Source organism: Aethina tumida, chromosome 1, assembly GCF_024364675.1.
Source record: "Aethina tumida isolate Nest 87 chromosome 1, icAetTumi1.1, whole genome shotgun sequence".
Classification (NCBI taxonomy): Eukaryota; Metazoa; Arthropoda; class Insecta; order Coleoptera; family Nitidulidae; genus Aethina; species Aethina tumida.
Genome location: NC_065435.1, coordinates 54,690,841 through 55,184,508, shown reverse-complemented (window position 1 = coordinate 55,184,508; position 493,668 = coordinate 54,690,841). Strand labels below are relative to the sequence as shown.

The 493,668-nt window shown below is 31.8% G+C and overlaps 15 protein-coding genes and 2 long non-coding RNA genes across 52 annotated transcripts; 9 read left to right on the top strand and 8 right to left on the bottom strand.

Annotated features, from left to right (window-relative positions):
• Nucleotides 1-24,244: 24,244 nt before the first annotated feature.
• LOC109602843 (5'-3' exoribonuclease 2 homolog) lies at nt 24,245-30,163 on the bottom strand. Its single transcript, XM_020019298.2, has 7 exons — nt 29,977-30,163; nt 29,180-29,915; nt 28,809-29,113; nt 27,894-28,580; nt 27,738-27,827; nt 26,975-27,647; nt 24,245-24,993 (listed from the first exon to the last, which is right to left on the bottom strand). The coding sequence occupies exons 1-7, from the start codon at nt 30,049-30,051 to the stop codon at nt 24,731-24,733; spliced, it is 2,829 nt and encodes a 942-aa protein (XP_019874857.1). The 5' UTR covers nt 30,052-30,163; the 3' UTR covers nt 24,245-24,730.
• Nucleotides 30,164-30,781: 618 nt separating this feature from the next.
• On the bottom strand, nt 30,782-34,409 carry LOC109601745 (tetratricopeptide repeat protein 30A). Its single transcript, XM_020018020.2, has 10 exons — nt 34,353-34,409; nt 32,763-33,164; nt 32,573-32,708; nt 32,351-32,515; nt 32,023-32,291; nt 31,776-31,972; nt 31,511-31,721; nt 31,282-31,457; nt 31,023-31,231; nt 30,782-30,969 (listed from the first exon to the last, which is right to left on the bottom strand). The coding sequence occupies exons 1-10, from the start codon at nt 34,407-34,409 to the stop codon at nt 30,836-30,838; spliced, it is 1,956 nt and encodes a 651-aa protein (XP_019873579.2). The 3' UTR covers nt 30,782-30,835.
• A 307-nt stretch (nt 34,410-34,716) lies between these two features.
• LOC109601911 (uncharacterized) lies at nt 34,717-39,604 on the top strand. The gene is made up of 7 exons (XM_020018221.2): nt 34,717-34,948; nt 35,025-35,213; nt 37,645-38,162; nt 38,221-38,763; nt 38,816-39,006; nt 39,228-39,389; nt 39,446-39,604. The coding sequence occupies exons 1-7, from the start codon at nt 34,852-34,854 to the stop codon at nt 39,522-39,524; spliced, it is 1,779 nt and encodes a 592-aa protein (XP_019873780.1). The 5' UTR covers nt 34,717-34,851; the 3' UTR covers nt 39,525-39,604.
• A 77-nt stretch (nt 39,605-39,681) lies between these two features.
• LOC109602488 (uncharacterized) lies at nt 39,682-55,895 on the bottom strand. 18 transcript variants are annotated; one of them, XM_020018862.2, is made up of 26 exons: nt 55,693-55,895; nt 51,978-52,226; nt 50,238-50,444; nt 49,887-50,168; nt 48,691-49,137; nt 48,192-48,596; nt 47,935-48,038; nt 47,655-47,872; nt 47,140-47,595; nt 46,877-47,086; nt 46,449-46,814; nt 46,004-46,366; nt 45,537-45,899; nt 45,103-45,465; nt 44,636-44,998; nt 44,202-44,564; nt 43,735-44,097; nt 43,302-43,664; nt 42,869-43,234; nt 42,436-42,801; nt 42,003-42,362; nt 41,498-41,860; nt 41,022-41,443; nt 40,534-40,937; nt 40,187-40,482; nt 39,682-40,133 (listed from the first exon to the last, which is right to left on the bottom strand). In XM_020018862.2, the coding sequence occupies exons 1-26, from the start codon at nt 55,876-55,878 to the stop codon at nt 39,985-39,987; spliced, it is 8,397 nt and encodes a 2,798-aa protein (XP_019874421.2). In that variant the 5' UTR covers nt 55,879-55,895; the 3' UTR covers nt 39,682-39,984. The 18 variants fall into 18 exon arrangements, with proteins under 18 accessions (XP_019874421.2, XP_019874430.2, XP_019874438.2 ...); XM_020018871.2 differs by having other exon boundaries at nt 42,436-42,798; XM_020018879.2 differs by having other exon boundaries at nt 42,869-43,231.
• A 5,335-nt stretch (nt 55,896-61,230) lies between these two features.
• On the top strand, nt 61,231-169,213 carry LOC109603010 (RNA-binding protein Pasilla). 11 transcript variants are annotated; one of them, XR_007547070.1, is made up of 12 exons: nt 61,232-61,390; nt 63,918-63,953; nt 64,018-64,062; nt 65,039-66,253; nt 109,427-109,477; nt 132,900-133,043; nt 155,271-155,576; nt 161,858-162,171; nt 162,250-162,463; nt 163,376-163,642; nt 163,752-164,032; nt 164,142-169,213. XR_007547070.1 is itself a non-coding variant. In XM_049961668.1 (11 exons), exons 4-11 carry the CDS (start codon nt 66,136-66,138, stop codon nt 163,973-163,975), a joined length of 1,614 nt encoding a protein of 537 aa, XP_049817625.1. In that variant the 5' UTR covers nt 61,231-61,390; nt 63,918-63,953; nt 64,018-64,062; nt 65,039-66,135; the 3' UTR covers nt 163,976-169,213. The 11 variants fall into 11 exon arrangements, 10 of the variants coding, with proteins under 10 accessions (XP_049817625.1, XP_049817620.1, XP_049817621.1 ...); XM_049961668.1 differs by having other exon boundaries at nt 61,231-61,390; nt 163,400-163,642; nt 163,752-169,213; XM_049961663.1 differs by having other exon boundaries at nt 61,231-61,390; nt 163,752-169,213.
• A 972-nt stretch (nt 169,214-170,185) lies between these two features.
• Nucleotides 170,186-181,392, top strand: LOC109603011 (post-GPI attachment to proteins factor 6). Of its 4 annotated transcripts, none has more exons than XM_049965536.1 (7): nt 170,186-170,268; nt 176,987-177,194; nt 177,253-177,495; nt 177,549-178,318; nt 178,550-178,813; nt 178,939-179,182; nt 180,409-181,392. In XM_049965536.1, the coding sequence occupies exons 2-7, from the start codon at nt 176,987-176,989 to the stop codon at nt 181,080-181,082; spliced, it is 2,403 nt and encodes an 800-aa protein (XP_049821493.1). In that variant the 5' UTR covers nt 170,186-170,268; the 3' UTR covers nt 181,083-181,392. The 4 variants fall into 4 exon arrangements, with proteins under 4 accessions (XP_049821493.1, XP_049821498.1, XP_049821489.1 ...); XM_049965541.1 differs by lacking the exon at nt 170,186-170,268 and adding an exon at nt 175,075-175,185 and having other exon boundaries at nt 177,030-177,194; XM_049965532.1 differs by lacking the exon at nt 170,186-170,268 and adding an exon at nt 175,075-175,185.
• Nucleotides 170,354-174,957, bottom strand: LOC109603016 (probable maleylacetoacetate isomerase 2). The gene is made up of 4 exons (XM_020019469.2): nt 174,822-174,957; nt 174,699-174,750; nt 171,308-171,706; nt 170,354-171,243 (listed from the first exon to the last, which is right to left on the bottom strand). The coding sequence occupies exons 1-4, from the start codon at nt 174,837-174,839 to the stop codon at nt 171,059-171,061; spliced, it is 654 nt and encodes a 217-aa protein (XP_019875028.1). The 5' UTR covers nt 174,840-174,957; the 3' UTR covers nt 170,354-171,058.
• A 10,516-nt stretch (nt 181,393-191,908) lies between the features above and the next one.
• LOC109603013 (uncharacterized) lies at nt 191,909-192,621 on the bottom strand. Its single transcript, XM_020019465.2, has 2 exons — nt 192,356-192,621; nt 191,909-192,302 (listed from the first exon to the last, which is right to left on the bottom strand). Exons 1-2 carry the CDS (start codon nt 192,470-192,472, stop codon nt 191,937-191,939), a joined length of 483 nt encoding a protein of 160 aa, XP_019875024.2. The 5' UTR covers nt 192,473-192,621; the 3' UTR covers nt 191,909-191,936.
• A 135-nt stretch (nt 192,622-192,756) lies between these two features.
• LOC109603014 (bifunctional glutamate/proline--tRNA ligase-like) lies at nt 192,757-199,689 on the top strand. The gene is made up of 20 exons (XM_020019466.2): nt 192,757-192,931; nt 193,051-193,386; nt 193,437-193,692; nt 193,749-194,068; nt 194,395-194,566; nt 194,628-194,861; nt 194,914-195,511; nt 195,571-195,828; nt 196,080-196,151; nt 196,341-196,538; nt 196,597-197,005; nt 197,069-197,289; nt 197,346-197,828; nt 197,925-198,077; nt 198,146-198,263; nt 198,335-198,633; nt 198,691-198,900; nt 199,060-199,220; nt 199,275-199,418; nt 199,473-199,689. The coding sequence occupies exons 1-20, from the start codon at nt 192,895-192,897 to the stop codon at nt 199,627-199,629; spliced, it is 4,836 nt and encodes a 1,611-aa protein (XP_019875025.2). The 5' UTR covers nt 192,757-192,894; the 3' UTR covers nt 199,630-199,689.
• Nucleotides 199,690-199,983: 294 nt separating this feature from the next.
• Nucleotides 199,984-201,792, bottom strand: LOC109603015 (NAD-dependent protein deacetylase sirtuin-2). Its single transcript, XM_020019468.2, has 7 exons — nt 201,633-201,792; nt 201,396-201,541; nt 201,247-201,343; nt 201,007-201,197; nt 200,784-200,949; nt 200,445-200,637; nt 199,984-200,394 (listed from the first exon to the last, which is right to left on the bottom strand). Exons 1-7 carry the CDS (start codon nt 201,652-201,654, stop codon nt 200,073-200,075), a joined length of 1,137 nt encoding a protein of 378 aa, XP_019875027.1. The 5' UTR covers nt 201,655-201,792; the 3' UTR covers nt 199,984-200,072.
• An 860-nt stretch (nt 201,793-202,652) lies between these two features.
• LOC109595589 (protein hunchback) lies at nt 202,653-205,323 on the bottom strand. The gene is made up of 2 exons (XM_020010979.2): nt 205,232-205,323; nt 202,653-203,953 (listed from the first exon to the last, which is right to left on the bottom strand). The coding sequence occupies exon 2, from the start codon at nt 203,903-203,905 to the stop codon at nt 202,769-202,771; it is 1,137 nt and encodes a 378-aa protein (XP_019866538.1). The 5' UTR covers nt 203,906-203,953; nt 205,232-205,323; the 3' UTR covers nt 202,653-202,768.
• Nucleotides 205,324-205,564: 241 nt separating this feature from the next.
• On the top strand, nt 205,565-209,472 carry LOC109595587 (uncharacterized). 4 transcript variants are annotated; one of them, XR_007548892.1, is made up of 4 exons: nt 205,565-205,628; nt 207,482-207,808; nt 209,247-209,315; nt 209,411-209,472. It is a non-coding gene; the product is annotated as an uncharacterized LOC109595587 (long non-coding RNA). The 4 variants fall into 4 exon arrangements; XR_007548891.1 differs by lacking the exon at nt 205,565-205,628 and adding an exon at nt 206,987-207,196; XR_007548890.1 differs by lacking the exon at nt 205,565-205,628 and adding an exon at nt 206,987-207,196 and having other exon boundaries at nt 207,367-207,808.
• A 1,472-nt stretch (nt 209,473-210,944) lies between these two features.
• LOC109595583 (putative tRNA (cytidine(32)/guanosine(34)-2'-O)-methyltransferase) lies at nt 210,945-213,640 on the bottom strand. The gene is made up of 5 exons (XM_020010969.2): nt 213,481-213,640; nt 213,084-213,431; nt 212,821-213,030; nt 211,435-211,619; nt 210,945-211,374 (listed from the first exon to the last, which is right to left on the bottom strand). Exons 1-5 carry the CDS (start codon nt 213,599-213,601, stop codon nt 210,964-210,966), a joined length of 1,275 nt encoding a protein of 424 aa, XP_019866528.2. The 5' UTR covers nt 213,602-213,640; the 3' UTR covers nt 210,945-210,963.
• A 34-nt stretch (nt 213,641-213,674) lies between these two features.
• Nucleotides 213,675-220,930, top strand: LOC109595610 (mediator of DNA damage checkpoint protein 1). 3 transcript variants are annotated; one of them, XM_049970807.1, is made up of 11 exons: nt 213,684-214,065; nt 214,118-214,216; nt 214,274-214,453; nt 214,503-214,658; nt 214,766-214,986; nt 215,045-215,221; nt 215,576-215,898; nt 215,962-219,872; nt 219,926-220,151; nt 220,239-220,388; nt 220,440-220,930. In XM_049970807.1, exons 1-11 carry the CDS (start codon nt 214,000-214,002, stop codon nt 220,655-220,657), a joined length of 5,727 nt encoding a protein of 1,908 aa, XP_049826764.1. In that variant the 5' UTR covers nt 213,684-213,999; the 3' UTR covers nt 220,658-220,930. The 3 variants fall into 3 exon arrangements, with proteins under 3 accessions (XP_049826763.1, XP_049826764.1, XP_049826762.1); XM_049970806.1 differs by having other exon boundaries at nt 213,675-214,065; nt 215,576-219,872; nt 219,929-220,151; XM_049970805.1 differs by having other exon boundaries at nt 215,576-219,872.
• Nucleotides 220,931-222,148: 1,218 nt separating this feature from the next.
• LOC109595594 (intraflagellar transport protein 52 homolog) lies at nt 222,149-225,231 on the top strand. Its single transcript, XM_020010985.2, has 7 exons — nt 222,149-222,275; nt 222,351-222,565; nt 223,684-223,914; nt 223,973-224,124; nt 224,178-224,322; nt 224,725-224,828; nt 224,899-225,231. The coding sequence occupies exons 1-7, from the start codon at nt 222,166-222,168 to the stop codon at nt 225,178-225,180; spliced, it is 1,239 nt and encodes a 412-aa protein (XP_019866544.1). The 5' UTR covers nt 222,149-222,165; the 3' UTR covers nt 225,181-225,231.
• A 13,824-nt stretch (nt 225,232-239,055) lies between these two features.
• LOC109595608 (nucleolar protein 4) lies at nt 239,056-446,788 on the top strand. Its single transcript, XM_049970809.1, has 12 exons — nt 239,056-239,530; nt 352,862-352,993; nt 355,742-356,338; nt 439,869-439,923; nt 440,512-440,589; nt 442,648-442,793; nt 444,270-444,413; nt 444,503-444,709; nt 444,766-444,912; nt 445,037-445,215; nt 445,274-445,458; nt 445,597-446,788. Exons 1-12 carry the CDS (start codon nt 239,069-239,071, stop codon nt 445,758-445,760), a joined length of 2,496 nt encoding a protein of 831 aa, XP_049826766.1. The 5' UTR covers nt 239,056-239,068; the 3' UTR covers nt 445,761-446,788.
• A 32,962-nt stretch (nt 446,789-479,750) lies between these two features.
• LOC109595597 (uncharacterized) lies at nt 479,751-481,682 on the top strand. Its single transcript, XR_002191311.2, has 4 exons — nt 479,751-479,803; nt 480,351-480,487; nt 480,810-480,961; nt 481,105-481,682. It is a non-coding gene; the product is annotated as an uncharacterized LOC109595597 (long non-coding RNA).
• The last annotated feature ends 11,986 nt before the right edge of the window (nt 481,683-493,668 follow it).

Genomic DNA, 493,668 nt, shown 5'->3' with positions numbered 1-493,668 from the left:
AAACCACTTCTCAATATTTAAAAAACTATTTATTTATAATTGTTAGCAGAACCACGTCCAAATATAGGTCTTTATATAGCCGGAACTATTACGGGATTTACTATGGCTTCTGCAGTTTTAAAAATCGTGAATAATATTTGGTCTGATTCACCGGAACCATATATCTTGGACATGTGGCTCGACTTGGTTGCAGAAGCATTGATTACAACCCCGTTGCATGTCGGTCGTACGGCAGTAAATGCCGTAAGTAAACGTTTAATGTATAAATCACTTTAGTAATTGGAGAATTTTACAGGTTTGTCAGTTCATTGGTACATTTATTAAATCTTAAATGAAGCAACAATATTATTAATACATATATTTTATTGAATATATTTTTACTAATTTAATAATTAGTCTTAATTAAATGTCCACATCGAAATTAATGGAATCGCAAAACTTAGTAGCGGCACGCCGGCACACTTTTGGGTTGTGTTCGACCATTTAGGTAGGTAAAAATGCCACATCAATTAATCCGTGGAATTGACTGGGAATTGACGCATTCAACGACCGCAGAACAAACAAATCCGGTAGAGTGCATTATTACCACCGGTTCGTCTTCGAAAGGAAGAGTCAATTAAACGTGAATTTCTCGGACTGTCCGGTTTTTAGCGTCGGCCAATGTGCATATTTCAATGATGGCGGCCAATAAGTGTGTAGTCGACGTAGCCGGTCATTTTATCTAATGATGCCACCATTAAACAAGGCGAGAAGTGGCTTGCCACCCGCAGTTTCTCGTCCATGGAACCACCCACAAAGCGTGACTTGTGTAAACTGCGAAGGAGTGTTGAAAACGGTCAAACCACGAAACAATGTTGTTCAGACAATGTTCCCACGCGGGGATTTCGATTTTTGCAAATGCAACAAGATGGGATAATTGTTAATTGGTAATTGGAAATCGATTTACTGATAGGGACAACAAATTTCATTTATTGTTATGAATTTTTTTGCAAATTTTATATATCTTTTTGGAATATTTATAAATTTTGAAATTTGGTAAAAAATCAATTTGTACAACACTCCTTTCTTTAAATTATTCCTTTATATACAGCCTGGCTCATTTAAGATGATAACATCCCCCCGTTTTTTATGTATAAATCGATTTTGGCGAATCAATATATATAAAAAAATTGGTTTGTATATCTATAAAAATTATTTTTTTGTGTGACATATTTTCTAAAATATTTCATACAGTCAAAATATTAAAAAAATAAATTAAATTCAAACTGGGAACATACCAAATTTCATAAGAAATCTTTGGTAAAAAGTTTAAAATTCTTCTAATGAATTTATTTCTTATTATAAAATTGAAGAATTGTGTCTTTGTCACATTGAGAACTTTTTAGATATTTTGGACAATTTGTTCCATGGCTCTGTTTAGAAGTAATAAATTTATTAAAAAAAGTATGATTTTTAACTCGTTTAAACAATTTATTCCTTCTAGTTATAAAATTGAACTTTGTCACAAAGAATTAAATTGTTTGTTTAGTCACTCTTAGACCCTTTTAAGTATTTTTGACTATTTGTTCCTTGTCTTAGCTTAGAAGTAATTAAATCATTAAAAAAATATAACTTCTAACTCTTTTAACCAATTTATTTCTTCTAGTTATAGAATTGAACTTGTTTTGTTGACACTAAGAATTAAATTGTTCGTGATAACTAATGCCTTTAGTCATTCTTATAACTTTTTAGATATTTTTGACATTTTGTTTCATGGATTAGTTTAAAAGAAACTAATTCTAACTCTTTTAACCAATTTATTTCTTACTAAGAATTAAATTGTTTGTGTGAACTAATATGTTAGTCACTCTGAGACCTTTTTAGATATTTAGACAATTTGTTCCATGACTTAGTTTAGAAGTAATAAATTCATTAAAAGAGTATAATTTTTAACATTTTAACCAATTTATTTCTACTTATAAAATTGAAATTGTTTTGTTGGGACTGAGAATTAAATTGTTTGTGTTTAGTCAATGTAATTTTTAACTCTACTACAGATTTATTACAATATGTAATATTTATATGTCCATTTTTAAGGATGCTAAATTCAGTCTAAGTAATTTTTCTCACTTGTTATAGCAGACCACCGTTAACTGATATAGAAAACAATTTTTACGACATGCATAAAATTTTATGAATCATTGAGTTATTTATTGAGCTACATCTTATGTTTCAAAACAATAATTTATTAAGCAAATGTTTTAACTTTTTAATTTTTATTGCATAAAATCACATTAAACGCAATAAATCACTTTTTTAATGAGTAATATTTAAAAAGTACTTAATATTAACAATTTGCCGTTGATCAACAACAATCTAATTAATTAATAATCCCTTAATTATTGTATCGATACAGCTTTATTAAAACTATTTTAAATTAAAATCTGAATTAACCTAATTATCAACTTTTACTAGCCCTTAAGAAAGTTACAATTTGATGTTAATTACAATTCTAAAATGAAAAAAATGTATAATGTATAATATAAATAATTACCCTTCGATATTTTTTTTGTAGATGAATATATAGTGTGTTTCTTAAATGGCTGATAAAGTCTAGTCAAAAATTTTAATTCCAAAATGTTCAATGTATAAAAATAAAATTTTTAGATGTCAATTTGTAAAATATATAACATATATTTAGTAACATCTTATTCGAATTGTTACAAAATTTTGACACCTCTTTGCAAATAAACTTCTAATTTAAATCATAGTTATGTTATTTAAAAAATATATATCAAAATCATGGACATAAGAGATTATAATTTTTTCTTTTATTTTTCACCAACTCAAAATTATCAAAATTTAAATAAATATTGTCTAAAATAATTTTGATAAAACTGTAGGACAAATCTATATATAAATCGGTTATTAACCTTATTAAATGTTTTGTATCACAACATTATAAAAGTAAATAAATAATATTGATAAAATCCTTCGAGCAATATAACTGAAGGCGTTATTGAAAATAGTTAACTTTTAAAATGTTCCTTTTTTTGAAAAAAAAATAGGTTTTCCATTGTTATTACAATTTTTAAATAAATTTATTAATTTGTTTTATTCAGGACCCAAATTATGAAGTATTAGTTAGTTTAAGAGGTACTTACAGTTGAAATATTTACTTGTGACAAATTTGCTATTATTTGAATGTATGTATTATATATATTTTCAAATATCTAATTAAATGTATGGAACCAACAAGTATGGCAAAGTAAATTAATTAATTTTAATTTACTACACTATTACAAAAGAGAACAATAAAAACGTCATGCACAACTAGCTATTTTAACATAATTCACTAGTAACCCGATATATATATATATATGTGACGCCTGGAAGCGATATCCGCAATTCCCGAACAGGTATTTAAAAACTAAACAATGGTGACGACTGCTTAAAAAAATAATGTGAAATTCCTGGGATCCGAGTGAACAAACATGTGACTGTCGATGACAATGGCTGTCAGTTCCCGTTGACAGGTCTTGAGGGTGTGTTTACACTGGGACTCTGTATGTGTTAAACTGTTCTTTTGTTCGGGGTGTCAGTTGATGCGGACACCAGAATTAACCGGCGAACAATGATGACGTGGGGGTTCTTGAACTAAACGAATTTTTTAAACTGCACAAAAAGTCACGATTTACTGACTGCCGATTGATTACGGTCTCCGAGATGTTTTCCTCCAGATTATTACAGACTCGACGACATCGACACGTTGTCGCACGGGCGCAATTTTGAAAACGGAATCTGGGCTCAATCGTGAGCAATTTCCACGTGTAATTTTGTTTTAAACGAATTTTTCCGGGGGCATGAGGGAGGAAAAAATGGTGAGGCGCTTCAAAAAAAAAAAAAAAGTAACGCTGCGTTGCGAGCGAAACAAGCCCGCCCTGAAGAAGTCGCATCTCATTAATTATTACGGCTCTGATGAGTGGCTTCTTCGCATTGAATCCACCTTTCGTTTGGAGAATGCAGTGCAAAATGGATGGCACACGGGTCGGTTGGACTGAAATAAACGGGAAGTTGAAACGTTTACAAATTGGCATCAATTTTCCAGCGGGTGGTCCGACACTCGAGATGATGCGACGTTCTCGACGTGCCCGAATATTCAACTGATGACAGCATGGCGCCGTCTATTCACCGTTCGCCTCGCTTTCGACGCTGGCCTTTGTCTACACCGGTACCCTGAGCGAATGTTTAATTGGGATTAATTAATTATCTTTAAGACGGTGAATTTTTAGTGCTCAATTGCTTGTGTACACTTTTCTCAATGCTACTTTCGAAAGTCCGTGTTGGCTTCGGACGAAATTCTGAATATGATGAAATAAAAATTATGCTTAGTTAGAATCGTGAAAGTGTTTTAAAATGATGTGTTACATTTTTCTTTATAGCAATTTGGAAATTTATTACGTTAAATTTTCATCAAAAGTTCCAAAAGGATTAACAGTAAAGCCTGAAGATACTTATTATTTTTGAAGTAAATTTGGTTAAAATTAGGCAAGTCGTCAAAATGCTTTGCCATTTTGAGATGTTTGGATATGTTAAAGAATAAGGTAAATTAATGCTTCAGGAAAATATAATCCCCGATGCCATAGAAACCGTTTATATACAGACGAAAGTCTATTCGTCATATTTAGCATCTACTATATCCCCTTAAAATTTGTGACACTTTTTAATACCCTTTATAAAATGTTTCTACTCCAAATTTTTAAATTTTTGCAATATAAATATTAGTAAACTTTTCTTTCTATCAAAGAAAAGGTCATTGTTTCTAGTTCAGCTTGAAGAGTAAATGGTAATGAAATCCATAAAATTTAATTACAAACGACAACAAATCTTTGGCCATTAAATTTCATGCAGCTTTTACGATAAACCAGACATAAGTTTTCAGTGTTTTCATTATAATGAAAGTTGATAACCTATATAAAATTAGGTTTATATAACCCATCAAAAACACTATAAATCTTTTTCATTCAGTTTCATTATCAATAATACAATGATAAATATAACTATATAAACTGGACGTCTTTTGTAATGGATGATTTGAATTATTTAAAAAATCAGGTTATATAGTAAAGTATCTCCAAACTAATGGAAAATTCATAAAACAAAATTATTATTATTAATATATTAACCGCTACATTTTTCTAATGACTACTTGGTCGATCCTCCCTTGCTCCAGTTTCCACCCTCCTTGGCGTGCTCAATATTAGTAAACAAATAACAATCCATAGTTCACCATTCTTCTCAAGAGCATTACAAGCACTTTTAAATTTTAGGGATATTTGATGCAAATTCTTGAGCAAATGGAGTAATATCACTGACCAACACCCATCACTCACTTGGTTACGTAGAATTCCAATTTGCCGTTAAAATTATGTTACCAAGTCTAGTTTTTTTTATGCCGTATGATGGCCACAAAGAACAGATTATTCTCCTGAAAAACAAAACATACCATTAGTTGATCCAAATGACGTTGTTCCACCACAGTATATAAAGCAAGGTCTTTTCAAAAACTTTATCAAGGCTCTGAATAAACATTTGTGAACAGTCCTTCCTAAAAGTTCCTATGCTAAAATTAAAGAAGACATATTTGTTGATCTTCAGATCAGGAAGTTTTTGAATGATGATTATTTTTCCCTATGTTTATTGGAGAAAGAATATCCAGCCCAGTAATCTTTCAAAGCATCGTAGATCGTTTTCTAAGAAACAAAAAAAGTGATAATTGCAGACAAATTATTACTGAATTATTAAAAAATTGTTGTGAATTAATTGAATGGAAGTCATTCAAAATGCATTGTTTGCATTCACATTTGGATATTTTTGCAGTGAGCGATGACCAAAGACAACGTGCTCAATGATTTTATGAATAAGTTTATGATTTTTTATCCAAAATATTCGAAAACAACAATATTTTATATTTCGCAAATATGACCCGATAGAGAAAAACAGTAATAGATTCGAATTCAGTTCATCAAATTTACCTTACAAACACTATTTGGTTGCTTCAGTCCTAAACCTTGCGTACCAGTGTAATTGGATGAATAACCAAGTTGTGATATCATTTAGAATTCCTAGTTGTTGCAGAACTATCTTCAAAAGCAGCAGTTGAAGCCATGTTTTACTCATGATATCTCTCACAACTTTCACACCATTTATTTTAATGTGTACCAATAACGTCTCCGGGTCTCAGACCAGCTTCAAGCAACTTTCTTCCTATGGTAGACAGACTTCAGTGATTCCAAAGTTTATACGAAGAAACGAGAGAATATGCAATTTCGACTAGCAGAAATTATAAGAAAATATTTTTGTCTTTGCAAAATTGCAGTTATAGCAGCAAAATCTTCAGAAGAAAGTCTTCTTTGAGACGTTTTACAAAACAACAGATAAATTAAGAATGCATTGAATAAATATCTTCAAATCCACAAAATATTACAAGAAATGGATGTTATTTATTTAAAATACTGATTGTCAAGTGAGTATATTAAAATGGTCATCTTATGTGTATACAAATTTAAAATTTAAAAATTAGATTATTGCTACATAATAAACCGCTACAAGTCGTGGATAAAACAAATTTCTTTTCACAACTTCAAAATGTAATTTTTGAAAATATTAAAAGAATAAAATCTTATCTATCTTATAAGTACTTCAAATTTCCACTGCGAACTTCAATAATTTTTTGACGTATACAAGATTTAAAATGAATATTTTGAGTACTTTAATTATTTTAATTTGCAGAAATAAGACGAGCAAAAGTAGATATAATAATCAATTTATCCTTGACTGAGTGTTTTTACACCAATTCATCCTTAAGAATTAAAAATAAATGAATAAAATATTTCTAAAAAATCTAAATGTTATTTGTTAATTTAGATTAATAGTTTTCATCAATTATTCAATTTTAACAAAACTAATTAAATTTCGAATTTGATCCAAATCATTGGTTCAGTTTTAAAAAATATAATAAAAGAACAAAAGCCAAAACACCATTGACATTTATTTTCATTAGAAGCGTAGTTTTTGCAATAACCTCTCGTGTGTAAAATAACAGCGCCTATTCAAGGAATTAAAAACAATGTGATTGTGTAATAAAAATTTGATAATCATCAATTCGAAAGAGATTAAGGCCAGAAAAGAATTTGATATGTAAATCCCGGCGGCGGTTAATTGAAAACTGTGTTATTGACACCGCAACCACAACAACGAATAAGTTTATTATCTGGACAAAAATATTATACGCCAACAACACAATCCGATTAATTCGATTAGTTAGATATTTATTCTTTATGGCGGCGTGCTAAAGCGCGGTTACATGGACCAACCTGCAACTGACAGCGGGAGATCAGATTTCACACCCTCGCAAAAGGACGGCTCGAGCGTTTTTGTGGGCGTTGCGACGTCCGGCAGGCGAACGCCGTCGAAAATCCGCAACTGTGGCCGGGTAACCGGGGAAAAGCCGCAGATAAATCTCAATTGTCACATGCAGCCACTGCGGACAGCGAGTTTTATGGCGCCATCAATACACATCGGACTCGCTGTCATCGCCAACGTTTCTAAGCCTCTTTTTCACAGTATCACTATACGAAGCTGACCACTAGACGAGTTCCTGACTTTTTTCGTTAACGAGAATTGTTGTACATTTTATTTTAATAAAAATTACCGTTAAAATACACATTACAAGCATTTACAAACGTGGAGACAGAGCGTTATTAATTTGTACAAGTTTCAAACTACAACTTATCAGTGACATGTTTATGAGTAGGACAAAAAACAATGGTGCGCAAATTAAAACTTTTGATAATTACAAAGGCATTAATTATGATTTGACGAACACAAAAGCAAATCCAGGCGAGGGTATTTTCAGTTTCAAAGTGAAGCTCGGCGTATGAAGTGGCTCAGGAGCCAACAGTTCGTATGTAGTTCGTAACTCAAGAGGTCATTGTGTGACCCTCTATTCTCCCGTCCGCCTGCACCCCCCTTCCCCATTACCCTCTCACCCTCTTGCGTCATTCATTCGCATTGTGTGCCGGGCACGGCTATTCTTTTTGAAAAAAATTTCGCCCGGCTCACCCCACGTGGTACATAGATTCTGGGGCATTGTTGGCAACATTGTCACCTGGATTTTTTTTCGTATTTCGAGTGCTCTTCAAATCCCAAATGACCCGCTTTAGAAACAGTTCGCGTCTTGATTCAACGCCATTCATTTGTCACATATGGAAAACCATTAATTTATCGGTATGCGTTGGGGGTATGAAATAACTTATGTACAAGAATGGTTAAATTTTTAGTCAAAATTTATGTGTATATTGCAAATATGTATTTGATATAATATTATCTTTTAGTTGGAATACGAAAATTAGTATTTTTTCTTTTCATTATTTGTTGTTTTGATGGAACTGAAATATGTTGTTTCAGTATGTTGTAAGAAACCTTAAAAATAAAATTGACAAATCTTAACAAAACTTTATTAATCGAAATGAGAACCATTTGAATCAATACATTTTTTCAACGAAATAGAGTGTTATTTATACCGATAGAATAGAACCTTAGAGTTCTGGAGAATTTCGTCGATTTATTGGTAGTATTTCACCATCGTAATTGTTTCACCAGGATTCAGCTGTAATGGATCACACCAGCAGCAGACCACCAAACATTAATCATAACATTCGCAATTTTTGGTGAAATATTTGTGAACCTAGTTGCAGTCCAACCATTATGCTGATCATCACCGATTGTAAATAGAATCCACGTTTCCCCATCAGTCACAATCCAATCAAGAAATAGGTCGTCCATTATGGGTAAAAGAAGACTAAACGACACTTCATAAAGTCTGTTCTTATGATTTTTGTTCAATTTGTGCGGTCATTTCATCAGCAAGACCCTCAATTGGTTGTTGTTAACATCAGATGGCCGATCTCTGTGTTCATCATCGTTGTCGATCTCGTTAAGTAACCAGTGGTAGTTTTTCATAATTTTCTCATCCCTTGGACTTGATGTCTTCTTTCTATTTCGGTCATATGTTGGTTAAACCTTTCACCTTCTTCATCGCTTTGATCACCTAGATTTTCTAAGAAGAAAACCAAATGTCAAAGGAGAAAATGAATCTCATCTTATTTGTATCAGAAAATTAAATATAGTATCAATGTCTTAGAATAAATAAGATTTAATTGAAATATTCGTCTCTACAAATTGTGTTGTACCTACAATGATCTAAATGTGACATTTGTATTTTCTCAAAAACTTCCTGAAATACTCCTTAGTGAATTCATTAAATACATTATCAGTATAAAGTCCAGTTTGAAAATATTTACTTCTACTGAACATTTTGATAATATTAGAAATTTATTTTTCAGGAAGCACACAATTGAACTACAAGAAAATTCAATTAGTCATTTTTAATGATTTACACAATTTACATGAATAAGAATGACTTCTAGATGCTTAATTAGCTTATATATTGTCTTCTTGTGCTTTCTATTAACCTTTTTACATTCCATTTTGATCTTCTAGGGCTTGAATAATCTATCGTTTAATAACTTGAGATATTCAAAATATTTGTTGTTGAAAACATTACTCAATTGACCCCTTCAATGCTTAATTTATTCACGTTCCTGACGAAATATTATTCACCTCAATCAGATTTGCAATTAATTCTGGACGCCGTTTTAAGTATAATGGTGAACCGAAAAATACAAATTCACCATTATCTACCTCAATAAAAAACATAAGAAGAAATACGTATATTTCAAAAGTCGGAACAAACCAACAGTTATTTATTAATTATTTAATTATTACTATGAATAATACGAGTAATTATCCATAATTACACCAGCATAATTTTAAACAATTTAAAACGCAATTTGTCGAAACGAATGCGCCTTAAATGGATATAAATGCGACCTCCCCCGTTTTTTTCGCGGTCCCCCGTTTCGAAATAGGCTCAAGAGCGCGTAAAAACAAACATTCCGGGTACGCCGTCGGAGGCGAGCAAGAACGGACGAAGAAATTCCAATTTATTTAAAGGGTAGTCGGCGGAAAACGGGGAGGCGGACGAGCAAGACCGTGTTTTGATAATATAATATTCATGGATTGCTCCGCGTTTCCACCCCTTACACGATCGAAGACAATGCAGTCGGATGATTATTCACGACACTGTCGTGGTGCCTGCACGTCTTGATTTATTTATTATTATTTCTTTAATAATTGTCGGAATTTTATGCTGAACTGCTTTCGTTAGGGGAGGCCGTCTAAAAATACTTCTAATTAATTAATTTTAACTGTTCACATTAAATAAAACAGTGGTTGCTAAAATAGTTAACATTTTGAAAAGTTGCTTAATAATGACCACATCATTTCTGATCACCAATGTATAATTAGACTATACTCTGTTTTATAACATTTTCAACAATTGTGCAGATGCCATCAATTTTCGGATCAATTTGTTACCGTAAAACCCCTCTCCCCCCATTGAAATAAAATGTATAAAAACAATTTGACCATTATCACAGCGTGGAATAATAAATAGTACCGTAGTAACAAATCACGAAATTGACGCGCACTCCGAAGACAATGGTCTGGATATGCAGGCGCCATCATTCAAACGAATTACGAAGACAATCTCTAATTTAAGTGATGAAAATAGAAGGACTTCATTCAACGCGAACCGGCCACAAGTGCACAGTCACTCTGATTATCACGTTTTGATTTTGTCGAACGAACAGAGACATGGGTCGTACCGTAACATAATACAATTTAAACGATATGTTGACTGTGTTGTGAAGTGTGTATAATGGAAATATAATGCGGTAATGTGTGTGCCTTTGACAAGCAAATTAGTAGGAGTTAGGTTATAGAAAAGAAATAATGATCGAGATGTTTTTTAAACGCGCCAAGAGTGTGTGTTACAATATCGTCGACGATTTGAGAACCCATTGTTCGATGCCATTTATTTCAATCGTATCAGCTTATTTGTATTCACATAAAATATTGTATATGTATATAGTAATTATCACGTCTTACTTATTTAAAATTGATTTTTAAAAAAGTCGACTTTAATTTAAATAAATGAGGATCATACGACAGAGATGAACAATCTTTTCACCAATATTTGTACTCCTGGTACTCATAAGTATAACTTCAAAATCCAGTACAGAAACAATTACATAAATATTATTTATTTGTGCATTATTTTATTTAAATTTAAGAAATTCTGTTTTATCTTATGAACACATACTGTACTTTAATAAAATACAGCTTTTTTTTAATTTAGAAAGAAATGATAAGAATTATTAAACTGAATTTTATAATCCAATAATGTTAATTTTAATTATAATAATAATTAAATATGAATGTAGTATGTATGTAGAATACACAATTTCATCATTGACAAAATGGTTAAGGTATGCCAAGGTATGCCAAACAATGTAACACCTACACATTTAAATAGAATTTATTTCTAAGGCTAATTAAGTACCAAAATAAATACATTTTAAATTTTTTTTATAACCTTGAAAATTTGTGTCTCATAATTAAACAAAAGTTTTCATCTAGTATATTTTGATGCTAGTATCTAGATAGTTTTTCTACAATCTATATAAAACATGTGAGAAATCCACTTCTATTCTTGTTGAGAGAAAACATTTAACACAATACATACCTATTGTACTATAAGAGCAAGAGTATATTTATGTTTTATATTGCAAATTAAAACAAAAAGCAATCTTTGATTTTAGCGCATGATAAGTTTGTTTAAGTCTACATTGTTACTTCTATCGCATCAAAATTGAAAGTTTTAATCCAATCTTTATAAAACATGTGAGGAACCCACTTTTTATCTTGTTGAGAGATAAAATGTAACACAATAACATACATAAGCTTTTTTGAGTTATTTCATTATTCTTTTCTTATTATAAATTCATCAAAACAATATAAAAACGATTAAGATTTACTTTCCATAATCTTTTTTAACTTTCAAAAATGAAAATTTCCTTAGTCGAAATGTATTAAAATTAATGACATCAAAATAAACTTGATTATTTTTAACTATCACAAAAGTTAAGAGCATATTTGTGTTTTATTACTGCAACTGAAAACAAGGGGCAATGTTTAACTCTAACATCTGATAATTTCGATCAAGTCTGTATTGTTACCTCCATAGCATCAAAATTGAAACTTCTGTTCCGTACTGAAGTCTAAGAGTCCAAAGTTATAATACAATTTTTATAAAACATGTGAGGAACCCACTTTTTATCTTGTCGTGAGAGAAAATTTAACACAATAACATACACAAGTTCTTTTGAGTTATTTCATTATCCTTTTCTTATTATAAATTCATCAACAAATTATAAAAACGATTAAGATTTACTTTCCATGATCTTTTTTAATTTTCAAAAATGAAAATTTCTTTAGTTGAAATTTATTAAAATTGATGTGATCAAAATAAACTTGATTTTTTTTAACTAAGTCACAAGAGCAAAGATCATATTTGTATTTTATTATTGCAAATGAAAATAAAGACCAATCTGTGATTCTAGCATCTGATAATTTCGTTGAAGTCAGTATTGTTACCTCCATCGCATCAAAATTGAAACTTCTGTTCCGTCCTGCAGTCCAAGAGTCCACACTTTTACTACAATCTTCATAAAACATGTGAGCAACACACTTCTTATCTTGTTGAGAGAGAAAATTAACACAAGAACATGTATAAGCTTTTTTGAGCTATTTTATTATCCTTTATTTTATAATAAATTCATCAACTCAGTATAAAAACGATTAAGATTTACTTTCCATGATCTTTTTTAATTTTCAAAAATGAAAAATTCTTTAGTCGAAACGTATTAAAACTGATGAGATCAAAATAAACTTGATTGTTTTTAACTATGTCACAAGAGCAAAGAGTATATTTGGGTATTATTATTACAAAAAAAACAAGGAACAATCTTTGATTCAAGCATCTGATAATTTCATTCAAGCCTGTTTTGTTACCTCCATCGCATCAAAATTGAAATTTCTGTTCCGTCCTGCAGTCCAAGAGTCCAAACTTTTACTTCAATCTTTATAAAACATGTGAGGAACCCACTTCTTATCTTGTTGAGAGAGAAAATTAACACAACAACATATATAAGCTTTTTTGAGCTATTTTGTTATTCTTTTTTTATAATACATTCATCAACACAGTATAAAAACGATTAAGATTTACTTTCCATGATCTTTTTTAATTTTCAAAAATGAAAATTTCTTTAGTCGAAATGTATTAAAATTGATGATTGAGATAAAAATAAACTTAATTGTTTTTAACTGTCACAAGAGCATATTTGTGTTTTATAATTACAAATGAAAACAAGGAGCAATCTTTGATTCTAGTATCTGATAATTTCGTTCAAGTCTGTATTGTTACATCCATCGCATCAACATTGGAACTTCTGTTCCGTCCTGCAGTCTAAGAGTTCAAAGTTTTACTACAATCTTTATAAAACATTTGAGGAACCCTCTTTTTATCTTGTTGAGAGAGAAATTTTAACACAATGACATACATAAGATTCTTTTAAGTTATTTCATTATCCTTTTTTTATAATAAATTCATCAAAACAGTATAAAAACGATTAAATCTTTTTTAAGTGTCAAAAATAAAAATTTCTTGAAGAGAAATATGGTAAGATTCTAGCATATCATAAGTTTGTTCAAGACTACGTTGTCACCTCTATCTGTTAACTTCTATTCCGTCCTGTAGTCCAAAAGACAAGATTTAAAATCGTTATAAAACACGTGTGGAACCCACTTCTTATCTTGTTAATATAAAACGCAATTTTTGACTCAATATATCTGATGAATTTCTACAAGACCATATTGTTTTCTCCTTATCATTAACACACACACCATTGGGACTTGCTATGGTCTAAGATATCAAAATTTATTTAGTCAATTTATTAATGAAGAAAATCTTTTGTAATTGAATCAAAAAAGCAAAATTGTTCATTTGTCAGAAAAAGAAAATACTAAAGTATTATTATACTTATAATTATTAGTCTTATTAATGTTTTTATATATTGATTCCGTACCATTTGTTTTTATTTTATGTTAATAAAAATTATAATAGGGAAATATATAAATGAATATATTAATATAAAATTAAATGATTTAAATCCATTACATTCATGATTTTCTTTCAAGGACAGTTATGCCGTAATTAACGTCTAAGTAACAAATAACATCAATAGTAATAATTATCATGAAACTTGTTGGAGCTACGATCCGGAGTTGAATATTGATTGTACGCCTCTTTCAACACGCAGACAGATTTTTATTTACATTGTTGGTGCAGCTCTTTATAATGGAATAATTTAATTTTCCAATATTACCAAACGAAATGACAGCTCGTACGAATTACCGCAAACAATAAATATAAATAGAAAAGCGACAGTCATTCTCTGATCGTGCGCGCTTACATCAGCCATCAAATGCAACCTGTACTTATTCTGAAAGTCATTCTCTGAGAGATCTTGGCACCAGCAAATCTCCCGTTTTTGTATAAGCAATAACTCACAGTTTTTGCGTTGAATGTGAAAAAAGAATGTATCTAATAAGGTACGAAACAATTTGTCGGGGAGGGCTTTAGTCCTCGGATTACGGGGATTGCACGGTAAAATAACAATTTGTAGAATCCAGAAGACAATAACGGGAGAAGCGTCCTCCCTGGGGCAGCACGCGTCGGCAGTCGGCTAATATCCAGCCGGTAGAAGTAAGCCGATGCTAACGATAGAATGTGATTAATAGTTGCTAAGTAACCATCTAGAGAGAGCGGGTCAAGTGGCATGCAGACGCCTAAATCCCGCGCTCCACCGTTCCCCGTTCGATAAGCCGCCGAAACGTTCGCCGTCCCGACGCCGTTATTGCATTCCGGGCAACGCACACCTTTCAAAATCCGAAAGAAAATTACTCTCCCCTGTGGCAATTAATTAGGATTACAAATTTAAAATGGGAAACCTGCTTTATTTATGTTAATAAAGCGTTTTTGTATTTACAAATAATTAAATATGGACCAAATTATTCCTGTAAATATCACAAAAATTGAAAAGATTTTTTAATTTAATTTTTAGTTATTTTGAACTTCTTTCGTAATTAGACTAGTAGAAATTTTGGAACGAAAATTGGGATTTTTTTATTAAATCTTATTCATTGGGGGAAAAATTAATTCAAGGTAAAACTATTATATATACAGTACAAAAAGAGTTTGATCCATCTGAATCCTGAAAGAGACAATCTACGATAGAGACAGGTCTCTCACTATGGGACAAAGTTCTATTGTCTCTGTCGTGCCCGCTAAGAAAATAATTTTTCATTTATGTATTTTAATTATTAAAAATATTAATTTACCATTGTTCTTCTATATAGTATTATAAGAATTACTATATTCTTATTCTATAAAATGTTATATATATTTTCCTGAATTGTGGTGTAGTACAGTGTATGTGATTGTAAGTAAGTCGAAATTAGAAAACTCCCACTTCCTACAGGATGGCTCTAATTTTCAAAAACGAAAGTTTTTCGAACTGAGATAAGTTTCTCTAAATTTTTTAATAATACAAGAAACGATTGACTTATTTGGCCATAAACTCTTAGCCATCTTTTCTTGTTTCTCTCGATTTTGATAAGGCTGAATTATAATTTTTCTCACAATTTCACTGACGAATGAATAAATAATAAGCAAAATGCCGCTAGTAATAATCGATTTAAATTCATAGGAAGCAATGAAGTACCTAAAGATACAAAATTGCTAAAATTTTGTTCATTGAAAAATAAAAAAGTATGTAATTTGTATGAATAAAGTTAGACTGACCAGTTGCTCAATAGACTCAACAATAACAGAAAAATAAAACAGGAGGTACTGGCATCTAATTAAAATAGTACATGTCATACTTATTTACATAATAATAACAAAATAATTCTCCTTTTATTTATTTTTTTATAGTTATTATGAACTCTATAAGCATTGAAGATATAGATAAATATTTTGAACCTTGAATTGACATTTTTTTTCTTAAGATAACTTATTCATTAGAAAAAAATAATAATAATTTAGGGACAAAAGTTAATTTATCAAAATAAATGAGAAGAATTTTTAATATAAATTTTCAAAGAAACTAAAATATCAAGAATATGATAGACGGATCATATTATTACAGTCAAACAAGTCAAGAAATTAAGAAAATATTTCTCCTTCAATTTTCATTTTATTTTTTATTCTTCAATATGAATATTTCTTAGAGAAAAATTAATTTTAAGTTTGAAAAATTCCAATCTTTATGGTTTTTTCTTGAAATTATTATGAATTTTTTTATACTGTATGCTTATTTTTTCTCCAAAAGTTCATCAAAAATAACATATTTTCATAAACTAAAATTTGTCAATAACGTAATTTTTCAATTTTTTATGAATTTTTGAAAATTTAACAATTTTTATTGAATTAAAGTTTTATATTATAAAACATCAAAAAATCAATATTTTTATATGTTTTTTAAATGTTCTTTCTATTGTTAGGCGTGATGAAGAACTTGTCTTGGTCAACAGAAAAAAATAAAAATTTCTTAGAGAAAAATTAATTTTAAATTTGAACAATACTAATTTTTAAGGTTTTTCCTTGAAATTTTTATGAAAAAAATTTTATACTGTATGCCTAATTTCAAAAAAGAAATATAAACCTAAACAATTACCTAAACTTTTTTAACAGTTTGTGAAGTGAGAAATTCAGGTCTCCTTAACAATTAACAAACTTAATTATCTATATAATTAAACATTTTCTTATAATAATATAATTAAACAAATATAACATTATTGTTCAATTTAAGAAAATAATTTTCCTTTAATTTTGTAAGAGAATACAACGATCTTGAATTTTCGCGTTTCCCTTCAGTGTGCGTCCGCCAACTATTTCGTAATTCGATATAGTCGACTCACCTGGATGGTTTTGGGGCCCCCCTTATCGCAATTACAGGCTTAGTGCCAGTCGACATGATACACTGTAACGCAATAAACGGATTAACGATCAAAATCCTCCTCGTCAATCGTCCCTCTTATTGTTATTAAACGTTCCAAATCCATCTAATTACAAGCTTAAGACAATTACAACCGTCACAAGGTAAAACATTTGATAAAAACGTCAAATCGAATCAGATCAGTGGAAAAATTCGAATGGCACCGAATTGAACAATGCAACATCTGCGAAAGTCGAAACAAGCCGTCTCAAATGAGTACGTGGCGTGTAATACGTGCAAAAGTCAAAAAGCGCTTAGGAGTGCAATATTCACGACGGAGGGACACAAAGCGCATTAACATAAGCGCACAATGGACAACGGGATGGAGGACCTCTTCACTCGGCTGAGACAAGAGTCCTCCAAGGCGCTGCGGGGCGCGCCACGCGAAAGGGGCCCTTCCCTGCGCCCCGATATGCCCGTTCATTGTTCTTAATGGCGGATTTTCGCCTCGACGTATTTATTGTTCATTACCGGCTTTTTTCGTTTTTAACGAAAACTGTCCGTGAACGAGACGCTCGATGCGATTATTGGTTTCATTTTCGGCCTTGTTTATTATCAAATAATGGTTCCAACGTTCCTGCTATATTGGTTAAATTTACCTTAAACGGTTTCTATGATTTATTGTCAAATTTACATATAACATTTTGAAATAATATTAATATTTGTAATTTTATAATACAATTATAATACGGTTATCAGTAAATAAATCAGTAAAATATGTTTTTAGAAATATTATTTATATATTTTATTTAATGTATATATCTAATAGATATAAAAATAAATAACGTTCCAATTTTTATAAAATTTATATTTCCAAAAAACGTATTTTGTGAATTTGAACACATTTAATTCGGTTCAATTCAATTTATCATACAACAACATGGTGGTGATTGACAACGAGATACGATCAGAAGACGGAACTGTTATTTGATTATTTCTGCTAGACGAAATTACACATTTTCTGCATCTAGGCTTCCTGCAAACGTTGAAATCACTATAAATCAGACTGCCATCAGAAGAAATTTTCAATACCCTTTGTTATACAAGACATCGGGTGCCCTCACAGCATGGACCAACGATCACCACCTATGGACTGCAGCTGAATGACGTATCTGTTTGCTTACAGGTGAATCTAGGTGCACATTATATCACTGGCATAGCAGTAGTGAACGTAGTGAGAGATATTATGAGCAAAACGTGGTTCCAACTGTTGCTTCTAGAGGTAGTTCTGTAACAATGTAGGGTGACGAATGGTATCATCTTCAAAAACAAATTTACAATGGAAACCACCGGTATCAAAATTTGAAGGAGCTTGCTAGTGCCAATAGAAAAGAATGTCCAGTATGTTCATTAATATTGAGTATACCAAAGAAAGTGGAAGCTGTAGAGTAAGGGGGAACCGAACCCATAACTGATGTAACCTGAAAAATGTAGCGGCTAATTCAATAATTAATTTCCCAAGGAATTTTGTGATATTAGTTTTATTAAAAGTTCTATAGTTGATGCAATTTATGCAAACAATGTAATCTGTTTATTACAACTTATTTTGATAATGTATTTGTTGCTAAATAATACTAATGGTATTCTGATTTTAATAAAAAAATAATTCAAATTATCTCTCTCTAAAACACAGTATTCGAAAGATGAAATTTTCATACATATTAATAATGTTAAAAATCAATCAGAAATTAGAGAAAGAGAATAAATTTATTTTTTTTGTTTATGAAGTAAGTAATTTTACTTCTTAAATCTTTACACATAAAATAAAACGAGTATATAGTGCCATTATCTAATTTTATTTGATGTGTTTACCACAATCCTATTTATTATAAATCAAAATGAATGATGTATTTTATGGATTTAGTTCAATAATGTGGCTAAAACATTTATAATAAATATCATAACACTTATTAAAAATATGTGAAAAGTATTATTAATTAATAATTATATATTAATTTATTCCTGTGCTGATTCATCTAAATAATTTATTAGTTGTTTATAAAAAACTAAATGAAATATCAATCTGAAGCTTTGTTTTTTTTTCTAAATTATTTTCTACTCCCTTCCGGTTCATAAATTATATTCTAATTATTTGTATACATTACGTGTTTTTATATTCCACGTAAAATTCTGAACTCATTGGATTATAAATTGTTTTTCCCTCTTCATTCACTTTTGAGAATTTTCTTAAAATTGTCACACATTAGTAATGTTGGAAAGTTTATTCATGTGTACACATTACCAAAGAGTTATCCTGTCAAATATTATTAATAACATTCCAAAATATTAAATAGGGTGATTGGTTTGTTTATATTTTCCTACTATAAATAGAATGACTATAAAATTTTAACACACTACTCATAATTTTATTCTCTATTGATATGCTGTAGCATAACTAAGCCTGTTAATATAAACTTTTACGGCATATTAGAATAAATGTGAAAAACACCGACTTCTACATTATTATTGTATATTTTTGCATATTTTTATGTTCTTTTAGATATTTAAAACTAATTTATGTACAGGAATATATTAAACAACAAAATGCTTCAATATATTAAGAGAATAATGCTATTATTATTTATCCCAATTTCCACAATTACAACCCTATAGAAAACCAAATTAACAATAATTTTACAAACTTTAAAATATATACATATATATGTATAGGTAACATTTGATGTTTATTTTGATATAAATATAGTGATATGAACCGTGATATTTTGTAAATTCTGGAGAAAAGTAAAAAAAAAAGTAATTTGATTATTGTTACTTGTAGAGGCAAGTCGTTTTAATAAATATAAAATTTCAACCTTAAAACAATATATAAAGAGCCTAATAACTTATTATAACTTTCAGAATTTAACTATATTAACAATAAATTTATAGTTCATTTCTAACCGCTTTATATTTTACGATATCGAAAATCGTACGTGAAAACCGTTCCCTTCGTTCTCATTAGCGCAACGAACAAACGAACCGACGCAACTGCCGCAGTCCGAAGCACTTATCTCAAGAAAGAAAAAAAAACACGTACAATCGTCGAAATATTTTCATCTGGGTGGTTCGTGTGGGATCCGGGACCACAGCCGAACAAACCGCGGGAATCCGGCCGTCCCGCGGAGCGCCCCCCAAGCCCGCGTCTTTGTGCGTGTGCATCCCGTACGAAACGTGCGTGAGTTTCTGCGATTGCCCGCGGACCTAGTATTGAAGTTGTCCGGCGATATGGAAAGTCAAGTGTCGGGACTCCCGGAAGAAGTGGAGGTGAGAACATAGCCCGGCGGCAATGCATCTCTGACGTTTTCCACCGATATCGCATTGCTGTGCATCAATTTGGAAGTAATGGGTCTGAGAACGTAGGACACCAAAAAGTGAATTGTGAAATACGTAATTTGTTAATTGTATTTATTAATTTACTTCTGCAAATAGCCATAGGCTACAATAAATACACCTCACATTTTTTTAATATAAATGCTAATTTATTTATGCAATGTACTTTAACATTTCAGATGATTAAAGGAACTTGCTTCTAAATCAATGCCAATGCCAGTAATAGAAATAATCTAATATCTTGTCCAGCATGGGCGGCTCTGCAGGTTTAAACCAAATTGATTCCACTGTCCAAAAGCATAAGCCAAACATGAGGAATGTAATGATTCCACCGATAAAGTAGCAAATATAATTCATAATGGGAATATCTATAAAAAAAGTTATAATTAATATTCTTAACAAAACTATATGACAATATTACCTTCCATATTATCCACATCCATATTAAGTACTCAAATTATCTTAGACCATGTGAATAGATACAAATGGATCGATCACCTGCGCTACTTAGATTTTTTAAAAGTGTAAGAAAGTAAATAAACCTTCTTAAAAATGGAATGATCAAAAATATTCTTTGACGTGTTTGTCAATGTTGTATGTACAAATGTCAAAACCACATTAATAAATGAAAAATAGACATTTTTTTCACAAATTCTAAATTCCTAGATTTCTCAATAAATTTTATTTGAATCACAAAAATATTCTACATTTATTTTAAAATATTATCAGTAAATTTGGAAATTGTTTATTTATTTAATATTTGGTAGCATATTTTTTTAAATAACTTCTTGACATCACCTGGACATTGAGTCGATAAGATTGCGACACACTTTCACAGGGATGCTTGCCCTTGATTTAAGTACGAATTTTGTGAAGACCATTGGAGAACATTCACCATCTGATCCAAAAACCAAATTTTTACAAACCTATATGTGTTTTGGATAGTTATCTTACTGAATCTTCCAAACTAGGGGTAAATTATTTTCAATAAAGTGCATCATATGATTGGCCAATATATCTTTATAGATAAACGATCAATTTTGTCTTCAATTCGTACTATGAAACAAGTATCAGTTGCCAAAAAACATCCCCATCCCATGATGTTTCCAAAACTGTTGATCTGTTAGTTTCTGGTACTTAAAATCATGTTCGATGTTTAACGAAAAATGAATTGATTTCTTACGAACTTAAAAAGAATTCATTTTTTACAGAAATAGGTAACTTTTAAATATTAAAATTGTTAGCAATACAAATATTTTAATAACAAATTTTAGACGTGATATTTTTTATAGCTAAACATCAGAAACAAATATGTCTCTTTTAATTCTAACTAATTAGTTAGGTAAATATATTGATGTCTGAAATTCTTTTTTTTAATGTTAATTTTGTTTATATGGTGTTTTTCAAAATTTAAATACATAAATTTAACTAAATCAACATTACATTTCAAAAACACAATATTATTTACGTTTATGGAATCGTTCCGAAATTTTTCACAAATAATAACGCACAACCTGCCTTTCAGCATTTCCGTTGCGGACGCCTCCCCCCAAAAATTTCCGGCCCCATAAAATTTATTCGCCTCCGCGGCGCTTAAACCGTGGGGAGCAATTGCCAATTTGTCAGCAATTAAAGCAAGACATCATTAAATCAGCGGCAGCACGTAGCGTAGCGGAGCCGTCATGCGGGCTGAGTGGCTTGTGGGGGCGCGGGGGTGTTGTTCATTCGGCCTTTGTCAGGTCACGTATGGGCCCTCCACAGACTCGGGTGCACGAGTGGCGTGGAGCCGACCCCGATCACGGTGAGATCCCGTGCATGTTCCTGCGATACGGCAGAAGTAAGGAGTGACGCAGAATTAATTCAGGATGTATCCTTTGCGAATTTACATTTTGATGTAATGTGTGTATGTTTATGATTATTTTTTTATACATGTACACTTAATATTCCAATGCATTAAGAGACGAAAAGTATGTTTAAACGACAGCGGACTGTTTTGTTAATGTCACTTACAGTATACAACAATTATATGAGAAAAAAATAATGAAACTTAATTATATGTTTAGCATATAGTACAAGGCGCACGCCGATGTGGTTTTTAAATATTATACAAGATGTAAATTTTTTTAGCAATAATCATTTTACCAGTCAATTGAAGTCAATATTTTTGCGACATAATACAAAATTAGTGAGTACCATGTAAAATACTTTTTTTCACTAGTGTTTCTTAAAGGTAAATAATCAAATAATATACACTCAGAATTAATTCCAATTAACATTAATTTACAACTTTATAATGAACTGAATTTGAAATTTAAAAGACAAAAAATTAATAACTTGCTAACGAGGATCGAGATAGATTTAAAATTTGATTAATGTTTTTAATTCCTATTGACTATTTTTCTAAAGTATTTAAAAAAAATGTCACTATTTAAATCCATATAGACTGAATTATTAACTTATTTTGTAAAAAATAGCCATTTTGTTATTGGTTTACTAGCATGTTTAAAATTGAAATTTTAAACATGCTTATTTACACAAACCAAAACTGAATAAATTACATAATTAAATAAAATATTTAAAACCTTTATATTGGTGCCACCATTTTCTATGTCTGTAGTTAAAGATTTCAGAGGATGTCAAAAAATAATGTAAAATATTTAATGGGGTAATAGTTTGGGCTAAAATAAACAGAACAGAAAAGTCCCAATAAACATCGATTTGCAAAAGAATGGTTTCGAACTTAAAATATCATATCTTTACTATCTTTATACTAATTTTAATACTAAAGCAGAAAAAGGAATTCTACGATAATGGATGGAATGTTTGTCGAGTAGGGATTAGTGCTTGTCTTATTTGGAGAACACTCCACGACCAGTTATTTTATCTGGTCTAAAATCCAGTCGATCATCAAGCACGATAAATTTTTTGGTTGTAGTTTCTTCACAAAGATACTGGAGACTACCGTTTTAGTTTCAAGATTATTTTCACTCTAGATGAAGTTAAAATACTAAATAATTAATTAAAATAAATTTCTGTAGATCACGATGTATGATCTTATGGACAATATACCATTGGACCATTATCCACAAATGTAGTTTCAGCATGATCAACTCACTTTTTACCGACAACCTGATGAAATATTTCCCCGTAAATGGACATAACAGAGTGGATTTGTGTTGTGGCAGCCAAGATCGTCTGATTTAAACCCTCCAGATTTCATTTTTGGAGATACCTAAAAACATTAGTGTAGTACTTCTGTAAATAGCCTCGAGATGTGGTACTTACTTAGAAATGGAAGAAATGTACTTTGAACATCTTGTGTAACGTTGTTTTTTATTTTTGTTAGAAATATTTTTTGTTTATTTATAATAAAGAAGTGAAATTTCAAAAATGACCATGTTTATTAATCTCTTAATATTCCAAAGATATTGAGGAATTTAATATTTGCGTTTTGTTTATAATTGTCTATAACAATCAGAAAATGATGTTGCTAACCATGAACCCGTTGTATGCATTAATTTATTTGAAATTATTAACGTTACACAGGGTGTACCATTTGGTAATAATTAATATTAATAAGTTATACATTTGAGTTTTCTGTAATTTCTCATACTTTTTTGTTGAGAAATTATTAAAAATTGGCATATTTTAAATGTTATATATTATTTTTAATTCGAAAATTATGTATCTTTTATGTAGAAATTAAGAAGTCAATATGAAAATTATAATTTCTCTTCCTAATGAATACAAATTAACGCAGTTGTTAACATTCTCGATAATAATAATCCTCAAAGTGAAATTGAGAATAGCAAGTATGACGAAAAATACAGGTCAAAATAAAGAAATAACCATTTAAATGTTTTCAGTATCATTTATTCTGTATAAAATAAAATCCATACAAAAAAGTTTGCTATCTGAACACAGTTCAGATGAATTCTATTCACACAATAATACATCATACATAAGTTAAGATTAAAACATATGTACAATTAATTCAAATTACAAACATATATATTGTATGTTTTTAATAGATGGTCCCAAACAAAAAGATCAAAATAATTATGTAAGGACGATAAATGAATTAAAGTCAAAATTTAAAAATAATAATAAACTGCAGGCAGCACTACACATTTTTATCAAACTAAGGTGTTTATATGGTAGATGTTGCTTTATAACTAAATTATACAAACAATTATGCCAAAAATCTGAAGAACAAAAGTTAACCTAGAGATTAATACACCTGTCTCTATTATACTATATAGTGCATTGATTTTTGTTCTCCAGTAACTAATTTTGTTTTTAATTAAAAATAAAATAAATTTTATATATGTGTAGGCTTATCGCCTGGCGGAGTACCTATTATTCGACGGTACATAACCATCACTATAGGGACCAGGAGGTCTTCTACTCTGATGTTGTTGATTGTAGTTGCCTCTATTATTGCCCCTATTGTTTCTGTTGTAACCGCCACGTTGATAATGATTGCCGGAGTTGTACGAATTGTAACCACCACCTGAATTATACCCGTGGTTCGAGTTGTAGCCTCCTTGGTTTGAGTGGTATCCTCCTCTCGGGTTGTTGTTGTAGCCCTGGTTGCGACCTGGAAAGAAAACAAACGTTTGATTTAATGATTTATATGCAACGCGCACAGCAAATTCGGTATTCGTTCGCAAGGGAAAAAAAGTGTCTGAACCAATTACGTTTCCGGCGCAAACTTATTTACTTGCAAATTGGCTTGCCTGTTGTTGAAGTGCGAGCGGAGCGAAATTGGACATCTCGCCCGGTCTAAGGTACAATTTCAGGGATGCACACAACCTATCTCAGTCTGATTAACTCGCTTGACCGTTTACAATGAAAGCCAATTTTACACCCCAACTGGCTAATGCTTTGTCGATGGGCCCGGACAACCGTCAACGCAGTGCGTGGCTGGAAAATTAAAATGTCCGCTCCGGAGGATTAGGAGATGTCCGAATAAACGGGTCATTTTAAATATATTTATTTTCGACTATTTATAAATTTAATTTTCATACTTTTGACAGTTGTTTTTGTAACTTAAAACCAAATTTTAACATAATATTTCCCCGTTTAACAACCCCATCAATATTGATACGGAAACAATACGCGGTATAATCGGTGTCGATATCAAGCACGAAACCGCGGACATTCGGTGCCGGCGTGGTGGTTGTTCCGGGGGACGAAACGGGGCTCGTGAAATTAGGCGTGTGAGTGGTGTTGACAGGGCAACAAAGGCCGCAATTACGCGCCTCGTCGCCGGCAGCGTCGCGGCGCGTCGGTGTCATTGTATTGCTCCGTCACACCCACCAAAACACAGCGGACAAAGCCTGTGCACCCCGCGTGATTGTGGACGATAAACCGGACTTTGATTTACGGGGCCCGTCTGCCCGTGATACATATGGGGGGCCGGATGTCGTTGTTTTCTAACACATTTTCGTCTCAAATTTGTTTTCACATAAACAAAATTAGGAGCGCCCTTTGTTTCCTCATTATTTAATGACAATACCCTGTACTAATATACTTAAAAAAATAATTAAAATTGAGTTCAAAACTGAATATCTGTAAGTTTAAATTTGAATATTATTTTAATAAGCGAATAAATGTGAAATTCACTGTCAAATATTAAAAAATATTCACCCAATTCAATATGAAAATTAAACACTACAAAGAAAAACAAAAGCAAATTACATATTATTTGAGTTTCGAATTACAACACGTACACCCTCCCTAATTAAATAAGTACGCATTGCGACTTGCATTATATCATTTGATAACCGGTAGCGGTAACGTTTTGGTGTTTCCCCGCGGCGCCGTCAATTTCAATTACCGAACACAAAGCGAATATGGCCCGTCTTCCATAGAGGGGTGGCGTTTTATTGGGCCACAATAACATTTATGGGGCGTGCGATTCGCTCCCCTCGGATGCAGGTGACAACAATAATGGGATCAATTTGATTCGACTTTTGTGAAAAAAAAAAAAAATAAATTATCGTCAATGTAAACAACAATGTGTAAAGATGTTTAAAGTAAATAGATTGAATATTGTTGAGTGTTCAGATATAACTTGAAAAATATGACTTGTTCCTCGACATTAAAAGTGGGCATGAATTAAAAACAACATTGGGCCGCAATCAGAATTTAATTGAGTGCTCCCCGAGTCCCGGTAATAATAATTTTGCCAATAACAAACAATAACGACGAACGGCGGCGCGATTTTAATTGCGACCGGGGTCACAATGGGTCGTCACGTGGCCCGAGAGCGTGTGCCGTCAATCGTCCGACACAACAAACAACGTCGGTTCTGCCCCCGCGACCGGAATTCCAGGGGTCGAAGGGGGTGATTTCTATTGTTAGTACGTAATCGCCTTCTTATTAGTTTGTTTTTTGAGGGAAACGTGGCACGCACACGGCTACAGATCGAATTGAGAGATGATTAGGAAGTAAGTTCCGTAATCGTTAAATCAAGCAAAATCCAAATTTAATTGAGATGAATTGGTCTTATTAGTAAGATGTTCAGACACTTTTGATATGCGATCGATGTAGAGATTAATTAATATTCAACGTACCTCTTTGGCTATAAGGGTGGTTTCTATCCATGCCTTGGGCAGGCGGCACGTTCGAATATGAACCTGCATTTCTAGGTGCGTGGTGATTCAACATTCTGTGACCCGGTTGTCCAAGATATGCCCTCTGCGTCGCTGGTGCCATGCCGATTTGTGGCCTCCAGTGGTTGTTGGATTCTTGATCCAAATCACCAGGTTTCAGCACCCTGGGAGGATCCTTGGCACCCTTTAGTTTTTTGGCTGGGAAGACGTGACCTTTCGAGTAAGTCGGGTCTCTGAACCTCACGCAAATAACCATGTTGTCCGTTATTGTATCCAGGCCTGCTACTGGAGACCTCAAGTAGCCTCCATCTTCAACGCATTCTTCGGCTAACAACACAGTCCCGCTTAATCCTTCGAAGGCGATGGCACATTCTGTGTTGGGGTCCACGTCATGTTGGTACAGACTTTTCAATGTATCGTAGCCACTATTTTTGTTAGACACATATAATCTGTCGTCACCGCGTATGTTTCTTTTGATTTCTGCTTCTGTAAGTTTACAATAGTAAGGTTCCAATGCCTTGAATAGTCTTGCCTCATCAACAAAAGGTAGAAGAGCAACACCCTGCCAAGCAAACTTCTTCCCATTAAGATCAATTTTGAAATCCTCTGGATAAAAGTCTATTATAGGTGAATCCTGAAATTAGAAGAAAAATTTATATTAATAAAATTTCACACATATAATATACGAACAATAATATGTACAATAAATCAAAAAGATACTTACTGGATCAGACATCAGGTTGGCCCATGGGCTAGGAACATGTTTGCTACTAGCAGCTGGGAAGACGCCCATAAGTTGTTCTAATGGACGGAACTAAAAATTACAGAAACAAAATATTAATATAATAAACCCATTGTTTGTTAATTCAATTCAACTTACGGGTTTAGTGTCGGTTTCAAATTCGGTACTCAAGCCAGCTATATTGACGAAATCTGATGCGAAGGGCGCATAATGGTATGGGAAATACCATTTCCATGAAGCACAACCCTGATAGTAATATCTCAGTACCCAGCACAGGCCTTTTACATAATGCAAGGCTACTGTATACCTAAATTCCAAATTGTCCGGCGACACATCAAACTTCGACTCATAGTAACGATCCTTGAAACCGTCTTCCCAAAGTCTGACTTCATCGTGGGCTTGTTCATCATCACTTTCCAATTCATCAGCCGTTCTCTTTTGTCCACGCTTTTCCGGTTCATCTGATGACGTACCCGCCGGCCTTATCATAGTTTCCAAAGCAGCTTTACTATTTACAGTCTGTAATTTTGTATCCACTTGCGAGTGCATACCTGCTTTTCTGATGTTAAAGGCCTCTTGACGTGCATTCTTTACTGCCGTCGATTTACCAACGGCCATTGGGGCAAATTGTGTGTCCTTGACCAAGTTCCAGTTAGGTCTATGTTCATTAAATTCAGCCCTCCTCTTCTTTGCCTTGTTTCTTGCTTTGAATTGAAGTTCTTTTTGTTGTCGCGTCTTGAAGATTTCATCTTCAGCTTTACCCAGTTCAAGCATTATCATTTGAACTCCCTCTAAATTTACATTTCCACTGTCTGTTAAATAACCCTGCAAAATAAAAATTTTCATTGAAATTATTTGTTAATTAAATAAAATTCTATTCAGTTGTGTAGATGGGTTAAATGAATATCTGATGAAAATATTTGGCTATGAATTTACGAATATTTAATATTAGATTTTACTGTTACATAAATTGGTAACCAATTTCAGCCAAATATTTCTAGATCTACTTAAATCTACTACATCCATAAATAGAATTCACATACTCTTTCTCACCCTTGTTTTATAGACACAGTCTTTGTATAGGCGCACCAATCGGTCAATGGCACCTTCTCTTATCTCCAAACTGGGCAGATGTGGCAAGAAATCATTGCCAACAAAGAAGCACATGAATACCCAATCATCTAGAACCCTGTCAAACTCATATTTGAAGGGCAAATTAACCATGACCAGTTCTTTCTCCAGATATTCTCTTAAAACTGACAATCTCACAAAGATAAAATCAGTTTCAGCACTAAAAGGCTGATCAGGTACAGCATCTTCTGTTTGAACTTGTCCTATACAGTCTTTCATCTCATGACCTAGAATGACAGAGAAAATGAATTAGTAAATAGTTAGTTGAATGTGAGTGATGATCAATAACTTACCAACTTGTCCACATATTTCACAAGGTCTAGGTTTGTTAGGCTTGAATTCCTCTCTGATGATTGTGAAATTAGGTTCATGAGTAGCTAAACCTAACATAATTAAATCAGCATCAGCTCCACAAAGGACATGCTGTGTATTAGGGTCATAATCAGCTTGACCTCTTTGCTTACGGATGTAGTCCATAATTTTGTGCTCTCCCTCTCCTGGTACATTTGCATCAGACAAAATAACCTTGATACCCTTCCAACCAGGATTGTTGTTTAATCTGTCATGAATATAATAGTGCAAACATTCAGATAAACGTGCCATAAAAGGTGTTCCTGGTGTGATACAGTTCGAGTCAAAATGTTCCTCTTTTTGTTTTTCTGGTGGTAACACACAACCTTTCAACAGCAACTCAGCTCTGATTCTTTTTATTTCATTAATCTTCTCTGTGGTTTCTTTTGAGGCTCTGAAACGCCGCGAGCGTTGTTGGTTCATCTTTGCCCTTGGGGCAACACCATCAATGGCCATGTATAACAATTTTCTTGGTCTAACAATGTTAAACAATCTGTCTATACACTCAAAAATTGCTATCATCATTTCGTCTTCATTTTTCGGCGCCGGTTTGTCTTCTGGATGCGTGCATGGATGGATGATGCCATTCATGTCCAAGTAAAGATTGTCGAATTCAACGCCATTCGGATTCGGTTCCGAAGAATCGATAGGCACTCTCACCCCATTAATATCCACGGACTGAAATCGAAATAAACATGTTAAAAATAACAGAACAAAACACACAACATTATAACCTTACTTTTTGTTCGACGCAGTGCACTATAACTGATGGATATTTACGGCTGAGCCATCTAAAGAACGCTGGTACACCCATTATTGATGGTCAAAGGTGGTCAATCAACGGCAATATTAAAATAACACAAGACTTTTATGGTTTTAATTTAAAACCATGGCGATGTCAAACGACAATCACTTCTTCTTCGGCGCGTTCAACAATGAAGTACGCCACAGACAGGGATGTACAAATCGGAAAGATGTATATTCAGGGATAACCAAATTTTATCTTTTCAATTTGTAAAGAGCTTGTCTAAATTTGTGTGTGTCGTTTTGTGTGAAAGACATGAAATTTTTGATATTTATACTGATCTGTGTGTGTTTTACAGGTATATAAAATTTTGTACAATAGTTTTTACCTATTTGACCAATAAACGAAAGAAAGTTTTATTTTTCCCACATTTTCTACCTACTCAATAATTCTATAATATTCAGTTCTACTAACATACCCGTTTGGATTATATTGCTGTTTAATATTAAATTAAATCCAAAAAAATTCGCCGGAAATAATGAAGCAGGAAACGTAAAGAATGTTATGAAAAGTAGTTCGCTTAGAAAATCAGAAATTACTGTATTAAAACGTGGCCCTAACTCTAAAATGAAAATGTTGCCAACTCTGTAATTAATAAAAATACATATAATTATTTTTTTTCAATATTTTTACGGAATGTAGTATCACGATCCATGTTTTTTTTCTAAATATAATCAATAATAATATTTAATTCTGATAATATCGTGTTTTTAGTTTTAGTAACAGCCCTAAATGCAACATTAGAATTTATAAACTTTATTATTTTATCAAAACATTTAACAACAAATAAATATTAATACGTTTGTAGTTTCATAAGTAGACATTTTATTTTTCTAGCTTCGTAAGTGACCGTTTCCTTGCCATTTGCACTCTCATTTTCTTCGGATAAAGATGAATATGCCACAGTTCGAACGGTTTTGCCATGAACTAAAAAAACAATTTTGTATTAACGAATTAAGGATCAAACATATTTAACCCACCTTCACAACTTTCCAAAAAAGAAATGCATTCTTGTATAACTGCATCTCTCAAAACGATCATGTGCTTGGCTAAATTTTCCACAAGACTTAAAAAGCATCTCTTTGTATAAAACCATGTGTCAGTTCCTAGTTTTTTATTGTACGGTTCTAGTGACTTCATCACTCTTGATATACCAAACTCATAGTTTCCTTTCGAACAATATAAGGTACTAAAACACAACATTAATTTTCGTGTATTCAAATTACTTTTTTTAATTACCCAATGACAAGGTTAACGATACAGTGATGAAAATATTTTTTTTCCGGCTCCTCAAAAGACATCTGATCCTCTTCTTTTTCTATTTTCCTCATCAGCTCTTCAGCTTCTTCATTTTGGGACGTCATTATATAAGAAACGCATAGATTAGCCAGCACAATGGCGTTCACACTTAATATCTGAAAATGGGCTGATAAAAAATAAAATACAAACAGAACAAATCATTGCCTACGTCATTATCACTCTTTTTTACTAAGGGTTCATAAAACCCTGTCGCTTCCTTAAACTTATTTTCTTGCATAAACAGGACGTGGGCAACATTCAATCTCCAGATGTCATTATCGTTGCAAAATTCTACGCTCTTCCTAAATATTTTCTCTACTTGAGGGTAATTCTCCAGATCCCAGTATATTTTAGCTTGGGCCATTAATACAGGAATGTATCTATAATATGTGAATTTAATAAAAAAAACCACAATATTAATTTTAAATAGTTGCCTTTCTAAACATTCTTCGTATTCCATAACAGTTTTCTTCACCATTTCCGTATCGTTGTGCGTCCTATGTTCCTGCACTTGCTTGGTCAATTTCCTTAACAGTTCAGTGTGTCTGCTTCCAAGTTCATCAAGTTTTTGGTAAGCCTCACTGGGAGACGTTTGTGCCGTAATTATCGCATCCAAAAAATCATACATGTACTAAAAATCAAGTAATCAAAACGTATGTTTATTAATTAATGTAAAAATACCGTAGTAAGATATTTGTAGGTAAGATGCGCGTTTTCGGCGAGGATATCGGCGGCCAAATCATAATATTCATGTTGACAATACAACAGTAACAGATTTGCGAACGTTTCAGGCGGAAAGGGATTTTGCTGCAACAGGAATTGTAATTTTTCGAATCCTTCAGTGGGATTTTGTTCAAAATTCATCAACGCCTGGTTGTGCAGAGTGACGGCGTCCAATTCGTATTCCGCTCTTGGTGGCATATCTGTTAAAGCTTCTCTCGCGGAGTCCACTAAACAAAACGATTGTATAAATTAAATGCAGTGCTCGGTGAAGAAAAGTGATAGTTACTATTTTTTAATTGATATTCAATCGCTGCTTTTAAGTTGAAGGCTTCGGTTAACGAAGTTTCGTGTAGCGTTAAAGTGTTACCGACCGACCGTACTTCGATACCTTCAGTTTGCATTCCTATACTTAATTCGGGATGGTCTCTTATACCCTTTTCTATTATGTCGGCTGAAATTATAAAAATAATGTTATGAAGATTTATTTATTAGAATTACGGAACGTTACCGCAATATTTTAGAGCTGGTCCATATTCCTTCATTCGATAGTAGCATAAGGCTATGTTATATGCCAAATATGGTTTAAACCCTTGATTTTGGATGTTGCTTTGGAATTTGGCCAAAGCCGCTTCATAATTTCCATCCTGATAAAGAATTGTATGTTAGAAAATCGTAAACCTGCTTTGGAAATTTAATACCTTATACAGGAGACATCCTGAATTAACATCTTTATCGGGGTCATCAGAAGGACATTTATCAATGAGATTTTTCGCAGATAATACGTCCTCCTGACTGTATTTAATCGCAGCTTGTAATTTTGTGACGACACCTTTGTAATCTTCGTTATTGACTAATTTATTGCTGATTTGATAAGCCTCGTCGAATAAGCAGGCCTGATACAGTGTCTGAGCGTAGTAAAGCTTATAATCGTCATTGTCTGGATAAATCTCCGTCAACTGTTCGTAATAATTGGCCGCACTATTGAAATCTTGTATGTAAAAGTAACAATAGGCCAATAATGATAAGCCCGCTCTTGATGAATTTGATTCTGGTATTCCATGCAACACTTTTATGGCTTCGTTGAAACGGTTGTCTTTTATCTATAACCGGTTAATTTCATTAGCGGATATGTGGATTGTGAAAGGTAATTTTATTAAAAATAAAATTGGCATTATAATTGGTTAGTACTGAATGGAAAGCGAGAGGAAATATAGTAACGTTGCACTAAAATTAAATTAAAAGATAATTAATTAAGAAACTTATATTAGAGTTTAAGGGATACTCTTAGTGTGATGGTCTAAAAAAGAGCTGATTTTTGAGATTTTTTTTTAAAGAAAATTACTGCATCAAATGTATATAAATACAAATTTTCAAATTTTAATTTTAAACGATTTATTCGTTATTTCTCGTCATTAAATAAAAAAGGTCCTCCACTGCTGCAGTCAGTGATTACGACCTTCATGGTGGTTGAATTAAAAAAAAATATATATGTATTATTAAATTAGAAGGTTTTGTCTATACCTTTACTCACGATTGTGAAGTGTAGAATTTTGCTGATTTTTGAAATTGTTACAATTGCAGCAAATGAAAAATATAGAAGAAAAACACATTTAAAGATAAAATGATTGATGTCATTCTTATTAATAGACAAATATCATATAGAGCTAATCAACTATTCCCTATATTTCACCTTCCTCTTCCTCACAAACCAGTTGGGCTGTTGTAGCCCTTCTTCGAGATGAAGTTTCGTTCGTTGGCATAACTTCGTTTATTCCTATACCCAAAAGGCGTATTATATCCACCAAACATCTATTTCAAATGCATTTTTAATTATAGGCCCGAAATTGATATAACAAACGCTGCATTCACATATTTCAACAATTTTGAATCCTAAGCCTGGAGAACTTGCTTGATTAAGTTACATTTTTTACAAGTTTCATACATCACTAAATTGCTAATTGCATAAAATACCGAAACAAACTGAATAATGCAATATCCATAAGTTGGATCAATCAAAATATTTTCATTATTACAGCCCGAACAACAATACATGTAAGCCCCGTAGTAAACATAATTTTCTATCTGTTGAGTGACTACTCTTTACAAGGCTGTAACTCAAAAACCATTTGAGATATTTATTTGAAATTTTAGCATGCTATTTTTGAAGGTATAGACTATCGGAAATATGTAAAAAACACAATTTTACAAAATTTCACAATAGGAGTACCTCTTAAATTAATAATAAATATTCAAAGATTATTTATTCCTTTACGTCTCAAGAGACTTACCAAATTGTATATTGTTTTAGTAAAATCGCCATCATTTATAACATTAGCAGAATACATGTTGTACAATCTTACGTCTATAAGACAAAACTATTTCTTTTTGTGGACATTATAAATGCGATGCCATGGAAACCATTATTTGGGGCTATTCGATCTACTTTTTAAACGTTTTTAAACCGTTATCACAATTTTATGTGTAATAAATATTTTTAAACAAAACAAACTATTGTACGTGTAAATATTACAACAAATAATTTTATTACATATCAATATGTGAAATATCGCAATTTTTTCGCAATTGTAGATATATTTTTTCAAAGTTGGCAACACTTCAAGTTAATATCGATTTTTGCGGTTAACTGTAAAGATTAATCTGCGAGTTAACCAGTTGCTTTAAGTAAAGGCGTGTTCGATAGAACGTAGTGGTGCTGTGCCCCAATTCTTGAAAATAGGGCCCGGTGTGTTCCTTAAACCTGGTGATTAGCATAATAATACCCGAACCATGGAGGGGGCCAAATTGGAAATATCCGGAGGCAAGAAATCAGGCAACAATTCACCAACAGCAACTTATAAGGCGCTCACGGAGAAAGACATGGAAGGTAAGTGACTCTGTGCCGTGGTGAAATTGCATCATGCGCTAAGGCCGTTCGTAAAAATAAAACGAGTTATTTTCAGAGGACACGGTAGCTCGACCTAAATCCCTGGTTAAAGTGAAAACCGAGTCACCGGAGGCAGACGGGGCCGATGAGAAGATGTTGCCCAAGGAAGATGCGAAATTAACGACGAATTCCAATGTGGAAATTGGCAATGTTAAAGTGTCCTCTCCCAACGAAAAGCAAAATGGGGATGCCAAGCTTGATATTGGTGAGTTGATTTTTTGCATTGAATTTTATATGACTTAACTTAACAGCTAAATAGAATCCTAAATATAAATATAAACTCTGCATGTATGGTATGCCACTGAATATTATAATATTATTTATTTTGTGAGTACACATTGTAATGAGCTTCAAGTATTACATCATCTTTCTTTAGCTCTTACAAATAAAAGTTTTGTTAACATAATTGTGTAATTGAGCTGTTAATACATACAATTTGAAGATCTTTTTGTGTATTATACACAATATCAAATTACGAAATGTACAGATTATAATTTTGTAAAAGGTCAGATTAATTATGTACTAATAGATAAAGGGAAATATAAAGGATTAACTAGTATTTCTATTGATTAAATCATTTTATTAAAATTGCTGTTTTAATTTAATTTTGGGAAACTTATACCTATTTTCAAAATAACATAATAAAATTAAATAACTGAGATTTATGTAAATATATCCAGCAAACAGGTAAAGGTTATCTGAAATTTTGGCAACTCTTTTATTATACCTAGTCTGTTGTATGCTAAAAAATTATTATATAGTTGTTAACAAATATGCTGTTAAATATATGTATGTTTATCGAATTATCACTTAATACCATCATAAAAATATATTGAATAATTACAATGATGGTCTAATTAAATGTAATCAAAATATTTTATTTTAAAAAATTACACTATATTCTTTCTACAATTATTTTGTGTGCGTAAATCAAAATAATGTCTACTTAAATTAAATCTTAAATAAAATCATAGCCATTAGTCATTTAAAAAATATATACTTTGAAATTACATTCCGCAACTCTAAATTGATCTTAATTTGCTGGATTTTGGTGTCTTAAGATAAAACTTAATGTCACTTTATAAGTTTTCAATTGAATTTAGATCTAAAGTTGTATTGGCCAATCGAAAACGTATACATGATTTACCAAATTTTAAATTCGAAGGCTTGTTTTGGATCATTATCGTGTATCCCCATGTAACTGGCAAATTTTCATTGGCAAATTGTTGTTTGTATTACAATCCCATGATATTTCTATATATGAAACAGTCTATTTTACCAATAATTTTCCGTAATGATCTTAAACCAAACCAAGAATGGGAACCCCTCCTGATTGTATAATATTGTATAAATATAAATAATATATTTCTGTGCAAACTTTAACCTTGTTCGAATATTCCTTTTCGGTTTCTTTACTGACATACATCTTTGCAAGTTTTATTAATTCAGTTCACTTATGATTGTTTTATTAGACACACTTTAGAAGACAAAAAGGAAGCCGTTTTCTTACTGGGTTTCAAATGAGTGTATTGATTTTATATTTGTTAATAACATTATATATTTTAGCGAGGTGAACAATATTTAGCCCTGATTTATTAGTTAATTATTTTGTCCCTTTTTTTCTGGAGTGTCTTGTTTATTTCTTCCAACTGAGTGAGTTATTTAATAAAATAATATAAATCCTTCTAAGAAAAAAATTCATTCATTCATTTAAAGTAATATCTCCTTTATTTTTTGCACTCAACAAACTAGGCAAGTATTAATGATCTTCTTTGGTGCAGTGTAGTATTCAGTAGTAGTATTTATCGGTCAGAAACTTGGAAGCGACTATCACAATTGATAAGATCTTCGAATTTGTCACTTCTAAGTGCCTGTAGTTGTTTCTTTCGTTGTCTGTATTTTGAGATGACACCTCGTATTTTATGTGGTTTATTTATTGCAGAGTTAGCAGTTACTTCCATATTTAGTGAATTAAATAATTGCCTAGTGCTGTCGTAATTTAAATTCCACATTTACGTTTTATTGGGATAATTTACAATATGATGTAATTTCAGAAAAGCTGCCACTTTAATAATAATTGTTTTTATTAATAACATATTAAATTAATACAAGCTTATAAATATCCTTAATATTTCACAATAATCAACTGTATAATTATATAGAAAACGCGGCTAAATGTGCCTGTTTAGTTAAGTTTACTTGGATTTGCATATTAATTCATAAAAAGCAGTTTCCTAAATTGGACTTTAATCTGCATTAGTTAAGTATACATTTAATCAATGTTAGGGTATAATTTTATTTTGTATGTACTTACATATAAATCAGTTTCCGTTAGCGATACGAAATAGTTGACAGCATGAACAAGAACTTAATACTGTGGTTAATTGCATTCTTTTGTATCTACAAATATGTATTTGCATTAGTCAGCATTGTCATTTATTAAACACTGCCATCGTTCGCTTTTAACATTCTCCATTGATAGTCTGGCCATGGAGATGCAACAAGTCCCTTTGCCACCAACAGGTTAATTTTTATTAATTTATTTTATCATTTATATTAATTATATTATTCATTTTTGTTAGTGTACAACAGTTGTGTAAATTGTCGTTTTAACAAATTTCCTAATTCCCTTTCAGGTGATTTGAAGCCGGCGTTCGTGGGTCTCACAAAGGAGGAATTGATGAAATACGCCAATGATCCCTTCTGGGTTAGACTGCGAATGTTTCTTTTTGTTACCTTCTGGATATTGTGGGCCGCCATGTTAGTGGGTGCGGTGCTTATCATCTATGCCGCCCCGAAGTGTCCCGCTCCCGAACCAAGACCGTGGTGGGAACAAGGTCCGTTAACTGAAGTGCCATCGGATATCAATCTGGAAACGTTAAAATCGGAAAAATTGGCTGGTTTCAAGGGCTTTATACTTCCATGGACGGAAGACACGTATTCGAACACGATATCCGACACCCATCAAATCGTTAAGTTGCTGCAGGCAGCCAAGGCAAACGATACTAAGATAATCGTAGAAGTTGATCCCAGCACGTCACAGTCTTGGTTCGAGCAGTCCGAAAGCAAGGACCCCGTCTTTGATAACTATTACATCTGGAAGAAGCCCAAGGATGGTAGTGCAGAAGATAAGCCAGAACCTCCAAATAATTGGGTAAGTAAATTTAACCTTTGCAAAATTAATATTTTGACTGTAATTTGTATTTTTACAGAAAAAGGTTCACACCAACGAGTCATCATGGGTGTACTCTTCAAAACGTAAGGAATTCTATTACGCCCCACTGAGCAAACCCTTATTAAATTTCCGTAATCAAAATGTCACAAATGAGTTTGTGAAGGTCATTAAATTATTCGCGGACAAGGGTGCGGCCGGATTCGTGCTGAAGAACGTCGCTTGGCTATTGGCAGATACTAAGTTTGAGGACGAGGCTATCAACAACAATCCGAAGCTCGGCAATTTCGGAATGATGGATTATGATTTCTACACCCATACCAAAACTGAAAATTTACCAGAATTGGGATCGCTGTTAGGAAAGTGGCGTAAAGCTGTGAAAAATTTGACCCTGTCTGGTCCATTTATGGTTAAGGAAGAGTTGCACAACGTGAACTCTTATAGAGACGAAAAGCAATCATTGATGGTCGATCTACCTGTACAGGGACATGTTTTGTCGAAACAGTCAATCAACGTTTCCGACTTGGTGAACTCATTGAATATATCATTCAACGCAGATAACGTTGCTTGGCCTCTGTGGAAGGTAAGTGTGTCTTTATATAATAATGATGTCATACTAATTATAAATGTCCTAGGTGAATGCCACAGCAGTTCCTACAGACGCAATGCATTTAGTAACTTACCTACTGCCAGGTGTTCCTTTAATACCCTACACTGATGGAGTCAACGCAGAACTTACCAAGCTTAGGGATACTTCTAAATCCATTATGTGGGGCAACACAACATATTGGGCAGTTGCCAATAAGACTGTGTTCACCTTTTTAAGGTAAGAGGCAACCTTCTAAAAGTATTTGTGATTCAATATATAATTTTTTTGTAAATAATGCTATGCATATTTATTCTTGCTTTTCTTATGGATATTAGGCAAAGGTAAGGACAAATCTCTTTTAATATTGGATTGTGAAAATTCTTACAATTATAATAACAACTGCCACTTTGAATAGACTTGATTAGACATAAATTTAAACGCAAACATTTTATTTTAAGGGAAATTGTGGGCAGTCCTGGTATTTTAGTAAGCTTAAACCCAACAGATGAGAGAGTGGAGGTGGACTTCGCCAAAGACATACCTCCATTGTCAAAGTTGGAGGAAGTTACAGTTTTATCCTACAGTTCCAGTTACAATGAAACGGAATTCATGAAGAAAAAGTAAGTTAATTTATAATAATTATTATAAATATATATTATTTTTTATCAATTTATAGTGCCAAGAAGAAGGCGTCCAATGTTCCTTTGTCGCCCAAATCAACACTCGTTTTGTTGTATGTTCCACCAAAGGATTAATTTGTAAACATTGTAATACATTCCAAGATTAATGTTTAATTTAATCCAATAAACGTATCAGAAGATACAAGCAGCAAGAATTTTTTGTTTTATTTTTAAGTAAATTATTTTACTTTTAAATAAATGTTAATTGTATAGGTTAGTAAAAAGTTCCATAAATGAATCATAAACTTTATTTTGATGATATTGGTTTTCTTACATATATGTTAATCTAACTTACGTGTACAATATTAATAAAATAAGTAGATTCCGTCAACTTTAAATTAACATATAACTATTATAAAACTACAGAAAATATAAGCATCTGAGTCGGTCATTGCAACCAACAAAACGGGGTGTCACAATAAAATATCACAATCCTAATAATAAAAAAATAAGTTTCTTAAAGTTTAGTATAAAAATAACCTAAAGTCAAGTTACTTTGTAATTCGATTTTAAATTTAAGATATTTTTATTTTATTTATGCGACTATTGCACTAGAAGGAGTTTGATTTAAGCCGCAAGTACCATCTCCCCTATAGACCCTGTAGTATCCTTGTTCACCCCAAGATGGTCCCCAGGAATTTTTCACAATCCAGTATGGCAAAGTTTTGTTGAACAGAGAATATTCTGAAACAAATTCACATTAAATTAAATAAATTTTGTATGACTTGAACACTTACTGTGTACTCCGTATCCAACAATCAAAACTCCATGGTCCAAATTTTTGGGATTGCACAGCATTTTCCACGGATGCGATACGCCACCAACGTAAAATTGCATGGCATTTGCATTAATAGCAATGGATATTGGGCCGTTCTTAACCAGCCACTTGGCCATATCAGTCTCGTCGTGACTGATGTTGAGGGCACCACTTAGTTGAACACGTGCCTTAGCCTTAGAAAAGTGGCATTTCTCGTCTTCTGCATCGTAGGGATAGTCTTGCTCTAGCTCGAGACCACCAAGTTTTTCAATCATTCTGTATCAAGAATTGTTTTAGATAAAGATTAAAATAGACGGATTAGTTTACCTGTAGGCGTTGTCCATTAATCCACCACTGCAACCATCGTCCATTGTGTCACAATCTACCAGTTCCTGCTCGGAAAACTCCAACAGTTTTCCGTTTTTAATCGCGTACTGTCCTTCGACATTACCGGTGGTGCTAAAAGCCCAACAGCTGCCACATTGTCCTTGGTCCTTTACTTCAGTCACTGCTCCTTTTGTTCGCCAATCAAATTCAACAGGCAGTTTGACGTCTGGTATTATGGCTTTAGGCCACGGTACATTGTTTTCGGATCGCAAGTCGTGTCTGAGACCATGGGAGCGCGAAAACTCTTCTGGTGTCATGTCAGCAAATTTAGTAATACCATAAGTGGCGGTACCTTGCTCGTAACGGTTCAGCTTTTCAATTATTTTCAAGTTGGCCTTAAATACCTAAAATAATAAACAAATAATTATTATCAAATTATTATTCCAACAATACTAAACTTGCGTATGTTAAATTACTGTAATACCTACATTTAGACGGTGCATATATTCGACCCTGTTGGCATAAAGTTTGTTGTATTGGGCGGAAAACTTCAAAAACTTTGACTCTACTTCATGATTGTCAAGTTTGGGCACAGTATGCTCTACATAATGAACGGCATCATTTTCGCAAGTGATGTTAGTTTTAGTTTTGTGTCCCGCACGATCCATTAACTGCACCCTGAAGATACACATTGTCGTTTCTCCATCAATAATTTCAGCAGATGTTCCATCTGACAATCCAATGGACGCTTTAATGTACCAAGTGTTATCATAAGGTTGCCATTTAATTTTGTAGATTTTGTCTAGAACATACGAGTTATCGAAATCTAAAGTGGTATCTAAATAATCCAAAGCTCGTTTCAAATATTTTTTAATTTCCCCGTTGGGTACATTTAAGTCGTCTGTGGTCTCTACAATAATGCTAAATTAAACCACGAAAAAGTCATTATATAATGTAATTTTACCCAAAGATCTTCTGCTCCTATATTGGTGTGTCTTCTCATCATTGTCGCACTTGATTTCGGTGTTTCTCCCATGTGGAAGCCACGGTTGGTCCCAAATCTGAAATTCGCATATGTTGCTCTCGGCACCCTCCAACTGACCGCAGTCTTGAGACTCCCGTGACTCATCCTTGGCGCAATCAGAAAGGACAACACGTGCGCGTATGCGCCATAATTGACCAGACACTATTTGTTTGGTCACCGATAGGATTTCTTGAATACGGTACTTGTTTTGATGATTTGACATACTGTCCAAATGAAGGAGGCCATCTAGGACGTAATTTATGGCTTTGGGGTTGTCTAAAGGTTGCTCTATTTGTCCGCCCACTACAAATAAAAAATATTCCTTATATATTTGAATATAATTGTAAACCAGATGATAAAAAAGAGTATATTTTATTAATGTAATATAAAACTAAAAACTAATTTCCAGATTATTATCACCATAGTAAAGGTAATTATAACTTACATGTTTGCCGCTTGCTTCTAAATTTATGTGTTTTAGCGTCATTTTCACATTGAATTTCAATTTGTTTTCCCTCTTTCAGCCATGGTTGATCCCATATTTTAAAGTCACATACTTTAGAAGAAGCGCCACTTAATTCCCCACATTGTTGGATGTCTTTGCTGTCACTCTTTTCACAGTCAGAGAGAATTACTTCAGCTTTTATTCTCCAAAGTGATCCGGACACAACTTGCGATGTCACTTTAAAAACTTTCTTCACTTTCAGTTTTGTTGCGTCTCCTGAAGAAGAATCTAAATGGGCCAATCCTGTTTTCAAATATTCTAAAGCTTGAGTGTTGTCCACAGGTTGTTCAGTTTCACCTCCTACAAAGAAAATATGAATCAAAAAACAAATAACCTTTTTTATAAATATATTTAAAACATTGATGGCAGTTACCTAAAACTTGTCGCCTAGATCTAAATTTATGTGTTTGTGCGTCATTTTCACACTGGATTTCAATTTGTTTTCCCTCTTTCAGCCATGGTTGATCCCATATTTTAAAGTCGCATACTTTGGAAGAGGCTCCACTTAATTCCCCACATTGTTGAATATCTTTGCTGTCACTCTTTTCACAGTCAGAGAGAATAACTTCTGCTTTAATTCTCCACAGAGATCCGGACACAACTTGCGATGTCACTTTAAGAACTTTTTTCACTTTCAATTTTGTTGCGTCGCCTGAAGAAGAATCTAAATGAGCCAATCCTGTTTTCAAATATTCTAAAGCTTCAGTGTTGTCCACAGATTGTTCAGTTTCGCCCCCTACTAAAAAAATATAAATCAAAGAAAGTTACTTTTTTATAACTAAATTTAAAACATTGTCGGCAATTACCTAGAACTTGTCGCCTAGATCTAAATTTATGTGTTTCTGCGTCATTTTCACACTGGATTTCAATTTGTTTTCCCTCTTTCAGCCATGGTTGATCCCATATTTTAAAGTCGCATATTTTGGAAGAGGCGCCACTTAATTCTCCACATTGTTGGATATCTTTGCTGTCACTTTTTTCACAGTCAGATAAAATTACTTCAGCTTTTATTCTCCAAAGTGATCCGGACACAACTTGCGATGTCACTTTAAGAACTTTTTTCACTTTCAATTTTGTTGCGTCGCCTGAAGAAGAATCTAAATGAGCCAATCCTGTTTTCAAATATTCTAAAGCTTCAGTGTTGTCCACAGATTGTTCAGTTTCGCCCCCTACTAAAAAAATATAAATCAAAGAAAGTTACTTTTTTATAACTAAATTTAAAACATTGTCGGCAATTACCTAGAACTTGTCGCCTAGATCTAAATTTATGTGTTTCTGCGTCATTTTCACACTGGATTTCAATTTGTTTTCCCTCTTTCAGCCATGGTTGATCCCATATTTTAAAGTCGCATACTTTGGAAGAGGCGCCACTTAATTCCCCACATTGTTGAATATCTTTGCTGTCACTCTTTTCACAGTCAGAGAGAATAACTTCTGCTTTAATTCTCCACAGAGATCCGGACACAACTTGCGATGTCACTTTAAGAACTTTTTTCACTTTCAATTTTGTGGCGTCGCCTGAAGAAGAATCTAAGTGGGCTAATCCTGTTTTCAAATATTCTAAAGCTTGAGTGTTGTCCACAGGTTGTTCAGTTTCGCCTCCTACAAAAAAATATATGAATTAGAAAGTCTATTAATTTTTTTATAACTAAATATAAAAAATGGCAGTTACCTAAAACTTGTCGTCTAGATCTAAATTTATGTGTTTTTGCGTCATTTTCACACTGGATTTCAATTTGTTTTCCTTCTTTCAGCCATGGTTGATCCCATATTTTAAAGTCGCATACTTTGGAAGAGGCGCCACTTAATTCCCCACATTGTTGGATATCTTTGTTGTCACTTTTTTCACAGTCAGAAAGAATAATTTCTGCTTTAACTCTCCACAGAGATCCGGAGACAACTTGCGACGTCACTTTGAGCACTTTTTTTACTTTTAATTTTGTTGCATCGCCTGAAGAAGAATCTAAATGTGCCAGTCCCGTTTTCAAATATTCTAAAGCTTTAGTGCTATCTACAGGTTGTTCAGTTTGGCCTCCTGCGAAACATCAACACAAAGTTTAGTGAAAACACTAGTCGTTTTATAAATTTAAAAACTACCCATTAAATATATTTGTAAGTTAAAACCGTAAAAAGTATTACCTGGAACTTGACGTTTTGCTCTAAATTTGTGAGTTTTAGCCTCATTTTCACATTGGATTTCAATTTCTTGTCCATTTTTCTTCCATGCTTGTTCCCAAACTTTAAAGTTGCACACTTTAGAGGAAGCACCATTTAACTCTCCACATTTTTCAATATCTTTACTATCACTCTTCTGGCAATCAGAAAGGATTACTTCTGCTTTTATTTTCCAAACTATTCCAGACACAACTTGCGATGTCACTTTAAGAACTTTTTTCACTTTCAATTTTGTTGCGTCGCCTGAAGAAGAATCTAAATGTGCCAGTCCTGTTTTCAAATATTCTAAAGCTTCAGTGTTGTCCACAGGTTGTTCAGTTTCGCCTCCTACAAAAAAAATATATGAATTAGAAAGTCTATTAATTTTTTTATAACTAAATTTAAAAAATGGCAGTTACCTAAAACTTGTCGTCTAGATCTAAATTTATGTGTTTTTGCGTCATTTTCACACTGGATTTCAATTTGTTTTCCTTCTTTCAGCCATGGTTGATCCCATATTTTAAAGTCGCATACTTTGGAAGAGGCGCCACTTAATTCCCCACATTGTTGGATATCTTTGTTGTCACTTTTTTCGCAGTCAGAAAGAATAATTTCTGCTTTAATTCTCCACAGAGATCCGGAGACAACTTGCGACGTCACTTTGAGCACTTTTTTTACTTTTAATTTTGTTGCATCGCCTGAAGAAGAATCTAAATGTGCCAGTCCCGTTTTCAAATATTCTAAAGCTTTAGTGCTATCTACAGGTTGTTCAGTTTGGCCTCCTGCGAAACAGCAACACAAAGTTTAGTGAAAACACTAGTCGTTTTATAAATTTAAAAACTACCCATTAAATATATTTGTAAGTTAAAACCGTATAAAGTATTACCTGGAACTTGACGTTTTGCTCTAAATTTGTGAGTTTTAGCCTCATTTTCACATTGGATTTCAATTTCTTGTCCATTTTTCTTCCATGCTTGTTCCCAAACTTTAAAGTTGCACACTTTAGAGGAAGCACCATTTAACTCTCCACATTTTTCAATATCTTTACTATCACTCTTCTGGCAATCAGAAAGGATTACTTCTGCTTTTATTTTCCAAACTATTCCAGACACAACTTGCGATGTCACTTTAAGAACTTTTTTCACTTTCAATTTTGTTGCGTCGCCTGAAGAAGAATCTAAATGTGCCAGTCCTGTTTTCAAATATTCTAAAGCTTCAGTGTTGTCCACAGGTTGTTCAGTTTCGCCTCCTACAAAAAAAATATATGAATTAGAAAGTCTATTAATTTTTTTATAACTAAATTTAAAAAATGGCAGTTACCTAAAACTTGTCGTCTAGATCTAAATTTATGTGTTTTTGCGTCATTTTCACACTGGATTTCAATTTGTTTTCCTTCTTTCAGCCATGGTTGATCCCATATTTTAAAGTCGCATACTTTGGAAGAGGCGCCACTTAATTCCCCACATTGTTGGATATCTTTGTTGTCACTTTTTTCGCAGTCAGAAAGAATAATTTCTGCTTTAATTCTCCACAGAGATCCGGAGACAACTTGCGACGTCACTTTGAGCACTTTTTTTACTTTTAATTTTGTTGCATCGCCTGAAGAAGAATCTAAATGTGCCAGTCCCGTTTTCAAATATTCTAAAGCTTTAGTGCTATCTACAGGTTGTTCAGTTTGGCCTCCTGCGAAACAGCAACACAAAGTTTAGTGAAAACACTAGTCATTTTATAAATTTAAAAACTACCCATTAAATATATTTGTAAGTTAAAACCGTATAAAGTATTACCTGGAACTTGACGTTTTGCTCTAAATTTGTGAGTTTTAGCCTCATTTTCACATTGGATTTCAATTTCTTGTCCATTTTTCTTCCATGCTTGTTCCCAAACTTTAAAGTTGCACACTTTAGAGGAAGCACCATTTAACTCTCCACATTTTTCAATATCTTTACTATCACTCTTCTGGCAATCAGAAAGGATTACTTCTGCTTTTATTTTCCAAACTATTCCAGACACAACTTGCGATGTCACTTTAAGAACTTTTTTCACTTTCAATTTTGTGGCGTCGCCTGAAGAAGAATCTAAATGTGCCAGTCCTGTTTTCAAATATTCTAAAGCTTGAGTGCTATCCACAGGTTGTTCAGTTTCGCCTCCTATAAATTACAGAAAAATAAGTTTGCTATGAGAGGTTTATTTCAATTTGAAATTGAAAAAAAGTACTATTCAGTGATTTACCTAAAACTTGACGTTTAGCTCTGAACTTATGAATTTTAGCATCATTGTCACATGAAATTGTGATCTCCGGACCGTTATTCAACCACGGCTGTTCCCAAGCACTGAATTGGCACACTTTGGGATCAGCACCTGGTAACTCATCACATTCCTCAATATTTTTTGTATCGCTTTTATCACAATTAGAAAGAACAATTTTGGCTTTTATTTTCCAAAGAGTTCCAGACACAACTTGTGATGTTACTTCCAAAATTTCTTTCACTTTTAATTTAGTAGAATCACCTGAGGAAGAGTCAAGATGGTTTAAACCTATATGCAAAAATTTTAAAGCATTTTTGTCATCATTGGGGACTTTCTTTGGAGCACCACCTTAAAGAATTCAAAATAATATGATTATCTAGTTAAACTGAAAATTATTAAATAAAACTTACGTAAGCCTCGACGGTATCTACTGTAATTTGTACGATTTCTGTCAAATTCGTCTTTTTTAATATTCTGACATTGGGATTTAACTATTTTAGGATTACTGTAATCTTCGTCTACATGCACTTGAACCTTACAAATCTTTGTTTGATTTTCAAATAGTTTTTCTCTGCATTCCTCATAACTGCCATACTTATCTTCTAGACAACGAGAGATTCCTGAAATATTTTATAAAAAATTAAATAGTGCAATTATGAGAGATGCGATTTACCTAGTCTAAGAATTAATGAATAGTAGACGCCTTCCAGTTTCAATTTCTTGGCTCCCAAAATTTGTAATACTAAATTTCTGTGATTATCGTCATCTTTATGGTCCAACGTAGCAGCTACAAAATCGGCAAGATCTCTTACTAAAGGTTTTTCGTGCTGTGAAATTTTCTCCATCTGTCCTAACGAGCGTTTATTCCTTTTTGATTTATGATTTCCGTTTTCCTCGTCACTACTGCTGCTGCTACTAGAGTCATCATCATCATTAACATTATCTTTAGGTTCCTCCTGAATTCTGGCGGCATGACTGTGTTTATGGTGATGTTTCTCAGGCTTCTCATGGTTGTCATTATTATCTTCTTCACTACTGCTGCCACTGCTGCTGCTACTAGAAGCGTCGTTGTTTGCGGTATCTCTCTTCTGCATAGTTTCATCACTGTGTCGTTCTCCGGAGTGATCCTCTGTAATATATATATTTTTATCAAGATAATTTCAGAAGATTAATATATGTAACATATACCATTTTCTTCACTGGAATTTTCTTCTGACGATTTACTATCCTTACTTTGTTCATTTTCATTTTTATTATTTTTAGAATTCAACTTGGTGTCTTTGATTTCTGGAATTTTTGTTGGTTCTGTATTAACATCGGTAGAACTCTCTGTTGGTGGTGATTTAATATTTGAACCTGAATTTTGTAGCACAGGATCATCACCAAGGAAATCGGTTATGTCAGTACTAGAATGAAATACAGAAAAAATTAAAACACTCTACGTGAAACCTACTTTACACATTATTACTTCAAATCATGATTGAATGGATTATCTGGACCTTCGTTGGTCCATTCTTCTGGAAAAATATCAAAATAATCTGCCAGAATATCTTCGCCAAATGTCGAGGAAAGCTAAAAATATATAATATAAATATTAGATTTGTCTCTGATATTAAAATAAATATTTCAATAACATCTAAACAAATATAGAAAACTTCAGTTGCCCCGTTAGTTTTAAATAATTTTAAAAACAAAAAACATGCGTATGTAATTAAAATCAACTACCTTATGACTTGGAACAGGTTGGTTTACTCGGGATTCCGTTGTTGTTGAGTGCTGATCCAAAAACGGTACGGCAGAGTCAAACGAATGTAAATCATGATAATGTTTCTGCAGTGTGGGCACCTCAGAATCAGTGCTGGGCTCAAAAATTGGGAAGTCTTCGTTATTAAATCTAACGCCAGAAACTGAATATATGAGAGGGTGACGGAAAGATTCCAAAATGGCTGACGTGTGGTAGTCTGGCGGAATAATATATTTCGGTGGTTCAGGGCCTCGTGAATTGGGTGAAACTTTAGGAACGGTTTGCGATGGTTGTGGTTGTGCAGTTTCTTGGACCATTTGATCGGTGACGATTTGCGATTCCAAATCTAGCGGATTGCCTCCATAATTACTCGTCTGGGGTTTTGGCTAAGAAAATATTAATTAAATTACAAATGTGATTCTCTTGTATTTTTCATAAAGTATTTGTTTAAAAAGTATATATATAAATTGATGTAAATACCTGATGCCTTACTGCAGGAACTTTTATTCGGGAATCTGTTGGTGGCAACGCATTTAAATGAGGATAATATTGCTGCATTGTGGGCTCAAATTCCATATTAGGATTAAAATTATTGTAACCCTCATTATTAAAGGTTGGAGCTTCGTAAAAGGAGTGCTGAGCAGGGGCATCGTATTTTGGTGGTTCCAGACCAACTGGATCTACATTTTTTTTCAGAGAAACGTCTTGAGCTTCCATAGGTGCAGTGTTGGTAGCCAATTGTACTGGTTCGATCAGATCTTCAATATATTGTAATTCGGCGTCTTGAGACTGTAATTTGGGAGGGTCCTTTGAGATGGTATTGTCTTTTGGTGGTTGGGGTTGTGTAGTTTCCTGCATGACTTGGTCTGGGAGAATTTGAGATTCTAAATCTCTCAGACGATCCTCATAACTCGTCTCGGGTTTTGGCTATGGAAACATTAATTGGATTACAAGAATACTTTTTAACAATCAATAATCTGAGTAGTTTGAAACATTGTTTTTGTTAAGTTTTAGTTGCGTTATGTTTATATAACTAGAGTGAAGTGAAAATAAAAAAACTGTTTTTCAAAAATAAAAATCATTTACATTTTCCGTATCATCTTTTTTTTTTTGACGACAACTTTAAAAACAAGATTTCAAACTTTCATATTAATATGTATTTATATGTACACTATTATAAAACTCAATCACCTACTATTTGTAAAACCATAAAAACCTTTATGTCTAATAGTAAGTGCATAAAAATATAATTAAATAATTTAAGTTTAGAGCTAGGTAAGAAGCGTGACAATGCTTAAAAGCAAATACGTGCAAACTCAAATAAACATATTGATTAAATATTATATAACTATGAGTATAACAAATAACTATATATGCAGGTAAACTTTGTACCAATAATAATGTTTTTACAAAATTCCAATTCCACCAACCACGAACAAATGCAGTACAAATATGAAAGCGCAAACACAAATAAAGAAATAATTTACTACTTACTGAACAGAAACGTTGACTTAAGAGGCAATCCAAAAAAATAAAATACGTCAATCGAATACTACGTGTTTATTAACTCGAAAAATAAATACTTAAATAAAAGCAAAACAATGCTTATTCAAAGAAAACTTACTCTATAATAAAAATATATAACAAGTGAAAAAAACAATGAATCCATAAAATACCTTATCCTTGGGTCCGGGCGCGGTGTAACCGCTTACTTCGTTGTCGATGTCATTTCTGGAACCAACCAGACTTTGGGGCTCGTCAAAATGTTGGATTTTCGTGCAATTGTTGGCGATGATATGTTTGTCTTTATTGATCCACACTTTCTCGATGAATTCAATTTCGCAGGTCAAGTGTTCGGCCGACTCGTCGATGGGACAAGAAGTTGATAAATCGACGTTTCCTTCGCACGTTGTCGGTGCAATTTCCAACAAAAGGATGTATTTGATGCCGGCAACCACCTGAACGCATCACAGAAATAACCAAATTTAATTTTCCGTTTTAATTTTAAATGGCTGGGTGTTACATACCTGTTTCTGGAGCCTCAAAATTTTCACCAGCGAATGTCGTCTGTTTTTGTCGGCTTCGACTTGTCTGAGGGCGGTATCGACTAGGACGTCGACACCCTCCACGCTAGGATCTACGTCCGTGGCGAAACCGCAACAGCGATTTTTTTTAACGGCCACAAAAGGTTCTTCGACTTCGGCAGACGAGACGGTCTCGTGACTTAATTCAATCTAGGAAAATATTATGATTTAATTAATATCATTTTAAAAGTTTATAAACAAATGGTGCAATATATTTAATCAGTAGATTAATAATAAATATATAATAGAGAGGTCCTGCTAAAGTGTGGAAGATAAATGAAAAGCTTAAATTTATTTATAACTGCATTGGCGTTATAAGATTTAATATGTTTAATATGACTAGCTCTAAACTATTTTTATTTTCTCAAAATATGGAATCAATAACTTTCAAACTATATATGACAATTTGTTTAAATTGTAAAAAACCTATTTATGTTAAATACTTGGAAAAAGTATCTGATAACTCAATTTCAATTGACGAAATTTTCAGTCAGGGTAAGAGTGGGAAGATCTACAGTACAGAAAAAAATAAATAAAATTTTAATTACGACAATTATTTTAAATAAACCTGAATCGTAGCTCACAAGAGAGTATTTAGTCTCCGTAAGGTAATCAGGTACATAAAAAGTGGATATAAATATATAATTTTTTTTTCAGAACCGTTTATAGTCTTCCAGACAATTTATAAGGAAAAGTTGAGAAGAAGAAATGGATGACATAATTTTTTTAGTTTTCTGTCTAAAGTAAATTTTATATCAAAAAGCAGATATTCATTATATTATTTTTTTGTTATTGATGCACAACTTAATTCTTGTATGTCAACTTCAATAGACACAGAAATATAAAATTCAAATAATAAATTTGACAGATTTTATCATATAAAAGTACATAATAATAATTTTTTTCCCATACATGTAAGCATACTTTAATTAAAACCAATTAACACACAGGAATGAGAGTTAATACATATGCAATTAAACCATTCATTCATATGAACAGAAGGTAAGCAGGCACATAACATACAGTGTTAAAACACTACAATCTGGTTTTTCCAGAATTAGAAATTATGTTCTTGACGAAGGATGGAGAAAAAAACTTAAAAAAGAAAATTGAATGTGGGTTCACGGATTATTACAGTGAGATTACAGACATTTGAAAAATTTGATTTGAAATTTATCACAAAAGATATATTAAATTTATTAGGTCTCAGATGGCTGTAACTTCTATATGAGCCAGATTAAGGAATAAGGTGTAAGATTAAAATGTCCAAAGATATATAATATTATTTTATAATAAAGTAAAATGTTAGTTGTCGATTAAACCAAATGATATATCGGATTAGCATGACTTAAATTTATAAATAAATAAGTCGAATGACTTAATAGTTTCCTGCAACAAAATAATAATGTATTTTTGGTGCAAAATTTGTATAACTAAAACGATGAGTAACTTATTTATAAATAGTTTATTTACAAACAATTAATGCAGTTGTCTACGTGACTCACTCGTCAGATGTATCAAGCGAATTAAATCTGAATGAGAAAGGGAAGTTCACTTAAGATACCACGAACTGACGAAGTTTATTAAAAAAATGTCGCATAGCTGATTATGATTATCGTACATCAGAATCACGGCACCTTTATTACAAGTCTGAGACAATATAAGATCTAAGTCATTTTATACCTTTTTGACACCATTATTTTCTTCCACTTGACTTGTTGGTGGTGATGGTTCATATGACATGACCTCAGGCGAGTCCACAACTATTTGTGGCTTATGTCTGCAATCGACGGTCCTAACGGTGAATCCCCGGGAAGAATCATCCCTAACTATGTAACCTGTACATAAAAGTGATGTGTCCTGACAGGGCAAATCTGGGATAACATTAAGGCATTCAGCTTCAACGTCCAATGTCAATTCCGCAATATCATTCTGAAATTAGAATAATTTGCATATTATTATAATTGTTATGTAAGATGATGATAATGTAAATGTTTAAAAGTACATTTTATTTTTCATATTACTTAATAACTGAAATACAACGTCAATTTGATGAATAAATATTTATGCTTCTTTACTGTTAACATAACACAGTTAGTTTATGCTAATAACGTCATTAGAACAGGTATTTTTTAATATTTTATTTTAATTTTATGTGTAGTGTGACCATAATTAAAGCTACTAAAACATACACAGATAAGAAAAGACTATGGATATTTTTGTAAACTTCCGGATTTTGCTTCAGAACTTTATATAAATATATATGTAAAAAATATTTGTCAAATTTAAAATATAACATATCTGAAAATACACTTTAAATTAACCAAATATAATTTTAACAAAGAATATGTCCTCCACGACTGTTTATAACTACTTTATATCTGTTGGACATAGACAAAATAAGGTAGTCAGTATCATTTTAAGGTACCATATTTGTGTTCACTTTAGATGCAAAAGCTCTTTAAACCTGAAGGCGTTGCGAATATTATTCATTTGTAGATAAAATGTGTAACTGTCTAGTGATTGTGGGAGCCATAGTAAAACCTCAATTTCTTCATTGGTCATCCAATTTGTCACGACACATACAACATGTGAACGAGCATTGTCATGCATAAAGCGGAAGTTTTTACCAATAGCACCAGCAAATAGAAAGGCAATTGGTTGCAAAATGTTGTTTAAATATTGCTGTGCCCTTAAAACCCGTTTGGAAAAGTGAGATCAGTTTTACCAATAATACTGGTACTACCCCAAACAAATATTATGCCACCTCTTTAAATAAAAACTTCCTAGATGTGCTTAAGATGTTTTAAATTTTCTGTTCTTCTCCAAAGTCTTCTTCAACAAGAATTTAAATGAACGCCTCTAATAAGGGGTAGGTCTTTAATGTAAATTGACTTCATGCAATCTGTTTCTTACAGTATTCTGACTAACGTCTTCATTATGTACTTGTGTCAACTCTGTTACCAACTCAGTTGCTGTAAGAAAAAGATCGCCTTCGGGAACTTAATGTTAAATATCGATCCTGAATTGCTGTTGTACAGCGTCCCATCGTGTTCAGCTGTACTACCAGTTTCTCTAAAGCCCCTCCACAACCAACTAAAGACACTTTGGGTAATTAAATCTCTCAACTACCTCAATTTGCCCTAAGTCACCTTAATATTGGGTCTAGGTGAAACTATATGCTATGCTCTACCAAGGGCAATAAGTAGAAATTTCTGCGACTTTACAGTAAAATAAGACAATCGTTCAATTAATATTGTTTCTACAGTTCACATTCAATCAGTTAATTATGGCTATTCAACTCAACATTATAAAAAGTTATTTTAATAATGACCACTAGTGTGTGTATCAAAGATTGTTAAGTGTATTCGTTTCCTATAACCCACGACTTTTTTCTGCGGCTATTTTAGTGTCCCTAATTTAACGCTTCCGTTGAGAATTTCGGAGGGATACGCAAGACGTCAAATTAGCTTCTGTAAATGTATTTAGTCATTGTCACATCTTTTTTACAATAGCACTAATTATGGTAGAAGATGATTCAATACTTCCAAGTAATTGACTTTGTGCGTAACAACATATATAAATATATTTATTGCGACTTAATCAATCAACAACACTAGAATATAAAAGGCAAGAGTTATTGTAACTATTGCATATGACTAATAAATCAATGTTTTGTACCTCTTGACTTTACAGACATATTAGAGATAAGATACAAGGTTTAATGCAATTGTGAAATTCCTATACACTTATCGAGTTAATTTAGAATTGATATTATTTATAAATTATCGAACAGTTTAACACAATTTAATTTTCTTGATGCATCCTCCACCTCCATTTACCACATTGTGGTATCTTTACAAATAAATCCGCTCACAGTTCAATAGGTCGGGTCAGACACAACAAATCTGACTCAAAAGGAGATATCCAAGTGATTATATTATTGGGGTATTTGTTTAAAACTAAATTATACGACCTAAATTAAGGATTAATTGTAGTTACTTCATTACGTAATTAAATTCATATTTTTATGTATGAGATATTCACCATCGAGAGATTGTGGGTTGTATACTAAATAAATATTTGGCAATGTAAGAGAGAAATCATCACAATTGTGAACTTTCGCACATGATCATCGCAATAATTTTTATTCATCAGTGAGTTGATAGCATTAAGGAGTTAATATTTATGTATTGGTTTGTGGTGTCAATTTACCAACAAATAATGGCATTCGTAGCAGTGAGATAAAAATAAAACCACGCAAAATGGAACGTTCACATGCCTTATCGCGAATAACCTTTAACTTCTTAAATTACAGAAATAAACAATGATTTAAGTTGGGAAAACCACATTTAAATCAAACGAGCATTAATCAGAATAATAAACACCTACTTTCCGCCAAATTTTAAATTCTAAAATTGAACTTCCCGTCGTTAACGAGTCCACAGTTCCAAGAAACCTAATGGGATTATTGCTGTGGTGAGTGTTTTTTTTTTTTTTTGTTTCATATAGATCTGGACTAAAAATGACGCAATTAATACATTTTTTTTCAAATGAAAATCTGTACTGAAAATATATTTCAGTATTAATATGTGGTCTGTTTGAGATGGAAATGGCATAGTAACTCTTTTACTTAGAATTTGATATTAATGAATAATAAGTCGAAAAATCTAGTTCTTTATTGAATAGGAAAGACACAGGAGTGTGTCTCACCTTAAATGGCCTTCAGTGTCCCTTGAAACTTTTAACGTTTAAAGTTGATTAATAATAAGTAGTCAAAAGGGGGTTACTTGTAGTATTTCGTTAGCAAATCATTTTCAATTAAAGTTACTTACAATGTAAATCACATTGATACAATGTTCATATTTGATCTTTGAATGCATGTGCAACAATAAAAATAAAGTGTATTTATTATACACTTTGAACTCCGTCATTTATTTCGAAGAGTTGATTAAAAAAAAAACAGTAAAAAAGTAGTTTATTGGCATTATTTAAAGAAGAACTCTGTGACACACTTATCAAATCACTTCTTGAACTTTAAACCAGAATAATATATTAATCTTACCGGAAAATAAATATAAACAAATAATAAATAGCAGTATTAAAATGTTTAATATACTGTATAAATTGTTATTGCGAGAATTGAATGATATAGAATATTATTGTGTGGAATCAGTGGTAATATCTAGAACTAAAAGAAAAAAAAATTAAGCTGATAGTACAATGTGTAGAAATTAGCATGTTTATGTTTGAACCACAATAACCTATGCCATATAAAAATTGAAGTACAAAGGAATCGAATAGTTGGAAAACCTTGCAAATATGGATAAAACGCTCGTTATTCTGAACATGCAGCACCTGCATCATTGTCTAAAAATAAATATAAAGCCAAACTAACCATTTGCTGGAGGTTAAGAACTTTTGGATTTTTATAGTTATAGACTTGGTTGTCTTCATTGCGCAGGTGGTCGATGAACGCGTTGACTTTGTTGTCCAAGTCCCCATTGTCGGATTCGGATGCCAATGTTGTTACGACAAACGCGCACCAAAACAAAAGTATGTAATTCAACTTGACGAACGACATGTTTACATCACCCGTTGACAACAGCTGTCAACTACTGTATGAAGTTAGCTCAAAGTGCGAGTCGCATATGATCTATTGTACGAATGGAGGGGATTCGGACCAGCGACATCGTGTGACTGAAGACTTTACCTTTGTGATAAATTTCTGGAAACAAGTTAAAAATGGTGTTTCGAAAAATTTTGCAGTTTCAATTAATAAAGGAATTGGAAATTAACGTTTTAAATATTAATGATATTAATTTAAGCCGCTGATGCATTTTAAAAATGTTTATTTTTTATTCACAAACATCTTGAATATTATTAAATAAATTAAATGAATTAAATTTATAATAATAAAATTAAATGAAATTAGAAGATTATATCAAAGCATTATATTGGCCAAAATGCCTCTTCTAATATATTGAATATTTGTTTATTTAGATAAAATATATATTTCCATTTTGAAATTTAAAAATTATTTTAATTGTGCATTAAACAAAAGTGTAAAAACAAGTCTAAACATTCATAAATATTTATTTGTTACATTTTCATTCATTTTTCAAAAATAATACTTTTAGTATCCCTAATAATTTCGATCAAATTTTATGCTAGCCCCTCCATACTGGCACACATCAAAATTCATATTTCTTGTACCGAAGGCATCAATGTTTTTATACAAAACAACTGAGGAACCTATTTTTATCTTAATAAAGAATCGAACACTTTAAATATCAAAATAAGCTTACAATAATTTTATCAGGAAGGTCAAAACATACTTCACACGATGTTTTTGATAATTTACAAATTTGTTTTATATACTAAGACTGATTAATCAAATAAAATATTGCCAGTAGTCGAAAATAACTTAGCCATAACTCTTTTATTTAAAGTGAACTGTTAAAATTATATTAATTTACTATTGTTGTTTTTTATTGTATTAAAAAAACTACTATATTCTTAATCTATAAAATGATACATATATTTTTTGAAGTGATCTCGATATAAATATAGTAGTTTAATCTTGAAAGGAATTTTTAATGATTAAATCTGTGTCATTTAATTTAATATTACAATATCCTCTTTGTTTTAGAATCTTGGTAACTCTCCCTGACATAAACTCGACCATTTTCTAAATATACGACAAGTCTTCAAGTTCTTCAAGCTCCTTGAATTGGTATAACGAGTTCACTTAAATTTGTAAAATATTTATGTCGAATTTCGTTATAAACATGATCCTACATGTCTTCTGTTGGTTTATGCCCGGAGGTTGGAGTGGGTAAGACAAAACATCGAAGGAAGCCTACGGCAGAAGAATTGCACCATTTCCATAGCATGCATAATTGAACCTCCACTATGTTCCACTGTAATACACATACCCTTTCTGTAGTTTTGTCCATGTAGGACGTTTAAACTCTTCTCTCTCTGTTTTTCTCGGTCTTGGTAGCGCTCAATTATAATTTCTCTTACCGTTTTTCAAGCAACAATTAAATAATTATAATATTGATTTAAATTCATAGATGGCAATGAAAGAAATTAGATTTATTACTTTCCTTGTAGACACAAATATAATAGAAAAATCAATAAACAGAGTGCTGGCATACAATTCAAGTAGTACAACTCATATTTTTAATGTATTGTAATAAGTTACAAATATATTCTGAATTCTTCACGGAAGTAAAAAGTTCATAATATATATATATATATATATATATATATATATATATATATATATATATATATATATATGGATTTCGTTATTGAAACTAAATACAAATATTTGGTTTATTTATGTGAACGTAATTTGTATGCTTATTATAAATCTAAAGTTAATTAATGTAATATTTGTTATCTATGAAAAAACCCAATATACTTAAAAGGCATTCTATTACGTTAATAATAAATATCTAATTATGATTAGACGATTTAATTTGTTGTTACTTGAACTTCACAAATCGGGTTCCTGTTAATATTTCAACGTAATTATTGTATTATCTTCAATGACAGAAGCATTAAACGTATCTTGAAACAGGTTACTAAAAAAATACCGTCTTTGAGTTATGTTATTAATGATTCATTCAAGATTACACAAATGATGCAATTAAGTAAATATGAAGTAACAAAATAAAGAATCACATAGAATTTTAAATCTTTAATATTTCTACTCAGTTGACAATACTAAAAAAATATTATTTTGACACAAAAATAAAATCTGTCCAGTGCTCAATGATGAACACCAGTAACCACGACTGCATATTATTATGTTCCCAGCAGGAATTACTAATATTTTAAAGTCGTCACGTATTGGTCATCTTAACTATAATTATAGTTTTTATATACGGCCAATGTATTATAATGAGGCGTAGAATTTTTTTTGTATCTTGCGTTTAAAATGTGTTCCAAAATAATTTAAGTCAATTATCGTCCAGAAAAAGTGAGAGCGGAGATAATATTAAGGGTAAAATGCACAATTTTAGAAGTCCAAAGGGAAATTATTTTTTCCTTCCTACTGATTTCCTGTTGGTACATTATCCTTTTTTAGATTGCTGGGTACTGTGACACAGAAATTGAAATACAACAAAATATTTTATCTTGATTCTACACATGTTCCATATTTTACTATTTAATTAATATAATAAAAATTTCAGCTTAATAACAAATTAATAGATGTAGGAATTTTTCTTTCAAACTAAACTCGTAGGGGTAGGAAAATATTTATAAACAGTTTGCTTGTAGTCAGCATTAAATAATTTTTAAAAATTCTAAAATAAACATGCAGGTTCTGTTACTTTTGACTCATCCCGATCAAATAATATGATAATAGATGCTTCAGTAATTACATTTCAATGGATTTAATTTTTGTAGAAGGCTGTTTGATTACGTAAAATAGGAAAAAAAATATAATTGAAGTGAAATTATTGAGGATTAGTATGTTATAAGGAATATGCAATTTTTTTGTGATTGACAATTGCAATAAATCGCTGTTATTAATATTCAAATATATGGGTCTATAAAATATATACGTCTATGGGACAAATACTTCTATACGTATTTATTAGAGGCAAATACCACAGACAGTATTCGGTTAGAGGTTATTTCGAGAGCCATCTGTTGGTGTAAATCTTACCCAGTGCTGACATCTATTAAAAGATAGGAGTATATAGTGAAAGGAATTAGAGGCCTTTATATACAAAATCGACAACTTTCATCGTAACACTAAAATAGTAATCTGTATATGCCAGATCCATACATCGTCCTATTCATAAATGAAGTTTTCTATTGTCAGATTCTGGAGGACTTGAAAAGAGGCGCGGCGCAGTGTTATAAAAATAATTACTTTATTCACTAAGTACCTATATACAGGGTGTTTCATAACTTATCCTAAATTATTTAACCAGATATGCACTTCTAAATAAGTCGATTTCTTAAAAAAAAATTCTAATAAAAGTCGAACAGAAAACGAGATAAAAAATGTTAAAGTTTGTAACAAACCTTGTTTTGTACCTTTTTATGCAGTGTGTCCTCCTTAACATTTTCAATTATTGTAACCCTAACAATTTTTATCTGTTTTTTTATTGTTTTACGAAGTATACCATACGGATGTACAAAATATCGGTGAATTGCATGAACGGATCACAACAGCTACCTATAATTTGCGCCTCCGGGAACAGTAGCAAGGAGGAACGTTAGAACAAGAACGAAATTGGATAAGACGAGCCCAAGTTTGCTTCCAGGTCAATGGAGAAAACTTTGACTAGCTTTTGTAGAGTAAGTTTTGTTACAAACTTTAACATTTTTATCTCGTTTTCTGTTGCATTTTTATTAGATTTTTTTTAAGAAATCGACTTATTATTTAGAAGTGCATGTCTGGTTAAAAAATGTTATGAAACACCCTGTATATGAAATATATGTCCAAAGCTATATCAGTAATACATTTTATCTACCAATGTATCAAATATGCCTGGGCTGACTGAACAAACTGTATCATTTACATTTTATTATTTTTTACGGTTTTTTACGGAATTGATAATAAAGAAAATCAATAATTGATATCATAATATATGATTCAGAAGTTGATTAGTTTTTTCATCCGATACGTTTATCTGTAGTTCATGCCTAGATCTCAAAATTAATCGTTATTAAGATTTCAAAGAAAATCAAAATACTCCTTTTATTCTCTATTTGTCTACTTATAAAAGTATTGTCATTTAAAATTAATAATTAATATATATATATATATATATATATATATCACATAATTATTAATATATATATATATATATATATATATATATATATATATATATAATATATTTCTTGATGTACCAAATTTAGTCTCTCTCAAAATTGGATTAAATCGAAATTAATTAATTAAGTTTAAATTGAAAGTTCTTATAAAAAATTCAATTAACTAATAACAATAATTTAAAAATCTTAAAATCAATAAGATTAAAGATGTCATTGCCCGTTGAAAGATGATATAAAAATGTATAAAGGAATTTATATTTAAGTTTTTAAAAGAGGAGCCTAATTACTGAACATTAATGCGATACATTAATTCTGTAACATCAACACATTATCGTTCATTTAGAGATAACAACACTTCAAAATTCTATGGGAATTTATAAACTCGGGCTGTTTCTTATGTGAGTGGGATAACGGAGTCCATTGTTAATTAATGTAGAAGACGTGTTATGTTATGTTATTCACATAATTATTAATATATTATACAGTATCAAAAAATTTAACATACGATATTTAATTATGGTTGGTAAATCAATTTATTAAGATCCTAGATAAAAGTGAAAATTGTTTAAAATACTTGGATTTAGTCCAGTTAGAGTCTAAAAAGCAAAAAATTTGACAACTGATTGTAAGCTGGCGTTTACTTAAATATGTTGTATGCACATAACTTTCTGTGTAACTGTAAATATTTAAATTATAAAAACATTGTCGCAACATTTCACAAACTGGAATGCAATATGAGTAATAAATTATATGTCCGTGGTATACGTTATAATATTTTCCTTGAACAGGATGAACAGGGTGAATGCTAATGTGCAATAATTACGACAATTGTAACTGATAAGTTCTTCGATATTGATATATATGTATATGTATATATATGTATCTGTATATATATGTATAGTGTATGTATATATATATATATACAATGTGTTGACAAAATTTGTAATAATCATTTTCTCGTGATAAAACCTCCTAAATTACATGATATACTAAATTATTAATAATCGAATTATTTGTAGTCATTAAGTGGTATTGTTTAAAAATCTTATGAGCCATTAATACAATTTATTTTCAAATATAAGAAAAATAATATAAAAAATGTCGAATATATGTATATTTATATATTTTGGCATATTTATTTGACACGTTTTTTGTCATCGAATATGTCACTGAAGTTTCATTGCAATCAATCAATCACTCAGTCTTCGTGAATTGTTTGTCAAATTTTCAAATTCTCCGTTTGTGGCCACGCATCTTCATTCACCGTCCTTTCGACTACCACCAATCCGGTAAGTTCATTCTCTTTATTTTCGTCTATATCAGTGTGATATTAAACGAGACTTGTTTGTGGGTAGTTTTTTGTTGTGCAAAGATTAAAATTGGATTATTGCCAATTTAGCTTTATGCCATTGTAATGATTTTATGTAATTGCTTTTCATTACCACGTTCAAATTTAGGATAATTATGTTTTGATTTTGGAAATGTCTTCTAGACTCTGATGGAGATCATTAAATAGCAATCAAGCCCCACGTGACAAAAGGGAAATCAATTTTAACTGTTCTGTACAATGAAAAGCAATCTTATATTCATTAGAAATTAGTTATATTGACAGGATGTAAATTAAAAACATTACTAATTTTATGTAAATATAAAAATCAGCACCGAATTTGTGTTTGCTTTGTTTGTATTAAATTGCAGAATAAATTTAAATGACAACTGATAAAAATGGTACACATTTCAATAGAGTGCTTTTTCTTGTCAAAATATAATTCGCACACCAACTTTATTTTTTACCAATATTTTCTCTTCATTTTCATCACTTGTTGTGCATTTGTCATGGTTTGCATAATATTTTGTCGTGGAACATGTTTATTTGTTTCCTATATCAATATTCAAAATGCATGCATGCCGACATAATCCTGTAGAATTTGCTAAACACAAAAACATTCGTGATTATCTTGTAAATGTTGTTTTTCTACTTTTTGCGGCTGATTTAAGCCGACTCGACAAATTTGACCGTGATATTTATATAAAATCAATATTTATGACATAGATCGTTTTTTTTTAAGTAGATTTGTATATTTATTAATACTTTCTATATTATTTAAATTAACGAAAATTATGTGTCATCTAAACGTCTAATTTTATTAACTAATATTTAAGCAAAAAGTGTGTGATACAATTTTTCGTTTAGTTATCATTAAGATTTTATATGTACATATTTAAAACATAAATAAGAAGTTTTTTAGCATTGAACTTCTAGGTGAAATACGACCCTGATAAATTCTAATTTAAGTATCTTATATAACAAACAAGTTTGAAAAGTCTGAGAGTGTTTTTTTGTAGTTATTCGACGGTAATATTTCGTGCAGTATGTCTTTGAAATTCTTAGAACCATTTATTTAAAGTAAAATCACGCCTATTGATATTATATTATCTTTCAAAATATCATACCTATATATTATACATAATAGTAATTAAATAATTAATTATTGAATATGGTTTTTATTAAACAATTTTAAAATCATTTTAATTTAATGTAGCACTGTTATTATATTAATTATGCATTTTAATGTTAAAATATTAGAAATTTCTTTATAAAACATGTTCAATATTAATTATCAAAATAATGTTGCTAATAGTAATTAACTGACTATTGTCAGTCGGTGCTGTTACGATTACAACTGGTGTCTTACATCTCTGTTTCTCTCTTGTCTAATTCCCGTTGGTATCTGCAGGATACACGATATTATCAATCATCCTGTACCTGTGAATATTTCCAGCCAATGCAGGTATTATAACTGTTATTCTTGTGGTATCTATTCTAATGATGTAAATTTGGGATTTCATTCCTGATTTTCCTTGTGATTTTAGGACCTGGATCTTTTTCTCTGTGAGTTCCTCGATTTCTTTCATGTACTGGCCAGGTAAGGGGATGGTTTGAAGATATTGCGTAGGTTCGAGCTTAGACAGCAGTCTTGGGAAAGTTTAATTTCAATTCTATTTTCTTTTGACCTTTATATGATACTTGAGCCTCTATATTCGTACTACAGTGTTAGTCCAATGAGGTATTCTTGGTGTCTTATCATATAAATCAAATATTTGGTTACATATCCTCTCATAAGTTTTGTTTCAATCGAATCGTCAACAGGATTCATTGTTTCTTTCGACTGTTCCTCATTGCGAGGCCGATGATTCTGTCCAATTGTAACTCGATGTTCCTGCCCAAGAAAAAGGCGAACTTCTTGGCATGGTAGTGTTATCTTAATTTTTTTAAGACGATCTCGTTCATTATATTGCCTATCTTGCTTAGGTGCGATTATGACCTTAAATTATTGAAGGCTTTGATTTAACTGTTAGGATCAGCTTTGCTTCCTTTCATTGTCTTGAGTAATATTGCTCACTTATGTAGTACTTCACGCTAGTATTTTAGTATTTTCTGGACCTCTTTAGTTATTACTCCTATCGATCGTGCTTACGCTAGATTTCTTCGTGTTACAAATCCAGTCAGGAGTCCTGGTTTATAACAGGGACGATGTCTGGGAAGACTTCGACGGAATGCGTTTAAAACACGTTAACATTAATTACTTCTTATATTGGACCATTTAGAATTTTGTGGTGCACATTTTGTTTAGTTCAACATTTATTTGATATTTGAAATATCAATCATACAAAATCTTGATTAAATATTGATAAAATGATTCTAGAAATAATTAATAATTGTTCTAAGGATGCTATGAATATTTTAACTTTAAGAGTAGATAATGCATTATTTTATATTTAAATAATAATATTGATATATTTTGTTTTTTGCAGATATGCTGGACAGATTATTGTTATCTGAATTTTTTGGTAACTAATGTATAATAGCTTCTATATATTAACTTTTTCAATATTATTTTTCTGCCCTTTTTAGTTGTCCTGGATAAACTATATGTAAAATAATTCATCTTATTATTCCGTAAGTAAATTTTGATAAATTTTATTAGCATAAATATGTATGTATGTATGTATGACTTTTTCACTAGCGAGCTCCTCCACCATTTTTTAAACTCCGAAAAATATATATACCCTGTTAAATTTTCTTTTATAATGATACTAACACATTTAATAACATACGTTCACATGCATATAACGTAAGAAATAAAATGTGTCTTGTGAATTTCTTCCAAATGTTTTTTGAAATATTTCGGTACACAAACCGGTTCACTTTTCGCACTATTCTCTTCGGTGTTTCCACACAAAAACAAACCTCGCAACATTTCTGATTTAATATTGTGCAGCGGAATAGTACAAATATGTTTGCATATTTTAGACGCCAAAGTTTAGAATTATTTGGAGTTCGTATGAATTAAATGAAACATTATAAGCTCCCATTTAAAAGTAAAAAACAAACATTACACTAGTTACGAATTTGCAGTAAATAAATTTTCATTATCACAAATATATCTCAACTTTGTAACGTTCTCTACAAGTAGATATAATAGTTTCCCAAATATTTTTATGTAGTGATTTTGTCGTCATACTAATTTAGAGTTTAATTGTCTCATACATTTAAAATAATCTGCAACGTACTCTGAAAATAATTATAATTCTGTTTTGATTATACTCTTCGTTGGATCTGACTCCACATGAACAAACGTGTGTACTACAAATATTATTTTTATAATAAATTTTGTGTTTGTTTTCGTAGTTTTATTTAAATTAAGTTTTGAAAATACTATCACAATTATTGATTAAAATGTTTAAAAAATGCTTTTTAAAGAAAACAACAATAATCGCTTAAGTGATTACTTAAATAATGTTGCAATAATACGTATGACTAATGCATGTTTTCTTAGAAATCACAAATAAAAAATGGTTTAATTATTCGTAAAATTAATTAACGAATATTGGTTGAATTGAATTTTTAATGAAAACATGTTTTATTGTTACAGGGCTCATTGAATAATATCATCCATCTAAAATAAAGAAAACAACAGCACATTTAAAATCGAAAAACAATTTCTAGACGCAATCATTACGAATCAGTGCCACGTTGGGCGCCCAAGTCCAGAAATCGTTCGTTCGTTCCCGCAACTCAAAATCAAAAGTGCAGCCCCGCAATTCGAAATTAAGTGTTAGAAGAGGTCATCGAGAATTCGATCCAGTCAAAAAAAGAAGAAAAAAAATTCATCGTTGGGCGCCAACATTCGATTACTGAAACGTTGGGCGCCAACATACGACTACTGAAACGTTGGGCGCCAACATACGACTACTGAAACGTTGGGCGCCAACATACGACTACTGAAACGTTGGGCGCCAACATACGACTACTAAAACGTTGGGCGCCAACATCCGACTACTAAAACGTTGGGCGCCATTGTACGACTATTAAAACGTTGGGAGTCACCATCCCAAAACAATCGCCGAAATCAAACGTGGGGTGTCGTAATCGAACTTCGAGCCGTACAATCAGAAATCGAGAACGTTCAACAGCCATAATTCGAGATCGGACATCGCATAACCGTAATCAACAACAATCAACCGGTGGTGGATCGTTTCGTAAACCGAAAACAGCAAAACAACCGTCAACCGGAGTGTCGGAGAGTTGCGAGGCCGAGTTTGGCGCGCGTAAATCGGCTAATCGGCTCCGTCGAGGACACACATGCACTTGCGACTCCGGGACCTGGTGATCGAGAGAGTCAGTCCGCCACTTCTCAGCTAACGTGTCGGTCGTTACATTAGTGTTTTTTGGTGTGTGTGTCTCTGTGTGTGTGTTGTGCGTGTCTCCGTCCGTTGTGGTGCGCACGCCGCGTGCACGAATCGCACAAGTCGCACGGATCATCTGTGTCCGCGCCAGTACACCGAACACTCTAGAGAACGTCGGAGTGCGCCCCGTGTTCCTGCGACGCCAGCACCACATAAACAGTTAAGAGGGAGGCACTGTGCGCCGCAGCCAGACGAAACACTGTGCCGTGGTGGTCGAGCGCGGACGGAACCCACTGTTGTCCGCTCGCCGCTGATGAGCATCTGAACTCGAGCGACGAGCAAAATGGCCGCCGACTCGGGTATGGAGACCTGTCCGTCGCCCGAAATCGCCGACTCCAGGAAGCGCCCGCTGGACGGGGAGGCCGAGAACGGGGACACTAAGCGCTCCCATTTCAGTTCAGGTAATGCCACCATCTCCGCATCACGCTTCGTCTTGTATTTTTGCTTTTGCCGCCCGTTCACGTTCCTGCTGCTGAGACGAGCGCTCTTTTATTTATCATCATCATCACGACCATCATCAATTATCATCATCATTTTTTTTCACCCCGTTTTGTTTCGAACGGTGGCGGGACCGTCGTCGGACGGGACCGTTCGACTGGCAATGTGGCCGAGGTTCTCTGACCATGTCGCATCCAACAGAAGGTGGGTGTGTGACTGTGCGGTGGCATGCAGGAGCAGCAGCGGCGATCAGCTGGTTTCGCGGCGGTTCCGCGGCCTGTTTGCCTGTGACCGCGACCAGCGTCGTTGCGAAAGCGCGCACACACACACACACTTACACACACATATACACACCGACACAGTGACATATGTTTTAGAAAAACGGGCCTCGGCCACGCCGTACTTCTTCGTGCACTTTCCGTTTGTTGTTTGTTTATTTTTCACGGCGAGGGGGGCCAGTCGGCCTATTGATGACCCCCGTTTTGGTTACCGTTAGATGCTGGGCCCAGACACCCAAGATTCGTTCCTTCTGATGCACGATCTGATGCACTCGTTGCCCGCTATCGGTGAGTCGCACTACCCCACAATCTCTCTCATTCCAATCTGCTTCATCTAGTATCGGTGGCAGCGTACAGGTTACACGTAATCCTCGCACTTCTCCGCGAGTCCCTTCCATATGCTTACATCACCCATTTAGTCACAGCAAGGCGAAGGGATCAATCTGATTTACCTTTTTAACTGTTTCGTGGCAGGTGCCACATCATTTCAGCCGGTGAAATTGCTGCGGCATCGGTACGAATCGAAACCGCCTAACGTTCGACCGGCACGTACGTATGCTAATTGCCCGAGTCGAAGGTTCCGAAATGCAGCTAGTGACGTTGCCCGAGTCACGTGGCCAGCGAGAATAAATTGTTTTTACTGAATTTGCTTTATAGATGGAATGATTTAGTGAAATGTTGAACAAAATTTTATGCATGCGTCTCCTTAACGTCCTTAACTGAAAAATTACATGGAATTATCTAGGGAAGTTCTATTAGTAGCAGTCTCATTTTGATATTAAGGCCAATTTCCTGAGAAAAGACTTCAAAAATGTTGTGGCTTTACCATGTCTGTCACTTAATATCCTGGGGTATCGATTAGAGCAAGCTTAGCTCAGCCTAAGTGAATTGGAACAGAAGTAAAAGTCAAAATCAAGATAGCTCGTGAGTTGCATTTAATCTTGTAAATTTGAATATTTCAACTTTGTGTGCTGTACATAATGTATTTTAACGTTGTCGAAATAAGAGTCTTGAAAGTTTTACGATTTCTGTATCATTCCCTTCCCTTCCAATTTACGTTATTCTAATGTATCATCCAATTTCAAGTAGGAACTAAAAAGACCACTAGACTAGAGGTTTTTTTGAAAATTTAAAATAAATACGTATGCACTTTTCGAATGATTTGAATTAACTTAAGGCAAGGACATGTAAACAATACAAAATATATAAAAAATATTAATCACAATTAAAATTGCAATTTATATTCAAAAACATAATGTTTAAGTTGTAAATCATAAATACATAATCACTTTACTCAAAAAGATAAGATGAATGTCTAAACAATACGAGTTTACGATCGGATATTATGTCTGACATTAACAACATATTGATTCGAACTACACCATAGTATTAAAACGACGATCACTTATTCAATTACATATTATAAAACTAATATAATTCTGAAACATGAAAGCCACTGAAATAAGATTAATAAATACGAATTTCATGAATAAAATTTCCCCCGGAATGAATAACATTTTCTACTAGATGGAAAAGTTCGCCGTTACGACTGTTTCAGTTTTTGAACAAAATCAGCAATTTATATGCAGCTTTCGTCATTTTAATTAATTAATTGGTAAAAGCGACGATGATTTAATGCAACTAACTGGGTAACACATCGCAATCTTGGGCCCGATATTATTATAATCCGTTTTAGTATTAAACATTTGAATGCAAAAAAAGTTTTTACCAAGTAAACTTAATTGGAATGTTCCACACAAAGAAAACCGTGCGGTTATGTAAGACGGCAATTCAGGGAAACAAAATTATGTGGATACAAAGGTCTTATAAAACAAAACTAGTTACGATGCAACATCCAAGTATAAACAATAATAACGTTTCAATTTAAAAGCTTGGGTACGGTGAAGTAAAAATTTCGAGTTTTTATGGTAAATCATTAAATGTGTCATTCAAAATTGAGTTGGCACTGCGTTCAAATACATCTTATCCAACAACGTAGTTGAATATCAATGTGCTAAAAATATTATATACACAAACACTGGCTCGTTATGTTATTGGACATTGCTAAATTTAATTCATAAACATCTTTTAATATACCCGTCCGCTTTTCAATTTTATTTCTCGTTATCACCACGACTTTCGGATCACGTTATCCGTACGAACCTCGTGAGTCACAAATCTATTCTTCAACCCGTGATTGCGGTGATTCACCATACTAAATGTCACATCAACAGATTCTACATAAAAAATATGGATAACCGCGGCATTTTAATTATTGCGGTTTTTCATTATATAATGTTTCAGGTCGATAAGAATTGAAAACCGACATTTTTGTCTTTCAGCCATTTATCTTGCTTGTTGTGTTGGACCCTATATATAAATTCGTGCATTGAAAAAGACGTTTGTTGACTCGATTCGTTAAGTACTCGAACTAATGGTGGTTTGCCACGACACAAATTTAGTTGTGGTCATTATCTAGGCAGTCATTGTATTGGAATTAATGAATTCGACTTCGTATGTCGATGAAGGATCATTGTTTTGTTATTGCATTGTGTTTGTCTTACAATTTGGAAGCAAGATTATTATTATTTATTTATCGCTGACTCGTTGTTATATGTAATAATAATTTGTTCACATTTTACTAGGGTTTTATCCATCAGCAATGACTGACGATACAAATAATATTTGCATAAATTTTTATAAATACAAGGGACATTATAGTAAATTAGCAAACAAAGCGGTTCACAGTAATTGATTTGTTGTCTACACTTCGAAAATGACAAATCAACAAAGTAATTAGTGTTTAAGTCGAAAGTATTTAGTCAATAAACATTAAATCGAAATTAAAACATTGCTTTAATTAAGTATTTGGGTCTATATTTTCAACATCTAATACTAACAGTCGTTACAAACTAACGAATGTGTCTACCTGAAATTATGAACGTAGCTAAATCCATAACAACTTTAATGGGTCGAAAACAAATATATTATTAGAATATTCCGTAAATTCATTACCAGTTATTTGAATTTCAAGGCTACGGAACAATATTTTTCTGTCGATCTGCGAGCTCCAATAACAACTGGGCGCCGGTGCCGGAGTAATTTGAAAATTACATTTTGCCTTTGTCGCATCTACCGTAACTCATTTCACAACATGAAAGTAGTTTTACTCTAATGCGATATAAATGATTGTTGTAATTATTTGTTAATTAATCAGTTTAATAGTTTCGGGCACGATTCTTTACCTGAAACTAAGATCCATTACCGAAATAAAAGCCGAAAAACTCCCGAATATGAAGCAAATTTTAAAAAATCGCTACATTAAACAACGTACATAATTGAGTTTCTGCGGAGAATAAAGATATGAACAATTTAGTTTCCTTCTTCCTTAGTGCCGGTAATTTATCTTTTTTAAAGGCAATTTACTTCTCTCACATAAATCTCCAATACATCCTACACGAATTGTCCTTTCGTGCTTCACTCAGTTTGCCATAATGCGAGTACCAGCCGCAAATTTATTTTATTTTCCTTTCAAATCAACGCTGTCCATCAAAATTGACCTGGGTGTTAAATCCGTCGACGCCCATTAGCTGCAATTCCCGTCGAGAGCATCATTTCCATTGCTACAATACCGTGACACGTTCCCAACAATAGATAAGCAATGGCATTACATACATATTTTTTTCGCAATCCCACAAAAAACTACAATGTCGCCGCGTTTCTGTGTCGAGCAGCATTCAAATTGAATTTATTACGGTGGATTAACACGAAAAAAAAAAAAATTGTGTGGTTCGCGTGAAGTACCGAAAAGAGTCGACCTCGCGGATGATTTATATCGTGTTATGTTATGTCAGAATCCATTTAGGAATTGCGTTACGTCATTTCATTTCGTGTCTAGATTGCGGATTCACAATTGACCTGGGCTTTCGTATATGATCACGTGGAAAATATGCGTCTCCATAATTTATTCTACGTCCGACGCGTCATTGGTATGTAGCGTTTTGTTTTTCTTGTTGGAGGGCACTTCGAGAAAGCTTTTGCACCGGTGGCGTTCGCTGTGAGCAGCTCAAATTGTTGTTTGAATCAAGTGATCGCGTCGATTGTGCGATTGATAAACATATGGCTGGATTTTCCACTCTTCCAAACCTAACGATGTAATCGTTTTTTTTTAACGAGGGTAATCTCCACATAAAGCGGTTGCTCAATCCTGTGTTTAGTCTCAAAGTGTGTATTTTGTTTTAATTTGATAATCTGTTTCCAAGTATCTACACCATTACGATACGTTTTCTTCTGCGACCTACGACCTTCGGTGCGATGATAATTGTTAAGGCACTTTTGCAATATTCGTTGTTGTTTTCCTATGAAAAATCTATCGTTTGGGGAATCTTCCTACAATCGGCCCCGTAACATTTCGAGAACACAAACGAAATGTTATCCCAGTGTTCCGACAATTAGAGAAACTGAGACTCGGACTAACGTCCCGAGTTGAGACACCGGAGCCGTCCAGTCCGACGTATTGTTTGCGATGTCCACCGACCATATCGTCCGCCGCCCCCCAATTAAACCGAACACGATAATCGAATTCTTGGCAAATTGATCGACCACCGTCGGCAATTAAACGCCGGTTCGCACTCCGGCTCTCGCCACCCGCCCCCTCGCCGTCAAAAAATAAAAAAAAAAAAACTGGGGTAATTGGGCATTCGAAAGGTTGACACTGGCCCATAAATGCTTTGTGTGTTACGCTCGTTCGTTCGCCATTAGAAATTTTAATTAGGTTGCTGCTCTTGACTATTGTACGGCGAGTTGTTCGGTCGTTTTAGTTGCTTATCAACAGCGGCGCAATCGTACGACATACGGCAAGGTCACAGTCGCCGCTCGCGGTCTTACGTAACTGATTTCTATTGGCGGTGTTGTCTGTTTTTTGTTGTTGCGGGAGCGATTTGAATTCCACGTTTTGTTAGGTTTCGTTAGCGGTGGCATTGTTTACGTTGGTTTTGTCGATTTATCTGAATATCAAATTTTTAATCGCGATGATGCAGATACGATATTTGGTTTTTTATTATTATTAATATGTTAAAAATTATAGTTCAATTAGTTCAAAATTAAAATGGCTGATAAAAAACAGAATAATCTTATAATTAATTAAATCAAACGATTGATAAAAAAGTGGTTGATGAAATAAAATGACAAAAATGTAATTAAGAAATTAATTAACTTATTATATGACAATGTTAGGCTTCAGACACCTTAATAAACTCTTATTATTAGGTACATTTTTTTTCTACATTTCAATTATAGATAACAAGAAAAAAACATATATATGATATAATAATCAAAAGTAAATTGAGAACAAGCTTATTTAAAATATAAGATAAAAAACAAAAATATGGGAATTCATAACATTAAAAGTGACGAAAATTTTTGTTTATTTGTATTTAAATATTTAAAACAGTGACATTTATATTATAATATTAAGCTACAGATACTTTAATAGACTCTTATTATTACGTGGAATTTTTTCTCCACATATTTCAGTCAGTGATAACAAAATAAAAACGATTGCATATTTAAAAAACAAGTTGTTGTTTTGAATTTAGTGTTATATAATACGGTGATATAATGATCAAAAATAAATTCACAACAGTTATATTAATGATGTAAAATAAAAATAAAAAAGTGATTAAAAATATAGAAGTTATTAATTAAATGATTACTTAATTAACGGATCCCAAAAAATGTGTAACATAACAAAGATTATTTAAAACAATACAATGGTAAGTTATAGGAACCTTCTTAGCCTTATAATATTATATGGTATAAAAAATATGAGATAAAAAATTAAAAATTGATTAAAAAACACTTATTAAGTTATTTTTTTTTCTTTCTACATATTTCAATCCGGGATAACAAAATAAAAATAATTTTATATACAGTTTTTGCTTTTAATTCTGTTCCACCAGTGTATGAATATATTAATCAAAAATAAATTGTCAATTTACAATAGTGAGATAAAAATAAAAAAATTGATAAAAATATAAGGTTAATAACATTCAAAGTGACAAAATTAGAATTAAATGAATAATTAATTAATTTACACATTAAAAATGTGTAACATAATGAAAATATCTAAAAAAAATGAGTTTTATATGACAATGCTAAGTTATAGAAACCAATCAGAAATTGATTAAAAAACTTTTCACATTAAGTTATAATTATTAAGTTTTTGCTTTTAATTCCGTTTCCTCAGAGTATGATTATAATAATCAAAAATAAATTGACAATTTAAAGTTCTAAGAAATAAATAAAAATATAAGAGTTAATAACATTCAAAATCACAAAATTGGAATTAAATGCATAATTAATTAACTTACCAGAAAAAAAAGTGTAACATACTAAAATAAATTGAATTAAATGATCAATTAATTAAATTACGAGAAAAATATATATAAAAAAATTTAAAATATTAATATTTATATTATCAATTGTTATCATTAGACAATATTTTTTTTCTTTCTACATATTTAAACCTGGCATAACAAAATAAAAATAATTACATATTTTATTTTTATTTTTAATTCCACATTTTTTAAAATAACTTGTATTTTTCTCTTTAATTTGTAAATAATTTAATATTCTTTACATTTGTAAAATTTATTTTGTATACATTAATAAATTTATATTGCATTCTTTTGAGATATTTTAAATTTCCCCTTTCTTACTCGGTAGTTTCAAAACATCAAATAATTCAAAAGAAACCGCACGAACAATTTATCTTATCATTTCTGTTTAGAAGTTTCTTTGATTTTAAGAAGAATTTGCTTTGAAATTATGAAGGGATCGTCATAAAATATAAAGGAATTTAATCAAATAAACATGCACAAAGCTGTTTGTAATAAGTACTAACTTAAATTATTGAAGCCTGCTTGAAATTGTTGAAATTTGTCAAAAATATTCCAATTTATTTTGTCTCTGATGTTGAAGTAGAAAGCGTTGAATGGTTTTATAACCACAATAATTAAAAAATATATTTAAACACCATCAGTGAGGTACGTGTCTACTTTAAGGTTTTTACTTTATTGAAACTAGGAAATGACTTTATACTTTTTATTTATTGATACCGAGACAATTGGCAAGAGAATTTAATCGAGAACAGTTCAATATTTCACTTTAAACCGATTTAGCAGTTTAATAAAACTCGGAAGTGAAAGACTCTGTTACTGAGAAATACTGTCCGCTTAAAATGAAAGAAAAAAAAAAGTATAAGAACTTTAGACAGCAATATTCCCTTATAAAACTTTTCATCAATTAATCGGTTCGTGTTTGATGCTCGTCAGTCCAATTCCGTTAGTTATTATTTTGATTGGAGTTAGCACTCTATTAGTTGATTACGCCCGTTATGTTGTTATATTCAATTTAAAGTGACCAAAGCAACTCATTCAGTCACATGAATTCAATTGAATATACAAAGTGGCCAAACTGCATTTTATTAACAACGTTCTTTTTATTTTTCAGGTACGTACGAAATATTACTTATTTCTGGGTGAGTGATACATCTTTAAAACATTGTTCCGAGTTAAGCACCACTTCAGTTTTACGTTGCACTAAAAGGGTATATCGTGTCTACCGTAAAAGTTTATATTGGTTTCCGTCAACTTCGCGTTCAAATTTAGACGGGTATCATTAAAAAGTTATTATGTGACAGATTCCCTCCGTATTGGGTCAAACAGAAGTGTCCTAATTGAATCGCAAAACACAAACTTTGCGTCGTTGCGATTTTAAACGTCGGCTTAAATTACATTTAGCCGTGCAATCCTAATTAGTCGGCGCACAATCATTTTTTTATTTTACGACGCAAGGTCGTTGTCAAAGACACAGACGAAATTATGTGTATGTAATTTTTTTCTTTGTGAATTCGTGTCACGTAAACTCATTAGCTGAATTTGTGGATTTTCTGTTTGTCTCTTGTACAAAGTACGCCCACAACGAATCCGTGTGTGAGTGTGTGGCTGTTTCCCAACATTGAAGCCTGGACTGGACAATGACGAAATGTTCAGGAGACTAGTTGCCACCGTCACAGATGCAGCAACCTGCAGCGCGAATTAATTGTTGTATTGCAACATATAATATTCGAAATAAATCAATGACCATCATAATATAATTACATGGTTTGAGGTTTAACCGGAGGGTTATTATTGTGAATTTATGATGTATCTATTGTGTAGGCCATAATGGAGGTTTCATGCAAATTTAACTGCAAATAAATTGCATTACAATAAGCATCGATTCTAATTGAAAAATAAAACCCGGTGATAATTCCATGCAACATTTCAGTGCAGGTAAATAGTTCGATTTGAATGTTCACAATAACTTCAATCGCGTTATGGATTTTCGCTACATAGGAGATGCATTTTTGTTTGATCAGAATTGCCAATTTCAACTTACAATTTCGATTGGAAAGTAAATTAACGTTTGCACCCCGTGTGTAAACGGTTTACACACAGGGTAAACACCAGTAAACTAATGTGTGGCATTGGGTTTATCTTTATTTTTAAGTCTTTTAATTTTAAATTTTGTTTTAACATTTAACCACTCAATCGCATTTATGTTATTATGTTGTATGATTTAATACGTCTTCAATCTTCAGTTAGAAAGAAGTTGCGTATCACAACTTGTGATTCAAAAATTAATTAATGAAGACTTCACTTTTATGCATATAATTATAAACTACAATTTTTGCTATTAAGTTATAATTTAAAGGAACTGTTCCGATGAAGGGTAACATATACGCACCATATGTAATAAGAAATGCTGCTTTATCATTAATAAAACACATTTATTGACCCAAGATATGATAAAAATGTCGCTGCTTATAATTTTACTTTATAATGTCGAACCAAATTCTAGTAATTATTAACAGCTTCTTCAATTCAGTTAAAACTGCTTTGTAGTTGTACATAATAAAATACAATTATTATTATTGAACTTCTAGCAAAATGTTTTTGAGAAGGGTAATTATAAAGTAGATTTCCAGATAAATGTGTCAACAGATGGTATGAACATCGTTTATTTAAATTTCGATCTTCCAAGAATTTTGCCTAATACAAAACTGACGTGTATCTAAAATTAGTTTATTTGATGATAAACGTAATGTTTTGTAAGCAAAGATGCAGAAATTATCACTAATAAAACAAGTTTTTTATTGACCCAAAATATGATAAAAATCTTACTAATAAAACTTGTTTATAATTCTATTTTATATTTTAATACTAAGTTTCTGGAATATAATGTTTATTAAGTGCTTGTATTATTATTGTAATATACTATAGTTCTTGTCATTAATTGCACTTTAAGCGTAATGTTCTTGTGAAGGATAATTATAAAGTTACAAAACAAATGTAACAAGCGAAAATTATCAATGATAAAATACATTTATTGATGTATTGATGTCACATATGACAAAAATCTTACTAATAAAACTGATTTAAAATCCTTTTTCATATTTCAGAACCAAGTTTCTGGTTTATTAACTATTTCTTCAATTTTTAGTTATACTAAATTATATCTAGGAACATTTCTTCTGTTTGGTGCATATTATTATTATAATAAATTATAGGTTTTGTCATTAACTGAACTTAAGGGAAATGATTTTATGAGTAATAATTATGAAGTGGGTTCCAAGATAAAGGTAGCAAGCTATGGTAAGGACAATATTAGGTTCTTCCCTGTGTATGTGTACCTAAAATTAGTTCAGTTGGTGGTAAACATTGCGTTTTATAAGTCAAAGTAATTATAAAGTTGGTACCAAAATAAATGTATCAAGACATGATATGGACAAAATCTGTTCCATTTTCGATCTTCAAAAAATCTTCCCTAATGCATAACTATATAAAACATATACACGAGCAGAACTGTGAAAATTATCACTGATAAAATGTGTTTATTGACCCGAAATATGATAAAGATCTTACTAATTAAAGTTGTTTATAATTCTATTTTATATTTTGGAACCATGTTTCTGAAATATAATTTTTATCAACAATATATAATATCAAAAAACTCTTTTGTAGTATAACATATTGTTGTTATAAACTTAAGTTTTGTTTATAAAGTAAACTTTAAGTGAAATTCTCTTGTGAATAATAGTTATAAAGTGGGTTCTAAAATAATTCGACTATTAAGTAATCTTGTCTAGTCTAAGACTAAAGCTCATCAAAATTAGTTCGTTTGGTGATTAATATAAGGAGAAATGTAAAAACTTATCCCAGACAAAATACATTTGTGATATAATATATGATAAAAATCTCACTGATAAAACATGTTTTTATTTCTATTATATATTATTGATTCATAAACAACAAACATAAGCTTTTGTTATGAAGTTAAGTTTGTGGTATATAATTTTTTTTAACAGTTTTTTCAATTTTCGACTATAAAAATAATATAGATAAAATAACTTGTGCTGTAAAAACTAATTAGTGAAAGCTTCAATTTTATACATGTTTAATAATAAACTTCAGTCTTTGTCATTAAGTCAGTTTTAAACAAACTCCTTCCAGGGCCATTATACAGGGAATACCAAAGTATATGATTATAGCAACAATTTTTATCTTTGGAGAATCTCGCTTGAAACAAAACTAACCTAACTAACTAATGTTATATACGTTTAACATTAGTTAGTTAGTTTATGATAAAAATTAATAAATATCACCATAAAACATACTTAATGACTTAAATATGATAAAAGTGTCACTAATAAAACTTGTTCATAATTCGTAACGTAACATCTATCGTCAGATACACTAAACTCTTGAGCTTAATGTTAACCACGTAGCTTCAAGAAACGAATTTCAATATGCGTCCCTCACTTTTAACATTTCGAACTCAAAACTAATAAAATATAAGTTATGTGAATGCTGGTAAATTATTAATATTGTTGTTTTTAATTTTCGGTTGTACACAATGCACAATTATCAATATTTGCATAAAAATCCTTCCATAATCTTCCGAGTGACTCACGAGCTTCGACTTCAATGACATCACGTCAAAGCTAAAATTAGCGTTAGTACAAATGTTGTTGCACGTTCGATCACCTGATATCGAGAGCTGTTCGAACGGGACGGTCACCGAGAAAAAATAATAAGCATCTGTTCTGTCAAAAGTGAATGCGAAAATCGTCGCATTTCGTCATTTCAGATTCGGCACGTCAATGGCGAAATGGGGGTCAAAGTTTTTTGGCAGTCTGCCACCTCATTGTTTCGAAGTTTCCTCACATGATGCACCGCTATTCTTGTTTTGCGTGTCGCGTTCACAATGTTGCGGCATCGCGGCAGATTGGCATTTTTACACTCTCCCGACATATTTTATGTGGATCTGTTTGCAGCCGCGACCGAATCTCGCATCACACGTGAGAACTACATAAAACAGGATTGAAGTGTTAACAGACGTTCCTCTGTATTTTTATTTTTTTTTAACAAGATTTTAGTCGTGTTTATGTTTGACTTTGTTGAGAACGAGCAATTGATAAAGCAAATATTATCGATTTGCTGCACGTTGTTCATTCATTGCACAATTCAAGTGTTGCATTGTACGTATGTGATGATTAATAATAGCACATTTGCAAATCAAATATTGAATATTCGAATATTTATTTTGTTTTTAAAACACTTATTTTAAATTGAATCTATAATGAACGGAATTTATACATGCACAGCATGAACAACATAATTTCAATAAATTTTTATGGACAAAATGAATTTTAAAATGCTGCACGCTTCAGAGAACGTGCAGCTATCGTATTTTATTTTGATGTCAGTTGTTCTTTGATGGGAAAATTGTCGTTTTCCACCGGTGTGTGCTGATAATTGATGACAATTGGGATGGAAAAAATATATCTATCTATCTGTAAACTCGATCGTCATTCGTTATTTAGTCGAGCATAATGAAAAACGTGATAATTGTAATTATGTAGCAGCGCAAAATATATAAATGTTTTTATTGCTGTCACAATTTTCAATATTTGTTTAATAAATGCTCAAATTACTGTTCACGGGACGTTGAAAAGTTCTCGATTAATTAATACGATGGCTGTGATTCATATAGATCGAAATTTTTAAATTTAACTATTCTATTGGGTGTTATTTTATATCTAAATTTTACCCTTGTTCATAGTTTATACTCAGATTTATTTGTACATTTTTTGTTAAGTAGACACAACTATATTTAAATTTAATTCTCCATTAAAATGCATATAAATAAAAAAATGGTCATGGACTTTAGTATAGAATAATATCATATGCACGAAATAAATTTGGAAGTAGTTTATATAAACACAGTCAAAATGTCTATAGAACTCCTAAATATTTTTAAATTATTGCAATAAAATCAAAAAAACTAGTGTGAAAATATAATGAATTAATAAAAGCTTTTTAATTAAATATTCAAATATTTATTATTATGATATTATAGTTATCCTACTGTGACTTGTCTTTCTTTTACGTCATTATACATATTGTAATGTCTCTACAATCTGCTTATATCACTCACAGATGTGTTCATTTGACGAGCCACTTCACGTTGTGATGATCTACCTTCTTTCATCCCAATTGCTCTGCAATTTTTGTTTGTCACTTAGATGGTGCCTTTCCATAATAATAAAAGTATTTTAATAAAAATTTAATAAAATATTGGGTCAATATCACACACACACACACATACTAAATTGCACCAGGTACCCAGGAATATGATAAATAATAAAAAAACATCATTTTTGCAATAAAAAATGTGTTATACAGTGTCTATTTATATTTAGTTAGATTATTTCGTAATTTATTAGTTAAATTATTTTTTAATTTAAATTAATTCGATTTTTCCCTAGACACTTTGTCTGTGCATCTTTAATATATAAGTAACATAACCATTTTGTTTAATAGCTTCTCGTTATCGGCTGTTCATCGAGTCGACCAGATTGCGACATACTTCCATATAACTCTCCATCCATTCTTCTTGTATAATTTTCTACAAAACACATACCCTTCGCTATCTTTTTGTCAGATTTTTAATTATAGATGCTGTCATAGATGCTCAATTGGATTTAAGTCAAAATTCTGTGAGGATCATAACAGAACATTCATCAGCTCAAAAACCAATTTTTATACGCCTGGGATGTGTGTTTTGGGTCGATATCTTGTTGAAATTTCCAAACTACAGACAAATTATTTTTGGCAAATAATTTCTAATATATCTCTAGATAAAACGGTGCATTTTGTTTTCAATTCGCACTATGGGATCAGTACCATATAACGAAAAATATTCCTATATTATGTTTTCACCACCACCACGATTCACCAACTGTTTTGGATTTCTGGCAAAGTCCATTCGGATTTTACGGTTTCGTTTGGATATATAAGGTTTTATCACAGCTATTGACCCAAATAGCCCCGCTTCACATAACCGACGTTTCACATTTCGATTAAAAAACATTTGAACCGAAATCTTGTAATATTTCCTTGTTAATTTGTCTTGATGATTATGTTAAATTCTTTACCGAAATTCATCTGATTCTTTCATAAATATTTGGATTTGTTTTTCGAGGACGGTCCATCTTTATACGTGTTTTCATATTAGCTTGCATGTGAAATTTTCTCAAACCTAACCTTGTTTTTAAATTTTACAAAATCTGACATTGATTCAGTCTATCACTATGAAAATCTACAATTAGTGATGTCTGAAGACATCGATGTTTAATGAAAAATGAATTTATTTCATGTAAATTCTATATCATTCCTCTGACTATCACTGTATACAGGATGTGTCCCAAAGAGATGTAGTATGGACTAAAATATGAAGAAAAAATCAACATATTTTTTTTGTAACAGTGAAATAGTATAATTATTTGTAAAAAAAAGGTTCGGTCACATTTTTTTCTTCATATTTAAAGTTTGCTTTCCTGTATATCAAAACGCTCTTTTCAACTATAAAAACATTTTCCATAGTGTACTCTAACCTACTTCAAAGTTATATTAATGCTAAAAATTTAACAAATTACTTAAACAACTTTAATAATGTTGCCATCTATTAAACGTGCTAACAACTGTAATTACTTACTTGCAATAAGTAAATAAATGAAATTTACCAATTTAAAATTATTACCGAACTGCAATATAACAAACTAGTTATACAAAAAGCATAAGTTTCCTAGGAAAACAGTAATTGTGTTGTGTAAATATAATTTGTTAGACTAATTAGAAAATTGTGATTTATGTTCATTTAAAATGTTCGGTCTAGTTGTGACTCTTACAATCAGTAAAAAAGTTACGGAATACGCTACATTAAATATTAATCCGGTAGATTAAATTACACACAACAAACAAATGTATCATTTTATCTGTTCATCAAAATGTAATTTAGCTAACGCAACTGGAGCAGCTGTCTATCTGTAAAATAATTGTTAAAATTATTTAAAGTACTGTAACAGTTGTGTTTTCAACTTTATGAAATTGTAATAATAAGCTTAGCAAACAAAACCACTGATAAGATACGAAATTTGAAAATAATGTTTCGTATGCCAGATAACGAGTGATGATACACATGATGGAATTATTTATATGAATCTGGAAATTTATTTCTAATATTTTTATAACATGACATCGATTATATACCATACATAACCATAAGAATCGGTTTAATATTTATGCTGTTTGTTTTATCAATTAGATAAAGCGTGTTTGTTATTCGGATTTCTCCAGTCTACATCTCGAACCTCGTAAGTAGCAAATAAAAGATAAATAGTACCATTGTCAATGGACAAATAAATTCATAGTAAACATACGTACGGAGTCGCCCGTCGCATTTCCAGAATTAATTTTCCAACGTTCCGCCGACAATTACATTAACTCCCGCACTAGAGACCGTACGCGATTTAATAAACAAATTTAATAACACAATTAAGACGCAATTTACGTCCGTTAATATTCGTAAAGTTGCCGTGGAAATTCGCCTTAAAGAAATCATTAATTTGGTCGTGAATTTAACCGGATCATTTTGGCGCAAAGTGTCGTGCGATTCATGCGGCAATTTCGACCGCATTTTATGTGCAATTGCGGTTAGTTTGTGCACATTTTCTGAACTGCAAACGACAATATGGCAGTACATTCGACCTTACACATTTTCCAATGGGAAATGATGGAGCCGCACGAATTCCTGGCGAAGGGGGTGGACGCACGTTGGAACTTCGAGAACTTGAGCCATGGCTTTGTGGGAGTCTGAAGAGAAGTTTGACTTGCCAAGACTTTGAGTTATATAGTTTATGAATACATCGGGTGGCCAAATAGTAGAGGTCATCGATCATATCCAGGAACTTAATATTCGATTGTGGCTATAAAAATTATTATAAATAAAAGGGACTGTGAAAAAAACTTAGTGGGCCTAACACCACTACCTTATCTGAAAAAGGAAATTTTCTTTCTAATTTACATGCATCTAAAACATTTTTTATTTATCTTGAGAATATGTACCATATTTTTTATGATCTTTTAGACGTGTCTCTTAAAGTAGGGTCAGTACCTTAAATATTGAAAATCAAAACTTGATAACTCCAGATTGGTTCAACAAAAATCAATAAATTTGTTGTCAAAATAAAGAACTTTCTTTGCTTTCACAAATCATAAATATTTTATAGCCTCGTTGCTTCAATTGCTAGAGATTATTTTATAAAGTATACATTATTTTTGTAAATTTTATTTGAATGTATTTTTATGTATAAATAACTGAATCAAAAAATACTGTGTAAAAATCTACAATACTTAATGTTTTAAAAAATACTTATAACAAAACTTTAAAAATATACTTTACGTATTTTCTCTCCTGTTGATATAAAAAATAATATTGTAACCTTTTATAAAAAATATTTTTTTATAAAATATATGATAATACACAATACAAAATTTTGTAATAGGTAGAACATAATAATGAAGAAAATCTAATTTTTTTTCTAATGACGAGAAAAGGAAAGAAACCCTCTAGAATCTACGCTATTGTATTATTTTAGAAAGTCATTACATTGAATTATAGACATATTTTTTAGGATAATACATACCAAATATCAACACGATTGAATCAAAGGTTTCGAAAATTTGAAAAAAAAAATGAAATATCAGGAGCTGTCTTTTCTTCAGAAGAATCTTTAGAAAGAAATATTCAGATTTTCTTCATTACTGTTCTATCTGTTCCAAATTTTGATTAAATTATAATTATTTATTTTAAGATAAAATCATAAAATTACCTTTTTTGGCTTCGTTGTTTCTAAACTATATCGATCAAACAAATTTAACTAAATCAGTGTTGAAATATCTATCGAGTTAAAGTAATTAAGTGATATTTAAATTTCCTTCAATAAATTTTTTTGATTTAAAAATATTAATATATTTGGTAAAAAGTTTTTCCTCTTCTAAGTGGAATTGACTTGCAACATTTATTTTTAAATAATAAACATTAGATAGTTTTTTTGGAAGTTTATCTAACAGATTAAACAAATTCAGCAAAATAGTATTGAATAGAGAATAAAACTACCTTTCAAATGACCACACTTTCCATTAAAAAAGTAATTTATGGTGCCCATATGCAATTTGGCACACGTCTATTTTATATCAAAAATTAGTTGACATTAACAATATTTTACATGGTTTTTATTCGAGCATGATATCTTGTTCTATTAAAAAAGTTTTTGGGAATGATGACTTTTTACAACCCCACTGTATATATGTATTACATTGTACAAATTCTACATTTTATTTTTATCTGTCGTAATTAAAAGATGTTAAGTTGTAACTTTCACTAACTTTTTTGATTTTTTATGTTTCATTTTCTAATTTCTTTAGGGTGGACAAATTAGTAACTTTAGTGGCTGATATAAAACAGCTATATATTTTTTATAATTTTTTTATATGACATTTATCGACTTCTATTTAGTTTAGTCGAGTTAATATGGTAAATTTTCTAGATAAATAATTAATTATCTTGTTTCAAGGGTAAGATGTCTTATAATATGTGAAAACATGCCTGTAAAAGCTTTTTATATTTGTAAAAATTAAATAATTACTATACCGACCCCTCTAAATATTCAAATATGTTAACTATGTCAACTTACACAGAAACTTCCGTCAAACATTATCAAAATTCGACTTAATAACGGTGCATTTTTAATGGGTCGTACAACGCCCGATATCTAATCTGGTACGGGCCGCGGTGAATGTGACGAAAAAATCGGCCGCAAAAGGTTAGAACGAACTTGGGCCGGATGCACGTTGATAAATCACGTTTGGAAAGTGCACACCGTCGGATGGAAATGTCAAACGGTCCGGGGTGCGAATGCGGATAACAATACAACAAACGAATCGACAAGAGACAAGAGAGACGCGAACGGTTGCATTTAATTAAAGTCCGACGTCGGGGTTTTGGGTAAAATTTTACAGGTTGTTGCGAAGTGATGCGAACGTTGTTGTTGTATGCGGCAGATACGAGTGAAGGCATAAACTAATTACTTGCGGAGTTGGATTTAATTAAAACTGTTGAAATGCAAGTTCAGTACGCTTTGTATCCGTTTTGGTGCGCAAGTTTTATTGCAATTACGAATCTGGTTGGGTAAATGGTTTTTGATGAGTCCGACCGTTAGATGAGCTTTAATAAAATTTGTGTGAAAAGTGTTGAAAAGATTAAAATAACGAGGAAAAGCCGCGAAAGGAGTTTAATGAACAAGGAAGTTCAGAAAGCGTAAAAAACAAAAATCTCATTGTCAGTATTTTCGAACAGCTGTAATGAGAAGAGTGCACGCTTCTTATTGTTTTTAGTTCACACTTTTAAAAATTTCGTTAATTAAATGCACTTCGGTTAAACTGATATTATCTTCATAAAACTTTTATGGAAATAACGAATTTGATAAAGACGAGCGGAAAAGGCGTGTTTCACAGAAACATAGGAAAGTTAAGTTCATGTATAATAAATATTATGAAGTAACGAGGAAAGTAAAGAGGCATTTTGAAATCGTGTTGAAAGATGAGATTGAAAAGTAGAGATGATTTAAAAATTTTAAGGAGAATGTAAAGCAGTTGGAATGTTTTTAGATTGGAAAATTTTATAGGAATTTGAAAGCACATCATTCAAAACATTAATTAACAAAAAATAGAATGAACATGTGAAACTGAAGAGGAATAGGGACAATATAAAGGTTGAGGCATTCGTGACCATTGTTTCTGTATCTATAGTGGGAATTATTTCCAACTAAAGAGGTGACATGTACATAGAAAAAAAAAGAACTTCAAAAAAATATTACCATGTACATACATTTTCAGTAGTCTATTATTGATTTCTTTTAGCCATGAATTTCCAATGCCTGCATCCATATTCTCTGATTATATTTTCCGCTACACTCGTCGCGTAATGTATTTAGATGTATTTATGAATACCGTACGTAATATACGTCAAGGTTATGCTATGCTGGATGTGTTGAAATTGTTAATGACATAACATACATGTGCTCATAATCCAGTTACATGGAAACCAATAAATTACAGCTTAAGGGACCCAACCGCTTAAATAGCCATATATTACCTACAAAGTAGCTGATTCAAAGACAAACATGTTTAGTTATACATTGGTGATTAGCATTTTATTTTGTTTTTTTTTTCGAGTATTTCAATGTTTAAATTATGGTTGACAGGTCATGTGGTCAAGCTACTATAATAAACCTCAATATTTTATCAATATGATTATGATTGATCCTCCGACGCGTCGCTTCAATTAGTTTCAATCGTTCAGGCGAATATTTCCCAATGATTTATTATTATCAAAATATTGCGCCATTAATGTTATTTATTTGTAAATAAAGCAGGGTTCTAAAAAATGAAAATCATCCAGATAATTATCAATTTTTCATACATAATTAGGTATAAGTTGTTTAATTTTATTTTTTTTTAATTTTATTTATTATAAATTATAGTCAGTTCTATTAATTAAAACAAACTACTTATTGTTCTAAAATGTTGACACAATAAATGGACAATAATTAAGAATATAAAGTAGTACAGATAAATAATAATAGGAAAATCAATCAATTTTTATGAATTAATAAACAAATTATTAATAACTAATGTAGATGCCCTAATGAGATTTTGTTTTTATCTGCAATTGTATAAATATTAGCTAAAATATGTTTATTTATATGAAAAATTTTAATCTTGAAAGCATATGTTAGTATACTTTAAGATAATTATCCTCATTTGTTGTTTAATTTATATATTTTTAGTAACAAACTCTTATTTTGGTGAACAATGATTAAGGATATAAAGTAGTATAAATAAATTATTATAGAAAAATCGACAATTTTTTATGTACCATATTAATAAAATACAAAGATTTTGTTTTTATCTGTAATAAAATAAATTTTGAAATTTGTTGAAATATATTTTTTATTTACATGAAAAAATTTAATCCTAAAAGTAATGTGTCTGTGTAATTTAGGATGATCACCTTTACTTTTTATTTAATATATATTTTTTAATAACAATTATTGATTTTTTTTTTATAAACTCTTATTTTGGTAGTTTGTAGACAAATTTTGGGAAAATTATTTAAATATTTTTTTAAATTTTATTTATTAGAAATTATGGTTAGTCTCGTTAATAAAAACAAACTACTTATTGTTCCAAAAAGTCAACATAAACAATGAATGAAAACAATTTTGGGGAGCAATTATCAATTAAAAATTATAGTCTACATCTATTTTAAATTTTAAATGGATACAGTAACTCAAAATTCAAACATATTACTACCTGTTTTGTATATCGGATCAGACTTTGTAAGAAGCTTGCCACAGACAATAAAATCGTTTTTAATCAATAGTTAGTATGTAAATCTGCTCTTCATCCATTAATGAACGCTTTTATGACATACAATATTTGAAAAACATATCGTATTCCAACCTTTTGTTTTCCTTGTACAAGTGGACGACGGTTATTAATGTCTACCAATATTAATTATAGGGTTATTACCCACCTACTTTTCAACTCAAAGTTTGTTTTATATTGTACTAACATCATCATTGAAATTGTGTACATAACAATCAGGGCTCCTGAATATTTATAGTGGGGCTAGTTCAGCTAAAAAGAATTGTTTTTACCAATTTTTGCCCAACTACGAGAAACACAATTAATTTCAGACTAATTCCAGTCATAAAAGATGCATTAAACGGTGTCATGAAGCGTGTGTCGTTTTGTCCAGGGAAGATCGTAAATGATCAGTGTCCTGAACACAATTCATGATTTGTTAAAGAATTTTTAATTAATTCGTTACTTTTTTATGATTCTCGATCTTAAGTAGGTTTATCTTACTGCAGTATAATAAAACCTAATGGCAAGATTTATAAAAATCCTATTTCCAGTTCAAGTTTTTTAATAATTGAAGTTTAAAATTGATTCTCATAAAAACTAATTGCTTAAATTGGATACATTACATTTTATTTCAAATCTTCCTTAGTTAGTTACACTTACCGGTGGTTTAGTACTTGAGAATTATTGAAGAATAAATATCACGATAATTATCAGGATAATTATCAGCGAAGCCTGAATAAAAACCACTTCAATAATCCTTAGGTAAGGACCTAGCATTAGTTACGGCATTAGTTATTAATAGGAAATTGGCCAGTATAATATACAAATTCTCCGTGACCGAACAACTAGATAATTATCCGTAGTACAAGTAAATTGCAATTTCCAATGCACATTCTGATTTGCAACGAGTTTATACGCTCCCGCGCGCCGACCGATAATTACTACCGCCAGGGGGACTCGGTTAACCGTACGGGGCACCTGTGAGATATCCCGCGGGGAACCACCTAATTGACTGACTTCGAACTGAATAAACCTCGTCCACCATTTTACCTCAACAACCTTATCCTCAAAAACTACAGCAAACAAAAAAATCGTTTGGGGCAGAAGTTTTGGTGAAAGGGGACGAAGCTAATTATGCACGCGGGAAATGGGCTTAAATTGTTTAACAATCACGGACCGGATTGTTCCGGGACACTTGACGTGATCAACATCTGGGCAACGGAAGGATAACACACCTTCCGCAGACCGGCTTACCTGAGCCTGGACCCGATTGGATTAAACAGCGATCGCGCCGGTTATAATTAAGACAAACACGGAGCTAACTGAGTTGGGGCCGATTAAAATTCTACTTTGCCGCATAATTTTCCAAAGCCCCGGCCGGAGTGCCGGTCTCGACGAAAGCGCTCGAGAGCGCCGCAATTGTGTTTTAATCAGATAAAAAGCTTTCGGGGTCGCGTTGCAGTTGATCCCGAATTCGGGGCAATTTGGAATGTGAACGTTTCCGAATGGATCTCGAATTTCGAGAACAACCTTGACTTTTGTTATTCTAATAAAACTGAGTGGATTGCATGTTGGACAGGTTCGTGGTTGTTGTTGATCGTTGATTGATGGATCGACTGGCTATTACTACTATGTTGCAATTTAGGCCAAGAACCGTATTGTTTTGATGGATTATTATTTTACTATGGACTAATATTTATTGACGCCCCAATTAGCATGTGCGTGCGAAATCGGGGGATTGAGGAACTCGGACATGTGGATATAAACTGTTGAATAGATTACTCGAGCGTTAAACGGAATTAAGTGAATGTGCACGCTCGTAACTCCGATTGTTAGTTCGATATAAATCCCCACTTGAAAATCTTTGCGCAGCAAAAGTCACCCGGATTAAATACACGTCCCTTGGAAGTATTAACCTAGTGGCTGGGCTCCGGAACAAACTTGCAATCTTCTGAAATAGGACGAACATCCGATGGTGGATATAGTGGTAATGTGTACACACTCGAATCGGCTTGATGTAGGTCGAATGGGTAATGCAGGTGGACGTGCTGTACCAAGTGTGCGTTTATAAATAATCAACGCGTCCGTCATTCAAGTTCGTTCGTGGGATGTCATAGTGATGAGGTTGGTAGGGGCCTTACTGTGGCTTGTGTTTGAGATTTATTGTTCATTTCATTTTTAAATTCCTTCCATGCAAATTTAATCGATTCAACTACACAACCCATAAAAAAATCATGTCGTATAAGAATTATTACATATTTTTGTGGTTACTAAAAATAGTAAATAAGGTACAGGGTGGGTAATAAGACTTGAAATAAAATGAAAAATATCCAATTTAATGAGTTAATTTTAATAATAATTAATCAATTTAAAACACAATTATTCTAAAATATAAACGGTAAATGGCATGTTCTTGAGAGAATTACACAAACGTAACAAACTAATTTAAAATTCACTCAAAGTTTGTGGATGTTGTGGATAATGTTTTCATTATCATTTTCTCAAACAGGTCTTTCATGACTGAAATTCCTCTATAATTAATTGCATTTCTACTAATTGTTAGTGTTTCTTCTGCTATTTTAACTGAGATGGACATAAGGTGATGAAAAGCAGTTATTTTTAACTCTGAGAGAATGTCCCAACTGTGGCCACAAAAAAATTAGAAAAAATTTCTTATTGTTAGTGTTTCTTGTGCTATTTTAACTGAGATGGGTATAAGGTGATGAAAAGCAGTTATTTTTAGCTCCATGAGACTGTCCGAACTGTAGCCACAAATAAAAAATAGAAAAAACTTCCCGAAGCCCAGATTGGTCCACGATACCTACAACTAATATAATACACTAGGAAACAAACAATACTTGAGTTGAGAAGCGGATGGGTAATAAAGCCTATAGTCAATATTTGTATACGTCTTTATAAGAAAAACAAAAAGTAAGTAAGTATTTGGAAACGTTCATTAATGGATAAATAGCCAGCAGATTTATACAGCTACATATAATAATACAAAAAATCCAATTGTTTGAGACCATTTTTTATTATTTGTTCCAAGAGGCTAAATCTCAATCGTCTGACTGATATTGTGGGCAAAAGCATGATTATTAATCTAGATGTTTTAAAATATTAAAATATTATTACTTTTTATGGTGGTGTTAATATATATTATAAATATTATTTGTCTATTCTATGTACTAATAATTAAAATTAAATATATAATTCATAATTTACAAAATATATTTAATATTTCCATATAGTGTGGCCCATTTGAAAGTAGGACACCCTCATAAAAATTGTATTTTGACAAACTTTTTTTTCAATTGTAAAGCATAAAAACATATATTTATGTATATTCATAATTTTATGAAATAATTAATACTATATAATAAATTGTCAAAATAAAAATTTTCTTATTTTTCAACAATGTTAAAAAATTGTACTAATAATACTATACTTATACTAAAAATCATAATACTGAAATTTTATTTGCCTCAACCAATCCACCGTCCAATTCAATGTATTTATCATATCTTCGTCGTAAGTTTGTGGTTATATTTCCGAATTATTCTGGGGTTATACCTCACATAATTTCCATAGAACTATGAATATGCCTGATATTTTATGAAATATTTATGTCAATGGATATCAGGGATTACTAATTCAATGGTGAAGTTAAATTTATTATAAAAAATTTGCTAGTGTGATTTATTCAATTTTCAGTCTAAAAAAGATTCAATAGTTTTTGCTTTCAAGCTTAAAAACTTGACATTTTGTCAATAAATATTCATTTTCGTGTTATACATTTGAAAAAAAAATGTCAAAATTGGACGAAACATTCTGAGCTTTATGGGTCACACTGTATATTACATATTAGATGTTCCAAATAAATAGTCAGTTTTGGCAGATATCTAAAGATAAAAGAAGTAAAAAAAATAAGTATGTAAAGAAAAAGATTATTAAAAAAAGAAACACTTTGATAATAGTATATTTATTATTAATATACATTTATTGTTTTAATTACCTTTAACTCAATATATGATTACATTTCTCTTTTAAATAATATTAAGACTAACACCTCTATAATTACTTGAAAACATAATAAAAATAGATAAAAAAGCATTATTGAAATTAAATATCATGATACAGAAATTATTATTACTCTTTATAGCCTTTCATACTTCCCATTAATATTTTATTATCGCCTATATTTAATGCCATTAACGATTTATTGTTATTTTTATTGATAAAGTGATCTTTAAATATTTTATGTAAAATATTTATTTTGACTTTGCTTATTCCGCTTGTTATTAAGTAAATTGGTAAATTAAAAAAGTAAATAAATAAATAATTTTTATGCTTAACGTTTAGCAATTGCAATTGTAAACACAGTAATTATAATTATTATTTCAACAATATTAGTAAATAAGACGATTACAATTGCAAATTTTACATTATTATAATAATTACCGGAATAATTTGTAGACTTGCTTATTAAAAACACATAAGAGTCAATTTTTTATATGCTTGATCACAAAGGTGCATCCGCATTATTACATTTTTGTTGTTCAATAAACTTTAAGTTTATAGTATAGTCTACGAACAATTAAGTGAACAGTAGATATCAGTGAAGGAGATAAGTGATAAATTATTCAGTGTTTGAACAACCACTGTCCGTCAAGTTGTCAGATAACGGACGCCCTTCGGTATGACGACACCGGCCAAATGGCAAAATTAAAATGAATTAATTGCGTGCGGTAATGCACTATTTAAAAAAATATTCCGTGCCACTGTCGCGTATATCACGGCCGACCACTAAATCATCTAACATCATCGTATTTGTTGCTGGCAAACGAGATTATGTCATCATCAATATTTATTCATTGCAGCCTGTTGCAAATCGCGATAACGACACGTTGCATTAATACACACGCTGGAGCGCATCTAAAAATAATCAAACACGCAATAATAATACGACGAGTTTTATAATTCTGCGAACGGGAAAACACACCGACTTAATGACCTGAACCCGAATTAATGGCTGCCGGCTATTATTTTGTTTTTCTCTTTTTTTTAGGGAATTGCGCACAATTCGATCGTGCACAAATTTTTATTTGTTTTTTGATGTGGTTGCACCAACTCGAAGAGATGCAAATGCATATATAACAAAAAAAGTTGTAGCCTAAATGGCAGAAGAGTCTAGAGGCTCTTAAAGTTTGTACATTGTACATTATCCACAAAAAATCAAACATTTAGAAATAAGTGCACGTTGTCCAAAAGCTCATGGCTATCAGTCAACTTTAAACGGTTTCTAGATCTTCAGCTATTGAAGCTACAATTTTTTATTAACATTCTATGTTTACTATTGAATCTGAAGACAGTAAGACCAAATTCAAACTCCCTGTATATAATATTTATATTTTTTTCTTGAGTGAAATTAAAATTCTGTTTTTATTAATAAAGTTATTTATTTAACTGATCTCCGATTATTTTTATATATTTAGCATAAGCTATATTTTTCTTCAAAATGTGTACAAAATCTTAAACATTGTATTTATGGACACTGTTCAAATGATTATATTGTAACTAAAGAAAGGTTATTGAAATATTTTACTTGCAAATTTATTTATGAATATACATATTACATACATATTGCCAAAAATTATATTAACCAATATAGCACATAAATAAATTATGTGTATAAAACTTATATTATATTATGTGAATTAAATATTTATATATTTAGATCACATTCCCTTTTTACTACGTTCCATAACTGTCTAATTTTACATGCCATAGTAATTTTTGTGAAAGTTTAAATGATGCTTAATTGATTCATTTGAATCAATATGCGAAATGGCAGTAGTATGGTTGGTTAATTTTTATGATAACCCTTAATAGATAGATTTATGGATTTATATAAACCTTTTTGTATTGAGCAACGTTGTAAAAAGCTCTAGTAATAAAATGGATAAATTGATTCATACTTGATAAACTTGACATTTTGAAACTTTTAGAAACAAGAACAGTCGCAAAGAAGTAATAAGAAACCTTGACTTATTCTACTTTAACTAATTTTAAAAGACTTTTATAAAAACAAATTTGTCTTTGAAAGGTTATAAGTAGAGAAAAAGTAATTTTTATTAATTTGTCAGTTGATTTATTTATACATTGGAAATTTTTTATGAAAACAAATTTGTCTATGAAGCTACAATAGAGGAAAAGTACTTTATATTTTTTCAATTTTTATTTGTCTGTTGATATATTTAAATTATGAATAAAATGATGGAAATATATACTGTTTAAAAGTTTAATATTTTCATCTTTTCCCTCGTTTTTTTCAACATTAATATGTTAATTTCGAATTAAATATTTTTCTATACTTATTTACACACTTATTAATTTTAATAATAATTAATTTCCCAATATTATTTGAAATTAAGTTCTTTCAAGCTTCGATCAGCGGTAACAATATACAGCATCTTCACAAATAAAATAAAAAAAAATATAATATCTTACGCCTATTGTTTTAATTTGAATTCATTCTTTGGTAAATAGGTGTTAAAATTTTGTAACAGATCAAATAAAGTGTGATCAAACATACACTTTCCCAAGTGGCCTACAAAACGTTTATTTCTATACATTGTACATTTTGGTAATAAGATTGTCGACTTAAAATATTATAGACTATGATGCTACTGATTACTTCTTGTCCAATTTAAACTATTATTTTGTTTCAAAGAATTAAAAACATTAAGAGAAAATAGAATATTTATCCAAAAAATCGACACAAGCTATATAATGGACATTTAGAACATAAAATAATATACCAATAAATGTATGTTAGTAAAAATTATATGATTTTAACAAGTAGAATATGCAGTAGTTATTAAAAATTCTTTTTTTTTTGTAAACAGATGTTTTTAACAACAACAAATTGGCCTCTAAAAGTTTTATTTTTATACAGTGTATGGTATTAAGATTTTCTACTCAAAATATCGTAGGCTAAGTCGCTGGGGAGAGCTTAATCCCCGTTCCATTAAACAAATGGAAAACAGTTTGTCAACAATCCAGTAATACCACCGGCTTTACCCAAAATCATTTTACAAAGAGGAAATCTATAAATGTTTAGTTTAAATAAACAGATTTCAATAGCGCAGTTCGCGAAACAAATAATTACATTCAATAAAAATTCCTTTTAAACTGGCAGTTGTAAATCATGGTGGCGCGTTTATCTCGTTGCGCGCGAGATAAATTCAAATCGGCATTTTAATACAACGTCCGGTAAACACATTTCAATAGATTGGAAAATGGAATGCATAAACTGCCCAAAATAAACACCACAGGACAAACAAGTGTACATAATCGATGCGGATCGATCTCTCGACAAGCTTTCCGACAACTGAAACGTGCCACCGACGTTTTCAACATTCAGCCCAGAACATTGGGCGGCCTGTAAATAATGTTTTTAACCGGTTAATATATATCGATTTCAGTAAACAGTTTGTATGTCAGATGTATTTTTACAGTTTGTTGGCTAGTGTCACTCATTATTTTTGAGAGGGACGCGTCGTTTCGCTTGCTATGACTAATCGGAGCACCAACCTAGAAAAAATTTTAATATTCATCAGAATTATATAGTTCAAATTTCAAAGCCGTATCTTGTTTATTTGTAAAGATATAAAGGGTCATCCAACCAACATGATAGGATTTGAAATGTAAATAAAAAGCAAACAGATAGAGATTTTATTTATTTTCGTATTTTTTATTATTTTTTTATGTCACTTTATGTGACATTAAATGCGAAATAAAATATCCATTGTATGTGCACCGGAGTTTTATCAATTTATTTTTTTTTTTTTTTCGATGATGCAGAGACTCTCACGGCGTATGAGGTTTAATTTCCTTTATTTTGGTATAAAATATTTAACAGCACACGATATTTGGATTATCTATATTACATTTTTTTTAAATTTAGTTTTTTGAAAAAAGTTAGATTTCCGTTGGATATTTGCTGCGATAAATCGATGGATTGAAATTTTACTGCTTGCTGAGCCTAAAAGTGGGGGCTCACGACAGTCAAATTGGGTCGCCAAGCGATAAATCGAGTTTTGATTTCGCTGATCCTATCGAAATATTAAAAAAACTTAATGCCACCTCTTTTAGAATAATGTTAATTTGATTGGATAATAATTTATTTAATATAGAAATCCTATTTTTATGAAAATAGTTTTAAATAATTTTTAGTTTTCGTTAACTACTGTTCTATTTTTATGAATTGGAATATATTGTGAAAATGTTTTAATGTATCTACCTGAAGTTATATTGACACTTGAGTGATATGCTGGGTTCGACTACCACATACAATAAATAAAAAATTTATTGCTATTATTTATTTATAAAATAATAGCAATAGAAATCAGAGCATTACATAGTATTAACAAAAAATATTACTTAGATGTCTCTTCTTTTTTAATGACTAAATATATATTTTATATATTTATAAGTTTGCAGTATTACATCGATGTGTTCTAAAACAATTTACTTTAATAAACAATTTTTATGAAATTTTATTAAAAAGATAATGTTTTCAAACATTAACGTCAAAATTACAATAAATAATTACAGTTAAAGTAGACATGGTTTACTTTAGCTAATTACTAATTAAATACTTGTTTCAAGTTTTTACGTGATATTTATCTCACAATTTTGTTTTATTAATGACAAACTTATTTGAAATTAATTGTGCCTATGTTTTTAACATTTCTTTAACATCATTATAAAGTTTATTTTAATACATTGGACGTTAGAGGGGCTTGTTCGCCATATAAGAAACACTAAGATATAAAATATAATTTAAATTTAATTTAATTTTTTCAAATTTTCATCACAATTTAAAAAAACAAGAATTTGTCTTAAAAGAGAAGAAAATAAAATAATATACCAATAACAAATGTTCCATTTTCAATGATTAATAGTTATTTGTATTGGCATTTTTTGGACTAACTGATATTTTTGGATTCTTTGAATTTTTTTCGTCACTAATGTGAAAATTAGTAATTTAAGAAACATATTTAAAACCACTACTTTGCTTATTTTGAATAAGATCTTACACAGTTAAAGAAGACATAAGATAAAAAATAAATTAAATAATTATCAAATTTTCTTCATCACCATCTTTAAAATCATAAGAATTTATTCTAAAAGAGAAAATAATATACAATATAAATGTACATTTTGGAAGAATTATTTGTTTTGAGATTCTTTGAATCTACTGATATTTTTAGATGTTTTTTTAGATGAATTACTAAAATTCCTTAATGTCAAAATTATGCTAGTAATTTCAAATATTTTCAAAGGTTTCAATGGTAAAATTATTTGAAATAACGTTTTTTAAAACTTTGATTATTTTAAGAGTCGATGATAATATATGGCTACTTCAAAAATTAACATGCATAGAAAAAAAAATAAAACTATAATACTTTATAATAGTTTCAATAGGCTAAACAATCATTGTAAATTTATTTTTTAGTGAAAAGCTGTTAATTTTTTTGACAAATCAAATAAGATGTTTCTACTTATAACAAATTGGTTCGTAAAATATTTATTTTAACACATTGAAAATTTTGGTATTAAGATTTTCGACACAAAATATTATAATCTACAGACTTCCCCACCTTATAATTAAAACTACTATTTTGCTCATTTTAAAGAAACTTTGCACTGCCGAAGAATACAGTTTTTAGAATACATAAGATAAAATGTTTTAAAATAATTTTTAATTTTCTTTAGCAGTATTAAACAACAACTCAAACAACAACTTAACAAATTAATAATTAAGAAAAGAAAATAATATATAAATATATATTTTTCAATAATTTTTATATTAGCTTTAATTTTTTTTTAAACAAATTGATACTTTAGAGCGGTTTTTCAACTATTATTATAAAGATTCTGAATACTTTATTATGGACATTCTTTAATATAGATTTATTCCTCAATTTGATAGTTAAAGTTGGTTTTAAAGTAGGTCGCCAACTTTCCGTCTTTCATCATCGAAATTTACAAACTTACAAAAAAGCTTTTGGTTTTATGTGTCCATATTCGTCTATTCTTAACAAATTAAGAATTAAGAAAATAAAATAATATAATAAATGTATATTTTTCGATATTTTTGCTATTAGCTTTGAATTTTTTTCAACAAATTAATACTTTTGAACGTTTTTTCAACGCTTATTGTCAAGATTCTATATGCTTTATTATGGACATTTTTTAATATAGATTTATTCCCCAATTAGATAGTTAAAGTTGGTTTCAAACTAGGTCGCAAACTTTCCGTCTTTCATCATCGAAATTTACAAACTTACAAAAGCTTTTTGATTTATGTGTCCCTGCTCGTTTATAAAAGCTAACATTAACCGCCATTAACTACACTATACACATTTTATAAAATAATAATAACCATTTAAACAAATTTTCTCCACAAAGCTTACTTTGTACGTGACTTAAAAATTTCAAAATGAATAGCCAGCCGATCGAGGTGCGCATTTAAATAAATCCAATTCAATAAAAGGTTTTCACAGTCCCGTTGCGAAATATCTCGGCACACCGTCCGGGGATTAGCATATAAACTGCTAATGGCCGTCGGCCGATTATCTAATATGCATCTTTAAATTGGTCGATTGATCGGACCGACGTGTGTTCGGGCGGTTGCGACGTTCCATGTTTCGTCTATGCATTTCGCAATTAAAATTTTTCCCCCGTCGTACACGAAGTGAAATCGATTTCGTTGGCGACGCGCGGACACAAATTAATTTTAATCGTTTTGAAAACAAACGGCCACACAAAATGAATTAACGTTCGAATTAAAAATTAAATAACGCCGTGCAATTTTGCGTCCCGGGTACGGGTGTCGTGCCGCTGTTAAATGCGCTACCGTGGGGTTGCTGCTGGTAATTTTTGTGTGCGAAAATTGCTGCATATAACGATTATGTGTCGAGGCCGGCAGGAAATAAAGCGCCGTTTAGACACATTTTTTTAGTGTATATCTGCGTGTGTCTGTGTGTGTGTGTGTACTTTTTTAATGAGACATTACAAAATGCACACATATCTATGCACAAACAGCGCGAATCATCATTATATCATGCGATGTAAATATTTAAATATCATGCAGCAGATGTGTGTGTGTGTGAGTTGGGCCTGCGAATGTAGTTTATGCTTTCAAATCGATGAATATTTTAATTATTTTTAAATACGCCGAGATTATCGCCCGGGAGAGCGGAAAGTATTTTAAATATTGCATGCGTTCATTACACGACGGCGGCTTATTAAATTTGGTTTATGACGCGTTATCCCCGGCTCAAATCGATTTTCCGTTACTGATTGTTGCAACTTATATCATCATCTACGTTTTAACTACTATTCTGTTTCGTCAAATAAATAAATGAACAAATTATACATATACAGTATATTTATTAAAATTATGAAATGCCGAGTTAATAAACTAGGTTGAAATGGTAGTATTAGGATACAAATATTTAAATACGTACAGATTATGATTATTAACGTAGTAATTTTACTGCTAACATAATGAAAATTATATGCTACTGCTTTCATGATAATCATTTTGATTTATTATTTTTTCATGAACGTGAACTAACTGTAAGCATTTTGTTTAACTTAGTTAACTTTTACGTCAATCCATTTTTAGTAAGGTGGTTGAAATTAAAGAATCCTTTCTTGCTTCAGAAATAATTTAATCTACTAATCCACATCGTATATTTAATTTAGATTAGATTAAAGTACATACTTAGTCTTTATTTATTATTAAATTAACGTAGGGTGTCCCAAAAGCTGATTTCTGACAACCATTTTTTGATAACTGTGATCGTTTCTACGCAATCTAAGAAAATTTTTGCCAGATTTTGAAAATGTGTAAAAGTAACCCTTACTTATTTTTTATATATATTTTTTATTAGCTGTCTACATGTAATTTTTACGTAAAATAAGCTACTTACCTCAAAAAAATATTAAAATCAATTTAATTTATCTTTAAAATATCTAAGAAAAATGATTGACATATTAAATTGTCTTTAAATGATAAAATAAAAATATTTCTGGTCAATTTCGAGATATTTAATATTTATTAATTATTAATTTGGGACACCCTATACACTTAAGATGAATTTTTTTTTATATATAACTCGATTTTAATGAATAATAACTGAAAGAAAAGTCAATATACCAAAGATATTAAAGGTTACTGTCATTCAGTTGGCAACTAATTTGAAACTAATTTCAAGCCCGTGAGTAAAAATTCTGTTAAATTCATATTATTAATCTCTGGCCATGATTAAAACGCTCACAGTTACATCTTATCAATGGGTATTTAAAAGGTCACTTATCTCCCTAAAATTATATACGATAAATGTGTGTATTAAAGATGAGAGTAGAAAAAATTATTTTTTACATCCTTCAATAATTTAGTTAAAAAATTTAATCATTTAATCATTAATCATTCAGTCATTTATATTTTATTTTGAATAAATATCATTCAAAGAGGGTCAAAAATTTCATAAAAAAATCTGTAGCTGAGCTAAGGTACAAAAAAATATTTTTTACATAATTCAATCATTTTTGAACAATTAAAAAATTAGAAAGGTTTATTAAGATATTTTTATATATTTATTTATTTATTTATTTTCATAAAAAAACCGTGTGAGTTAGAAATCACATTCATCAAATATGGTTATTTCTTCTGATCAACTAAATCGTGGAATAAAAAAAATCAAAACTGTCTGAATTATCGAATTTTCTTATTGTCTTTTTTTTGATATACATTTCTCAAGTTATAAAAATACTAATACCAAATAAATATATACAATTATGGGATACACTTAGATTATGTAAATAAGAACACAAATAAAAATATTTATTTAAGCATGTTTAAGTTAGTTTAAGTCTCATTAACATTTTAAATACATCGTCAACATTTACTACTCTATTATTTGAAAACATTCAAACTGAAAAGCAAAAAACGTAAGTTTACACACTGTTGTGTTTCATGAAACTAATTATAAATATATTTAAATAGAAACTTAATGATAACTAAAAAACAGTTTTGTAATATCTACATGTCGATTATGAAAAATTTCTGGTGAAGTAACATAAACATTTAAATGTATTAAAAACACAAATTATATTATAACAGTTATTTTAACTAAAATATTTCTCTATAAAAATAAATGGTTAGAGTTAAAAATAAAATGTGATAAAAAAGGTCAAATGTTTACGTGAAGTTAATTGAATTTAAAAGAGTTAGTGCAAATTATAAAATATATTTCCTTAAAATATATAACAAATTTAAACTTTAAAAGACACGAACACGCTTAACATATACTGTATTTAAACTAACAGTTAACTATTATTATTTTCCGGTAAAATGTACATTAAATAAATAAAATTATGTTCAAAATGCATAAACTTATTTATATTGTTTTACATAGTTAAATTAAATTCAAATTTAAGTGAGATATTATAACAAATTAAAAAGAAAGACATTTTTTGTAATTTAATAATCTTAAAATCGGCTTTCTGTGCTGCAAATCGTCAGAGAATAAAAGTATAATTGATGAAAATTTCATCTCTATTTTAGTTGCCATTCAATAACAAACGAAGTCTCAATTTTTTATCTTTTAATGAGATTTCACTAAACCTAGAGTGTAAAGTAAGAAAAAAATAATTATTTAACAAGTTCTTCAGTAAGTGGTTTTTCATTTAGTATTCCGATAAAAGGGGACTGATTGAGAAGGAAATTAAGCTGAAAAGTCGATTTCGTGCGCACGAGCCAAGGTCAATTGATATCTAAATTACACTTCTAAAATTGCCCCGATTGAGCCAGGCACAAATGAGAGGGAAAAAAAGATGATTGATTCCGACAACACTCATGTGAGGTCGACAATAAACAATAAACATTAGCCCACTCGCAGTTTAAATGCGCGTTCGTTAATTAGTTTGGATGTTAATGATGCTGATTGGAACAAGGAAGAGAGACAAACGACAATTTAATTTTATTATGTAACTTTACTACTTCGATGTTACGTATAATTAATAATTTACGTTTTTGCAGGTAAGACACATTCACTCATGCTTCTCCCAGTCTCCAAAACATCCTTTTCCGGTCATTCGATCATAATGGTAAGTTCCATCATGCGATTGTGTTGATTAGCGACGACGAACGACTGTCATCACTTAATTTGACTCGATTAAAAACCAAAAGGAAAACAACCAAACCATCGGGATTCGAATCTGGTCGGATGTTTCGACGAATTTGGTGATTGGGCCACTATGCAACAACGGACAATGGTGTCGTTCCGTGGAATTCGACACTAAGTCACGGCGGTGCCGGTAAAAGTCACGGTCGTCTAAACGTCGTACGAAACGGTGTCAAATAAAATATTAATAAGTGAAATGAAACGCAAACACGATTGCGCAACGGTGCGAGTCCGCCACGCGCGTTTTCTAATGGTCATTTTTCCCTAAATGCGACACTTTCACCGTGCTGGAACAATTCGAAGATGGGCCCAGACGTGTATGTAATTGGCGTGGGATCGCCCGAGGTGTGGGGGTAATTCGTAAATGTCGTGGCGACTTGCACAAAACACACAAGACGTTCAATCGTTGTCGTCGTTATTACCTATTGTTCGAAAATTTTTCGTCCCATCGACGGAAACCTTGGACGGGCGACACCTTGAAACGCGATTATCTCATATGTTACGGCAATTTTATAAAACAAGAAAAGGAGGAAAAAAAAATGCAAGACGAGAATACATTCCAGTAATTTAAATCATCGTTTCCAACATTCGATAACCGGTCCGGCTCATTTCCATAAAAATTCTCCACCTCGTAGCAACAGACAATCCATTACGTTAATTAATCAGGTGTTTGAAGAGAAAAAAATGTGGCGATTTAACAGATTTGTTATGCAGACGTGACGATTACGTGGCGTTGTGCATCCTTTGTATGAGTACTTTCACTCGAGATGAATTTACTTAATGGCTCCGTACGTTCAAACGAAAGTAATCATATTGCATTAATCGAGTCATTCGTTTTGAAATCGTATCATTCGAGTTGTTCTTGATGCTGTATTTTAGATGTCACCTTTATAAATATTACTGTTGCCATATTCCAGATGTGGCACGTATCATTGGTGTTACAAAATATACTAATGTTCAAATGGGATATTAAAAATAATACCCCAGTTTAATAGCAATTTTAAATGTAATAAACCTCGGAAAACAATCTTAAAACATGCATTTAAAAATTTTAATACCATTTTATTAGTATTTTACACAAACTATTTTTAACAATGTAACAATGTTTATTTTATGTAATATTTATATTGATGTGAATGTGTTATATAACAATTCTTATAAATGAAAATGTCAACCTTATAAATAAAGATTAATTTAAAAACTACAGATTTATACATAAGAAGAGGCTCAAAATTTAATAAGTAAATAAATAATAATGGGCGATTTACCAAAATTATTATTCACAACAAAAAAATTACCATTTTATTGATGTTTAACACAAACTATTTTTAACAATTTAACAACGTAGATGTGGTGTAATGTTTATACAGATTTGTTGAAAATGATTTTTGTGAAAAAAAGTGTTAACTTTATTAATAAATATTAATTTAAAAACTACAGAATTATACATAGATGGAGGCTCAATATTTAATTGGATTAAATAAAAAATAGGAGATTTACCGAAATTATTATTCACTATAAAAAATATAAAATATAATTTTATTGGTTTATACTGATTTGTTAAAAATGATTTTTGCGAAAAAAAGTGTTTATTAATAAATATTAATTTAAAATTTATAGATTTATACATAAGTGAAGAATCAAAATTTAATTAATAAAAAATGGGAGATTTATCAAAGTTCACAATGAAAAATATTAATAAACAGTTTTATACAAACTATTTTTAACAATATAACAACGCAGAACTTTGTCTGTTTATACTGATTTGTTGTAAATGTATTTATTAAATAATATTTTGAGAAAAAAAAAATGTTATTTTTGTTAATAAAGATCAGGAAACTAAAAAATTAATTAATATATAAATATGGGATGATTTACTAGAATTACTATTCACAATGAAAATGCTAATTCTATTTTACTAATATTTTACACAAACTATTATAGTTTTAAAAATGTAACAAGTAGAACTTTGTTGTAAATGATTAATGATCAAATGATACTTTGTAAAGAAAACTTTTAACTTAAATAATAAATTACAGATTTATACATATGTAAAGAAAATTTAATTAATAGACAAAATAAAAAAAAATGTGAGTTTTGCTATAATAGAATTGTTATATATAAGAAAAATAAATTAATAAAAAAATTAACATAATTTTATTGGTATTCTACACAAACTACTTTGAACAAGGTAGAACTTGTTAACATTTGTATTAATTTTTGTTATATTTATGATAATTTTCATAAAGAAAAATGTTAATTTTAGAAATAAAAATTAATTAAAAAAATACAAATTTATGCATTAGAGAAAATTTAATTAATAGATAAAATAAAAGAAGAGATTTATGTTTACAATAAAAATAGTGATAAACCAGATATAAAATAGTTATTTCTCTTTCACTAAAAATGTTCCATATTACATTTAGTTACGGTTATTAAGCACTTTTATTATTACGTCTTGTAACTGCAGAAAATTAAACAATCAAACAAACCTTTAATTATGATAAATTTTTAACCCTACCTTAAAAATTGTTTTAACTCTTTTAATAATAGAAAATTCGAATTGACAATACTTTATTAAGTACTTTTTACTTTCACATATTAGAAAATAATTATTGTTTTGTATATATTACAATAAAAATCGTATAAAAGACTTATGTTGCAAATTAATTAATTTGCCCATCTTTACTGCTTACTTTCACAAGTAAATCGATAAAAAATAGTTTTCACAAGTCTGAATTAAACAATCAAATACCTTTTTTTAACAGTTAAATAAAAAAAAGTTAATAAATTCACACATTGTTTGATATTATCGTCGTTGCTTAAGCCGTTATGTGTTTTACTTTCACTTGAAGAGTGCATTACGATTATATTCAAATTCCTGCTTTGACCTTTAGTTCGACTCCACCGCGACGATAAGTTCTAAACACGAGAAATTTCAATTCACCCAAGTTAAAAAAAATATCACCATATTAAGTTATCGGGGTCGTTATATATCGTAAATATATTATTCAAATGCTGCGATAAAATTAACATTGGCGCTTTTTAGGAATCTTTAAATAGTGAATTTGGATTATTATTAGAATTGTTACATTGTCTTTCGAAAATAAGTTTTTATTTATAACTGTATTCACAGCCGGGTCTTATCTATATTCGGAATTTCTAATGAGTGATAAGACGATATAAGATAACATGATTGTTTAGTTTTTATTAATAAAATACACCCGAAATTTTATCAATATTTGACTACATCTTCATGGACAGTTTTCACTCTCTAATCTTTTGCAATATCAAATATTATGCTATATTTGGATTGTCTAATAAAAGATAAGGTGAAACGAGATAACACACCGTAATATGTAAATGAAATTGACTTCTGAGTCAATCAAGGTGCCAAAAACTTTATTGTAATTCGAATACGTACAGCCCAAATAGATGGGATATCAGAATTATTCGAATCAAATCGACTGTTAATCAAACGTTCACGTATAATTTGTTGTGCATTTGATGTTTATGCCGAAGTCACCTTGAATAGATCTGCAATTTCAGTTGAATTGCGATTCCGAACCTCGGATGCCGTACCAAGAACCAATAACAATAACATGTTCCAACTATAATCGTGCAAAATCAATTGCACAAAGATTCGTGGAAAATCCCCTTTGCGACCGGTGTACTTACACGAAATGCTAATACCGAACAAACCGACAAAATCAAGAACGAGAAACGAGATTGTGCGGCAGGAACCGGTATATACATTGTGTCTGCCGAGAGGGGACAGTCGCGAATAGGATCCATAGAAACCGATACGGAACGTCGCTGAATGCGGCGTTGTCGTAACGATCGCGCTCCGAGTCAGTAGGTCTAGGCTGTCGGTCTCGTTTTCGCTTGGTTCTTGGACCACGTCGGCCGGACCGCGGCGGCAATCGGGTTCAGAGGAGAAAAGTGAAAAGCAGATCGATCAGATGTTGGATGCAGGAAGGTGTAAGTCGGGAGGAAGCTCATTCAGATGGCTGAACAATATGGCAATCACTCCCGTTTATCAGGATGTTAAGGAGACGCTTCCAAGGTCTCGCCGTCGTCAAAAGATGAATCGCGAGACTCGAGCCTATGCTACGCCTCGCCTCTTGAATGTAACGTGTTTTAAATTGCACTCTATTCAAAACGTGCAAAGTATTTCGTTACGTTTTCATTTTAATTTTTTGCTTTTTAAATTCATTAAATTTTTAGCTTTGGAAGTCCTTCCGTCGCATCGTCGATCGGGCACGTCAATTACTATTAAATTCGTTGCAGCCCTTCGAACGATAATTGCAATTATTGACGGGAGAATTTGCAGTTCAAACAAACAAATTCAGTTATCTCAATCCTCCCGACACAGCAACGACCACAATTTGAAATACTTTGAATCTATGCAAAGCAGTATCACTCCGGAATGACATCCTGCTATTGTGGTGGGCGTTAATTGATTTGTGGAAGACATCTGGATTGCGGATTGACATTATTAAAACATCTCGGTAACTCAATGACATGGGGAATTGGTTGATGGTTTTCAATTAAGGTCGTGTCCTTTAGCAAACCGACTGACTAAACAGTTTACTTCAGCGATAAATTCTTCGACGAACATAAATCCCCAGCCCATCTTAACAATCCTGATAAAGAGTTGCACGTTACATAAAGGATTGCGGACACACTAAGAATAGACCTAATCGATTCATTCATCATTTAAACCAAACACATATAATATAATGTAATGTAGCATAAATGGCAGCCAGATATGTTGCAATTCTATTTGCGGACTTATTGAAATGTTATTAATAGCAACAACAACAACAACAACAATAGCTCCGAGATTGTACACGGGGAGGCGTGTGCTTGTTACGTAGCAGGAACTCGTCCATTATTGTTTACGTTTTAAGAACTGGCTGTCGCGAATCTGGGTTGCGATGTTGCCGCCTATTTTTTCCGACGTTATTCCTGAGTAGCAGGAAACGTTTGACGGAGATTATAACACAGACTTATTTAATTCAATCAGCGTGTTTCCAGATTCGCTTTTCTTATTCGATTAGAAACATTGTAGAATGTTGAGCACTCAAAAATCACTTAAAACTTACTGAGAAAGAGATCGTCTAATGCAATACCATATTTTTACGACGAATTATTTCTAGATTGCCGCTGTAATTCATTTCGTTTTATGACTCTCTTTCTCTAAGTTACAGACTTACATTCAATAATCCGCAATATTAAACTAAAAATAATAAAAATCTAAATTTGTCTTTACAAATTGAGTAAATCTGTTCGTATAAATAATAAGAATTAAATTTAGGTGCTAAATCACCTTGAGGACTTACAAATGTAAATATTGACCAGTTTGGAAAAAACATAAAAGTAAATAAGCGTTGAAAAGAAAATACATAAACGTTACCAAAGATCCCCAACACTCTCAGGTTGTATTTTATCAATTTTATCTGGCAATAACCCATATTTATTGCGTTTCTTTGGACAAAACAAAGGGATTTGTTTCTATTGTAAAACCGACTCCCTCATCATCCCAACAACTTTCACTGTCCTTCTTTAGTTAAATCGTCGCCCCACATATTTTATTTCCAGACACATTTCCACGTGATCCGATGTTTATTTTCCAATGAAACATCCCCTCGTTCCTATTGACAACGATCTGATAAATCGAGTACATCGCCTCCAGCGAGCTCCTAGACCGATGTAATTAGGTCTAGGCCAGTGGGTTTCTTTATAATGAGTCATTTATATTTTAACTTACATGAATGTCTTGAAGGTATCTTGCAAATATTGCATGTGCAGCGTTTTATATTAAAATTATAGTGTTTTGAATTATGGTACAAATTTTAAATGGAGCGACATGAAAGTTGGCAGCCGGGAGTGAGACTAAAAATGACTGAATTAAATAATTAATATTAAACGGGACGCGATTATTTAAATTAGCTTTGTGACATTCGGTGACGGAGTTGTATAAATAAATCATACGAGCGCCGTGATTCCGAGAAACGAGCTAAAATATTTCTATATTCATAATTGATGATTTTAATATTAGCTACCGTTTATTCATTAACACTTTCTCCTTCAGGACATTAATGTTTACATGTTTACTGACACATCACAAGTTAAAAAGTGTGAGATTCATTGCAAGTATATAAATAGAATTGCATTTATGAACTTAAATTAACGTAATTGTTGTCAACTCGAGTAAATTTGTACTCAATATTTGCTTTTTAACATTCATTTCAAGGTTAACAGCTAGCAACAGCTCAAAATAAAACTGCAAGTTATTTGTAAACACGGTTAATCAAGCGTCAAACTTTATCAATGTTCCATATTTACGAAAAAAAACTACTTCACGACAATCAGTTTCATCTTCGTGCAATATTTATTTGTTTATCTAAGGAAGTCTATTTCATCGCGAATCATCTCAATAATAAATAAGTTGTGACATACATACTTAAAATCGATAAAAAACCGTCTGAATTGCATCATCCTCGAGTCATTAAGTCATCAATATTAATATTTTAATGTTGCCAAATGATTATTTCATTCAATTTCTATTAATAGCCTTTAAAATTCAATTAGTTTAAATTAACTTTGACTTAATGCTTTAAATTATTTTTTTCATTCATCAAGTTTTTCTTCAAAAACTTGATAATTAAAAAGATCTTTTAAAGGTTGACATCCTAAAATATAATAATATAATAATAAATGTATAGTTACTACTAATATTTTGGGAAATATCAAATACTGGGACCAATGACAACATTGTTGCACGGACACCGGAGTCTGAAGTGGATCCGGAGTCAGTATAAAACATAAAAATATATACATACCTATTTTAAGTTCATATTTCATCTGTCTAATAGTTAAATAATTGCCGTTTATTATATTTTTATTTTATACTTGGGTAATTCCCCGATAGAGACAAATTTGTATATTTTGAAGAATATAATAAGGCTTATATTGACAGAGTTTCGAAAATTATATAACTAACAATAGGGATAATTCTAACGAAATACTTCGGTTAAGTGGCGCCTTCACCAAAAAAGGAACAATGTGAGTCCATATGGTCCATATGAGTCCATAATCCCGTTTTCACACTGTCTGTCCCGCTGTCCTCAGTAAGAGCAAAAATGCCCCACTTTAGCTTTAGGCTAAATGAATGCATGCTATAAGTATTTTAAATTTGAAAATAGCGAGGGCGACAACGCGCAGTTAGGTACGAGCGGGCCTAGAGATGTTATATTAAATAAATTCATTTACTTCCTTATTATTAGTAAATAAAGAGCTGCTAAACCAACAATTAGTTTTTGTTTTCTTAAAAATGTCCGGGTCTAACGAAAAATATAAATGATCACGTTATCCATATGCTTCTAGAAATAGACCATAAAACTTTTGATAAAGAAGTGAAATTATATTTAAAACCGGATCTATAAAAAGAGGAGATGAAAATCCATTTGACTAGTGGAACAAATAAAGATAATTTCCTATTTCCACCTGCATCAATTGTTTATAGGGGACATTAAAAAAAGCTTAATTGCTTGACGACAAACAATAGGGGAAAATTTTTCTCCACCGTTTCACATATTATTTTTCAATTTTATTGTTGTTTTTAGAGGTGTTTTGTTTTTAGTTTTAGCCTTATTATAAATAAAAATCTTTACTTTTGTTGCTCATTAATTTTAGATCCGGTTTCGGATCTAATAACAAATATAAATAAACAATTATTTTAATTCTTAAATAACCCAGAATTTTGGTGTTTGTACATTTTCCGTTTGAAAAAAATTACGTACACAACAAATTTATGGTAATACACTGAATTGACTGAAAATTGTACTCAACTATAAAACTTTAATTTAATCTGCATCTGTTTCATATGAATATTTTATACGGAATTCTAAAGTGACATCAATTACGTAACGGGATATCCAGTTGGGTTAGATCGTATAACAAGATTTATATTTCAAAATTATTATTTTAACGACGATGCAAAAAGTTACCAATATTCATTTAAGAAACATTGACTTTGCATATATTTTTGCATTTCAATTTTTGAAACCTGTTAGAAAGGTCACATTCACATTTCGCACGATTATACCAGTTATGAATTATAACCTTACCGCTGTCATAAAATTTTATGGCTGCAATAAGCGTCTTCTTCATTTATCAATGTGACCGTTAGTGTTATTGAATAATTAATGTGCATCATCATCATCATTATCATCGTTCTCTTTTTTAATTATTATGTAACAGAGACGTTCCACTAACCATTTTATCTCTAATTTCTAGTTGAATAGCTACCCAGGTATGACAAAACTGCTTAGATAGATCGAATTTAGCTCCTGAGAAGTGTGCGAATGTCAATTGAGAGTAAGTGCTTCAGAATTTCACTTCCGATGTCGGGATACACACCGTTCCGGCAATGCCACACAGGGCACTTACCCCCATTGATGTTTCAATTATTTGTGCGGTCCCCCCAAAATAACACTTTATTTTCTGTATGCGGTGCTTGACTTGCTGATGAATGTTCGATCGATCCGAAATTCAATCGGCCATTGTGCGCGCCGTCCAGTTTTCTGTGTGCGTTTTTTAATCCTCTCCCGAAAGCTCCCAAAAAACAACAACAACAACAACAACAAAATTTCTTCTAGTTGTCCGTTTGTGTGCCAGTAAATAAAAAAATGTTAATTTAATTTCAGATGGAGGTTCGGATGAGGGAAATGAGGGACATGAAGGCAATGGTATGGCAGGTGAATATTTGGATGATTTTATTTTATTTTTTCTTTTAATCAGTTATTTAATTGAATGCATTTGCTTGAGGACGACGCTCGAAACGAGGGGCGCGTGCATGCTATAACAGGTAGACATTTACACCGTAGATCTCGCCCCCCAGACTTCTGAAACGGGGGATCGCTATTTCACAATTATGTGGTTCATGTCTGTTTTCGGGATGAGTGTTCTTCATAATTGTACGAACATTTCGAGTCGTGGCCTTTCGTGAATGTGAATGCTAGCTCGGACAAGATGTGTGCTTTGATTGAGGATTGAATGAAAACGTCATCTTAGATTTTACAGATGTGTCGAAGAAATATGAGAATGGCAACATTCCATTTACGTTCTGTGAGGTACTTAATCCCAGTTCTAATTTTGATTGATCACTCATCAATCAATAACCCCTTTTGCTGCTCCCTGTAACGTTGTACGGAGAAATTCGACTGTATTAACCGCTTCTAAAATCCGATTTAAACGCGATTCAGCTAATGAGTCCCAGTTCCCAGCATCGCATCCCAATTAAAAGCACTGCTTTGCCAATAATTACAAACATTGCTTTGACTATTCCACGTGTGTCTTCTGTTTTGGCTTTGACGTTTAACGAGCGATTATCGTTGCGCCATAAAATTTCACTTCGTAGCCGACGGAAAATTCAATTAAAATTTACATAGGCGCACATTTGAAATTATCGAATTGGCACAATTGTGCTGACATAGTTTCATAAAATTTGGATCAGTGTATGTCAATGGAAACAGGCGAAAAAATCAAGATTGTTGATAGATATGAAACAATAGAGCAAACAACGTAAATTACTTTTCAACATATCACATGTTTATCTAAGTACTATGAGTAATTATTGACTAAAATCTACCTAGACTATTAACCTATGAATTGACAACCCCTGAAATTCTGCATGGTACAAAATTTTAATATGAAAATAAATAAATAAAACCCTAAACCTTAAATTTTACAAAGTTCGCAATTCCTCAAGAAGATTGATTGACTAAAAGCTTATGCAAACAATCTCGAGTATGGAATGAGTCTCCAAAACACGTCGATCGTAACCACTGAAAGAAGATTTCAAGCCGTAACAAGTCACATTTAAAACTCATTCGATTCGTTTGGAATTTCTTGCGTTTGGACTGTAAAAAGTTTGTACCGGTAAATATTTATGAGTATAGATTTAAGACACCTTTAGAATTGAACGTTTCGACTCAATTTTAAAATGCCCCCGGCCATGTAAACTTTACGGCGTGTTCCGGGATTCGTTGCGGTCTTACCGCTAAGCTTTACGACCCGGTCCATCAAGTCACATAATGTTCCCACAAGTGTTTCTTATTGTTTAATATTTATTATTTAATATTTGTTGCCAGACTACGACCTCTCCTGATATATTGATTCGCTGATGGATTAATCGCAAGCTTTGAAATGGATAAAGGATTAATTGTCAAAAATCGGATTTAAAAATGGAAGACCTCTTTGCCAACGTTGATTTCCCATTTGCGAATCTGCACCGATCACGGATAATGATTCGCCTCGAATTCCGGGAATTAGAGGAGGCGGTGTGAATTTCCAAAGAGCAATTAACAAAAGGGTCAAACTTGGGCGTTTAATTCCGCTGACGAGCACTTTTATGTGAACCCTAGACAAAAATAAAATTGCCGGGGAGGTGTACAAACAGAATGCGAGTTAGGAAATAAAATTTTGCGGCGTCAAAGGCCCTTTTGTGTGCATATGGATCAATTAAAAATACGTATTTCCGTTCCGTTTTAATCACGGCAAAGCATTTTGAGGTTTTAAAAACCGAGAAATGTGCATTTTAAACAGATCATAGTTTTGATAAATCGTGCATTGGCAAATTTGTTGGAACACTGAAATAAAATTGTATGTATTAATTACGGGATTGTCCCTAGTAGAAACTGGGAACTTGTCCAAGTATTCTCATGAATACGTGATAAGTGAGACCCTCCATGTGAAAACCTCGCAAAACTCGCACTTCTCCGACACGTTCCTCTTGAATAAGAATAGTTCGTAAAACTGCAACTGCAAAGGATTTTTGACCTTTTCACAGAGGACTGTCTTTCAGGACGTGTAGTAGCAAGCGATTGCCGTCTCAGCATATTTCAGTCATTAGAAAACAAAAGTCGTCTTGTGAGAGCATCCGGGATGCTTGACATTTTCCCCGGACGAACCGGAACGGAGTCTTGTCACAAAGTGGCGGTGCTTTGATGCCGCTTCATGCATGCAATGACTTTGTAGCCAGGAATGTTGACTTATTGACCACGTAAAGGATGGGGATTATAGAGGAGCGGGATGGGCATCTTATATATGAATTTTTCAATTAATTTTTGATTTATTACATAAAGTACGGGTTGATAAACAAACCGATCCGGATTGCCGTTATTGCCACTCACCCGCAAATGTAATTTTATTAGAAACGCCGGTGGACTGAGTATTGGAATCTGAGCCAGTTTAACGGCGTTATTAAACACCGAACAAAGAAAGAGTCGTACGCAATAAAGTTGTTTTGAAAAATCTCCCCACTTTTATTGTGCTTTATGTTATCATGGTAATAAGGTTATAAAAGAGTAAAGGCCGCAAAAAATCCAATATCTGCAGTCAACCCTTATACAATTTTGAAAAATCCCATTCGACCGGAATCTGTTATGAAAACATACGAACCGCCTTCGCAAAATCCAATATTTTAATGGGACGAGCCGAATTGAATATACGCGCGTCTAAAATTCCATAGTGACAAAAAAAATAAAGTTTTGCGTACGAGTATGGCGTTCCCGAAGGGCTTTGGCCAAATCCCGGTCCTATTTCGGTCCGGTCCGGTTTCGGCTTTTCCGCATTGTAACGAAACATGGATGGGGGGCGGGTGCGTCCCGCCGGCTGTCGGAACGGCACCGGGCCCTGGAAACAGTGTCTAAGAAAATAGGGAAAATCATTAATTCAGGGAAATGTTTAAGTCGTTGACCCTGTGCACACATTTCATTCGATCAGTCTTCGGTGATTTTTCTTTTTCCTTTTTTTTTAATTCAGGTCAAACTCTGTTTTCACCTTTTAGATATAGATCTGCAGATGCATCCGTGGATATGTATTAAATAGCGTTTCTAAATTTCCAAATATTTAAATGATATATAAAGTGTACATACATATGCATGTTTTACGGACATTCAAAATATAAATTTTTGATTGAATTATACTTTTTAAATTACCATTTCAATGGCATTTATATCCACAACAATATTAATTTTTAAAAATTTGAATATTAGGCGGAATTTTCAACCAGTTAAAGGGATGTGATGGCAAATAGAAATAAAAAATTGAATATATTTTTTTTATTATTCAGATGAGCAACTATTTTTGTAAATTAATCCATAACACATCCATCCATATGTATTGTACATTTTAACAAAAAATAGATACATTTAAGTGAAAGAGAAAGACATATTTGGAACATATAATTTCATCTAATTATAATTTTAGCTTCCACTTATTATTATTAAAATACATCAGGTCAATCTGTATTGAGGACAAACAAGGAAAATTGTTTCTAGTTTAATTTAGTTCACTAACAAGCAAACTCAACTGATTAAAAGTTTATGTATCATTATTTTTGACCTATAGGTATATATATAGTATATATAGTTTCAACCTACTACTACTTTGAACTTGTTATTTTTAAATGTGCTTAAATTCTCTTTATTTGTCTTCATTTATAGTTGCACTTGATTTATTAATTTAAATCTATCAAGTCATTGAGAAAAATGTCAAAAATATCAGATAGTCTTAATAATACACCAGTCGCAAATAAAGCAACAAATTTATTTTGAAAAAAAAATTCTAAATATTATTGTATATTTAAATTAGTACATGAAATTAAAAACTTGAGAACTGTGTATTATAAAATACCTTGATTTAGTGTATAATACTCAAAGTCAAAAGTTAAGCAACAAAATAAAATACGTAGGTTTTTAATATTTTTTATTAGTACAACAATAATAGAAAAACAATAAACATCTATTTTAATATCATTCAATCAATCAATCTTAATTAAAACCCAGATACAAATAAAAAAGTTATCCATCAGTTCAATTTAAATTTAAAAAAATAATCTGGTGTTAATTAATACTACAATAATTATTTTTGTACTGCTTTATTATACTTTCACTCTCTTTTTAGAACTTCATTTGACTAAAATAAATTACCAACACATTTATGTAGATATTCGCAAACCTTAGATTAAATTTCGTGTCATCAAGACATTAATAGTCAATTTTTCTCCACGAAGAGAGAATTTTGTGCTAAATTGGTCCATTTCCGAAAGAGAGACACGACTCAAATAAACATCTGTTCGCACGTAAATAAATTGTAACGAAGTAAAAAGATTTGCCGAAAAATCTCTTCTAATTCCATTATGTAAATAGCCGACACTCGGGGTGGCGCAATCTGCTAATTAAAAATTGTTTCATTAGGCAAATTGGGTCGTTTAGTCTGGAATTTTACCATGAAAAACATACGTTTAACGGCTGAACATCGCCAAACGAATCGATATCGATTGAATGGCCAACTAATCAAATTAATTCGGCGAAATAATTACCGAATACATTACCCCACATTCGCGTGGCTGACAGGAACGGAATTTTCAGGGTTGCAGTGAAATGCGGGAAAAATTAAACAAAAACTGAAAAAAAAAACCTGCGGCCTATTTAGAATAGTGCGCAGCGGTGTCTGTCGTTTCGTATTCACGGAGTGTCTGTTTTCCCACTTGTAGGCGGCTTAAATGTTTCAATCAATAAGCGACTTCGGTGAGTTAACTAAATTTTCGTTTGCCCTAATTTATTACATAAAGTAAGCGGAGCGTTTTCGTCATTTTGGAGTTGAAAATTGCACATCGATATTAGGACGATAATTGAATTGCGTTCTGTTTAAACGGACGAAATTGCGTTTTTATTTTATGTACGTAACGTGTATTTTTTTAATGTTTATTATTTGTTTGCACTGTTTGCCGAACAAAATTGAAGTACATTGTTTAAATAAATAACAATTTTTGAGTGGATAAAGATCAACACATTTTTTTTTTGAGAGAAACAATGCTGCAGCGAAAATAGGTCATTTATCAGTGTTCGTATTTTTCATTGTGTTTATAAACTAATAGCTGTAATCAAAATATACAATGATTTTGATAAAAATAAAATACTATAAAATATTGGAAGTGGAGCAAATTTTAATTTGTTATATTCTCATTTGAAAACAATATTTTCTATTTGCACAAGTAGTTAATTGAAGTTTTTTCCTTTTATTCCTTTATCGAGTTTATTTAGTAAAATATTTCAATTGCCTGAGCCGCCACGTAAAACCCGGCGGCGTTATTCAATCTTTTGAAGGATTACATTATTCCTCCCCCATTGACCTCAAACGCTAATTCCCTTTCACCTGTTACACAAAACTGGCACAACAAAATAAATGCATTTGTTTTTAACTCGAGTTTAATTTGAAAAATTAATGTGAGATTAATTTAGATTGACAGTGCCGCTTCCTTGAAAAAAATACAGTATAACCGTCTTTTTAAACACCCTACTTAAATTCACATTAATTAATGTCAATTATAGCGATTACCATATTTTTGGATTAATTTTTTTGAACATTCTAGTTTAATAAGTATTTTGTTTGTGTATTGCTATACCAGATTTAGGAATCCGGGATATTGTATGGGTAGATAATCAAGATTTTGAATACACAACTTGGCCTGAAAGTTTTAGTCCAACGCCAAGAATCCTACACATATAACTAACACAAATAAACGCAATAAACGGAAGTTTGAAATTTCAAGATATGATGTTTATTATAAATGATATGACGTTAGTTTTTTACAATGAAATTCAATAAAAGTCACCCACCATTATAAAAATTTAACCAGATTTACCATAAACAAAATACTGATAAAATTTGTCTCGGAATATATTTATTTTCGGTCAGTCATATGTGATTATACTAAATATTCCAAATTAACTTAAAGAGACAGATAGACCTTTAAAGTGACCATAACATTTTAATATCGACTAAACCGAATTAAATCTAATCTAACGGATACCGTGTAATTAATAATAATTGATACCAACGCTTCATTGAAAGGTAAAACCTTTTTTAACACATTTAACACGGCTTAAATTCACATTAATTATGCCAATTATGATCATTATCATAATTTCAGATTAGGTTTTTTGAACATACTGGATTAAAAATTCATGTATTGCTAAATCAGATTTAAGAATCTATGTTAGGATACTTTATGGGTAGATAATCAAGATTTTGAATATATAAATTGTCATATATAAATATATAAATGCACAAAAATGCATTTGTTTTAGAATTAAGTCTAATTTAAAAGATATCGTGTGATTAAAATTAATTGATACTACCGCTTCCTTGAAAGGCGATAGTTAAAACCCTTTTTAACACTTCTATCATGACTGAAATCCCATTAATTATGTTAATTATGGCGATTATCATAATTTCAGATTAGATTTTTTGAACATACTGGTTAAAGTAATTTCATCATGTATTGCTAATCTATGTTTCAGAATCCAGGATACTATATGAGTAGATAATCAAGATTTTGAATACGTAAATTGGCTTGACAGTTTTAGTCTAACGCCAAGAATCCTATACATACAACGATCTTGACTTAAACAAACAACCGCGACAAACCGAAGCTTGGTACTTCACAATATGATTTTTATAATAAATGGTACGACTTTAGTTTTCTACAAACAAATTCCACCCATCTTAAACTTAACCGAATTTAGAAATGGTATTAAAAAAATCTGTTTCCAAAAATATTTGTCAGTCCTATGTGATCAGGAAACCTAATCTATACTACTTCAAATCAAATTATTTGTTTAAAGCTAAGTTTACTGGATAAATTACTTACTATGTATTCAATTAAATTAAACATTCAAAGTCACAATAACATTTTAAAACCATTTGGCACAAAAAACAATGCATTTGTTTTAGAATTATGTTTAATTGATAGGATACCGTGTGATTAAAAATGATCGATACCACCGCTCCTTGAAAGGCGATGGTAAAAACCTTTTCAAACCCATTTAACACGACTTAAATTCACATTAATTATGTCAATTATGGCGATTACCATATTTTAATATTAGATTTTTTAAACATGCTAGTTTAAAAAGTAATTTATGAATCGCCAAAAGAGATTTAAGAACGCAGGATATTGTATGGATAGATAATCAAGATTTTAGATACATAAGTTGGCCTGAAAGTTTTAGTCTAACGCCAAGAATCCTATACATACAACAGTCTTGACTAAAACAAACAACCGCAACAAACCGAAGTTTGAAACTTCAAAATATGATTTTTATTATAAAAGATATAACGTTCGTCATTCTCTTCTCGGAAAATATTTGTTTTCGGTCAGTCGTATGTAACCATATCAACTATGATATTCGAAATCGACTTTATAGACAAAGTTTATTAATTAAATTCGTGGTAATTTGTTATATCAATTTTTTAAAATGTACGTAGTTAAAATAAACTTTCAGAGACAGCATAACATTTTACTTCATTGGAGGCTTTCTGGCAAAAAAATTAATGCAATTGTTTTAGAATTAAGTCTCATGTAAATATCGTGTAATTGATAGAAAAGTCTCTTTTTAAACACGTTTAACACATTAATTATGCAATTATGGTGATTACCATATTTTCAGATTGGATATTTTAAACATGCTAGTTTAAAAAGTAATTTTAAAGTAATATAAAGCATATCGTGTTATCAAAAATGATTGAGTACCGTTTCCTTGTAGAGTTAATAGAAAACCCCTTTTTAACACATTTAACAAGACTATACTTAAATTCTCATTAATTATGTTAATTATTAGCATATTTTTAGATTAAGATACTAATGTAAAAAGTAATTTTCTAAAGTGTGAAGAATATAGGAAATTATGGGTAAAAAAAAAAACTATCAAGATTTTAAATAAAAAAGTGACATGAAAGTTTCTATCTAAAACAACAACGTATCTTTCAGATTTTGATATAATATTGACAATCAATCATTTTTGATTTTAGTGTATAATCTGTAATTCGAAATGGCTTCATAAATTATTTACTGAAAGACAAAGTTTGCTGGTTAAGTTTGCGGTAGTAAGTACGTTAGCAATTTTTTATCAGGCATGCTGCTTAAATAAACATCCGAAGTCTCCATACATCTCAAAATCAACATCCTCGGAGGCCTGGATCGGGTCGAAAACGGGCCGCAATCCGGCGCCACAAGCCGCCACAAAGCCCATTCGATCTCGGTGCCGTTCCAAGACGCGAACCGGATGCGACAGATCGAAAAGCGAGTCCGATTGACGGACGGCGGGTGGAACGGCGGCAGGAACCGGGGAGACGGACGGACCGAGACGTGCGACGGCCTGCGGGCTGGCGGGCAGGCCTCGTTTTCGCTTTCAAGATCAATGCTGGGCTGCGGAAAGCACACGGTTCGCGGCCTATTGCGTCGAAAGTAAAATTTGGGTAACTGGAACGGTGCGCGGAGGCCGCGGATGACACAATCGCCCGAGAGACCGGCACTCCGTTTGGAACGTTGTTGTCGTTCCGGAATTCGCCGTTTCATCGGCCGTCCAAGGTTACAGCCGCACGGAATTCGTTTCCACATACGTATTACTGCTCTAGTACGAGCGAAACTCTTTCCATCCATCGGTCTCAGCGTGCGAACGAAGGATTTTTATTTGACTTGTGGTCGAAACTTTGCCGTTGTGCCATTCAGTGGGCAATTGCATAATTCGTGGTTGGGCGTTCGTAAGAGATTCGAAACCGTGGAGACTATCTGCAACGTTCGGGAGCGGCGACGGCCGCACTAATTCATAGAACGACGCGTGACGTCACGGCGCCGCGGCAAACGTAACGGCGCAGACGATTGAGGGAGAGTCTCGAGACGATTCTGTTTTATTCTTCTGGCAAATCTGTGTGTCCGCACGTTGTAATGATCGAACTAAGCCGTGGCATCTCGTTTTTTAAATTTGTCTCTTAGCGACATGAAACTGGCATTTGGGCGACGCTGGGGAGGGTTACTTTGCGGGAAGTTAATGCTTTCTACGTGTCAGCTCTGTGTACTGACTTTATTTTTGGCAGGTGCAATGATCTAATGCTGATATCTTTTAAAAGCCTGCTTTTAAAATTTCTTGTTCCGACTTAAATTTTTGACATCATGTCTTTTTATTTGATTTTTATCACAGGAGGGACGGTACACTGCACAACATTCCATGGAGAGTGTTTTTCATAATTTTCTTATATGTTATACCAGAACTTATTTATTTCTATTGTTTAAAACATCTTTTTTACAAAATAATAAATTAAGCTTAATTTATTGATTGCATTTTATATAGTTTACTTATCTATTTAATTAAACAATTAAATCACTATTTCTTTTCTTTTGTCATAAAAAGGAATACTGGATTAGTGATTCTTGTAAGAGGTAAAAAATAAAGGGTTTTTTACTATTATTTAACAAAACTAACAAATCTGTTACATTATTTAAACTATATTTTTTAAATAGTTTTTTATTCTGGCCAGCTATAGAAAATTTTTTGACAATTATTTACTTATTTGTTATTATCTTTTTTGACAATGAGGTCTTAAAATGTGCCCTCCTGACATCTTTTGAATGCAACCTCGGATAAAAACCATATTGTCGATCTAACTAGATTCTGACATAAAGTCGACATGAAAAGGTGGTCTTGTGATCTCATTTCAAAGGCATTTATATTTTCTATTCAATTTTATTTGTAAAAAATTCGATATTCCTACAAAAATAGGTATTACAACGTAAGATAGTTTTAGTAACTGGATTGTTGGTTATTACACATATACTACTATAATTGTGTAAATTTTGTGAATGTAAATTAGTTGTCATTTTAACACTGATTTTTTTCTTCATCTTCTCATCAAATATAAACTGTAGTAAAAACTTAATTTTTATATAAATTGTGGCCCATTTGAAAGCGGGACACCTCCACAGAATTTGTATTTTTAGTATGTAGCCCCACATATTTCAACTGAAATAGGTTTAGTTAACAGAAACAATTTAAAAAAAAAAAAGTGTTAGTTTACAAGCAGCTTACAAAATGAAAAATTTTGCAGTTGTAGTGAATATTGAACGGCCCCTTCAAATAGTACCGGTCGGAATAATTTTCAATTTAATAATTCGATAATCCATTTTCCTGCATGCATCTCCTGGAAAACGGCAGAACAAAACAATAATTCAAATGCAACACATTTTATCCGGCGTCAGCGTGTACAAGAGAATAAACAGCGAGTGAACATTTCAATTGGCGCTTAAAACGTTTAAATAAGCGAGATGTTCTATTTGCCGTGTCTCGTTTTCAACAGCGCATTAAAGCCAGGCGGACGTTTGTTGCAACGCGCGCATTGATATTTAAAATTATCCTGCGGCATTCTTGTTTCGCAGGAATGTTTGCACATCTTCCTGATGGCATTGCATAACAATGGTGGGCGCAACCGAGTCGAGCTTTCCCGCCCTTGTTCGCGCGATCAAACCCGTTTTGAATTATTTATTTGTTTGTTGCTAAAAGGTTTCGAATTTGTTCAGCACTTGAGATGTAGTAGGTAGCTTTTAAAAGGCGACTGAAGGTTTTGCAAACGTGTCTTGTTGTTTAGCGTTGATTACATCTTCAAAATTGATCTTCGATTTACATAATTGTGGTCGTTATGTCCTCCAAAATACGTACCTTAAAATAGATGTATTAAAAAATGATTTACGGTTGGTCAAAATCGTTTTGTATAAACTGGCAGATTTTCAAACACACAATATTTCATAAACTCGAAATTTAATTACTTTCCAATTTGTGAATCATACCAAATATTAGTAATAATGTTTTAACTGAAAAGCTTTGTTGTTCGAATTGTTTATTCTTTATACACACAATATTCCATAAATTCGAAATTTAATTATCACATAATTTGTAACGCTTGACAAAAATTAGCAATAATGTTTTCAATATAACTTTTATATATTTATAACAACTGTTTAAGATGATGTTTCTAGTAATAGTTTTAATTGTTTCAGAACTCTTTTTATACACTCAATATTCCATAAATTAAAAATTTAACTACCATATAATTTGTGACTCAATATAAATTAGCAATATTTTTTTAACCGAAAAACTTTCAATATACTTACGAAGATCATGTTTTTGGTGATAGTTTGAATTGTTTTAAAAATACTTTTATCCACTCAATATTTCATAATTTCTAAATTTAATTACCATCTGATTTGTTACTCATCATAAAAATTAGCAATATTATTTGAACAAAAAAAAACTGAAAAACTTTTAATATGCTTTTGCCTATATTTACAACAACTTTTTAAGATGATCTTTTTAGTGATAGATTATTTCTAAACTGTTTTTATACACTGTTTTTATACACTCAATATTCCATAAATTCGAAATTTAGCGACTTGTTTTTTAACTGAAAAGTTTTTAATATAGTTTTTATATATTTATAACAACTTTTTAGGATGATGTTTTTAGTGATAGTTTGGATTGTTTCAAAACTTTTTATGGACTCAATATTCTATAAATTCAAAATTTAACTACCAAGTGATTTGTGACTCATAATAAAAATTAGCAATATTTTTTAACTGAAGTTTTCAATATACTTTTGCTATATTTATAACAACCTTTTAAGATGTTTTTATACACTCAATATTCCATAAACTCGAAATCTGATCAGTCTGATTTGTGACTCATTGACAAATATTTAACTTTTTTAACTATAGTTTTCAATATATTGCTATATTTACAACTTATTAATATGATGATTTTAGTGATAGTTAAATTAAATAATTATTTTAAAACTGTGTTTATGCACTCAATATTTCATAAATTCCTATATTCTAATATATTAATAATAATAAAAATGAGTAATATTTTCTTTTAACTGAAAATCTATATACTGCTGCTATTTTTATAACAACTTATTAAGAAATGTTTCTGATGATAGTAAATAATATTTTTTTAACTGAATAACTTTTAATTGATTTTTATTATATTCCTCAATTAGTTTATAGATAAAAATAGTAAAAGAATACAATTTATTATATTATCATTTTAAAGATTGTTTAAATAATTTTTCACATATTTTCATAAATTCGAAATCTAGGAACCTTGACACGTTCTTTAAATTACGTATGCATCGGACAACTTTATAAAATAGCTGCCACGGAAAAAATGCATCTCATCACACTAAACCGTTAATATTTCAGCCGTTTTACGGGCACACTTATGCTTCATGCGATCGTAAAACAAAAATTGTTGCGACGTCGTCCGATAAACAACATTACGGATTAAACCGGGAGCAAAAAGAAAAAAATGAAACAAAGATTAACACAAAACAAAGAGCGAAACGGAAAAACGGCCAAGACTGCGTCGTGTTTTTTTCAGCCGGTGCCGGAAAATCGTCCGCGGTCATCGTTTCACGTTTCATAACGATTTCCCCGGCGACCCAATTCGCCGAAATGTGACCCAGAAACTGAAGGATATCCGGGCACCGTTCCATCTATCGTTTGCCGAAAACCGAAGTTCCCGATACATCAACGTGTGGGTGCACGAAACGGCGCCCCCGCCGATATTTTAATTTCGGCACATGCAAAATTAACCACCGGACTTTAAGTGGTGTATTTACAAAACGGCACGATGAAAATGTTGCGTGCGTGGTCTATTAAAGAATGTTTGCCGATAATTATCTCTCGGGCGTTTTTGCTTTTTATTTTGTTATTTTCCCCGTTTATTGCCTCAACCGTGCGTCGTACCTCTCTTTCGCTCTTTTCGGCTTTGCTTCCGCTTCGTCCGTCATTCGTCCGCCCACCGCCCCTGCTCCACCGTTCGACGTGCCTTTCCTTAATCAATCAGCGTGATTGATGGGTTGTTTTGTTCATTACCAAATTAGATTATGTACCCATTATCATAATCCGGTTTCGTTCCCTCGCGCGACACTTTTTGCCAAGTAAAATTGCGATCGGTCCTGTTCGAATGGGAACGGTTGAGTGTGACGGTAAACGGCTGCTAAATTGTTCTTATTATCTAATAAACATCAATTTAAACTGCAGCAACAAGTAAATAATTGGGATTGTGTAGCTCCATGGTCGAGAGCGTGGCTTACGACACCGCTGGTATAACTATTATTTTACACTGGAGTGCTTTTTATGTTTTCGCAAGTAGAACACACACAACACGTGTAGAACTTATGCTTTTGCATTTTTGCAAGGAAACGGATCCGCGTGTTCGGTCGCTAAAACACACGGGATTGGTGGTTTTAATTTAAATTGTAATATGTGTTTAAATTGACATTAATTTTACAATTTATTATCTCGCATATTATTTACATTGTTATGTTCAAATGAATATTACTGTGTTTGAACACAAAGGATTGACCAAATATATGCGTAGCAATTATTTCCAATTTACACAGCAACGTTAAACAGACACTCCCGCTAAATGAAATAATATACATAAATTATCGGGCATTTATCAATATTATCAAATTTCTATTTTTAATTAACCTTTCAAAACACACATCCATTTCGAAACACACAACTGTAGTTTAATAAAACTCTATTCGTTTGATCTCTTGTGTAATTTTTGTTGGATGGTACGTAGATATTTCGGCGTTTAAAAACGATTTCGATTTGCAGCTTTTTATTTATTTTGTTAATGGACAAATTTTTAATTTTTCATGTTTGTCGTTCATTCGAAATAGGTGGGGTTCAGTGATTACGCAGAAATATTTCTCTCAGTTGCAATTCCTATGATAAATTATTTATAACGTCACTATGTGTTAACGAGATTATTTTGTTTTGTACACTTCCATTTGTTTCTAGAACTGAAGTTAAATAAAATATTTGCATTCAATTTTCGTTTTGCATTGTTTCATTTCCACATGTACTTGACCGTTGAAAATTTACATTGTTAATTGGATGTTTTGCGTGTATCTAACGAAAACGACCTTCATTGATAATTAGGTTAGCCAATCAGTGCGTACTATAACTTTAATATTTGCTTCTTGTTTCATCAAAACATTTTCAGATAATATATTTATATCCATAAAAAATAAAATTATACAAGAATATGTTGGTATTTTTTATTGAAAAATTTTTAATCTTATTTAAAATATATTTAAATTTATTTAAAATGAATCAATTTGTCACAGAAGATATTTAAAAAAGATTTTAATACATATTTTTAAGGAAATTTTCTTAGATATGAAAAATATTTAAAATGTGAAATTATAAGGCATATTAAAGGTAATTTTTAAGTTTCATAACGAAAATAGAAAATATTAACGTAGATATTAGACTTGATCTTTTGCTTCATGAAAATGGCAACAACAAAAGACTTATGTAACAAAAAATAGAAATTTTATTAGGAATTTGTCAATGAGAAACTAGATTTCTAAATTTTACTTGTCGCAATACTTTTTCAGAACAAAAAATTGTATCTTATAATTTCAAAAAAATATACATCAAAATGAATTCAGCAGTATAATTAATTAATAACTGTTTTCGCATATCATTTTTTATATTTAAAGGTAATGAATTTGTCAAATAGTTAGAAATTCCTGCTAGGTAACTAGATTTTCACATTCTCAATAAAATATTTTTTAAAAATAACCTACTTAAATATCCAAAATGCTTCAACATATATGGTGTATATTAGACCAGTTTTTTTCTTTTCTGAAAATATCAACAATAACATATATTTATTTTAAAAATATTTTTTATCAAGTTTTTAATAATTTTCATATATAGCATTTTTTATATTTAAAATTAATCAATTTGATTAAAAATCCGCTGAGAAATTAGATTTTCAGTTTCTCAATAAAATATATTTACGGTTTAGGTCGAAAAATTGCACATCACTAAATTGAAATAATTTATAGCCGTAACAGTTTAATTAAAATCTTGCTCAATCAAGATATGAAACAAAAACATTTCCAAATATTATTTTTATCTAATCAAATTATAATAAAAATAAAATATTTCAATGTGACTTTAGACACGTCAATCGATTATTTTACATAATAGACATTCTTAGATATGCAAATATATGAACTAATAAAATTCATAAAAGTAAACCTAAACCACAATATTTTGAAATAGAAATAATAATTAATATTAAAATATTAAGAACAAATTGATTTACCATTATTATTATACAAGTATTTAGATTATTCCAATTAAATATTTAATAAATGCACTTATATATTCGAAATTTGTAAAAATATTTGTTAAATATTGTTTTTAAATCCTGGACATAGCTATAAATTACGATTAAGACAACAAAAACAAAAGAGTTCAATAAATTTAAAAATCACAACTGATAAGTAAATTGAGAAACAACAACAACAGATATAATGTTTTAATTTCAGCAATTCAAGAACAAAAGTGCTGAATCGAAATGTTGAAACTTGATAAACCTTACGTTTGCGTCGGTGCAAAATTCATCGAGGGAACTATGACATTTTCACGGAGAACTCTTTAAGACGGTCAACGACATCGAATGCGATGTATTTAATATTGTTGTTATTATTCTGACGGCGTACGTCTTTGTTGCAAATGGAATTGAAAGAACCGTATTTCCACCTGGCTAAACGCGTCCGAATGAAAACCGAACACGCCGTTTCCGAACGTCGATCGCATTATTAAACCGTTTAACAATCTGACGAATTTTCCCCGTCGACGGATCGAACCGCCAAAAAATGAAAACGAAAGAAAAGTCGCATATTTAAAAGCGACGTGAACGTGAAATATGCGATGCGATCGTAAAAGCGGCATCGCAGGAAGCATCGATTTTGTTATTGTATACGCCGACCGTAATATCATGAGATCAAAACCGATACATTTCCCAAGGAGCATCGGTTTTCATAAAATTTTTGCGCAATATGGTAAACCGAAACTTTCTACCAGTCATGCATGATGTGGCCCGAAACGTGAATCGAATCCTGTGGTATCAAACCGTGATGGTTACAACAATTCAACAAATATTGTTTAGTTACGGTCGAACAATAATTGATTTGTACATTAAACAAAAACCCATTTTGTTTTATTGGCACCTTGTAACGTCGCAGTTCATCCGTAATAATTAAATCATCGGGTGGTTCCCGTATTTGCTTGAATCAATTCGCCGCATTGGAGCAGCGAGAATCCGCATAACGTGTCACATTTAATAGAAATATCTCTGTGTCTGTAATTAAGCTTTTTTTCGCCATGTGTGTGTGTATCCATTGCATATGCTTTTGTTATTGTTTTTCGACGGCGCAATACGTTCAATTATTTCATGCGCTTTGGTAAATTAATTATTATTATTTATGTATCTCTAATTTGCCGGATAAATTTGTTGTAACCGTTCAGCATATTATTATTGTTGATTTTAAATTATAAATTACATGAACTGTAAACTTTACAGTGTTTGTTGGCGGCACACAAAAATATTTGTTGGTTTTGCTCTCTGTATGTTTTATCGTTGCCTTTCTGCAGTCTACTCTTATGTTGTTTGTTGCATAGCGTTTTTGACAACACAGTGTTTGCTTGTTTATTTTATAGACTAGCAACTTTTATTCAGTTCATTTACGAAAATTACCTTAACCAGCATTCACTGTACTAAAATCTGTTTTCGCGTAACCATAAAATAAAGTGTTTACGACCGCTACATAGTCGATAAAACGTCATTTTTTGGCGGTTGCTGGGATTTCGCAGCTGGTACATTAAAACGATTCTATTTAAATTGGAACGTATTGTATTTTAAAACAATAACATTAGGACTAGAGGCGCTCTGGCTTTATGAAATTTTCGCCTTCACACATTAAAGCTCTTCTTTATGTGCCTTGTACGCTTTTGTCGTTGTTTATTACATAATCTTTTTTTAGTAGATTGTAAAAGGATTGTTTGGTTTTGAAAATCATGGTATTTTATGTGCAATCAACTATTTTATTTCTACATTGGGATATATAAATTATAAATCACGATAATTGGACATTTTACTTTTTGCTGCAAAATAATTTAAATCTGTTTTTAAAAATACATACAGGTATTTTGTAATAAAATTTTATATAACTAATTAAATTATTTTCAAAATACAACGAAATTTTAAAATATTTATTTTGTTTAATAGCCAGTTGTTAAATTATTTACGTTTATTATAAATTGTTATTAAATATTTCATTGTATTACATGAAAACTTTTATTTTTATTTATTAGTTTTTGACACATTAAAACACAGACACTTTTATTGTGAGCAACGGATTTTTTAAAAATAATTATATTTAACACAGCACTACAGTTGATAAATTATTCTCATTTAACATAGTATTAAAATATGTACAGTAGAGGCCATAATTATAGCAACTTAATAAAGTATATTAAAAATATTAGTTGTACTACTGGAATTGGATGCTGTATCTAGAATACCTGTTGTTTTTCCTGTTATTATTGTGTCTACTATGCAACTGGTCAATCTAATTTAATTCTTTAAAAAATTATGTTTTTTATATTTAAATGGACAAAATTATAGCAACTTTTTATTTTGCTCTGTGAATTTTAATCGATTATTTGGTCTTTGGATTATTATAATTATTTAATCATTGGTGAAACTGTAAAAAAAATTATAAGCATCGAAGTTTAGTTTTGCCCGTCCCAATCACCAAACCCTATAGAAAACATGGGGGATCACGTTTATAACAAAATTCGATATGAAAATTTTACAAATTTAGATGAATTTATCACAGCAATTCAAGAGGCTTGCAGAAATATAGAATTGTCATATATTTGGAAAATGGTCAAGTCTGTCAAAATTAAAAAACAAAAAGAACATACAAAGTTTTAATAATAAAGTGAATAACACCAAATTAATAATTAGAATTCCCTTTCAAATTTAAAGTTGTTATATTTATATCCAGCTCAATTCAGAAAAACATTGTATATAATAAGAGTATAATAGGTTTTATAACATTGTTTAAAACAACAATAGTAAATTAACATTATTTTAACAATTCACATTAAATAAAAGAGGTATGTCTAAAATATTTGATATTTTAAATAGATGCTATAATAATGTCCACTACTGTATATTTTTAATTGTACTTTTCACTGTAAACAGTGATTCAATTATTATTGAATCATTCCTCTACCTGTGTCCTTTGACTGGAACATGTTTAATTATTTGATATTAAACTACATATTAGTTATTTTATAAATTAATTTTATTTGTAAATCGACTGATTAAATTCACTAACTTTAAATTTATGTTGTAATTTAAATAATATTTCAGCTGATAAATTATTGTCATTAATTATAAATAGTATTAAACTGTTTGTTTCATTGCACTACATGAAAACTGAAACTATAAAATAAATATTCGTGTTCACATATTAAAGCTCTTCTTTGAATGTATACTTTGTCTTGTATTCTTTTGTTGTCGTTTGTTGCATAGCTTTTTACCTGATTGTAAGAGCATTATTTGCTTTTGAAAATTACCGCACTTTATGTGCAACCAGCTATTTATATCCACATCGGAATTCATTTAGAAAATTATTCTCATGTATTTTATATTATAAAATAAAATAGTTTAGTCGCAAATTTTATTGGTGATCCGTTGATCTTTACACGTCTTTTTTTCTGTAAAATAACTTAGATGTTAAATTAAATCCACAAATTGTATTAGAAAATAAATATTTTTTTAATGCTCCATAAATCAATTTTATCATATTAGAATTTTAATTTTCCCTTACATTTAATATTGCGCAAATATGAAATGTTCACTCTCAAACTTTGAAATAGTTACCATAAATTAACATTTTGATGAAATATTGGTAAAACGTGCCGAATCAAATTCAATAAGCCACAACACTGTATCATTTTAAATTTGGCCATATATTACGATATGTGTACATAAATGATTTTAATTAACAAAGTAATAAGATGGAATACATATAAATTACGACAGTTCGCTTAGCTCCGACAATATTTGCTTAGCTCAGTGTTGACATCCCCTATGTAATCTTTACTGTGACATTATTGAAGGACCTTTTCATATTGGCGATTTTCCCCAGTGGTTTTTTGCAGTTTCGTTGCCCGCAAAATAGGTCACACCGAACGAAATAAGATATTTGATAGACAATGGAAAATGTTTTTCTTTAAATTAGTTGTGTGTAGAACAATGGAAAACAATGCAGAGATATTCTGTTGCTCGGGAAATTTAATTTTCAAAAAGAGTGAGAGAAAAAAAAGGTTGAGAAAACTCACTTGACTGAGTTTCGTTTTAGCCATATGGGAGAGTGTGTTGTGTGGACAGGATTATTTTTATGTGGCGTTCATCCACCGAACAAACCAATTTGGTAAACAACTTTACCTTTTTGCCCAGCCCGATAAAGACATCGTTTAAGGGAAGTCGCCTGAAAATTGGATTTTCCTAGTTTTCTCAACTGTAATATTTTACAATAACTTTATGGCGGTGAATGTCGTATACGGTTTTTTTGCACGTCGAACTTAATTATGAAATGTAAATTAGCATCATAAAAAGTTTTCAGTATTTTAAAATTTTTAATATAAAACGTGATTGCATCAAATAAAGAAAGAAATTAAGTCGGCGTACTTTTCATTTTTCAGTATATTGATTAAACCGGTAACCAGAGATATTTTAAAACTATGAAATGTTTCTACTGAAATGCACGTGACAGAAAATCACTAATAACAATTACGGATGGATGCCTGATTGCAGAATTAGGAATTGATTAGTTGCTAATGAAATTCCGTCCTTGAAACTATTTAAATCTTCAAGAATCTATTGTTTGTTTCTCAACGCTTGCCTACATGTGAAACTGTGTTTCTCTAGCGAATTATGCTAACAAATACACACACAGACATTTTCATTCCCTGTGAAAATAAACTCTCAACCAATAATCAATATTCGAAATTGTTGCCTGAGTCTTATGCAATCTTTTTTGCCTTCGGAAATATTTTCGTTGGAATATTAAAATCAAACTTACTATGGATCTTTCTAAATACATAAATAAATATTGCATGTAACTATGCTGAAAACTATTTTAATATTTTTCAGCATAGTATAATCAATAACCACTAAGTGAAATAGTAGTAAATGTAAAGTTTAATTAGCTTCGTGGAGCTAAAACTTATTCCGCTCCATTCACGACAAAAAACACGAAATTTATTTGATTAATTTGCAAAAATCGCATTACAGTTTGCGTTATAGAAAATTGATTAATTGATTTCTGTTTATGTACTTAACTGTTTTTATATTGCATCCGAAGTTACAATAATCCTGTTTTTATAATTAAAATTTTATCGTTGACAAGTTCGAGTAAATATTCCATCCAATTTTGCACGTTCCGTTAATTAATTTACTGGAGCTGAAAAACTTCCTGAATAAGCTTCCACCGTTTTCATTTCCTGTGGAAATAAGCTTCCTATCGGTAACCTTTATTCATTTCTTATATCTGTTTATTGAATTTTAAACCCAACTACGTATACACCGGTAAATTAAAGTAACCAAAAATTTTATCAATTGCACATTTTGTGGCGCTATCGACAAATAATAATCATTCTTTATGCTTGTTTTAATATTATTTTAATATTTTTCACAACTATGTAAATATTATATAAATGTCCTTAACGAAGTATAAATAATGATTATTATTTAATAAATCATATAATTCAAGTTACTCAACAATTACGCAAATTATTACGTTTGAAGTCGATAAACAAACGAAATATTGCGGTAAGTTTTGTAAAAATAAAGTTTTTTTTATAATTTACCTCGTGGAAGTAAAACTTTTCTCCTCCATTCCAAGTTCGTGAAAAAAACACAAATGGTTAAACTCTCATAACAATTTAGATAAAAACTTATTTTTATTAATTTATCTATAAAGTTTTTTATATGTTATGTTACATACAATGTTACAATAATAAACTTTGTCAATAAATATGGATTTCATATTTTTTTAACTCGATACATGTGATTAAATCAATGTTTTCATTGAAACATTCTATTAAACTGCTACTGAAAATATTTCCAATTTTATGGTTGATAAATCCAAGTAAACATTTTATCCAATTTATCAGGTGCCTTCTTTAATTGATTTACTGGAGCTGAAAAACTTCCTGAATACGCTTCACGCCGTTTTCACTTCCTGTTGAAATAAACTTCTTATCGCTATTCATCTCGTCTTGTGTCTGTTTATACAGTTTTTGATAACTTCGTGCAAACATTACATTGAAAATATTTTTCGTAATTTAAGGCAAAGAAATATTTAACCAACTGTGCTTTTATCAAAGCTTTCATGACATCTACACCACCATCAATAAATAAATATTGTGTGTGAAAATAAATATATAGTTAATATTCCAATTTATTTAAATGTAGCAGCAAGTTTCACATTTAAATGACAACTGTGGCTTTGAGTGTTTCAGTTACGGACTAAAGTTAACTTCAAGTTAGTTGTCAATTGAGTGGGAGTACAGTTAACCTTCAATATCTCCGATGTTCTAGGTCGTAATATGCATTTCCTTTCGAAAACTTTTGTAGACACTCGTTAAAACTCATGTATAAAAAGCCCTTTATAAATCTCGTTTATAATATACTACAACTGAAGCGATGTAAATTTTTCTCAACAAACTAACTGATAAAAGAATTTTATTTGATTCATTTGATGAAATCAAACATCAAAGAAAAATAATGCTTTTCATTTATTTATTTCCATACTTGTTACATACATATTGGTACTGTATTTACTGTGGAGCTCGTGAATAATCTATATTTTCATTGAAACATTCTATTGATGGTGAAAACATTTCCAATTTTATAGTGGATAAATCCGAGTAAATATAGCGCCCAGTTTTACAGTTTCCCTTGATCTACTGACACTGAAAAATATCCTGAATGTGCTCCCACCGTTCCACATTTTGTGAAAATGTGATTTCTATCAATAATCGCCATTCATCCAAGCTGGTTATATCTGTTTATTGAATTGTTGAACTCAATGTCTGACACGGCGGCTGCATTGAAAACATATTATTTAATTTAAGAGTAGCTGAAAGTTTTCCCGAATGTGCTTTTGTCATAACTTTCGTGACATCTATAGCATCGATAAAGTTTGTGCGATGCGCATTCCGACAATAGCGGAAACGGATTCTGTCGTCTCAATTCAGGGAAAACAGGAATAGATGAAAACCCCCTTTCCGTTTATCAATGGCCTCGGGTAGTCGGCTTGAAAATTTAATTACATATCAACATGTACCCAGGGTTGATAAGCGTACATGTCACATTACATGACGAACCAATTTCCGTGCATTATAGCAACACCGTTTTGTGACGTTGGGTGTACGGAATAATCATAGCGGCCTTCAATCACTATTCAAGTTTCATGAAAATATTGTGCTGGTTACATTATTAGATTACGAACAATTATTTTTTGTTATGTTATGAGTATAACAAACTTTGTAATTTGTAAGAAACCTCTTTTGTAATTGGATTTTCTGAACATGAGACAAAGGACAGTACAAGTAGAGGCGTATATCATAAATAACGCAAGTCACAGAAAAATAACACGATTTAGCCACTGCGGACGAAGTTTTATCAGAAAATGGCCATCCACAAAGGTGGAGATTGTGCACTTTCAAAGGAAAATTAATGAAAGAGTATCATACCCAATGCCACAGAAATGAAAGGTCCCGTATTAATCACAAAGATTCTTTGAGATTCATTTTTACTTTTCGCCTTCGCGTTTTTTTTTTTTTTCTTCTTTTTTTTATTAAAGCACCATCCCTCCCATCGAAATTATTAACAAGACCTTCGCAAAAAAGTTTCGAAATTAAAAAAGTTTAGTCTGTAAAATGGGGAAACAACAAATGGAATATTGCCTTCCAGAAAACAGGCCCGATGGAAACGTCCACCACTCGGAACTGAACAAAACGAATTTCGTGAAAGGAGTAAATCACCTGCAAAAATACACACAAAAGCGGTAAGGCCGCCGAATTTGCATACGTATTCGTGTATTCGTGTGCCGGAAAATTTCCGCACGTACAGTTTTTTTTATTATTATGTTTCAAGACACGAGTGTTAACTCGAATTCTAACGACGCCCCGTTAGCCGTTTGGACAGCACGAAACCTGAAAACACTGCGTGTATGATTATCTCATTTGGGATACGAATGGGTTTGGGTTTTTGTGGAAATCGAATGGGACTGAACGAATCAATTATTCGTTCTTTTGACGTGACGGAAGGACCAATTGACTGTTAAATTTATGTGGTTGATGGTTTCTCATTTTTGTTACAGGAGATGTTACCTACCACTTCAAAGTATTGGTGCCGAGTGTGGCGGCGGGAGCGATCATTGGTAAAGGCGGAGAAACGATCGCACAACTCCAGAAGGAAACGGGAGCCAGGGTTAAGATGTCCAAATCACATGACTTTTATCCAGGTAGGTGATTTAATTATAGAAATTAAAATTTTGTATGGGAAACTAGACGTCAAACCTATTGTAAAAATTATACAAATTGTGGGGTTCTAAAAGTGTGATATTAATAATAATTATTATGATTTACGGGGTGTTCAGATATATCCACACTATCTGGAAGAAGCACAAACTTGAACTTGAACTAAAAAAGCTTCAGTAGTAGAAGAACCAGAGGACAGTAAGAATGTTTACCATTGGTCAAAGCTAAATTTCTATCATATTTAGTAGTCTCTGGCTCTTCTGCTGTTAAAGCTACAACTTTTATATTATTATATACGTACTATTTCATTATAAATAGCATTGAAGATGCTTTGTAGTTGGCCGAATATAAACTAGCATTTTGCTTAAATATTTCAAAAATAATTATTTTTTTATTACAAAATATACTGAATCTCATTAATAGAATATGTATAATAATCCAGTACTAAATAAATTTAATTCTAAAAAGTCAAAATCAACATAATTTAGGATGTAATGTTATTTATTATAAGGAGAATTTTTAGTAACGAGCGTACTTCATTTCATTCAGTTTTTTAAACAAATTGTTATTTCAGGATGTGATATTTTGGTCGAATTTCGGAGAAATTTTTATTTTTCGATTCGATTTTTTAATCGATTGTCATTAATAATGATAAATGATATTTTATATCAGCATAATTGATAAATTTAAATTGGTTTAATAATAAGAGTCTCAATGATCAATGTACAGGATAAATTACAATATATTAAGAATAAAATACCTTATAGTATAAAAACACTGATAACGAAGGCTTTTATAAGTCGATGTCGGAATAAATTATAATAATTAGTAGAACTATTTGACAAACCATTACATTAATATTCAGCAATAAATTTATGTGACAATTATAACAAAATTCGATGGTGTTTTTATTAGTAATTTGAAATGTAAAAGTGAAAAGTTAATTAAACATTTAATAATTATACGCAGTGATGGTCAGAGAAGCACGCATTACTATGGTATTTAATGTTAATTAGGAAATGCACACCTCTAATTAAATGCAGTCAAAATATTTTATATTTCATTTAAAATAATTACAGTATATTATTTCTCTCATTATTCATTTTGTACCTAAATAATATCTACTTAAATTAAATCTTAAACAAAATAAATGCGAAATGTGGCTTATATATATTATTTTATTAAATAATTTATACATAACTTTAAATACATAATAAATATTAAATTATTAATATTTTATTGGGTACTCTTTATTCGTCATAACCACCTATAAATGGTGCAGCAAAAATTAAATGAAATATCGGCAGGGGTCGTTTGAAATTAATTTCACGACTCTTCAATTAATAACCACAATTCATCCAAATTAAATTCTTTTTGTTGTTTTAATCGACATTACATTTCGTTCTACAAATTTTCAATTATATTTACATCTGGACTCTGGTCACTGGAAAATCTCAATATTTTTATGTTTTTAACCATGAACAACTTTGGATGCGTGCTTCGTTTCATTATCATGCATAAAAGTCCATGTAATTGGTAAATTATCATAGGCAAATGGTTTCATTACATCTGTCATGATGTCTCTATATAAGAAACGGTCCATTTTAGTAATAAATTTTTGTAATGGACCTATACCATGCCAAGGAAAGAAACTCCAAACCAAAACTTTTCCTCAATCGAATTTCAAAGTTTTTATATCTGGGATCCAAACTTTTATTATGAGGACGATGAATATATTGAAGATAGATTCGTCACTTCAAAGTACCCTTCGCCAAAATTCTGTAGTATCATTAATACATTTTTGTGCAAAATTTTTGGCTTGTTCGAATATTCTTTTTTGATACCAATGGTTTCTTTAGTAAAATACATTCTTGCTAGATTTTTCATTCAGTGATCGTCTAATTATACAAGGACACACTGATATTGTATGACTCGTCGACTGATTCTTCCAATTATTATCTATAAAAGAAGTTGATTTTTTGTTAGAACGTTTTCTTATTATATTTTTAAATGAGTGTGCTGTTTCATATTTGTTAACAACATTTTTCGGGGGCATCTTAAGCTTTTAACGACCTTAGCAATATTTAAATCTTGATTTTTCATGTTAATTATCATTTACCTTTTCCCTGGAATGTGCCTTTTTTCCTAATGAAATAATCTTACAAAATATTTAATTTTAAATTTTGTTCTAATCACTCTACATTTTGTAATATTTATAAATAATATAAATACAACCACTAATTATTAATTAATAGTAATGGCCTTAGCGGGGTTGTTGAGAGAAAAAGTTTTAATGCAAAATAAAATAAGCTGTACATTATTAAAAGATATTAAATAAACTTTCATAATTAATTTTGTTTAACTAAAATATATTTTGTTTTGAACACATTTTTGTGACGATGAAAATTACGAATATAATATTACGAAAATTTTAGTATTTAAATTTGAATAAACTTTAACTTTAATTACATTTAATAACATATTTATATAATAGGAAATAAACAGTGTTCAATAATTTTGTGGCAGCTTATGTAACAAATTTAATTGCCCTCGCTCCTTATCATCCGAAGTCGCAATGATAATACGTGTAAAGTTGAAGGTCTTTCTAAAAATAAACATCGACTAGCATAATTTCTATTATTTACACTTGCTTCGTGCTTGTTAATTTCCATGCTCGGTAAAAGCGTTTCGTCGTTTTCATTAAAAAATTACGCAACGTCAACATCCTCGTGTCCGTTTTCAAGACCCTATTTATAATTAAAACGAATTGTGACACACACACACAAATACACGAACAAACAAAACATTAAACGGGCGTGAAAAGTTTTTCGACTACATCAAACAAGAATTAAGTTTACATATTGTCACAAACATATACGACCCACTGCAACAAACAACGTAAAATTAGTTGGGCATTCACTCGCGCCCGTGATTATGCATCTGGCAGAACAAGTTGTCGTTTTCGAAGCGATCGTTTAAGAAAATCAGCTGTACGTGGCACGCACGACGGTCTGAATGGCGCAATTAGAGGTCTCTAATTATAGACGTCCTCAAAGGAACGCATTACGACACGGTCACGTTGAATCGGGACTCTCGCGTAACAGCTCATCCACCTGTCGAATCCAAATAAAACTACGGAATTGTGTATACGACAATTCTTTCTCAATCACTTCGACATTGGGACATTTCTCTTATTCTTGTATTTTACATTGTTTTAACAATTTCTCTCAGCTCTTTTAATGGAGATACATTATAATATCTTTATATCTTGTTTGAAAAGGATTACAATATTGTGTTTCTTTTTTAATGTAATTATTATTGTTTTTTTAATATTTTAAATGTTTGAGAATAAAAATTTCAATAATTAAAAATATATATTTTTTATATATTATGTAAACCTTTATAATATGTCTTGTGTGTATATGTTAACATTTTCTCTAATCAATTATATTTTCTAAAAAAATCTCATTAATAAAGTTGAAAGATATTAATTTATCTTTCAACTTTATTTGCAAACTATGAGAATATATTATTTATTCAAAATACAAAAATTGTATTAACACTATTTATTATCAATTATATTATCTTATATTCGAAAAAATGTAAAATAATATCTTTATATCTTCTTTGAAAACTATTATAATAATCATTATATTTTAACATTTGCTCTAATCAATTATATTTCTTTATATATAATTTAAAAAATATCATTAATTAGAAATAATATAATATATTTCTATCTTGATATTATATTTCAACATTTTTACCTAATCAGTTACATTTCCTTATATTTGAAAAAAAATCTCTTTAATTAAAGATATAATAGTATCTTTCTATTTTATTTGAAAATTATAAGAATATTTTATTTATTCTTAATATAAATACTATATTATCTTTTTAACATTATTCTTTGTTAATTATATTTTCTTATATGCGAAAAAAATATATATTAAGTAAAGATGTAGTTAGTATCTTTATATCATCTTTGAAAACTATTACAATATTCTGTTACTTATTTAAGACGATAATAATACTCTAATCAATGACATTTCTTTATATGTGATAAAATCTCATTAATTAGAGATATTATAATATCTTTCTGTCTTGATTGAAAAATTTTCGGTTAAAAATCTTTTTAATTAAAGATATATCTTTGTATTTTATTTGAAAATTATGAGAATATTTTATATGTTCTCTATACAAATATTATATTATGTTATAACATTATCCCTTATCAATTATATTTCCTTATATTCAAAAAAAAATCTCGTTAATTAAAGATAATATCTTAATATTCTATTTTATTTGAAAATTATGAGAATATTTTATTTATTTTTAATGCAAATATTATATTATATTATATTATATGTTTTAACATTACCCTTTACCAATTATATTTCCTTATATTCGAAAAAAATATATATTAAGTAAAGATATAATATCTATATATCTTCTTTGAAAACGATCATAATATTTTGTTACTTGTTTAATACGAGTATCATCATTATGTTTTAACATTATCTCTAATCAATTACATTTCTTTATATATGATGTCATGTCATTAATTAGAAATATTATAATATCTTTCTATCTTGATTAAGAACTATGAACATTTTGTTTCGTTTTTAATACGTGTATGTTCTTTTTCACACTTTTTCTAATCACTTACATTTCCTTATATTAATAAATAATCTCAGTATCTTTATATCAATGAATTTATTGTACATGCGTAATATAAATTTACAAATGTAGTAATTTTATTTGAAAAAAAATCATATTTATTTATTGTAATTCAATTTAAAAAAAGGGTCATAAAACATTCAGATTTTTCATCAGGTTCGTATATTTTTTCAACAATTATTTAACATTTTACATTCAATAAATACTTGAGTAAATCGAGTTATTTCGTATTGTTAAATTAAATTAAAAATATATTGATTATCACTAAACTGTTTGTGTAGATATCCATAAAACAATAAAATATTGTTTATTTATTTATTTACTTTTATGGAACTATTTTTTTATTTTATTTTAATATACTAAAAAGTTTTTACCAATATTTCTTTATGCATAAAACGCTTATTGTCTATTAATGTTGAAAAATATATATAACTATTTTGTTTTAAACATTTTATTATAATAAAAATATTATTATTATTATTATTATTATAATTATTATTATTAGATTGGAAAAAAAGTATATAAAAATATATAATGTATTTTATATAATTTTTATATTAGTATTATGATTTATAAGTGCGTGTTTATCAAAAAACCTCAATGATTATAAAATATTGATGATGTTTTTATCATCACTTAACAGGAATTATCCAACAACGTAAACCGTACCGACACTCCCCCATGAAACTCAATATCCTCACTTCATCCCACCTTTTCAATCGACGCCCGTTCTCGGAAAAAAGTAAACATCCGCCTGTTTGAAATGGGCTTTTTCTTCGGCGAACCGTCGTTTTTCCCGAAACCGGAATGAATTGTTAATAACACATTTTATCAAGGGGCGGAGCATATTTTTCGCGGGGAAATCTGCTCGAGGTCTCACCCCGTCACGTGCTCCTTGCCCTCCGGAGATGCACGACGAACATATAAATTGCCCTTGGCGAATTTTACTCTTCAGATATGCACGACGAAGAGCCGTAATATAACTTTAACTTAATTAGGGCCGCGGACTGATGTTGGAAATTCAATTGTTGTTGGATTCCATAACAGGGACGAAACGAATGACTGAACAAAACTGAAAATATTAAATGCATTCAGCTGTTAAATGTAGTTGATGCTGTTGGCAAATAAAAGGAAATTAAGTTTAATTCGAAACATTGTAAACGAAATTCGATTCGAGCATAATTTATTGCATAAAACAATCAGTCTGTGTTAGTGTGCATTTCATAATGATTTTTTTTTTTTTTTTTTTGAAACGTGCGGCCTTCCGAGAGATAATGAAGGACCATTTATCGTACTACGCCCCTTCAATTACATTGAATTAATTGACTGCAACAGGTAAACAAACGAGGTGATAGCCCGCTTAAAAAATAAAAACGTATAATGAATTACAAACTTCGTGTTTATTTCGTTTACTTGAAGCGTTCGAGTAATTACAAATGTATAGCTAATTAATGTTCAATTTATGTTAGATTAGTAACAAAGTACAAAAAGAATATTTCAGTATTATGCTTTTTGATATACAGCGTTCAGAGAAATAGTATACATTAACATTAATTAGGAAACGCACACGCAATCAAAATATTTAATATTTTATTTAAAATAATTACACTATATTCTTTCTCCCATTATTCATTTTGTACCTAAATCAAAATAATTTATACTTAAATTTTAAACAAAATAAATTCGAAATGTGGCTGATCACAGAAATAGTAGACTTTTGTAAAATATATGTTTGTTAAATAATGCATACATAACTTTACACAAAATTGTTAATATTTTGTTAGGTACCCTTTATTCGTTATAACCGCCTGTCAACAGTGAGGCAAGATTCAATGATATATCGGCAATGGTCATTTGAAATTAAATTTACCGACTCTTCAATTAATAACCACAATTTATCTAAATTTTATGCTTTTCACTGGCGAATCGAGAATCCCAACATCTTTTAACCAACTTTGGATGCATCCTTTGTATCATAATCTTTTATTTTGAGGATGAACGTATTTTTTAACATCTTATTTTGTTCTATTGAACAAGGATTTATCATTTCAAAGTACCCTTCGTCAATATTAATTAATGATTAAACTATATGTACCGTTTTTGATAACGTTGAAAAACTATAATTCCGAATAAATTGTTTATTAACTTATTAACTGTTTACATTACAAAATTGTAACACTACAAAAATAAATGTTAATAAAGAAATTACTGTTAAAATAATGTTGATGAAAATAAGCTCTGAAAAAATAATGCCTTTTTCCTAAAAAATAATTGTCATTAAATAAATTTATTAATCAACAAACTAATTACAGTAAAATTAAATCAGTGGATATTATAAAATAATGCTATTAAAAATTTGACTAGTTACAGTAAAATTAAATCAATGGATATTATAAAATTTGATATTTTAACCGATTATTATTTCAAAATACTATTTTTAATAGTTGTATATGTGTGTGTTCAAGTATATTAGATAGTTTTAAACAAAATTAATTTAACTTTACAATAAATAAAATTAATAGTTCTAACAATGTTTCCATTTAACCATCTTAATCATTTAAATTACACAATAAACCCTAAAAAAATGATACTGTCTAAGAAAGATCACATGGTCTTATGATTATACAGGATCATAATAGAGTCAGGATAATAATCAAAGGGTCTTAACTTTGTTGTGATATTTCCAAGATTCGTATTTATATTCGACAGTTTCGTAATAAGTATCCTGTTTTATTTTATATTTTTAATTATTTGCCTCCCAACCATCATTCAGTCGTAAAGAGTGCGTTTTAAAAATTCTCTGAATTGCAAATGAACCATTTGAAGTATTTAATAAGTTTTAATAAAGTTAATTTTTACCCTCTTTGAATATGTGTATTTAAATTTCAAACAGAAAATTAAACTTTTAGCGTACACAGTAAAATGTAATTAAAAACGAATTACACTGTATACCCCGCAGAAGGGTAAATGATTAAACGTACCTAAAAATAAAAATTTAATGTTTTACAATTTGTATTGTAGACGTTGCACAAGAGAAATTTAAACGTTGAAGACTTTACTCGAAACGGATTATCGATATTTACATGTTTTATGTTAAAACTGATGTTCAACACATTTTCCAAGGTTAAAATGCTATCTATCTCTTACATCATATCGATATTCGATACATGCAATTGGAGTAGACACGAGGGCGTATTGTTATCGCGTATCGAAACGATATTATGGGTCAGGTTTTAAAAAGAAAAGATAGTCAAGCCCGTACCTTTGAGGGAACTGTATCAATTTCTGAACCATCAAATATTAACAATATCATTTCAGCATCGTCTGTCTGCCAGATCAAACTATGTATCTATATAAATGTTGAACGTATTCTTTATTTATCGCAGCTGAATGTAAATTAATTAGTCGTTAAGAAACGCGATCATTGGTCGGTAATCTAATACTTGTGAGTCTAATTGGGTCAAACTTGTCTCCAGGCGTCCCCCGTATATATTTCACGCAATCTGGCGTCTTGTTCGCTGTCGTCATACCATTGTAACCGGAGATTTCTTAATTAAATTTGTCCACTCTTGGAACATAATTAGATTCACCACGGCTACGAGTCCCTTCGCGGTAATATTGAAATTTCACCACCCCCGAACGAGATTAAAGAGGAAACAGAAACTTTTCCAACGAAGTGACTTTGTGGCCGATTAAGGGAACGCCAACAGCTTACCGTAAACAAAACCGTTCACATTTCAGGTATCAAAATTATGAAAATATACTGATGTGTTTACGTGCCGGCGAATGGATCACGGAATTAGGTAAATGTTGACGATTGTCTGTTTGCTGATAGTCATTTGCTTGCGGTTAATTAGTTAATTCCAAATTAAACGGATTAATCAATGTGACCGCTATGGTTAATGTCTAAATCCGTTATTCTGCGACTAAGGTCTTTATTAAACAGTGTAGACTTAATACTAGATAGAATAATGAGAAAATAAAAAAGAAAAATATTCTATGAAAATTTTTTTTGTTTTGTTTAAAAATTTAAAAAATTAAAATATTTGTATATCTATATCGATCTTGATATAATAATCTGATAATTAGTTATACGCTACAAAGAAATATATTACAAAATCTACGAACCTTGATAAATAAGTAATAATTATGATATTCTTCTAATAGCAGTCTATTGATAAATTATAGTATAACAACTAGTTAAAAAACTGGCGCAATTGTTATTTGTGGAGGTTTTTAGACGTATTTTAGAAAATACTAAATAAAAAACCTTGATAAATAATTAATAATAATAATCTAGTAATAATAGTTACTAAATTACAATTTATTAAGACCAAAATATTATATAGCATAAAAAATGGCTCAAAAAACTGAAAACTGCTATTTCTGAATGTTTTTTAGACAAAATTAAAAAACTAAATTACAATTTATTGAAACCAAAATATAATAGTGTTAGAAACCGGAGGTTTTTAGACAAATTTTTTAGTATAGAAAATCAAGAAACTTTTATAGTTTGTTCAATTACAGGCCACAAAACTAAATTATAATTTAACATAGTTTCCTAAATTCACCTTAAATTTACACTTGAAAAACAATCGGAAGTATATATATGCCAATTATTATTTTCTATGATTTTATTTAGTAGAACAATTCCTAGAACAAATCAAAATTATGTATATTGAAACAACAGAACTTTCTTATCATGTTTACCGATAATAAACGCCAACCAGAATGCATATAAATATAAATGTAAAATTCACCATATAAGTTAGCATAAAGAACAATACATTCAAATCACAGGAAGAAAGGAAACAATAAACGTATCGAATGGTTTTCCGCCATTGAGAAATCTATAACTAACTTTAAACACGCTTGTGTGATTACCAGTTCAATATTTATTTAAAAAAATGTAATAGATATAATAAGTCACGACAGGTTCATAACAAAACTTGCATTCAAATCACCGTACGATGATTGGAAATGCAAAACGCCTCTCCCAAAATCGATTAGGAATCGTTCCTGTAATTACTTAAATACAGAAACATCTTAGATCCTCAATTTGGTGAAATCAGGATGTGTATTTATTTAACTGATGATTGCCACCCTTTAATGAAAACATAAATCGCATCGGTTCGCCGTGCAACTTTAATTAGACCCGTTCGTGAGCTCCCAACACTGTCGCAATTAAATCGCATGTTCAACAACAACGCAACGAATTCAGTTTGCATCCACCACTTCGGCATCTATCACCGTGATAAAAGCCATAATGTAAAAAATTGTTAGTTCAGCAGTTGTTGATTTGGAGTTCGAACACGTCGGACGGAATCGATGCACTTAAACTAATAAGAATTAATTGTTTTGAAACTTCAGCCGCTGATGCAACGGAAAGTGATCGGTTGTTGTTAACTTTCGAAGGAGGGTTGTTTAGCCGTGTTTAATTGGAGTTATGTTTTTCTTTGTTGCGTTCGCAGCAACAGCGCCTCGAGTCTGTTGTTCAGTCCCGTGATGGTTTGTGATCGTCGGCAATGTGCACTTTATTAAACTGAATTGCTAATCATTATGTTATTATGTTAATTTGGAGGACCCGATATCAATTAGGTAATTGTATTTCTAGACGAGGGTCCTCAAATTGTTCCCGTCGTGACAGTGGCAAGTGCGGCTAAACGATTTTAATGCTCCGTTTTCGGCTCGTTAAAATACGTATTCACGCACACATGCACACACACACACGTTTACGTATTGTGTTTTTCCAGTACGCGGTAATACGTGAAACTTGCACGAAGCTGTCGGGCTTCTGGGTCCCATAATGCCAATAAAATGGGCATAAATTCTCGCTACAAAACAGGAATAGTGGGGCCGACTTTATTATTCAGACGACCGGGCGCCCCCCAACTTCATGTGACCCCAATAAATTTTTGATGGCGAGCTAATGTCGCTGTTTAAGAACGAGTCCCTCGCGTGCGTAAACTATTACGCGTTATCGGTCAAGGTACGCGCTGGTTTTGCGCATTCGCCAAAATTTTAATAAAGGCGAGCGTGTTTTGTTCATTTAAAAAAACCGTTCTTGTTAATTGAATTTATAACTGGATTACTCGGATAACTATTATCCTAAAAGTAATACGAGATATTTTTCCATTATAAAGGATAATTGCTTCTTGTTTACTTAAAACCTTGTTCATACACAAAGCTTAAAATACACACTTACATAATGTTCTCCGAGTGTTGCAGAGTAAAAGCTTAGCCTTAAGACAAAAACTAACCATGTATAAAAGACTTACAAAATTGTGAAGCTAAACTGGAAAAGCAAAAGAGATTTACTCGACAAATGAAATTATGTAATTAAGGTATAACATAAAATTTATAGAGGGTGATACACCTACGCACAACTCATTCATTAGAGGTTTATAAAGAATTAAAATTGATATTAAACTTAAATTTTGGTTGTAGTCATAACGTGTCTATTTTCAATTACTAACTTTGTTTTTTAATGAAACTATAAATATTCAGCTATTATTGAATTCCGGACCTATTATACTTCGTTATCAAATCGTTTTTCCATTTTCATTTGTTTTACTCCGTGTTCTGGATAAAATGTTACATATATTTATTTACAATAGTGGCCATAATTTTAGCAACTTAAAATAATTTAAAATATACTAGTTGGTTGCCAGCGTTTATAATGTTTTACCTGTTATTATCGTGTCTTTTATACAACTGTTAATCTAATTTTCTTCTTTAAAAAAATGTGTATTATTTTTATTTATTTTTCAATGGACAAAATTATAGCAACTTTTTACTTTATATTTCATTGCTCACTGCTCTGCTCTGCTTTTGCTTATTATAATTATTTTGTCACTGGACCAAGTGGAAGGTGGACAGAGAGAAACAAAAAAAGAGTTGTGAGTTTAATTAATTAAGTTAATAATATTTATTATTAATTATGTTAAACATCCTATAGGGACAAAACTACACAAAAAGCTTGTTATGCACCATAGTGAAACGTGGTGGAGGTTCAATTATGCTAAGGGGGATCTTCTGGCATAGACTGATTCATATATATGTTATTAAACAACAATTTCCTATATATTGTAGAAAGGAGGCTCTTAATATATGTGTTTCAACATGAAAACGATCCTAAACACAAATCCAAAATTGTGACGGATTGGTTAAAAGACCAAAGCATCCATGTTTTCCTTGCCCATCTCGATCTCTGACGAAAACATGAGGGATACGTTTATAATCAAATTTGACAAAAATTTTACAAATTTAAATGAACCCGTCACAGTAATTCAAGAAATTTGAAAGAATACAGACTTGTTATATAATCAGTAAAAAAACAAAAGTTCTAATGTTAAATTAAATACAAATTTATCATTAAAAATACCTTTCAAAATTAAATATTCAATTCAAAAAAATATATGTAACATTTTATAGAATAACAATATAAAAGTTTTTATGATACTGTATAAAACAACACCAGTAAATTAATAATATTATTACAGTCACATTAAATAAAAGAATGGAAATCCCATTCAAATAGTGCAGCTGAATTGGTATAATTGTGGTCAGTTCTATAATAATATATTAAAATTATTCAATTAAAGATAATTTATCAAGAATAATTATTATTTTTTACATTAGAGAATTAATAATATTACGGGAAATTTCCACCAAAATTTATAGTCCAATTTTTTTATTAACGAAGCCACGTTTAATTTATCGTCAGCACTTTATCAATTGAATTATATTGCTCCTCAAATTTCATTAACGATCTATCGCACAGTTTTAACCCTAGATTGATTGATGTTTGATAAGTAAAAAATAATTGTTTCTTGGAGAAAAACAGAAAAACATGTTTATTATTTGCGTAACATATTAATCAATCATATCGATAATATATTAAAGCGAATTGTTTGGGTTTATTATGAATTAATTAAAATAAAAGTAACTATAAATTACTATTAATTGATATAAATACAAATTACCCTAGCATTAGGAACATATGTCACTCTTTAAAGTTAATTTAATAAGATTACCGTTGATTCATAACGCACAATTTTAATGTTAAAAATAGTCTATGATTTAACTGCTTTTTATTTATTGTTAACCTATTTTTAAAGTACAATTGAATAATATCTTGTTTTATTTTTATTATTATTTTTTAAATTAAATTAAATTCTAAATATAAATATGAATGGGAACCAAAACAGTTATTAAAACACCATATGATACAAGTTGCTTCATAACATGTGGCCGTTAATCACAATAAACTGAACCAAAAATAGGTGCATGTGCTAAAGCGGTCGAAGTGACAGTCGTCACTCCACAAATTTCGTAAGATTTTGAATTTCGCCGCGTTTATTAGTGCTGGAGGTTTTTCTTGCTTAAATCGAATCAATCATCAGTACGGATCATGGCTCCAAGCCAATAATCGATTTATTTTAATTAAATATGTGCTAATTATTCAGGTGCGGACTAATCTGTAATATTATAATTATTAAGTGGATTTATTGGAACCTATGCATCGATGTTATAAAACATGTTTTAAATTCAATTTAAACGTTTCCTGTTTGTGTAAACTAAACTCGAAGGGTAATTTGATTTATAAATTGCTTTTATTGATTTTAATATTACATATAGGCACATTCTCCCCTCGGAATGTTTTATATCGGCAAATACGTTATATAAATAGCCAACTGGTCCTTAATTAATTAAATTTGAGTTAGTTAAGCCATATTCATAATAAAATTGAGCTTATTTACAATAAAACAGATGTTTTAATAATTTAAAATTAACTGCCACCAAATTCACCAGGAATAATCCGTGGAAATGTATAATAAAATATTTATAACAAAATATGTATTTGCTAAACATGTTTTAATATTTTATATATGACTGCATTTTATTTATACATTATATTTAAATATTAATTAGTTTTACTCACCCTTTTTTAAAGGTCAATTAACTTCTGTATATATTTTTAATAAAAATTATTAATTCTTGACATTATTTACGTTTATCATAAATATAAAATTTAATACATTTAATTTTTACAAAATAATGTTTTAAGCATAAATATACTTATAGAAGTACGTAATTTTTTATATAAATAATCCTGTTCATAAATCGTTGGAAAATGAATCAAATTATTATTATTATTATTTTATTTTTAATTGATTTTAAATCTAAAACAATATTTCGTTCTCGAAATTTACCTATATTTTTAGTTATATTTATTTATATTTTTACCTATCTTTATACGATATATACGTCTTATACATGATCACTTTCGCTAGTTCTGAAGTAGGCGCTTTGCGCAGGAAAGACCATCGCATTTTATCGCACTGTCTTATCGAATTTCCACCGGTTCGATCTGAAAGGACATAAGTCAATTAATTAGGTCCATTTGGGCGCAATTCATCGCGTTATTGCTCGCCTGAAACTTGGACGGTTTCCGTTCCAAATCTAAATTTACCCGAATCAATAAGACCTTCCTGAAAATTGACCGCTCCTGCATGACGGCAACGAAACGGCCGTCCGAAGGCCGATATTTGCGAGGAAGTTTACTTGGCCCGGGGCCAGCCTTAATTAAGCCAAAAAAAATTAAAATAAAATAAAGAAAACAACAAATCCACATTATTAGGCGATACGCGACAAACCCCTGTATTTCTCTGGATTTACATAACTTGATATATTTTTTTCAGTTTTTTTTTCTTTTAAATTGTAATTTTTATTATTATTATTATTATTATTCTTTTTTTCATGCTGGATACTAATTCCTTTTTATTTGCTCAAGTCTAAATATCTAAAATTATATATTATGATAAATTTTATTAAATTCCAAATGTTCATCAAAGTCAAAAACAATTTTTAATAATAATATAAAATAAAAATGTTTTCTTGATTAATATGAAATTAGAAAAAATATACATATATGACTAAAGCAAATAAACAATAATTATATAAATAATATTAAAATAAACGCTCTGTATATTACAATAGAAAATAATAATACACAGTGTATACTGCAGTTGTAGTGTGCAAATTAAAAATATTAGTTTTAATCATATCAAAGCGAAAGCAATTCCTAATAGCCTTACAAAAAAAATTGTTATCTATAGAAATGGCACGACATACCCGTGCAGTCGAATTTCTGTAATTCTGCACATCAATAAGGGGACCATATACCAGAAAATTCCCAGATAGGCAGCCAGTGATATTCATCAATAATTACTGCAGAGTATAATGTACAAAATTTATCCGCCAAGACTATGCAAAGAAAACTGCAGGAAATAGGACTTTTTGGAAGAAAACCCGCAAAGAAACCCCTTATATATATAAAAAATAGAAAAAACAGGCTTATTGAGCCATGAAAATAAGTTTAATTTGTATGGAAATGATGGTAAGGGGTTTGTGGACAAACGTTTACATAAAAAATACCAATTACCGACAGTTAAACGTTATGATATGGGGCTGTTCCAATCTATATGTTGGTGGCCTGTTGGTCCAAATTACCGAAAAAATGGACCGATCTGTTTATAGAAATATATTAAAAGACCACATGCCACCTTTCACGGAGGATAATATGCTAGTAAGATAGTTGTTTTAACAGGGCATGCTTCCAAGTATATGGTTCAAACAAGAAAAAGTGCTCGTTTTGATATGGCCTTTACAGTCAGTGGATCTAAAGCTTATAGAACATCTTTGGGATTATTTAAAAAGAAATAAACGACAGCATACAATAAAATATAAGACAGAGCTACTGAAAAGGCTTCAAATGGAATGTCAAAAAATACCTACCCCCAAAATTTACCAGAACATTGGATGACTCCATGAACAAAAGGCAGTAATACAAGCTGCATAACCATCAGCAACAAAATGTTAATGCTTTTATTTGTTTCTGGTTTATTATTTACAAATTAAATTAATTTAATAATTATACAAACTTGTTGTACAAAATTCTCTTTTATTAATCATAGTATAGCATTTTTATTAATCCCTTGTACAGGAGATAGAACAGTAATTTTATTCAAATCATTCGTTACTCATTAACTATTCAAATAATAAACAATTCAACTTTAGGGTTTCCAAAATTTTGTCCAGGAGTATATATATGTTAAATTTTTTATTATTTATAAACATTAACTTCTCTCAAAACTTCTCTTAAAAAAAGAAAAAAAATTCTTTTCTAAATTCATACTTTTTTATACACCACTTTGTTTTTTCATAATATGAATATCATACATATATTGTATTTTATTAAAATACCAAACACCAAAAAAAAACAAAACGTCTTCCTTATTAAAAGCTAATAATATTTTAAATCTTTTCTATTGCCATTATGAAAATTCTTAAATATTTATTTATTTATCAATGTAATTCTTCATAATATAAATTAATAATCATAAATTGTAATTGTATTTATGTATATTTTTATCGATAACCAAAAACAATTTTCTATATTATGAAGATCATAATTTGAATATTATTTTTTATACATATAGTTTTTTTGAATAAAAATTAAATAGATTTTTCTTTATATAACTTTTTATATCTTAATTATTCTTTTAAGCGACCTAGTTTTTATCTTTTGTTTTTTGTACCAAGGTATTATGACATTTTTTAAATGTTTATTTTTGTATATTAATTACTTAATTCATAATATAAATGACTAAAGGCAATTTTCTTTAATTTATTATTAACAACAGAAAAATAAAAATAAGGTTTTTTCTTTCTTAATTATAATTAGAAATTTTTTTTTATTTAATTATTTATTGTGGTAATTTATTACCATTATGTGAATTTATAAATATTTTTTGTATATTATTATCATTTTTCATAATATAAACGTAAATTGTATTTTATAAAAAACTAAAAGCAATTTTTGTTCGTTAATTATTCATCAAAAAATTTAAATTATAAATACGTATTTCAAACCTTTATAATTTTTTCATACAGCTTTTTTATCTACTTCTTTTTATGCATATTACCATGAATTATTCGAAATATTTACGGTTATATTATTATATATTATATTACACATTAAACGTTGCCCATTTCATGAATTACATTTAATGTTTTAGTAAATTGCAGCTATTAGTAATATTATAACGCTCAAAGGTAAACCTCAAAACCAAATTCATAGTCGAATTCCCGTTTATGCCGGTCCGCCGAATCCCAGGGACTTTAATCCATATTTACCATATTACTGCAGGAATTTCCTTTGATGCATCTACCAATATAAACCGGAGTATGCGTTTAAATTTACCCAGAACACATGCAGCGCAAGTCCTTTGCCAAATCGCGTCACATTCGTAAACAATGAGCTTAATTTTATATCTGCGAACCGGTTGCAGGAGAATCCCGCCAACCGAGTCGCGTTAGCGTTTGTGTTTATATTTATATGCGTTACGTCATTGCCTAAATATTAACCCGTACAGTTGCGGTCGGACGAAAATGTTCGCTGCAATCAACAGGTTTCGCCTCGTCGGTGCTTTACTACGGCTACGAAAAGTTTTCGTTTTGCGCCCGGTATACGGCGTATCGACTTACTAAAATTTCAGAAGTATAAATGACTTTGTCATCACTTATTTAAAAGTTGCATAAAAAATTTGTGTGTACGTAATGTTATGATAAAACTAAGATCTGGTGTCACACATAAACAGATTTTATATGGTACATGTATATGTACATGTGGTACTCACTTGTTTGCACACTCTTGAAATGGGCAGAAAGTTTTTCTATTGGATACAAGGATATAATGAATTTCTTAAAAATTGTTAGTACTGTAGATAACTTAACTTTAAATTTATTGTTAAATGAATAATAACATTTTTATTGATTAAAATTGTTGACGATCATAAAAGTCTAACAATTAATTGTTTTTATTTTTAATTGAATCGTATCTATTAATTTTGAAATAACAATAAGCCATAAAATATATTCATTTGACATAAAATTTCACTAAAACAAAAATGTATGGTACATACATAAAGCTTTGTTGCTCACTGATTGTATCAGTTTCCAAAGCTCTCAGAAAAACTTTCTTATTGGTATAGTGACAGAAAAGAAAACCCAAGGGAATTATGTCAGGTGATCGTGCTGGTCACTGAATGTGTCTATTTGTATCAATTGTGAAAACATTTCATTTAATTTTTAATATTGCATTTCGATTATCCAAATTTATGCTAAAAAAAAATTGGTGTTATCCAATTTTTTAAAAATTAAACAATTTTATATTCAGTTTAATAAAGCTTAATATATTGTGGAAATTAAAAATTTAAAATATTAAAAAGTTTTTAATAACAATGAAAATGTTACTACGAGAAAAACAATCTTGTGTCAAATTAGAATATGAACAAAAAGATTTTTTTCTCAGCTTGAAGAGGGTGCTAACAATAGAAAATACATATATTACATACAGTGTGGCTCATTTAAAAGGACACCCCACCATAAAATTTGTATTTTTTGTCTAGTTTTGACAAATTTCTTTTTCCAATTGTGAAGCATGAAAATATGTACTTATAGTCAAAATATCACGTTTTCTGGCTCAAAACCAAAACCTTGAGGGATTTTTAGGCATAAAAATTAAAGAAATCATTTATTTTTTACGGTTTTTATTGAAATTTTAACTACACCACTAGATTAAGCAGCTCCTGATACCAAATTTCATAAAAAATTATGTATATTCATAATTCTGTGGATCAATTAAAAATCACATTCTTATAAATTTATTTTTTTAATCAGTTTATGGAAAAAACTGTAAAAAATAGCAAAAATTATCCTATTTTCAAGAATATTAAATTATTATACTAATAATTTGTCCAATTTTTTATTCCATAGACTATTTAATTACAAAAATAAATTCATAAGAACATGTTTTTTTAAATTTCTCACAGAATTATGAATGAGCATAATTTTTGTATGAAATTTGGTATTTTACCAATTTTAGGGTATGCTTAAACTAGTGGTACAGTTAGATTTGCTATAATTTCTTCAATTTTACCCAGTAGGTTGGTTTTTGAAAAAAAAAATATGACGTTTCGTCTATAAATACATATTTTTATGCTTTAAAGTTGAAAAAGTGTTAAAATCATATAAAAAATACAAATTTTATGAAGATGTCCTGTTTTCAAATGGGCCACACTGTATAACAACGAATCTTAGTCTTGTCGTTAAATTTCGTGTATAAAATTCTGTTATAGTTTTCAAAATAAAAAATAAGCAGCAAATCACGTTCGTGCTCGACAGCTCAATAACAAAACAATATTTTAAAGTGGTCCTCTCGCAGTAGACACTCTATGTACATGGACGAACATGAAGGGCGCACGGAATTAAATAAAATAAGCTAAAACGGGATGCGTAGCAATTGAAAGAAGAGGGTTCGTTAGTGACTAGAAATCGCACTCTATTCACGTGAAAATAAACGTGAATCCTTTTTAGGTCATTATTATGAAGATTTCATGCCCGACCGTCGAAAACAAATACGGTGAATTGCAAGCATTGGCACAGTATTGAGAGCCAAATGTGGTACGATACCGTAAATATAAATGGTTTTATTTTATCTTGACGGTCACGTTTTCAATGATATTATTTCTGGCGTACACGTGGTGTGTTTCCGTGGAGGCGGTTTTTAAGAGGGAAAATCAATAGCGAATCTTCTGTAATTTTTAACTTTGTTGTTTTTTTTTTTTGTTCCTCCTTCCGTAGCGTCACGCCAGGCTAAGGATGACCTCGTTTTGCAGAATTCATCAAAAACCGATAAAGGAATTACAAACGATGATCTTAAATTATTGATTGGACCTTGACGTTGGGCGCCTACTTTAAAATTGAATTGAACTCGAATATCTGAAGTTCATTTTATAAACCCGTTGCGACGGTAATAAGTGGTCTTAAATTATTTACGTACCCTATTTTATGATGTTTGTCCATTAGATATTCGTTCCACGATTTAACCGTTTCCAGAAAACATTAACAGTAATAAATCCTATAAATAAGTAACGATTCATTAAAATGTTTCTTTATATTGAATTTTAAAAACATTTAATTTCCTGGTTTAATCAATTTGTTATATCAATAAAAAAAAATAAATTTACTTGGATTATTAATCAAATTCGACGGTTTACATAAATCGTATTTACGATTTAAAAATTGTTATAAAATTAATAAAAATTGGAAAAATAAACTTGTTTATGTTGTTATTACACATAACAATACTGCAAAAAATCTGTACAATTTTATGAAGACAAAGGAAGCTTACTCTATTAATGTTACAGGGGAAATCAATTTATAGTCAATAAAAATATGGTCAAGGATATAAGTATGGAATAATATTATATATTGTATTTCATTGGAAAAAAATATTTTTAAAATAAAAAGCTGTTTATCCAAACCAACTTTACTACATAACTGTAGATAAAATCATTAAAACAAATTTGATATAAGGCAAATAATAAAAATGTGAAATTCTCAAAAAATAAATTTCATTAAGTCAAGAAGATTACAACACAGTACACACTACAAGAAAGCCCATTCTTCTTGTATAATGTACCACAAATGCTCATTACTTTGTTGATGATGTTTTTTGTCAGATTTCTAATTCCCGATGTTGCCATAGATGTTCAACTACATTTAAATTAGGTCACTGTAAGAACCATGGGAGAACATTCTCCATTTGAGACAAAAATCTTACAATTTACAAGCCTGGATGTGTATTTTAGATCATTCATTATCTTGTTAAAACTTCTGAACTACAGATTTTTTATTATTTTCTGCAAGGGGTATGATTTGCCAAAATGTCTTTATAAAAAAAAGGTCCCTTCTGTCTCCACTTGGTGGTATGAGACCAGTACCAGATACCGAAAGACATCCCTATAACATGATATTTCCACCACCATATTTAACTGTTGGTTTTTAAATCGTTGTCGATTCCAACTGCCATCCTTACATATTGCCTGCCTACCATCTAATCCAAGCAACGTATACTTGGGCCAGTCCATATGATTTCTGGCAAACTCTATTCAGATTTTATAATTTCGTTTGGATATATTTTTCCACAGCACCCAAATAGGCCCACTTCACATAACTGGCGTCTCACGGTTAGATTAAAAACATCTGCACCGAAATATTGGAATATTGCCTGGTTATTTTGCCTTGATGATTTTGTTGGATTGTTTACCGATATCCTTTTGATGCGTTTATCGAAATTTGGATTTATTTTTCGAGGGACTCTTCATTTTTATATATGCTTTACTTTTCCCTGCATGCGAAATTTTCTCAAAATATTTTAAACAATACCTTGACTAATTATTAAATTTTTCTGAATCTGGCGTTGATTTAGTCTATCTCTGTGAATATCTACGATAAGTTTTCTGATAAATATTTGTCAAACACTTCGTTGTTTAATAAAATCTGAATTAATTTCTAGTAAACTTAAAAAGTATTCAATTTTTTTGTCTAACGTCAAAAATATAAACCAAAATAATATTGAAATACAACACAACCTAACAAAAATATTGACAACCTTCTAAACATTAGTTCTATTTTAAGCGGTTTAACGAATTTTCAATACACCGAGATTAACAACTTCTTAAAATGATTCCATACTTTTGACCACCACTGTATATATATTTTTTAAAGTAAACTTTATCACGTTATATTTTGACACAATAATGCTGTAATTTATGCATAATTGTAAGAAGACCTTTTATAATTTGAATGTGTCCAATCTTAAACTGAGTAAAATTATATTTATTTCTTATTTTAAAAGTAGCTGAGAGAGAACACTCTCGGTAATTTGATATTAATTTAGTCTTCTTTTTAACGTGGTTCGCATTACTTAAATAAATTGCGAATGGTAATGAAACTACGGATTCCTTATTAATATTGTGCAAGTGGGACTTGCAGGCAAATAAATTAAACTTCATAATTAGGTGCATTAATTAACTATTATTTACGTGTTTGTCGAGCATTTCGTGAATAACAATTATTACTGTTTCACTAGCTTTTCATTAATTAGTTAAAATTACATTAATTAAATCTTAAAACAATACACTCTTTTTTTCAAATAACGAAAAGTGATCATTTTAATTGCGCCGTATTCCGAAGTTTATATTAAAAAATCCACTACGGATTTGAATACGCATTAATTAGTGAATGAATCATGTGCACTACCAATTAAAGATTCTAAATTAGAACGTCCTATATGAAGTGCGTATTCGAATGTTAATTAACTCAGCCGGATTGGGTACAGTTTTAGCTTAATTTGAACGTTCCCAGTTGTCTGCATTTTTACTATTGCTCATTAAAACTGTTGTAACTGTTCGTAACGACGGAGCGTTGGCAAATACATATTTAAAAGTTTCCCCGTAAAACAAAACGAGTGTACGTATTGGGTCCCAGGAGTACGCCAACCTCTGAGCGAGATAAGTTTCCGAATGCTTCTTAAATGGTGTTCATGTACAGCATCAGAATAATCATTTTATAGCATTTCCTAAAAAAACGATTGTTAATAAGTTCTCTGTATTTTTCAGGTACATCAGAACGTGTGTGTCTAATCACCGGATCAGTCGACGCAATCATGTCAGTTATGGAATTCATTATGGAGAAGATCAAGGAAAAGCCAGATCTGACAAAATCCCTGGTCGAAGGTGACAACAAAATGATGCAGGAAAGGGACAAACAGGTGAAGATCCTGGTGCCGAATTCGACGGCGGGAATGATAATCGGCAAGGCGGGTAACTACATCAAACAAATCAAGGAGACGAGCGGGTCCTATGTACAGATCTCCCAGAAGGCCAAGGATGTCAGCCTTCAGGAACGATGCATCACTGTGATCGGTAAGTTGGCGTTCAATTTAAACTGGATGTTTTTATTGGGAATTAAATGTTTTTCTTCGTAAATTGCTCTTTGAAATTTTCGATTAACTTACGTAACAATTATTATTTCGTGGAGGCAGGTAGTTTCTCGGCATAATGTAATAAGAAAGGGGAACCGGGAAGTAATGTCGTTTCTGCGCATGTCGATGTTTGATTGCCATTTGTCTGCTCATAGGAGTGCCAAAGTCATCTTAAGGTTGTTGTAACTTATTCACTATTTAATTTAATATTAAACTTTTTTTGTAATTTTGGTGGAATAGCCAGCCAAATACCAGAAGAGCACTGTATGCTTTTTGAGTCTCACAAGAGTAGTAACGCAACAGATGGACCAAAAACATTTGTGATATCCAAGACCTTCGTAAATGCCAAAGATGGTTTTCCAAGTTCAGATCCGGTAATTTTGATCTCTCCTATCGATCAGGAAGACCAACGACATGATAAAGGCAGAAGTGGAAGACGGGTTTACATTACAAAAAGGCGTTTCTGTGTGTTTGGTGAAATAATTGCAGAATTATTCAACTTGGACAAACTGTTAATGCAGACCTTTATTGTGAACAATTGGATTTGAGTCGAAAAGGCGTCATTCTGAAACACGGCATTGCAAGACCACACTGTGTAAGACGAACACTGGAAAAATTCAATGAATTGGGGTGGGAGGTACTACCTTATCTATTTCTATTTATTCCAAACCCTACAATATTTTTTTAGTGGCAAAAAATTTAAAATTTTGAATAACGTCCAAAATGCCTTCTCGAGATACACACAACCAAACTTATATGGAATCATCTAATATTCACAAAAAAGAATTGTTTTTCATGAAAAAAAAATTAGTCATCAATAAAATCTAATGTTTTTTGATAAAAAAATGTAAATGTGTGATAAGATTTGTTTCCGGGGTGTCAATTTTGCTGTTCCATATATAATAGTAGTGAAGTAAACTTTCTTATTTTATTTAAAATGTCTTATCAGAAGACCAAAGGGGAAGAATTATTGCTCTGTCCGAGCAAGGGATGTCGCAGAGGGAAACTAAACAAACGGTAGGGGTCACACAAAACATAGTTTCTAAAACCTACTCAAAGTTGGGAACTCTAAAAAATAAATCCAGGAGAAGTCGTGAAAATGTCACCACAGAAGGCGGTTTTTTAGCTCAAATAGCAAAAAGAAATCCTACAACATCCCATCTTGAGCTTGGCAACTTGTGCAAGCTACAGGTGTTGGTGTTTCGGTCAAAACTGTTAGGAAAAGAATTCGCCCTCGAGAATTATCTAGCAGAAGACAGTTCCACAACTATCACCACAAAATAGAACTGCCGCTTAAATTGGTGTTTGGAACATGAAAACTGAACAATTGAATATGTGTTATTTTCGGTGGAGACCAGAATTAGTCTAAAATCAGCCGATCCGTGTTGGGAAACAAGCTAAGCTCTGTACTGCCCGACTAGTCCCCAAATATAAGGGAGGAAGTGTAATGTTTTGGGATGGGATTATGATTGGTGAAAAGAATCCTTTGATTACCATTAGACATTCATTAACCTATCAAAGGATTTAGTGTTATAATCTGTAGTAAGCCTCTGGAGAGATGCTTTTAGTGATTATTTCCTGTTTATGCAAGATAAAGTTCCTCCACATACCACCAGAGTTGCCAAAAATTGTTTAGAAATGGAAGGTGTGACCGAATTAGAGTAGCCTTCTTGTTCGCCGGATCTTAACCCATTGAACACTTAGGCAATAACGTTAAAAAAAATTGAAACGCGTCAAAATATTTCTGGCAACACAGAATAACTAAGAAGCTTTAGAAGAATGGGGAAATGTTTCCCAAGAAGACATTAATAATTTAGTGCATGCCTCGTCAAATTCGAGCTTGTATTGCTACTAGAGGTGGCCACACTGATTATTAGATTAGCAAAAACTTTTTATTTGTTCTTAAAATCTAATTTTCCGTAAAAATTATTTTCTGCACAATTCACATTTTGTTATTTGCTCTTTATAAAAGTTGTTTTAATTATTCTGACTGCAGTCTTGTAGTAAAATTAGTTTGGATAAACAGCATTTTATTTTAAACATACTTTTTTCCCAATGACACCGTTTCTCGTTAATATTAATGATTATATGTTTGGTCGTGTGTATTTTATTTTTAAAAATTTCATACTAAATGGCAAAAAGTTGTTGCTAACGAAGGCAATTATATTACTGATTAAAAATAAAGATTTATTAAAAATTTATTCGTTTGAATTTAATGTAAGACAGCAGTACTTTCCAACCCCCAAATAGCTCGATGCACCTTTAATAAGTATTATAGGTTCCACGTAGTTTGGGATGGCACGTGGAAACTGCAAACTGCAAACAAAATTTTCCGATAATCAACTGTACATCACTCGAAACCGCCGCACACAAATAAAACCAATTCAACAAAAACGAATAATGTAGACAATTCATCCAGCTGAATTCGAATCCATCAGTTCGATGTCTGTTGCAAATATCCATTCGCATTGCATGCCCATATAGATGGTTAATTTCCTTTGTTATTCTTGCAAGCACTTCCAATTACAGTAAGTGACCGTGAAACTGAAACACGGCGTGTGCTTTAGCGATTACACGATCCGCCGGCGAATACAATTGTGCAGACAGCATCGATGTCTCGGTTGATGTGCGTTCCAGATAATCACGTGTCCTTTTTAACTACTGGATTTGTTTTCCGTTTCGCCGTGCTCGCGTTCATCTCGACCCGTCCGCAAATTGATTTCAATTATTCGACGGCTCGATTGAAAAATATTTATCCATTGAGGTTTTTGTTGTATGTACGTAAGTGAATGTAGCGAGAACGATAGAATAAATAAATCGCCGTTCAAACATTAAATCGCATGACGCGTTTTTTCTTTACATTTTATCGGAATCCAGTCACGCATACTGCGCATTTCTCGTTTCATTTTGAAAATATTCGCACGTTCCTGTTTTTTGTTTTTTTTTTTTTTCGATTATTTTTACGTACGTTTAGTAAAAACGCATCGCGGTTTATAAGGGTTCGTTGTGCATGCAATAATTTTATGCCCACCCGTCGGGGAAAACCGCGGATTCTGTTTTTTCTTTATTTTTTTCCGCCGCGTAAATAAATTTGGTTTTTTATTGCACGACAAGCATAAATCCGCATGGTGTATAAAATGGCATTTACAACGGAATCGATACTGGCACATCTCGCACTGAGCCAGCCAGCCAGGGCTACCCGTTGACAAGATAAGGTAAATAGGGCGCGTATTTTCATAATAGAACGGCGCATCAATCATCTTCCAATGTGTGGTGTGCACACATTTGCATGCGCCCTTTAAAAAGCATTAAAGTTTGCGGAGTGTATTCCATTGAGGGATGAAGACGAGAGAAAAACATTTTTGTGCCCGACGTGTTTATCGCGCGGTTTCCCTTTTATTAGCTTTTCTTGAACAAACAGACCTTCATCAACCGTATTACCTTGCCTCTACTGAAATGGCGAATTAAAATACGATGGCTGTGTGTGAGGGAAAATTATGGGCTTATTTGCGACGCATTTAGGATTATTTTTTTTTTATTTTATTTTAGAAGATTAATGGTATTAATAAAATAATCAAAAATCTAAAGGGTAAAGTACATTACTTAAAATTTATCAACACAATTTTTATTCATGTATCAATAAAACACAATAATCTAAAGTAATAAATGATAATAATAATAATAATTGTTACTAAATTTATTTATTATTTAACGAAAAACTCACTTTAGTGATAATTATGTTACTTTAGATTGATAAGACTGAAGGCATTTTAATAAAATTACTTAAGCCGGCCAAATAACAGCGAAGGTGCTAATTACAATAACCATTGTTCTTCATTAACACATGAGAATTAACGATCAGTCACAAACAATTAACATGTATGATGCACACCATCCAAGGTCGACATGCCTATAAACAAACCATAATTAAACCAGAAGGTAATAAATACAATTTAAAAGATGTCTTTTCGAACACCATTTTTTCTTCTAATTATCTATAAAACTAGGAGATTACGTTTAAATAAGTCGATTGTTTATCGTATTATTAAAAAAATTAGAGAACAAGTAGTGGCTACAAAAAAAAATGTCTGAGTTCGGAAAACTGGAAAGAAAATCGATGACTGGATAACTCGAATGTCAAAAAACAATTCAATCTTATCGCCAACTAAAATTAAAACCAACATGGAGGAAATGGGACTTGCTGAGATTAGTTCAAGGACTGTGAGAAGATGGTTAGTGGATAAGGGTTAGTTTGACACTAGACCTACAAAAAACACTGGTCTCTACTAAAAATGTGAAAGAAATGTAACACACCGCCAAAACTCTTGGACCCCTTAATATTTTTGGGAATAAAAGAGAGAATAACATAATTAATTGTACATAATTTGCTGCTTTATTACAAAGGTTTTTAGAATATTTGTTTGGTTTGGTGTAACATTGATAGAGAGAAAAATAAAAAGAAACTAGAACCAAAAAAGTAGATTATTTAAATATATAAATTTCAAAATAATGTACATACAGAAACTCTAATACTCTCTATGTCTTCCACTGTTTTAAAGCAATATGTTAATCCGCCTTAGCGGAGTTAAATTATTAATGTCTCTTTGCGAAATGTTGACCCATTCGTCTTGATTTGCTATAATTAGCTCCTGATTAGTTGTGGGTGGATTTAGTCACTTTAAAATTGGTTGATCTAACTCGTGCTCAATCGGATTCATATATGGTATGTTCGTTAGTATTTTGGACTTTCCATGTGCGGTGGAGTCGAGCCTTGTCCATAAAAATGAAATTTTCTCCTAGTTCTTGTCTCATGGGTTGAATAATTGGTCTGATAACATTTTGGAGGCAGATATTACCTGTTAATATATGTGGATTATGAATTAGTGATGTTCATTGACCATGCATAATACCACCTCAAAACATTTCGGTCCCTCCCTGACATTCAATTACTTCTCTCGAAAAAGTCAGTTGTGCGGCACGTCCTGGTTCCCTCCAGACCTTAAAACGCCGCCTGTCACTCGTTAAACCGAACCTGGACTCTTCTGAAAAAATGATATTTCTCCACTGCGATAAAAGCCAATTTATGTGCTCTCTCATTTAAGAGGGATGGCTGTATGTTGCCTAATAAGTCTAGGCACTCTTAATGGTCGTCGACATATTAAATTAACATCAGTAAGTCGTCGTCGGGTTGTAGGTGTAGAAATCAGTCTACCGTAGGTTCTTCTAAACTGTGTTCTTACTACTGGGGCAGTAACGTTACGGTTGCGTCATACAAAATTGGCTATGTAACAATTCTCAATTTCATTTGTTATTCTCAAACGTTATCCACCTGGTCTTCCATGCACATTTCTACTTTCTTGGAAAAGTCGTACTATTCTGATGATCTAGAAATGGCAAGTGTCGTTAAAATTCGATGATTTGACCAACCCTGTTGATGTAAGGCTATTATTCTTGCTCTATTAAAATCAGAAATTTGATTTCCAGGCATTTTTTCACAAGTGGATACAAATTATTAACGTTGCCATATTTATATTCAGCTCAATTGGGAAAAATGTGACATTTTGCAGAATAAGAATGTAGTAGTTTTTATACTGTATAAAACAACAATAGTAAATTAATATTATTTTGTCAATTCATGTTAAAGAAAAGGCTAGAATTTTTTAAAAGTTGCTGTAATAATGACTACTACTGTATGGTGTAATATGGAAAGCGTTCAGTTGATATAAGACTTCATTGAATATTAGTATTCAAAAATAATGGATTCAAAACAGTTTTTACTGTATGAATCTATCCACGTGACACATCGTGGATAGCCAACGGCAAAGACTAACCACAAGGTCACGTTTAAATTGCAAAACTGAGAGAATGTGGTCGTCGCATACGGACAGTCATACTCCGTTTAATATTGACCTAAATCTACTGGTGATCGCAATAGTACCAATCTATGCGGTAATTGTGATATATTTGAATCCATTAACATTTTAAAGCAATATGATTTTTAGTCCAAGTTCAATGGAATTAATCACTTCATGTAGAGAAATATTTTCTATTATTAAAAGCTATTCTTCTTCCACGTCTGTGAAGATGATCTTGTCTAACACCAGCATATAATATAAACTGCACTTTTGGTTTTTATAAAACACGGTTCTTCTCACGTTGTTTAAGTTATTGTTGCGATAATATAATAAAACAAAAATAAATTTGCCATTATTTCATTTTCAGGTGAAAAGGAACAGAACAAGCAAGCGTGTCTAATGATAATAGGCAAGATAGTGGAGGATCCACAGAGTGGCACGTGTCTGAACGTGTCCTATGCAGATATCAACGGTCCAGTGGCGAATTTCAACCCGACAGGTTCGCCATTCGCCCAACAAAATTCGGGTGGTGCCTTCAACCAGTCAACGGCCAGCCTCAATAGCGGTCTGGGCACTGTGTCGCAAGGCATCATGCTCAACGGCCTCAATCTGAGTCTCAATTTAAGCACGCCCGGTCAAAATGTAGGCGGAGTGACGCCCCAACTCTTGGATCACATCAAGGTGTTTTGCATTCTATTTATTTTCAGCAACTCACGTACAACGATCGAACTAATTTGCTAATTCATAAATTTGTTGTAGCTCCAACTGAGGCAGAGTGGTTTTTCGGAAACTCACATCTTAGACATAAGTTCAGCTTTGTCGGTTCTAGCTAAGTATGGTATATTGGCTGTGGGATTAGGACTAGGCGGCGCCCACGGTGGCGCATTACCTAATTACCTAAGCGTGATGGAACAAGCCGGGGCGGCGAATAATTTCGGGCCCATTGGACAAGTCACGCTGGGTGAGTATCTAGGTGAGAGCAATGATTTTTTTTTATTATTATTATTATTAATAGCGTAGAAGTAGTAGTAGTGTACAAGAAATTTTAATTGGCCGCTTGATTTCAAATTAACTATTTTTGGAAAACATTTTCTAGTCGATTTTTTAAAATAGTAAAAATTTGAAATCGATTATTTAATTGCGACTAAAGTAATTTAATCATCTGAAATTAACTAAACAAATATTGCCTGTATTTGGGCATATTGTTTATTTGTTTCTACTAAACAAAACTTGCAAACACAGTCACACCCATAACAACAAATTTATCACACTAATTTATAATCACATTTATTACACTCAAAAAACATGCAAAACCCCGAAGTTTCCAACAAAAAATGTTCATCATTTATTATCTTCAACTGAGTAATTTGTGTCTTAACGATTAATTTTAAGATAATAAACATTACATCTTTCTGATGTGCTTTGACAGTGTAAAGTAATTATATAAATATTTGCTTGTGTCTTCCATAATTTACTTTGGTAAAAATGAAAATCATGTTTCCATTCTTGTTACTATTGTCTTTCCAGATCCATCGTTTCCACAATTTTATAAAAATTACCACCTGATATTAATGTACAACCTTCTCGTTCGTCATCATTTTTGTTACCACAAGCTGTGTTGGAAATAATAAATGAAGATCATCTTTCGAATGTACGAAATGTTTTAAGTAGAATTTGCTCGAATCATAATTTGGAATTGTTTCTTAAAATTTTAATGAGGCAGGAGTCTCATCAGGAATATTATATCACCATCGAGAGGTCGCATTCCACCATCATCAAGCATTTTTGGGGTTCACCCGGATCTCGATCACGAGTCCGCCGCTTATAACACAATTACTGCACAATTACAACCTTATTTTTTTCTTTTCTCGATCCGCCTCTTTAGCACGGTCAAATTGGTGTTTCTCAGGTGCCAGCAGCCCCACACCTAGAGCACCCCTGGATCGATTCGATGGACCATTCGATCCCTTCCGGCATCAATCGTCGTCCGCAGCCGCCGCTCCCATATCCATAAACAACAACAGCTTCGGACTGGGCACCGGTCAACAAATGGCGACCGTCCTGAGCAAGAGTCCCACTCCTGCCGATGTGTCAGCACCGAAAGACTCCAAGAACGTGGAAATAGCCGAAGTAATCGTAGGGGCCATCCTAGGTTAGTATTTTGTCTATCAAATGTTTGTAAGTTAAAGGACGGAGTGTGACGACTTCTAACGGAAATGATTGGTCGAGAAGAAAGCTGATCAGTGGCAAAATTATTTCAGGTCCTGGCGGACGATCGCTGGTGGAGATTCAGCAAATCAGCGGGGCGAACATCCAGATCTCTAAGAAGGGCATATTTGCGCCGGGCACGCGCAATCGCATCGTCACGATAACAGGCAACCCACATTCAATTAACACTGCGCAATATCTGATCGAGCAGCGCATCTCCGAGGAGGAGATGAAGCGCGCAAGGAACACGGGTCTCGGCGCGCTAGCCATGCAGTGATTTCCCTGACCCTGTCCCCCGCCGTACTTTGACGCCAACGACTGTTACTACGCCAAGGTACCGCTCGCCTAGAGTTGTTGATGTTCGCGTCACATTTTTGTGTCGCGAACGACGTTGTTGATGGGAATCTCGGTGGGCTTTTTCCTTTTTGTTTTTTCTTTTTTAGTCGGCTCAAGTTCTCGACGCGGATATGGTCCATGGCGTGGGACGGTGATGCAAAATTTGTCGTTTTCCTAGTTTTAGTTTTTATTGTGAAGAAAAACAATCGGACGCAAGTTGTTAAGCAAGTCAGAAGTTCGGTCCGAGCAAAATATTTACTGTGAAATTTTTTAGTCAAATATTGCCAATTCCATTTTGTTGAAGTGGTCGGATCCGGCAACCCATAAACACCGACCTACTTTTTGAAAGTTTATTACATTTTATGTATTTCTATTATTGTTACCATTGTATATGTTATTGTTTATTTATTGAAAGCTGCATAGTGACCCTTGCAGTATGAAATTATATATATACACATAAATATGTATATGTATATAGTATACCTTTCTCATAACTTGTGATTTGTTTATATATAGTAGTCTATGAAATCTATTTTAGGTAATACTGAAACAACTGAAAAATGCATTCTTGACTATTAAAATTGTTTTAATTGCACATAGAATTGTGAAACTGTTAACAGGAGCTGTATTTTAGGCCGGAAATTCTTTAGAGTCGCTGGAACTTGAAATATCTCTTTTTTCAATAGTCAAACGTCGAGCAAGTCTTTGGAATTTCCCGGAAAATGTTAAAATTTTATTCTAAATTATAATACTTGTTAAATTTTTAATTGAATTTTAAAAATTATATTCTTGTTTTCATAAACTTATATGAAACGAAAGCGGTGTGTCACATGATCCGCCCCCCCAAAATTTGGAGGGGCTCAACATTGACGTGGGAAACTATAGGGATCTGATTTTATAAAAGTTTTATATTAGATAAAATGTCTAATTGAGATTGTGATTACTTCATCTTTCATCGTTATCAACTCTTGTGGTCTCTATCACAAAATTCATTTACCAAGATTTGTATATAATTTCATTTATTAATTGGAAACATTCATCCAAACATTTTTTAGCAAATAATTTTTATATTGTTTTGTGGTTTTTTTACTGGTTTAAAATTTTGCTTTGGATCTTTTTTATAATAAATAGTACACTGTCGAAAAATTTAAGGGACATTGGTACTTACGCGTGTATTTTTGACAGTGTATTTTAGGTACTGTGATTGGTAATGTTCTTTTTCTGTGCCCACGTGGCCTCATTTCCCAAAAATGTGTACCTGCTATAGAATTCAGATGAAAATATATTATATACAGAAGAAATATATAAAATGTCCTATAAAGTATATTAAAAAGATCATTGTTTGGCTGGCCAAAGATTTATTCATACAACCAATCTTGATCATTAACAAATTATCAGTACATTCCTACATGTTCTCAACTGTAGTCTATAATTTTAAATACACTTGTTTTACTACTGCTAACATGTTAATAATCAGGAGCTTGCATGTAGGAAATTTGGAATACACTATATAACAATTAATAAATATATTTCCTGTTGTTTAAAATTATGACAAGGTCGACAAATTGTGAAAAGTATTGTGAAAAGCAATCAACAACAATATGTCTCGCTATACTAGATATAATTTTAAATTCTGCTTAACGTTATAGTCAAATTACTAGAAAAGCCCCATAAATTTTATTAATAAAGTGTATAAATTTAAAAGTTCGTGATAGATAATAAATTAAAATCATCTATTGCAATTAATGTATATAGCCATATCTCTTTTCCAATAAAAAATTAAATATTTAAACTTATCGAGAGATTGCCCTAAATAAATTAGTAAATTAATAAAACATTTTATTTTTTAAATTCAAATTAAGGAAAAATATCTAGATTAAATAAAAATTCTGCTTCTCTAACTCCAAAGGTAAAAAGGTGGTGGTTAATTAATTACCGTTACTAAACTACGAGCTGCATTTTGATACAGGCGGTATTCCAAATATTTTACATTGAATTTTCATTCCCATTGACACTTTAACTATGACATTACCACCATTACCAATCATAATAAAATAAATGGGAAGTCATGCATGAAACAAACTGTATATAGTCATAGATACTTTAGTCATACATTTATATTCACATTTCTGAGCTGTTACTTCTTCTGATAGATCTATATTATATATAATAAATTATATTATACCTGATAAAGTATATACAAACATAAATGTAACTCAGATTATATTGTTGTTAATCGCATGTTGTTAATATTGTTAATTGTTTGGGACATTTTATTCTGCGTTATACAAAAAAAAATATATTTAACAAAGCCGTTGACTAATCGAAATGACATTGAATTCAGTCAATAGGACAAGTCACTTTCTAAGTAAACATCCAAAACATTTTAAACTCAACTTTTTATTAATATAATCAAAATCGGACGGGATTTTATATACAAAGTGACTGGTCTCCAAGCAGACGTTGATCGTTCCACAATTTGTGAAATGGTCGTAACCTTGCCACCATTTACATTGCATGTAGCTAGAATACAAGAAAATATATATACATATATAAAAAAGTCTAGAATTCATTAGTATGTAACAATGTAGAAGAGTAATTTAATGATAGTTCTATGCAGGTGTTAGGTAAGAATGGAACATGGTTTAGAACTGGCGTTCCTCCGTTTGCAAAATATTCGTCCAGTCGAGACATGTTCGACTGTTCCAATTGGATCGCATGCATCGTATAGACACGGGGTTTTTAGCTCCCTGCATTTACCACCCGAGAAAGGATTCCATTTTGTTGTACCCATTAAATGTTTTCGTTTGCCCACGGTGTTCGGTTGGTTCTGGTTCAGTTCAGTTTCCATCGTCTCTTCATCGAGAAAGAACATGCCGAAAAGCGACAATCGCAACCAACAGATCTATAAATATATACACATAAGTTTCCTCCTAATTCTACAGTGTTTACTTCGGACACTCATTAAATTCGATGGTTGACGGCATGGTTAAAAATCTGCCGCCGTGCACATATTATTCTAGTTGTCTAAGTGTATGTGATGCGCCATATATTAAATACTTATATATCCCATAGAATTAGTCAGTCATATTATACTTGTATGTCTATTCTAGACTTCGTCGTGTGTTGGGGTCGTTGGAAATAAGTGGTATGAAAACATGGTTGTGTCACGCAACCTAAAACAGTGTTTAAATGTCGATTTTGGTTTTCTGGTTTATTTTTTTTGTTATGGTCAGGCGCAGGTTTTTCATTGCGCGTTACCAGTTTTAGCCGCTTCAAATTTCAAGAAACCCTAAACACAGCAAAGCTGAATCGCTGAGCCAGTGTCAAATCTTTTAAAACCCTAACATCTGCGGAAAACTCATAGTTTCTACCTCAAGTTTATTTGCAACCGAGATAAACTCCAAATGTGTACAGACGTCGTACGTACGTGGTACATACGTTTCGTTGTAGATAAAATTAAACTTAAACCACGCTTTGTAATAGAGCTTATTTTGATATTGTATTTCCCTTAAACTATACGGGTCATTGTTAAACAAACTTGTAAAAACTGTACAGATTTGATGTTTGTCCTGTACCATAATTCCATTTCCCTTGTACATCATCGGTCAGAAACTATGGCTTAAACTGTATATACAACATAAACTGTTGCTGTGATAACACATCTGTGCGGTAGCCGTTCAAAAGAGCATTCATTAAAATTAAAGAGAAAAATAATCAGTAAAAACCATTGTGCAATATTATCATTCGACGTCTCATTATTATCTACATAATATGTAGCGGTACGCTTGATGGACCCAAACTGAACGGTTGCCTAGAATTTAGCTAGACTAGTTTATTAATTATTATAGACAATTTTCAGTCATGTGGTTGGGTGAGGTACTTTGCTTGCCGTTTTTTCATGTTTTATTTGGATCCGTACGTCCCGTCATGGTTGTGTCACACACTGGGCGGGCGCAGCTATCACCAATTGAATGCTCAAAGTTTAAAGCGTAAAGTTTTTGCATTTTACATTGAGGAATGTGGGCCCCGACACTGAGTCAACAAATCAATGCAATTACGAAGTGACCTTTACTGTCGTGTGTAATATTTTCTTAATCGTTAGATTTTAAATTTATAGAGGTTTATGAAATCATTTTCTTTCAAATGTGTGACGTAACCGTGGTGAGACTCGACGGGTACTCCTACTATTTCCAGTCTTACACGTAATCAGTGAATTCGTCGGGATGCGGCTGAAGAACGACAATGAAAATCTGGAGGGAACTGATTATGATATTTATATATTTATGGAAACATATATGAGAAGTACCTTCCGGATTTTTATTTACTTCGGCCGAATTCAGACTATTTATTCTAATAATACCTATTATTATCGAGTTATTTTTCCTAGTTAGTGTAAATATTTTATTTTTGTATAAATATTGGTTGAATGTTTATTTTTGAGTATAATTTGTCGAAGCAAATATTTTATATACATATATTATATACTTTCCTGTTGCTTTAGTTTTTAGTGTCTAATTAATATTATAGAATTTTAAGTTCTGGAATTTGTATGGGTTTCTCTCTTTCTAGCAAAACTCGGCCTATTTATCTCCTTACAAAGAACCATACAGATCCGCCAGAGCTTAAAGATAATTAGTCTTTTATTATTGATTATTCTGTAGCTGATAAGTAAAATCAGGGGGGCTAAAGGTACCTTATTATGTGACTGGGTTTTGAATGTGGCCATTCATTGGCTTTGATCAGTTACCAAAATTATGTGTTGATCGTGTTGAAAAACTGCACTATTTAACGCCCTTGTGAAGGGCATACGAGCACCATTATGGAAGATTTTACTTAAATATTTGGGTTTTATTTTTATTAATTTTAGTTTCACTTGTATATATAGGTAAAAATGTAATTGTCTTCAAACATGTAACGGTTACATTTTTGCATATGTAAGTCACTAATTTGTTATGTACAGTGATATATTTTAAAAGTTGGTAAAACGGGTTATATCTAGTTTTCAAGTTGTTTTGTTTTTGAAACACTGCTGCAAACTATGGTATCCGCGAGTGCAGGAATATGATATGTTTGGTCCAACAGTTCTTGTACCATTGTTTGTGGTTCCAAGGTTTTAAATAAGTTAGTCACAGCATTGTCAAACACACTATAACTCAATAAAATCCATAGTGCCATATTCGTATCGTATTTATTCATTATACCTCATCAATTTTTTGTTATATTACACATCACCATCCATTATAGAGCGTCTAATTGCCTGAAAATGTGTGTAGATTTAAACCGACTTCTCTGTGATATTAAGCTTTAAATTCGTACAAGAGCACAGCCAATTATAATACTCAATGTGTTGTATGTATGGAAGTGTTGAAACAGAAATAACGACTGCATTTAGATGAATCAGGAAGATGTCAATTCTCATTTTCTTTCACCCACCCAATTCGATGATTCGAGCACCAAGGAAGCGCACCACAGTAAATTTGTTTCTATACTATACTCATTTACCATCATATCTGATTAGTTTTAGAGAACAAAAAAAAATTGAAGCTGGCAGTGCTTCGCATCGGGTAGATGTCGAAGTAAGAGCCAACGTTCAGACAACATTCTGTGATAAAAACGTGGCCAATCAGACGCTCTTTACGCCCATATCCATTCGCTTCCTGTTTTATTTTTCTTTATATATTTTCAACTAATGAACAGCTTTTTAAAGTCACAACGCCATACGTAGCAACATGCTTGTACAATAATCGCATCACGTTCATTTAGTACCGTATATATTAATTTCAAGTCGGATGTCACATTCCTTTTTTACTCCGTCCATTTTAGAGTTTTATTCTAGTCAAAATTTTTGTAAGAAATTAATTTATATTAAATTATGTAATGTTCTCCATTTGTATCCCTTAGGAAATTTTTTAAATAAATATAAGGCTGAATTGAATAATTTGAATTTATTAATGCAATATATTCGTTTGATGAACAGTTTCAAGCAATATCCTTATGTTTTATGTTCTTTATCATAAATTTAAATGAGAGCAAAAATTATTAACGGTAAGTAGATATGGACGTATAATCTTATCAGATAATCCTCTTCGCTTGTGTTTTAATGATTGATTTCAACGTTCAGACATGATTCAACGGTAAGTGACTGCTTTCCATATAATAAACACCGCTATTGTAACTTTATACCGTTTTTGTGATTGATTACGACGTTCACAAACGTTCAAAATTCAAAATGTAAGTACACAATTTATTTTTCATAAAAATATTGTCTTCAGTCAAATATGTGTTACAAATGTGGAATTAAATTAAACAATTGTTTTGATAAAAACATTTATTAAAAGCACTACTCCCATAAAAAATGTAAAGTATTTAAAATTTGTTAACATATCTATAGACATTACACAGTACTGTAAGGAAATAAAATTTCGAATCCCTACAAGATTAACAGTTCGTAAATTTTTGAGGACAAATTCGAAAAACAACCACTTTTCCGCACTAAAATATTGAGAATTATTCCTTACAGATAGCAGAAGCGTAAAAAGCATAAAATAAAATAAAGCAAATTAAAACAAAATTAAAATTGCATATATAAAAAAATAAGCATTTTGTGATAAAAATAAAGCAATATACAAACAATTTAACATCGATATTTGTACTATTAGTTTATAAGTTTTGTTTTATAGATATTCAAAAATGTGAGTTAATTCAAAATTAATTAGAAAACCATAAGAATTCCTTTGCTTTCTGTTTAACCAACATCTTTGAATATTAAAACAAAAATTGACAATTCTGTTTCGAATTATGCATCTTGCCATAAACTGATTTACAAAATTTTGGAAAATATTATAGTAATTAATAAATTATGTCAAAACATTAATTTAGAACAATGTATAATGAAACCTTTATTTAACTAAAATATCCCAAAAACATGATTTCAAATCGGAATATGTATATTGGAATTATCCTGAAGATTCCGTGCATCAAAACGTTGTAAACAGAATTGTTTTTGGTGTTATAAAAATACCTATTTCGTTGCTTCTGGAGGGCAGTCCGGCTGACTGCTGGGATGGGCGCTCCTGAAACACGGGTGATTTTCTAATTCCCTGTCTATCCGGAGAATTATGGGAAAAGGCCTGAGATCGACGTGGAACCGCCTAGCGTTGAACACTTGTGGGATCAAACAGCAATCCGCCAACGTGATTTCGTCCCCTATAAAAAAACACGTTCTCTTATAAATTGTAACGGACCAAAAATGATTAAAGAATGGACCCACCAACGCAGTACTTGCCGGCGGACGACGACAACAGTTTTTCAACAGCCCTAAATCCCCTGTTAATCCAATGTTTCGCCCATTCGTTCTTCTTCTCCTCGCCCACGTGTATAAGCACGGTCAAATTCTGCAGGGGTTGTATACCGGACGCGATTATCTCGCATATCTCCCGTACTTTGGCCCGTTTTATGAAGTCGGGCGGCAAAAGGGGTCGTTGGGGACGCGTTTCTTCTAAGTAGTACATTATGCTGAGGGACTCCACGAGCGTGGCACCATCTATGTGAAGAGCGGGTACTTGTTCCATGGGGTTCACTTCCCTGAACTCGTTGGAGTGTTGTTCCCCGCCCGCTTTAATGAGGGATACCGGTTTGATGTCATATGGGATTTCTTTTAGATTTAGTGCTGGAACGGGAGAAATAAATACATGAACGATATCATACATATTACTTAGATAAAAAATAGTTAAACTAATAAAAACGAGTATCTGTAAAAATGTTATATCAATTCAATTAATTTTTTATCACTTTTTATCTGGCATAAAAACAAAAAATTTTACAATAGATTAGAGTACAATTTTATGACATGACTAAAAAAATATATATTTAAACTTATGTATAACTAAGAAGAAAGTCCCTTAAAAACAAATTTATTAACATATTCATTATTTAAATCATTAATTAATATTCACACATTACGTTTAAAATTATAATTTTCTAACCGGTTTTTTAAATTTAGTTAAATTTGTTTTTATATTGTCAGTTATTGAGAAATAATCACGTTAGTGAGTAAAGTTTGGAAAATATTCATGAAATATTTAATTATCCTTTTTTAATTAACATTTACAAAATTAGATGAGCAATAGAATTGTAGGCAAAGATAACAAAAAATACATTATCAAGTTATAATGGGACCTTAAATCATGATTTTTCAGAACCAAGATTAAATATATACATTTTCATCATGATATAAAGATAAACCATTAAAATAGATTAGAAAAGTTTTATATATAATATTAATGTCATTGGGGTATCGATCATAAGTAAATAGATGTTAACAAATATATGTATATTAACACACTATAGGCGGGTAGCAAAATAATCCAAACTAAGTTGGTGAATGATAACAAAAAATAAGAGATAATTCTTTCAGTTCCGTATGTATACCAATAGAGTAAAATTATCTCACCCGGCTTTTAAAGTAAGTACATTCAAAAAGGTAAAAATTACCCGACCCGCTAACAATCAACAGTTCTCGAGACGGGTATTTTTACCCGACCCGCTTGTAGTGTCTTAATCATCACATAAGTTAACACATATTTAAATTAAATAAAAAATGTACAACATTTTATTGAAATATCGATTGCACACATTTTTATAACTGAAGATACTATAGATCATTGAAGGTAAAGACACTATCAACAATTTACAACACTTACAGTGGTGGCCAGAGAAATAGTACAAAACTTAAAATCAAACATTTTGATAAAAGAATTCAATACAAGTTTTATCTAGGCAGTTTTTTTGCTTATTTTGTTACACACCTCATAAACGTTGAAGATATAACTTTAAACGTCTGATTTGGTTGGTCAAAGAAATAGCTCATTCAAATGTATTTACGATGTGTGTACATATTTAATAATAGTCTTAATAGTTACAATTTATTCTTAGTGGGATATATATTACTTTTTTAATAGTTTCACATTTAGTGAGAAGAAAGAATTAAAGAGAGAATAAGAGAAAAATAAAAATTAATATGAAACATCAAGGTCTAAATATTGTCGCTAAAAACTTATGATTCTTCTGAAAAATAGTTTACAATGCTTATTAACAAATATAAAACAACATACTTAATTGAAAATAAAATAAGAATTCCTTTTATTGTAAGACAAATTGAAAAAATCTGTTAAACGACATCTATTCTTGTCCTCTAGGTAAAAAAAAAATAATTTATTGGGTCACACAATATCAGTGTATCTAGTAGAACATTCAAACGTCGATTAAATGTACAAAACTTGCAAGGATATATTTCAGTAAAGAAATCATTAGAATCAAAAAAGAATATTCAAACAAAGTAAAACTTTGAACGAAAGTGTATCCTCCAGAATTTTGGCGAAAGGTACTTTAAAATGGTGAATCCATGTTCAATAGAACAACATCAGATGGCAAAAAATATATTCAACGTCCTCCTAATAAAAGTATTGATCCCAGATACACTACAAATAATTTTGAAGCACGGTGGAGGAAATGTTTTGGTTTGGGTTTCCTTTCTATGGCATGGTATAGGACCATTACAAAAAATTATTTTATAAATATATATTTTTCAAAAGTGTGTTATTTCTGTGACCTGTCACATTTCGCAGTCAAAATTATTTTGATTTAGATTCTAAATGAATAATGGGGGAAGAATATAGTGTAATGATTTCAAATAAAATAAAAAATATTTTGATCACATTTAATTAGAGGTGTGTGTTTCCTAATTAATGCTAAGATATTAATGTGTACTGTTTCTCTAGCCACCACTGTATATTTAAAGGAAATTTTTAAACCATAATATATCACAGTCACAGATTAAATATATACAGCATGAAAAGAGTTTGATCCATCTGAATCCTGAAAGAGACATCACACTATGATAGAAACAGAAAGTCCTCCTACTATGGGCCAAACTTCTACTGTCTCTGTAGTGCATGATGTCTCTCTTTAAATTCAGACGGGACAAACACTTTTCCTACTGTACATTCTGATAAGATACAAAAATGAGATATTATTTTATCATGAATTTTCATAAATGTAATTTTGTTTATATGTTTAGTATAGTTGTTACACAATAAAGATTAAAAAAGTATTTTAACGTAAAAATTTTAATATGTGATTATATTGTGTGTTGATGACATACATTTTCTGTTAATTAAGTAAATTGGTGTTAACATAGTTTATATATTATTTATCAGTTCATAATTATGAATCATAATTATTAAAAATTAAATAAAAATTTAAGACATTTCGTTAGTATATCAGTGACCTAGTTATTGATTGTAATTGATAGTATATTTAAAAATTATGAACTGGCCAAAATTGTATGGAGAAACACATACATTAACAATTAGGAAAATTTTTATACAAAATAATTTAACGTAAAAACTCTTCAAAATACAATTATTTTAATGATTATATTATCTTACGTTTATTAATTTTAGGTGTTCTTTCAATAAATGAAAAAAGTCGCAAGAATATTTTTGTTAATATTATTATTTTAATGTGGCAACTATCACATAAATTTACTGCCACAACATAACTAGTTAAAGTCAACATAAACTTAATAATATGCCATTCAAAACTAATTGCACAGAAATAGGAAAAATAATTAATTATAAACGGATCTATTTATACATTACCTATCCTAACCCTCCAGGAACACGAACTTCTCCAATAAGAGTACAATATGGGCTGCAATTGACAGAATATGAATTAAACACACAGTCCACCGGCAAGTATCTTAATATACCGGTCATACTCACTTTAATCACATGAGACATTTTCACCGAACCGCACCAAAATGAACAGTGAACTGCGGCGAAGGATCCAAATACGAACCTAACCCCAAAAAACGGCAACCCTATCGTGGACGCAGAAGCCGGTTTTGCACGCTCGCGATGCAACACCGTTGAAATTGCACGTGCAACAATCTTCCCTTTATGTACGTCGAATAATTTTTTTTTTGCGCGCTCGCCCGCTCGCCCCAATGGGATTCACTTGAGAACGTGAACTTATGCGAAATTAGAACAGGTTTTTCGCTGCGAAACAAGTTTTCACGCACGAAATTCTCATGGATTTGAAACTGACGGTTTACCGTAACGACGAAATCGATATTGCGAGGAATATGTATGTATATTTTTTTTAGATCGACGAGTTTGTCACAATCGGGTTTTGTTGTTTGTCGGGGGACCTGTGTCTTCGTGTACAAGCAGCGGACTGTTGTCAAGGCAAACTCTACTATCGCTATAGAAAATATCACTTTTATTAAAATGTAAACAGAGCCGAGTTTTCAATCCTCCAACCTGTTGACTACACTTTCATATTATAACTGATAAATAATTAATGGAATGTTAACTATTTTTATTCAAATAAAACTGGTCTAACAATAATTATCATATTGGATTATTGAAAATCTGAATTTTTAATATTGTATTACAAATATTGTGAATTTATTTGAAGGTTTTTTAACAAATATATATTACGTATTGATACGTTAATAACAAAACAATTCATACAGTTTACATTTTGATTAAACTATTTGATATGAAAATTAAGGTACTAATGCACGTAAAATCAAAGATTACATTAATATGTGTGATGCACTCAAAATTTTTGATATAATCAAAATCAAGATTATCTCTGAAAAATGCTAATATATGTGATTACATATATTTTTCTGAAAACAATAATAATATGTTATATTAATCAAAATAATAATGTTCACTACTAATTCGTTAATATTATTAACAAATATTTATAAAATGATTAGTTATTAGTAAGTCAACTGTATTATATATTTCAGGACTAAATAAAATATCAGAAGTATTCTTGTCTCACTTAAAGTATATGTTAAATTAATATTTTTTCGTTAATATTATTAAAAATTAAATTATCTTAACGGTATTCAGGAAACGCAGATATCCAAATAAACGAATTCAAAATATTTTATATTTTATTTGAAATAATTGGACTATATTCTTTTGTCCATTATTCATTTTATAGCTACTTCAAAATAATTTCTACTTAAATTAAATTTTAAACAAACTAAATGCGAAATGCGGATGATCATAAAAATAGCACACTTTGAAATATATTTTTGTTAAATAATGTTTACATATATGTTTCTTTCTTCTCACTGAAAATGAATTTGTTTAATAAAAAAAATATGAATCCTATTAAGAATAAATCCTTTTATGAAATACCTTAAAATGTTTGATTTTCAATTTTGTGTTCTTTTTCTGGTCACCACTGTGTATATTATTATAAAATTTGTGTAGACATACAAAACATTTACATTTCTTCCATAAGAATAAAATGCAAAAATCTATAATTAATATAGATAGTAAATATGTGCTTCCCATTTTTCTATCTAACGATAAGACTTAGGCATATCATGATGACATTAATTATCGCATATTATTTTATTATTTCATTAAAACTACTTCAACATATTTTGTGTTGTTGATAACAGCAATTATATAATAATTTAGGATTATGGAAAATAATTATCGATAACAGTAATATGTATGTATTTCTTTACCGACACACCAACTTTTAATGAAAGCGTTGAGTAGAGAAAATAAAACACACAATGAGATAAGATGTAGCAACCACGCGGTACATTTAAGTAAATATTTTGCTATGTTTTTGACATTTCTTTAACCTCAAAAATGGTGGTGTCTGTTTTATGATCAATACATTGTAAATTAATTTAAAACAACCAAATATATATGTAAATTATGTGCAAAAACAAAACATCTCATTTTTAAAATGCCTCCATTTTGTCATGTGTAATTTTTCAATTACACATAGTTATCAAATATTAAGGCAGATTAGTTAGTCTATTAAATTATCTATTAGATCGTGGACGTATGTATCCTATTAAATGATTATTAACGAAATTTAAAACATACGTATATAATTTCAGATGTTTTATTTAACCATTATTGCACCTTTTCTATTAACAATAGTGAATTGCTCAGACTTGAGGCTAATAGCAAGCACTCGTACCAGTGAGTTGTCAAGGTATACATCGTTTTCCAGTGCCATTCTTTTAATCATAGATGTACCTAAGGACAGTGCATTTATGTCAGTACAATTTTCTGCAGAAGAGGAAATATATTCTTTGCTTGGAAGTAAGTAACTAGAAGTTTACTATTAGTATTTTAAGATTAATATAATTTTCCCCATTAGGTTGCGAACCAAGAAATGTATCATTTTATATTAAGCCTGGGGCACCACCAGTGATAAATCCAGATGGATCTAAATTTCCAAAAAGTTTTAGAAAAATAAAGAGGAATGAAATTTACTATTCAGAGTTTCTGAGTGATAAAAAATCTAACTACATTAATATAACAGCCCCAGCTCCTGGCCAGTATATAATGGCAACATTTTTACAATATGAGGATCCTCGATATCTGGCCATAACACAACAAGGTAAATGCTTATTACTTATCTATTAAGCAAGTTAACTGTATTATGGATTTCAGGTCTAAATTCTCAGTGTTACTGTTATGTCTCAGTTAAAGTGTATGTTAAGAAAACCGAAAATCCACTAATTATAACAGATGAAAATAAATATGTGGCATCTGGAACAAAGTCAGAATCAATAATATACAAATTTTTTGTGCCCAAAGATATAGACACATCTATTTTAATATTAGAGGAATTTTCTCCTGCTAATAAAAATGTTATACTCAAAGCTCAAGTGAACATGCTGAGTGTCCCTGACTCAAATAACAATTTAGGATATGTGGAATTAAATGATACACAAAGAAATGGAGAAATATTATTTACAGTTGCTGAAGAAACATGGCACTATCTTAAGATCTCATTTAATAATACTGAAGACAATAATATGAAGTCTGAAGAAAACTCTACAGTGACTTTTAAACTTCGTTTTTTCTCCAGTCTTGTACATATGAAGGAAAATTTTACCAAATACTTTGCAAATGAAACAATACAAATTATAGAGACAAATAATTCTATTGTAAGGTCTCTTCAGTCACAAATCACTGATGTAACTTACAAACAATATGATCTAATTAAAGATTCAGTCAGTGATCCTTTTGTCTTTTCATATATTTTAGAACAAGAAGTAGATTCAACTACACCAGTAGGAATAACAATTGATAATAATGTCTTGTCAGTTTTAAAATTTCATGTTAATGCACAAGATATTGGTGGAACTATGCAATTTATTCTGGCATTCTCTTCAGTTTTAAATAAGAAACTTCCTAAGGAACCTAGTGATTATGTGGTGCGTATTACATTTTACTAACACAAATCACTTAATCACAAGTGTAACTTGATTTATCTTTGTTGAAATGTTTCATTCATAAATTCACTTCTTCAATTTTTAATTAACAATATTTTTTAATTATACAATTGAACCTAAAATTGATTGACATTTCAATGGGCAATGTACAATTTAATTAAATTTGTGGTGGAAATTGAAACGAACCTAAACGCAATAAAATACTTTTTGCAGGTCGTTGCTTGCATACGGCCGCATAATTTGGAAGTACCAGACATGTCGGGTAATTGTACTTTCAATGGACTTTCAACTGCTTCACAGATTGTAATTAATAGCACACTCACAAATTCATCTATATCAATACCTTATCCGGAAACTGGAGTTTGGTATGCCTCATTCCGGTTATTCTGTGATAAATGTTCCCCGTGCTCTTGTTCTGAGGATTGCAAACAACAGTATAATCACTGTTTGGTGAACTGTTTGAAGAAGTGCGTCATGGTAAGAAAATTGTTGTTGTGATCATTAGAATAATTTAAATGTTTCAATTAACCTGCTTGCTTATTAACAACTGGATGCTACACTGCAATGATTTAGGAACGCTTAACCAGCTTCGATCATTCTAGGAAGAGTGTGACCGTTGCGAAGATACCTGCAGGGCGAACATGAACACGATGGATAATTGCACAGAATGCAGTCAGTGTGAAGGTCCCTGTAAGAAATCTAACAAGACATGTTCAACAACTGCCGTTTTCGACATAAATAGCAGACCATGCCTGTCCACTGGGTGCGGTAAGAATGGCAAATGTGTGTACATGATTACAGATGGAATAGGATACTCCACATGTGTCTGTTATAACAAGTACCGAGGTAAGATTAATAATCTATACAGACTATAAGCATATACGATCTGTGCGACTGAATCCGTCGCTAAATAACAATAGTTTATTTACACAGTTAATACAATATATTTGGGAATGGGACGTTTTAACAAGTTCGCATTAGTCCACATTCCAAGGTTACTGAAATAAACGGTTATTTTTTTTTAATATGGCTAAACTTTAGATTTCAAAAACTCAAACGCTTATTTTATGTGAAATATCATTAAATGACATAAAATTACTATTATCTATGTTGTTTCCATGTCCCCACGGTTGCTGGTTTATTGACGTAGGCTAACTATAAATCCAAGGAAAATAAGAGTATTTTATCACACCTTTAAGTTAGGATGATTTTTCATTGAATTCTAAAATATTTAGCAATAATAATACTTTTTAATACGCAATCTACTAAAAAAAATAATTGTGTATAAAAACCCTGCTATTATTGCCCTGCTTGCGAGTATACAAGGTAACTGGACAACGTGAAACTTCTAGAAACTACAGTGTTAGTTTCTCCAATGTACGAGTGCTTCAGCATTATGAAACCATACTATTAAGGCAGTGTCCCTTCAAAGGGAGTCTTACTAGGCAGGGATACCTAACAGAGGTTTTAGAAGACCATATAATTAATGCCATTCATTATCTAGAAGAGGTCACTACTTTTATATATGATAATACACGGCCACAAATTCCTCGTTTGGTAACTACATCTTGAGGAGATTCAAATAATACAATTGCTCAACTCAAAGATTTATTTCCTTTAAAACTTGTTTAAGATTCCATAAAAAACGATTATGGAGACATGTACTGACTCCAAGGAATTCCAGAAAACTTCGTCAAATATTGACGCAACTATGGAACAATCTCTCACATGAGGTTTTTCAAAACTTAGTTCAAAGCATGCCCTGTCGTATCCAAGCTGTTATCGGCTCAATAAAGGAAATAATCCCTACTAAAGTCCACATCTGCGCATATAGATCAACATATATCAAAAACTTATTAACATAACAGACATGAGATCCCAATAGCTTGAAAAAAGTCATAAACTGGATAATCAGAATACGATTTTGATTCAAGTAGCCAAAAATTAATGCCATTAAATGTTATTTCACAAAAAATATACTTAAGACAACTAAATTTGTTGTTGTTTAGTTTGAATTTGAAGTTGGAAAGTAATTGGAAAGGTGTTCCTTACATTATTAATGTTGTTCGCAGGTTGGGATTGCAGAGATGATACATTGGCAACTCCGTATTACATGGTGGTGATTGAATTACTGCTGTTAGTCCTCAGTAATTTGGCCTTCTTGCCTTCAGTAGTTTTCGCCTTGCGACGCAAGTATTACACGGAGAGTTTGGCGTATTTCTCAATTTGTTTCTTTTCGTCATTTTATCATGCATGTGATGCGGGTGAGAATGTCCTCACTTATTGCATAATTAATTTGAGCGTCCTTCAATTTGCCGACTTTTTCTGTGCCGTATTGTCTATTTGGCTCACATTAATAGCTATGGCCGATCTGCCCAGAAAATTAACCAGTATTTTCCATATTCTCGGTGCGATTGTAGTGGCGGTTTGTACCACAGTCAACAAGACGGCCATTTGGGTATTTGCGATGCCTATTATATGTGGAGCTGTGATTATTGCCATAAGCTGGTATTTCAAGTATAAAAAAGTAAATTCATGGTTTTGTAAAAAGGTATATGCAAAAATTTACTTACCTATGGGTATTGTGTGGGCCATACTTGGCCTGATTATATTTGGGGTATTAGAGACTGAGGATAATTACAAGTATTTGCATAGTTTGTGGCATATCATAATGGCAGTAGTTATTATTATTGTACTGCCAAGAGAAGATACGTTTCAACCTAATAATTTAATTGGATATAATTAAAACAAAAATGTAAGGTTTGTTGTGAACATTCCAGTGCCTATTAGACCAATTATCATAAAAAATATTGTATTCCTAGTATGTTGAATTTCTAATTATGTATAGCATAACTAAAGCAATTAAAATGCAATCGCTAACACTCCAATGGTTTTATATAAACCAATTTTTAAGAGATCTAGTCAATTTATTAATAAATTAAATTGTATAGGCATATAAACGATAATAGTAGTTATCAAAAGTATATATTTATTTTTTATGTGACAAATTGTATTAAAACCTATTTGACTGAATAGAAATAAAGACAATATATTCACATTGTTAATTATTCTTCATTAAAATAGATTTTTATTTCCGCAACTGTGATAACGCATTCTAGAGATTACAGACTAAACTAACTATGGACGATGAATCAAAAAAGTATTAATATATATTTATCTATATAAGAATTAGTCTCATCCGCTACAAAAAAATTATTTCATAACTTTTAATATAAAAACATAATATATTTATATGTATGTATATTTGAAGTTACATTTAATATATTGTATTAATATATTGTTTAAATAAATAAAGTGATAAAATAAATGTTTGCATTTTTTTTGTTTCAAATGTAACGGAAGTCGGAAGATAACACAATAACATTAATAATTTTACAGATAAAGGACATGACCATATATTAAAAAGAGAGAACCAACTCATAATTTTCATGCACATTAAATTGTTTATATTTATATTTCTGCAATGTTGTCGTTCACTGATATGCAATTTATAAATAAAAATATTTCACTAAAGTGCTGACAACATTCTGAATTTTTCATTTTCAATTTGTCCCGACATTTTTGAATATAACCGATTTGATTAAACATACATTCAAACTAAAGATAAATGAACATTCTACAACTTTCAATTATATAATTTTGACACTGGTCAAGTAGGTAAGATGCCATTTTTTTTTTATAAGTTAATGAAACCCAAAATTCACATATGCTGGGAGAAACCACCGTTATGTTAGTTAAGTCAGTAGTATTCAATTTTTTAGAGTTAACAATATACCATGATTGTTCAGATAAAGTCAAGGGCACCTACAAGTTTGTATAGGCTAATGAAGTAGATGATGTAGATTTGAAAGAATCATACAATTTGAGCTCGAAAGGACGTCCGTTATTATGAACATGTTTAGCAAGAGAGTTTGAAGAAAATTGAGTATAAGTTCTAGTTAATTTTACATATGTGTGAAATTTATAAAATAGTATTTATTACAGGAAGGAGTTTGGATTTAAATATTGAAAATAACTAATGAAATATTAGTTTTTTGTCCACTTCGAGTCGATCTTCAGAAACAACATTTAAAGACATGCCATGGACGTATACAATAGATGGATGTCATTATTAATCACTCTTTCCTGAGTGCTTTACTACTGTAAACAATAATTATAGATTACCAAGGAAGAACATTTACATGAAGATTTATATCGAATCTCAAGAAATGATATATGACAGATTAGTCAGTTTTAATTAGTGAGATTATTTTGATACCAGTAAAAAGTGGTAGTAAGATTAAAGCTTTTTCATTTATTTATCGACAACCAGATATTGTAATCTTCTGAGGATTTAAAATCAATTACATTAATAGTTTGATAGCTATTTTAATAGCAGTAACATCTCGCATATAATTTGTTTGAACTTAATATTAAATATTACAGCAAGTGATATTCTAGTGCTTTTTCTTTAATATTACCTCATACCAGACTGTTTCAATGTCTTTAATTATCAATAAACAAGACTAATATTTTAAAAATAAATTATTATTAAACATTTTCTTTTACTACTTTTATGCAGCTACAATTTTATCCCACCATGGTTGTAACAACAAAGTACTGTTATATAATAGATAAATTGATAAGAGTACTATTATATAATTGATAAACTGTAATACTGTTCTCTAGGTTTAACCAATTAATAATAATCAATCTTAATAAAACTCCTTGGTAAAGATGCATTACAGCGGTCTGAAATTATGTTGGTAGCTCCCGTAGGCGCATTAGCGTCAAGAATTCTCACAACGTTCCCGTATCTGATATTTTATTACTTAGCGAGATATATTGTGACATATTCAGACATGAGCAGAAAATGTACATTATAACCTAACCTATTTTTTTAAATTTATATTTTAAGTAGTTTTGTAGTATTATTTTCAATAATTTACGAAAAATTTTGATTGAAAAAAAAATCAAATATGTAAACTTCCGTTTTACCAATTTTACCATCACAGATAAAGTTATATTTATTATCAATTAAATTTACTGAAAGTTTAAGAGATATCCGTTGGGCTAATTGTTTTTTATTTATATAATATATATTTGGAATTTTATTATCTTGTTTATTTATTTTGAAAATATTCTTTCTTTTTGAAGAACTAAATAGATTATGTTAGCTTCGGTTAGGTATTTTTTTTTTTTTTTTGAAAACATTCTATTTTTGATAAACTTCATGAAAAAAGAATGGGCATACAGTGGAAATTTTTTTCATAAAAATTTCAAGGAAAAACCTCAAAAATAAATATTGTTCAAATTTAAAATTAATTTTTCTCTAAAAATTTTTGATATTTTTCAATTGACCAACGCAGGTTTCTCATTATGAATAAAAATAGAACATTTAAAAAAATATAAGAAATGAAAATGTGGATTTTTAATGAAATTTTGAAAAAAATAGGCATATAAATATAGAAAATTTTTTTCATAAAATTTTCATCTAAAAAACGCAAAAATTAGCATTTTTTTAAAATTTAAAATTAATTTTTCTTTAAGATATTCTGATATGAGTAGAAAATATAATTATAAATAAATAAAACACTCTAATTAAAAATATATTGTGTTCTAAGGCAAACTAAAATTGAAGTAAAAAAATTTCCGTTTCTTCTGTATTTATTCCGCCACACAAATTCATGGAGGTGGGAAACAAACAAGGCTTCTGATGTTCCAAATTGGCGCCGCAACTTTCTTTTTGCCCTCATCCACATATTTTCGATGTTTTGAGTATGGAAGGTGGCATCATCAGGATTCACAAAATTTCTCTCATGAATGATTATATCATGAGTGTAGATCCCATCCCTAATTGTATCTACCCCATTGTATGCCCTCCACCCATTAATCATGACACTTTAATTTTAAAAGGAAACCAATCCACTATCGTGTGGGTGGAATTTGATCCAAGGTGTGCCTCCCTTTTAGTATCTTCCTGTGGCATTTCTCTGCTTCAACAATAAATGATAATAATCAATTGCAGCAAACTAAGTTTGCTGTTAGCAAAAAAAGAGCAATGCCTAAATAAAAATTATTAATAATTTGCAATTTAGATTCAGTAAAAAAAATCCAGTTTCACCTTATCGATTTTCGGGTAGTACATAATCGGCATTTCCACCGAAAACCGTCTATTCCACTTGAATATTTATTAAGAGACATAGGAGTGTCACACATATTGCAAGTGAACTGGTTTTTTATTAAACCTCTTTTAGCCAACCACTCCATCATTTCCTTTTGTGATTCGGAGAAATCTCTTAATCTATGATCTTCAATTTTAATTTCCTCAATAGGGATTATTATTCAAATCCTTAAAAAAACTAAACAATTTCGTTTCAAAATTATTAATATTCATAGCTGATATTATAATTAAAATAAAAATATGAATACCTAAAAATACAAAACTAAAGCTATAGCACAATCTGAAATAGTTGAAATAACATTAATAATATAATATATAATTAAACTATTTTTTTACTTACCAACAAATTTAATATAATACCAAATCAAACACAATAAAAAACTGTCTATAAATCAAACTAACACAAATTAATAAACACGAAGATAATATTACACAAAAGGATAAACACGAACACAGGTTAGAAATGAAATATTGAATGAATATAAAAATTCACAGCGGCAACGTTGAGTCCAATTTCTAGGTGTTCTATGGAGGTTCCAGAATTACCAACTTAATCTTAGGCCGCCATAATGCAGTTTTACCACTAAGTTTATAAATAAAAAAATTTATCTAACTAAAAATATTACATTAAACGACAGACTTTGTTAAGGTATCTTCAGGGTAACATATCGTAGATTTCGCGCTTGCCAAAAGTAGCTCATCCGTTCCGACCTTCAGAACATATGGGGGAATACCCGACTATTTCGACGTTCTAACTACATTTAGCAAACATCATCATCAAGTGTATATAGTCTTTGCATCATCATTTCCGTTCTGTCTAAACACGGAGTTTCCGTGTATATAGTCTTTGGTTTCAGTTGTGGTACGTGTTTTCTTTGTTTACAGTCTGACTCTTAAGTTAAATTTTTAACGTATTAAATTTGCATGTGACCCATTCATTTAATAACATCAAATCAAGTGTAATTTATGAAAAACAAAAGAATCTATCGAATTTTATTCTAAATAGTAATATTAATTAAAATAGTAATAAATAAAACAAGAATTCATTAAATTGTTGAGAGCAAAGATGTCCGAAATATCATGAATTGTTACTGAATGAATTTAAAAATATGTATCGTTTTTTTAATGTAGTTTTAAAAGCGTTAGTTAGTTATCCATTTACCAACATAGTCGATAACACGTATGTTTATGAGCCGTAAACAACATTGCGTCTTATAAAGTATTACTCATCGCTTAGTTGGGATCCAGTGTCCAGAAAATTAATAATCCTAATTTAATTCCAGATTTAAACCATGGGAGACTTCAAAACATTAATAAATTCAATAAAACAACCTAAACTCACAGAACGTCATGGAATACGTGAAATCGACAAAATTATTGATGAAAAAGGAAACTCTGTAACATGTGGGGAAGAAATTGCGGAATTATTAAATAATTACATTGTAAATAGGGGTGAGATTGATCATAAAAAATATTATGACTCCCCTCCTGATGGATCATGTTTAAAAATGAACTTACAAGTAGATAAAAATACACCAAAGATTGAAAGTGCAGAATATAGAGGATATATATTTCAAATAAAAACATACAGAGGTAGTTCTTTAGAGAATGTGACTACAAAGATTCTAAATGACGCAAGCTTAGTTGATTCTCTTTTAACTGAAATAAATAAATCATTAATTGCTAATGAATATCCATCTGCTTTGAAGATTCTTATGCATAAACCGCTCCAGTCCAAAGAAACTGAACAAATTGAATATTTTAATAGTTATTCAAGGGTTGGAATGTTTACTTTTATTATGGATTATATTATTGGTTGCAAATTGAGAAAATATAACCAAGATAAACAGCAGTATTACTTTTGTGGAGACATCTTAAATAAATGGAGCAAATTTACTTGCAACTTAATGGACTACACAATGTTTGTACAAAAACAAAGGAAAAAATCAAATTATGTAGTAAGCTTGAGAATTTGTTTCAAGGATTATTGTGATGTCATATCTACAAAATTACTTTTTAATAAATTTTTGAGGAACGAAAATATTCCAAAATATTTGCAAAATATCATATGTTCTTATTTGTTAGACTGGGACCAATATACGAATATTAAAAGTAATGGACACACATATAATAGCAATATTTTGATTAATAATAACGTTTTACCTAATACGCCATTTTTAAAGGAAGTGTTGACCTGCTTTTACCTAAGTGATATGCCAACAAATGGGACCAGATTTTCATATAACCACGAGTCATTGTTGGTTTATAGTGGTCCTAATTTAAAAGATTTACAAAAAATGATTAATGATGATTTAAAAAATATAGATGTGTGGATAAAGGACAACCGATTATTGCTTAATTCATTACAAACTGATTATTTAATACTTAAACCAGCCAATTTACCAAATGAAAACATCACTTTAAAGATTGACAACAATGAAATTATTCAAAAACAAACTATACGTTTTCTTGGACTATTAATTGATGAGGAGTTAAATTTTGAAGAACATACAAAGGAATTAGAGAATAACGAAAAGGCATGGTTTAAGTTTCAACATCACTTTTTTTCTTGCCACAATACTCTTAATAGAACCACTGCTCAGTGTACTATCGCGTTCATAAGTGGTCTGCCACTTTCCGAAGCGCTTGACCTCGACCGTCACATTCTGTTACAGTCTATTATTTCGGTCCGCGTAAAAATTAAAAACTGAATCTGTATAAGTTTTGACACAGTAAAAGGGGTAACGATTTTACAAAACAACATGCCACACTATAAACAGGGTTGTAAGGATTGGATCACGGCAAATTATGAACTAATTTTGTAAACATTAGTTATTCAGAAAATATTTGTTGTGTTTTATTGAAATTGTAATGATAACTATAATATTTAAAACGATTATTTAAATAACAAATATTAAATTAATCTTAATTAATATTATTTTGATTTTTTACTAAGTAAATAGTTTTAAAAATGATTTAAATTAGTATTTGAGCTAATGTGATATATTTTAAAAATATTTAAAAGATTACATACAAGAAATAAAAATTAACTATTTTCATAACAAAACCAAGTATTTACGATATGTAAAATAGTGCATATTAAAACATTTTAAATGTTATGAAATAATACACCCAGTTATTTTTTAAAAACTTTATTTTGTGGACAATTTTGTTCTTAATTTTTTTATGTAGATTAAAATTAAAAGAATAAATTAACAATAGTTATTAACAATATAACACATTAACAGAATATATAACAGAATTCGGATACATGAACACTTTGGTTTGTTCAAAAAGATCCTCACTCTTGTTTTTCATTTATTTGAACATTATTTGTTATTGTATCTTATAACTCATCCATGATTTGTAATCTGTTTCTGTAAATGGTATTCATTAAATGTCCAAACAAAATGTAGTCCAAAGGAGTTGAGGGGATCTCGGTGGCCAAATTTATCTACCAGTGTCTCATCAGAGTGTTCTTCAAGAAAACGTTCCGTTGTTTTTGCAGTATGGACAAGAGCATTATAACATTAAAAACACTCATTTGTGATTCATCATAGTGAAGTCGGTATTGTTCAGCAAACTCCAAACACATATTGTAATTGCTTTTCATTTATTGTTTGAACACCATTTGTTATTGTATCTTATAACTCATCCATGATTTGTAATCTGTTTCTATAAATGGTATTCTTTAAATGTCCAAACAAAAAGTAGTCCAAAGGAGTTGAGGGGATGGATACCCGCGGCCAAATTCCTCTACAAATTACTCATCAGAGTGTTCTTCAAGAAAACGTTTATTTAAATTGTTTGAGATTCTGTACGTAATATTATACAAATATATAGATATTTGAAAAAAAAATAAATAAATGGAATTACTAAATTATATACTACTTAATTTTTATTATAATTATAATATTTATGTCTATATGTGCATTTTGTATTCGGAACGTTACTGCTGTATATATTAGACGCGAAGTAAACAAGTGTTTCTTTTTGTCTTTTTTATATCGCATTATTAAAATTGAATATAAGAAACTAACTACGAATCTACAACATTGTTGTTGATACATAATTTGAAATTAATATATGACATATAATTCACAAAATTCATGTCGCGTTTCGATTCGAAAACCAATACGTAGTAAAACTAAAACGAGCACTCGTTCCTAAATCTAAACTATCTCAGACCCCAGAAAGTCGGTTTCCAGAACGGCCATAATGTTTCCCAGTTCACAATTCATTTTATAATCACAAAATTGTATTTATTTTATTGTATGGAACATTTGCAATATAAATTTTTAAAATTAAAATACTTGATAACAAATGTTATATTATAATGAAAAACCTAAAACATTAAATTATATACTCGAGATCTTTTTAACAATATCATGCAGCTTATCATTGAACTATATGTAGAGGCTCTCTTCCTCCGCTACATATACAGTTCCTTAAAAAATAAATAATAAAAATAAAATTGTTGTACCAAACCGAAAAACAAAAAAAAAAACGCACCCAAACTTTGATATCAACAAACATATACAACACTGGGGACATAAACATATTCTCCCAATTTTAGTTCTTACCGAAATATTTAGCTCTCTAGCTATTTCAGAAATATTTTTTCCTTGTTGATTTAAAAAGACAATTTTAAGGCGTTTTTCCTCGTTTAAATTCATGTTCGCTGTACAAAGGTTCGCATTCAATTGACAACACATTTAGGAATCGCATCTTACGATGTGGTGGGGAGTCGGCACTGCCGAGACGGTAGTGCACGGTAATACAGAATGTGACCGTTTACGGCCTGACGTCAGGAAAGTGGCAGACCACTTATGAACGCGATAGTACAATGATGTATTATATTGAGAAAGATTTATATAATATAAATGAAAATGTGAGGTCATATTTCATTTCTGAGAATGATCCAATTATGATAGCAAAAAGAACATATGATCAAATTCCATCTACATATAAAGGTTCACAAAGAAAATTAATTGATTATATTAAAAAAAATTGGAGTACTTTTTCGTTGGAAAATATGCATATTTAATTTTATCATATCTACATTTTAAACTTTATATAAGTATATATAATTATGCATAATGATGTAATGTATAAGAACAATGTATTGTATAATTTACCAATAAATTTATTTTTAAATTTAAAAAAAATATTTTTTCCCTCCTTTAAATTAATATATATCATGTGTAATAGAATTCAGACACGTCATTATTAAATATATATATGATAGATTAGCGACTGTTAATCTGTCTTTTTAATTTGATTAAAACACTAAATTCACAATAATACGCTTTATTACAACAAACGTACTTTAACCCTCGACATCTAAAGCTTGACTGCCTGGTTCTTTCTTAAGAACTGCCCCGATTATTAAATGTAAACAAATACTTCAGATTTGCTTATAAAACAAAACTAGTCTAAATAGATGTGAGCACGTCGCATCGGTCCATTGGTGAAGGTGATGACGTAAGCTAACACGGCCTTCCTGACATGTGGGGCGTCCTCGCACCTTCCGCAGTTTTGCAAAGATTCACCTGACACCGGTAATCTGTAAACATTATAACAGCAGTACAAGCTCAAAATATATTCGAAGAACTAAGTCTAAACCTTATTTCATTTAACAAAATAGACTGTTATGCGGCACAGTTAACAATCACTAGAAGCTCAGAGGCGGCTCAACCATCAACAGGTCTGTTACACCCATGTCTCTCAAGTGCTGTCAAAAGATACCATATTCTAGCCAAGAGCTCAGAGGCGGTTCAACCACTACCAGGTCTATTACCCGCTTGTCTCACAGGCCCAGAACACAACAATCTAAGCTTGCAGAGCAGGGACCTTAAAAATAGCCTGCCGAGCAGGGACCTTTAAACATAGCCTGCAAAGTAGGGACCTTAAACATAGCCTGCCGAGCAGGGACCTTTACACACATTCACACATCAATCTTATTAAATAATTCTATATCCATCATACCTTATAGAATTTCTGTATCTGGCCAGGTTCGTAACTGTTCATGCGCTGCTATTGTAGTTCTACCTCGGCTGCCAATCCTTCGGAGTGCGTACCTCTCATTAGGTAAACAATGCGTTACCTCAAAGGGTCCGTGATACTTTGGTTTCAACTTTCCTCCATTCGACAGCTAATAGCGACATCTAATCCTAACGAACTTGCTTCTGTATGTAGTTCGGTTGACAATTCCAGATCAAAAATGTTGAAAATCGGATAAGAAGTCAATCGTACATTTTCACATTTACATGTCCATTCAAACGATTTTTCCTCACGTAACAGTGCAGATATCGGTGCTGTTAAAGTAGCAAAGTTTTTCACAAGATGTCTAAAATATCCAGCCAGTCCTTTTTCGATCACACCTAAATATTTCACAGATGTTTGGAAAAAGTTACATTTTTGTATATTTAAGGGCGTCAATGTCCTTTCTTAAATTCTTAAGACATTCTTGAATGGGTCGAGCAGGGCACAACACATCATCAACATAAACAAACGCAATATCGTCTTTAAGTGGTCCAAGGGCTTTAACGATGGCGCTCTGATAATCTGATGGAGAGTTTATGAGATCAAACGGCATTCGGTTGTTCTTTTATTTCTTTCGTAACCCACTCGTCCATTCCTGACAAATTCAAGTCATATTCCTCAAATGCAATTTCTAAATCTTACAAGTCGAAACTGCGCTGCAGCCACACTTAAACCTTCTGTGCAGCCATCTTCAATGTTGCTTGAGTAGTTTGGGCGTTGGCCATTGTCGATAAAATTTCCATGTTTTGTTTTTGGAATCTGTTGTTACTTTCTTGCTGCTAGTCTCTCTCCGATGCACTTTCGGTAATGTTCACAACGTTCGGACTCACTGCGCGTTTGTGTTTTTCACTATTGTCTGTTCGTTCACAAAGAAACACAAAAAAAAAAATTAATTTTTTTTTTAGGTCCTTTCTTCCGGAAATAATTCACGAGAAGATATCCCACTTCTGATGATAGATTAGCGACTGTTAATCTGTCTTTTTAGTTTGATTAAAACACTAAATTCACAATAATACGCTTTATTACAACAAACGTAGTTTAACCCTCGACATCTAAAGCTTGACTGCCTGGTTCTTTCTTAAGAACTGCCCCGATTATTAAATGTAAACAAATACTTCAGATTTGCTTATAAAACAAAACTAGTCTAAATAGATGTGAGCACGTCGCATCGGTCCATCGGTGAAGGTGATGACGTAAGCTAACATATATATATATATATATATATATATATATTTACATATATATATAAATATATATATATATAATATACTAATATGTAAATATTAGTATTAGTTTTTACAATATGGTTTGTATTTCAGCAATAAAAAATGAATCAAACAAAATCATTTGTATAAAATTTATTTTTAAAAATCATTTAACACTACCTGCACCATACCTAATTTCTCTCTCAAACTGCTCAGCTTTTAATGTACCATCAATGCTTTCACATCCCTCATTAAATACTGAATATGCACTAATTTCTCCTGGTTTCTTTTTCCTTGTATTCCAAAACATTCCAATGAGCAATGATAGTAAAAAGTAGACACAGCCAAATTCTAACTTAATAAATATAACATATAAGGTTATCCAGAGCGTGAAATAGAGAATATATAAGATCCAAATAATGTATGTCGATTCTTGTTCATGAGAGGTTTTCTCTGAATCACTTTCATCATTGTTTATATCACCATTGCTTGTAGGATGTTCAATTAAAGAATAATGCGTTTCTTCATTTTTCTGTAAATAGTAAATTTTTATTCATAAATTATTTTCAATGATTAATTAAATACCTTATCATTTTTTACTGGAATGAACTTCATTACATAGGACTTCACTTTATCCTTGGCTTCATTATACTGTTTTTCACGAAGTTTCTTAGCTCTGTATTCTTCCAATTTCTTTTCCATAATATTACATTTTATAAAATATGTATTTTGTTGTTAATTTTCTTGTTTTCAATTGAAACGTTGACACGTCCAATATAGGTTAGGTTCATTTAATGTCAAAGCAAAGTCAACAAATAAATTATTTTGTTCAATCAGTACATATACATTTAAAATTATTTATTTTTTGTTTTAACTATTATTTATATAGTTATAGATAGTCTGGAATTATGATATTATTTAAAACATTGTATGCAGTAGATTCAAATAGTATTTCATTTAGTTCTAATGTTCCACATATTTGACATTTAATTGCCGATTTGTTCTCTTCAAAACGTGTTCGACGATTACTTTGGAACTGATGGTGTGCTCTTCCTATTAAGTGTAGTATTGCATCATTTCAGGACTATTTACATTTTGTGTTAGGATTTTAGTTTCAATTAAACATGAAATTAATTTGCAGTAAAACAAACCCACCTTTAGGTAAGTGAAAATATATCCTATTGATACATTCTATTAATAAATCCTCCTTCCTTAAAGGGAGTAAATGTATATTTTTAATTATTAAGTTAATATACATTAATATTTTTTTTATCTTTAAGGTGGTATTATTACTGCTGAATATGTTAAACTTGCATTCAAGCAGCCTCTGGATCTAACATGGGGTGAGGAATCATGTGTTGAAAAAGTAAAATGTCGTACTGGAAATGATGTATCCAGAGCTATTGCTAGATTGTTCTGTCAAGACTTGTATGGAACAACAGCACTTGAAATGACTAATGTTGATAACTGGCTGACATTCTCTATTGGATCATTTGCTTCCAAGGAGGGTTTTCAGAAGGGATTAAATGTCTTGAACACTGCCTTAGGACCAGTAACATACTTAGCAAATGATAAACCCACTATTGCAGATTTTGCTGTTTTTGCAACATTGCATGGTAAGTTATTTTTAAATAATTCAGATCATATTTAAATTGTGAACTTGCAGTGAATCCTCAATGGCAGGAGCTTTTAAAGAACAAGAATGCGCCCCAGAATGTTCAAAGATGGTACACCTTTATTTTATTACAAGAAGCTGTTCAAAAAACTCTTCAAGCACTGCCAGATGATGCAAAAGCAGCTTTGGTGCCTGTAGATAAACCTTCTGGACAGCAAAAAACTAGAGCCAAGGAAGGAAAATTTGTGGAATTGCCTGGAGCAGAAATGGGTAAAGTTGTTGTTAGATTTCCTCCTGAAGCTTCTGGGTAAGATTATTCTTGTATGTCAATAAAAATGTGATCCATTTAATGTATTTTCTCAGTTATTTGCATATTGGTCATGCAAAAGCTGCCCTTCTTAATCAGTATTATCAAGAAGCTTTTAAAGGGAAACTGATTATGAGGTTTGATGATACCAACCCTGCTAAGGAAGATTTACATTTTGAAAAAGTCATTTTGGAAGATGTGGCCATGTTGGAGATTAAACCAGATATGTTTACACATACCTCTCAGTATTTTGATCTCATGTTGGAATATTGTGAGAAATTGCTAAAAAAAGGCAAAGCATATGTTGATGATACAGATGCAGAGTTAATGAAATCACAAAGGGAACAGAAGATTGAAAGTGCAAACAGGACAAACTGTAAGTCACAGTACAGCAGAAGTTTTCTCTTTTTAACAACATTTAATACATTTTTATATCAATATTGCAGTATTGTTATCTTTAATATAATAAAACATGTGTTCTGATAAGAAAAGTACCTAATGTATTTTAAATGTTTTACCATCACTTGATATAGATAAAATTATATTCACTATAATTATTTGTATTCCAAAATTTGTTTTATCTATATTCAGAATTAAGAACATTGGTCATTTGTTAATAAAAATATTTTATATATTTAAAATGTTTTAAAACTCAAATATAATGCTTTGGATAGTTTATGTATTAAATCAATTAAATTTCAGCCATTGAAAAGAACTTTCAATTATGGGAGGAGATGAAAAAGGGCACGCCAAAGGGTCAACAATGTTGTGTGCGGGCGAAAATCGACATGCAATCTGCCAATGGTTGTTTAAGAGATCCAACGATATACCGATGCAAAAACGAGCCCCATCCCAAAACTGGAGATAAATATAAGTATGTCATTGCACACTTAACAAGTTGTATAATTTGTTTATTTATTTATTTAATCTTCAAGAGTTTATCCAACGTACGATTTTGCCTGTCCAATTGTTGATGCTATTGAAGGAGTGACTCATACCTTACGAACAATGGAGTACCACGATCGAGATCCACAATTTTACTGGTTCATAGATGCTCTGGGATTAAGGAAACCATACATTTGGGAGTACAGCAGATTATCCATGACAAACACTGTACTGAGTAAAAGAAAACTTACATGGTTTGTGCAACAGGGATTAGTTGATGGCTGGTAAGAACTAATTATTTTATACTTCCATGATTTTTCAATAAATCTCACTTAGGGACGATCCGAGAATGCCCACCGTCCGTGGTGTTCTCAGAAGAGGTATGACCGTAGAAGGTCTGAAAGAATTCATAATCGCACAAGGATCAAGTCGATCGGTCGTCTTTATGGAATGGGACAAGATTTGGGCGTTCAACAAAAAAGTCATCGATCCAATTGCTCCAAGGTACACGGCATTGGAATTCGATGATCCGGTGAGCGTGTTTGTTTCTGGAGCTGAAACTCAATGCATTAGCGTTCCAAAACATCCAAAGAACAGTGACATTGGTAACAAGAACGTCTGGTTGGCACCTGAAATTTTAATAGATCGCGTTGACGCTGAGAGCTTGAAGGAAGGAGAGAACGCCACGTTCATAAACTGGGGAAATCTGCTAATTAAAAAAATTAATAGGAAAGGGACTAAGATTGTTAATGTTGAAGCTGAGCTTAATTTAGATAATAAAGACTACAAGAAAACTTTAAAACTAACTTGGTTAGCAAAAACACCAAAAGCTGACTTCACGCCTACTTTCTGTGTGTATTTTGATCACATTATTAGTAAACCGTTGCTTGGCAAAGACGAAGATTTCAAGGACTTTATCGGCCATCAAACAAAGGTAAGTAGTAGCACTCTCCTGCGTTATTATGATTCACTATTGTTCCTTCTACATCACAGAAAGAAGTTCGAATGTTGGGAGATCCTGAGCTAAAAAATCTGAAACAAGGCGACATTATTCAGCTCCAGAGACGTGGGTTCTTCCGTGTCGACGTTACTTATGAACCACACGATTTAAATATTTGTGTTGAACATCCAATTGTCCTCTTCTACATACCAGATGGAACCAAAGAAAAACCTTTGAATGAAGTCAAAACTGAATCTTCAACAAAGGTTGCATGTGCCAAACCAACGAAGACCAAGGAAGCATCTCCAAAGGTAAAATTCTTTTTATATTATTAGTTTAGCAGTACTTTAGTAGTTAAGTCGACTAAATTCAAATGTGGCGCCAGCAAAAAGTGAAAGTGTAATCAAATTGTAGAAAACGCAACGTTTGCGCGCACCACGTGGAAGTAGGTCAATTATTCCATATTGTGTCTCAACAGGTGCACACTTCATTCTTTTTATAACATTTAAAAAGTTAATAAACTTAATTTAAGTAAGTAAATGTTATTCTTAAATGATTACAGGCTGTGACTACAACAACATTGGTTACCAGTAATGCTAATTTGGGAGCTAAAATAGCTGAACAAGGCAATAAGGTATGTTTTCATTAATAAACTTTAATTAACATTTTATACAAGATAAAGTGTATTCCAAATTTGATAAAACCTTCTTTGATTCAGATAATTTAGAATTAACTATCTATAATTTAAAATTATCTATAAATAATTTAATTCACAAAATAATTGATTCAAAAAAGCAAACAGGTATATCTGATTTTAACATAGGTTAGAGAACTGAAAGGTCAGAAAGCCGATAAGGCCACAATTGATGTCGAAGTCAAGGTGTTACTCGCTTTAAAATCTGAATTCAAACAAGCCACGGGAAGAGATTGGACTCCAGCCGATGGTAACTCGCCCCAATCGTCCGCTGTTGCCACAGACGTTAACTCCTTAAATCAACAAATTGTGGAACAAGGCAACAAAGTATAATACTTTAATAGTTTAAAGGTATTTTTCTATTTATATTCTTTTGCGTTTGTAGATAAGACAGTTAAAGAGTGAGAAAGCTAACAAAGAAACAGTTGCCGCCGAAGTCAAGACCCTTTTATCTCTTAAAGAAGACTATAAAAAAGCGACTGGCAAAGATTGGGCTCCTGGAAATGTTGATGCTCCACAGGTAGTTGCTCAATCAAATGACGCGAGCGGACTAAACCAAAAAATAGTTGATCAAGGAAACAAAATTCGTAAATTGAAGGGTGAGAAAGCTAACAAAGATACCATCGCAGCCGAAGTTAAGGTTCTTCTGGCACTTAAAGAAGACTTCAAGAAGGCGACTGGTAAAGAGTGGACGCCGGAAACCGCTCCCGTACACCCCACATCTAGTGCCAACATGGACACCCTTAATCAAAAGATTATTGATCAAGGAAACAAAGTGCGTAAACTGAAGGCAGGTGAGATAAACGTTTTCAGTAAATTCAGATTTTGGTTTATACATTGATTACCTTTTTAAATAGATAAGGCAGATCAAAAAGTTGTAATGGCTGAAGTCGATGTACTGAAGAGCCTGAAAGCTGAATACCAAACCGCGACTGGTAAAGAGTGGAAGCCTGATGCACAGCCCGCAAAATCCGCCCCATCTGCTGGTGGAGATAATGTGGCCAAGGACGCGCTTACGGCAAAAATCAATGAACAAGGAAACCTTGTGCGCTCCTTAAAATCTAGCAATGCGGCTAAGGTAATATTTATTTTTTTATTTAAAATTGTTTGAAATTGTATTTGAATGAATTTCAGAGTGAAGTAGATGCCGCCGTGAAAATATTGCTAGATTTGAAGGCGGAATATAAGAGTTTAACAGGAACAGATTTTCCGGTAGCTGGTAGGGCACCGTCTAAACCAAAGGAGACTAAAGAAAAAGCTCCTAAACCCGCGCAACAACCCAAGGAAAAGCCTCAAAAACAAAAACCAGCTGAAAAGAAGTCAGACGGCGATTCAGGAGTGAAAAAACAAACTCGTCTAGGCTTGGAGGCAAAGAAGTCGGAGAATCTGCCGGACTGGTATTCACAGGTTATCACCAAGGGTGAGCTGATTGAGTACTACGACGTTTCGGGTTGTTACATCCTCAGGCCTTGGTCATTTGCCATATGGGAGGCTATTCGTGATTGGTTTGATAAAGAGATAAAGAAGTTGGGCGTGCAGAACTGTTACTTCCCCATTTTTGTTTCTAAGGCGGTACTCGAGAAGGAGAAAGATCATATTGCTGATTTTTCACCTGAGGTATCTATCTTCAGTTACTTTGTGCTCTGCAATAATTAATTATTTATTCTATACCTACCTCTCTGGATAACACTTATTTTAATGTAAAATGTTTAGGTGGCTTGGGTGACGAAATCCGGTGACTCTGACATGGCTGAACCAGTTGCCATCAGACCAACATCCGAAACTGTAATGTATCCTGCTTATGCCAAATGGATTCAAAGTTACAGAGACCTTCCTATTAAGTTAAACCAGTGGAATAACGTAGTTGTAAGTGATCTTAAACAATGTTATGACTGTAACATCTATAGGTTAGTTAAATAAATGAAAATTTTCAGAGATGGGAATTCAAACATCCTCAGCCATTCCTTAGGACTAGAGAGTTTTTGTGGCAAGAAGGTCACACTGCCTTTGCTGATAAAGCAGAAGCTGATAAGGAAGTTCTCACCATATTAGGTGATTTAAATTTACTAAACAAAAATCAACTCCGATAATTCCAATGTAACTAATAAAAAACCTTCTTCCAGATTTATACGCGAAAATCTACACTGATCTACTGGCTATTCCAGTGGTAAAAGGCCGTAAAACTGTAAAAGAAAAATTTGCTGGCGGCGACTACACCTTGACCGTTGAAGCTTTTATTTCAGCTAGCGGTCGTGCCATTCAGGGAGCTACATCACACCATCTCGGTCAAAACTTCTCTAAAATCTTTGACATTATTTACGAGGATCCCGAGACGCAGGAAAAGAAGTTTGTTTATCAAAATTCGTGGGGATTAACCACCAGGACCATCGGTGTTATGATCATGGTCCACGCGGATGATCAAGTATGTATATTTAGGAAGAACTTAAATGTTTTTAACGAATAATACTTTATTTTTTAGGGGTTAGTGTTACCACCTAGAGTTGCTGGAGTTCAAATTGTAATTGTACCATGTGGTATTACTGCCGGATTGTCTGCTCAAGGTCGCGCCGATCTTCAGAAATCATGCGACGAACTCGAGAGTGCACTTAATGCGGCTGGTGTGAAGGTTAAGGGAGACTACAGAGATAATTACTCACCTGGATGGAAGTTCAACCATTGGGAATTAAAGGTAATTATAAGCCAAATAAATTTATAACTTATGATGAGTTTTAATAGATTGATAGATAGATAGATAGATAGATTTATTGGTGTTTAAAATCAGATACAATTTTTACACAAGTCAAAAAAAAAAGAACAATAACATATGATTTCTAAATTTTTATTTTAGGGTGTTCCGATTAGAATTGAATTGGGGCCTAAGGATATTGAGAAAAATCAATTGGTAGCAGTAAGAAGGGATACTGGTGAAAAATTAACAATTCCCCGAGCAACTGCGGTTAAACAATTGTCTGAACTCCTTGACGCAATCCACAACACTCTTTATCAAAAGTTGGTTTAAATATCAAACCATTAAAGCAGCTATTAATATAATTATCCTTTTAGGGCGTGTCATGAACTTGAGACTCACAAAATCTTATTAACCGATTGGTCGAAATTCGGTTCACTGTTGGATCAAAAGAACATACTTCTAGTACCATTCTGTGGAGATAAAGATTGTGAAGATAAAATTAAAGCAGATAGTACCAGGTATATGCTTGTAATTAAAATATATTTTCAATTTCAACATTACTGTTGTTTTAGGGATGAAGATGCAGAACCTGGTGCCCCTTCAATGGGTGCCAAATCTCTTTGCATCCCATTGGAACAACCAGCTGAAATCAAACCAACGGATAAATGTATCCATCCAGAGTGCACAAGGAAGCCAATAGCTTACACCCTTTTTGGAAGAAGTTATTAAGTTATTTCTAATGTTAATTGTAATTAGAAATAAAATTTTCAATAAAATACTTTAAATTTTCTAGATATTTTATTAATACCTTAAGAATATAAAAGAACCCATGCTTCTATTAGAGAGAAATCAACTACACAAATCGTTATTAACGATCATGTTTTAACCATTATAAACCTAACAAGATACAAAGTTAATGTGCAGTCTTTTCTTACATATTGAAACCTATAAGAGGGAATTTCGCTAGAAGTCATTCATATATCATTATGAATTCTACATTTATGATCAAATTTATTAGATGGTTTTTATTTCAAAATTAATCATCTTTTTTGCAAACGAGAATGTGTCAAATATTTTTAAATCATGTTTCAAATCTTTCAAATAATGAGTGTAAGTGTAAGGTTGTAATATGAGGAAAGACTTAGTACACAGAAATTTAATTAAATATTTAATCATTTATTTTTAAGTATATTCTCATTTGAAGTATCATCCTTTGATGCGACATTTTCAACGTCTTTCGTCTTGTCATCAACGTTTTCCTTATCAATTTTGTCATGTTCTTTTTTGCACATTTCTTTTAGTTCTTCACTCCAGCCAAGTTCATCTGCCAACTCAAGACATCCATCATCACAATTTCCTAACCAAGCCACATCTCTTGGAAACTCTTCATCATCAAAACGTAAACCACCTTGCATTCCCAACATTGACATCATTTTGCTCTGTTCCCCAGCTTTTTCGCGGTTTATCAATAGCCGAGGTGTTTTATTAGACACCCTATAAAAAGAACACAAAGAATGATTTTTTAAAAATATTGTTATACAAACCTTTCCACAAGGGAACTAAAGGGCTGCACAACCAAGGAAGACCCAAGAATGATTAGAAGATCACATTTAGCAAAGTCTTTTGGTACCAAATCATGAAATTTAGTTGGCAGATTTTCTCCAAAGAACACAATGTCTGGTTTTACAACACCAGGGCATTTTTCACAAATTGGTATTTCATCTCGAAAAATCCGTTCTAAAATTTAAAAATAAATAGAAATAGGAATTCTTAGTACTGGCTAACACATTTGACTACTTAGTTGAGATTACAGAAATAATCTGAATTTAATTTTTAATTTGAACTTAAACTGCAATATTAACAATTGTTAATAAATCTCTCACCTTTCATCCATTCCTGTGTATATAATTCCTTACACTTTAAACAGTGACCAGTATGGAAAGTTCCATGAGCTTCAACAATTTTGTCTTCAGGTATACCAGCAACTCGTTCCAATGTGTCTATATTTTGGGTATAATGTCTTAAAAGCATCCCTTTATCATTTAACATCTTAAAATATGTTTAAATACACAAATTATACAAAAAACTAGAATATTTTTGCATTACCTTAATAAAGTAATGACTAATAGTTGGTTTGAAACATCCAGGGTATAATTCTTTGGCCAGTTCAAAGAAAGGTTTAGGATTTTCTTCAAAAAAATCCAATTCAAATATTGCCTGTGGATGGGGTAACTTGTATTTTTGTAAATTGTGATAAAGGCCAGTGCCTGGTGAACGAAAATCTGGTATTCCTGCAGCTGGAAAATCTAATATGTATATGATAAATATAATAATTCATAGTCTTACATGTGGAAATTCCAGCACCAGCCATGGTTATAATATTTTTACAATCCATTTTTTTAATATACTTCACAATTCCATTCAAGTTGGGTTCATCTAATATCTACAAATAGGTCTGTTAATCACTGTATATCAAATGTAATAAAGTAACTAACTTTAACTCTCTCAGGCACTTCTTCATCATCATCATCATAGAAACCTAGCTTTTGAGCTAAGTATTTACGAAGAGCCTCCATAGTAACACCAGCTGTACTATCACTGGATCCACTAGCTCCATGAGTGCGGTCTTCTTCGTTAGCTCCTGAAAATCTTCGCATGTAAACTGAACGATACTTAAAAGACTGCATAAATTTTCGACAAAGGGTCATCTCTTCCCGGTCACCTCGAATTACCTGAAGAACTGGAGTCGGACATAGTTTTAAATAATTATACTTTGTACCACAGCACAAACTCTAACTAGTTGTATTATTCACTAAAATTTTACTATAATGAGGTATTTCAAGAAAAAAATATCAAATCATAACAAGTCGTCAGCCAGCGGACCAACACACTACATAAACGCGTAGATTCTCTACGTCATTTATGGTAGGTCTAATGCACACATTTTTATTATGAATTTGTAGGTTATTATTCTTAACACAGTATGTTCGAAAAATGAATTTACAATGCATCGACTCGAAATAATAATTAGTGGATTTACCTGAATTTAGTACAATGTTGTGTCGTTTGGACGCTAAGCCCCATAGACTAGGCAGCTTAAACTTTTAATTAATTTTTGGTTAGAAAATTTTCAAAAAATATGCCGGATTATTGACACTGTTTTATCTCGCCAAAATAACATTAGTTTTAATTAATGTCAATCCATTGGTGGAGAACTTGGGTACTGTGGTAATCCCATTTTCACTATTTCTACACCAATGGAATGAAACGATAAGTATTAAATTTAGATCTTGTTTTGATACAAATCAAGTACATAACTTACAAAAGCATTAACGTAATAAAATAATAAAAATTTCATAGCTATTTAAAGTGACTATCATTGATTTATAACACATAAAATGTAATTCAAATAGGATTTCCATTAAATTAGTTTCTCTATAAAATTGAACCCTGAAATCTTTAATGAAAAAAAAAAATGTAATTTAACTCACACCATTTAGAGCAATGAAAAAGAGCAAAGAATGACAGATCAAAACAACATTTGTTGTTGAGAGCTTTTGTATTAAAAATTAAAACAAGATATTATTTTTCAGTAAACTATATTTTTATAAAAATATACGTACAAGTTTTTGTTAGATAATAAATAATAAAAAAAAACACATTCCATATACAACTTTTATCACTAAATTATTAAAATTAATTTTTGAATTAAGGTAACAATTATAGATAGGTTTATAAATAATACTCATTAATAAATGCCACTTTTTATACACATAAACAAAATACTGTTCTTATAGTAAACATTACTACAACATATAAAAATTAAATTGGCATTGTATATTCTATTGAAAAGGAATGGCTAATGAGACTAAATACTTGGCTTCTTGTGTTTCCTCAAGTGGTGCTTAAACTTGTACTTATTCCTAGTTGTAAAGGAACATTCTGAGCATTTCTGTTCCTCACTGCTGTGTTCTAACGTATGATACTTAAACCTGTATTTATCTTTAGAGGTAAACGAACATTCTGTGCATTTTAACACTCCATTCCTGTGTTCCATTGTATGATACTTAAATCTGTACTTATCTTTTGTAGTAAAGGAACATTCTGTACATCGAAAATGACTGTTGTGTTGCTCTAAATGATACTTAAATCTGTATTTGTTCTTCGTTGTGTAAGAACATTCCGGACATTTTAAGTCATCAATAACATGTTCTAATTGGTGATTTTTGAACCTGTATTTGTTTGTGGTAGAATAAGAACACTGGGTACATTTCATTGCGTTACTATCCAAAGTGCTAGACGCAATATTCGAATTTTTTGTCTCACTTTTCTTAGATTCACGATTATTTGACACAGAAGTAGGGGATTCATTCGGTTTGGAGTTGTAGTAAAAATATTCACTTGCGAAATCGGAAAATGTATCTTTTTCCAGTTTAATGTCGGAAGCATGCTCATGTTTGCCATTACAAAAAAAACTGGCTTCATTATCAGTTGTTATGGACCAATTGGTGGAGTTCGGGTTTAGCTCGCAATTGGTTTGGTTAGTAGGTATATTTTGTACTTCCATTTTCAACCGTGGAATTCCATGAATTCCAATACTATTGCACAACGATTTAGTTATAAACTCACTTACTGGGTTCACGATATCGTGGTTGTATTTAGTATTTTCAAAATTTCTGGTATTTTGAAATGTCTTACTACAAATCATGTCCCGAAATATGTCCAGTGAATGGTTTAAGTTGAATGAAGGCCCAACTAATGGAGCCTCATTGCATACATGCTTTCCTCCGCCCGCGAGAAAATTAGCCATAGATGATGAATGGCCCAAAACTGGTTCATTTGGAGTGCCATCTTGTGTGCCATCTGCAACTTGCTGGAGTCTGTTAGTAAAATTACAGTGGAGGCACTTTGAATCACATATTTTTCGTTGGTAGATGTTATTTTGAAAATTTTCCTGAGGTAATGATTGGCACTTGATCTTATCATCCCAGTTACTGGAGTTCATCTGAGGTAGTAGCTTTGATGTAAATTGTTAGTTTTTTACCAGGGTTATCTGAAAAAAAAATCGATGTTCAGATAATTAAGCTTGATGTAAAGCAATATGTAGTTGTCACATTTGATTGAAGTTTACTTAAACAGTATGGAATCGCTTCTAAAATATATGGAATGGCAGCGAGTGTTAATGGATAGTATTTTGTGCACTGCAAGGCGTAATCCGGGTGCTCCAAGTAAGACACCTTTAGAAATTATTTATGAGGAATAAATGACAGATTCAGAATTCTTTCAGAAGCAAAGAATAGGCCAGGCAATGAACAACAACAAGATTATAGGGTAACTCCCCATCAGTATTAATGTTAATTCAGTTTCAAATATAAACTTCTTATAAAAACAATAATTTGTGTATGTTATTAATTTTTCTCATAAACAACAGATTAAAATTAAGAATTACATTATTGTTACTGGGTAATGAAAAATGTCCAGCTTTTGTCATACCTCTTTAGAAGATCCTACAAATTAATAGACTAATAAATAGACATTTAAGCTCCACTGACTTTGAACTCCACTCATTGTTCCCCAATCTATTAGTAGTGTATTAACATGTATATAATTTTTTTTCTGGAATATTACTATTCGTTAAAGTAATTTATATAGATTTATTATACATCTGTATGAACATTGCAGTCCTTGGAAGATGGATTTTCATTTGTCATATTATTGATCTGGAACTTACACATCTTTTCTCCAATTGGACAGCCTTTGTAAACCCAATTTGCCAGCTTAAATGATTACATAAGTCTTGTTCTCATCAAAATTACAATAATACTCAACAGATATTTTAAGAAAAGTTTAAATTTACAAATAATAATACTATGCTACATATTAACAGCTGCTTAATATCATGTAATATTACTAAAATCACCAATGATTTTAAAATAATTAAATTTAGTTTAAAAAGGTTACTATTAATTTCATTTGTACCAGCTCTTCTGTATTTTATACATCTTTCTTTACCTTCAGAATTGTTAAGATAATTAATTAGTAAAAACGTTCTTAATTTTATGGGAAAATCTTCATTATCGTTTTTTATATATCGAGCAATGTCCTATAATTTTTTAACTGATGTTGTGAAACCAGTAAGTATAACTGATATTGTGAAATAATTTTTACATAACTTCTGATTGCTGGAACAAATAAAATAATAGTAAATATTGTTGTATTCACATAAAAATTATGTTTTTATGACAAAACATCGAAGACCAGAATACAATAATAGTAATGAATTACTAAAACTTCAATAAAGTGTGAGCAGTTAATATTAAAATTATCTTACCAAAAATTAATTGTAAATCCATTAAATTACAAATAAATTCCCAATTTTACTTAAAACATTCACCTAAACAACCCACAATGTCAAATATGCAGCTGATGCAGTGTTGCCGGTTGAAGCAACTGTCAAATAAACTTCTAATATACCACAATTAAATGTTCATATTTAGAATGAACAAATATTGCTAATAAAATTTTAAAATTGAATCTTCAAAAATAAGAAACGTAATAATTTAAAAGTTTATATATAAATATTAATATTAAATATGTTTGGCAACATTGTTTGTTTGCAAATAAGTGCGCATGTACTTTATGTGCATTATTGTTTTGGTTTTCAAGATATTTTTCATGGATGTTATAGAATATCACAGTGAAGTTTAGAACTATGTGATGAATTGCTGGTACGCATATTTTCAAACTCAAATATGATGTTTATTTTATATTCAACGTTGTCACGTTTAGATTACCACTTAGTTTTAGGGGTAAAGTTAATGGTAGCCCTATTCGAAAAACGACAGACTCAGATACGCTTGTAACTTTTCAGAGCAAATCATTTAGTTATAGCTCAATTGAAATTTGGTACATCCGACATACGTTCTTCTCTTATTAACAAACAAAATTAAGCATTTCTACAATAACAATAGTGGCTGTGTATTGCGAATTGAACATGGTGTCATTGAAATACCCTTTTTAATCACATTAACGATTGTATAAGGGTTGCATTCGGCACGAATTGAATCAAATTCTATTGTGAATTCATTTGTAATCTTTTTGTATTAATAAGATTTTCACATGAAATGCATGGAATATATATTTATCAAGAGATATAGAGGCTGAAAAATTGACCAATGATTATCAAAATAGTGAACAAAAGTTTACAAAAATGTGTATTTATTATGTTTATGCACTTGGGTTGTCTGATGAGTTCCAGAAATTATCCATTAATTCCAATGGTACTAGTAACATGTGGCAATGAGGTATCAAAAATCACGGCTTAATCTAAATTTGAACGCATGCGTATAATTTACATCTTATATTCAACCAGGTTCCATAGGTTGGTTTATGTACTCAGCTAGGTCCATCCTAGATTAAATAGTTATCTATATATATCCAATTACACTGCAAGAATACTTCACAGCTGTTTAATAAGCTATTTGAGTTGAAGTATTCACAATACACTGACAATATTTATTATCTCACTGGTCCCTAGCTTTTGGTCCTTTTCAGTTAATAAACGCAGCTTACACAGAACACCTTTGCTCATGTCTTGATTTACAAGCTATCCGTATAAATTTATATTTTATATAAAATCAACAACTGATTTATTATTTTTTTCAAACGGCTGAAAACCGTTGAAACACAAGATCTTTAGCTGTTTTGGTGAGAAATATACCGACTATTAAATAATTTTTCTAACAAATTAAAAATTAATTAGAAAAATGGAATCGAATGTTGATAACATGGAATACACATATGACAGGCTTCAATTGTGTACTAATCTATACATATAAATAAAATTGGAGTGTCTGTTTGTAATATTGAAATAACCGTTTCTTACTACATGCATATGAATATAAATACGGTACATACACCAAAATAACATTTTTTTACAATTTTTGTCTGTCTGTCTGTTTGTTCCGGCTAATCTCTGAAATGGCTGGACCGATTTTGACGGGACTTTTATTGGCAGGTAGTTGATGTAATAAGGAGTAACTTAGGCTACTTTTATTTTTAAAAAATTCTTCTATTTTAGAAAATAAAGTAATGTTGCAACGTCCAAGTACTGTTCAGTACCACGCGCAGCTCACGCGCATGCCACCACTGGGCCGTCACATCGGGCGCCTCCCACCACTTCTCCCACCAACGAATCAATATCACAAAGGCTGCCTGTCGCGCGGGCCTAGAACGCGCGAGCGGGTTGTTGTTAACGGTTGTGTCTCAACGACTTCGTTTAGAAATTGATTGATAGGTATCTTTTATAATTCCACCAATCCGTTCTCCTTATCTTATCTTATCTTAATTCAAAATATTTTGTTACATTTGTGTTCAATATTCAGATTTACATTGAAATTGATAAATTATTTATACGTTATTTTATTTAGTTAGTAACGTAGACAGTTGTTTTTTTCTAATATTTAGTTATGCCTAAAAGAAAGTCAAATCTATCTAAAATCATGAGAAAGGCCAAAAGCCAAAGATTGCGACGTGAAAATGAATCTGTACAAGATAGGGAAAGACGTCTTAAAAATTGTAGATTACGGATGTCCATGTCTAGGTCGAAGGAGAGTAGTTCTAAGAGGAATGAACGATTACAATTAGACAGAACGCGTCATTCATTGTTAAGGGCTCAAAAATCTTTGAAAAATCGAGAACACCGTCTAGAAAACGATCGTATTCAACACGTTCAACATTATATAAAAACTGAGATAGAAGCGAATGACGAAAATATTATAAGACAATGTCAATTAATTAAAGAGGAGCCTCTTATAAATAATGAAGATTGGGATGAAAAACAACCTGGAGCGGGTGAAAATGTATTGAAGTTTGAATGTACTGAATCTGGATTGCAAGGAACTGATGGGTAAGTATACCTATGCAAATATTCATTTACTAACAATTTTATCTTATTAGAAGCTGATTTGTTTATCCTGCTGCTGTTAACTTCTTATTTAAGTCATAATTATTATTTGTAGGATAATACAATATAATAAACTCATGTTAGGGATGTTTTAAACTCTTTTATGAATTAAAATGGATCCACTTTAACGGTGCTTGATTGTATTGTATATATAGCCAGTGATTATTATAACTTCGACACAAAAAATTAAAGAAAAAACTTTTAAAGTAATAGTCAATTTGCATTTAGTTCATAGTTGATTACATTGGTTTTCACGGGTATTTGTGGAACTTTGTTTGGTTAATTTCGCATAGACTTCTAGAATTTTGAACCAGTATACTCCAAGAAGAACTGAATGACTATAGAAAGCAGAGGTGACAAGCAGTCATCGATTCCCATAGGGGACAATCTAATAAAATTAAAAAAAAATCTAAAATACCAAGTCATTGAGAATGAGATTTTTACATACTATCAGTAAATTTTAACATGTGTGTATAATATAAAGTATTTAGTATAACAATCATCGATGATTAGCTGCATTATTTATAAAAATATATGACGCATATTATAAGTCTGTTAGCAATCAATATGAGAAACATAAATACAGAGAAAGTACATATTAAGCAATCAAATTCGGTATATTTTTATTAATTTTAACAGTTGAGAAAATGGTTGAAAATTTATTGAATTGGATAAATTGAACACATAGAGTGTTTACCCTGTTTATTGTTACAGTCTTGTTACTGGTATTTTATGTTTCATTTTTAGTACTTAGTATTTTTTTAACATTTGAATTTGGGGATGGAAATATTAATTGAAATTCCAATTAATAATTAATGAACAACATTTTTTAAGTATTTACTAGTTTATTACTTTTGTGGGATTTGAAATATGGTTAATAATAAGAGGGTAAACTTTAGAAATCATTTTTAATTCCATGTGCTGGAAAACCATTAATAAAAAAATTAACCGATTAGATATAAAGACATAAGTGTTTCGAACTTCCTCCCACCATGTTTTGTGTTAAATGAATATTTATAAAAATAGGGGTGAAAACTCCTAAGTTTATTATATAATCGATTTTTGAAGAAATCAAATAAAAAATAATTCAGGTAATTTATTCGTAAAATTTATACCCCTAGATATTTTTATAGTAAAAAAATCTCATTCATTTTATTAGATTATTGTTTATAACATGGACTTTTTATTTAAAGGAGGAGTGTATGAAGTTAAAATTTGCATTGTGATACATCCTTTACAAATAAACTTTAATCCTTTTTAATGATAATTTAATTTACGATACATTAAATTTATTCTAATTATAATAGTAAATTTTAAATTACAATTTAAGGTAAATTTATTTACCTTAAATTTAATCTAATTCTTTTTTTTTTCATTTTAGAGAAACTGTCGCAACTTGCCCAAGGTATTGATGAAGCTCCACCTACAACTTGCACTAAACTGTTAAAAAGTAAGTTCATGAAAAAATTGCCATAAAAATCGAAGAATATTTATTAGTTTTATAATATTTACTTAACATGTAATATACACATATTTATATACCAGGTTGCAGGTGCAAAAAAAGCTAAAAAAAGAATTAAAAAAAATAAATTTAGAAACTCTGAGATGACAGAAGAAGAAATGCTTAGTATTTTATTGTTGCTGGACCATTTAGCTTAGGAAACACTGAAAAACTAAAGAATGGATGTGGTAATAAATATTTTTAAAGAAACATAACATATGTAGTTTATATATAATCGACCAGTTCCTTAATTTTGAAACGACATCAATCTTTACACTGATTCCTTTACGCTAAAATAATAAACTAAAATAACAATTAATCTTCGATTTCCGGTGTCATCAACACCACTTTGAAAAAAATGAAATTATTACATTTTGCACTGGAATCCCTAGTCTTTGGAAATGTTGGTATTAAACCTCTAAATTCGACTATGGTAAGTTTAAATAAATATACAAAATGCTTGTAGATGTAAAATTAAGACTGTCATACATATACACTCTGCAAAAATGTTTGCAGAGAAAACAAATGAAAAAAGTAGTACGTGGATTACAACGACAAGTAATCAGGATTAAGGATATGTATTGAAACGGACTTTAAGAATTACGAAGCTATTAAAAACGTAATGCTAATTTTTTACTTATTTTTACCATACAACCCGGCATAAATCTTTACTAATATTACTAATTAAAAATAAAAACACAGAGTTAATGAAAAATTATAAATTTTATTACATTTTATTAATACAATAAATAAAAAATCAATATTACAAATAAATAGATTTCAGTCTCAATATCTCATCTAACACATATTTCTTTATATTTTCAATTAATTCCTCTGTCAAATCCATCTTGAAGTCTTCGACTGAAGAACCCATTCATATCGGAGAAGATGCCAAACTCGCTTCTTTTAACCAATCTTTTTATTATGTTTGGATGAGCAGTAGCTTTATTATCCTCCGAATGCAGGAATTGATCGGCAACAAACTTGTCTTCTTCCCGGACTGCTTCTCTTTTCACCACTCTGTCCATAGGATTTCCACTTGATGTAAGTAACGGCGTTATAACAGGACTACTATTCAAAGATCTCTTTGAAATCCTTTCCATCGACGGCAAAATTATATCGTCATCCCTAATGATGGACGGCATGGCATAACTGACACTCAGCACCATCAAACTTAACATCCAAACTTTCATTTTGGCTTATGGTTACTACGACGATTACTGACTTAATGGGTGGCAGTACGTGTCGTACACTTTTATATGCGGAATTTGCGTAAATGAAAGTGCTAATTTATTGTTTATTAAACTAATATCGCTAATGTGTGAATGACATCTTTGTTATGACACTCACGGACCAGTTACTATTTTTAACAGTGCACTGGCTAAATTTCTGGAATATCTATTCATGTACACATTGTTTACATTCTTGCAAATTGACCAGTATTTACTTATGACTCATAAGATATAAACAATCATTTCATCGAAAATAAATATTTGAATATATTTATATAAACTACTTATTCATATTTCTATATGATGCAATTTCTAATAAATAAGATAAATTTTTTATGGGATAATTTTATTTTATTTTTTACATGTTATAAATTACATGTACAAGTATCAGATTGTTTAAGATGTTCAAGCATTCGGTTTAAAACCTCCGGACTGGCTTTTATGTTATTCTCCTCGTATATACTTTGCAACTCTGCAAGTTCATTTTTATCACTTAATTCCTGGGTCCTTGTCAAATTGGAGGTAGTTACTGTTTGTAATTGATCACTTAGAGGATATTCAGTAAATATGTATGGAATTTCTGTTTGCTCATCAAATTCTATCTTAACAGAATCAAGTTTTTTTGTAATGCATTCTACGTTTTCTGTTTGAATTTTGGACGCCTTCGCAGTTGTACAATCAGGCGCATTAAATTTCGTGTCCTTTGAAAAATAATATGGAGGTGCTATTGGTGGTTGTACAGGTGGTCTATATTTGTATGGTTCCTCTCCTTTTAACTGAAAACAAAATAAATAAGTAAAAATAATTTTTTGTCAAAATTAAGTTTAAATTTTTACTTGTAATGGATACGTTGTATCGGAATCATAAGCGCTCACATCTCCACAAACAACAAATGGAATGATCACCCTGTTGACTCCTTCAAGTTTACTAAAATCTTTGTTCGAAACATTTAAGTAAGGTGTCATTAATTTTGGGTCAAATCCTTCTGGTGGATCATAAGATGTACATACTACAAATGCCTCTGTAACGAAATTAAAGAATTATTAATTTATTTCGGTAAATATGTTATATCAAAATTTTTGTTAATTTAATATTAAAATTCAATTAATTATTATATTGAAATAATGACATACATTATAAAAAAAAGTAGAATAAATATCAATCAATATAGATATTATCTATACCTTTACCTAGAATTGTAAAATATAATTTATATATAACAAATGGGTTTTCAAAAAACAATTGTCGAATTTTGCCTGATAATTTGATGATTTTTGAGAAAAACGCGTTTAAAGATAAAATTGATTTCATTGTTATGAATGGTTAAATATTATTGTTAGGGCTAATTTGACATTTCAGGTCCATATAATTCACTTTCCTCTTCTTCGAAAAGCGCCTGCTGGGATATTGTAGTTCTTCATCAAGATGAAGATACAGCTTGGTTGTTTAACTCCTTTCATTCTGGCACTTGAAAGGCGCATCACAGCCTATTTATTTGAAATGCATTTTCAATCATAGGCCCGAAATTGATATACGAAATATTCCATTCACACGTAAGAGCAATTATGAATTTTAAGCCTTGCAAACTTGAATGTTTAAGTCACATTTTGTACATATCACTAAATTGTTAATTGCATAAAAATCCTAAACAATCTGAATAATACAATATCCATGAGATGGATCAATCAAAATATTTTCATCATTAGATCCTGAACAATAACACTGGTAGGCCCTATAGTAAATGTAACTTTAGACCTGCTGAATGGCTACTTTTTAGAAGGCTGTAACTCAAAAACTATTTGAGATATTCATTTGAAACTTTAATATGTTATTTCTGAAGGTGTAGACTATCAAAAAAATTTAATTTTTTCGAAATTTTACATTAAGTATTTCATTTAAACTGATAGGTCATGGGCATAGATATATTATTTGTAAGTATTCCAAACCTTTGGACATGTGTGTAAGTTAACAAACATACCTTCAATTATTATTGAAAGTATTAGCATATTAGTTCATAAGTGATAATTAATATACAAATAGTAAACAAAACATTTTCTAGCCTTACTAGATATTTCTAATTTTACATATCATTATATTACTATTAATATACAGAATAGTAAATATAAATATAGTTTCTAAAATTTACACTATTAACTGAAAAAAAACGTGTTTATTGATATTTTCTTGACAAAAGCCAGATATAACCCCTTAATAACACATACCAATACTTGAGTTTCTGGAGCTACTGGGCTTCACAACATGAACTTCTTTAAACAAAGTGTATAATTGATTTGTCAATAAATCATTATTCTTCCCTCTGAAAATTTTTGCTACAAATGTTCCTCCAGGTTTCAAAACATTACAAGTGATATGTAGTGCCCCTAGTAGTAACTGTCCTTGAATGTAAATATCCATACAGTGCAAACCAGTTACTGAAAATTATATTTTAAAATAATTGCAACAATATATTATTTTCATATTTTACCATCTGGAGCACCATCACAAACAACTAAGTCTGCATGGGTGCCTTGAAAATGTCCTATAATTTCCTGTGCAGTGGAATATTTGGTGATATCACCCTGGATTTGAATAACCCCTGGCAGTGGGGACATTGGTTGCAAATCCACAGCAACAATTTTAACATTTTCATTTTTGAATTTTGTTTCTTTATTCACTTCATTACTCAAATCTTTTGATTGAACAGCAGTATCATCTGTGTGGAATAATGTACATTTCTCCTTTATATTAATTTTTTCACCCAAATACAATTTTCTTGATAGTACTTGACTCCATGACCCTGGGGCAGCACATAAATCTACAGCTTTTGTGACTCCTACAATTTAATTCTGTATTTAATATACACGCAATAAATCGATTTGTACCTTTAAAAATATCAAATTTTTCGTCAATTTGTAAGAGTTTAAAAGCACTTCTAGCCCTCCACCCTTGTTCTTTTGCTTTTCTATAATAAATATCACGTTTGTCTTTGGATGTTTTGCCCATGGTCGTTATAAGTTGAAAAAGTAAGGTTAGACCACTTTATCAACATCTTCCTAGGGAAATTTAAAATTTGTAGTTGGTTAAAAAAGTAAATTTAAAATAAAATATAACCTATATTTGAATAAAAACATTTACAGATGTTATTTATTATTAATAAATTTCAAAAACATGCATTGTTTAAAGGTGCATATTCACCAGCCAACTGATATTATTTCGCCTGGTTATATTTAGTTTTATAGTTGCCAGTCTGTTATTTAAAACAAGTGTTATTCTGGGATTTGCGAGTGTCTTTTATTTTGTTCAAATATAAATAACAAAACTATAGAATAGGATACGGTTTGGTCGCTATTATGTGACATTTTTATTACTTGACATTTTCATGTCACTCAATCATTGCAATTATGGATGATAATGAAGAAGAAATTGGAAGATTGAGCACCACAATGGATAAGGACGAAAATATTCAAGTATGTACCTTAGCGCACATAATATTTTATTGGTTTTAACCTAATATTTTAGGTGGCATTCTTAAAAGTAAATGGGAAATCATACCCAGTTTTTGAGGGTTTAAATTTAATTGGACGAAGCCCTCATATTCATATAAACATTCCTCGAATGGTTTGCATAGTTATTGAATTTTGTTTTACAAATAAATACACTTAAATGTTACTTCAGGAGGTGAGCAAGCAGCATGCTGTGCTGACAATCATTAAAGGCGGAAAACATTATATAAGCGATTTGAAATCCACAAATGGAACTAAATGCGACAAAGTCAATCTTCGACCATATTCTCTGTATGAAGTATACCATAATGTTGTAATTGAGTTTGGTGATCTAACAGCCAAATATGAAATTGTATGTAAATATTTAATGAAAGTATTTTTTTTACCAGTTTATGTTATAGATTGATCAGATTGGACCTACAAGTCTGATGAAACATAAGGTTGGCCAAATAACCCAGAGTCAATCTGAAAGCTTCTATCAAGCTTCCACACAAAACATTTCAAACAAAGTTACATCTTCACCTATACATGAGTCTACCATGGAAAACATTCATGAGGTAATTAAAATAAGATATATGGGACAAAGATTTTTTGTTTTTACCCAAACTGACCTTAATTTTACATACATAATGATCATATTTATAATGAAATATTAAAAATTTAGGTAGCAACTCAGATACTGGATGTTGGAAATATGTCTAATATTGATAATTCTGTGAAATCAAGATTAACTATTAATGAAATAGATGAAACAATCTATAATAATACCCTACGGAATTCAATGGGTGTCTCTGCAGTTATGAATGATAGTGACAATGAGTCAATTGATCTTTTAACAGGATTAAATACCTCTGAAACACAAAACAATAATCAAGTAAATAATGGGTAAGAAAAAAATATACATTTTATTTTGGTATATTTTATAATTTTCGTTTTATTATAGCGCAAGTGAGGACAGTAATCAGTCTTCTAAGGATTCTGAAACTCGCATCAGTGAGCCTAAACAAGAATCTCCAAACACCACAATTAGTATCGAAGATTCTGAAACAGATATAGATAATGATTCTGATTCAGATGATTATATTCATACCAGCCAACTCCAGAGAAGAGTTAGTTACAGGTTTGTCCTCACATATTGATTTTATTAGTATTTTTTTTACTTTACAAATAATGAAAATATAGGGAAAAGTAATAATGTGGGGAACAAAATGCTCAAGATTTACTCCATATTTAACTTAGATTATTTTAATTCTATTATCATGTAATTGAGTGAATAAGTACAAGAAATTTGAAGATTTAATTTTAATAAACAAAATCATGACGCTCCTAGAATTGAAATAGGAATTTGTTAAAACAATTATTTAATCCAAAAAAGCAACGGCAAATCCACAAAGGAACCCAGTCAAAATTTATCTGGGGAAGTGGATCCGCCACTATGCTAAAATATACAATAAAAATATCTACTAATTATTAGGTTCAACTCTATTGATGAAGAAGACAATGAATCTCAAGTACACACCAGCCAATTAAAGAAGAGGGTACGGAATAGAATATTATCGTCCCAATCAACAACTGATGACGAAACTGATATCGAAATTAGCAATTCTCCAAAGAGACAAAAATTAGTTGAAAAACATACCGCACTTACTGACCTAGATGATTCTGACTTTATTCCAGCCACACAAGATATTCAACCTATTAACAAATCACAAAACAAGCAGAAAAGTATTTGTAAAGAGTTTATTTTAACAGAATTGGCGGAGGAGGTTCAAGAAAACTCCAATCAACATTTAAGTGGTGAGTTAGCAGAATGTTCGAAAAAAAATATTCCTATAAACACGTCTGAAAATAATACTCTAGTTACAAAATCAATAAATAACTCAAGTAAGCCTTCAAATACAATTAACACATCACAAAAGGCATCTACCTCGAAAGAATTAAATTCTGCGGAAATTGAAGAACTGTTAGGTAGTGCAAGTGGGCCTCCAAAAAAAATTAACACATCACAAAAGCCATCAACGTCGAAAGAATTAAATTCTGCGGAAATGGAAGCGTTAGCGCATGAGAGTATGCTTAGTGAATTTTCAATGGATGCATTAATTCTTTCAGCCACTGAAGATCTCCAAGAAAAAATGCAATTAGAACACAGTTTATCATCAACTGATAAAAATAAAGAAATAGTTACTTTCGCACAAACCAAAGAAGATGAATTATATAAAATGCCAACTCAAAAACTGTTGGATAATTTACATAAAACTGATAAAATACCGCCAGAGACTGATGTATCAGACCTTGATAATGCTGATGTGTTTTTACACCCAACTCAAAAATTAGGTCAGCGACGTTCACATACGACTTCAGAATCAGTAAAAGCTAAAAACTCGGAAAATCCAATATTGAATTATCAGAAGAATGAAAAAAAATTGGCTGAAAATGAAAAAACCGATAATGAAGAATTAAATCACAATGGAGAAAATTATGAGGATATATACTTAGCATGTACGCAAAAATTAATCGCAGACTCGAATGAAACTAACAATATACTCAAACCAAAAGAGATTTCTACAGAAAACTTAACAGACAATACAGATGATGAATGTATTGTTGTAATAGATAATTTATCTGACGATAGCGATGAATTACTATTAGCAACCCAAAAATTGGTGCATAAAGAGGATAATGACTTACTGGATGAGAACGTTAACAAAAATGAAGAAGAGAAGAACAATGATGATATCTTTTTTGCGTCTACCCAAAAACTAATATCAACCTTATGTAATTCGAAAAAAGAAACAGTTGAAACTAATAAGGAACCCAAACCAGAAGAAAATGTCACTGATCATCCATTAAATCCCAATGATGATGTTTATTCAGAAGAAACACAGATATTGAGTCAGCAATATGGAAATAATCATGAGAATAATTTTGCAACATGCAAACAAACACCAAATGTTTCAGAAAAAAATGTTAATTTGGATTCTAATTTGACACACAAACCAGAAAAATTATTAGAATATCCGGTTGAAGAAATCAGTGAAGATGTGTTTCTAATGGCGACTCAACCTAATTCAAATGTAATATCCAATTCTGCAGAACCTGTACTTCAAAATAATGTAACAGTTAATCAAAATAAAGAACATGAAATGTCCAAATCAACAGATGAGAAACTACGAGAAAATGTCATTGTAGACAAAGAAGATATTTATTTTATAGTGCCAAATCATAAAATGGGAGATTCAAATGAAACTGACGAAGTACAAATAAAAGAATCTTCAGTAGTTAGTGTTTCACATCACAATGCAGAATGCTTTGATGATGATGTGTATGATAAACCAACTCAACAATTGCTAGCTAGTAATATTGAGCAAGCAAAGAAAGCAGAGACTTCAGTAGGTGTGTCACAACACAATTTAAAATGTCTTGTTGAAGATGATGATGTGTTTGATATGCCAACTCAGCAATTGTCAACTAGTAATGCTAAATCAGATCCAGATACATCAAAATCAATGGAGACTTCAGTAAATACTGTACCACAACACAATGTACAATGTCTTGTTGAAGATGACGATGTGTTTGATATGCCAACTCAGCAATTGTCATCTAGTCATGCTAAATCAGATCCTAGTACACCAAAAACAATGGCAACATCAGTAAACACTATGTCACAACACAATGTACAATGTCTTGTTGAACATGATGATGTGTTTGATATGCCAACTCAGCATTTGTCAACTAGTAATGCTAAATCAGTTCCAGATACATCAAAAACAACAGACACTTCAATAGATATTGAGTTACAACACAATGTACAAGGTCTTGTTGAAGATCAAGATGTGTTTGATATGCCGACTCAGCAATTGTCAATTAGTAATGCTAAATCAGTTCCAGATACATCAAAAACAACGGAGACTTCAGTGGATATAGTATCACGACACAATGTACAATGTCTTGTTGAAGGTAATGATGTGTTTGATATGCCAACTCAGCGATTTTCATCTAATAATGATAAATCAGTTCCTGATACATCAGAAACAACAGAGAATTCAGTAGATAAGGTATTACAACACAATGTACAATATCTTGTTGAAGATGATGATGTGTTTGATATGCCAACTCAGCAATTATCAACTAATAATGCTGAATCAGTTCTATATACACCAAAGATAACAGAGTCTTTAGTAGGTACAGTATCACAGCACAATGCACAACCTCTTATTGAAAATGATGATGTGTTTAACAAACCAACTCAGCAATTGTCAATTAATAATGCTACCTTAGTTCCTGTTACTGCAAAAATAATTGAAATTGTAGATACTGTTTCACAACGCAATGAAGAGTGCCCTATAAATGATGATGATGTGTTTGATAAACCAACTCAGCAATTCACTACTAATAATACTGTATTAGTTCCGGATACAACAAATACAAGTCCAAAAAAATACTATGAAACAACTCAAAAACTAATTGCAGAATTGGATGATTTTACGCAAATGGAAGTAACTTTTCCAAGTCAAAATGTTACATTGATTCCTGATGATAAAAAGAGACCTGCAAACCCATTGTCATCTTTGATTGGTCCTGAAACTCAATTAGACACACAAAGTATAGAAGAAGGTAATTCGGAATCCAATGATTCAATTGGTAAATTTCAAGATTCATCTAGTGATTTACAACCTTCCAATAGTAGACGAAGCAAAATATCTTCCAATAAGAGAGTTAGTGATTCGTCTTCAAAAAAGAAATCGGGTAGACCTCCCAAAAGGAGAAGAACATCTAATAAAGATGGTGAAAATGAAAAGGATTCTCCTGAAAAGAAAACTAACAAATCTAGTAAATATGATAAAAATGAAGAGGATTCTTCTGAAAAATTAATGAACAGTGAAGCTCAGAGTTCCACTATTACTAATTTGCAAACGAGCAGGACAAGAAAAACCAAAAAATCTAGTAAAAGTGATGAAAATGAAAAGGATTCATCAGAAAAATTAATGAACAATGAATCTCAGAATATGAGTCTTCCCTATTTGCCAACAAGCAGGACAAGAAAAACCAAAAAATCTAGTAAAAGTGATGAAAATGAAAAGGATTCATCAGAAAAATTAATGAACAATGAATCTCAGAATATGAGTCTTCCCTATTTGCCAATGAGCAGGACAAGAAAAACCAAAAAATCTAGTAATTATGATGAAAATGAAGAGGATCCTCCTGAAAAATTAATGACCAATGAAGCTCAGAATTCAAATGTTTGTAATTTGGAAACGAGCAGAACGAGAAAAACCAGAAAATCTAGAAAAAGTGATGAAAAAGAAGAGAATTCTTCTGAAAAATTAATGAGCAGTGAAGCTCAGAATTTGAGTATTCTTACTTCGCAAAAGAGCAAAACAAGAAAAACCAAGAAATCTAGTAAAAGTGATGAAAATGAAGAGGATTCCTCTGAAAAATTAATGACTAGTGAAGCTCAGAATGTCACTCTTCTTAATTTGCAAACGAGCAAGACAAGTAAAAAACAGAAAACGGGAAAAGAAATTGAAGCTGTTGTTACAGTTAAAGTGAGGGACAGGAAATCTATGGTTACGGTGGAGGTAGAAGATTCGACAACTGAAAACGCAGAGCAAAGATTGAACAATAACCTAACTGGAAGAAGAAAGACTAATAAACGAAAGCAACCTGACTCGGAGAGCTCCTTTCAGGACCGTACAGACACATCTACGGATACTCTTGAATCCGATGTATCACGTTTATCTTCTAATAGACGAAAATCGAAAGCAACAGAGGTAAACATTCAAATGTTTATTCAATACTTGTTAAACATAATTCTATTTTATAGAAGAATTCAATTGTAAATGTAGCATTTACACACATGGACAATCCACAATTGAATTCTTTTGTGAAAACTTTGGGAGGAAATATTGTTGATTCAGTCGATGACTGTACGGTGGTTGTAACGGAAAATGTCAAGAGAACCCAAAAATTACTCACTGCCATTGGTCAAGGTAAACCTGTATGTTCTCCACAATGGATTCGAGATTCAAAAAAGAACGGGGAATTCCTAGGTAATGTACACCACATACATTTTTATTTACTGTGTTTATCAAAAATAGTGCCTATGTCAAGTTTATAAACTCTATTGTAAATTTTAGATCCATGGCAATATATTTTAAAAGATGCTGAAGCTGAGGCAAAATGGGAATTCGAATTGAAAGAATCAATTCTTAGAGCGACAAGAAGCAAATTATTTGCGAATTATGTGGTGCATATAATGTGGGATGATAGAGTGGAGGTTTTAAAAGGTGCCTTTAAAAATTAGTGAAGAAAAAATTGTAATAAAGATAAAATTTTAGCTGCTATTGGATCCTGTGGTGGTAAATGCGTTCTCAGAATGCCAACAAAAGATTGTCCAGAAAGAAATAATTATATTATTGTCTCACCCCGTGAAAATCAGAAGAAATATTTACAAGTTTTAAAAAAGAAGCCAGATGCTAAAGTTGTAGATATAGAGGCAATATTCGACGGAATACTGAGACAAGAATTGAGACTGGATAAATTCTCTATATTATAATTAAATATTTTTGTAACGTTATGTTATTACAATATATTGTAATAACAATTCAGTAAGCAGCTTTGTTGAAATAGGTTTTATACATTTACTTATTTTTTAGTAACATAACAATGTTCCATTTATTATAAAATATTTAATAAATGTATTTTACATCACTGTTGTGTATGTATATTTCTAGTTAGATTTATTCAGTTCTAAAAGAGGTGTTCTTTAGTATCAACCTGATTTTCTGAACTATATTATGTTTTATACAAATAAATACAGTTAATCTTATTATTTTATTGAATTTATAATATATATCAAATAATTAAATAAAAATATTCTTTATATGAGTTTTTAATAAAACCTTTATTTAATATTTTTCAGGTATAATATTTTTTCTACATCTGTTGAAATAGATGAAAACAAGTAGGATAAAGTAATAACATATCTCTTTTTCTCGGTTAATTTTAAATTTGCTACTACATGATATTTTATTTTTTACGTAACAAAAATAAAATGCTTATAATTTACCAGGCTTTTTACTTCAATTATATGGGGGTCTAGAATCATAAGCTTTGTATTAGGTATTAATATCAAAATGAGAAAAGGTAAAAAAAATTAAATATGAAAAATAAATTGGAAGTTGTACACATTTTTTCAGATTGTCAGGAAATAGAACGAATTCATAAAAAAGAACAATTTTTATTCTTATGATTTTCAACCTCAACTTGAAAAAATAGTTTTAAACAACCATTAACCTCATCGATTTCCAACAAAGGTTCATTATCTTTAATATGTTTTTTGAAATGGATAAATTGAATTAATAAAAATTCAGAATACCAATGGCATTATATTAGAACAAATATATTATCAAAATAAGATTTAAGAAACAATATACATACATTACAAATAAGTAATAAAATTAATACTTTCTTGGGAAAAGAATAAAACAACCTTATTTAAAATAAAGAAACGGGAAATAAATTTTAAATACCCGCTTATCAAAATAAAACATATTAAAAGTATTTTTAATCTATTTAATCTAAGAAATTCAAAATATATGGTGATTGTATATATATTTGAAATTTAAAATATTCGATTTTTTGCATTGAATACTATTTAAATTATATGTTTTAGATACATGAAGTATATTTTGAAAGTTCCTGAGCAAAAGAAATGAGTATTAATTTAAAAGAGTTTTTTCGTTATACGTTATATATAAATAAAATGTTTGCAGGTTAGATAATATTCCAATATTTAACTGAATATTGGTTAGAAAACTATGATCATTAAAATTCTAAACAAATATCTTGAGTGATATGCCAGTATTCATTTAATTTAAAAATCACTAATGTAAAACATAATTTAAATTTTAAAATTGGCGCATTTAAAGTAGATGTTAAGTTGGTTGCCTATGTGTTGGTTGCTTAGCGCCACATTACAAACAGAAATGGCACCGGTTGAGGTAAGTTTATAAAATAATTTAATTTTGACAATGGTTTGATTGGCAATTACAGGAGAATGTTATGGAAAATAAAACAATTATATTCAACGCTTCTAAGCAAGAGATATTTAAGTTGCAGGATAATTACAAAATTTTCCAAAGAAAGCTAAAAATCTATTGGCGAGTCTTGATGTGAGTTAAAAATTTTAATTAAATATTTCTTTATCTTTTAATAGATGCATTAATTATAATAATTTTCTGTTTCAGTAATAAAGAGGAGTTATCATGGCAAATTTTACAAAATTGTTCTTTGTTGATTCTTCCTGGTAGCCAAACACCTTTTGAAGAAAATGAATTAAATGCTCTAAAAACATACATAAGTAATGGTGGTAGAGTTTTAGTTTTGTTGTCCGAGAGTCATGAGAATGATACAAGTAATACAAATATATTTTTGGAAGTATATGGAATAATTCCTAATATGGGTACGTCGGACCGCCGATTTTTATTAAATATATAATAATATACAGGGTGATTCATTCATATACTGTTTATGGAGAACGGAAAAGGTATTCATTTGAAATTTTTATATTATTTTTAATTTATTTTAAACAAAATTTCATTTCTGGTTTTGCCGGAACAAATTTGGTCTACATGTCAACCAAAGACCATCCTTTAAGGAATCACTGTTAGTACTCCAAAATATATACAGAGTGTTCATTATTTATATTTAATTTTGGGTTTTTTAAATCATCAATAACTTTGTTATTTTCGATGCAAATAGAATATTAAAAAAAACTTTCGATTGGTATACAGTACTATAAAAATGGATGATACTTTTACATTTATGGTTAAATCTCTGTCAATATTAATTTTATATATATGAAATATTTATAAAAATCGAAAAAATTTTCAATATTCAATTTAATAATGATAAAACATACATAGTGTTCCATTGAAAAAATAAAATTATTGTTGGTATCTTTTAAATTGTTCAAAATTAAACGTCAATAACGAACACCCTGTAAAGAATTTAAGAGTACTGATAATGGGTGCTTATATATCCTTGGCTAACGTGTACCCCAAAATTGTAATTTCGAAATTGGTTATTTTACTAATATGTTAGTTAGATAATATATTAAAATGTTTGGAAAAAAATTAATAACTAAAAACTATTGTGTTTAGGTATAGGATAAGCCATTTTTTGCAATTGAAAGTAGAATTTAAAAATTTAAAAATATACAGGATATTCCGTTATAAACAACAAAGTTGATGTAACTTCCGACGAAACCGGAAATTAAATTTTGTTCAAAATATATTAGAATAGTAGTTTAGATCAAGTTCTAATTGCTTTAAAAATTTCACATCAATATTTTTTTTCATTCTCCATAAACTTCTAAATAATAAAAAACACCCTGCATAATTTTGTGTTATTTAATTAATTTTATGATACTTTTAATTATGAACTCTTAAAATTATGTATTTATATACAATATATAATAAATAATAATAGAATTATAAAATAAACTTTTGAAATTGAATTGAAAGGTGTTTCATAATACAAACAATAAGACACATGATTTTTTTCAAATTTATTTTGTAGATTCTTTAATACGTACTCACTATTATAAGTATTTCCATCCGAAGGAGTGTTTTCTGGGTGACAGCAATATCAATTCGACTTTGTTAAAAGACAATACCAATTTGGACTTGGTTTATCCCTTTGGTTGCACTTTAAGTGTGAGTAAACCCTCAGTAGTCGCATTTACCAGTGGATCAGCTACATTTCCTGTAGACAGACCTCTGGGTGCATTATATTATGATGAAAGCGCAGGTAAGACACTTTCGCCACTTTTATTTTATTAGATGTCTTTATTATAACTTATTTTCAGGTGGCAGATTGGCAGCAATTGGTTCGGGACACATGTTCGCTGACAAATATATAGACCAAGAAAGTAACGATAAATTCAGGGAACTGATATTCGATTTTTTGACTGGAGATACAAGTATTAAATTCGCCCCTTCGGATCACGATGATATAGACGTAAGATAAATCCGATTGAATAAGGTGGTAATAAAAACTCAAATTTTTGATAGATTTTAGATTATCATGTAGTACCAGAGACGGGTCATCTTGCTGAAAAGCCTAAAATTTGTCTCACAGACGCAATTAGTAACACCACGTTAGTTGATTACACCAAACTGTTTGACCATAAAATGTACTCTATGAATACTAATTATGGTAAGTTGAATATTTTCAATGAATTTTAAATAAAAAATACAATTTGTTGTCTTTAAGTTATTATTAAATAGTCGTCCGATTAATATTAATATTCGTTATTATTTTTGTATATGTAATGCTTGAGAATTGCTATTTTCTAAATTTTACATTAATTCTTATAATGAATGAATTTAATAACTTGAGGTCCACAACGTTTTTACGAAGTTATGGCAATTTATATCTTGACATCAAATACGGTTTAAGAAAACTTTGACCGATAAAATAGTATAGAAATATTATGTCAATACAAATCCGGATCAATTTAGCAGCAAAGTGCAAAAAGCGTAATACGTCTGTCGATTATCTGGCAGCAATGTGAACGCGTAAGCCGGTAATGCTTGAATGTTTGTTTTGCTTTTACAGTGCCCGAGGCCCTGAAACTCTATACCGATTTGAGGGTGAAACACCAGCCCCTAAAGATTATCACGCCCAAGTTTGAGGCCCCTCTCCCACCTCTACAGGCTGCGGTAAATCATTTTTTTTTTCTTCGCCCGTTTTATTTTTAATGATTGTTATGCGGATTTCTTATGTTTATAGGTGTTTCCACCAGCATTTAGAGAGCTACCACCTCCTCCATTGGAACTGTTTGATCTAGACGATGCTTTTAGTTCCGTGTTTTCGAAACTCGCACAGTTCACGAATAAGTACTTGCAACAAGGGCAGGGTAAAGATGATTATACCGAGAAGGATTTGTCTTTTTATATTACGGAGTGCGCGAAGATTGTCAATGTGGACGAAGATTTTAAAGAATGCAAGGACGTTCTGTTCGAAATCGGCTCTCAGATTGCCAAATTCAAAAGCATCGATACCATTAAATAGGAGTATGGTGTATAGTTTTGTAGAAGGTTTAATACAGTTTATTTTAATATATCCAGTTTGTATCATTCCCCTGAATCCCTTCGTTTTGTAAAATGTTACATATTCATCGAGTATAACAATAAAAATAAATTTATAAAATATTTTTAAGTTAGGAGGTTTAATATCCTGTCCTAAGAACATTTGGCATATTTTTAATTATATTCTTCTTGTCATATTTCTAAAATAATAGTGGTAACATACAAAATAAAATTCTATAATTTCAGTTTGGTTGAACTCAATAAACTTAGTATTAGAATTAGTTTTTTTCGTCTATTTTTTACAATTTATATCTTTTTTACACAGACTGTAATAAAATCCATTAAACGGAAAGAAGAATTCGCTCTGAAAATATTTTATTCAAATTATCGAAACATTCCTATTTTTCCAAGTTCGAGTTTGGAGTAAAATTTACACATAATTCTCATTCTTGACTTTATAAGTTTCATTTGACTTATTGGTGCTAAAATGGCAATAAAGGCAAGGTATTCAATTTTTCTTTTTTGTCTAATAACAAAAGTCTATAATCCCAGTATTATCTTATAGAGGGAGGTGGCCATATTACTATTTATGTCTATTTAAAATATTTTGTTTTATATATTTTGTTTGTAATAATAATACTTCATTCTTTCTACAATGATTTATTTTGTACTTAAATCAAAATAATTTCTACAAAAATTGAATCTAAAAATAAATGCAATGCAATTTAGCTGAAACAGATCACATTTAAAAAATATACAGTAGTGATCATAATTATAGGTACCTATAATATCTATTGTTTTTTCTGTTATTATTGTGTCCACTATGCAACTAATCAATCTACAATAATTTTATTCTTTAAAAAATTGTGTACTTTTTTTCTCAATGAAGAAAATTATAGCAATTTTTTATTTCTTGGTCTTTCATTGCTCTCTGTTAATTTAAATCCATTATTTACTAGCGGTCTTTTGCTTATTATAATTATTTAATAATTGGTCGAACCGAAACTGTAAAAAAAAAATATAATTCAGCGTTAACAAGACCTAGAGAAATAAGACGAGATGTCAATCGTTTACCGCATTATTAAACAATTTAGAGAAACTGGTCAAGTGGTAGATACGAAAAAATTCGTTCGAAAAACTTGAAAGAAAATCGATAACTGGATAATTCGAATATTAAAAAACAATCCAGTCTTATCGTCAAAGAAAGTTAAAGCTAACCTAGAGGAAATGGGACATGCAGAAATTAGTTCAAGGACTGTGAGAAGTTGGTTAGTGGATGAGGGTTCCCTTGATTCCAAATCTGCAAGAAAAACCTGATTGCTACCAAAAATATCAAAATTTAATTTTGAGTTGCTTAGGATGACATTCCGTAGATCACAGAATAGTGGATACGAGCAGTTTTTTAGTGATGATACATTACAATATATAACATTGTAAGTTATGTTGAATTAAATAACACAGATTTAATTATTAAAAATCTATATAAAAAATAATGTTGCTATATTTAGGTTCAGCTCAATTCAAAAATTAAAAAATATTTATCAAATAATTTATTAATTAATTACAATTTATTTATGAGTTATTCATTAAAATAATATAATGTTGTCTCCGTGGTTTTTAAGATGTGTGACACAAAATGTAAAAAAAGTGTATAGACAAAATTTGAATCAAATGTTTTTATGAAATATCTTACAAAATATTTAATATTATATTTTGTGTTATAATATTTAGTCCAGTATCCCTTATTGGCTATAACATTTATTTTTGCACTGACGAGATTAGATTGGAAATTATTCCCTCGTCTATATCGTTCCAAACATTTTTGATTTGATCAAACAAATTTGCTTTATATGTGATGCGATTTGTCCTAATCTTTTTATCCGCAATCTCCCACTAGTTTTCAGTTGGATTAAAATCGGCAGTTTGGCCCACCTTAAGACATTGATTTTTTGTTGAACAAACCATTCTTTAACAAATTTGGCAGTGTTTGAGATTATTGTCATGCTGAAATATAAATTTTAGCGGCCTTTCCTATTTATAATAATCTGTCACTTCCAAATATATTAAAATTTGTTCGTCTGAAAAAATCCTTTTTTCTAATCCCTTGCTGTCCAGTTTCGATGTCTATGAGCGAAAAGAAGTCTTGATTCTTTTTTGAAAGACTTTTTTTGCTGGATGTCCTGGCAGTCCTGCCTCCACTAACAGCTGAATTGTCCTCGTACAAATTGTGTTATTTCTTGAATCTCTTAAAATCTGAGTTGCGGTCATCCTCGGACTATTTGTAATAAGCATTTTTATGTGACGATCTAATGCTCTGGAGGTTTTTCAATTTCTCCCACCTCGTTTTCGATTCTCCACACTTCCATGAAGTCGAAATATTTTAATTGTTTTTGATGCCACTTGTTTTGATACAAGAAACTGTTCGCTTATAACTTTTTTCCTGACAAATGTTAACCACGAGGCGTTGTTCTTAATGTAAACACAATATTCATGTATAAAAGATATAAATGCAACGGAAAAACACTCGAGTCTCCTTAATTTTGTCGCGTACTTTTTTTTTGTTTTTTAGAAATAATTGAATAAAGATGTTTATCTCCTACTGAACGTGAAAAATGTGTAGAGCATAAATGAAATGAGGGAAATATAGTAGCGGACATAAATATATGTTTTAAATTTAGTTTTTAAACATTTTATTTAATATTTAAGATAGTCGCTCTAATTTTGTCCGACACTGTACCTGGGGGTTTATTAAAATAAGAAAATAAATTTTAATTCATTTGTGAAACGATAGCTTTTTTTATTTAATTTGTGACTTTCCTAAAAGGAGAAAAAGTTAATTTCATACCGAGACAAGTTAGACAAACGTGAAAATATCCGGAGGCCGGCCCTGCGGCTCGGCGGTCGCTACCGCATTTCGCCTGTCGTCACGGTCACCCGTAAGATCCCCGGAGATCACACAAATCGCGCCGCTAATTACGTGCCGTTTCGTTCCTGTCCCCCCTCGCCCTGCGACGCCGCCGCGCACGAGATTGCCGGACCCGGTCCGAGGCGACCGATCGCGTTATTATTGCCCTCCCGTCATTTACCTACGTGTCATCATCATTACCGAGACGGCGAGTCCGCGGATGTGCGTTTAATGACTCGACGGCGGACACGTAATAATTGAGGAAGCGGCCCGACTCGGGTCCGAGCCACTTGAACGGGGAATAAATAATAATTAAGCGGTTGGGCGCGGTTTAAGGGGCGATAAATTGGAGGATATCTGGAAAATTAGACCGCACCACGTGATTTATCGGCGACTCTATGGGGATGGGAATTATTTCATGGGGCCTTTGTCCACTTTATTTTTATCATTGTTTATCTATTGCTGCAACATTACCAAATTGTTTAATTGACCAACAATTTTTTTGGACAAATGTATATTTGACAAAGAAAAACACAAACAGATTTCAACTAATTTTAACAAAACTATTTGTTTAAACAGTTTTAAATCAAATATTCGAATACATTTTAATAAAACTGTTTTATATTTAATTCCAAATAAATATACTTTTTTCAATATGATAAACAATTACTGCATAATGTACATAATAAATTACACTCAACATTTTATTACATTCATTCATTTAAATTACATTAAAAAGTATGATCATGCTTAAACTAAATTTAGACTTAAATTTTTTATTATATATATTTGCGTTAAAAGCGCACAAATTAAATTAGATATATATATTTATATTATAATGATTTCAAACACTTTAAAAAAGTATGTGTATGTCATGCCAGTCAGATGTGCATCGGATTTAACATGTAATTATAATATAATATATATAATTAAAGTAGCATATTAATAATATGAATTTAGTTAAATACAATTATTGGCATATTAAAATAAAAATATTAATTTATCCATTTTATTTTTATCACTGTTTACAAATTATTATAACATTTTTAAATTGTTTAATTACATAACGTTTCTTTAGACACGTATTTTTTAACAACAAATAATATTTATGGAATAATATGTTTTAATTCCAATATTTGAATATATTTTAAAAAAAATATTTTATAATTTATTTCTTCTGATATCTCCCCTATTTAAATATTATTTATTAAACAATCACAGTGTCTTCGTCAATAATTTATTTGAAAATTTTATTATCTTCATGTATTTATTAAAATTATTTATTAGATGGACAAATATCAACCAAATTTAAACTTAAATAAAAAAATATCACAGTTTTGTTTACTTTGTAAATACACAAAATAAATCAGAAATTTATGTATTGACATGATTTTAAAAACGTATTTGTATCTGTTACACCGATCAGATGTAAATGTACATTTATGATTGTATATAATTAAAATAGTAACTTGAAGACGTGTATTTAGATAAATACAACTATTAACATATTAAAATAAAATATTGCTATGTCCGAGAGCTTTGTCTACTTTTTTACAAAAATCTATATTACATAAAAAAAAATCAAATATATTAACTATAAAAATTACACCGAACAATTTTAAAATAATTTTTCAAATACATTTCAATAAAACTATTTTTTATATAATATATAAAAATTGTCGTGTCTTCATCTAGAGAAAATTTGAAAATTTATACTCAAAATTATATTATTTGTAATATTTACTAATACTTGACCTAAATTTGCATGACCTAACCTATTTGAATTGGATGCCTGTACCTGTAATGTTTATTGTTCTTTCTGTTATGGTTGTTTCTACTCTGCAACTGAAATTAAAACCAACCTGGAGGAAATGGAACTTGTTGAAATTGGTTCCAGAATTGTGAGAAGATAGTGGATGGGAGGATTTCTCTAGACGTCAATCCTATGGTAAATATGAGGGATGACGTTTATAAGCTAATTCAACATAAACATTTTACAAATTTAAATTAATTAATTAACAGCAATTCAAGAAACTTGTCGTATAATCGGAAAATGATCGAGCCGGACTCGGAGATTGGCCAAAATTATAAATCAAAAAGAATATTATACAAAGTGTATACAAACACATATTTAATCATTAAAAATCCCTTCCCAATGTTAATGTTACTACATTTATGTATGTTAAAAAAATATGCATGCACCATTTTATAGAATAAGATATACTATAATTTTAAAATACTGAATAGATAAACAATAGTAAATTAATATTATTTTAACAAGTTACAGTAAATAAAAGAGTTTTGACTAAAACATTTAACATTTTAAAAAGTTGCTTTAATAATGACGACTGCTTTATGTTAAAATATATAACTTATATTTTATTTGAAAATATTCAAAATAAATTAGAAATATAAATTTTATATATAATTTTATATATTTTATAAATAAAATAAATAATATTAAAGTATTTAAATCTGTTATAGTAATCAGATAGATATGTATGTAATTAGTTAAATATAACGCAGGAATATTAAAACAAAGTGCTTATTGTTTTAAAAGTTTTATGGTAAGCACATTATCAGGCAACAATTGCTATTCATTTAAACAACAAATATTCAAAACATAAAAACAAAAAGAAAGAATAAAAAATATGAACTATTTCTATGGTATCTGCATTAGGGTGGGCCAAAAAAATCGAATATATTTGTTTTAACTTGGGACACTAAAAAATTGGTACCTAGGTGCTTTTAAAAAATGTTCTCCAAAGATGAACTCTTAATTTTAATAGGAATATCTTCCTCAACTCAGTTTTTCATTTTTTCTTCTGTCCCATATGGCAAAATCCATAAAAAAAATTCGTACAAAAAATTTCTATTGTAATTTTTTATAGGATGTCGTTTAGTCACAGTTTGAAGAATTTAACAAACATTTCTTTTTTACTTATAAATTTCATAACTCGTGGATCAGTAAATATTGTAAAATGCCCAATACAAAGATATATGTTTTGCATTTTGTAATATCTTTGGACAGTATTTTTTAAAGTCGGTATTTTCAGTGTCGGAAGTTAAAAAAATAGTCGATTTTTTTATCCCACCCTAATCTACATACATGTTAAAATAAATTCTGGTTGTTATTGTTATATACGCAAATTGTAAGAGTATTTTAAATTTTAAACGGATACTTTTTGCGGCCGGGAAAATATTTATAAAAGTATGACGGAAAGCAACTCATTGCGGTCCTGCACACGAGTAACATCTGTGCAATTGATGGGGGCCGACGTGATTAACACCCCCGAACATTAGAAATCCCTTCAAATATACCATTACAAAATTAATACGGGCTGAATAGAAAATAAATGAATCGTCGCCCACGATCCGATTAATACCACTAAAAGTGCGGAAAGTCTCTCCATTAATTTATGTCCCAACTGATTGACGTGCATATTTATTAATTTAAACGTTTCAGCTTGTTCCTGCGATAACTTTCTGACGGTTCGGGACAGTGGCCGATTATTATTTAATGATTTTCGAGCTGAACAATCCAAAGTTAAAACTATTTGGTGGTGGTGCAATACGATCTCTTGAATAATTAAAATTTTCATGCACGTAAATTTTAACGACAGTTGCATTCATTTGTAGTCTAACGAGGCACAGAGGATACTAATAACACCGATGTTTCCATTAGCCAGTAACGAGGACACAAAAATGGCCAAGTAACTAATTAACTACGGCATGACAGAACACGTTTTTTAAATCATCATTAACACACACACATTGCTCTCTACGTTTGGCTTGTACTTTTTTTTAATAAAAAAAATATCACCCGCGATTTATTTAATTTAGAACAATAAGACGCACCGAAAGTTTGGGCGCTAGGAAATGGAATATGCATGATACAAATTGATTTCTTGCGGCATTGTTCAGTTTGGCTCTTGCCTGACGATCGGCGCGCACCACATAATCAATGACCGGATGACCGGACTCCGCAACAGCCAACATTAATTTACCGAAACTAGTCCTTTCCGGCCCCAACGTCTCTAATCGTCGCTCTTGGATACCGGCCACTGAATCCTCCTTTCCGTCCCACACAAAAGAACAACGCCGATTCGTTGTCGAGAACTATATCAAACGGAACTTCGTTTTTTGTTTCGAGTTTTGGGCTATTAATCGACAGCACCATAAATATTCAATAAAAGTGGAACGTGTTCAGTTGATTATACTTCCCGCTCTAATGGGATATACGTATGTACTAACGAATAAGTGGCTGAGAACATAATCCCATGAATTCGCCTTCCGCCAGTGAAAACTCGTTTCCAGTTTTCTCGGGGGTTAAAACCGTCGCCCAAGACAGACGTCTGCTGTTTACGATCATAACCGGTTTTAGGACGAAAACAGAAATGCAAATGGAAGGGGGCGCTGCAAGTGTAAAGGACATAAGGGGGTGGTGTCTGTCTGTGTCCGTTCGTTTAAATAATTCACGGAGAAAATGCTTTTCGGTTCACTTAAAAATTATCACACGACACTCTAATAAATACTGAATTACCATCATGTATATTAACTGGTGACGGCAATATAGCTGGTAAATAAAATTTTGGTGATTTATCCAAATATTTTCTAGGTATTTACCAAAAAATTGGGAAGATTTTATTTTAATGTAGTATAACATAATCATCATAAGTGAATATATATTATTTATTATTACATTACAAATAATATTTTACTATAAAAAATATGCAGGGTGATTTACCTAACTTATTCAACTTGACTTGAACTACGTTTCTAATTTATTTTAAATAAAATTTCATTTCTGCTTTGACCAGAAATGACAACTATTATTTTTACTGGAAAACCCTGAATTTTTACATTTTTAAATTCTATATGTAATACCGAATAAAATGGTTGTATCATGTCCTAAATCTAAAATCAGTTTTTTTTTACTTTTTGACAGATCGATGGTGTAATTAAATATCTGGAAAGTCTTCAGTTTTGAGGTTGGAAAGTTAATTTTTGGCGTATATGATAATTAAAGACCATCCTATAAGGAACAATTATTATTACTCCCATATTTATACAGGATGTTCCTTATTATTATATTATACGTTTAATTTTGTTCATCTTGGAATACCAATAATTTTGTTATTTTCAATGAACACCATGTATATTTTATTATAATTTAATTGAATATTAAAAATACAGTTATTTACAATTAAAATATATAAAATATAATTTTGTTCAAAATGAATCAAAAAAAGTAGTTCAAGTCGACTTAAGCTTAAGAGATATTTTGTTTAGAGCATTAATTTGTCAAAATTTTTGAAAAAAGAAAAATTAATAACTTAAGAAATTTAAATATTAAAAAAACAGTTAAAGTTACTTCTAGTAAAACCGAAATTGAAATTTTGTTCAAAATAAATTAAAAAAGTAGTTCAAGTCGACTTATAATTGCTATGAAAATTTCAAATCAATACCTTTTCCGTTCTTCATAAGTTTCTTAGGTGAATCATCCTGTATATATTTTAAAAAAATAGTTTATTTATTTATTTACTTCTTAATAAATCTCTAAATAGAAAAAACTGTTTAGTTTAGTTAGATACAGAATTTCAGTTAGAAGAAAACGTTTTATTGTATTTATCCGCTTTATGATAATATCCATTACTTTCATTTTTTTGGGTATATGTATATACCCATCTGCACTGATATGAATCAGTGAAGTCTATATACCCAGTAAATAATACTTTGGTTACTTATGTTATTCAAATACTTAATTATGTATATTATCAATAATTAAAAAATATATATAATATATAAAAATATAAAATATATAAGATATTTCAAAGAGTCAGTTGTATTTAGATAATATAATTTATTTAATGAACAATGAAATCTGAATATAATATCAAAATATTTAAAACACCCATTTATTTTTATATTATTTCTCTGTTAATCTTTTTAAAATTTAATATTTATTGTAAGTTAAACTTAGATCAATATGAGAAGAAAAGGAGGGAATCTCAGAAAAAAGCTATGAACTTGAATGATATTTATTCGCTTTAGGATAATACCGATTATACTTATTTCTTGGGTGTATAAAATCAGTTTGAGTAAATATCGGGTATTTACAGTTTTTTATCTACCCACCTATCAGACATTTACCTCACTGCTAACACTAATATTAACCAGTGACGCCAATATACTAAGTAAATAAAATTTTTGGTATTAATCCGAATACATTATCGGTATTTACCAAAAAAATTGGAAATGCACACATTTGTTTATGTATCCATCTATGCATTTGTCTATCAGTACCATCAATATCAGTATATTAACATATTTTGGCACGTACAGAAACAGAATACCACAAACAATCTTTATTAGCAACGATTGAAACGCATTTTGAACATTTTATCAAATTATTCGTCAGAGTCAGATTAAAGGGAGGCAAGGTAATCGTCCGCGAAATCCGAACGAGTTCCAATCACTCCCGATCCGTGACACGATGCGGGTCCTAAGAAATTTTTCATTTGCTTTGTGTCGCCCGTACGAAATTAAAAATTCTCATAGTGTAACGGGGCCCGGCTTCCCAGAGCGATTCTGTGGTCCAGCGCGGACCTTTGACCCACAACCATCCCAACCCTTCACCCATCCGAGCACCACGGACCGTCCGTCCCCCTGGACTTCAACCTGTTTCAATCCCGGGAATTTCGTATATGCAAATGCAAGCGCTATCATGACCGGTCCTGCATAATTTAACTGAACGCAGCTGTCCGAATGCAACTGACGAATTAACGAATTAATTTTTTATCTACGAGCCCACAAAAATTGACGATGCGACGTTATTAAATCATATTCGGACTGCTTCGTTCGGATGATGGAGCGTTTTAGCGTGGAGTTCGGGGCAAGGAGATTACGGGGTTCTATCCAGTTGGAGGCTTCAACTTGGAGGTTGGGGGATTTAATGCTGCTCGAATATTGACAACAGAATCCGAAGCCACTTCGCTAATTGTGAATTTATGACAATCGATTATAAACTCGCCGTATTCGGTTCACAATTATCGATTTTATGATTCTAAATGTCGAATCTTTTCTATATAGGTAACTAGATCCATTACTTTACATTTAAACTACTTTTAGCAACTGAAGTTACACAGTTGCACACACAGGATGCTTTTTTGAGTAAACCTTACCAAAGAAGTTAATGAAGAGTTATTAACTATTTGGTACCTTAAAGTTGATGAGGTGTAATATCGGGTATGCGATAGTATTGTAATCTGTTTAATTTTTTCTTGATGTATCATAATAAAGATACATAATTATTCATGCGATGAATACATTGAATGAGTTGTAAAAGAATGATTGAAATTTTTTAGATTTTCTTGTCTTATTCGAAAATAAATCAATAATATAATGGGATTATTGAAATATTCATTGGTAGATCTCGAATGACCAGTTTTCTATGTGTGACATTGAAGTTTAATCAACGTTATGGAAACAGGTTGATAAATAAGCGGGGACTGCTCTCGCCGAGATAAAAAGGGTTTCTCGTGAGGGGTTAAAGTTCACCACCGGACATTCTGGACCAGTATAAAAAGTCCCGGAGAGCCCGGAGATAAATTATCGAACAGATAAAAAATATCTGTTACCTATTTGTGGGAAAAAAAGAAAAGGTAAAAAACTGTCCCTTGTTTCAAAATGTCTAATTTAATATTATGGTATTACGTATAAAATGAGAAAACAATCAAGTTATTATATAATACATAAACAACAGAATGTTTTAAAATATATTGCTCATCAAATATCTATAAAAAGTTATTTTTGAAAAGTATTTTTACTAAATTTACTAAATTTAATTTACTTTTTTATTTTAAAATTAAAAATTCTGTGACTTAAGAATAAAATAGGATAGTGTTTTATTTATTTTTTAATACCACACAAAAAATATTTTGTATTTTGTAATATAAAAAATTCATCTATTGATCGATCTTAACAAATTTCCCACAATAAATTATCTAATAAAGACGCAAAAATAAAAATAAATAAATAAACAATTTTTTATTGTCAACGTTTAACATATCTTCTAATACTTTAAATAAATTGATTTAATTAATTATTGTGTACACATTACCTCCAACTTTTAGCAGCCCTCAATGAATTTGTTTAATTCAAATTAAAGTGATTAAAGATAAAACGAAAAAAAAAAAAAATAAAAAAATAATAAAATTAAATTAATAAATATACACAAATATATATTAATTAACCGTTTTCGAATTATAATTCAAATTCTGTTATTATTAATTATTATACAATATCTTACTTTTTAGGAATATAGATGGATGTTTTATAGAAATAATTTTATAACCCAAAAATTTGTAATCATTTGAAGTTTATAAAAATTAATACATTGTATATAAAAATATATTAATTAGTTGTGCGATTTTATTATTATCATTTTATCTTAAATAGATTTATACAAAAACGTAGTTTTCTATGTTTTTGACTCCAATTAATTAATTTAATTTAAATTACAATAAATTACTTATTAAGATCTAAAAAAAATAAAAAAAAAAACATAAAAAGATATTAAAATTAATAAATTATATTATTAATAATTATTATTAATATTATTATATTACGTATTTATGAATTTATATGTATGTTTATTATTTTGTAACTTTAAAACTTAATATAAAAATATTTTGTTAAGTAAGTACAGTAATATAAATTTAATTTATAAAGATGGGTATTTAATAGAAATATTTTAATAATCCAAAAAATTGTATTCATTTGCATAAGTTTATAAAAATCAATTCAATTCATCAATTTTTTAAACAGATTTATTATAATTTATATTATAATAAATTACTTGCTAAAGGTAGATCTAACAATAAATAAATAAATACAAAAGATATTAAAATTAATAATTTCTACATAAAAATGTATTAATCATTGTTTCCTGAATTGATGGGTGTTTAATAGAAATATTTTAATAATACAAAAAATAGTAGTCATTTTCACAAGTTTATAAAAATCAGTAAATTATATTTAAAAATATAATAATTTAATAATAATATTTTATTATTATTAACTTACGTATAATTTTTAAATTTATACAAAAATTAATGTGGTTCAATTTCACTTTCGATTAAATTACCATAAATTACTTACTAAAGGTAGATATAAAAATAAAAAAATATAATAAAATTAACAAATTGTACATAAAAATATATTAATTAATTGTTTCTTGAATTGTTATTATTATTAATATTATTATATGTTTATTATTTTAGATTTAAGAATCTTTAAAATTTAAAAATATATTGTTAAGTAAATTTCTGTAATATATGTTACACTTAATTAATAAAAATAGACGTTTAATTGGAATATTTTAAAATTACAAAATTATGTAGCTTATAAACTAATAAATTATAGACAAAATATATTAATCAGTTATTTTTTCATACTGTTGGTGTGATATTTATATTTATTATTATTTATTTTCAATGTTTAAATAGATTTATATAAAAAAATAGTGTTATTATACATTTAATTAATATTACTGTGTATTAATTTCCTCACCTATTGACTTGAATTTAGAAATAATAATAATAATAATAATAATAAATTCTAGTCAAAAATAAATATTAATTAAGTTTTTCTGTTTTATCAATATTAATTTTTATAAAATATTAAAGATGCTTAAAAATATATTTAAGTAATTATATTTCTGTTTATTTATTTGTAATTAGCAGAAAATATTTAATTATTGAATTATTCTATCGATTAATAAAATGGACGTATAATTAAAATATTTTGTTAACTCGAAAATGATTTTGAAGTTAACAAAAGTAATATATAAATAATCTTAATAAGTTTTAATAACATTTAAAATATTAGTTAAAATAATCGTTAAACAAGGGTTAAAATTTTTAATGACCATCAATCTGTTTGTTTTGTCAAAATATAAATATAAACAACACCAAAGTTTGGTTTAATCGAGAAATAAAAACTTTGGTGTTTAAATATTTTTATCAGTCCCTTGCACGTTGCAGAAAATGATGACACAGAATTATGTGATATTTAGCATAACACTGGTTATTAAACGTCCTGCCAACAATATCGATAGGTCCGCACATCAATTATTGTTTGTTATAAAATCAAGTGCGAAAAGACATTGGCGCCGACCGTATCAGCTGGCAAGTCTGGCCGATTGTGGACGCGGTGCCGTTCCTCAGCGTTAGCAGTCCACCGTCTACCGTGCCGGCCGCGATATCTTAATGCGTCCGCGGCCGCGATAAAAACGGCCACCCGAAACGGGAAAAATCGCACACGCCTGAGGAGACACGACCGCGGGCTACCCGCCGACGGAACGCCGTCTCTTCAGCGTGTGTGTGTGTGTGTACATCGGGGGGCCATCGGTCCGCGGACCGCGGGGCCCGTGCACGGGACGCAATTAGTCAGGGAGCGACAGCGCGCGAGACCGCAAACGCTTATCGGCGCCCACTTCAATCCTCGCATGGGCCAGTTTTGTGTGTGTGCGAAAACGCGACAGCCGAAGAGGGGATACGGGCATCCACGGTGTCCCGTCGCCGACGATCCTTAGTACGGGACAGCCCGCCACACAGTCGACAACCCCATCCGTGTGCCTCTCTCACTCTCTCTCTCTCTTACGCCGAGCCGCCGTCCTCGTTCGGTGCCGCTCTACGCTCCCCAACGCACACGTTCTGTCGCGGAGCGTCGGGCCGCGCGCGACCCTTTTTTCTTCGTTCCGTTTTCGGCGGTGTTTACGTCGCACCGTTTTGCGGCACGCACAACTTGGTGATCCGTACCGCCGACACGGCCTGACGGACGTACGAGCGGCTTATTTGGTTTTTGGAGGTGTCATTCAACAGGTTGTTACGTTGGTTGGTGATGATAGTTCGGCAGTGATATGTCTTCCTCGTTGATGGCCGACAAAGGTTTACGTGCCAGGATGGACCGCGAACATCACGTCACGCCAAAGCCGATGAAGAAGGCGCCGAAACGTAAGACTGGACCGAAGCTGTCCAAAGCTGAGCAAAACAACAACGTGAAGCGTCAACGGATGACGATGGACAATAAGGACGACATGCTGGCTACGTACCAGCCGTGGGTGATCCAAACGTACGGCGATCTGGCTAAAACTAAGACGATCACATTGAAGAAGTACGCGAGGATTTTACGCACGCTTAGGGGTGACGAGGTGGTCAGTGCTGACAATAGTAAATTTCGGTTTTGGGTGAAGGCGAAGGGTTTTTGTGTGGGACAGCCTGTGGGCTATGAAGCCAAACCCGCCGACGCAATAGTGGGCAGGTACAGCGTTTGCGACATGGATGATGGGATTCCGGTGGCCAACGAGAAGTTGTCAGGATCGGCGAAGGATCCACCGCTTTATGTACCAAATGCACCCTTCAAGGTTCATACTATTTTTACTTATCTTTGTTTACTTTTGTCAATCTGGCTGGTATCACCAAAGTTTCTAGTTTGAGGCGGTGGAACGCATGCGTACTGTACTTGATGGTGGATTGTTTTGTTGGTTATGAGTCGATCAACTCCGTGATTGTAAATAGTTTTAATTGGTACAGTCACGAACTTCTTTTTCTTCTGTTTACTTCGAAGTAAACACCAATTTTTAATAAGACATCAGCAGTTCCTGTCTACATGGTTCAACATTCTTTGACTTCAAATTCTTTAATAGTTTGTCTTTAGCTGATAGCAATTTTACAAACAACTTTTAATATGAAATATTTCGTAGTTTTTCATATCAAATATATGAAATATATAAATCACATATTGTACGATTTATGTTTGAAGAAGTGAAAATTAATAAACCTTCCTGAGATTACCACTTCTAAATGTTTAATTATTTTAATTAAACGCCCTTTATTAAATATGAATAAGTAAATTAATAAATACCACAGATACCTTGCAAAGTATTAATATAACTCATAAATAAATAAATTTTATCATTATGAATGCTCAAAATGGGGTGGGAGGGATCTGGCAAAATGTCACCAAATACCTGAAATCTGAACGTATTAAATAAAATTATAGAATACATCTTAGTAGAAGGAAGAGGATGGTACCACCAATTTTCACCAAAAGAAGGAAGGAGGTTCAAAACACATCACGTCCCGTTACTCAACTTAGACACTTCCTCCTCCAAATTTGTCATTTTTGTAGACAAAAAATATGACCCGATACTATGCGTGTTCCAAATGACGTACGATGAAGAAATTACTAATTTAAAACGTTACCGTTTACATCTCAAAAAACAAACTAATTTCTTCATTGTCACATTTATTAATCGCATTTACACGTGGAAATTATTAACAATAGCATGTTTTCTGCCACCCACATTTTTCAAAAGTCTTACCCCTCAATAATTAGACCATTACGACAATTTAACGCGCGAGCGGCCCATTAAATAAAATACTTACCTGAGTCCTCTCTCTCTCGAGCGGCTTCTTGTCCGCACACATAACCAAGTAACACCTGTTAAAGGGTGGCAGGCCTCATGTCGAACCGAAACACGGACATTAACATACGCCCAGAGCGGAAGAACGGTGCACGGTCAGGTAAAAAGTCATTTCGTTTTTTTGTTTTTTTTTTATCGACGAGTCGATGCGGTGCCTTTCATCCTGTGTTTGTGTTTACGTTTTTTTTTTCGTTACGAGTTTTTGGGTGGTGCTCGTGGTGGTGGTGATAGGTCGTATTTTTTTTGGTGGTTTCAATGAAATTAAATTCGTGGTGAAATGAATTGGATTCGTCGTTGATTTTGACAAACGGTGACTAACACGTGTGTCTCGTCGCATACCTTTGAACAAGTCTTAATGAATTAATTTTACTTATTTGGTTATTGTTTAGTTAATTAATAATATAAAGGGTTTTCAGATGTGGTTGCACCACCTTGTATGCGTACATTTCTGAAGCAAAAGGGGATATACAAATTAAACAAAAAAAAATTAGTTTCAATAGGAGAAGGGCTAGAAGCTATCAAAGAGGAATGGGCCTCAGTGCCAATGATGATAAAGTACATTACCAGTTGGACATCTATCTAAAAATTCTTTAAAAACAAAACCTACTTTACCACTGCCCCCTGGTTATTGTCCAAAAGCACATTCTTGTTGGAATTATAATTTCAATTAGCTCTTCAGTTATTGAAGCTATAGCATTTTTATTATATTTTAAATATATATATTTCCACATTTGCTTGTTTAACGTTGGTTGTACTATTTATATATTAATTTAGATATTGTCATTTATAAATTATTAATCAAAATCAAATGGCAATAAAATGATTTAAGTCCTCATCCGTATTTTATAGACTAACAAACTTATTTCATAGTGTAAAGTTTATATTCAATTAAAAATTATAATACCTAGTTTTATTTGTTATTATAAATTGTTCGAACTATGAAAAATTTATTTTAAACTAGTTCTTATATGATCAAATTATTATCACTACATATTACAAATTAAAGTTCCCCACAGTGTTCTTCTCTCGTCCTGCCTGCATATGCTAATCTGGATAGCTACTGTCAGACTGTTGAAACGGTTTTCACTAATACATAGAGTAATTCACGAGTAAGGTTTATGTGTATATATAATTTATAAATATTTCATGCAAATTACGATAATGTTTGTGAATCACGTAGGAAAAAACGTGGCTTTTGGAGCTTTCTCGACGTGTCCTGTTTATATCGTTTAAGATTAAAACTGAAAGGAACAAATTAAATACACGATAAAAAATATCAGTCTAAGTGAGTCGTTTGGTTAATGAAATCGACAAATTTAGTTTTTACAAGTGTTTGCCAGACTAGCACTTGTACCGTGAGAAAAAGAGCTTTTTTTAATTATTTTTACTAATAATCGGTTAAAACGATTTTATGAAATAATTTAATATTTTTTGATCTTTTTTTAGTTCTAATTATCATAAATATATTTTTTATTAATTTATTAATTAATTTTTTTTAATATTTTTTTCGTCCTACGATTAAATAATACACTAATTAAAATTAATTGTACATGTTAACTGATGTACAAAAAATAATTTAATTATTAAATTTTGAGATATTTTCAATTTGTTTTTAAAACAAGCTACACAAAAAATAATTAATATATAATTAATATGATCTTTTCAATTTCATTCTCATGAAGTACACAAAATAATATAAACATATTTCTTTAAATAATTTCAGTTTTCCTAATCTAACTTAAATAAAAAAAGTAATATACTTTATATAATTTGCAAAAGAAATTTGAAAGTATAATAGAACATTTCAATAGGAATAAATTGCAGTTCAATATTTATAAATTACATTCTTACTTCAAAATAATATAATGAAAAAATGATTTTTCTATTTTTTATTAAATTAGAGGCTTCATAATTCTTTTAAAATAACAAAATTTTATTTAATAAATTGGAATATAAATAATTATTTTTAATATCGAAGAATTAAATAATATATTGAAGTTGAAAAATAGTTTTGATTCTTATATTCTATTCTGGGTGCTTAATAATTTTTAAAAATTTTATGCTATATGAAATAGCAAGAAATTATTTTAAATTTTTTCTAGAATTTTAGAAAATATTCGGTAACAGCAAACCAATCTACTTGTATATTCAAAATTCGAAAAAATAAGGAATCAAATTTTGAATTCATCAGAGACAATTTTATTTATGCCAAATTAATGATGATTTATAAAAACATGTTACTATTTGCCATAATTTGTTATATCATTAATAATATTAATAATATTAATATATAATTAATATGATCTTTTCAATTTCATTCTCATAAAGTACACAAAATAATATAAACATATTTCTTTAAATAATTTCAGATTTCTTAACCTAACTTAAATAGTAAAGGTAATATTCTTTATATAATTTGCAAAAGAAATTTGAACGTATAACAGAACATTTCAATAGGAATAAATTGTAGTTAAATATTTATAAATTACATTCTTACTTCAAAATATTCAAATATAATGAAAAAATGATTTTTCTATTTTTTATTACATTAGAAGCTTCATAATTATTTTAAAATAACAAAATTTTATTTTATAAATTTGTATATAAATATTTATTTTTAATATCGATGAAGAATGTTGAAAAATAATTTTGATTCTTATATTCTATTCTGGATGCTTAGTAAGTTTTAAAAATCTTATGCTATATAAAATTGTCTTTTAAATTATTTTAAATGATAATAGATTCATTTTTCTAGAAGTTTAGAAAATATTCGGTAACAGCAAACCAGTCTACTTGTATATTCAAAATTGGATAAAGATAATGAATCAAAATTCATCAGAGACAATTTTATTTATGCCAAATTAATGATGATTTATAAAAACATGTTATTATTTGCCATAATTTGTTATATCCATTTCAGGAAACAAATTTTGAAATTCTCTCGAATTATATTAAGTGTATAATTCTTTTTTTAATATTAATGTTATATAAAAATTTTACAATTAAATTAGTACTTGAAATGTATTAAATAAATTTAATTTAATTAGTTTTATAGTTTCTAAAATTATGTCAATTATTGTAAATCTGTTTTCGTTTCGTATCGGATATGCCTTTTTTCGTTAAAATTAAAGTGCGGGTCATTTCGGGGCCCTCGGTCCGTCCCTGCCGCGCGGCGTCCTCGCAACATGGCTTTGACGGCGGCAAGAGTACGTGATCCGGGACCACTTATCGCCGGCGGTCCGTGTATCGCTCCGTGCCGTGACTGTTCAGCGGACGGATCCCGACCCGGTCGGGCATTCGGTCCCCCTTCGCTCGTCCCCCGACGACGCCGAACACACACGCTTTTATGCTCCGCGGCTCGCCCCAAAACGCTCTCTCCGTCTCTCGCTCTGCGCCCGCCGTCACACAAGCCTCACCGAACACCCCCCGCCGCCCACCGCCCGCCTCTATTTACCGCTCTCGCACCGTTCGCCTCTCGTTCCACTTGGACTTTTGCGCTCCAGCCTAAATACCACTTCAGGCGGGCCCCGTATTCGAAGGGAAATTAGAAATTCACACGCGCGAGCACAGGGCTGGAATTGCGCCGCGCCGAAAATGCATTTGTCAACCACCCCACACACACCACCCCCCCGCCGCGCCGGCAAACTTTCCGCCGCAATCACCCCTCTTTTTTTTTGTCCCTTCATTCTGCCAATATTTTTTTGAATCGTTTTATTTATTTTCGGGACAAATAATTAAAAAAAATTATTAGTTCGTTTATTTGTATGTATGGCGTAAGTTATGTTATTTATTATATTATCATATAATTTATATTTGAATAAATATAATAATAAATATCCCATCGAAAAACTTGAATTTTATTTTTGTTAATTTAATTAACAGATATTTTCCTCCCTCGTTTGTATCGGTTAAAAAAAAATATATATTTTTTAATTTTATTAATTTATTTTTTTTATTTATTTTAAAATATTCAAATTAGTTTAGACAATATAAGACAATTTACACGACAAAAGGTGTCTGATAACTGAAATGGAAACTTGATCAACATAATTATTATTAGATTTTATTATTATTTCATTGAAAAAGACAATTGATTCAATTTATCTTATTACAAATCTGATAAAGTCACCACTTTTATCATTAGCTATTAATATCATGATACTAAAAAATCAAAATATCGGAGATTTACTATATATATTAAATTTTTCCGTTTTTAGAAAAAAGGTATTAGTTTTATAATGAATAGAAACGTTAAAATTACGTATCTAAATACATAACACTAAGTACCAACATAAATATCTATACGATTAAAATATTTCTGATAACTGGAATCTTGATTAATAGAATCTATAATAAATTAGAACAATTAGATTCAATTTTTATATACATTATTACAAATCTGATAAAGTTTTCACCATATTTGTCATTAGCGGTTAATATTATGATATTAAAAAAACAAAATATCGAAGATTTACTATACATTATGTATATTAAAAGTTTCTATTTTTGAAAAAAAATTGTTTTATAATGACTAGTACCAACATAAATATCCACACAAGAAAAATATTTCTGGTAACTGTAATAAATAGGAACCTCGGTCAATAGAATCAATAATAAATTTTAATTATTTCATGGAATTAGATTGAATTTTTATTTATCTTATTACAAACCTGATAGTCTTCACTACTTTTGTCATTAGCGATTAATATGATATTAAAAAACTAAAATATTAAGATTTACTATGCATATGTATATTAATTTTCCTATTTTTGGAAAAAAATATTAGTTTTATAATGAGTAGAAATATTAAAATTGTGTATCTAAATACATAACACTATGTAGTACAATCATAAAAATATATCTATAACATAATCAATATAAAAATATTTTATCTATTGATAAAAATTTAATACGAGCCAATGGCAAGTAAGTCATCATCGGATTCTGGAAGACCTGTTCCTTTTACTATATGCCGGTTTAAAAATTTTATGAATTTACAACTATTAAAGTATTATTTCCACAACTGCTAAATTTTTTATAAACCCCTTAAAAAATAATAATTCAAGATATGATGTCACAAATTTTTTAATTTTGACTAATTTTTAACAGGCAGAGAAAAACTTCCACAGCTCATTTTTTTTAAATGTTAATTGTTGGTAACATTTTGAATTTTGACATATTTTTTCGAGATTTTGAATAAAAAAATTATCTGTAACTACGATATAACGATATTTCTGGTAAATTTCGATGGAAATTAAGATTTTTTATAAGTAATTATGTTAAAGCTACCAAATAAGATTGATAATTAACAAGTAAGGTATCTTAATCATTGATAATTTGAAAATTATTAATGTTTAATAATTAATAAATAATAATCGGTTTCAGAATGTAAAATATAATTTTAGGAAACATAAATAAAAAAAATATTAGTTACACTCTATTGTAGAAACTCTGATTATTATAGAAAAATTAAATAGGTAAATTATAATTATTTAATATCAGTTTAGTTTATATTAAACAATCAAGTAACCAATTGTCAAAAATATTTCCCACCAATTAAAAATACATCCATATTCGTTGTAACGTTAAAAATAAAAAAATCTGTGATATTCAAAACGGACATTGTTGCAGTTAAACGCGAATCTGGACTACAATTAAACAATCACAAAATGTCGTTTTCGCGGCGGACAAAAAGTGTCCGGTCCCTTTTGCCGCGGCCAGAAATTTAAATATCCCACACTGCGGGACAGAAATTCGCATCGTACAATGGGCCTGGCGGACGTGGCACGTGAAATGGGTATGCGCTTAATGGCGAAACTGGACCGAAGCTGTTGATTTATACCATTATACACACGCTGCCTCTGCCTGTGCTGCGGGTTCGCCGCCGGAATGGATTTATTCGATGCAGAGTTTCGTAAATCTCCGTCCGATATTAATGCTGCGTAGTGACAAAAAAAGCAAACATTATTATTATTATTATTTTTAATAATTTATAAATATTTTCGTCGAGTTTGGACGTTGAAACGGTCAAATATTAATGTGGACTGAAGAACACTTTTCGTTGTAAGAATACGCATAGATATTTGTAGAAATCGTTGGATTAGAAAAAATACTGTCTTCTATCTGTGTAATACATATTAATAATTAACCTTACCTTAAATATAGTTTTATTATAATTTATGGTTGTTTTGGTCCATTTTGTGTGGCTCCTATTAGTATATAGTCCAGTTTTAATAAACAGAATAATTAAATACCTACATATTATTACAATTAAATGGCTTATAAACATGATTAAATATTTAATTTATCGTAAATATTGGTTATTTAGTTTAACAAATAATTAGTGGCTATTTCCGTAACTCATTAAGTTCTGTTGTACAAAATAAATAGTGGAATTAAAAACGTATATATAGTTAAATAATGTTTAATACTGAGATCTACCAAGAAAATTTTTAATCTTATTGGATCACATTAAAAAATATACAATGAGATCTTAAAAGGCTCCTGATAATATTTGAATGGAACAATATATTGACCTGGAATAAAATCCTTGTAAAATGTTGTCAACCTAACAAAATTTTGCCATAAAGTTGACATGTGCTAAATTGGCAGTATCAACGATATTGGAAGGATAGTCTTGAAGAGATGTCATTAAAAAGGTATTCTCGATTTAATGCTATTTTGTTAGTTCAAATTGGATGCGTAGTTACAGAGTAAAAAAGGATTTGACGTTAGATAAACATAGAAATAAAGTATTCAATGTTGAATAGGAAAAAAATTGATATTTCTACAAAATATAGATATTATACGTGAATATTTACAAAACAGAAGTTCGTTTTAGTATCTCGTTTATTTCTGACATGTTGATTGTGTTTATAATAGTTATCAGAGGGTTATCAACGTATATCATCAAGTGTATATCCAAACTCAAATATTTTTTCCGATTATGAAATTTTACCGGAGAGACATGCAATAACTATTCCAATATTTAAAACCGTGCACTAAATTCAAATGATAGTAGTTAAAAATTCCAGTTATTTTTTGAGTATATTACCTGAAACCTTTTTTCCAGGCTGAAAGCAATTTCCTAGTGAGGCAGTTTAATAATAATGGTCCCGCCAATAACCTCACCTTAATTCGACCGTTTTTTTCGTCCCGGTCCACCGTTAAAATTCTGTGCTAGTCCGTCCCAGGCGGATCACCAACCGCGAAATCTGCAACGGGACATAAAACGCTCATAAACCGAGCATAAAATAAACAATCAGCATCAAGCCGGCGATAAACCGAGGCTCCGCCAACAGAAACGGTGACGAACGTCCGGAGGAAAGTTATAATCATGTTCCGCATGGTTATAACCACGTGGGTTCGCGAAATACGAGAGTGGTTTCGGGTCGAATATAAATGTCGGCGGCGAAAATGAACTAAAACAATGTTGGGGAAAAAAACCGTTTATTAGATTATATAAATAAATAAATAAAAATCATTATTTTCAATACAACTGAAATGGGAGTTGGTTTATGTTTTCCTGTACTGATCAATATGTATATTATGTAATTTAAACAATAAAATATATTTAAAACAATTACAAAACAAGTGGTTTTTTTAACATATTTGTTCCGATTAAACTGGTTGAAATAAATCGTTTAACAGATTTACAGAATTATTTAAATAAAAGAAATATTAATATACTGTTTTAATTCTGTCACTTATGGCAAATGGTATATCACAAAAATTGTCATAATATATTAGTTACTAACACATACCTCAAAAGAATTTTTTGGGGAGAGTATATAGTTTTTCTTGAAACTATAGTAATTTTAATTTTTTACTGTTTAATTTTAGACATTTGGTTTCACTGGTAATATAAATTAAACTGTATTGATTTATATAATAATCTCCCAAAATAAATTTTAAAATTAGGATATTAAATTACTTTTATGTATGTGTATATTGAATAACACGTTAAGAGTTATTGATTAAACATGTTAACACCAAAAATACCCTAAATCTTTTAATAAAATAATCTGCTAGTAGTAAAAAATATATTGGAGACTCTATTTTAGTAATCCGACTACATAATTGAATTAATTGACGAAGAGCAGTTTATAACATTTCATAAAATTGAGTAAAATCCCTCTCCCAGGAAATCTGGAAATATGTCGAGACATTTGACTTGGCGCCCAACAGTATGTGGCTGACAAACTGTCACGTGTCGAAACTGCTGTAAAACGCGGGTGTTAACGCAAAATTTCCTACATCAGTATCAGTCAGATGCAAAACACATCAACCATTTAAATAGCCGTAAATGTTCATCGAAGTACGAGAACAATATTAAAGTGATGTGTCTTATGTAAAAATTGATCGTGAACTTTAGCATAAAGTTTTTCAACATTAAAAATTCATAGGGGCTCTGCAAATATGTGTTCTAAAATTCACTGTTGTTAATTTTTTTATTCACTTGTACTATGAATGTTTTTATTTATTAAAAAACGTACATACATATTATTTCATTCATTTTAATAAGCACTCATAATAAATATATGTTAGTATGGCCCAAAAAAACGACTATTTTTTAATTTTTTAACCGGCTGAATAATTAGTTGCTAGGGTGTGCAAAGAAGAGCTCTTAATTTTGATAGGAAGGTCTTCCTCATCTTACAAAAAAGATATCTTACAATTTTTTCAGGTCAAAGTTTGTGGAATTTAACAAAAATTTCTATTTTACTTCTAAATAATTTTAAATTTCTCCATTGAATATTGAGATAACTCATTTTAGCTTTTTTATTTAAGAAATATCATTGATTATATCAGTAAAAAAAGTAAATATATTAAAACTCAGGTGTTAATTATTTGGTTATTGTTATATAGACACAGGAACTCCTAAAAGTATGTACTAGATTCTCAAATTGCCTAGACAAAAAATATTAAGTTATAAATTTTGTGGAAAAATATTGAGTTACATTGTAAATAAACCTATTAAATCACGATACTAAATTGTGATAAGAGCAAAATTATGAAAAGTAATTGATTAGAAAGAAATATATTTCGAAACAAAAGATCAGACATAACATAGAAACTGTTATTCTATCAAAATAAACTCAAATTTTTATGAATATTTACAAAATTCATGACTTAAATGGATTCGATTGCGAATATCTTTTAAATGGTTAGAGTTATCGATTTTCTACAAAAATATAGACATTTTATAATATTTACTTATCCACGAGTTATAAAGTTTAGAAGTAAAAACGAAAGTTTTGTTAGATTCTTCAAACTTTGTCCTCCGATATCTTCTAAACTGTAAGAGTCATGAAAAACGATACCTTTTTTGTATAGTGTTGAATTTCCTAAATAAAAATTTTCTGTACGATCAAGTAATGACGAGATATGGATTTTGCCATATGGGAAACTGAAATGAGGAGGACCTTCCTATTAAAATTCTTCTTTGGAAAGCATTTTTTAAATCTGAAATCAATTTTTACAGCTATGTAAATTGTTAGCACTTATTAAAAATCTTATTAATATTGAACAATATTGATGAAATGTATCTATAAAACGGTTATTTTATTGAATTCATGTTGCCAACCTCAACAAACAGACAAAAATTCGTTTTTGGATTTTTAAAAGCGGAAAGCACACAGTTATTTATTTGGGTACGTAATTAGCACATAATTCCAAATTGTATTAATTTGAAATTGTCAAATGCCTGGTCTGTGTCGTGTCCAGTACCAATAAAATTTGACCACAAATTTATTCATTAGTTAAATAATTTGCACATAATTCTGAACCAGACTGCGTCCAATTTGAGGGGCACCTCGATAAACTTAAAATTGATTTAAAAGAACTGAAATATAAATCTAGTTGTAACACTATACATACGTGTATGTATATTATACGGCTAATGTGCACACTTGACTAGTTCATAAACTACCTGAATAACTTATAAACTAACTAAACTGTTAGTTATTTTGATAGAAGACGCAATTTCGTCTAAATTAGCGATTAGTTTATAAACTAGCCAAGGATCTCGGCTAATGTAGTTGAAATAATTGAGAAATCTAAAATAGCCAAGATAATTTGCCCTATATGAAAATCATAATTATTGATATCATCAAATAATCAACAATTTTACAACATAATAAATATATTATGTATTTATTGATGTTCAGTTATATTTAATTTTTAATTAACAAACACAAAATAGAAAAAAAGAGAAGATATGTTCATACTTTTTAGCTTACATATTTTTTGGCATTATTTCATACCTTACTATATTACTAGAAATTTTAATTTGTTAAACTGTTGCTAAAATATTGATACCGTGTGAAATTATATTTGCTATATTAGTCACATCTTAGATAGTATCAAAAATATCCAGCCTTTTAGATTTCTTAATTATTTGCAGCTACATTACTGGAGATTCTTGGTTAGTTTGTAAATTAACTGCTAATTTAAATGAAATCTTGCGTTTTTAACAGATAATGAGTTGGTGAGTTTATAAACTATTCTGTTAGTTTATGAACTAGCCAAGTTTGCACTCCATATATTGTGTAGTCAATGAATTAAACTTATTATTTTAATTATTTAGCATATTTTTAAAGATTCCAAAACACAAAATAAAATTTATAATATTCATTTTCTCAATGAATTTCAAAACAATAATTATAATTTTAATTAATTTTTGCAATAAATTTAAAAGCAATAATTATAATTTGTTGTTATAATTGTTGACAATTTAATGTTTGTTTTAATATGTATTTTTCATATAATTCATATTTCACATAAAAAAATAAAATAAAACAGTAGTAAGAAAGTGCCTTATTTAATTTTAAATCAAATTAAGAAAAATTCTAGTTTATGTTAATTCTTTAAAATAACTTCCTGAACCAAATCAACATTTGAGCGCTCCTTAAAACAATTTTACACGTATTTTCAATAAAAATACTGCACATAATAATTATCAAAACAAAGTCCTCAAAGCATATAATAATATTTTCCTGCGTGCAAAGATTTAGAGAGACATACCCACACTTTAAACGAGCAAGTAGAACTAGGTATAAGGGAAAAGGGGAGCGAAACTGGTGGGCACCTAACAAAATAACATTTCAATTATACCCTAATTCGTCGGTCACGTGACTCCCGCTGTCTCCTTAGAACCGACAATAAATCCGGCGTGGGTACTGTTTTTTTAGGCATCGAGGGCGGCGGCGGCGGCGGCGACGGGCAAACGCAGGCGAAAAACGAGAAATAAAAAAAAACCCAACAAAACGAATAAATCTTGATTTCGGCGGGCGGGAAATCGTAGTGGGAAGAGCGGGCGGTCGCGGCGCCGCGGCGCAGCCGTATCCACCGTCTGCGTGATTTACGATCGGTTAATTAATAATCGGCGGACGTGGGGCCGCTCGGCGAAAGAATGTTATCGCGGGAAGGGGCCGCCGAAAATAATGAATCGCTGTTTTATTTAACGCGCCCGTACGTACGTTCGTACGTACACGTATTTCACCCGGTGCCGGGACCACGGCCGGGGCCGTCCGCGGCGTCGGGACGTGTTGCGAAACAAAAGCGCAATGTTAAATTGCGCGTCGGGCCGACTTGCGATTTCAGAGCACGTGTGCGTTTCATACACACTAATTTAATATCCGATGCGGCGGGAAATATCTCACTGCCGGGATTTCTCTCTCAGCCGCCCGCCGTGCCGTTTTAATGATTCCGTTTTAAGGAAATCTTTCCGCTCGCAATAAAACACTTCGTTTTTTTTTTTTTTTTTGTTTTTTGCTTTTTGCAACTCGCAATCATACATTGTTGGTGCTGAAACGTTAAGTTTTAACTACTTGTAACTGGTACTAAAAACGATGATGGTCACATGGAATAAATTCCTTATTTTAATTATTGTTTAACATGTTTATAAAAATTCTGAAACACGTCAATTTTAGATTATAAAATTATTCCCTTCAATTGATAGTTATGAAGTAGGGACTTCTACTTCTCTGTGCAAAAATGTTGGTGATTTCTAATTTATGGCAACAATTATTAAAAATAAAATAAAATCATAATTATTGTCTTTAAATTTATTGCAAAAAATAAAATTACTCTTCGCATATTTATTGCGAAAATTAAAATAAAAAATTTTTTATTAATGTGTTTTGTGAATGTAAATTTTTTTTTTAAGAATGCTCAGTAACTACAATAAAGTTATGCAATTAGGCTGTTTGTGTATAATAAGTATATCCTTAGCTAATAAACAAAAAACAAAGTTTCATCTAAATTAGTAGTTAGTTTATCGTTAAGAAATCTGAAAGAGTTTTTGTGACTAATATGGAAAGTATTTATTTTTATATCTAATAACTCTAATTTCTAATTAATTTAGTAATAAGTTACGTTTGAGATGAAGTTGTTATAAAAGAGAGAAATACAAATAAGTTTGGAAAACGTTAAATCCTATGTTCAACATAAGGATGTGTAGGTGTAAAGTGTATAAATGTAACTACTATTAAAATGTTTTCTTTTTTATAATAAGAAAATAAAATTGAACATTTACAAGTCGAACTTCGATAACGAATTTTTGATAACTCTAAGCAAATTGGTTGTCAGTGGAAGTTGCTAATTAAATGTGAAGCTAATCTGGAATGGTTTAATCGTAGCTTTTATTCAAAATGAAAATTAAAATCTTTAACCTTTAGTCAGACATAAATAACGGACTCTTTTGCATTAAAATAAAAACTTTACATAATATAATACATAATAATAACAATAATATTGAATGCATTATATTCTACATATTTTAATAGGTTTCAAAATTTTATTTTTGATAAGTAGTTTAATTTAACAGTATATTTTGTAATATATAACTTAAATCGTATTTATATGATAATTATTACTTTCTATGTATGTATTTTATTTAGTAACTTTACGTCTTGATAAATCGATTTTTTTGTGTTAAATCATGGGTTGATAATATTAATTATAACAACTTGTTTAGCTGTATTAAAAATATGAGCTGTACTATTTGAAATGAATTCCAGTATATGTAATATTTATTGTTTCCTCTGTTATTCTTGTTTCCACTGTGCAATTGGGTAATTTTATTCTTTAATGAACTGCGTACATTTTTAGCAATTTTTTACTTTATAACATCTCAATAAGGATGTGTAGGTGTAAAGTATATAAATGTAACTACTCTTAAAATGATCTGTTTTTTTATAATAATAAAATACAATCGAAAATCTACAAGTTGAACTTCGGTAACTCGAATTTTTGATAACTCTAAGTGAATTGGTTGTCAGTGGAAGTAGATTTTGCTAATTAAATGTCTTAAAGACAACACCTACGATGGTAATGCTTATATTTGGCTAATCGCTTCATGTGAGAAAACCTATGTATAAAAATGACGACAAAGTTAATCTGGAATGGTTTAATTGTAGCTTTTGTTCAAATTGAAAATAAAAATCTGTTATTCTTGTTTCCGCTGTGCAACTGGGTAATTTTATTCTTTAATGCGTACATTTTTAGCAATTTTTTACTTTATAATATCTCAATGGTCCGTATCGAGTCAGTCGATGATTTACCTGAGGTCTTTTCCTTGTTATAATTATTTAATAATGGATCGTAGTCAAATAGTAATAAAAATTCAGTTTTACCAAGACCGAGAGAAATAAGTGAAGAGAATTTACAGTTAACTAGGTCAGTCACTTCCTGAATTAATAAATGATTTAAAGAAACAGAAAGTGCTAGCTACGAAAAATATTTAATGAGTTCGAAAAACTTGAAAAATAATCGATAAACAGATAATTCAAATGTCAAAAAACAATGCCTTCTTATCGTGTGCTTAATTAAATCCAACTTGGAGGAAATGGCAGTTGTGAGAAAGAACGTTAGTAGATGGGGGTTTGTTTGGTTAGACCTGTAAAGAAAATCCTGATTTCTACTAAGAATGTGAAGGTCCAATTTCGATTTGGTCAGGATTAGGTCCTCTGAACTACAGAACTATGGCAATGGGTAGTTTTTAATGATGTGCCTACATCTAATTTATTTAAAAAAGACGGACAAAACTTTTCTCATACCCTCTGGGAAATAGGGTTGTAGTTTAATTATTGTATGGGAATGCATCTCTGCTTTCTGATAACCAAATGTCACATAAATTTCATATAAATTTAAACGAAATCTACACAACAAATCAAGAAGCTTGGAAGAATAGAGGTATGTTAGATATTCAGAAATTGGTCTATGCTGAAATTACAAAACACAAATAATATAATAGTATTAAAGCTAAATTAACATTACTCATTTAGGCAATAAAAGTTCCTTTCAAAATTAAAGTTGCTATATTTATGTCCAACTCAATTCAGAAAAATAAATATAATATTTTATAGAATAAGTAAATATTAGTTTTTAGAATAGAGTGTAAAACAACATTGGTAAATTAATATTATTTTAACAGTTGACATTAAGTAAAATAGTTATGGCCATAACAATGGCTATAATAGTGACCACTACTGTATATATTAGCTAAGGACTTCTAGATTAGTAGTTAGTAGTAGCTGAATTATTGATTACACATATGACACCAAAAATTATTCTTCTTAATTATTTCAACCACATTAACCATTTTTGTTATTTCCTGTGTCTACTCATAATTGCGGATGACCCACCCAAACTCTTGTCTTGCCTTGGGACTGTCCAATTTTTGTTTTCACGGCAACGCTGCCCCGCGTCGATTTAATGTGCCAATTTACTGCTGAAACGGTTAAGAATTTCCAGCGCGTGTTTTTTCCGTTTTTTTGTACTTTTGCACGAGGCAAAGTTTTATGATCTAAGAATTCGCGATTTTATGGGGCACTTATTTGAGAGTTTTTGCCACGTCAGAGTCATATTAAAATTTAAAATCGGCCATAAGCACGGGATACTTCGGATGAGGTGATTTAAATTGGAATCGAAAGTAATAATAATAAAATTTTGGCCGTGTAAGTTTATTTTTAATAAACAAACAATGATAAACACCATAAGTTATAAGTAGATAGGAGACAACAAATATGTTGAAAATCTCATAATTTTTTATGATATTTCTAATAAATTATTGCTTAATGATGTGTTTTTCGCACCTGTTAATACGGAAAATTGAAGTCAAATAAGAAACAAATACTTACAGTATTTACTTCATATCAAATCCTGTATTTTATATGTAAATATTTCAAAAACTGTCACTAAGACATTAATTAGATATACGAATGAAGTAAAAAAGACACAACAGTTTTAAAATCCGTTAGACGTCGTAACTAATGTACTTTTCTAATATTTTCCAATGTTTTTCCATAATTATTGCTAAGTACTACTTTTTCCAAAATTATAGAATTCTTTTAAAAATGAATAAAAATGAAATAAGTATGTTACTTATCTTATATTATTTTTTTAAAATATATTAAATTGTAATAATAAATAGTTGTTAAAGTAAAATGTACCATTTTTATTTTATTTGTTCTCATTCTTTTGTTGATACAATCGATGAAGGGAATTGATTAGATCTCGAATTGTGTCTGGACCAATCAATATTTTCTTATCTGAATCTGAATTCGTAATATTTTTTGTTTTGATCCACGGTTACAAATGAAGAAGTAGTCGCTTTGCCGGGGTTGATCGGGTCGGCTTATGTGGAATAACAAATGAACGTGGCAAACGGCGTGCGAGCAATCGGGCTCCCCGATCCGACGTATCAACAGATCGCGTTCACACGACGGTGATAAGACGCACGAATTCGGCATTAGGCCGCGTACAGGGTGGGAATCTCGCGAAAATTGCCGAAATTTTACCGTCGGGCCCCATTTACAAAATTGGCGGATGCGCACCGGAAATTTTCGTGTATCTTCTCGAGTTTATGTTTCATCGATTTCTTGTAGATCTTGTGTGATTTTGGAGTACGGGTTTGTGAATATTTTGATTGTACTTTGTCGTGCTGGCCTGTTCTTTGTTCGACGTTCCAACCTTTGGTGCTGCATTATTTGTTATTCAGGTAGCAAATTAACAATTTTCGTGTTTTGTCCAATGCCGCCTTTCAGCTCCAATCGGTTTTCCTTTTACTTGTTCAGCTCCGGCTTCGATAAAAAGTGGGTGATACGCGTACGAAATTAAAATAGTTGCCTAGATTTTTATGATTAAGTTTTTTAATTTAACAAATGAACTTTTATCGCGGCACAAAAGCGATATGTCCGCGTCCGGACCAGTGCAAGTCGGGCGCAAGTGGGGCCCTAATCGTCCCCAACTATCCCAACAAAACTCCATACAAATTTTCAATTTCGCTCCTCCGGACTCGGATGCCGCTTGATTTGTTCGGGGCCGCAACGGAACGACGGAGAGCGGCGGACCGGCTGAGGGGTCGGTTTCGGATGGGGCGGCGGAGCGGTGTGGGGGTATGGTTGAGGCGGAGAAGCGAAAACAACGGTCAATCCATCTCTGGCGGCGCTCCGAAGTCAAGCGGAGCGGGGCTTTCGCAGCCGGCGGCTGATGACTGAGACCTTGTCACCCACTCCACGGCCCACCGCCGCTTCGCATCGGGACCCCCTGGACGTCCCCGCCCATGGCATCGCTTCGGTCGTCGCTTCGCATAGCAGCCACCGGCCGCTTCCGTTGTTCGGTGTCGGTTCGGGCCCGCGTCCAACTTTAGGCCGGGACAGTTTCGAAAACTTTTACTTCGTCTCGCATAATTTGGAACTCTGTCTCCTTGTATTATGTCGTGCTATTCGCCCGCTCTTTTTTACTCATTATGTCACATTTATTATATTAAAATTTGTAGTTAACAAAAAATTTAAATATCAATTTAGGAGTTTAGAATATTTATTTTATTTCATATTAAATTTCACTTGTTTATACATTTAAACTATGATTATTTTTATCAAAAAAATTCTCATTTTTTATATAATTATAAAAACTATTTCTTGTGTTATGTCGAGTAATTCACCCATCCTTTTACAAATTTTGTTAGAGTTGCATATCAAAAATTAAAAATCAATTTATCAGTTTCGGGAGTTTAAAATAAATGTTTTGTTTAATATTAAATTTCATTTCAAATAAAATGATATACTATTTTTATTTAAACATTTAAATTTAATCTTCCACATTTCATCTAACTTAAGTTTATATTTTATTAAAAAAGTATAAATATCATTCTTTATATTTAGTCTTTCTTTATATTAAATCAAGCAATTCTTCCACTTTTTTACTTTACTCAATATGTCACATTTATTATATTCAATTTAATCATAAAATACATAAATAAATAAAAATCAATTTATCATTTTCAAGAAATTTAAAAAAAGTGTTAGTACAATTAAGTACAATTAAAAATAACTTATGTTATATATTTTATTAAAGTTACCACCATTTCTTATATTACTAGAAAACTCATTCTATTTATCTTCAACAAAAATTTTTAAAAATTATTTATGAGGGAATTTACAAAAATTGGTATACTTATGTTTTTTTTAAAACTAGGATTTTATCAAATAATTATATACAAATTGAGATTTTCATCTATATTAAATTTAAATACAATTAAAAATTTCTGGTATGTTAATATTTTATTAAAAAAGACTTCACTGATTTGAGGTATTTCATATACCTATAATTTGAAAATTTATTTTTAATCGAAGGCCTTGAAAGTAAAATGATTAGAGTGACAAAATAATTATAATAATAATAAGATATTTGACTTTGACACAAGTGGAGTATGAAATCTCAAGAACTAGAGCAAAATTTGCATATCTAAATTGTTTCATAGAGTAAACTAAAATCCGATAAATATCTTGAAATAACTGCTTTGTCACTTAGACCCTTTTACTTCGCAATTTTTTAATAATTTATTATAAGATTATTTTATTTTGTTAGCCGGACAAGCACTATTATTTATTGTTCCTCTGATAATTCAACATGAATTTAGTGTTAAACATTGACATTATCGAAACAAAGAAAATGAATTGGCGGTTTAAGCCTAAGTTCGCGTGTTTAGGCCCCATCGTCATCTCCAAACCGTCACCGAGTCATAGCTGCCGCTTTCTACCACTTAACCTCTTCAACGGTGTTGCATCCTTTTCCTTTCTCTCATCTTTTGCGGCAATTCGCGGCGGTATGCAATCCAACGGTGCGCGACATAGATTGATTTAGGTACACCGGAGAATATCTCTTTTTATTTTGTTTCGATACTAGAGCTACAGGGTGGTCTATATAAAATGTTGTGTGTTTATTAAAAACTTTAATGAAAATTGAAAACGTAAAAAACAATGGGAAAGTTTATTTATTCATTTTAATTTATTTTAATTTATATGTTAAGTTATTTAACTTACATTTCGGCTTAAATAGAGACGTTGCCTTTACTTTGTAATTACGCCAAACCTATTAAACTGCCCATCCTCAAATTGTCCCGTTACCGTTGCTTACCTGGAAAGTTTCAAATTATTTTCATTAATTAAAACGAAAAGAAAAAATATTACAAAATAATATATTCTGTTACAAAACTGTTTTTTAATGTTATTTTAAATTGTTAATAGTTAAATGTAGAGGAGTATCCACTAATTCGATACTCGATAAAAAGTTATTAGCTTTATATTGCTCATTTTGAACCTCAAAATGTTTCTTTTAAGTTATGGGAACAGATCTATCATTTTGATTACAAATTAATGCAATAATTTTTTGATTCACATAATCATAACGTGTTTTTGATTAGTTCTGAATTTAATTTGTTTTGTTTATAACATCATTAAAATGATAGTTAGATTAACAGCAATAATTTAAATTTATATTAAAGTTTCATACTGAAAAAAAACAGAATATTTTAAATTAAACACAGTGAATATGGATGTATGATTAATATTTTGTATTGGAATGATATAATATAATAGAATTGCTATTGTTGTCAGTTTGTTAATAAATGAAACAAAAGTGACCGACAAATGAATACATATTGATAATTTATAGTTAAATATCGTTTCGATTACGTATTCAAACAAATCCAACGAAATTTCGAGTTTTTTTATCACATTGTAAATTGATTAAATATAAATGTGTTATGATCGTATAATGAAACGTAGTATTTATTATTTGTGTGGAATCAATCTTAGATTGCGCAGATGGAAAACCAAAATGTGGCTATGAAATATTTTGACAAATAAGTACATATTTTAGTGTGACGTTCCTGAGGCAATATTGATTTGCATTCTGGTTTTGTTCGCATTGACCCGTTTAAAATGTTAAATAAGGACTCCAAATTATTAACGAAACCGCTTAAATAATTAATAAATTTAATTTTGTGAACTGTAAAAAATTTAAATGTAACGTAATCGATTGGTTAGTAAACTTATGGTTGAAGAATCGTATAAGATGAACTTTCCATTTCTACGAATTATATTATTATAGATTAAATAAATGTAAACAACTAAATATCCTTAAAACAAAAATAAAAGTCTATTTTATTTGCGTCATTACCATTTGCCATATTTCATTTGCGTCTTCTACATCAAATTCAACATTTTTAATTAATTTGATGTTTGGTAATTTCCAGTAATTTATTTTGTCGTAAAGTATGTTTGATTTTCGTCAGATAATTCATTATCTATTAAAAAAAAATTTTTTATTCTTAAATAAACCCGTTGAAAAATATCAAATCATGGTACTACTAAATTGTGATAAGAGCAAAATTATGAAATGAAAATATTGTTAAAAAATAATTTGAAAGAAACATATTCCGAAAATTAGAAATTTAGAATTTAGAAACTGTTATTCTGTGAAAATAAACTGAAATTTTTATGAATTTTCAAAATTCATGACTTAAAAGGATAAATTTAAAATATTTATTAAAAAACTATTAAAATCAGTACGCATTGGGATTCGAATACGATTATATTCTAAATGGTTAGAGTAAATGAGGGCATTTTATAATATTTATTTATCTGTGAGATATAAAATTTATAATTTTTATAAATTCTTCAAACTTTGACCGATAACTTCTAAACCGTAAGAGCTATGAAAAAATTGAAAGATACCTTTTTGTTGAGCATTCAATTTCCTACAAAGAGGTGAGATATTTTCCCATATGAGATTTAAGAAAAAATGGAAAACTGAGATGACCTGACCTATTAAAATTAAGAGCTCATCTTAGGAGAGCATTTTTTAAAAGTGTCTAGGAAACAATTTTTCAATGTCGGAAAAGTGGCCTTTCTGAGGGATATATTAAACAACAATTTTCTTCCATATATTGAAGAAATGGTGCTCTTAATAAATGTGTTTCAACATGAAAACTATCCCAAACACAAGTCCAAAATTGTGACAGACTGGTTAAAAGTTCAAAGAATCGATGTTTTGTTTTGCCCGTCCCAATTTCCAAACACCAACCCTATAGAAAACGTGGAGGGTCACGTTTGTAACCAAATTCAATATAAAAATTTTACAAATTTAAATGAACTCATAGCAATTCAAGAGCTTGAAGGAATATAGACTCGTGGGTGCAAGAAAACAGTCAAGTCTGTGCTACGGAGGTGGACAAAAATTATAAAACAAGAAGGAAATTGTACAAAGTATTAATATTAACATAACACATATTTAATCTCTAAAAATATCTTTCAAAATTAATTTATGATCAGTTAAATACAGAAAAATATAAGAAACATATTATAGAATAAGAATGTAGTAGTTTTTATACTACTGTATAAAACAACTATAACAAATTGATAATATTTTAAGACATAAGAAATGTTGAGCAATAAACTTTCTTGGATAATTAATAACTCTTGGTTGATATACTTGTAGATTCTAAACAAATAACAGTCTTTACTCCTCATATTCGTATTCGCCTTCAGTAACTTAATCGTTTTTACTTTTCCTTTTTTCCTCTAATCCAAAAGCTTTGGAGATTTCATATAAAATAATACATCCAGAAATTGTATTATATTTAGATACATAATCGATTGTTGCCCGAGTATTTCGTAAATCTCGCATGCGACGTCCGATCCCACGATGACGGGAATAACCAGTCCTGTAAAGAAAAGTGGACCGTGTCAGTAAATCATGCAAACATTCGTCCCCGATCATCGTCTCTCCGTATACACTCACTCCGGTGCACGCACATCAATCCGGCGGCGAAAACGGGCCGCAAATTACGCGCGCACAAGATGACAGCCCGAAGATACGCGGCTCCCTGAGTGATTCCGAGAACGTTTCAACGTAGAGAACGAGATCCGTCGGGGCCCCGCTATCTGCGCTCGCCGGATCGCCGGGGCGGCTTTGAAACAGCCGACAGATAAACAGCCGGCGAGCCATAAAACCCGAGGAGTCGTTTCGCGTTATCCGGAACGCGAACGCCGCGACTGGGGCCAACAAACTACTTGTCAACCTACGGATTCTAGATGTTTGTGCATGTGTGTTTGTCTCGTTCGGTACGAACGGTCCTGGCATGGGATGCACGCGATTGATCTCGTATTCCTTCCCCGTCGATTGAGTTTTCGAATCTATCTGTAATTTGATTACAAATCGCTATTTACAATTAAAAGAAATGTTTAATAGAAAGTCTCACATTAAAAGTGGATTCACCCCTAATTTTTTAATTTATGGTGTCACTCAATGGAGGAGGATATTTAGTTAATAATCAACAAAATGATATTAATAATATTTTTTAATTCGTTGGAGAATTAAAATTATGATTTTTCTCTATGCTGCAGTAAAAAAATTTTGTACAGTACGAAAAATTTAACGTTAACTGTTAATTAAAGCTAACCTGTTAGAAATGGAACTTGCTGAAATTAACTCTAGAACTGTGAGAGGATGGTTAGTGGATGGGGATTAACAAAAATGAAATAAGTATGTTACTTTTCTTATGTTACTTATTAAAAATAAATTAAGAATACAGTTATGATAAAAATCTATGAATATTTATTGAAAAAGAACAAAATACTTGAACTTAATTAACTAGAAAAATTTTATCATTATTCAAGTTAAGCTTGTTTACACTAATATATTTCTACCACGTGCTTTAATGACCTTTTGACAACGTCGCCTCATACTTAAAATAATGTTCTTATGACATTCTGATCAATGCTCTCTCAAATTTCTATGATCTTTTCCTTTGGTTGGTTCCATATGGTTTCAAAAATGTTCAGTCGGATTGAAGTCCGGACTTCCATCTGGTCAGTTCATCAGCGGAATATTTTCATAAAACTAATGTTTTAAAATAACATGAAATGTCGAGGTTTTAATTTTTTTCCGTATAACGGACAAACACAAATATTTTGGCGAAAGTGTCAAAGCTAATAATTTAATATAATTTAAAATTTTATGTTAAAAAAAGATTTACTTTAGTAAATATTCCATAATTTTGCGGCGCAGGTTATTAACTAAATTTTTATTTTAATATATTCCAATTTACATATTTTTGAAAAACTTTTTTTACCTTTAAAATATCTTTTTCATATATTTTAATGGAAACTAACAATTCTGATTTCCAATTTCTTGTTGAATGTTTTTTCAGTTAAAAAACGTTCAAATACGGTTTATAAAAAAATAAACCCAAAACGTTTATGTTACTTTCTTCGCTGAAAATTCTCATAACAATTTAAGTCGGCCAAATTTGGTGAATAATTTGAGTTGAAAATAAATTATAAATTAAAAAAAAAATAATATATTTTATGGTTAAATTAACATAAAAATATTGCATATTAATGAATTAAATTAAATTAAAGGCATTATTGTTATTGGTTAGAAAGATGCAAGCTGGTCCCTAATATATGTATATATATATATATATATTAGACTGTTTCAAAAAAATCGACAAATTTTTTTTTTTCTTATTTATATCGAAAATCTTGCTGGAAATTGTAAAAAAAATACTGTGAAAGTTACAGCTCTTAATATTAATATTAAGAGGTGCTGCATCGTAAATTTTAATTTCCCGTTTAAATAACACGGAAACGGTGTTCTCTTGGATTTTGAAATTTTTTAATTCTCGTTAGAGACAATATTTCAAAATGACCAAAACAGATTTTTATAAAAAATTTAATGCTCTACAAAAAATGTCTCTTACAGTTTTTTGATACATTTATTTTTTGTAGAGAATTCAATTTCCTATAATTTATCTCTGAAAAAGTTTTTGATATTTTTTACAGATCATAAATTATCTGCAGAAAACTAAAAATTTTATTAAATAAATGTTATTTTACTGCTTAAAATTAAACATTTTATTTAAATAAATAGATTTTTACTAAGAAAATTGATTGTTTATTATGATCAAAGTAGTATATATCGTTACACTAACAGACTTTTACTATAATTTGGCAATTTTTTTCATTGATAAATATGTAAATTCTTGGGCTAGTGATGAAAGTTTTGAAGAATGTGTGCAATTTTTTACGAAATTAACGGTCGTAAATGATGTGGCGGAGCGTGGTGTTGAACAATACAGTAAGTGTTTCACGAAAAATGAAGAGCAATTACAATACTTGTTGCTAGTTATAGTGAACAATCAATTTTTGTAGTAAAAATCTATTTATTTAAATAAAACGCTTAATTTTAAGCAGTAAAATAACATTTATTTATTAAAAATTTTAGTTTTCTGCAGATAACTTATGATCTGTAAAAAATATCAAAAACTTTTTCCGAGATAAATTATAGGAAATTGAATTCTCTACAAAAAATGTCATATAAAATTTTCCCATAAAGTTGATGGTTGCGTCAGAAAATGTGAAAAATGTTAAAATTTTAAATCAATTCAACTTTAATGTTAAATAACTTTTGAAAAAATGAATATGTCAAAAAACTGTAAGAGACATTTTTTGTAGAGCGTTAAATTTTTTTAAAAATCTGTTTTGGTCATTTTGAAATATTATCTCTAACGAGAATTAAAAAATTTCAAAATCCAAGAGAACACCGTTCCCGTGTTATTTAAACGGGAAATTAAAATTTACGATGCGGCACCTCTTAATATTAATATTAAGAGCTGTAACTTTCACAGTATTTTTTTTTACAATTTCCAACAAAATTTTCGATAAAAATAAGAAAAAAAAAATTATCGATTTTTTTAAAACAGTCTAATATATATATATATATATATATATATATATATATATATATATATATATATATATATATATATATATATATATATATTTGGACAAAACATTAGAGAAGGTATTAGAAATTAAATATTATTAACGATTAAATGAAACATTTGTTGATTATACTTTGCACCATCACAAAATTTGTACCTCGTATAATTTTAACACATTGATTTCCATTGATTCTTCTTTTCTAACCACAATACATACATATTTTCATGCCAATATATACATATTTTACATGTATGTATCATTTCATATTTTCTGCCCACAGTCGCGGACTAATTGATTTTAAACTCGCCCCCAAAAATTTATTATTATTTCGAAGCGGCGTCAAACGTGCGTTTTAGGGACGCCGATTGTTATGTACGAACTGTGTCGGGTCAATTATTGGATATTACATTTAAAATTATCGCGGCATGATTAATCGGACGCCAGTGACGGGTTTAATGCATGTGCAAATATGCTTTGTAACGCGCGGTGCATATTTTACGCCGGCCCAAAACGACGGGAAAACAGTTTTTGCGAGATGCGATTACCAAATTGCATACTAACGGTTTGGCCAGTTATTAAACGTTACTTTTTTAAAGACTGTAAACAGTACGGGTGAGAAAATACTGCCCTAATCAAACTTTAAAATATCGCTGAGATAATCGATTAGTTAAGCATTTATTTCATATGAATTAAACTAATTTTTACTTAATAAAACTTATCGGAACAAATTTAAAGTTTATTTAGGAATTACGAGGTGAACTTGTAAATTTGCAAAGTATGATACCGGAAATAGGTCTTCCATATTAATAGGACGATCCACTTACTCCTGGCAAAGGTTCCAAAACAATGTAAAAAAATAAAAAACATATTGTTGCTTATTTAAAAATATAAATTTTATTTTTTTTAATAAATAAATAAAAAGTTTTCATTAGTACTTTATTAGTTTTCAAAAAAGAAAAATTTCTATAAAGATCATAAATAAATATCCAGTAATTTACTATTTCTACTATTATTATACTATTTATGATAGCTGATTTAATGATTTGAATGAGTAAATATTATCATTGTCAAATGATCATACAGATAATTAATTAACACATTTAGTTGTGTGACATTTATGGTTCTACCTTTTTATTTTTAACAATAACACAAAGATTTTCTATTGGTATTTTGTGATATTTAGTCGGATATATAATTTTGAAACATCTAATTAGTAGAAAACTAATAACTAATAAATATTTTCCCATATTTTGACATTTCCAATAAGCATATTTATGATCGCTGATTTGATGATTTGAATGAATTTTATTCTAATAAAATTAAAACATGATCGGTAATGTAATTAATTAGAGAACTTTTTAGTTATGTCAAATAATGTGGTACTTCTATCATGTAAATGGTACTTTGTATTATATATTCATATACATAATTTTAACATTCCTTTATATCAAAAAAGTAATATTATATTTCAAATGTGAATAAATCTATACTTTTACTTACTATTTTTAATAAACATCTGTCTAAGCTTATTACAATAGCTGATTTGATGATTTATTTGAGTAAATGTTACCCTAGTTAATTTAAAAAATGATATAATTAATTAGTTAATATTGCTTTGTGAAATAATAAATAATTTTAATTTTTAGCTATTTAAAAAATAATTGTATGAATATATTTTTTTATTTTTAACTATAAGCAAAAAGTTCTTTTATTGGTCATTTGTCTTATTTACTCAGATACATTTTAATACTTCTATTTAATAGAAAATTTATAACTAAAACTGGATAAATGTTATATATCCAACATATCCGATACTATACAGTATTATTCTCCCATATTTTGATATTTTCAATAAGCTTCATAATATTTGTGGTCGCTGATTTAATGATTTGAATGATTAAATATTACCCTAGTCAAATTAAAACATGATCTTTAATTAATTAATTTTAGCGAAGTAATAATTTGACGGTTCTATCTTTTTATTCTTAACAATACTTAAAAAGTTTTTATGGGTATCGTATGTCATTTCTTCAGACACATAATTTTATAACTTTTTTTACAAAAATGAGTATAAATATATCTATATATTCGATAAATATTATAATATATTCAATATATTCAATATTTTAATACAATATTTATAATAAGTATGATTACTTACTTAATATTTTAGCTTTGTAAATAATAATTGTATGGTTCTACCTTTTTATTTTTCACAGTAAACAAAAAGCTCTTTTGTATGTACTTTGTACATAAATTATTTATTCAGATTTACTCACTTTTAACACTTCTACTTAATTGAAAACCATTTTTTTTTAAATAAATAAATATATAACGTATTCGATAAATATAATAAGTATTGCATAAATTTATATTTCCTATAGGGATCGTAATTTATGATTATAAAAATAATTAATTAATTAATTAATTAATTATGTGAAATATTAATTGAATTGAATTGAGTTTTTAATTGGTTCGTGTTATTTACTCAGATACATAGTCTTAATACTTACTAATTTGAATGAATAAAATTACCCTATTCAAAAACATAAATAATTAATTAACATTTTTAATAATGGAAATATTAATTGAATGATTCTAACTTTTTATTTTAAGTTTTTAGTGGTACTTAATGTTATTTATTCAAATACATTTTATAGTTTTAGCAATTTTATTTAACATAAAATTAATATTTATTTCAAAACTGAATGAATCTCATAAATCTATATATTCTATCTAAATATTTTTGGGAGATGTCAGAAAGATTCCGCACAAACACTTTTCCAGCTGATTTTAGTTGTTCTGTTTTCCGAAAAATTTCTAATGTCAAAGGTGTTAACCGTTTATTAATTATTTTTCTTAGATTTCTAATTTTAATTGAATTAGATATTAGATGAAGATAAGACAAGATAAATATCATTTATATTTCATTAAAAGTATCGTTACAACAATAATACAAATTTGACCAGTTATTATAATTTATTTTTTGATGATTGTAACTATTCGAAAGAGAAAATTCACATTCACAGAAAAAAATAATTAATTTGTTCTTTTAGTTATATGAAATAACAATTGTATTATTTAAAACTCGTTCAATTATTTTCTTCTAATTGTCATTTTCTGAAATTAATTTAAATTAGTTTTTATTTGAGAAAATGTGGTTTCTGATAGTCGGGTCGAGATGTTTTAATTGTATCATACTTTAACTATTTCTACAGCCCTTATTTTATTGTAGAAAGCTTTGTAGACATTTTAATTATGATAATTAAATAAACGTTTGTTTCCAATAAGACCGCCACTTAAACAAACAATTCGGCCACTCCGCCCGACAAATTAATTAATCTGTGTGTCTCATTTTAGGTATGTACCACAAAACGTTGCGACGCTGCGACGGTAAGTTGTTGGAAAACCCGAAGTGTTCTGCGTCCGGCAACGACATTCAAATTAGAACGTGTTGCGCTCCGCTCGATTTCGAAACGTCGCCGTTTTCGCCTATCTCGCCGCGTTCGAGGCGGGCCACCGCCGCCGCAATTAGGACCGTTGCGCTCCCCGCCCCAATATTACTCGTCTACGTCGGGGCGAGAACAAAGAAATTCCCGGATAATTCCCCCGTTTACGGCGCGACTTTCGCACGCACATCACGACCGGGCCGCGCCACGGACGGAACGGGGTCGTGAGCCGGCGATATCGCACGTTCGACGGGAACATCGGGAACATCGCAAGCGGAATAATGGCGCGGCACGCAGATGGCGGGGTTGGAAAACTCGACGGCGTCGAGGGGGGCGAGCCGAGGAGCGGCCGCCGTGACAATGGTGGCTACGCTCGGGCGGCCGGATCGGCGGGCCCGCCGTCGTTACGTTATCGTGTCGGTGTGTCACATCGAGAGTTGTAATTCATTTGTTTATGTGTCGCGTCCGACGTGACACCCGCCGATCGCGGAGTTCGCCGGAGTCTCCGGTGATAACGGGAACCGGGACGAGGGATCATTTTCGACGGGTCCGTGTGTCGACCGTGTGTTATGCTCGCGTCGTCGTCGATCATTGTATTCTTTTTTTATTTAAATAAAGCTGAATTGCTGAGAATTTAGTATTTCGTTTAATTAATGGCATTTAATTGAATCGCAAATTCAGCGACAATGACTGAAAAGTTCATTCAGTTTGGCTACATTCAAAAATGTTTTGCATATTATCAATTCAACATGTTTAAAATAAAAACAAACACGGAGTCTGGTTAATAGTTGAAATATTGTATTAAACAAAACACTGTGTGTGTAAATATAAAATTAATATTTAATTAAAAAAATTTATACATCACCCCAACTAAATTCAATATGCACAAAAATAGACGGCTGATTAACTTATAATTAAAAATCGTATCGTTGGTAGTTATGCTTTCCACATAATGGATAACAAATTATTAATCTAAAAATACTGATTTTTATTCATAGTTTTAAAAAAGTAGTTTTTTAATTCCTCCGCAATATTTCCTATGAGCATTTTCATGAAACTTAGTGTACAAGAGTTTTGGATATTGATGAACTTTTTAAATATTTTATCATAACTTTTTGTAGATTAACTATCTTATAAAAAATAGTCAAAAGTTCTAAAACAACAGTTCAAAGTAGGTAATATATGTATACCTGCTTAAAGTCCTTAAAATCCAATATAATTTTGATTTTTTTACAAACAGTTTTTCTACAATCATCTCAATATTTTACAAAAGTTTTGTATAACATTTTGATATTGGCGAAATGAAATATCTTATCAAATTAAACATTATAACATTTACTTTTCTAAAAGAAAAATAATAAAAAATTGTCAAATAACTCAAAATACAACAAAACTTTCAGATAACATTTTTTTCAACTTTTTTCATTAAGCTTTTCTAAAATAGTTGCTAAGATTATCTTAAAATTTTCAAAAAGTTTGGTATTTAAAAAATTATCTTCTTTTTTTAATATACGTCAGTTTTTCTGCGGTCATCTCAATATTTTCAAGAAATTTGATAATGGTGAATTTCAAGTCTATACAATTCTTTTCTTCCTTTTTTTGGCATAAACTAATATTTTTAGTCAATAAAAATATTAGTAAATAAAATAGTTAAAATACAATGATAATACAAACTAATTTAATTTGATAATATAGTTAAATTTAATCTTATCAAGAATCACTGTACAGTGAGAGTGTACATCACATATTATATAAATTGTGTAAATCTCGTAGGAAATAATACAATAAGTACATTTCTAACGAGATCTACATATCTGATTATAACATAATATTTTGGCTGGAAGAATTTCCTGGTGACAGTGGACCCATATGAAATTGAATTAAAAATTTATAGATTAACGTAAATTTCCAGATGTATTCAATAAATTTCTATAACGCATAAATAATTAAATTCAGAAACGTTTTAAGTGCAGCAGACTCAGACCTATTTCAAATATTGGCACAATAATACAATAATCGTAAAATTTATGTATCCGTCTAAACTTAAAACCGTTGTAAATTATGATAATCATAATTTAGGACCCACATACTCAACAATTTTGACTTTTACAAGACTTCCAACATTGTCTTTTTGTGTGATAAAAATCTGACGGAGTTGCCAATCATTAATTAAAATCCAACCAGATCCTTAATCCAACATCAAAGGTGTATTTCGTCATCGGATCTGCGACGTCTGAGTAAAAAAAAATAAACAAATTTGAATAGCCCCTTCCCCGGATCTCGCCGACAAACATTAAGATCTGGCCATATTCAAGCGAGCGGAAATAGTTTTTCCCGCATCACACCTCCCGCTATCGCGCTTTAAACTTCCACCTCGGAACTTTTACATTTCCTCCATCCGCTCCCTCCCCGCCGCGCTCGTTTTATTGGCGACTACGGGCTCCGTAGAACGAGGAGCCACGGATCGTAAGCCCCGCGAAAGCGGCGACGTGTCCTGCCCGCTACCGCAGTCAACGAGCGTCGGCGTCGCTCTGGAGATTTGAAAGATTAGGTCGGGACGGGGATTTCCCATTCATAAAAGCGACGCACCGAACAGAGACGCCGTCGCTTTCAAACGCCAGTTGGGATTTACTCGGGCGCTTCGTGTACGGCGGGGGAATTGTTCGGGCGCCTTTTCCTGCGCCCTCTCCCCCATCCACCCCGTTCCGTACCGTTCGCCTAGCGTCCATGATTGATGGCGGGGATTCCTCTAATTGAATTGTGAAAACCGCTGTGTGGGACCGATTCGTTAAGAAAATACTGATTAGTGATTTGTTCTTGTTGCAACAAAACAAAATCGACGTGAAGTTAGCAAAGTGCCCACAGAAAATCAAAACGAAACTAGGTGGAGAATTTGCTGCTAATTGCCCACTAATTAGTTGCGTAAAAATTAATTAAATCATTGTTTGTTTTTTGTTTAAATTTTAGGTCCTTTGATAACTCATTTAAACTACCTGTGATATAAATCCACTGTAACAACATGTGTTTTTATCATAATTAATCAAAACAATTGTAATAATACTCTTCCTGCTTTTCATCATGTATAAATAAATACAACCAAAAAATATGGAAGTGAATAAAATGAATTTTCTTTTCTTCTTTTTTCCGCATATAAAATTATATAAATATGTTTTTCATATAGATGAAATGCAATGTTTTATCAGATTAAACCCTATAAAACTAACTTAATAACATTTAAAACAATAAAAAATTGTAAAATATCTCAAAATACATAAAAAAAGTGAGGTGATATTTTTTTCAACCATTTTCGTAAAGCTTTTCTTGAAATTTGGAGTATGAATAGTTAATAGAAATATATAATCAGATAAAAAAATAATATACCGACTGTTTATTTTGTAACCTCATTCATTTATTAATAACTCTTTGTAGTTTTTAGTTTTTTTATTTAGAAAAAATGTAAAAGAACAAAAAACAAGAAAAAAATAATACATTTTGTTCCACAGCAAAATAAATATTCGTATTTGCTTAACTTATTCTTCAAACATATTTGTTTTAACATTTTAGAAATTGAAATATTGATCAAAACAACTATAATAATTTAAATTAATGAATGTAATTTAATTTTTGAATTTTTACTTTTGGTATATTTAAAAATACAAATGAATTAAATATGTGTACCGCCTATGGTTTTCAGGAATTACAAAACACATTTCTGCTGGTGGACGGTGAACAAGAGCATTGATGCAATTTTAATGGTTTTTAATGGAACGAGACGCGTCCGCGGTTTTACGTTAGTTTTTCGCTAATTTTCATGGATTTTTTTTTTGTTGTGTTGATTTTGTAAATGTGTCACATAGTGCTGTATGATTCCTTTGACTGATTAGCGTCAGTTTAATTTGACATTTTGTATTAATTTTGAAGTACACTTGCCTTTTTATCCTTTAAATAGATTATCGAAATATAACACTAATAAACTTAATAATATGGTGATTTTTAAACACATATTTTTATAGTTGGCTATGTATATTGTCAAGCCGACAACTGAAAGAACCAAAAAATATTAATTTAGTAAGAAATTATTTAAAAAGGAATTTTAATTGAATTTGAGTTAAATGTTATTTAATATTTTAAAATGTAGTTTTTGTTAATATATTTCAAATTAAATGGATCAAACATGTATGTATCGTTTCCAGGAATCATGTGAACCAGTTTATTCCGCATTCTATTGGCCGACGGTTACCAACTGCATTTTTAGCAGATTTTGAAGGGAACGGATGCGTCTGCAGTTCTTAACAGGATTTTTGACAATTTTCGCTATTTATTTATTGTGTTGAATTTCTAAACGTTCAGTAGTATTCTTTGATTGACTTGTGTCATTTTAGTACAGATTTTTAGGCAAGTTATTTCTGGTGCGTTTTATTGGGATTTAGTTAGTTTAGGAATTAATTTTACTCTGAGATACATATATATTGTTACTATTATATTAAACAACACTTACCTTTTTAACTTACAAACCATTTATCTAAATTTAACTCATAAATCAAATAAAAATTGGGAAACTTTTAACACATTTTTATAGTTAACTATGATAATTACCATGCTGAAAGAACCAAAAATTATATTAATTTAATAATTTGAACAAATTAATATCCACAAATGTAATTTTACATTTTAAATATCTTTAGTTTTATTAATATAGTTCCAATTAAATATTTCTAGCTATCTTAACAATCCGCCCTTTGTATTTCTGTTGGTCGACTGTTACCAAGTGCATTTTTAACGGATTTTGACGAGAACAGTCGCGTCCGCTGATTTCATCCGTTATTTCGACATTTTTCGCGATTTATTTTGTTGTATTAGCTCTCTAAATGTGCCGTACGGTGGTCTATGACTCCTTTGACTGATGTGTATAGTGTGGTGTTACGCATGTTTGATGAACTTCCGGGACTCTTTATTAGGTTAGTTTAGGAATTAATTTCATTTTGAGACACACATCTATTATTACTACACTTACCTTTTTATCCTTTAAACTGATTATCTACATTTAACTCCAACACACATTTTTATAGTCGCCCATGAATTTATCAGGGCGACAACTGAAGAATTTAAAATAAATTATTTAAAAAGAAATTCTTGAATTAATTTCAATTAATTAACGTTCTTAAAAGTTATTTTATAATTCAAAATGTAGTTTTTATTAGTATACTTCAAATTCAAATAGGTCAAATGCTTATCTAGGAATCTCAACAATCGGTTTGCTGTAGTTCAGTTGGTCGCCTGTTACCAAGTGCATTTTTGAGAGACTACAATGAAAACGGACGCGTCCTTAGTTTTTATCTGTCTTTTCGGCATTTTTCGCTATTATTATGTTGCGTTGACTCTCTAAACGGTGTTCTACGATTCCTTTGACTCATTTGTATTATTCTGATGCAGGATTTTATGTCAAGTTGCAGAAATTTCGGGTATGTTATATTGAGACTTATTAGGTTAGTTTAGGAATTGAACTCACATTGAGACAATAGATATTATTACAATTGTACTACGGAAGGAACACTTACTTTCTTTACATTTAAAACGACTATCTGAATGGAAATCCAATGAAACAAACAATAATTAATAATTTTTAACATATATTTTTATAGTAGGCTATGCATTTGACATGGCGGCAACTAAAAGAATAAAAAATTACACTAATTTAATAATAAAAAATTTAAAAAGTAACTCAGTTAAATTAATTTGCACTAATAAATGTTATTTAATATTATTTTATATTTTACAAATTGATAATCTACATGTAAGTCCAATATAAATAAAACTTTCAAGATTGAAACTATAAAATGAAAAAAAAATTAAACAAAAATTTGAAGTAATTTGGATTGATTAATGTAGTAAGTGTAATTTTGTATTTTAAAATAAACTTTTTATGTGAATTGTACTTGGAAGTAAATGCAAATAAATAAAATAGGTAAAACGTGTGTCGTTTACAGGAATTATAACAACTAATATTCTGATTGATGGAGGCGTCGGTTACCAAATGCATTTTTAACGGATTTTAATGAGATAAACGCTTCAACGATTTTTTTTTCGGCTTTTCGTCGATGTTCACGGATGTGTTTTCAATAATTGATTTATCTGATTTTATCGCTGAATTTTATAAAAATCTCTCAACATTTTGGGCACATTGGGTTATACTTGGATATGAATTTGTACTAATACTCCTACCGCAATTAAAAAATAAATTAAAAACAAGAATTTATATTTATATTTTAATATGTTCCCAATTAACTAACAATTATAATTAACGGCAATTAAGAATCAGATAAAAAAATCTGTGTGAAAAGCAATTTTTACAGAGAAGATTTTTTTCCTAAATAAGTCACATTGTATATTAGACTGTTTTGCAATATGAAATAGTATATTTTAATATAATATTATTTTAAATTAACAAAGTGACTTTAAATCTATATCGTAGTTTGAAATTAATTGAATTTTATGACTTTTAATTGCATCCTTAAGTTTAATATATAAAAATATTAAATCGACCAATTTAAACGTAATTTAAAATTACTTAATTGTTATGACTTAATTACATCATAAATTTGATACAAAAAATATCATTACTAAAGACTAATTTAAGTGCAAATACTTAATTGAAAATTCTGGAATTCTTGAAATTTCAGCAGCATCAATACCGTTTATTGTGAATCAAAAGGAGCCATATTTAACTGAAATATAGGAAATTTTTAAAAGGGACCTGCTGTCTAATTATCTGTTTATTGAATAAAAATGGAATATTTCTGAGGAGCTCAGAAAATACGTTTTTGCATTGTTTTATTAAATTTAATGAATTTTCTTGAAAATCTCTATTAGTTTGTTTTCAGTTACAATGCAATGTGAAATAAAATGTTGTCCTTTAATTTAGAGTTTTAGATTATGATTGTGTATTTATTGTGCCAAACATATGAATTTTTCATTTATTTTAAATACACTAAACTGAAGTAAAGAATTGAATAGGAAATATATGTCTTTACATAAGACGGTACAAAAATATAGTAAATATTCAGTGGTAACTGAAAAATCTCTTCTGTTTCAACAGTAGTAAATTATTCTGCTTTACAAGTAATTAAATTTGGATTCTGTATGAAAAATGGCATAAATGATATAAGTTGTGATGTACGAACAATTTGCTTATACAAAAAAGAAATTTAATAACATTTACAATGTGGCACATATCCTGAATTACACATGTACGGGCAGCACACAAAAGAACAAAAAGTTGTTTCAGTATCGGACCCGTGTCGGGCACAGTTACATCACCCGGTAAAATTTACGGACCTAATTATTTCATTATTAGCTTTGTCCGACGGCGCGGCCGTTCTCTCGCAGCCCGCCCAGGAAAATTTACAGAACATCCCGGCGCTGGCACTTAATCGTCGAATGATTTATGTTATCGACGGATTCTTGCGGCGCGGCGTCATTTAAGTAGCTCCCCGCGTATCGGATTTCAGTGAACCGGTGGCCGCATAAACAAGTCATCAACTACTCCGGTTGCGCTTATGGCAATAAAACTGCAGTTAAGCGAGCGCTGCTGCCGTGGCTGCTTTGCCGCCGCTTCTCGGAATAGAAATAAGGCAACGAAAGAGACGCCTGAATAATGCAGGAATCGCATATGCTCCACGCTGGCTCGAAACTGCTCTTTTAATGGAATCTGCACTGATTCTGAACGGGGGATTCTTTATTGTTTTCCTTCGGCAGGACGGGATGCACCACCTCGGTTTTTGTGTGCAATATAGTTTTTTTTTTTGATGTGTAGCTCCGAGCTGGAGCGGTTCATTAAGAGATGAGCTAACTAACTATTTGAACGGCTAATAGAACACGCTAATTTGGTCGATGAATTAGGCAAAGCTGTAATGGAAGTGCGGTCCGGTTTGATGAAAAATTCACCGACGTCCCACTTATATGACATCCATTGTGGCCGTCACTGCGGTCGCGGATAAATAATTTTGAAATTTCGCTACCCGAGTCGCGAACAGATGGATTTCGAAAAAGGGAAAAATTAAAAATATAATAGACTTTGTCTGGCCGTCAACGTCGCCAACCGCCCTGGCGGTCCATTCCCGTGCCATACACGATCGATCCCGCACGTCCGCCAGTATTAACTCCTCAATATGTAATGCATTATCTGTGCCGTAATGCCGATGGCAGCTGTCCGACAGACGATACCATCAAGTTCGTCTACCGGTCAAATTGATGCTCAAACACCGTGCCTTCGTGGATGATGGATTTCTGTTTCATGGAAATTTGCCGGGGCAACGGGCCACCCTCGAATCTTCCTTTTGCGGAACCGATCCATTCCAATAAATCCGGATTTCAGTTTTACAATGATTTTTACGTTTGAAACGGATACGACCGTTTGACAGCTAATTCCAAAAAGAAAAGGTTAATTTCATGCATAAAAAGCTCGACATAACATATTATAATTTTCGTATCTGAAATATACATTGAAGTCGTAGAAAGTCGACTAAAACCCATGTGAATCTAACTAAAAATTGCTATAAAGTTTACATACGCCAAAATTGTACCATATGGTTATTGGTCTGTTATTGGAAAGAGACATCTTGTGAAAATTTTTATTTTCTAGTCAATGCTATTTTACTGGATAAAATCGAGGGAGTAATTACAGAGTTATGATCGACTCATTTATGGTTGATTAATTACTTTTCTCTTATGGTTAAAACAAACTTTTTAAATTATTTTATTAATTTCTTAAAATGTTCTTTTTGTATCTCTTGACAATAAAATCTATTCTAAAAGTCAGCTGTCACTTTTCTAAACATTATTGGCGTGAAAAGTTATCGAGGGGGACTTTTTACGACCTCACTGTATAAGACTTTAAGCCCCAAATATTGAATTTCAAATAAAAATTTCGTTTTTTTTAATTATCATTAAGTCAGAATTATTAACTGTTTTCTTTTAACTGATCGATAAAAACGATTTTAATTGGAAAACGGAGATGAATAGGTTAAAACAATATTGTGAATAACTTTTTATAATAATTTTTATTATTTCAAAACGTCATATCATTTGTTGTTTGTGTTACGAGACATCTTTACTCTCCAAAGATGAGCTTCTAATTTTAATAGGAAGGTCTTCCTCTACTCAGTTTTCCATTTTTCCTTCAGTCAATCCATATTTCGTCATTCCGTGATCAATAATCGACGATACTACCGTTGAAAAATATTAAATCACGATAAATTGTGATAAGAGCAAAATTATGAAAAGAAAATATTCTTAAAAAATTAATTAGAAATAAATATATTCTGAAATAAAAGAACATAGAAACTCTTATTCTATCAAAATTACCTCAAATTTTTATGAATATTTTCAAAATTCATGACTTAAATGGATAAATTTAAAATATTTATTAAAAAACGATTAAAATCAGTACGCATTGGGATTCGAATGCGAATATCTTCTAAACGGTTAAAGTAATCGATTAACCACAGAAGACCTTTTTGTAGAGCGTTTAATATTCTACAGAAATATATATTGGGCACTTTATAATATTTAATTTAAATTTAGGAGGTGAAAAAAACAATTTTTGTTAAATTCTTCAAACTTTGACCTCCGATGTCTTCTAATCAGTATGTTATGAAAAAATATACCTTTTTTGTAGAGCGTTTCTTACAAAAAATGTAAATAGACATTTTCTGTACGATCAAGTAATGGTGAGATATAGATTTTGCCATATGGAACTGAAGAAAAAATGAAAAACTTCGATGAGTGGACCTTCCTATTAAAATTAAGAGCTCATCTCATTTCCTAAAGATGTCTAGGAACCAATTTTACAGTGTCGGAAGTTAATAAAAATAGTCGATTTTTTCGGCCCACCATAATATACATAGATTAGTGGCCATAATTATAATAATTTATTAAAAATATAGGCTGTATTGAATTAGATTCCAGTACTTATAATGTTATATTATATCTAACGTACTATGCAACTAGCCAATCTAATTTTATTCTTTATACTTTATTGCTCTTTGTGAATTTAAGTCAATTATTTACTTGGTATTTTGCTTATTTTAGTTAATTAATAGTTGATCGAAGCGAAACTATAAGAAAAATTATACAAGAAGAGATGAAAGAACTAAAAAAGTCGAGCGTCAAATTTGGAGAAGCCTGCCAAGTGGTAGCTATGAAAAATTGTAATTTAAAGACAACGTGGATAAAATGCGGAAAATAGTGAGAAGATGGTTAGTTGAAATGATATTCTTAATAAATGTGTTTCAACATGAAACAACATCGATGCTTTGTCTTATATAGACTTGTCCTGTATTAGGAAAATGGTCGAGTAAATGCCATGGAGAACCAAAATTATAAAACAAAAAGGATATACAAAGTGTTAATGTTAAATTAAATAGCACAGATTTAATCATTAAGAGTTCCTTTTAAAATTAAAGTTGCTATATTCATGTGCAGCTCAATTCAGAAAAATATGTGTAAGATTTTATAAAGTAAGAATAAAGTAGTTTTTATTATATAGTGTAAAACAACAATAGTAAATTAATATTATTTCAATAGTTAACATTAAATAAAAGAGTTATGGCTAAAATATCTAACATTTTAAAGAGTTGCTATAATAACAACTACTAGTGTTGTTTATGAATAACTCCGATATAAGTTGTAAATATCTGATATTTTATATATATTTTCAATTAGTATAATATTTTTAATAATTCCCAAAAATTGTTTTGATCAAATTTAATAAATACAGAAAAAAAAAATAAAATAAGTGGTAAAATAACAAATAATTTATATTAATGAATTGAAATAGATGCTGCGTAAAAAAAGGAGACGCTTTCGGTATTTCCTTGATTGCATTTCCGCCCGACCAATTAGAGATGGAAACAACAGAAGCGGCGAGAATTTCTCCCTCAGACAATTCAGAAAACCGGATTTATACCCAAACAAACGGTGCGCATCGAGCTCGCACCGCTCCCGCTACTTTATTTCCGCGGAAACTACGAAATTATCCCGTATGCGCGAAATTTTACGATGTCCTGTGCCACGTCAAATTGGCACGGCAGCTGTTTTACGGCCCCCGTCGATACCGTCGGGCCTCCGCACCGCTCTTTCGCTCGCATAAAGCCGGGGGTAGCGTGAGCGGCGTATTTAAAACTGCATTACCCGAAGCGTGGCCGTACGTAACTCAACATGAATTATGTCCGCCAGAGCTGGTCGGTAAACAACGACTGCGGCTCACGGGTGATTACCCAACGGGGCGCGCGTTTCGAGGAGCCGATAACGAGGGTCGCGGGGGCGCCCCACGGCTGCCACTCTGCCACTCGCACCAGGTCGCCGGGGGGACGTTGGGGACGTTGGTACGCCGGAACGTTATGAACATCGATCTGTCACCTGCAGAACGACACGACGAACGTTCATTACCATTCGGCCGCTACCCAATAATTTTGCCCTCTCTCACCTGTGTGTGTGTGTGTGTGTTTCTTTATTTCATTTATGACTGCCCGCCTGCATGTACTGAGCGGTCAAATGTTACTAACTGGGAAAATATAGTTTCCTACGTAGTTCAATCAATGCCCTACCTTTTTTTTGATAAAATTCACAATACAATAACAAATTCACATCGGTTAATGTCAATTCCGTTTCTAATAACTCGATAGGATTATCATAAATGGTAATTTATTTAAACAAGTTCATAAATATTATCGATTTACACAAAGAATATTACATACCAAAATTTAGTAGGATTGAAATTGAAATGTGATTTTGTTAAAATCAGCGTCAGAAAGTAGTTTATTTTAATCAGGTGTTTTTAGTCGCTGGGTATATACAGTGCTGGACATTATTATAGCAACTCTTTGATTTAACGTGAACTGTTAAAGTAATACTAATTTACTCTTATTGTTTTATACAGTATTACAAACATTGCTATATTTTTATTCTATAAAATATACGTATATTTTTCTGAACTAAGTTGGACATAAGTATAAAAACTTTAATTTTGAAAGGGTTTTAATGATTAAATCTGTGTCAGAAAATAGTTTATTTTAATAAGGCATTTTTAGTCGCTGGGTATTTACAGTGGTGGACATTATTATAGCAACTTTTTAAAATTTTAAATATATTAGCCACTCTTTGATTTAATGTGAACTGTTAAAGTAATATTAATTTACTCTTCTTGTTTTATATAGTATTACAAAAATTGCTATATTCTTATTCTATAAAATATACGTATATTTTTCTGAACTAAGTTGGACATAAATATAAAAACTTTAGTTTTGAAAGGGTTTTAATGATTGTAACATGTGTGTCATGTAACACTTTGTATAATATCCTTTCTGTTTTATAACTTATCTCCATGGCCTATACTGGATCGTTTTTCGAATATACGACATGACTATAACAGGGGTGGTCAAGCTCCTTGATGGTCCGAGCCATTTTTCAAAATTTGAAATGTTTCGTGAGCCCCAATTAAATTAAAATTAAATATTAACAGGTATCCAAAAAAGGTATTAAAATTTTTATTTACAGAAATTATATTTATTGAAAACATACATAAAAGTACAAAATATGTGTATTGAATTTAAATATTAAACACATTTATTTTACTTCTCTTGATAATTCTGGAATGAAAAGAGAACTCCGGTACATTTATCGAGAGCCACAAATAATCCTTCAAAGAGCCGATGTGGTTCGCGAGCTGCAGGTTGGCCACCCCTGCTATATAACATACCTTCAAACTTCTTTAATTGTTGTGATGAGTTCATTTAAATTTGTAAAATGTTTATGTCGAATTTGGTAATAAACGTGATTACCCAGAAGAGGTTTAACGAACTTTTTATGTAGTTCTGTCTCTGTAGGATATTTAACGTAAGCAGAATCAACATTTTTTTGTAAATTAAATTTTGACACGTTATTAAAAATAATTCATTCCCACTATTCTGTGGTCCTGTTGTTAGTTTTTTTTGAACTTATGAGTATCACCCATTTATAACGAAATTGAGCAGACGTTTAAATGAAATGATGACAGACAATGGAAAAGTATATTGATAACACCTGGCAAAGTATTTTTTTCAATCAATCTTCTATTATTATTATATTTTGATAAGGTATACTGCTCCATTTTTGGCATCGTTTAAAATCCTGGTAATTTTGGTGAGTGGTACTCTTGGGTGTTTACATAAACGTCAATTGATAATTGAGTTAATTTAAAAATATAAATAATTTATTTTAAAATCGCCGTGATACTTCAACTATTTGATTCTAAATAGACAAAAGGGAAAAAACCGAACAACAACAATTGTTTAAAGGGCGAAACATCAAAATTTGGTGCCATGAATGACATGCCATTAATTTTTCTCACATTTATGAATACCAACCATTCAAATAAAATTTATCAGGTCTTTAAAGGACAGAAAATAATGTAGAGCATTGATAACATATAGGGTTTTTTTCGGTCATTTACTAATAATTTTTAAAATTATTCCACCTGGAAACCAGATCGATGTTCCTAAAAAATAAAGGGTATGTTCAAGTCTTATTCTGAAGAAAGGCAAATTGATTGCACGGCCTTCATCCGAGGAACCCACCTAGTATTTATTTTGGTATTGGAATTGTCGCTATTTATGATTATGCAAATATCAGTGGAAAACTTAATCAAGCAGTCGCGGATGGCAATTAATATTGCCGTCGTAAATTCGCTACCGTTCCATTTGATTTTAGAAAATCCGACGGCACCGACGCGAGATCGTTTTCTTTGAAGCGGCGAAAGCGACGGGAGCTCCACTAATTGTTACTGCGTTACCGCTTGTCGTTTGCCGTTGCCGCTAACGATGGTAATGAGAGGCACCGAGTGCGGAATGCCGGAATGACGGCAACCGGTTAATCAGATTCAAGGCGCTGCGGATGATATTAAGGCCCCGCCGATATTAAGGAAATTTATACGCGGACCGTCAGGAAGTGGCTGCGCCAACTCGACTAAGCTGCCGAGACTAACAAGACCTCGGGTCTCGGGCGCGTGTAAAACTCGCCGGCTAAATAACCGTAATTTGTGCGAAGGCCGGCTCATGTTCCTCATTAATCCCGAACCGGGGGGAATTACAGCCTGACCCTACGCCATAAATTCCATTATTATGATTTCGTGAATTCTTTAAAAAAAAAATAATATATCCACGAGGTCGCTTCACTGTTACAACGTACAACGTTAACAGAGTGTACGTATTTGATCGGAAACTGCTTCAATAAATATATGGAGATGTGGGGGTTTGTTTCTGTTGTCGTTCTAACCCCTCGCTGTTACGTCGGGTTTTTAATAAAGGGAAAGAGCCGAATGGAACGCTTCGCATCCCGCCTAATTGATACGGGGTCCCTGTTTTGTTTTCGATACGCTTCACGGACCGCTTTTCAATCTCATTGAAGCCGATCTGGGCCACAGGGCTCTTTTGTGGCAACTTGTAACTACAAGTATTTAATTATTTATATAGGTACGTTTAATGTCTTACTCTCTAATTAGGTAATATGCTGAACTGAAGAGGTAATTGCAATAAAAATGGCATTAATAAACAAATTTAACCTGTGAAACATCATTTATTATTTAGTAAGTTTGAATTAATGTTCATTCTTTAGTGTATATACAAACCATCGCTTTTGCACTTTACAATCAAGCCTAGGGAAGTTTACACAGCATTATATTTATAAATGAGTTTGTGTTATTAATAAACGTAAATAACACTTAGCATAAACCAATTGGTTGTTTTTGAAATATTATCTTTCCAATTCATGGCATCAATTAATAATATTTGTTGTAATACATATATTTTACACATCAGCGTTGATTCCTTGATCAATGTGCTTCAGTTTTGCTTATGTGAAACGTTTATTTATGGTAACAACAAAAATAAACATTAAATAATGAAAGTTTTTAGTAAATTTATTAATTTCAAATGACTGAGATTCAAAATAAACGCATTAAAACACTGTATGTACAATTAATGCATGTGACTTTTGAAACATAAATTCTGCTTAAACTAACACGTTCACACAATGGGGTATTTGGTTTTCAAACACCTCCAAACCCTGTTAATGCATTTATGTTAAGCGGGCGGTAATAGAACGATTGTGTTACGTATGTATTTGATTTAGCAACACTTGGACAGGCAATGATACATCTCTAAGTTCCCTATGTCCACTGATGTCGTCCACATCCGACTACTTCAACAAGGCCTCACAGCTTTCTGAAAACACGTTTGTCTTTAACAGATTATACACAAACAAAGTAAATCGACAGTAATACAATCCATAAAACGCATTTTGAAAAATTGAGCTGAGGAAAAATGTGGTGTCACAAAGGAAATGGAGTCAAGCTCCCAAAACCAATCACGAAGTGAACAAGTTATCGTGAGAAGACCCATTAATAACATTTAAGTCCCTTTTAAATCTCTGTGTTTTGTTATTTATGATTGATTTGTTTTTCGCCGCGCAGAAGTGTTTATAATTGTTGATGAAATAATTATAGCTTTGATGCTTTGTTCTCTTATTTAATATTTAAAATTATGTAAGTCTCTGCCCTCAAATTGAATTTGTTTTTGGAGGTTTTAATAGTAAATTGTTTTATTTTTCAGTAGCCACATTTTTATATATTTTGTGTGGCTAATTATTTAATCGGATTAAAAATGATTTTGAGATTACATTTAATTTAGTTTAGAAGTGCTCGTATAAAATCAATAAACATTTTGTTGTATTAAAACGGATAAGAGAGCATAGATATGGTAGATCAAATATCTCTTGGAAGAAATCATCAAACTTTTCCCTTTCCCAACAACCCACCGTATTCATTTATGACAACTCGAGCCGAGATTTAATTACCGCTCGTTCTCGCCGTCTCCCGCTCCGCCACCATTTAAATCGAAATAATGGATCGTTCCCGTTTCCACGCCGGCATACACGCCGAAACCGTTAGCAAAACTCCCATTTCGTTCCATCGAGACGGCTTAGCGAGGGGATCGACGTACAATTGACGTTCAGATGTTCGATCATGGCCAACTCTGTCAACGGCGCTAACAAGAGCGATTGCCGTGCCAGAGCCGGGATAAGGGAGAATGATTGGTTGCGGGCGGGGAACCGGTGCGGCGCACGGGGCGCACGGGACGAACGGGGGGAGGGGGACCGATCTCCGAACCGAGACACCCTTAAATTAGGGGTCACGGGATCGATGCCGTTTTAATTGCGCGGGGACGCCGACGGCGATCCCCAATTAGGACGGCCGCAACCAAGAAATCACGTATACCACCGAATATATTACGTGTAGTCTGCTTTTTAATATCCACCGTCATCAAACACCTATTTATACCTTCCGCTTCAAAGCCGCATTATTAACGGGGCGTTTGTACTCCAATTTAACGGTGTTAGGCGTTTATCAATTCGTCCGGTAATTGATGAATTACAGATCAGGAGGGTGTGCGGGCGAGAAACAATTTTCGCAGGTAAGCAGGCTCCCGTGCCGACTGAACTTTCAGCAAAGGGAATCGCGTAAATATTTCATCGAATTATATAAAAATAAAGTTTTTCTGTTCGCGATGCTCTTACGGTGGCGTTGCCGGCTGGAAGCGTAGCTCCCCAGAGAAACCGCTTTTCGAGAACGCTTTCCGTTTTGTTGCCGTCTAACTTCTTCTGCCATTAGACCGGAGCCGGGCATCTCGAACTGATAAATTGTGCTACTTCCGTTCTCAGGTGCCGGTCTCGCAGGAATTCAGCCTTCCAGCCCGCCCGGAAACAAAACTGGTACGTACACATACACTGGGACAAAATTCGAAATAAACACCATGACCGAGAAAAAGAGTTGGTCGGATATTCTAAATGAACCGCCACCAGAAATAATGACGTTTGCAGGAAACAGTTTTGGCGGGAGCTCGTCAGTTTGCGGGGACTTGCTTAGTTATTCCCGTGTCACATTTGTGTCAGTGTTAAGCGGGTGATAAACATCAGGAAATGGAAGGGCGAGAAGCAGCGAAGTGGAGAAACACGTCAATTTAAAGGCGCCCATTGTGTCCGGATGATGATGCCTCGGCAACGATCAAAGTCGACCGCATATGTTTAAAAGCAGTGAATCCAAAACAATTTCCCCCGACCTGTTCCTGAGGCGAATATTGCGGACTGCAACTTTTACTTTTTGTTTGTTTCTAATTGGTGTGCAGCTTAACAATTAGCACAATACTACGGCGATTACAAATAAATATTTCTGCCCCGTTTGAGCTCGTATTTAAAATAAGAGCAGAGGAAGTTTGTTTCATGTTTCTAGTTTTTTTATAATTGCAGTAAATAATCTCATTTCTCGCAGCATTTACGTTATCAGGGTTGTAGGAGGTGTGGAAGCACCGGTGGGGGACCGCGTAGCGAAACGACGAAAGGGAAAAGCGATAAGGACTGATTCAATTACAAAAAGGATTCTCCTCTACCCAATTTATAGCGTGCGATATTTATTCTCAGCCGATTATGTTCGTACGCAAATCAATGGTGATTTTCACTTACATCAACATGTATTCATACTAATAATATTATGTCTAAGATGAATAACAATTAGAATATTGATTCTAATTATATATTGATATTGACACACAAACTAATTCATATAACATATTCATTTAACATATTTTATTTTAAAATGTAAATTTTTAATCTAACACATTTGAAACAATAAAGCAACATCTTTAAAAAGAGGTAAATGTGTGGAAAGCATAGATTAAAATTTGATAAAATCCAATTAGAGAATGTTCAGGATGCCGTAAAAATGTAATGTGTGAAAAGTGTTCCATATTTAATCTAGACCTATTTTTAAATATGACAACTAAAGTTTCACTTCGTGAAAAATTCGGTGCAGCTTCTTCATATACTAAAAATGAAAATAATACAAAATAAAAAAAGAAAAATGAAACAACAACAACAATTTCAAAATCATTTTCCAATTTCTCCGTTGCTCGTCACATTTTCCACGCCTTCTCTCCAGAGTGCGACCCGGTTCGAAGCTGGGGACGGTCGTTGGAAAGGTGGAGGCGAAAATGATGCATTACCGAGATTGCCGGCAACGTGTTCGATGGGATCTCGGGAGATTCGCCCCGGGGCACAGACGCCGAAATGGATGACTCGACGTTGGAACCTGTCAACGGGAAAACAACAATCTGCTACCCGCTTCGACCGGGACACGACCGGTCGGTCGTCGGGAGATGTATGGCCGGATTATACGGACTCCGGAGCCGGGATCGTTGCGCGTTTTTATTGTTTCATAATCTAGAGGGTGGCGGGACAAAGGGACGTTTGCCGTTCGCTTTAACTCAGATTACCGGAGAAAAATTTTTTGAAATGGCGGCAGATCAGTTGGATACAATGACGGTCGAATGCTTCTCTCAAATTGTGTATTACGGCTAATTGCTTCTAAATAATCGTTTTAAGATTTCAACGGCGTTTAATTACTTCGGAATGGGCTTTTTAAGATTTAAATAGCAATTTTAGGAGCAATTACTAAATATAATAATTTTTTTATGTGTGTAGTATTACAAGGTGTTTCACAACTTATCCGAAAAAATTTAACCACGTATCTTTTTTTATAAATGGACTTTTTATGTAACAGTGAATATGTAGTTACAATTTTTCGGATAAGTTTCGAAACACCCTGTATATTTAGGTAGTATTAATTGCTTTTTAAAATTTTAAAAGATGTAACTACTAAATATATAAAATTAATTCATTATCTTATATCACAAATAATTATTTAAAAATAATAAGAGTTTTATCTCATTAAAATTTAATTTGTAGTTATAGAGACAATTAGGAAATACAGTCGAATTTCCATAACTCGAATTTTTGATAACTCGAAGTAAATTGGGTGACAATGGCATCTAAGTGAAAATAATGTGTAATTTTTATTTGATAATAATAAAAACTTTACATAATATAATACATATTAATAAAAATATTGATTATATTATGTATTATGTATTTTATAGGTTTCAAAATGTTATTTTTGATAAGTGGTGTTCTTTAGTAGTATCTTTTGTAATATCCAGTTTAAATCATACTTACATGATAAATACATATTAATAACTTTCTAAGTACGTATTTTACGTATAATTCAAAGTCTTAATAACTTAATTTTTTTGTGACAACTCATTAAATTTGCTTTTTGTGTATAACTATTTGATACTGACAGTATTAACTCTTTGGAAACAATATTTTTAAAATTTTATCGGTTCTTGTAAAGGCAATTTCAGAAAAATATTATTTTCTCTGTATATGCGTATAGGTAATATTAATTACTTTAAAACAGTTCAAAGATTTTAGCAACAGTTTAAGAGACAGTCATTAAATACAATTCTTATATTACAATTAACTACTTCGAAATAATTCTTATGTTATTTTAATTTGGTCAATAATTATAAAAATAATGACGACATTATTTTTTATACCATATGTATAAGTATTGGCAGGATTAATTGTTTCGAAACAATTACGAAAGACATTATATTTATTCTATATTAAAATTAACTGTAATCTCTTTGATATTTTAACGGAAGTAAATTACTTAAAATTGATATTTTTATATTTATATTTCTATATATATATATATATATATAGAAATAATACCAAATACATCAATTTTTATAAATACTGAATAGGTATTAATATTTTGGAAACAATTTTTCTAAGATGTAAACAATGGTTATAGAAGCAACTTCAAGACAATTTTTGTGTAACAATGTATTTTTTTATGTATTAATTATGTGCAAAGCAATTTTGGGAATTAACCTCCGCCCACTCACATTCGTCGGATTAAAAACCAATTTTGTGCCGCCCGACCGCCCAATATTTGGTCCTTTTATTTGAAAATATCCAGCCAAAACTTTGTCCGTGGAAGAGTTTAATACTTTCCGGTTCGTCCGCGGCGTGGGTCGAGAGACGAGACGATCCCAACAGCATCTCGGAGACGAAAGCCGTTGTCGGAAGTTCGCAGACAAATAAAGCGCGAGCCGTAATGCACATAACTTGGTCGCCCCGAACACAAAACGCCTTGGACCCGCTCCAAATTCTCTATTTGATTCTTCGACGCTCGCTCATTTCGCCAACCATCCTTACGAGGTTATGCACGGACAAATGTGTGATTGGACACGTCCATTTAAACTGTTTTGCACGACTTAATAATCAAAAAAAAAAGTTTTTTAAAAAATTCGGATCAGGTCTCGGTAGATACAACGGCCACGGTACGAGCGCACAAAGTCGTCACGGACGTCAAAGTTTAATTAATTTATGTATAATATAAACCGTTGAATCGTTTATAATGCGGATTAGCATATCCGTCACCTCCGCGTGGATCCAGAGCGGGCCCCATCGTTATTCATAAATTCCTGATGTACTCGTTAATTTCCGAGCGTTTTTCAATTTGAGCTTGGGCGAAGACGACGAGGAAAGGGATCGAACCTTTTCCGGGTCTGAAACCGCCCGAGGACCAATTTACGAACCATCTCCGGGAAAACAAGCAGGTAGGAAGGCGGGACGCGGGCACGGGGTAATGAGACGTGCGGAGTTCGTGGGGTCCGTTTCGTACGGCGTGACGGGGGACGGGAGGAGGGGTGGGGTTGGATCGAGGGGTAGGCGGCTTGCGGGGGTGGCGCGATCAATCATCTCCCTGTCGCACGGTGATTAAAATTTGAGTTTGATTACTGGATGCGATCCGGCTGATTTATTTGCGATCCCGGTCACACAATGCGGGTTAAGTGCGACGCGACGCCTTTTTTGTGAGTTGCATGGATCTCAAAAGCAACGTTACATCTATACCCTAATTTAAAGCATTTTAAATAACATGACTAATTTATAACAATCTAAGTATGTATATTAAAAATAGGTTTTAAAACAAATAAATATTGCTAAATTAAAACAATGAATAATATTTATAATTGTATAAATTATGAGTTGATTGTATTTTTTAATTGTAAAGTACGAATCTATTTCGTGATACTGTAAAATCGAACTTCTTATTAAAACATAATTTAATTTTAGGTGGTGTTTTTCAAGTATATTAACAAAAATACGAAATTTATTTAATTTTATTATTGGTTTTATCTAACCAATATAGGTGCTTACGCCACTTAAATTTTTATTCCACTATAATTCGAATTGTAAAGTTTTTACGGTTGTTTTAACTGTTAAATTAAATTTTAGTGATGTACCTATATATTTTACAAAACTACACAGAAAAAATAACCATGTCTTTTAAAATTAATTTTCCATTTGAGCTCGAATTTATTTCAATGTACTATAGAATTTCCACTCTAAAAATGTATTTTTTAAATCATATTTGAGTAATAACATAAATTTAACCGAGATGAGTAATTTTTTTCTAAAAAAAATTATTGTAAATTAAGCAGAAATAGTGGTCGCTGTTCCCTCAGAGAATAAGTATTTAAACAAAAGCTATTTTACCTTTAATTTAATTATATATTTAATTTGATTGGGGCCAATTTCAATGAATATTTGTTCGCAAAATTCCTCTGAAACAACTAAACCGATTTTCGTGAAACTTGTTGCATTTGATTTGACTTTCTTTACCTCAAGTTATGAGGGTGGAATTATAGGTTAACTTCTCTTAAAGTTATAACAAAAAGAACTTAATTACACGAGATTTACACTCATTAAATATTCTGTTTTCTCGGTTTTGTTTTCGCAGCACCTTTTCAACGTAATTAAACATATTGCGTTAAAATCACAAAGTTGATTGTCAAGAAATAATTTGTTAATGCTGTTGAAATATTTATACAACTATTTAATAATGAACATTAAATTTATTATAGTATACAATTGATTTTAGGTGTTTTTCTACTTAAATATTGTACTATAGTTGCGTATTAAATTGCATTTATTTTGCCAATAGTATGTTAAATAAATAGTACTTATCTGAGTTCATCAGATTCGCAGCTACACGTATACAGGTTGTTTCGTCTAATTGTTTCATTAAAGGTAAATATATTAATCTGAAATTTTGCTTACGTTTATATTATCTATTTTCTTTTATAAATAGTTTCAATATACTGTCAATTTCGGTTCAACCGAAAGTGGCAAAATCTTTTTTTCATATACATATTCATATAAATGTTATTACGTTTTTTAATTTCATATAAACTTGTTGAGTTATTACATTATAAATCGTTTTAGTATTATCAATTGTTTTTGAGTTATATACATAAAAAGTCATATTACTAACTAATACTTAATACATATAGGCTGTGTCCGAAAAAAGTCCCTCTCTCCCTATTTATGAATGGAACAAGATATTATATTATCCTCAAATAAAAACCATGAAGTTGACAGGAGCCAAATTGTCCATGCTAACAGCTATTTTTTTGTTAATGGATTTATTTTCCATTTAATACTATTTGCCGGTTAGAATCTGGTGATTACAGAATTATAAACAATACATATTTAATATGTTAGATTATTTTCCAAAAGAGACAGTTTTAGTTATTAAAAATCATTTATATGCGTAATATTTAGAGTCAATTATATTTGTAAAAGAATCAGTTCCATGAATTGTCATCTTATAATATTTAATTTTTTCCTTTTCAACTAAAATGATAATAAAAATGGAGACTAAAATACAATCGATTTATTAAAATATATAATATTATAAAAATTACATAAGATCAGAGCAACGTACAAGTATTATTGTAGTAAAAAATCCACAATAAAATAACGTTAATAATAGATGCGGAGGAACTATGATGATAGACAATGGGGTTTAAATATTGAGGGTATTGCGGGTACGAAAATGACATCCGCATAATGGCACTAATTACAAAAACCGTGCGGCCTCATGTGCAGGTGAAATCGCAAAATGTCAAATACGGCAAATGATCGATACTGTTGAAAACGATTTTCGACCGCGCCGCGTATTCAGTTCATTTCGAATTCCGCCTCTGGCCGTATCCGGCAAACAGTCGGCAGGATCCCTGCGATAATTAAATCAGCGGGCGGTATGCAACAGCGTTTAATAATTATGCCGCGCGAAACGTGCAAAGCCTGTGATGGAACGCGGGGCGAACGCTACGCTACGGGTTTTCATCGATGGGCGAGTGCATTTAAACTTGGCCCGACTATCGTTCCTGCGGTTTATCGGGCAAATCTGAGCGCATAAACCGCACAAAAGCGCTTCTGTGTGTTTGTCTCTCTGTGTGTGTGTGTGTATGTGTGTTCCGTCCCGGCACTGAAGATACGGTCCTGAAAAGAATTGTTTGGTGGGCGGGCGCTCCAAATTCACTTCGGGCTCATTGTCCTTTGTTTTCTCTCAGGAATTCTTAAATCTTTACCCATGGAAATTTATTGTCTGTCAAGCTCAATTTTTTTTTGTTATCCATAAAAAATTCATAACGTGCGTGCAAACTGCACCTTTTTTGTCGACTTTGACTTTTTCCGATAATAATGAATATGATCGGCGCATCTAAATATGATGGTACTTACTGAAAATATCAAAATATTATATATTAATTTATATCGGGGTTCCTCGTTATTCATTTCTAATAAGTATAAATAATCCAAAATATATAAAAAATATGAGCATCAGTTGGATGACGGTGACGACACTGGTCAATCTAATTTATTTCTTTAAAAAATTGAGACCGAGAAAAACAAGAAAAGATGGCTAAGAAACTGGCCAAGTGGTAGCTACAAAAAATTGCCTGAGTTAGAAAAATTGACAGAAAATCGATATCTAGATATTACGAATGACAAAAAGTAATCTTATCTACGACTGAATTTAAAGCCAACCTGGTTAAAATAGGACCTGCTGATATTAATTCAAGGACCGTAAGAAGATGGTTTGTAGTTTCTACTAAAAATGTGAAGTCCAATTTTGACTTGCTTAGGATCACATTTATTGAATCACACAACAGTGCTCACAGTGAGACATGGTGGCGGTTCAATTATGCCATGGGATGCTTCAATTCTTCCACCATAGTTAATTTCATAATCGACAGGAAATTTTTGGACAGTTATTAGATATATTATTAGAAAATTTAATTTTTTTGATATATTAAAGGAAAATCCAATTACCAAAAAAAAACTTGCACATTTTGTAAGGAGAGTATATATTTTTTCAGATATGTGTCTCAACTACATAAAAAGTGTTTGTTTTTACCGTTAACAACTGAATTTAAAGCCAATCTGAATGAAATAGGACCTGCTGAAATTAGTTCAAGGACTGTAAAAAGATGGGTATTAGTTTTTACTAAAAATGTGACAGTCCAATTTTAACTTGCTTAGGATCACATTTATTGAACCACATAACAGTGCTCACAGTGAAACATGGTGGCGGTTCAATTATGCCATGGGGTGCTTCAATTCTTCCACCATAGTTGGTTTCATAATCGGCAGTAAATTTTTGGAAAGTTATTAGATATATTGTTAGGAAATTTAATTTTTTTGATATATTAAAGGAAAATCCAATTACCAAAAAAAAATTTGCACATATTGTAAGAAGAATATATATTTTTTCAGATATGTGTCTTAACTACATAAAAAGTGGCTGTTTTTACCGTTTACACTTGATACAATCTACGAATAATGAAGTCATAAAAAATGTTTAGTTCGTAGACAAATAGTTGAATTGCACGTTTTTCTCCTAAGCTTAAATTTAGATGTAATAAATTAAATAAACAGAATGGGAGGATTAACAAATAGCCCATCGGTATTTTCCCAACCGACCATTGATCGAAGGAACGCGGGACGTTTCGTTCCCCGGTGCGACACTAAAGTTTCGAGGTCTGTTTCCCAGCGTTTCGTATCACGGAAACTCGGCACGTACGATGCGTAGACCCGCAGTGTTCGGTCGAGGCATTCCTGCTGTTGAATATCCTGCGTTCGCGGAATCGACAAAGAAACTTTTCCTTGTTATAATGCGAACCGAAGTTTGTATTTTTTTTGTTCGTCTCTCTCTATCTCTGTCTCTCTGCGTCTATGGTATTGTTACCGGCTGCTTTTTTCGGGGCGTCGTCGTTCGAACGCAGCGTGAATGGCGATAAATCATATTTTGTCGCGGGCACGAAAAAAAAATAACAAAAACAAAATGCAACCGATCGTTTCGGCATTAGAGTAAATTATTTCGAAACAAACGCGTGGTCTACTGAATCGAAAGTATTAAATAGCCGAAAAGGCCGAAAAGCAAATTTGCATTAAAACAAACATCAACGTTTTCCAATGCGGATTAAAATTATAATCGATCACGTTTAGCAGAAAATATTAATGACCGCAGAACCGTACTAGCTGTACCAACACGTGACCCAAATGTTTTAAAGGTTCTTATAAATTGTGTTTCAGTGGCATATTAATTTCTTCGAACAGAATCAAAGAAACCTCAAATTTAATAAGAAAAAGTAGTCTGTTTTGTTTAAATTAAAAATGCCGATTATCGATTTTTCAAAAGTTATTTTTATTTCTTGTAAAACCAACAAAGATTAGTGTTAGCCAGTTCTTGCGTTGGACCGTGGAACAGAACAAAGGAAACATAGATGGAAATCACATTTTTAATTCATTGTGCGGGTAGGTGGATGTGGGGTGGGTACGGGCCGGGTCTAACGAAATGACGATATCGCTTGGGCGAATGGCACTAATCTGAAATGAAATTATAGAAACTCCGCCAATTTGTCCCGATAACCGCTCCCCCAGCCGTCACGACGCCGAAAAGGAAAAAAGGCAGGCCCACAATAGAGCAAAAGTTTTTATCGAGTGTGGCACGCCACGCCACCGCCACCTTATCTAATACATTTCGTCTGGCACTGATCACAGCCAAGCCGAACCAATCTCGTTTCCGCCGCTGACGCTTCCAGCGACACGCTCTCAAGCCGGTCTTCGGGGCGCCCCGATGCCGCCCACACGCCAACGCCGCCGCCACCGCCGCCTCCGTTCGAGATATGTAAATAGGGAATGTGCATCGCGAATTCCGAGGCGGGGAACAGACCGAGAGCAATTTGTAATTTGACTTCGGCCGTGATGCAGTCGGCATTCGGGGGCGACGGTTTTAGTTCCGTCGGCGCTCCGCGTATCCGTTGAACACAACCGTATTCCGACGGAATTAAAAATCCGCAGAGGAGCCACACGGCGATTGTTGTTCAAATGCAAATCGCTGAACACTCGCACGAGGTAAATTCTAATTTCGTATTTTCGGAGAGTATGCTCCGCTCTTCAACCATTGTTTCCAGCGAAATCAACGTCTGTCTCGGCTTCGCGACCATTTATCAATTTTTTTTTACGGAGCCATCAAGCATTCAAATTGTCTTCGCATTTGAAAAACCGCACTCCTTTCTTCCAGTTTTGCGCATTCTTTGTTTCAAAAATGATAAATTGAAGACCATTTTAGTAGACAACTATTCTTTTGTTGCCATCCCGTAGAAAATGTAGACTGCAAATCTCTAAAGCATATTTCTATCCGCGAGTACTGTGCTGGGGGTTCAAATGCGACTATTTCATGGTGACATATCGAAAACTTATACTGTACAAGCGGCAATTCTTCAAGCCTAACAGCAAATCTCACGTCGTGTTGCCTAGAACATTGTGTATATCGAAAAGTTCATAAATTTCGTTGGAAATCCAAGCTCCCGTGCAATTCTAGCATATCTCCAGACAATTTACAATCCACGGCAGATTTAGCATCCGCCTAACAAGCCTGCCAAACGAAAATATGACCGCCGCTCGAACGACTGTTGTCTCCGAGTGATATTTCTTGACTTTTCGCCGCAATTAGGGCAGTTTTACTTTGCACCGGGGATGGTTGGGGACACGAGCCATCGACGGCCTGGGATTAATTACGTTCATTTAAGTTGACGTCTCTCCCTTTTTTTTAATATTACGGCGTCAGCTTCAATAATAAAGGCCGCAGAGTGCAAAGCCTAAAGAGCTTATGAAAAATAACCGCGGTGCCTCAGCCCTCTCGAATAGGACATCAAAGCGGAGGGTGCGGCGTAGGTTTATTTGTCGGGGCGTCGGGGTGGTTTCGTGACGGTCTTTGTGACGGAGATTGCGCCAAACCTGCCCCACAGATGTTGACATGTCAGAGATGGGACTGCGACGTAAATACTTTATTAGTATCATTGTGCGGGGCAGGGGCACGAGGTCTCTGCACAAAAAATATACAAGGCGAGGAGGGTAGCGATTCCTCCCGTTTATTTAATTCTGGGTATTAAATTGGGAAGGTATTGAATTGGGAGGAGAAATCAGTATTTCTGTATGGAAATGGAACCGAAATAAAGTGTGCTTTAAACTTTTGACTCAAATAATCCAAGGGGTTGGAAAATATAAACAAAAATTTTATGAAAAATTAAACAAACAAAGTCCACAAGGATTAATATGTTGATATTTATTAGATTTTAAAATAATTAATTGATCAGTTATATCAAAAAACGTGTCAGTGCAAAATGGCCATAAAACGGCAAAGGATTGCCTAATTTTATTCGATAATAAGCAATAAAATAGGAAACATAATAACATATTCTTGGAACGGGGTTTTTCTGGCGTGCCCCAATCGAGATAACGGCTGCGAAAACCCGGGCATCCACGTATCCGTATCTGCCGTATATCGTGATCGTTTTTTACGATGCACCTCTCTTACTCTCGGTCCGCATTTCAGCGGCCTGCTGAAAATGCAAACGGCTCCGACCGAACATCTCTAATGGCGCAATAAAGGCCATAATCTGTGCCGCGTGCTCTGCCATCATTACCCGTTTCTCCTCTCTCCTTTTTTTCCGGGCCCCGTTCTCGCATTAAAAAGCACCGACATGTGGTCATAATAAGGTCCTGCGGTCTCGAAACTGCATATTAAAACATAGCAGGACAGCGGCGGCGCTCCAAACGCACCGGGCGCATCATCAAAATTTATCGCTCTAATAAATTATTTGCGGAAAGAAAATATATAATTCTGCCGCATTTTTCGCACGGGGATTAAAAATTATTGCGTATATTTTTCTGCAATCTGCTAGTTGCATTTCTGTTTAGTTTTATAATTTTATTTATGATTAGAATTTATGAGATTCTTTATTTATTATAATTAACTAATTTGATTTATATGTTTTGATTGATATATTTTATAATTTTATTCAAAATTATATTCATTCAAAAAAAAAATCAAACTTTCATTTTATTTCATTAAAAAGTATTATTAAAAAAACAATATAAAATCTAAAAATTATTTATGTATACATTTAGTGGTCAAAAATGTTTGAATATCTCATTCTTTTTGAAAATATAATATTGTTAGAGAAGTCTTAATTTTACATTTTATTTTATGGTTACATTTACAAATTAAAGAGTAACCCCAAAATTAATTAATAATTAGTATCAATGATAACATCTAAGTTAACAGTTGTACATTCATCTAAAAAATTTCACATTTGAAAATAAAACTTACTTTATCATTACTCTCAGGACAATTTTCAAAGACGTATTTCTATTGGTCATTTCTTTAGTGGCCTCTTAGATCTGCTAGTAAAATTAAAGTTTAATTTTATTAACATAAAAGTATATAATAAATATACAAGTTTTGTATCAGGAATGTGTCTTTAGCTATTTAGTTAGATTTACACAATTAGAATATTTTTCTTTAGAAACACAACCCCATTTTCACCCTCTCACAAAATACATAATTAACGTAACTTGTAACTAAATAAATTACGGAAATACTATCTGATATTTGATCAGCTATAATTTAAATAATAATAATTGTTATCAACAAAAAAATCGATTTATGAACAGCGTGAAGTATCTGTCATTAACTTCATTATAACACCCCCGCAAAAAAAAAATTGCGCTTCGGAAGATGGAAGGTGGTCGCAATTAGACCTTTTTCCGGTTGGGGAGAGGGGGGTTTGTGACTAACGCGACAACACTGGTTCTAAATTTGGAGCAACCCTTTTGAGAACGTGTCATTATCCGGCAAAAGGGTGAACTCGGCAGAACGACATAGCGTGGCATGGAGTCGTGCCGACGACCTATCGTGCTAACTAGCGCTCATTACCCAGACGATCCCCGGTCTCAACACGTTTTTACTGCCTTTGTAATATTCGATGATATCTATGGCGACGCTTTTGGCGGTAGCTTTTTGCCGGCCGCTTCTCCAATTCGCCATCGCTGTCGACCCGGGCTGTGCCGAAAGTGAGAGAACTATTACGGCTGTAAACATGGCACGTGATAATCTTGTGGAAACAACAGTTCAAGTGTTAGTACTTGGTCGGTTGACTGAAGAAATTGTACGGTCGAATTGTTTTTGTCAAATGGAAACTTAGCCATACAACGTTGCACTGACCATCCTTCTTTATTTGTATTCTTTTGATAGAAATTTGAATTTCGCCATGATCAATGTCCATGAAGCCAGGTTAGGGTGGTACAATATTAATAGTTCTTTGAATTCTTACTTATAATGTTAATATATTGTATAACATTTTTGAGTCAACAGTAAATGTTCTTCATATGATCATACGACGGATATTTGACCAGTCAAAGGGACAAGTTTCTTTCCGATTTATATTTTGTAAATGGGCGCGCATCCGCCAAATCGAGAACAAACGTATTGTCCGCGTATAATTTATAATTTCATTTTCATCCAGGGTTAATCCACCCTTTGTTTGGACCAGTTTGAATAATTCACAAATCTGATAGATGTGACCCGCACAGTTCCGGAGTGACCTGGCCAAAAATCCGGAAATTCCATCCCCAAACAATCCCGACCGACAAATTCCAAACGCGACCGTAATCCGGCACTGCGTGGCGTTAGGGTTGGATGAAAGGGGGGGACCCGGGAGATGAGGTCATGGTTTAGGAGCGGCGTGGTGTGGATGTGTGCCGGCAGATATGTGATTACGGCGTCAATTAGAGCAGCTGTCCGCCACCGCTGCCGCCGTCCCCGACCCCGTCCCCGGAACGCCGAATTAGCGGCAACGTGTACATGCCTTGGTTGTTATTCCTGCCGTCGCCGCCCGTTCGCTTCCCGTAAATGCCGCCGGCCCGCGGTTCCAATGAAGGGGATTTCATTTTTTAAATTCCCTGCGACGAGCGAAAACACGTATTTTTTGTTTTTTTCTTTTATTTTATTCCGGTGACGCGACTTAAATCCCCCCGCCATACCGTTTTTCATGTTGTGAACGACAAAAAGCGACGCCAGTCCGCGGAATACGTTCCGTCGTCACGTTGTAAAACAAACGAACAAAAACGAGAATCGTAACACTAATAATAGAAATGGAATCATCACCATTTTCGATTTGTTACACAGAACTACTTTGATTAGTGTTACAGTGAATCTAATCAGCGAAAATTCGTTAGAGCACGCGGTCCAATTTTTGGACGTTCCGGACCGTGAATCCTGACGGCCGACCAAAATAATGAAAATAAAAAAAAAACACACACACAAAACAAAAAAATTGCGTGCGGTTTCTGGTCGGCACTGTCCCGTCGTGGTGAATGATTGCGCTCCGGTCGCACAGTAACATGAATCACGCGATATTTGCACACACAAAAGCGGCCCCGAATTTATCGCAACAAATCAAAACTAGAATAATCCGGGACGAAACAAATGCGTTGCATGTTCGCCGACATAACCTCCGCCCACGCCGAAACGCCGAAACCCCATCTCCCGGCCTCTCCATGCCCGCCGCCATTTGTGCCGGAGCATTTTTGGGTCACGGCATTTTACATGGGATCGGTTTTTGATGTGACAATGCAAACATGTTTCCCTTTGATAATTAAAAACAAAGGCATGTTCGGTTTGCAACAAAAATGACCGTCGACAGCACAAAAGCTGAATTTGTATTTTAATAACTGAACGATTTGTAAATCTATTAATATATATATATATATATATATATATATATATATATATATATATATATATATATATATATATATATTCCATGACTCAAATTTTTAATGTATAATTACACAATTATTATAAATTAATTGTTTTCTTTTTTCTATGTAAATTCTAGATTTGTTTTTTTTTAATTTATGAATATTGTGTGATCAAAAATAATTTACCAAAAAACTACTTTCCCATTGTTATTTAATATTAATTCTGTGTTTATAACATTTTTGGGTTAGTTTTACTTAAGAAATAGTATTTAAATATGGCAAGTCTGGGATACTAGAGGACAAAAAGGAATTTAAATAGAAAAAGACCAAAACTATCGTAACATGAAATTTGAAACACTAGAATTCTAAACATATGTAAAAAATAAAAAAAAAAACTCTCTTTAGAAAGGATACGATCAGACTTGTTTACTATAATCGGATCCAAATTTTTGAAAACATTAATTCTGAACTGGACACAACACCACGTACTGATTTGATGGTGATAAATAGTGGAACCTTAATACTAAAAGTTACAGTTTGAACATTCTAAAAGAACATCTCGTGCCATATGCCCTCTTTTATAGGTCCAAATTATTCACTAAGGCAGAATAATGTACGATCACATACAGCCCATTTTAATGTTATGACCTAGCCAGCTCGCAGTCCTGACCTTAACCCAATAGAACATATCTGGGACATTCTTGGGAGACGTTTAAGGGACCATTCTAACCGTTCGAATAACTTAAGAGGATGTGGAATGTCTTCTATCTGAAATTTACGAGAATTTGAACCAAAATCAAATTCGAACCCCGGTTTTAAGTATGAACAGGACAATGAGAGACTGTCATTCGTAATAGAGGTGGAAATATCCCATATTCAATTTTTTATGTTTTATAAACTTCAAATTTAGTAATTTTTTTTTTTTTTTTAATAAAACAATATTTTTAAAAATATTTTGTAACAATAATAAATAAAATAAATATAAAAGGAACAAAAACAAACAGCTGTAACAATTTGAAATTTTAAAAGAATGAAATGTGGTGTCATAAATGACATGACATTAATTTATATCGGAGAACACCCATGAGTACCACACACATATGTACATCACATAATTTATTAGGATTTTAAATAACGATATTGAAAATGTGGCAAGATCTAACATACTTCGGATAATAGGTCTTTTCGGTTAGACATTTTTGATCGCAGAGTAGGAAAGTATAAACTAATAATAAAAATTAATATTTCGTTATTGATGTAAGGCATTAATTTAATTTTTGAGATTGAGGAGTGAAACGAGTGCTCAAGAGCAATGGTTGTACGAGGGAAATAATTAATGTTTATATTATAACGAAATTTGACTGATTCAATAAAAATCCATGCAACCGACAAAGAAAGTTTGGAATGCCGCGAAATTATTTGCGCCGCCAGATGCACGACCGTAACTGGAAATCCGTTCGGCGGCGTCAGCAAAGAGAGTAAACTAAGAGGCGGCACGGCAAGGGACTAAGAGGCTGATAAAGGAGCGCGGAGCGCATAATATTCGCAGCGCGATACCGCCACCGCCGTCCCATCCCCATCCGGCCCGCTCTCTCTCTCAGGATGCCGAGACTCGGAGCCACTTCACTTTCCATTCCGGCAGCGCCACTCTGCAAAATGCAAAATTTATGGGCGCGCCGCCGCCACCGCCCCCGCGGGGATTCATAACACAAGATGACAAGTCGCAGGTGTTTACCCGAGTCCCGGCGACCCGACTCCGGGACCCGTACGCCGTTTCCACAACCCCCTAATCGCATCAGCCCCAAATCTCATTTCGCTACGTATCCGGCCCGCCGACTATCCCGTTACTTCTGTTTTACCGATGCCGCCGCCGCCGCCGCTCCCGCTGACCCCGGTCGGACCTATCGGCCCCGTCACAAACCTCCAGAACTGCCCTGCCACTAATTACTGAACTACTGCTTTATGATTTTTATATGCGAAGCAGAAACGGATGGAAAAAATGCTTGTAAACTTGTTTCTGGTAAACCGTTTAGGTTTCCGTTGGTTTTAACTTTAAATGATAATTGCGGTGCATATAATATTATAATTTCAGGAAATTTTTAATCGGTGCATTAGGAAATTGTAAACTTATTAAAAACAAATTGATACAATTAACTAGGTTACAATTAGAGATTCTTTTCGGTAGGAATTAAAGTCTCAAATTATCTGAATTTGCCTTCTGAAATTCGTATCCAAAGTGCTGCCGACCCAATAATCATACCGGAAATTTCGTGACCGACTTGATTATAAACAGAAATAAGATTTAACTTGTAATAATTGTTTGGGAATATTTAATATTATAGGCGTGTTCAATTTCAAATCAATTCTGGTTTATTATATTCGAAAATCTATCGATTTTTTTATTTTGATTTGATTTTTTAATTCACGTATGAATATTTGTTCAGTTTTAATAAACCAAGTGTTTTATTATAAATTATTACTATATAAACATTTTTATTAAATTTTTGATACCATTAAAAATTTAATCATAACTATAAAATCTGCATGAATGGTGGAACTGAAATAAATATATACACATTATTCCATAAACATTGTCTTTAGTTACGTCAGTGCAGAGCGTCACCAATTAGTAGATGACTTATAATTTTTTGTTTAGAATTAATTAATAATTGGAACTTATTTTTTATTATATTTCGTAGGTATATTTATATGAAGATGGGAAGTTTTATACATAAACCAACTTTGTATATATATTTATATATATCAGAATTCACAGATATCCATAAATTGTGATATAAACAATATAAAGATAATATAAAATTACAAAACAAAATAAACTGATAAGAATAATTACTATATAAATATAAATGTTATATCCCGTGTTTTTATCAAATAAAGTTTTATCTTAGAAAAGTAACATTTTTTTAAAAAAGGGTAAAAGTCATATAAATATCTATACAGTCGAACTTCTATAAGTCGAAGATCGATAATTGATTGGTTGACAATGTCGTCCAGGGTAAAAATTGTGTGCAATTTTTGTATTATGTATTACATATTTTATAGGTTTATATATGTTATATATATCTTTATTTATATAGTTTTATACATTTTATTTCGGGCCGGGTTTATAAGTAACGCAACCAAACCCTATATTCAATACAATTGATTTTATTATATAATATTTCTGTGACCGATATCGTTCCTTAAAGCTAAAAATGCTAATAAGTGTCCATTTATTAATAAAAATTAAACAACAAATTGGAGAATTCCAGAATGTTGAAAAGCAGGGTAAAATGGCAGTAGTTTTAACAGAAACAATACACTGGAAGGAGTTCCCAAAAGTGGTAGAAAACGCAAGACTAACAGAGCTGTAGACAAGGAAAAAAACGCTTTTTGTTTGCGACACTTTTATCAGCGCATCTCGCATAAATCAAGCAATAAACTCAGTGTATTGGTGAGTACCATAAAACGAAGTCTAAAAGGAGTTGGTCTCTATAATAGAAAACCAGCAAAGAAGCCCTTCATTTTCTCAAACTATAGATCAGCGAGACTACTTTTTGCAAGAGAACATGTGAAATGTATAAAAGTCGGCTCCAATTATTCAAATCTGATGGCATTTCATAGGTGTGAGAACCAATTAATGAACGGTATAATCCCACGTACACTAGACCTATTGTGAAACATGGTGGAGGAGGCGTTATGGTTTGGGGATGTTTTTTTTTGGGTTCGGCATGGGTCCACTGGTTAAGTTAGACGGGAAATGGATCGTTTTGTTTATCGTGACATTTTGTAGAATAATATGCTTTCATTTACCGAAGATAACATGAGTTTAAGGTGAACCTTCCAGCACAACAACGATCCGAAACACACGTCTAAGTTAGTTAAAGAATGGTTCGCATCTCAAGGAGTACGTGTAATGCCTTGAAATTGATCGGAGAATCCAAAAAGACTGTCTAATTTGAATAAACTATGAAGTTCAAAATCACTCGAAAGAAATTTCTAGCGATTATATTGAACAGCTACTAAAATCAATGAAGAAAATGTGTTAGTAGCGGTTATTCAAAATAATAGATATCCTACTAGATACTAAATAAAAGAAAGCAAAAGTTGCTATATCTTTCTAATTAACTTTTTTCAAAAGAATTTTAATATTTGTATTTCGTATTACTTATTATTTTTTAAAACCGAAGACCTTTAATATCCGACCTTTTGATAAATCCGCTAAACATCGTGATATTTACGATCGTCGATCTCCAGTAAATTCCGGCGCAGCTAACGTACGTGATTATTCGTATAGTCCCGACGAAAATGGGGAATAATCTGGCCGACCGTCCGTGCCAATTACCCGCGATCCGACAAACGATCATCCCGCAACAAATCCGAGCGAGCCGCGGCCCGATAAAATTGGCAACTGCGAGAGGAGAACCGAGGGACTAATTTGTGCTCGCTTGCTCCGCATTTCTTCTTTTTTTTTTATTATTATTATTTTCGTGCCGGCGTACCCGCCCGGCCGGGACTCCGAAAAGAGAAACGAGGTGATTTGCGAAACGGTTTCTCGGTCGCGATGGATCGCCGGCGACAATACACAAAAAAGCACTCGTCTTTTACCGTTGCCGACAACTTCCTTTCTCCGCGCTCCGCATTTTCGATTGGAGCGCTGCGCCGCACCGAACGAGAAGTGAAAAAAAAAAAACATCGAGACGAGCGAAACTCGCACGATATTTTTATGTGGGCACTTTTTCTAATGCCGTTTCTCACCAGAAATGGTTCTGCATTTTTGATGTGTCACAGATTTTCAGCGTTTTAATCCGCTGATTGTTTTCAAAATTTACATACGTGAGAGTGTAAATTATTTGATTCTTAATAATTTGTAGTTGTTGCAGTATATATAAAAGATAAAAAACAATTGTTAGATGATATTTTTGAGAGATATTACTTTTTATTTAATTCGCATTGTTGTACAGTAATATATAGAATATAGAGAAAAATGTCAGTTGATTTGTGATATTTTTTCAACATTCTTTTGCCATATGTCAATTACAGTGGAACTTCGATAACATGTATTTTTGATAACTCGAAGCAAATTCGTTGGTAATGGCGTCGAGGGTGAAAATTATGTGTAATTTTTATTTGATAAGTCCAACTTCGATTACTCAAATATCTTGATAATTTGAACCAAATATTTGCCACAACCTTCGATAAGTCGAATTTCTCCTGACTCAGGTAAACTCGAGGTTTTTCATTTCCGATGATATCTATCTTATGTCCGAACGACATTTCCTGTGGCAACAATTCTAAGACAATTCGATTGATTAGAATAATGCCAAAATCTCCTATAATTTACATTATAGTCTTTAGATAATTATATCATCCTAAATTCTAAATGGAAGTACATTTTACAATTAAATGTTTGGAGGAGAACCCCTACAATGGTAATGTTTATATTTTGTTATCAGGTTTCGTGTGAGAAAACCTATGTATGAAAATGTTAGCAAAATTATTCTGGAATGATTTAATCGTAGTTTTTCTTTCAAAATGAAAATAAAGATCTTTTCGTCAAACACAAATAACTGACTTTTTTACATTAAAATAAAAACTTTACACAATATAATACATAATAATAATAATATTATGGGTTTCTAGATGTTATCACAATATTTTTTTACTGGCAATCCATCAATTGATGAGATTTTTCCTCACAGGTTAAGTTTTATCTATTCCCTTTTTTATAAATATTTTTTTCTTGTTAAGATTTGTATAATTTTTAACTTAAAGCAATTAACCGTGTTTCTTTCCAATTAATAATATTTATATTCCAATATTATTAATGTTTCAATATTACTTATGCTCTTTGCTTATTATTGCATATTATTTCAAGAGTGAAAATTTGTTTAATTAACAATTATCCAGTGAGTGAACTACAACACACAAAAATGTGAAAGTTTTGAATGTTTTTTGTTAATTATTTCAGATATGTATCACGATATATTAAATATAATGTGATATTTATTATAGTTTGTTAGATATTTGAATAGTTGTTATATTAAATTAATAAGTGAAATAAAATGCATTGAGACAAGAACACCAATATGAATAACTTTTAACTTTTTTTTAATAAAACTTCGTTTGGGGATCAGGATTAAGATAACAATGGTGAACTTTTAAGAAATGTGAAAACTGATATTTTTTAACTATTGTATGGAACAAAACGTTGACGTCGAATGACTTTTTTATTCCTAAAATGTTGCCAATCCAGCCAAATTTTGCCATAAAACTGAAATTGCTAAATTACCCAGTACCATAAAGCACTATTAATTATTATTTTTACTAGAAATTGTGGTTGTTGTAATACTTTATTTAAAAGGTATTTTTATTCCCTGTCAATACTATTTTATTTGCTAAAATTTTGTTTTTAGTTTATAGATTTTTGATTGATCTAAAAATAGATACATTTTGAAAAAATACTATTTTGTGTTTATTAGTAATAAATTCGACATTACGCAACAAAAGACAGTTATAATATTTCCTTTACTTGTGAATTGTGGGTTGGTTATATTTGTAAGTATCGGAGGAGGGAAGCTTTTTATGACTTCTCTGTATACCCATATACAAATACCCCCAATATACGATATTTTGATATTTACAGTAAGTATCATCATCATCGCTGCATCATACAGGCATTTCCCAACCCACACATACGTGGCACGTCCAGCGTGTGTAATTAAATCATCCTAGAAAGACACAGTTCAGTTGACGGGTCCGGGTAAATCGTCCGAAAAACAAGGAAATCCCCCCGGTAAAAATGTCGTAGCGCAGCCTCGTACCCGTGCTCTCCTACGTTCCGATATAAAATATAATTAGGGTAATTTTTCCACTCGAACGCATGGGTTTCCCTGCGGACCGTAAAAGGGGAGCGAACGGTTTTCCTCCGTCGGTTTTCACGACGCACATTCGACATTCCGGCCCGCCGGAAACTCCAAGGCAGAAACGAATCGTCAATGCATAAAAGACCGGAGAGCGACTGGGGTAAAGAAAAAAAATTGTTGAACCCGGACCCGTAATACGGTTACGGCTCTTGTATACTAACTAAATCAGCCCCCGATGTCTACGGGATGGTTCGGATGTGGCGCAGACGAGAAGACGATTTTTAGATTAAATTTACATTTTTGCGTAGAACTCCCTAATACGGCGGCGGCGAATCTAGAAGGAAAAAAACGCCGAACAAAGACAAGCAACAGAATTACGTATTGCCGGAAATAGAGATCAAGCCCGGGATTTAATGGGCAATTCGCCGACACACACTTAAACTCTTCGACAAGAGAAATCCTATCGGAAACACGACCGTGTGATTAATTCGGGGTTTCGCGCCCGAATTCTCAAAGCGGGCAAAGGGTGAGGGCGGCGGGTCGGGGGCGGCGGCACGAGGGGGGATGGAATTGGAGGCGAAAGCGCGATGCAGATCAGTCGGCGAAGCAATGCCATTCGATCTCGATGCCTGACAGATTTATTAAGGTAGCACGTTCGCTTTATTTGAGTTCCTTGTATTAGAACAGAATTGAACGTACTGCTCGGAATAAATTGATTCCTCGAGGTGTTCGCCGTATTTTGTTTACTAATAAGGATAGAGTGCTCACAAAAACTGCCAGGTCGATCGCTCAACTGGTTTTTTTCCTCTTTCATGCTTTTTGACGCTTATATTGATATTGATTTCTATTTTCGGTGCAGTGAAAATCTAAAAATTGGTTCTTGATAAGATAGGAAATATGAAGAAGTCGTAATAAATACAAGTTTGAACGTTAAAATGTTCTACACTTCCCCAACTGGTATAAGCTACCTACCTCTTTGCCAAGATTCTCCCTTGGAAAAGTAACGTAAAGAAATTTCTTAGAACAAGTCTCACACTTAGATATTCCAATATATTTGATCATTTCCTCTAACATCTTTACGTTTATTCTTGGTGATTATAGGCAGTGAAGCACAAGTAATTGTTAAAAAAAAAAGATATAAATCGATGTAATTACCGTCGTTTATTTTGTTGAATCGTACATTTAAGTATCAATTAGCAGCGAACGACAGAAAAAAGTAGTGTCAGAAAGTGGTGGTGATATTGCATCCGATCTTCGCCGCGTCCTCTTAATTAAAAGCGATCCGAAGCCCCGATATCAATCAGCAGTTTTTTGCTCAGTGTTTGCGCTTGATATTAGTCGGATTGAACCGCCGGTGCGGGGCTTTGTGCCGGTCCCGGCATTCAGAGACGGCAACCCGTAGGGGGAGAGACGTTTAATATCGCGGGTGGGCACACGGAACACGAGACTGGGTTGAACGGAGAGAGATGCGGCAGAAGCGCCAGTAACAGACGAGGCACGACGTCGTCATTAATTTCGAGCGCCACAGTTCCGAGCGCATAGGCACAGACGCTTGCCTCTGATGGCTGATTGATGCTTCTGCTCCCCGTTTTCAGCGCTAATGATGCCGTTACTGCTGTCGCTTCTGTTCGGGGATTCCGGACCCCGAGATTCTAAGAAGTTAATTACACAATGAGAAAAAATCGGGCGGCGGCGGCGGCGGTCTCGGCGTGCATTTAAATTTCGGTATGATTAAAATGTTCACGGTTTCACGGACCGGCGGCACTGCATTTCTCTCCCGGCCATTGTTACTTTCGGGTTCAGCTATTTTGATCACGGGACAATTAGCGGGCCACATCTTTTCGCCACCGGCTCGACGATTTATTATAATTCACCGTTTCTCATTGTCGCTTGTTACTGGCAGACGCATTTTTTGATCTCCGTTGCCGCATGTACAGTTGATTTGATTGATTTTATAAAAACGTCTTCGGAATTAAAACCCATTTAATTTATATCTGAATAAAACACCGACATAAATGAATCGGGAAACCCGATTTTATACATTATAAAAACGTCGTCGTAAAACCTTCATGTTCACGTCTTTAAATTGGCCTCAAACCGATTCGGATTTTATCACCTCATCCGCTCCTGATCAAGATTTCCTCGTTTCGGGCCATTTTAATTTTGCACTCGCCATCCACATCCGTCAATACCACGACAGGAACACAGTCACGGATTTTCCGTCGGTTCCAGTTTTTACGGGAGTGGAAAAAAAGTCGTTTCAATTTGCCAGTGGGAAAGCACAATGGAAACGGACGAGCGCCGGACTTTTGCGGTGGGATTTACGTTCGCATCTCGGGCGCTCATTGAAGTGAAAACCGGGACGAGAGCCGGTCGGCCGGCCACATTTATCGCCCAGCAACACGGACACCGTCCCTACGGTTTTATAACCCATCGCACAATGGTACATATCCGCAATAAACGGACTGATTTTTCCACCTCTTTTCCTAAATTACTTTCTTTGTTTCTTGGTAAATTCGTAATTCCAAAATTTACACAATAATGCGAACTTGAAAGCAGTTCTACACGAAGTGTGTATGTCCTATATCTAATGTGAAGCTATTTTGATTAATGAACTCCTGAAACAATGACGTCAACCTCCTTCACAGAATTCCACCTTCTATTATTATTGTCCTTCATATCACAATACTAAGAAAGATCGAGATAAAAATACTTAAGTCTTAAATTTCTCGAAAACAGTCGGAGGAAAAGTTGATAGTTTCCCACTTTATATTTGAAGCGCCAGTTTATTTATTTTTTAAAAGCTCAATTGGAGAAATCTTACTTTCACTTTCAAGTTATTAAGCTCCAATAATAAAAAGTCAAAATTCGAACGAAGATGTCTGTTAATAATTCTGTCTTTTGTGTACAGAAGCATACAAAATTAATTGGTAACTAAATATATATTTCTCGACATTTTTTTTTAATTTTAAGTAAAAATCAATGATTATGATCATGAGTCATCAGGAATTTTTAGAAATTAATGAAGGTATCATCATTATCATCATCATGTGATGAAAAAATGAGTAGAAATCAAAAGGTAAATAAAAAAACACATTCTCTAAATATCTTGGTGATCTTAACCTCACCACATTAGAAACCCATCACAGATAATCAACCGTTTGTTGGCGTTTAAAATTAACCATAAATATTGAAATTGCACCAGTCCAAACAAAGATGTGTCATTTTTCCTGTGGCCTCCGATCACGATCTCATGGTGCGGGTGTACGTTGCGTGTCTTTGTTGCCCGTGCCCCTAGCAAGCCGCTGCCATTGGTTGGGTCAGAGCCTGAAAGTACTAAAATTCCGCTTTCGGGAGCGCAAACAACCGTGCAGCCAGGCATTTTTCGTTTTATTGATATTCCTAGGACAAAAATGGCATTTTTATTCTTCCCGTAGTAAATGGAATACATTTGCTTCTGCACTTACACGCCACATCTCCGTCTCCTGCAGCCCGCATAACCGCCCCCATAGGAATTTTTAACGGGGTGTCCGGCATTGACGGTCTTTAATTTTAATGGTACTTTCGGCTATTATATTCGAACTGTTTTGCTGATAGAACTGCCAGCGATATAAATAGTTTATTATCAATTGGTGAGTATCTAAATCGTCTATTACCACCTATTTTACAATCTTTTACCGTCTAGATGATACGTTTTATGGTTATTGTGACAACTAGGAAAATACGATTACGATATTTAAAAGAGGAAAAAAGGATGAAAATTGAAACGAATTGTTTTGGTGATCAATTCATTCATAGTTCTAATATTAATTTCTTCATAACTTAACGAAGTGATTTTCTAACTGTATTTATTGTTTTATAAGTAACAACAACTTTTTATTAAGCACTTTCTAATAAACCGTTTACTTTAGAAAAAAAGTGGTTAGTTTACCATTTGGTGCCAAATATTGATGTAGATATCGCTTAGAACGTTGATTCTTGCTGCGGGGATTCCCCGGTTGAAATACCTGGATTCCGTAATTATTTGGTTCAAAATTTACCATCAAAATCCCTGATCAAGATTCGAAAACATGTATCTCAATTCGATGTAAATTCGATCGTAATTCAAAATAAATTTTTTCATTGATTGATGACATCCGAAAGATATAAAAATGGAATTTCGAAAATATACGTATCTACGTGTGTATTTCGGAAATGGTTTTGATCGTTTAATTAGCGAAAAACGACAAAAAAAAAAAAAAAACATGCGAGCCTGATCCATTATCCGCCGTTCGAATATGACGATGGTGGGATTTTTTTTTTGCCGAGCGATTCCTGGCGTTGCCTGCGGCACACATACAATCGGGCGTCCGCGCGGCGGACCACTTCAATAGAGCCATTGTGCAGCAGTATGCGGAAGCTAATGAGGACGGGGACCAGAGAGCGAGTGGACGATATCATCACAGGCGAGTAAACCGCGCTGAATGCTGTTAACGGCCGCCGTGTTCATCCATTATACAGGACCGGACTGTGGCCCCGGCACTTAATTGAGAAGCCTCGTCCGGCTGGACGTGGTTTATTAATAACGGACGCGCCTCCGTGTCCCGCATTAAATAATGCACCGGACGGCTGGACCTGCGGACCGTAAAGCCAGCCGGGTTATGGGCATGTGGAAAATTGTCGGACGCGGTGCGGTGCAGATTGCAGGAATTCCACGCGGACCTAATTTTTATGCGGGCGATACTTTTCATTTGTTCCACGTTGCCGGAATCGCACGTCCCATTTGTTGGCTTTAAAAGTACGTAAAAATATTTCTGGGACATATTTCGGAATTTGTGATTGCTCAAAGTATTTGTTCTGTACTATTTATGTATATTTATTTATATTCCGCTCTACAATAGGAATTTTGGGATTTATTAATCGAAATCTCATTTAAACTTTTCGTTTTAGCAGTTGTTCAATTAATATCTGAAAAAGTAATGATAATCGACTTCTTAAAAATTTTGGAAATATCATTTTTCAGTTTTTATAATTAATTATGACAATCGTTTCCCGTATTATTAAAAAAATTTAGAGAAACTGGCAAGTGGTAGCTATGAAAAAATTGTCAGAGTTCGAAAAAAAAATCGATAACTGGATAATTCGTTATGTCAAAAAACAATCTAATCTTATCAAGTTAATTCAAGGCCTTATGCTTACTGGACGGAAGTTCGTTTGACCCCAGACCTACAAGAAAAACTTTGGAACAGAGAGTCGTGGAGTAGTTTTTAATAACGACTCTAAGTTTAATCTACAAAAACTACACAAAAAGTTTGTTATACTCACAGTGAAACATGCTGGGGGTTCAATTATGCCATGGGTATGTTTCAATTCTTCTGGGTTAGGTCCTTTTAGACTAATTTATGTGAAGGGATATGTTAAACAACAAGTTGCCTCCTTATATTGAAGAAATGGTACCCTTAGTAAATGTGTTTCATCATAAAAACGACCTAAATACAAATCCAAAATTGTGGCGGATTGATTAAAAGATCAAAACATCGATGTTTTGTCTTCCCCCTCCCAATATCCAGACATCAGCACTATAGAAAACATGAAAAATCATTTTTATAACCAAATTCGACATTAGCAACCATTCGACAACCAGTTCCGCATATGCCTGCAAACTAATGCCTCCCTAAACCATTCCAGAACCTCCACCAAAAGTAATAGTTTCAGCTATATTACACTATGCGCAACGTCGTCTATATGCTCTTCTACGACGATCATCGCTATTTAAAGAAAGACTCATCACTAAACGATACATAACTCCACTCAGCTTCTCCCCTAATGAATTTACTTTCTAGCAAAATTCAGTTGATACCTTACGGTGTGTTGCAGGTACCTGTTATAGCACGGTACTGGGTTATATTGTCTTCCTTTAGTCTTCTTATGGTGACCTGGCTTATTCTTACATTGTAAGTCAATGAAAACTGTTGCTGCAGTAAAGTACTGGTTATAAACCTTTGTCTAAGAGCTTAGATTCTTAAATATCGGTCTTATGATGAAGTTATTCTTTTTCGCCTGTCTAATTTTGACTTTTTCCTTTTTTGTAAACGGGTACCGCACAATTTTCTTTTGACATGTTGCGATTATTTACTGTGTTGTTAAAGGTTTTAAAAAGTAATTGTAAACAGTAAAATACTGTTATAAGTGTAAAACTAATTGATTTAAAATTACAAGAAATGTCGATGTTTAGTTATTTTCTGTTTAACGGGCAAAAATAAATATTTCGACGTGTCAAAGCTAATAATTTAATATACAGGCCATTTAAAATTTTATGTTAAAAAATATATTTAAACTTTAGTGTCAAAGCTAATAATTTAATATACAGGCCATTTAAAATTTTATGTTAAAAAAATATATTTAAACTTTAGTAAATATTCCATAATTTTGGTAATTCTGCTAAATATATGTTGTGTTATATATTCCAAAATACTATCTCTAAAATCAGTTCAGCCATTCATCAAAACTCACTAGATAAATAAATTTATTGTGCTATAAAAAACATTAATTGCCCTTTACATTAAATCCTGCCCGAGTCAAGACAAGCAAGCTAAAAAAAAACCGGCACCGAAAATCAGTAGCGCTAATTAAAATCGCCGAAAGCCTTAATCCCGGCCGGATAAAAAAGATCGAGGCGCCGAAAACGTTCCCGCTTAAATTGATAAATCCATCACGCGGCCTCATCCCTCGGCGCTTGGCTGTTTACGTGTCCGTGTCAGTCCGGAGGCCCGTCGACTCCGATTCCTTTTCAATGCGACGCGTTCATCCGCCGTCCGAACGGGAGAAATCCAGTGATTTCAGTAGGACAGGGGGGGGGAACAAAGGACCACCGTCGAGCAAAGAAACAGCATCCCTCGGGACCCCGTCGACCCCTCCATCACGAGACGGAGCATTTTTAGCGATGCGAATTTTATTTATGCGTTTTATCGAAGTGACACGGTGAAAATGTCACGGCTCGAGTCGAATTTACTACAACACACACAAGTTGGTAAGGGCGTGTAAAAAATATTGGCCAGATTATCGAGATGGAAATTGTATGGGCAAAAAATTCGGCGACAGACCGATCCATCGTTAAAATATTAAAAATACGCGGGCACGAATCGCATCACGCTGCGATATGATTAAAATTGACATCACGGCGGCAGCACGGGAAAAACCGGGGGGTGATGGGCGAGGGGGAGAAAGTGGCAAATGATGAAACGTTGTTCCCGTTCCCGGTTCGGGCATTAAAATACCGAATATGTAATCAGTTAGCCGTGCGCCACACAACATAAAATGCTCTGCACGGTGGCTTAAATGCACGAATAATTTAATCAGGACGTGGAAAATGTGAGACCTAACATTTTTCCGTTTCGGGCATTTTTCTTTGTGTTGCTTTCGTCTTTGCTTAATGCACTAGTTTTTATGGGCATTATTTGTTAAAAATGTCTTTTGAAAATGTTTCCTTGCCCTTATTGAATGTGACTATTGAAGTTAGTTGAAAATAATTTATTTTTTCTGTTCCAGGTAAGACAATTTATTTCTGAGCAGGAGTTACACTGAAGTATGTAAGTCTGTTATTATGTCTGTACTTATACAATTGGTAAATCTTGAAATATTAAAAAAAAACTATTTTCCTAAGTTTTTCTCTGTATTTTTCTCTAATGGAGAAGACCAGAAGTGTCTAAACGATCATACTGAATACCACAAATCATAGTGTATTTATGAAAAAACCACACGGAAACGGAAAAATAATAGCGGAAGTAAAATGTATTTTAATGTCAGTATCAATAAAACGTCTACCCAGCTACGGAAACCCTAACTAATCAGCGAAACCTGAGAAGACAAAAACCCGAAACTGGCTGGCTGTTCGTTAACCGCAGGCTCTGTGGAAATTGCCCCCGGACGGTTTGGTGGGTTCAAAGCGTTATCAATGCATGAGATAATCTAAACAGCCGCCGATATGCACCGCCCCCCAAACGAACTAAACAACCGAGTCCGTAACTAGATTTAGTTGTGTGCACACGTGTGGCGGCTCCAGTTTGCGTATAAACCAGTCTAAAGCGCTCAAATGAGAAGCGTCGGTTCATTGTCGATTTTCTATGATGATTATTCTAAATGTTACGCTATAATTATGTTGTTAAAATTAATTCCTACCAACTTAAAAAGACTTAGTACTGTGATATTGGTTTACAAATTTTTATTTTGAAGGTGTAAACATTTTTTCTATGTGACTCTAAAATGAAATTTGAGGAAGCTTGAAGTGGAAACCCTTTGTTCCACTGTGTCAAACATCTTGAGATTTAACACCATATTTCAATACTTTTTTCTTTTTTCTGTCTTGTTTTTATTTTGGTCTCTTAGGGCTGGAAATATTTGTAATTGAATATACTACCAAAATGTGAAAATATTTATTTGGGAGAAGATTATTCTAAAGTAGGTAAAATATCAAAAATTGTATGAATTTAATCTTTCTCTAGCTATAACTTATCGAAGCAAATAAAAAAATACAAACATTCCGTTGACTAGGTCTAAATGAAAAATTAGTTTTTTTTACTTGTTCAGTGGACACAAATCACCCTAAAACACTAGGAGAGAGCTTTTATAGTTTGTCAGCAAATTAATCTACAATTCCTACCAACTTAAAAAGACCTTGCTGTTTTAGTACTGTGATACTGGTTTACAAATTTTTATTTTGAAGGTGTAAACATTTTTTCTATGTGACTCTAAAATGAAATTTGAGGAAGCTTCAAGTGGAAACCCTTTGTTCCACTGTGTCAAACATCTTAGATTTAACACTATATTACAAAATACTCTTTTCTTTTTTCTATCTTGTTTTCATTTTTCACTTTATTTTGTTCTCTTAGGGCTGGAAATATTTGTAATTGAATATACTACCAAAATGTGAAAATATTTTTTTGGATGAAAATTATTCTAAAGTATGTGATAATCGTCAAAAATTGTATGAATTTAATCTTTCTCTAGCTATATCTTATCGAAACAAATAAAAAAATACAATCATGCCGTTGACTAGGTCTCAATGAAAAATTAGTTTGTTTTACTTGTTCAATGGACACAATTCACCCTAAAACTCTAGGAGTGAGCTTTTATAGTTTATCAGCAAACTATTCACAATTCCTATCAACTTAAAAAGACCTTTCTGTTTTAGTACTGTAATACTGGTTTACAAATTTTTATTTTGAAGGTGTAAAATTTTTTCTTTATGACTAAAATGAAATTTGAGGAAGCTTCAAGTGGAAACCCTTTGTTCCACTGTGTCAAACATCTTAGATTTAACACTATATTACAATACTTTTTTCTTTTTACTATCTTGTCTTTATTTTTCACCTTATTTTGGTCTTTTAGGACTGGAAATATTTGTAATTGAATATACAACCAAAATGTGAAAATATTTTTTTTGGGTGAAGATTATTCTAAAGTAGGTGAAAATTGTCAGAAATTGTATGAATTTAATCTTGCTCTAGCTATAACTTATCGAAACAAATAAAAAATACAAACATGGCGTTCACTAGGTCTAAATGAAAAATTAGTTTGTTTTAGGTGTTCAATGGACACAAATCACCCTATAACTCTAGGAGAGAGCTTTTATAATTTGTCAGCAAACTAATCCAAACTAGAATAAAAATAGGATAGGATAAGCCATAAAATAATAAATCTGGATATTGTTATAAAAAACTCAAAAAGGCTTAATAATGGTGATTTCGATCTATTCACATGGTTTAGAATTTAGTCATAAAGCTGTCTACCGGATACAAAGCTTTATCCCCGCCGTCGGAACCGAAAATCTTTTCTTGTTTTTACTGAATGAATTCAATTTTTTTGCGAAAAACTTCTGATGAAAAGAGCTCCCCATCGTAGGCAGCTAGACTCGATGCGGTGGCGTGCGTAGATGAATAGAGCACGTTCGACGAAGGCACAGTTATTCAGTCCGAATTCCGCAACGCTGCAGCCCGCCGTTAATCTACTTATTTTCCTGCATACGCTTTTCCGACGAGCGCCCGCTATATAGGAACGAATGCGACGGCAAACGTCAATCTCTTCGGTCGATTAATACTCGATTTCGAATTTTTAATTTGCATCGCTCACGTATTTCGAGCACTTGAGCAAACACCCGTCCGCGACGATCTTCACCGAAAAACTTTCTTATCGCCATCTCCCACTTTCGTTCGTTGCGACGAACGTTAAATACATGACGTTCGAACTCTGCCCGGTCGATTAATACGTGCCCTTCAGTTCGCACTCGAGAATGCATCGCACCCGAAAACGGAGCACTTGGACAAACAGATCGTAATTGAGGCGGACACGAGGAACGAGGGGGGAGCGCACGAAGACAATGACAAATACGTTTATGACTGCAGGAGTGGCGGAAAAAAGGGGGATCGTGAAATGTACACATGAATTATTGATGATCGTATTCCGGAGCAAGAGTCCCGCGAATTTGTCAGGGGGAAATTTACCGCCTCTCGAAGTTATGGCCGCGCTTTTTTCATTCCGTCGCCCTAATTGAGAGACGCCCGACACATGTGCCCTATTCAAATTAGATTACGATGAATCATCCGACAATTTGCCGGGCCGGGAATTAATTCTGATGGTGTCGGGGTGCTCGGCATCTTCGTCGGAAAACTGAAAAATTAACGATCGTAAGGAATAGCTGCATTGCAGCTGCCGAGACGGGATTAGGAATATTCCTGGAGATTTATTTTCCGTGGAGCACTTGTGGCGACGAAAGCGTCAGTGCAAAACGCCGGCAGACGGGACAGAAGAGTTGGAATGGGCGAGCTCTTTATATTGTTTGGCTCCGTCCCTTCCTCCATTGATTCCTTTGTCCGCCGGTAATGAGTACGCCGTGCCGGGGCCAAACAACCCGCAAAAAAGCCAAACCCGGTAAACCGGCACGGAGTTCAAAAATAAGGGGCACGCTTTCGCAATAAAGAAATTGCCGAGATCATTTTAGTTTTGCTTATGGAGGAGCATTAGAGAGTCTTCATATGCGATTTGCCGTTTTGAAAGGCGAACCCGTCGACGTCGTGTTCGCCGGCATCCATTGGAAATGCCTTAGGAAAAAAGCCCCGCAGCAATTAACTTTTATTTCGACGACGTAATCGTTTGTTTGCACGCGAAAGTGTAAAACGAGCTGGATGCGAGGAACGCGACGCCGTGCCGTGAAAAACCAAGAGACGACGAAGCATGTAAATATCGTTTGCGACGCGCCGTGAAAATCCGCGGCGCACAATATGTGACGTCCAATATCGGCGAACTCGAATAAAAGTTGAAGCGGGCGTTTATTTTCGACGGAGTCGGTTTGAAAGTGTCTGTCGGTCGTAATGCGCGAATATGAAACGGCAGCGGAACTGAAAACACGAATCGTGTTATGACTTTGTCTGAATCCCGGCGAAACGTACCGGCAAATCATTAATAAATAAAAGGGCGACAGGAGACTGGAACGATTCGAGAGAAGCATAATTTTCGTCGCCTGATTCCGCTATTCTTTGTCTTCGTTCCGGCGAAACTCCCTTTAATAACTCGGAGCGAATATTTTCCGAATAACTCCTCTAACATCATTCTACAACGCGGCACAAAGTAATTCGTATTTGTGTGAAATAATTGATTGGAATAGACGATCGATATGTCACAAAAAACATCATTAAAAATATTTAAGGCCTTTTATTTAGCTCCTGTACAACAAAATGTTTTACAACTAACTTCCACTGTGTCAAACATCTTAGATTTAACACTATATTACAATACTCTTTTCTTTTTACTATCTTGTCTTCATTTTTCACCTTATTTTGGTCTTTTAGGACTGAAAATATTTGTTATTGAATATACAACCAAAATGTGAAAATATTTTTTTGGGTGAAGATTATTCTAAAGTAGGTGAAAATCGTCAAAAATTTTATGAATTTAATCTTGCTCTAGCTATAACTTATCGAAACAAATAAAAAATACAAACATGCCGTTGACTAAGTCTAAATGAAAAATTAGTTTGTTTTAGGTGTTCAATGGACACAAATCACCCTATAACTCTAGGAGAGAATAACTCCTCTAACATCATTCTACAACGCGGCACAAAGTAATTCGTATTTGTGTGAAATAATTAATTGGAATAGACGATTGATATGTCACAAAAATATTATTAAAAAATATTTAAGGCCTTTTATTTAGCTCCTGTACAACAAAATGTTTTACAACTAACTTACAAGAACTTTCAAAATGATTATCATCATTTAGTCTTCGGCTCATCGACAGTCGAATTAAAAACTAAAGATTTCTTAAAGTAACACAGTGATTAATGGATTGAATTTTTACCCACCCTGTATAAATTCAGCCATAACATTTTGTATATAGACAGCAAATTATAAGGGACCAAACACCCCGTTTTTGTTTTAACGGTAATGAACATATTTATGTAGCCCTCCAAGCGGAATACTTTTAAAACTAATTAACTCATTAATTAATCAAACACCTAATCTTGGGAGTGTCTCCCTCCGACAGCTTAAAACACGATGAAACAAATCCAAACAGCGCAGAACGGGAGACGACGGACGGGACAGACAGACGTCTGTAGGAGAGAAAACCGTAACTGCCGCCGGTCTGGATGTGGCGGCCGTGGCAATACGACGCTCTGATTTATTAACGACTTGTTGCTAGATGTTAATCACCTTCACGAGAGTCTGGGCCCATTCCCGTTCGTCCAACTCGCAACTAGCGAACGCGATAAGATGCGTTTTGTGCTCGTCGTCAGCCTCGCAAATGTGTCCGTCAACTCTTGACCTTTGTGTTCAATTTGGAGGGATATATTTTAAAGAGTGCAGCAGTCGGGGTCGTTATGATTGGCCATAACTGTCAGGAGGTGGCCAGGAATAATTTATTTCATTCGTTTTAAAGGCTTAAAATCCTCCCGACGCTTCAAACTATGACAGTGATAACTTTCTAGAGAATCGAGTTGGTTTAGGTTACTCCGCAGCGAGTCGAGACTTAAATGGCAAACGGCCTCGCGAATTTGTTAAAGCAATCAACAATTACCATTACGAAAAGTTTTCCTCTCGTTTTAGATAGTTTCTTCCGAGAAGAACGCTTATGGAAAGCACGTAAGAGGATTAATTGTGTGGGTATTGGTGTCGTTTAGGTTTTCGAACAATGTGAGCGATGACCTAAATGTCATGAACAATTTCCGCACGAACGTACTGTGCATGCAGGTAATTGAAAACGTGGCACTGACATGATTTTCTTCCGCGGAAAACGCCGCCACGGCGGGCAATCGCTGTCGGCAAACAAGCTTGCCGCCGTGTAAATTGTCGTGATTAAAGGTGATTCAGGACATCGGAGAAATTTCCTGCTAATTGGATTCTCGGCAAAGATTAACTCGACTACGTCGTCTGCGCTCCCTCGATCCATATCCCATATTTATCTGCGCCTGGTCTTGTTTTGTTTTTTTCCTTTTGCTTTGTTTTATTTTATTTTATTTTACTCGCGCGATTCCCAATTACGATTTTTCGTGGAGCTCCGGGGGACGAACGAGACAAACAATTCGCCTCGCCTGAAAGATTATTTCGCTAATCGAATAAAAAATGACGGAGCGCGATCGAATCGATGCATTCGTTGTCTCTTTGGATTTAAAGGTTTGTAAAAATTACGGGTTCGCAGATCAATTGCCTGAGGGATAAGTGATGAAGGGGCGCAATATATTATTGGGAACGTTTAAAATTTTTGGGATGTGTCGAACCGTCTCGGCATGTTATAAATTGTTTTGTGACAGTTTAAAAGAATTTAAAAGGTAGTCGATTCCCCGGTAATCGACTCCAAGTCGATTACTTGTTTTGGCAAAACACACACGAACTGCCATTGTGAGTGTCCGTGTGTGAGACTTTTCCCTTATGAGCTGTCAACATTCCGCGACGGGATCCGGATCACGGGGCCAAATTGCCAACGGGAAAAAAAACAGTGTAACAGAATCTTGCGAGAATTATTCTGGAAGGCTTCCAGATAAATTGACAAAATAAAGCTGTTGAATTTCCAACGACAGATTAAGTTAATTCAGGAACAGTGAGCTCTTAATTTATATTATTGATATGCAGTCGAACTTCGAATTTGTGATTGGTTGGCAATGGTGTCCAGGGTGAAAATTATGTGTTATAATAATTTTTACTTCGATTACTTGATAATTTGAGCCAAATATTTGGCACAACCTATGATAAGTCGAATTTCTCCTGCCTCTAGTAAACTTCTCGAGGTTTTTCCTGTTCGATGATAACTAAATATCTTATGTCGAAAGGGCATTCCCCGATCGGCAATAATTCTAAAGCCAATTATCGAAACTCCTACAATTTACTTTATGGTGTGTACATGGAAGTACATTTTACTAAGAGTTTTTCCAATTAAATGTTTTAGAGACAACCCCTACAATAGTTATGCTTATATTTCGCTTCTAGGCTCCGTGTGAGTAAACCTGTATATGAAAATGTCGACAAAGCTATTCTGAAATAGTTCAATCGTTGCTTTGTTTGTAAATGAAAATAAAAATTCTTTCGTCAAACACAAATAACTGACTTTTTTGCATTAAAATAAAAACTTAATATAATATATAATAATAATAATAATAATAATAATAATTGATTGTATTATGTATTACATATTTTATAGGTTTCTGAATGATATTTTGAAGTAGTGTACTTTATCTTTTGTAGCTTAAAGTATACTTAAATAGTATATAAGTTTTTGAAGTTCGACTGTACCATTTTTTTTCAGTTATTTCTCTCCTTCTAGATTTTGGTAGCGATAAAATTATTGATTAAATAGATTTAAAGAAAAAATTAAATACATATATTGTGGAATATTAAGCGGACCAAATTTTTAGTGGAATTTTTCCAATATTTCCCAACCTAAATCATCCAACGCGCAAACAACAAATCCCCCGCGGCCGTGGCAAAACGCGGTCAGCAACGAAAACGGGAGAACGGAGACCCGACGACGGTAGAAATTGGTATTGGCAAACACCGACGGCATCGCATTCCTCTCGGGCGACATAAAACCACCCATGCAATATCGGGCCGGCGGGCTTCCAGAACCAAACAGACGCATCCCGTCGGATTGTTTATTCGTCGCACTCGGACTTGCCGTCCACCGTTATCTCCGAACCGACCTCCGAACGAGAGAAGACGGTTGAAAATGTTTGAAACGTAATTATGCAAAGAGTTTTGCATTTGATTGGCACGAAAACAACAGGGAATGGCCGGATTCCCAGAAACCATTAAATCAAAACAAACGTACCGACAACAAAGGAAGAGTTTGGAACAGTTCTTTCTCAACATATCTTTTGCATAAATCTACTCATCCTTGACTTTTTCCACGAAACATGCAACATTTCCAAAGAATTCTATTTCCTCCCTTGTTTACCGACATGATCGTTTCACCAGAACACTTCCTCCCCTTCGCTCATCAGCCGTACGTACGTACGGATCGATCGCGGAGCCCTTTCGAGCTTTGGGATCGTCGGGTTTTACAGCGAGAAAATGGAAAAGAGAACGTCACATGTGGCCCCGTCCCGGTGCACGCGGACCGCATGGGGAATGCTAATAGCGGAAACGACTCACACTGCGGGCGGCGAAGCGAACGTTCCGGGAACGTCGTTCCCCCGTTTATCCGTCGTCCCATCCCAACGTCCCTCCGCAACGTCCGAATAAACGAAATTTCGCATTTCGCAAACGGCTGAAAACCGGAGCTTCGGACAAATGGCCTTTAGAAAACTACACGCGTCACTCAAAACGGCCATCGTGGGTTTGTTTTTTATCATTTTTAGGACGTCCGTGATGTTCCAAATCTCTTGTCTGTAATCGTTCGACGGAAAACACTGTGCGATGTAAACGTATCGCACATTGCGAAATTAATGTTGCCGGCGCCTTTTTTTTTTTCGTTTGATACGGGACAATTCACGGCGATAGAATGTAGGAAAAAAAAAACAATCGATATACCGTTTAGGTTTTAATCGCGTATGCAGTTTTCAGTGATGTCGCTACCGTTTTCTGCGCGACTGTACTTTTCAAGCTCATAAAGTAGCATATTAAATGGCGTGCTTCAATTAAAAATACATTAAATTGTTTATAGTTTGTCCGTCCATATTCGGTATGGCGTGGCAATTTCTAAACAATTTAGAAATAACTGGCTTCGACAAAAGTTGCACATTTCCAAGCTTCCAGTCAAGTGTCGTAATTTCCCGGTAAATGATTTTTATTGTTGGCCCGAGATTATACGGTCGTATGTCCGACAAAAGATTACCGAGTCCTCAAAGCCCGGCAATTACCGGAACACACCGCGTATGCAAATCACTTGTCACGCTTGTTCGCCGATTTACTTCGGACCGCGTGTTTCAACCGGGGCATGTATATAATATGCATGCAGCCAAGACGGCCGGGACCGATTTTCAATTGCGAAACCGCATTAAAGCCGATTTTAATTTGTGTAATTAGCGTCGCTTTCGGCTACCAGTTCCAGATTTTTTAAACAGTCGCAAATGATATGTCACAGTCGATTTCTAATTGGGGCATTTCGATGGAAACTTATAATTTAGAGAGCGAAACTACGGATTTGGTTAACCAATATGTTTGGAGACAATTGATAAGTGGCGCAATTTAAATTCCGCTGTGGAACAATACGGAATTTGCATTTTAAAAAGCAGCATTTTACCAAACACTTAACTGTTGATTTAAAGACATCAATTTTTTAATAATTAATAAATACAAAAATATGTATAGAGAAATCGATATACATCAAGTTGCCAATTTAAATGAATTTACCGAGGTTTTAATAGTTGCCAAATTAATAATTTAGTTAATAAATCCTATGGAGATCAAAATTGTTTCACTAAAGCCCCAAATTTAAATTCTGTCTAATAATAATTGTTATTAGTATTATTTGTTCTTATGATTCATAAAATTATTTTTATTTTATTTAGCAATATATATTTATTTTCAATATTTCCTTTAGATTTTTATCAATAAATAAAGTTTTCATATTCATAATATATATGCTATTCATTCAGATAAATAATTTTATTTTGCACCACCGTTTAAATAATTAAGTTTTTCATATTTATGAAATTTATTAAGTGAAGTACTTGAGAGTTCGCAGATATTTCTGATGCGACATAAATTATGAATATATCCTTTGATTTTTGTCAATAAAGTTTTCGTATTGACACTATAGGCTATTTATTCAGATTCATAATTTTAAATACAAGAAGCGTTCCTGAAGATAAAAATTAGATGAGACAATATAGTTAGGTATCGTTAATAATAAACAACATATTTTACACCCCCATTTAAATAATTGATTTCTTCATATACTGTAGTACGTACTTCTGGTGCGGCATAAATTATGATATACTTGTCCATCGTGATATTTATATCAAAATAAATATCAGAATTAGTGATATATACCAAGTTACCAACTTTAAATGAGTTTACCGATGTTTTAAACAACACGTTACTTTTTAATATCTGATTTTTATTCAAATTTGGAGACACGTTTTATATACTGAATATTTGAGACAGCAAAATATGTTTAATTAGTTAAAAGGTAAACTAGAAGTTTACTGTCGTAATTTTTACGATGCAAGCCGCAAAACATAAGAATCAACAAAACTTCTATGAGAAAAAGCATTCGTTCCAATTTTTAGTTATCAATATTAATAATAAACTAACCTCAACCGATACGAAAATGGCCAAAAAAGCAATGTGAATACGAATTTGGAAAAAATCATGTTAATAGTTGCCAAATTAATAATTTAGTTAATAAATCCTGTAGAGATCAAAATTTTTTCACTAAAGCCTCAAATTTAAATTCTGTTTAGTAATGATTATTATTAGTATTATTTGTTCTTATGATTCATAAAATTATTTTTATTTTATTTAGAAATATATATTTTATTTTCAATATTTTCTTTGATTTTTATCAATAAATAAAGTTTTCGTATTCATATATATATATATATGCTATTCATTCAGATACATAATTTTATTTTGCACCACCGTTTAAACAATTGATTTTCTCATGTATGTCTATATTTATGAAATTTATTAAGTGAAGTATCCTTTTATTTTTGTCAATAAATAATGTGTTTGTATTAACATTATAGGCTATTTATTCAGATTCATAATTTTAGATACAGGAAGCGTTTCTGAAGATAAAAATTGGATGAGACAATATAGTTAGGTATCGTTAATCACAAACAACATTTAAATATTTTACACCCCCATTTAAATAATTGATTTCTTCATATACCGCAGTACGCACTTCTGGTGCGGCATAAATTATGATATACTTGTCCATCGTGATATTTATATCAAAATAAATATCAGAATTAGTGATATATACCAAGTTACCAACTTTAAATGAGTTTACCGATGTTTTAAACAACACGTTACTTTTAATATCTGATTTTTATTTAAAGACACGTTTTATACACTGAATATTTGAACCAATAAGATATGTTTAATTAGGTAAAAGGTAAACAAGAAGTTTACAGTCGTAATTTTTACGATACAAGACGAAAAACATTAGAATCAACAAAACTTCTTTGAGAAAGAGCATTCGTTCCAATTTTTAGTTATCAATATTAATAATAAACTAACTTCAACCGATACGGAAGTGTCCAAAAAAGCAATGTGAATACGAATTTGGAAGAAATCTGCTTAATAGTTGCCAAATTAATAATTTAGTTAATAAATCCTGCGGAGATCAAAATTTTTTCACTAAAGCCTCAAATTTAAATTCTGTCTAATAATAATTATTATTAGTATTTTGTTCTTATGATTCATAAAATTATATTTATTTTATTTAGAAATAAATATTTTATTTTCAATATTTTCTTTGCTTTTTATCAATAAATAAAGTTTTCATATTCATAATATATGCTATTCATTCAGATACATAATTTTATTTTGCACCACCGTTTAAATAATTGATTTTTTCATATATGTCCATATTTATGAAATTTATTAAGTGCAGTACTCGAGAGTTCGCAGATATCTCTGATGCAACATAAATTATGAATATATCCTTTGATTTTTGTCAATAAATAGTTTTCGTATTGACACTATAGGCTATTTATTCAGATTCATAATTTTAGATACAGGAAGCGTTCCTGAAGATAAAAATTTAATGAGACAATATAGTTAGGTATCGTTAATCACAAACAACATTTAAATATTTTACACCCCCATTTAAATAATTGATTTCTTCATATACTGCAGTACGCACTTCTGGTGCGGCATAAATTATGATATACTTGTCCATCGTGATATTCATATCAAAATAAATATCAGAATTAGTGATATATACCAAGTTACCAACTTTAAATGAGTTTACCGATGTTTTAAACAACACGTTACTTTTTAATATCTGATTTTTATTTAAAGACACGTTTTATACACTGAATATTTGAAACAGCAAAATATGTTTAATTAGGTAAAAGGTAAACAAGAAGTTACTGTCGTAATTTTAACGATACAAGCCGAAAAACAGTAAAATCAACAAAACTTCTTTGAGAAAAAGCATTCGTTCCGATTTTTAGTTATGAATATTAATAATAAACTAACTTCAACCGATACGGAAATGGGCAAAAAAGCAATGTGAATACGAATTTGGAAGAAATCAGGGCCTGGCAAACCATAAACAAACTTGTTCGCGTCACGGCCGCTATCGAGAGTGCTCCGGCCAGGTCGAGAACAGCAAATTGCCGTGGGCGACGCAGCAGCCCAGAATCACATTCCGCACATCCACTTTATATCATATTTCACACGTATTTGGTTTCTTACCCGTCTCCTTCGTTCGTTCTCTCTCCCACTCGCGGGCACGTTACGGGGCGTCCGGACGCCACGCCGCGGCGTGGCCGTCCCCGTTATACCCGCGTACCTACCCCGGTTTGATCTGTATCCCTGTCGGTCGCGCGTTTCCGCAGCCTCCTCTTTGTTATTCGGTAGGCGTGCGATATCGCTTTACGGCGACCGACAAACAGTTATCAATCGACCAATTAATGTGTAATTAATTACGGGGGTCATTTAACCCGACCGGCTCCCAGGGGCTGGCTTAGATTCGCTTTATCAATAATTTGCGCCGATGCCTCCGCTTCCAATTACTCGTGCCGATTGATAATGCGAACGATCAGCTTTTTGTTAATTAATTCTATCGGTGCATCGATTATATCGACGGCGCTCGCATTTTTCATTGAATCGGTTTTTCGACTCGAACCTTCTGTGCGGCTGTGCCAGTCGATACATTCGAATATGCGGTTTTAATGACTACCACAATTATTCGATGCGTGTTGAAAAATCGAATTCATATATGTAATCATCAGCATAGCATTATACAAAAATATGCCGTTAGGTTGTAATACACGATTCATTTTTAAAAATCTATACGTATTTTAAAAATATGTAGTTCGTTCAGTGTACAGTGACAAAGGTTTTAATATAATACTTTCTTTACATTTTTTAAGCACAGAAATGAAAAATGAGACTTCACATATGAGGAACTAAAGGAATCAAGTATATTCTTTTATTTGATAATAATAATAATAAATTAATAACTCTATAGTAAATATGTTTTGTTAATTTAAACAGTAAATATCTGCCTAAATACATAAAACTAACTTTCTATCTATATTTTTGTATAAAAAAGTACTTTTGAACCATTATATTTGATTATTTGATTTTTTTATTATATGGAAAACACTTTGACTTTCTTCAAATATTTTAAGCACAGAAATGAAAAATGAGACTTCACATATGAGGAACTAAAGGAATCAAGTATATTCTTTTATTTGATAATAATAATAATAAATTAATAACTCTGTAGTAAATATGTTTTGTTAATTTAAAAAGTAAATATCTGCCTAAATACATAAAACTAACTTTCTATTTATATTTTTGTATAAAAAAGTACTTTTGAACTTTTATATTTGATTATTTGATTTTTTTATTATATGGAAAATACTTTGACTTTCTTCAAAACTAAAATATCTCAAAAAGGACTAAAGGACAATAAAAAAATTACAGAAATAAAAAAAAAAATTGAAATTTAAATTTGAGGGGCTATATTTTTATCAGAAGAAACTAGAATTAGAAAAAAAATATTTAGATTTTCTTTATTGTTGGCCATGATGCTCTACCTGCTTTAAAATTTTGACTATCTAAAGTAAAAATATTTGAATCATTGTATTTAATTTATTTATTTAGAAAATATTTAATTGTAAAATGCTTACTTTGGAACAAATATATCTATTTTGTAAGAATTTTCACTTCTTATTAAAAAATATTTGAATCTTTGTATTTAATAATGGATAAAAAATTTTAAGAGAAGTGTTAATGAAAATCAATACAATAAAATACATATTTTGGATAATCAAACTATTAAATATTTGATTGTGTAAATGTTTACTTTGCGAGTTTTCTTTGTTTTCCCAATAAGAAATAAACGTATTTAATAATGGATAACAACTTTGACAAGAGTAAATCAATAAATTACGTAATTATAACAATAGAATTCAGAAATTATATAAGTATAAATTATTCCCATTTTTTATATTTTATTAATATAATTAAAAAATTGTTCCCTAAACCATATAATAATAATTGTGTAATTGAAAAATAAACCTATTTATTATGCATTTTTGCATAAAGCTTCGTGTTATTCCAATAAAAACGTGTAAAACCTTTGCCATTTTTAATAAAACGTGTTTAAAAAACCGTGCGCAAAAAAAATCGTTTCCCAAAATTTAAAAAATCCAAACCGGTTTTATGGGATTTCGGTGTCGGCCAAAAACATTTACATCACATTGGCCGACGATAAATGCGAGTTTCATTTTTAATGTCCCCATAAAACAAACCGTTCCCGGTTTTCAATCCGTTCGCGCGAAATTGTCGCACCGTGCGCGCGATACGAGTCCAGGCCCCATTCTATTCCTGCTGCCATAAAACCGTGATGGGATTTACGATTGCCTCTGCACACTACCAAATGACACGACATCAAAAACCAAATTGACGTATGATGCCGATGACGCGGATCATCATTTTTGTTTTGTTTTTGTTTTAAACCCCGCTCCGATGTCGCTAATAACTCTTCGCCAGTTGAAATTCGGAGAATAAATTGGATAGATAAGGTCTATATAATTATTTGGGCTACGCAATATTACAGCTTTTGATAATGGTACAATAGATAATTAAACTAGCTAATTGGACCATCGACTACAATCATTGATTGATCACAATGACCTAGCACACAATATCAGTGCGTTTAGCTTCAAAATGCTCTACATAACTATGGTATTTAATACCCACAATCAGACCATTATCAAAACTTGCATTTAGGAGGTTTACTACATGATTTATCTGGTCTTGTTCCATTCATACAAGGAACTTTTTCCACTTGCATTCCGGATCATATTTTGTTGGCACTAGAGTAGACTTTATGAAAATGAATAGATAAGGTCTAAATAATTATTTTGGCCACATATCAGTACAACTTTGGTAATGATGCAACAGATAATTAAACAAGCTAATTGGACTATAGACAAGATCATTGATTGATGACAATGACCTAACATATTGTTAGTGAATTTATCTGCAAAATGCTTTAGATAACTGTGGTATCTAATGCTCATAACTTTTTGTTAAAACGAGTGCCAAAAATTGTCCAGTAATATTTATTTGTTATCAATCACACGGAATTACTTGAATTTACAAGAGAACACTTCAATTTGTCCTGAGGGTTCGAAACGAGAAAGAGGATGTTATGGAACACTTTTGTTTCAAGCGAAACGTCTCAATACAGTTTAATTTCATGTACTCACAGTTTTGATCCCCGAGTTAGATAATATATCTCATTATATTTATCAGTCGTTTTCCATTTGACTATTATTTATTTCCTTTAAAATCAATAAATATTAAACATACATCATACCATAGAGCTTAGCATGGTATAGATACTATCTGATACCTCCATTTAATATTGCATTTTAATGTATTTTAGACTGTTCTATGATGTTTTTATAAACTGTTTATAAAGTTAACATATTTCTACCAAAATATAAATTTAATCATATATTTCTAAAACCCTGTATACGTTGTCTATTTGTGAATAGAAATGTTAAAATGAAAACAATTAAACCTTAGACAAAAAAAATGATGGGTTTCAGTCGATATTTAAAGTTTGATTTTAACGATGTTCAAGAGTTAACAACCAATTTCTTCCGATTTTTTTAAAATCATGCAGAGGCGGCATTTGTCAGAAGTTGAGCGACATCGTGCTATAGGAACGGGACAGGGTAGCTCAAGACAAGTTGATGTGGCTGCTGCGTTTAATGTTGACTAATCCATAGTGTGCAGACTCTATCAGCGGTTTCTAGAGACTGGATAGGGGCTAGATTGGCCTAGAGAAGGTCGACCAACAGTTACATCTTACAGGGAAGATAGATTATTAATCAGAGGAGCACGAGCGGACCCAATAAGAAACAGCACACTTCTTCGACAAGACCTGGTTTACTGGACGTCATATAAGCCCAAGGACATAAGGCGACTACCCCTCCAGTCTGCCCATCGGATAGCCAGACTAGCTTGGTGTCAGGAAAGAGAATTGTGGCATGAAGGGTGGAATACTGTGTTGATTACAAGGTCAGTACGTATCTGGTGACCTCCAAGTCAAAGAATAAATCCACGTTATGTGAAGGAAGTTCACGCATGCCAAGAAGGGTCCATAATGGTTTGGGGTGGTATTTTTCTAGGAGGTAGAACGGAGTTCTACATCATATTCGATTTTTAAACGACAACGCTAGACTTCACGGAGCAAGGATTGTCCTCAACCATTTAAAAATTGTTCAAGTTGAGCGTCTGTCCTTACCAGCCTTGTAGCCTGACCTGAGTTTCATAGAACATGCCAGGGATATGCTTGGAAGATTATTAATTGCCCACCAACAATTCTACTATTACAATTTTAATTTTTAATGAATAATCATTTAGTTTAAAATAAGGCATATGTTTAATTTTTTCAATCACTTTACTAAATTAACTTTAATAGTACTGATTTATATATACCGTCACCCTCTTTAATTTCCCATACACCTTCGCACAAAATTCATATTAAAATGTGCATCGGCTTGTCCAGAGCGTCCTGAAAGCGACCGAAGCGACGCGGCCTTTCTTTCGTTTGTTCCGCGCCACGGCGAGTGGCAAACGTTTGTTGTCGGCTTTATTTATTAGTTCTTCGGGTGCGGGCGCTTTGTTCTTGATTTCTCAGTTCAGCGAACGCCTTTGCCAGTCCGTCCGTTCATCTTCCACTTTTTTTTTCTCGCTCCTTCTCTCTCCCTCGCCCGTTGTTTGCACCCCGCAAAACCGGCGCGTCACACGGCCTCATTTGTTACGCGCCGCGTGGGGGTTAATTAATATTGCATCCAGATATCCGGTCTTAATCGCGACGGCGGAAAATTTCCGTAACGGACCGACCTAATTAAAATAAAAGTGTTTTTGCACGTGGAAAACACCGTATTGCCGGCAGTCGATGGGGGGCGGCTGGAAGTTTCGGTGGGAATGATTAGCCCCGGCTGTGGGGTCGGCGCTCTCGTGCCGGGCGAAAGGGGTCGGTTTTAATTAAATTCGGCTAATAAGTATCCCGGCACGGGGAGCTACGTAACGAAAACCGAATTTAGTCGCATAAGTCATTATTAAACGAACACATCATCTGGTCGGGATCATCGATTGATTTATCGTCGAATATTTTGAAAATATATATTTTAATCCGACAGATTTTGCAACGCGTTGTTTTGTTCGTGACACTGTGCTAGCGTGGATTAGTTATGCTGTTTGTTGTCATTGTGTGCGTTTTCATAATTACCTATTCAATCGTGTTATTTTAGATTTGAACTCGCTTTGAGTATTTGCCCCGTGGGCCCTTTGGTTTACATCGCTTTTTAAATGACAACGGCAATGATCCTGTTGCCTATTAAATTAGTTAGTCCTGAGTTCTAGTTAAAATTAATTAACAAACCGTTGCGAAAAACTACAAACGTGAACGTTTACTTTTTAAAATATGTTTCTATAAATATATACAAAATACATAATATTTCAGGGATTTGAAAACAAAAAAAAACGTTGTCGATTTTATTGAAAATAAATATTTTCCAGAATAGTTTTTTTTTTGCTTTTGTTTCAACATTGATAAATAATTGGTACGAAAATGTATGATACAAAAATATAGTGTGTTACTAAAAATGGAAAAATAAATGTCAGGGATGTATATTATGTGAACAATTTTTCTTTAATTGCTGCAGGAAATTTGTATATTTGATATATTTGTATCTAATTAATTACTTTATACCCTTTTTCGATAATTTAAAAATATCAGCCAGTTTTTATTACATTTTTCATATTTTAACAAACTTTTTTGTACATCTTTTACAAATTTATTGTACAAAATGTGATACATCTTTTTTTTTAACTAATTATTAGACAACATTTATCATTTTGCATAATTTTACCAGTTAACACAATTTTTGGTATATAATGATATGTAGTAACAAATCTGTTTAGAGTAATTTTAATTAATATAATGATTTCTGTTCTGCGTAAAAATATGTTTCTATTGTTAAGAACAAAATAAACTATTTTTTGTTACTATAAATTTGTATATTTAGTCAATTTCTCATCTACTAAGGTAATTTTACCCTTTTTCACAATTTGACCATAAAAACTGTCAGTTTTGTTGTTTTCCAATTATTTAAAAAACTAAATTGTTACTATTTCTGATTACTTCTAAAAATTTGAAAATTTAATATATTCATGTACAGTTTATTTTCTTGACTAGTTAAATAAAATACATTTAGTTAATTTTTTATACAAAGAGGCAATTTTACCCTTTATTTTACGATAAAACTACAAAAATTGCATCTTTCCAATTATCTAACAAACTAAACTTTTACTATTTTATACATTTGTATGTAGTTTATTTTCTTGAACAGTTAATAATTTTTACTATTTTCCTTAATTTTATCAGTTAGAATATTTTGTATGGTATGGTATGTAGTAATATGTTACTGAAAATACTTAATTTTAATGTTTTTTATTAATAACAAAATTAATAAAGCGTGTAATTGTTTATAAAAAGTCTGTGAAGAAAGTTATTTTCTTGAGTAGTTAAATAATTTTTAACATTTTAACATTTACTATAATTTGCTCACTTTAGCAGTTCAATTTTTGATATATAATGGTATTTTCCATAAAAACTCAAATGATTTAGGTGGGTGTGTGTGATTTTTATCAATATGTTTAAAAATAAATAATTCAAATGTGATTCGATCACATTTATTCATATTCGTATCGCTAATTAAATACTATCCACATATAATTAATTGAAAATGTCAACGTATTCCAGGAAGTGATTCTCCTGGCCGTTGTTTTCCATAAATTGAATAATGATAAAGTGTCAATTTGTACATTTGACGTTATGATACAGTTAACATTAAATGAACGCTCGTTAAAAACATCGTTCCACGGTGACTATTTGTCGCGTTCATTAGTCCGTACGTTACCGGCATCGAAAGAACGTCGCGCCAAACGACCGGGCCATCCATCAACGTCGAAAACGGTCGCGGTGCCGCTCGGGCCATTAAAACGTCGGACGCGGGGTGGCGCGAGGTGGTAACGCGAAACGGAGGGAACCGCGGCGTCGGGCCGGCCGCAATAATCCTAATCGAGGCAACCTAGTGCCTGTGATGGTGCCGGTGCCCGGTGCCCGGTGCCCGCCCGACTCAAACTCGGCACGGCGGGAAGAACGTTGCCCGCTGTACTTCCTGCTCTCCTGATACGAATCGCGCCGCGGGCGGTTACCGAACGAGCGACAGTCGCCGATCGGTTCGTCGTCCGTCCGTCCTTCCCGCTCGCCGCAGGACGGCCGCAGCGTGTGACGGAGAAAGAGAGAGACTAAAAAAAAAAACCGAAAAATAAACACGCGAAATGAAAATGCGGAGGTGGCATAGGGACCGAAATTGGGTTGAATGTCTGATGCGGAATTTTTTTGATAATAAACGCGTGTTTGTATTTTTGTAACGTATATTCTTCGTATCAATTATTCACAGATCTCCGTTAAACCTTGCAAAAAATAATACATAAATGGTAGAGCACTTGGGAAATTCATTTATAAAGTCATTTTTTTAGTAGAAATTCATTTCGAATATTTGTGTTATGGTTGTTTCTAACGTTAATGGTACAGAAGATTTAAATTTAAATTGTTAATGTGTGGTTAAATTGTTTTCCTGTTTTTTTCAGTAATTAAATATAAAATCGTACATTATATTATAGAAAAAGTTGATTAAAAAAGTAATATATTAGATACTGGAAATATTCATTTACGTCTAACTTAAAATAACTTATTCAACTAAATCATCATCAAATTTTCTACAATCAAATCAATTCCAAAAAACTGGAAGATTGACCTTGATTGAGGAAATTCAACATTTTGAAGCTTTCTTCGTGTCTCTAATGTGACATGTGGTCTTCCAAATTCTTTGTTAGCTTAAGTACTGTTCTATTAGATTTATTAGCATCAATCCATAGTCTAGGCCAGCGAGAATTTTCATAATCAACCTATTTTTCGACCCCTCTAACAATACGATCAATAAAAGGCTCATTTGTGTTGCGTGCAAGAAGAGAATTGGCAATTGTCAAACGCCTAATTTTGTTATCTGTACTTAATGTATTTGGAATCCATTTGTCCAACTTTTCTAATGGTTGATTCATCGCATTTTAATGATTCCAAAATATGTTTGTTGCACGAGGAATTTGCTCGAGGTGTTACTCAAACTTCAATAACTTGGATTTTTGATAATTCGAAGTAAATCGGTTGGCAATGGCATCCAAGGTGAAAATTAGTGTAAATATGACTTGATAATTCGAACTTACATTATTGTTGTCGGCACCAATTATCGATTGATCAGAATAACGCCGGAAACTACAATCTACTTTATGGTGTGTACATGATTACAACTTCCTAAATTCTAAATGGAAGAAATACATTTTACTAAGGGTTTTTCCAGTTAAACGTCTTAAAGACATTTAATTGGAAAAACCTATAATGTTGTAAAAAAATGTCGACAAAAAAGGCAAATAATTGACTTTTTTGCATTAAAATAAAAACCTCACATAATATAATAATATATAATACATAACATAATAATATTGATTGTATTAAGTATTACATATTTTATAGACTTTAAAATGTTATTTTTAATGAGTAGTGTACTCGAAGTTTTGATAACTCGATTTATTTTTGGCAAATAATAGTTATCGAAGTTCGACTATATTAACAAAACTTAATGGATTCTATTGGAATATTATTGGAAAAATGATAAAAATTGTTGAATTAATTTGCCGTAGAGAAGACCAAAAAATGGCAATAAATTGTAAAAAAAAATTAAAATTCCTCATGACTTTTTTCTCCAATAGTAATCATTCATAACATGGGGTAATTGAAGAATGTGCATCAGTATAAAATCCAGATATTAATAAAACTATTAACATAAAAAATAATTTTACAATTACCCACATAATTATTTGAAATTTATTCAAATTTATTAATGATAGAGATACTTACATTATAAGAATTGTAAGAATTTGACGTATGTACTTAAAATTTCGAATATATTTTAATTGGCAATTTTATTATTAAATCCCATCAATCCTTCAATTAAGTATTGTTTAATATGCAGTACAACTATAAGACCACCTTTTTCATAAATCAATTATCAATAAATACAAAAATAATATGATGTTTTATTATTACAATTACGGAATTCCACATAGTGAACTTGTTCCAATTAGCGAAGTGATCTTTCCACTTCAGAAAAGCGCGATTAATTCCTTGAGACGCACGAAAGCGTTCAAGATATACACTTTTTAATTTTCCCCCGCATCCACCATCAGATAATATTCAAAAAGCTGCGCCAAACAACCTGACCCACCGATAACAACGTGGGAGCGTCTCAGCACGAACGAAAATTCCGAGGAACTTTAAGTGCGCAATATTAAAAGGGGAAAAAGCGGGGTGGACGAACAAAAAAAAAATAAAGAGGAAAACTACAGATTAATTACCGGCGCTAGGGGCTACGTACCGACGCATAAATAACACAAGTTCGGGATTCGAAACCCATTACGGACGGGAACAAAGAAATTAGCGCGGACTAAAGCCTGTGTGAAAAGAGGTCAGAAGCGGAATATTATTACGACACCGGCGTCGTTAATCCACGGCCGTGTTTGCTCTGTTTACGACCGTCGCAATTCCCCCGGCAAAACGTCGGCCCGAACGCTGCGTAGTTCCAAAAGAGATGAGTCTGCCAACAACCCTCTCTCGCAGCGCTCCGGCCCCGCCACGCCGGGGGTGTGCATCGGGCGGTCGTGATTTGCACCCTGCAACATCTGCGTTGAGGGGGGCCCTCTTAATTTCGCCCGATGTATTACGATGGAATGCACTTATCACTTATTGGGGTGTAATTGGCTGGCGTTTGTGCCTTCAATCCGACTTCGTATCTGGACAATTAAATGTTAATGATGATGGTGATGGGCAATTTAAATGTTGTACAAAGTAACACTGAAAATATAAAAAAACCGTGTATGGATTGGCTCCTTTCACATAAAATTATATGTGACCTGAAAAATGTTGACGTGAACAAAATTTAAGAAATCAACAAATACGTTTTGATAAAAATTCTTGAATATATTTTTCACAACTTTCTCTAAATCACTTTAAAATTTGATCAGCAAATCAAAAGCATAAAAACCGTTTATCCGTCACTTTTAATGGAACCAATTAAACTCATTCCAACTGACTCTTTGTAGAAAGTTATAATTTGCCCCCTTTCGAGCCAAATTCTGGAAAACTTGAGAAAAATCTTCCGCATCTCCTGAGTGTCACGGATTCCCTTTTTTTCTTTTTTTGGGGAGGGGGAGGGGGGATCGATCGAATCAATGAGAACTGGGGAACGACTCTTTTAAAATTTCGTCGGTTACGCTTAATTAAGTTGAAACCTCGGGTTTCCAATTCGGTGTCGCGGCCCCTTTTTTGAAAATTTCATCGGGGCTTATAATAGAGAATGAAAGTTGCTAGTTGTGGGCCATGAAAGATTCAATGGTTTACATATCAGGCCCGATATAAAAGTTTAATGTCGAGGATGGAAAGCACGAAGTGCGGATTCGGTTTGCTCTCCCGGTCGGTAGTTGACACGTCAACCTATCTGTCACCTCCGTGGGGGCGGATAAGGGTTTTAATACGATGTTGCCAAATTTATGGATCTTTATCTAAACAAGAGACATAATTGTTGAAAAATAAAAATTGATGGGAAAGATACAAAATAACTGCAAAAGAAAAAATATAATTTTAAAGTGTAAATCAAGTTTGATGTAAAAGAATAATTGGAGTATGAAAACTGTTAAGAGTATCAGGATGTAAATTAACTTGATACAATAGAAGAAATGAATAAAAAGGAAAATTGTAATATAAATAAATATAAATAACGAACTTAATTAATATTTACAATGCTAAAATTTTATATCTTAAGCATTTTAAATTGGAAATATAGACAGAAATATATAAATAAAGTCCATCGAAATAAAAATGAAGGCGATGTCAAAAAAGAAGTGAAGGATAAAAGTGCAGCAAGTATGCAGGAAAATGTGTCAAAAAAAAAATAATAATAAAAAAGTATTTACAGGCATGACGAATATGAATAGTTGTCAATATTTCCAAGCAATAAATGTCAAAAATTTCCCTTTTATCCAAAGCAATAATATCAAAAAAATAAATCGATAGAAAAAAAAATGTGTCAAAGAACGTTCGGCAACGCTGTTTGCGAGAGAGAAATCTCTCCCACCCGCCGAAAAAGGATCCCCGTTTGATCCCCGGGAACGGAGAAAAGGCGGCGGCGGCATTTTTGCGTGTAGCCCGCCTCGTTAGACAATCGGGCACGTCGCTTGCAATATTAATGCGGACGGGCCGACAGCCAACACGGCCTGATGTTCAGACACACACACACACACACACATACACCAGAGCACACTCACTGTGTGCACTCGGTGCTTCCTTTCTCTCTTTCTCCTCTCCACCTCCACGATTTACCGTCGCTATCTCTCCCGAAACAGGGATGGATCCGACGGAATTCTTAGATTGGATGGAATGGAAAAATCTACTTTGCCTTTCACTTTCACAATTTCAAGTTGCGCAACTCTCTAGACAGGTCGCTTTCAAGCTAGAAAAACAAATTTACAAAGTTTGCCACACGTGTATGTGTGATTATTAAAATAAAGCAACGGGTACAATATTTATTTATAAAATTGTCATTTTCCTGTAACAACAAATAATTCATGATGTATGTTGTTTTTTAAGAGAATTATAAAAATATTTGAAATTAATAAACACTATATTGTAATTGTATGAGTTTTCTATTTATTGACAGTAATTAAAAAAACTCTTTAAATTTCGATAAACTTCTTTAAAGTTGATAATTCGATCTATATTATATATATCTTGATATAAAATATATTAAAAATATGGTCAGTCTAATTTTATTCTCTAAAAAATTAGATATTATTTTTCAATAAAATTATAGCAACTTTTTATTTTATAGTCTTCCATTACTCTCTGTGAATTTAAATCGATTCTTTGCCTTTTATAGTTATTTAAACATTTGGTCGAAATGAAACTGTAAAATTTGAAAGAAAATCGATAAATGGATACTTCGAACGTCAAAAATCATTCTAATCATCGTTAAGGGAAATTAAAGCCAACCTAGAGAGAATGGGACTTTTTCAAATTAGTTCAAGGACTGTGAGAATATGATTAGTGGATGGAGGTTCGTTTGACCCCAGACCTAAAAGAAAAACCCTGGTTTCTTCTAAAAATGTGAAAATCCAATTTTGACATTCAGTGGACCACAGTACTGTGGAAATGAGTAGTTTTTAGTGACGAGTTCAAATTTAATTTATAAAAAATGATGGTTTTGCTTAGGTTAAACATCCTACAGGAAGTAAACTATATAAAATTTTTATTATATCGACAATAAAACATGGTGGCGGTTCAAATATGCAATGGAGATGGTTCAATTCTGGTGTCTGGTGTAGGACTCCTTAGACTGATTTATGTACATTAAACAATAATTTACTTCTATATACCAAATAAATAATGCTCCTAATAAATGTAAATGAATTCATCACAGGAATTCGAGAAGCTTGAAGGTTTATAAATTTATTGTATATTCGGTTGAGTCTATGTGTCATTGGCAAAAATTGTAAAAGAAAGTCATTTTATTCAAAGTGTCAATGTTAGATTAAATAACACAGATGTAATCATTAAAATTAGAAGAAGAAAAAAAAAAACAATTATTGAAAAATAAAAAATTAAATATTATTGATTGGGGAGATTAATGCCATTTTTAAACAAGTACATTTATTTATTCATATTAATAAAATACAGATCGTAATGTCTCAAACTTTGTCCCGTGTTACACGACCCGACCTCGCTAATTGGTGTCCAAATGATCGCGATCTAATTAAGAACGAGGCAAGAAAAAAAGAAGGGGGGGGACCGTTAAAAATCAAAAATACACTTCGGTGCAGTATTTCTTGTCGACGCTGCATAATTAAAGAGGCCAGCCGGGACCGAACCGTTTCCGATATTCTCTTTCGGGGCGTCGTTCCGTCGTTCACCCGTTTACTGCGAGGCGGTCGTCGCGACACGACCCTCTCCCGCAAATAGAACACTCCGCCGGCTGCGGAGATATAAAACCGGGCGCCCGTAATACCCGCCGCTCGTTCGCTCGCTCCGCACTAACAGAGAGAATTTCAGGAGCGGGAGAGAGTTCCGCGCCACTAATTATTTTCGCCGCTGCCGCTCTATTCCCGGCGGCCCGCTTTTTCTCCTTTCTGTTTTTTCCCTTTCTTTTTTTTTTGTTAACGTGCACACCGCCCCGCGCTATAGATTATACGCGTCCGCTTAATGGAGGCCGCGAGAATTTTTAATTGATAACGCGCCATAGACGGGTCACCGTCGCCGGTGCCGTTACCCCTTCGCGTCCACATTTTAACACGGCCTCGTTTTGTTTTCTGTTTTTGGTGGTCGCGCTCAAAGCTTTATCTGACAGTGCCGCGTCAGAGGCAAATGGACAATTATTCGTTTGCATTTTTATCAACACTCGTGTTAGAATAATCTGATTATTAAATAATACCTATCGATTTTCGGGAAAAATATTTTAATGTAATCTGTTAAATTTCTAAAACAACGTATTTTTTAAAACAGAAGCGAATTAATTTTTTACCCATATGTAATAAACAATTACTGATTCTGATTAGAAATAATTATATTAGCTATCATGATAAAATATCAAATTAATTTTTATATAAAATACTTTGATGTTTTAGAAAATAAACAGAAATGTTAAATTTATCAAAAAAAGCAATAAATTTTAATTTTAAAAGCATGTGTATATAAATAATTAATAACTTAATATTACTGTTGATCCTGCAAATAAGCAACGCCAGTAGTTAACACATTCTCAATAAATGAACTGCAATATCATGTTGCTTAAAGAAGTAGTAGTGTTAAAATTATGTATGTGTATAAATAACATAGTCAAATACAAATATTAAAATAACTGTTTATATAACATAAATTTCTTATCTCCATTCATTTTATAATTGATAAGAATATAAAAACTACTATAATAACTATGTAATTATAAAAATTATAAAAACCAATAAAAAATTATAAATAAATTTTAATTTTAAAAATATGTATATATGAATAATTAATGACTTAATTCTAACTAACACATTCTCAATAAATGGTCAGCAATATCTTGTTACTTATTGAAAATATTAAAATATCGGGTATTTACGGTATATATCAAATATATTGATATGTATCGGATATTTTTCAATTTTCTCAGAAGTAGCAGTGTCAAAATTACGTACATTATGTTAAAATACACTATGTATGTGTATAAATAACATAGTCAAATACAAATATTAAAATAAATGTTTAACCACAAATTTCTTATTCTTTTCATTTTATAATTGATAAGAATATATTTGTCAAAAAGTACTATAATATTATATTAGATTTTAATGTTAAATATAGTGTATATAAATAATTAAAGACTTAATCTTACTGTTCATCCTGCAAATAAAAAATACTAGTATAATACCTAACACATTCTTTATAAAAAACTAACGATATCATATTACTTATTGAAAATATCAAAATATCGGGTATTTACGATATATATCTGATATATTTGATATGTATCGGACTTTTTCAATTTTCTATGAAGTAGCAGTGTTAAAATTATGTATGTGTATAAATAACAGTCAAATATTAAAAAAAACTATTTGGCTATATATTTCTTATCCTTTTCATTCTTTAATTGATAAGAATATATTTGTTAAAAAGTATTATAATATTTCTGCAATTATAAAAATTACCAATTAAAAAAATGAAATAAATTTTAATTTTAAAAATACGTTTATATAAATAAATAATATTACTGTTGATCCTGCAAATAAGCAACATCAAATTCTTGTCAAATTTTCAATAAACGACTAACAATATCATGCTGCTTATTGAAAATGATAAATAAATTTTAATTTTAAAAATACGTTTATATAAATAAATAATCTTACTGTTGATCCTGCAAATAAGCAACATCAAATTCTTGTCAAATTTTCAATAAATGACTAACAATATCATGCTGCTTATTGAAAATATTAAAGTATCGCATTTTTTTTCAATTTTCTAAATAGTAGTCTTAAAGTTGTGTATAAATAACATAGTCAAATAGAAATATTAAAATAATTGTTTAACCATAAATTTCTTATCCTTTTCATTTTATCTCTGATAAAAATATAATTGATCAAAAAATACTATAATATTATTATTGGTAAAAAAAATTACCAATAAATTTTAAATTTGAAAATACGTACTTTTGAACCTCCAAAAAAATAATATAATCAATAACTCTGAACTTTTTATAGATTATAGCCGGTCAGTTAGTTAAAAATGTAGTATTTTTAAAAATTAATATATATGTTTGTATATATATATATATATATATATATATATATATATATATATATATATATATATACACACACACATATAGATATTATTGAATATATACTGAATTTTAAAAAAATGTTAATTAAATTATAAATTTTTATTTAATAAATTAAATGTGATTATTATTATTATTATTATTTTAATAAGTTAAGTCTAAATTAAATAAATTTTAATTTTAAAAATACGTTTATATAAATAAATAATATTACTGTTGATCCTGCAAATAAGCAACATCAAATTCTTGTCAAATTTTCAATAAACGACTAACAATATCATGCTGCTTATTGAAAATGATAAATAAATTTTAATTTTAAAAATACGTTTATATAAATAAATAATCTTACTGTTGATCCTGCAAATAAGCAACATCAAATTCTTGTCAAATTTTCAATAAATGACTAACAATATCATGCTGCTTATTGAAAATATTAAAGTATCGCATTTTTTTTCAATTTTCTAAATAGTAGTCTTAAAGTTGTGTATAAATAACATAGTCAAATAGAAATATTAAAATAATTGTTTAACCATAAATTTCTTATCCTTTTCATTTTATCTCTGATAAAAATATAATTGATCAAAAAATACTATAATATTATTATTGGTAAAAAAAATTACCAATAAATTTTAAATTTGAAAATACGTACTTTTGAACCTCCAAAAAAATAATATAATCAATAACTCTGAACTTTTTATAGATTATAGCCGGTCAGTTAGTTAAAAATGTAGTATTTTTAAAAATTAATATATATGTTTGTATATATATATATATATATATATATATATATATATATATATATATATATATATACACACACACATATAGATATTATTGAATATATACTGAATTTTAAAAAAATGTTAATTAAATTATAAATTTTTATTTAATAAATTAAATGTGATTATTATTATTATTATTATTTTAATAAGTTAAGTCTAAATTAAATAAATTTTAATTTTAAAAATACGTTTATATAAATAAATAATATTACTGTTGATCCTGCAAATAAGCAACATCAAATTCTTGTCAAATTTTCAATAAACGACTAACAATATCATGCTGCTTATTGAAAATGATAAATAAATTTTAATTTTAAAAATACGTTTATATAAATAAATAATCTTACTGTTGATCCTGCAAATAAGCAACATCAAATTCTTGTCAAATTTTCAATAAATGACTAACAATATCAGTCTTAAAGTTGTGTATAAATAACATAGTCAAATAGAAATATTAAAATAATTGTTTAACCATAAATTTCTTATCCTTTTCATTTTATCTCTGATAAAAATATAATTGATCAAAAAATACTATAATATTATTATTGGTAATAAAAATTACCAATAAATTTTAAATTTGAAAATACGTACTTTTGAACCTCCAAAAAAATAATATAATCAATAACTCTGAACTTGTTATAGATTATAGCCGGTCAGTTAGTTAAAAATGTAGTATTTTTAAAAATTAATATATATGTATATATATATATATATATATATATATATATATATATACACACATAGATATTATTGAATATATACTGAATTTTAAAAAAATGTTAATTAAATTATAAATTTTTATTTAATAAATTAAATGTGATTATTATTATTATTATTTTAATAAGTTAAGTCTAACAGTATTGTATTGTATGTATTTAATGACGTATATGTGTGCGATCCAGATGAAAACAAGTTACACAAATAAATTTCTGTGTACTTATTAATTTTCGGTACAAATCCAATAAAAACATCATAAATTTTAACTTTAATCAGATTTCCAATATTTTAACACCATAATTTCAAATTTGATACAGCAAAAAAAAAAACAAATTCGTTTAATGATCAAACTTTAATTCTTTGTTGGTCGGGCAAAACAACGACGTGCCACAACATCACAGGCGTAGAGAGGAATATGTCAGGCCGGTTCGCCGGCATTTATATTTATGTGTATGGCCGCAATTGCACGGTCCGTCTATGACGCGACCGGGACGTATATATATATATTTTTTCTCTCGTCGTCGTCGGTCGTTTTGAGGGCTGGACGGCTCCGCGTCGTTTTCAGCGCGGCTCCGATCCGAGTATGTATGTAAATTGAGCTTCCGAGGCGCAAATAATGCCGTTACGGAGTTCTATGTGCTTTGAGGCCACTGTTCCCGCTAAAAGGTCGTTCATAAATTTCGGGTTTGTTCGTTCGATTATTTTTAGGCGTCCTATGGACGGGGGAATTTGAGGAAGAATGCATGAGGTGTGTTCCCTGGAACAAATCTTGTTGAACACTTTTCTGTTCAATTTGTTGTTTTGACAAAAAGTTATTATTATCATTTTATCTCTCTTAGTGATTATTTACAAAGTGTTTCTTTGGCAACTTTGTATATAAGCAATTGAAAACCATTCCGCTGTGGACCTTTCAGTCGTCGATTTCGCAATAAATAATTGCCGTTTATGACGAACCGAAGAGTTTAATCCGTCAATCCAATTTGCGGTGGGCGACGTTATGCGTCCAGATTGGTACCCAATCCGACTCCCTTCGCCGGTCCACGAGCCGAAAACAATAAATCGCAATCCCCGAAACCCACGAAAAGAGAGCCTAATAAAGCATCGGGTCGGGCAACCATCCGCAATAAAGCAATCCGAGTTCCTTGCGTCCATTCCGCCGTCGTCCCGGTGGGAAGGAGAGCAATAACTCTTGGCTGCGGGCCCGCGTAATCTCCCCCATCTCCCCCTGTGCCGTCCCCCCCTTCGTGCGCTCCCTCGCAGCGATACCCAACGCTCCGTGAGTGAGTGCATGCAGCATCCGCTGTCGAGCGGAAACGACCAAACGAGGCAGCGGTCTCGGGCAACAGGTGTTAGCTGTACTTTGCCGCCCGACATCGCCGTCTATTTATGTCGCCTCTCCCGCCCCCGGCGCTCCCGACGAGATGGCTAGAGACTTGTCGACTTCTAGACGACTTTATCACCTTTCCTTGCCTCGTTCCGATATTCCTTAATACGCATTTTTAATGTCAGATTTCGATACGTATTTTATTTTTATTATTTATGTTTATTAGTTTGGAATTTTTAGTTTAATTTTGATTGGGCGAAGTAGCACTTTTATCTGAAATGTGTGTATTTATATTATTGCTTATTAAAGATGCGTTTTATAAATCACAGGTACTAAATTACAGTTTGAATAATAACGTAGAATGACCCATGGGAACTGTTTTATTCAAACTAGGTCTAACAACTACCACCCAGAGTCTTAAGTATAGCAATTTAATTTTTCCCAGTTTACAGTTTAATAATGAGCTAGCCAATTCTTTGGTTAAATGATTCGATCGGTGTGTCTAGGTTCGCGAACGTCGATGGTTCTCACATTGTTCGGCTCGAAGGCCTGGGTTGGTCGAGCGGTTCGGTTTTGTAGCCCGTATGTCATCTTGGACTTCCTTAATCCCGACTGTCGGTCGGAGCTCGTGCACTGGAATTGACCTCCGGGGCTTATCTCCACGCCGCGTCGTTCCGCTCCTCTTTGTCCCGCCGTTCGCCGTTCGCCATTCCTGGCGCCCCGCACGGAGATTACTACTTTGTGTGTGTGTGTGTGTGTGTGTGGGGCCATTTCGGAAAACCGACCGTCAATTTCTAAGCCGCGTTTCAGTAATGCTGGAAATAACAAAAACGATTCTATTTCGGGTTCTCTCGCTGGTTACATTCAATAGGGCACGTGTACAAAACAGGAATTACTAGTTGAGATTATTCAAAAACTGCTGGAATTTTTATTTATTTGTTTTTGCCAATTTATCCAATAAGAATGTGCAGACTCTTTGACGATCACGTTGAAGCAGGACATACAGAAGTCGTTAAAGTTAATTTTGGATAGGATAAAGTGGGCTTTGTTTTCAAATTTGACACTGAATTAAATTTATAACCGTACTTCTCATCATTAACAGTTCATTTATTTTGAAGTTATTCTTCTGATTTGTCAATAGAAGAAAGATCTAACAATATAACTTTTAAATAATTGTCAACAATGACAAGCATTTAGAACAAAATTTGAATTTGAAAACAAAGCCAACGTATTGTCCAAAGATACATTCCTATTGGCCAATTTTAGTAGCTTCTAACTCTTCTGCCATTGAAATTTGTATTTTTCAAGGAGGAGCAAGGATATCTGAAAATCCTCTATGTACTAAAGTTGCCAAAATTTTAATCAGTAGATGATATCAAAAGTTAAAAATTGTACAAGATCTAGAAAAAAATTTCTTTTACACTGTATTAAAATATTGAATTCAATTTACATAATTAACTTTAAAAGAAAATAAAGAATCATGGAATCATAGTCCAAAAAAGTCTCAACCGATGTTAAATTTAAAAAAAGTGGTAACCAATTGCGCCCTCATCCCTCGTGTTCGCCAGTCGCCTCTTATTGTTGGAAACACCCTCGTCCCTCCATCTAGCGGCGGATCCTTTAAGCACGCCATTCCTGCACGCATCCTTTGGCGTGTCCTGTGGAAAAGCTCCCGCCGGTTCGGACCGTTGCGCGTCAGATGGCGTACGGGACGAGTCGAAAGCTCTGTCCCTTATTTACTTTAATATATTTTATTTCAGTGCCAGTAAATTGGATGTGACTTTACAGAAGGCGACCTGTTGATTTCGGAATTTAAAAAACAACTAACACCCAACCACGTGTTGAACGTATAATTCGATGCGGCCGTAAATCAATTGTAAAATACACTGGTCGCGATTTTTGCCTGATAATTCGGCGCCATGTTATTCGTCGGTTTTCTATTTACACACGTCCGTCGTCGTATTAATTTCCATTTTGCTTTTCGTATGCGCCGCCGAATCGGCTAATTATTCGCATATACCGTTCCGTCCTGTATTTCATTAATTTGATTTATTTTTTTTTTTTTCATTTTTCGTTTAACTCTCTTTGTTTAAAATTGTGTACGCATATGATTTTCAACATTAACTCCGTGGTTTATTTCTGTTTGTGTGCTGGCTATAAATTTGATATTATATGTATGTAATATTACAATATGAAGTTTCAACTGAACACGGGATAGATGCAATTTCAAAACAAGACTAATAGATACATAATAAATCCATTACGCTCATAAGTTGGCTTACATATATTCAAATATTTTAGCACTCGCAATAATGCACAAAGGCATGAGCAAGTAGCAGTTAGCTTAATTAGAACGATCGGACCGACGGTATAGTAATAATTGACGGTGCGCCGCATGACAAACAATTAGGTAAATGCAAAAACATCTCGAAACAAAATTAATTAAGACAGAAGTTAAATGGGAACGGCTCAGGGCACCGTCCCGCAACGCACTCAACAATTTCACTAAGTAGGCCTGAGCTTTATTAGTCCCTTCATTTGGCAGCGAAGCGGAGCATCGGAGCAGGCAGGAACAAGGGTGTTGGCACACCTTGGGTTCTTATTTCATTTGGGGAAAGGCGCACAATGGTCCACATTTATTTAATTTATGAAGAATATATTTTACATCGCCAACTGCAGCCAGATAATAACGTCAATTTTAATTATTGCGGCATTTAATTAAAAAATTAACTTTCATTCGACCACAAATTGATGAATGTAACTCGGAAAGACTGATGAAAATTAGAAAATGAAATTATTTAAATCGTTCGTAGTGCAGAATCTGATTAATTCGACAAATTAACTATTTTTAGTAGCTTGAAGCATTGTCCAGTGGTCGTCTAAAACAAGTAGATTTTTTTTTCTAAAAGGACAGGCCCGACTAAAGTAAAGAAAACTATGGATATCATTGATCTTTTCTGGCAACCTCATAGGGGCGTTATCAACGGCCGACAGCGCCGTCACCGACCGTAGAAGACCCGGAGGGACATTTGTATGTGGTTATCGATAGCCGTCGATGATATCTTCTCGGGATCTTGGCGCACCCGTCGGAAAAAATTGAGCGCGTCAGCGACGCAGCCGGCTATCCCAACAACCGGCTCGGAACACCGACTGTGTGTACTTATTTGTGTCCGAGTTCGGTGGCCGGTCGCAGAATTTTTACAGGGCCGGTCAACACCCTATTTTCTCTTTGTGGTGAATTTATTGACGCTTTGTTGTTATTTTTATATTTGCATTGCCCCGGTCGAAATAATGGGAAAACTAAGCACTTGAATTTTAAACATTCAAATAAACGAACACTATAAATGGTACATTTATCAATAATAAAAAACAAATTGCGTAAATAAAAATACATGACAAACAATTAACTTCATAAGGTAGATGTTACGTAGAAAAAAATATTTTAGTTAGTTTGTATAGGAGAATATCAGTCAATTTTTGTCCAATTCTCAAAGAAAGTAAATGACGAAACATAAAAATAACTCGCTCTATTTATCTTAATCATTTATCGTAATCAAAATTATGTTCCAATATTTTTTTCCAATTCCTAGATAGAGTATACATTAGTCTTAGTTTAACATGATCCTGAAGTTTGGCATACTTTTATAGGTCTTGATGTAAATTCGAGTTTTTTTTAATATTCTATATTTTAATATCCCAATTCTACAGTTTAATTAATTAAACATGACGAAAAATTAACTTTAAAAGGTTTCTCACCTCGATTTTTTTATTTACCTTAATCATTTTTATTGGAGAAAATCATACCAAAATTTTTGTTCAATTCGTCATAAAATACAGTCTAACTTGAGTTCTAACATACAAATATACCTTTACTTAAAAATTTCAGTACATATAAAGCCTAATATGGGCATTACTTCAAAAAAAGATCAATAAATAAATAAAGAATTAACTTAAAAGCTCTTTTACCTTATTCTCTTCATGTAGATTAGTATTACAATTATTTTAATATTCCAATTCTGCAGTAGAAAGCTAAATACTCCAATATCAAATAAACAAATATATAAAAGTAAATGACACAGAATAACTTTATAAGCTGCTCTACGAAAATTTCTTTAATTATTTTGTATTGAAGAAAATCATACCAAAATTTTTATTCAATTTCTAATTAAAATACATTAAACTAAATGAATTTTAGATGTAACTTAGGTATTCGAAAATGTGTGAATAAATATACAATTTGATATAAGACAAACATATTTGATATGACACAGAATGAACTAATAATTATCCCGTAATTTTATCCAATTCCAAGTGAATGTATATGTAGTATATAGTGTAACTCCTTAGGTTTAGTATACAAGTGTGGCATGTAGATTAGGAATTCATTGTTTTTTCCGTGTTTCCCATTACCATAGATATACGAGGACATTGATCGATCAAAGGCTTATGCTCAAGTTGTGGTTCGCATTTACCAATTAGCTGTTGCAAACTGTATAACCGAACCCGTTAATTACCCGACAATTACCCTATAGACAGATGCCTGTTTCCCTCGTTTAGTAAATTTAGTCGGAACATAGAAAATCACGGTCGACAACGCCGTTAATGGTAACATAATTAATTATCTTACTCGCATGATGTCGTAATGTAAAAGTAAAATATTCATTGCGCTTCCAAATACAGTGAAATTGAAGTTTGCCAATAGTTTCTGTATCAAGAAGCAAGAACAATTTGAATTTTTAATTAGCGTCCTTTTTCGTCATCTTTGGAAATGGGAAAACTAAATTAAATTTAATATTTTCTTTTGATGTTTCAAAACCTGATAGCTTTTAGAAGCCCCGTCGCTCAGGTAACTTTCTGAAATTAGGCCCGGTAAATCACCCTTAGTCCCCTCTGCAAAACTAATAAGCGACCCAATCGCACGGTTACGTAATTTGTCACTTTTTGGGATTAGACTAACTTTTTTCTCTTTTAAATGGCGAAATAAGTTTCGAAGATCAACCGCCTACTGAATTGACTGTGTTTTGATACTGTTTAAATTATCTAAAATATTATTTGTATTGATTAGTTACAATTAATTAGTCATATTAATGATCTGATTAAATTTTGAAAAAGTTATACATTTTTGACGGTTGCTAATGACTTTTTTAATCTTTTAAATTTATTAAAAACTTTTCAGGGATTATTTATTTCATGCCTAAATTACAATTTAAGTTGCTCATGAAAAATGTTGACTGTTAATCAATTTAGAAAGCTTTTTACTAAACAGGACCCGAATCCGATACCTGTTCGTTAATAAAACAAAACTTTTTTTTGTTTACTCCTAGACCTACAATTTCTGGTAATTTCCCTTCTTGGCAAACAGTAAACCCCTCGAGTTGTTTCCCGAACATTTTTCTTTGTTCCATCGGATCCGTGCAGATAATTATACACGAATTCAGTCGCATCCAAACAAAAAAAGAAAAAAACAAAAAACAAAAATGAAACACAAAAACCTCCACCCGAACTTTCAGACCGCCTCCTATAACTTCCATTCCCTGCGGTGTGGCATGTCTCACCCGTTCCCGGAGTTTCCCCCGCCCGCAAATGGAGGATATTTCGGGGACCGGCTCGGATCCCGGCTTCGACCTTTTACTTCACAAAGGAAAAATCTCCACCCACCGGCCTGTCGATGTTTCTATGGTTTTACTCGAACGCTAGCATGTCGGACTCACGCCAAGGGGCACAAATTTCCACCGCGAGAATAAAAGTGGTCTGGAGCGAATTATAAATCGATCCGCGCTTTTCTAATTTCGCATTTTGGTTATTAAGTTCTCGAAGCGATACCGTACGTAACTCCTGAAAACCGTAAACAGTTTCTCAGCTCAAACACCGATGTGGGAAACGGCAAGGACGTAAATTTCGAAAAAAATACAAGAATACAATCGCACCAAGTCGATGGCAATTAGTGGGCCAAGGCCAAATAGTTTCTCCGTAACCACACACAGGATCTGCACTTTTTCGCCGTTCGTATCCCGCGAACCAGATACAGCAACGCCGTTGATTGGCATTTCTATTTGTTCCGAGACGAGGACGATGGGGGAGGCGGAGAGGGACGCCACGAAAGAATGTGGAAGCCACGGCGGTATGCCTCGCCTGTTTCTCCCGCTAAATATAGCGCTTTAATGAATAGGCCATTCAGGCCTCCAACTAACGTAATCATCCCGCCGCACCACCGTACAAAGTGCCACACAATATGCGATGATATAATATCGCCACTTTAATGAAGATGATTCACGGCACAATGATTAACCTCGGAAAACGCAGGATGGCGGCACCAGGAACCACTTTCAACTGACACTGTTCATTTGATTTATTCTAAAGTTTACTCGCCGTATATTGTGAACTGACACCAACTTTGAACATAACGTCTTGATATGTTCCTTACTGTATATTGTATGAAATTTCCAAATTAAATCTTATTCCGTTTTAATTGTTTCTGAACAATGTGTAACAGGCAATGAACTTTGTAAGGCTTGAAAGAACATTTCTCTTCCAAAATTCGACTATTGTTAGAGTGTAAAGATGTGAATTTAAGTCTAGTTGAAAAGAACATTCCTCTTCAAAAATTGGACAACTAATCGTGTGTGTTGAACCCAATTCAAAAACCAAGCCAGTTTCCAAATTTTTTCCACCATTTGTGGAAAGTTTGAACAATTCTCGCCCCGCGGATTGATATAGTAATGCCCGACAACAAAGGGGACACGTACAAATGTGGCGCCGAATCCCGTCTGGTTAATATTACATACTTTTCCGCATTTCGGGACGACCCGTGTCTCGTTCGGGAGTACATTAGAACTTCTATATTAAGAGTCCCGGTGTTCAGACGCTCCACATCCCCCGGATGGTGGTTCGAATTATGAGGCGGTGGGCGGTTGGAGGGGGGAGAACAGGATATCCCGAAGGTTCGCTGATGATTCGGCACAACTTTGCCGGGGTGTTTTCGTGGGGGGCGACGCTATGAAATCAGCGACACGCCGGGGGTGGACGGGGAGCGTCTTGGGGAATCAGAGGGACAAAAAATGGGGAAGTCACGAAAAATAAAAGCGTAGTCGCTAATTCGGGTAAATTTGTTGATGGTAAACTCTCCGAAAATATTATTTGGATTACTAACCCGGCTGAAACTAGTCGAATTATTAAAAGAAACATCCATTTTCTTTGGTTTTTTAGGTTTCCATATCCATTTCCCAAATAATTAGAATAATCACGGGTGAGGAATATTGCCAATTTTATTCAAAGTGATAAAAGTATTTAATATTATGGTATCGATAGAAGCAAGTTAATGAATTTCGTTTCTGTAAACAACGTCGATTAACTTTTAAATTTTTCACAGGTTCTTGTTTTCAACTGAGGCGAGACAGTAAACGAAATATAGGTTTATTAAAAGTTTTTGCGCGAAAATCCACCTGCCTGAGGCTGGAAGTGTGTTACTGTTCAGGTTATTCACTTTATCATCCTTGTTTACAGACGTTTGTTTTACCAAGTGTTAATGGAACTACAAGCGCTTACGAACAAAAGTCAGGTCGGTCCCCTTTATCATTTTAATGGAAAATGAAACGGGACAAAAATTGAACATATTATAAAGTGAAATTAAAGATTCATTATTACATTTAACCTAAATCATTATTAAGACACCACGATTAATATTTTAATATTTTTAACATCGATCAGTTATCAACGGCACTAATTGAATTTGATTGTTTTTTTGTTTCATTGCATGGTGAATATTCGGTGTCTTGGAAAATAATTGATCGGACGTTTAAAATATATATGTCGGAGGTTCCCATTAACTCGAATCATTAATAAACCCAGCGACTGATCATTCCCGAAACGCTTAATTTCCCATTAGCCCTCGACTGAAATCCTAACAGAAACGGCTGATAGGAAATCGATAGCTGTCGACGAAACAAAAAAGCGCTTCAAGCATTTTCCTTCCATTCCCTCTGCGCTTCACCCCCGACAAGGGTAGATAGCGCCCGCCATCCTTTCCAGAGGGTCCCTCGACAAGCAAAAAAAAGGTAGAAAACTATGAAATACGGAAAAATGAAGTGCGGGAGGGCAACGGGGGATGTTGGCTGCTGATGCTCGCCAAACCGGGGTCCAACAAAAACACGACCAAGTCGTGTAGAACCTCTGGGAGAAGAATAAAAAACGATGCAAAAAAAACGGATGAAATACGCCGCCACGAATGTGATGATGACGGTGCGGTTTCGACATATAAAAGATGGGGGATAATTAAAATTAAACAGTGTGTGGTTTTTTTTATCAGGGCGGATCTTTAAATCACAACAGCTATAAATAATATGTTTGTTTAAATACAATGATATGCTTTGTGTTAATTGTAATTAATATTGTATTTCGTTTAGTTTTTTTGTAAATAGATTTGTAATGATTGAGTTTGCTTTTTTAGAACTTCCGTGTCAAATCATTGTTGCAAATTTTAATTTAAATCTTAAATACACAGATGTCTAATTCAAATAACGACGACTTGTTATCACAATTTTTCCTTGTGCATCATGTCCCGCAAATTGATTTACGCTCGCAGTTTTCTCAGTTTTCATTTGTTTTATATTATTCTCCGGCCTAAAGGAGTTAACCTGCAAATACGACAGTCAATTACAGAGAGCAACATTTCCTCTTCCTCACTTCTCTCTCGTTCAAACGCAAAAATACTCTTCCTGAATGTTTGTTCTTTTTTCGGTGCCCGCTTGTGTTTGTTAGATGTTAAAAAGACAAAGCACATAATTCGATAAAGATGTTTATTTGAATAAGCTGGTGAACGAAGGAGACGGCTAGGCAAACATTTGAAATTAGACTCGGTATATTGAATAAAAATATCTAAAAAATTTGAACAAAAATAATCAGATTTTGATGGTAACTCTATGTTTATTACTAAGTGCATGGTGTATTTTTTAAAAAATGCATTGTATGATTAAAAAGTACTAATTTTAATATTTCTTTTTCAGAACTCGACAGGCGAACCTGTTTACAGAAAGGTGGCGATCGTAGAAAATTTCTTCGATATTATCTACAACGTTCATGTGGAATTAGAGGGAAGACCGGGAAAACATGCAGGACAAAAGAGGACTTATCGCACGGTAAATATGTTTATTATAAGGACAAATTCTCTTTCAAGAGTATTATCAAAGTTTAAGTAAAAACTCAATAATACAACTGGTTAATCTAGTTTTATTTGTTGAAAAATTGGGAAATATTTTAATTTTCAAATTTCAATATTATAGTCACTTTTTAACTTATGGCTCTGTGAATTTAAAACGGTTATTTACTATCGGTCTTTTGCTTATTATAATTATTTAATCATTGATCGAAATGAAACTGTAAGAAAAATTATAATTCAGCGTTACTTAGATCTAAAGAAACAAGAAGAGATGGTTGACAGTTTATAGCTAGATAAGTTAATCTTTTAGACATTTAGAGAAACTGTCGTAACTACGAAAAAATTCGAAAGAAAATCGTTAACTAGATAATTTGAATGTCAAAAAACAATACAATCATCAACTGAAATTAAGGCCAACCTGGACGAAATGGGATTTGCTGAAATTAGTTCAAGGACTGTGAGAATATGGTTAGTGGATGTGTTTAAATCCAGACCTATAAGAAAAACCTTGGTTTCTATTCTACTAAATTTAATTTATGGCGGTTCAATTATACTATGGGGATGCTTCGATTCTTCTTAGACTGATTTACGTACAGGGATATATTGAACAACAATTTGCTTTCATATATTTAAGAAATTATGCATTTAATAAATATGTTTCAACATGAAAATGGTCCCTAATATAAATCCAAAATTATGACGGATTGAATAAAAAATCAAGAAGTTTTGCCAAAATTAAAGCTCAATTAAAATATTAATTACAAATTTACATTAAATAGCAGAAGTTGCTCTACTTTTTTCCAACCCATAGTTTTTATAATACTGTATAAAACAACAATAGTAAATTAATATTATTTGAATGGTTCACATTGAATAAAAGAGTTATGGCTAGAATATTTAAAATTTTAAAAAGTTGCTATAAAAATGACCACTTTCGTATGTGTTCATTAAACAAAAATTACTTTATTGTTATAATATCCTATAAATTTTGGAAACTGAAATTTGCTTACTGTCAGAAGTGCAATTCAGCTTTGCTGCAGAGAATCTAAAATGTATAATGAAATGTAATACATCAAGAGCAGTTCCAGCTTAATGAAAAGAACGTTGATAAACGCGCCAAAATAAAAGTAAAAGAGAATCATCCTCTTCCTCTCCCGGTAGTTTTGCATGTCCTCCGTCTGGTGACACGTACCCGACACATACAGCAGACTTTATTTCATTGAAACAGAAAATTGAAGTTATCTTACCGCGTCGCACAATACATATTTCTGACGCCACTTTTGTACGACGATATGACTTTCTCTAAACAGCATGTGAGTGTCGTTTCAATAAAGCGTTTTTACATGTCATGCAAATCTCTGTTGTGTTCGCGTTGTCTAGCATTGCCGTCGGTTAAGCCCCCCCCGACGTCTCTAACGCGACGTCGTGAAAAGGATACGCCTGCGAAGTTTTACGTCGCGGCATATCCTTCCTCTTTTTGGTCTGCACCACCACCAGACCAGACTGGTTGGTATCTGTTTCGCTCAAGGATTTGTCACTCCCTCTAAATGTGTCACGTACCCTGAAACTTTCCATTGTTGTTAAACTGAGACGGGTTTAGAAACAATGTTTTCAATTTAATTTCGCATATAAACTGCATGAATCGAGTTAAAAGTTTCCCCTCTAACTGTTTAAGTACCTATGTTTTTGATGTGCCGTCGTCGATACGGTCCTTTATTATTGTATCTCCCTCGGATATTTGTGCAAAAATCCTGATGCAGTCGATCCTTTGTCTTTGTACTTTTCTTTGTGCAGCCATCAAATGAGAATAAATATTCATTTTTAGACCAGCAATAAATTTGGATAGAAAAATGTGATTATAAATTTCTATTTAATCAGTAATTAACTCTTGTATATTGTTCCCAGAGGCCGATTAGACCATAATAAAAATGTTAACACGGCGTACATAACGCTTCACGTTGATAGGGGCAATTTATAAATTGGCCTTATTGAGATGAGGAAAATATTCGGCACGCCTACGAATAAAATATCCCCCTCCAAATAAAACATGGGCTAATGTTGGGGTGGCGACAAATTACTTTGTTTGAGACATTATTAACCCATGATTGTGTGGAGATGGACCCATTTGTTAGACGTATAGGTTTTTTCGTTGACGTTGACCCTTCAAATTATTTTACACAATTCCGGGCATAGTTTTCAATTTCTTACAAGATGTTACTGGGTTGAAATTCATGATGAGATTAACCTAAATAAACAGCCATCGTGCGACACAGCACAAGAAACCTTGATATTCAGTTAACGTCGTGATACCTGTTGATCGAGACCAATATATTTGAACGAAGGGCTGAAATACACAGTCGAGCGATGATGATATGGAAATTCGGCCATTTGGTTGGAAAATGTCTAGTCAGATACAAAGTACGAAATTCGCACAATTGTTGCTTCGCCGTTCCACACATGAAACCCATCTCTTATTTGCCTTTTATGTGTCGACGGTTCATGTCAATGTTTTTTGTTTTTCCTAAATATCTGAGCTTGTACATAATTCTGGATATAAAAGACGTTTATCTTAAAAAGCACGAACTGTCCAAAATATAAATACCAACCATATTTTAGTTGAATTTGTGAATACATTGCATTAAGCTGGAAAAATTTGTGACAAATTTTTTTTAAATTCATTTCGCATATAAGAATTTTAATAAACTAATATCATGTTTTTTTTTTTCAGATAACTGAGACGTATGCATTTCTACCCAGAGAAGCAGTAACTCGTTTTCTTCTTGGCTGCACCGAATGCCAGAAGCATCCACGCTCACCTTCTCCCATATCCGTATTACCAACACCGAGTCCCAGTCCAACCTTACCAGTGGTAATACACACAACTCCGCCACAACTACCCATGACTCCGCTTCCCACACCAGAGATAAACTTTATCGAAACGAACGGAGATCACAAAGTTAAAAATCTGTCATCGCCAACTGGTTCCACCACATACAGCAACAATTTTGCCGAAGACGTAAATGTAGACATAGAAGACAGTCCGATAAAGGTGGAGGAACCGTTGAGGGTGAGCAGTCCAGAACCCAAACGCTCGAGTAATCCCTTGGACGTTTGTAATTTAACCTCACGCGATCCACCGAAACCAAGAACCCCTGCCCCCAAATTATGGTCGCCAGTAGAAACAATCGAACGCGAGGAGCAAAAGAAGAAGATGATGATGGGTGGCAACATAGACTTTTCCCTCCCGATCACCACTACCTATTTGAAGTACATGCGAAGCCTGGGATGCACGGACGAAGATGCCATGAAACTCGAGAACAGACAAGTGAGTGTTGTTATTGAACACCTGATGCATGAACTCGTTTCGCACTATTTTTACTAACATTGTTTCTTTTATTATTTATTAACAATTATTAACAAGCATTGTTACCTTTACGTACTAATCATTTAAGTTTTAGTTTATTTATTTGTGTTTAATATATATTGCCTGTTTGTGTAATTTGCATTAATAAATGTGCTTTTTGTCAATATTTTTTGTTTTGTTGCCTTATTTTAATATGCTTTTTAACATAAGTACTAATTACAAGTGATATATGGATAGAGGTAAGTATCTTATTATTAACACTGCGGTAAGTACGTATTTTGATATTATGTATACATATAGAGGTAAAACAATAAATTATAGAAAAGTGCCTAAAAGAACACTGATAATTTATTATAAAAAAATCAAACAATTCAACTTTTATTTTAATGCAACTGGGTCGAGTAACGTTCCAGACAAGTACACAATCAGTGAATGTACCCCACGAATCAGTTATCAGCGAACCGGGGATTTGGGGGAGAGAAGGAGAGCTTGTAAGGGGACTCGATTCCATCAGCGAGGCCTTTTGTGACGCTCTACGTATCCCAGTAACTGGCAGTGTTTATGAAAGTTTTGGGGTTTTCGGCAAAAGGAGGGATCCTGCAAAGGATAAGGGTCAAAGAGGTGCCAGGCGGCCAGAAAAGGACGAGTTGGGACCGGCGTAGCGTCGAGGATATAAATGATACTCCAGACCTGACAGCGGAGTTTGAAGCCGGTCATTCGGGGGGGTGGGGTTGAGGACGGCCGGGAGGGGGACTGGGCTCAGGACATGGAAAGCCGTAACAGCGCTACTTTATTTGCTCGCAAATATTTGACGGCACGAAAAGGAAAAACCCAAAAACCAACCTACACGTGCATGGACCTTTATTCAATTTGTTCGAAAGAAGTTGATATTTCACTATTGGGAGTTTACATCCATGCTACACTGCATTAAACGTCTTTAATAAAGTGCTTTACTTAATATCTAAGAAGTTTCTGAATATATCTGGAATGTGCTATAAGTACTTAATAAATTTTTTATAAAGTTAGTTGGAAATAAGAAATTTTAATGTCTGCGTATTGGTGTTACTTTTCCAAGTACGTTTTATTGATATAGTCTTTTATTTTCAGTTAACGTTCCAATTGTAAATTTTGTAATGTGTGGGTGGCACTCATGAGTTTCCTTTTAGAAAATTTACCACAACATTTCGTCATGTCAATTGAGATATCAGATTTTGACGTTTTAAACTTGAAGTCGTTACAGTTGTTTGTTTTCGTCCCCTTTTTCTCCAAAAACATGTTTATCAATCACTTCAAAATAACTTGACAATACTTAAGCAAGTTACTCTTTAATTTAATCCAATTATGTCAAAAAATGTAACTTAAAAATGTGAATTTCAATAGTCCTGTTCAATATATGAAAAGAGCGGAATATTTTCAGGAAATTAAAAAAAGGCATTGCAGAAAAATTACATGTCAAATTGACTCAATTCAATATTTGATATCATTTTTACGAACATTTAAAATTAAATTAATGATTATGAATTATTACAGAAAAGAAATTTTACATAATTTTACATGCTTTAATTTGTAGACCACAGCTGTGTGCAGGTGAAACGAAGGTTTTTGTTTTTAAGTGTCCATTAAAATAATTATTTCTCCATATTTAATAAACCTTATTTGTAGTTAAATAAAAGTTTTATATAATTTCATGGGGTGTTTACTTCGGGAATAAATTATGTCATCCTAAGTAGAGGAATAATGTACGTAAAACCATTTTGATTTTAATTTCATTTACGATGGCGATACGGCGTTCGTTTTATGTCATTTGTAATGACGGAGAAACGTTCCTCATAAGTGCAAAAGTAAATAAGCACATAAACGAATCATAATTTTAGTGGCTATTTATGTCGACACTATAATTTCGGATCGAATTAGATCATAAAATTTAGACCGGAATAAACGATCGAAATCCCTCTTAACGGTCCAACACGCCTTGCTATGCACACTGTGTGTACAGTTAATGTATAGTGTTAATATTGAAATATGCACTCATTACTGAATTTCCCGTTTAATGTCAAATTTATTGTTATTTTTATATTAGACAATTCATTTGCTCGAATTTATCCATTTGAATCTGTGTTTATGGAACTATATTTAATCTTATTCTGTAATCAACTGGATTCTTTCCTTCTATACATTGAATTTTATTTAATCTATTAATTATCTAAATCATATATGTTTCATTACTCAACTAGCTACTAAATATGCATAAGAAGCAGGTTTAAATTCAAAATTGTTGTGTCATATAATACGTATTACAAATATTGCAACAAATATATCGTTTCAAATTTCCTTATCATTTTTAACATAGATAAATAAATAAAATAAATTTAAATAAAATAGATTTTGGATATACAGTGGTGGTTAAAATTATGAAATAATATAATAAATTTAATAAATTGATTTTTTTTTGGTAATTTCTGTTTATTATTTTTATTTGTGTTTCAATGAAAAATTAATTTTTTTGCAAACTCATTAACATTTATAACAATGAAATAAAGAAAATAAATATTTTGACTATATATTATTAATTAAATAAATTAGCCACAGCTAATCTATATTCAAAATGCCTGAAGAGTGCCAACCACTAGAAATAAATAAGTGTCAGTTAATATATAATACATTATCACGTCGGCCTTCATTCCCAAAAACTCTCATAAAAAATAATAAAAAGTTAAGTGTACAATAATGAAATTGTAAGTGCAGTTACTTAAAATTATTGTGTTAAGTTGGTAAGTGTGTTATATTCAGTTAACAAACTTTTGGTGATAATATATGCATATGATTCGAGATTTTCGTGCCTAACAAGCCATATAACCATCCCGAAAGTTCGGTATCAAGCAGACCTGAAACCCACTGTCAGGATCTGAAATCTGTGAGTTTGCAGCGCCAAGATCGGGTCGTGGGACGTTGGAAAAGGTGGAGGGACCGTAAAGGGAACATATATATGAAAACTTGATGGCCATCGCCGCAGCGATGACGTCCAGAGGGTTCCCGGGGGAGTAGCGGAAATATGAGAGGCGAACACGAACATTTCACGGGCCTCGTTCCGCTAACCACGCCATCCTTAAGGACCCCATTCCAGTTAAGCATCATGACGGACCACGGCTAATGGGGGGACGAGCGGATGCTCCTACGTTCCTATGCGCTTACGTTTTAACGTAACGCCAATTATATCGTAATTTACACTATTTTATTCCTCGAAACATCAAATGCGTTAGTTAGCCTTTGCTTAATGGCTGTGCATCTGGGTGTCCGCATGATCCGGTTCTTTGGTTCGAGTGGAAGAAAAAGGATAAATCATAAGGAATGGTCGGACAGGATAAGGGCCTTTTCAGAAAACCCGGCTCACCGAGGATGGATGTCCCTCCTTTGTTGGGGCTGTACAATGCGAACGACGAATAAAACTCACAGTCCCCACAAGAACTTCGGCCGATCGGATAAATGAAATAAGAGAGAATAAGTACGTAAACTGGAGCCCCGCTTTTGTTGCAAAAACAAGATTTGGGATAAGGATTTTCTTTCGGGACTAAGTTATTAAGATTAATGCCGCATAGGACGTTGATACATCGGACTTGAATTTATGGCGGAGAATCCGGGTTTATAGTTTCAAGGTTTCTGAAAATACTACGATTTTATATGCACATAATCTATACATAATAATGGGAAACTGAGAAGAAGTTGGGGAATGATTCTTTCTGTTTATAATAATATTAGAACAAATTTTCATTACTTTTCTTCAAATGGACATCCAGTAAAGTATTTTATTGTTGTCAATTTTATGTCGACAATTACAGCTCACCAACTGATATTAATTTTGACAAGAATAATATTTTTTTCTTTGAACTTCATATTTCTTCTAAACGAAACATACAGTTTATAAACTCACCTGCAGAGATTATCCCCACTTCTCCAACAGCGATCTTTGTTGTATTAGACGAGAGCTTTCAATCCGTTCCACCGTTTTTATTATTCCCTCATTCACTTTAAATCTCCGTCCATCGTTTGCATAGAATATTCGCAGTAGATAAAGGATAAAAGGGCTCGGACCCGGACCCAAGTAAGGCACCGGAGAGTCGAGGGTTTTCGGTCGGTCCGTTCAGAATTACGATGCTGTTTGAAATGAGTTGTTTGTTTGGGTTTTAGTGGTGTCGAGGTGGGCGGATGTAGCTAGGGTTCGGGTCTTCTGAGTCCCTTCACGGATATTTAGGTGATTATTCAATCAGCAGAAGTTCTGTGGACTAAGAGATACTGTGCTTGAGATCGCTTTTCACATTAATTTAAGTACTATTATAGATTAAAAAGGGATTGTATCTAAATAAAAAATACTTGGCGTGAAGATTTAATTTGAAAAAGATTAATAAAGGCACGAAAATAATAAATCAAGTCGGCGCAATCCACTGCGGAAACAGATATATTGTTTTAAATGCCCCCTATATAAAAAGGGGAAGCAGATATGTTAACACGTTGCGGACGTTGTATCATTTAAAATACGATTTGTCACGGGACCGAAGAGAAAGTGGAATCAATAAGTGGATTGCTCGTAAAGGAATGAGGGTGTATTTTGCAACGCATCTCCCCCCACATCCCCAGAAAACATCAGCGAGAAAGATAATAACAGTCTCAACCCCAGCACTGTCCCACTTCGCATTCCTGATATTATTTTTATTTGTTCTCTAGGAGATTTCGATGTCCATTGCCACACAACTGAGGGTTAGATCCTGAATAGGGTGGAAAGTCTTTGTCTCTGAAGTAATATTTTTCACGATGATTGCGCAGAGGGACGACCCTTGAGATTTCTTATATTCGTTAGGTTTGACGAACACAATTTGATTTATTGTTGGGTCCATTGTTTATTGAATAATTTCATATTAATATTATATAGAAAGTATTTTAATTACGATCATTTTAATGTAACCTCAGCAGATAGTTCGCTTAATTACTTTTTGGTCTGTTTTATCAGACGATCGAACCATCTATCCCGTCTATGTCCAGTTCGAGACAGGCAACGAATGCCTGCACTTATCTCCCACAGGAAAATCGAAAAGAATTCCGCCCCCGGGTTTTGGAGACCCTCGGGGTCTACATTACCGCTGACATTTGAGGCGAACACAGTGACTGACGGACCAGCGCCGTCGGCCCATTGTCGGGGGGTCGGGGGGAGGACGTACTGCCGGGACACTGCACCCTTATCTGTGGGGGAGTGCGGCAATATCTACGCACCCGACACCCCACTAATCAATCTACTCCGCCACCGCCACAGTACGGTCCTTCCGATGCGTTCGACTCACCCCTCGCTGGGACCTAAGCACCTTCCATCCGCTCCCCGTACGCCCCCGTGAACCCGTACTGTGGCACTGTCCGTGTGTGTATTGAGTGATGTGTGCCTACAGGGTGGCTAATATTGGACTGCTCGATAGGATTATCGGTGTTAGGTGGATTGTGTACGGATAACTGGGCTCTTCTGCATTGAAAATCGTCCCTAACACAACCTCTGTATGCAACGCGAATTACGCTTGATATTAATTATAGTTAATTATTAGTTAAATTAAGAGTTAAAAACGACGTATTTTTAATTGCTTCATATTCTACGAGTAGTAAATCTAATTGTGCAGGAGAAAGTGAGATAAAAATACTCTGAAATGAGACTGAAGTAGCAACATGGATCAAAGACATACTCCAGCTATTATAAATAATTTATCCGGATTAAAACAGTAATCGTGGTAAAGCTGAAGAAACAAAATCCGTCAAAAACTGAAGTCTCTCGGGACGATGAAAATATTTCAGACCTCTTAAAAAACTCAACGAAATGCAATAAAAGTTTGAGAAGACAACGGGGCATCAATACATTTTTAGCGTAGTAATCCCGATGTTGTTCGTTTGCCGTTGTTCGCAAGCATTTTTACAAGCAACTGGTCGGCGTAATCCGAGATAGTCCTTTTAATACAAAACAGGGGACGTGACAGGAAAAGGAGAATTATTGGCCCAGGCATTCCTTCTCGATTTTACAACTTAATTGCAGTCGACGACGCCGAATACAACTCGTGCACGTCAAAATGTTTTATCTCACTAATTGGATGATTATACATATTAAGACTTCAACGTACCCGCTTTTTCAATCGACCGATACTGTTACTTCCAAAAGAAAAACGACTTTTCGAACCAGTTATAAATATATTTACGAAATGGAATTGATCTCACGTAAAAGTAAAATAGGACGCTAATCAAGCATCGATGCACCGAATGTTTCCCTTACTGTGGGCAATAAAACGGAGAAACAATTAATTGAGATGGGACGTATGGCGAGGGCGAAAGGAGGGAATGTACACTCGTTGTGCCAGTTCAGCACACACCCATAGACGAACGGACGGACGGACGCACTCATCCCGACGGTAGAACCCTTCATTTCGCCTCCCGTCCTAAGCACACTTGCTAGCCGATTTCACCTTTGTTCCCTGGGTGGTGCGGGGGTTGATAGCATGAGAAACGGGGATCAGAGGTGGATTCTTGATAAATAATAAGGCAACGACAAAGAAATTTCTTCCCATTGGCTGCGAAAGTAGCGATCAATAAATCGATGAAATTGTCATTTGAAGAATTACCTCCAAATTAAATTGTTAATGTGAAAAACAATTAATTATTGCTAATTACGCTGGCTTGCAGTGGAAACATTAAACATTATTGAAAACGTGTATAAATTATATTCATTTTTCATGTTAACCACCAACGACTTTTCCTAAAATAATTGTGGTTAATTCTGAAGTTTGTAATGGTGCAAACAATTTGTAATGTTTGTTATTGATTTAAACATGTAGCGAAGAATCTGCCGCATCCAGTTTTTGCCGCGTTCCGTACATACGTTTGATGTGAATGTAAAAAAAGTTGGCCATAAAACACGCAAACACACACACACTCGCATCCTAGGCAAGGGCACCATTGGAGGCAGCAGTATCAGCATCGGAACCCGAAGCAGAGAGATAAAGAACGGCAGCCGGCGGAGAGCGGAGTTTGCCGGCGAACGTCAAATAAAAATCCCAATTAATCAGTCTGCTGGGAGCAAGTGGCATTAACGCCACGACATTAAAAATGAAAAAGCGGCGGCAAAGGCAACGGGCGGAGAGCGAGAGGCGGAGAGAGAGCACGGAACGCTTGGGAGCCGGGGCTGCTGCATTACGGCTTTCGTCGCAAAAAGCAGTTTTTGCTGTTGGACGCTGGCAACCGGGGCCGGCTCTCTCTCCTCTCGGAGAGCGCACACAGAAAGGAGGTACATTACGATTCAGAGCTGGTGTCCCTCGCGTCTGACTCGAGCATACACTGTCGCCGGGTTTATGTCCCGTTTTTTTTACACTCTTTTTCTAGTTTGACGCGATCTAGCAACAAATTCGTCAGCCGGTTTTATTGCAACATTCATACGCGAAGATTTCTTATCTTATAACTTTGTTCGTGGAGAAGGAACTGCAGAAATCAAAAAACTAAAGGCATCAACGAAGCACATTCTAATTATTACACACGTTCCCGTCATTACACATATGCATGGGTCTGATCTTAAACATACCTCCTTTGGGTAATTCCAGCGAAGACAAAGATGGGGCATCTATTTATATCTTTGTAAATGGTAATCTTTGATATACAAAGACTAAACACAACAGGATTTGTTTAATTAGAACTTGAACAATGGAACGTCTTCTTTAACCATATGTGGGTATTGTTGGGCTACCCAATCTGTTATTGATAGGAAACAAAAGGGAAAGTACAATTAGGAATAGTTGAGAATTCATTATCATTTTCTTTGTTCCTTTCTTTCATTACAATTTTAATAATATTGTTTTGTTTGTGTCAATGTTAAACCTAAAGTCTTAATAATATTTCTGTAACAAATACAATCCTTCCAGTGTGACCATTAAAATTCAAAGCATTTTCAACTTACTTATCATCACTTATCCCTCTCAAGGGTTTTTTTATGAGCCACCGCCTTAAGCATGTGAGAAAACTTCCTCATATAAATAACCGAAGCCTATTCACCCAACTATGAAACGACCCATAATAGGCTTTCTGTGCAAAAAAAATCAGAATTACATAAGTAGTTAATAGCTCACAAATCGTTTCATCTGAATTTACTATAATAACTGTTTAATGGTGCCTTTCTATCTACTGACGATCAGTTAATGTTCTGCTACGCACCTGTTTTATCGTTTGTTTGGATCGACATCATGCTTAATTTAGCGTCGAGGTTGTTGTCTCCTCAGCGAAGTGTAATGAGTTTTCAATTATCCATAACAGCTCGTATTTTTTGTTTGGAGGCTGCCTGAGAACGTAAAAACGATAAGAAAATTTCTGGCTTATTTTCTTTATGATCAGTCGTTGTCAAAATGTCATTAAATAGTGATTAAATGATAATGAAATCAATTTCGAGATCATTCCTTTTATTTTTGTATTTGTTTTATAGTCGCGTTTCTCGTTGAAATCCGTAATTTGGTGGTGTTCTTTGATGTATCATTTCGACATATTTCTTTTCTGTAATATTTCATTTTTACCTTAAACAAAGAAGTAATATCTAAGTCGCAAAATTAAAAACGAAAACGTATTTTTATTAATGTCTCGGAATTTTATTCTCGTAGAAGTTATTACGTAGTCTTGAGTGAAATTAATATTAATTAAAATTAATATGAGATCTTTTCTCAGTTAATAATTTTCGTTCTCAATTCCGCCTTCCAAATTAACACTATATAATATAAAATTATTGGCAATAAGCGGGAGATAAATAAATTGAAAGCCCCTTAGATGATAGCTGCGCCCCTTTTTACTTCCGCTACTGTCGCGGACACACCATCCGGCCGAGCATGTCTGCAGAAGCCATATCTGGCGCGATTATTGGCAATAAACCTGAATTACATTGAACATAATCTGGTGCCGCTGTTACGACAGCAGCGGTGCCCACTGGCAGAGATGCTGCCTCTGCTGTGCCTCGAGACGTGCTGCATGATGCCATTTACGTAATGACCCTGCTATTGCTGCGAGTGGGCCGCCAAACATCAGTGGTGGAGACGTGTGGGATGCTCCGAATGACGCGGTCCGCCGCAAACATTAATGGGGTTACGTCTTATGAGACCGGGGAGATAAATTCACTACGTGTCAATTTTCTTGCGGCCGTCTACCAGGCCAGGAATCCAGAGACTAATGAAAGGAAGTTACTTTGTGCGCCGCAATTATCGCTGCGGTTACGGTAAAAGTCGTTTATAACCGTAGATGATGGTTTAGTTGCATCTTTAATGTGCCTAGGATTTTAGCGGACGAAACCAAAACCGACATTCGCTATGCAAAAATGTGTTTTGCTGCATAACAACATTTGCACTTCGATAAAGCATAAATAAACGAGGGAAATTGTTAAATAGAAAAAACATTTTTAATTAAGAAACTTATGGTGTCTGATATTCCAGTTCCAGTTAAATGTACTAAAAACACGAAAACTAATAACTAACATTCATGTACTCTGAATTAGTCTAGAAAAAGGAATCAAACGAATATTAATTAATTATTTATTGTCAAATCAATTATTCTGTATTAAAATGCAGTGGAACTTTGATAACTCGATTTGCTACAAAAAAACTCGAGTTATCAAGTCTTTGAGTTGTTACATAAATAAAATACATATACATATATCATATTATCATGTAAGTATGACTTAATAAAAATAACATTTTAAAGCTTTTAAAAATTTGCAGAAAAATGAAACAACTTGTTTATATGAATATTTATTGAAAAAGAAAATCTAACTAACAAATGCTATTAGAGAAATAATTAAATATGACAAAATTTTAACATTTTTTAAGTTAAATTTATTTACACTAATATATGGAGTATTTCCACCGCGTGTGTTAATGACCTTTTGACAACGTTATCTCATACTTTAAATTAATGTTCTTATAACATCCAGATCAATGCCTTCCCAAATTTCTATGATCTTTAGCGTGGTTGCTTGGTTGGTTTCAAGTGTTTGATAGTGGTTGAAGTGCTCTTATTTGTCTTCCCATATAGTCCTATAGGTGTTCAATCTGGTTAAAATCCAGACTTCCAATTGACCTGTTCATCAGTAGAATATTTACCTTGTCAAGGTAGTCTCTAACAATTCTCACAGTGTGAAGTCAAGCATTGTCATGCATAAACATAAAGTCTTCACCAATAAATGGAGCAAAAGATACATCATGAGGTTCTAGGATTTCCCTCATACACCTATCAGCCGTTAAACTTCCACCAGCAATGACAACCAGTTCTGTATGTGCCTGCAAATTAATACCTCCCCAAACTATTACCGAATCTCCACCAAAAGTAAGTGTTTCAGTTATATGATATTGAGCCTAACGATCATTGCTACTTAAAGAAAACCTAGACATCACTAAACAATACATGACTCCACTCAGCTTCTTCCCAATGAAGATAATCTCGAAATTCAGTCGCTCGCTAGGATGTGTTGCAGCCAATAAAGGATCTGTACGGGGTTATATTCTCTTCTTTTAGTCTTCTCCTTATGGTGTTTTGGCTTATTCTTACATTATAAGTCAATGAAAACTGCTGATGCAAGAAAGTACTAGTACCTTTGTCATTTAATTGGAAAAACCCTTTTTAAAATATACTTCCATTTAGAATTTAGGATGTTGTAATCATGAAAACACCATAAAGTAAATAATTTTAGGAGTTTGCGGTATTATTCTAATCAATCAATAATTGGTCTTAGAATTGTTGCCAACAGGGCATAAGACAGGTATCATTAGAAAGGAAAACCCTCAAGGAGATTACCTGAGGCAGAAGAAATTCGATTTATCAAAAGTTGTGCCAAATATTTAGTTTGAGTTATCAAGATATTCGAGTAATCGAAGATAGAGTTAATAAATAAAAATTACACATAATTTTCATAATTGAGTTATCGAAGTTCGACTGTAAATATAAAAAAATAATAATGAGAAAAAACTATTTACTACAAATTGTGTCAGATTCATTGATTAAAAAATATTATTTGAAAACTGGTAAAAACTTTTTTGTAGGGGCAGAAATAAATAAAAGAGTACAATTGAAACATCGTTATAAATCATGGAATTGTTGAAACTAAAACCGATATTTGCTATGAAAAAATATATTGAAATATAACATTTGTGCTCTGAAACATTTAGTTAAATTAACACACAAAAATTTATCAATCAATAAAATGACAACAAATTGAATGACCTCAAAAATACAGTTGCTGAATTTTGAAACCATGCCTGGTGTACTAAGGTGTTAAAACACGAGTATTAAAAATAATCTAACCTTGTATTAATAAAAATGCATGTGCACAGGTATTAAAACTAAAAGACTGGATCAATTCAGTGATATGTCTAATGTTTGCGGACAAATAAAAATCGCCGATGTTGAGTCCTTCAACCTTGTTAGATATGTAGATAAAACGTGCTTCGTGCACATCGAGCGTATTAACCCACACCCCCCGGATTACCACAGCTAGTTCAGCCGCAGTGTTACCCAGTCGGACCGCACATGGTGTATAAATTCGGTGTAAGAACCGAACCTAATGCACCTAGCCCGGTTGTGTAATCGGCACACGTAGAACCGAAATAATAATAATGCACAACCGCAACCGTGCAAACGCCTTTCGCCAAAGCCCTGCAAGGAATCTTTTATCCCGCAGACCTGCCCCATATGCCTGCATATGTGCAATGTGTGTGCAATGCTCTAGTGCAGTGCCGTGGTCCTTCGGGACCGTGCGACGGATTCTTATTGGGAGGATTTCAAGATTTGCACTCGGAATCGAATGGGAAATGAGCGACAAAGGGGCAGTATTCCTTTTAGGAACCAGATAAATTGATAAAGTTTATGGTGCGGCACCTTTTTATTTATTCTTGCGGCCGAAAACACTTTGAATATGAGCACTGCAGCCAAATGCCGGTGCCAAATGTCAACACTCTACTATTTACGTGGACACGTCTCCGAATTAGAGTTATGTGATAATTCATCCGGTGTGATAACCATTCAACGATCGTAATCCACACAAATCTTATTATTTGCATATTTTGTTTCGGACTAGGACACCGTTATATTTATAGCAGAATTTATCCGGATTTTATCAGCATTTGTCAGCACCGGGTCTAAAATATGACCAGCACTCATCAATTATGTAGTAAGGCCAGACTTTGACAAACTATGGCGATGAATGAACCGCCTACATCATTTGAGAAACGTCTATAACATCTCCCCTACAGACTTATCTCCGAAGTGAAACCGTACCCTAACTGCTATAATTGATAAAATTATCGTAGTTTAAACAATGTCCTGCATGGATTACTATTCAAACAATTTATGTGAAAAACATTATTAGCATAGAAGTATTTTTATGATGAAAAACTAATGATATTCTTTCGGATATCCCTTCATTATTTTCACAAATTGTCTTGATTAATATTAATTATTGATAAAGTATTAAACCTATGTTTCAATTAAATAGAAAATAATAGGAGTTAGAACTTCGCTGTTCTTCGCATAAACTGTCGAAGATTCGTTTTCTTTGGCCATCCAAAACATTGCGGATCAAATCGATTTCGAGTCTAATTACGAATATGGGCAATTTGGCGGCGACCCCGCAACAAATTCAGTGTCGGCCGTCGAATAAACACATACACACACTTAACAAGTGCCTATTTATAGACCAGATGCATGGCAAGACAAAGAGGGAATCCATGGGTTGCCGGGGGTGGGTTAACGGGAACACATGTATCCTCGGAATGGGGGGACCAAAGAGTGTAACGGGGGGACGGTTACCCGGGGAGGCGGCATCAGTTTTTGCCCCGTTTTTATAGCCTCCGCTCGGCGTCTTGGAAGCCATCGCGGCAGTCTCTGGAAAGCCATTCTGATGTCGGGGCTGTAGGAAAGAATACAAGACGGCGTTTTAAAGCTGACCTCGTTGCAGCTACGTGAAATATTGGACCATGGTGCATTTAGAGGAGACGTTTCTGCACAGAGGCGGCTCGTTTATATAAACTTTAGCTTTATCATAATCATTGAAATGATCTCTTTTTTCGTTACTGCGGCAATAACAAATTAACGCATTGTTTAATATAAATCAATAAAATATGTTTTTAATATTTAACATTTTTCAGGAAAAGGGAATAAAATTTTAGATTACGAAGAAAAAGATTAATTCAAGCAAGTCAATTTATTTTTTTTGATTACAAAAGATCACCAAGAGTAATAGTGACAGTAATAAAATAGTAAATTAAATATAATATGTCTAAAAATAATATTGAATTTCTATAAGGTGAACTTCGATAACTCGAATTTTTGTTAATTTAAAGCAAATTGGTTTGTGTAATTTTTACATGATAACTCGATTTTTTTCTCATGGTTTAGTTTATCGAATTTCTACTGTATTCTATGTCAGAAATATTTAGTTTTTTGCGTATAAAAGATTACTATATCTAATGTTTTACTATATTATAATACTTAAAATATTTCATACCAATATCAATAGTCTTGGTTGTTGTTCATAATTATTTTATTTATTGTTTATTTATTTTCAAGTAATCACTTACATTTAAATTACTGTTTGCCCCAAATTTGTACACAATATTTAAATATTTATAATTATTTAATAAAAAATTATTTAATTGGTAACAATAATTATTTTTATGTAAGTTAAATAATTTTAAGTGAATTGATTTTGTACCAGCTTTTGTTTTATATAGATGCTCTAAAAATTGAAGAATCCTGTAAGACAACGTATAAATAAAAAAAATTCAATATTAAACAATTGTTCTGTGAGGTAACACATAAAAAATTGATATAAAAAATTATTTTAAGTACTGTTAATGTGTTTTAAATATATGTTAATTATAATTTAGGATTAGTTTACATTAACCAAAAATTTCGTCGTTTTAGATTTACTTAATTGATTTTTTGAACATTTTAATTCAATTGCAACAGTAGTAATTAATTAATCAAAATATGTTTTTATGTGACTAAAACTATTCTTCTTCTGAAAAATATACAGTATTTTGTCTATTAAAAGGAAAATAGTTGTAAAATCTCTGTTTTTTGAAAATTTTACCCAAAAAATTTAAAAATGTTCTAATAAATATTAATCTTAGTAGTTGTTAGGTAAGATTATTTATATTTGAATTATTATTTTCTCTAAACATTGAAGAATCTTGTGAGGCAACATATAAATAAAAAAACTGATTTAAATAATTATTTTAAGTACTGTTAATATGCTTTAAATATACATTAACCAAAAATTTCGCCGTTTTAGATTTATTTAATTGATTTTTTGAACATTTTAATTCAATTGTAACAATAGTAACTAACTAAAATAATTTTTATGTGACTAAAAATATCCTTTTTCTGAAAATATACAATATTTTGTCCTTAAAAAGGAAATAGTTGTATAATCTCTTGTTTTTTGAAAATTTTACCCAAAAATTTTAAAAATGTTCTAATAAATATTAGTATTAGTTGTTGTTATTATTTATTTAATATATTGTATCATATGACTATTTATATTTAAATTATTATTTGTCCTAAAAATTGAAGAATCCTGTGAGGTAATATATAAAAAAATAACAATGTTTAAATTAGTTAAAATAATTATTTTATGTAATGTTAATGTGTTTTAAGTATATGTAGATTATATTTTACTATTAGTTTACATATATAAATACTTTAACCCACAATTTTCCAATTTCAGATTTATTTATTTGATTTTTTGAACATTCCAATTCAATTGTATTGTAACAATAACTAGTTAATCAAAATATGTTTTTATGTGACTAAAACCATTCTTCTTCTGAAAAATATACACTTTTATATCTATATGAAAGTATTTATAATATTTTAACAAATAAATTACTAAACTAAAAGCTCCATACATAAAAAGACGTATTAAATTGATTTTTGAAAATTTGTTACTGGTAAATTTTTGGTATCGCCTGAGGTGAACTAATTAGCTATACTTTTTTAAGCAGTGTTCTGAACGAAATTTTTCCAGAATTAATATTAATCACATTAAAATTAAACCATCTCCGAACTTATTAAATTAAAAAAAAAAAATGGGTTCTGCAAAAATCGCGACTGACTAATTAGGAAACAATTTTTCAGGCGCGATTAACCGCGGCAGTAAATCACGGTTTAATTTGCATTTCAAACTGAATAAAAATTGATGATACCGTTTAATATTAACTCTTTAAATTATACATTTCAATTAGCGGAAAATGCAGAAAAAAACGCCCGCCTCGCCCATTTCCCGTGGCGGTTAATAAACGAAATTAAAAACTGAAATGATCCTGATGAAATTGTCGCGTCTCGCACAAACTAATTGATGCTCGTTTGTTACAATTACATTTTGTTTTGTTTCCTTTTGTTGGTAATAGCGCTGTTCTCTTATTGACCTGTTGAGTGCAGATAAACGACTGGTTACTTTGTAACCTATTTAACGGCTGGCAACCGATTAAACAAAAAGGATTCACAAAAACACGCTTTAATTGTTTTCGTGTCCTTTTGATCCATTCTACATGTCAAAATTTCACTTTGCATCCGGAGGTGACGGACCACCAGGCGAATATTAACGTGTTTTTTCATTAGTTGGCAATTTAAAAATATAATGTGTGGCCAAGTTGGCCTGCGACAACCGTGTGTAAAATCTTTTATTAGCACGAAGTAAAATTACATGAACCGGCGGCGTTGTAAAGTTTTATGCGGCGGGCAGTTTGATACAGTGGGTCCTTATCTGGTTATGGTGCGCGGAGGACGCAATGAGCACGAAATAAATATGAAAAAGGTAACAATGGTCGTTTGATGCCTTACGTCGCACAATTTTTATGGCTTGCCAAACATAACCCTAAAAATCCGTCGTTTTAAACGGTCATAGTCAAGTCCATGAACTTTAAAATGGCATAGTTTCGTGTATTACCCTGTGTAATACTTGTGCAGTATATTTAATATCTATTGGCCGGAATAAATCCTTTATTTCATATATGTATAATAAACGTGTGGTGAATGAACTATGAAGCAAATATGCAATATTTCATAAATTTGTGTTCATTCTCTTCTTTAGAATCGCATAAAAAGTTATCACTTACGCCAACAACCGGTATACTATTACCAACACCAAACTAAAACTATAGATTTTTCTTATTATATTCTTTCCAGACAGGATTGGTCCCATTTTAAACAAGAATAACGCTTATGACCTGAATTCTCGTTAAAGAGAAGATCATAGAGCTTAAAAAACCATTAAAATTTTATTAGAAACTTTAATAAAGCAAGATTCATCTATAATATATTATAAAATGCCCTCCACATGGTGTCTTCTAGAAATATTAAAGGAGAACATTTCTATTTTAAAGCATTTAATGTGTCGTTTAGATTTGATCAAAATTAGTTAAATTATTTGTAATACACGTATCACTATAACATATACAGGAGATTTGGATATGTGCGCATCGTCTTGTAAGAGTTCATTCATAGAAGTCAGAACAGCAAAAGGCTCCTAAAGTTAACCAACAGAACAGTGAGATTTTTGAGATAAGTGTACAATTGTAACGTACTTTGGCATCAGAATATACTATAATATTTATTGTTTTGCTTGTCATTGTTATGTCTATTATTAAAAATTGCGTACTTTTTATTTTTCAATAAGTTAATCGCTTCCCGTATTATTAAAAAAGTTAGAGAATTTAGTCATGTGGTCTAAGAGGAAATCGATAACTGGATAATTCGAATGTCAAAAAACAATCAAATTTTAACGGCAATTGTAATTAAGGCCAACCAGGAGGAAATGGGACTTGTTGTAAATAGTGGGTGGGTGTTTGTTTGACCCCAGGTCTACAAAAACCCTGGTTTCTACCGGTCAAATTTTGACTTGCTTAGGATCACATTCACTGAACCACATAACAGTGGGACAAGTAGTTTGTAGTGGAAAGTCTAAATTCGATTTATAAAAAATGATGGTTTTGCTTATAAACATCTTACAGGTACAAAACTACACAAATAGTTATACCCACAGTCAAATATGGAGGAGGTTCATTTATGCTATGGGGATGCTTCAATTGCTCTGGTGTCCTTGTAGATTGATCTAATGTTGCTATATTTGTGTCCAACTCAATTTAGAAAAATATATGTAACATTTTATAAAATACGAATATAATAGTTTTTACAATACTGTATAATATTTTCTGTAAATGAATCACAAATACAGGAGACCACGTCAGTTTTTAAATTATTTTTAGTTTTTCAATCAATATTAAAATAAATGTTATAAAATAAAATCATTTATTTTTAAAACAGAAATATATTGGCTGCGCTATATCAATTATTCCACAAAGAGAATATAAACATAATAATTAATACATTTGGTAATATTAAAATACTAAGTACAAAAATTTTATATAATAATAACATAGTTTGCTTTTGTGTGTATATTGTTAAAAAGTAATATTCATAGAAAAGATAGTAGAAGTAGAATTAGAATGAAGAAAAAAAATTCTTGACTTATCAAATAGGTTACAGAACTGTCCGAGACGTCGTGATATATAAATGAAACATAATAGAATGAATCTCTTTCTTCACAATATTCATTGTTAATTTTTAAGGTACGTTAGAATTAGAATATGTGAGAAGAAATAATGAATATTAAGATTTGCCAAACAAGTAATTTCTTTATAATTTAAAGAGTTGTACATAAAAATTGCAAATATTTTACAAAGTCTTACCAAAACATCACTAGAAAAGGCAGTGTCGCTTCACGAAATATAATTATAATATTCTGACAATGCCCTTACTAAAAGAGAACATATGGTATATAAGCCATTTTTTCAAAATAAATAAAGGGACATACTACAATATCTTATTTTATTAGCGCATAGAAAACAATGCTATTTTTAACATTTGAGATATGTTTAGGATACTATTAAATATTTATAAAGTTTACATGTTTAACAAGGTCCTAAAATCAGGTGTTTTATCAAATTTCCATAAAAAATATATATGTTTGATAAAGAACGATGATTTGTTATTTTAAGCGGTAGGAACTAGAACGTACTTTCTATGTTAAATATTGGTGAATGCGCTTTGAGTATCTTTTTCAACTAAATAATTGTTTAATGGATATGGAATAACTGATGAATTTTATGTCTTTATTGAAGTATATAAAGGAGTCCGGCTAGCTCATGTATTTTATAGATTGTGGATATTTTCTTTTGTCGTGTCGCTTCAGTTTTTTATCAATTGCCACTTAAATATTTAATGCCACTCCCATGGTAAGCCTCGGACCGAACTCGAAAAATAACCTTCCATCAAATCATCAACCTTTATCGATACGAAGTGGGAGTCTCACCGCAGATTATGTCAGGCCGTGTCCGAGCTGATCCGGCACCTGAATTCAGGCGGCCGTTGAGCGACAGGACGGACGAACCCAAAACTGTCAAGCTGTAGCCGACCGAACGAACCCTGTTCCCCTTGTCCCTGTCACTGGGTACAGTTTCGTCCGCCGCATCCACTCCCCAGGGCACAAAAACAACAAGCACACTCAGCGTTTCTCATTTCTTGTTATTTATTTAGCTTCCTTTTTTTCTCCTCTGCACTCTATCTCGCTCCGCGCTCTACCCACCGAAAGAATTTTCGTGCCCGGTTTTATGGCATTATAAATGGGTGCGCGAACCTAACTCGATGAAGGGTTTCCACGATTCGAGGAGGGATGATGGATGTCGCCGTAGGCGGTATTATTTGAATTTCGATGCGATGAGTGTGTCGCGGTGGATCGACTCCGATTACTAAGGATTTTGTCATTTTAATTAATAAACTTCGGATTAAAAGATTTATTGAACTATACGTTGAACAAATTCGTACTGTGCCTAATCTAATTATAACGTTTTACAAACTTGGTGGCTAAGCGCGAGCAACTAAAAAATTTAATTAGATTTGTAACGAAACTTTTGTTAGTGTAACACGTAATTATGATTCAAACTGGGAATTAAAATTTAATTAGTTGTGTAGAAAAACTTTATTATTGTTACATGTCGTAATAATTCAAGCTGAGAATTAGCTGTGTATTAATGTGATTTTATGCAGCATATTTGAAATATTCTTATCTATATAATAATTTATATTTTATATAATTTCAGATGGTCTACAATAAATTATCATATAATCTATATAATATGTTATTACTATATTAATTTAAGTTTATGATAACAAAGATATGTTATCATAAAATAAAATAATATTAAACTGAACTAATGTTTGACATGTAAGAATCACTATTTTAAGAGCTACAGCAAAAAGATTTTAATAAAAAATATGGAAATGTCCTTAAAATAAAATAATCATCAAATCTTTGGAAATTAAGATAACAAAATCCAATCTCAACATAATGGTTTTTTATGTTTTATTTATCTATATATAAAATAGGGAATTTTTTTAGGCAAATTGAATTTATTTAATATTTAATATATAAAAATATTATTTCAAGAGATTCAGTAAAAATAATTTTACAAAAATATGGAAGTGTTCTTAAAACAATAAAATCTTTGAAAATTAAGAAGATATCAAGATTTGACAACACTTGTTATGTTCGATTTATTTATATAAAAAATATATATAGGAAATTTCACGTGTTAGACAGAACTCATTCAATGTTATAATTTGTAAGAATTTTTATTCTAAGAGTTGAAATGAAATAATCAAATACCTTAAATGCACCTTTACATTAATTGTAAATTATCTAAATAAGTTTAAGTACAATAAAATGTAAGAATATTTATACTGAATAATTTGTATCATTTTACAACGGTTTAAAATGACGTGCTGCATAATTTAGAACCAATTATCTTATTAATGTATATAATTCTTATCCTTGCTTACACGTAATAACCACAGTCATAGATAAAATAGTCAATTTCGTAAATTATAATATAAATTTTTATAATATAATAACATAGTTCCACTGATTTTAATTTCGTATTTATATTTGTATTTGTGTAGTATAACAGTATCCAAGAACAAACCGAAATTGAAATTGTTTTCCGTTGTTTCTGTTTTATTTATAATTCACATGGCATGTAAATATGAACAATGTGTTCATTATTAAAAAAAAAAAGTGCAGTTCAATTAATCCAGCGGCAAATAGCCGCAATAATACGTTGAAATACAGCATGTCGAACTGACAATTAGTCAAAGCAATCAAACTGCACCAAACCAAAAACCAAACAAAAGAAACGCAAATTGTTTTCCGAGTTTCGGCGAGGTCCTATTAATTAAGCCATTATCGCGGGACCGCTCCCGTAAACGCGGCAAATCGCGGGAGTCCATCTAAACGCAATAAATATTATTTAATCCCGATCCATCGTAATTGACAAATTGAAGTTTATGATAGCGCAATAAATATCGTCGGTGCGAGGCACGTAGTAGCTTTGACAGCGGTGTCACACGAGCGATGTAGGGGCGAGTGAATCCGACATTTTTACGGGACCGAAACCTCGCCGGGGGTGGCGCACAATTATACGAACGCTGAAATTTCATGCTTCATCCCATTTTTGTCAGATTATCAATTAGCAATTTCACATTTATTTTCTCCGGCTGATGACAACTTTTTGTGTTCAGATTATTTGCATTGCTTAAGTAAGTATTAAGTATTTTAAATAAGGCCTTTTAAAAATTTTGAAATATTTGGCTCTTATAAAAAATAATTTTCACACATGTAAATATTTTTTTAGTTTGCAGTTAGTTAGTTGATTATAAAAATTTTATAAAAGAATAATATATTAATTATATCAGCAGTTATAAACAAATTAAATGACTAACACAGGACATAAAACTGGCATAATTTTTTTGAACTTTTACTTGATATTTTAACTTAATTATGCTAATTTAATAAAACTGTATCGACTGTCTGAGTGATCTATATATTTTGAAGGGAAGTCGTATCTAGCGTAGGTTTTTTATTATACTTTTAAAATTACAATTATTAATAATTTTACAATAATTATTTATAAAAAACTTAAATTTTCATACATACAAGGAGCTTTTAATTAGTGTACTGATTGTGTGAAAATTCTGACACAAAATAACTTTTTTTTTTAACTTGACTTTGTCCTGCTTATTAAATTGCTAGTTTAATAAAATCCCATCCTCTATCGTCTGCCTGCGCCATATTTTATAATATAAGGCTTCCAACATAGAAATATATATTTCTTCGTTCTCGCCACCAGATTAAATGTCTAGAGTTCCGCAAGCACGGTCCTGTCCATGTATGTGAATGTGTGTGTATGTGTGTATGTGTGTGTGTGTGTGGAACAGCGGACCTACCCGGCCAGTGTTTGATCGATAGTGTCCACCCTGGATACTGCCTCACTCACTCCTCTTCCTGTTAGACCCCGGCCCCCCTTTTTGAGGCACGGGGGTTGTGCACACACACACACACACACATACACACACACACGCTCACACTCGCCAACACACCCTCGCTCTATTTCTAGGACCACAGCCGCCTAGAAACACGAGAAACACGTTAGAGTAAGGTTTCGTCGCAGTGGACGCGGTTTGTTTATTGAGAATTGCCAATATTTGAAGGGGAGAATGAAATAATATTCCGCTCCGTATTTCATATTAACAAGTCGGCGGGGTTAGGTTGGCAGGTCGGGGTATTGTTTGACGAATGAGTTTTACTTTATGTATTTGTTTGGGAAAGAAAACTCGCAGGCTTTAGTAATTTGGTAAATTCAATAATATATAATTTGGTATTTGTGCTATGTTATATGAATAATAATAAATATAATACAATATTTTTGTAATATTTTGAGAATAGGACTAATAATTTATTTTATTAACATTTTTAAAATTTAAATTTTTTTTTATTCACTGAAATCACTCTAACTTGAGACATAATTGCTTTTTTAATTATCAATGATTAAGACATGTTATTAATATATTTGTCACATATATCAGGTGTCAACGAATCCATTAGACTACATAACGCCTAGGACAATCGGTATTTCAAAATGAGATCTGGTATAGGTAAAGGGTATGGAGAGAGTTTTCGCATTTTTTTCACTCCTCGATGACTTCCGGTTTTACTGGAAATGGTTCGTTTTTCCAATTTTTAAATGGAATACCCTGTATATTTTTACATTTTTGGATTTCTCATTCTCGATCAGACTGTGTCATTTAAAAAAAAAATACGTCTGCTTAATTTTTAGGGCCATATTGTGATGTCACAAAATTACAATCGCAAAGATTCAGTGATTAGTTTGACAGATAGGAATAAGATAACTTGTCGAAATCACATTTTCAAGTCTATCATTTTTTTTCAAATGGCAACCTTTTTTTGGCGAAGATAAATTTAATGTATTCCAAATTATATAATTTTGTCAAGTTTCTAAAATTACATAAATTATTTGAAAAGTTCAAGAAATTATATTTTTTGATGTAAGTATCTTATCTAGTTTTTACCTTTTGTTGACAAATAAATAAATAAATAAATAAATAAAGGTTACATGTTTTGCCTCGATATGTTATAAACATTAAAAATGTTTTTTTGAGTAATTAAGGTTTCGAAAAAACAAGGATTAGGCATGTAAGCCTGTTTTTTCTATCAAATCTGAAAATATAATTAAAAGCCAAAAACCACCAATTTGGGACACCTTGTATATATTAATCAGTTAATAATTAAAATCAGACTATAATGATCAATTATTTTAAGAGGTTTTCTTGTTTGAGTAGTAAAATAAATGTTGTGTAATAGTGAAAAATATGTAATGATAAAGAAATTTATGCCTTATGATATAATAAACACATAAATAAAGACATTTTTAAATTTTATGCTGTTTTTTCATCTTTATATATTAAATAAACTTTACTTATTTATTTAGACTATTATAGTATTTTCTTTATGTTTTTCGTCATTCATCTGGTGTCGGTCGTGTTTGTTTAGGTTTTTTTCTTGTGTGTGTAGCATTTTTATGTTATCGTTTTATTTGAAGAAGTTTTTATGCTCATGTAAATAATTTTTGTCCATTTATTCAGAGAAAGCAAAGAAAATTCATTGAAATGTTTTACAGTTTGAGTAAATTGTCCAAATTTATATTTAGTTTGTTTTATTTTTTATTAAATATTTTTAATTGCATTTTATTTCAATGTAATTTTTAGGGCTATATTAATTTTCTAATAATTAAAATTGATTTTAATTTTAAGTAAAACACAAAACACATATTAATTGTTTTGAGAAAATTTGTTAGTGATACACAGTGAACAGTTTTTTTTAGAAGTTTATATAACACATTCAAGGAACTTTGTAAGTACTCACAGGATTATTCGATGTCGATGTCGAGTCCCATTTTATTTAAACCTTCATATTTATGTACAATTGTATTAATTTGTATCGAATTTTTTAGTAATAAATATTGAATAGTTTTTTTAAGTTTATTTAAATTTTTTAAAGTTTATCTAACACATTAAAGGAATCGCTCAGAACTTTGTAACTATTCACCGGATTTTAGCCAGCAATGGATCATAAATAGAGAATAAAAATAGTTTATAGTGCCTATATGATATGGGCAATTTGGCACATGTGAATTATATGGCAACATTTAATTAGATTAAAAACATTTTACATCATTTTTATTAGAGGTCGATATCAGGTCCCTTAATAAAAATAAACTAAACAATTTTGCAAGTCTTTACCTAAAATAAAAAGTAATAATAAACTGCATGTATAAATTTGCATGATTTTATAAAGTATTATAAAATCAATTTGTCAATAGAATCTCTTGTAAGATAATTGTGTAAAATTGTAAATTATACATTAATTAGAAATTTGTATTCTGTTTCAGGTAAGTAGTTGTTTGCCGACTGGGTAAGTTCATTTATTTTTCTCTCTACCTTTTCTTAAGGCATTAAGACTGAATAGAGTTCAAATTTCCATCGCTCCGTACGAAGTATCCAGCTCCAATGATCGCGGATCCACCGTCACACGCGATATTACTTATAAAAAATCATGTATCCACTTACGAGCTGATTTCGTTACAGAAGCATCTCAGGGGTAATCCCCACAGGAAACCAGTCACCTGCATTTTTCGGGGGGGACTCGCTAACTAGGTACAAAATCCCGGATCCGCTATGTTCTCCTGTTCCCCCCCGATCATTTTAACTTGAACGCGGGGACCGGCCTTTGCGCCGTCGTTCCTTCCGACCCCTCGTTCCCCCTACCATACCAATAAAAACCCCCGATGGCGGGTGCCGGAAATTGCGAGGGACTCCTGCATCCTGGACGAGGAGGAAAAAAAATAACCGGCACGGAATTTTGCGAACCCCGCGACTAATTATGTAAAATATGTGGAGGCGCACTAATTGGGGGTGAAACGTCCCGTTTTATGAAATACATTCTTCACGTGATTGCTACGCTTTTTTTTCGGCCTGCGAAATTTCTGAGTCGGTCTCGTTTAATTAACCTGTTTACTCGCACTGGGTCGCAGCCAGTTTTGATAGGAATGGAATTTGAGTTAATATTTAGCAAAAATTGGTGCCGTGCTGCAGCCGAGATTACAATGTACTGTTTTATGTGCATTATTTTCTACTAAATATATCATGTGATTTAGATTTTTGATAATTAGTAACATTGTCGTCTCGTCTTCACTTTCGCATACAGTTCTGCACTGTCACATTTATTGTTTCATCTCAATGTTCTCAAAACGAACTTACTTAATAGAGACAAGGGTAGTCTTAGATCCTTAGGAAATTATTTAATCCTACGGTGTGAATTTTATCTATAATTATTTTATTATTTAGTCACATGTTGCTGTTGTTGCCTAAGATTGATATTTACTATTTTGTGTATAATCACGTTCTGCCAAATATATCATCTGATTTAATTTTTTTAATGTTTAGTAACTTTGTCGCCTTGTCTTAATCCTTCACTTTCACTCACAGTTCTGCTTTGTCCCATTTATGTATTTTGTGTCTCAATGTGCTCTAAAAGTTCTTATTTATTACAGACAAGGGTAGTTCTTGAACCGTGGGGAATTATTTAATACGTTGGTAGAAATTTTAACTAAAATAATTTCCTTAAATGTTTTTATTTTATATTCATAAATAAATTACTTCTTCGCCACATTGAAAAACAATTTGTTAAACGACTACATTTATCACTAATAAACAAATTACTTAAAACAAATAAAGAACACGGACATCCTCAACCGCAAAAATCTGTTAACACGAGGATATCCTTCCATGACTAGCTTTTTATTAACGTTATGCGTCCCGTTTTCCTTACACTGAAGTGCCGTTCACATTTATTCGATTATCTTCATTTGCCGTGTACAAAACGTGTCTGAGTTAATTAAACTTTTTTTTTACTGTACACAATGCTTATTATATCTCACGAATTCATTCAGGTAGGAAGGAACGAAGAAATTTTAATTTTCGGCACCGCCCAGACTAGGAACGACACCATCCACACGATGAGCGGAATTTAAATTGAGGGGTAAACTTTGCTCCATATTCCAGACGATGGTTCGGGTTTGTTTTCTCTCAACCGCCTCTTTTTACGCGCAACTCTGTCCCTCCGAGGGGGAAAATATTCATTACTACATGGAATTTTAAATTCTTTACGTCTACTGTAGCCCTCGAGTTAAGTGCCGCTTTGTCTCAATTTAATTACAATATGTTAATTTAAATGTTTACATGAGTTCGCCGTGAATTTACAAGTCGTTACGAGTTACAAGTGACGAGTTTTGAATTTTCTAAGGGCGCGTTATGCCGTGTTTAATGGTTTCATTTCTGTTCCGCACGATTTTATCTTGTGTACACTTATAGCAACTTTTTCCACTTCAAATTGTGAACAAGTTATTATGATGTGTAACGAACGCGACCTGACTGATTGTTAATGTTTAATGTTTATTTAATGTTGGAATTAGTTTGAGCCGTGTCGGACTTCTCGCCACTTATTTTCGGGCTGCTTTTATAAACGACGTGAAAAATCGGACAGACACGATCGAACGCAAGTTTGGGCACATAAATTGTGCAACGACAGCAAAGACTTTTTGCAGTGTATTAGGGCAGAAAAGGGGCGAACGTAATGACATCGAACCGACCGAGCAGAGACCGAGTGGCGAGGAAGTAGAGATGCCCCAAGCGGCCTTTTCGACTTTCGTGTTTTCTGCCTCCCTTCAGGATCGCCTGTCAATCGGATATCCGGCCCTGGGTTTTACGCGGTTTTCCCGGGGGAGGCCGGGGAGCCGGAGACTACCTTCCCCCCACGCCCGGCGACCTGCCTGGAGTTCGGAGTCTTGTAAGCCGGGGGACCAGGCGCGGGGGGATAAGAGAGAGAAAAAACTTCCACCGAAGTTTTGGTTTGCAGTTAATTTACGGAGTACAAGGGAATTGATTCCCGAATACTTTTGTTTAATCGGTATTCGAGTGTACTTCGTGCCTATCGATTGCCGTTGGCTGATTGATGGGTACTTTCGATCGGTGCGTTTCAAATGTCGGACAAAAAAATATATATACCTGTTGTATCAGGTTAGTCCACAAAGAACAAATAATATCCCGTGTTTCTAATTTATTCATTCAAAAATATCAAGTTTATCAAGCACATTTTATTTTGTCAGTGTAATAATAAATCATTTATCAGGACTACAAATGGTAGATGATATTTCTTCTTAAACTGTTCATTGGAGTGTGTAATTTATGGAGAACTGGATGTCATTTACTCCTCCTTTATTTAAACCGTAGGACTTACATCCAATTTATGCGTAATTTCGCATTTGATCTCGAGTTTTCCCGCACCATATCTATTTTTATTACCTCGCCGTAACGGCCTCGATTTAGTGGTTTTAATGTTTTATTATTTCTGCCATTGTTATCCGACAATTCTCGGCAGTAAAACCGGAATCCATAACTTAAAATTTAATTGGTCATCCATCGATTCCGGACGTTTACATCCGTAGCGACGTTCAAGATTTTTAATAACGGTGCAATAAACGCGGACGTTAAGGATCGGGCTGTAAAAAATGGATTTATTGCGCGAGGGTTTACGAACGGGGCTGTTAAATCGACGACAGTTGTGTCTGTGTGATGGGGGCGATAAATGATTGGTTTACGGCGTGTCAGATTACATATGCTTAGATACAAATTTACTCTTTCTCTCACCTTTTTATTATAATTTATACATATAATAAAATCTTAATTCAACCTGTTCATTTTTCAAATTATATATTGATATATTATTATATCAATTAATTTTTGTTATTCCTTTAAATTTAATCTTTTTTACACCTACGCAACTTCACGTTTATATTCGTTTTGAATAATTTAATAATTTTAAATAATTGAGTATTGAATCTTATTTGATTTGGCTATATGAATTATATTTTATCGTTTATTTCTACATTGGGTTTTGATAAATGAAAATTAAATAAATATTAGTTTGGTATATACCTACATAACCCTACCTAAATTTGATCTTTGTCTCCACTTTTTAATTCAACATATAAATATAATGGAAACCCATTTTATGCTGAAACAAGCTGAATTTGTTATAAAAAGTGCCAATATAAAATATATCATCTCATTTATTTTAAGACATGAATAAATTCAGAATTAAAAACAATTGGAAACTTAACTTGTTTGATTTGATATTTTATCCTTTGTCAGTTTAATTATGCCTTGATGTATTGAATCATAAATAAAAAAATAACTTTTAATATTGTTGTTTATTTTATATCTATTTTTTCATATTTTAATTATAATTTCTTATTTTAGACATGTCAATGTTAATTTAATTAAACTAATTTCGTGATATTTGTATGTGTATATTTAGATATTTTACAAATTTTATCTTTCTCTAACATTTTTAATACAACATAAAAATATATAATGAAAATTTAATTTATCCAGCATGTTTGAATTTCTTATAAAAGATGATATAATAATAACAAAAATTCAAATTCATATTTGCAACTGAAGCAACTAATTTGAAGCTTATTTAATTTTTAAACTTTCCAACAAATTACGTCCATAACCTTTGTTTATAAAACATAAATGTGTGCATATTGTGCTATCGAATTTATGCAACAGAAATATCGGTGGAAATTTTATTTTGAGTAATGGATTTATTATGTTCTTTTAATGCAGTTTAAATTTTCCATTCTTGTTCCAATATAAACTGTACCGTTATTTTCGAAAAGTGTGATTATCGATCTGTTGACACGTCAATTATTATTATTTAGGTATCGTTTTTTCCAATCGCAGAAATATCATAGTATAAAAACGTTCAAAAATTTTATCAAACAAAAAAAAACTTGAGGGAGTTTTAGGCTTATAGTTGACCCAGAAAGTGAGCGACCCCGGCAAATTATTAATTAGGTTTGGAAAACGGAGATAGCAATCGGTCGGGAAAACGTCCGTCCGTGGAGATTACATTGAAATGGTAATTCGGAGGTTGAGTGCAAAGCCGCACCTATCCGATTTAGCGGAACTGTAAAACCCATCCCATCAACTTTAGCGAATGCCGTCTGCACAGAACTGCGGGTTTAAGTGGCCGTTGCCGCGATGCTGCAATTTTTGATGGGCTCGCTTTTATGGCAACGGAGCTCTCCAACTTGATGACCGATAACGACAAACAACGACCGAGACTCCCATTGCTCGTTCCGTGCACACAATGTAAACGAGACGCGGATCCCCGATCATTTTTGCACAGTTTCGAATGCACTTAATGTTCATATTTATTGTCCAAATCGGATAATCGAATTTATTGAGTCGTATAATTCACTTCACGTGCCAAATTGATACAAAAATTGACCTAAATCCATCGAGCATTTTTTTTCCTTGTGCGATGAAATTTACGTGCAGCATTATAATGTGTTACTACCTACCTTTTAAGGCGAACTTCCCAAGTTGTAAACTACTTTTACAGAACTCCCGCGTTGTAAAGTAATCTCAGCCTTAAGTCAGACTTATATTAATCCATAATTTTCTAATAACTTTCTTAAACCAGTTCCCAATTTTAATTTAATCTAACTTAATTGTTGTTTGGGTGAAATTACTTGAATTCATTATCTTTTCAAATATATTTAAAATTTTTGATATTTTTTTTATTAAACGAAAAACTAAATATTACGATTTTGGTGTTCGACTACGTGACTGAACGTTCTTATTTTAAATGGCAACAGATTTTTCAAAATGAGGAAAAAAATAATTTAGATTTAAATAAGTTCATTTTGTGGTATTTGTTAAATAACTGGCGCATCCACCATTTTATACACATAATAGAAGATTATAGAAATTTTCTTTTATATATTTTTAGAACAATTTCTTCGACAATAGCACGAAACTCATATTCGTTTCCCACATTTGAGCCATTTATCCAGATAAAGACAAATTTTACAACTGATGAAACTTCAAATTTTAAACAATTTTTGAAGATTTTCAACTAATTTTTCCATTTTAATATATATTTTTTTTTCAAGTAACCCATTATACCAAATTTAACATTTTTATTCAGTACTTTATTCAATTACAGATATTTCAAGCCCTGATAGACCAAGATCTAATAATAAATGAGAATATCATGATAACTCAAATTTGTTGTTATCTTAATTTAATAAAAATATTGTCTATTATACTTTTATAAAATATATATAATATTCAACTAAAATATTTATTTATATTAGAAAAAATTAGTGTAATCCATAGATAATTAGTTACTGTTAATGGGACTACAATTTTGTTTAAGGGAATTTTATTAAGGCTGATTCTAGACGAAAAAGTGTAATCAACTTATTACATTAAGTTTTATACTAAGAATAATCAATAAAATTTTTAATATAAAAATTATCACAATACTTTAAAAAGATATTCATAAACAACATAAATAAAAAATAAACAATAGAATTCTATATTTAAAATAAATAAAACTAATATGTAATAAGTTATGATAAATTCAATAATCATTGAAAATATTAAATCAAAATCAAAAGATAATTATAAATGATAAATAAAATAAAAAATATTTAATAATAACATAATAAAAAGTTGTTTTAATAAATAATCGAAAAATGAATGAAACAATTTTGTCATTTTAAAATTATACCCCCTTATGTTAACGAGCAATAAACTCTCGCCCCCTTACAAAACCATCGGCACGCAATAAATCGCGCCGACTGAAAAACTAAATAATGGAAACGAGGTCGCGTACGCGATCGTAAGTAGTAGCAGATACACATCCCCGCAACACGGCCGTAGAAAGCGGCGCGGCGTAGACGGAGAAGGAGGAGTAGGAGTAGGTGGTGGAGGCGGCAGGAACGAGAGGCATCTGATAGGGGTTGCGACGCCCCGCTCTCTCTCTCTCGATCCCGGTCCACCCTTCATCAAGTAAATTGCAGCGGCGGTACTCGTTTCGGATATCTGGCAGGTCTGAGTCCCCCGGGTGGGGGCGGCGGTGGGCTTTCGGTCCGGGGACCGAGAACATGACACCCGCTCATTTCTACGGCTGCCGCTGAATATGACGACGGCAAAGCCGAATGCCGAGGCAAAAACTTCTCCTTTTGCCTTTCGTTCGGGGGGGTTAGGGGATGGGGGCGTTTGGGCCGTTGTATGGGTGCATGCGAAATGAAATAATCGAGTGACACGCTCCCGCCGACAACTTTTTGATGTATGCTGGTTCACTCGGTCGACCGAATGGAGTGCGACATCTAAATTGGATGTATGTAGATAATTAAGTGGTACTCGAAAAGAATGCATAATTTATTATGGGTTTTTTTGCTTTCGCGTTAATCTTATTGATTTCAAAACGATGTTCAACGATTAATTTATTCATTTCAAAAACAACTAGCACAGTCTCATTATTTGGAATAAATAATTTAGGATGTCTTCCACTAATTTGAAAAATTACTTTGTTTATGTTTATTTCACAGTGATGGAAACTTTCATAACATATCTTATCAAACTCTGATAAGTTAACTCAAAGCTAATAATATAGTTGACTCTTGGATTCATAACTCATTAATTTAAAAACTTACTCCTGTTCAAGTTTTTGTATTAAATAAATAAGCAATTTCGGTTCAAAGTCTTCCATTAATTTGAAAAATTCCTTTACTTTATGTATATTTCACAAATTCATCAGGGATCTTTCATAATCTTACCAAACCATGAAAATTCAATTCAAAGCATTAATGAATATATTTTGCTCATACGCTTATAATTTATCAATTTAAAAATATAAGCTTTTTGTAATACTTCATCCTGCTCAAGTTTTTGCCTATATTGAATAAGCAATTTTGGTACAAAGTCATAATCCCTTTAATCATTTCACAACACCTCAAGAATCTTTTATAATCTTTTCAAACCAGTACGATTCAATTCAAGGCTAAGAATATATTTTAGTTGTGACGTCCATAACTTATTAATTTAAAAACTTCTTACATGTCTTCATTAAGCAATTTTATTTCAAAGTCACACACACAAATTCGTCAAAAATCCTTCATAATCTTATCAAACCATAACAATTTAATTCAATTTCATAGGCTCATAACTTACCAATTTAAAAAAGTCCTAAATTTTTTATGAAACTTTGTCCTGCTCAAGCTTTTGTATAAAACCATTAAACAATTTTGGTTCAAAGTAAAATTTATATTAATATGCCATGAATTGTGTCCCTTTAAGCCCAGCATCATTTCGAATTTTCCCCTCGCACGTGGAATAGACTGTCCGCCTCGGGTGGTCCGCATCCGACCCGAGCCATCGGGATCCGTTAGTAAGTTTTTGTGGAGCTACGAAGGGGGCAGGGAACGAGAGGCAGTGGAACCGACGCCAGTGCTCGTCAGGAGGTTGGTCGATCGGGGGGGTTGGGGCCGAGTTGTGGGGACGCAGGGCGGCCGGTGGGTTCCTCGCTAATATAGGGTTTCCAGGGGGTGCAATAGTGCGACATTCTCGGCGTCAAGCGACGGGGATAAGGGTGGCCGAGGACTCGATCCTTCTGTGTAGATGGGTGTGGGTGTACCCTCTTATGCCTTTGACATTATACATCGCCGAAAGAAATGGGGATCGATGCAACGTTGGAACTTTCGTCTTAACTGTCATTTATACTTAATAGTTTCGATATCATTTAAAACGCCATAAACCCGGCTACAATTCATGTTAAAGTTCTATTTTAATGCAAATGCGCATTTGTTGGGCACACTCTGGTAATAAGATTATAAATTTTTGTTGCACCACCATAAATAAATATTCCCCTGACTAATAATTACAGCCCGAGTTATACACCGTGTAATTCGGTTACCTTGCAAATACACCCTCGTTAGACGGAAAATATTGCGTGGCATGATTTACACCCGAACCAGTGTCGTGGCCTTAACAAAGTTCGAAATCCTCCAGCAATACGGCCGGTATCATCTGAGATGGATTGACCCAGGGGCAGGGCCGGACCCTTATCCGATCGAGTGTCCGGTCGGTCGAACCCACCCCCCTTCAATGACCCTTTCTTTCCCTTTTGGACGCGCGAGGGGGTCCTAAGAGCCGCTCCGGGCGATGCAAAATCATTTCCACCGCTTGGTCTTGGACTGATTGACGACGTCTCAATTTATCATCGTTAAATCTTCATCAGACAGATTAATCTTCCGAGCCTTGTAAATGGCTTGTTGAAAATTTCTTTTCGCTGGCCAACGCAGCTTTGACTTCCATTAGAATCGGTTTTAACACTTTTTCGGTTTTTGTGTTACATCGATACATTTTTTCATGCGGTAACAGCCGTACCCATGAGATTTGATGTAACAACTAAGGCTTAAATTTTTATTGGAATGTATATTGTGAATCGGGGAATAAGAAATATATTAAGCTTTAACCAGTTGATTTGCAGAATTGGACAGACTGTCGGATGAGATTCTATTTAATCTAAATCTTCTCTGTGCACCTTAGAAGCGTGACAATTTACTTAAAGAAATAAATAATAAAACCAGTAAATCATTTCCAATACTTCTGAAGATGTTTTATAATTCAGACGGCATACCTTCCAGCACCATCGATTACGCGACCAATTCCTGCAACTAGCCACAGACGGATGTTTAATAATAAAGTCAGTGGTGCGGTAGGAGACCTTATCCTCGTTAGGTCGATTCACTTTGGACATTTAATTGAAAATTCACAAACGAGACAATCGTATATCGAAGGATGATTATCACAACAATAGTCCCAGTACTGTAATCTACTTGTACTTTATTGATGTATATTAGTAAGTAGAAGTAAATCCGATATAGCTACGTTTATACGTTTATTACATTATTTCTATTCATTGTATGCATCAACTAATCTGTGTAGTTGTTACACGTTGTATTAATTTATTGATTTTTATTAATGGTTAGTTACTTATAGTTAATAAAGAAAATTTGGATCTTCCTGAACACAAATTTTTGTCAATTTACAATGGTGAACACAGAAATATTTCATAAAAGGATATAACTTAAATTTTATTTAGTCAGTATCAATTTTTTTCCTTCTTGTCACCCATCTTAAGAATAACAGAAACATTTTAAATATTTATACGATTTGGTTGGTCAAAGAACCTTCAGTAGAAAAAAACAAACAGAACAGAAGAGAGAAATAATAACATCGGTAAAAACCTAAGATGAATCCATAAAATTATTCATAAAGTAATTAACAAATATAAAACAACTATAATAAAGAAACATCTTAATAAAAATCTTTTATAGACAGACAAGTTGGAAGAATCAGTAAACGACATCCTTTCTTGTCTACTAGATCTGATCCATTAAATCGGCTGAATAAAAACAAACCATTGGTAATATATTAATTATCCTCCAGAATTGGCAAAGAGTACTTTGAAGTGTATCGTCCTCCTAATAAAAGTTTGGATCTCAGATACACTACAAAAACATTGATACACGGTGAAGGAAAAGTTTTGTTTTGGCTTTCTATTTCTTGGCATGGTATAGGACCAAAAAACTATTAGTAAAATGGGCCGTTTTGTATATAGAGACATCAAGAGAGATGTAATGAAACCATTTGCCAACGATAATTTACCAATTACATGGATTTTTATGCATGATGAAGTGTTAAGATTGTTGATTGACCAGCGTCCAAATCTAAATACAATTGGAACTTGTGGAATCACATGTAATCTCGATTAAAACATCAAAACGTACCAAATTTAGATGATTAGTGGTTATTAATTGAAGAGTCGTGAAATTGAATTCCCAACGACCATTGCCGACATTTCATTAAATCTTTGTCCCACCGTTTACAGATGCTTATATCGAACAAAGGGTATCCAACAAAATATTAACGATTTTGTTTAAAATTATGTACAAATTATTTAATAAATAAATATTTTTCAAAAGTCGGTTTAATTTAAGTAGAAATTAATTTGATTTAATTACAAAATGAATAATTTTAGAAAGAACACAGTGTAATTATTATAAATCAAATCAAATATGAAATATTTTGATTGTATTTAATTAAAGGTGTGTATTATCTAATTAAAAATACGTGATATTTTTCTAGTCACGACTGTATAATCTTAAAAAATATATTTCGATTTTCTGTTCGATCTAAAGTTTGAAAAGTTATGGTATTAATTTGTGGAGTTAGTTATTGTAGTATTTCTAATAAAAAATAGTAATAATTATTTTAACAAATTATTCATGACTTGAAAATCTATTTAGTTATTCTCAACAACGAATTTGTTGGATATAATTTTTTATTTTGATCTTTTATCAAATGAAAAAAATAAAAGTATAAATATATATATATATATTTTAAGAGAAAAGCAGATGCTGCATTGAACGATGAATTTCAATATGTATTTGTAAAAATGTACTTCATTAAAAGTAATGTGAATGAGTAGATAAAAATTACATTGAAAATGCATTGAATATTTCTATAATCATGGGCAATTATGCATTATTCTGTGATAAATACTGTGCTTTATTTCAGGATAAATTCATCAAAATGATATCAACATTTATCAGCGTAACGAGCACGAGTTCTAAAATATTGCCAGCAATCGTCAATTACGTAGGCAGACCAGACTTTGACAAACCGTGGCGATGAACGGGCCACCTACATTATTTCACAAACGTCCACAACAACTCCCCCATGAAGCCTTATCTTCCAGCTGAAACCGTACCTTTGTCGCTTCCACCGCAAAAATTACCAAAACAAAGCCCAACATAAAAGGTTACGCAATCCATTCAAATCGTTTTGTGCACAAAACAGCATCAAATTAAATAAAAATGTAATGCGAAATTGTTTCATTAGATCGTCGACAATACGACACGTTTTACGCTGTCTATTAGTCATTTCATGTAATAATGAGTAAAACAACGAATCGTTTCGGAATTCCGAATAGACAAGGGCAGATTAAAAGGCCGAATGCGTTTTTTTATATACGTATTGTCTAGATGCCGAAGCGAATTTCGACAGTGAAAATTCACATGCATTTTCCATACCGTAATACGGTTTCCCTCCATCCCGCTGTGTCGTGGACATCTTATGTGTACACGTACCGTTCCAAAAATATGCCCTTTTCCGCTCAGGTCGCCGCTCGGATCAGCGTGCAGGCAGTGTGGGCCGGCGGGAGTCGTTTCACCCGATCTCCCTCCCGCCGTACCCCTTCGCGCCGACCCCCGGGGGGAGACACGCAAACACACACCCCCGCAGCATGACATGTGAGACAGGGCCTCACGCAGTGGCGTTTCATCGCCACCACGCGAACCCGCCGCTCTCGCTCGCGACAATTGCTGTTTATGCGGGGGTTTCGGCTCATTTCGATGCATCGATTTGTATGTATTTTGTGAATTACTGGTTTGAAAATCAGAAACACACGGCCCTGTTTTTGGGGGGAATCGATGGCATTGTTCGGTGGGGAATACGAGGTTTTGTTTGGGGGGTTGCGTTTTCCAATAATGCATTTGTGATGGAAATTGTCAGAATTTGTTTCCAAATACAACAAACGAATTTTACACAAGCTTTCGGAACATAGGTCATAAATTACACATAGAAATATGTTTAATAACTCTGTTTTGAATGCCTATTACGAATTTCTCTAAGTTTTATCCGGGCTAATTTAGAGTTATTGAAATTTAACATAAATCCCTAAAAGCACATGTTTTAATAAATATCTGAAATTATTCCCGTTTGATATCAAAAACGTATTTAAATTAACCGTCAAAGTTCAAATTAAAATGTCTTTGGGAATTTTTTGGGTACGTACATGTTATATTCTGTTAATTAAGATTAAATCGTAAATGAAGCGACGTGACGTTAAAAAATCTTACTTAAAAGCGACACGACTGCTTTCTTTTTAAAATTCTATTAAAGTTTATTATTATTAAAGTTACGAGTAATTCTGGGAAATCCGAAATATCTCTTAAATTGTCACTTAATTGGATTGGATTTTTTTTAGTTCACAGTAATATATATATATATATATATATATATATATATATATATATATATATATATATATATATATATATATTATATATATATATTATATATATATATATATATATATATATATATATATATATATATATATTACTGTGTGTTTTTTTTTTTCATATATTTATAAATGTGATGTGATAATTTTCCATTAAAATAGATTTATAAACAATTTTAATGTATGTAATTATGGAATAATATTATATATACATGAAATAAATTTTGTAATATCATTTATTAAATATTTTGGTAGCATAATAATTTTTCTTGAATAACCTGCCAAAAATAGTCTTTGTCGGTGATGTTTTTTTTTTATTAGATTATTAATTTTTGCGTTATTTGGATCCTTTTCTTGTTTAAATGTTGCAAAGGGCAACATATGATTTGCCAAAATAACTTTACGGACAAAGCAGTACTCCATATGCCGAAAACATCCCCATACCATAATGTTTCCACCACCGTGTTTAACTCTTGGTTTTTGGTACTACTAATCCAGTATCATTAAAATCGGGCCCCTTACATATTGCCTCCCATCTGATCCAAACAAGTTATACTTGATTTCTTCGTTCCATAGTTCTAAATTTCACATGTGTGGTGTCAAGTTCATACGGTGTCTTCCGAAATTTTTTCTATTGAAACATTATCCTGACCAATTCTTAATTTTTGTGAAATCTTGCCTTAATTCTGTTCATCAGTATAAATATCTACAATTAATTATTTCAAGTATTTTAATAAATATTTGTTTTTATCTATCTTTACACACTGAAGCCTTCGATGTTAACAAAAACTGAATTTAAACGTAAAAAGTATTTTATTTTTTTGTCCAACAAAAATGTAAACGCAAATAATATTGAAATATATGTCAAAAACATTGACCACTTTCTAAATGTGAATTCTATATCTATATCTTAATGCGTTAAAACGAATTTCTAATACATAAAGATTAACAAAAATAATTATTTTCTCAAAATTATTCACTACTTTTGACCAAAACTATAAATATACATCGTAAATATTCGATTAATATCGCTGATTAGCTACTGTTGTTACTAATATTTCAGGATTTTTTATCACAATACATTACATAGCTTTATTCTCATTAATTATAGAATTAACGGGATAAGAAGTGGATAAGGAGTTCGATAATTATAACGATACTTACTATCGCTATCCCCGAATTATATAAACAAATCCAAGACGTATAGAAGAAATAAATCGCTGAATCACAAAAACCGTGACCGTTCTTTCCGAACGGAACGAAATTTCGGATCACGGTGCAGCGCTTTGTCCGACCGGGTTCGCGCCCACCCCCATTTCGCCACCGCTACACCGGCTCTACTTTGCTCCACTCTCCGACCTGGCCCCGCTTGGCAGAACATTTTTCGATATCAAAGAAAAAGCGCCTTTCATACCCGACCCCAAGGACGACGCGCCAGATATAAGCGAACGAACGCGCCTCCAAAACGCCCCTCCGAAACTTTCGTGCTGACAAAAAGGTTAGTCCGCAAAATAATTGCGTATGTTACACAGTACCGAATCCCACTTTTAAACAAAACGAACGTGATAATGAAAGGAAAAGCGTTTTACGCGAGGCGGGGGAAGGAGGGTTGTTGAGTGGTGACGGACAAACGTCGAAAAACGTATTTCAACCGCACAATTAAAATAACAACAAATTTAGAAACGTATTAATTTTACGGTGTAAATTGAATAATTACCATAAGTAAACTGCAATTTATTTGGATAATACCAATGAGAGAAGCAAATCATCCGTAAAGGAGATTTAAATATTCACCCCCAAAAACCGGGATGTTCGCCTCGTTACATCACTGGTGATAAATGAAATTGTAATAAATATGTATTAAGCACGTTAATGGCGATTTTCAATTAAAAAGTTACACAAAGCTTTTACAAACATCACCGCCATTATAACCTGAATAAAGGCGTGAATGGGTGAATGAATAAAATCGTAACTGATAGTTTTGATTGACTCAGTTGAAAGGTTTGCTTTAACACTAGTTTCAAAAGTTGGACATCTTTTTGATTCGCCGGGATTTATGTTTTGTGTGTACATACGAGGATCTGTTAACGTTCAAACTAAATAGATACTGCATGCGGCTTTGCCTTCGGTTTCGTGCCCAATGCTCATTGATTCGAATGGACTGGATGAGAGTTAATAATTCGTGCACTGTTCAAAATTAATAACCGGCGCTTAATACTGATAGATTAAGTGGCTTGCCTAATTTTTTTGAAAAATAGAACAAACATTTCTGAAAACTTCATTCTATTTGGTTTAACTTTACATGGACTGTGCTATTACATAAATTAACCACAAATTCAATGAATTTCCATATTTTTACAAGAATTTTTAAAGTAAGATAAAGTAATATAATATAAATATAATATATATAAAGTACTATAATTTGTTTATATTTTTGTATAAAAGGTATACACAGTATCGGATAAAATTAGAGCTACTTTCTTTTTGTTTAATTACTAAATAATAAAATACACATATATAAATTATGTTATTTATTACATGAAGAATGAAATTAACAATTTTTATCGTGACAAAATAGAGCGACTCGTCGAATACGGGATATATCAATAGTTATAATTACAATTCAGAAAGTAAATTAAAGAACTCAGCATAGAATTGATGTTTCAAAAAGAATTAAGGTTCTAATTATAATAAATAAATATTCAGAATTATTTTTCTAATTATAATTTTAAATGTTTTAGTTAAAATTACAATTAAGATATTTCGATTCGAATTATTGTTCCAATTATAGAATTATAATTAAAATATTCCAAAGAGAATTTGTGTTCCAATTAGTAATTTCTATTTTTTTCTAATTGAAAGTAAAATATTCCGATAAGAATTGATGATGTGAATCGCAGTTGCAAATAGAATTGGTATTAAATGTTCTAATTAGTATATGTTTTTCGACGGACTTATGGTTAGAATTCATTTCTGTAATTAAAATAAATAGTTATCTATAATCTAAATATAAACACTTGATTGTGAAAATAGTTGAATATATGTATTTCAATATTTCATTCATAATATTCACTGAATCTGTGAGTACTTTAATTTGAATTCACGTAATTCTTCAGTTAATTAATAATGCATATTAATTATTCAAGCTGTGAGCTGTGTGAAGTTTATTCTATTCTCCTATATTAACGATTTAATTCAACAAATCTCATTTACTAGTAGGCAACTTTAGAAATATAACATAAGCAGGAGAAACCGAAATAATTGGAAAGAAATAAAACGACATTCGATTTGCCTACTTCAAGCAATATGCCTCCCCAACGCGCCAATGTCGCAGCTCCTGTCGCCGAACCATCATCCTAATTACCAAATATATTGGCTGTGCCCAGTCCGAATTATCGCCCTCCGCTTTTCGTCACCGTTCCGTTGTTTTGACGACGTCCCTCGGCCGCATCGCAGTGGCCGCGCTTTCGCCGATCTAAAAATACACCCGAGGGGGGAGAGACCGGAGAGCAAGCACACTGTGCAGAGAGATATCCTGCATCTAGCGAATCCCTCGCCACCCATCCCGTCCTGTCCGTCGACGGCACGGGCACAAAAAAAAAACACACCAGAAGATATGAAATTGGCTTTGTGCTCGTGTTCGCTGCTAGCTGTCGTCCTCCGGCTTGGCTTGGCAGCCTGAGTTGGGTGATGGGGCGGGGAGGGGAACGGGACCGAGGGGGCGGCGGGCGCCCGATGTGTCACGCCGTGACGCACGCTGTCCTCGAACCTGGAAAACGGAACGGCGACCGCAACTCAAGTGTTACTTACAAAACAGACGCCGTCGCATAAACCCACGGAAGTTGATTAATAATCGTGCAATTTGTTGGGTGTTTTGGTTTTCGTAACTCATTAACTCATAATGGAAAACGAGGTTTTTACTCGTTCATTTTCACCGCCGAGAAAATAAATTTTGTTTTTTTTTTTTTATTTAATTACGAACACAGCTGGGTACTGAACGTCAAACATTTACATCGTTTATTGACGAAGATAATCCGCATTTTCGATTTGGAAACATTCGATCGGACGTGCCCGTCGTTGGAAAGATGTTCGTTTTCGTTTGCGTAACGATGCAGGGCTTTCGCAGTGAATATTTGATGGGACCGTAATGAGTCTCCGGTTCCGAGCGTCGTCGCGGTACAGCGTGCGGCTCGTCGTCCGTGCCGTGGGGCGAGGGGCGGCGGGGGCGGCGGTCCGTCGGCCCCTCGGCAAGGCGATTAGGGACGGAGCGCTGCCGGGCGCGGCCGGGTGGGCCCCGGTTTACGCGTGGGGTTCACTAATGGCCATATGCAGCACCGGAACAAAAACATCGAGAGGTGTACGTCACGGCACGCATTCGAGCACTCCTCGCCCGGGTACCTTAACCTACGTGGATCTCGGGGTACGGTCGCCGAGGTGCGGACCGCTAGTTATTCTTTTTTTTTTTCTGAGTCTCATCGCAACGGCTATTTGGCACTGATTAATACATCTCAGTTCAGTTATTACTGTTTCTAATATATGGGTTTTTTAATCTCAATTAGGGAAAATGAGTAAATTACGAGCAAATTTTATTAAAGCTCATTATTAACATATTAAAATATATAAAACTTCATTCTTTGAATCAAAAATATAAAAGTAAAACTAATTATAACCACAGAATAGAAAGAAGTATAAATATATACTGTGTGTATTTTGAAAAAAAAAGATCGTATTGATACAAAAGGTATTGTAATTATTTTTTGATGAGTGCTGTGGGGTTATACACAATTTTTAGCGATTGTATCGGTGAACCGGCCCTTGTGTATCGACCAGTCCACAGTTAACGAGGATCTTCCATGCTGGAAATGTAAAATCTGCTTCGTACATCATTCATAACTGTACGAGCAGTTGGACTCTACAATTAGCTAGCGGTTCTCGGTCTTTAGCGATAAGCGCTTACATAATTACCCTGAATATGTATTTTCGTTTGATGCGCACAAGAGAAAATGATTTGTTTAGCAGGAAACAAGCGCATATGATATTTTGGCGAGACCGACAAGGACGACGAAAGTGTAAAAATTTCACAAGTGGAAAATAAATCTGCGCCCACATCCAAAGAAATATATTAGCAATTTAAAGAAACTAAAAAAGTTGTGCGGTAAAAGCTTCTGATTTATGTGCGTGTTTTGGAAACGCACTTGTTTCGCACTCTCGCTGCCGCCGGAACGCAATCGAACGGCATAAATAATCTTCGCGATCTAGTTTTAATAGATAAAGAATTACGATTTTCACCAAAACCTATTTAATACGGGACTGATGTCCTCGATAAGGCTGCCAGGGATAACGCCAAAGGGAAAGACAGCTTCGACACAAAAAAATACGCAGTAAGGCTTCCACAGCGCCAACACTGCTGACTCACTAACAAAAACACGATTCGTTCGATGCCTCAGACTCGAACAAAAAGGAACTTCGCCGCTTTTTCAGCCATTTCTACTACTTCGCCTCGTTCCTTTTGCCCGCCAGTAAAAGGAAATGAGTCTCAAACAGGCAATTATACATGTCTCGGTCGGATTTCACTGCCGTGTCTATAAAGTTCAGGGATGTGTCTCCGAAGTCCGCGTCTTCGCAAGAGGGAAATATTTTTTATGTCTTGTTTTTGACAATTTAGATCATCACAACATCGTGCTTAACAGTCAACTTATTTGGCAGACGTATTTTTGAACAGAATAGAGAAAATAGTTAGTAACTATTATCTCACAATTGAACATGATAAAAATATTTAAAATGAGCCTTTAAACTGTTAAAAAATGGGTGCTGAAATAAAATAACTTCTAATGAATTAACAAAACGATGATTTTCCTGTCTGTTTTGGTTCCGTTTACCCTTCAAGACAAATTAATTCTGGTTGACATTGCAAATAAGGGTGATCATCATAATTTTACTCACAGCTTCTTCTAAAATGAAATAAAGGGGAAGAGAACAAATAATTCTCGGAAATGTGAATGACTTTTGTATAGGAACATTATATATAACAAATTTAAGTTTCTCTGTAATTTTAGGTACTCAATTTATTTATTATTTTTTGAATATACGACACATTGTCATTAGTTTTGTGTAACTAATTGAAATCAGTGCATAAATTAATATAACCCCAAAACTAAATAAAGTGACGATTCTCTTGTCTATATTGGTTCAGTGGACCCTTCGAGATTCCAGTTGACATTCCAAATAAGCGTGCACATCATAATTTTGCTCGTTACTGACGGAGGGAAATGAAGGAGGGGAATGAGGAAAAAACGTTCCCCGGTAAATTGCATCATCTTTAAATCGTTCATTTGCTATTCCATTGTTCCTGCTAGTCCCTCTTCATCCAATTTGGGACAGTGGAAACTCAGGGAGTGGAGTCTGTTCGTTAGTGTGCGACAGGAAAGAAAGCTCACAATGCCCGATACTTTTTTTTTTTGCTTGCTTTTTGATACAAGTCGAGTGGTGGAGGGAGGTGAACGGAACTCTTGAATAGTTGAGAGGGCAGACAACGTGTGGCGGGGAGATATCGTTGTCGCGTTCGCTCTGACATGCAGGTGGAAAAAATTCACGCGGATTTTTATGTAGGTCACGAGCCGCGGCACACAATTTACGACCGAAACAAAACAGGCCGTCTTCAACCACGCCAACTAGAATCTAATTTCTGAGGCTTCAAGTAACGCTTCGTTCTTTCGATTTGGCTTAATTAAAATATGTTATGAACCCATTCCCATTGCCATTCGTCGTGGCCCAACTAACTTTCATAATTACGACGTAAAAACATCTTACTCGTGCACAATATGGAATTTAATTGTTCAAAGGGGCAAAAAAACGGGGGACCTTTACTTCCCGCACACACGCGAACATCTCCTTCCCAGATTCTTTATATGACAGGGTTTCGGCCGTGCGTCCCCGTAAATCCGCGCAAACCGCCGTCCATAACTCCGACAGCTCCTCCTTCCCGGACATAAAACTGTCGGCGAGGTCGCCCCGGGGCGGAGACGAGGGGACACACGTGGTGTGTGTGTCCAAGCGCCGCGTCATTTCGCAAACGCCGCAGGACGACCGAGTCCAATTCCGTGCGACCGGAAACGCAACTAATGTATCCCCGTGAGGTATTGCGTGCCCATCCTCCCGAAAACAACCGCCGCCGCCACCCCCCGCCCTGAAACTGACACGGTCTACCCCTCTGAGATTCGTGCCACTCAAATCGGGGATCCGCTTAGATGGGGTGGTATCGGGTATCGTGTTTAGCTGATACCCTTCTCCGGCGCCGATTTCTTTCCGTGAAAGATTATTCCGTTTGGAAATCGTGATTAACGCGGCGACGTTCGCCCAACGGAAACCTAATCAGGGCTTACATGGATCGGATGGGATGATCATTGCGGGCTTTGATAATTCGTACGGATCCGAGCACTTCTGGTTATTCGTAAAATTATCTCGTAATGCCTGGAAAATTTTCGAAATAGGTATAATTACGGTGGTCTCTGATTAAATCCTTTATTAACAGACATAGAAGATTTTCACTTGCTGAATATAAATTAATATCAAGTTTTTAGGTATAAATATTATCATTAGAATAAGTTTAAAGGAAGAAGAGTAATTTCAACCATCACAAAGAAGAAAAACACTTCATTTGCAATATTTTAACTTTGTAACAAATATGTTTAACAAGCTAAAAAGTATTTCTTTAAATTTAAGAAAAGATATATACAGTGATGGTCAAAAGTATGGAATAATTTTTAATTTAATTCACTTCATTAGATTTATTTATAGATTTTTTCTTATATAATAGAAACAACCATATATGTATATATGGTTATGGACATAAGTATGATATAATATATATATATGAAACATATTTGGAAATAGTTTATTTATTTAATATTTGGTAGTATAACAATTTTCAATAACAATTTCTCAAGATCACCTGTTTACCCAGTCGAAAAGTTTGCGACATATCTCCACAGGAATATTTGTCAATTCTTCTTGTATAATTTGCACAAATGTTCTGTTAGATTATTAATTCCAGATGCTATCAGATATGTTTAATTGGATTTAAGTTCGAACTTTGTGTGAGCCATGGGAGAACACCATCTGATCCAAAAAACAATTTACGAACCTGGAAGTGTGTTTTGGATCGTTCTCTAGTTGAAACTTTCAAATTACAGGCAAATTATTTTCCGCAAAAGTCAGCATATGATTTACCAATTCGTACTATAGAACCAGTATCAGATGTCGAAAAACTTTCTCATACCATAATGTTTCTACCACCGTGTTTAACTGTTGGTTTTTTGTACTCAAAATCGTGTCTCGTTGTAACTGGCCTCCTTAGATATTGCCTACCATCTGATCCAAACAAGTTATACTTGGTTTCATCGCTCGGTGGTGCTAAATTCCCCACATATGTGCAGTCCATATGATTTCTGGTAAAAATCTATTCGGATTTTACGGTTTCGTTTGAAGATATAAGGTTTTTTCACATCTATGCACCCAAATACCCCTCTTCATATAACCTACGTCTCATAGTTCTATTAGAAACATCTGCAGCATCAGTCTTGGAATATTTCCTGGTTAATTTGTCATTTTATTGGATTATTCTCGTATATCCGTCTTTATCGACAGAGATTAACAAAAATAATCAATTTCTTAAAATTCCATTTTTTTGACCACTACAGTATATATTAAAAAATATGCAGAAAAATAAAAACAAAATTTCCAAATGTGTATAATTACTCTTACTCTGTGATGAAATCCTCAATTGAATGAAATTGATGATTCAGAATATAAATTTACATTCAGTGTTTAGTAACAAATTTTATTATTGAAATACATTTAAAGGAACAAATTTAATATAAATCATTACAAAAATGAAAAACACTATGTGCAGTTTAGTGTATTCTTTCGTGCTGCGCAGTCTCTTAAATAATATTTCGTCTTGTAATAAATGTTTTTATTGGGTAATAATGAATTATTTTGTTAAATTTAAGAACAAATATATCAGAACCAATAAATATTTGAATGAGTTGCAATTTTTCAATAAAATTATCTTAATAGAAGCGACATTAATTATCGACGGTTCCATTTTAATCGTCGTGTTAAAAAATGCACACCGTTTTAAATTGTAGTTATTGGGGGGAATCATAAGCACATAAATCGTAGCTTCGCATCCAAACCGCGCATAAATCGTCTAAATCAGTCCCTGTGTCACGACAGGGGATCTTCGTGCAGTAGTCCGATGTACCAATTAGTGTGAAGCATATTGGGCTTTTGAATAGAATTAGAGCGATGTGCCTGGGCCCGGCGTGGTCTGGGCCCCGGTGCCCACTCTCACCCCATTACTTTCATTACTATGAATAGTTTATAAAACAACAATCGATATTATCACGTTTCCTCTTTTGCGGCTTCGACGGGACCCGAGCCACGTCCGCCACCGGGGGACACACTATCTCCGCCAATCGATTACCAACGCCGATAACCCGGCTTTCCCTAATTATATGCCTGTTTTTTCAGGACACCATAATTTAATTAAGTCTGAATGGTGACTCGCATTTTTCGATTGTGGAAGGGTTATATTGGATAGTACATAAATTAACTACCCTTCAAGTTTACATGAGAGTCAAAACCCTCATGTGCAAAAACATTTATGATGGAAACAATTAACGTAAAATTAGATTTTTAATGTCTATATTCGTCATCTATCAAAATAAACAGATATCGTATAAAACAGATCATTGAGATAAATTTTAAATTATGTCCTTGTAGTTGTTAATTTTCAATTATTTTTATATATTTTTGTTAGTTATGTATGTGAAAATTAAATTGTATAAATATTGTGAAATTCTAACAAAGGAATCATAAAATTATAAATGTTGAACTATGGAAACAAAGATACCAGAATGAGGAATTAGATAATATGTTATTTTACAATTTACTCGAATAAAATATGACATAACGATATTCTTCCACTTCTGGTTAATTTCAACATAATACAACATTTTTATACTATTACATATTTATATGCTATTCATAAATTGATCTGCAACGAGAAATGATTCTGTAGATTCGCGTTGATTTCCAAATTCATCCGTTTTCCGATAATTCCAGTCGCACGAGGGAAAGATTCGAAGGGCAGCTATAGCCGCAGTCCTCGTCTGGCCACCGCCGCGCTTCCCTTTTAGCGGAGGTCTTATCGAAAGAGACAAGGGGTTCCTCGAGGACAAAGGGTTGTTTGGGGACCACCCCCTCGCAACCCTGCACCGGCCGCCCTCGCTTCCAGTCCACCCGAGCCGCGTCGAGCACGTGCTGACCGGACCTGGCCATTATGCCGTTGGCCCCGTGGATTATTTACAAAAGAAATATATGCTTTCTGTCGGAATTTCTCGGATAATGCCCGCTGACGGACCGTCGACGGTTTTCATGGGTGGTTTTTTGTCTGCAGGGTGTGTAATTTGATTTTAACGAGATCGAAAGTGAGTGGAGTTGCTCGCTGCGAGTGTGGATTGTGTAGGAGCGTCAGACTAGTTGGAAAATGTTGTTATTTCAAATAACAAAACATAGACATAACTTTTTCCTATTAATTTGGGAACTTTCCTGAAATTTATATAACGAAAACATACGGAATATGTTTACATAAAAAAGAACAACAGATTGATGGAAATTTAAAATACTAAAACAATTGAACCTTGACAACAAAATTTTGATTGATTTTTCAATCAGTGTTCGGCTACTGATGTCGATAATACTATAGATAATTTTGAAGTTCTTGTCATACACAGTTTTTCTTTGTTTCACTATTATTAAATAAAAGTTTTTTAAAATTAGTTTTTTCAAGTACTGCAAGGCATATTGATATTTTATATAAATTTTATTAGGATCGGTATTTTTAAGTAAATGTAACGAGGTTAAAATACATCTTACTTTACATATTTAATATAAAACTAGCATTTGTTATGCATAATACTAATAGTATATTTTAGAATTATAGAAAATCACACCGATATTTAAATTAAATTTTGTTTCCAATAACATTTTTTAGTGTTTCTTTAAAAGCAGTGTAAATAAATCTTATTTGATACATTTAATAATACATTGACCTTTCTAGTACTATAGATATTGCTATCGATTATATCCATAGTATATTTTAGAATTGTCGAAAAGCATTTTATACACATTTTGTTAACAAAAACATTTTTCAAGTACTTTCTTTAAAAGCGTGCAAATATGTATTATTGGATATATTTAATAATAAATTAATGTTTCTAGCACTATCAATATTGCATTCGATTATATCCATAATAGTTGTGCAAATATATCTTATTTGATACATTTAATGATAAATGAACTTTTCTAATACTATGGATATTGCTATCGAAGATATCCATAGTATATTTTAAAATTGTCGGAGTGCATATCGATATTTTATATAAATTTTGTTAACAATTACTTTTTTTGAATACGTTTCCTTAACAGCGGTGAAAATACATTATATTAAACATATTTAATAATGAATTGATGTTTATTAGAGATAATATCTATAGTATATATTTTAGAATTATCGGAATATATATCGACATTTTACTTAAACTTTTTTAACAGCTCTTTTGGGGTATATTTCTTTAAAGTCAATGAAAACGTTTCTTATTTGATGTGTTAATAATAATAAATTAACTTTTCCAGTACTATCTATCGATGGTACTAACGATAGGATTATCGAAAACTATTGATAGACATAATCACCATTGTCATCTGACGACTAGTGTCAACTATTAACAGAGTGTGGTAATCTAGTTTCCTAGCGGTTGTTCCCATTTTTTTTTTGTATGTAGCGACGTAAAATAATTGTTTCGTCGGCCACCCACACGCAAGACCGTCGCCCCGGCCGCCGTTAAAAGCTTACGCTAAATTACGTCCCTAATTATCCCGCCGAACTTTTATTATTCCTGTCGGGTCCCCTCTGTACAAACAGCGCGGCGCTGTCACTGCGAAGGACAACGGCGGGATCTTGAAGCGGCGAACGAAATAGCCCCGGGACTCGGGCCTTTTACGCTGAGTGTGTGCCTCTATTATAGCGATGTCATACCCACCCGACTTTGATGATACGGGGTGCAACCTTTCCCCCACCGCCCCCTCTGAGGGGTGAGTCAGCTTAAAGCATTAGGCGGACGTGGGTGCGGAGTATGGAGTATTTGTAACAAGTAACAATGGCCAGACTTATGGAAATTCGATGCCGGTTTTTCAAGCGGCGAAAGGGTTGGGGGGGACGTTTGACGGAGCATTAGTCGGATTCGTGGTGACAAAACTCGAAATAATAACGGGGAGGTGGCGAAGCCGGAATTTAATTTTACTTGAATTTAAATCGGAAATGTGTATTTCGGAATACGCATCGTAAATATTAAATCAAAACAATCGACTACACCAAAAGCTATGTTCGGGGATGACTTTTAGTATTATTGATTTTCTAAGTGCTTGTTAAATCATCAACACGTTAACGTGAACAATGTTATTTGCTAATTTATGAAAAATCCCCGTGGAAAGGTGTTTGTGAGGCAATATAGTATGTTGTTAAATAATTGAAGAGGCTTTTTCTACTAGACTAATGAATTAAAACTGCAAATTATTTTATTATTGTTTTTTATATATATATATATTTTTTTTTGTTATTTACATTGAATTCATCGATTTTTTGTTTGTATGTTTGTTTATTATTGTTATAAATTTTGATTTATGTTGTTTGCTTTTCTATTAACAAAACATTTTAAATTTGTTTTATATTTACAGTTTCACCTGAAGCCCGTTAATTGAAATATGTATATATTCAACCATTGAAAACACTTGGAAACACCAATTTCATACTTAAATTTATTCTGATGGATTCTGAATATAATCCAGTTATATTATTTTTCAGGAACAGCTTAGAAAATTTGATATTCTAATTTTCCGAGTGGCAAAACTTGTGAAAATTCCTGCACCACATCGTCGTGCACGTTCGAACAATCGAAATACGTTTATCAAACTATCAAATATGTAATTTTTAAGTTGGCGCACCCGCACAATAACCGTAACACTAAACTGAAGAAAAAAAAAGAAAGCGTTCGGTGCCAGTTTCATAAACTGAAATTACTCATAATCCCCGTCATAAAGGAACGAGCAGATGATTATGATGTTTTTCCCTTCGCCGTTTGCGAGACGGTCCGTGATAATTTCGCCGTACCCTCTTCATCTCGCAACGAGCGAACGGAACGAAATTGGAATTGAGACGTACCTACGGCGCGGCCCCATTTCGCAACAGCGGAGCCGCTTTGCGGGGTGCGTCACGCAGTTTTTGGAAGCGGAAGAACTGCGATTTGACGTAATTATTTCGATACGGTCGGATACTTCGCGACAGGGGGTGGGTGCATCAGGGGTGTTTCGCTCGATAAGGAGAGAAGTGCGTGTAACGTGTTATTGAGTTTCGATACAGCAATATAATATTAATTTAAAACTGTCTTGGGTGAAAATAATTGGACTTTTAAAAAATTCATTCGATTATATGAATGCAAATTTGTATGGGTATAGATATATAAGAAAATACTGAAGTAACAGTAGAATAATCTATTAAAAAGGGCAATAAATTGTTCGACCGAAGTTTAATTCAGTTACAAGCAAAAAATGTGAACGAATTTATTTTCATCATTCATTTTAAGGCCAAATGTGATAAATTTTCATTGTGTCCATTTCGCCAACAGTTTGTTAAATAGAATCGTCACTTTACAATATAATCGTTAATCATATTTTGATGTACCTTTTTATTTTATTTCAGAATTTAAAAAAAAAATTATCGAGTTAAAATGTCAACAAAAAAATAAACTACAACGATCAATGTTTATAATTTTTAAAAATTTGTTAAAATTGTTGTTTCTCCTTATTATATTATATATTTAATTAAACATTTGTATTTTAAATATTTTGTTACGTTATCCTGAAGATATTTTTCTTCAAAGATACTGACAATTTAAATAAATTTACTTTATTATAGAAGTTGACATTAGAAAATTATGGTATTTTACATTTAGGTTTCATTGTATATAATTTGGTGGTATTAATTTACGAAAACGAAAATAATTCAAAATTACCTTTTGAATGGATGATACTAAAATAAAGTTGACTAACTATTCACAGATGGAGTCGTATTTATAAAAATTGATTACATACATATATCATACAGTAGAAAATTATGTATAAGATATAGAAAAATTGAAGAATAAATGCTTCTTAGTATCCCTTTTTTCCGCAAACAGTTTAATTTTTAGATTAAGATAAATCTGGTAATTTTGTTGTAAAAATTTTTGGCTATATATCTTGAATTTACTTTATTTCAGAAGTTGTTATTTAAAAATTGTTGTTTCTATATTTAAAATGTTTGTTTAAATCTTTAATATCTCATATTTTTTAATCTCAATCTTTAAAATAAAGTCTAATTGACTCATTTCAAGGGTGATGACTTAACAATGTTAAATTACGAAAATAAAAAAAATTACAATTATTTTATTGAATGACATTTTTTTTGTAAAAGTTTGAAAAAACAATCAGATACAATTTTATAAAAACTGATTATTTAAATACACATTCAGTAGAGAATTATGTGTAAGATACAGAAAAATTGAATAATAAATGACCACTATTTCAACTATCTATTTAATTTTTAAATTAAGGTGAGTGTTGTAAAAAGTTAATAATTTTGTTGTAGAATTTTTGACTATATATTGTTGAATTTACTTTAAATCTTCAATATCTCATTGTTTTTAATCTCAAATTTTTTAATAAGGTAAACTGACCCTTTTTCATGGGAGGTTTTAACAGTGTTAAATTACGAAAACGAAAAATTTTCAGAATTACGTTGTTATATTACATTTTTTGTTTATAATTCTGTTGATTTTATCCACCGTCGAATATTTTGTGTGGAAACTGATTATTTATATAGCTATCAACTATCAGTTTAATTTTTAAATTAAGGTAAATGTGGTAAAAAGTTAATAATTTTGTTGTAAGAATTTTCGTCTTATTATAGATATTATCATGTATAACATTTATAAAAATGAGTTAAAAATTTAATATAAAATTCAAAAGATACTCATATCATTATTCTCGAAAAACTGAATTTACATTTAAATATTATGGTTTTGAAATTTTTGTCTTAATCTTTAATGTTTCCAATTGTTTAATCTCATAATTTTTAATAAGATAAATTAGGTTTAATTGACTTATTTTAATGTAAGGGATTTGGTACTCATTTAAGAGTGTTGGATTATGTAAATGAAAAAATATCAGAATCACTTTATTAAATTACAACAATCAATCTTTTGTGTGGTTGTTGGTCAAATGACAAGTTAGTACATTTTAGTATTCCCTATTGCAACTAATATCCAATTAATTTTCGAGTATTTGAGTATTACTTTGTATAACATTATTCTTTGAGAAATATTGTTCCTCAGAATTTTTTAAGATTAATAATTTATTACTTTTAGTAATAATTTTAGTCATAATTTATGAATAAGGAAGTTGGACGATTCTATTATTTTCCATAATTTTTGTTGCACTCTTAAAATAAAAGATTCGTTTAACTTCAGATGGTGGCTCCCAAAATAATAAAAAGTATTAAAATGAAGTTGCATTTTTACGTGCAATGGGTTTCTTGCACTGCATTTAACGTACCATTTAAAATTTTACTCCGGCAACACCTTGATTTGAGATAAAACGCAACGAACTACAAAATCCTAACTTTAGACAACTGTAATTAGTTATTAACGTCCTACATAAATTTTAAGAATTAAATGCGCTTATAAAATATACCATTGATTACATTGTAAAAGTTCAAGTAATCGGATAATTAGTTCGCGCCCATCATAAAACATCGCATTTTTATGACAGAGCTAATTTTAGATTCATTTAAGTTAATCGCATTACTCATATCAATGGTAACTTTAAACGTATTAATTATCCAGCGTTTCATTACACACATACACATGTCTCGTTATTCGACAAGTCGTAAAAAACTGCATGTGCATAAATTACAAATTAATTTTGATGCAATTAGTTATAGCAAATAAGCGTTATAATTGTCTACTGTTTCACGTACAAATCACGGCGGGCACAAAACTGAGTGGCGCCCAACGTCATGAACAGAAAATGTCAACAAGTAAGACCCGCTCGATGTTTATATTAAACGCGAATAAATCCGTGTTAAATAACAGTCGTTCAAGTGCACGTATTAATGGCAATCGAAGTTTTCCACGCGAGAGATTATCAAGAGAGAGTTCGCCGACAATGGAGTAGAAAAACGTGTGCGCTTGGCGCCCAACGCGGGGCCTCCAGATACCTTAGATTGGATTTTTGCATCCGCAATAATTGATACACTGCCGAAAAAATAGCGGAGCAGCGGTGCCGCCGACGCCGTCAACCCCCCCCGAAACGTGGAAACCGCAAGAACCCGTCGCCGTCCGTCCGTCCGTCCGTCCGTCCGGCGGCGGGGTTATCTTTCGGGTTTGAGGTCGCGGCGACTTCTTTCTTTCTTTGACAATCGCAGTTTTGCCGTGGGTCCGAAGGGGGCGACGGGCCCGCGGTGGGGATGGAGGTCGGACGCGCGGCGCGTCGCGGGGCAACGCCGGCATCGCAAGGGCGGGGAACATCCGCGCGTAGCGTACGCTATATTCACTTGCCGAACGTCGTCCCGAGTGAACGGTGTTCGTCGCGTTCTCCCGTTCCCCGCCTCTGCTACTGCGTCGCCTCAATTTTGTGTTGCCCACCGACCGTCGACTCCGTCGCACCGTCGCTCTAGCACGAGCCCACCGCTAAAATCGTCCAACCTCGATCGTGTGCACCGCCGTCTTCTTTTTGGCCGCCACGATCTACGGGAGGCAGGAATCCTCCGCCGCCGTGTGCCGGTGTCGTCCGCGTCTTCGCCGCCGCGAAACGTTACAATTTATTAATAAGTAAATATTTTATTTTTTCTGCCGGGTGCCGGTTCCGAGTGACGCCCGATAGATAGACGACACGAACAGTTTTCCCACATCCGATCCGGATTGGTTTCAGTGTATTTTTCGTCTGTTTGGCTCTCGGGTGTTTTTGTTTCGCGGTACTGTGACGCAGTTCGCCGACCTATCCCAACGTTAGATGTATTTAGTTGGTCATGGACAGGTTTCAAGGATGTTAAATAAGCATATTTCAATTTGAAATTTAAATTTAATTGTCCAGCTCCGGTTCAACTAACTATTAAAATAATTGCCACGCTTCCCTTTGATGTACTAGTCATTCTATTTTTTGGTACGACACAAGGAAATCTAGTCCACGTCCGTTCGAAATGTCCGCAAAACGTAAATCGTCCGCTATCATCCAACACCACAAGGTAAGTAAACTTATCCAAATCAGTTTGTTTTTTCACTTATCCATCGTCCGCGTTTCCTCGCTCGATGCACAAAACCGCTTGTATAAACAAACCGCACACGACCCGTAGGTGAAACAATATAAATTCATTAATAACCTCTTCAAAAGACTTAATGGTACCAATAAATATCGAACTTGGCCGTCACTTGGTCCGTAATTGGCGATAAATTTTATGACATAGGATTGCATATTGCGGTTAATATATGGATATTTTTTTTCATATTAATTAAACTAGGCAACACTGGTGAGGCAAGAACGAGTTTTGCATCAAATTGCAACGGCTGCATTGACACGAACTAAACATTGCTTCACCTTGACTCGAAAAGGCGTATTAAGCCGAGGAATGCGTTTTCCCTGAAAATGTTTCGTTTTTTTTTTTTCGCGACCAGTTGAACGCAATCTGGTTATTTCCAGTCGAGGCATTTGCGGAAATTGCTGCTAGAAATTAATATGAATGACATTTACACACGTGGATTATTTATTAGGTTAGTTGGGATTGACCGACACATCGGATTGCATTCATTCAACTAACAAACATACGATTTAAGTATATTGGAGATTGAAGTATATTTTTATTTGTTATAGCTTTTCACAATTACTTTAATTACATTTTTTAACTTCTTAATACAATCCGTCTGTAATTAACATTTTACTCTAGCTTATTGATGGAGTAGTTTGTATTTTCTCATTATTTCTCTATATAAAATAATTAATCTATAGAGTCTAGTTGTTAATAATGACCATGGCAAACTAGATTCAAAGTATTTAATAATTATTGATTAATTTTATGGGGTAAAGAGATAAATGAGTCAAAACAACATGTAAATATTTGATTTCAAACTTCATTGATCTTTTTATTAAAAAATTGTAGTCTTTTTTATTAATAAATTGATAAAACAGTTTTGAAATCATATACAAATTTTAAAATAACTCTAAAATAAATAACCATGTCCTTCTTATCCATTTAATTCTATAATTAACGGGAATAAATCGATGTACGCAATTGATAAAAAATACTCATATATTTATTTATTTATATAAATTACCAATAAATTTTAATTTTAAAAATTGTATGTACAAAAATACTTAATGACTTAATCTTGCTTTTGATCCTGTTAATTAGCAATAGCAGCAGCTAACACATTTACCATTAAAGATCAGCCATCGTAAATATCATGATTTAGGATATATATATATATATATATATATATATCGGATATATTGATAATATATGGAATTAATTCGTTTTTGAGGGAAAAAATATTAGATGTCTAATAAGAAAAAATGTTAAACTGTATATCCTAATAAATAACACAAAATCTTCATGAAAAAAACTATTTTATTTATTGATGAAACTAAGAAAACTATAATAAAAGTTCAATTTCTGGTATAAATTGAAAATAAGCTTATGAAGGACACACAATCAGTCATCTGGAAGACCCATTTCTATTATTAAGAGTTTACCACTTGTTTATTTTCACGTGATTTCCATACAAAATTTGAATTTGAATTAAATTACTTTCACAGTATTTTATTTCTGTTATTAAATTAATATATCAACTATCCAGTTCTCGGTAAACTTCTTAAGTAAAATAAAAATTACTTAATGAAATACAACTAAGAATGATAATAATTGTTATCTTTTTACTTCGATTTTGTAATCCGTGTCAGCGGTAAATCATCATCAGGTTCATCTGGAAGATCCATTTCTTTTGCTGTAGTTTGCAAATTATTTAAAAGTTGATCAATGTTATCCTCACGTGATTCTGAAGCAAAATTAAAATTTTAGGCTTTATTGAAGTTAAATAAATAAACCGTATTCTTCTTGTCCTTTTAATTGTATAATTAATGGGAATAAATGTATATAAATCGTTTTATAAAGAAAATTTGATTTTAAAAATGATGATGATAAATATCATGATATTTATTCAAAATATCAAAATATCCAAAATTACAACACACTTTTATTAGATAAATTGATCTACATATCGAACTTTACTGTTATTTTTTTTTAAATATAAGTTCTCCGATATTTGGAAGTACTAAAATTGTGAATCTGAATAAATAACACAAAATAAAAACTTTATGAAATACATATAACACAAATAATAATATGATTAGTCCTATATTTTCTTTGTTTTTGTTATTCGTACCAGGGGTAAGTCATCATCGGATCTAAAAGACTCATTCTGTAAATTTGATTACTGAAATAATATCAAGATTTTTTCATCCAGAATTATGTTTATGTTGTGACTAATATAAATATATTCTTAAAATCTGGGAAAACAAACGTAACTATAGGTATATCAAATTTTCATATTTGATATACATTCCCGTTATTATAGTTTGCAAATTTCCTAAGAGTTTACCACTACACTCCCACGCAATTCCCAAACTAAATTTGAGACTTTATTGAAATAATTTTGATCCTTACCGGATTTTTGCCATACGGCATTTTATTTCTGTTATTATATAACAACTCTTAAAATCCGGGTAAAGTCCTTTAATGTTGGTAACTCGATGTATGTCACGAACGTTCATATTTGGTTTAAAATAAATATCTCGTGATATACTTATATCATGATATGATGTCAGATCATGATTTTAAACGAATATATCATTAAAATTGTTACACGAAAAGATTTATTTAACATATTTATTAGGTGTAGCTCTGTATCCATTAAAAAATATTTTTTATAAAAAACTAAAATATGCTCTGGTGATCACTGACTGGTGGCCAATAAAAATACATAAATTTCAGGTTTTATTGATTTTATTTCAGTTATTATTTTTTCACATTTTGGGATTCCGTTTTAAAATTGTTAATTTGCTGTACATATACCAAGAATTTCAATATTTATGTTGAAATATATTCAACAAAAAATATATCGTTTGATAAATGTATATCTGCGAGCTCCATCAAAAACTATGATATTTTACGGGTTTCAAAATTAAAGTACTTCATTTACGAGTGTTCTGCATTCTTCTGCTATTAACAACACATTATAGTATGTTAGCGTTTAATCTGATTAAGTGATGTTAAATAATCATCATTGAACTTTTTAAAATTAAAAAGCTCTGACTATTTGTTCATAAGTAATTACCATTTTATTATCATTTTTGTTGACAATTCATAGAGTCAGCGTTTCAATTAAAAGCAAAACAAAAAAAAACTGCACAGGAAAAAAAGTAGTTTTATTGCGTGTGTAGCGAAAATATTTGTCGATGGGGAATTTTGATTTAGTGGTACGATATATTCCGCTACACGGCACAAAACCGTAGCTATTATTCAATCGTCCGTTAATGTTCCGATGACAATATCCAATAACTATTTTAAACAATGATGCAGAGTTGGGCAAAAATAACGTTCAGATCGATCTGTGCTCTTCGTGAACGCGGGCCACAGTTTGATATTTTTCACCTGCCACCGCCGCCACCGCCCGCCCGCCCGTACAATCGCAAAAGCGGCTCCGTGTCTCGCAGAACTCGTCACATTTACACTTTTTGTGGCCGTCGTCGTCGTCGTCGTCGTCGTCGACACACCGATATCGTTGTGCGATAAGAAAAACAGTTCAGTGTGCAACCAACCGCCGGCACCGGTCGCAGGAACGAACAGAATTGTTTCTTTCCATCTCTCCGGTCTCCTCTTATCTCGCTGAACAAAACCCCGCGAGCCCGAACCAGAATGGCCAGATGCTTGTGTCGCACCCGGCAATCTGGAAACGGCGAACGGCCACAGAAACACCAGTCACACTCACATGCATATACACACACACATACGGCGAAAACACTAAACCGAACGTCAGGAATCTTGACCGGCCACCGAACGATAACGTTTGGCCTTATCGGAGCGAAATTGCACGCGGGATTAAGGAAACCGAGACTATCTTTACCGAGAACCGATACCCGGGGACATGTAACAGGAGGAACATGATGAATATGCATGGGATTGCAGGAAATCAACAGGATTACGACACTTGATACCGCAACAGAAACCATCCGTAATTTCAGCCTTTTGGCGATGCATTTCAATATATTTTTTTCTTAATTCTGTTAGCGTTCATTACGATTAACTTCGGCCAAACAAAATCCGTGTTTACTTACTCGACTTCATTTTGATTTTAAAAAACAACAACGCAACAAACTAACTCTGCATTGTTTGGGTTTATTGATTGGATTGGTACGAAGTGAGACTAGTGAAGTAGCGATATCGGATACAGTGAATGCCCGAATTTGTTGACGAACCGATGTTTTATACTTTTTGCTTTTGGTTGAAAATCTTAATCTGCAAAATTACTTATTAATATATTTAGGAGCCGTCAGAAACCTCTTCAATATTCGAGAAGCAGAGCTTTTACTGAAATTAGTATTTAAATATAATAATTATTATATAAGTTAATTACTAAAGATGGATCTTGGACTTCAGGAAAAGTTTATTACTTTAATTCAGGTTGGTGATTTTCATCTGTTCTTTCAATATTTGAGAAATTAGAATTGGCGCATAGTTTTTACGAAAATTAATATTTAAATTAAATGTTTTCTAAATAGCAAAGGATTTAGTCTGAAATGCTTTAATTCACGATTGATTGATCTTCAAGTTGTTTTATTTAAAAATTGTCATTAAATTTTTTTCTCCTTCTTCCTTTTCTTCAATATTCAAGGATACCGAATTCTTCCATACATTTTGTAAAAATTAATATTCAAACATAAATATTGTAAGTTAATTGGAAAAGATGGAAAGAAAGAAATGTTTATTGCTTTAATTTAGAATTGGTTGGTCGTGAAATTGTATTTATTGGAAACTGCTTTTAAATTGTTTTTCTTCGTTTCCTCCAATATTTGAGAAGACAGATTAATATTTAAATATAATTATTGTTTTATAAGTAGGAAACGATTTAGTTTGTTTACTGCTTTAATTTACTATTGATTGACTTCCAGTTTTAAGTTGTTTTTATTTGAAAATTTCTTCTTTCCTTCAATATTCAAGGACATAGAATTCTTGCATAGAATTTATAAAAAGTAATATTTTATGTTAATTGGGAACGATGGAAAGAAATAAATATTTATTGCTTTAATTCAGTATTAGTTGGTTGTGAAATTATATTAATTTGGAAATTGCTTTTTTATTGTTTTTCTTATTTTCTTTTCTTAGCAAATGATATAGTTTGAACTTCAAGAAATGTTTACTGTTTTAATTTATGACTGATTGACCTTTAAAAGAATTTATTTCTGAATATGTTATTAAATTTCTTTCAGCATTTAAGGAGAAAGAATTCTTGCATTTATTAAAATTAATATTTAAATATAAATACACTATTGTAGTTTAATGGGAAGAGAATAAAATATTGATTTGTGATATTATATTTGAAGACTGCTATTAAATGGTTTTTCTTCTTCACTTTCAATATTCCGATACAGAGAAGATGATTGATGAAATTGATATTTAAACAAATTTTTTGTTATATAAGTTCAATAAGTTTAATGTACATTAAAAATTAACGATTGAAGCTTTTTATACAAATTGAGTTGTAACATTCCGGTTTTAATAATAATAATTTTAAAAATATATTCAGGATTTGCTATGAAGAGAAAAAATATCATTGTAGAACATTTTGCAGAGATTAATGAATGCTCCTTCGTTCGACACAGCGATTAATTAATATTCCATATGAAACATTTGACTGGCCAAAAAAATTGATTGTTAAGATTCGACGCCACAATGACAAATCACCTTTCACACTTTCCGTCTATTTAATTTACACAGTACGAACGCCGAAGTCATTGACAGGGTTGATTAGTGGCACTTTTCCAGTGGCATAAATCAAAAATTCCTACGCAGCGGACGATTACCAACTGATCAAACAACAATTAAATAAATTGTATGTAATTTCAGCCGGCATGTACAATTTGCCAGCGCTTCGCGCACTTTTTGCAAATATCGCTTCGCAGAATGACTTCGTGATCAAAGCGGCATATAATTAACTTTTGAGCACCTGTTGAATACTTCACCTGCGAAAAACGACTGCCCTTTTCTGCGCCATCTCTATTGATTGCCCGTTTTAGTATATATGGAAAATAAGGACGGAAACGGTTGATTTTTCGGCTTGATTTATGTGGACAATTAAAAGCCTTTCGAGTGATCAATCGGTCACAAAGCTCCCAGGTATGTAGTTCGTCGTTGCAAACGTTTGCTTATTCTGCTCACCATATTCCAGTTGACCTTGTCCATGTTCAGTCTCTTGAACTGAAGTTAACGTTGACAAACTAATTCCTCCTCTATTCCACTCGAGGTGCACGGTAGTATCAATTTGTGGTTTGCAGAGGATAATTAACTTTTTTATTTTGATAAAATTAATAATATTAAATATATTTAGGATATATTCATGTTTAATTTTATAAATAACCTTTATTAATTATTATATATAATCTGCTGCATTATGAAAATGTATGTGCACATATTTCTTTAAAAAAATATCTCAATCGTCTGTAATTAAATTGTTTATTAAAATATAAAATACTTAAAAATTTATTTTTTTCATTATTGATAACTGTAAATTGAATACGTTAATGATTGTTTAAAATAAATAAAAACTTGTAGTATATTGACGTGTTATATCTTATTTATTATAGTAAAAAGATGGACTTAAATAAAGTTATGATTTTAAGAATTTTAAATAAACTCTGACTATGTCTGTTTCTAACCATTTCAGAAAACGATTGTTTCATAAAATTTTTAGAACAATTATTTTCATATTTCATTTAAATATACAAGATATTTATAAAACAGGTAATCATAATTTGGAAGTAGTTAAAACGTTCAATAATAAAGTCTTAATATAATTTTTTTCTAATGTTTCTCCTGTAGAAAATTTAGCTCCTTAAATTCAAATTTTAAAAACTTTTTTTTCTCATAATTCTGTAATCATTGGTCCAATTGTGTTTAAATTTTTTAACTATTTGAAGAAAATTGAAATAAACATTGAAACTGAAATATCTCAAAAACGGCTATTTATCAAAATTAGTCAAGACCATCTTATTTTTCTAAATTATGCAGAGAATATAAAAAGCTTAATGGTTTTAAAAAATATACAGTGACGTAGGAAATAGGGCGAATATATAGGGGAAACGTTCAGAATAATCGTCGCTGTAACAATAAATTTAAATACAAGAATAAAGAATTTAAATTTGAGGGGTTGCATTTTCTTTAGGATAAAAAATATTATTTAGATTTTCTTCTTTATTGGACGTGTTTAAACTTTAATTTAATCTTTACTACCTATTTTAGAAACATTTGTATATTTCTTCAACGACTTGTCATAATAGTATGAGAGAAAATAAATAAATGAATGGATTAGCTTCATAATTTTGTTAGTGAAAACAGTAAACGTTAGGTATCAATTTAATTAACAATAAGACAAAATACCTTATTACACAATATTTGCTTCTGATATGAATAATCGTTTGTTTTAACATGGTCATTATCTCGGTGTCCGCTTACCCTTTTTTCGCTAGACCACAAAATCGTGGGTGGAAATATGCAGATTCGAAACACGGTAACTTCTTGCCACGCTGTAACATTTCAATACACCCACGACCATTTTTATAGACGTCAAATCAAAATATTACGATAGGTCGATTGAACTTTGATATCACAAAAAAAAACAATTATGGATGTATCATTCGTTTTGCATGATGACTTTTGGCACAGGCTGGAGGCTGGTTCACTAATTAGTAATGCACACACACAATCAATATTATTTTTCTCGGTATCCGATATCATGGTCCGTAATAAATGCACAGCCGATAAGAGGTTAACAACATTATTTTCCGCTTGTGTATAGACCAAATAAAACGATGCATTTTTATCATCCATAATTATATTTGTTCAGTTATCGAAAAGCCACACTTTTTATCGCCATTTTTTTTGCATCTCAGCTGCCAAGCATCGGTGTACATATTACTACATAGGAAACATACCGCGATAAGAAATCCACAATTATCAGCAGATGTAATGTTTGCACATATCGGATGTCAAAAATAAATATTTTTTGTAACATATTGTGAGCAAAGCGATAAAAAATGCCTGGATGCCAATTGTTATTGTCGGTCTAGCCGATTTGTCAATATTTGCACAATTACAACCGTAAGGGGCCCAACATCACTACTACTCGCGGACTTTTCCTTAGGACGTCTCTAATCTATGCACCGAACAACAAACAAACGACGACAATAAAACACGAATCCTACAAAAAATTTAAATCGAAATTAATTAACTGCAACTTAATGGATATTTGAGTGCGGCCTGTTTTAACTAAGGCCGGTCTGGTCCCTTTCTCCCTCGGGCGTTGTGCAGTTGATTTACTCGGTTAATCGCGATCGGCACATGTTCCGATGTATGCGGGCTCAACTTGGCTAAAAAAAAATTGTTTCCGAAGTAACTCCATCATACACTCCAATTAATTACGGCTTTTAAAACAAGGGCTGTCGTTTATCCAATTATTTATCAAGCACTCCTCTAATGGGAAATTTTCACTTCGTCCGCGGGGGATTGTTGATTTAAGGGCATATTTAATAGATTTTCCAGACGTCGTCACGGTGCCCTGTTGTTTTTTTTTTGAATGGTGATCAATTAATTATCGGCAAACGTTTCGAAAATATTGATGGTGTCTATCGGCTTTCGTAAGTGCTCGTTGAAAATATCGATATATCGAGTAGTCACCATGTACAGGGTGTCAACGAATCCTTTAGACAAGACGTAACTTCTAGGTCACTCGGTATAACAAAATGAGAACTGGTATAGATAAATGGTATGGAGACTTTTCGGTCACATTCAGTTTCACAGGAAACGATTCGTTTTCGAATTTTTAGTTTTTAAAGTAAAACCTTAATGAATTTAAAAAAAAATAATGCTCAATGTCTCATTGTTACTCATATTTACTAATTTATATAATATTTTAATAATTATTATTAATATTAGATAGAAGTCAAAGCAATCTAATAAAAAATTAGCAGATTTCTTCTTTCAGATTTTAAATATTTGGATCTCCCATAATGTTTTTCACGAAACTTAACAACTATTCACTTCAACTACTGAACTATATCGTGTTTAAGTATAAATTGTTTGGATGAGTTAGTAAGCAATATGTAAGGAGACCAGTTGGAATGAGACACGATTTTAAGTACCAAAAACCAACAGTTCAGTATGGTGGAAACATCATGGTATGGGCATCTGGTATTGATTCCATAGTACAAATACAGTACAGATAAAATGAATCGTTTTGTCTATAAAGATATGTCGATAAATTATATGCAGTTCTTTGCATCTTGTTTCAACAAGATAACGATCCACAACATACATTCAGGCTAGTAAAAAATTTGTTTTTGGATCAAATGGTGAATGTACTTCGATGGCCCTCAGAAAGTCCGTACTTAAATTCAATTGAACATCTGAGACATCAGTCAGAATACGAAAATAAGACAAAGAAACATTACCAACAAAGGGAGTTTGAGGCAAGTTACACAAGAAGAATGGGCAAACATTTCTGTGGAAGTTACTAAACAAAACGGTTATACTATTAATATTAAATAAATAAAGTATTTCCAAACTTCAACTATTTTCAAACTTATAATATAACTACAGATAGATGTTTAAATCTATGAATATTATCAAATAATCTATTTAGTGATTTTTTGATTGCTTTTTTTAATTACTATTTTTAATAGTTTATATCAATTATTTTAAAGTACTTTTTATAAATTATGTAAATCATATAAAATAATAAATGACTTACTATACGACTTCTTGATTTCCAGTATAAAACTTTACGCTCAGTACTCAGACAAAACTATTAAAAAATGTAATCCACCGAAATGATTCATTCATGTGATCCGACATTGGCATTTACGGTTCAAGTGGACGGTTTTCGGATTGGGAACGATCAAAACAGACAATAAAGTCAGATCAGGCGTCGAGTCCGCCGTGAAGAATTAATTCATGCGGAGCGTGGTTAGTTGGACAATCGATAAAATGTAAATTAACTAATGACAGTGGATAGACCCCAGATTGCATCACGTGGGGGCCACCGTTGTTGCACGTCAAAGAGGGTTAATTTTCATCGTGTTTCACGACAAATTCGTGTTTGCGGCCCCCTCTTTCGACTTAACAGAATGTGATGGAAAACGGAGTTTTTGTACAATCGTAAAATGTTCGAACCCACCTCCATTACTGTGGTTAAAAATCTTAAATAAACGCAACAAAAGGTTAACGATTGAGGTCGTTTAACCATAAAAAATTAACAAATCGATTTATATTGCTGTTAATTAAACTGGTTAATTTAGTTGATAGCAGTCATTAAAAATTATCCTGATAGTAATTGGAAAACAATGTCGGACTATTAAATTTTTACGTTTTAAGTTCATTCAATAAAATGTGACCGTTCATAAATATTAATCGGTTATCGAACAACATCGATGAAAATCTCTCACCGCCAGTTCATTGAAAACATTCTTGTTCGTAAAATTTTTAAAGTAATCCGCGTGCGAGAGGACGAAACGCCTCTACCTTGTCGTTTTCACGAATTTGATTCGCGCACGTAACAACAAAGTTGAGAGAAAATATTCAATTTCCGCCGATGAATCGGCAAGTTCGCGATCGAGTCGCCTGCACCGCGGCCCTCTCCGTCCGGCCGCTACATGTGTGTGCACTTGGCGAGTCGTGCTTTCCCCCCGGAACACGGGGGTTAAACATTAAACGAGGTGGTTTCGAAAAGAGTGGGTGTTTGCGGGGGACTGCGAGGGCCCGCGGGCCATAGGGGACACATCGGGACGTGCGTGCACCTGCCTCGTGCCGCCGCGATCAATAACACCGGCAACGGCCCCACGTTGGGCGCCGTTCCACGGCCCCCTTGACCAGCAAACTAACCGAACTAGACCGTGTGCCGTGTGCGGATTGTGCACCGGACGAACATCCTGGCACCGCCACCGAAATATCCAATGTTCCCGTGCGTTCTGTCGATCGGTCGATGGTACGGTCAATTGGTGTCATTCTTGCTGAGTTTCACGATGCATTTTTAATTGTTCTGTACATCACATGAGACTTTTTAGTAATTTAAATGAAGCACACTTCAAATTTGACAATTTTTGGAATTTCCACCGTTAGTGGAATCCTATAAGAGTATAACATTTTGAAATTAAAGTACAGTCGAATTTAAAATGAGTGTTAATATACTATACCATAGTAGAGACCTCCAGCCATATCTCAGGAAGTACTAATCAAACAGATGTAGGAAAAAATTGTTAATAAAAGTGGCCCTGAAAAAACAAACGTCGAAAATATTTTTATTTTTATAATGGCCAGTGGACCTAAGACCATCACCAGTTGTTCATAACATAAATAAGACTGTATAACTTGAGTTTGACTGAAGCCGATAAACAGTTTATCTTCTACATTTTATACCTTATCACTTAAATGCTGTCCTCGATCACAGACATCCATCTAATGAAATTAGACAATTCTCTGAAAAATTTCGACATGTTTAGTATACAATATTCAAATACAAATTACACATAACTCTAATCTTTTTCACTGTTCGCAACCAATTTCATTCAATTCATTCTAATTATCGAAGTTCGACTAATAAATTATGTATCAAATTTTATATAGAGTTTTCTGTTAAACAGAAAATAACTAGATATTCCTTATTGACTTTAATGAGAAGAAGCTGAGTAGTCATGTATTGTTTAGTGATGACTCTAGGTTTTCTTTAAATATGATGATCGTCGTAGAAGAGTATATAGACGACCAGGAGAACGTCATGCTCAATGTAATATAGCTGAAACTCTTACTTTTTGTGGAGGTTCGGTAATGGTTTGGGAAAGCATTAGTATGCAGACACATACGGAACTGGTTTTGGTGAAAGTTTAACGACTGATAGGTATATAAGGGAAATCCTAGAACCTTATGTTGTACCCTTTACTCCATTTATTGGCAAAGTGTTTATTTTTATCCATGAATTGGCCAGCTAGAAGTCCGATTGAACATCTAAGAGACCGTATGGGAAGACACATAAGGGCACTTACCTCCCAACGCTTCAAACCAACCAAAGGAAAAGATGATAGAAATTTGGGAGAGCATTGATCAGAATGTCATACGAGAATTAATTTTAAGTATGTTCTCGTGAGTCATTAACGCACGTGGTGGAAATATCTAGTGTAAATAAATTTAAAATTTTGATATATTTAATTTTTTCCTTAATATTGTATTTTTTTTATTTCAATAAATATTCATAAATTTTTCTTAAAACTCTGTCTTTAATTTATAAAAAAAATAATATAGGAAAAGTAATATACTTTTTTTCTACGTACAGGGTGTATTATTATTATAATTTATATTTTGTCCCCTCTATCAATTTTTTTTGTGAATGTTATAAGACAATATTTACATGTAATAAACAATTTATCATAATTTAATAGTAAAAAGGTTCTATATTAAATTATGAGTCGAATTCAACAATTAAGGGTTTCAAGTAGAAATCGTATAAACTAAATTAAATACCATCACAATGATAATAGTTATGGTAGACATTAGTTTGTAAATTTTGGTATCATTGACGATTTCAAACAAAAAAATCATTAAAATTTAATATGTAAATTTTGTTTAGCACATTTCATAGACAGTATGACTCATTTAAGATGGAAATACCTCGTATTTTTTCTATTTATAACTCGCTTTTATTGAAGAATTTATTAAAAGATTGAGAATAACATTTTTTTATAGTAATGCTTCAGAAAATTCGTTCATTAATGGATATAAATAAAATTTTACAAAAAATATTGTATCAACAAATTTGTAGGAAAGTTGAATCATATTTAACTAATTCGTTGATAATTATTAGTTAATTATAGAAAAGATCATACACAAAATATGATATGTTACGATTTGATTAGAGTTATTCATATTCTGAGTCATTCTTCATTAATGTCGAGTTACAAAATAAAAAATAGATAGATTTAATGAAGCACCCTATTCTAATTAATAAATAGCGTTATCCCAATTTCAAAACTAGACAACTAATAAATGTAACAATAATGAGTTAAGTTAGAAGTTTTGAAAACTTTTTAGGAAAAGCTCGAGTTCATAAATTTGGGGAACCTCGCTCATTAATTAGATCTTTTATACAGAAACAAAGCAAAGAAAAAAAAAAATGAAAAACGAAAAACAAACGTTCGGTCGTGGATCTCTTAATGTCGTTAAATCGCTAAATCACGTCGTCCGCCGACAATGCCGGGCAACATTGATTTATTTCCTTAACGTTGGCAAAATAAATATGGGATACGTGTATCTAATTGTCAACTGGTGTCAACACTAATTTAATAATGGTGGACTCGTGTGAAATGAATACATACCGATGAATCAATATCTCATCTGTTTTGTTCCGTGCGCAGAATGAACTGTCTTGGCCCGCCAGATTTTTTTCGTGTGTTTTTTTTTTTTGTGTTTGATATTGGTTTCACATAATCTGCGTTTATATGTATATGTATAATAAAAAGTACTAATATATTTATAGGTTCATATCTTTTATTACTAGCTGCATTAAAAATGAAAACCGTAGGAAATTTTAATACCCTTGCGAACATGCAGCGTATTATGAAGTTGTCAAAAGTTTTACACGTAACTCCACCCGTTAAATAATATCGACCTCGACGTTTTTATTAGCAATGAATATTTAACGGTTTCGCCATAACTTGACTTATCGAACTTCCTCAGCCCAAGATCGGTAATAAGCGACCAATAAAACAAGTAACCGGAGATACAGATTCTCATAAAATCAAAACACTTTATTGCCTTCGTTCGGACCGCTCTTTCGACTACACTATTTTTCTCTTCACATTTTTTACGCTCTTATAAATAACAATGTTTTTTGTTACAGGTGAGTTCCTTGCCCATTTGTGAGGTTGGTTCTTAAAAATGTCTTTTGGTGAACGCTGGGACAAAGGAAAAATTAAAATGTTGCGTTGTGATGGCTTTATTAACACCTGACGTATTAATTAAGTAACGAGAACAACTTTTAAACATGCCTGTGGAACGAGTTTTATCATATTGCTTTTAATTATTTGCGATAGGTGGTGGTAATCTGCACTGTTTCAATTACCATAAAAAGTTATCCGATTAATGGTGTTTTGTATAGTCATATTTGAAGTGCGGTTTAGCTATTTGAGGAAATTCCTTTTTAATTGTGATTTCCTTTTATGAAATTAATTTCACATTCTGCGGCATTTCCCCGAAATTTGAGCCGTCCAAATGTACGTAAATATGTTTCTTAATTTATACAATCCTAAAATACCCACAGAATCGCACTTAATAACAGTTCTAAGAAAATCCACATCAAAGAGAGGATTTTGAGATACTTTTGATTTTCTCTCACAAAATTACAACATTTGTTTCGCTGTTGCCTTTGATTTCCAGCGTATTACCAGTAAATCTGCCGAAATGTTTAGTAAATTGCCTGTTTCAGTGGCGAATGACTTTGGCGATCTAAAGCCAATAAATATTTTTAAATCATTTATATTTGACGTGAGAACAAGCAACTTAATCCAATCGCCGTTTGTGCTTGTGCGAATATAAATATAAAAAGTGGTCCGTTCATCAATATGCAAACTAGGGATGATATATATTTAAATTTTTCCATCTGAAAATACACGATTCCAGACGGCGGCGAACGTTGCGAGCCTCCCCCTCGTTAAACAGTGAATTTCAAACAGATTTCCTGAGCACGAAGTGCTCAGAATTGCCGGTCGTCCGTTACTGAATACTAACGTGGATATGAGACGCTGTTACATGCTGCGGTGCCAGTCTAGCCAATATGGTACGGCAAATCCTGAAATAAGTTGCATCGCACTTCTGGTTTCGGATCCGAGCACGGCAATCGGCGACGATAAAAGTAATTTCGTCGCGTGAATTACACAGGTCCGGTCCTGTGAAATTATATTCGAATTATTAATAAATAAAAGACCCCATTCGGTAATGATGAAAGTGAATAAGAAGAATAACGAGCCGTTTCGAATATTTAGCATAATGCCCCGCTGTCGTCGCCGACGTAAAAATGTAATTGAAAACGGTTCCCGTTTATCGCGTCGCCTTCGCTCCGAATGCACTAAATAATCCAAACAACAATTAACATCTTCCATACCTTCCGAGATAAATTTCAGAGCGTCCCTTTGTACTCCCGGAGGCGCGGAGACGATGCCGAATTCGCAACTCGACATTGTCTGTGTTCGTCTGTACGTTCGCCGTATCGTGACATTTGAAATCGGGTCAGAGACGCGGTGATCTTCCAGTAATAAACTTGCCGCCTAAGCTTCGCCGTCCATTGTTAACAATTGTGCAACCGCTGAATACTATTTTTTATTTGGTCGTACCGCTTGGCACAATCCGCCGTCTCGGGCTGAGCACCGACGTCTTAATCACCTCACGGACTGAATCGAATTCTCGTTCCTTATCTGTGCGAGTACGTTCAATTGCCGTCCGAACAATTATTTTTTACGTTCCGATGCTCCGGCGATTCGTCATTTTCGTTGCTGGGGCAGAAAAAAAAAAAACGCGAGGCTTCCACTCTCGGTCCCGATTAAATCGTTTCGGGTTTAAATGCGAACTGACATATAAAAAATGGCGGTCATATTTCAAGAATAGCGGCCCTATATGTGGCGCATCAGACCGCAAAAGCCCACACGGAGCCCGTTCGTTCACGGCACACGGACGCACAGTGCTCCGAATACGCTGGTGCAATCGCAAATTATTAATAACGTCGGACGTTCGTTCGCCCTTAGTTATGTCAAAACCGGACAGTTTGCGTTGAGAATTTACGTCGGGGTTGATAAGTTGGGTTTTTCTATTTTTCGTGTCGGCATGAAAAGAATTCATGCTGCGGTGAAGGATCGCCGGTCGGTTTCACTGGGCGCATGTATGGCCGAAACTTATATTTAGAAGCCGACCACGCCAAAATGCAAATACATATGTAGATTCGCGACAACTAAGTGCAATTTTCAAGCCTGTGGTAAAATGAAATTGGTGTGTGACTAAAATGTGCTATTTCGATTATTTAACTTTATCTGGTATAAAAATACATTCGCCGGTTTTCTGTTTACAAATTTAATTAATACTTTGTTAAATTTTAATGTGTAGTAATGTATTTCAAAATTTACATGCTATTTGGACAATGTAGTATTGTATTCAATTTTAGGGATACGTTTGACTAAACACTATTTTTAATATGCAGTGGCTGACAGACAAATATTTTTACAATTAAAATGTGTTGTCTAATTTTCTGCGATCATAAATTTCAAATGTTGTAAAAAACCTCTTCCCCGATAATTTTTGTACAAAATATCGACTTCGATCGCAAATCTAATTAAAATTTGCCATAAAATGTCACTTTGCTGGATATTATTAAAAAAACGATGTTCTTATAAAAATACCTATTTTTTAGTTTAGACCAATATTTACACAATATACAGCATTCTCATTTTGTGAATAAAAATTGTATATCTGAATAAATAACACAATATTTGGGGTATATTTGTTTAAAAATGGAAATATATAATTAATATAAAATAAAAATTAAATAAAAAAGGTGTTTTTTTATCTACCACGATTCAGTTTTCGTAGATACTTCTAAGAATTCAATTAGGGACTGAAGCTATTAACGTTTAAAAAAATGAACTATCAAGATTTTCTCTAACAGTGGAAACCAATCTTTATTTGGGATGTATGTTACATATTAATGAAAATTTATTTATTTTTATTTATTTTGAACATTGCATATGTTTCTGAAAAAATATTCGTTTTCTAATAAGTAGAGATGTTAAAGTTATACAAAATACCAATATAAACATCTTGTTTATTGAAGAAAATAAAGAAGAATTGGCGATAAAGTGATAAATTAATTTCGAACACTCAGGATTTTTCGTTTTTATAAATGAACAACATAAAAATTAAATAAAAAAGATATTTCACTTCAATCAATTTGAGATATCCTGCATATGGGAATTTTTGTTTTTAGAAAATTAGTAGTCTCCTAATAAGTGGAAATGTTATATATTTAATTAAATAAAATAAAGAACGAATATAAACACGTAACTTAAAATAAAGATAAAGTGGAAATAATAAATTAATTTCGAACACTCTGTATATATGATTTCTCGTTTTTATAATTAAACAAGATTATGTTTAGTGTATTTATTTAGGATATTCCTAAAATATATAATAATTTTTAAGGTTTAAAAAAAAATGAGCTCTGGACACTCTTGATTTTCTCTAAAGTAATCAATTTCGGACACCTTGCATATGGGAGTTTTTGTTTTTAAAAAAATATTAGTTTTCTAAGAAGTGGAAATGTTAAAGCTATGTATTTAAATAAATAAAACAAAGTCCCAATATAAACACATTATTTATTAAGAAAAACTGGATATAATGAAACAATTTCGCACTCCCTGTATATATGTATGTATATTTTTCGTTTTGGAAAAACGTACTAGTTTTGTGATAAGTAGACATGTTTAAAATTAAACAAAAAACTAAATAAATGACAGAAAGTACAAATGTAAACATCTTTTATTCATAAAAACTTGAAAAAATGGAAGTAATAAATCCTTGTATCACTCTGTAGGTGGAATTTATTCGTTTTCTATGAAAACGTTTTTCTAATAGGCAAAAAAATATAAATATATAAATAACATAAAGTACTAATATAAATACATGATACAACTAAATAAAATATAATAAAATTATGAAACCTAAGCACAAATAATTTTTTTTATCTTTTTAAATTGATTTTGTAATACATATCAGGTATACCATTGAAATTTAAGATTTTATTGAACAAAATTTGATCCCTACCGGTTTTTTTGCCTCGAATTTTGGTTATTATTTTAACAACTTTTTGAAGCTGTTTAAACCCATTTAATGTTGATAATTCGATATATATCATATATTTGCAAACATTGTTAAGTTTATATCAGAACAACAAAAAAAGTAATCTAGTGCCACGATAGATAAAGAGATGTCATAACATTCTAGATCAGGCTTATTCCATCCAGATAAAAAATACACCTGTCCTAGTTTATAGACATTATCATTAAATGTTCCTGTTGTATTTCGTAGAGAAAATATTTAGCACGTGAGCCAAAACTATTTTTTCTTTCTCCTAGGTAATTGAGGTGCCAAACATTTTGAAAATACTTTCCGGCTCTCCCAAAGTGCATTTACTTTTCTATCCAAAATCCGAGAAAGGTTTAAATAAATAATTGATACATTAATGCACGGAGCGTTTCAGAGGATTAAAAATTTGCAACTGGCCAAGACACGCGAGGAAAACCGGGCGTGGAACGAGCGCTTCACAATATCCCAAAGTAAAAACATAATCGGATAAGATAATCCGCTTATTCTTTCGTTTCCCGAAGCCGACGCGAAAAAGTTGAAGTTGTAAAAAGTAGATTTAAGCTTATTAGGCACAATAGATCATTGGACTGGCACATCGAATGGAACTGTGCAGAAAAACCAGAGTGACAACAAAACGGAACGGATCGGATCGGGTGAGGAGGGCTTCTTTCTCACAGCGTCTGCGATGCCACAACAATGGTTGCGTAAAAAGTGAATTTGCAAATTGTTTCAAAGTCAAACGATAGGAAGAAGCGTGGGAACTGGACCACATTCGGAGAGAGGCATCCTCTGTCGATTTCCATCGGGGAACGCGTCGGTCGCGTCATCGCATTTTTTCCTTTTTGAGGAATTAGCCACGATCGAATTCATAAAGCCCTTCGGAATTATCGGCACGTTTCATACGATTAAATATCGTACTCGTGTGAGACGACGTTGGATCTTTTGTTAGAAACGCATTTGACGGTTCAAAAAGAGAAACAATCAGCAGTAAATCAACCAACATCTTGTGACAAGTACCCATGCCGTGGTAAAAATATACAGATTTTTTTTATCGGTCAGAACCGGTACGAAGTAGATGGTTCCGAGACCGTTCAAACAACTCGGAGATGGAATTGTTATGAGTAAGCAGACGACATGTTGACGGCACCGGCGTTTTGTAGAGATTGCGGATTTTGCGCAGAGGTCAACGTACAAAACGTACCGCGTCTGGTCGACGAAGGCGAGGAACGTTCGCACACGTTACACTGCGGAACATCAACGTCGCTTTTCCTTTTTCGTCGTGCCGAATTTTATTCTTAGAATACATCATTTCCTAAACAACTATGTACAGTTTTTTAAAATTATTTTGGTATATGCTTTAACCAAATCAAAACAATGAGCTGCTATTTTCGCTTAATTTAAGATGGGCAATTTTAATGAATAATGGCCCCAAAAGGGAGACAATAAAAAACAATGAATTATCTTTATATTACGAAAATAACTTTTTGTAATTAAAAAATAGGACAATTGGTAACGATCTCTTATGAAAAACATGTATTTTCTAATACTGTATATTCATTAACGTCAGACTACCATTAGTTGTATACAGAGGGTCCTCGAAAAGACTGTACGGAATTCTGCCACAAATTCTCCAGGTGAAAATAGATCGATTTCATTATTTTTTATGGGATCTAGTCTACTTCAGACCATAGATTATGGAGGAGTTATGGAGACATATTCAAGATCTAGTTGCAAAGTATATAGTTTAATTTTCTTCGTCGTTTTCGTATAACATACATGAACATTTGCCCAAAGTGTTTTTGCTTTATTAATAAAAATCACATTTTCTCAGTTATATTTTATTGCGTGTCTTTTAATTGCATTTTTCTGTTTAAACGGTTGCTCCTAGCAATATTACCGAGGTATAGTCGTTATCAAGTTTTACAGCGTTGGCAAGTTTCTAAATATATTATTAACTTCGACACCTTGTATCTCCGTAATATTCTATATTAAGATGAGATAAGACAAATCGATCTATTTTGACATATAGATTTTGTGGTAGAATTCTTTATAGACATTTCAGAGATACCCATTACATTATTTCACATTTTCAAAAATATTTAACAATTAGTTAACTTTAGTTGTTCAAAAAACATTATCATTATGTCAGACTTACTAATATGCAATTTTTTTATGAAATTTCGTATACACCCATTTTGAAGGATGCTTTCTAATATCACAGTTCTTTGCTTATAAACTGTTCTTATTATTTGATTATATTATTTCAAAATTTAAGTTGACATGAAATTTCCTGTAGATTATTATATTATTATTAATTAATATCTTAATTAAAAATATGTAATTTTATGACTAAAAATAATTTAAAATTTATTTTTACTTCTTTCGGGTATATAAGAAAACAGAGTTCATCTTTTGAGCTATTATTTATTAAAATTGAGACAATATCTTAATTTTAGTTGACGAAATTTTTATCACCATAAATTAAATAAATACTTTCCTTGGGATTCTCATACACACTCCGGCATTGCTAACTTTCTTAATAAGTATAACTTGTGGACAACAATTTGGCTTTTACCTAAAGAGTATTTAGAGGGTGAAGAACTTTGTAACTAAGGAGGGTCCAGTGTCAAAGCAGTTATTTCCAGATATCTGACATCAAAGTTACTAACTTTCTTTCTACAGAAATTCTGTTACAGTATTTTTGAAACTATTCTTATCGGTATCAAAAATTAAATTTTCTGAATAAAGTAGAAAAAAGTATTTCTATTTTATATTTTTCATTTAGGAACTAAAAATTAACTACGTAAAATCTCAAAAATTTTTGAAACTACAAATTTTTTAGAAAAATGTAATTTATTAATACAAATAAATAAATAAATAAATAAGTAAAATTGTCAAGTATTTTGTTATTTTAGTGTTATAATTACAAGTTTTTTTTCACTTGGTATGTTTTAAAGTTTATCAATTTACATATATTTATTTTATTTAATCATATTGTTTACAATTACAAACATTTGCATTCCTTACTCGCACATAAAAATGTAGATTTTACAACAATTAGATCCGTTACCGTTCGAGAGTTCCTCTCGCATGGGTTCTAGACCGTCGCTCCACGCAGGACGTAAACTTCTCCGCGGACACGAACACCAAAACGAAAAGAAGTGCCTGCCTCAATTGCCTCGCATTTTTTTCTCTTTCGTTTTTGCCGTCAGTTGCATCTGTTCTATGAAGGACTCCTTCATGTTTTTTTTTTCAAAAAAAGGCAACAACGTGCATTCATATAACATATACGAGTCTCCCCGCAGGTTTCGCATACAACGCATGTAACTTTATACCTCGGCAGGAATATTCTGGTACCATACATAACGTGTGTGTGAGTGTAAGAGAGACTTTAAATAATGTCTGTTTTGTTGACATTTTTCCTCTACTAGTCTGTGATATACGCAACAATTATAACTGTGGGCAACTGCATTAATAACATCAGCAGATTTCCACATTTGCTGGCTGCCAACATCAATGGTACCAACGATTAGTTCCCTCGATCTCGTTTTCCGCAATATTAATTCTAAACAAATCGGCCGATTGACATCAACCCACATATACCGGGTGCGCGTACCCGTACTTCTTAATTTAAAGCGCCTTTGCTTCGTCTCAATTGCGAAATGAATGAAACTTGATCTTGCACTAGCGGCAGAGAGGCAAACGTTCGACTGCACAAATGCAACGAGCACGCCGAACTGGGTCACGGCAACTGCGAAGGAACATTGAATTCGCGACGACGTTGCCGCAACTTTTGTTACTGTAAATGCCATCGTTTATATTGGCAGTTACCACAATTTTTGGAGTGCGTATTTTGGGAGTTTTGTGCTAAAAAACTCGTGCGTTGCGCTTTCTAGAAGTCCACATGGAAGTTTTGCATTAAATTGTCCATTTTATCAAAAAATAGGATAATTTGAGTAACTGGAAAGTTAAATTTTGGTTATCATCTTGTCCACAATCAAAAAATCCTCTAGATTAGTTTGCATCCGAAGATGGCCATTTAGATGCAATATTAAAAATGACTCTAATAAAATTAAGACGTAATTTTTTTTAATATCACCAGTATTATACTCGCGTGATCCTCAATAAACTTGTAACGTTATTGAAACAAAATACTATATATATTTAATTCATTTCATAAAAAAATTAGAGCAAATTTTAATTTTAAGGACTTATGTAATCATAATCGACCTTACTTTTGATTCTGCAAATTTGTAACAACAGAATTTCAACCACTTCAACCACCATTTCAAAAATCATCATGTTTATGAAAATATCAAAATATCGTATAAGTACGATATACATATATCTGATATATTGATGTGTATTTTAATTAAGTTTGTAAATTAATAACATAAATTAAAAAAATACATATTTATTGATGAAAATAAAACATATTAAATAAAATTTATATTTCTAAATAAAATAAAAATAACTTTTTATGTATTTTAATAATTTGTATCAGGAGCAAGTCGTCTGGAAGACCATTTTCCATTACTAGAGTTTGCAAATTTAGTTTAACAGTTTCTCACTGCACTTGATTCCCAAATATAATTTAACTGCATGAACATACATGCAGTTATCTGGAAGACCCATCTCTATTCCTAAGAGTTTATTTACCACTGTTATTATTTATTCTCACGTTTTTTCCAAACAAGATTTAAATTCGTATTAAATTACTGAAATAATTTTGATCTACACCAGATTTTTGTTTCTCAGCATGTCATTTCAGTTATTAATTTAATATGTAAACAATTCAATTCTCGGTAAACTTGCTAAGTAAAATAAAAATTACTTCATAAAATACAAGTACGAATAGTAATAATTCTTATCTCTTTACTTTGTTTTTGTAATCCGTGTCAGGGGCAAATCATCACCGGACTCATCTGGAAGATCCATTTCCGTTACTGCAGTTTACAAATTTTCTAAAATTTTACAACTGTTATTCTCACGTGATTCTTAAACAGTTAAATACATGTATTAAATTAAATATTTGTCTTTTTAATTACAATATATAATTGATATATGTAATACATTTGATAAATTAGAAGCAAATTTTGATATTATTTATGAACATAAATGATTTGTAATTATCTGTATTAAAATAATTATTAAACAATGATATGTCAGACATATTGATGTACATATTGACATTTTTCCTTTTTGGTCTGATGTTTGGATGTGGTAAAATTAAATAAAAAAATTAAAATAAATACAAAAAGTAAAAACTTTATTTATTGATAAATATAAAAGATTAAAAATAAAATTTTTATTTCTAAATAAAATAAATTTAACTTTATTGAATACAAGCAGAAATAATATTACAATTAGTCCTATCTTTACAGTTTTGTAATGCTACGATCAAATCATGATCAGATTCATCTGGAAGATGTATTTGTGTTATTGTAGTTTGTACATTTTCTAACTTTTACTATTATCATCCTCACGTGATTCTCAAAGTCAAGTTCAAATGAAATAATTTTGATTCTTACCGGATTTTATCACGTGGAATTTTATTTCTGTTATTATTTTAATATAAAAACTCTTAAAATCGGGGAAAACTCCTTTGATGTTGATAACTCTTTATAAGTGAAATTTTCATATTTAGTTTGATATAAATATTTTACATCGAAATATATTTATAATATAATATATAACATATGATATTAAATTCTGATTTTAAATGCAAATTTTTCGAAAACGATATTTATTAGGTGTAACTTTCCAATTAGACGTTACGTAGAAAATCAGGATATACCAAGGGGTAAAAAAGTTGATTCTAAAGTACACTAGGTGTGCGAATATACCCTATTATCTATAAGTAAATAATGATATCTTAAAAACCAAATTTTACTCAAAAAATTGATTCAAATGAAAGTCGTTTAATAAAATCAAAATTAAATTTTTACATTTGATCAATTGTCTCGGTTATTATAGACATTCGAATAAGGTAACTTTATTTAAGCGGTAACATTTTATCATCTTTTTACTCAAGATTATTGAATTTAATCCCTTTGGGTTTGCGGATAAGATATGACGTTCACCGGACAGACTCACGTTGACAAAAGAGCCAGGCGGTATTATAAAAAAGACGAAAATATCGTGTCCACGAAAGGTCCGGACATTTAAATTTATTTCGTATCGAACGATTACGTGACCGTCTGTGGTGTCTCTCGGTTTAGCCTCCACTTCCGCCGTAAACAATGCGCCTTCCTTTCTGCGAAAGTCTACTGACCCGCGAGCGAAAGACGATCCGCGAAGTCACGAACGCTCAGCAGACAACCTAATGTATTCATCGTTCTCGCGCTATTTTATAAAACACCTGTTCGAATTCGAAATAAAACAATTCGTGAGGTAATATAACAATTTTAGAATGCGAAATTTCGTGTTCTTTTATTTTTAATGGCGGATGCGCATCGAAAATTTAATAGAAGCTAATGTCATTTTATAATTTGCTCATGGTTCGTACCGAGTAAATAAGCAACGAAATCTCCGTGGAAGTCTGAGGACGGCTGTAAACATCTTTTATGATGGCTCAAATTGTCTGGTTAATTTGGATTTTATCTAGTTACCATCATTCATGAAAGAAATTTTTATTAAAACAACAAATTTTATGGAAATTCATAATTAAGTATTTTTTACGTAAATAATTCTTCTGTATTGTTCATTGTAGTAATTTTTTCTTACTATTCTACATAAATTAAGAGAAGGTGACAAAGTTAGATGTTTGGCAATAACCTATTCTCTCCTTGCACACAACGCAAATGAGTCTATTATTGATAGTATTATTAAATGACGACAATTTTTACTGGTCTGGGCAGTGGGTTGCAACTGATAAACTGCCCAGAATAGTATTTTAAAAATCTTAATCCATGAAATACCGGATGGAAGACTTCGCGTGTAATTTCATTTGACTTCTACCTCATCCACCATTTAATCCAGATATATCTCCTTGTCAATCTCCATGTGATTTTTGTCAGTATCCTGTTTTTTTACATAAGAACCGATTTAATTCAGCAGAGGACGTCAACACTGAGGTTGATCTTTTCTTTAGTTTTAAGAACCCTATTGAAAATAAAAAACTGTGCATGTTATACAAATTGTTTTCTATATCATCCAACAGTAGAAAGTTGAGAGCATTAAATGAGTGCAATATTTTATATTAAGAAGCTTCTAATAAGAATTAGAAACTGATTTTTCTGATGGTTACCTCTAATCAACTAAGCTAATTAAATCATGGAAGAAAATTTGAATAAAAACCTGAGAATATCTGATACTGGCGCATTAGTTTTCACAATCAGTTTAGTGCTTGTTAAAATAAATTTAAAAGTGTATAACTAATTGGTGTTATTAGTGAATATACTGCAACAGATAAAATTGAACTTGTTAGTCTTGTTGGCACCAAGAATTAAACTAATTGTGAGAACTAATGCGTTGAGTCTGATATTCTGAGATATTTTTTTATATTTTATTCGTAGATTATTTACAAAATTTAATGTAGAACTTTTTTTTTCAGAAAAAACACCCTAATCAATATAAATTTCAATATAAAGTATAAGAACTCTGTCACTCCAGATCGGTGCTAAGTTTTTCATTTTCAATATTGCTCATCAAAATCGATTTATTGTAAAAATAGAGGTGTTTCCATCTTAAATTGACCACACTATGCAATTTCTAGTTACAAAAATTCGTAGAAGTAAATGTAAATAATAAATATAATAAATATCATACAAATGCCAAGGAATATATTTGTTTAAGTTTAATAATAGTTGAATATTTTATTTATATAATTATTTGTAAATAAATCTTTACAAATCTTTTTTGTTGATTTATTTTTAAATACGTACAAACATAAACAATACTAGAGACAATTCAAATCCAAGCAGGTCTAAAATTAATAACAAAACACGCTCCTTAACCTTGTTTAAAACATTTTGCACTTTTATTTATAACACAATAGCATTGACCGTACGTATAAAAATATGGTGATGCGTGTAGTCAATTAGTGGTGAATTACTAGGTATTCAAATGCATCCATTAAAGCAATATTCAATATTTTATTACAGGACAAGAAAATCCTGTCTAACGTTCGCATACAAAAATAGCAATTATTAGTAATGGTAAACGGATAATTTAAAAATAGTTAACATTCATTTTTTTTATTATTTTCCGGTTTGTCAGACCTAACTCGAGTAGAAACCAGCCAGTAACCGATACTACGGTTGCTGTAATGGATACTGGTTTATCGCGCGAGACTGCCACCAAACTGACTGATTATTAAAGCGTGCATTAGCACATTGTTAGAGTAATTGGAGATGACATGTCGTCGTTACCCGGGTCGAGCCGCGCCTCGAAAAACCTCCATTATAATCTCCCCCGTCGCCGCGACGGAACGGAATTAGCAATGCATGCAACGAAACCGTCTACGGTTTTTATTGTCCTCCGCATGTTTTACTGCTCGCGCCGTAGGTTTATCTAGAAACGTACCGTTTCCCGTTCTACTACACCTTGAAGCTATTTTCGCCATTTGATAAACACACGAGTGACTGTAAATGTCCTGATACTTATTAAAAATATTAACGAAATTCAGATATTGGTCGGTACTGGCCGTTACTATGGTATATTATTAAGTATAACTAACATAACTATCTCCTAATAAGAAAATCATGTCCGGTATTATTAAAAAAATTAGGTTGCAGCTACAAAAAAATGTGCCTGATTACGAAAAACTTGACGCTTGTTTTTGTTAAAAATGTGAAAGTCCAATTTTGACTTGCTTAGGATCATATTCACTTCAGAACGGTGAGGAAAGTAGTTTTTAGTGACGAGCCTAAATTTAATTTATAAAAAGATGGTTCTGCTTATCTTAAACATCCTACAGCGACAAAACTACCAAAGTATCGATGTTTTTCTTGTCTTGTCGGTTCCAATCTCCAGACATGAATCCCATAGAAAATATGGAGGATCATCTTTATAACTAAATTCGACATAAAAATTTAACAAATTTAAATGAATTCTTCAGAGGAATTCAAAAAGTTTGAAAGAATATATACTTATCACATATTTTACGTGTATGTCACGGAGGGAATAAAATTCAAACTCAAAATCTCCTTTGAGAAGTTGCTATATTTATATCTAGCTCAACTGATTCTAAGAATAGAATTATTAGGGTGGGCCAATTTTTTTTTAATTTGCACTGGAAAATTGGTTCCTAATCACCTTTAAAAAATGTTCTCCAAAGATGAGCTCTTAATTTTAATAGGACGGTCTTCCTCATTTTAATTGTCCATTTTTTCTTCAGCCCCATATGGCGAAATCCATATCTCGCGACTACTTCATCATACAGAAAAATTCTGTTTAGTTTTCTTATAGGAAATTGAACACTCTACAAAAGAGGCACCTCACAATTTTTTCATAACTCTTTAACTTTTGGAAGATATTGGAGGTCAAAGTTTGAAGAATTTAATAAAAATTTTAATTTAAAATTAATAAACATTTTTGTAGGAAATTAAATGCTTTACAAAAAAGATTTTCTGTGGTTAATCGATTACCATTTAGAAGATATTCGTATTCGAATCCCAATGCGCACTGATTTTAATAGATTTTTAATTTATCCATTCAAACTTTGACGTCAGATATCATCTAAATGGTAAGAGTTATGAAAAAATTGTAAGATACCATTTTTGTAGAGCGTTCAGTTTTCTACAAGAAATATAAATAGAAATTTTCTGTTCGATCAAGTAATGACGAGATATGGATTTTGCCACATGGAATTGAAATGGAATTAAAAATGGAAAACTGAGTTTAGGAGGACCTTCCTATTAAAATCAAGAGGTGATCTTTGAAAAGCATTTTTTAAAGGTGTCTAGGAACCAATTTTTCAATGTCGGGAGTTAAAAAAAATAGTCGATTTTTTTGGCTCACCCTAAGGAATATTGTAGTTTTTATAATACTGTATAAAACACAATAGTAAATTGATATTATTTTATAAAGTTGCGATAATATTAACCACTATTGTACGAGTATGTATAAATCTTCCTACCTCAAACAAACCAATAAATTTTGATAAACGGAGTTAAATCCATGGATTTTTTGTCATTTAACGTTGGACATCGTGAAATTTATCTGGCACATTATTTTGCAGTATACCGATGCGATGAGAATGGTGCAATTTCGTAGATGTTGACGTAGAATACGCGTCGTCTTCATTGTCATTTTGTATTATTAAAACGCTGGACGTAAAATCTGTGCATGTGGTCGTCGCGTTTAACAGTAAAATTACTCTTTACGTTTTACGAGTGAAATATAAAATTTTATCCGCCGTTCCGCGAAATCTCCGCATTTATACGAGCTTATCGTCGCCAGAGCAAAATTAATTGTTCGGCGACCGGATATAGGTAAATAGTAGATGGATTGTAGTAAAAAATTTATGCGAGAAACAGTTAAATTTATTGGTTCAGTGGACAGAACAGCTGTGCTAATTGATACTCCTAAATGAGTGACTGTGGTTCACTGGTTTTCTTAATGAAACCTTCAAAGCTTCGACAACTAATCTCTGTAGTCGGTATTTATGTCTGTACGTACAAAATTTAGTAACGCGTTTAAATAACTTTCGAATCAATATGGTATGAACTATCTAAGATTGGTTAATTAAAGTAAATAACTCTTTTCATTTGCTTTTATACAAACGCTGGTTAGGAACATATTTGCTTTGTTTTTTGAATATTACTCTTAAAGTAATAATAATGATAAATATTAAATAAATAAAAAATAAAATCTGCTTTACTCGTTTTAATTTGAAAAAGATGACATGACCACACGAATGAATCAACAAAATAAATTAATCTCTTAAAAATAAATATGCATAAGAGACATAATTATTTCAGATGCATTAATTATATTCCGGGGTGTCGTGTCGTTCAAAAAACGGAAATTCGTACGAGAAATTGTTGTTTTTGGGCCGCAAGCCAAACGCCGTGAAACGGCACGACGTTCCCGGAATCAAATTATTCCGGTTTCACGGAAAAAGTGTTCAGCAAATTAACAAACTTATTAAATTGTTTCGCCTCGTATATTTAAAAGATAGCGTGTAGAAAACCATCCGCAATTACAGTAGCTAAATACACATTGCAAAGGCCACAATTAAAAATTAAAATTTTTTGTGCGACGTTGGGTGTTTTTCTCTTTTTCTCGAATTAAGGTAATTCGTCGCCACAAAAATATGGTACATAAATGTATAATACATAAATTAATAGATCGATAATAAATAATGGACGCCTTCTAACTAGGAAAAAAGGAAAAAAATTAATGGAAACTATTTTTTAAATGTCTGTCCTTTTTATACAACAAGCCGTAATTATCTTTTGTCAACCGTTATACTCGAATTCACAATATTTATATCATAGTACAATAGGTCTGTACTAGACGACTTTTTTTTGGGATGAGATGATTAATGGATGTAAAATTGATCGATAATAACGAATTAATCTACATATTTTTGTAGGTGGTTAGTTTTTTTCCTAGAAATTTACTTAATTTAGTGTTTTTATTTTCAGGAAAACATATCCGCGCAGGATCCAGCTGATACTCCGGACGACGATCACTTCGCAGGTAAGCCTTCCAAATACCACACTCCACCTTTTATCCATCACTTTTCATTTCTTCGCTTGTTCATTATTAGTATATGTGTTTTATTTCGACACATTATACAAGATTATACACACCTTGTGTCATTAAACTGTTCAAAATTCACGATCAATTTATGAAAAGGAAATTTAGCAGGGTTGGTATATTCTTAAAAGGCTATAAAATCAGTTAACTACTTCTGCAGTGGCAAAATAAAAATACTCACTAAATTGGAAGGATAATTTAACAACTTTGAATAAACGTACTTCATATTAGATAAATTGTCATTAAATTTGTATTCGTCCCATTAAAAAATCTTCTGTGTTGTGGATATTCAATCATTAATTACTGCTTTAAAATCAGAGAACAAAGCTCTTTCATTTTTGATAAGATGTCACATATTAATAGTATCCGATTTCATGACCGACAACTTGTAAATACAGTCACGAAACTAGCCCGTTATGTAAATACGAGTAGTTATAGCACCTAGTGTTATTTAATGTGTTAGTTTTGTTATTTATCTGTGATTGTGTACCAACCCTGGCTAACCGTGAAATATGATTGGCTGTGCAGGAGGAACCGGAGCGATGAAAGACAGCGACAAACTCAAGCTGATGCTTTTGGCGTGGAACTATACCAATCAGGCCCAAGGTAACATTAACACACAATTTAATTCGTCCACGTAGCTTTTTTTAAAATATTGTATGTTTGAAGTCGGGGAATAGTCTCGTGGGAGTCGTTTTGTTCAAGTTTTCTGGTTTGAGTTGGTCTCTGAACTTATTTCTTAGTGGTGGGTGGGTAATTGAAGGATCATTTTTAATATTTGTATTTTACAATTTCGCCAATAAAGCCATTATAAGTTTGTGTGCAGAATGAAATTTCTTTTTTGTTCGTCTTTTTATGTTCAGACATTATGAAGTATTTGTTTTTGTTTTTTCAAAAATACAATATTTGAAAAAGTGTCAATAATCACATCTCTCCCTTTCCTCCCGGTTATTCCTACGAAACAGCAAAATACAATAAGAACAAATGACGACATACAAAAACTTTGTGGTTTTTATGTATTTTTTATTATCACTGAAATGTCGTTTGTTCATTTTCGTGTTGATCTGTTTCGTTACAAATACATCTAGACACTCTGTACACAGTTCTTTTTGTTTCTTTATCCATTTCATTCTTACCTAGCAAGTACCATTGTTATAAAGACCTTCATGCCAAACGTAGTGAAGGACCAACCTGATCTGTGGCCTTTAGATCATCCAAATCAACGCAATCCATCACGACATTTGGCATACGCTCAACTAGTTTAATTTATGACGTATTAAAGTGATATTAAAATTCCAACAGCAGCTCATTAATATTAGATGCAAAACCGTAACCGTTGTCACTTGGTGGTAAATTCTTCGAGTTCGATACACGGGAAAGCACTCGAATCATTTGACAAATCCGCTTCTTCCGCCGATTTCCTTTTCTCTCGCATGTATCGGCTTCTTGCCCGAACGCCTGCCTGTCTAGTAGATTGTATTATGATAAATTACGTTGGCCATTTTGAACCTGTATTCACACGTCGATGATCATGTGTTCGCGGGTGTCGCTCGTATATGCACTTCGGCGGCAGGAAAACGAAGGGGGAGCGAAAAAAAAGGGTCACACGAGTTCATAGCCTCCACCACGGAACGATGTGGGTTTCAATCTAGAAGTATTATTTTTATTTGCTTTGATGTGTCGAAAAGCCGTTTAAATCTGAAGGGAGCTCAGTTTTCTGATTTTAAATGTGCCAATCTTAATGCCAAAGAAAGTAAACACAATGGTTTAAGTGTGAAAATGTTGATATCTGAAGTGTTATTAAAGAAACGTAGTTTTTTATAGCAGAATAGCTGAAGTGGGTAATGATAAAGTAGGTTTTCAAATGTGAGATTTTCTGTGATGAATGTCGAAATTCCATCCATTTAAAGTTACTTAATAGTTACACTGACAGAGTGGTAACCTGTTATCTTTTGACTGTCAATGATGACAAATACGTTGACAGTTTCTATTCGCGAATTATCAAGGGCTATTATTGAAGCTGCAGTAGTTTTAATAACACATCCCACACTGCATCAAGTATGTGTTTCGTCAAGATGACACGAGAACTTATGTGTATGTATACATAAAAAATATTTTTATATTTATTTATTGAGTTTTATCTCTCTGGTTATTGCATAACTATGATTTATAAAAAAATAAATATCAAATTTTCTAGTTAAATTTCACAATTAAGCCAGTGCGTTTCAATAAACATAATTGTAAGAGAAAACAATAAGCACTTGAAACGGCAAATATGCCATTCTATTTTATAAAACCAGAAAGGAATTTTTATTATTTATTTAAATTTGTTATAAAAAAGCTTTCAACGAGTCGTATTTTCCTAAATTAAAATAAAACTTGCACTACTCTCAACATTTTTAATGTTTAATTTGCTCATAATGTTCCTAGTTTCGAAGCCATTTAAAGTGCTGGAATAATAAAATCACTTTTATTATGTATAAACAAAAATGTCATGGGCATTCACTATCTTTGAAATGCAGGAGTCACAGGAGCGAGATCCCGCTTTTGCTCTCAGTTATGCACAGCGGGTTATTCCGATTTAAAATAAATGGACGTGCCATTAACATAAATGTTTTAGCATCCCGCAAAACACTAACTGACAATACCACTTTTGTGATTTAGGCAACAACAGAAATGGCAGCGGTGAAATCCCGGACTTGTCCGCCGTTCCCGTAGGAGAAGAGATGGCCGGACTGTGGGCCACCTACCACTCCGCCCTCGGCCTGGGCAAAGGCAAAGCAACACCCCCAACTACAAGAGACAATTCTGTAAGTTACATTATTCGTAAACATACACACTCACTTACACACAAAAGGTTGTGGTCACTGACGTAATGGTCTGTTAAGAATAAAAAGAGATGTGAGTGCCACACAAAGAAACGTGGATGCCAGGCCGTTGAACATGCCCAACATAGGCATACCGACATTCAATGCGAAAATAATTATGCACTTGGCACAAGTTTTATGCGCATTTTTTTATAATCGAATCGAAAGGTCACTCGGAGACAAAGTGCGAATTGTTGCCGTTGAATATTTCATGCGGCCCGGCGTGAATTGATGTCGATAAGATATTCCGAGATGCCCAATTCGGTTTGTTTGAACGTCTGTGAATAGCCAGGTTAAATTATTAATGTGGGGAAGGATAAAATCATGTGCACGTGGAGTTTCTTATTTGTATAATGCATTATATATTATTAAACGCAGAAATTGAATGAAAATTGTCGTTATTTTTTTTACTTTATTAGTTAAAAGTCCATAATAAAAATTACTAGTTTTAAGTTAGAAGTATGTCTTAGAAGCAAGTAGTAATAAACTTTGTAAGGCGGTTTCTTTGTGACTGACAGAACTTTCAAGATTATACACAATTTGACAAACATCTGCGGGCATTGTTTCTGTAAACGGTTAACAGCACCTGTAATTTTTTCCAATCGCCATCGAAAACGAACTTGACACCTCATCGGGCTCAATGCAAACAGCTGCATACTAGGAAATGACGGAAAAACTCGTAAAAACTCCTAATAAAGGGTACAGCGCAAATGTTTATTGTTCGAGGACAGTCATAGATTTAACCGACCGTTGCAGGATAATTGCGAAATGTTCTCCGGATTTGAGTGCGGCACTCGACGCACGAATGTTAACAGGTTCTGGCTTTTTACAGTGATTGCAAGGCAGCTGGGACAACTATGGTAATGCACTAATGGGTGGATTCTAGCTGTACTTTTTCCGTGCGTGAAAATGTTATTTTACAATGGACTAACAACTTATTTAGACAATTAACGACTTTTTCGCCGTTTGCATTCGATTAGCGACCATATGATAAATCAGCACATGCGGCGGAATTGCTTCATTATGCTAAAACTTTATTCTGTTACTTTTTCTAATCAATTCACTGCTTGTTTCTATTTTATTATTGCATTATATATATTTAAAATATAAAAGTTATAAAAATGTGTTAATTTGACTGTTATTTTGTTTAGAATTAAACACTGTAAAAAGGGGAATTCGTAATATTAAAACATTTTTTCAGTTGAATCTGTATTTATTTCCATAAGTACATAAATATTATTAAGACAATTTAAATATGGAATCAAAAAACACAATACTTTCGATGAAATATATATAAAGTTAAAGTTTAAATCGTTTCTATTTTCTTAAAAATAGTATTTATGTCTCCCAATTATAATAATAAGAGATACCACCAACATTGTGTAACTAAGATAAATGACAGAAGATTATATTTTGCAGAGTCCAGTAAATGCTGAAACAGGATCCGCACACGATGAGACAAGCTCAAGTGGAAACAAGGACGATGAGGATGATGACGATGACGAAAGTGACGATAAAATCGACACCCAGACTCACGATCCAGAACGTCTTAAGGCCTTCAACGTAAGTATCACGTAAAGAGCCTAATATCAAACTAAAAATTTTAAGAGTAAACCTATACCAATTGTATTAATTGTTTTTTAACCCATTAGATGTTTGTGAGGCTGTTCGTCGATGAGAACCTGGATCGTATGGTGCCGATCAGCAAGCAACCGAAGGAGAAGATCCAAGCGATCATCGACTCGTGCACAAGACAGTTCCCGGAGTTTGCTGAGCGAGCTCGAAAAAGAATCCGGACCTACCTCAAATCGTGCAGAAGGAATAAACGTGCACGGGATCCAAATTCGCCGTGGGATGCGGTAAGTTCACTGATAATACAGCAATTATCATTATTTTAATCTCGTCTAATTTCTAGACAAGACCCACCCCTGCGCATTTGACGTCTGTACAAGCTGAACAGATTTTGGCCACGGCGTGCGAAAATGAAAGTCACAACGCTAAAAGGATGAGAATTGGATTGGAGCCAGTTAGTCAGCCAATGCCAGTCTTGCCAGGAGCTCAGGTAAAAATCTAATTGTATATTTTCAGCAATAAAAGTTATTTTATTGTCATTTCTCTAATGCACTATTTATACATTAAACATAAGATGAAAATTTATTTTATTAAATAAGAGATCCATTTTCCAGCCAACAGACACTACTGCGCCAATTAACAGAGGATTGGACTTCTCAAATAGCACGCCAGTAAAAATGGAGACAGACGCAGTCAATAACGCTTTCCCTTCATCCACGACACCTACATCCACCCCTAATTCCATGTCAAAAGGACTATCACTTACACCCGACCTAAAAACATCAGGTCTCAGGTAACTGCTTACAACACACAAATTTAAAAAACACTTAATGACCACAATTTCGTTGCAGTGTGTCAAGTGCGGCAGCTTTGGGAGCCACAGCGATGAATGGAATTGGGATATCTAGTACAGCAGGATCGGCTCCGACTGCAATGTATCGCCCGAACTTCTCACAGGCTTTCCAAAGAGCAGGTCCTTATCCTCTCTTCCCTGGAGCCACACCTTTCGGTGCTGGCGGTGGACTACTTACAAATGGTTAATATCTTTCTAATATACGAAACTAATGCAACCAATATTGGTACATCTTTAGTATTATATTAATCGTTTTGAAAACTTCGTTTTAAAAAATTAATCCTAACCATTTCCAAGAACTCATCGGTTACAACATTGCAGGTCCGGCAGATTTGAGCATGAAGCAGAAGCCGCTGCTCAATCATAAGCTGACCACTGGTGAAATGGCGGCCGTGCGACAGTTGATAACGGGATACCGTGAGTCAGCCGCCTTTTTGCTGAGATCCGCCGATGAGCTGGAACAACTGATGCTGCAGCAACAGTAAAGACTCGCAGACCGGGAATAATATTAGTCAAATGCCATACGTCAGCGACAAAAATGTACTTCTAAGTTTTGTAATATAGTTCGTTAGCCTCGCAAATGAAAGAAATGCCAAAGCTTTGGACTGCTCGTATTCAGGGATCTGTAATGATTAGATGGGTTTGGCATTTTTTTCGGTGGCTACTAGAATATAATTAGGCACGAGTGATTTTAAGCACTTTTCACTTTTATATTTTTTAAATTATTTTACGATATTTGGACTGTTAAATAAATCGTGTAAATATAACTTAACTTTTGCTACTTATTAGAACAAAATGCTGAAATTATGTACAAAAATAAAGGTTTCCTAGATTAAGTGAAAATATTTATTTATAGAAGTTAGAAAATACTATTATACAGGGGGAAATTTTATTATATTTGATATAAATGTTGAGAATTTATTCTGAGTGTACCAAAGATAATTGTAAATACATTTTAAAATGTCGCCGATGTTTTGTAATTTTCAAAAAATTATATAAATGTGCAAAATCGGTTATGTAAAAAGTACTGTAAAGTGAGCACCTATTGGAAATCGTAATTTTATTATATATAAGGGAAAAGTATATTTTGTAAAGCAAATTCACTTGCAATATTCTTCTAAAAACTGTCATCAATTTTGTCCGAAATAGGCAAGGAATAGTGTTTAGTTGACTGTTAGAAAAATATATACACTGTTATTTTTTAAACTTGCAATTCCGACGAGCTTGATGAAGTGTTTTTAGATGAACTGAAATTCGACAACAAAAATTCGCAGTTGGAAATAGTGTTAACAAGGAAGTAAAGTATTTCTGTGATTGTTAGTAAGTGTTAGAAATGAGATCAACATCAGGAAAATATATATGACAAATATAACTCTTTTGTTTATGTAATATCTATGTATCTGTTTTATGTAAATTTCAACATTCCAATGTATTTCTGAATGTATATAATTAAATTGTATTTTGATCTGAAATCACTGCCAGATTTGTGTATCAATAAATAATGTCCACGTTATTTTTTGTTTTGTCCCTTTATACTAAATTTTTATTTTAATACAGGTAAGTAATACATTAAATAAATTTTAAATATAATAATTAGACTAAAAATATTTGAAAACTAGTAGGTATGGTCAATAATTTTCTAATTTGTCTTGTTAGTTTTTATTCCAACAATTTAATTTATTTAACTAATAAGTTACATCAGAACGGTAATGTATAAACTTTACCTATTACTTTATAAAATATAATTAGAAAATAATGATTGTACATTATAGTTTATATTTTTATTATCAAATTCATACATACTCTACTAATCGCCAAAAAAGAATACTACACTCAAGTTGAATGATATCAAATTGATTACAAAGTCTGTTTACTTTGTTCTGTTATTGTTTTTAGTGTACTTAAAGTAATTTAAGGTAAACCCCAAACATTTGTTTGTACCTTGAAGCAGTTTGTACAATATGAGTCAGATGTGCTAAACGTGTATCATAACTTCTTTTAAAACGTCACCAAAATTGAATCTAGTTTCTGAACTAGGATGAAAGGCGTTTTGAACATAATTCAGAAAGACTTATCCTTAAGTAAACATTACTTCATGAAAATGAAATTACATAACTTATGTTTATTATTTTCAAGTAATATTCTTCGTGGAGCCAAGATTCAATATGATGTCTCGATTATAAAAACTGAAGTATAGGACATAAAAAAATGATTTTATGAATCCACGACCCTCTTGAACACTTCAGAATGTAATGTTTAATTATTCATAGTTGCTGTTACATTACACATATGATTATAAAAAAACTAATTATACGATTAATTCTCTAAAAACATATGGTCAACGTCTTAAGTATATAGTATGTTTAGAAGATTAGAAAAAGTCAATAGAGATCTAGGAAGCACTAATAGAAATAATACGTTGGCGCACATTCAGGGTTAAGAACATGATTTGCACTAAGTAACAATGCTATAAATTTGATTTATGTCCAACATCATAATCAACTATTTGTGCTATACAAATTTACATGAATAATAATGAAGTAATTAATAATTTGTGATCTCGTTATGTATATAAATATTTAAGTAATTCAATTAATAGTTTTTCCATTATACACCACTGTCCCTGAAAATTATTAAACTCGAATCAATATCCAAAGAAGCCGTGGGCATTTTGCATAAGAATAAACAACATTATTAAATTGTTTTAAAATTTTTACTCCGACAAACAACGCCATAAACTAAGAGCAGACTGAAATTAAAACCAAAGCGAATGTTCTGCCAAACGGCAATAGACCTACACTGATGCACAATAACTTGTAATATAAAATGATTATGCCATAACTACACAATTTTGCCGATTATTATAAATACGTAATTGTAAATTTATATTTAATATATGTAATTCGGAATTAATGATGAGATAATAACTTTATTATATCAAATACAATTTCTGTAACTGTATCCTACCTGTAAATGTGTTTTTTAGTGTAGACTGCTCTAGTGGTTAACGCAAGCAAATCAATTAGCTTACAATGCCTCTCATGCAAAATTCATCTTTTTATAAATTAGCTTTGGCCGAAGTGAAGATAAAGATGGTTTGCTTTAAACGAAAAATTATGCATTATCACGAATGTACCGGACCTGCGGGGAATTAATAAAACTTAAACGTTTATTCTTACCAATTGTTTTAATGCTTATTGTATCTATTTTAATGACTACAACTTGTTAACTGTATATGTATATGCAATGGTTGGACGACGAAAATTAACAATTTTAATATGTACAGAGATCATTTGCAAATTATTAATGCATTTGGGTATTCTGAGGTATATCTTTGATTAAGTTTTTCGACATTTTTATAATGTAATGATCAATTTATAAGTCCATTAAATTAATAATAATATGATATTTTTTGAGTTATAACCGCCGAGTAATGGCTTCAATTGCCTTAGTAGAATAATTTTGCCTTTTTACCCCTGTTCTGTCATATAATATTACATTCTTGCACTGACCCGCTGAGATTCATTGTATTTGAACGTGACTGGCTACATTCGAACACTTGGAACAAATTATTTATGGGCTCGGATTTCATTCCGTTTAAAACATATTTGCATGCAATTCCAACTGCATTATTTGTCCGTAAAGTACCCCAGTCGATTATTCATTGTTCTAATAAAGTATCCTGTCTGTGACACCACTTTCTATTATTGTGTAAAGATCCCAATAAACGTAAAAACGGTTTCGTTCGTTTCTTTTTTTTGGGTGGTTACGTCTTTTTCAAAGGTACATATTATGTACTGAGAAAATTGCCGAGCAAACTCGACCAACTCATTTAATATACCGTAAAGGTCAACATTTAGCATCGAAATTCATGTAGCACTATTCATCTAGAGGTTTTTATGGTCTACAAGAACAACACCACCAAAAGATCGTTCACGTTGATAAGACACTACACCTTCCATCAACTTCCATTATTCAAAGTCACCGGCCAAACATGAATACCCAATATTATTCCTAGCTGTTCTTGTGCAATTCTAATGACAGATTGAACAGATTAATCTTCGGTACGGACCATCACTTACTACTTTAAATGAAACAAGAGATCAAAACTGGTGCGTAAATTTTCTGTCTTTCGTAACTCTTATAACACAGAATGGGTTATGGAATAATTATTGCTAACTTTCATTGTGGGTCAAGTTCAGTGGGTGCCCAACCAACCACTTCTCTTGTCTAAAAAACTTTTACCTTCGTTACTTTTACATTTGTTTTGATTTATTGGCCGGAAATACACATTTAGTTTTAATTTAATAAATCACCGTTTCCAATTAAATAATCGCTGCATTTCTAATTATCCATCGGGTATGACTGATTATTTGGCCCTGAGTGTAATTCATGGGTGACACGGCTGTAAAAATCTAAATTCTTTAAAAGAATTCTAAATTAAATCGTATCGCATACATATATCAAAACTTACCAATTTTCCTGCCGGAATTAGTACGTTGGTCAAAGGTTCAATTTTGAAATAATGTATTACTTTTTCTACTTCTTCTCAACTGTTGTTTCATTCGGCTCTTTATACATTCACCTCAACATAAGACGAATTCGGTAATAGTATACATGAAGAAATAAGTATTTTTTGGGCTTGGATTCTTAATTTATTTTTGTGTACAATCTAAAAAATCAAAATATAAGGAGGAGATTTCTAACTAATTCAGATTAGACCATATTGCGAGTTTTCATTTTGACTAACAAAAAAAAACCGTCAAACGTTCAAATGAATTACAACGATTTGTGTCCTCCTTCATGTTGCACGAAGATGAGTATCTTTGAGACAGATTTGCAGTGGGAAAATTAACCAGTACATGTTATGAAAAGGCCGAGAGTTAAAGCTGCATTAAAGGTCTATTTTTAGCATGGCAGAAACAAATTTAGCTTCTATCTGGGGCTAAATTTATGACGTCCTTGGGCGACCTATTGACTTATTGATTAGTACTTATTTACTGAGCCAATCTGTCTTAATTAACCGCGTGTGCCTCTTGGTATGTACGGACTATGATCGGTTTATTGACGATAATTTTAACTTTTACGTCGTTTCTATGTAAATCTTTCCCGGTTTTGTTTTGTGTTTACGATTGAAGAAACAAGCAGAACAGAGTTATCGGCTCCACCGTGCGAGCTCGATGCTATTATTGTTGTTAAATATTTTCAGAAAAGATTGTCGGAAGTGCTTTGTACGGCAATGCAAAGTCCTCATAAGTAAGCCTCTGCTTTTTTGATGCCATAGAATACATACTTAACAATCGGAAAGGTAAGAGTTTGTTGTCCTACAAATTCATGCTCCAATTTTAACAATATAAATTTATAATTTAAAATATCCAAGCACTCCTTTCAGTATATTTATCCTATAATAACTGTAATTATGTAAAAAAAATTAAATAAGTGTCAAATTTCACATGAAAGACCCAAATACCAACAATAATAAATTAGATGCACAAGTCTCACAAACCCTCATTGTCGTCAAAGCAAAGGCGTGTTCTGAGCCTCTCTCAGTTCCATTTCGATTTGTTGTTGCCAGTCTGGATCTATCTGATTTTTTGGGGATACGATAGTTTGTGTTGCCATAATGGGCAATAGATATTTGTGTTAGCTACCTTTCCTGACAGCCACAATAAACGTTTTTGTAATTAGTACTATATGTAGTAAGACTGAAGATTACTCTTTCTATTAAATACCTTGCTCTTCGTCTTAACTTTTCTATCCTTGGTATAAACTTTGTAACCCTAAAGCATTATTGAAATACCCAAACCCTCATCAAATCCTTGTGTCAGTTCCACATGTTCTTGTACGTCACTTTCGCTCCTGAATGTGATAGTTGTCACAGAGGCTCCCAACTATCTTCTGACCAGTCGTTCCACACGTTGAATCTAGTGGTACTGTTTGTATAGAAAACGGGGGTTACACCTGGGTATGGAGGGTGTCCTCGCTCACACCGGTCAAATGACGCTTAATGTAGTTGGTTCTTCCGGTGCCGCCGTCACCCATACATACATTTGAACGATGGCATTTCCTGACCTTGAAGAAATTAATATTATTTTTAGAGCAACAAGTTAACGTTTGTCACATGATGTAGCAAAAAGATTTTGATTAAAGACATCAAATGGCTGTTGTTAAAAGCAAAGTGTACTTTAAAATACACCATTATATCCCCTTGTTTAGAATCTTTCATGGAATGTTGTAAAATGTTTATATAGATATGACGATTCAGAACACCGTTATCGAATAAAAATTTCATAAACCAGGTACTTATTCGAGGAAATTGTTTATAATAATCATTGAATTGATACCACAATATTTTATAATTGTTCGTTTTAAACCATCACTATTATAATTAATTTATTTGCTACATTTAGGTCGACACTTTATGTATTTATATTTGTATTAAAAATTTCTTAATTATAAGCCACAATATACATAAATTTCATTTTAAATTGCCTCTTAATTCATTTTTATGTAGTTGTAATTTTATTGTATAATACAGATTTAAAATAAATTAAAATATAGGAGGGGGATGTTAATTGGCTTGTAAGTAATTCAGATTAGACCATGTTGCAAGTTTTCAATTTGCCCAACAGAAACAAAACCATAATGAAGGGTTTAAGTGAGCTATCGTTCACATGAATTACAACGATCCGCGCCCTCCTTCATCTTGCACGAAGATGAGTATCTTTGAGACAGATTTGCAGTGGGAAAATTAACCAGTACATGTTATACAAAGGCCGAGAGTTAAAGCTGCATTAAAGGTCTATTTTTAGCATGGCAAGAACAAATTTAGCTTCTATCTGGGGCTAAATTTATGACGTCCTTGGGCGACCTATTGACTTATTGATTAGTACTTATTTACTGAGCCAATCTGTCTTAATTAACTGCGTGTGCCTCTTTGTATGTACGTACTATGATAGCTTTATTGGCGATAATTTTAATTTTTACGTCGTTTCTATGCAAATCTTTGTCGGCTTTGTCTTGTGTTTACGAGTGAAAAGAATAAGCCGAGCAGAGTTAGCGACTGGACCGTGCAAGCTCGACATTATTATTGTTGTTAAATCTTTTTCAGAACAGATTGTCGGTAGTGCTTTGTACGGCAATGCAAGGTCCTCATCAGGCAAACTTCTGGTTTTTTAATGTTATTCGATACATATTTAACAAGCAGAAATGCAAGTTTTGTTGTCCTACAATTCCTTGCTCCAATTTTAGCAACATAACTGTATAATTCAAAATAACCAAGTACTCCTTTCAAACTATTGTGGCAACGGAAAAAATTGAATTTACTACTTTTAATATACAGTACCGAATAGAATTGGAGAAAGTATTTTATAATCATTTTATAATTTCTTGTTAATAACAATAAATTAAATAAGTTTATTTTATGTCTATAATAAAATATAAAATATATATAAAAATGCATAATATAAATATATTTGTTATTTATTTCATTTATCATTAAATATAACTTTTGAAGAAAATATAAAATGAGAGAACGAAAAAGAAGAAATAAATTTATTTTCATAATTTTTATTTAATTAAGTTAATATTTTGTGCTATATCACGATGAACTGAATGAACAAATGAAATGTCAACATTCCTTAGTTCCTACTTCCTTAGAACTACTCTTCTGAAGGAATCCTGCATGGAGAGCTGTACAATATCTTTGTTAACATTGGTATTAGTTAGTTTACCTCTTCTAGAAACACTAACTACAGATGTATTTTGTAAAAATAGTTTAATGGTTTTATAAATAATGGATTTATTCTTAGTCATTATGTTCATACACAAATATAGATTAGATGCATTAATACACAGAATTAAAAAACCTCTCTCAGGTTCAGACTTAACATCTTTCATTCGTTTTCCAATCTGTTACTGCCGGTCTCGATACATCGGGTCTTCTGGAAGTGGGATGGAAAAATCTCTAATCAACTTTCATGCATGCCAGCCACAAGGATGGCATTACGAAGTTTTAGTTGTATTTCTTTGTGTGGTCGGCAAGGGTTGATCACCTTTCGTCGTTGACGCTTGATGAAGATGGTCACTCACTAGCACATATTTGAATTGAAATTGGCGAAATTAGATACTTTGCCTGGACTAAAATTGTAACGTTTCTAGAGCAACAAATAAACTGTCACATCAGATGATGTGTTAGCTGTCAAGAACATTTCGATAATGGAATCGCGGAATCAAAATTTACTTGAGACATCTTCAAACAAACAGGTGGTGGTAAAACTATCTTACGGGCCGTATTTTTCAAATGGAATACCAAAGCACCACTACTACCGAGTAGCGGCGTTGCATCGTGAACTGGTAATGCTAAATTGCGAGGTGCATCTAAATCCTACAAACAATTTGAACCGTTTGTCCATTGATATGTACGGACAATCTATTTTCACATGTGATATCAGAAAGCTCAAGTTTAATATGGGTATTGAAGACGATCCTATATGTCAATTGGCTGTTGACTCTGTGCAAGAAGTGCTGAAGTATACCGCGGAACAAAAGCAAAGTGTATTTTCAACCGGATCATTATATCCTGACGTTTCGAATATTACACTGAATGATGCAAAAATGTTACGCTGGGGTGATAAATAAATTAGTAATGTATGTATATAATAAATATATTATTACATGGCGAATAAGAATAAAATTATCGAGTAAAAATTTCAGAACCCATATTTTATTTGAATAAATTGTCAAAGTCTATGGCTTTATATAAATTTTTTTTTAATTGTAAGTCACATTCTGAATTCCCTCAATTTAATTTTGCGTAGTTCTACTATAATTTTATTACTTAGCACACATTAAAAAATTAAAGTAAAAGAGGGTTAGTAATTAAGACCAAGTTGTAAGTTTTCAATATGCGCGACAGAAACAAAACCGTATTGAAGGGTTTAAGTGAGCTACCGTTCACATGAATTACAACGATGTGCACCCTCCTTCATCTTGCACGAAGATGAGTATCTTTGAGACGGATTTGCAGGGAAAATTAACCAGTACATGTTATACAAAGGCCGAGAGTTAAAGCTGGTCCTTGGGCGACCTATTGACTTATTGATTAGTATTCATTTATTGAGCCAATTTGTCTTAATTAACTGCGTGTGCCTCTTTGTACGTACGAACTATGATCGTTTAATTGGCGATAATTTCAATTTTTGCGTCGTTTCTATGCAAATCTTTGTCGGTTTTGTTTTATTTTTATGGTGACAAGAATAAACGGAGAAGTTACAGAGTGGACCACGCAAGATCGATATTACTATAGGTGATAGTAAACGTTTCTTCAATGATATTCAATACGTATGTAACTAGTAGAAATGCAAGAGTTTGTTGTTTCACAGTTCCTCACTTGAATTTTAACAATATAGGTGTATGATTCAAAATACCAAGCACTCTTCAAATAATTTGAGCAAAGAAAACATTAAACATTTTTGGATCTGTTGTTGCCAATTTGGATCCAACTGAAAATCTGGAGATACGATGTAAGAATGGTTTTTGAAAGTTGTGATTGCACTTGATAGAAGTAGCGTAATTCCTTCGTGTGAAATACGATGCTTTTGGCCTTAACTCTTCTGTTCTTCTTCTAGATCAAGTAAATATTTTTCAGATAACAAGAAACTTTTATTCAAGACAATCCCGTATATTAAATGGGTGCTGACTCTGCTATGAAGTATACCACTGATAAGAAAATGTCTAAAATGAAATCTTTCGCCGAAAGTTGTAAAACTTTTACATTCGGTTAATAAATAGTAAAAACGTTTGTCGTGTGTTATTTTCTAAAATAAGTATAAATGGACATGGTGAGTGAAAATGAAATTATCGAATGAAAATTTCTTAAGTCAGGTACTTAATTTGAGTAAATTGCTAACAATAATCGCAGAATTGTTACAAAAGTAATTCACAATTGTTCGTTTTACCCATGACTGTATTATAATTAATTTAAAATTAAGATATCCTTATGTCAAAATTTTGATGTGTTTTTCTCACACTTTTACTTTGATTCTTCATTGTGTAGACTATTGTTGCCGCCTAAAGATTTTTATCCACTTAACTATTTCAAATTACATGTTACATAACGTTTTCCAAGTCTGTATTTACATATTGTTACATTGCGCCTTTTCTCAATACAATTTTTCCAGAACTACAATATGTAATTAACTATTAGCATGTTCATTGAGACATGTCGAAAGAAAAAATTTGTATAAAACAAATTGTTTAATTAATAATATTAACAAACATTAATAAACAAATATTCAGTACCAAAAATATATTATTTTTTTTAATCTTTTTTTAATTATTAAATAAATTAAGCTTTAATGATAATAAGTTTTAGTATTTTGATTTTTTGGTGGTCAAAAGTTAATATCCGTTGTAGTGAATTTAAATTTCCGCTACCTGTGATGTCATATTTTTTTAATTCAACCAATACCCGATAATTACGGAAATTTGGTACTCGAATGTGCAAAATATCAAGATATGATTATTTATTATTGTATATTGTTTAGGGATTCGAGTTAATTTTCGTAATATTTCTCTTCTTCGTTTTCACTGTCGTTGGTTTAAGGGGAGGAGTAGTACGACCGTTGAGAAGGGTAATAAATTCTGGATGTAAAATTTATATTTATTATATTTCTTGTTAAAATTATGTCATTATAATAATATCTGTATTTGTTCAATAGAATAAATATGTTTAAATGTCTCTTTAGTTTTCGAATCTTTGTTAATATACTGTGTCAAATTTGCACGTATTCACGTTTCTTTGTTTATTTTCTGAGCCATTTGAGTTTCCATTGTATCATATCTTTTCAATCATTTTATTATTATTATTGTTGTTTTAGAAACAATATGGTCTCCTAATTTTTATCATGTATAGATTTCTGGAGAGTCTCCAGCACAGACCTAGGTGAGAACAGTGTTTTCAGACATCTACTGTTTTTTTATCAATTTATTTATTGTATTGCGTCATAATTTTTATTCACAATTTTAAAATTATATTGTGAGAATCGTTATTCAGAATTGTATCGTTTTTTATGTATATGTTTATGTTTTTATTTGTGATGTTGTGGATAATTGATTAAAAGATGTTCTTCTAAAATTGAGGCCAGGAGGAAATTGGCTTCAGTATTCGATAGACTGTCTACGTGACGATGAACAATAATTAAATTCATTTAATGTGGTTAGTTATAAACAATAATTATTGAAAGACACATTATAAAGATAGTCACAGACACTGTAAAATCAATTTGTATACAGGGTGTTTCGTAACTTATCCGACAAATTTTCATACTAACTGTTGCATAAGTAGTCGATTTATCATATTTTTTTGAAATTATTTAAAACAAATACGGATAATACCAAAGATGATGATGATACCAAAGATGTAAATACATCACATTTGTTAAATTTATTTGTGATCTTCCTTGATTATACAGTTCTACGTATTTAGAATGGGGTTACTTCATTTTCATAACTATTTTTGTATCACACACAACAAAGGTTCCTAATTATTCTAGTTGATCACGTGACCATTTCTTCGTAAAATCTCGGTTGGTACCATTGACCGTTTACTGAAAATTTGTTGTACCGTATTAACTGCTGTGTAGAAGGTGGTCGACATTTTTGACAAAAATACTATATTATTTATAACACTTTTTAAATTTACTATAAATTAATTAAATATTCGTGAAGCTGTCAGTGTCTAAAGATTTACCCACCTTTACCCACAAATATTTATCAGAAGGCAGATTTTTATAGTCATGGACTGAATCAATGCCAAATATGGCAAAATTTAAGAACTAATCAAGGGGCTGTTTCAAATATTGTGAGAAAATTTCGCATTCAGAGCAATGTGAAAATACGTCGTAAAGATGGACATTCGAAAAACAAAACCAAATGTCGATAAACGCATCAAACAGATATCGATAAACTATCCAATAAAATCATCAAGGCAAATTAACAAGGTAATATCTCAAGATTTCTCTGCAGGTGTTTCTAATCGATCCGTGAGAAGTCCTTTATGTGAAGTGGGGTTATTTGGGCGCATAGCTGTGAAAAAACATTATATATCCAAACGAAACCGTAAAATCCGAATGGAGTTGGCCAGAAACCATATGGACTGGACCCCACGCATATGGAATTCAGTAGCATGGAGCGATGAAACCAAGTAAATTTGTTTGGATCAGATGGTAGGCAAAATGTGAGGAGGCCTGTTAGAATGAGACACGATTTTATGTACCAAAAACAAGAGTCAAACACGGTGTTGGAAACATTATGGTATGGTATGGCATTGGCCCCATAGTATGAATTGGAGACAAAATGGATCGTTTTGTCTATAAATATATCTATTAAATTATATACTGCCCCCTGAGAAAAATATTTTGTCTGTTGTTTGGCAAGATAATAATCAAAAACACACATCCAGGTTTATTTGACATTGCAAAAAATGAATTAATATAGAATAAAAATACCATTATAATTCGCTAGATAACATCATATAAACTTGAATATATACCAAATATCCCTCATTCATACACAAAACAACTCATTAAATCTAATGAGAAAGAGATGAACCACCTTGAATATAAATCGTGGGTTCCACTGTTAGTAAACTAAGGCGGTCTGATTATTCAATACGAATGTTGAACATAAAAAGTTAATTAACGAATATTGTTTTCATTAAGTAAAAACCGCCAATAATAATTCTATGTAGGTTCAACTTGTTCACTTTGAAATTGCAGTTTTAACTAACTCTCGACTTGTGTTTGAATTTTAAATGTTAAAACCAACAATATTAATTAAAGAATTAACAAATATTTCCAAAAGTTATTGTACACCCACGTTAAATATTTTCTTTGACAAATTTTCATAATGTAAATTTTCCTTGACATGGATCCAAAACCAGTCACATGTTCATTATGCACAAAAGTAAGATAATACGAATTTAAATGCGTAATAATTATAATTAACTGTTGTAACTACATTTTTGAAAATGTAGAATGAAATATCACCATATTAAACGTATAATAAACCTTCCCACGCCACGCCGTTGTAAATTTGTAAATAAGTCAATGAAATTCACAGTCAAGACAATACGCCTTATATGGAAAATCCCTAAAACCAATTGCCGATTTTTTACCTTTCCGTTGTTGAATGTGTCATTAAATATTACATAAAGAGATAATTAATTAAGATATTGTAGTTTTTCGTATCTGCACATGCGATTACTTACTTACGTTCCCAACGAAATTGTTCCTTTCAAGGATCTAATTATTTCCACGCCAAAATCCCCATTAAAACCGGCCAACAAATATTATTAACTGTAAAAGTATTTTCATTAATTCCGATGACATTGATACGTTTAGTCATTATCGTGCGTTTATTGAGTGTATTAGACGGTGCAGATAAAAAAATTCTTATTAGTTGCCGACTCGATGTCCACAGTAATTGAATGATTTTTCTCGTTACCACGGTTTCGTTCAATGAATATCTAACGGTATCAAAAATAGACATTTAGATTAGCTTTTATCAGATATGAAACCGTTTCTTAGTATGTTTCGTAAAATATCCCAGCAAAAAAGCTGTGAAGATTTAATGAACTTCTTCGTGCAGGTTAGGTTAGGTTAATTTATGCTAAATACATCCTGTTCGGATTATTTGGCTGACTTATTAAATTACCAAAAAATTAAATACATGAATTCTATCAACTTTTTTTTTAAATTTGGTCACATATTTTCAATCTATAAATTTACAGTTTTGTGATGGGACTATATAAATTACTCAAATATGCTACAAGAGTATATTTTTTTTTTTTGAGATTATCATAACGTAACAGGTTGTTGTGTTTTTAAAGTCAAATTTCAGTTTGTTCATTGTAAAAACTATCTATAAATATTGTATAATGACTTAATGACTTGCTTTGGTTGATTACCATAAACAAATTTTATACATTGTGTTTCCAAGTGGGAAGAAGTGTTTGCAGAAGCTGACAAAAAATTCTTGATTCTTTTTGAAATTCAGTAAAATATATAATAATATAGAAAGTTTTGAGGTTTTTAAAAGTTTACTTTAGTTTCTTCAAAAGGTTTGGCACTTTTTTTAATTTTAAAATACACAATTCTAAGGATATTCAGACTGTCCTTTTTTGCGAATATGATACATATTTAATTTTTTAAAAATGATTTTATTATTTATACTGTAATGTGAAGTTATGTATAAAAAACTCATTATGCTTTATTTTATAAAAATGTATTTAAATATACATAATTATTCAAACATTTCCGATTTATTTCATTCTAACGGACTATTAAATGTCTATTAAATCAAAATAATTGTTTTACAATGGTATGACGTCATTTAACTTTGGAAGAAATAATTCATGGTAGAAGGTGGTTGAAGACGTTGATGTTACTGAGACGTATAGAGTTTCCCAAAATATCATTAGTCGGTTGTGGAGACACTGGTAGTCCTATTGAACTGTATCCATGTCGTAGACGCTGTTCAGGATTGATAGTTGACATTGCTCAAAGGTAACCTTCTCTTGAAGCACCTTTGTAATAACGTAGTTAGAGGTAGCTGGTTATTTTCTCGGAAGAGATTTTCGTGGAACGAGAGTTTAAAGGGTATTTAGAACATCTTAGTTACGTTCAGGAAGTTTTTACATATAGCCATATTATTATTTTACTGAATTTTCTCTCTCTTCCTCTCTCAAAAAAAAAAAAACACTAAATTGTATCCAATTGAATAAAATGCATTTTTTATCAGTTTGAAGAGAATGCAAACAATTAGGAACAAAATTTATAAATCTATTTATATAAATTTCATGTATAAACTTTATTTGTAGCTTTTACAGGGAATGAGAAAACTAATTAAAAATATTAGAAGCTTCAAGCTTTCTATATCATTGTGAATTTTAGGTAATTTTTTTCTACCAAAGGAAACCATCATTGTTATTAATTCGAGTGTAAATTAAAAGAACATTCTGTCAGCTTTAAGAAGACACAAGAAGAAATGGAACATGCAAAGTCAGTTAATATGCCACAATAGATCTTAGTTTTAAAAAGTTGTCAAAAAGTTTGAGTTTTTTAATAAAACAATAAAATAAATGTAATTTTAATTTTTTCGACATTAACGTAACGTCAAAACAGGCTAATTTATATATTTTTGCATGAATAAATTCAAATCGTTATCAGAAAAACAGTAGCGATTTTGTGTAGGAGACACCAATTTGCAAAACCAGAACAATGATGTCATGTCAATTAAGTTTGTTTTAAAGCATTACATTTGTTTCAGGTGACCTTTAAATTTTAATGTGACAAAATTGTTATTTATTGTCAGCTGTCAACGGTTACTATTTATTATTTCATGAAAAAAAAAATATCGACGACAAGTTCCTAATGACATATGCTAATAATACATTGATTGAAAATGAAAATAATTAATTAATATGCTGCTTAAATGAATATTAAGGAACTATTAATTCGCAATCAAGCGTGTTTCAAGTAAACCTCGCCGTTTTTCGGCACATCACAGTTTGCACGAAGGCAATTAACAGCTTTTAAAAGTTTCCGTATAAATTAGCGCTATTTGTATAATTAATTTATATTAATATACGTGTTAATAAATCTATCAATTAGTTTGTATATCTGAACCATTTTATCCGTCGATAAGTAACAGTCCCGAGATTGTTAATTGCTTCCAGTGCAATTAATTTAAAATAACTTCCTAAAACGTTTTTTTTATTATTTAGCAAAACGTCTTTTGCACAAAACAAATGCATAAATTTTCTGTTTACATTTGCTTAAAAGCGTTTTAATCAGGCTGAGATAAATCTTTGCGGTTTCAGACACGGTCGTGATGGTCAGAACGATGTTTATTCTCAATTCTTCATTATAATCAATGTAATGACAATGAGGGAAGTCTGAACGGTCTAAATAATGGTCATTAGTTATACTGTCGGTAGTTAGCATTCAAGCCATTCGTCAATTATCTGTTATCAGCGTTGGACAGTTTATTTATTTAACTTGTCGTTTATTTGAGCATGCTGCGGCTGGCTCTTAATAGATTCAGCCGGAAAAATTATTGCTGTGCAAACTTGTGTCGTTACACGAATCAAATCTTTGAAATTCTGAGTTGGAAAATGGTAAAGACGTCGGATCAAGAGACACTGATGGTCCGTACTTCTTATCAGGTCGTGTAATTGAGCAAATGTGTCCTACTATACTTACACAAGTAAATAAGGCAAAGATCCTGTGTACACGATAAACTAATTTGAAAGTGAATTTATTTTAAAGCAGAAACTGTACAATTACAGAAAAAATAAAATAATAATAATAAAGGAAAAAACTGACGAATTTGGAAATTTTTTTTAATTATAAATAATTAAAATGATTTATATTCAAAAGTTATGTATGAATAGTGAAAAGAGTATGTAAATATTACGTTGTCACTGATTTTTTGCTATTTTATCTTATAAAATTTCTTTGAAAAAAATAAACAAAAAACCGATAGTAATTTGAAAATTAAGTGGTATATGAAATTAATTCACTTTTCGATAAACATCGAAGAGATGAATAGTAGATTTTCAGTGCAGGACTGAATCAACGCCAGATTTTTCAAAATTTAAGAATTAGTTAAGGTATTGTTTCAAAAACTCGTATGCAGAACAATATTTGCCTGTCTTTGAAAGTTTCAACAAGATAATGATTCAAAGTACTTAGCAGTCTATAGAATAAACCGTCAGGTAAAGCAAAACATTTGTATAGTACTTATAGTAAATTAAAAATTAGTACATTAAATTAAAAACAATATTTATACTTATCTTTTATCAGCTATATATAATTGATTTTAAAAAAAGAATGAATAAAATGACTAGGTTCCATTATTTTTTATTGTCTATTGACATCTTTTTTCATGAAAGAAACAAAGTTGCCAATCTTGTTGTTTAGAAACAGAATTCCAAATAATATTGATAGTTTCAAATAATTCATGATTTTTGAAATTTGTCTGCATGAGCTTTCCTCATTTTAAGATAGATTTTCTATGAGGTTTAGATCGGGACTTTTAGTATATTTACTTTTACTAATAATCCTATTTCAAACACAGAAAATGAGCCCCATGCTATTATTCACCCCCATGCTTAATTGTTCCCTTCGTGTACTTAGGGTCAAACTTTTTGTTGACTGGACGTCTAATCCATCGAATTCCATCTGATGAAAATAAATGAAATTTTATTTCATCGGAAAACAACACGTTTTTCCACTTGTTTTCAGAGCAGTCTAAGAGCTCTCGTGCAAACTGAAGGTAGGCAGCTCTATTTATTCTTAAAATGAAGAGTTTTTTTTGCGGGCCTTCTTCCATGTAAATTATTTTGCCTTAGCCTACATCTTTTGCTACTGACAAACACCCCCAAATGTGAATATTCAGTCTTAAGTTCTTCGGCAGCTTTATTCGGGTTTTTGGATGCACTTACAATCCTGTCAGTATTGTTGGTTCTTTTCGGTCGTCCCCGTTTAGAAAGTGCTGCTACAATTAATCTGGTGTTAAACGCCCGAATTGTTCTTGACGCAATATTCCGACTTAAATTTAATTGCGACACAATTATAATTTGTATACATCCTGATCTACACTTGGAAACAATAAGATTTTTAAGATTATTCGACAAAGCTCGTCTTGCAGGCCTTTTTATCTAATTATTAATTAACCATAAACTACTAAAGACAAACTAAAATTAAATGATTTAAAATAATGTTACTTTATTTTTGACTGTTCAATAAATAAAAAAATTCATAAGAACTTTCTAAAAACCCATTATATTATATAACTCAAGTGTGATATTAATACACTATCTGACAAAAATATGGTTCTTTGATAACACCCTATTTGCATATGTTTTTATTAAAAATATGTTTGTTAATTTACTTTTGACTGGCACTGAGTTATATATATATATGTATATATATATATATATATATATATATATATATATATATATATATATATATATATATATATTATATGAAATGATTTCTTCAATTTTCATGACAAAAAATTACTCTGTAGATTTTGAGTTCGGGCTAAAAAAACGTATAATTTTGTCTATAGTACATATTTTCATTGATTAAAGTCGGACAAAAAATACAAATTTTATGAGGGTCTCCCGCATTTAAATGGACCATACTGTATGGGAAAAATAAATTAAAATTTATCCCGTACTTTTGACCACTACTGTATATATATACTCAATAAATTCAATTAATTTGGACTTATTTTAATTCACAAATTTTCCCTAACTTTATAAAATGATTTAAATTTATTTGTGTATGAAAAAATTCTTAACAGGAAAAATTATATATATTAAGATTTTAAAGAAGATTATCACAATGTGGCGAGAACAAAACCGAAGAAATTTTTTCACTCATTCACGATTATAATCTGGGATTGCACGATAAATATCTTTTAGAATCAATGCCTGGCATTTCTTGTCAAGACAGATAATTGCACGTTTATTTCACGTGTAATCTACTGAGACAATTCCACGACCTTGCTGCAATCGACGTATTAATCTATCTTAAGTCTGTAGTAGCTACGGTGAGGGGGTACGGCAAGAATTGACAAAAAGACGAAAAGATTAACCACGTGATCGTCAAGGACAAATAAGGACCACTGGTTGTTATTAAATAATATTGTAATTTAAAAAAGTAAAAAAACATCAATTTAGTTATACGACATGAAAATTAATCCAATTAATAATTATGCCTTGTATTTTATAAAAGTGGTGTGTGTGTGTGCCCCTTCTATTATCTGTCTGACGTACCCCTATATCATCGCATTTAGCAGGAATTTAAATTTTTCTAAACCGGTCCACCATAGTCTGATACGGCACGTTATAAAGTCATAAGTTAACCAATTGTAAGATACCATACAAGAAGAAATTATTTGATACGAATCAAGATCCGCACGGGATAGTTGTAATGGTGAAAAATCACAAGCGGTAAATTATAGGTGTATTACACACAGTTAAGATTTCTCGCACGAAGCCAAAATCCACCTTTTGTGAGCATGAAAATATGAATGCTGCCTTTGTGCAAGTGCATCCTTGTAAATTGATAATTACTTAAGATGTAGATAAACTTTGTCGCAAGATGGGAAACTTGGCAAATGTTTGTGTAACATTGAAACACATGTACATAAGTCCATAATCTGATAGTAGACATCCTGAAGTGTCATTGTGAAATTTAAAATGTGTTCATGACAAGGTCGTGTGCCCCGAAATTATTAAGAAATATAATTAATTACACGGTTAAGTACGATCGTTTCCTTTATAAGATACAAATGTAAATTATGAATTCTTGAGCCGTTTGACTGTACGATTTTAATTTAATGCACTAATTACCGCCTCAAATTCGTAACAAGGACAAGACTAATTACTCTAATGTAAACATGATTAATGCAATTTTAATTCGTGCACTCAAGTTGATTGATTTCCCTCTTGGGATGTTGAATGCATAAATCAACGCCGTATAAAATTGTTTAATTGGAATAGATACGTGCACGAATTTGGGAAATTGACGGGAGTGAATTCCAAAGGAACGGATTAAGATGGAAAGCTGTTGGCACGTAGAAAACATCCGCGGTATGGCGAGTGTGCGAAGAAAGCTGGCGACAGAGTCTTACAATTAGACAAGACACAATGTAAGTTAAAATGTGCACGTATGCAGACAAGGTCTGCCTTGACACCAAAACTATTAAAAGGTATCATGCTGCACACAACTATTTATTCGACAAAGTCGAGTACGATAGCCATGTTATTATATTAGCATTAAATGAAGTACTTAATAAATAACCCGTAATCATGCCTTAACGTATAATTTAAACTCTTTATACCATTCAAGTAATACCATACATATAATTTAAATGATACACATAAGAGTAGGTTTAGTTTTATTTATTTATCGAATATTTCAGCGTGGCTCGGACGAGGCTCGCCATTATGCGAACCGAAATTGTTGAGTTGCTAATTGGGGGTATTAACTTTAATTGATGTTTCATTCTTGCAGCTTTGCTTTTTGTATACACCGAGAAAGAATTCAAATGAAATATTTATGGCCTAGTAATAACTAACAAAACGGCTCGGTCCGTGAGTATTTCAAACATTTTGTTTGCCATTACACAAATTTCAACTAGCTACAGTTTCAAGTAACTAAACAGTACCTAGTTGGCTCCCAAAAAATTCAGCAGAAAAGCAGTTAAGCACATTTTTGCAATTTAATTAAAACTTCTGAGGACATCTTTTGAAAGCGGCTTCTCTCGATAGTTTAGTATGAATTTTCTTTGTTATGTTGCACCCAACCTAAGGTAAATATGTAGATGGGTAACTAGGTTTTCAGTTATTGTATAGTTATGTTGTTTCATACAGTTATATAATAATTATCATATTCTTATTTTAAGTTAAATCAAATATATACCGGGTGTCAACAAATCCATTAGACAAGGTATAATTTCCAGGACACTCGGTATATCAAAATGAGATCTGGTGTAAGTAAATGGTATGGAGAGAGGAGTTTTCTCATACTTTTTACTTTTCGGTCGCTTGACAACCGGTATGTATACCTTAGGATATATATGTATATATTCATTAGGATAGCCCTCAGCAGGGGTCTTTAAATTTCTTTGGTCCAGGGCCTCAAATGGTACCAAATTGATAAAAAGAATCCCTGAAAATTTGAACTCTTAATATTAACTTTGTTACTCAGGGATAAAAAATTAAAATAATGAGACACTAATCACTAATGTACAAATCTAATATTATTTTAAAACATAAATGTTTATTTTATAAATATATTTGATGATATTGGTAATTATAAAATAAATTTTGAGCTCGAATAACTTCTTGTAGAGCGATAAATTCTCTATAAAAAGATATGAATAACTCATTATTTTAAATTGTTTTGTTGTCCCATAGTAACAAAATTCTAAAGAACGAAAGAAATGTTTACCATGTTATTTCTATAAGAAACTTTGGTTGAAATGCGGAGTATATTGCAGTTAATGCTAAGAGTTCAAATTTACAGGGAATTTTTTGAAACCATTTGAACCGCTAGGAGCAAAGAAATTCGAAAACACCTCTTCTAAGGAACACCTTAACATTATTAGAGTGGGCCAAAAAAATCTACTATTTTATTTTTAACATTCGACACTGAAAAATTAATTCCTAGACACCTTTAAAAAATGTTCTCCAAAGATTTTTAATTTTTTAATTTTTTAATTATTCCATTTTTTCTTCAGTTCCATATGGCACAATCCATATCTCGCCATTGATATAAGAAAATTGATATTTACATTTCTTGTAGAAAATTGAACTCTCTACAAAAAAAGTAGATTATAATTTTTTGATAATTTTTACAGTTTAGAAGATATCGGTCAAAGTTTAAGACTTTTACAAAAATTTCTTTTGTACTTCTAAATTTTATAAGTCATAGTTAAATAAATATTATAAAATGCGCTATATCTTTGTAGAAAATTAAACGCTCTACAAAAAAAAACTTGTGTGGTTAATCGATTACTCTAACCATTTAGAAGATATTCGCATTCGAATTCCAATGTTTACTATTTTAATTTTTTTAATAGTTCTTTAATAAATATTTTAAATTTATTCATTTAAGTCATGGATTTTGAAAATATTCATAAATACGGTTGAAAATTGCTTTGGTCTCTTAACCAATCCATCACAATTCTATATTTGTGTTTGGGATCGTTTTCATGTTGAAACTCATTTATCATATCCGATATATGAAAGCAAATTTTTGTTCAATATGTCCCTGTATATAAATCAATCTAAAGAGGCATACGTCGGAAAGAATTGAAGCATCCCCATAACAACCTTTTTGTGTAGTTTTGTTCTCTAGGATGTTTAACATAAGCTAAGCTATGATTTTTGATAAATTAAATTTAGACGCTTCGCTAAAAATTACTCCTTTCCATTGTTCTGTAGTCCAGTGAATGTGAGATGCAAGTCAAAATTGGACTTTCATATTTTTAGTAGATCCCAGGATTTTTCTTGTAGGACTTTTCACAGTCCTGAACTAATTTCAGCAATTTTTGATAAATTAAATTTAGACGCTTCGCTAAAAATTACTCCTTTTCATTGTTCTGTAGTCCAGTGAATGTGAACCCAGGATTTTTCTTGTAGGACTTTTCACAGTCCTGAATTTCAGCAAGTCCTATTTCCTCCAAGTTGGCTTTAATTTCAGTGGTCAGTATTATGTATATATATATATATATATATATATATATATATATATATATTGGATTGTTTTTTGGCACTAATATACGAATGATCTATTTATTGATTTTCTTACGAGTTTTTCGAATTTAGACAAAATTTTTCGTAGTTTGTTCTTTAAATTTTTTAATAATTCGAGAAACAATTGACTTATTTAGTTGAAAACTCTCAGTCATCTCTTCTTGTTTCTCTCGGTCTTGGGAAGGCTGAATTATAATTTTTTTACAGTTTTACTTCAACCAATGGTTAAATAATTATAATAAGCAAAAGACCGCTACTAAATGTTCGATTTAAATTCATAGAGAGCAATGAAAGTAGGCTATGTTTTAAAGAATAAAATTAGATTGACCAGTTGCACACTACACACAACAATTTTGGCTTCGAAATCATTCTTGTAGTTCTCAAGTGTGATTTAACTTTATTCATTGCTCCTACTTATCCATTGGTAAGCTCTGATCACTGAATGTTGACCAAACAATGTACCATACACAGTAGTTATGCGATAAATGTATTATTAATTTTTTTGTATAACTAAATTGTTTTTATAATTACGTTTATCATAAAACTTAATAAAATTTGTGTTGTTAATAAAAAGGATATTTCCTGTAAACAATTCCACAGCGCAAAGAATTTTTCCGCAAATGACCTCCGAAGTTTAATAGATTTCTCAAAGAATTTTTTCCACTAAACAAATGATTTCACATTAAAATGAACCATTATTCACAGCACCACAATAAATAATAATGATCTTTCCACACTGTTAACCAACGAAACAGTGAAAACTTACCAAAACAAAACAAATTAAAAGCGTGAGGCCAATGAATACATCACCGTAAAAACATCAATTTGTTATGTCACAGTGACTGAATAAGATGATATAAGGACGTAAACACTTTCAAAACAGTCATGGGTTTTGTTTGTTCGTGCTATTGGAACGAAATCTAACCTACATTCGGAACAATTAATATCTGTAACACATTTTAATTTCGCAAGCAGGCATTCCAGTTATTTCTGATACTGAAATCTTTTCGTATTACTCGAATTAGCTGTAACATAATAATTCACTTTTACGATTTGATTTGCATTTCAATGGTCGCATATATTTGGTAATTGAAACTGGACACATAATGGCGTATTGTTGGGAGCGCGAGCAAATTTAAAGAACTGCGGTTTTGATCCATTGTGCAAAAATCAAACGGCTATTACAAATTACATACTGAATGCCTGTCTATGTACTTTTGTTGGTGTTTTATTTGTTGGTCTAATAAAGAAACACACTTTTTGCCGCATTATCTTAAATATTTGCTAATCCTATCGCAAGGTTTATTTTATTTGGACTATCAACAATGTAAATGATTAAGTAATAATTATTATTGAGTCCTACTAACTAAGCTTACTTTAAATTTAAATTATTATGCTTAAATTTATTTTTAATTGTGGGATCCAAATCAAACAGTGATGTCCAGGGAAATAGCACATATTACTATTTAATATTATTATAATATAAAATGCATACCCTGTATATTTTATATTTTAAATATTCTACTATATTTTTAATACAATAAGTTATTTTGTATCTAAATCAAAATAATGTCTACTTAAATTAAATCTTAAATAAATGCGCTCAATAAAATATTGATACATTTTTATTCTTTATATATTTATTTAAATCTTTTTTAAATTTAAATAAGATTACATTAATAGGAATTTTTATTTAGTTTTGTGATATTATAATTGTGTTTCTGTTTTATATTGATATGCTAATGAAGAAAAAACATTTGACCTGCACAATAGTTTATTTTCATGGACATTTTAACATTAATTGTTGTATCAATGTACAGATTGTCCCAAACTGGTTGTTTTTTGTATGTGAAGTGTCACAGTTTATTTTTTAAAGACTCTATTACCTCAAACCACATATTGATATCTTTTTATTCTTTATATACTTATTTAAAATTCACATTTATGTAAAAATCTTATATCTTAGTCTTAGTCCATTTTAATTTGGATGGATAACACTTTCTTATTAAGTATAAATCCCGATTGAAATACTTTAATGCACGAATTGGAAAAAAACGAAACATGATGAATGTGGTGCTCTTATAATCTATTGATTTTCAAACATGTTGATGCAACGAAGATGTTTTATTTGAAAAGAGGTAACACAACTAATATATCTAATAAAATTTTTGAAAATCACATTGGATAATAGGTCTTGGGGAAAACATGTTCACTCTGGTATGTGGGAGGCTAATTAAATGTGTATTTCTGAAGTTTAAAAAGTATTTCTTGAATTGAAGATGTTTTTTGTTCTTGATCATTTATATCTGTTATTCGTTGATTAATTGGGGACAATCTTATGATTTAAAGAGGGTGTTTTCCTTTCTATTTTCCTCACTTAGATGCAATTTAAATTTGAATATCGTAAAACCAAATTAAATAGACATAACATATGTAACATAGTTTGTCCAACATCGTCATGATACATGTCTTAAGAAAAATATCATTATGGAATAATACAGTGCTCATTAGGCCACTCTGTTTTTTAATAAGCTTACCACCCAAACAAGAGGATTGTCAAATAGTATTATGACATCGATGAATTTTTAACTGATAACTATGTTATTTAGCCTAGGTGTGTGAAACTTTCTTTTTGGTTTTACGTTTAGTACGTATAATATTTTTAATTATAATTTATTGATTCGATTTTACATATTTATTTTTGTTAATATTATTATTATTATTTTTATTGTCATCATCATTATTATTATTACATACAGCAAATAGAATGATCTCAATATATATTGAACAGTGTATATAAATTTGACGAACAAAAGTTAATTAAAACCACGAATGTTGAATGCATGTTAAGTGAAGCCTGTAATACAAACAATGCTAATTGTAGTTTGTTCTGCGTATGTGACGAGCGCGTTCCATCTCTGGTTGTTAAGTAACCTCGCCAAAGGGCAACATTAGAAGTTTCTCTTCCGCAAAACCTATCCTTATTTGAATCGTACAATAATAAAATCAGCCATTTTATATGGATATGCTTATCAGAATTATCCCACACGTACTGTTATGTAACAGTTTATTTTATTCGGCTGTTTAAGGCGTGTGAAAAACCACGGACAAAAATGTTCAAACGAAATTTATAACTACGCCACGAGTTCCGAATCTCTTTTGTCCGGATCGCCTTCTGGTAATGTTTAATTATACTGTTACGTTATTTGTGTTACTCGAGAAACCATAATGAAATTTTATTCGGCTCCGACGTACAGAACCGACTACTGCGTAAAACTAATCACATTTATAAATATGATCGTATGTTATGAGGTAACAAACCTATTAATTCTTGTGGATTTGATCATCGGAAACGTTCGATGGCTCTTCGCCAGACTTAATTAATGCCACTAATTAAATGCATCCGGTATATACGTATGCACCGATTATCATTACGGTACACACATCTAATAATGAATTATTGAACGCAGGTATTCCACCGATTCCACATATTCATAATAATGCAATTTAATTTCTTTAATTAGTTATTATTCTGGCAACACATCAGCATTACCGTAAAGATGCGGCTAGAGAGGAGAGTCACTTATTGCGGTATTAGTTCGTGAGTAACATCCAGGAAAATTTCCGCGTTTTCAAGGTGATGCCGAACGAGATTAGTCGGTTTTTTATTAACTATTAACTATGAGGAGACATTATATTGTACTTATTTTGTTTGTCGTGTCAGTGCGTGTTTCCTACGTACAATCCAAATAAAATTTCTAGTCGTAAAGTTCAAGAAAATAGGTTTGCGACAGGCAAACTTCTTAAGATTAATCAGCTTTCTATATCAACATTTGCATTAAACAGATTTACTAAATCCGCTTCCTTGGAATTTGAATGTATGAATCAATGTTAATTACACACTCAGTATTTTGCAACAACTTAACTAAGATGTTAACTATACTTTGTAATATCACTGTTTTAAATATTTCAACTTTTCTCTTATAATCTGAATATATATTTTTTTCATTTGGGTCATTCACCTCAATGTGAATTAATGTTTTTGGTTTACCAGTTTACTCAAAACGCTGTCTATAATTAATGACAAGCTCTATTGAAATGAATAATATTTCTTTAGAAAGGTGAGTAAATTGTGCATCTAACGGTAACTAACTTGTTTCGATCGGAAGAAAAATAACTGAGTTACAACTGTTGAAAGTTTGAATTTCAAGCAATTTTCAGACACTTTCTCCATTTGAATTTTTTAAAATAACAAATAGTTTCGTAATGCCATGTTTTACGTTTTTAATTTCATTCATACCAAAATACCCAATTTAGATTTCCAGGTTCAAATAAGACAATTAAATACTTATTTTCTATTCAGTTATCTAGGTGCTCAGTGCGATGAACAATATGAAAGTTTCGCCAACACATAACTGAAATAGAAAGAGGATATCAAAGCTTCAGAGATGAGCAAATGATGGTGGACCAACGTTAAATGAAACATATCAATATAGCAGCAAATTGAAATATTCGTTTATTATTCTTTCCATCATAACATTTTTATTTGTTATCAAATTTTGGTCTACCTAGGCTTTAAGTGTATTGTAATGATTAAAAATGTAAAACTGAAACTGAAATATTGGAATTAAATTACTCAAATAGGCAAAATAAAGGTGTAAAAATAGCATGAATTTTCAACTTCCAGCCATTTAGTTTTCTTCCCTGAAAATCTACGTAGTCTAAGCGATGAACATCATGAATTGTTTTACCAACATATAACTGAAATTGAAAGAAGATAACAAAGCTTCAGAGATGAACAAATGATATGACTATCGCTGAATGAAACATAACATATATATATATATAGGAGTAAATTTAAATATTCGTTTATTTTTCTTTCGATCATAAAATTTTTATTTATTATTAAATTTTGGTCTACCTAGACTTCAAGTACTTGTATTTGAATAAAATAATGATTAAAAATGTAAAACTTGAAATATTGAAATTATATTACTCACATAGCGAAAGTTAATGACTGTAAATGGTAAAGAATTGCATGAAATTTCATCATTCTACAGTTATAACTGAAATAGAATAACAAAGCTTCCGAGATGAGTATGTTTATTTATTTTCTTTTTTCGTTTATTTTTTTTTTCCTAGAAAATCTAGATGATCAATGTGCTGAACAATATGAAAGGTTTCACCAACATACAACTGAAATAGAAAGAAGATAACAAAGCTTCAGAGATGATGGTGGGCTATCGCTGAATTGAAACATAGATATAGCAGTAATTTAAATATTCCTTTATTTTTCTTTCCATCATAAAACTTTTATTTATTATCAATGTTTGATCTACCTGAGTTTTAAGTGTTTATATTTGAATAAACTAATGATTAAAAATATAAAACATGAAATAATGGAATGAATTTACTCAAATAGTGAACGTTAATGACTGTAAATTGTAAACTTTCTATAGTAATAACTGAACAAAGTAACAAAGCTTCAGAGATAAGTATATGTTACTTTATTTTCTCTTCAGTCATTTAGTTTCCTTCCCCGAAAATCTAGGTGATCAAAGGTTTCACCAACGCATAACTGAAATAGAAAGAAGATGACAAAGATTCAGAGATGAGTAAATGCGCTTTTAATTTTCATTCCTTCATAACATTTTTATTTATTATCAAATTACGTTCTACCTAGACTTCAAGTGCTTGTATTTGAATAAACTAATGATTAAAAATGTAAAACTTGAGTTATTGAAATTAAATTGCTCAAATAGCGAAAGTTAATTACTGAAAATAGTAAAAAATTGCATGAAATTCCAACTTTCTACAGTTGTAACTCAGTTATTTTTCTTCCGATCGAAACGTATCATTGGATGTATAACTTACTCATCTTTTTAATGAAATATTATTATTAATTGATGGGGTTTGTCGTCATAAACACAAGTTTGACATTGTCTAAGTGATTTTCATATTCATCGGGCCCCAATTTTCCTAAAAATATATGAGAAGAAGAATGTATCTATGTATGCATATATATTTTTTTTGGTGTAAACTGAAATGTTGTAGAGGATATTGTCCAGTAAATATGGTGACAGATAATAATTTACTCATAATTTTACTGTAAAACTTTTACAGTGTCTTTTCCTGTTTACACAGATTTCCAAACAAAAAGAAAAAAATCAACGTACGTTCATTAGTGGTAAATTGAAATATTGTTACTTCGCGTCATGTGCGGTAATTACGCACCGAGGCGGCAATTTTCTTCGTGGCAATGATTTTAATCAGTGGCAAATTCAAATAATTAAATAGACCAATCGGCACTCGTTATTGTCGATGTTAATTGACGATGCGAAAAGCACAATTTAATGGTATCGAAAACCGGACAGAGCGCCGCGTAACTGTTCATCGTACTTTACTTTAATCGAATTATACAAGAACAATGATAATTACATCGTTTTCTGGACAACCGGCGAACATAAATTGCGCACTCATTAAAATAACAAAACGGATGATTTACAATTATTTATTTAGCGTGCATGTTATCGTACAAGAGGGATTTTATTTTGAGTCCAACAATAAATAAAATAAGCCCTGCCAGTTAATAAGTGTTCGCGCAATGATCAATGGCTTGCAGAGGAACAATATATGTTTACAGGTAAATACATCATGCGTGAAACTTGATTTATAACAATGTACTCCGAAACTAGTAAAGGACAAACCTTGACAATGTATCACATCAGGGATATTTATTATCGGATCGCCAGGACTATTTAGAAAGAATTCGTAAGGATCAATTCAACAGCACAAATTTCTAGTCGACGTGAAACATCAACAATTTTCTTTATTATTTGCATTTGTACCGTCACCAATCGGGAATGTTTATGGTTTCTGAATTAAACATGTTTTTATTGTTCCTACAATTAACAACAACAAAGCAAATGGAATAAGTGCGTGCAAAACTGATGGAAAGTCGGAGTTTTTTCCCCGAAATTTCGAACGCGCTTTCACTTTCCGAACCGTGACATTATGGGAACCGTTTTACGCAAAAATTCAATTATCCTCCATTTGTCATAACTTGAATGGTTCCGATGCCCGATAAGATGAACCGTAATTACTCTTTGTTTCATTAAAAAACAACAGCTGGTCTTCATTGTAAAGTGTAAATTCGTCCGCAAGAACAGAAACGACGATTACTAAAAGTGTGTCGGTTCTGCAAATATAATCTAATCGTCGTTTTTAAATTTTCGGGTCGTAACTTCCTGACGAATATTATTTTTACATCTTATTATCGTGCACATTTGCATTTCCAACGTAACATTCTTTGAAATATTACTTTTTAATTGGTTTTTAGATTACTTTAATACTTTCCAAATCATATCGTGGGTCGTTACATTTTTATCCAAATTAAAAACTAGTTTTACTCCTTTGTGGAATTTGTTACAAAAACTATATATATATAAGTGAGAAAAAAACGAAATTTGATGAGTTAAATGAGTATTTAGAATGAAGACTCACAACTTCATCTTATTATTATTCGTGTTCGTGACAATTTTGTTGCTTTGTGATTATGCTGTTAGGGGACTTGGTAAGTGTTTTAACTTTGCTTAAATTATAGCCTATTAAAATTAATGAGTAATAATTACTGTAGATGTTTTTTTATCAGTTTTAGATGGTTACAACCTTTGTGAGGACGATATAGATTGTGATGAGGATTTCGAGTGCTTAGGCGGATTTTGTAAACTTATTGAACAGTAAATGGTTATTAGAATCAAAGTGTTTTTGTCACAGAAGGAGTAACAATAAGCGCGTTGGCATTACGATTGTGTATAAAAGTTAATTTTGAACAGGAAGTGATTTTTCACTGACCGTAACACGCTTACAAATTTTTCGGAACAAGTTATCATTAATTTGATTAATACCTTCGGAACCAGCCAACGTCTGATGTTTTGTTTCTGTTCTAAATAATAGACAATGGAATATTGTTGTACAGTTAAGTTTTTATTTATTAGGCCGTATAATGCAACTTTTTACCGGGTTCGAGTGTGGTACATGTAATGCGTGCTTAGACTCGCGCTTCAATGCATTCACTGTTTATCTCCTTCATATTTATATGATAATTGTTAGTTTGAAGTGCAGAAGAATGTTTAGAAACGTTAGATATTAATTTCAAATAACAGCTTATTAATTTTATGGCCGCGAATCGTGGCCCAAACACATAAATGAATTCTTTTAAAATTCTTTTAAATAAATTAAAGCAAAAGTATAATTTTATTAATTAATTACTGAATCAACTTGGAAATTTTCTGGAATTAAAACTATACTAAAGTTTCCGCTGATGTAATAGGCACAAGAAAAGTATAAAATTAAGACAATTTTTGTATTAAGTTAGTTCATTTTATATACTATTTAGATTGAATAATTCATATTATAGTCGACATAATTCTTTTATAACTTTAATTCTTCTAAATCAATTTTAATAAAAATATTATTTTAGTTATAAACAATTACATCAACTTTAAAATTTTCTGGAAGTGAATCTAATTAAAACTATCTTAGATCTGGTAGGTACAAGAAAAGTATTGAAAAAGTAGAAAATATAATTCATAATTTACTCGACCTAATTAATATTTTATTTTTTCTAAACCAGCTGAAATAAAAATATAATTTTAGTTATAAATAATTGGATCTACTTTGAAATTTTTTGGGACTGAACTTAATGTAAAACAAAATTTTTACACATCTGATATCTACAAGAAAAGTATTGACCTTTACGAATTTATTGTGATTGTCCTAAAATTATAACAATTTTTATATTAAATTTTTATTTTATATGGTAATTAGATAATATAATATTAAATAAATATAAATTTTAGTTATAAGTAATTAATGTAAAACAAATTTTTCACAAACTGACAGATATAAGAAAAGTTTTGACCTTTATAACTTTAATTATCTAAAAATTATAACCATTTTTGAATTAGATTTATTGTTAATGATAATTAAATATCATAATTCATATTTTACTGGACATAATTAATAATTTTAAAGTTTTAATTTTTCTAATCAATTTAAATTTTAGTTATAAATAATTATAACTACTTTGAAATTTTCTGAAAAAGAATTTAATATAAGTTACGAGTTTATTGTAATTATTTCTAAATTATAACAATTTTTGTATTAGATTTACTGACATAATTAAGCTTTTTATAATTTTAATTTTTCCAAATCAATTGAAATATAAATATAATTAAAATGATAAATAATTTGATCCACTTTGAAATTTTGTGGAACTGAATTTAATGTAAAACAAATTTTTCACAGATCTGATAAGTACAAGAAATGCATTGGTCTTTACGAATTCATTGTAATTGTCTCAAAATTATTACAATTTTTGAATTAGATTTGGTTTATATGGTAATTAGATTGCATAATTCATATTTTACTTCCCTTAATGATTTTTTTATAATTGAAATTTTTCTAAATCAATTAAAATAAAAATATAATCTTAGTTGTAATTAATTGGATCGATTCTGAAATTTTTTGGAACTCAATATCATGTAAAACAAAATTTCCCCAGATCCTATAGGTACAAGAAAAGTAGTGACCTTTACGAATTTATTCTAATTGTGCCAAAATTATAACAATCTTTGTATTAGGTTCATTTTATATGGTAATTATATTGCATAATACATATTATTCTCGACATAATTAATTACATGAATTTTAAAAATGAGGCCAATTATATTTGATCAAGATTTTGCAATTCACCAAAATGTGCAATGCATATTGTTAACATTATTTTTCAAGGTCCCAAGCAATTTAATTCTTTTTATGTATTCACATGAATTTTAATTATAGGTTCGGTATGATTGAATCAAACATAGATCCCTATAATTTTTTATTACAATCACATTCCATATTTCACTTCCTGATCGCACACAAAAATTACTTTATTCACTTCAGCATATGATTTTGATCAGGAAAGTGCAGCGATTGTAAATCTCGTTTTATTTTTTTCCTTTCTTTCGCTTGGCAAATCCTAAATTCAATTACATCGATGTTGTGCTTTCACGTTACTCCTTTTCAACGTAATTACTTTATTTGCTCGAACAATTGCACTCGTTAGTGTTACCTAACATCCATTGAATATTCATATTGCATTCAATTCATAATAAACGTCATTTTACAAATTTTTTATGGTCTGAAATTATTTATGTTGCGTGGTGTATAGACATACATACACACACCTTCAGCACGAATTGAGAAATATTTCGACGGTGTCGTTGTGAATTGACGATTTTTCGCCTATTTGCACTGGACACCGGTTAATAGGTAATTGTTGGGTAATCGCACAATTTTTATATACGAATTATTCCGGTGCATAAACACAAAATGTTATGTAAATAATATGCGACAAGAGCATTTGGTGGACATAAATTTCTCATGATCGTGCACAAAGCACTGACTCATGTTCAAAACAAATATGGAAAGCTGGCAAAGACAATACAAACGGAAAACGTTTCAAGTCGGAAGTTGAAGGTCAGCCGTTAATTAGGAATATGCATAAAACAGTGAACCTTTTCATTGTTCTTTCGGTGGTGTTAAAATACATTAATATTAACGGAACATTAACAGCTAATTTATAATGAGTTATTTTTATATTGTGCTTTAAATTTATATATATTTTTTCTGCATTTTCACGAACTAATGCTAGTGGGTGTTAATTCTATGCAACGTTAAATTGTATTGTAGTAATAAAACTGTAATAATAATAAATAATTTACAATCAATAAACGTAATATCTGTATTGATAAACTTGCTATGAAATAAATTAATTTGTATAATGGCTGTCATGTTTTACAAGTTATCTTCTTGATTTACATAATCTAATAGTAATAATAACTGTAACACCTGCGATAGTAAAATGTACAGTATGGGCCATAAAACACTGATTAAATTAGAAATGTACATACATTGTAATGGTTTAATAATTTTAATGGTATATTTTTCTAAATTTTTAGTAACTAATCTGACATTAAAATTGACATTTTTTTCCATTATGTTATTTAATATGATTTGAAAAAGATTATCAAGGCACAATAAAAAGTATACACAAATTAATGTTCCGCTTGAAGACAATGGTAGAAGTAAATAACCTTAACACTTTTAAAAAATAACCTAGAAATATTCAAACCTCAGAAAAATAAATAAATAAATAAATAAACCTTAAAATATGTTCGGGAATATTATTTTCTTGTTATAAAATTTTGAAAACATTTTCTTCATTTGAGAAAAAATGATATGAGAACTTTTCATTTGTCCTCAATCTAATCAAATGATATTCTGCGATTTTTGATTTAATTTTTCTAAAAGTTATAATTATCTAAGTCAAAGTTACAATTTCAATTCATTGTCGTTGACTTTATGTTGTATTATCTTTTAGAATATTTTAATTAATAGTGTTTTTTTTTAGTAAAGAATTAAAAAAAAATTGTAAAAAATATACACTACTTTATAAATATGACATAAATCAATAATTTTTATTTTTGATTAAATTTATGCATGAGCATCCTCAGTATGGCTTCTATGGTCCAATGCAAACTGGAGACTTTTACTGTGTCTGCAGTACATGTCTTTCTCAATTTACGTTAATCTGTGAAAAGCATAGATTTCCATTCTCCAGTCCATTGAACATGAGGCTTTGCTTATTCCATCGTTTCATAAAAAATATACAACTAAATTCACTGAAAATACTACAAGTTTTAATATCATCTTACCTAAATCTGTCAAATAAGAGAAGATAAGAAAAGAAGTCCTGCTTCTCGATTCTTTTTTGAAAGACAGGACGCCTTCCTGGTAACCCAGACTTCTTTCGTTCATCGGCATCGGAACTGGACAGCAAGATATTAGATAAAAATACTATTTTCGGACAAATCAATGATTAATATATGTTTAGAGTGTAAATTTGCCTTAATAAAAAAAATTGAAATTTTCATCTAGACAGCCAATGTTATTATGGTATCACAGCAACGAAATTTTGTTTTAAACAATCCGAGGTTACCATATAAATAAAGCTAAAGCTGTTAGTCAGTCAATAAGTTCACTCCACAACATAAACATGAAAACAAATATGGGTAATTAGTAAACTCCATTGAAGCTCCAGCAAAGAAAATTCCAAAGACTCTGAGGACTTATTTGGTAAGAAACACATGAAATAATTTATGCTTTTATAATAACAGTCGAACTTCTATAAGTAGAGCTTCGATAACTCAAATGGTTGATAACTCAAAGCAAATTGGTTCACTCCAGGGTGAACATTATGTGTAATTTTTACATAACAACCCTTGGTAACTCGATTTATTTCGTGGTTCGAGTTAGCGAAGTTCGACTGTACGATAATTTATCTGCAAAATCTGGAACAATGTTTCAATATTGATATTACAGTTACAGTTACAATTGAATTTGTGAGATGTAACTTTAATAATTATCCAAGCCAAAGGGATAGGTGTCGACATATGGCGACTTTACTTATCTTATTCAATTTTGAAATTAAAATTTTATAACTTTTTCGTTAAAAAAGGCAAAATGACCGATAAAGGAAAATTTAAATTTGAACTGAAAAAGTAAAGTCGTCGATGATCATATATATATATATATATATATATATATATATATATATATATGAATCAAAGCAACCAAAGTTAAGATACTATAGTAACGAAAATTTATTTTATAAATATTTCAGTTGTTCTACAGTAACCATATAAGTAGGAAGAAAACATTTAGTCAATCAGTCGAGTCGATAGCACAGAGATGTGTCGAAGAACAATTATGTGTGAACAAAAATCAATAAAACCGCAGATCTTGAAGTGGACATATGGGGTAAGAGAAAATTCAATATATCATTTGATTCATATACAACAGTTTATTTAAAAATTAGTACTATATTTCTTTGGTTATTACGATTTATTCAATAAGTTATCTCGGCCAATGGAATAACATCTCTGATATCATAACTAATCCAAATACTTTTCTGAAATGTTTTTATTTGGTAATTACAAAGTTAAATTAAAATCACATCACAAAATTTTCCAAAATATTTCATCAAAGGAGGCGTTTAATCATAAAAACAGTTTGTAAATAAACGGTTGCTATGAGGTAACTATAGAATTGAAATACAAATAAATAATATAAACAATTGCAGTCACAGGCAAAGGAAGGAATTCGTTTGAGAACGTATTCGTATTCAGAAATGAATACGCGGGAAGATGTGTCTAAAAAATGTATAAAACTACTTACTGCCCCTTTCTATCAAGATTTACAATAGAAGTTTACTCAATCCCTTCAGCGAATACAGTAAGTAAGAATAATTTTATGAGCCACATAAGCCAATAGGCACAATGTTCAAAATTGTATTTCTTTCTTTTTTTATTTAAATATCTAAATCAATACGTTAGTTTGTAAATGATTCGAAAAATTAAAATAATTACATATTTCAGGATCACGCTGCCATTGCCTAAGAACTCTTCGTGGTGGAATTTGCTAAAGAATTTGACGACATCAAGATTTTCTATTACAAGGAATCTGTTTATGGAGTTATCAACTTGATCTACAAATATTTGACAAAAATAAGGTATTTTTTAACCATTTTCTATATATCTTTTACGAGAATTAATAATTTAAATTACTATAATGCTGGTACAAAATGAAATGAAAGATGGATAATTCTATAAATTACATTTAATTTTCATATCTTATAAAAATATTCACTTTTATGCACATTTATAAAAATAACTATTAAAATTTATGATTATTTCATAAATTTGTATTTATAAAGCTTTTTTACAATTAAAAAAAATATATTACTAAATATCTAATTCTATAAATTACATTTGAAAGGAACGATTGCCTTCCATTTAAAATTTTCCAAAATTTATAATTTAAACATAACAATACTACTGACAAAATAAAAATGGAGACCTAACAATATGAATTAATAATAATTTCATATCTTATAAAAATATTCACTTTTATGCACATTTATAAAAATAACTATTAAAATTTATGATTATTTCATAAACTTGTATTTATAAAGCTTTCTTACAATTAAAAAAATATATTACTAAATGTCTAATTCCCATTGGCTTATAACGATAATAAAATATAAATCTAAATTCATTGTTTTTTAAAAACATGTGTTATATTTCAATTACGAAGTGTTAAAGAAACAATATAATTGCCTACTACTATCTACAAACATTGCAATTGTTCTTTTAACACTTCTTAATCGAAATAATACATATGTATTTATAAGACAATGTCAATTAAGTGGGATACGATTATTAGGGATATCAAATGATTTAAAAGAAATAAACGAATATGCATTATTTTATAAAAACACGTGTTACTTCAATTAGAATTGGAAGAATAAATACGATTTACTTACTTCAACTGTTCGCAACAATATATAAATTAGAAATTATTTGTTTTTTAACTGCTTTTAATCGTTTTTATAAAATAGTGTTATATATTTGAAAATAGCCTATACTTTTAAAATTTTATACGGGGCACCATAAATGGTTTGTGACGAATCAGTTACTACTTATATTTATCATATGGTAACAAGAAACTTATTAATTATGTAGGGAACACGTGCCATTTTCAAATATTTATTCTCTAAATTTTAGTTAACCATTTATAGTTAAGTATATATATTTATTAGTAACCCATTATAAATTCATCTTTTTTCTAAATATTACAATTATAATTGGATGAAAATTTATTATAAAATTCTATAAAAATATATGGGCAAAATAAGTAAAAATGTAATCTTTCTTTTTAAACAAAACATTTATATTAACTATTTTAAACGTTCCTAAGTAATTAAACCAGTAAAAAATAACATTTATAAGATAGTGAATATTAAAGTTATAATTTACTTGTTGCTATTAGAGATAAAAATATTCACTATTTTATAAATACACGTGTGTTATTTAGATTAGAATTGGTTGAAGAATAAATACGATTATCTACTTCAACTGTTCATTACGACATTTAAATTGGATAATTTTATTTGTTCTTTAACTGCTTTTAATCGACATAATACATGTGTATTCATAAAATAATGTCAACTGAGATATGTAAATGATAGGAAATAATTGGGTTCTTATAAAATAATACATTTTATTCAATATGAAAAAATTATTTAAAAAAAATATGTAGAAATGCTTTTTAAACATGTGTTTTATCAAATTATTAATTGTTAAAGAATAAATAATTACCTATTTTAACTGTTCACAAACATTTAAATTATTTAATAATAGATGAACCTCTTTAGACAATAGTGAATGAGATAAATACTGAAATAACTATGGGACATGGATTTATTTAAAAGGTATAAGTAAAAATGCATTATTTTATAAAAACACGTGTGTTATTTAGATTAGGAATAGTTCAAGAATAAATACGATTATCTACTTCAACTGTTTACAACATTTAAATTTGATAGTTTTATTTGTTCTTTAACTGCTCTTAATCGACATAATACATGTGTTTTTATAAAATAATGTTATATAATATTTGGCAATAACGCATTTAGACTTATATATTGAGACGAATCAGGGCTTTCTTCTTCAAAATCGGTAGTTTTAGGATAACGAAACAATTAAAGTAAACATAACTAAAAAAATTCCTTTAATAGTTAGTTACCTTTAAAGGAACTAAGTAAAAATTCAAATTTTTTTAAACACATGTTTTACCAAATTATAATTTGTTAGAGAATAAAGATAATTGCCTATCATAACTGTACACAAACATTCAAATTAGTTAATAATAGATAAGCTTCTACAAACAATACTGATTATTTAAATTGTATCAATTTCTTGCTGTTGAGATTAATATTAAATTACCTATGGGATATGAATTTAAAGAAAATAAATAAAATGCATTATTTTATAAAAACACGTGTGTTATTTAGATTAGGAGGAGTTGAAGAATAAATACGATTATCCACTTCAACTGTTCATAATAACATTTAAATTAGATAATTTTATTTGTTCTTTAACTGCTTTTAATCGACATAATACATGTGTTTTTATAAAATAATGTTATATAGTTATATATTTGAATACATATTGGCTGCTATTGAGACAAATCAGCTATCTTTTATAGGATGTTTTTCTCCAAAATCGATAAGTATTAAGATAATGAAATTATTAAATTAAAAATGAGTAGATATCTAAGATTCTAACAGGAGGCGACGTATGTACAATTTTTCATTTCATAATTTTAAGATGTGTCTATAAATTATAGTTAATTCTACAGAGAAACGTGCTATTTTCAAATGTTTTTTAAATTTCTTGCTGTTGAGATAAATTTTAGTATAACTATTGGACATGGATACAAAAGAAATAACTAAAAATTCATTATTTTATAAAAACACGTGTGTTATTTCGATTAGGAGGAGTTGAAAGAATAACTACGATTACCTACTTCAACTGTTCATAATAACATTTAAATTGGATACTTTTATTTATTCTTTAACTGATCTTAATCGACATAATACATGTGTTTTTATAAAATAATGTTACATAATTATATATTTGAAATTGGGGCGTTTTTTGAGACAAATCAGTTATTATTTTTTAAAGGACATTTTTCTCGAAAATCGCTAAGTATTAAGGTAATTAAAGTATTAAATTAGACATAAGTTTAAGATGTTTCATAAAAATTATAGTTAATATTTCGACATGGGAAACACTTAATGAGAAAATTTAACTCTACGTGCCATTTTCAAATATATGTTTTCTAACTTTCTTGCTGTTCAGATAAATTTCTCAGCTATGCTAACAATAGATACACAAATTTTGGATTATTAATCTTGAGCTAGCTGACAATTTGCCTTTAGAAATGTTCCATACATATTATTCATCGGAAACAAGGAGAAAATTTAATTACATGTCAATTGGGTATAATAATGTAACGATAATTTTGGTATTTTTATTAGATAAATATTAAATTATATATATTATACAATACGAAAAAATATTTTAGGTAATTCAATGATTTTTTAAACACATGTTTTATCAAATTATAAACTGATAATTAATTTCTTGATGTTGAGTTTAATATTACATTACCATATGGAATATGGATTTAAAGAAAATAAATAAAATGCATTATTTTATAAAAACACGTGTGTTATTTTGATTAGGAGGAGTTGAAGAATAAATACGATTAACTACTTCAACTGTTCATAATAACATTTAAATTGGATAATTTTATTTGTTCTTTAACTGCTTTTAATCGACATAATACATGTGTTTTTATAATATAATGTTATATATTTGGAAATGGCGCGTTTAAGTTTATATTGAGTCGAATCAGGGTTATTTTTTTATACGTCTTTCTTCTTCAAAATCGGCAGTTTTAGGATAATGGAACAATTAAAAGTAAACATAATTAGACATTTAAAAAATCCCAACTGATTTTCAACTGGCAACATATTTATGATTTTACATTTCATATTTTTCCTTTAATAGTTTGTTACCTTTAAAGGAACTAAGTAAAATTCAATTTTAAACACATGTTTTACCAAGTTATAAATTGTTAGAGAATAAACATAATTACCTATTTTAACAGTACACAAACATTCAAATTACTCAATAATAGATAATGTTCTACAGACAATACTGAATATGTAAGTTGTATTAATTTCTTGCTGTTGAGTTTAATATTACATTTCCTATGGGATATGGATAAAAAGAAAATAAATAAAAATGCATTATTTTATAAAAACACGTGTGTTATTTTGATTAGGAGGAGTTGAAGAATAAATACGATTATCTACTTCAACTGTTCATAATAACATTTAAATTGGATAATTTTATTTGTTCTTTAACTGCTCTTAATCGACATAATACATGTGTTTTTATAAAATAATGTTATATGGTTATATATTTGAAATTTGAGGTGAATCAGCTATTATTTTTATGGGATGTATTTCTAAAAAACCGGCAGTATTATTAAGACATTGAAATTATTAAATTAAACTTAAACTAAATCTTAAGTCTTAACAGGCTTTCAACTATCCTAACAGATATACAATTTTTCATTTAATAATCTTTTAATAACCTAACCTGACAATTGCATTAACCTTTAAAATGTTCCCCATAAATTTAAGTTAATATCACATCGGAAATTGGAAACGAGAAAATTTAAGTATATAAAGAGCTCACCATTTTCAAATATATAAGATTTCCAAATTTCATTTTATCAAATGAGAAGTGTGCCACACTTTATAATATATAGAAAGCAGTCAAAATTCATTGTTTTTTAAAAACGTGGTATTTCAATTAGTTGAAAATAAATACTATTTTTATTTGTTCTTTAACTGCTTTTAATCGACATAATACATGTTATGAAATGTCAAATTGGGTATAAATATATTTACATACTTGCGTATATTTATAAATAATTTATAAAATATAAGTGACGTCTTTGGTACTTATTGAAATGAATATTAAATGATACAATGTAAAAATATTTAAAAGAAATTTGTCTGTTTTTATCACGTATTTTATCAAATTATAAATTCTTAATTAAATGATTAGCCATTTTAACTGTTCAGGAATATTTAAATTAGTTAATAATAAAACCTCCACAGACAATAGTTGAATATGTAAGTTGTATTCATTTCTTAAATTTAGATATAAATATTAAAAAAACTATGGGGATATAGATTTGGAAATAAAGGAAAAATGCATTATTTTATAAAAACACGTGTGTTATTTCGATTAGGAACAGTTCAAAGAATAAATACGATTATCTACTTCAACTGTTCATAATAACATTTAAATTGGATACTTTTATTTGTTCTTTAACTGATCTTAATCGACATAATACATGTGTTTTTATAAAATAATGTTATATAATTATTTATTTGAAACTGGCGCGTTTTGGGTGTTATTGACACAAAAAGGACGTATTTCTCCAAAATCAGTAGTATTAAGATAATGAAAGTATTAAATTCGACATAAGTAGAAATCTTAAAAATTCTAACAGTAGGCAACATATGTATAATTATTCATTTAATAGTTTTAAGATGTTTCATATAAATTATAGTTAATATCACGATATTGGAAACACTTGAAAATTTAATTCTACGTGCCATTTTCAAATGTTTTCTAACTTTCTTGCTGTTGATATAAATTTTAAAATAACTATTGGACTTAGATTTAAAGAAAATATGTAAAATTCATTCTTTTTCTTCAACTGCTTTTAATCGGAATTGGTGCATGTCTTTTTAAAAAATGTCAAGTGTGATATGTACGAAGTAATAAATATTTATGTATAAAGTTACCATTACAGATAAATATTAAATTAAATGTGGAACATATTTTTTTAAAAATAAGTAAAAATTCATTATTTTTTAAAAACACGTGTATTATTTCAATTAGAACTGGCTGAAGAATTAATTTCACTATCTACTTTAAATGTTCGTGATAACATTTAAGTTAGGTAGTTCAATTAATTCTTCAGCTATTTTTAATCGGAATAATACATGTGTATTTATAAGATAATGTTAATGTGCATAATGTGAATGTTGCAAAATAATGGACACTTCCTAGAGATGAATATATACTGATTATATAAGATAGAAAAATACAAGGTGGTCACATGGCGTTATTTATTTTCCCTATATAACTGGTTTATCTTTAAAAACAATATGAATATTAGATGTAATAGAATTAAATTATCGATCCGCCTGCATGTTCAAATGATCCAATATTTCTTTACATATTTGCACCATGCAATCATTCATTCAATTAATATAGACGAGAAGTTTTTCTCCTGGAAAAAATATTAGTGAATGGTAAAAAATACCTTATGTATTGTAATTATCTGTATAATCATGAAATTACGTAAAAACATATTAATTTAATAAAGATTTTTATAAATATAAATTGTTTAATATTTTATCATTTAATAAATTCAAATAAATAGAAGGCCCACTTCAACTAAAAAGCAACATCAAAGGTAAGTATATTAAAATATTTTAATTTTAATGTGTACAATCTGTACATAAATGCAATTCAAATAATAGTATTAAGTTATGATTTATAACATATGTTACACATGTAACAGAGAAAAACTACATAATAGTGTAATTGCCAATATAACTTAAGCAACAGTAACCAAAAGAAAATTAGATAATTTATTATGGATGCTGTTAATCTTCCAAGAACAGTAACAGTTCAAAAAATGATTTTCCGTCAGTCAGTTAATTAGAACTGAATCCATAATTAAAACTTAATGATTACAGACAAGTTTTTAAATGAAGTCGTACCTAGATATAAGATATTATAATCATAATACCAGACACTTGACGAGTGAATCCATCGACAGAACTACATTTCAATTGAGTTACCGCATAGTCCCAGGCAGAATTAATTAATCCGATAATTTTTTAATAAATTTTGTATCAGAATTAATTAGGAAAATTTTATCTAATTAATGGTCGAAAATAAGTTTTTTTTTATTCTCCGTTATATCTTAAACAAATAATCAATTTCCTGTGTATGCATATGTATATTGCATAAATGTGTTAACACATAGAAGTGAGATATATTCGAGTAGATAAAATTAAAATGGAACTGCGTAAACCAAATAAAAATCTACATGCTCACTAAGCATAAAATTTGGAAGGCAATTATGCAGTAATTTTACACACTGTTTACTTAAGGAATTGAAAGTTTCATAAACCTTGTTTCAAGTAAAAACGTGCATATGTAAAAAAAATTATCTTAAAGGTCTTTTTGATAGACAAAAAATTAATAAAATGCTCTCTATTCATGTCAAAATTGAAAAGATTGAATATCTCTCATAACTTGACCGCCACAACAATTGCCAACGTTGTGAACGTTTACCTCACCAAAGCGATAATGGCAAATAATATCTATTAGAATTAATTAGAATTACTAGAAAGTAAGCTTCCATACTTAAAAAATAATCAATACTATTATCTGTGTTCGAGTGAACAAATCGGTTTGAATAAAAAAATTTCACTTTTTATTTTTTTCAACCTGCAATTGTAATAAGTCGCTGTTAATAGGTCCGAGTTCGTTAAGCTTGAAATGCGAAACAATTATGTGGTGTTAACAAATTAAAAATTGCTCCCATTTTACGAAGGTACTTGGTATTAAGCTTAAAAAGGCTTAAATTTCAAGTGTCAGTGTTGATAGGCATTAATAATCAAACGTTCTCAAAGAATTTCCTAAAAATGAAAAAACTTGGTTCATCATCAAATAATTCATTATTTTCTTTCGAAAGGTGTCAGTAAAATCAATATCAAAAGCTAATTGGATTCTTTCGTTTAAAACAGTTTAAATCATGTTCAAAGGTGTTACGCAGCTTTTAAGCCATTCGAATACAAGTCCTGTACAATGATATACGGCTGTTACAATAGATTCGTAACCATAACACCTTCTTGAAATTTATAAAATTCTTGAACTATTCGATAGTTTCATGTTTCAGACGCGAACTCTACCATTATCACTGTACAGTCTAATTTTACTTTTATGTGTGAAAACTGCAGATTTTCGTCTACAGTGAACATAAGATTTTTCCTTACCAATCGCTCTTGCTTATTATTAGCGTTTCTTAGCTAATTAGTGAACAAGAGGGAATCGCAAATATCGGTTTTCGTTTGCAGAATTTTCGTTGCTCTATCACTCTTTAGTCTTTTTGAAGTAGAGGCAGTAGAGTATCCAAGCAAGAAATAATAATTGAACAACAATTGAGCATACTTGCGATTTCAATCTGTTTCACCCTAGATTCCAACATTCAAATTGTTCTGTCACATCTAGGTATAATTATCCCAACAAATTTCGACACTATTGAAGATTAATTTATTGGGTGGCAAAGTTTAAACGAGAATTGCGTGAGCTGTAAAGACTAAAAGTAACAAATAAGGTGAACAGACCAGAAATGGTTAAGATAATCCAATCCAATAATGGTTTTGGATGGTCGTCGATTATAAGTGGGTGATCTAAAAGACAAATGTGTATATATTATATACTGACCGAAAGTTTAGACACGGACATGGACAAAAGTTGTACGCGGGATGTGTGTGCCGCATGGCTAGATAATAAAAGGTTTGTTGAATTTGCTATTGATGAGGATTTTAAATATTTCGACGCACTATATATATATCATATTTTAGTTTTTTCTGCATTGTTAAATAGGATACTTTTGGTACTGTCCTTGCAATTGTTACGTTATAACTTAGAAAACTGAAAGATTTACTAAATAGAATAGCTGGCAACCTAGTTGTGAGTTTCGAGACACTTTCAAATTTATTTTCGTTTTGCTAACCGTATAGATAGAATTTATTACTGAAAACACGCGTTAATAAAGTTGTTATTTCAGCCTATGTAGATAGTGTTTGTGATTCTGTATTTCCATCAAGTTACGGCACTGCAGCCAGATTCCGCAGAAAAGTTTAAATGGAAATTTAATACTGCAAACATGTTCACATTAATATCAATTAATAATAACGGATTAGGAAATCTGTATTATTATAACTGTATTCATAGGGCATTTCAAATAACAATAGAATCGCACATGTCTTTTCAAGTGACCAATTGGTTTGGGTAATAAAAACTACATTGTGGACGTACATTCAACCTTCTGTAAGTCTTGCTCTACCAATTGTTAGCTTTTATTGCCAATATTAATTTCAAACTGTATTAAATTTATATGCACATATAAAGTGTAGCCAGGTATATAAATCACGGGTTGTATTTTTACACTCACAAGTTCATTAAAACCACGCTGGCTTCTAATTCATTCACTGATTGAAATCTCATTTCGCCGTCAAAATTTGAACATATGTGAAATACGCCGTTGTCTGCATAGTTATTGTTATATTACAAATTAGATTTCGTGTATAAGAATGTAAGAACTTGGGTAAGTAATAATAAATCATGCTTGGTTCTTAACACTTGTGAAATCAAAAAAGACAGACTCACTTTAATTACCGTGCAATAAAATTTACATTAAAACTGATTGCTAAAAGCTTTTTATAAGCTTCTAAAAAGTAGAACCTAAAGCGTACTGATTTCGGTTCATTTTTATTGTCATTAGCTCATGTGGAATGTAAAAATGTATATGGTAATTGTCAAGGATGTGACTAAATGGCCTTTATATGCTCATACGCCGTTTGAGTGTTTTTCGAACAAACAAGTAAATAACGCTGAAAATCATTTACATACACTTAGCTAACTACTGTGTATTTATTTGCTTTAGTATATTCTCGCGTGTTGTGTCAATAGTCAGTTTACAACATTGTTGTTGGAAATCTTGTTGGCACTACAACTATAAGACTTACATTCTCCATAAGCATATGTAAATTGACGCATTCATTCATATGTCAAAATTACTATAAAATTGGGCAATGTACATAGAAAAATTGATGGTGTTTTAAAGTCACAATTTAAACGAGTTTTAAAAAGATAAAAAATATTAAACGTTCACTTTAAATATTATAATTTTCGCAAATTAATACGAATGAATATGTATATTGATGAATAATTTTTACTAATATGTAAATATTTATTCATAACTTCCTGCGAAATTGATTGCCATAATTTTATGCAAATACAAAATCCATATCTACATAGACCACATTAATTGCCCTATTAACACCTGTTTAAACTTTTAACTAAATAATTAATTGTTGGTGTAATAAAACTGTACAAATTTTAAGATAAGTGTTTAATTTATAGATACAGCTCAAATTTTAAATGTCTATTTTAAAATCTTAGACCGTTAAACACCTCTACTTAAGATAAAATTGGCTTTCTTGAACAATAAACTGTTTTGTCGAGTTGGTTGATTTTGTTTTAACATTAATAGTTATTTAGATCATTTGTGCGTTTAATATTTATACATATTTATAATATTTAATTAGTATGTGAGTGTATATTTTGGATCTCTCAACATGAACACAATTATTTTTATAATAACTAATTTACTTAAGTTATAAAATATTTTATGTACATACGGACGGCTATTTTAAAATAAATTGTTTTCGGTGACTCTAATAGTGGAACAAAAGAAATATAATCTGACGTCATCAGTGCTCATAGCGCCTCTCAATAATATTATTCCGTCCAGTTAACAGAAAAGAGTTGATGATATTATGATATGATATTTACCAAGTCACAATGGAAAAGGGAAAATCAGATACAGTATCGGACAAAATAATAGCGACTATCTTAAATATTAAATAAAATTAAATTAAAAACTAAATTATAAACCATTTATTTATGGTTTCGAAGTGTGGAGAATCGAAAACGATGTGGGCGAAACAGATAAACCTTCAGAGCATTAGATCGTCGCATAAAAATGCTTATTAGAAATAATCCAAGAATGTCCTAAATCAAATTTTAAGAGATTTCAAAAAAGAATCCAGAAGTAAGACTTTTTTCGTTCATAGGCAGTGATAGTGGACAGTTTGTTCATCGCCCTAAAAACAGTGGACTTCCAAAATATGTTACAACTATTAAACATGGAGGTGGCAGTGTTATGGTTTGGGGTTGTTTTCAGCTCACGGTATGGGCTCGATTCACAAAATAGAAGGCAAAACGGATCGTTTTGTTTATCATAACATTTCAGAAGATGTCATGCTACCCTATTATGAATGGAAAATGCCGTTAAAATCTTAATATTTAAACAAAAAGAAAGTCGCTTTAATTTTGTCCGACGAAGGCACCTCTGCAAGTCATCTATGAGTTTATTCAATTCTTCTTGGGGTATATTTGTTTGCTAAATTATGGTCTAACTTCTAGAAGAGTGTTAAGACACCGTTTTAGCATATCCCATAAATCTTCATTGTATTGACTTTTTTTAAAAACGAATAAAGTTTTTTGTCTTTATATTTAATAAAAATTAATAAAATAAACACTGCCTGTATTAGAATCAAGTACAATTAAAGTTTGGAATATACAGGCTAATACACAAATGTTAAAATATTAAAACAGATTCACTTTTTTGTAACTTTACATTCTTTAAGACACTCATAAGTGTATATTTTTTTGGTGCAGCAAATACAGAATTTTACGCCTAGGTATTGCATTTCGTTAGTACTCGAAAACATAAGTATTTTGTAACTGTGACATCACCAAAGATATATTTGGGTTTGGTTATTGTAAGTGAATACAACACTTAAAGGGCAAAAAAATACATACTAGTGCTATTGAAAAAACTACAAGAGGTTGTCACTTCTTGCGTCTCAACAGGAATTAATTAAACGCTCGTCGAGGGTATTGCAAAATTCGACACCGTTAACGGTGAACATTTATCCGAAGTGTAGTTCCCATAACTGGTATAGTTTTGACGGTTCTGAGAAACGGGTCGGTATCCGTATTTGTCAACTCATTGTTTTGGCTCGGTGTATTATAATTATATAATCGATGCCAACTGTATAAGAATGGTGCGTTTCTAAACGGTGCTAAAACAGACGCAATTTTCAATGATGCCATTGTGTTTGTATTGAAATTGCACCAGTTTTTATTACAACAATTTCCTAACAATGTTTTAATCAACGGCCAACAGATTATTTAATATTAAAGTTGATAAATAATCGAAATATGGACAATGAACCGGAACCGTTGAATAATGACAATAATAAAAAAACTGTTATTCAGTCCAAAAACCTGGTTTTTAATCGGAAAGTAATAAAAATTTTATCGTCACTGATAATTTGTCGGTAATATACCTGCGATATTATTATTAAGAAACTGCAGTGTGATTGTGGTAAAAAACGTTATAACATTACCTCGTTCAACTATAAAATTTACCTAATGTAATAGGTGTGACTGTTGACCCAATATCCGTCCATATTTCAGCAATATCAGCACGACTTCTTGATGATTCTTCCACATCGGACAGATAACACTCGAAATATTCACCAGACGGTGTCAATTATCTATCGAATCTGTTGTATGTAATAGAAGGCGAGACATGCTCATTTTTTATTAAATTATGAACCAACCTTGGCG

Coding starts and splice junctions, on each gene's coding strand:
- LOC109602843 (XM_020019298.2), bottom strand. CDS start 30,051: ATGGGTGTACCAGCGTTCTTTAGATGGCTCAGCCGTAAATATCCATCA. Junction 29,916..29,976: donor TGCACTGCGTCGAACAAAAA/GTAAGGTTATAA, acceptor TTTCGATTTCAG/TCCGTGGATATTAATGGGGT. Junction 27,828..27,893: donor TTGAAACCGACACTAAACCC/GTAAGTTGAATT, acceptor TGTAATTTTTAG/TTCCGTCCATTAGAACAACT.
- LOC109601745 (XM_020018020.2), bottom strand. CDS start 34,409: ATGTATTCTGCTAATGTTATAAATGATGGCGATTTTACTAAAACAATA. Junction 31,722..31,775: donor TACGAAGAATGTTTAGAAAG/GCAACTATTTAA, acceptor CACATATTATAG/ATACATTCCTGTATTAATGG. Junction 31,458..31,510: donor TAAAAAAGAGTGATAATGAC/GTAGGCAATGAT, acceptor GCCCATTTTCAG/ATATTAAGTGTGAACGCCAT.
- LOC109601911 (XM_020018221.2), top strand. CDS start 34,852: ATGGAGGGGGCCAAATTGGAAATATCCGGAGGCAAGAAATCAGGCAAC. Junction 34,949..35,024: donor CACGGAGAAAGACATGGAAG/GTAAGTGACTCT, acceptor AGTTATTTTCAG/AGGACACGGTAGCTCGACCT. Junction 38,163..38,220: donor CAGAACCTCCAAATAATTGG/GTAAGTAAATTT, acceptor GTATTTTTACAG/AAAAAGGTTCACACCAACGA.
- LOC109602488 (XM_020018862.2), bottom strand. CDS start 55,878: ATGTCGTTCGTCAAGTTGAATTACATACTTTTGTTTTGGTGCGCGTTT. Junction 45,466..45,536: donor ATCTAGACGACAAGTTTTAG/GTAACTGCCATT, acceptor TTTTTTTTGTAG/GAGGCGAAACTGAACAACCT. Junction 41,444..41,497: donor TAGGAGCAGAAGATCTTTGG/GTAAAATTACAT, acceptor GCATTATTGTAG/AGACCACAGACGACTTAAAT.
- LOC109603010 (XM_049961665.1), top strand. CDS start 66,136: ATGGCCGCCGACTCGGGTATGGAGACCTGTCCGTCGCCCGAAATCGCC. Junction 162,172..162,249: donor AACTCTTGGATCACATCAAG/GTGTTTTGCATT, acceptor AATTTGTTGTAG/CTCCAACTGAGGCAGAGTGG. Junction 162,464..163,375: donor CACGCTGGGTGAGTATCTAG/GTGAGAGCAATG, acceptor CCGCCTCTTTAG/CACGGTCAAATTGGTGTTTC.
- LOC109603016 (XM_020019469.2), bottom strand. Junction 171,707..174,698: donor TTCCTGGAGGGTTAGGATAG/GTAATGTATAAA, acceptor CTCCCGTTCCAG/CACTAAATCTAAAAGAAATC. Junction 171,244..171,307: donor CGCCGGCAAGTACTGCGTTG/GTGGGTCCATTC, acceptor GTTTTTTTATAG/GGGACGAAATCACGTTGGCG.
- LOC109603011 (XM_049965536.1), top strand. CDS start 176,987: ATGTTTTATTTAACCATTATTGCACCTTTTCTATTAACAATAGTGAAT. Junction 177,496..177,548: donor TCTGGCCATAACACAACAAG/GTAAATGCTTAT, acceptor TATGGATTTCAG/GTCTAAATTCTCAGTGTTAC. Junction 179,183..180,408: donor CTGTTATAACAAGTACCGAG/GTAAGATTAATA, acceptor TGTTGTTCGCAG/GTTGGGATTGCAGAGATGAT.
- LOC109603013 (XM_020019465.2), bottom strand. CDS start 192,472: ATGGAAAAGAAATTGGAAGAATACAGAGCTAAGAAACTTCGTGAAAAA. Junction 192,303..192,355: donor TTCCAGTAAAAAATGATAAG/GTATTTAATTAA, acceptor TACTATTTACAG/AAAAATGAAGAAACGCATTA.
- LOC109603014 (XM_020019466.2), top strand. CDS start 192,895: ATGAAATTAATTTGCAGTAAAACAAACCCACCTTTAG. Junction 193,387..193,436: donor TGTTTTTGCAACATTGCATG/GTAAGTTATTTT, acceptor GTGAACTTGCAG/TGAATCCTCAATGGCAGGAG. Junction 199,419..199,472: donor ATTAAAGCAGATAGTACCAG/GTATATGCTTGT, acceptor CTGTTGTTTTAG/GGATGAAGATGCAGAACCTG.
- LOC109603015 (XM_020019468.2), bottom strand. CDS start 201,654: ATGTCCGACTCCAGTTCTTCAG. Junction 201,344..201,395: donor AAGTGCCTGAGAGAGTTAAA/GTTAGTTACTTT, acceptor ACCTATTTGTAG/ATATTAGATGAACCCAACTT. Junction 200,950..201,006: donor TTAGTCATTACTTTATTAAG/GTAATGCAAAAA, acceptor ACATATTTTAAG/ATGTTAAATGATAAAGGGAT.
- LOC109595589 (XM_020010979.2), bottom strand. CDS start 203,905: ATGAACTCCAGTAACTGGGATGATAAGATCAAGTGCCAATCATTACCT.
- LOC109595583 (XM_020010969.2), bottom strand. CDS start 213,601: ATGGGCAAAACATCCAAAGACAAACGTGATATTTATTATAGAAAAGCA. Junction 213,432..213,480: donor AAAATTTGATATTTTTAAAG/GTACAAATCGAT, acceptor ATTAAATTGTAG/GAGTCACAAAAGCTGTAGAT. Junction 211,375..211,434: donor ATACAACGTATCCATTACAA/GTAAAAATTTAA, acceptor TTTTGTTTTCAG/TTAAAAGGAGAGGAACCATA.
- LOC109595610 (XM_049970805.1), top strand. CDS start 214,000: ATGGATGATAATGAAGAAGAAATTGGAAGATTGAGCACCACAATGGAT. Junction 214,987..215,044: donor AATAATCAAGTAAATAATGG/GTAAGAAAAAAA, acceptor GTTTTATTATAG/CGCAAGTGAGGACAGTAATC. Junction 220,152..220,238: donor AAAGAACGGGGAATTCCTAG/GTAATGTACACC, acceptor TGTAAATTTTAG/ATCCATGGCAATATATTTTA.
- LOC109595594 (XM_020010985.2), top strand. CDS start 222,166: ATGGAAAATAAAACAATTATATTCAACGCTTCTAAGCAAGAGATATTT. Junction 223,915..223,972: donor ATATTATGATGAAAGCGCAG/GTAAGACACTTT, acceptor ACTTATTTTCAG/GTGGCAGATTGGCAGCAATT. Junction 224,125..224,177: donor CGGATCACGATGATATAGAC/GTAAGATAAATC, acceptor AATTTTTGATAG/ATTTTAGATTATCATGTAGT.
- LOC109595608 (XM_049970809.1), top strand. CDS start 239,069: ATGGACCGCGAACATCACGTCACGCCAAAGCCGATGAAGAAGGCGCCG. Junction 356,339..439,868: donor TGAAACTCGAGAACAGACAA/GTGAGTGTTGTT, acceptor TTTTATTTTCAG/GAAAACATATCCGCGCAGGA. Junction 442,794..444,269: donor CAACTACAAGAGACAATTCT/GTAAGTTACATT, acceptor TATATTTTGCAG/AGTCCAGTAAATGCTGAAAC.